Source organism: Sciurus vulgaris (assembly GCF_902686455.1).
Source record: "Sciurus vulgaris genome assembly, chromosome: 15".
Classification (NCBI taxonomy): domain Eukaryota; kingdom Metazoa; phylum Chordata; class Mammalia; order Rodentia; family Sciuridae; genus Sciurus; species Sciurus vulgaris.
Genome location: NC_136476.1, coordinates 10,461,362 through 11,038,077, shown reverse-complemented (window position 1 = coordinate 11,038,077; position 576,716 = coordinate 10,461,362). Strand labels below are relative to the sequence as shown.

At 36.4% G+C, this 576,716-nt stretch overlaps 3 protein-coding genes and 1 pseudogene across 10 annotated transcripts; 2 read left to right on the top strand and 2 right to left on the bottom strand.

Moving 5' to 3' along the window:
* Positions 1-429: 429 nt before the first annotated feature.
* Positions 430-1,725, top strand: FOXB2 (forkhead box B2; the record flags this gene model as incomplete). Its single annotated transcript, XM_079112344.1, has 1 exon — positions 430-1,725. One exon carries the CDS (start codon positions 430-432, stop codon positions 1,723-1,725), a length of 1,296 nt encoding a protein of 431 aa, XP_078968470.1.
* Positions 1,726-90,595: 88,870 nt separating this feature from the next.
* On the bottom strand, positions 90,596-119,193 carry LOC306644822 (small ribosomal subunit protein eS4-like; annotated as a pseudogene). The gene is made up of 2 exons (XR_013766891.1): positions 118,929-119,193; positions 90,596-91,383 (listed from the first exon to the last, which is right to left on the bottom strand). The product of XR_013766891.1 is annotated as a small ribosomal subunit protein eS4-like (transcript).
* A 168-nt stretch (positions 119,194-119,361) lies between these two features.
* On the top strand, positions 119,362-369,508 carry VPS13A (vacuolar protein sorting 13 homolog A). 7 transcript variants are annotated; one of them, XM_079112076.1, is made up of 72 exons: positions 119,362-119,606; positions 138,850-138,893; positions 141,231-141,273; positions 143,374-143,469; positions 143,732-143,833; positions 146,898-147,007; positions 147,897-147,956; positions 150,992-151,051; positions 151,252-151,332; positions 151,647-151,704; positions 154,719-154,846; positions 155,037-155,143; positions 155,902-156,073; positions 157,738-157,800; positions 158,319-158,448; positions 159,705-159,799; positions 160,121-160,263; positions 172,114-172,300; positions 172,387-172,501; positions 182,084-182,220; positions 183,963-184,095; positions 186,978-187,095; positions 190,903-191,041; positions 208,773-208,857; positions 211,851-212,005; positions 212,437-212,593; positions 216,140-216,219; positions 222,191-222,250; positions 222,463-222,616; positions 223,697-223,813; positions 223,893-223,996; positions 226,292-226,459; positions 227,886-228,190; positions 231,594-231,741; positions 234,582-234,729; positions 241,235-241,362; positions 241,763-241,929; positions 242,413-242,627; positions 243,445-243,677; positions 254,673-254,765; positions 255,210-255,566; positions 258,774-258,875; positions 260,289-260,447; positions 260,603-260,858; positions 262,058-262,218; positions 266,500-266,603; positions 272,712-272,994; positions 275,157-275,552; positions 275,818-275,922; positions 276,040-276,186; positions 281,562-281,690; positions 282,110-282,243; positions 283,854-283,983; positions 294,887-295,119; positions 298,206-298,359; positions 299,001-299,147; positions 299,423-299,504; positions 300,536-300,605; positions 301,585-301,690; positions 308,184-308,297; positions 309,148-309,296; positions 310,394-310,475; positions 311,873-311,986; positions 312,847-312,922; positions 313,005-313,168; positions 313,481-313,526; positions 313,636-313,759; positions 319,550-319,661; positions 335,942-336,027; positions 337,772-337,895; positions 339,029-339,103; positions 365,222-369,508. In XM_079112076.1, the coding sequence occupies exons 1-72, from the start codon at positions 119,507-119,509 to the stop codon at positions 365,270-365,272; spliced, it is 9,510 nt and encodes a 3,169-aa protein (XP_078968202.1). In that variant the 5' UTR covers positions 119,362-119,506; the 3' UTR covers positions 365,273-369,508. The 7 variants fall into 7 exon arrangements, with proteins under 7 accessions (XP_078968202.1, XP_078968203.1, XP_078968206.1 ...); XM_079112077.1 differs by lacking the exon at positions 281,562-281,690; XM_079112080.1 differs by lacking the exons at positions 335,942-336,027; positions 337,772-337,895; positions 339,029-339,103; positions 365,222-369,508 and adding an exon at positions 319,860-322,703.
* A 1,921-nt stretch (positions 369,509-371,429) lies between these two features.
* Positions 371,430-572,269, bottom strand: GNA14 (G protein subunit alpha 14). The gene is made up of 7 exons (XM_079112107.1): positions 570,923-572,269; positions 456,357-456,541; positions 382,589-382,743; positions 379,333-379,461; positions 376,950-377,079; positions 373,951-374,104; positions 371,430-372,361 (listed from the first exon to the last, which is right to left on the bottom strand). The coding sequence occupies exons 1-7, from the start codon at positions 571,044-571,046 to the stop codon at positions 372,171-372,173; spliced, it is 1,068 nt and encodes a 355-aa protein (XP_078968233.1). The 5' UTR covers positions 571,047-572,269; the 3' UTR covers positions 371,430-372,170.
* Between the last annotated feature and the right edge of the window lie 4,447 nt (positions 572,270-576,716).

The following is a 576,716-nucleotide window of genomic DNA, read 5'->3' as shown; positions in this document are numbered from 1 at the left end:
TGGCGTGGGCTTCTTTGGACCGAGAAAAGGCAAAGAAGAGGCCACAAAGAAAAACGGCCCCTCGACGCTCGCTCCTCGGCTTCCTGCTCCAGCGTTCATTCTCTGGTCACCCAGGGGAATACGCAGAGAAGGCGACTGTAAAGCTGGCGCGCCCCGCCCAGGACTGTGTGCGCCTGTCGGCGACCGTCGGGACCAGAAGTTGCGAGTGTCCTAAAACTAAATTGGCCCGAAAGGTCAAGCGCGGGGACCTGAGGCTATTCCGAGAAGGCGGGGAAGAGAAGCTGAGCCGGCCTGAAGGGCAAGAGGGAGGGGTGGCTGGGCTGGACACGGGGAGTGGGAGTTAGTGAGGGCATCCAGGCCCCAGGAGCGGGGTGCGGAGCCGCTCTGCGGCCCACTTCGGGCCGGAGGGTGGTGAAGAAGCCGGGGGCGATGCCGCGGCCGGGAAAGAGTTCGTACAGCGACCAAAAGCCACCCTATTCGTACATCTCGCTGACCGCCATGGCCATTCAGCACTCCGCGGAGAAGATGCTACCGCTGAGCGACATTTACAAGTTCATCATGGAGCGCTTTCCTTACTACCGCGAGCACACTCAGCGCTGGCAGAACAGCTTGCGCCACAACCTCTCCTTCAACGACTGCTTCATCAAGATCCCGAGGCGGCCGGACCAGCCCGGTAAGGGTAGCTTCTGGGCACTGCACCCCGACTGCGGCGACATGTTTGAGAACGGCAGCTTCCTGCGGCGCCGCAAGCGCTTCAAGGTGCTGCGCGCGGACCACGCTCACCTGCATGCTGGAAGCACCAAGGGCGCGCCAGGCACGGGGCCCGCAGGTCACCTGCATCCCCACCATCCCCACCACCCGCACCACCACCATCACCATCATCACGCTGCCACACACCACCACCATCACCACCACCCGCCCCAGCCGCCTCCACCCCCGCCCCCGCCGCACATGGTGCACTATTTCCACCAGCAGCCGCCTCCTGTTCCACAGCCTCCACCGCACCTCCCGTCGCAGGCCCCGCAGCAGCCTCCCCAGCAGTCCCAGCCTCAACAGCCGTCTCATCCTGGTAAGATGCAGGAGGCTGCTGCCGTGGCGGCGGCAGCGGCGGCGGCGGCGGCCGCGGCAGTGGGCAGCGTGGGGCGACTGTCTCAGTTCCCACCCTACGGGCTGGGCTCGGCAGCGGCCGCAGCCGCCGCCGCTGCCGCATCCACAACCGGCTTCAAGCACCCGTTCGCCATCGAGAACATCATCGGCCGGGACTACAAGGGTGTGCTACAAGCTGGCGGGCTACCCTTAGCGTCAGTCATGCACCATCTGGGCTACCCCGTGCCAGGTCAGCTCGGCAACGTAGTGAGCTCGGTGTGGCCTCACGTTGGCGTCATGGATTCGGTAGCCGCGGCCGCCGCCGCGGCTGCCGCTGCCGGAGTCCCGGTAGGCCCAGAGTACGGGGCATTCGGGGTGCCAGTCAAGGCCCTGTGCCACTCGGCAAGTCAGAGCCTGCCGGCTGTGCCGGTGCCCATCAAGCCTACGCCTGCGCTACCACCCGTGACCGCTCTGCCACCGGCGCTCACTGTCCCGGCGGCTTCACAGCAGCCGCAAACGCCAACCGCTGTGTGCTCTGCCACCGCAGCCTCGCCCGCGGCCTCTTTACTGGAGCCCACCGCACCGAGCGCGGCGGAGAGCAAGGGCGGTTCCCTGCACTCTGTTTTGGTGCACTCCTAAGGGACCCGTCGGGCTAGGGGAAACAAACGCGAGAAGAGACGCCCGGCGAGGAGCTGCACCAACCGCCCGGGCTCCTAAGGGCGCCCTTAGAGTCCGGGCAGAGCTGGCAAGTTGGAGCCTTTGCGCTAAAGGAAGTATTTAAACCGACGAACAAATCCGAAAAGTGGATTGTCCAGTGGTCTGAATAAACATAACCTCCTGGTGTCTGTGTTTATACTATGTTGTACAATCAGATTAATGAAAGTCAATTTTCAGGTAAGAGTTTCTATTGTAATTATTATAATCAATAAGTTATGGGGGGAGGGGGCAAAGGAGGTCGGGGGAGCCTCATTCACTGGCAAATTGGAAATGGACATCGACCCTTATTTCCGGGAGCAGAAACTGACTGTACTAAATCTCGAGAAGAAACCCGACAGAGTGACACTGAAACGGATTTCAGCGACCAAGTTTCTTTCATCCCTTGGCAGCCGCCTCTCGTGAATATTCAGGACACAACTGCCATCCACGAAGGCAATCTCGGTTCAGTTGAGAAGGAAAAAAGGGTACGTTAGATACTGGGATTTTGTTTGTTTGTTTGTTGCAGATCTGCTAAATGAGCGAGAACACGGCGTCAAGAATAAAGTAGCTTTGAGTGGGGCGGGGGGCACTGGGAGCCTTCACGAAAGGTCTTTGGGAAGAAGCTGAGTTTCTTGGCTCTGACCCGGGGTCGAGAAGGAGAGCAGGAATCACTAAAGCAATTAGTTTGCACAAAAAAAGATTGGCAGCGGCTTAAAGAGCAAAACCCCAGATTCCAAAAGTAAAGTTCGGGAAACACAACCAAAGAGAGACAATACAAGCGACTTTCCACCTACAACTCGTTTGTATATCAATCAGATGAGAGATCATTATGGAACCCAAGAATACAGTGAATTCCCACGACCTGTTATATCTGGAATCTTAAAGAAAAAAATCACTTCTCTCACGAGATTTTGTTCCCTTGACTCATTAATGCAAGAAAAACTTGTCGCATCACCCAGCAGTGTTGCTTTTAAGGCTTGCAAGAGTGGTGGGGGCTGTTCCCTTCAGGCCTTCTTGGACAGAGGGTGAGTCTGACCCCATCACTTTTGCACGCTGCAGCAATTTGGAGTTATTCCCTATGCTATTTGGGCGCTTACGTCTTTCAGGCAAATTCTTCAGTTTCAGTTTGTTAGTGGAAAAGAAACTTGCCTTGTCGCTGTGGCCCTATCCCCTATTTTGAGTCCCAGGAATAGCACTTTACTTGCAATAAACTCTTAGGAACCAAGTGGAGAGGAGTGGGGAGACTTTGCTCTTTGGCTCTAATCACCTCTGGCTTGTGTCCGCGCCGCACTGGAGTTGTGACTTTACTTGGTTCCTGTCTGCTGGTGTTGTACGCGGTGTTCTCCATTAAAATTTCTCTCTGGACATTCGGTGCGGGTGTGAAGGTGTTTGTCTTCTCAAGAGACGAAGCCTTAGTTTGAGTGCCCATTCCCCTTTTATTAAAAATTCTTTCCTTCCCCTTTGTTTCTTAACTTCAGAACTTCAAAGGAGTTCACAGGCGAGTCACCAGTGGGGACAGATTTCCTCCCTTGCTCCTAGTGCTCCCTTCATCCGTTGGCTCAGTTATCTTTATCTGTTTTCATAACGCTAGTTTCCTAATTGAGTTCCATTAAGTACACCTCAATACTAGAAGCTGAACTAGGAAAAACCCGTAACTAGTTATTTTTTCCTATCACTACCACCCGCCTCGTTTTCGTAAGATCCTCAAGGGCAGGCCAAGTCTAGTGAGTCAATGCCAGTGGGGCAGGTGCCCAATGGCACCTCTTTAAGTCTGCGGGGCTGTTCCGGGGCAGTGAGACTGACGTCGGGACGCTGCCGACATTAATGAGGTGCGCAGGATTCTCCACAATGTCCTGAAAGACCTGTTGAGCGCGGGTGCCGGAACCCGTGCTTGGCTAGCCGGGCATCCGGGGGGTGACCGCAACCTGAAACCCAGGCCACTGAGTGACAGCCGGCGGCCCCGCAGGGAGCGCTAGCGACTCGGAACCCTGGTGCGGCAGCCGCAGCTTCGCTACGCTGGGAGTGGGCGAGCAGGCGGCCGCGTGCGAGTGACCCCCTTGGGGCCCCAATGCTGCAGCTAGGTCTCCGTCTCTACCCTTCGCCAAACGTGCCCTTTGAACCAGCTTCCCCTCAGTCAGCCACGCCCAAGGAAAGTCTTCTCCGACCTTTCTTCAGAATAAAATAAAAAGCCCAAAAGGTGACCTTTGCCACAGTAACATGACTGGGGAGATTTGGGTTACATCTCAAAAACAGGTGTTTGCATGCATCCCTCCTTTACAAATCTCATTACAGCGTGCCTACTAAGTTTTGGCCTCTCTTGGGAGTCATGTCACAGGTCACTGATTCCTTGGGAGCTCAAACACTTCAGGAGTACATTTTATTTTTTCCTGCTTGGGATTCTGCAAGGTCTCCTGCAGGGTTTTTCTCTCCACTAGTCTGAGGCTGATGAAAGACGAAAGAAAGTCAGGGGAAGACACTGACATTGGGGCCATAGATTTGGGGAGACATGAGAGTTTGGCTTCTGTCATCTTCCAATGAGTTGGTGCCTTAAGTCCTAAATCAGAACCCTAGTTTAGGGGCAGCGAGACGCTCGATGGGAAGGAGTCGCTGGATCCCAGGAGTTTCTTCACCGCGGATCCCCTTTCTTTCCCACCTCCGATCCAGTGTGCTTTTGAGCGGCGCCCAGGCTCTCACTTCCAAGGGAGAGGCTTTGCCCAAAGTGTGGGTGGGCGCCCCAGAAAATGGCCCAAGCTCCAGGAGAGAAGAGCCTGTGAGACTCCACCCGGGAAAAGGTTGAGTAATGGGTGCTAGTGCTTTTCTAGGACCCTTCTGACATCCATTCCCTGCTGTGGAGCTCTCCCGACCTCAGAGGGGCAGACACGTTTTGTTTTGTTTTGTTTTGTTTTTATAATAAGGAGAAAAAGAAAGGAGACCGGAAGATAAAGGGAGCTTAGAGATGGTTCAAGTTTTCATTCAGGAGGGAACTCTGGTACCCAGAGGATGATATGCAGAAAGTGGAGACAAGAGAACCTCCAGGTAATTCATGTAAATAAACGAAGAGGGAGGGGCCTTTCTCTAAAGCTCTGATCTCAAGGGAGGCCCAAATTAAAGCGTCTACCTCCCTGAAGACCTCTCTTAACTAAGATGGGGTTTATTAAGTCATAAGTCTATTGTGAGGAGATTCCTTCCACAAGCACCTCCTGCCCGCGTTACCAAACTCAAACCCAGGCAAGAACAGTCTGAACAGACCTCTGGAACACTAGGACTGGGAGAATTTCATTTCCTGGCTCACTGCTTCTCACCATGATTATTATTTTTTTTAAAAAACCCAAGTGCCAAAAAAACCCAATCGCTCAAAAACGTTGGAACCAGACTCCTGTGCTTATTTTAAACGTGTTATTAGGAGGTTAAGTCATTAATAAAGTATTGCCCTGGCGACAAAGTTTATGGAAAACCTCTAAAGCTGGCATAAGAAGAATAAGTTAATAGCAATACTTTGCTAATACTCTCAAATGGGTATATGTTCCCATCTAATCTCACAAGTACTTACCCTCTAGTTGCAGGTTAGAATGGTAATTCTGGACATAAGTAAGATGGAAGTAAAACAGGTATAAATTTATGACCATCTCAGTTCACAAGTACAATAAAAATCACTTTTGACAGGCAAGGTGCTGATGGAGCTAACTGGCAGTAATGCTCTTGATTGCCAGGATAATAGAGAAGTTCATAGTTGCCTAGTGTGGTAGTGTAATCCCAGTTACTGGAAAGCTGAGGCAGGAGGATAGAAAGTTCCAGGCCAGTCTGAGCAACTTAGTGAGACCATGTCTCAACAACAACAACAAAAATATGTAAAGGGCTAGGAGTGTAGCTCAGTGATAGAGCACTTGCCTAGCATGTACAAGGCCCCAGGGTTCAATTCCCAGTATTGATTGGTTGATAAATAAATAAATTTTTTGGAAGGTTATAGTTATTTAATCCATATCCCACTCAACTGAGTGAACAGAACAAGTGAGAAATATAGGATATGCCATAAAGAGGGAGGGAGGCTTTAATGTAGATGTCCTTAAAATAAAAGTAGAAGGAAAACAACTTGGAATGATCTACTTGATTTCATGTCCCTGGGAAATTAGGAAGAGTTAAGGGCTGAGGGAGGACAAAACTACATTAGCTGTGGTGGCAAGAACAGGCCCTCCTCCACGGGCCAGAATTGGCACAGTTGGCATCTGGCACTTAGGAAGCCTGTCAGCCAGGCTGGCTTGTGGTCAATTATCTCCTTAAGTAGACTGGCATCAGTCCAGCCAGGGAGGAGGACTAGTTACATTCATAGGAATCAGAGCCAGTTAGCTGGAAGTGGCACTGCTGAATTCCAAGCACCTTTGTGTTGGGGGTTGGAAGGTTTGATCAACATGTATCCTCCTGGGACTCAAAGGTGACATTTGCCTGCTTGGCACTAGTACAGGAATTCAGAGAGTATGAAAATAGGATGACTTAGGAGACGAAACATGGATCATCAAAGGGACCAATTTCACTTAAGTTCCATTCACCTGAAAAAATTGTCATTTCTGATACACACAAAATAGAGATACTCGTAAGTTGCAGCAAGGTCAGAATCCTTCACTGGATTAGAATTTTGGTTTCTCACTGTATCTATGAAATGGCAAAACAGGATAGTTTCAGGGCAGGCATGTTCTTATTTAGGTGATATGGCATTAGTGATAACAAGAACATGTGTCTACAATTCTGCATGGGAGTCCAGGGGCAGATCAAGGTTGGCACTGAGCATGGGAAAACAAGGAATTAGTTATAAAAATCAGGGATAACCGTTTGTGGGTTCAAAGGCAGAATGGGGATCCAAGTGCAGATAAGAAATCCTTGAATTTAGTTTCTTCAAATCCAACATTCCCATGCTGCTCATTTTCATTAACAGTGTCTTTCCAAGTTCAAATGCTACCTCACACCCTTTGGGGGAGATTGAAGGGATCTGCTTGGGTTTTGAATTCAGTCTTAAACTATTGCTGAAGCTATAAGAATTTGGCAAAACTCCAGTTATACTCTGTCCCAAGCACTTTTCCCCTTTATTATCCCCTGTGTATTTTAAGAAAAATTCAAGCCACATGTTTCTCTTTCCTCTTTACATGCAAGTGTAATATTACTGAATTTTAGCATGGTCCATGAAATCCAAATTCTGAGTTTTTAATCCATAATATACTCATATGATCTACACACAGTCATATGATATGTACATATGTCCTTTGGCAGAAAATAAAGTATCTGAGAACTATAGTTTTATTATTGTAACACTTCTTTAGACTAAAGAGTTATGCTAAGCCATACCACATTAAAAATGGTTTATAAAATTATCAAAAACTTTCAACCTAACACATGAAAGAGTGAAAAAATATTGCTAAGAAGACATTTTGGTTGTATTTAATTTGATCCAAACAGTGCTTGTCTGCCTCAAGTAGCAGAGTCTTCTGTGCACATGGGACATCCCATCTTCATTCATAAGTCACAGACCTCATTTCTGCAGCCTCATTTTTAACATGCGTTAGAATGTTTTCCCTTCTGAGCCACTGACAATCTTGCCAGCAAGTTCACAGATGGCATGTTTTTACTATTGCTGCAGATGGATGCTTAGAAAGAAGGAAGCAAGAGAGCTATGATCCAGGTCCAGCTGAACTGCAGTCATTCCAGAAAGGATTCACAATCAATGAAACATACAGATGAAAAAAGCAAGGGGGGTAAGGAAGAGGTAGGAGAGTGCACTTAATACTGACTAAACAAAGCAAAAATGTTCTTTATCATTTTCTCACAGATTGCAATTGTTTTGGTTTCTTCTGAGAAACTATAGATGAATTCTTTCAATGTGTGTTAGTTATTCTATAAGCCTACTACCTTAGTAGTAAGTCATCATACCTTAGAAACAACATTCCTCTTTTTAAAATGATTCTTAGCTAGACTGGACAGTGCCTTGTATAACTTTCAGCCTCATTTATTGACTAAAATGATGAGGCTTAGTCTTCCTACATGTTCATCCCAGATAAGGATTTTGTGACATTAACCTTGTTGCAATTTATTTTATAGGGATTAACTAAATCCCTGTAGGGAAATATTTAAATAAATTATGCTCTTTGCACATTTCAGAATATCATGAACATTACAAGTAATGTTTTGCAAAATTTTACTCATAGTAGCAAAGGTATATGAATCCTATGGAGGGGAAGCTAGATTCAGTATAATCTCAACCCCATAACATATATTAAAAAGGTACATCACTAGAGGGGATTACACCAAATATTAATTTTTGATAGTTTTATATTGGTGAATTTATATCATTTTATTGTTTTCTATATGTTCTAGATTGGTTTAGACAATCTACTGTCTTACTTTTTAATGATCATGTCTTACTTTTTAATTTTTGTTTTTTCTTCTTCTTTCAATGCTGGGATCTAAACTCGGCCTCATACAGGTCAGGCATGTCTTATCTATATAAGCCAGGAAAGGAAAAGTCAAAAATCTATCTAGCCAATATAACTGGAATTTCAACAAAATGTGAAAAGTTATTCTTATTTTTAAATGTAGTATTTTAAGTGTGGGCTACATGTGAAGAGAGCTTTAAAACCAAAGAACAGCCAAGACACCTGGAATTGTGCATACCTTGCTATGCCTTTGACCAGAGCCCCCTTGCTTTAGACTATTCTAATAGGAACAAAAGGAAAACTATCACTTTAAGGTTGGTATCTGGGGAAAATTTTCCAGGAATCATCATTCCAGAAAGCTTAAATAGGAAAATGTTACATAGGATGCTTGCTAAAGGACAAATCTCATATTTTTGTTACTTTTACTAACTTCTTTTTTTATGAATTTTGCATTTTATGAATTTTTACAGTAGCCTTGAACTCTTTTGAAAACTAAGGAGATAACTAATCTGAAGTAAATATATTCTACAAGCTCAGGCATTTCCTTTCAAATGAAAAATAATATATAAACTGGGTGCTGTGCTGCACACTCTAATCTCAGCAACTCAGGAGGCTAAGGCGAGAGGATCACAAATTCAAGGCCAGCCTGGGCAACTTAGTGAGACCCTGCCTCAAAATAAAATTTAAAAAGGGCTATAGATATAGTTCAATGCTGACTTACAATTTTAAGGCCTTAGGTTCAATTCCCGGTACTAATAAGAAACAATAAACAATAGAAAAATAATATACAGCTTTCCAAGACAGTGGTGCAATTTTTCTTTCCCTTAGTTGGCAAATACTTTTTGCATGGTAGTAAAGTTTTTTATGGTCTGAAAATGTATTTTGAAGAATTGATGGCTGAAAATTCCCCAAATTTGGCAAAAGACACAATGTATAGATTAAAGCAGATCAACACACTCCAGAGGGCCACTCAAAGAAATCCATACCAAAACACAACACAGTAAAGCTTCCAAAAATTAAAAACACTGCTCTCAAAATAATGCTTCCCATAATAACCTTCAAAATTTCAATTAATTATGTTATACAAAATAGATGTCATTTGACTCTAATCAAGAGAAAAACAGTGAAAGATAAGTTCTTCAAAGTCTTTTCAAGCTTTTCACAATCTAATATGCAATGTCAGTGCAAGTTCACAATTAAATTTTACTGTGGTATAAAAAATCTAATGTACAAACTACCAACAACCGAGGTAAATCTTTATAAATAAACATTCTCAGGTAACTCAGATACACAACACAGTCTCTTCTGTACTCTCCCTTTCAGAATATAGGCTGTGACCCTTGGAATGAACATGATTCTTGGTAGAGGACATCTCAATAAGGGACAGAACAACAGAAGGAGCTACAGGTCCCCCAACGCCTGGGAGCATTCCTTAGTTTCAGGGTAAAAGTGCCCTCACAGAAACTCTGTGACCCACCAATGAGCAAGGCCAATGCTGGCCCTGGCTGTGACCTTTTAGCCTTGTCTTGATCAACACTCTTTGGGCTCTTTCCACAGTTCTTTCTCTGTCCTTTTTCCCATCTCCCTCCTTGTGTCCTTGAACTTAAGGCTGAAAGACAACTTCTGTTCTTCCACCATCCTGACCCTGGACAAATTCACTGTGAATCCCCCATCTCTAATTTCTACAACTTATCACTGATCTCTTTAGGACTCTATTCCCTTAGCATTATGGGATGACCCAGGCCAGCCAAGATATCCGCTTTCCACCCTAGCATACCCAAGTAACAAAGTTTTTAAGGGGAATTTTTTAGATACTGTTTATATTAGTTTGAGTAAATTTGCATTGTATCTTTTCTATCTATACCAACTTTTTAATCTCCAGAACAAAAACTGCACAAGTTTGCAACTACCAGAATATTGAATGTCTTCAGAAGATTGAACATGTCTCAACTTTTATACCAGAAGCCTGATAGCCTATAAAATAACTACAGATCATTGAGCTTTGAGTTTTCAAATGAGTTTTACTAGAAAACTAAAATGTTGAAATTATAAGGCAAATTTTTCATCTAAGAGAACCAGAGATTCAAAGTATAATCGAATATATCCAGTTTTATCAAACTTAAAATACAAAATGAGGTCGTTATTTCTTTAGCAAACAAAAACAAAAGTTGTATCCTCATCAGTAATTTCATTTCTTTCCTGTTAGAGAACCCTAGGGGTTGACTTAGGCAAGGTTACACCCACTTTTTTTCTCATAATTTTGTTGTTGCATGATAGTTGTACATAATGGTAGGATTCACTGTTATATATTCATACATGCACACTCACTTTACAAGGAATAAATGAGAAGTCTATTCAGCCTGCTAACAGAGTTTCTCACGTTTTAAGTGCACATGAATCATCTATAGAGGTTTTTAAAATAGTATGCTGGGTTCCACCCCCAGAGATTCTGATTCAGTAGGGGTGAAGTGGGGCCTGAGATTGTGCATTTCTTGCAAACTCCCAGGTGCTCGCTGATGTTAAAAGATTATTTTCTTCAGCTGACTTCATCTAGCCATCTCAGTTCATAGAAGTCATCAAAATAATTTTGAGCATCATAGAAAAGGTGTTGCAATCTCTAGCCCTTTTCTCTCAAAAACTACTGTCAGATTTGCTCATCCTTTTCCTCAGTAATCTCTGAACACTCTATATTAGTGTACAGGGGAAACAGAAAACTTCCTTATGCCTCCAGAATGGGAACACTCCCCTTTGTCAGTCACATAAAGACACAGAAGAGTTGGGCTGGAAAGCAGCAGCCTTATTCATCAAGGAGGCAGCTGAGGCAGAGTTAGTTCCTTGAAAAGCAAATTAGTGAAAACTAAACCTAGAAGTCAAGTCAGGCTTCCTTCTTCCCCACCTTACATCATAATCCAACCCAATCACAAAAGCATTTGAACCAGGGTGCTTAAGGAGCTATTTCTTCATTTCCTTAATGTGGTGTAATTATGTCTGAATTTTATGCATTCATGTGATAGTTTACCCATTGTATTGAGAAACTTTTGTATTTCTTATCTCATATAGAGGAGATGAATTTTATATCTGCCCAGGTTCAGATTCACATCTTTGAGGGTGAGACTAATAGTTTTTCAAATGATGCATCATCTCAGTACATTCTTACCTTACTTAAAAATGGAGCCATTCAAGAAAAGGGAACTCTTATTCAGAATGTTGATAAATTAGTACAGTCATTATGAAAAACAGTATGGATGTTCCTCAAAAAACTAAAATAGAAGTACCATATGATCCAGCAATCCCACCACTGGGTATATACTAAAGGAAATGAAATCATCATATCAAGGAGATACTTGCACTACTATGTTTATCATAACATTATTCACTATAGTCTGGATATGGAATCAATCAGGTAATCCATCAACAGATGAATGAAATGTGAAAAATATAGAAAGAAGAAAATATGAGATAGATATACATATATGTGTACATATAAATATACATACATAAATATGCATGTGTATATGTATATACATGTTTATATACATATATATGCACACATATCTCACATTTTCTTATATGTGTGCATACATACATATATATACAAACACACACAATGAAATATTATTTAGCCATAAAAAGAATGAAATCCTATCATTTGCAGCAACGTGGATGGAACATTGGAGGACATTATGTTAGGTAACATAAGCCAGGCACAGAAAGAGAAATATCATATATTCTCACTCATTTGTAGAGAGTAAAACAATGATCACTAGAGAGTAAAAGAGAGGGAAGATAAAGAGAGGTTAGATGGTAAGTACTAACAGAGAGGAAGAATTAGTTCTAATGCTCTTCCCACCATAGGTATGTTAGTTTCTTTGGTCACTGTGTCCAAAATGCCTGACAATTCTTACTTAGAGGAGGGAAATTTATTTTAGGTTCACAGTTTCAGAGATTCAATTCATGGTCTGCTGACTCTTGATCTGGGCCCAAGGAAAGGCAGAACATCATGGTGGAAGGGCATGGAGGAGGAAAGCTGCTCAGTTCATGGCAACTGGGAAGCAGAGGAGAGAGAGACATAGAGAGAGAGAGAGAGAATTGGGAGAGGAGGGGAAAACCAGAGACAAGATTTATTCCAAGCCATACCCCCAGGACCTACTTCCTCCAGCCACACCCTACTTGCCTATAACTACCACTCGGTAGTCTGAATTATTAATCTTTTCCAAATGGATTAATCCACAAATGTGGTTACAACTCTCAAAATCTAATCATTTCACCTCTGAACATTCCTGCATTGGCTAATGTATGGGCTATTAGGGGACATTAAATATTCAAACCATAACATTTTATCCCTTACAATTTGTTACATGTTTCAGATAACTAGAAGAGAAGAATTTAAAGTTTACTAACCTATAGAAACAATAAATGTTTAAGTGGACAGAAATGCTACTTACCCTGGTTTTATCATTATAGATTTATCAAATTATAATACAGTGCTCTGTAAATAATAACAAAATTACATATGAGTTTAAAAAAATAAATTTTTAAAACATGGAGCTGGACTGGGGTTGTAGTTCAGTGGTAGACTGCTTGCCTAGAGTGCATGCGGCCCCAGGTTCAGTACTCAGCACTGCAAAAATTAATTAATTAATTATTTAAAATTTGAAAAATTAAAAAGCTGTCATTCAAATATTTACAAAATATTTTGTTATTTAGGACTAAGGCACGAAATAGTGTATATTCTAGCAAAACTAATATTACCAGGGGTTAGAATCCCACTTGAACTTTGAGAGTTCATGAAATTTTCTGCAGCCTTACCCATTTTCTATGACAGATTCACCCTCCAGTTCCTCTGAAGATTTCTATTCAGTGGCAAACAAGGTGTAAAGTCATTGTTTTTCTTAGTTACCTAAGATTTATAGCTCTAACTTCCACACACTCGATTTAATTTATGGAATAAGAAAGGTGCCCCCGAGGGGTCCTTGGCAGCTACCTTGCCCCTAAGCCATTTGAAGACACAGAGAGATGACACCATATCTGTGAACCAAGCAAGAAATGAACCTTCACCAGACATCAGTCCCGTCAGTTCCTTTATCATGAACTTCCTAGCCTCCAGAACTGCGAGAAATAGTTTTCTGTTGTTTATCAGTCACCTAGTCTAAGATATTTTGTCATTGCAAGCCAAAAGAAGAAAGACATTGTTTCTTTATCCATAAATGCTCTAGGGATAAACTGGCATGAGTAGCAAATGTCAGTGCCTTCCTGATATGAATTTACTTATTTTAGAGTCATAGACATAAACAAATTCAAATACGTATCATTTCTATTTCCAAAAGTCCCTCTATTATCTTTCCACCAGGAATTTCCCAATGTCCCTCTGCCATCCACTCTAATCTTCTTGCAGGTGACTTGACTTTGGCTCTTTGACTGTCTGCTTTCTCCCCGCCTGTCCAGTCGCATACTTTGCCCATCACCCTACTCTAAACCATTTCCCTTTATGAAGAGCAGTTTTGTGTTCTGTCTGTCCCTCTTACTCTTACCAGACCTTAACATTTGGACCTCACCTCTGCAATGAACGTGCTCTCTCAAGTTATTTTTGTAAATGAAGATAGCTCTTTTAATATAAGGAACTAAGACTCTAGCTATGGAAATCACATTTTAAATTCTATCCATTGCAAAGACATTTATTCAATACTGTATTTTTGGAACACCACCAAGTGCTGACAATAAGACATGTTCCTTATTGTGCCAATTATTAAGTTATTGTCTCCCATCTGCAAATCCTCCCTTTTCTACTCTGCTCTAAGATGCTAGTGCTGGGACTCTGCAAACCACATTTCTGTTTTGCCAATTGGTTGTACGTTTGATCCAGCAGAGTCAGCAGGGGTGGAAGAGGAAGGAGGGGCTTGTTGCTTCTTATTTATAACCTCTCGGGCTTGCTTTCTACTTTTGCAATTCCTAGAAGCTTCACTCTGGAAAAGTTTCTTCCTTACCATAGCAGCAGCTGAACAGTCGAAAGTTTTCTGAACTTTCTGGTGAGGTTCTGAGGTTTAGTTCCCTTGGGACCTAAATTTCTGAGTGTTTATGATTCCAACTTCTTTCCTTTGTATTCTCTGTCCTAGAAATGGAAGCTGCATCCTGAAATTGCTAGTCTGTGATACCTTAGAGTTTCTTTTTATCCTTTCAATTGCTAACACTGTTAAATCTGTTAACAATTTATTATGCTAAATTCTGTATGTAAAAATAACTGCAATAGTCAATGAATGAGCTCAAGAGAAATTTAAACACTACAGAGTTCACACAAGATTAAATTTAGATGTCAGAAACCAAGCTGACACACTACATATTATTCTGTTGGTTTGATATTAATATTTATGGAAACTAAATATTTTTAAAAATCTATCTTTTCATCTTTGTCTCTCCATTGCCTAATATAATACCTGGTTCATGATCAGTTCTCAATAAATGTTTATTGAAGAGAAAGGATTTTTAAAAAATCCATGCCTCCATCCTGGTTTAATGAATATTAAACCACTCAGATAGTTAAAAAAAAAAAAAACTACCCCAAACCTCAGATAACTAAATTCTAGTGAAATAGCTTGAAAAGAGACTTACAGAGATTCAACTGCTTTGTCAAGATCACTTAGCTGATTTGTGATGAGACAGGATTGGATTATGTGGCAAGCCCAGGCCCAGTTGTTGTCTATGCTCTTCACTGCTAAGGAAAGCCTTTCTGCTTCTTTGTTTTCTCATTTTCACATCTGTAAAACAGGACAAATAATAAATGCTTAATTAGGTTTAATTTAACCAATAAATAAAATCAGGTATACTGAAAATCAGAATTAAAATTCATGTTTTCAAAGAACAGTTGAGAAAAATTTCTTAGTAATTAGAGACAGATTGAAAAAGCTCTCTTAAAAGTTAATATTATTCAGTAAAGAGGACTGCTGAAAAGAGGAAATTGTTTGGGGCAATGTTCTAAAAACAAGATCTAACCAAGCAATATTTCTTAGCTTTTCAAAACAATGTGATGACTTTAAAACCATATTTATAGAAACAATTTCTGGGCTTCAACATTAATTTTGGCATTATGTGACATTTACTTAAAAGTAAATTTTCCTAGTCTCAAAAATCTTAAAGGCATAGTGAAAGAAAAATTTTAGGGCTGCAAGTGTAGCTCAGTGGTAGAGCACTTGCCTAGTGTGCCCAAGAACTGAAAACAAAACAAAACAAAAAACCTTTAAAAAGACAAATTGTAAAATGATTTGAACATTACTTACTTAAAATGAAATTTTAGAATATGGCAAGAAGGGAAAGTTTTAAACTATAACCGAAAGCCTGTGTGGATTCACCCAAGATGATGAGTATGTCTAGCATAAGACATAGCTGCTCTCAGCAGCCCAAGCATATCTTCCCCACCCCCTCTTGTTTCTTTCTGTCTCCAACTATTGAATTTTGCCTTTTCGTCAAAGACATACTTAAAAACTAACCCCCACAACACTGATATTTTACAGGAGAGATCAATATGTCCTTTCTTTTTTCCAAGAATTCTTCCAGAGTTCCTCCACTCTCTTACATCTCCATTTGCCTCATTCTTGGAGCATATAGTGACAACCATGGTTCAGTGTGCCTTGATTTGAACTGATCATGTCACTAACAGTTCTGCCCAAATAAACTGGGGATCCTATGGCCTTCACCTTTTTGGAAATCTTCATATTCCTTTCTGCATGGTGTTTTCCACATGCTGTGTTCAGACTCAATGTCTGTGTGTTTGTGTGTGTAATAGAATTACTCTTAGAAACTCTCCTTCAAAACTGATTTCTATAGAGACAAATCCAATTCCTTTTCTATTTCCTGGAACCTATTCCCTGTTCTGCAACATAAAATTATGCGGGACTGATGACTTCCATCCCAAATTCTTGTAGCCATTGATAAACTCAAACTAAGACATAATTGGTGCCCCATGGGCAACTTGCTCCACAGCAGATTAAAATTCACCAGAAAGTTCATTTTTAAGTTCTAACTCTAGGCATTGTACCATGAAAAATGCTGGCTTTTGTGAACATCATTTAAAGAGTGACATGGGGGCAGTGAAAAGGGCTCTGAAATTTACTACCTCAATCACTTTGATAATAATTTATTAAGTACTACTTATAGCCTGACATGAATCCCCAAAACAATTGGATATAGTAACTCCTAGCTGCCTTCCCCATCCCATTCCCATTGTATAGATAAAGAAACTGAGGCTTAGAGTCCATTTTCCTCCCAGAGGTCAGATGACTGATAAATGATTGTCAGAATTGGAACTCAAGGGAATGAAACTCGAACGCCGGCTCCTGGCGTCAATGCTGTACTACTTCATTGAGTTCCTTAGACTATTTCTCAGTTTTCTCATCTTATAAATGGAACCAATAGCTGGGCATGGTGGCACACACCTGTAATGCCAGCAACTCAGGAGGCTAAAGCAAGAGGATCACAAGTTTGAGGCCAGCTTTAGTAACTTAGCAAGACCCTGTCTCAAAATTTCAAAAAAAAAAAAAAAAAAAACATCTGGAGATGTAGCTCAGTGGTAGAAAGCCCTTGGGTTCAATCCCCTATACTGCAAAAAAAGAAAAATAGAACAAATAATTTCTGCTTATTGGGATACTGAGGTAGCAGCCTAATAAACATTAGCTTCCTTTCCCTTGAAACTGTGCAACCTCATCAAATTAAGCCAATTTGGATTGAAACCTTTGATATAAACAAAGATAATGTTGGCCTACATTTCATCCCCTCTGTTTCCAGCTGACCATAGGCTTCCCAATGACCCATGTGCTCAGTGGATGCAGAAACAGGCCTCTAATAGGAAGCAAGCTTCGGAAATGCTTTCCTTGGTCCTTAGTAATTTAAACACCTGTGCTGTAAGTGATTGAGAACTTTTAAAAGAGCACTTTCTGCATTTTATTAATAGCTTTTCTCTTTACAAATGGAAACAATTGTGTGAACTTACATGTTTCAACCTGAGATGGATTAGCTGTGTATTAACTAGTGGAAAGGAAAACTGAAGTCCAGAAAAGTAAACTGCCTTTAGTTCCACAAAGGAGAAGAAATCTTGCTCCTACTACCCACATAGAAGAAGAATGGACAAAGAAAGCACAGACACATAATGGGGGGGAGGGAAGGGTTAATGTTAGGGTTAGAGTTAGGGTTAGGGAGGGGGGCAAGTATGAAGGAAGGAAGGACTGTATAGAGGGTAAAGAGGGGTGGGAGGGGTGGGGGAAGGGAAAAAAATAACAGAATGAATCAAACAACATTACTCTATGTAAATTTATGATTACACAAATGGAATGCCTCTACGCCATGTACAAACAGAGAAACAACATGTATCCCATTTGTTTACAATAAAAAAAAATAAAATAAAATTACCTACAGCCACATTTTAGATCCCTTCTTATTTCCCCAACAAATGACAATGTCCAGGGACAATATCATGATGCTGGTTTTTTTAAGATAGTGCATCATCAGTTTTCATTTCCTTTTTTCTCTGTTCTCCATCTCAGGTGAGATAAGACCAATGAATATGCACTTCTGATGAACGACTGCTTTTTGATCCTCTCCCTAATTGTTATTTAACTAAGATGGCACAGAGACACATTTATGGGTTTACAAATGATATTTGTTTATTTATTCATCATCTCCTACATAATAAAGTGAGAGGTCCGAGTTCTAGTGTCTGCAAATCTCCTTCTGCCTGTCTGATAATGGGAAAACCACAGAACCTCTCTGAGCTTATCTCCTTGTTTACAAACATTATTTCCACACTTATCAAGCTCTCCTTAGGTAACACATATTGAATGTTATTGGAGTTGTTCAAGAAGGACAGAGATGCTTCCATGTATGTCCCACAAAATCAATGTAAGATGAAGTACCCAAATGCTGCACCCAGCTTCAAGGTTCAATAATTATCTTTTCAAAGAAGTCATGCACATGAAATATCTTTGTGACCTCTTAAGCGTGTTACAAATACTAGTGAGTGATGTTGTAAAGGGGAAGGATTACCATTCTGTGTTCAAGAAAGGGTTGATGTTGCTCTTCTACAATTACTGAGGACTTGAAAGTGACAAAAAGAAAACTTTTATGGGCATGGAAATGGAATAGGAAATGGAGAAGGTTTGGCCTTGATCTAGTAGAAGTTTCCCCTTGGAGTCTCCAGTACATACATTAACATTGTATTCAAGTTCTTAAGATCAGATCCTTCAAGGTCTCTATTACATGCAACAATAACCTTCTTCTTAACACATTTTACAGACAAGTTTCCAGGTAGTTAACCAGAAATTCAAATATCTAAGAACCTCCTGAATTATTCGTAATTGCCTAACCTGTTCAATAAAATTTAGAGGTTGACATGTTATCAGATCATCTCATTAGAAAAAGCAATTCCAGAACTGACTACCTGCTCTTCCACACCATGGGCATTATTTTTACCACACTGAGCATTCTCATAAAAGATTTTTTAAAAATCAAACACTTGACATTCACTATTAGTTTGTTCCTTGAACTAAATAAGATCAAAACTTAGAATTTCAAAAATATTCTCTCCCTCCCTCTTGCTTGCACATGGTGTCAGTATAATTCCTACAAAGAATCCCAAAGTCATTACACACTATTACTATTATTCTTCAAGTAAGCATACTGGAATTTCTAAATTTCTAAAATTAATAGCAGTATGCATAACATATCATAATTCACACCAAAACCAAGATTTAGAACTCCATATGCAGATACTCATTTCACTTCTTATAATGTTGTATCCTTTGTAGTTACATTCTGGATAAGAATCTAAAGTAAGAGTTCAAAATTATTTGGATAGTCATAAATCCAGGTGTGTGCTAGATAGATATGTTTCCTGTTACTGCTGTGACAGATTGTCACAGACCGAGTGGCTTAAACACACACAAACTTATCCTTATAGTCCCAATGGTCAAATGTTCACAATCAGTTTCCCAGGCTAACGTCAAAGTTGGCAGGGCCAGTTCATGCTGGAGGTTCTGTGGGGAGGCCCATTTCCTTTTCTCTTTCAGCCTCTGGAGGCCACTTATGTTTCTTGGCTTCTAGCCCCTTCTTCCAGTTTTAAAATCTGCTTCCATCATCACATCACCTTCTCCTCTTCTGTAATCACATTTCTAGTGGGGGTCAGGAAAGCTACCCCAAAATATGGCACCTTAGCAGAAAACAGCAAAAGCAGGAAGGCCACTTTCACCTTCCCACCAACCCTTCTCCACTGACATAGGACATAAAACCAAGGAATAATTTCATGACTTTCCCCTGAAACAAGTCTTTATTCAAGAGATGTCTTTCCTATACCTGGAGGGAAGGAATGAAGACACAGAGAATCCAAGAAGAAGCTGAACACACACAGTCTTGCTAAGTTCCTCCCAGCTCATGACCGTGGAACAATACCCACTTCATTCAATTATACTGTGCACAACTGTCTCCTTCTTGAAACCTAAGCATAGAAGTACTCAGGTTTCCCTATTTATTTGGGTCTTCACTTCCTTACAAAGTTTCCCATGTCATTTAAAACTTGTTAAATGAATTTTCATGCTTTTCTCCCATCAATCTGTCTTTTATTATAGAGGTCTCAGCCATGAACCTAGCAACAGGTATGGAAAAGATTTCTTTTCCTCTATATCTTCCCCTGTCTCCCTCTTATTAGGACACTTATGGATAATCATAAGGACCTCCAGGATAATCATACTTGTGTACACTTATAAAGTCTCATTTACAGGTTCCAGGGATAGGATCTAGATATCTTGGGAGGCCACTATTCCTTTTCCTACACAGGGTGAATCATTCATTTATGTATGGTTTATATTGAACTCATCCAGATTCCCTACTACATGGAAATAAAAAAACAACTTTTGAGTTTGTAGGGAGTGGAAAAAAGTCCTACTCTCTGAAACCTTCAAAATTTTGTCTATGAAATGAACTGACACTGGATAGATTAGCAGAAGAAAACAATTCAAATTATGTGTATCCACCTGGAATCTCACTAAATATGAAACTCGAAGAAGAACCAGATGATTAATGTTTTTATAGCACCCTGAGCTGCAGAAAGAAATAAGGGCTTGTTGTTCCTGGGCAAAGGTGGCCACATGTCATGAGAAGGTGAGACAGAAACAGCAAGTGAAGGTGGTCTTGTTATAAGATAAAAAAAAAAAAAAAAAAAATCTCTCAGGCAGAAAAAGTTGTGTTGGGATAATCCTCAAAGTAGGTGCTAGCCTATGACAAAGTCAGTGGGTTCTCATGTGATAGAGTTCTTCTTCCAGGGTTGATGAGATTCTCAGGGAGGGGATTCATGACAATGGAGTTCCTTTTAGGAGGATCTTTCTTTAGGCAGTTCAGAGAACTTTGGAGAAGCCTTTTCCTGTACTTTATGAGAAAAGGAGGGTTAGAGAACTTGGTTCTTCAGTTCAAAGCCCTCCACATGCCTCAGTGCCACACTTTGGGGTATCATTTCCTGAGTTCCAAGTATTTCATGTCTTGATTCATTAACCAGAGTAAGTTTTATGGGGCTCACCAATGAGAGTACCTGGCATTCAAGATCATGAAGCAGGAAAGAACAAAGGGGGAAAAAATACCTGAGAAAGTTCCACTAAACTTCTCCCAGATTAACTGAAGACGAAAAGATCTTATATCCAAAAGAATCTGTCCCTTGCCCTCTGTCTTCCTTTAATTAAAGATACACTCAAAGTCAGTGAGTGTCAGCCTGTGTTGAAAACTTTAGAAGTGAATAAAAGCTATGCAATAGAGACCTGTGAGTTCCTTGTTCAAGTGGTTGCCTCTGGGGCACTTTCTTTTTTTTTTTTTTTTAGTTTTTAATACCAATGTAATAAGAACAATCAGAGATCTGATTAGGAACAATCACCTAAAAAGAAAGCTCAATTTTCCAGGCATAACTAATTCCTAGACCAACTATGTACAATCTGCCTCGTTTGCAGAACACCCACCTGTAAAGTATATTTGCATAGTCCTTAACAACTTACTTTAGGATGAAATGCAGACATGTTTAACCTTGTTAGGAGAAGGCAAATCTACCACAAGAGAAACCTTCATTTGACCTTTGAAGTGAGAATTACATGGCAGGGAGAGTTGGATCCTTTTAATATGTAGGATCTCATCCCCTAAGAAACAGGGGTTGGGTGTGGGAGGAGAAAGAGTGGCAAGTGTCAGGTAGCGGTGGGAATCCCACCTTAACAATTGGTGGCTTTGAGAATTTTGGATCCACCCCGGAAGTACTGAGGTACAAAGAAATAGCACAGAAAGGGAGAAACCACTGAGGATTGCCTACCTCACTTTGATAAAAACGCAGCAGTTGATGCAATTTGTAATACATGGGGGAACTTTACATTTCCACCTTTAAAGAAAAGGAAGGCATTAAAGCTCTGTGTGAGTGTGCGTGTGTGTCTGTGAGTGTGTGTGTGTGTGTGTGTTTTAAAGAGTGGATTATCAGTCCTTGATACTAAATGCAAATTTCAGGAATCAGCTCATTCCTTTACAAACCATATGACATAAAGCAGGCATCTGTCAAAAATAAATCAGGCTTTAACTTTCATAAAATTGTACAGGAAGCTATTTTATTTTCAAGGGATTTATGACATGTGCTCAAGCGATTGAGTTCTGCTCATCTAAAAGTTAACATAAAGCTCCATTTTCTACTGTTTTCATATGGAGAAAGTTGTTTTGAGTTCCAAATAATGTTTTTCCCCCCAAACAATTTTAAATATCCTTCCTAATAATAGCCTGATCTGGGTGTATTTTATTTGCCTCAAGTTATGTTCCTGAAATACAAATAACATTTTTGTAACTCAAATTGAATATTAATATTCCCAGAGTCCCCATTATATAAAGAAATTGGTATGTGTGTGTTGAAAGCAGACCATATATTGAATATACATTGTTTTCAAAAATAGAGAATCAGAAATAAGAGAATGAGTGCTTGGCTGAAAATATCAGCAATTATAGCACTGGGAGGAGACAACAGACTTTTGACTTACAGCCAGACCATGAAAAATATACCAACTCTTCTCCCTAAAGCAGAATAATTTTTATTAAAATTATTGCCCAGAGATTTAAAACCTAAAAATAAATGTTAAAGTCTTTTTACCCTCTAAGGCATTCATTCTTTCAAATACAAGTTACCTGGAAATTTACTTCATTTGTGCACTTCATTGTGTCCTGTTTACCCAGCCTTATTTATCAATGGATTTTTGTCTTATTTTATTATTTAAGTCTCATCCGATCCTTCTCCCTGGCAGTCAGGGGATTCATCCATCTTAGATGGAGCATTTAGATTTGCTACTTTTTAACTCAAGGATTAACTCTGCACTTGGGGAATCTTAGGGTTGCATCAAACCCACCTACAGAATTCTGTGATTTAATTTCACTTATGAATTTAAAAGGCTTACAGCTGGCTTCTCAGTTAAATGAGGATTTACTGAGATGTTGCTCTCCCTGGTGGCAGAGACAATTCCCCAACCAGCAGGACTTCTGAGCTCCCAGGAGTAGGTGGTTTGACCAAGAAGGATGAAATTAGCTAGTGTGTACCTGTGTGAGCGTGTGTGTGTGTGCGTGTGTGCGCGCGCGCGCGCGCACACACACACACACACACAAACTGAGATCCTCAGAAAATGCAGATCCAGAGGGAAATCTTAGAGCATAAATTACTTTGAGGGTTTTTGTTTGGTTTGGTTTGGGTTATTTTTACTAGATCTTGGTTGGAGAGGTTTGTGTTCTTTTACATGCACAGCTGTGGAGTCTCTAGAGGAATTTCTTGCTCTTTTAAATTTTTGCATATCAGCCAAAAACCAAGATCTAATGCAGTATCATAAGCCCCATGGATGATGTGAGTGGATTTTCCAAAGGATACTAGACAAGGAACTGATTAAAATCCAAGGTGGGGATTCTGACAGCTAGGCTGCTCCGGGTAGCATGTGGAGGGGAAAGACAGCTTAACAGGTGCAATCAAGGGCTTCGTTTGTGGTTGTTTTCATTATTATTACTCCCGTTTGTTTGTTTAGTTCACTCTGTGGCTCTAACCATTTGTATAAACTTGGCCAAATTAATGGATGTTTTGTTATCTCAGTTACACAGGTGAAATAAATATTTAATACATGAAAAAATCAATAAACAAACCTGAGATTAATCTTTGCTCTTCCAAAAATTAGCTATATGACCTTGGTTAAATGATTTGGTCTCTATTTCCTTGAAGTTAGTCTAAATAAGCTCTGTGATTTATTCCATTTTCAAATATTAATAGTTAATGTTTAAGAGTGCATACTATGGTCTGGGCACTATTCTAGGCACTTCCATATAAAAATTGCTTTAATTTTCACAGACCCTTAGAAAGTGGGTAATAGTGTGACCCACATTTAATATACAAAAAGATGGAGTCAGAAAGGTCAGATAACTTGTCCAGTGTCTTAGAGCTTGCTAATGACTGAGTCAGGATATGACCAGCATTAACTTCATGCTTTAACCATATTCTATACTGCCTCTCTAAAATTTCATGGGGAAAAAAAGTGAGGAAGAGGATATTTATTTACATCAAATTAGATTCCACCAAAGTGCATACATTTTGTTTTTATTAGCAAGGAAAGCATAGTTAATATCTTTGAAATTCCTCCCCAGCCTTTATGCTCCTCTTTCCAAAGACTTGTCCTATCCCTTGGTCCTTTTTATGTGATCTCTCAAGTTACGCCATCTGTTGCCCTTTTCCTGGGCCTCTGCATGTGACTTGGAGAGGACAGGAGAGAAGTCATTGTCCATCATTTGAAAATGAACTCTCTTTTCCAACCCAACCACCACCTGCAGGAACTCTGTCCTCTCTCTTTCACCACTGGTGTCTCCCTTTGTACTGGCTCCTTCTTGTCATCACTTAAACATGCCAGAATCTCTCCCGCAAAAATAGTCACTTGCATTCACACACACACACACAAAAATCCCTTGAAGTCATATGTCTTCCCTGTCCTACTCTGTCGCCATTTTATTTAATCTCTTTTTTATTGGTGCATCATAATTATACATAATCATGGGATTCATTATGCCATCTTCATACATGCACGTAACTTAATTTGATCAATCTCATTCCCCAGTATTTCCCTTTTCCTTCCCTTCCTCCCTCCCCATGATTCCCTTGCTCTATTCTACCAGTTTCCCTTCTGTTATTTTTTTAATTAGCACCACACACACACATACACACACACATGCACACAAAAGAGGGATTCATTGTGGTTTATTTGTACATAAACATAGCATAATTTGGTAGATTTTGTTCCCCAGTACTTCCCTTTGCCCTACCCTCCTCCCTCCCTCTCAATTCCATTCTTCTATCTATTGGTCTCCCTTCTGTTTTCTTGAGATATTCTCATTCTCTCTCTCTCTCTCTCTCTCTCTCTCTCTCTCTCTCTCTCTCTCAGAGAAAAACATGCAATCCTTGACTTTCTAAGTCTGGCTTATTTTACTTCAGTCTCCTTAAATATGGTGGTGTGTTTGGCCTGAGACCCTCTTCTTCCTGTCTACACTGGGCAACATTATCTTCTCCACATGGCTACAGACTACCCTCTTGAGAGTCAGACACACACAGTCAACCACTGTTTGGCTAGCATGAGTGGGTTTATTATGTTTACTGTGTATTTATCATGTTCCCCCAAGCCTGCTTCTTCTGCATACCTATTTCAATAGATAGCAGTGCAATTTGCCTCAATAGAAACCTAGACATGAGGCTGGTGGTGTGGCTTAGTGGTAGAGCACTAGATGCTCAAGACTCTGGGTTTGAGCTGCAGTACTGACAGTAGAAACCTAAACCTAATATCCTAGTCTCTAATTCCTTAAGGCAAGAAAGTGTCTGTTTATTCACCATTGCATCTTTCTTTCTTTTTCTTTCTTTCTTTCTTTCTTTCTTTCTTTCTTTCTTTCTTTCTTTCTTTCTTTTCTTTTCTTTTCTTTTTCTTCTCTTTTCTTTTCTTCTTGTTTCTTTATTTCAGTGGTAGGGATTGAACCCAGTGTCCCATGCATGATAGGTCAGCCCTTCATTAGTGAGCTACACCCCAGCCCTAAATCTTTCTTTTGAAGCCACTGTTATTTGACTTCTGTTAAAACAACCAAACCAAAACCTACTAATTCCTTCTATCTCTCAACCAAAATGCTTTTTTTTCCCCCCTCCTCCCACCTGGCTAAAATGATCTTATTACACTTCAAATCTGACCAGGTCATTCCTCCTTGTCTTATTTTTGTAAGCATAGTTCATGACGTTGTTTATATCAAGCATTCAAAAATATTGATTGTTCATAAATTAGGAAGTTCATTTGTTAGTGGTTAAAATGTAAAATATTAACTTTTAACTGCATGTGACAACATGCATAAGGGTGGATGATGTAGTGGCTTGAGGCTTCCTTGGCTTCTGAAAGCATCCCACATGGTTCTCACCCCCATCCCCAACTCCAAGACTTATCCACAAAGGATGGAATTTCTGTAGATGCCACTGACCACCCTAAAGGAAAGGAAGGAATATGAAAAGAAAGAAAGATGAGAACAACAGGTGAAAGGAGGAGGAGAGAAAACAACACAGACCTCTGGTTAGTGAGAAATGGGAGAAAGTTGTTAGGAATTTATACACAGGTACTTAGAGATGTGAGTACAGATTAAGCCCTACTAACTTCCCTAGGTGATATAGTTCTGCTAGGAAGATTACCAGTTTAGATTCCTATTCAGCCAACATTGGTTGAGCTTCTATTGTATGCTAAGAACTGTGCTTGGGGAAATCTCCTGAATTGAGTTTTAGTGTTTAAAGTTGTACTTGCCCCACTGGGAGGGTTTCTCCACCCTCTGACTCTTAGGATTTTGCAGAACAAGACAGTAGTGTAAGTCCTCTACACAATTTTCCTGAGTTCCTTTTAGCTCAATTCAGAGTTGCAGAAACTTCAAGTTCACAACTGTCTCCTTCCCTCAAATGTGTCTTTAAAAGCTTTGCTAATTTTTCTCCTAGCATAAAGTGTGTTAAATTTGATTACCATGAGCTGTCAGTGAGACATCAGACAGTGCCATCAATAAAGCAGTTGTTTTCCACAAAGCACTCTATTACACTTGTCACTTGGAAATGAAAGCCACATTTTTGTGTGACATACAGAACAAATCGCACCAGACAAATAAAGGCACCTGGGTGCCTGACTGGGTGACTGACACCTTCAGCCGGATTCCTCATTACTTTGAATTCACTTTCTCTTTCTGTTCTTTTTTTTTTTTTTTTTTTTTTTTTTCAGTTCAAATTTTACACTTTAAAAAAAAGCAGAAAAGAAAAAGAAAGAAAACATAATCTAATGTCAAAAGACCAGGAGGATCATTTGGAATCAAAGTGTCCTTGTTCACTGTGACACTTTTAAGTGGTACAAACTTTTGTTGTCTTTCTTCACATGCAGAGACCAAAGCAACAAGTTTTAAGGCAATGTAAATAATCTATCTTCAATCACTGACTGAAAGCTATATGCTTTTAAAAAATCAATCTCAGTTTTAAATTCACTGAAGTTTGGAAATAGCTGTTGACCTGAACAGAAGAAACACCTGAGGCCTTGAGGCATAGTAAAGGAAAAAAAAAAGCCCACATTAATATTTCATGTGGAAGGAATTTTAAGGTACATATCAGTTCTCTAAACCAGTGAGAGAGCTCACATTTACCTCTAGCATAGGCTTTTCAAGTTCATTTGGGTGTCTGGTAAATTCTAAACACTACACACCTGCTTGCCTGGTAAGCAAAAGCATTGTACTCTCAAAGATAACAAGATTTCCAAGTCTAAAAGATGAAATATAATAATAATAATAATAATAATAATAGTGGCTGCCAATTTTCCTTTAATGCTTACTATGTATTAGGCACTGTTCTAAGCACTTTATCTGGGTTATCATAATTTTTTATGATATCAACACTTTGGTATGCATTACTCTTATCCTATTTTACAGAAGTGGAAATGGAAGTCTCAGGAAGCTATCTGCCAGTGTCACCCAGCTAGTAAATGGTGAAGTAAGGATATGAACACAATATTCTTTTCAATAATAAACTATTTTTTAGAGCAGTTTTAGGTTCATAGCAAAATTGAGCAGAAAGGACATATAGCATCTGCCAGTCACACACAAAATCCTTTACAAGAGAGAAACATTCGTTATAAGCAATGAACTTACATCGATACACTATTATCCCCCAAAGTCCATAGTTTACCTAGAATTCACTCTTTGTGTTGTACATTCTCTTGGTTAAAACAAAGGAATGGTGATATATATTCATCATTATAATATCATACAGAACAGTTTCACTAACCTAAAAAATCCTCTGTGCTCTACCTACTACTCATCTCTTTCCTCCCCCCAGCCATTGGTAATTACTGATCTTTTTACTATCACCATAGTAAAATCATAGTCACATTTTCTAGAATGTCATATAGTTAGAATCATACATAGGTAGTCTTTTTCAGATTGGTTTCTTTTTTTTAGTAATATGTATTTATATTTCCTCCAAGTTTTTTCATGACTTGATATCTCATTTGCTTGTAGTGCTGAAAATATTCCCTTTTCTGGATGCATCATAGCTTATTTATCCACTCACCTATTCAAAGACATCTTGGTTGCTTCCAAGTTTTTGGCAATTAAGAGTAAAATGGCTACAAACATCTCTGTGGAGAGTTTTTGGGTGAATATAACCTTTCAATTAATTTGAATAAATTCCAAGATTTATAACTGCTGGATCACATAGTAAGAGTATCTATAGTATTTTGTATTCCCACCAGAAATAATGAATGAGTTCCCATTGTTCCACATCCTTTCCAGCATTTGGTGGTGTCAGTGTTCTGGATCTGGACCATTTCAATAAACGTATATCTCACTGTTGTTTTAATTTGCAATTTTCTAATGATGTGTGATGTTCAGCGTCTTTTCATATGTTTATTTGCCATTTGTATGTCTTCTTTGGTAAAGTATCTATTCAGATCTTCTGCCAATTTTTGTAATTGGGTTGTTCATTTTCTAATTAAACTTTGAGTTCTTTGTATATTTTGGAAAACAGTTCTTTATCAGATATGTCTTTTACAAATATTTTCACATAGTCTATGACTTGCCTTCTTGTTCTTTTGTGAGTCTTTTACAGAGCAAAAGTTTTTTATTTTAATTAAGTTCACCTTATCAATTATTTCTCTCATGGATTATACCTTTGGTATTGTAGCTAAAAAGTAATTGCCAAAAAAGTTCATATAAATTTTCTCCTTTGTTATTTTCTTGAAGTTTTGTAGTTTTGCATTTTTCATTTAAGTCTATGATCCATGCTGACTTATTTTTTTGTAAAGTGAATAAAAAGGGGTGAAGTTTTTCTCTTTTTGCACATGGATGCCCACTTGTCTCAGAACCATTTGTTGAAAAGACTTTCTTTTCTCTATTATATTGCCTTTACTCCTCTTTTAAAGACCAGCTGACTGTGTTTGCTTAGCTATATGTCTGGGCTATTTTGTTCCATTAATCTATTTGTCAATTCTTTCATCATTTCCACAATATCTTGATTATTATATCGGCTATTCTGGATCTTTTTCTTTTCTAGTGTTTAGAATCAGTTTGTCAATATCTACAAACTATCTCACTGAGATTTTGATTGGGATTCTTTTAAATCTATAAATCATATTGGAAAGAACCAACCTCTTAAGAACAATGAATCTTGCTTGCCGTGAACATAGAGTACTGCATTGCTCCGTTTAATTCCTTTTTTAAAAAGTTTTTTTTAATTTTTTTAGTTGTCAATGGACCTTTATTTTATTTATTCATATGTGGTCCTGAGAATCAAACTCAGTGCCTCACACATGCTAGTCAAGTGCTCTCCACATCCCAAATAATTCTATTATTTCTCTCATCAGGATTTTGTAGGATTTCTCATATAGATCTTGCATGTATTTTGTTGAATTTATAAGTAAGTATATCACTTTTGGGGTGCTAATAAGAATGGTATTGTGTTTCTAATATCAAATTCCACTTTTTCTTTGCTGGTAATACATAAAATTGACTTTTTATATTAGTTCTGTATCCTGTAACTTTACTATTGTCTATTTCTTTCTAATCTGTATACCCTTTATTTCCTTTTCCTGTCTTATTGTATTAACTGCAGGGACTTTTTTGGTAGTTTTTTTTAAAAATCAATTTGGGAGAGTTCTCCTTTTTATAATTGAGAGTTTTGTCATAAGTATGTGTTGGATTTTGTCAAATGCTTTTTCTGCATCCATTGATACGATTATGAGATATAAAGATTATCCTAGGCTATCTAATTGTATGAATTCTTAAAAGCAGAGAATATTTCCCAGCTGTTGTCAGAGGAAATATGACTACAGAAGAATGGTCAGAGAGATACAATATTGCTGGTATTGAAGATGACCAAAGGGGTCATAAGAAAAGGAATGGGAGAAATTAGAAAAAGCAAACAGATTCTCCCCTAGATCCTCAGATCTTGATTTTAGCCCAGTGAGACCCTTATCAGAGTTCAACATACAGAACTGCAAGATAATATATTTGTGTTGTTTTACCACAAAGTTGTGTTTCTATGCTATAGCAGCAATAGGAAACTAATACAGCCATTATTTCTGCTATAAAATATTTGACTCAGATGGTATTCCATCACCTACTTAATGATACCCATATTGTTGGCTATATTTCTAATCATTTTATTCCATGAGAGAAATGTCCTCAAAAGTAAGCCTGAAATGTATTGATATGTGAAGACTTAGAAAAATGGATAATCAGCACTGTCTAAAGGTGTTTCAGCTACTGTTATTATTTTCATGAGACAGAATCCCCAAAGTGGGGTAAAATATACAAACATTTTGTTTCTTGATGCATATTATAATTTGCTTTTCAAAGAACTTCAACCAATAGATTCTGCTCTTCATTATCCAAATGATGAAAATCATAAAAAATAATAATTGTATAATTCTATAATATGTGTTTAAGAAAGTCTTAAAGCTCGTGTAATTGCTTAAGGTGTTCAGAATGCCTGAATTAGAGTGAGAAATTCTTGAAGAATACTACATTTTGCTTTACCTGCAACTATCTTTCTTAAAAGTCTTGCAGAGAACCAATATTGGGAGGGGAAGAGGAGAGACTATGTGCATGTGTTTGTGACACCTCTGAGGTCCGATTTCACCAATGTCCTGAAATAGATGTTAAATCAACACCTCACTGCAGTCTATAGAAATACTTTGGGGTTGAAAACTCTGTGGTATCCTTGTTAGTATATAGATTGACTTTCCATCTTCAGTCCAAACACATTTATTGTCCAAAATAACATACTTTAAATAGATTTTCTGTTAACACCACTGAGAAAATTCAGCAGAGTTCTTGCATTGCTGCTTTTAAATCACTGGTGACTCCATTGTCACAGAGGCTTAGACTTCTAACAATAATTTGTTGGCCCCAGTAGTAGTTTGAGAACAAAGGACACAGTTAAGTAATGAAAACACAGTCACCCCAAAATACTGGGAAATGATTCCAGGCTTCAGTTGTCAGAATTTTAAAAAGTACTTCATTTGTGATGGGTATAGTAGAAATACAGAAAGCAAGGTTTTTTATTCAAGCATCTTATTATGCTGCCTATTTGTATTTTATAGTTTAAGAAAGTTTTGATTAGTCCTGAGGTTTTTACCCTTCAGTTGCTTAGAGGAAGGGAAATTGTCCTAACCCATCTTAGTTTGGAACACAAGTCTTTAAAATTTAATATGGTCAAAGTGTCTTATGACTCAAGATTTAGCAAGAACATATTCAAAAAATGTTTAAAAATAGTCTTGGGCACTGTCTATATCAACTTTTAAACAGGTACAAATAGTTGTGGCCACAACTACTATATAATAGACTCATTTGTAATTTTTATTTCTTTCCTTGAAACAGAAGGGTTACCAGCAGTTTTCTAATTATAATATGAAAGGTAGACAAAAGATAGTTGTATGTAAGAAAAACATGCAAATAGTCTTCAATTAATACCAGTCAATACCAATACAAAATCACTTTTTTAATACTGAATACTTGAGACAAGTTTGACTCTCAACCTGTAATTGTTGAAACTAAGGAGTGTTTTGTACGAACTTAGCAACTTATTTTACAAAAATTATATTGGTGTATTAACATCTTCAGAATTTAAATTCTTCAGAATTTAAAGAAGAAAGCAGCTTTTCTGTGGTTTCTGTCATATATGGCCCTTCTTTCTTTGGGAAGGCAGTTATGAAGAAGTTATCTAAAAAAAAAAAAAAAAAAAAAAAAGAGGTTATCTTACTCAACTAATATTTATATTCTACACTCTCAATATAAGGATCACAGAATTTCCATTCTTGGTAGAAAGAAACTTCCCTTAAAAGTTTTTTTTTTTTTTTTTTAATAAAACGTGTTAAATTCTTATCCTTTCAACACTGAGAAGTCCTCTGTCATCATCTATGATGTCCTCAGACTACATCATCTATCAAAGACACCTTCAGAAGTTTGAAGGCTAATGGCCAAGTGGGGAAGCAGTCCCCCAGATTTTTGACTAATTGGTTCCTCTTTCAAAAAAAAAAAAAAAGTCACCAGTTTCAAAAATGCATGGACGTCAATGACCACTTACAACAAAATATCTATATTTACATATATTTAAGATGATTGATTGAAACTTTTAAAAGAAAGAGTGGTGTCTTTGAGTGGTGCATAATCAGTAAAACCATGACACAAAATTCTGCATCAACTGCCAGGAACACCAAAGTATTGAAATAAGCTCTCAGGCAAGAATTTTTTTAAAGTCTTGAAGGAACCTCACCCTCCGTCCCATAACCATTCAGTTAATTTAGCAGTGACTTTACATCTCTGAACCTGCCAGGAAAAAGCACTAAAACAGTTCCCAGTGAGTGGCGTTAATCGCGTGGTATGTGGACACCAAGCTAATGAAAAGGAGCATCACTGTTCTCTAGTGACAAAGAATGTCGTGGTCCTGAGCACTCTCCACCGTGTCATAACTCCAGCTTCCCTCAGGATGCTGAAGATGGACAGGTGATGCCAGGTCTGTACTGAAAAATTCTCAGGAAGCTCCTGGAAATAGTTAAACTCGCAGCAAACTTGATCTAAGCTACTGAGTGGCCACAATTGACTTCCTGTCTATTGATGCTCTGAAGACCCCATAGTCTATTTATTCATATATATTCACTTCCCTTCAGTGGGTAAGAAATAAGATAATCATAATCAACATTTCGGACTTACTCTTTGCTACTTTTGAATACATTATTTACCACTCCTCATTCTCCTACAACTCTAAGATAGGTCTTAACATTATTTGCACTTCCATGTACAGAATTGGGCTTAGAAAATTTCCATTTTTCACAATAACTGGGTAGTAGTCCAATACTGAAGCTAGGCAGTCAAGCTCCCGAGCCTCATCTCTTAACTACTATTTCACACAACCATCCTACTCAATAACTGAAAAAGTATTAATCATCCTTGAAATTTTTACAGCTCATAATTATGCCAATGCTTTATTCATCGCTACCAACTAAGTAACCATATCATATTTTTAAGAGCTTCTTTGAGTTTTATAAAATGTTTCATTCTTGCCCCAGGCATAAACACTGAGAAGTAGTGAGTAGGTGCAGAAAAAAATGGAGCCTTCTCACCACTGGAGAGCTGATTAATTTACAATTAGCAAAGGCTACAAGGTCTTTCTGAAACTTGCTTGGGGCCCTAGACTCAAAGCTTAGTCACTGAATTCTGTCTCTTTTTGGGGAGAAGAAGATCCATCATTAGGCAAATGCTAACTTTCTAGGACTCAAATCCCCTCTCCTTGGCTAAACAGAGACATTTTTTGAGAAGGAATTGCAGCATGAAAATTCTGCCAGGTCTTACATCCTTTTTTTTTTTTTTTTTTACTTACTTCTTCAACTATACATTATGAAAAAATTTAAACATACAGAGAAGAAGAAAGTATTAAGGAATGATATAATGAACAGCTACATAGATCCACTATGCAGATTCAATGTCCATGTAAAACTACCTAGATATCAACATATTTTGCCATGTGTGGATGTATCTATTTACCTGTCATGATTTCATGATCCTCCTCTCCTAAATACTACAGGGTATGTCTCCTAAGAATAAGAGCATCCATTTACATAATCATACATCCATTAACATATCTAAGAAAATTAGCAGTATTTCCTTTAATATAGTACAAAACCCGGTACAAATTCAAATTTCCCCATTTGTTCCAAAATTGGCTTTTATGCTACTTTTTGTACTAGCACTAAAACCATATGCATGCTTGCATTTGGTTGTTTTATCACTTTAGTCATTTTTATGCTGGAAGAGTTCCTCCATTCCTGTTTTTTTTCTCTTTTTTAAATGATATTCATATTTTGAAGATACCAAGAATTTGTTGTAGAATGTCTTACATTCTGTATGTATTTGGTCGATTACTCTTGGAGTCATTTAACTTGTTCCTCTAGCTCTTATGTTTCCTGTAAACTGGGAGCCTAAGGGCTGAAATAGATATCAGTTAGACCCTTTTGGCAGGAATATTTCATAGGTGATGAATTCAAGCTTGGGGACACAATGAAAGGAGCACTTCTGATCTATGTGTGATCATTGCTTGTGGTGACAACAATGAGATGTCTCCTTTCTAAAGATATTTGTCTTTGAAGTTGTTAATAAGCCTATTGGGTTATAGTTAGGCATCATTAATACGTATGATTTTACCACATCATCTCACTGACTGATTTCATAATCCATTGATGACTTACCATTCCGTCTTGTTTTGGTTGCCTTTTGTAAAGAACCTGAAATAATTATTTCTCTCTGTTTTGATGATACCAACTTGATAGGTTTATGTGTTTTCAATTCAGGAGTTTGACTTCAGTTCTAGGGTTTGCTCTCTATTTTTAAAATAAAATCACTTCAGTGGTGCAAAGTGGAAAGCCTATGAAAAAGAATATACTCAAAAGAATCAAAAGCAAGAATTTGAACAGATGTTGGTATACTCATGTCCATAGCAGGATTATCATGATAGCCAAGACATAGAAGCAACACAAGGGTCCATTGATGGATTAATGAAGGGGGGAAAGTGGTATTTACATACAATGGAATATTCAACCTTAAAAAGGAAATAAATTCTGACTCACGCTACACCATGGACATTACATTAAGTGAAATAAGCCAGTAACCAAAAGACAAGTACTGATTCCACTAAATGTGAGGTCCATAAAACAGTCAGTACTACTGAGAGAAAGTAGAAAGATGGTTGCCTAGAGCTGATGGGGAGGGAGAATGGGAAGCTGTTGTTTAAGGAACGTATTTTCACTTCACAAAATGCAAAGGGTTTTAGAGATTAAATATACAACAATGGGAAGGTACTTCAAACTGAACTGTACACTTAAACATATAAACTAGTTAAGTTTTATGTTATATGTATTAAACAACAACTAACTTTTTTTTTAAACAACTAACTTTTGAAATAAAAGCATATGAAAAAAATATACTTAGCAAAATCTCATTACTATCACTATTTCCTTATTCCCTATTGGTATTTTTATTAATTTCTCATTTATCTTTCTTGAGTTTCATTTTACAAAGTTAAACAAATGCATGCATGCATTTCCCCTCCTTTCTCACCCATAAAAACAGTACATAGTGTGACATTTAGATAGAAATGTATTTCCAAAAAGATCATGATAAAGTACAATCTGTATTCTTTGCTTTATGTTTGGAATTTTTATAAAAGTCTTCCCCCTTGTTGATAGAAATGGTGGAAGTTAACCAAACTTTCTACTATAGAATCTCTCTTGACTTTTATTTGCACTGTTATCCAAATGGAGAATATCGTTCCTGGTACATAAGTGCGTGTGCACACCCCCCCACCACACACACACACACACACACACACACACACGCGCGCTATGCTTTTTGATCTGAATAAAATTTGGTTTTCAGATACTACATCTTCAAGAAAACAATGTTTGCTTACTCAAAACAAATGCAGTGAACTCTAAAACACACCGAGCAAAAAACAAGAATCAAAAGGAGAAATAGACAAAGCCACAATTATGTTTAGAAATTTCATGACCGAACCCTCAATAATTGTTGATGAGGTTGACAGAAAAATCATATAGAATCAGTTGAGTTGGAGCTAGCTAGACAATCTGACTTAATGATGACTGCTGCTTCTCTACTCAGGTTCCAGCTGATTCCACTGTTACTCCTACATTGGCCTGGAGTATGCTGGAAGCTGCCTTTCAGCTTCTAATAGGTTGAGATCTTGGGAAAATGAGAGTGTGAAGACAGCAATCTATGGTATGGAGAAAAATGTTAAAAGAAATCATGTAGTCACAGGTAGAGTTTGGTTGGGAAATGTCCCGCAAAGGTCTATGTGTTGAAGATTTGGTGCCCAGTCTGTGGCACTATTGGGAGGTGGTGGAACAATTAAGAGGTGGGACCTAGTGGAAGAAAATCAGGTCGTTGGAGATGAACCCTAGAAAAAGGATATTGGAACTCTATGTCCTCCTCTCTCTCTCTCTTTCTCTCTCTCTTTCTCTCTCTCTCTCTCTCTCTCTCTGCTTCCCAGCCACCACAAGGCAAACAGTTTTCCTCTATGGAGTGTTTATAGGCCAGTTATGCTAAGGTAGTAGGATAGGTTACCAAGAGCTCCAGGAAGGCACCCAGAGATGGGAGTGAAACAAGGTTTATTGGGAATGCTTACAAGGAAGGTCCAGCAGCAACAGGCTAGACAAGAGACTTCACCGGAATCCTGTGACAATGGCTAGACAGAAGCACCTGTCCCTCATGGTGTTTTTTGTTTGTCTTTGTTCTTGTTTTTTGTATTGTTTTGTTTTGGGTTTTGGTACTGGGGATTGAACCCAGGGATGCTCAACCACTGAACCACATTCCCAACCTTTTTTTTTTTTTTATATTTTATTTGGAGACAGAGTCTGGCTAAGTTGCTTAGGGCCTAAGTTGCTGAGACTGGTTTTGAACTCACAATCCTCCTGCCCCCCAGCCTCCCAAGCAGTTGGGATTATAGGTGTGTACCACCACACCTGGCCTTATAGTGCTATGTCAAGTTGTTCTTTCTCTCTCTCAAACACTACCCCAAAAAAGAACACCTCTCCCTCATGGCGTCTAGTCCACTGGCAGCCAGCTGGATATGGGGCATATGTCCTTCCCATGTACCTTCAGTTCTGCATCAGCTACCACAGGAACAGGGGTTGTATAATTTAGGCTATAGAAGCAGTAACATCAGCATTAGCTTGCTTTGTTTCTTGTATGACCAGCATCCCAAGAAGCAGCTGTACGTGAACCAAAGCAGCTTTCTATATATAACACTAACTAGCCCCAGTGTGCAGTACACATAAGAGAAAGTCAGTGTCCTGGTCATCTAGGCATTCTTAGGCCAGGGTTACTCTCTGTTTTCTTGACATGATCAGGCTCCTGGGAACTACAGGGGTGTAACCGGGGACATGGTGTCTTACTGTCCTCCTTTTCTTTAAGGATAATATATTCTATCACATGCTCACTGTCATAATGTACTGTGCTGCCACAGGCTCAAAACAACAAGATCAAGCAACCATGGACTGAAACCCCTGAAACCATGAGCCAAAATAAATCTTTCCTCCTTTTAAGTTGGTTATTTCAGGTACTTTGTCACAGCAATAAAAAGTTGACTAACATAGTCACTCTTTCTGAGACTGGCAGAATTTCCAAGATTTGTACTGATTGAAGAACATTTCAAATGATTCCTTCATCCCATTTGTATCATAAAAATTCAGGAAAGCCACTCAGAGCTATTGTACTATTACCTTTAAGGGCCTCTTGCAGAATTATCATTGCTCCTTCCCTGTATGTGTGTGTGTGCTACGTTCCCATCAAGATTTTTTTTATAAATGCTGAGCACTTACCTGAGGCTTTCAAATAGTCAACACTCAAGACAAAGTGACTCATCCGTTATACCAGCCGTAGAAGACTTCTGAGGAATAGCGATACAAATTAAATATATATCAATTATACCATATTGGTGGAACAATAATTTGAATGGACTACTGGGTGGTAACTATAGGCATAAAGGATATTACTGGAGAAAGTAGGTCACCAGGATGTGCTCTTGGAGACTATGGGACTGTATCTTGTCCATGGCTCACTTCCTGGCTGCTATGACTTAGCCATGCCCTTCTGCCATGATGTTTTTCCTCACATCAGGCCCAGAATAATGGAGACAGACAATTATGAATTGAGATCTCGGAAACTCTGAGCCAATATAACTTTTCCTCCTCTAAGTTGTTCTTGTCAGACATTTTGGTCACAACAATGAAAATCTTTTACAGTTGGAAATCTGTAAATAGTAATAAGCAACAAAAAGGCAAGGATCTTGACTATTTCTTAGAGATGAGAGTATTTTATCAGTTTCTAATATGTGATGTATCCTCTGAGAACACAAAGCAGACCATTTTGTAACTTCCTTGCATGAGTTTTCAAGCACTAGAGTGCTAACTTTCTTAAATGTCTTTGAAGGTAGACATCAGGCAGTTTGGACACATTTTCTTCAACTGAATAGATAAATGATGACCTGTATTGCATTTAACCAAATAACATTTAAGGTGAACACCAAACACAGAAAAATAGGGTTTGTGTATAATAGTTAAAACTGAGGTTTGTTGTAAGTTATATTGGCTGTGTAGACTTCTAAACCATTGGATGACTTAGGTCTTCTTAGAATATGACTTTTTCTTGAGAAAGGTGAGACCCATACTGACTACCACAAAGAAAAGACTCACCCTTTGGGAAGCGTAGGAGGTTTGGTTATTCCATAAACTTGGATAAATACAAGGAGACTGAAGATTTCTTCAACTGTTAGGGAGAGTCATTGTTCAAAATGGAACATATTGCTTTGTGTGAAAGATTGTCATTGGGCTATTGCCCTCACCCTTTGACATGCATGCCAATAATATAGAGGAATGATAATAAAGAGAGCATTAGTAAAGATGCCAATCAGATCTCCAGCCCCAAATCCTGAGAATTCAGAGAGTGACAAAAAGCATTTTATGGTTGTTAAATTAAATGACTGAGTTTGTCACACAAAATTGCAATACATAATATCATCTCCACATCATAAAATGTTTTTATTTTATTTCTCAATTCAAGTCTACAAAAATCTACAAAGTCTGAGAAAAAGATAGAATGAGGAGGAACTCCATCTGACATAGCAATTTTTATCTAAAGGCTCCGTTTGTACTCCCTGCTTACTAAGTTTGATGCTACAGAAGGAGTTTTCTAACAGTCAGTCTATTATAATCTAGGCCGAAGCACTTCATTTTGGCCCTTGGGAGATTAACCAGCCACTTGAATGCTGATTCAGTGCTTAAAGGACTAAAGACTTTAAAAGTCATGGGCCTGTAGCTTGTAGAGTTTTGAAAATAAATCTTTCTGGCTGTAATGCCAGGCAGTGTAGCTGCATATATTTACTAAAGGGCCGAGGTTTGTATTCATCCCAATTTCTATGAATTCCAAAGTAAAATAATACCTGCAAATTGTGGCATACGTTCCTTCTGCAAACTTTTGCCCCTGCCCCCATTCAAAAACACTATTAGGAATTTTTTAGCTTATCATTTTAATGTGAATACATTTGCTTCATATCCCATTGATGCAAAATGGACACAAATACTACAGTTTGTAACTGAGCAGAAAATTTATTGACAAATAGCATTAAAGGAAATATTTGTTAATAGTTGTTGAAGTTAAAGATCACTCTCCTTTTACATAACATAAAAAAGAAATCTGGTTCGGTCTTCGCTGATAGTGAGGGAAACCTACTTAAAATATCATTAAAGAACCATCCCATCATCCAAGGGCTTAAAAGGAAGACTTAACATATTAATTTGCAGAACAAAGCCAGCCCAAGCCTACAAACAATCTATTAGCACATTTGGTGAGGCAGGGCTTTAACCCTCAGTTATTCCTAGGAGCTCAGGAAGCCAGGGCCTTCTTGCAGCCTCCCAGTCCTCAGCCCGCCCCAACCCCTTTGCACCTGGACCCTGTTTTTTGTGTGTGTGTTATGAAGAGGGTTATTTTGCCATGGAGAGAGGAGGACTTTCATGACTTCAAACATGGACATTAGATCAAGTTTTTATCTTCTCCCATAATCCTGTCTTTGATGTCACCAGACTGAAACCTCTCAGAATAGAAAAGGGGAACTGTGAAAAGAGGCCTGGTTAATTTATATGTTTAAGTGCTGCTGCCCTAATTCGCAGGCAGCATTTTCATTGTCTTCTGCTTTGCATCCTAAAGGCAGGCTTACACCAGGCAATTATGAATGGCCCCCCTGAACAAATAATTGAAATTCACAAGTTGTGGGGTATGGTTAGACAATGTCTGGGTTGGAGGTGTGAGGTCATGCATATTCCCTCGGGCATTATTAAAGTTACAGGCACTCTCCTCACAGGATGAGTATTTGTCTTACATTAGCTCTAATGGCAACTAATCAGGTAAGTTACATGTGCTAAAGACCAAGTAATCTTGGGGACCTGATCTCTACAAAGCAATTGAGGAAGCAGAGCTCCTTTGCCTCGTGAAAACAGCAAACTGCTCCAGTAAACATGGGTTCCAACGTGACTGTCCAACTTAAAAAATAGAATGAATATAAAGTGGATTTAATTTCTGAAAATAAAAATCTTTCGAGGTTAAGAAAAATTAGTGATATGGAAATTCTAAAAGTTCCACAGTTCTCAGAATTTGTTATTTCTCTGCCACACAGCCAGGGTAATATCTTCTGCATTGGAGGCACAGAGTGAATGTTTTAAGGCACACGTGCATTCATACAAACACACCCTTAGCTGACTCTTATAAATTAATTAATTAATTAATCCAAGCCAAATTCTGCCTTCTACTGTGTATGTCCAAATTGTTTGATACGGTGGCATGTTCTCCAAGGAAAAGATTCCCGATGACTTAGAGAGCACAACAGGATCTTGCATTAAGGCTAGCATTTGTTCTAAAGTAGAATTGGGCAGCATGTTGAATGGAACCTGATCGGTGACATTTTAAAAGAATGGTTTAGTAAAGCAAAGGGATTCTCATCTTTGAGGTTGTCCTCAGTTTCCAAATTAATGCTCCCTACCACATCCTAGTGAACAAAGTCAACATATCCCACCAAGTCTATTGTGATTAGGAATAAAAAAAAAAAAAAAAAAAAAAAAAAACGGTGGGGACAAATGGATGAATTTGGAGAATATCATGCTAAGTGAGATAAGCCAATCTCAAAAAACCAAAGGACGAATGATCTCACTGATAAGCGGATGATGACACATAATGGGGGGTGGGAGGAAGGCAAGAATGGAGGAAGGAGGGACTGTATAGAGGGAAAAGAGGGGTGGGGGGGGAGTAACAGAATGAATCAAACACCATTACCCTATGTAAATGTATGATTACACAAATGGTATGCCTTTACTTCATGTACAAACAGAAACAACATGTATCCCATTTGTTTACAATAAAAATAAATTTTAAAAAAACAATGGGGAATGCCTTCTTCCTTATTTTGTAGCATCTATGGACCCCTTTTGTGAAGTTCAAAGAGTAAGCACACAAATTGGAAAGTGTGCAATGATAGTATCTACTGATGAAAATGGCGAGTTCAATTTCCTGGAGGATCCAAAGTCTTCCAACACCTCTTTGATAGACTTCCAAATTAGTTCTACAAGCATAAAGAGATATACTGTGTTCGCCCAACAAGATTTCTCTGAGATAAATTTTAGAGCAATGGAAGAAGGAATTGATTCCTCTCTTCAGAACCTTATAAACATTGTGCTTCTTTCATCTGAAATTCTGTTTTCTCTTTTTTCTTCCAGAAACTGTTTCCTATTGTCAAGGAAATCTCAGAATTAAAAATTGGAGCTGGAGTGGTAGGAAATTACATCTACATGCAGATACAGATGTATGACTGTAAGTATATGAAGATAAACTGGCACAGAGTAGATGCTTATTACAGCATTATTTGTCATCATAAATTGGGAATAATGTAGTGCTTAAACAAATATAGTACCTTGGTGAAATGGATGTGACCATTAAAAAGAATGAGTTGGATTTTTTTTTTTTTTTTTTTTTTTTTTTTTGGGTACTGGGGATCAAACTCAGGGCCTTGTGCTTGCAAGGCAAGCACTCTACCAGCTGAGCTATCTCCCCAGCCCCATGAGTTGGATTTTTAACATCCTGAATACTGAAAACATAGTGGTGTTTGTGATAGTCAACTTTCTACCACTCTAACAAAATATTTGAGATAACTGAAAGCAAAGGTCTATGTTGGCTCATAGTTTGGGAGGTTCTAGTTCATGATCTGTTTTCCCTGTTGTTCTGGGCCTGTGGCAAGGCAGTACATCATAGCAGGAGCATGTGGCAGAGCAAAACCACTAGTATCAAGGTAGGGAAGTAAAGAGAGTAAGGAACGAGTCTGGGACTCACCATCTTCATTAAGGGAAAATCTCCAATAACCTAAAGATCTCCCTCTAGGCTTCACCTAGTAAAGGTTACACTATCTCCCAATAGTACCTCCCTTGGTGACCAACCCATAACATAAGAGCCTTGGAGAACATTCAAGATCCAAACTATAACAGTGCTCTCCAATATAAAATGCCAACTTAGAATATATTTAAGCCACAAAACTGGAAATCAAGTCAAAATTTCTTTTGAAATCAAAATATCTTCCCTCTAGATATTTTTAGATTCTCAAAATATTTTGCGACATATTTTGTCTAATTCATCAAAGTTGTTTTCCTCTTCTCTCTCTGGCCCATACTTTGCCATATGTATGCCCATCAATCAGTGCACCAATTGATATGAGATAGTTGTAGGAAATGATGGGTAAAATATATTAAGTTAAAAAATACATAGCAGGACATCATATATGCTGTGATAACATTTATCTAAAATATTAGTGCCTAGAAACATTTATAGAAGCAACTGGTGATGGTGGATAACTGTAAGAAGTGGGACAGAATTGGTGGAGGGCCAAGCATGTGGGATATGGCTATTCTTTATTTCCACTTTATTTCTCACATACACATGTATTTCTTTAATAATTTAAAGAGAAAATGAAAGGTCGGAGAATTTGATGAAAGAAGTTATCGGGAGTATAAAGCAAAGAAAATCCCAGTGGTGTGGATACAGGTGTCTTAAGTTAGGTGAAGCCCCCAAACTTTGAGATTCTTCCTCAACCCATATTAAACCCACCTGGATACAAATAAAAATATGAAGTGAATTGTTCCAACTCTAAGGGTCAGACTCATTAATTTTGAGACAAAAGATGGGGTTTGACATTTATTCTCAAATGTCATCTGACTTTGGTTCTAAAAGACAAAACTCATTTTTTTTTTCAAGTGCTGGGGATCAAACCTTGCACATGCTAAGCGAGTGCTCTATCACTGAACTACATCCCCAGCCCCCAGAACTTTTATGATCCTTAGTTTTTCTGGTTCAGTAGAAAGAATTAGTACTGAAAAATATAACAGCAAATCAGAGCAGAACAGTGTTAGAGCACTTAGGTCTGAATCTTGCTCTCAGTGCTTACTAAATTTGTGAGTTTAGGCAGGTTATTTACCATCTGTTCTGCAGTGTACTCTGTATAATGAAAATAATAGTTTCCATCCCAAATCATTAAGCAAGACTATGTTAAATGATTAATACTATGTTCTATACATAACAAAAAATTTAAATTCCTATTAAAGCTTTTTGATTTTTAATACATGCTAGGAGTGATGCTGTCATGTGTCAAATCTGATTCAATTCACAGAGCAATTTGACAAAAAGTTCAGAGACTTGGTTTACAGTTCATGTTCTTGTGCTAATTAATCATGGGATGGTTTTGGCACCTATTTTTTTCCCTACAGATTCTGAATATGCTCATTAAACAAGTTGACTTAGGATCCAATACTCTTTATGGTTGAGATCCTATCCATCTGCAGGAATTTCATATAGACTCCCCACAGGGGACTGCCCACAGAGCAGGGTGGACCAGTCATCTAACACAAGTCTTTATAACTGGCATTCTTTGGTAATGTTAACAAAACCAGACTCAGAAACATAGCCAAGGTTTTTGGGGGGGGCTTTGACTTCACTTCCACTTAAACCTGATATATGTAACCAAACCTCGAGAGATGCAACTGAGATGTAGCCAAGGTGACTTGTGCTGCATGATGGATGCATCTCCATGTGGACGATCTACACGGGAAGTCAGGATAGAGCTTGAAGCCTGTTTGTGGGTGTGGATTCAAACCTGGGGGAGTCAGATGTTGCATACTTTTAAGGATCTTCCAGAATTCCATCTTTGTTAGCAAATCTCATTGAGCTTGAGATTCCCTCTAGTTTGGAACTTAGACCCCCTTCTTTGGAGGATGTATCTATAAACCTCTCCTGACTGATACATTCTTTCCTTGGATGTGTTAATATTAAGCCTTCAGAAAGTCCTGGATATGTCAGTCTCTTTAGTGGAACTTTGTCTCACCTTGAGTATTATGCAAATAAACCACCCCGGCATGCTTACTTCTCAGATGATAGTCTCTCTTTTTCATTAACGTCTGTGTAACTGTTTCTCAAACAATCTGTAGGTATTCTATAGGCATACACCACCAGCCCCAACATATAATTCTTTATGGCAAAAATGGTCAAGTTCCTTTCCTGCTTTTTGAGATACACAGTACTAATTATTATCTATAGTCCTTTCCTGTACAATAGCACACCAGAACTTCCTGCTCCTAACTGTAACTTTGTACCTGTTGATTAATCTTTCCTCCTTTCTCCCTCCTCATCCCAGACTGATATTTTTGTTAAAGGCACTAAACTGATATTTTGGTTAAATGTCATGGTTATATCAATCTGCCATGAATGTTTTTAAGTTCAATATCAGTCCATGAACCAGACTTGGAGGACCAATGCCCCCAAACATACACTTGGTTGAAATTAAATTTTTAAAAAATAAACACTCAGAGATCTCCATATTTCCTTAACGTACTTTAGGCTGTTCCCCTTCCTCCTTAAGCATGAAGTTCCTTCACCACCTCAATCTTCGCTTCTGGAAGTTCTGGCAGGGGATCCGACTCAATTGACCACTCAGTTGAGAGTTAATTTCTTCTCTTCATTCCAAAGTCGCTGCTATTCAAAATAGGATCCTAGCTACAGTTCCCTAGAAGCATGCTTAGTTAGAGATTCAAATGCAAGGGGTTTAATGTGAGGGATGATCTCAGGAAACGCTGATAGAAGAGGAAAGGAGAGCAGCCAACAGTGCTTGTGCTGAGTAAGTCGTCCCTCTGGGCACTGGAGCTCCATCAGATTGGGAGAGTCAGGGAGCTCATGCAAACCTGGCATCCCGAGGGGTCTGTAGGATCTATACACAAACCCCCACCAGTCATTGGTTGTAGGCCACTTGGGGTGTGGGTGAGTACTTCCCCAGTAGTTTGGCTTGCCAAAGTATTCAAAGTATTCTCAAGCAAAGAAACGCAAGTGCTGGCAGTTGGAGATATGTCTGTAAGGGCGTCCATGGCAAATGCAATCCGTTCATCTCAGATTACAGATACCGGAGTGTGGAGTGCTCAAGGGTAGGGGTTATGAATGGCCCAATTTTACGTATTTGATAAGTAAGTACTTCTAAATGAATAGAAATCTAAGCAATGTTAATATATGTTCTTGCATGATATCACATAAGTGGGACACCAGCCTTCACATTACAGAATGTGTTAGTAAATAGATTAATTCTTACTATCTCACTAAAGAGCAGTTGTAGATTTAACAAAACACAAGCAGGTTAGTAACCTGGTTGTGTATCCACAGGTGGATAAGCTCTCTGAAGCATTGACTCTTTTCAGGTGTAGGTGGAATGCATCTCAAATGTGTGTACACAAATCATCAAAGCATCTTGTAGAGATGCAGGTTCTGATTCAGAAGATCTGGGGTAGGTCCGATGACTTTTTTTTTCTAATCCAGCTCCCTGGTGAAGCTAAAGCTGCTGGTCCTCAGATGATGCTTGCACCCAAGGCATGGATATAATATTAACTTTTTGATCCCTTGGGTTACTGGCCCACTTAATATCTTAGTTATACAACAACCCAAAGACTTCAATGCTATTTTTATTGCTTATGCACGAACCAGTTCATATCAGCTCCCAAAATCCAATTTAATTTTGCAGCCAATTGTTAACATCATTCATAGCTTGCAATCAGTCATGGTACAAATATTTACATCATATAAATCAGCAAATCCTCAGAGTAAGGGTTTCTGTTTTCCAGAGAGCTGTTTTATCAGCATGCTCCTTCTTCTTGCTCCCAATCCTGAATACTGCCCTGCCCTATCAGGCAGAAACGCAGATGACTATGCAGATCCTTGGATCCTTAGATCCTTGGATCCTCTGGGGTATGTGTAGATGTATGCACATGTGCAGGGGTGGTTAAGAGACAATAATCTCTGAGCAGAAATCAAGGAGGAATCCAAGGATAAATGATCACTGTATTTTGTACTAACATAAGTTATATCATTCTTGAGAATTTATACTATGAAAATATTTCAACAAAGTAAATCTCTCAATTACAATATTATCTGTAAAAGTGAAAAGAATATTATATATCTGCTACCATTTTTAATTAATTGTCCCCCAAAGGCCCTTGTGTTAAAAGCTTGACCCCCAGGGTAGGACTATTAGGAGGTAGTGGAGCCATTGAGAGGTGGGGCCTAGTGGAAGGTTCTTAGGTCATTCAGGGCATGCCTCAAAGGGACTGTGGAACCCTGATCTCTTCCTCTTCCCTCCTTTTGCTTCCTGGACATAAAGTGAGAAGTTTTGTTCCACCATATACTTCGACCATGATGCACACTCCCTTGCAACAAGTCCAGAGCAGCAAAGCCATTAGATCATGGCCTAGAACTTGAGCCAAAATAAACCTTTTTTCTTATAAGTCAATTGTCTCAGGCAGTTCATTGGAGGAATGGAAAACTGACTAATACAGTATCCATTATACAAGACTATTATTAAGTCTACAGAAACATGTGTATAAATAATAAGAAGGAGAAAAAGCAGAATAAAAATGTGAAATATGATACTCAACTATATGGATTTGTTATTTCGACTATGTAGAAACATGTATGCCTATTAAAAAAAAAACAAGAAGAAAATACAAACAAAAATAGTTTCTGTAGTGCTAGAATTAGTGGGAATTTATAATTTTTTCCAAATACTTTTGTCTGTAAAATAAAACAACAAACCACTTCAATTAGTCTCACATTTCTTTTGAAATAAAAAATAAAGCACATCAAACAAAAGAATAACAGTATGATGATGATAATTAGCATGCATTATATGTTATATATAAGGCACCACTCTATGTTTTGGGGGTTTTTGTTTTATGAGTGTCACTGGGGGTTGAACCCAGGGCCTCACACATGCTAGGCAAGCGTTTTACCACTGAGCTACCTCCCAGCCCCTCTAGGTTCTTTATAAAAAACTTAGCTCAGCAAATTCACACAACAACCTAAAGTCTAGGAACTATTCCTATTGCTGTTTTGCAGATGAGAAAACTGAAGCACGTGGAGGCTTTTCAATTTCCCAAGGATATACAGCTGGTAAAACACAGAGTTAGGTTTCACTCCTAAATCTCCTGAGGCTCAGTGAATTCCTGAATCTTCAAAAAATAGTTTTTCAAAGTTCTAGAATCAATGATCCTGCCAGGTGTGGTGGTTGCACACCTGTAAGCCCAGTGACTTGGAGGCTGATGCAGGAGGATCACTAGTCCAAGGCCAGCCTCAGTAACTTAGTGAGAGACCTTGTCTCCAAAAAAAAAAAAAAAAGAAAGAAAAGAAAGAAAAAGAAAAAAGGACTGAAGGGCTGGAGATTGGAGCTCTAAGCACCCCTGGGGTTGTTCCCCCATACAAAAACACAACAGAATGAACAAAACAGATCCTATCTGGGATGAGAAAGATTCAGTCACCATTTTGTTTGTTTTGACCTCTGAGTGAAAAGCCCCAAACTGAAGTATAAAGTGCATCTGGAGCAGGCACATCACATACTGTAGAATCAGTCTGTTCAGTGCAACAGAGGTGAGAGGAGTCTCCCTCTCCTCCAAGCAAAGAAGGGCCATTCTTGGTTCTAGATTGTCTCCCAGATGGCTCACTTCAAGTGTCTTCCCAGGAGCCGGGAGATACACTGCTTAGTTTAAATTTAGGATGTTGGCGATCATCCACCTTTTCTCTCGTTCTTTCTCTGCTGATTAAGGTGACAAGGACTGTATGGGAGAGTGAAGTAGAATGATAGCTATTCAACAAATATCTTGAAGTGTGGAAATCCTTAGTAAATATATGACATAATGTATATGTAAATGTAAAGTAAAATCCTTTTCATAAGTGACTTAACAAGGAATTTTATTCCATGAAATATAATTAATTTTGTGACCAGCATAGAGTATCAATTGTTGTGTTGAATATATTGAAATAATTCCTAGCTTTTCCTTTTTAACGAGTTATTTCATTGATTGATTAATCTTGTAGTGCTGGGGATTGAACATCTCCACCACTCAGCAATATTCCCAGTCCTTTTTATTTTTTGTTTTGAGTCGGGATCTCACTAATTTGCTCAGGCTGGCCTCAGACTCCCAAGTCGCTGGGACTACAGGCTTGTGCCACTGCCCCCACCTCCTTTTTCCTTTCTAAAAAATTAATTAAGCTTAGTTTTTGATTGACAAAGTATTTACATATATTTATGAGGCACAAGGTGATGTTTTAATTCATAAATGAATTGGGTAGTGATCAATTTAGGATAATTAGCATATCCATTACCTCATTTTTATCATTTCTTTACAGTGAACATTAAAACTGCTTCTGACTCTCTTGAGATACACGGTGTATTCTTGTTCATATTCTCCCTGCTGTGCCATAGAACACCAGATCTTACTGCTGCCTCTATCTGTAACTTTGTAGCTGTTGATCAAACTCTATGTCCCAGCCCCTTACTCTCCTTAGTTCAGGACTGGGACTATTCTATTCTCAGTTTCCATGAGATCAACATATTTAGATATCATATGAGTGTGATCATGTAATATTTGTTTTTCTGTGCCTGATTTATTTCACTTGTGTATCATCTCTAAATTAAAGAGGACAGCAAAACACCATGTCTTCCAATGCCCTCTTTCTGTTCTCTAGAACCTAGTCATGTTAAGGGGCCAATGAGAACAAGCCTGGACTATAAAGTCCAGATACATATTATCTTGAAAGACACTGGCTTTCTCTTATGCCCACTGGAAACTAGGGCAAGTTAGTGTTACCTGTAGAAAGCTAATGCTGACGACATCTCTGCTTCTTCAGCCTAACATATAAAACCCTTCTCTGAGTGGGGACTGGTGCAGAACTGAGAACACTAAGGAAAAGATAAATGCCACTTGTCCATCCAGCCACTACTAGATAAAACACTGTGAGGGAGAGGGGGTGCTGCTTGGTAAAGCACCTTGAGTTCCAAAGGTGCTATCTGAAATCCTGTTACCACTGAACTCTCGTTGGAGAGTCTCTGATCTCTTGTAAACTTCTCCCAATATGTCTCCTATGCTGTCTGCAGGTACTTTCTTTGACCTCTTCAAAACCTACCAACCTGGCACAACTGGGCTATGGATGAGTCAGCATAATGTCCTCTAGGTTCACCTATGTTGTTACAAATGACAATTTCATTCATTTTTAGGGCTGCATAATATTCCATTGTGTGTATATGTACCACATTTTTAAATCATTCATCCATTGATGGACCACAATAGCTGTATCTTGGTTATTGTGAATAATGCTGCAATAAACATTGGAATACAGGTATCTTTTGACATGCTGACTTTATCTCCTTGGTGTATATATTCAGTAGTGGTAATAGCCAGATCAGATGGTAGTTCTATTTTTAGTTTTTTGTAGAACCTCCATACTGTTTTCTATATGGCTGTACTAATTTACTTGTACTAATTTACTTATCCACCAACAACATATAAAAGTTCCCCTTTCTCTACACCCTTACCAGTATTCGTTATTATTCCTTTTTGATAACAGCCATTCTAAAGTGGACTGAAGTGGTATCTCATTGTGATTTTTCATTTACATTTCCCTGATGGTTAGTAATGTTGAACATTTTTTCATGAAACTGTTGGCCACTTGTATGTCTCTCTCTCTCTCTCTCTCTCTCTCTCTCTCTCTCTCTCTCTCTCTCTCTCTCTCTCTCTCCCCCTTTTTAAAATTTCCTTTCAGATCTTCAGCCCATTGTTTAAGTGGATCACTTGGGAGTTTTGTTTATTTTATTTTTGCTATTGAATCGAGTTCCTTATTTATTTTGCGTATTAACCCCTTGTCATATATACAGTTGGCGAATATTTTCTCCCATTCTGTAGGCTGTCTCTTTGCTGCATTCATAGTTCACTTTGTTGTGCAGAAGCTTTTTACTTTGTTATAATTCCATCTGTCAACTTTTGCTTTTGCTGCCTGTGTTTTTGCGGTCCTACTTAAAAAAAAAAAAAAATCTTTGCCCAGGTCACATCCTGGGGAATTTCCCTCATTTTTTCCTACTAGTTTCATAGTTTCAGGTCTTGCATATTAAGTCTACAATCCACTGAGTTGATTTTTGTAATTTATAAGAAATAGGGATGAGTTTCATTCTTCTCCATGTGGATATCCAGTTTCATCAACACCATTTATTAAAGAGACTGTCCATTATCCATTGGCTCCTTGTGAGAAAACTCAATTGTCTATAAATTCATGAGGTTATTTCTGGATCTCTATTCTGTTCCATTGGGCTGTGTGTTTTTATGCTGGAGTCATGCTGTTTTACTTACTGTAGCTATGTAGCTTATTTTTAAGTCAGGTCATGTAGTAACTCCGGACAGCTTTGTTCTTTTTGCTCAAGATTGCTTTGGCTATTGGAGGACTTTTGTGGTTACACATGAATTTCGGTATTGCTTTCTCTATTTCTGTAAGACTGATATTGATGTGATTATAGGGGTTGCATGGAACCTGGAGATTGTTTAGGGTAAGATGAGTATTTTAACAATATTATTTATTTCAATCCATGAATGCAAGCTATCTTCCCATTTATCTGCATCCTCTTTGATTTTCAACAGTGTTCTGTAGTTTCAATGCAAAGATCTTTTACCTCCTTAATCAAATTTATTTCTAGGTATTTTATTTTGTTTGGTAATTATAAATGGGATTATTTTCTTGATTTTTTTTTTTTTTTTTTTTTTTTTTTTAGAAAAACTGGATGTTAGCATAGAGAAACTCTAGGTTTTTGTATCTTGATTTTGCATCCTACAACTTTACTGAATTCATTTATTAGTTTCAGTAGTTTTTTGGTGGCATTTTTAGGATTCTCCATATACAAGATCATGTCTATAAATAACAGTTTTACTTCTTACATTCAAGTATAGCTGTCCTTTCTTTCTTTTTCTCTTCTAAATGTTCTGGCCAGGAATTTCAGTACTATGTTGAACAAAAGTGGTGAAAGTGCTACTATTTTCTTTAAAAATGTAACAGAGTGAAAATTACTTTGTACCAATGTACTATGAAATGGATTACAAAACATTGTGATTCTATTATTTTCATTTCAAGATCAAAGGAATTTTTTTTCTTAGAAAGAGTCGATATTTGGTTTTGTTGTTGTTTGTTTTGGTGGTACTGGGGATTGAACCCAGTGTTCTACCACAGAGCTACATCCCCACCCCTTTTTATTTTTCATCTTCAGACAGGGTCTCACTAATTTACTGAGGTTGGCCTTGAACTTGCCATTCTCTTCCCTCAGCCTCCAGAATTGTTGGAATTACAGGTATGCACCACCATGTCTGGCTCAATATTTGATTTTTTTTATCACTTAGATTTTTATTTAAAGAACTCTTAGACACACACACACACACACACACACTCATATGCAAACATACAAAGGGAAATACAAGAAATAAATTGGTTGACCTATTCCTAAAACATCTTCACATTTAGAGTTCAACTTTTTAAATCACTTTTTGTGAGAATTAACATTTGATTTCATAATTGCAAAATTGAAATGAAAAATAATAAACATTGCATGCAAACATTACAAAATAAAGAGAATTTATAATTTTCTGGTTGCATTTCACTGTCAGTTGATCAAGAAAGTCAGGCTAAAAATCTTCTGCTTCAAAACAAAGTTTAACTGAGTTCAAGTTGGTTTTTGCAAACAATCCTTTTTCATTTAAAGACTGCAAAATGGAATGGACCATCTTTGTAACTCTCCAAGTCCAAAATGCAAATAAATGACCCTCTAGGTGCTCTCTGTATATGGTTACAAAACCTACATCCTTTTCACCCCTTTTATAGTTCCTTTTATGGCTATTAATTTTTAATTCTGGAGACACAGTCACTGTGTTTCTAGTCCTCTGGTGGGGGATAAATGTGATTTAGATGCTGTTTTATGTATGCTTGGAGCTGATGGTTCTGATTGTATCTATTCCCCAAGAGAAAAATCTCTGGGTTTCCACAATTCCTTACTTGCTGGTCATAAAACAAATATTAAACAATAGCAATAAGCTATGAACCTCCTAGAGTGCTCCAATTTTTAATTAAATGATTACTGATGAAATATGACAGAATACAGATTATATAGAGAATTCATATGATGTACCTTTGTGTAGACCATACACATTGCTTGGGCCCTTGAGACCTACTAATGCACATACAGAATATCAACTATTATTTCTTGAGTCATATTGTTATAACTTATAGCCAGCCCTCTGGTGTGTTCATGGGAGCACAGGGGATACCCAAGCTGTTTTCTCCTGAAACTGAATTTCAGACTCCCAAGCTGAACTGGTTATTAACACCTAAAATAAACAAACCCCACAAACCTTTTACATTTAATATCTTGTACATTTCCCACAGTCATTTAATTTTAAAGCCTTCAGCTCTTCCATTATGTTTAGTAAAGAACCTATAGAAGAGAGCTGGGAGAGCTTAAAAATGCAAGTCTTCATGATAGCTTGCAGCTTTTTGAAGTACACTCTTTCTTAATCACTGATAATTTTATTTATGAAGTATAATCCACTCAGTGCTGTCATTGCCAGTCTTCCACAGATTCTGCCACAATATTAGGTAAAGTGCACACAATCTGTCCTAAAAAACTCTAAGGAAAGATGTGTAAGTCGGCATTAGGATCAAATCATGTATGTGCACGTGCATAACCTTCTATCCACCCCACCCCCACACATGCATACATTCATACTAAGTTAAGTAGAGTAACTGTCTATTTTCTTTTTTTCTTTTTTTTTTTTTTTTTTTGCAGTGCTGGGGATTGAACCCAGGGCCTTGTGCTTGCGAGGCAGGCACTCTACCAACTGAGCCATATCCCCAGCCCAATTGTCTATTTTTTTCACATACCTTTTTAAAACCTTTTTAGGAAACCACCAGATACATCCCTCTTTTAGTTAGCTTTTTCATAGTGGTGACCAAAAGACCTGACAAGACCAATATAGAGGAATAAAAATTTACTTTGGTTCATAGTTTCAGAGGTTCAGTCCATGGTTGATTGACTCCATTGCTCTGGACCCAAGATGAGGCAGAACATCGTGGCAGAAAGACATGGTAGAGGAAAATAGTTCAGGCCATGCAACCAGGAAGCAAAGTGCTCTGCTCACCAGGGACAAAATATAAACTCCAAAGCCATGACCCCAGTGATGTACTTCCTCCAGTCATAACCTACTTGCCTCCAGTTACCTCCCAGTTAATCCTTATCTGGGATTGATTCACTTCTTAAGTTATACCTCTCATAATCTAATCATTTCATATCTGAAAATTCTTACATTGTCTCAAACATGAGCTTTGGGGGAACAACTCATATCTAAACCCTAACCATCCTTCACTGTTTACTACTACTCCCAAAATTACATCTTTTGTTTTCTTTGTTCAAAATATTCAAAAACATTACAATATATTTTAAAAATAAAACAAAGCTAAGTGGCACCACTTAACCAGGGATCTCCACCCTGATTGTCACAATACTGAGGACTAATTTGGCTAATCTCAAATACAGATTTTATCTTGTATGACATTAACCAGATTTGGCAATGGACACTTACCAGAAGCAGAGGTACCTTAAATAGATTCAAATGAAGAATTTGCAAAATAGTTATCAAAAATTGAGCTGTTCAGAACTGTCCCACATTAAATGAATTTAGGATCCAGTTATGAGAAAAAGAAAATGTATGCTTTGACCAGCTATTTGTCATTCTTCACAACAAAGAGGGATGGAGGGAAGGAGGGAAGTAGGAGGGTGTAAAAGAGAAAGAAATTTTATAAATGGAAAGGAGGGAAGGGAGGTAGGGAGGGAGGAAGAGTGGAAGGGAGGAAAATGACCTTAAACATTTATGACGAGGTGAAAGAAAGCTGGATTGTGGGTTCCCATGATTGGTCCCAGCAATCTTATTTCATTTACTATCTGTGTCACCTTGGGAGAGTGAGGTCATTTTTCTTAAGATCAATCTGCTCTGCCGAAAATACAAATAACACCCATCTTGGAGGAAAAGGGAAGAATTGACAAATAAGTGCTTTGGAAACCATGTATCCACATAGGTTAAGGCAATGCATTAATTCAATTTTTGTTCCTATTACCTACCCTATATGAGAAGTGAAAAGCTTTGTTTTCTCACTTTAGTTGGATTCTATTTGTGATATAATGGTCTAAAACTATGTCATAATGAAATGGTGATTCTGAGCATTAGCTCTATAGACCAAAGCTTTTTAAACCAGTACCCACACAATTCACTGGGATCTTGTTAAAATGCAGACCTGGGGTGGGGCCTCAGTTTCTGCATGTCTAGCCAGTTCCCAGTTAAGGTCAACACTTGATAATCCTGCTTGGTTCTTGGTAGCACTAGGGGATACTTCAATACTTCCACACACTGAGCACACGTTATTTATTGGATCACAGCACAGAGTTGTAAGTGCTACTGCTGATGTCATTTGGGTTTTTTCTTATGGTGATAAATATATCCTCTGGGAATGATTGCAGCCAACAAAAAGGACTGTAAAGTGAATGACAGGGTGAAAGAGTAGCGGGGGAGAGTGATCCATGGAAGAATCTGCTGCTTCTCCTCTCTTGGCTGTCAGTCATGATAAATGGCTCTATGCAGAAAGGTTGGACTCAACTGCAGTGGTGACTTGCAATTAAACCCCCATGCATTTTTTGCTATGTACTTCATTAGCATATTGTCCATAATACATACCATAATTACAATTCATATTACATATCATATTGAGGTGGAGACACATCTTCATTTTGGTAGATTGTTAGAAACATAAGAATCTATCTCTCTAAATAGAGAATGTAACTTTATGTCTTAAAGCATAAATTTTGGCTTCAGGACACTTACATGAAGCAAATTTTGAAATATGGATGAAAAATTAGAATGAAAAGTACAGAGACAAGGCTATCTTCACAAAAGTCATCTATACATCCTGATCTCCATTTTTTTAATCAATCATTCATCCAACATTTACTGAGTGCCTACAACATGCCAGGAATTGTTGTCTATGGTAAAGCAGCAAACCACAATCCCCTGCCCCTGCTCTGCTAGAGCTTATACTTTGTAGCAACAAATAAATATAGGACATGACTGGTAGGAATAAATAAATAAGCAATAATAAACAAATAAATAAATAAATACATCTAAGGAAGAAGGGGAAAGCAGACTTGGGAGCTTTGTTTCATAGGGGAGGTATTGCTGACAGTAAGGGCACAAGAAAGACTTCAAGGAAATGAGAACAAGGTACATATATATACAATAATTAGAGAGAAAGAGAAAAATCAAGAACCCCAAGATTTTTGCACTAAGCACCTTCAAGAATCAGGTTGCCATTTTAATGAGGACTTTATATAAGCAAAAATGAATCAAGTATTAGAGTATTCTGGGCATTCTTTTGCAGAGGAAACACTATTCTAGTTCAACTTTAAACTGGTAGAGGAAAAAAAAGGAAAATAAAATGGGAATCATTCACATAAAAATCTGATAATAAACAATTCTCTTTTAAATATATGCCAAAAATTTTTTTGAAGAACTGGAAAATAACTTTTTAAAATATTTTTTTGGTTGTTGATGAATCTTTATTTAATATATTTATTTATAAGTGGTGCTGAGAATCAAACCCAGTGCTTTACACATGTTAGGCAAGTGCTCCACCACTAAGTCACAACCTCAGCCCTGGAAAATAACTTTTCATATAAGCTATTTTGTATATAACTTGATAATACTACTTAAATACACAAGGCTTTGAGATGATGGATAAACCAAAAATATAAATCTAAATAAAACAAATATCCATGGCTTCTTTTTTAAGAAGTTTACCTAATTTGTATACATTTTTATACTATATTATAGGCATCTTTGAAATAGGAATTAGTACTCCTTATTTATTTTAGAACATCTGTTAATGAGGAATAATAGATCAACAATTCAAATCAACACATTGAAAACTCAAAAAAGAAAGACCACCTCAATAAGACTTAGAAACAACTTCTGATAAAATTCGATACCAGCAAACTTCTACTTTCAGAAATAGGGAGCAAGCATACTTTACCCTATTACTTCCCCTGAGTGCAACTAAAAACTCCAGATATTGTACATTAAACAAACAAAAGAAGACTCTGAAAGGCAGAGAGAAGAAAGTAGACAAGTTAAAGATCTTGGGACTCAAGGAATGACATGGTGGTTAGTTTCCTTGTTTTTCTGTCTGTCCCATATATCCCCAGACTCAGAGCTAAAGAAGGCAGTAAGCCATAAACACCAACAAGCACAAGGAGAGACCCCCCCCATAACCCCACTCTCTCTAGCCAAGGAAGTAGATCAGGAGAGCCTAACAAGACAAAAACCTTTTAGTCAATAATCACTCTACTGCAAGCAAGTACCAAAGAAAGACTGACCTATTCCCAGCTCCACAAGCAAAACTGAGTGAGAAGCCTAGGTCTCCACCCTCAAGAGTCTGTACCAAGGCACCTCAACAGATTCCCATGATGGTAGCAGAGAAGTCTGAACATGGTGGGACTATCATCCACACTAGTTAGTAACAAGGGCTTCCTCACTCCTCTGCATGTCAGTGGACACCAAGCTAAGAGCTTTGACTTGTACCTCCACACCTCTTCTTTCCAGCGGGTGGCATCAGAGGATGCGTGGAAGAGTCAGGACTTTTATCAATGCCCAGCAGTAATAAGGCTATTGCCACAGTGGTGCCAGTGGAGAACACATGAGGAGCCAGAACTACAACTCATTGGTAATAGGAACACATCCACTTGAGGTGTCAACAAAGGGTAACTGGGCTTCTCCCTCCACCGGGCAGCAATGAGACAGTACATCCCTCCAATCTGCCAGACTAGTGTCAAAGAAAGCCAGTCAGCCAATCAGAAGGTTTAAATAAGATCCAGAGCCTCATAACATAAAACACACGTGAAACAAAACTTCAGCTGGGAATTACTCATTACACAGAATACCAGGAAGACCTTAAAATGTATGATGTCATCAGACATACAATTGTGTATGCTTAAAACAAATGAGAACCGGGCACAATGACACACGCCTGTAATCCCAGCAGCTCCAATGGCTAAGGCAGGAGGATCATGAGTTCAAAGCCAGTCTCAGCAAAAGTGAAGTGCTAAGAAACTCAGTGAGACCCTGTCTCTAAATAAAATACAAAATAGGGCTGGAGATGTGACTCAGTGGTTGAGTGCCCCTGAGTTCAATCCCTGGTAACAAAACAAATAAACAGACAAAAAATTGAGAAAATAGAAAGTTTCACCAAAGAAGTAAAAGATAAAAGAAGAGTCAAATGAAAATCTTATAAATTAAAGAAGAATTAAAAAAAAAAAACTCAGAAGATAAGCTCAATACCAGAATGGAGGGAACTGGGGGGCAGAATCAGCAAAGGATAAAATAACAATAGAAATTGCTCTGAAAACAGACAGAAAATAGACTGAAAAAAATCAATAGAGCCTTGAGACAAAGCAAAAGGTCTAACATCATTTCATCGGAATTTTGATAGAAAAGAAGAAAGAGAGGAGGGCTGGAAAAGTACCAGAAGAAATAATAGCTGAAATTTTCACAAATTTGGCAGGAAATATAAACTTACAGATTCAAGAATTTAAGTGAATTCCAAAAAAATAAACCAATGAAATCCAAATCAAGACATATCATAATTAAATGTTTGAAAATAAAGACAAAACGAAATTGAAAGCAACCAAAGAGAAACAACAGCATCCCTATAGAGGAGATACAATTAGAATTTTACCTATTTTTTATTAGAAACCATAGAGTGGTATTTTCAGGTTTGAAAGAAAAGAATTGTCAATCCAGAAGCCTATATCCAGGGATTATATCCTTCAAGAATTCTGGATAAATGAAGACATTCAGATGAAGCAAAAGTTACAACACCTGACGTCAACAGAGCTACTATAAAAGAATTACTAAAGGAAATTCTCTGAAAAACAACAACAAAAATTAAAAAAAGAAATTTGGAACATCGGTAAGGGAAAAAATGATAAGAAACATGAGAAATACAATAAATTTTTTCATTCTCCTGAATTTTTCTAAATTATGGTTGAAGCAAAATTTGCAATATGGTCTGCTGTACTTCCAGATGTATGTAGATGGAATATTCAAAGACAAGTATATTATGGAAGGAAGATAAAAAGATAGAAGTAGGTAACATTTTATATTTTACTCAAACTGGTAAAATGACAATACCAGTAGATTACAATAAGTTATATGTATATAAATAAAGTAACATCCAGAACAACCATTAAAAAGCACTATAAAAATATACTGAAAATTACAGAAAAATCAAAAGGTAATTCTAAAAAAGTTTATGTAACTCATTGAAATCATAAAAATAAAACAAACAAAAACCCAGAGAGCAAACAATATTTAATGGTTACATTAAATATAAATGGCATAAGTACAGAATTAAAAGACAGGGATTGAGGGTTAAGGCTATAGCTAGGGGCAGAGTGCTTGCCTGGCACATGTGAGACACTGGATTTGATCCTCAGTGCCACATAAAAATAAACAAATAAAGGCAAGCTGTCCATATACAACAACAATAAAAAGACATGAATTGAAAGAATCATTTAGAAGATATGACCCAACTACATAATGTATATAAATATAATCACATGGACAAGTTGGAAGTTAAATCATTGGAAAATATAAATCATGTAAATATTAATCAAAGGAAATCAGAAGTGATTATATTTATATCAGATACATTAGACTTCAGAGCAAAGAAAAGTACCAGGCACAGGGAGGGGCATTATATGATGATAAAAGAGTGTCTTTCAAGAAGATAAGACTAATCCTAAATGTATATGTGTAAGATCAAGCCCACTCATCAGTGCTTCAGTCTTTTTGTTGGTGCATAGTATTCCATGGTTTGGATGTCCACAGTTTGTATAAATGTTCAACTATTACAGGATGTTTTGAGTGCTTCCAGGTTTTGTTATTATAAATAAAGTGACCATGAATGTTGGTTAAAAAAAATGTATATGTGTCAACAACAGAGTTCTAAATATGTGAAGTGAAAACTGATGGAACAGAGAAATAGGCAAATTCATGATTATAGATTTATACTTGTTTATTATATATTGATATAATATAAAAATGTATACTATGTTTATTATATATAATTATTTATTTGAGACTTCAACATCACTCTCTCAACAATTGATAGAACAACTAGACAAAAAATCAGTAAGGATATAGAAGAACTCCATTCTATCATTAACCAGAGCTAAGAAACATTTTTAGACTATACCTAACAACAGTGGGATATAAAGTTTTTTCAATTGCCCATGGAAAAAATACTAAGATATATCATATCCTGGGCCATAGAACAAACCTCATCAAATGCAAAGGAATTGAGATAATACAGGATAGTCTTTTCGATCACAATAGACTCAAACTGGAAATCAACAAATAGCTAAGAGGACCAAACACTTGGAATCTAAATAATATACTGCTAAATAATCTATGGATCAAAGGGGTAGTCTCAGGAAAATATACAAATACATGAAAATGAGTAAGAATCAGAATACAGCATATCAAAATTTGTGGGATACAGGCAAATTAGCTCTGAAAGGGAAATTTCTAGCACTAAATACATAAGTTAGAAAAAAGGAAAACTCTCAAATCAATTAACTAAGCTCCCAGCTTAAGAACTAAGAGAGAGAGAGCACAAAAATATTAAAGAGCAGAAATCAATGAAATTTAAGATAGAAAAAGAGTAAAGAAAAATTGATGAAACAAAAGGCTAGTTAATATTATTAACAAGTCTCTAACAAGACTACAAAAAAGAAAACGCAATTTGCCAATATCAGAAATTAATAAGGTTTACAACTATAGATCCTACAGACCCCAAAGAGATACTATGAAAAACTCCACACATTTAAGTTTGACAGTTTAGACAATTGAACTAATTCCTGGATAAACACAAACTACCAAATAGCAAACAATTTGAAAAAAAATTACAACAGCCCTATAACTGTTAAAAAAATTGAATTTATAATTTAAACATTGCCCCAAAAGAAATCTCTAGACACAGATGGTTTCACTGAGAATTTTACCAAATATTTAAGAATAAGTAAAAACAATTCTGTACAATCTCTTCCTTTTTTGGGGATTATACCAAGGATTGAACTCAGGTGCACTTGATCACTGAGTCACATCTCCAGCCCTATTTTGTATTTTATTTAGAGACAGGGTCTCATTGAGTTGCTTAGTGCCTACCCATTGCTGAGGCTGACTTCGAACCCATGATCCTCCTATCTCAGCTTCCCAAGCTGCTGGGATTACAGGTGTGTGCCTCTGAGCCCAGCTGTACAATCTCTTCTTAAAAATGGGAGATTCATTTCATGAAGGCAGCTTTTGTGTGTTGTCTACCAAAGACAACACACAAAAAAAGAAAACTGTAGACCAACATTTCTCAAGATTATAGACATAAAATTAACAAAACTAGAAATCATCTGTAAATGAGAAAAGTGATGCTACATAACCAAGGAGGTTTTTCTTATCTAGCTCTTTACTGTTTATAAAACCAATATCCTTGTATTGAAATGTCACACTCTACCCCATAATATGTACAACTACTAAATATCGATTAAATAAAAAAATATAGTTCTGTGAACATAGCTAGGTGGTAGAGCATTTGCCCAGCATGTGTGAGGCCCATACTACAAACATATAAAAAAATATTTAAAATACATTTAACAAAAAAGAAGCCACCATATGATTACAAACACCATTACCAATTAACATATATTTTGTCTTTTTTTAGTACCAGGGATTGAACTCAGGGATATTTAACCACTGAGAAACATCCTCAGCCCATTTTTTGTTTTGTTTTGAGACAGGGTCTTCCTGAGTTGCTTAGGGCCTTGCTAAGTATGGAGGCTGACTTTGAACTTGGGATTCTCCTGCCTCAGCCTCCAGAGCTGCTGGGGTTACAGGTATGCACCACTATGCCCAGCACCACTTAAAAAAATTTTTAAATTAAAAACTAATCCAAAACAAAAAACAGCTCCTCTGATTGGTTCATTTGAAGACTCACCTATTTCATAAAATGAAGTGTTGTCCAATTCTGGAATCACAAAGTCAATTATGATCTTTAAACCAAATTGTCATAATTTTGTCATTTGCTATTTCTTATAACTACATATAAATCGGCAATTATCTCAAAGAACTTTCTTCTTTTTTTTTTAAAGTAACCTATAACATCTATTTTTCTAATCTAAAAAGAAAAGGAAGAAATCAACACCACAAATACTTGCTTTGAAGCAAATAAAGAATTTTAAATGGTGGTCCATGGATTCCTATAGGCTATAGATAGATTTCTGCAGTTCCATGGTTTTATTCCCCAAGTAATATCAATTTAAATTTCTCAAAATAATTAATTACTTGCTCCTTCTCCTACAATGATTCTTTATTACATACTAATTTCCATGTATATATTAGGGTAAATTACTTGGCAAAGTTTTCTTTACCAGTGATCTGTTGGATCTTGGATATCAGTTCACACAAAACTAAGTGGTTTTAAATTTGTATTTCATAATATCTTCTCATTTTTTATTTCAAAAATCCTGTCATGTTTCTATTTATTTTTCCTGATGAATGATAAAATGATATTACTAATTTTATTCTCTCTCTTTCCCACAAATCCCCTGATTATAAACATATACCAGTTTAGGGAAAAATTACGTTTATATTATTGAACTTTTCTGTCTATTACCTATTTCTCCATTTATTCAAATTTCCTATCACATCTCTTACTAAAATTTAGTAGTTTCACTTTTATAGTTGCTGCCATTTCTAGTGAAGTTTGTTTTTTAGGTATTATCCTGTATAGTTTTCCATTGCTATATAGCATTTTATTCTAAAAACAAGTGTAACTCAAAAAACACATTTTTATTTTTCATCTTGCAGCTCCTTTGGGTCAGGGATCTGAACACAGTGTAGGTGGGTTTTCTTCATAGCACCTCATAAGGCAGCAGTCAAGGTGTCTACCCAGAACCTGAGATGTCTTCTGAGGAAGGATTTGCACAGGATTCAATACCTCGAAGGTTGCTGGACTGAGGCCTTTGTTCAGTAGCAAAAGTGGAAGGCCACTGAGTTCCTTGTCAAGTGTGTCTCTCCAACAAGCCAGTTTATTCCATCATAGCATAAAGGCTGAGAAGTCATTAGAGAGTCCATTATATCCTTGACCACATCATAGTGGTTAGAGTCATTTTCTAGATTCTGTCATAATCAAGGGTAACACATTACGTGCGAGTGTGTTCACATGGAAATGGGAAACATTGGGAGCCAATCTTAAAAGACTGATTACCAACCTCTGCTCATTTGATCATGTCAAAGCAAATTCCTGACATCCTATCATTTCTATCCTATCCTATCCTATCCTATCAGTTATAAATGTATATCTCTAAGAGATAAAATATTCTTTTACAAATATGACTATTAAAATATGGCTATGTAACAACTTAAGAAAAAGCTAAGTTAAATAATTAAAGATTTATATTAGGTAGAGGGGAGTGAAGGGAGGGGAAGGGGTATGGGGAAAGGAACGATAGAGTGAAACAGACATTACTACCCCATGTACATGCACGACAGCATGACCAATGTGATCCTGCAATATGTATAATCAGAAAAATGAGAGATTGTACTCCATTTATGTATGATCTATCAAAATGTATAAATGTATTCTACTGACATGTACAACTAATTCGAACAAATAAAAGAATTTTAAAAAGATTCAACGAGTCTGAAGTTAACCAGTATTCAGATATTCCAAATTATATTACATGTTAGATAGTTGGTTGTTAAACTCAGAATTTAAACAAGGTCCCACAATGCACTTGCTAATGTTTCTTAAGTCTCTTGTACATGATCCTAAATGATTTAGTTGTGTGGTGCGGGCCTCCAATAACTTCCTTGCCTCTTTCCTTTATGTTCATGTTTACATTACAGGACTACATTTTGTTTTGTTTTAATGTTTGGTTTTGTTTTTCAAGGAAAAACACTTTCTTTTTTTTTATGGTAAACAAATGGGGTACAACTTGTTTCTCTGGTTGTACATGCAGTAGAGGCATACCATTTGTGTAATCATACATTTACATAGGGTAATGTTGTTTGATTCATTCTGTTATTTTTTCCTTCCCCCTCACCCCTCCCACCCCTCTTTTCCCTCTATACAGTTCCGCCTTCCTCCATTCTTGCCCCCCTCCCACCCCCCATTATGTATCATCATCTGCTTATCAGTGACATCATTCACCCTTTGGTTATTTGAGATTGGCTTATCTCACTTAGCATGATATTCTCCAATTTCATCCATTTGCCTGCAAATGCCATAATTTTATCATTCTTTATGGCTGAGTAATATTCCATTGTGTATATATATATATATACCACAGTTTCTTTATCCATTCATCAATTGAAGGGCATCTAGGTTGGTTCCACAATCTGGCTATTGTGAATTGAGCAGCTATGAACATTGATGTGGCTGCATCACTGTAGTATGCTGATTTTAAGTCCTTTGGGTATAGGCCAAGGAGTGGAATAGCTGGGTCAAATAGCACTTTTCACTTTCAATCTCCAGTACTGGGGAAAGAAAAAAAAAGAACAAATAAGAGATTTGTTAATTGATCATGAATAATTTCTAAGCTATAGTAAGTGAGAAAGCAAAGAGCATAAGAATACATATTTTGCTACATTTTGTGTGAAAATTAAGGAAGAATATATTTAGTTTTATTTTTAAAAAAGAATAAAATCGAAGCTAATTAAAATGGTTACCAAGAGGTCCTGAGTGAGAATAGAATAGAATAAATAAGGATAGGAATAAAAGGATTTTCCACATTTTTTATTGGTACTTTTAAATTGTACATAACTGTGGGATTTGTTGTTACATATTCATACATGCACACAATGTAACAAAATAATTTGGTCAATATCATTCCCTAGTATTCTCCTTTCCCTCTCTTCCTACCTCTCCCTGGTCCCTTTTCTCTAGACTACTGATCTCTCTTTGATTTTCATGAGATACCCCCACCTTTCTTTTCCTTTTTTCTCTCTAGCTTCTGCATATGACCCTTGACTTCTGAGTTTGACTTACTTCGCTTAACATAATGGTCTCTAGTTTCATCCATTTTCCTGCAAATGACATAATTTCATTTTTCTTTATGACTGAATAAAACTCCATTGTGTGTGTGTGTGTGTGTGTGTGTGTGTGTGATACTTTCTTTATCCATTCATCCATTGATGGATACCTAGGTGGTGACCATTCACTCTTGGATGCACTGTGCTGCTATAAACATGCATGCTTCACTGTAATACGATGACTTTAATTCTTTGGGATAAATACAAATGCGTGGTATAACTGGGTCATACAGTGACCCCATGCCTAGTCTTTTCAGGAGCTTTCATACTGATTTCCATAGTGGTTGTACTCACTTACAATCCCACCAACAGTGTACAAGTGTTCCTTTTCCTCCACAACCTTTCAAGCATTAATTATTGCTTGTATTCCTGATGACTGTCACTGACTGGTACAAGATGAAATCTCAGTGTCGTTTCCATTGGCATTTTCCTAATTGCTAATGGCATTGAACGCTTTTTCATGTGTTTGTTGACCATTCGTAAATACAAATGCACATGTAATTCATTTGCCTACATATTAATTGGGTTATTTGATTTTTTGGTGCTGTTTTTTGAGTTCTTTATATATTCTAGATATTAATCCTGTACAGAATAGTAGCTAGCAAAGATATGGAGAAAAAGTTTTTGAGTGTTACCTTTTGATTATAATTTTGATTAACATAAATTATTTGACCAATATAAGGAATTTACATATTATTTAAAGTCAAACTGAAAAAGCAGCAGAAACACAAGTATCGGAAATAAGTAGAATTTGTATGTAAAATTGATAAAATACCCAAACAGAAGAAAGAATTAAAGTAACATTTATATACAGAACTCTGGCTGAAAATTCTTAGTAAATATTTACATATACATTTACTCTATTTTACTTAATAAATAATGTATATTGGATTGTGAGAGTTGTTTAATCATTTTTATAGTTTTTAGTTATTATGAAATATTCTGCAATAATATATATTTATGTGTATACATATATTTATATCTAGTTGCAGATATTTTATAAATATATACTTATATACATAAGTATTCTGCATATATATATTTATATACCTACTGACATACATACATACACATACATCCTAGGGGTAGTTGGCTGGCCTCGAACTTAAATTCCTCTTTCCTCAGCCTCCAGAGTCACTGGAATTAACAGGTATGTGGCACTACACCCAGCAGTAGAATATATTTTAAGAATAAAAACAGCTTCAAAGAAATATGATTCTATTATTGCTAATTGTATTGGCAGAATAATTCTGAAACTTTTTGTGTATGTGTAAGATAGGAAAACTGAGTAAATTGATAGTTTTATGAATCAAGTTTCTTGCAGAAAATAAAAACTGTAAAGATATAGAATAGAGGAATGTGACGGACCCTGTGATGTATTTGAATTGCAATATTGGCATAAATTGAATTCTGGAAACAACAATTAACATACCTACAGCCCAGAACTTCTACCCTCTTCACAAAAAGGATCTAGGACTGCTTGAGGAAAGTTTCAGGTCTGAGGTAAGAAAATTACAGAGGGAGTCTGGAAAAATTTATGCCAAAAGAAGTGCACTAAGACTTCTGGGAAGAAGCAAAGGAAATACAGTCACTGACTGGAAAATTTGAACACCAAAAGCAATATAGTCATATGTAGCTTAACAATAGGAATGTTAAGAAATACATCATTAGGTAATTTCATCATGGTGCAAACATCAAAAAGTGTACCTACAAAAACTGGGACGACCACCACATCACTTAGATGACATAATTTTATGGTACTGCCATCCCATACACAGTTTAACGTTGACTAAAATATTGCTATGCAGCAGACCGTGACTATTTAAAAACAAATCTTTTAATCTCCTGTAATAAGCAAGAAGAGATACATGGTAAGCAATTTCTTTAGGGAAGAATGCCAGCTAACAAATGTAGAAAAAAATACATTTTTATAGTTTTTTGTTATTATAAAATATTCTGCAACTATTGCAGAGCCACCTATATAACAGTTGAATCAGACAAGGATCATCAGTGAATTCTAAAACTATTGTGGTGAAAGGTCATCTTGGAACAAATATTCACATAGTCTTAAAGACTACAGAGTTCTTATTAATTGTAAAGGGAAATATGTACATTTACAACTGAGAAATTTCATGTACACCACCTTAATCGAATAGTGAAACCTGGCAAGGATGGGAAACTGATATGAGCTTCCTCATATCATGCAATAGCAAGTTCCCATGTAGTCATCCATGTAGTACTCTTCAAAAATGTTTAACCCTAATATAATCATGAGGAAATCATCAGACAAATCCAGAGTGGAATGCTCTACCAGACAACTGCTTGGGACTCCTCAAAAATGTCAAAAGGCAAAATACAGGGACTTATTTTAATAGATTTTAATAAGACTAAAGAAATATGACAACTCAAAGGTAGTGTAATCCTTGACAAAAATTCTGGAACTTTTTTTACAAAAAAGCTATATGAAGGCATTATTGGACTAATTTGCTGAAATCCAAATATGAACCATATATTAAACAATAGTATTCTGTCAACCCTAAATATCTTGGGAGTCATAATGGTATAATAATTATGAAGGAGAATTCATGCTGAAGTATTTAGAGATCAAGCTGCATGATATCTGCAAGTTACTTTCAATGATTCAGCAAAAGAGAGAGAGCAGGAAGGGACAGGAATGTGACAACATGATGAACAAGGGAGAAGGGTATAGAGGCATTCCAATTATCCATGGTTTCATATGCAACTACTCCAAAACTAACTGACTTAGAAAATAACCACTCCATTGTATTTCACCAATTTATAAATCAGGAATTTGAGAGAATTTGGCTGCATGATTGTTCTGCTCTATGAGGCATTACCTAGAGTCACTTGGTAACTGGATATTAACACAACTAATGGATGGGCTGGTCCAGAATATCCAAACTCATCTGGAGTTTTGGTGGCTATCTCAATCCACTTTCTGTTGCTATAACAGAATATCAGAGACTGGAAAATTTATGAATAAATTCTGGTTTTGCTTATGGTTGTGGAGTTTGGGATATAAAGGGTATAGCGGTGGTCTCTGGCAAAGGTCATCATATTACATGGTGATATGATAGAAAGTAAAAGGGTAAATGATCACATGCAAAAGAGAAAGCAAAAGGGGCAGATTCACTTTTATAACAACACACTTTTTCAGTAACTAACCCTTTCCCAAGATATCAAAGTTCCATTCAAGAAGATTCCACTTTTATGACCCAATCCCCTCCCATTAGACCCTATCTCCAAACACCTTCACATGGGGATCAATTTTCCAGAACCTGAATCTGAAAGACACACCAAAACCATAGCAGTATGAATGACTGAATTTAGCTGGAACCCTTTTGCTCTCTGTGTAATCTCAGGGTTCTTACATATAGTTTCTTTACCAAGATGATTGAGCTTATGTGGTGGCTGAGGGCTTCAAGAAACCATACCAGAATCAGCCAGTCCTCTTGAAAGCTAGCTCAGAACTGGCACAGAGTAACTTCTGTCATTTTTTATTGCTCCGGAAGTCACATTATCTCAGATTCAAAAGAAAGAGACTATTTGTCTCATTGAGAGTCCATAATAAATTTCTGTAGTTTTAAATTTTCAAAATAAAAAATTTGAGGGATGGGGGAAGCTTTGATGAATATTTTGGCACATTTTTTTTCAAGTATACCTTAAAATCTTAAAATAGAATTACTTTTTGAGAGATATTTCCAAGTTGCTGTTTAAAAAGGGTGTATGAGTTTGCTTATCTTAAGTGTATTAAAGTGACTACATTCTCCATTATTTCTAGTAGTTTTAAAGCATACCTGAAATGACACCTCTATCATCAAAATGGAGTCTAATTCCTCTCCATTGCATGTGGACCAAACTTAGCTACTTGCTTCTAATGAATAGGATATGGTAGAAATGATGTTTGATTTCTGGGGTTGAGTCCTAAAAGGAGACTCAGCTTCTACCAGGATATCTCCTCCTGTCTCCCTCTCTCTCTCTGGAATTGTGTTTGGGAGGCCTGAACTCACATGTGAGAACCCTGGCTACTAGAGTAAACACATTTGTTTATTTATTTGTTTGTTTGTTTGTTTGTTTATCAGGACTGAGGATTTGACCCAGGGGTGCTTTACCACAGAGCTACATCCCCAGTCCTATTTATCTATCTATCTATCTATCTATCTATCTATCTATCTATCTATCTATAGAAAGGATCTCACTAAGTAGCTGAAGATGACCTCAACCTGGCAATCCTCCTGCCTCCGCCTCCTGAGTTGCTGGAATTCCAGTCATGTACTACCATACCTGGCAAGTGACTAACTTTTTGGAGATCCAAGCTGGGACATAACCACAACAGATTTACCAAGCTGGGACATAGCTGTAACAGATTTACCAAAAAGAAATGATAATATATGATAAATAAGTACATTCAGCTATGTTATTACTTTAATACAAAAATAGGAAAATAGCTGTTTATTGGACTTTTCAATACTTAAGTATACAATATACTTTTTATATATTCTTAAGACAAGATTTTTTCAAAAGGGAACATAAATACAATAAGAATAATAAGACAGGTATTACCTTTATTTAATTAAAAAATGACAAGCTTTATCTTTCTGTAAGTAGGATATTTTTACTCTGTTCCCTTTTCCAACAGTAAGTCTCTGAACTGCCTGCGGGCTGTAGGCTGTAGGATGTCCTTTTCTTTCTTTCTTTCTTTCTTTTTTTTTTTATGTTGTAGTAAAACTGAAGATAGGCAAAAATAAGGTTTACTTTATCTTACAGTTCTCTTATTAAACCCACATTACACTGATTCTTAGTCTCAGTCCAACATGATGTCAATCAAGTCTAACAACAAAGACATTTAAATACGCAGGATTTTACTTACAGCAACAATAGAATTTGGAGATGGCTCTAAAGGTGCCCATCTAGTTTTCATCCATTGACTTGTTCTGGTGGACCAGTTCATCAGAAATCCATATGCAACAGAATGAAACTAAACCCATATCCCTCACCATGCACGAAACTAAACTCAAAATGGATTAAGGACCTCGGAATCAGACCAGAGACCCTGCAGATTATAGAAGAAAAAGTAGGTCCAGATCTTCAACATGTCGGCTTAGGACCAGACTTCCTTAACAGGACTCCCTTAGCACAAGAAATAAAAGCAAGAATCAATAACTGGGATAGATTCAAACTAAAAAGCTTTCTCTCAGCAAAGGAAACTATCAGCAATGCGAAGAAAGAGCCTACAGAGTGGGAGAAAATCTTTGCCAATCATACTTCAGATAGAGCACTAATTTCCAGAATCTATAAAGAACTCAAAAAACTCTACACCAAGAATACAAATAATCCAGTCGACAAATGGGCTAAGGATATGAACAGACACTTCACAGAAGAAGATCTACAAGCAATCAACAAACATATGGAAAAATGTTCAACATCTCTAGTAATAAGAGAAATGCAAATCAAAACCACCCTAAGATTCTATCTCACCCCAATTAGAATGGCGATTATCAAGAATACAAGCAACAACAGGTGTTGGAGAGGATGTGGGGAGAAAGGTACACTCATACATTGCTGGTGGGGCTGCAAATTAATGCAGCTACTCTGGAAAGCAGTGTGGAGATTCCTTAGAAAACTTGGAATGGAACCCACCATTTGACCCAGCTATCCCACTCCTTGGCCTATACCCAAAGGACTTAAAATCAGCATACTACAGAGATACAGCCACATCAATGTTCATAGCTGCTCAATTCACAATAGCCAGACTGTGGAACCAACCTAGATGTCCTTCAATTGATGAATGGATAAAGAAACTGTGATATATATATATATATATATATATATATATATATATATATATATATACAATGGAATATTACTCAGCCATAAAGAATGATAAAATTATGGCATTTGCAGGCAAATGGATGAAATTAGAGAATATCATGCTAAGTGAGATAAGCCAATCTCAAAAAGCCAGATAAGCCAATCTCAAAAAGCCAAAGGATGAATGATATCGCTAATAAGTGGATGATGACACATAATGGGGGGAGGGAAGGGTTAGTGTTAGGGTTAGAGTTAGGGTTAGGGAGGGGGGCAAGAATGGAGGAAGGAAGGACTGTATAGAGGGAAAAGAGGGGTGGGAGGGGTGGGGAGAAGGGAAAAAATAACAGAATGAATCAAACAACACTACTCTATATAAATTTATGATTACACAAATGGTATGCCTGTATGCCATGTACAAACAGAGAAACAACATGTATCCCATTTGTTTACAATAAAAAATAAAAATAAAAAAAATTTCATTCTGATTCCATATTAAACTAAAAAGCTTCTGTACAGCTATCAATCAACAACATGTAAAGGCAACTTACTAAATGGGAGAAAATGTTTACAAACCATATATCTAATAAGGGGTTAATACACAAAATATGTAACAGACTTTATGCAACTTAAGAGTGAAAAAAAATACTAATGAACCCAATTAAAACATGGGCAAAGAACCTAAGTAGACATTTTTCTAAAACAACAACAACAACAACAAAACCAGGCACAGTGGCACACACCTGAAATCCCAGTGGCAGGAAGGCTGAAAGTATGGTGAGTTCAACGCCAGCCTCAACAACTGAGTAAGGCCCTAAGCAATTCAGTGAGACCCTGTCTCTAAATAAAATATTTTAAAAGGACTAGGAATGTGGCTTGGTGGTTAAGCACCCAGGGTTCAATCCCTGGTACCAGAAAATAAAAGAAGACATACATGGTCAATATGCATATAAAATGAAGTTCAAAATCACAAATATCACAGAAATGCAAATCAAAACCACAATGAACTATCACCTCATACATTAAGATGACCTTTATCAAAAAGACAAGAGATAATAGATGTTGCCTATCTGATAGAGAAAAGGGAACTCTTATATTCTGTTGGCAAGAATGCAAATTGAAACAGCTGCTATTAAAAGTAGTATGGAGATTCCAAAAACATTAAAATTAGAATCATAATATGACCTAGCAGTCCCAATATTGGGAAATCAGTATCTCAAAGAGATAACTGCACTTCCAAGTTCATTGTAGCATTACTCACAATAGCAAGGGAGACAATATTAAGTGTATATTGGCAGGCAAATTGACAAAGAAAATGTCACACACACACACACACACACTCATGATTGAATATTATTTAGTCATTAAAGAATGTGTTTTAGTCAGCTTTTCCACCACTGAGACTAAAAGACCTGAACAGCACAATTATAGAGGAGGAAAAGTTTATTTGGGGGCTCACAGTTTTAGAGGTCTCAGTCCATAGATGGCAGTCTCAATTCCTTGGGACTCAAGGTAAGGCAGGATATCATGGTGGAAGAATATGGTGGAGGGAAGCAGCTCACTTGGTGATCAAGAAGCAGAGAGAGAGCAACTCTACTCACCAGATATAAAAGCATACCCAAAGTCATGCCCCCAATACCAACCTCCTCCAGCCACACCCCAACTGCCTTCAGTTACCACTCAGTTAATCCCATCAGGGGATTAATTCTCTGATTTGGTTACTCTCTTAACCCAGTCATTTCTTCTCTGATCCTTCTTGCATTGTCTCACACTGTGAGCTTTCAGGGGATCCCTCATATTCAAACCATAACAGAAAGAAATCTTGCCTTTGTGACAAAATATATGAGCTTTTTGGAATTTAGGCTAAGTGAAGTAAACCAGACAAAACCCTGCAAATCTCACTTATATATTTAATCTTAAAAAGTTGAACTCATAGAAATAGTAGAAAACTCTCGGATCTGTCTTACATCATGGATATGTGAATGTGTTAAGTTGTGTACAATAACCATTACACAATGTCTACACATATCAACCCATCATGTTACATATTCCCGTGGATTGGATATAGTTAATCCCCAGAAAAACTCATTTTGAAATTTGGTTCCCAAAGTAATAGTATTGAAAGGTGATGAGACCTTCAAGAGGTAGAGCTTAGTGGGAGATGATGGAGTACTGGTTGCCCTCCTGATGGGGCTACTGCTGGTCTAGTAGAATGGATTAGATCACACTAAGTGGGATTAGTTTCAGCAAGAGCCATTGTTATAAAAGAGTGAGTGTGGCCACTCCCTGCTCACTTTCTTCTGCAAGCATCCAGTTCAATTTCTGTTTCTCCAAGATGTTGTGACACAACCAGGGGTCCTTATCAGACACTGGTACCATGCTGTTGGGCCTCTCCAGCCTCCAATGTCATGAGCCAAATAAACCTCCCTGCTTTATACATTATTCAGATATTCTGTTAATCAGCACAAAATGGACATACAACTTAAATATTTATTTGTCAATTAAAAATTTTGTTAATTGTCAAGTTAAATTGTCAATCTTTATTTGCCAATTAATTTTTTTTAAAGTTACATTTTCAGTAATGAAGTTGAAAAAGTCCTGTTTAAGTTGGGTGCCTTTTTCTGGTGGCATTTTTTGAGTTCTGAGGCAGATTTGTTCCAAAAAATTGAATCTTTTTTTTTTTTTTTTTTTTTTTTTACTGTATGAGGGCTTTGTTTTTTGCAACATTTACATAAGATCAAATGATTAGGTGATCAAATAATCAGTCAATCCTTTAAAGATCCTGAAGAGTATATTTATGATCTCTTCAAAGATCATTAAATCAGTTTTAGGGAAACAGTAAGTAAATTTTTGTTTTACTGTAATTCTTTCCTCACTATTCATCCTTGAGGTATTTCTAAAATAGAGGACATTCTTCCTGTCCTACACTTTGAAAATCTGACTGAAAATCTGATTTTATAGCAGGCCAACATCTTTTCTGTAGCTAGCATTCATGGTAGCTATCTTGTAGGCACTAGTTTCAGGAGACTAGCTTCTACTGTTCTTTAAACTAAAAATATCTTATTAAGGCTTCTGCAGGATTTGAAGAAAATAACAAGTAACCAAAAGCTTTCATCATAAAAGCTTTAATATTAGAAGTAAACAAATCACACCTATTTTTAGTAGTGTAATGTCATGGTGTACAGACCAGTTAGTAAGTAAGAACTTTTTAGTTTCTTCCATATGAAGTTAATAGACTTCTCTGATGAGCCAGGCATGGTGGTGTATGTCTGTAATCCCAGTAGCTCACGAGGCTGAGACAGGAGGTTCACAAGTTCAAAGCCAGCCTCAGCAACAGTGAGGCGCTAAGCAACTCAGTAAGACCCTGTCTCTAAATAAAATACAAAATATGGGCTGGGAATGTGCCTCAGTGGTTTAGTGCCCAGGAGTTCAATTCCCCAGTACCCCTACCCCCACCAAACAAAAAAAAAAAAAAAAAAGGAAGTTAATAGACAATCTGACATTGTAGAGCACACCTGTAATCTCAGTTACTCAGGAGGCTGAGGCAGGAGGATCACAAATTTGAGGTCAACCTCAGCAACTTAGGGAGACCATGTCTCAAAATCAAAAATAAAATGACTAGGGATGGAGCTCAATGGTAGAGCATTCCTGGGTTCAATCCCCAGTACCAATAAATAAATAAATAAATAAATAAATAAATAAATAAATAAATAAATAAATAAATAAATAGATAGATAGATAAATAAATAGATAAATAAATAAATAAATCTTGCCAAACTATGCTATGTCTATCAAACGCGTAAACAGATGATCAAGTTCATATCTGGATAAGATATAGGCAATCTTTAGCTCACTCTGAAGTTTTATTAAAATCATCATAAAATCTTTTTAAAAAGATCATTTGAAATCTCCATTTTCAAGTAAAAGTATCAAGGAGCTAGGGGAAACATATTTTTATTGTTTTGATTCAATATATTCATCTAGAATTTATGACTTATTAGGTGAGGATTTAGATTTTCTTTTTTAGACTTGTGTAACTAGTTGCCTCAACATTATTTATTGGCCATACATATATGAACTATGGTGTCTCAGTATTTTGCCAACTTAGCTAAGTTGAAACTGTGACTTGTGTTTTCCATTACCTTTTCGTCAACAAAAGAGTTGCCTTTTAAAGTTTTTACATTATTAAGTATTCAAAGATCTAGACTACATGGTATTACATGAGATTTCTTCCTGAAATGATAAAGAAAATTAAGGAAATACTAAGGCTCATTTTTAAAGGGAAAAAAGAAAAAAACAACTTAACTATGAAAATTCTGGCATTTCAGTAACAATTTAAAAAGATTAATTTCTATCTTTACCCAAGTAATCCTTAAATTCAAGTTGAAATAGGTCTGTCCCTAACTAGGTATTTTACTTGTTACAGATTCATATTTATTAATATTTTATATAATCTACTCCTAGTTACGTGTGTACATTTGTTTGGGAATTTGCTTTGGCACATTAGCCAATTCTTTCAGTATTCAAATGCTCTTCCTACAATGGATTTGCAAACGAGCCAAAAGGATTTGGAAAAAAGGGAGATCAATTGCAACAGCGTCTGCCATGTAGTTTAGGCTTTCTCTTTACTAGTTCTAATCCTTTATTTGAATTTAGAAGAAAGATATGGAATTTAGAGAAGTTGAAAATGATGGCTAATGAAAAATTTCAGTTTATCTTTAGCTTCTATGAACACACCTAAGTTATTTCTAGCTTATTCACAAACGACAATCAAAAGCCTGAGATTGAGACATTAAATTTATTTCCAAAGCTACTAGTCAATAAGGTGAGACAGCGGTGAATGTGTTGGCTTAAATGATGTAATTGTCACTCTCATCAAAGGAATTGCCTCTCATTAGATTTAGTCTCATTCTCGAATAAGACATCATCATAAATATGATATAGGATTCATTTCAAAAGATCAGACCTATTAAATCAGTACTGGAGACTGCTAGAAGATATAATTTCAAAAGTACATTAAACACTCTTAAACACATGACCCTTCTTCCCCCAGATACCTCTGAGAAAATGTAATTAAAACGTAGTCTGTTTTGCAGTATTTTTTAAAGGAAAAACTCATCAGATCTTTACAACATTAGAATATTGCATATCACGAGTGTTTGACTTTATTCCACTGGATTCAACAATAAGTGCATAGTACTTATCTCTGCTTATAATGGAGAACCTGAAATGTGTGAAGACATGCTTCAAATGATGAAGAAAATGTAAATGCATCTAGTTTAAGGGGAGATAGACTATCTGCTAATTGCTTCAAGAATTGAGTGATTTGGAAGATCTCAGGAGAGAGTTCATTTCCCTGATTTGCATACACTTCGCTCTTGCTACCTGGCTTACTACAAATGCCTTGATGTTACATGTGGAGTGTTCCTCATCAACACCAGAGATTGAGAAGGATCCAGCGGCTCTGGGGACCAGAGAGCTTCTTCCCACTAAAGAAGCTGCCCCTCTTTGATACCCAGCCCTTAGGAGAGCAGACTTCACATTTGATAAATGATCTGGTTTTCTGATAGTCCATTGTTGTTTTATTATTATTATTATTATTATTATTATTATTATTGCTACCAACAGTGAATTGGCTTAATTTTCATGAAGATGATAGTGAGCTTATTAATGTAGCACTTTGAATCTCGTAAAGATTCTCTCTTGACAGTCTAATAAAAAGGGGTAGAAAAAATATAATATTATTTTTATTTCCTTTCAGAGCTTTTAACACTCTGTGGTGTAAGTAAACAAGGACTCTTAAAAACACAAAATCAAATGCCAAGATGGCCTATAGCCTGCCTTTTATGCAGGCAAAAAATGTAAATTCCATTAAAGGAGAAGAATGGGGTAGAAAAAGAAGAGTGAAAGAAAAAAAGGATAGAGGACGATAGAAATAGCAAGAATATGTCCCTGGAGGTTAGAGACAAAGGAAGATACAAAGGATGAGAGTAAACTGAAGATGAAAAATAAATTAAAATAAGAGGAAATAAAGTGGGTACAGAAATAAAAAGGAAGCAGCAGAAAAAAGAGAAAGAGTAAGTATAAAAGTGGATGCATATATAGGAAGAAAAAAACTAAAAAGGAAGAGATATATAAATAACATTATATAATATGGATTGCACATTATGCTACTTAAAAATAAATTCAACAACAAAATCCTCCATACTTGCCACAATTTATATATAGACTGCACTGAAAATATGACCCTGCATTCTAATGTATGATTTTTGAACTTCATAAATCTGTGTCTTCCATATTGAGAACATTAGTAGGGCCTGAGAGAATTAAACCAACTCTGCCCATACCAGACAAAAATATTTTTAAACAATGCCTTAAAGTAGCCATTTCTGGGTATATAACAAAATAATCAAAATGTTAGGATTTTTCATTTGTCTTGAGTCCACAATCATGATCTTAAGCAGTATCAATGGTTGCAAAGCATGTCAGGGATAAAATGCACTTTAAAATTAAAAAAGCCATAAGGTTAACCTTCATTGCTGAGAAATCTGTTAAATATGAATGCAAAAATGAATAAAATATAAGGTCATAGGCAAATCATCCTGTTTTCATGAACCTTGATCATATAATGGAAGTTACATTTGTTACTGAAATGTGAATGAAGGTGGAATTCAAGATAAGGTATTAATCATAATTAGAATGACTATGACAGGTCTGTGGTGACAAACACTTAACAAGTAGTAAGAATGCTTCTTCATAACAAACCTCTTAATTCATTAAATTCTTCATTAAAAGGGCAACCTCTTAATAAGTTCAACATAAAGTTGGTATAACATGCTATTTGCATTTTCTTTCTTTTTATTTCCATTTTAAGGGTGTATTGTTAACAAATTGAGATAAATCATTTAAAACATATAATTACTTGGATATAGTCACATAGTAATTCCCTAAGCAATTGCATGGTTATAAGTTGTCAGTGTGCATATTAATTTATCATAGCCACCAGCCTCATCTTCATTGATTCGCTACTAGCTGTTAGAAAAACAGATTAGGACGCACATGCTGCCCTTCTTTGAAAGTTTCATTGAGGCACAAGTAGGGCAAACACTGCTTTCCAATTAGAATCCTGCTGTTTGCCAGGACTTGACAATGACTAATTATAGTCCTAAATGACTTATTATGTTTGAATACATGATTATTTATAAATACATTTTAAGAGCTGCATAAAATAATCATTCCTGGTTTAAATATGAAAGGCTATTTTTGTTCAAAGGGTAAAGACCTGTTGAACACGTTGAGGTCAAAGAAAAAAATATGTTTTAATGTTCATGTTGAAGTTGGCTTATGTGACCATAACCTTATAAAGTGGAGAAAAGAGTAAGCAGTTTACGATAATTAAGTTTTAAGAGGATAAATGTTAGGTTTAAACCTCAGTGCTATTGATTCTCAAACTTATCATAAGATTTTTTTGTGTTCACTGTTCTTAAAATATATAAATGCCTTCTTAGGGCCATTTTGAGAACTGACTAGTTAAAAGGTGTGCAGTACTTGGACTAGTGCCTGCAACAGAGTAAGTAGTCAATGAATTTCAGTTTTCATTGTGATTCTGTGCTACATTAACAGTAACGATTAAGAGCTATGGCAGATCCTGACAGCATAAAGCTTTAGTGTGAATTTCTGAATATATAACTAACCTTTGGATTTTTAAAATATTTCAGGGAGGGAATTCATTCAATCATCAGTTATTCATTGATCAGCTTTTAAGTCAGATACTGGGCTAAGCATGGAAAATAAGATGAACACCACACACAACCAATGAAGTTGGGTCCCATTGCACTGTAAGTTAAGCAGAGTGGAGCTATGAGTTGTTTTGTCAAAAAGTTATTTTTACACTTAAAATTTTTAAAAATTGAAAATGTGTATAAGAGTAATGATTAAGTTAAGTAATGCTTGTACACCAAAAGTTAGCAGATCTTATATTTCAAAATATTTTCAGCATACACCTGTAATCCCAGCAGCTTGGGAGGTTGAAGCAGGAGGATCACAAGTTCAAAGTCGGCCTCAGCAACTTATCGATGCTGTAAGCAACCTAGTGAGACCCTGTCTCAAAATAAAAAATAAAAAGGGCTGGGGATGTGGCTCATAGTTCAGCACCCCTGAGTTCAATCCCCAGTACTAAAATATATGTATATATAAATTTCATAGACTCATATGGCAGACAGATCTAAGAGGCCCCCACTGATTTCCTGCATTTGCATCCATGCTTTTGTGTGATCCTTTCTTTCCCATTTGACATGGCAAAGGTGATGGACTACCACTCTTGTAATGGTTGTGTTGTATAAGACTCCATCCTAGCAGAATGAAGTGAGGAAGTCTCCTTGCTGGCTTGAAGCAAACAGTCATTTTGAAGAAATATATATAACAAGGATCTTAACTCAGCTTCTAGGAACTGACAGTGACCACAAGCTACAAGCTAGCAAGTGCTGAGATCCTCATCATCCAACCACAAGCAAACAAATTCTGGCAACACCGAAAGATCTTGGAAGCACATTATTTCCCAGGTGTGCCTCCAGATGAGAGCACAATCCTTCTGGTACCTCGATTACAATCTTGTAATAACCTGAACACAGGATCCACTAAGGTATGCCCAGATTTCTGACCCATGAAAAATGTGAGTTAAACCACTAAGTGTGTGGAGATTTGTTAACATAACCATAGGACATTATACAACTTCTAATGGTATTATGACTGCCTCAAAAAATGATTACTTTTAGAATGGCTTCACAGTTTGAAAAAATTAGAACTGTTCGAAGAGTTATTTGGTGAATTCCTCTTGCCTTTAAAAGGGAAACATATATGTAACTCTCAGAGAAATTTATAAATATCATGAGAAAAGGCTCAAAAAGTTTCCAAGGGGCTGGTGTTGTGATTCAGTGGTACAGTACTCGCCTAGCGCATGTGAGGCCCTGGGTTTGATCCTCAGCACCATGTAAAAATAAATAAAATAAAGGCATTGTGTCCATCTGCAACTAAAAATATATTTTAAAAAACTTTCCAAGGAGTCATTCAAATGTTTAATATGTTGTACTGGCATATAGACTGTCATGCCATCTGACATATTTTTTAACTTACATAAATATTTTTTAACTTACATAAAATGATTTTTTCTAATCTATAAATTTCATATTCTGGAATTATTTTGTTCAATTATTTCAATCATTTTGTTCTCTAGGATTAAGAATTCTAAATATTTTTATGTTTCATTTTCCTTTTCTTTATGATCCATATCTTTATTCTCTTTCCTGTTCCTCTCTGTAACTTACCATATTGGATATCTTCTTTGTCCCTTTTCAGCCTTCTCTATTCTGCTACTTGTGTGTTGTGAAGTCAACTTGTGTGCATTGTAGCAATAAGTGGTCTTTCCCAGTGATAACCATTTCAGTTCCTTTAGCTTTTTCTCCTAATACTTCAGTCTTTAGGTATTACCCATTGACATCCTACAATAAAAAATACACTCTCAACCGCACTGTCTGTATCTCTCTGTCTCTGTCTCTGTCTTTCTCTCTCTCTCTCTCTCTCTCTCACACACACACACACACACACACACACACTCTCACACACACACAAACACACACACACACTTTTATCTTCTATCAAGCAAATTCTTTATCAATCAGTTTTTGTTAGATACTTATTCAGTGTTCTCACATTTATATGAGTAGATCAAAAATTATAATTACCTTTCATACCTTGTTAACTTTTCCCTCATAAAGTTAAGGATTGCCTCCTTTTTATGCTTATTTTGTTCATATCTGTGACTTGATCACCAGTTCATCCCCAAACTCTGTATGGGAAGAAAAAATCTTTCGATATGTGCAAATATATCACGTGTGTGTGTGTGTGTGTGTGTGTGTGTGTGTGTGTGTGTGTAGTTTATGTTTTTACTGCTACTTTCTTGGTCTGCTGTAAGGCTGACATATTGGGGACCTTTCTTTCACCATAATCCCAGGAATTTCTTTTACCCTGCTGTGTCTTTTATTCCCTATTTTGGATCCCATGCTTTTCCTTTCTTTGTTTTATTGGAATACATCCTCCAGAAACTTTGTGAGAAACAGTATAGGCAAATATAGTTTTGGAGATATTAAATATCTGTTAATACTCAATTCACTGGGTTGTTTTTCTGGGTACAGAAATCTAAATTGGAAAACACTCTTCTTCATAATTTTGATGACATACCTCCATTTTCTTTTAGTTTCCCAAGTTGTGATTGTAAAACCAATTTCTCTCTAACTCTTGATCCTTTGTGAGTTTTTTTAAACTTACATTTTAATGCTTTCAGAATATTTGCTTTCTCCAATGTACTAAAATTTTATAATCATGTGCCTTGAGGTGGGGATGTGACTTTTTTCATGTATTGTGCTGGACCTCAGTAGATTTTTCAATCTGGTTTTATGTCCTTTAGTTGTAGTAATTTTTAAAGTATATATGTTTGATGATATTACCCCATTTCTTCTTTCTGTTTTCAGGTAGTTCTTAAAAACTACCTAAATATTGGATAACATGACTGATGCTCTCTTTTTTCTTTTCTCTCATTCTGCCATCTAAAATATTTTCTTGACTTTATCTTCAAATTGTTCTTGAGCTTTTTATTTATTTTAAAAAAAAATTTTTAGTTGTCAATGGACCTTTTTTTTTATTTATATGTGGTTCTGAGAATTGAACCCAGTGCCTCACATACGCTAAGCAAGCACTCTGCCACTGAGCCACAACCCCAGCCCCTTCTTGAGCTTTTTAATTTCTCTTATCGTATTTTAATTTTCAATTTCTCTTATCCTAATTTAATTTTTAATTTCCTTATTGACAGAGCTCTTCTCTTTTATTGCTCTCATTCTTGTTTTATGGAAGCATTGTCTTTTCATATTTCTCTCAGGAAATGTCCTTTCTGCCAGCGCATTTTTCTTCACAAGCTCTGTATTCCTTTTTTAAAATTTTATTTAATTTTTTTCTATTTTGGTTTCTTTCTTTCATATTTGAAGCTTTCCTTAAATGATTGGTGATTCCTTACTGTCCAGAATAAGGTATTTAAAAGCTAATGTTAATCTCTGTGTACATGGGTAGGGCTTGCAAACTGATGAGCTTCACTATCCAGTGATCAGGATTTTGGAAGGTTTAGCACTCCTAAATAATGGCATATGTAAGCCCTCTCCTTGGGTCATGTCTGCTTGCTCAGAAAAATTAAAATTAACATTCTGCATTGGGGTATGTATCTGCATGCCAGTATTCATAGATCTATCATGCAAAGATGATTGAGGAGTTTCAAAAAAATAGGTGAAGGATGAATTTATGTTTATAAGCCTAAACATATTTCATATTTTCTGTTACATTTTAATATTTAGTTAATTATCAAGAATATACACACTATAATTAAAATACTTCTTTTTTTTTAATGGACAGAATGCCTTTATTGTTTACTTTTACGAGGTGCTAAGGATTACACCCAGTGCCTCACACATGCTAGGCAAATGCTCTGCCACTGAATTACAGCCCCAGCCCCATAAATACTTGAGACTTAATTATATGTATTTATGAAAGTTCCATTTATTGCTGCTGAAAGCCTATGATTCAATCTATGTGCATTTTCAGTTTATTGAGAATTGATTGGAATATTCTCACTGACACTAGTAAATGCAATCAGTTCATTAACATGATTCTTATAATTAGACATCAACTGGTCATGAACTCAGAATTCAACCATCACAGAGGTCAAAAAGAGAAAGGGCAAATGGACTTGTCATATAGATAGGGTCTTAGTTAATTTGTGATGCTGTTGGGCATTCAAAGCCATCTGCTTGCTCACTTGAGCCATGTAGGTACTATACTGCAGTATATTGAAACATATCTTATCTCAGCTTTACTAAATTTTATTCATCCAATATTTTATTAAGAATTCCACTTGCCTTCTTTCTAGTATCTTCTTTCTTCTATTACTTTCTTCTACTATTACTTTCTTCTTTCTAGTATCTTCTTTCAATTACTCCAAATTTATATTAAATCTCATTCAGTCTAATCCTTTTTAGAAACTAAAACCTTTCTATTTGATTTTCTCTCATATACAAATACAAAAAAAGATTTTTAATGATTTAAGTGTTATCACTTAATTAAATTGAAAATTTCTAAACTCTTTTTCCTCTTTCTTTCTTTCTTTCTTCTTTTTGTTTCTTGATATATATATATATATATATATATGTATATATATATATTTTTTTTTATTTTTTTTTTTAAGCAGTGTCCTGGGATGGAACCCAGGGGTGCTCTACCACTGAGCTACATCTCCACTCCTTTTTATCTTTCTTTTGAGATAGGATCTCACTAGGTTGCCCAGGCTGGGCTTGAACTTGCCCATCCTCTTGCCTCAGTCTGAGCATAACTCGTATTGTAGGTGTGCACCATTGTGCCTGGCATACTATTACAAGTTTTTTTCTTGCTAGGAATGGAACCTAGGGCCTCACCCATTCTAAGCAAGCACTCTACACTGAACTACCCAGCCCTCAATTTTCTCTTAATATGATTGAAGTGATGAATAGAATGTGAATAAACAGAGTAGTATTTTTTAGGCAAAAACGGTCAAGAGAATTCTGCTATCTTAAATTAATATACTGATATAATTAGCATATGGTTAAACTCTAAAACCTCAATAAGGTAAATTGACAAGTAAGTCAGAACAATTAATCTTTAAAGTTAGGTAGAATACTTTAAAACACAAAACAAACAACAATAACAAAAAACAGACCAGATATCTTAGGAGGGAGCAATATAGTTCAAAGATTTCCAAAATTTGTCCATTCATGGATTTGGAAGATTCTCTTCCTTTATGGAATAATTTCTTTAATCCTAGATTGAGGTTCTCACTAAATTTGTGAAATTGCATAAAATAATTTTTGATTATTTACATTTCAAAGAATAAGTCCTGCATCAAAAACTATCTCGTAAGAATGCTCATTTTAAGTCAAAAACAATGTATAATCCTATCATACAACATCTCCCACGCTTTTGCTTTTGTTACATCATTTTGTTACAAAATGATCCAAATTTGATTGGGAATAGATTGTGCTTCTAAAATGGTATATTAATAAATCTAATCACTTAACGTTTAAACTTCACTGGCAATTTTTAGTAAACAAGAAAGCCTCATATCTGGAATACTTTCTATAGTCTAGGGAGCCACTTCAGTTAACAGATTTGTACTTCAGTTAATAAATCTGTTCTTCAGTTAACATACTGACCACAAGGTTACTTTCTTGGTTCTTTTCTCTTTACCTGGCTAGATAATTGTTTCTTTTTTTAAAAGAGGAAGTTTGGGGTTTTGCAGCTTTGCTATGTGGCTTCAAGCAGCTAAGGTAGAAATGATGAGCACGTTTAGCTTACATTAAGATAGAAGAATCCTCAGTTTATAAATGTCTCAGGTATTTCCAATAAATTGGAGGTCACCACAAAAGATGTTGGGATAATAAATCTAGCCTCTAAGTACACACTCCCTTTGCCCAGCGGGTAGCCTCCTGGGATCATTTGTCTGCTGTTCATTATCTTGTCTGCATTATTCAACAGCTCTGTTCTTGCTCAATGGGCTTCAGAGAGCTTTTAACAGCTGCAGCATCCTCCAATTTTTACTTAAGTTCCCTTTGTAATAAGGGAAAAAAGGCCAGGAAAAAGAAAAGAAAAAAGAAAACTGTCTTTGATGGCCAAGAGCTACCTGGGTAATTGAATCCACATCAAAACTGAGTTTGTTTGTTTATTTTTGCATTAACTGTATCAGTGTCATATTGTAGTATTTAGCGGTCCAATAGAGAAAGCTTACATTTAAATACTAAAAATAGGAGGCTTTTTTAAAAAGGTAGCACAAACCATCTAAAGGATATAATTAAAAGGAAAAAAAATCATTTGATTACTTGGAAATACTAAGTATAAGCATCTCTTTTCATACCTGAAATACTGAGAAATTCTTTAAAAATCACCAAAAAGTCTACAATGAGATTGAAAGAAAGTTTTGAAGAAAGGAAAGTGAGATGCTAGTTTATTAGCTTCCTGGGATAGAAACCTTTGCATTTGCTTTGTTTCAATTAGGACATATTTAGCTGATTCCTCAAATAAGTTATTTTTCAGAAAGGTTGACATTCATGATCTGACTTAATAAGACTCTCTTGACTCTAACCTAAAGCTATTGTGTTAAACTATGGTACTGTATTTATCAACTAGATGATGAAAAATGTAAAATAGTTTTCCAATGACTGAAGCAGGGAACCTACTTTTAAAAAAATTTTTTATCTGCTCTTTTTAGTTATACAAGACACTAGAATGTATTTTGACAAGATATATACAGGGAGTATAACTTCCCATTTTTGTGGTTGTACATGCTGTGGAGTTATACTGTTCATGTATTCACATATGAACATAGGAAAGTTATGTCTGATTCATTCTACTGTCTTTCCCATTCCCAACCTCCTTCTTTTCCCCCCACTCAAAAGTACCTAATGACAAGAACTGCCACAAAGGGTTTACAGCAAGCAGTGAGCCCATGAAGAAGCTAACGGAAGCACTTCATGAACTTATCACTATTTTGACAAAGTTACGTGAGATTTAGAGGACTAATGAAAAATTTCTATTCAGAATGGTGGAGACCCACTACAATTGGTTCTATTCCCAACATTTTATGGCCTATCATATAAAAAAGTTGAGATGAGTGGAACACCTATAAATAAATCAGCATTTATAACTGCATCTAGCTAATGTTGATCACAAGGAATGAAGTTATCCAATGATCGTGTGATTTGTAATTAACACGAATTATCTATCCATTTTTCTATGAAAGTGATGCTTTAGACTAAAAGTATTTTAGGATGGGAGTGGAGAGAAAGGAGTAGTGTGGACAAAATAATTTAAATTTACCCCTGTCGCCCAGAGATCCTCTGATCTTTAGCAAGAGAATAAGGTCTACAGAGGTTACAGTCCACATCCAGAATGGAATGTCTTGATCTATGTATAATAACAAGAGACTGCAATTTCCTAGCATTACATCATCATATTAAAAACCAAGGGAGCTTTTCAGCACCACCATTTGATCAGATTAAGATCCTTAGTTTTGTACAAAACACAGCTTGTTAGCCACCCAAAGTCTGAAAGCATCTCTAAAGTGTCATAGAAATGCTAAATAGTCTCAGGCACCTGGACAATGCCTGACCTCCAAGTAAAAACCAAAGACTTTCTCAATTATCAGGATATTTGTCACTGGGAAAAATCTAGATAATTAACTGAATTTGTAGTGAGAAATATGTAAATAAATGCATGCAACTTTTATCCAAATCCTTGATATGGTTTTATATGGACCTCTTAAAGCACATTAAATGCTCTGAAAACAAAGATGACCTCTGGCACTTGCTCATGCAATGGAAGAATACCAGTACAACAAAACTGTAAAAGCCATACCACGTTCCTCAAAATTATTTTCTGAATTGTTACACACCAAATCTGAAGCTGCTTCCTTAAACTATTAAAATTCAGTTTATAAAAGTAGCATTTGCTCTTAGGTATCAGATTCAATTTTGCACTAGATTTATATATTAATTCCCTCTCTTAGACAGTCAATCTTGCAATTCAGTGATTTAAGTCTCATCATTACTGTCTTTTAGTATGCAGTCAGCACAAAATTAAAAGTTTAAGAATAACATGTGTTTTAGTATGCAGTCAGCACAAAATTAAAAGTTTACAATAGGATACATTTAAAGTAGCGCTAGTCTCACAAAGTGGATGTCCAGATTCCTCTTATGAAAACAACTTATATATTTTGTTTTGTTTTTTTTAATTTTGTTTTGCTTTTGTTTTTAATTCCACCACTACTAATCTCAGGTTTCCACTGTCAGGGGCAATAGAAATAATCATTCATTGTATTTTTTGGCTTATTTCCATATTATCTGCTAAGCATGACAATTCATATAACAATAAAAAAGACAGATTGTCCCAAATGTGTCATTTATGCACAAAATCTCAGAAAAAAAAGGAAAAAAAAAAAAAGAAACCTCAACAGCATTCAATGTAATGAAGATATGTTACTCAATCATATAAAATTAGCGAGAAAAAAGAGGGCAGTAGGTAGACACAGCTTTTAAATACAAATAAGCCATGTGATGTTTAACTAACTTTTTAGCATTGCAGGTATGTATATATTACTATTCAATCTTCATTATTCTCTCATTTTTTAAGAAGGAATTCTGGCTTCAGAGTAACTGGAAACATCATTGAAGAATTTTAGTGTCCCTTGTATCAGTGGTTTCTGTGTCACTCTGACTTCCAGATCAGTACAAGCAGCGGGCAAGAAGAGGTCTGGGAGTATCTTTGAGACTGGTCATGCTTCTTTTTATCTATTAATGTTGGTTAGATAGGTATGTGTGTGTGGAGCAAATTGTTGATAAAAGCAGACATCACAAATGTGGAACAAAGCTCACAGGGTCAGGCATGAAGTGCTGGCTAATGACCCTGATAAGCATAACTCAATTCCTGTCCTCTATGAACATCCATACGCTCACCCACAAAGTGTAACTGTTTTTAAGAAGGGACAGATGTGGAGCATCTATTACACATTGCGCCTAAAATTTGCAAACTATGACTCACAGATCAAATCTAGCATGCTACCTGTTAATCATATGACACATAAGAGAAGAATTTTTTTACATTTTTAAAATAGTTCAAAAAATAATCAAACAAAAAAGAGTATTTATGACATAAAATGATATAAAATTCAAATTTTGGTGTCTACAAATAAAGTTTTATTGGGACACAATCACACTTATTCATTTACAGATTGTCAACAGCTGCTTTTGCACAATGCTAGAGTAGAGCAGTTGCAACAGACACCATCTGGCTTGCATAGCCTGAAATACTTACTATCTGGCCCTTTACAAAAAAAAAAGTTACTGATTCTTGAGTTAGAGGCTATCCGGTTCGCTCACTCACTCTATCTATCTATCTATCTATCTATCTATCTATCTATCTATCTATCTATCTATCTATCTTTTACATTTAAGAAACTATAGTTCCAACTGTTCCAGGATTTGAATTCTTTCCCCACTATTGTAAATAACTTGTACATTTTCATTTCATTGAAAAAGGTTTCTCTCCCAAAGAAACATATTGTCAGCATTTTTTTAATTTGTGATTATTAGAACAGTAGTACAAAGATTAATGCTTTTCTGTTCTTTATTTCTTTAAAAAATTTCTCCCCCTTTTCTTTCTACTTCTTCATAAATTTTATAAAATTGACCTCTATCATAGTTGGAAAATTCCACAACCCTTAGAAATGAATCAAAAACACTAACTTCTTCCGAGGTAGTGCCAAGAGTCCTGTAATATATATACTTTCCCAAACAAGACTGGCAAACTTGGCCACTGAAGCAGCTGTAAAAATGGAAATGCAATCACAGAAGGAGTTATCAGCCTTATGAATTGAGGCATCTTGACACTACTTGACATTCATTCTCAATTACCAAGTTCAGGCTTCTTGCCTTCATTGAGCAGCACTACAGAGCACCTCACATAAATGAGTGGCTTCTGGGCAGCCATGATGGTGTAAGTAGCATGCTTCCCTTCTTCAAAGGACTTGGGTCAGCCAACAAAGCACTAAGCATTAAATTATTTCTGACAGCAGCCACAGGCTTTTAGAATGCAACCCGCCTCTCTCTTTCAGATGTTTATCTTTGAAGAAAGCACTCACATCTTTATTGCAGTCATAAAGTGTGTTGTAATGATAAAAATAAAAAAAAAAGACATTTAACCTGTATCTACACCCTGGAGCAGAGACCTGGATATATTAATTGCCTTCTTTCATACTTTCTTCACTTCTGTTATAAGGTATGATCTGTGAAAAGATCAAAATGGAGAAGAGCTGCTGTGGAGTCATGACAAAGTCAGGGATGTGCCCAAGAACTCTTGAATCCCCAAGAATATGGGTGGAAATAAGGAAAGCTGAGTTTTATCCAGACATGTAAGCTTTTGTTGCCGTGTTTATAGTAGCTTCATGAATTATAAGATATAGAACTATCTATGGCTTCTTTGACATTTTAAAAATTATGTAATGTTAGAACCAAAGAAATTTATGTTCTATACGTTCTTGTCTTCATTGAGTGTCTCATATGTTTCAGACTTTGTGCTTTACAAATACTTATATGATTACTAATGCCATTAAGGAAAAGTACAGAGAATCTAGCAAGAATGATTTACATTAAGCTGAGGACAGGTCAGTGTTGGGCAAGGTTCCTCTCAGAAAAGGGGATTTAAGCTGCAAAGGACAAGAAGATGCTAGACAAGGAAAATGTTCCATGACCAATGATCAGCAGTGGAAGGACTGTGGTCCTTTCAGGTAAGTGACTATGTCACTGAGGTTTAGAGATACACCCTATCAATTTTAATCCATCAATAAGAATAACAAGATAATTCCACATGCCACTGATTGAAATTGAGGTTTTCTTTTGTAGGAAAGAAATATATCATGAACTAAATTATGTAATATGTAATTATGTATTAAGTTCCCTCAGTTATATGTTTAGTAGGAAAACTAAAGTGAAAATTGCCTGCTTGGAATCAATTAAATATATTCAAAATCAGAATTTTCTCAGGGTTTTTTTTTGTATTATCTTAACCATAGCAAGAGATTATGAGGCATGGGGATAGAAATGTGCTTCTTATTTGTGCCTGCATTACCATGGCTAAGATACTTTGGTTCCAGAAACCATTTACTCAGGAAGAGGCTGAGGAAGACCCAAGAAATCCAAACCTATGCCACAACCATAGCACAGATAAAACCAATGACAAGAGACTCATTCCTCTCTCTGTCTCTCGGTGTCTCTCTCTCTCTCTCCCTCTCTTTTTTTTTTTTTTTTTTTATGTAAAACTCTGACAAATAAATCACTAAGAAAAATACCAGAAATCCAATGAGAGAAAAAGAAAAAAAGATTTAAATAGGTAACTGACAAGAAATACAAATAACCTTAAACATGCAAAGATGTAGCTGCGGGTGTAGCTCAGTGGTAGAGTACATGCTTTGCATGCATGAGGCCCTGGGTTTAATACCAGCATAAGAAGGAGAAGGAGCAAGTGCAAGAAAAGAATATTCAATCCCTAGTCTTCTTTTTAGGCTTTTTTTTTTTTTTTTTTTTTTTTTGTAGTTATAGATGGACACAATACCTTTAATTAATTTATTTATTTTTATGTGGTGCTGAGGATCAAACCTGGTACTTCACAAGTGCTAAACAAGCACTCTACCACTGAGCTATAACCCCAGTCCTCAACCTCTACTCTTAATTAAAGAAATTCAAGTTAAAATTGTATTGAATGTTGTTTTCAAATACTTAATTTAAAAAGGTGAAAACACTGGATAATATAGAATTGAGAACAGGGCATGGGGTTATTTCACATGTGTTATTGGTCAAAGCATAAACTGGTACCCTCTATTTGTGAAATAATTAGTAAATGAAATTATGAAAATATATAAAAAGGCTAAACAGCTTAATTGTTCAACAATTGGGTTCTTGATAAATAAAATACAGAATAATCAGACAACAAAATACCCTATAGCCATTAAAAGAATGAGGTGGATGTGTCACTGCTTTCTGATATGAAAAGATCATCAAGATAGAGTAAATGAAAAGGGCAAAGGGAAATGTGATTATTAAAAACACATTAATATTTTCTAAAGGGAATATACATATATACATGTATTATGGGCTGAATTGTGTTCCCCAAAATTTGGATGTCGAAGCCCCAACATTCAGTAACTCAGAAGATGACTCTACTTTAAGATAAGGTCTTTAAAGAGGTGATTAAGGTAAAATGAGATTTAGGGTAGGACCTGTCCAATCTAACTGACACCTTTATAAGAAGGAGATTAGGACCTACAAAGTCACACTAGGGATGAGTGCACTGAGGAAAGGCCATGAGAGGACACAACCAGAAAGTGACCATCTGCAAGCCAAGGGAAGAGGACTCAGGAGAAATCAAAGCAGCCAAATCTTGTTCTTGGACATCTAAACTTCAAAACTGTGAAAAAATAAATTTCTGTAATTCTTTAAACTACCCCTTCTATGCTCTTTTGTTATGGCAGCCATAGCAAACTAATACAACATGCATATGCATACATGTACTTGGAATATTTCTGTTATATTTATCTTCAGAGAGTATGGCTAGGGTCTAAGATAGGAAGGACACTAACTTTTGTACTGCTTTAGATTTTCCATGTGCATCTATGGTGAATTTGAGGATTTCAGAGTTGATTAAAAAAACATCATAGTATTGCACAACAAGATTTCATGGGCATCTCTGGGACAGGGTTGCATGAGAGAAGTCCCTCATGCCAGTAGACCTTCAAGAGACAGTGCTATGAGGCCACTACCTAAAAGAGGTAAGAGGGTAAGGGAATGCTGGAGGGAGAGGAGAGTTGGAGAGGTCTAGGCAATGCTTAGCAGCAAGGTGGGGAGTCTCTGGGTCAGAGAGCTGCAAAGGGCAGTCACAGTTGGGGGTCATTTGTAACTAGGGGGTTTATCTTCTCTATGGCTAGCAAATGTTGGGTACAGTTTCATGGATAATGCAAAAGAAGTAGATAGGCTTTGAATCGCCAAAACTAAGTTTTCGGATGTATATATCACATTTCCAGTTTATATATACTTATATAATTAATTAATTATGCATTAATTAATATATGATATATGAATATATTTTAATCATGATGCATTATCTTTAATCAAGTCTTTAACCAGAGACATTTCCTCCCTAAGCACATCACCTAACCATTCATTTCACCTGCTGCTCTTTTTGGCCATCACTCTCTTTTCTCTCTTTGTCCTAGGGTAAGAGAAATCTGATTTGTTGCCTTTGTCAATAACAAAAATATTGGATAGCCAGGTTGCAAAGCTGTTGCCTTGGACATCTTTTACATGAATCACATCAAAAGAGCCAGGATGCCACTCCCTATTGGAACTTACACCAATTCTTCCCAAGTTAGCACCACTGGTCACCATACATCTTACCCCTTGATGAAATCAGCAATTCTGACAGTCTTCAAATCAATCTGAAAGATGTCATTCATCTTGATGAGATGATCAGGGTAGCAAAGTGTACAAGTATTGTGAGTCACCAGATGAGGGGTTCTTTTTGTATCCACAAAGATCTATCTCACTCTGCACACTTGGCCTTCTCAGGTGTAATATGATGAACAGCAAAGCAACACTTGGTGTCACAGATTAGGTGGAAATTTTCTCTGGTCTTGTCAACTTGAATATCTATAAAACCAGCAGGGTAGATTATATCAGTTCAGACTTTGCTATCAGTCTTAATGAAGTGCTGCATGTAAATCTTCTTTACTTCGTCTCCTGTTAAGGCATACTTAAGTCTGTTCCTTATGAAAATGATAAGAGGGGAAGATAGATATTCTCTGCTTGTTGGGACCAGTGGATGGATGAATAACAAATACACTGGTCAATTTATCCAGTATCCGATGCTCTGAAGCTGCTACTTGCTTCAGATGCTTCTTGGGACCATGAGTCTTAGCTGGGCCAGGCATGGAAAGAGCCTTGGGTCTATAATTTAAAGAAGGTGGAAATTAGCTTGATTTAACCACTCCACAATGTGTATATTTCAAAACATTCTGGTGTACACAAGCACATATGATTTTAACAATTAAAAATACATAAGTATTGTTAAAACTTCATATTTTCAATGTTGTAAGTATGTACAATTTTTATTTGCTGATTTAAAAATGAACAAGTAGGAAAATTAAAAACAAAGAAATTGAATGTATGAAGATGTGAGTTTGGCATCAGCAGGCTTTGAGCTAACAGTTGTAGCTTTCCGTGAAGAAGTAAACAGTATAGAGGTTAATAGAGATGGGCCATCTTTAATCCATTTACATAATAACATCATTATGATCATTGTCATCATTGTTGTCATTGTCCATCATCAACATCAAGTATTAAGTATGAAGAAAGGAATGCAGCTATATAGAAGTTTCCTCTGAAGAGTAAGATGTCAAGCATTTCCTCCTCTACTATCTTTCACTGGGAGGCCTCAGACTGAGGATTCCCACCATCTCTTTATTAAACATAGTGCCTCTCTCCTTTACTCTGAATCTCTGTGACATTTCCTTTACCTAAAGCTGGCAAGCTGGTGTGTCTTAACATCAGGACTTTTATCTCAAAATGTATTCATATACATTTATTGGCAATATCTTTGAACTAGTATGTCCATAGAAGAAAATGATATCTGTTTATTCCACAAACAATGGTTATTTTCCTAAATAGCATAATTTATTCAACAAAGGCATGGTGAGGAATACAAGAGAGTGGAAGCTTACATGAATGTAATTTGACTAAATTTTGTTGCTCAAAATCATTTTCTGCAATCTAGTGCCAGCTGTGATATAAGTGGGTACTATAAGAGTCCAAAATGAGTGTGCTCCATGACAGCTGAATAGTAAGGATAGGGAATTTTCATAGACTGGAGATAGCCTGGAAAGAAGGACAGAATTTAGATAAGAAGAAGAAAAAAAAACTGTGCAAGAAGAACATAGGATGATGATGCCAAGGTCCCATTCATGGTGGGAGGAACAGGGCAAGTGCATCCGACTCAAGAAATTCTACCAGTGGAGGAAGGTTAAGACCAGTTGGGTGGCCAGGACAAAACTCCTACCCACAGACACCACAGCAAAGGAACAGAGAGGTGACTGACCACTTGCATGGAAATGAGAATGGGAACAGATGAATCTTTCTGATCTGAGATATGTGGTTAAGCCATGCCAATGGTTATCCAGCAGAGGAATTAGCAATAAGAGATTGGTAAATGGAGTGCATGAAAATTTCAAAAGGAGTCCTTTAAAACCTGAGGATATAGTAACCCTATTTTTATGTAGTGCTCCAGGACTAGATCCCAAGGTTAAGGGGCTTTAGGGGTAAAAACATTTCCCCATCAGATGAAGTCTTTTCCTTTTTTTTTTTTTTTTTTTTTTTTTTTTTTGCAGTGCTGGGGATCAAACCCAGGGCCCTGTGCTTGCAAGGTAAGCACTCTACCAACTGAGCTATCTCCCCAGCCCAGATGAAGTCTTTTAGTAACAGAAGAGAAACTAATAGAAACTGATATATTGAGAGTCTGGCCCAACATCATGTAACTTGTAGCTTATAAGCACGTGCAGCAAAAAACAGAGAGAGTGATTGACTTTTTGCTTTGGGGGGAATGTGTTTGTTTATTTGTTTGAACATTAAGAAAATCAGTTTAACTACAACCAAGGGTATGTATAGGAAAACAGAAGTTAAGTGGTTCCTGATTTGGGGATTATGCAAGATAGTGGAGAATACATATGATGTTTTAAGAAAATAGCAATTACTTCAAGCCTAGAAGATGAAAATTTTCATAACAGGGAGGAAAATGTTGCATTGTGTATGAAGGTTTATGTGTTTTCTAAACTTAGACATGATTATGTCCAATATACCAGTGCTGATATATTCTCTGCCACAAATGATATCTTGAAGAGAGAAGGGGAGGGTAAAGAATCATCCCCATTTTGTTCAAGCAGACATTTCAGTCATTTCCTTGAAAAGAAAAATCATTTAAGACTGTGTTATATGATTTGTATGCTTGCGTGTGTGTGTGAAATGAGTTGATCCATAAATATGTTAAAACAACTATGGTTTTTAAAATCAGAGGAATAACACATGAAATATATGAGTCTACTCATAATAAGATAGGTGGTATAACAGAAGTCTATCTGTAATGTCATAATGCTTCAATGTTTGCTAGAAAAATTAAATAAATTTGGATAAGAACAGCCTCTTGAGGATATAAAATATATATTTACCCTAAGTAATAAATGATATTTGTAATTGACGTAAATAATTTTTAAGTTATGGATTTTTTAAGTCAATACACACACACACACACACACACACATGTATTTGGTGATAAGATGCTTAGGGCAAAATTTGATTTAACCATTTGGGACAAATAAACAGTGGGTTTGTCTTCAATTTCTAGAGGGTATTCAAAGTTGTCCTTACTACTACCACTACTAGTTCTGTCCCCATTAACTACTAGTAGAAATATATACCTTGTCATTCCAACCACAGATGACTATCAAGTTGTGCTTTTAAAATGCTGACACTGACAAGTGGCATATATAGTAAATTAAGAATTGTCTGAGTTTCTGATCCTTATTTGTGTAAGCTTTCCAAAATTAAGCTCAGAATTTTTATAACATAGGTATTTAATAGAGTGCAAAAAAGTCTGTATAAAGATTTTGCCTGAACTTCAGGTCATTTAGTTCATAACTTCTTTGAAGCATTTGCAAGGTGTATCACATGTTTAAAAGCTTTAGAAGTATAAATCTTTTGCATATACAAATGTACAAAAAAATACCAGACTCTGTATTCAGTCGACATGACACTGAAATGCATAGATGAGGTCAGTGGACTGGGATATCAGAGTAGATATGGGATGTAGAGTAGAAAGCACTGAAGAAAGAAACTGAATTGGAAATGAGAAGGGAGAAGCAAAATTTCATAGAATTAATAAATTATGAACACTATATTATAAACGCTTAGCAAATTAGAATCATTCTGGAAGGGTTTAATATAGGAAATAAATGTCTTAACTCTAAGCCCTGTGCCCATAACCAATACATACTTGCCTTTTTGTTAAATGCAAAAATGGTTTTTAAAATCAGAAGAAGATAACTTCCTATATACTTGGCATTGTTGGTCATCATTCATAATTCATAAGGATAGATTTTGTGGGGTTCAATCAGTATACGTAACCTGAAATCTGCAATATTTTGTCAAAGTTAGTCACAGGGCTCACCTGCCATAATTGAGAGTTAGATTGCCTATTTTGTCTGTAATATACAAATTAATGAATAAAATATAGCAATATTTTTATTAATGGCTGTTAAGATCTCATGGCTTCTTTTGTGCATGCAAAATTAGTGTTTTCTCAAATGTATTATCTCATTCTTGCAATAAATTATTTTATAGATATAGAAAATAAGACTCAAAAGGAAACTGACAGAGTTAAAACTAGGACCTATCTATATCTTCCCTTTGTAAACTAAATGTGTTATTTATCAGACTACTCTGTGTATGAAAGTCAGGGCTCCATCAGCCTGTGCTAGAAGGACCCTATCACTTCTGTCCAGAGTGGATGCACAGACCCCATTTGGAGTATGATTCTGTCTCCTATGTTTAAAAATGTCTGTTCTGACTGAATGAATGACTTTTTAATAATGTTAATATCATCCTTGATTCAATTCAGACCTACTTAGGACCAAGTTTTCAAGGCCGTTAAAAGATTACAGGGAATACATCTACCTGTTCATCTACAGGTTAATTGCATAATATAAACATCAAGTAACTTACTGATATATATTTAATGAAAGCTATTGCTGTCAAAGAACTGAATAAACTTTGAACATTAGCCATTGTTGGAACATAATACAAAGGAATTTTTTTTATTGAAAAGACAATCTAGTACTGAGATGAAGAAAACAATTCTAAAAATAAACAGTAGTTATTTTCACTGGATTCTATCTGTAGGTCTGTCATCATATTTTAATATGATGCTTTATTCACTTTACGTGGTTATAAACATTTTTTCTTGTCCCTACAGTTTTTTTCTAATCATACAACAACTGCTGCATACTATGTTAACATATATAGTTTTTCTTTAAATATTTTTTTAGTTGTCATTGAACATTTATTTTTATTTGTATGCAGTGCTGAGAATCAAACCTAGTGCCTCACAAATGCTAGGCTTGAATTCTACTGAGCTATAACCCTACCCACGTATACAGTTTTAATCTTAACTATGATGTTATCACTTCATGATAATGTAAAGTTAATACAGTAATGCTTTGGTAAACCTCAGGTATTTGAATCTACATGATTCACAACACTAAAAATATTTTAAAGTTAGTTATTATTTTAATTATCTACACTCTTATAAGCATTGTTATCCTAAGGTATGAACTAACAATTCAAATTGGAAAATGTGAAAACATACCTTGAAGGTACAAATTACATTTACAATAAATACCAAATGATTTTTGATTTGTTTAACAGGAAATGTAAACCAAACAGGTAATTAAATACAATTTTTAAGAAAAATAATTTAAACCAATGTTCTACGTTTGTTGAATGGATATTTCTATCACTATTTCTGTAAGAGGTAAGTAAAAGAGCTCAACCTTGGTGAAACTAGAATATAGTGCATTTAGAATAAGAAGAAAGAAGCCCTGTACATGGCCATTTTGTTTTTATACATGTTTTAATAGTAACATGTCTAAACATACTGTTTGGGCTTTGGGCTGTCTTGGCGGTTGAACACCTGGATGGCCATCACTGCTTCAGCCCAGACAGCAGTGTGATTTAACTTGAGGTCAAATCTCATGCAAGCACAATTTATGAATGCAAAACTTTATCTCACCAAAGCATAATGGGTTCTGCCAAGCCTGTTCATGCCAATACAGATCACTTAGTGTATAATTGGCTGCAACTGCACTCACACAAGCTGTGACAGTTTCTATCAGCAATAGGGTAGTATTTGGAAAGTCAAAGAAACAATTACATCCTGCAGGAGATGGCCTGATTTGGGAAGAAAACAACTCAGCTTTTCTCCACTTCAAACAGGTAGTGAGGAAAATGCAATACCTGACATCATCTCTTTTACAAAATTTGAGAAGTCAAAATAACGGAAAATGCCAACTTGGGAAATAAAGGATGAAATCATTTGGAGTCTTCTGTGTAGGTAAGGCAAATAAAATGAAGAGAATGTTAATTAAAAGGACCCAGAGACCACATAATATTAAGGTGGAAAATGACATTAATGTATGAAATATCATTCCACTGATAAATTCTTCAATAAGAAAGTAGGCATCCAGGTATGGTGGCATGTGCCTGTAGTTCCAACTGTTAGAAAGGAGGATGCAGGAGGACTGCTTGAGCTCACAGGTTCAAGACCAGCCTAGAATTTGTCCCCCACCCCCAAAAAAGGAGGAAATAGACTAGGCACATATGGGAAAATGCAAAGCTAAATTAGTATCAATAATAAGTTAGCTAAGTTGACATAAATTTATTTTCTTACTTTCCCTCATAATTTAATGTAAAATAATATAACAGTGATATGTAATCTTTGCCTGTCCCATTAGCAAACATAAAAAAGAAATTTAATATCCATTTTAGACTTGTGTGTGGATAAACAATCTCCTACAATATTGATGAAAATAAAAATAAACTTTGAGTGTAAAACTTAATTGAACTATTTATATCATTCACTCAATAGTATTCCATAAAGTAGTCTCCCATAGAGAGAGACACTTACAAAATTATGAAACAACAAAGTCAGGTATGGTAGTACACACCTGTAATTCCAACTATTTGGGAGGCTGAGGCAGGAGGACCCAAATTCAAGGCTAGCCTGGACTACTTAGTGAGACCCTGTCTCAAAATAAAACAAAAAAGGGGCTGTGTATCTAGCTCAGATATAGAGCTCTTGCCTAGCATGTGAAAAACCCTGAGTTCAATCCCCAGTATTGAAAAAAAAAACCACAAAAAATATATGTATAGATTGCCTGCGTATATAAGATACAAGTTGATGATTAAGAAAAGTTGAGAACAACCTAAATATGAATGAGTTATTGATTTAATAAACTATCATACATCTACACACCATGGAAAACTACACATAAATGCGAAAGAATGTAAGAAAATCTTACAATAGAATATTTGATATATATTAAGTGAAAATACCTATAGTATTAATAATAATAATAATAATAGCAACAATAATGACCATAATAAAAGCTAAAATCATATGATTTTGACTATACAACATTTGTGAAAAGGCAAACTATGGAGATAGTAAGAAGATCAGTGGTTGTTAAAGGTGAGAGAAGAGAGAGGGATAAATAGGTAGAGCACAGAGAATTTTTTGGGGGGAGGGGTTGGTACTGGGGATTGAACTCAGGGGTACTCAAGCCACATCTCCAGTTCTATTTTGTATTTTATTTGGAAACAGGGTCTCACTGAGTTGCTTAGCGCCTTGCTCTTGCTGAGGCTGGCTTTGAACTCTCAATCCCGAGCCCCTGTGATTACAGGCATAAACCACCATGACCAGGGCACAGAGGACTTTTAGGACAGTGAAACTCCCCAGCATGGTAAGTACAGTGGTAGATAACTTGTCATCACACGTTTGCCAAACCCAGTGAGTAACAGCAAGAGAGTGAATCCTAACATAGACTATGGACTTTGAGTGATAATGATGTGTCAGTGTAGATTTGTGAACTGCAGCAAATGTACAACTCTGATGGGGAGTATTGATAGTAGAGGGTACAGGAGGCATTTGGGAACTGTATACTTTCTACTCAATTTTGTTCTGAACCTAAAACTACTCTAAAAATAGAGTTTATTAATAACAATAGTTATTGAGAATTCATTGTTTCATATCATGCCAAGTCCCTTACAAGTATTATTTCACAAGAATTTAATTTTTACAAGAATTTTATTATATAAGTAGTATTTTTATTTGTAGCTGAGGAAATCTGAGCTGTAAGGAGGTTAAATATGTTGTCCAAGATGCTAGGAAGGGACAGAGCTGGTTCCCAAGCCCAGGTTTAAAGTCTCAGAGTGCCTAGGACCTACCAAACTCCCAAGGTCAAGTCTTACTGTAAACTTCCAAAGTCTGGATGACCAAAGTATAGAATGATCCAATTTCTAGAAGAAATACATAGTAAATGCATAGAAAAAAAACAGAGTATTGACCAAACTGTTAACATCTTCTATCTGCAGAAGTGGAAACTATAATGTTGTATTATATTCTCTTTATTTCTACATTTGTAAGTTTTGCAGTCACATTTATTGGTTTACAATGAGGAAAGTCAATAACACAATGCCTGCTTTCTCTTTTTTTTTTTTTTTAAAGATTAGTTTCAGCTCTTTTTTTTTTCTTAAATTTGTTTCTTTTATTCATTGTACACAAATGGGGTACAATTTTTCATTTCCCTGGTCGTACACAGTGTAGAGTCACACCATTTGTGTAATCATACATGTACATATGATAATGATGTTTGTCTCATTTCATCATCTTTCCTTCCCCCTGCCTCCTCCCTATCCCTCATTTCCCTCTACACAATCCAGCATTCCTCCATTTTTCCCATACCCTCTCCCTGCTCCCTGCCCCCGTTATGTATCAGCATCCACTTATCAGAGAAAACATTCAGCCTTTGGTTTTTTGGGTTTGGCTTATTTCACTTACTATGCTTGCTTTCTGAAAGTCTATTGTAAAATAGCATTCCAAAATGACTGATATGTCTTTACTTAATGTTCTGAGAACTTCTGAGTGCAGGGATTCCCAAATGCCAGTCTAAGAACCTGACATGTCACGATCAGCTAAGTAATTATTTTATTGCACACACCTATTCTTTGGCCTCAAGTGTCCCATCCTACCCAGTTTGGTGTATTTGGGATGGAGCTTAAAAATTTACATTTTTTAAAAGCTCGCAGGTGATTCTGATACCCAGCCAGGTTTGGGAATTGCTGTCTAAGAGAATGTGCTTTATTTAGATCAAAAGAAGAGGAGAAAGAGTGCACCATATGATATGTTAACTCTTTCTTTAATTTTATTTTGAAGTGGTGTCAGGGAGAAAAGCTGGTTTATCAACAGCACAGGCCTTTATCATTGAAAAGATACTCACTGAAATTTATCTGAAATTGGCAATAATTCATATATACCTTGGAATGGGAGGGAGAGAAGGTATTTGTAAGGTTTTATCACTGAATAGTTAAAATGCAGTGGCACTGGTGCAGGGATAGACATGGAGACCAATGGAACATACTAAAGAACACAGAAACATAATCAAGCACAGCTGGGCTGTCAGCCTATTGCAGGGTGGCCACAGATCAATGGAAAGGATGGCATTGGGCAGTGAGGTATCTATAGGGGGGAAACTAAGATTAACTCTTAGAGTTTCTGGTACTAATTGGACATTCAGATTTTTGTTTTAACAGAGAAATACCTAAAAACAACAACAACAATAAAACACCTGAATTCCCTTTCCTTAGCTGGTCTCCTTGGGGTGAGGAATCTCCTTAACAAACCAATACTCTTCCTCCTCCCCCATGTTCCAGTTAGTGCTCCTGTTCCCCTGGGTTCTTCTCATGGTTGTCTTCCATTTTCTTTACTCTCTACCAGGAAGCTGGATGGTCTCATCTGTTCTCATGACAAAGACAAAAAGAAATCCCAAACGTATTCTTTCCAATGGAGGCTTTTGTTCCAAATTCCAAACCCATATTCCAAAGCTTAAGGGATCAGAAAGACAGCTAACACATCAACTTATTGTCATCTCTTAACATTTTCCCTACTGAAATTATAATTTAATTAAATCCCCACCCAACAAGTGTCCCAAGGTAGAAATTTGTTAGTCACACAACTTTATCTTCTCCCTGTCATCTGACCAAGTCCTATGATTCATACCTAAAATACATCTCTTGACTATACTCCATCCCTATTGCTTTTGCCTTAGTTCAAGTCCTCAACACTCTCACCCTATAACTGCAAATCTCCTACCTCATCTCCCTATTTTGCGCCTTCCCCTGGTCCAATTTATTAATCATATTCCAATGTAGAGTGATTTAAATAAAATTGGTTAAAAAAATCAAATCATGCCTACCACTTGCCTTCTTAAAGAACTAGTGATTTCATCAATGTTTACAGCAGCTCAATTCACAATAGCTAAACTATGGAACCAATCTAGATGCCCTTCAATAGATGAATGGATAAAGAAAATGTTGCACATATACACAAGGGACTATTACTCAGCCTTAAAGAAGAATGAAATTATGGCATTTGCAGGTAAATGATAGAACTGGAGAATATCATGCTAAGTGAAATAAGCCAATCCCCAAAAACCAAAGGTCAAATGTTTTCTCTGATAAATGGATGCTGATCCATAGTTGGGGGTGGGTAGGGAAGAATGAAGGCACTTTGGATTGTGCAGACGGGAGTGAGTGCAGGGGTGGGGCAGTGGGGATGGGAGGGACTGTAGAATGAGGCAGACATTATTACCCTATATACATGTATGGAAAAAAAAAAACTAGTGGCTTCTGAAAGCCTACATAACTAAGTCCAGTTTCCTTATTTGGTAAATGACAATACTAACAGAACTAGCATATGAGTACTGACTTTATAGATGAGCTAAATGATGTTCCAAGATGTGTTACATATTTTCCAAAGTGACTTACAAGTAGTAAAGCTGGGATTTGAACCCAAACTGAATGTTTCTCTCTCGAGAGGAAATTTATAACAAGAAGAGCTGTCTGAAAATAAAACCTTTACAACATAATGTCAAAAGCTCTGGATTAGTGGAAGCAATCAAGCAGATTGCTTGTTTGTATGTCCAAAGATACAAAGAAACCAATTTCTGTAGGATTGTGGAGTGGTTTAATTTAAGGACATATAGGAGTTTTTCCTAGTAAATTTTCCCCATATATATTTCATTATTTGCATCTCCAAGTGATTAAAACAATGCAATGCATTTTAAGAGGGAAGGTTTTAAGCCTACCATGGTGGTGTATGCCTGTAATCCCAGTGACTTGGGAGCTGAGGCAGGAGGATCACAAGTTTAAAGACCGCTTAGTGAGATGCTGTCTTAAAAAAAAAAAAAAAAGGACTTGGGATGTAACTCAGTGGTAGAGAACCTCTGGGTTCAATCCCCAGTACCACAAAAATAAATAAATAAATAAATAAATAAATAAATAAATAAATAAATAAATAAACAAACAAATAAATAAGGAAAGAACTTGGCAAGTGTGGGAGTTATTCAGAAAATGATAATATTAATGTTTATCATGTTGCTTATTTTCTGAAGTCTTTGTATCTTTACTTAGATAACAAATATTTGTAGTCTTTGACTAAGAGCAACCCTTAGAATCAAAATTTAATATATTTAGTAAGTATTGTTTGATAATTGCATGTTATCAAGGAATAAGATCTTTGCTCCTCTATTTCATGTAATCAGACTTTCATAAGAACCGTTTGTAAAGGATAAACCAGATCTAAAATGGACTAGTCTCCTTGTTTCTATGTGAGAAGCAATGAGTGAAGCACATGTAATTCATTTTCATTGTTTCTCAAGAGTCTTTTTTTCTCCAGGAATATTTTATTGACATAATAAATATACATATGTGGTATAGTGTGATGATTTGACACATATATACACACAATGTGCAATGAACAAATCAGGGTTTTTAGCATTTCCACCTCCTTAAACTGTTATCGTTTGTATTGGGATGCCTCAAATACCTCTCTTCAAGTTCTTCATAAAATTTATAATAAATTGTGGAAAATTAGCCCATATAGGACATAGGACATTAGAAAATTTATTCTTCCTATGTAACTGTATTTTGGTTTCTGTTATCCAACCTGCCTTTATTCATCCTCCCTCCCTTTTTTTGTTCACACAAGTCAAAGAAAATGCATCAGAGAACATTGGCTATGAAGGTATATATTTGTTGCCTCCTCCGATCAATACTTGCTGCCATCTGCTGGTCATAAGAGAAAACTTCAAGTAACTAACACGAATACAGACAGATTTGTGGTAGGGCTTTTATAAAGAACAGGGAAGGGTTAATTATCTAGAACTGTGCTTTTTAATTTGTGCATTATAATTATACATAATAGTGGGATTCATCGTGTCATATTTGAACATGCACATAACAATTTGATCAATTTCCCTCCCCTATATCTCCCCTTTCCCTCCCCCGATCTACTTGCTGTACTTACTGATCTCCCTTCTATTATTATTACTGAAGTATAATTATACATAATCAGTATTCATTGTGGCATATTCATAAATGGACAAATCATAATTTGGTAGATTTAATTCCCCAGTATTTCCTCATGCCCTCACCTCCTCCCTCCCTCTGGATTCCCTTTCTCTACCCTATTGGTCTCCCCTTTGTTTTCATGAGATCACATTTTTTATTCCTGTTCTTTTTTTCCTTATATAGTTTCCACATTGAGAAATAATAGTCAATCTTTAATTTTCTGGTTCTGGTTTATTTCACTAAGCATGATGTTCTTCAGTTTTATCCATTTACTGGCAAATGACATAATTCCATTCTTCTTTATGGCGGAATAAAACTCCATCATGTATTCATACCACATTTTCTTTATCCATTCATCTATTAACAGCCACCTAGCCCGCTTCCATAGCTTGGGTATTGTGAATCAAGCCATTAGTGGCGTTGGTAAGCATGTGTCACTTGGTATTATCCCTTCCTCCCTTGCAGATAGCAGTGACCAATGTGGAAGTTTATGGGCAAGATTGCTGGGAATAGTCTTTAAAGATGGCTGACTCAACTAGGAATCACTTTTTTTCTCTCTTTCTACCTTTTCTTTTTTTCCATGCTCAATAGCAGGTGCTTTAGCACATATCTTGGATCCCAAGCCAATGTGAGAATGGAGGTCCAGGGCTCAACATGGTGAGGAAAAATCAAACAAACCTATAAATCTCTCACAATCACGGAGCTAATATACCAGCTCTGGACTGCCTCTAGTATACTCTCCTACTTTAGACAAAAATCAAACTTTATCATATTTTAGCCACTTATTTGGGTTTTCACCTAAATTTAATCTTAATCAATATATCATATCTTTAACAAAACTGGAATGAGAGACAAACTGAAAAGATTGTGTGCTTCAAGAAAAATAGGGGAATGTTCAACTTTTTATAAAAGTGATATTTGTTTCTTCATATTTAACATGAAAAAGATATGTACTTTCATACCTGGCCAGTTTCCCTCATTTACTGTCATTTGGTCTTTGGATGCATTTGAGTCCATGACTCTTGACCCAGATTCCCTAAAGATTTCTTCTTAGAAAGTCATGATACAGGGCTAGGGTTGTGGCTCAGTGGTGGAGCATTTGCCTAGCACATGTGAGGTCCTGGGTTTGATCCTTAGCACCACATAAAAAAAATTAAAAATAAAGTTATAAAAAATTTTAAAAAGAAGTCATGATACATGTTAAAAAACAAACACTAAGGAAGCTCATTGGTATTTTTAACTCAGAGTCTCCCAAACTTATCAAATATGGAACTAATTTCTAAAATTAATCCCTTATTAATATTCTGCAGAACTAATGTTCTGCAAGAAACATTTGGGTGGTTCTAATGTTCGTTTGTTGCCCTTTGCTATGAGTAACTTCACATTTCAACATTTGATCAAGAAATGATCTACACTTTTTAAAAATGCAGGAAGCATCCTATTTTTAAGGAATACTCCACTATTTAATTTTCCCTACCAAAGCAATCTAATTCTCTTTTTAAAGTTTAAGAATTCTATTTTCTGGTCTTATAGTACTATACTTGAAAAACCCTTTTAAAAAAATCTCTGAGAAAACTAAGTAAAACAAACAAAGAATTGGGCAGGAAATGTTAAGGGAATTTATTAATATTTACAAATGTTAACCAACAAGAAGATGTTATGGATGAGGCAACCCCACTTATAATAACAAAAAAAGATAAAATATTTAGGGATAAACTGCACAAAAAATCTTCAAGACTCATATGAAAAAAAAATAATAAAATTCTGCTGAGAGGCACAAAGTACATGTATTTGGTTAGGGAAAATAAATCATCACATTTTATTCTATCTCTTAAATTCCTTTTTTATTCTTGTACTTTTTCTCATTCCTACTGTCTCTTTCTTAGGGCACCAACAGCCCCTTCCTTTTTTTTCAATTAAGGTTATTGTATTTTTTAGACCTTTATTTTTTTATTTGTTTACATTTATGTTGTGCTGAGGAGCAACCCAGTGCCTCAAGCGTGCTAAGCAAGCACTCTAACATTGAGCTACAGCCCCAGCCCCCGATCCTTTTTTAAGAAAAAAAAACTCAATAATTTCTAAATCTGCTTTCCTTTTGGTCTTCCTATCTCCATCTGTGACCCCACACAACCTATTATCATTCCTGTCTTTGAGTTGATTGTTATGGTTTGGATCTAGAATGTCCCCCAGTGCAGCAATGTTCAGAGAACATTGGGCTTTGGGGGAGTAATTTTATCTTGAAAGCTTTGACCTCAGTGTCAAAGAATTAACAATTTGATGGCATAATGGTTGAAACTGTAGGAAGTGTGGTCTGTGTGGAGGAAATGGGTCACTGGAAGTATTTCCTGGAAGGGTGTATCTTGCCCCCAGTGCCTCCTCCCCATTACTGTCTCTACTAGTGACTATTATGAACTGAGCAGTTTTCCTCTGCCATGCCCTTCCACCATGCTGTTTCTGCCTTAGAGTCAACCAACATGAACTGAAATTGTGAAATTGTGAGCTAAAACAAATCTTTCCTCCTAAGTTTTTCTCAATTAAAAAGTTTTCCCCAGCAACAGAAAGCTGACTAATAAGAGTAAGAATTAATGAATATTGGTCTGGTTTATTGTCTCTAGGGAGAATTTATTAACCTTAACATACCTGTCAGCATTTTAAGGGAAGATTAGATATGAGCAACTTATCCCTAAGGGGATATATATTAACCAACACAGAAGTCAAGAACATTTTTTTCCATTGCTACACTTCAACTGTTCGGTTCCATATCATCTTTCCTCATTCTGCCGTAACAACCTACATTTCACTACTTTAGGTTGAACTGTGTGAAATTGCTGATAAAGAAAAAAAACTACTTTTAAGCTAGTTCACCCAGCAATATCATTTGACCCAATGTATAGCATCAAGGAAGAAAATATACCCTACAGAGACAGCAGACAAGACAAGGGGCAGGAGAACAGAGGTTCAATACCAAGGACTTTGATATTATTGGAGAAAGAGCTTGAGTCACCCAGGATTCAGCAGGAGTGGAAAGATGCTGAGATGCTGGAGATATGCAGATTTAGCAAGAGAGGTTGCCAAAGAGACTACAGACATTGTAACCTACATCCTGTGGGCTATATCTGTACTCCAAGGAGAAAATAAGGAAACATGGTTGTGTGCAAAGATGTGTTAGGGAAATCAGAAACCTCCCTTTTGACTGCTTTTATGGTTTTCGGGAATACTACAAACATTTCAAGACCAAATCATGACCACAAAGACTAAATTAAAGAATAGAGGTACGATTATCATCTTTGAATTGTAGTGCACTATTAAAAAGAGATTTAGGGGCTGGAGTTGTGGCTCAGTGGTACAGCGCTTGCCTAGCACATGCGAGGCACTGGATTCGATTCTCAGCTCCGCAAATAAATAAGAGAATAAAATAAAGGTCTGTCAACATCTGAAAATTTTTCTTTTAAAAGGAGAAAATTTAAGAAGATAGAAGTATAGCACACTCTCCTGGCTCATGTGTGTATCAAAACAATATGAATAAACCCACTCACTTGTTTCCTACTGTACAACTTGAAAGATTTCTCTCTTTTTTATTTTTGTAATATTTTTTAGATGTTGACAGACCTTTACTTCATTCATTTATTTATATGTGGTGCTGAGAATCAAACCCAGTACTTCACACATGCTAGGCAAGTGCTCTACCACTGAGTCACAACCCCATCCCTCTCTCTTTTTTCTCTCTCCCTCTCTTTCCCTCCTCCATCTATTTTAGTTGTAAAGGTTTATTTTCTGATAGCAAAAGAAATACACTTCCAATAAAATAAATTCAATGATCAAAAAATATAAGACTCAAAACTTATACCTAGTTCTACCATCTGAAGACAGCCACTTTCTGTTCTAGTGTAATTTCACTCACTTTTTTTTTTTTTCAGTACAGGGGATTATACCTGAGTTACATCCTCAGCCTTTTTTATTTTTTTATTTTGAGACAGGGTCTCACTAAGTTTCTGAGAGACTCACTAATTTGCTGAGGCTAGTCTCAAATTTAGGCTCTTGCCTCAACTTCCTCCAGAGTTGCTGGGATTACAGATGTATAACTCCACATTCGGCCCTCTCGGACTATTTTCTGTGCAAGTGTTCACTAAGTTGAACAAACATCTGATGTTATGTAGGAAATTATGTAGCGTAGAACAAGGACTCAAAAAAAAAAAAAAAAAGAGTCAGCTATTAACAGTTTTCCACAAATCTTTTTAACTTGATATTCTAAATACATTTTATTTTAAAATTGATATGATCATTTGAATGAGTACAGTATACATTACGATGTTCCTATTAATGGATTTAACGAACACAATTTCCCATTTTATTATAAACTTTGCAGTGAACATCTTTATTCTTACACATGTGCATATATGCCCATTTTTTCCTAAAAATCTGAGACTTGTGTACAAACTTCTATTTTAGCTGTTTGATCTTTATTACTTAAAAATTATGTAATTTCCTCAATTGTAAGAGTGTCTGCTTAAAAAGAAGTTGTAAGAATTAAATATTTAATGTATGTAAGTACCTATTAATGTGCCCAGCTCATTAGGAAGAATTTCATAAATGGTATATTTTTTTCAGAATAACTTGCTAAAAGTAGACTTTATTGGTGCAGGTTAAACATAATTTAAAGGTTTTTTGACATATGCTATTAAAGGAACATTGAGAAAGATTGTATCAATTTCCATAATCATCAGTGGCATCTGCAGTTACCCACTCACCATTTTCTTCAAAACTCTGAGTATGATTGATCTTTTTAATTCTATTGATTTTGTAGGTGAGAAGTGTTTTATTTTTTTTTTCTGTAAAGTGGGAACAATAATAGATTATCATCTATCAGAGCCCTCATTTTCTAATACTGTCATCTTGGTATTAGGATTCACCACATGAATATTTGAGGGGAACACACATTCAAACCATAGGAGTAAATTTTGATTAGATGATGGACATTGTTTGTGATATCATATTGTTTCACATTGGGTTTTATTGTATTCTTTTAAGGAGTATTGGACAGAAAATCTAGAAATAGACCCACACAAATATACTTAGGACAATTCTGATAAAAATGCAAAGGCAATTCAATGTTGGAAAGATAGACTTTACAACAAATAATACTGGAGCAATCTGACATCCATGGGCAGGAGAGAAGGGAGCAAAGACTTCTACTTAAGTCATGAGACAATACAAAATGTAGGTAAAATGAATGTAGACTTTAATGTAAAAGGTAAAACTATAAAACTTTTAGTTTAAAACATAAGAGTAAATCTTTAGGATCTAGATTTAAGATCTATCAAGATTTCTTATACTTGATACCAGAAGCAAAATCCATAAAAGGAAAATTTGATAAATGAATTACATCAAAACTAAAAGCATTTTTCCGGGCATGGTGGCACACACCTGTAATCCCAGTGACTCAGGAGGCTGAGGCAAGAGGATTGCAAGTCAAGGCCAGCCTCAGCAACTTGGGAAGACCCTCTTTCAAAAAAAAATAGTTTTTTTAAAAAAGGATTGGGGATATATGCTCAGTAGTGAAATACCCCTGAGTTCAATTTCCAGTACTCTCCCCCACAAAAAGAGAAAATAAAAAATATTTAAGTTTTTTTCAAATGTTTTGTTTAAAGATTGAAAAGACAAGCTACCAACTAGGAGAAGATATTTGTGAAACACATATCTGACAAAGGACTATATCTAGAATATATGAAGAACCCTTGATGTAGTTTAAAAGCCAACAATCCAAATATGGTCAAAAGTTAAAAATAAATATCTCACTGAAAAAATAATGCAGATGATCAATAAGCACATAAAAAGATATAAAATGATGTTCAATATCATCAGCCATTAGAGAAATGCACACCTATCAGAATGACTGAAATGATAAGTACTGTAAGAGAAAATAAAATTATGAAAATAATGACATAAAGTAGAGGTAGAGATAGAGCTGATGCTTTTTTGATTGGGTGGTTGAGGGAAGCCTCCTTGATTAGGAGATTATTTGAGGAGAGATTTTAACATGAGGAGGGATCATTTGGGGGAAATCTGATGAATGGAAGTTAAAAGGAACAAAATAGAAAAATAAGTAGGGGAAGAAGCAAACAACAGTGATGAGAACTCAGATGGAAATTATGAATTTGTATCCCCATTGACCATATGGTGCCTTGACCACTTTTATGTATTGATGAAGTACTCCAAAAGGACACAGCATCTACATTTTGTCATTCACATTGTTTATAGGATCTCTAGTCTGATGATGAAATCAGTATTTCAAGCTGAGTCAGTCACCATGTTTTTATTTTCATACAAGATGAATTAATGAATTTTTGCAATTAGAGAAAAAGCCAGTTTGTACTGGGCATGGCCACTAAAAGATTAAATGAAGTCCTATACATTAATCTTTTGAACCTCCTGAGATACTAGTGCAAATGCCTGACATACTCAGTGAATAGAATCAAACATTTGTTTAAAAACTGATCTACTAACAATATCATGTTGAAGAAAAGCCAAATTTGTATTCAATACCACAAAGTTGCATTCAATTTAGACTTTTTTTAAAAAAAGGTATAAATCCACATATAAAGCAAAAAATCCTTAGTATGCCATAATTAATACTGAAATGGGAGAGAAACCAATTTAGTAGTAAAAAATGTGGTTAAAGCTAGACTTTACTAGAAGGATCAACAAGGAAACATCTGGGTCCTCTAAGATCTCTGCTGTCATCTGAGAGAATTGGTTGTTTCCCCGCTTTGGATGGTTATTCCTGTGTGCGAAAGAATTGGGAAGTGTTTAGGGCTGGTCATCAGAAGGAAGAAAACATTACAAATCACCATGGAACAGTGCTCTAGAATGTTACCAGGTCATCGCTTGCTGCCTTATGTTTCTATGCAGTTTTCCTCTTCTGTAGAGAACATGGCATATCCTGAAAAATTAATGAAATAAAATTAGTGAAATTGTAAATATATATATAGATACAGATATAGATATATAGATATAGATATAATTAAAATGCCGTAAATTGACATTAATAATGTTGCAATTCTGATCTGACATTTAGTTAAAAAGATGTTTAGAATTTAGTTTAAGTATGTAAGATTTAGTTTATAATCAATACCACTTACAAAAAAAAGTTTGTCTTAAAAATTGGTGATTTCAATTCAGACTCTTTGAGAAGGATTTTATATAAAAAGTTCCACTAGATGGTGCTCTCCTGACTTCCTGGAGGGAAAGCTCCAGCAGTTGGATTCAGTAGCTGACTATCTGACTCAGCTCATTTAATGTTAATAAAACCATGTTAGTGTCTCTGATTCTGAATTTCCCTGGATATAAAAGCAGAATGTATAATAACAGAATAAATGTGATAATTAATTGATAGGGACTTTTGTTTTAACAGTGGAAAGACACCATCATTATTTTTAAGGAAGAGATACCAAGAACATTCTGCATTTGTTTTGAGGAAAATGTTTTATAAAATATGAATACTGGAAAATTTCTGATATGAATAGGTTTAACTGAATATGTGACTGTTGAACTAAATAATTCAATTGTATCCATATTCTTTTTCATAATAATAAATCTATCCTTTATATGTGATTCTGTAAGTTCATATTTTCTATGAATTTTCTATTTTACACAGAAAACATTACTTATTAAAGTATTTAATTATATTGTAACATCTACAATACATCTCTGTGTGTGCATGTGTATGCAGACTACGTAAAGAATTTCTTATAAATCCACATAAATCCACATACATGTACCTGATGTCATTAATGGCAGGTCTCATCAAGATTGATAGAAATACATAAACTTAGAAAGCAGTTTTATATACAGTTAATTAACCATCACTTTATACACTAGTATATTTCCAAGCAAATGATTGCTAAATAAATAATGCTGAGACATAAACTGTGATTAGGCAGTCAGAAAATAGAATATTTAGAAGAGATTGTTCGATTTAAGATCAGTTAAGATTCTTATCAGAAATGATGTTGTATTGTTCTGATAAGAGCATATACTAGAACAATAAGAATTAAAATACTTCAAATATACAAAAAAGTGTGTTACTGAACTTCATTGACCATGAATATTTATATTAATATCGAAGAAACTGTGTATGTTTAAGTATATATTAAGTGTGGACATGAACTTGATTTTTAAAATATAAAAGCACTACTACTAAAGATGAATCTCAAATTGGCTAATAACTGTTTTTGAAATTAAAGTCTGTTCTCTATTCATGACTTTAAAAATAACTTGGGGCTGGGATTGTTGCTCAGTCGTGGCACACTCTCCTAGCATGCATGAGGTCCTGAGTTCAATCCTCAGCACCACATAAGAATAAAATAAAGGTATTATGTCCACCTACAACAACAACAAAAAAATAACTTTTGTTAGACATCTTAGTTAATTTTTTGTTGCTGTAATTGAAGATCATAGATGGGGTAATTTATAAATAGAGGTTTATGTGGCTCATGATTCTGGAGGCTACCAGCATGGGCAAGCATCTGGTGAGGGCCTTCTTGTCACACAAAAATGTGTTGGAGGGCATCACATGGCAAGACATCACAAGTGTGCAAGCTCAGGTCTCTTCCTCAGAGCCACTAATGCCAACATAGGAACATAACATCATCTAATCTTACTTATCTCCCAAAGACCCCACTTTCAAATTCCATTAACATATTAATTTGGGATTAAGTTTCAACACAGGAACTTCCAAGGAATGCATTCAAGTCATAGCAACATCTTGGGTGGATCAAATAAACTTGCTAGCATTTCCTAATAGCTAAATTCATTTTAGTTTTCAGAATTTTTATCTTTTTTTGGAATCTCTCTGATTTTTATATTGCTGACCACCTCCTTTCTCCTATAAATCCTCGAATTTCTATGTCATTGCACCCCAGGTACATTGTCTTATGTTGCAGGATTCCTCATGTTTGTTTGACTACTCTCTAAAGGTGAGTTTCTTCACTATTCAGTCCTTTTGTTTTTGCTTTTCTTTCTCTACAATTCTCTCTCTTTCTTATTTTTACTTTTTGGTAGTGGGAATTGAACTCAGGGTTGTTGTACCACTGAGCTACATGGTTCAGTCCTTAGGGCTTCACTAAGTTACTGTGGCTGGTCTTAAACTTGCAATCCTCCTGCCTCAGCATCCCAAATTTTTGGAATTACAGGCATGTGCCACTGCACCCAGCTCTCAACAATTTTTCACTCCAGAGTGTCATCTATACTTTGTGTATCAGTGATTACTTCTGTGTAGGGAGCTTCCAAGTATTCATCTCTTGTCCTGGACTCTCACTGGAACCCATTCCTTAATTTCTAACTATCATTAAATATTTCCTTCTGAATTTTAAATTATACTCTATCCTATTTTGTTAGTTTTGAAATCCCATGTACCCTATCAAATACAGAACTTCTTATCATTTCCCATAAAACCAAAGCCTTATTTTCACATTCCAGTTATTATGAATAATACCATCTTTAGATGAGTTGATCTACCAATCCACCACAGTTAATCAGTCTCCAAGCTGGCAAATTCCACCTTTATGACCTCTATCACATCTATGCCTTTTCTATTTAATGCTCAGGGCCTTGTCAAGATTCATAATTACTTCTTGCCTAAATCTCAACAATGATCTCCTGGCTGCTCTTTAACTTTGGGAGTTTCCCCCACTACTCTGTCCTGTTTATTTTAGTTTTCTTACACTATCAGATTGTGTAAGGTGGGCAAGACAGAATCATGGAGGCTGAACTAACATATGCGCATTGAAGTCATGACCAGGCTCTGGGAGACAGCTTAACAGAAGTGGCACCATACAAAGGTTCACAAGGCCTATTCAGTCAATGGTTTACAAAGGAAGGAAAGAAAACAGAGGCAGGAAATTGAGATGGTAGTCAATATTTGAAAGTCCAAGTCAGCAGAGTTCATTTCTGGGAGATCTTTCACATTCTGTCTAAGTCAAGAATGTGACTTAGACAAATGGGGAGATTGTCTGGTCTGAACAAGCAAGAGTGATATTAGCGGATCTAGTTCATAATAAGCTACCTAACTTCACTGGTCTTGTGCCACAGAATAATTAGGAACAGATTGTCAGCACTTCTCTGCATCCTTCACCTTGACACACCTCACACTTCACTGCCTGACTTATTTTTGATCATCTGAGTGCCCGACCCTTGGACTCATTATCCATTTATAGACTGGCTGTTACTGACTGGCTTCTCTCTTCATCCATAATTTGCATTTACTCTTTTTGATGGATATTGCTCCCATTGCTCAAGCCAAGTATCTTTGGCACAGACTCTCCTCCTCTTAACAATAGGTATATACAGAATTATTAACTAGATAGAAAGTCACATAATGAAAGGGTGAAGATATGCTCCAAGATATCAAGGATATACTTCAAGGGTTGAGTGAGCAAAGGGATAGCTAGACAGTCAGAGGAAACTTCCGGCTGATACTCAGACTTCCAAGGTGGGGCTGTTTGATTGGCCTGTGTTTCTGAGTTTTGAGGATGGAAAATGATGATTGGTTCTGATGTCTTTGGAGATAATGGTATGATGCTGATTCTACAAGTGTTGGAGAAAATGCGAGCTATATAGAGGTGCTACTAAAGTGATTTGACCAAGTGTGACTGCCAAGACTGAGAGGTAAGAGAAAACTCCGATTAGATGACATTTGGGCACAAACCTGATTAACGAACAACCAGTCCTGTAAAATCAACCATGTAAAAATCTGAGATCAGCAAATATTAATGGATGTGAGCATTTGGGGCCCTCTATCTGAAAAGAGGTCTATTGTTTTAGATAATTAAAGGCAGAGGGAGGTGCTTAAAATCCCTTACTTTACATTCTCTTTTCAAGTATTTTAATGGAGACCACATAGTAATTGATATTTTAATAATTCTGATAAGGGACCACATTCAGATACCTTTCCTTCTTGAATAATTTACCAAGTACCCTATGCAGAGATACAAAGCATCACATGGCCTCTCTTAAACTCATCTCATTTTTTTTTTTTTTAGGCAACTCCTAGTTGACCTCAAATTAGCATATCCTTTAAAGAATTATTTTAAAATAATTATAGATTCATAGGAAGTTGTAAAAATCATTACAAGGAAGATGGAAGTGTGGTGCACACTTGTAATCCCAGTGGCTCTGGAGGCTGAGGCAGGAGGATTGGGAGTTCAAAGCCAGTCTCAGCCAAAGTTCAAATCCAGTCTCAATCAAAGCAACTCAGTGAGACCCTGTCTCTAAATAAAATACAAAATAGGGCTGGGGATGTGGCTGAGTGTCCCTGAGTTGAATCCCTGGTACCTGCCCCCCATAATAATAATAATTTCAAGAAAATTCCATGTACCATTGCCCAGTTTCCCCCAATAGTAATTATCTTAAATAACTATAACACAACATCGAAATGTAGAAATAAAGACATCCATACCATCTGTGGTGTTTATTCAGATTTTATCAGTCTTATATGCACTTCTCTGTGTGTATAGTTAAATGTAACTATTATTGCAATCAAGATTCAGGAGTATACCATAAAGATAAGACAGTTTCCTGCTACTTAATTGTAGCACACCTACTCCTTCGTTTCATACTTAACCTTCTATCCATTTGTAGGCATACCTACCCCCTACTCATACCTAAACTTTAGCAACCACTAATCTGTTTTCCATTTCTGTAGTTTTGTTTCAAGTTCTTTTTCTTTTTTTCAATGCTGGGGTTTGAAACCTGGACCTTGTGCATGCTAGACAACAGTCTACCACTTAACTACACCCCAGTCCCATTTTAAAAATGTTTTATAAATGGGATAATAATTTCATGCAACATAATTTTACTGAGATCCATGCAATTTTTGAATGTATTGGTAGTTCATTTCTTTTTATTACTGTTATTTCATATTATGGAGGAACCACAATATATCCATTCAGCAGTTGAAAACAAATGTGTTGTTTCTAGCTTTGACTATAAAAAAAGCTGCTATATAAACTTTCATGTATGGGTTTTTGTGTGAACATGTGTTTTCACTTCTTTGGGATAAATGTCTAGGAGTGGTTTATATGGTAGGTACCTGTTTAGTTTTTGTATAAACTGCCTATTTTCCAGAATGGGTATATCATTTCACATTTCTGTCTCCAATACATGAATAATTCAAATTCTTGTCCTCACCAGCATTTGTAGTTATCACTATTTAAACCATTCTGACAGGTTGAATAGGATGAGATATTCTGATATCTCATTGAAATTTTAATTTTCATTTCTCCAAAGGCTAATAACATTGAACATATTTTCATGTACTTATTTGCCATCTGTATACTCTCTTTGGGAAATGTCTGCTTCTGTCTTTTGATAGAATTTTAAAAGTTCTTATCTCTCTTTATATCAGTACTCCAACAAGGTTGGGACCATGCTCACGGATTTCAGTTGGCTCTAATTCTAGGGAGAATAATTAGTCCATGTGCATGTACACTTTTCCCAGTTATAAAATAACATACAATATAGTAAAATTTCTAACACATTCCTCTTCACCAGGTTAGAACAAATTAATACATACTCAGTTAAAAAAAAAACTTCAAAGAACACAGAAAATGCTCATTAACAAAAACTTATGATCTAGATATAACTACCAACAGTAGTTATATTTGGTGAGCATACTTCTAGATTTCTGTATTTATGTAAATATATTCTTTGCATACTTAAAAACACATCCAGAATTTATACAGTTTATACAGTTGGTGTGATACTATTTTGCATCTTGTTTCTTATAAGCATATGTTACTGGCATCCTTCCCTATCATTTTAATGCCTGCATAGTAATGTGGTGTATGTGTGTTAACTTAAGTAGCCTCCTTATTAGTAGATATTTAAGTTGTTTATGTTTTTTTTTTCTGCTATAAACAAAGCTTTAGTGAATATAGGGCTATTTTTAGGATTTTTATAATTTTTTAGATCAAATCTCTAGAAGTGGGATTGCTGAGTCAAAAGTCACGTGTGTGTGTGTTTGCTGATGTTTACAAATTACCTTTAAATTGTGTCAATTTACATTTCTACCTGCATTGTCTAAGTAAGTTTCTTCTAAGTTTCTCAACTATGCTTCTGAAACATTTCTTTTTCTTTTCTTTTAAAGATTGAAATGCCTGTGGGCTGGGGATATAGCTCAGTTGGTAGAGTGTTTGCTTTGCAAGCACAAGACCCTGGGTTCAATCCCCAGTGCCACACACACAAAAAAAGACATGAAATACATATATCCAAGTAACTTTTTATTGTTTACAATTTTTAATCCATTAGCTGAGACAGAGTGCAAGGCTCTGTGTGGCTAGGTTGTAAATGGCCCTCTTCCTCCAGGACACTTTTTAGGAACATGGTCTGCTTCAATGGTTTTGTAATCCATCTAGCCTGCTACTATAAACCTGACCTTAAATGGGAGATGATAAGGCCAAGCAGCATCCCAAAGACGTTTAATTGTGGACAGAGGATTAAGATTCGCTGAAAAAAGTTCAAGATCACTACCAGCACATAACTTCATACATAGAAACTAAACATAAAACAAGTTCTACCTGCAAAAGTTAGAGATTTATTGCAAGTTAGATGATACTGTAGTTTGGGGTTCTTTGAGTGCTTTTCCCCGCTTTTCCCATCTGATCAAACAATGAAGTATAACATTTTAATTATCATCTGGAAGAAGAACAATTTACAAAGACATATTCCCAAATTTGAAACTTGAGCTTTTTTCTTAGTAGTCCTTGGGCTTATTTTTCAAGGTCCAACAGAAATTTGGTTTAATGAATGTACTTATGTTTTTCATGATAACATAAATGTATTTTTAACTGCAAACTTCCTTGGATGGATTAGGACTGAATGCACATAATATGTTTGAGTAACAGTAAAATGTGTTCATGATTTACCACCTAATACTAGAACAGGATTCAGTTACAATATAAATTTTATTTATTCCTAAACTTTCTTCGGCAGATTTTTTCAATGTTGTTTAGCAAATAAATAAATGCTCATACTTCTAGTTTTTCAGCAGCACCCTTTCCTTTTTCCAATTCCATAGGATTTTCCTGGATTGTAGAAAACCAATATTAAGTGTTTTCAAGATACTTAATGATGCATTTTTCGAGTGAATTCTGGAAGTTCTTGCAACTTTACATTTATGATGGTAGATATAACAATGGAATTTTGTGGCTACTGTACATCTGGCTCCTTATTAATAGTAGCAAAATACCTCATTAGGGCATCTTCACCTCTATTAGTTTCTCCATACAGATATTCTGAGATAGATTTCTTTCTTTTTTTAACCCAAACACCTTAACTTTTAAATCTTCGAAGAACAAACTCATTTATTCTTTTTCCAAGATAATCATGATTAACTTAGAAAAATGGACATACATCTTGAAAACATTTCCCTTTAATGGGAAAATTATCCTTAGAGAATCTAAACTTTAAAAGACTTAAAAATCTATTTTAAAAACATTTAAAAGATTTTTAAAAATCTACTATAAAACAAAATGGAATCTAGAAGTCAAGGAAATTCGTTCATACTTTCTGTCCGCTGGGAACCAACATTGTTATATTATTTCCATTTAGCAAAATCTTATCTAATTTAGTAATCTTTCTTCCTTCTGATATCAAACTCAGTGACATCTTCCAGCACCATAATGACAAAGTCAACCCTAGAAGCATCCCAACAATTTCCTTATTATTCATCACAATGTGAATTCTTGATCATATACACTTGTCCATGAACTCTAAAGGCAGTAGCTGCATTACACTTGTCCTATACACTTATCTTTAGTGGCAGCAGGTAGTGACTAAGCCAGAAGTGGCTGGCCAGCATCCTGAAGTAGATTTCTAATGTAAGCCAAATGCAAGAGAGCAGGCACAGTGCTTTAGACCTCCGCCACTGAGTAAGGTCAGTTAGAAAGGCCAACTTCTAATACTGTGTGACTTTGGAGAAGTCCCTAAGATCTCTGCTTCCTTATCTTTAAGACCTAGAGGTTGAACTGGAAGCCTTATAAAGGCCCTTCAAATATAAAAGTGTATGAAAACAATTCATAAATTCTTGTAAAATAAAATTTTACACTGTTCTTGCTACCATTCTACTTGCAAAGATAAATCTTTAATTTTGAAATCCTGGTGATTATGCCCAAAATTTAGTAATATGATACAGAAAGCAACAGAAGTCATTGTGCAGAGAAGTTCAAAGTATACTTATACATCTGAAATTGGTAAGAAGATAATGACTCATCTTCTCCAGATCTCACATCTAGTGTCCCTGTGATTGCAGGTCTTTGGGGTATTATAAACCCCAAGAGACGGGGTTGAAAGAGTTCTAATTTTAACTTATTTTAGATCAGTGTTGGGGCAGGCCCCAAAATGGCTCTAGTTAGTTTCCCTCACCGAGATTTTCAGCAGGCTGTGTTATGTTTTCAGTGTGTAGGCAGGGCTGGTAACCTACTATGTTAGGTTAGTCAAGGCCAGAAACACACTGATTGAGCTTATATACTCAAGGTCATAAACATTAACTTGTGAACATGCGCCCACCCACCCCGTAACCCCCTACATAACCTGTTGGTAGTGTTCCTTCTTTGAACTGCATATATAAAAAGGGCCTATGGAAAACACTCAGGATGAAGTGAGCTAATGGGGACAAAAATGGGGCCTGAAACTGAAGCTGAAGGCTGGAGGCTGTGGCTACCACTGAATAAAGCAGGTCTATTATCCTAACTGCATCTTGAATGTTCTTCTACTACCTGCCCAACACCGAATCTGTTCCCGGGTCAGAGTTCTCCAAAACAGTCACTCACTTTGTAAAGCTCGCAGGGTGTGTGTGTGTGTGTCGGGCGGGGGTGGGTGGGCAGTGAATATCGGAGGAAGCACTTAGTATTCCTTTGAGGAACTCTGCAGTTTTTGAACTGGCTGACTTTTTGTATCTGTGAGAAACCTGCCACTCTTTGGAATGAAAGGCGGCTCCCAAAAACGACAGGAAAAAAAAAAAAGTGCCAATTATGCCAATGACAGTTGTAGGGAAAGGGGCGTGCAATGCCATTCCTGAGTTTACTTTCGATCACTACGCCCAGTCCCAATTTGCAGCTGGGGAAATTAAGGCATCTCGAGGCGGGTGGCGCGTTCTTACGGGGGCTCGGACGACAAGGAGGGGACAGTAAAACCGTCCAAATACCCGGGTTGGCAGAACCTTCCCAATCTGTAATGATGACTGGGGGCATTGCTCCCTGACATACCTCCTCGGGAAAACTTCGGCCAAACAGAGAAGGAGTTGGAATCAGCCACGCCTTACTTAGGGGCAGCTCCTCCAGCTCGCATGGGGTGGCGGGAGGCGGGCTATCACTTCACCAGGTTGGGAAGGGGCGTTCCTGCCTGGCGGGTAGCGCCACAGTGCCGGGCCCAGCGGGAGTGGCAGGTCCGCACCTTGGACTACAGGTCGGGGAAGGCAGAAGTCTTGCAGACCAAGCATTTGTCCCGTTGCTAGGCAATGCGCAGGAGGCGGGGCCGACGGACGTCCAGCCGGGTTTGGCGCTAAAGGGGCACGCGCCGGACTGGCTGTCGCGCAGCCGCCCTTCCGCTTGGAGCAGCGCGCCCAGCTCTACACCACGCCCCGCCCCGACCCGCATGCCTGAGCTGCGCACGCGCGGTGAGAGCGGCCGCCTTCGCCCTTGCTGCGCTCGCGCTGGGTCTCAGTCTCCGGCCCGCGGCCGAAGCGCCACGTTCGGAGCCGTCCCAGAGCCGGTGAACTGGGCGGTCTCGAGGGCGGAGCCCCGGGATAAGAGGGCTGCCGCCGTGTCCTCCGCGGCTGAGGAAAATGGTATTCGAGTCGGTGGTTGTGGACGTGTTGAACCGGTTCTTGGGGGACTATGTGGTGAACCTGGACACGTCCCAGCTCTCTTTGGGCATCTGGAAAGGTAACGAGGCCGCGCATCCGTCTCGCCTGCCTCCCGGTCCTCGCTGCCTGCGCCGGGCCGTGCCTTCTTGGGGCCTCAGGCTTCTGGCTAGCCCAGCGCTGCCACCTGCCGCTGTCCGCCTCGCCGTTCAAGTTATGTAAAGCGGGGCGGCGGTTCCCGGGCCGCAGCTCGCGAGTTGTTTGCTTTTACGGTAGAAGGGGAATGGTCGTGAGTGCAGGGTGAAAGGGTCCCCGTTTTTGGAGCAGTGGGCTCCATGCGTTAAGGAGTTCAAGTTCGGCGGAGGCGCCCATTTTTCATGCCCTTATCCGGCGCATTTGGCCAGGGAAAACGACGACGTGCTTCTGGGTTTGGTCTGATCCCAGTCATTTTCCCCTTGGGTTGTGACGAAGGCTCTCGAGTGCCCACGGAGTTTTGCACGCTTTCTCGCACGTGAAGGCAAGGCGCTGTGACCGAATACGCCCTCCTACTTCCTTTCCCTGCCTCGGTTGTTTGGCTAAACGCCTGGGATTTCCTCCTACCATCCTGGGCTTCGGGCTGGTAGCTAACAGTAAAGTCCTGAAACAGAGTAATTTTTGGGGGGCGGGGGTGTTAACGAAAAAAACCCAGGGGCGCTTAACCTCTGAGCCACATCCTCAGCTTTTTTTTTTTTTTTTTTTTTAATTTTTATTTTGAGACAGGGTTTCCATACGTTACTTAGGGCCTCGCCAAGTTGTTGAGCCTGAACTTGGGATCCTCCTGCTTCAGCTTCTCGAGCTGCTGGGGTTACAGGCGGTTGTGGCTCAGCGGTAGCGTGTTTGCCTGGCCATGTGTGAAGCACTGGGTTCAATTCCCAGCACTGCAAAAAGAGAGAAAAATGCCAAGTCAGAATAACTTTTAGATGGTTGCTTGTGTGTTCAGTGACAGCCTGACCCAGAAGAATGTGACATTGGCAGTGTATTACTAAATTAAAAAACAAAAACAACAACAAAACCTAGATGGTCTGGGCATTATGTCAGACCTACAGAAGATAGGGAAGAACATGCATGCATCTGCATTACTTAGATGGTGAAGGACTAAAGCTTTATTTTGTGTTCCTATACTGTGGTGCTTGACCTTATTTAGAGCCTCATTTTTAGTGCTTCCATCTGTTTTGTGTTATACCCTTATTTATTTTAAAAATCTATTGGAAATTAGACTCCTTTTTGAAGTGAATTTCTCAGGCCTAAGTTAGGTTTGTGTGAATAGTATGTCTTAAAGTACTTTGTTTTCAGATATATGCATTTCCAGCCCTTTTCTAAAATACTTGTTTACCTGGAGTCTTCTCATTTATATAATAATATAAACAAGTAATTTAGTTTGACTTTTTAAAAACTTTTATAACTACTGTTGTCATCTAATAGTGTGATGGAGTGGACTACAAAAATTAGGGACCTAAACTATTACAAACCTCTGTTAGGAGTACCAGAAACTTATAGATTGTTTCATTTGTGCTACTTCTCAGTTGCAAAGTGAAAATAATAAAACTTGACTCTTTATTATGCCTCAGAAAGAAGCCTTAAAAAACACTTAAGTTGTATTGTTTTTCCTCCAGTAGAGAGTAACCAGGGATTGAACTCAGGGGCACTTGGCCACTGTGCCATATCCCCAGCCCTATTTCTTTGTATTTTATTTAGAGACAGGGTCTCAATGAGTTGATTAGCACCTTGCTTTTGCTGAGACTGGCTTTGAACTCATAATCCTCCTGCCTCAGTGCCTCAGCCTCTTGAGCCTCAGAGCCTCAGGGATTACAAGTGTGCACCACTGCCCCCAGCGTTAAGGTGTACTTTTATTTGTAGGGAAACAGTACTTCTGCATTAAGGAGAGGGTTTGCGTAGTGTGATTTATCAAGGAATTTATTTATTTAAAACACTTACTTGGTAAGAGGCATGTATCAACTTCACAATAATCTAGAGGAGTTCCATTAAGTCCCCCAAATTCCTTCTGCTTCTTTGTAGTTGATCCCACCCAACCTCCAGGCAACTGCTGATCTGTTTCTATCCCTGTCATTTTGCCTTTTTTCAGAGTGTCATATAAATACAATTACATGATTTGTAGTCTTTTGAGTCTGACTTCTTAATTTCACTTCTAACACAAAATACATTTGAGAGTCATCCATGTGTTGCATACATAAGTATTTTATTCCTGTACCTGTGAATGTTTTTTTTTCCTTTGGATGAACTATATATGTTTTACTTTTTGACAATTGAAGTATATTTCATATTTTGGCAGTTATGAGTGTAACACTGCAGTGATATTCATGTACAGGTTTTTGTGTAAACTTAAATTGTTGCTCTTGAGTAAATACCTTAGGGTGGAATTGTGGGGTCATATAAGTGAGTATTTAACTTTATGAGAAATTACATACTTCAGGCAAAAAGAAGAATGAAATTATGGCATTGCTGGGAAATGGTCGGAACTGGAGACTATCATGCTAAGTAAAATAAGCCAGTCCCAAAAAAACCAAAGGCTGAGTGTTCTCTCTGACATGTGAATGTTAACACATAATAAAGGAGGGAGAGGGAAGGATAGGAGTTCATTGGATTAGACAAAGGGGAATGAAGGAAAGGAAAGGGAAGGGATGGGAATAGGAAAGACAGTAGAACAAATTGAGCATAACTTTCCTACGTTCATATGTGAATACATAACCAGTGAAACTCCACAACATATATATAACCTCAAGAATCAAATCCTAATTAGAAGTTAGACTCTATGTATGTATAATATGTTAAAATACCCTCTACTGTTATGTACATCTAAAAAGAACAAAGAAGTTTAAAAAACAAAGAAACTACATACTATGATTTGAATATGGATGACTGTATCCTCCAAAGGTGTTGGAAGCTTGGTCCCCAGTGTGGTGATGTTTAAGATGTGCTGGGATCTTTTAGAGCTAGGGCCTAGTGGAAAGTTGTTACTTTCTTGTTCCTCATTCTGGCTTTCTGTCCCCCCTGTGTGATCTTTTTCTTGCACGTGTTCCTACAATTGTGGGGTCCTCCACCATGAGGTGATGTAGCCAGGGGACCCTCACCACAGCACTATGCTCTTTTGAGTTTTAGCCTCTAAGATTGTGGGCTAATTATATCTCATTTTTTTAAGTAAGTGCCCAGCCTGAGCTGTTTCATCATAATAACAACAATAACGAAGGATTAATACTCTGTGAACCTGCTTTTTTTTTTTTTTTTTTTTTACCATTTGCAAGCTTATCAATATTTCAGGATTTATTTACACTGCATCCTCAAAAGCACTGGAAATTTTTTAAATGCATTTTTTGCCTGTATATAACTCCTTTATATCAGCAGTTATAACATTTAAACAGTGCCCTCTTCTTTTTAAAAATATTTTTTGGGGACTTACACATAAATGGCTTTATTGTGATATATTCAACCTGCACATAGCATAATTTGGTCTATTTCATTTTTCTGTATTTTGCCTTCTCCCTACTCCCCATCCTTTATCCTACTGATCTCCCTTCTATTTTCATGAGATCCCTCTTCCTTTTTCTCTCTAGCTTCTACATGTGAAGGAATACATATGATCCTTGACTTTCTGAGTCTGGTGGCTTATTTCACTTTGCATGATATTGTTCAGTTTCATTCATTTCCTGCAAATGACAATTTCATTCCTTATGCCTGAATAAAACTCCATCATGTATATGTGACACTATCCATTTATCTTTTCACAAACACCTAGGTTCCATAAATGGCTATTTGTGCATGAGTATGCATGTATCATTATGGTATGATGACTTTAATTCTTTTGGATACATACCAAGAAATGCAATAGCTGGATCATTGCACTAATGGTTCCATTCCTGATCTTTAAAGAACCTCCATATTGATTTCCAGTTGTTTTACTAATTTGCAGCCCCACTAACAGTGTTTAAGTGTTCCTTTTTCACTATCAGCATTTTTTATTGTATTCTTGATGCTTGCCATTCTGACTGGAGTGAGATGAAATCTCAGTGTGCTTTTGATTTGTGTTTCCCTGATTACTAGAGTTGTTGAACATTTTTTCATGTATTTGTTGGCCATTTGTATTTCTTCTTTTGGGAAATATGTTTAGTTTATTTGCCCATTTATCGATTGGGTTATTTGTTTCTAGGCGTTAAGTTTTTGAGTCCTTTATTCTGGATATTCTGTCAGAAGAATAGCTGGCAAGAATATTTCTCCTATTCTATAGGCTCTCCATGTTCTTAATTGTTTACTTTGCTGTCCAGAAGTTGTTTTTTTTTTTTTTTTAATTTGATGCTATTCAATTATTAATTCTTGGTTTTATTTACTAAGCTTTAGGAATCTTATTGAGAAAGGAAGTGCCAGCATCCGTATGTTAGAATGTGGACCCTATGTTTTCTTCTAGCATTTATAGTTTCTGGTCTAAATCTGAGGTCTTTGATCCATTTTAAGTTGCCTTGTGCAGGGTGAGAGAGAGGGACCTAGTTTCTTCTTCTATGTATGGGTAAACAGTTTTGCCAGTACCATTTGTTGAAAAGCTATCTTTTCCCAGTGTATGTTTTTGGCACCTTCGTCAAAGATCAGATGACTGTCTTTGGATTTTTCTCTTTCTTCTATTCTGTTGGTCTTCATGTCTGTTTTTATGCCAGTACCTTGCTGTTTTTGTTACTGTCGGTCTGTAGTATAATTCGAGGTCAGGTATAGTGATACCTCCAGCTTTGATTTTATTGCTTAGAATTGCATTGACTATTCTGGGTCTTTTATTCTTCCACATGAATTTTAGGACTTTTTCTTAGTTCCATGAAGGATGTCACTGGTATTTTGATTGAGATTGCATTGAATCTGTATATCACTTTTCATAGTATGACCATTTAACAATATTAAATTATCCAAGAACAGGGAAGTCTTTCCCTCTTCTAAGGTCTTCTTTAGTGTTCTATAATTTTCATTGTAAAGATCTTTCCCTTCCAAGGTTAGGTTTATTCCTGGGTATCTTATTTTAGTTTTGAGACTATTGTGAATGAAAATATTTTCTTGATTTCTTTTTCACTGGATTCATCATTGGTATATAGAAAAGCTGTTGGTTTTTATGTGTTGGTTTTGTATCCTCCTACTTTACTGAATGTGTTTATCTGTTCTAGAAGTCTCCTGGTCAAGTCGTGTTTTTTTTTTTTTTTTTTTTTTTTTTCTGATGGATCTTCTAAGTATAGGAACATGTTATCTATAAACAGTGATAATTTGATTTCTTCCTTTCCCATTTGTATCCCTTTTATTTCCTTCTCTTGCCTAATTGCTCTAGCTAGAATTTTGAGCACTATATTGAATAGAATTGATGAGAGTGAATGTCCTTGTGTTGTTACTGAATTTAGAAGAAATGCTTTCAGTTTTTCCTCCATTCAGTGTAATGATGGTTTTGGGTTTGTCGCATAGCCTTTATGTTGAGGTAGGTTCCTTCTATTCCTAATTTCTTTGGTATTTTTTTAATTAAAAAATTTCTTTATTAGTTGTTGATACACCTTTAATTATTTGTATGTTGTGCTGAGAATCTAGCCCAGCGCTTCACACATGCTAGGCAAGTGCTCTACCACTGAGCCACAGTCCCAGCCCTCTTTGGTATTTTTAATACGAATGGGTGCTGGATTTTGATAAAGGCTTTTCCTGCATCTATTGAGATGACTATGTGATTTTTGTCCTTAATTCTACTTATGTGGTGAGTTATATTTATTGACTTGTTTATGTTAAATCATCCTGGCAATCCTGGAATTAAACCACCTTGGGTATGAAGTATATAGTCTTCTTAATATGTTGAATATAATTTGCTGACATTTAATTAAGAATTTTTGTGTGTGTGTTCATCAGGGATATTGGTTTCTAGTTTTCTTTGTTGTGTCCTTACCTAGTTTTGGCATCAGGTGACACTGACTTCATAGAATGAATTTGAGAATGATCCCTCCCTTTGTCTTTCATGGAATACTTTGGGGAACATTGACATTAGTTCTTCTTTAAAGGTCTGTTAGAATTCAGCTGAGAATCCATCTGGTTCTAATTTGGGAGACTTCATTTCTTTGTTGGGAGACTTTATTACTGCTTTAATTTCATTGCTTTTTATTGGTTGTTTAGTTTTTATTTTCTTGATTCAATTTTGCTAAGTTGTATCTAGAAATTTGTCTATTTCTTCTTGGTTTTTAAATTTATTGGAATATTTAGTTTTCACAGTAGTGCCTGCTGGTGCTCTGGATTTAGAAATATGTGAAGATGTCCTTTTTGATTTCTAATTTTATTAATTTGGGTCTTTCTTTTGGTTTCTTTTTAAGGGGACATTTATGGCAAAAGTGTTAGAAATTCAGAGGCAGTCAAGGTGACCTGTGTGATAATTATTTCTTGCAACACAGAAGTGTCTGTCTTTCATAGCCCTTTGTTTATTTAATCTTTTCCTTTATCTTCTCCAAAAATTACACTACGTGGACAACTATAATTTTTTTTTGTCATTATGCCTGGCATCTTTATGTAACATTAAAAGCTGATAGTTCTTGCTCTTTAGTGTGCATATTCTGTTTTTGAAATGTTAATCCCCCAGTTGCTTTGTGCACAGTATACAGTGGCCATTTACTGCCTACCTCCATTCTACTAGGGAGTGTACAGGGAAACAATGAAGATTCAATCAGGTCATGTTTCCTGATTTTAAGTAGTCATTATTCTGAAATAGGAATATACTGGAGAACCAGACAAATGGTTCTTACAGTCTAGGGATAATTATATTACTATCATTATTATTTTATTTCTCCGGTATTGGGGATTGAACTCAGGGCCTTGTGCATGCGAGGCAGGCACTGTACCACTGAGCCACATGCCCAGCCCTTAAATAGGAGTTTTTTTTTTTTTTAATTTTTTTTTTAACTATGTTCTAAGTTCTTTCATAGAACTTTTATGAAAAGTATTCCAGTATGAATCAGTGTTTTCAGATTTTATAGCCTATGTTCATTTACATACCCACTATCTAGATTCTACTACGTATATGTTAACAGGTATTTTAGGTATAATTGACATAGTAAAACACATATAGTAGTTTTTTCAAATGCAATTAAAAAATTTTTTTTGTTGTAGATGGACAGAATGCCTTTATTTTATTTGTTTATTTTTATGTGGTGCTAAGGATTGAACCCAGTGCCTTACACATGCTAGGCAAGCTCTCTGCCACTGAGCTACAGCCCCACCCCCTCAAGTGCAATTTTTAAAGTCTACTGTTCGGTAAGTGTTGGCCTGTATATGCAATTGGAAAATGTCATCACACTTAAAATAATGAACATACCAATCATGCCCCAAATTTCCTTTACTACTTTGTCATCCTTTTCTTTTAGCCCCCTTTTCCTTTCTCATCCTTCTTGTCTGCTGATCAACCACTGATCTTCTTTCTGTTGCTATTAGTTTGAGCTTTCTAGAAGTTTGTATAAATGGTATGTACAGTGTATACTCTTTCATTCTGACTTTTTAAAGAATAATTATTTTGAGATTCTTTCATGTGGTAGTACAATCAGTAGTTCGTTCCTTTTTTGACCATATCAAGTGTACATGTTTTGCCACATGTCAATCTATATTATTATTTATATTTTTAAAATGCATTTCAGAGTAAATTATAGAGATTAGTTCATTTTCCTCCAAATATTTGAACATACATATTACTAATTAGAATTCAATATTTGCTTTTTCTTTTTAAAGTAAAAATTATAAAGAAAATTAACAAATATTATGGGTACATTGACTTATTTTTGACAACTGTATACACTCGTGTAATCCAAATCCTATCAAGGTAGAGAATGTGACTCTCACCCCCTATGATGTGCTTTGTTGAGATTTTTTGCCCTTTCGAGAACATGTTTTGGGTTTTCTCAAATGCTTTTTCTACATTTTTTGGTTGTGTGATTGTGTGATTTTTCTTCTTGAGCCTGTTAATGTGGTGGATTGTGTTGTTATTCAAATGATAAACCAGCTTGCCTATCTGGGATAAATTCCATTTGGTCATTGTGTATAATTTTCAAAATATATTTTTAGATTCAATTTACTAATATTTTGTTGAGGATCTTTGCATCACTCTTCATGACTGGTATTGGTCTGAAGTTTCTCCAGAATATCTTCATCTGGTTTTGGTATCGGGATAATGCTGGCCTCAGAATGAATTAGGAAGTGTTCCCTTTGCTGTGTTTTCTGGAAGAGATTGTAAGGAATTAGTGTTTTTTCCTTAAATGTTTGGTAGAACATCAGTGAAACCATCTTTGTCTGGTGCTTTAAGTTTTGTAAGGCTTTGAATTATTGAATTATTCAGTTATTAATTTTTTTTAACAGACATATCTATTTAGGTTAGTTTTCTTTGTATGAGTTTCTGTACAGTGTATCTCTGAAGGAATTGTTACATTTTATCTGAGTTATATAAAATTTGTGAGCATGTTGATAATACTCCTTTATTATGCTTTTAAAATCCATGGGATCAGGAGTGATGGCCCTCCTTCATTTCTGATATTAGTAATTTGTCCCTTTTTTCTTTCTTACTTAGTTAACTTGGCCAGAAAGTTAGCAATTTTATTGATCTTTTCAAGGAACCTACTTTTGATTTTGTTGACTTTTTTTCCTTATTGATTTTCTGTGTGTAATTTCATTGATTTCTACTTTTTGTTTTACTTACATTGGATTTTATTCTATTTTAGATTCTGAAGGTGAAAGCTTAGATTATTTTTAGTTTTTTTAATAGGTGTATTAAGTGCAATAAATTTCCTTCTGAGCTCTTCTTTTGTTGAACCCCACAAGTTTTGATAAGTTGGATTTTCATTTGATACAAAATATTTTAAAATTTCTTTTATGACTCCTTTCAATTAGGTGTTATTCAGAACTAGGGTTCTGAAATATTTTGAGATTTTTCAGTTTTCCTTCCATTTGTTGTCTTCTAGTTTAATTTCATTATGATCTGAGTATAGCTTCTGTTCTTTTTTATTTGTTATAACATGCTTTAAAGATATGAATATAGTGTGTCTTGGTGAGTGTTTCATTTGAGCTTGAGAAGAATGTGTATTCTGATTTTGGATGAAATGTTCTGGCAATGTCAGATCTAGTTGATAGGACCGTCCAGTTCAACTGTATCCTTACTGATACTCTGTGTGCTGATTTTCTGTGTGCTGAATCTGTCCTTGAAGTCTTTAACTCTCATAGCGGATTTTTCTATCTCTGCTTGCAATTCTTGTCAGTTTTTGTGTTATATATTTTGACTCTGTTGTTAGGTTCATGCACTTGAAAGAATGTTGTGTCTTCTTGGAGAATCATCATGTAATGTTCCTAATATTAGTATAGCCTTTCTTTTTTTCATTTGTTTACATTCTTTTAATATGAGGATTATCATGCATCACACAATAGTCAATATTACGGAAATTCTTTTTAATGGGTTGATTTGAAAAATACATTGGAATTTTATTATTATCATTGAATCTTTTTGATTCAAAGTTTATTTTTTATTGTAAACAAATGGGATACATTTTGATTCTGTGTACATGGAGTAAAGGCATACCATTCGTGTAATCATAAATTTACACAGGGCAATGTTGTTCAATTCATTCTGCCATTTTTTCCCCCCTTCCCCCCCACCCCACCCACCCCTCTTTTCCCTCTATACAGTCCTTTCTTCCTCCATTCTTACCCCCCTCCCTAACCCTAACGCTAACCCCTCCCACCCCTCATTATATGTCATCATCCGCTTATCAGCGAGATCATTCGTCCATTGGTTTTTTGAGATTGGCTTATCTCACTTAGCATGATATTCTCCAGTTTCATCCCTTTGCCTGCAAATGCCATAATTTTATCATTCTAATATAGCCTTTTTCGATTTGTGTTAGAATGGTGTATCTTTTGCTATCCTTTTTTTAAAAAATCTGATTGTATTATATTTAAAGTAAATTTTTTGTACATATTTGGTTTTGTTTATTTATTCTGTCATTTGTGTTTAATTTGTTCAGACCATTCACATTTAAAGTGACTTTTGGTATAGTTGGATTAATGGGTTTATATCTGTGGTATAACCTATAATATATTTGATCTTTGTCCCCAGTTCCTATCACAGACCTTCTAAAATCCTTGAAAATCCTTATGGTAGGGATGCCTTTTGTTTATAATGAGCAACGTTGATAACATCTGAGTTATTCTAATAAAGCAACAGGAGGATCCTCAGGATGAGGTCAGGTAACCAGAAAGACCAAATGGTTAAAAGAGTAAAGAATTGGAACTTTCAGCCCCACACACCAACTTCCAGGAACAGGGTGGGTCTGGAGATTAAACTATAAAAACCCTTAGTGAGATTTGATGAGCTTCTGCATCTCTGAGCACAAGAAGTTGATTGGAACATGGCATACCTATAGAGGGCATGAATGCCCCATGTCCCTATACCTTGCCCTGGTCATCTCTTTGTCTGTATCTTTTTTAATATCCTTTATAACAAGCCAGTCAGTTTTGTAAGCCATTCTAGCAGATTGTTGACCCAAAGGAGAGAGTTTTTGGGAATGCTGTCAGGGCATCAGAAGCACAGGTCACAATTTGGAATTTGTGATCAGTGTCAGAAATGAGGGACATTCTCATGAGACTGTGCCCCTCACCTGTGGACTCTGATACCATCTCTAGGTAATGTTAGAATTGAAATAAATACATTGAAGGATAACTAGTTGATGTTTATTGTGAGAATTGCTCAATGTGTTGAACGGGGAGGGGAAGCACCATACATCTAGTCATAGGTTTTTGTGTTGAGTTTGAGTAGAGAGAAAAAAACTTTTTTTTTTAACATATTTTTAGTTGTTTTTGCCTGTTGTACCTTTCTTTATCTCTCTTTTTTTAAAAATCTTTTCCTCTTTTTCTGCATTCTCTGGTTTTAATCCAACATTTATATGATTTCAGTTTTCCCCTCTCTTAGCATATCAATTATACTTCTTTAAAAATCTGTCTTGGAGTTTGTAGTATTCATCTGAAACTGATCTAAGTGTACTTTCAGATAACATTGTTTTGCTTCATGGATAATGGAAGTGTTTAGAGCAGAGTACTCTAATTACTTCCTTCTGATTCAGATAATATTGTTGTCATTACTTTTACTTTTTCTGTAAGGTCTAACCTTCCTGTGAATTGTTGCTATTAATATTTTGGACAATTTTCCATTAGAATATTTAAAAATTAGGAAAATAAAAGACTTAATTTTACCCTCATTCCTTGTTTCTTTAATGCTTTTGGAGATACAAGTTTCTGACCCATTCCCCTTTTCTCTGAAAAACTTCTTTTTAAGTTCTTGTAAGAGAGAGATCTATTGGCAACCAAATTCCATTAGTTTTTGTTCATCTGGAAAAGTCTCTTTCCTTGCTTCTGCTCCCCTGCCACTACTAAAAAAAAAGTTATGGTAATATACACATAATATTTATGTTCTTAACCATTTTAAGAGTATACTTCAGTGTCATTAATCACATTCACATTGTTTTGCAACCATCACCACCATCCATCCTTAGAACTCTTCATTTTACAAAAGCAAAACACCGTATCCATTAAAGCAGTAACTACTCATTTTTTACTTTCCCCAGACCTGGTAGCTATCATTCCACTTTCAGTTTCTGAATTTAAATATTCTAGATACATATTGGTAAGAAGAATCATACAGTATTTGCCCCTGCCCTTTGTGACTGTCTATTAAAAAATGTTCTGAAGTTCATCCATGTTGTTGCAAATGTCAGAATTTCAGTCATTTTTTTAAAAAATATTTTTAGTTGAAGATGGACACTATACCTTTATTCTATTCACTTATTTTTATGTGGTGCTGAGGTTTGAACCCAGTGCCTCACACATACTAGGCAAAATGTATCATATTCATATTAATTGTATATGATACATCCTGTTTATTTATTGGTGGACATTTGAGTTGTTTCCATTGCTTGGCTGTTGTGAATAATGCTGTTATGAACATGAGTATTTTTCTTTGAGTTTGAGTCTGTGTTTTCAGAGCTTTTGGGTAAATACCCAGAAATTGGTTGGCTGGATCATATGGTAGTTCTATTAAGTTTTTAAGGAACCAGCATACCACTTTTCATAGCAGTTGCACTGTTTTGCATTCCCACTGACATCATACAAAGATTGCAGTTTTTCCTCATCCTTACTGACATGTCTAGATTTTTAAAAAATAGTACTATTCTAATGGATATGAGGCGCTATGTCATTGTAGTTTTCATTTACATTTCTCTAATGATTAGTGATGTTGAATATCTTTTTTTATTTTTAATTTTTTAAAATTAATTCTTTATACATGATAGTAGAGTATTTGACATATATAAACATGGAGTATATCTTATTCTAATTAGGATTTCAGTTTTGTGGTTTGTTGAAATCATTTATTGGGCTTTTGACTATTTGTATATTTTCATTAGAGAAATGTCTGTATAAATCCTATGCTTATCTTTTAATCAGGTTTTTGTTGTTGTTGAGTTATAGGGAGACTTAAGAAATCTATCTATTGTGATATTAGACCCCTATCAAATATATGATTTGTAGATATTTCCCTCCATTTCATGTGTTGCCTTTTTACTATTGATAATGTCCTATTAGAGACAAAAGTTTTAAATTTTTAAGTTCAATCAATTCACTTTTGTTGCCTGTGCTTTTGGTGTCATATCTAAAAAAATCATTGCAAAATACAATGCCTTGAAACTTCCCCCTATGTTTTATTCTAAGAATTTTATAGTTAGGTGTTAACATTTAGGTCTGGGGTACATTTCAAGTTAATTTTGTTTATGGTTTAATATAAAGGTCCAACTTCATTCTTTTGTTTATAGATATACAATTTCTCCAACAACTGTTTTGAAAAGACCATCACTAGTGTTAAAAATCATTTGATAGTAGGGCTGAAGGTGTGTGTAGCTCAGTGGTAGAACACTTGACTAGCATGTTCAAGACCCTGGGTTCAACCCCCAGTACAAGAAAAAAAAAATTTGACAATATGCTGGAGGGTTTATATGTGGCCTTGTATTCTCTTCCATTGGCCTATATGTTTCTACCATACTATTTTATTAATGTGGGTTTTAGTAAATTCTAAATTAAAAGTGTGAGACACCCCCTTCCCACCCCTGACCCAAGATTATTTAGGCTACTCAGGATTCCTTGAAATTCCATGTAAATTTGAGGGTGAATTTTTCAGTTTCTTCAAAAAATGTTTGGATTTTGATACAGATTGTGTTGAATGTAGATTGTTTTGGATGATAGAAATATTTTAACAACTTTAAGTCTTCCCATTCTGTGAACATGGGGTGTCTTTCCACTATTTGTGTCATGTTAGTTTTCAGTGTACAAGTTAACCTTCTTGGATAAGTTTTTTCCTAAGTATTTTTTTTGATGCTATTTAAATGCTATTGTGAACGGAGTATTTATTCAGCAACATTGCTGAATATGTTTAGTCTAACAATATAGTTTTTTCAGACATTTCAAGTTTTCTACATATAAGATCACGCCATCTGTGAGCAGAGGTAATATGCATTCCTTTTCAGTTTGAATGCTCTTCATTTTTTTTCCTTGCCAAATTGCTCTACCAGGTCTTCTAGTGCTGTGTTGATAAAGTGGTAAAGGCAGACCTTCTTACCTTAATCTTTGAGGAAAAAATTTCAGTCTTTTCAATATTGAGCATGGTGATAGCTGTGACCTTCTCATATATGACCTTTATTATTTTGAACTAGTTTCCTTTTATTCCTGTTTTTTTTTTCATCATGAAAATATGCTGAATTATTTCAAATTATTTTCTGCATTGAGATCATGCATTGTTTCTTTAGTCCATTAAAAGTGCTGTATTACTGATTTGTATATGTTGGATCATTCTTGCATTCTGGGAATAAATCCTACTGGATCATATTATATCCTTTTATATGCTACTGAATTTTATTTACTAGTATTTTGTTAAAGATTTCGCATCAATGTTCATTAAGGCTATTGTTCTGTAGTTTCTTGTAGTCTATTTGACTTCAATATCAGAGTAATGCTGGCTTCATGAGCAATTTTGAAGGTCTTCCTTTCTCTTAAAGTTTTTGGAAAAGTTTGAGAAGGAATGGTGTTAATTCTACTTTAATTAGACCATCTGGTCCTTGGCCTGTGTTGTTTTGAGGAAGGTTTTGATACTTATTTAATCTCCTTAATACTTGTAGGTCTGTTCTGATGAACTGTTTTATCATGATTCATTCTTGGTTTATTTTGTGTTTCTGGGAATTTTATTTGTTTCATCTAGGTCATCAATTTGATGGTGTATCATTGGAGTTCTTTGTTATAATCCTTATTTGTGTAAAATTGGTGATATCTCTTCTTTCGTTTCTAATTTTAGTTCTTTGACTTCAAAAATATTTTGAGTCAATTTTGTTGATTTTCTCTATTCTTTTTTTAGTCTCTTGTGCTTATTTCTGCCTTAATATTTATTATTTATTTTATTCTGCTAGGTTTGGGTTCTTTTTCTGTCTTTTTTAAGGTATACATTTATGTTATTGATTTGGAATACTTTTTATGTCTTACTTTTTCTTGGTACTGGGAATTGAACCCAGGGCCTTGCCATGCCAGGTTAGTGCTCTGCTACTGAGCCCCACCCCAACCCCTCCTATTTTATTTTACTTTGAGACAGGGTCTCACCAACTTGCCCAGGTTGACCTCAAATTTACAATCCTCCTTCCTTGACTTCACCACCATGCTCAGCTTTTCTTTTTTAATATAAGCATTTATAGCTATAAATTTCCCTCCTAACACTTCTTTCACTTCATCCCATTAATAATGGTATGTTGTTTTCATTTTAAAGTATATTTTAATTTCTCTGGTGATTTTTTCTTTGACCCATTGCTTGTTTAATTTTCATTAATCTGTGGATTGTTCTGTTTTCCCTGTTTATTTCTAGATTAATTCCATTGTTCTCAGAAAAGATATGTTATTTCAGTCTCATGAAATTTTTTGACACTTGTGACTTTACATATATTCTATCCTAGAGAATATTCCATGTACATTTTAACTTGAATTGTACACAAAAACTTGAGAAAAAAAATGTATATTCTGTTATTTTTTGGTGGAGTGTTCTGTGTAAAGTTTGTTCCAATTGCCCAATAGTGTTGTTTGGGTTTTCTGTTTATTAATTTGTCTGGTTGTCTTATCCATGGTGGTCTCCTATTATTATTGCAGTGATGTTTTTCCCCTCAGTTCTGTTGATGTTTGTTTCATATAAGTGGTTAGCTTTCTGTTCCTGTGATGAAATACATGAGAAAACCAGTTTAAGGAAGAAAATGTATCTTGACTCACAGTTTTCTGCCCATAGTTTACTGGCTCCATTGGTTGGGCCTAAGGTAAGACAGAACATCAGGAGGAAACGGCATGGCAAAGGAAAGCTGCTCACCTCAGCTAGGAAGCACAAAGAGGGGGTGGGGAGGGAGAGGAGAGAAAGAAAGGAAAGAAGGGAGGGAGGGAGGGAGGAAGGAAAGAAGGAAGGGAAAAGAAAAGAGAGACAGAGAGAGAGAACATGAGGAAGCACCCTCTGCTGGAGACCTAGCCTTAATACATGAGCCTTTGGTGGACATTCCAGATCCAAACTATAACGGTATTTTGGCAGTCTCATGTTTTTTTGTTGCATATATGTTTGTAATTATATGTCTTCTTTGTTAAGTACCCGGGCACTTTTATCATTATATCTTTTCCTTTGTTTCTTAGTTAACAGATTTCGAATTAAAGCTTATATGTCTGATAAATGTCTAGCATAGATATCCCCTGCTCTTTTGTTTTTTTGCATGGGATTTCTTTCTTTTCCTTTTTTTTTTTTTTTTTTTTTTTTTTGAGTACTGGGAGTTGAACCCCCAGGGGTGCTCAACCACTGAGCCACATCCCCAGCTTTTTTTGTATATTTTATTAGGAACAGGGTCTCACTGAGTTGCTAAGCGCCTTCCTTGAGCTGCTGACATTACAGACTTGTGCCCCTCTATCTTTTTGCTTTTAACCTACGTGTGTTCCTAGCATATTGTTGAATGCTGTTTTATTTTAATCCATTCTGCCAATTTCTGTCTTTTGGTTGGGGAGTTAAACCATTTATATTTAAAGTAATTACAGATAAGGAAAGACTTAGTATTGTCTTTTTGGCAGACATTTTCTATATGTTTGATTGTTTGTTTGTTTTCTGTCTCTCACCTGCCCCTTATTGTTTTCTTTTGTGTTTAGTTATTATTTTTGTAGGGATATGTTTTGATTCCCTTTTCTCTTTTGAGTTTATTCTACAGATATTTTCTTTGTGGTAACCATGGTGATTGCATATGACATTCTGTTATAACTTTGTATTTTATACAAGTACCAATTTAACTTGAATTGTTTACAAAAACATCTTGACGGATGCATCCCCCCTTGATCTATGTTTTGATTGATGAGACAAATTACATCTTCTGTTGTATACCCATTAACATACACTTATAATTATTTTTTGTTCTTTCGTCTTGTAAACCCTGTAAAGGAATATAAGGTAGAGATACAAAACCAACATTATAAAACTGCTGAATTTTATATTTGCCCTCGTTTGACTTTCCTGGAAAAATTGGTACTTTTCATGTGATTTTTAAATTTTTGTGTGGGGTCCTTTCTTTTCAACTTGAAGGTTTCCTTTTAGAATTTCTTATAAGTGGTAGACTTTATGGAAATGAACTTGCTCAGCTTTTGTTTATCTTGGAATATCTTAATTTCTCTTTTATTTTTGGAAGAGAGTTTAACTGGATATAATCTTGGTTCATTTTTTTTAAAGTATTTTAAATATATTATCTTGTTGATTTTGATTGCAAAGTTTCTGCTGAGAAATCTGATAATCTTTAGGTTTACCCTATCTGGATTTCTTGAGATTCTTGGATTTGTATATTCATGTCTTAAGTTTGGTAAATTTTTGTCCATTATTTCTTCAAAGAGCTCTCTGCTCTTTATCTTTCCTAAGACTTCCATGATACATTTGTTAGTGTCCTGTAAGTCCTTTGGGCTTTATTTACTTTTCTTCTTTTTTGCTCCTCACTCTGCAATTTGAGAGGACTTATCTTTAAGACAGTTTCTTCTGCCTGTTTAAACCTGCTATTAATTTTTCTGTAGCAAATTTTTCAATTTGATAATCGTACTTTTCAGCTCTAGAATTTGTATTTGGTCTTTTAAAAAAAAATAATGTCTAACTCTGTAGATAGTCTTTATTGTTTTCCTGATTTCCTTAAATTCTCTAGCCTTGCATTTCTTCAGTTTGTTGATCATAATTAAAAGTTGTTTTAAAGTCATTTTTCTTGTAAATCCTGAGCCTGATTCTTCAGTGTTGGTTTCCTGAAGTTTTTTTTTCCCTTGGAATGGATCATGTTTTTCTCTTTCTTTGTATGCATAATTTTGTTAAAAACGGGGCATTTCAAAAGAGCCATCTCTCAGTCTATAGACTGACTGTGCTTAAGAGAGCCTTCACTAGAGAGCCCTGAATGAAGGCCTAAGGTCTTCTCAGCCCTCTTTTGGGCATGCATGATCTTTTGGCTTACGTTTGTGGGTTTTTTCCTTAGTTCCCCCAGATGTACAGCGGCTTGCTTGCCTGCCTGCCTGCTTTCTTGCTTGTTTACTTACTTCCTGTCTGTCTGTCTAGTGGAGATTGAACCCAGGAGTGCTTTACCCCTAAGCTACATCCCTAGTTTTTGTTTTACTATTTTGAGACAGGGTCTTGCTAAATTGCTAATTAAGGGTCTTGCCAAGTTGCTGAGGCTGGGTTCAAACTTGTGTTTCTTCTGCTGCAGCTTCCTGAGTTGCTGGGACTACAGGTGTGGGCCACTCACTGTACCCAGGTTACAACTTCTTTTAAAATGTCTTAATATGCCTTAGCGTCTCACCTACTTCTTTGTGCCATAGATGTTCTTTTTGTATTTCTTTACCCATAATCTCTTGGATCAAACTTCCACAGGCTATAATTCTGTGCAGCTCTTATGTGTTATGGTGTCTGCCACTGGTTTCCGTGGCTTTCAATCTGATATCCAAATATACTACCTTTGCCTGAGATCTGAGTCATGTAAGACAGAAAACCATTTCTTTCAGTAGTCCCCAGATAGGTCAGTACATGGCAAACAAGTTACACTATTTTCTTTACATCCCAAGAGAAGATTCAAGGTTTGGGTGGATTTTCCCTAACTTTACCATATGTTTGGAGAGGGGAATAGGGCAAGGATGAGCAAAAATGTCATGAAATTTCCTCCTCTTTTAAGTGTATATTTTCTGCTTTCATCTTGGTTGGGTATTTGCTTGTTTGTGGCAGATTCTTAACCAGTTTACACAAAGTTTGTTGTAGCTTATGTGATGTTTCCTTGAGGGAATAAGGACCTAGAGCTTCCTGGAATGCCCTCTTGCTTTCATCACTCCCTTAATTTTTTTGAAGGAATATTTCAGTGGATATGGTATATTAGGTTGGTTATTAATTTTTAACACTTCAGTATTTTCCTCAATTTTTGCTTTCATCATTTGTGATGAAATTCTTATACTTGCACTTCTGTAGGTGTTTATTTTTATCTTTCTGCTTTCTTTCAAGATCATCTTTGATTTTCTGCAGTTTGACTGTGATATGTCTAGGTATGGATTCTTGGGGCATTTATCCTTCTTGGTGTTCTCTGAGTTTTCTGGATCTATGGTATTTGTATCATTAATTTTAGAAATTTCTCAGCTATTATTACTCCAAATATATCACATTACATATAATATGTATGTAATGTTATCTCCCCCCCCCCCCCCGGAAAAATAATATATCATCCTGCAGTTCTTGGGCATTCTATTCTGTTATTTAAAAAAATATTTTTGTATTTGAATTTGAGTTTTATATTTGGATATCTGTGTGCTCACTGATTTTACACTTTTATAATTTCTTTCCAGACTCTTCATTGCCCATATAAATACAATTTGCCTTTTGTTTATTGATCTTGTATTATGCTACTTTGGTAGATTCATGTTGTTTGTATTATTCTGATTAAATTATTTGTATACATTAATGTTGAGCTACAACTGCAGAGGTAAAAAAATTTCAATAAGTTTTGATCAAACATACCATCTTAGACTATGCAAAAGAATGAAAGTAAGGTAGTAAAAAAAAAAAGGTAGATTTTATTTTGTTTATGTACATTATTTGTGATTATTCTTTCCTAGTATGATATTCAGGAATGAAGCATACTTAATTTTTTAAAATGAAAATTATTTGAATGTTTTAATTTATTTTTTATAATGATCTTTTTTAGGAGATGTGGCCCTCAAGAACCTGGAAGTTAAAGAAAATGCCCTGGTAGGTGTTAATTATAAAAAATTATGTTAGTGCATTTGATATATTCTTCCTAATTCACTTTGCCATTCTAAATTATGTAAGTTTGAGAAAACTTTTTGGAAGTTGTTTTTATAAAGTGTGTATTTTGTTAGATGAATATTAAATTTCCCTAAAAGCACAAACTGACAATGTTTTTTTTTCCCACTACTTGAATGTGGCTTAATGGTAGAATACTTGCCTAGTGTGGGCAAGGCCCTGGGTTCAGACCCCGACACTGCCATGAATAAGTAAATTCTTGCATACATATATAAAAAGTTATATTTTTATTTATTCTGTGTGGTTTTATTTTAGTGTTTAATTTGTCTTCCAATTTTTACCTTTTTAAAATATCATTTTAATATGTTCAATTCAGTGGCATGACTTACATTCATAATTTTGTGCAACCTTCATAGTACCTGTTTCCATACCTTTTCCATCTCCAGGAGAAACTATAACCATTAGACAATAACTTCCATTCCCTCTCCCCATAGACCCTGAAACTTTTTTCTTCATTGCAAACCGAAGCTCTATATTCATTAAAAATATTTTTAATCCCCTCTTCCCACCCCAGTACATTTGCCTATTCTAAATACTTCATATAAATGGAATCATGTCATATTTGTCCAGTTATGTCTAGCTTATTTCATTTAGCATAGTGTCTTTAAGATTCATCCATGTTGTAGCATGTTGACGGTCACGGTCATTCCTTTATATTCCTGAATAATAATATGAATAATAATAATAATATGTGTATATATATATATACACACACATACATACAGTAATATTATTCAGTCATATAATAACACACACATATACATACAGATGGACCACATTTTGTTTATCTATTCAGCTATTGATGAACACATGGGTTGTTTCTGCCTTTTGGCTCTTGTGAATAATTCTACAGTGATATTTGTGTACATGTGTTCATTCCAGATGCTGCTTTCAACTTCTTTGAGTATATATTTAGGAGTAAAATTGCTGGGTCATGATAATTTTATATTTAGATTTTTTTTAGAAACCACCAAAGATTTTTTTTCCATAGCTGTTGCACCATTTTCTGTTCCCTCCAGTAGTGCAATACGAGTTCCAGTTTCTCCATATTCTTGCTGGGTGCCATGGTGCATGCCTGTAATCCCAGCAAGTCAGGAAGCTAAGGCAGGAGGTTTGCAAGTTCTAGGCCAGCCTCAGCAATTTAGCAAGGCCCTCAGCAACTTATTGGGACCTGGTCTCAAAAGTAAAAAGGACAGGGGTATAGCTCAGTGGTAAAGAACTACTAGGTTCAATCACCAGAACCAAAAAAAAAAAAGAAAAAGAAAATGAGGAAGAAGAAAAAAAGAATTTCTCCATATCCTTTACATCTTCTATCATTTGTTATTTCTGCTTTTATTTGATAACAGCCATTCCAATGGGAGTGTGAAGTGATATGTCATTATTTTAGTAATCAATTTAAATTAGTAATGACTAATGATATTGAACCTCTTTTCATGTGCTTTTTACCATTTGTGTGTTTGGAGAAATGTCTGTCGAAGCCCTTTATAATTTTTTAGATAATCAGGTTTTGTTGTTGTGGTTGTCGTTAAATTTTTGGCAATCTATATATTCTGCATATTGACCCCTTATCAGATATTTTCTCCCTTTTTAATGGTTACTTAACATTTTATTGACAGTGTCCTTTGATGCACAGTTTTTAATTTAATAAAGGCCAATTCATCTATTTTTTAAATTACCTGTACTTTTGTTGTCTTATCCAGGAAATCATTACTAAATTTAATGTCATGAAGATTTTTCCTGATATTTTCCTCTAAGCCATTTATAGTTTTAGCTTTTACATTTAGTTCTTTACTCCATTTTGAGTTAATTTTTTGGTATAAGACATATTTTTGCAACTAGGTGTACAATTTTTCTAGCACCATTTATTGTAAAGACTGTTCCTTCTGATATTAAATGGGGGGAAATGTTTTGAAAAAAAATTTTTTTTGCAAAATATTTCTTGAAGCACATAGTGAAAGTAGAATTTCTCACCTTTAAAAGAATAATATAAAAGTGTTAATTAGTCTGGTATGGGTAGCTTCTTTGGGAAGCAGGAATGCGGATCCTTATACTTTTTTTTATGGAAAGAGAAGCCTCCATTAATTTTATTGACTTGAGAATAATATTTTACTTATATATTTGTAAATTTAAATAAATGTTGAAGATAATGAGCAGGTAATTCAAATACCCTTGAGTAATTTTTGGAAGAAAAAACTAGTTTTCTGTGTTGCTGAACTTTATATTTATTAATGTATTACGTATTTATTTGTTTGTTCTTGGTAGAGTCAACTGGATGTGCCCTTTAAAGTTAAAGTTGGTCATATAGGTAAGCTGTATTAGTGGAGTGCCCTTCTTGCCCTATACTGTGATATTTTAAATATTTCTGAGCATTTCCTTAAAATAAAGTTATCATATGTTCTTGTTTGTATAGGATTTAGTTGTATGCCTTAAAAATACTGTGAGATTTATGTACTCATTGCCTAGTCCTTGATACCTTCATAATTAAGAAATGACACAGTCTAGTAGGTTTTTTTTAATAATTCTTATTTTTGTTTAAAAAAAGTTTCTTTTTTAGTTGTAGATGGACCTTTATTTTATTTTTTTATTTTTATGTGGTGCTGAGGATGGAACTCAGTGCCTCACACATGCTCTGTTACTGAGCCACAATCCCAGGCCTGTAGTAGGTTTTAAAATTGAGTTGAGAGCCAACAGACAGTGTCTTTGTTTTGTAGGTTTCTGAGTAGTTACTGTTGCTGTATTCTGATTTGTAACTGGTGTAAGGAGGAGGGTCTGGATCATCCAGGCACTTGTAGCCAGGAGTCAGTCTGAAAACTTGTTTCTGCTCTGGATGTTTTTTTCTCGGTTTCCAGAAAATATTTGTACAGTTTCTTGTTTTAATTTTTAAAATTATTTTAAAAATTTTATTTCTAATTATTTATTTTCTGTTCTGTTATTTTTTTGTGGTGGTTGGGGGTCTGGCATATGCTAGGCAAGTGCTCAACCTTTGAGTTAATCCCTATCTCCTTGTTTTTGTATTAATTTACCTGTATTTATAGTGTATACTTTAAGTATATTGATTGAGCAGAAACTGATTAAATGTGAGGTTTCAACATGTTTGATAAAAACTTGTCATAATTCTTAGATTATATTGTGTTTTTATTTTAAATATTGTGGAAGATGATAGTGTCTTTAGTTGGGACTTTGAAATTTTTGATATATTATTTTTGAAGTGGGATTTCTATAATGCTATTGAATATGTATTGGTCTCACTGAGGCATAGGTATTTTGAAAGCTTACATAAATTATATGATGAAGGTTTTCACAGTTTTATGTGTTGTACTTATAGTTCATATTAGACCATGTACCACAGAAAGTTTTGGTCACCTTATATTGCCAAGACATCGTCCCATTCCCCCACCCATTCAAAGGCAATTTAGCATAAGAAGGGGAAAATGTTACCCATTATTTTTCCCCCTTACATTTTTCTTTTTGAATGATTTTGATTGTATCCATGTATATATTTTAAATACTTATAACCATGTTGTATTTATGTGTAATAAGGATTTCTTATAATCTGAGTTGATTTGACCTCATTTATTTCTTATGGTATCATAATAATTCAATGAATGCATATTTGGATATGGTGGAATAATCTCATTTATTCCATTGTATAACAGTATTACTGGCAATATATCTTATATAGCTTTTAAAAATTTGCCACATTATTTGAGTTCTTAACAATAATGAGTGTCATATTTTATTATATATAAATTTAACCTCAGTTCAAGAAAAATTAAAGAATAAATCAGGAGGGAGTTGGGGGTATGGCTCAGTGGTAAAAAAAAAAATCAGGAGGGAGTTGCTGGTATAACTCAGTGGTAGAATATGTGCTTTACATGCATAAAGCCTACACACACACACACACACACACACATATCAAACCTAGTTCCTTTAGATAGATCAATTTCCTTTAGATGCTACATTCCTCTTTTTTTCTTACCTGCTAATTTTTAAAAATGATAGGTAATTTTTGCTGGTAATATATGGTAGTGGAAAGTACTCTGTACTAAACAAGATAATTTTGAGAATCATTTAAGGTGTTTGCATACTTTTCTCATAGTACCTATCATTCTTTAATATTATTATTTTTTCCTTTTACTAGACACTAAGTTTCTTGAGAAGTGGGTTTTATTTTAATTGTATCCTCACCACTTAGCATATTTCCTGGTATTTCTAATAGGGATACAATTTGTTGAATGAGAAAACATTTCCAAACATGTGGTACAATGAATATATTCTCTCCTTGCCATTATTGGGTATAGTTAATCTTATTGATCTTTCAAAGATCTCTTCTAAGGCAGGAAAAATATAGATGGATGGTATATGTAGGTTGGATGAATATTTTTATACTTTTTTTTAACTGTAGGTAATCTTAAACTTTCAATTCCATGGAAAAACCTTTATACTCAACCATTTGAAGCTGTATTAGAAGATATTTATTTACTTATAGTGCCTTCTTCCAGTAAGTCAAATTTTAAAGATTATGATTTACTCTTCTTTATAGATGGTAAAACCTTTTTATTTAATAATTGTGTTTGTACAAAATGTTTGGGTGGTATTTTGGAGATATTTTAATATTTAAATATGTATGTTACTTCAAATTAAATGGGCTCTTATTCTAAATTTTTTAGATGTTGAATTAGTGATTGTTTTCAAGGATAAATTTTGGAATGAATATATTTAAGTTTAAAGTATTAAGATTCTTCCTTTTAATGCTTCTATAGGAATAAAATATGATCCTTTAAAAGAAGAAAAACAACTCCTAGAAGCAAAGCAACAGGAATTAAAAAGAATTGAAGAAACAAAGCAAAAAGTAGTTGATCAAGGTAAAAAATAAAAATAATAGTCCTAATAAGAAAGTGTAAAAAGACAAATATTTCTCGTAGTAGAATATCTCACTGGAGGCACTGAGATTATTTAACAAATATGAGAGAATCTTATTACATGGGGAATTTTAATGTGGTTTGTGTGTTTTTTCATGTATACCGAAATTTTACCTTGCAGAATTTCTCTTAAGGGGCAAATAATTTATCTAGTTTATAAGGATAAAGTTCAGGTTTTAATGATAGCAATTAATTTTATCAAGTATATTTTCTTACCTTTCTAGCCCTTGCTTTTGTGTTCTCCTTGTACCAGTTATTTACACTTTTGAAGATACTTATAGTCTCTTGATATGTTTATATTTGCCACAGTCTGTTGATTTGCTTTCTGACTTCACATCTTTTCCTATTTAAACTAGACCCCATGGTCCATTATTACTGTAATCCCTTTTCAGTGGTGTAAGAGGTATCCTGTACCTCTTTGTTTTCACTTACTTCCTGGACACCATCACCTCCTACTTTTTACATGCTAATCCTTTGCTTCTTTCCTTGGTGGATTTTTCTTCTTAGCTTAAACATCCTATAGCCGCTCCTTATTTTAAAATGTAAAGTCATCTTCCTAATCTAGTCATTTATCTTTTACTCCTGTTATTGATCGAATAGCTAAGCATCTTAAAAATAAAGCATATGTATAGTTCACTATTCCTGCCATGCATTGATTGTTTTTAAATGAAAAAATAAACTCCCAAAATAAATGTTTTCCCTGTTGACAAATATTAGTGGAGATTTAGCATAGTCTCTGGTAGTACCACATGTAATTCTATGTTCTTTGTCACACTTCTTTCATATCCTCTCTGTAGTCATTCATCCCGGACCCAGTCCTCTCTTTCCTAAGTCTTTTAGGCATTTTCCTTTTAAAATATTTATTTTATGAACTCAATACACAATACATAACTTTAAAGGCTAAATAGTACTGCAGGACCCAAATTTAAATAAACAAAAATCCCTCACTTAGCCGTATACCCTACTCCCTAAATAACTATCATATTGCTGAATGATATATCTCCATTACTTGGTTTATTAAATTTAGACCATATTTATATATGTGTATATATATATATATATATATATATATATATATAGTGTGTGTGTGTGTGTGTGTGTGTGTTTGTGTGTGTGTGTTTATGTGTATATGCATGATATAGCGATGGGACTGTGAAGATTGACCAAGTAGTATAAATGTTTACTATTGAGCCAAATAGTATACTCTAATTATATATAGTTTCTAACAGAGCTTTGTTATTTGGTAATATTATGAGTGAATGTGGGTATAATTGTACATTATGTAGAATTTTACTTAATCTCTCTATTTTAGTGTGAGGCTCAATTCTGCCTCTCCATGTATAACATATCAGAGTCTGGAGCCTGTTAGGTAAATTTTCTTCAGAATAAACCATTGCATTCTCACTTGTTTGGGAAAGTGAAAATTGCTTAGCTAATAGACTGGGAGAGGGAGAGGACCTAGAAGTTTAACTACTTTTTATGCAGACTTTAAACCAATTCTTATGTTTTCTCCCTCTCCCTTCATCGTACTCCTGATGGCCATTTTTCTTTTGTGTGGTTTCAAACCTGAATGTTTCCAGGATTCTCTTTTTAAATTTATCTTGTGTTTCAATGGTATTTCCATCTGTGGTCATTTAGAATTGAATTTCTTCTTAAGTTGGCTAAGGCCATTTACTTTCTAGTGTCACCTACTTTGTCACCTGCTCTTTTTCCTATCTTTTTTCCTTTGACCTTGGGGATTTATCCATTTTTCCCCTTATTTTTGCTTATTTTGCTTTAATGAGGTTTTATTGAGGACTACAGAAATTTATGCAGTCTACCATGTTTAATCAGAAGTCCCTCCTGTTATACTAGATCTAAATTATAAGTGTGTGGTCATGCTTAAAATTCATTGTTGACATCTTGTTCTTATCAGGATAAGGTTTAAACTCTTCAGCAAGATATATAAAAGCTCTCATGATTTGAATCTCATCTAACTCTCCAGCCTCATAACTGGCCCCAAATCTCATCTCTTTTATTCTTTAGCCATATTGAACTAGTTGTAGTTTACTAAATGTATGTGTATTGTCTCTAAAGAAGACCAAAAGTACTAGGAGAGGAATAGACTAGAAATACAAAAGGGCATAGCTTTCACTGTCACTTTTTAAAAGAGAAAAGGAATGGTAACTAGTAGTTATCAAAGGTATATTTCAGAGAGAATTATAATCCTCAATTATTTATTCTTTATGTTCCTCTGGAAAAGTATTGAAACTGAAGATAGTCAATATTTTCTTTTTTTTGGTAGAGGTGGGTACTGGGGATTGAACTCAGGGGCACTCAACCACTGAGCCACATCTGCAGCCCTATTTTATATTTTATTTAGAGACAGGGTCTCATAATTGCTTACCTTCTCATTGTTACTGAGGCTGGCTTTGAACACTCAGTCCTCCTGCTTCCTGAGCTGCTGGGATTACAGGTGTGGGCCACCATGCCTGGATACAGTATTTTCTTAAAAGGATACTAAAATGAACTTCTTTCATCCTTGTTTGAAAGGAGAAAATAGGATCATATAATTTTCTGTTATATATCTTCAAAAAAAGGAACATACTGTATTCAACTATTTTATACATCTAAGCACAGGCAAATTATAGGAGATTCTTGCTTTGCTGCTGTTACTGACTTTTCTAATTTAAGCCTATTATAATTCTTACCTAATAATCTTCATTGTTTTCCTCTTTATATACTTAGGCATAGTTAACAGATAAATTACGATAATTAATGCCAGTAAATTTTACCTAGTTGACTTTAGTTTTATTAAATAAGAGCTTTTGAAAAATGTTATGTATTTGGTTGCCTTTGAAAGTTTTTGGTTTGAAAGACTTTTGGAAAGCATGCTATTAGTGTTAAATTTCTAAATCTCTATATTTTTCTTAAACAATACAGTATAAAAATGTTACCTCAATATATGGATAGTTATAGGATGTATGTTTCATTCAAATTTTAAAAAAAGGAATATTTGCAATTGTAGTAAAACAGAAAGAAGAGAAACAGGACACTTTTGCAGAAAAATTAGTTACTCAGATCATAAAAAATCTTCAAGTGAAAATTTCCAACATCCATGTTCGTTATGAAGATGATGTAAGTATTTTAAAAATGATAGATGATTTTTTAAAGATACATTCATGTGTAAGTTGTATCATTTATTGGCACTTACTTTATAATAGCCTATTAAATAATGCTGAGAGGTTAAAAGATAAAAAAACCAAAGATAACATGATCTTTTTATTTTTGTGTGCTGGGGATCGAACATGGGGCTTCATGCATGCTAAGCACATGTTCTACCACTGAGCTGCACCCCAGCTCCATGATCTTTCTTTTTTATATTTGTGTTGTAATTTTCAATTCTTAGTAGTGGGTGTTTGGTTATATTTTCCTAAACTGTTCAAACTATAGATCATGAATGAAAATGCCTTGGAAATTACTGATTTCACAATTAAGTATTTTTAAATATGCTATTTTAATCTCCTAGAAAGAGCTCTGCTCTAGGGATCAGTAGATCTAGGCTTAACTAATTGTTTGATCTTAGTTTGTTGTTCTCTTAAACACTTAATTATTTGCTTTATAGCATTATTGTGTCAATCTTTTTATTAAATTTTTTTTAGTTGTAGATGGACATAATACCTTTATTTTATTTATTTATTTTTATGTGGTGCTGAGAATTGAACCCAGTCTCACACATTCTAGACAAGTGCTTTTCCACTGAGCTACATCCCTGTGTCAATCTTTTTTAAACTTTTTTAGAAACTAGAAAACACTGTGGATATAGCATTATGGTACAACACAGATGTTAATATTTAGTATTTTAATTTGTTTTAGGAGCAATGTAGGAACCAAAGATATTTTTAAAGGAAGCAATACAATGGATATTTGAGATAGGATACTTCCTAGAAAGTTAATTTTTTCTAGAAAGTGAATTTTGTCCAATTGTTAACGAATTTGACTAAGATTTACTTTTTTCCTTCTTTAGATCACAAATCGAGAGAAACCGCTGTCATTTGGTATTTCTTTACAAAATCTCAGTATGCAGGTATTTCATTTAAAAAAGTAATGACCATATTTATTGTGGAGTACAGTTATTCAAACTTTGATTTGTGTATGCTGTAATAGAAATAGGTTTCATTTGGTTGTCTGTTTGTAGAAAGGTCACACACGGAATTAGAATTGAGGGGTAAGTAAATTCACATTTCCGAAATTGGTTGGAAGTAAAATTTAGTTTAAAATGTGAAGATCTATTATTATTGGTAACTACAATGTTAGATTTTTTTTTACTTTTGTTTACTTAAAAAATTTATTTCCTCCCCAGCACTGCAAAAAAATTATTTTCAAAATTGCAATAAATAAGTGCTAAGTAAAAATAATAAATATTTGTTTCTCAAACTTCGACGAATCTTGAAAAACAAAGAATTCATTTTCTCACTACCTTCGTTAGTGTTATCACATACTTTCTCGTTTAATTGTGAAATAGAGCAATTTTTTAAATAAAGGAACACAATTATGAAAAATTTGCTTGCATTGAATATTAATAGTTGTTGAAGTTGTTACTTGCTCTAAATCTAAAATGATTTTATAGGACTAAACAGTTAGGGATAAAGTTTAAATTCCTTTTGTGTTCAAGTCACCCTCCTCACCTTCCCTAGAGATAACCATTCTGAGTTTTAAAACTTTTATACACTATATTCATTAAAAATGTAGTTTTATTTGAAAAGTTTACATAAATACTTTGTATATTTCTTTTATAAAAGTTAACTTTTTACTTCACAGTATTTAAAAAAATTGTTTTATCACGTGTAATAGAATTTAATCTAACTTCTATATAGTATTTCACTTTATAGTTGTATACCTTGTATCTGTTGGATTTTGTGTATGATTTCATTTGAAAGCATGACTCTACCCTAAGCAAAACAGAAAAATGAGAAGTTAATCTAAGTGAGTGGGATGTTGTCAAATGCTGTTATGTTGAAAGTAAGGACAGAATACCTGAGTGGTTTTGATTGCTTTTAGAAGAAGGTATAGTTTTGTCTTTATACAGTTTATAAGTCTTGTAATCCCACCCCAAGTAACATACCACATTTCACATCTTTTCTTTGTTTTGTGTTATATTCTTTGGCCATACTGAGCTGTTTCACTTCTCTGAACATGTCATATTTGCATACTTTTGGACCTTTTTACCAACTGTTCCTGTTCTGAATAATATTCTCTACTGATCTTAGAATCAATAATTACTACTCATATCATAAATTAGGTTAGTCATAAGACTACTTCTGTACTTCATTATATTAGTTTAGTCATCATTTTATTTGGCAAGCTCCTTAGTTTGATGCTACTGCCGTGTTCTCTTAGCTAACTATTTAACCTCTGTGGTGACTCTTACCTATTTGTAATTACTTGTTTTTGTTTGTTTTGTTCTGTTTTGTTTTTTGACCGTTAGTGACTTCCATGAAAGCGGAGACTTTCCTGTGGTCATTAATAGTCTTTGATTGAATGACTTTTCTTTTTGGGTACCAGGGATTGAACTCAGGGGCACTCAGCCACTGAGTCACACACATCCCCAGCCTTATTTTAATTTTATTTAGAGATAAGGTCTCACTGAGTTACTTTGTGCCTATCCATTGCTGAGGCTGACTTTGAACTCGAAATTCTCCTACCTCAGCTTTCCAAGCCACTGGGGTTACAGATGTGCACCACTGTGTCCAGCTTGAATGATATATTTTTTAAAAATTATTGGAGCTTTATGGTTATACATAGTAGTTGGATTCATCCCAGCAAACACATACGTGCAAGGAGTTTGATTTTGATTCACAATCCACCCTCTTTCTTCCTCCCCCCACTTTTCCCTCCTTTCCTCCCTCCTCCACTAGACTTCCTTTTGCTCCCTTGTCTATTAATTTGTATTTAATTGGTTCTTTGTGTATTCTTTTCTTTCCTTTCCCTTTTCCTTTATTTTACTCTAGCTTCCCCATATGAAAGAAAAAACATTTGATTTTTGAGTTTCTGAGTTTGGCTAATTTCACTTCCATTTCTATCCATTTACTGTCAAAGTCCATACTTTTATTCTTTTTAATGACTGAGTAGAACTTCATTATGTGTGCATGTGTGTATATATGTGTGTGTGTGTGTGTGTGTGTGTGTGTGTGTGTGTAACTATATATCCATAAATATATATACACATATATTTCTTGCACTGTTGGGGGTCTTGTTAAGGAAGTTGGTGCCAGCACCTATATGATGGAGGTTTAAACCTATGTCTTCTTCTAGCAGCTGTAAAGTTTTTGGTCAAATTCCTAAAAGTTTGTTTTTTTTTTTAAATTTTTTTTTTAGATGTTGATAGACCTTTATTTTATTCATTTATTTTTATGTGGTGCTTTGCCTCACATATGCCAGCAAGTGCTCAACCACTGAACCACAACCCTAGCCCCTAATTCCTAAGTCTTTGATCCATTTCAATTTGAGTTTTGTTCAGGGTGAGAGATAGGGGTCTAGTTTCATTTTTCTACATATAACTATCCTGTTTTCCCAGCACCACTTGTTAAAAAGGCTGTCTTTTCTCCAAAATATATTTTTTGTGCCTTTGTCAAATATCAGATGACGGTAGGAATGTGCGTTTGTCTCTTTGTCTTCTGTTCCTTTCATCTTCTTTTTTATCTTGATTCCAGTGCATGCTGTTTTTATTAATATAGCTCAGTAAGCATAATTTCCACTCAGGTATTATGATACCTCCTACTTTGCTTTTCTTGCTTAGGGTAGCTTTGGTTATTCTGAGTCTCTTATTCTTCCAAATGAATTTAAGAATTGTTTATTCTAATTCTGTGAAGAATGTCATTGATATTTTGTTGGGGATTGCATTGAATCCGTTTATTGCTTTTGGTAGTGTGGCCATTTTGACAATATTAATTCTGCCAATTAAGAACATGGGATATCTTTCCATCTTCTAAGGTCTTTTTCTGAATGATATGTTTTTAATGGCACTTTCAGGGGGAAATTGGTCTTAGGTCATAATGACTTAGCACTCTGCCATTTCAAATGTAATGATCATTTTACTGCTCTTCTTTTTTTCCTTTTCAGACCACTGATCAATACTGGGTTCCATGTTTACATGATGAAACTGAGAAACTAGTTCGTAAGGTAAAATAAATAAATATTAACCCAATGACTTGATGAAAGACTTTTAGAAAGATAAATGATAGTATACACATAGATAAGAATTTATGTGAACCATTGTTGTTCTCTTAACTCTGTCATATGGCTCAATTATTTGAGACTTCTGAATGGCTTATATTAATACTTCAAAGAAAATAAAACATGTAATAAACTTGATTTTTCAGTTAATTCGATTGGACAACCTTTTCGCCTATTGGAATGTGCAGTCTCAGATGTTTTATCTTAATGATTATGATGAATCATTGGTGAGTAAATTCTTTGGATACGTTTACATATATATTTGTTGTTATCATATTTTGTATTTTTTTTTTCTAGGTAAAATCTAGTAAATATTTATACTTATAGGTGAATTACACAGGCATGAATGCATATGCACACATATATGCATATCTTAATCGCTCCTAAAACATTGTTTTATAGTAGTTTAATAATACATTGTTTAATTACTTTAATATTTTACCATAGCTAAATGCTTTTAAACATTTTTTGCAGATAATAGAATTTTGTAGGAAAAAGGTATATTGGTATGAATAAATAAAAGCAATTTGTCTTTTAATAGGACAACTTGAAGAATGGAATTGTCAATGAAAATATTATTCCACAAGGTTATGACTTTGGTGAGTGTATTCTATGAAATGAAGAGTGTGATTAATCAGTATAAGTTTTACACTAACATTTTTGATATCACTGTTCTTTTATATTAAATTTTCTCTTGTATAGTTAAATATCTTTATAATATATCTAATATATGTGAGGGAAAGGGAGGAGGGATGAGATTGGGAATGACAGTAGAATGAAACAGACATAATTTTCCTATGTTTATATATGAATACATGACCAGTATAACTCCATATCTTGTACAACCACAAGAATGGTTGTATGCATGATATGTCAAAGTACATGTATATATGATATGTCAAAATATATTCTACTGTCATGTATAACTAAAAAGAACAAATAAAAAATATGTATTTGAAAAGCAAAAGAAATTTACCTTTTTATGTGCTTTGTTTAGGAGTTTTAACTATATTTCAGAACTACAGGAGAAAATGTCTAAAAACAAAATGGTAATAAATTTGTGATAAATCTCTAAGGATTATATTAAGTAAGGATTAAACTCAATTATATTTAGTATTAAGATAATGTTTATAAAGGTATTTTGAAATAGCAAATACAATTTAATAAAACTAGCTGCTATAGTCTGAGTTGCACTATGATCTTACTATTTTAAAAATGTGCACTTAAAATTTTTCTTCTTTATAGTTCTGTTTTAGTTTTTGTTATCCAAATTTTCTAAAATGAATATATATTGCTTTTATAATGTGAAAGTTACTAAAATACAGAGAAAAGGAGTGACATTTCTTCAATCCTGAGAGTACTCAGTAAATGTTGTTTGTGATGTTTAACTTTATTCTTGAATTGTCTGCCTGCTGTCACTAACCACACAATATCCTTCCTGAAAATATTTCTTTTCTTGACTTAAGCAGTATTTTTCCTTTTGTGTTATTCTGTCTTAATGATAACCTTTGTTAATTTCCTTAAATGACTCTTCTTTTTCTTCCCACTCTTAAAATATTATTTTTATTGTTTTTGATTTTGGTTTCGTTTTTAAAATTTGTTCCTCATAGGAAATACTCAGAATAGAAGAGCTATCTGTCATGTATGTTGATGATTCTCAAATCTGTTACTTAAGGTTTGACTTATTTCTCCTTTGCCCTGTGGTCATTTTATACTGTATCAGTTAGGATCCAATGAAGAGAGAACTGAATGTAATTTGAACAGGTAAAGTTTAATGTAAATAAATATTAACTACAAGAGGGGATTGGAGTAACAAGGTGTTTGCTAGTAAAAAAAAAAAAGGAGAGAATTCTAAAAAATATAGGAGTAGATGATAAAATAAATAGCCTCTACCCTAAGGCTAATATGAAGTACCTAAAGAAGGACCCCTTCCTGAGAACTAAGGTCAAGACCTTATTGGAGACGTGATGGTTGTAGTTCATTGAATGGCAGAAAAGTCCCTACAGTGCTGTGCCCCCAAAACTTATTGGAAATTCTCCCTCTATATGTTTTAGAAATCTGTTCCCAGTTTATCCTCATGGATGTACTCTACTATAGATCTGCCTTAGCAGGGTGCTGGGGGAAGTTGCTGCTCTGTGCTGTACCCCACAGAAGGCCTCTTCTGAATGCCTTCATATTGTAGGAGCCAATCAGTAGATAAGTCTGTTCTACAGAAGATGGGTGTTAGAGAATCATTCCTTTGTAGAAGTCATTGAATGGGTTGGGTACACTCGAACCAGGCAGGATAACTCCTTCTTCTGTGTTCTCTGTCTAGTGTTTTAAAGCTTAACAGTTTTCCAACGGGTAAAGGAAGAATATTTGAAGAACCTTAAACCATTTTTCAGAGCAGATGTAAAGAGTGAATTTGGAGCTTACAGGCAATAAATTAATAACTAGCATACATGTTAGGAAGTTTTTTGTTTTTCGGTTCATTTTTGGTACTGAAATTGATCCCAGGGGTGCTTGAGTACTGAGCCACATTCCCAGCCCTTTTTAATTTTAGTTTGGGATAGGGTCTTTTTAAGTTGCTTCAATAAGTTGCTGAGGCTGACTTTGAAGTTGGGATCCTCCTGCCTCAGTTTTCCAAGCCGTTGGGGTTATAGGCGTGTGCCACCGCGCCTAGCCAGAAAGGAAGTTTATACTATGAAATTTTCACCATAAACGATGAATATTTGAGGAGGTAGATAGTTCTAACCTGATTTAAACATTTTACAATGTATGCATGTATTGAAACAGTACATGACACCCCATCAATAGGTACAATTTTTATCCTTTATGTATCAGTTAGGAAATTTTAAAAAGTAAAGAAAACAGGCCTTAAATATAGTAACAACAAAAATAACTGGTGATGGAATTTTGGTAGGGTATGCATGAAACTGAGGAAGGACATGCAGCAAAGGTAAAGTTGGCAGATCAGTCAGTTAGTAAGTGCTAGTCCTTAGGGATGATTAAGAGGAATATATTGTTTTGTATACAAATTAGCTTATAATTTGATGGTTGATGACTGTCTAGATTCTGCTATTATTGGTCTCCCTCTGCATGGTTCTTATTCTTTTTGGTATGATGGAGTGAGCCAAGCAGGTAATCTGGGCAAATGCTCATCTTGTCTGCCTTCTTTTCACAAATTGAAAGGTGGAAGAGGAAGATGCAGAGAAATTTAGAAATCAAAATCATGAAATGGAAGTCACTGTTAAATATAATTGTTTTCCTCATAATATTTCTTATATTCATTTTCTATAACTGTGTACTTTCATTAAACCATTTTTATTATACTGTTTTTTTCTTATAGTGAGTGTTCCTGCTTTTAAGCATTTATTGATGTTCTGAGGATATGTTTAGTTAGCCTTTATAGTACTTATGGAAGACAACATAAATTATTAAGTATAAAAAAAAAATCTCTCCACTAAGTAAGAAACAGTTCCTTGGACCAAGTTATGGCAGTGTGGATATTTGGGAACTGTAAAAAGGATATAAAAAAAATGAAAATCAGTGTTTTCAACATGATACCTTTAGTGCCTGGAGATTTTTAAAGTATAATTGTATTTAATTTTTTTCATTTTGTGTTATTTTCCAGTATTTCGCCCCATATCTGCTAAAGGAAAACTTCAAATGAATCGCCGATCAGATTTTGACTTTTCTGACCCCAAAATAAACCTGGAAGTTGAGTTACATAATATAGCAATTGAATTTAATAAACCACAGGTGATTTTCTTTGATGAAATTTTAAGTTTTGAGTTATTGTTTGATCAAAGCAAAAGTAAAATTTTTAATGTTTTTCTAAAATCCATAATTTATATGGTAACATTTCCTTAAAAAGTTCATAATGTAACTTTTATCTTCAACTAAACAAAAACTTCAAACATTTAAGGCTTTTAATTTGTTCATTCTTCAGTATTTTAGTGTTATGGAGCTTCTTGAATCAGTTGATATGATGACACAGAACCTGCCATACAGGAAATTCAAACCTGATGTTCCTCTTCACTACCATGCCAAGGAATGGTAAAATGCCTTTTTTTTTTTTTTTTTTTTTTAATGATTTAAAACATATGGCATGAGAGTAAGTTTTCTTTGGCATTAATTATTTTAAGGTAGTCTTTTTAAGGTTTGATATGTAGTTTGATTAAATTGATGTGTGGCTGTTTTTGTTAATAAAATTGACTCAAGGGTGTTTTTGTAAAAAAAATTATAGCTAGAGATAATAAAGTACTGTGGTTTTCATTTACTGTAGAGGGATCAGTGTTTTGGGAATGATTAAAAAACTATCTTGATTTGTTTTCTAGCAGCAATGTCTTCTTTTTTCCCTTCAAACTTCCTTATCAGACCCATTAAATCTGTTTACTAGACTTGAGTTTTAAAACCTGAAAAGGTTATGGAGTCTATGCAGTAAATTCTATTTTAAAATGCACAAGTCTTGTTATTCCAGTTTTTAAGCAATTCTCTAGTTTCTCCAAGTTTCTATTACTCTTTTAGGTGACTATAATATCATTTGACTTAAATGCCTTAATAGTTCTTGTATAGAACCATATGATTTTTAGCCAAAATTGAACGATTTTGTTTATTTTTGCTTTGGAAAGAGGTAAGATTAATAATTAATGGATTGTTAGTACAAACAACATTGGGAAAAAGCAAATGCTCAGATAATACATCTTTTTCATAATCTCCATATTATAAATATTCTTGTTGCTAGAGTGAGTTTTGTTTCATACTGTTGATTTGAGGGTATTATGTGTTGGTTGTTTCTTTTGTTTTGTAACTAGGTGGGCTTACGCTATACATGGTGTTCTTGAAGTAAATGTTTGCCCTAGTTTACGGATGTGGTCATGGAAGAATATTCGTGAACACAGAAAAAAACTGAAGCAATATAAAGAACTATACAAAAAAAAGTTAATAAATAAGAAACTACCTGGTGAAATTCTCATGTCTTTACAGGTTAGCATTTAAATAAAAAAAGAAAATCACAAAATAGTTTGTACTGCATAATGCCTACCTCCATCTTTGGTGACTATTTATTCTAAGTTTTAGTTACTGAACTCTTTTTTTGGGGGGAGGGGGCAGATTCTAGGAATTTAACTCAGGGGCGCTTGGTCACTGAGCCACATCCCCAGCTTTAATCTTTAGATTATTTAGAGACAGGGTCTCACTAAGTTGCTTAGTGCCTTGCTTTTGCTAAGGCTGCTTTGAACTCATGATCCTCCTGTATCAGCCTCCTGAGTCTCTAGGATATATAGGCATGTGCCACCACCACACCCCAGTGCCTGCACTCTTTTTTTTTTAGACATCTTTGTCCTCCCATTCTAACTTCACTTGAGTAATAAAAGATCTCGTGAAATTGTCCTGTGAGCTTTTGAAATACAGGAGATTATTTTTAATTGGAAGGGACTTGAGTTCATTCACATGGTAACTTGAAATCTCATTTTATGTTGTTTTTAACCTCAAAGCCAAAATAAAGTGTGTGCTGTTTTTTTTAAACTTCTCTGTTGATTTTTAAAGTTGTATGTTATTGGCATCAATACATTTTTGCTGTTATCATCTGATTGTACATTAAGTAAGTATTCTGTTTTCTATATGTTCAATGCTTATTTTTTAAAAAATATTTTTAGTTGTGGGATGGACACAATACTTTTATTTATTTATATTTGTTTGATCCTGAGCATCGAACTCAGTGCCTCAAATGTGCTAGGCAGAGGCCTCTCCCGCTGAGCTACAACCCCAGCCCCAATGCTCATTCTTGTAGAAACAGTTGTGCTACTGTATGCCATCTGTCTTTCCTTATTCCAATTCTTTTTGTCCCTGAACTTCTACTTAAGTGTCATCTCTTCCATGAACTTCCCTGAATTTTCTGCCCATACAGAACTTTTTTTCTTCATCAGCAACTTTATACTTAATGCTCTGTCTTGAGATACTGTGTATTAATCTTAATCTTTTAGCATTTACATATTCTAAAACATGGGGGAAAAACATGGCTTGAGCATACAAGCTTGAAAGTTAAGGGAACGATTAGATATGATAAAAGATTTAGCTTACCTCAGTTTATTTTAATAGCTATTACAACTTTGGAAAGTGTAAGGGTTAAAAAAAGTTTTAGCTAGTTTTAAGTATATCTAGATCTACTTGGAATATCTTGATGACATGCAAACTGTACCTATATTATGAAGGGTTTATATTTATATTTTTAGTTGAAAACGACACTGATATGTTTACATTTAACTGTAGTTAAAAATCCAAATAAAAGTTATTTTAAACAATGCATGTATATATCTTTTAATATGTATCTATACCTCTTATGGAGTTTGTACTCTAATGTGCATGATACATGTAATTTTTTTTGTTTAAAAAACTATTCTGCATACTAATTTTCAAGTTGATGTATATAATATATAATACACATGTGTATAAAATATATACACATAAAAAATATATACACATACACACAAACATTATCTTTCAGAATTTTTAAGTATCTTGGTGGATGTTCTCTTTTCAGCTTCCTCTAATATTTTTTTCTATAGTACAGCAATTTCATAGATTTATATTCCAAAATTCTTTATGTAAAACTATTTATATAACATTACCACATTTTTTTGTATTTTCAGGAACTGGAAAAAGCCTTGGATGTCTTTAATATAACTATAGCTAGACAACAGGCAGAAGTTGAGGTAATTTCAGATTTTTCATTCAATTAGTAAGAATAATCCTGAAGTTTTTAACTTAAGTAGGAGAAAAAAAGAATAATCCTGAATTCCATATTGTTATGAGAGATAGGTTGTTATCAATATTGTGTTGTAAAATAGTTTCCTTAAAAGGGTTCAAATTTGCATTTTTGCATTATAAGAAAGTTTGATTTTATCTTTTGCCATGTCTCTTTAAATCAGACATGTTTCTATGGAAAGAAACTTTTTGTAAATAATTGGACTTTTCAGATATTCAGAGTTCATATGAAAGTGAAAGGTAAGTAAGGGTTAGACCCACCCCAGTCACCAAATCTTATAATAGGAAAAACTATGTGATATTCTTAAATTCTTATGTTTGGCTAATTGAAATTACTGTATTCTTTTGTCAGTGTGTTTATTGTCTACATTCATTCAGGTAGAGACATTTTGGAAATATTATGCATCCATGTCTTTTGATTGCTAAAAAGAGAATAATTTGTCATTCAAAAATTTATTGATTTTAGGTAAAGAAAGCTGGGTACAAGATTTATAGAGAAGGAATGAAAGATCCAGAGGATAAAAAAGGATGGTTTAACTGGCTGTGGACTTGGTCAGAATCACATACTAAACAACAACCAGATGTTAAACCTGGAAGTATGTCCATTTCCTTTTATAGTAGAGTAGTTAATCATCACTTGTGAAAATAAAGTTTTGGAGAAAATTTTCTAATTATATAGGCATTTTATAAGTGCATATACATAATATATAGTTTAAATTTATTATTAATAAAGTTTCTGTTTAAGCATTTTAATAGGTACATACAAGTAAATAAAAATTAATTTTTAAAAATATCACTGATGCTTACAAAAGAGCTTTAGTGTGTGCATATGGCATAGTAATAGATAAATATTATAATGTATTTTAAACCATGGTAAATTTTTATTGAAATCGTTACTAGGAAAGATTTTCGGGACTGGGGTTGTGGCTTAGTGGTAGAGCGCTCGCCTAGCATGTGTGAGGCCGAGTTTGATCCTCAGCACCACGTAAAAAATAAAGGTATTGTGCCCACCTACATCTAAAACAAATTATTAAAAAAAAGATTTTTGTTTCTTAACCAAATGCTTAAGATTATAGGTTATTAATTATAGATTAAGTTTGGAGACTTAGGGACTAGGTGTATGACTTGAATCTCTCATTTGTTGGCAGTATGACCCTGGCAAGTTAGTTAAGTGCTGTCTCTCTCTGTTTCTTTTTTTTTTTTTTTTTTTTTTTTTGGGTACTGGAGATTGAACCCAGGGCCACTTAACTACTGAACCACATCCCCAGCCCTTTTTAAATATTTTATTTAGAACAGGATTTCACTAAATTGCTCAGGGACTTTCTAATTTGCTGAGGCTGGTTTTTTTTTTTTTTTCTCTCGGTGGTGCTGCGGCAAGCACTCTACCAAAACCCAGCTATATCCTCAGCCTGCTGAGGCTGGTTTTGGACTTGCAATCCTCCTGCCTCAGCCTTCTTAGTGGCTGGGATTATAGGCATGTGCCACCGCACCCAACAGTTAAACTCTCTAAACCTCTCTTTTATCATCTGTAAACTGGGGAAAATTACCTTTGCTTTCTTTGTATGCTAATTGTGTTCCTTACCCTGGTGTCATTAAGTGTTCAGTATAATTAGTCATGTTTTTAGCTCTTACTTACAACAAACATTTAGGAATTTATATTGCTAAATTTATGTGTTTAGTTATTTATATATTAGAAGAGTAACTTCTAAAAGTGCCAGTGCCATCCTAATATTAGTTGATGCTTAAAAATATTAGAAAGTATTTGCATTTTATTTCTAAAGACAAGTAAATTATATCTCAGTTTTATATTGTTACCACTTAAAAACACAAAGTACTTGTTTATGATTTGTAGTTCTTGAAGAAATGTTGACACCTGAAGAAAAAGTTTTACTCTATGAAGCAATTGGCTATAGTGAAACAGCAGTTGATCCAACCTTGCCCAAAACAGTAAGATGTTTTCTTACCTGACAACTTTGAGTTTAATGTTGGATATGTTTATTTTAATTTTCTCAGAAATATGTGCTACTGACTTTTTTGTGGTCTTTTTCGGAGTCTGTAAATATTGCATTTATTTTAATTGCCAAGGTAAGAACAAAAATTTTTTTTTTATGTTAATGTGGTATTTCTTTGGGGGAATAGATGAAGGATTGTTTTTAAAGTATTTTGTGTTTTTTAAATGAATGAACTATATTAAGTTTTTTTGTGTTTATACATGTACATTTATGTATATATATAATTTTCCATTTTATTCTTCTGGATATACTCTAGTTTGAAGCCATGAAGTTTTTTGTTCACTTGAAAAGTATGTCTATTGTTCTAAGAGAAAATAACCAAAAACCTGAGCTGATAGACATTGTAGTAGAAGAATTTAGCACTTTAATTGTGCAAAGACCAGGAGCACAAGCAATAAAGTAAGTAATTATTTTCTTTCATAGGTTAAGCATCCCTAATCTGAAAATCTGAAATCAGAATCCAAAAGTTTTAGAGTGCCAAAAGAATGGCACTAATAGAAAATTCCACACTTGATATTATTTGATGGGCTACAGTCAGAATGCAGGTGCACTAAAAATATTGTATAAAATTACCTGCAGGCTCTGTATATGAGGTATATAAAAAACATTAATAAATTTCACGTTTAGACTTGAGTCCTATCCCCAGGATATCTTGTATATATGCAGGCATTCAAAAAATCTAAGGAAATCCCAAATCAGAAATATTTCTAGTCCCAAGCATTTCAGATAAGGGGTACTCAACCTTATTAAAATATATATATGTATATATATATATATATATGTTTTTCACTGTGAGACTGAACTTTAATGTATACTTTGTGTTTTTAGGAACTAATTTTTTTTCCCAGTATCATGATGTGTATTTTTTGAATTATTAATGTATTATTTATTAATTATAATACATGTTCAGTAGAAAACTGCATGCCAATGAAACATACAACACTAAAGAAAAATATAAAAATGGTCAGAAGTTATGCCACAGTAAAAGAAACAACATTAAAAATGTAGTTTTTAATCTGGCAATGTCTTTATTTTACTATCAGCCAAGCTCTTTCCTAAGAGACTACCTATGGGATCAACACAGTATTGTCCATATCTTAAAAGGGGTAGTAAGAGATACAAACAAAAATATGAACAACTAGAGGCAACTAGAGGGAATTCCCAAACCCAAGGCCAACAAACAGATAAGAACCTAAGCAGACCAGAAAGGAGCAAATATCCTTAGATTCTTTTTTTTTTTTTTTTCCGTGGTGGGAGGGACAGGTTACCAGGGCTTGAACTAAGGGACACTTGACCACTGAGCCACATCCCCAGCCCTATTTTTGTTTTTTATTTAGAGACAGGGTCTACACTGAATTGCTTAGTGCCTCGCTTTTGCTGAGGCTGGCTTTGAACTAGTGATCCTCCTGTCAGCCTCCTGAGCTGCCAGGATTAAGGGTGTGAACCACTCTTCCCAGTTTATCCCTAGATTCTTGAATCCCACTTAACTGTGACTCCTATACCAGTGATGCTAAAGATGTTCCCACAAAGAGGAACCAGACAGTGTGGAATCTAGAGTCTCTTTGTGTACACTGGGGGACTTACTAGATGGCCAAGGGTGTCACAACTTTATAGAGTTCAGTTTCCTTTTTCTCAAAGTGGACCAAGATGGAGCAGCCTTCATCTTGCCTACCATTCAGGGAGAGAAGGTGGAAGTCCCCCTCCCCCAAACAAAAGGAGCTTAAGTAGCTGCTGGGACAGTCCCTCAGTCCCTCCCTTTACTCAAAGGAACTGTTTGACCTGAGGCAAATTTACTGGTCTCCTAACTCTCTTGCAGTTGTCTCTCTGAGCCACTTACTTACATCCTCAGCATGAAAGTGGAGTTACCTGGAGAGCCAGGCCTGCCCAAGAAAGCTGGAATGGGGATGGGGGGTGGGGGGGTTTACTGCTTTTGGGTCCCACCTAGGATGCCAAATTCGTTACTGAAAACTTGGTCTTTATTCCTGATGCCAATCTAATAATGAGGACACAGCTTGAGAAAAAAGGAAAAAAAGTAGTTTCTATTGCTTTGATAGCAAAGGAGAAACAGGAGGGACTGTGGTCCCAGAGACTATGATTCTCTTCTTTATTCTTTTGATATATAGTATGTTACCACAGTTGACTTTCAGATGCTAAAAGATCCTTATGTTCCTGGAATACATCCCATTTTGTCATACATATAACTCTTTTTTTTATATTGCTGAGTTGAGTTTTCTTTTATTTAGTTGAATTTTTTTTAGATATGTAGTCATATACTGACCTATAGTTTTCTTTTGCTTATGATATCTTCATCTTTTTTTTTGATTAAGGAAATACTGTTCTCATAGTTTATGAGTTGTAAAGTGTTCCTTCATCTTTGATAAACTTGGTGAAGAATTTTTTGAAATTCTAATTGAAATGTTTGTTGGTAGAATTTACCAATGAAGTTATTGAATCTTGAGCTTTTCTTTGTTATGAGTTTATAATTACTAATATGGTTTCTTTTGTTTAGATATCTTCTCTTTTTTAGCCAATTTTAGTAGTTTGTACCATTCTAGTAATTTGTCCATTTCATCTGTGACCTATTTCTTTGCATATAGTTCATAGTATTACCTTATGATTCTTTTTCTTTCTGTTAGATGGGTAGGAATGTCCTCTTTCATTTTCAATTTTAGTAATTTGAGTCTTCTTTCATTTTTCTTAGTCTAGATAAATTTTGATAATATTTCTAAAAAACCTAAATTTGACTTTGTGGATTTTCTTTATTTATTTATTTTTTTGTTTGTTCTTTCTTTCATTACTTACCCTCAAATCCTACTGTTTTCTTCATTCAGCTTATTTTAGGTTTAGTTTGCTCTTTTTATTAGTGTACTTAAATAGGAAGTTAATGATTTGAGATCATTTCTTTTGCAAGTAGGTGTTTACTCATCCATTAACTTTTAAAAATGCATATAATTTTTATTTAGGTAAAATTTACATAATATAAAATTATCCTTTTAAAGAGTACAATTTAGTGGGATTTAGTGTGTTCATAATGTTGTACAATCACAACCCCTATGTAGTCAATGTAATTATTTCCTACACAATGCAGTATGTATGTAGAAGTTACATTGCATCAGATATGATAAGCTATCTAAACATAAAATACAAAGGAGGATGTGTGTATGTTATGCAAATACTATGCCTTTTTATCTAAGAGATTGAGCATTCAAAAGTTTGTGGGGAGGGGGGAGGTTGGAACCAATTCCTATGGAGACCACGGGACCAGCTGTATTTCTTTTTTTAATAGAGATACTCCTCAGTTTGCAGTGGAATTAAGTCTCTCTATACTCATATGTTCAAAATATCAAAAGTCAAAATGCACTTAACATACCTAACCTACCAAACCTCATAGCTTAGCCTAGACTACTTTATACATGCTCAATACACTTGTCAGCCTACCATTCGGCAGAGGCATCCAACACAAAGCCTGTTTTATATCTCATGTAGTTTATGAATATTGTACTGAAAGTAAAACACAGAAAGGTAAAATGGGTACTGGAGACACAGATGGAAATTTTGTAACAAGATGGGATACAAACCATGATATCCAAAAACACTTGCAACACAGTACGCTGTAGAGTTATCAGTTGTTTACCATTTTGATGTCTTGGCTGACTGGGAGTTGTATATATGTTTAGCCCAGAAAAAGATTCTTTTGAAGTCACTTTTGTGCTCTTGTTGCACTATGATAAATCAGGGGCTATCTGAATAGGCGTTTACAGAGAGAGATTTCCCTATGAGCACAGCTTTGTATACATCTTACATGTTTTGGCATGTTATGTTTCATTTGCATTCATTTCAAGTTATTTTCTTATCTTAGAATTTCTTCTTTGACCCATTGATTAAGAATATTTTGTTCACTTTCCACATATTTGTGAATTTTTCAGTTTTCCTTTTGTTGAATTCTAGATTGATTCCCTGTGATCAAAGAAAATTCGTTGTATAATTTCTTTCTTATTAAATTTGTCAAGTTTTATGTTATAAATATGTGGTCTGTCCTGGAGAATGTTCCACGTACTTGTATTTGGAAAAGAATGTGTTTTGTTGTTGGGGGCGGGGGGGTGTTTTATGTGTGTCTGTTATGTCCCGTTGGTTTATAGTGTTATTCAGGTTCTTTATATGTTATTGTTCCTCTGTTTGGATAACCTTCCTTTATTGAAAATGGGGTGTAAAAGACTGTTGGTCTAGTGCTGTTTATTCCTGTCAATTCTGTTAATGTGTGATTCATATATTTTTGAGGTTCAGTTGTTTGGTGTGTATATGTTTATAATTGTTATATTTTGGATTAATTGAGCCTTTTAAATCAATATATAATGATCTTTTTCTCTTTGTAACAGCTTTCAAATTAAAGATTTACTTTGTAATTTGTATAACTACCCAGCTCTCCTTTAGTTACAAGTTGCTTATAATATATATTTCTGTCTGTTCACTTTCAAACTATATGTGTCTTTAGATATAGGTTGAGTCTGTTGTAGACAGTATGCAGTTCTATCATATTTTTTCATCCATTTTCCCAGTTTCATTCAGTTGAAAAGTTCTTTCATCTTGTTCTTTATTATATGTTTTATGCCTTCTCTGTCCTCACTTTCATCAATACTCTCTTCTTTTGTGTTTATTTTTTTATAGAGTATCTTTATGATTCCTTTCTTATTTATTATTATTTTTTTATAGTGCTAGGGCCTTGTGCATGCTAGCCAAGCACTGAGCTATATCCTTAGCCTTCTCATTTCTTTTGTTAGTGACTACCATAGAGATTACAGTTAACATTCTTAATTTAAGACCTGTTGAAACTGTTTGAATTGGTACTAACTTCAGTAATGTACAGTTTTACCTCCTGTACAACTTCATTCTTCCGTTTATGTATTTTCACAAAAAATTGCCTCATCTGTTGTGTGCTCATTAACTTAGATTTATAGTTGTTTTTATATATTTGTCTTTACATCCTAGAGGAAATGAAAAGAGGTGTTAGAAACAACAACAAAAATCAGATACTGACTTTTATACTTACCTGTGTTGTTATCTCCTAAGAGTTTATTTTTTCATGTGACTTCGGATTACTATTTAGTTCCTTTTCATCGAAGTCTGAATGGCTCATTTTAGCCTGTTTTATAGGGCAGGTCTATATTGACAAACTCAGTTTTTGTTAATCCAAAAATGTCGTAATTTCTCCTTCATTTGAGGAGGATATTTTTGCCAGATATAGAATTCTTCGGTGACATTTTTTATTTTTTCATTCAGCATTTTAAGTATACCATCTGACTGCCTTTTGGCTTCCATGGTTTCTGATGAGAAATTAGTTGTTAATTTGTCAATTACCTCTTTGTATGTGATGAGTTGCTTTTGCTGCTTTCAAGATTTTCTCTTTGTTTTGGCTTTTGACAGTTTTGATTATAATGTATTTTTGTGTGAATCTCTTTGAGTGTGTCTTAGGAGTTCTTTGAGCTTTTTGGATGTGTAGCTTTGTGTCTTATGATATTTGAGAATATTTTGACCATTGTTTCTTTAAATATACACACACACATACACACATGGGATTGAACCCAGGGATGCTTTACCACTGAACTATATTCTTAGTCCTTTTTCTTTTGTATTTTGAGACAAACTCTTCCTAAGTTGCTGAAGGCTGACCTCAAACTTGTGATCCTCCTGCTTCAGTTTCTAGAGTAGCTGAAATTACTGGCAGGTACCACTGTGCCTGACTTGTTTCTTCAAATATTTTTAAGTCCCTTTCTTTTTCTCTTCTCTTTCTGGTCCTCCCATAATGTATATGTTGGTCCAGTTGATGGTCTCTCAGTTTAGGTACTGGTCATTTTTCTCCTCAGATTCAGTGTGTTCAGCTGTCCTGTATTCAAGTTCACTGGTTCTTTCCTTTGGTTGTCCAGATTTGCTGTTGAAACTGGAAGAATTTTCATTTTGTCCAGTGTACTTTTAACTTCCAGACTTTCACCCTGCCCCCCCCCCCACATTCTTGTATATTTTCCTTAGTTCTTTGTTTTTGGTTTCCTTTAGCTCTTTGAGCATGTTGAATATAGTATATTTAATGTCTTTGCTTAGTAACCTCAATGTCTAGGCCTCCACTTTCTGTGTATACTTTATAAATTTATTGTATAAAACTTAGTGCTTTGAATAATACCTTGGGTAACTTTTGACATTTTATTTTATTTCCCCCCATCACTAGGATTTACTATTGTTGATTTTTTTTTTTCTTTTTTGGTACCAGGGATTGAACCCAGGGGTGCTTAACCACTGAGTCACACCCCCAGCCCAATTTTGTATTATATTTAGAGACAGGGTCTCACTGAGTTGCATAGAGCCTCACTAAGTTGCTGAGGCTGGCTTTAGATTCTTGATCCTCCTGCCTCAGCCTCCCAAGCTGCTGGGATTACAGGTGTGCACCACCATGCCTGGCTTATTGGTGATTCTTGAGGGCTGTTATTTTCCATGTGTTTACTGCCTATAATGGGTAGAATTGTGTTCCCCCAAAAGCTATGTCAAATCTTAACTCTCAGTACCTGTGAATATAACCTTATTTGGAAATAGGGTCTTTGCAGATGTAATCAAATTAAGTTCAGTTCATGGTAGATTGGTATGTTGACCCTAATCTTATGATTTGTGTCTTTATGAGAAGAGGAGAATTTGGACATAGGTTGGAAAAATAAGATGAAAGAAGACAATATGAAGACAGATATGAAAGTAGAATACCATATTGCAACAGTGGCAGAGATTCAGAATGTCCAAGCCAGTAATTATCAGCAGCCACCAGTCCTGGTGACATCTTTTTCTTTTCTTTTTTTTTTTTTTTTTTTTTTTTTTGGGATGTTTTTAGAATTTTATTTTATTTACAAAGAACTAGCATGTTCTTTCATTGGGAGGCTGTCTTGGGCAATCCATTCGAAGAAGATCACTTAGTACAACTTAATGAAGCCTATATCCTTCATGTATTGACGGAAACACTGCTGGCACATGTTAAGGCCGTATTTCTGGATCAGACCTTGCCAGTTTGTGCATAAAATGCGGCAAGAGCCAGAAACCTGGCTGAATTTTTGTGGGTGGCTCCAGTAGAGCTGTTGGTGACCCACGTCACTTTCAAGGGTGCAACAAGGCAAAAGGACTACTGGCATCTTAATTTTAGATTTTTAATCTTCAGATCTGTGAAAGAACAGATTTTTAAGACTTTCAGTATGTGATAATTTTCTTATGACAGCCCTGAGAAACTAATGCCATAACTTTAACCAGCTCTTTTTGAAAGGACTGTGTTCTATGTCCTGTGTGGATACTGAAGTTTGCTTCATTATCTTAGGTGGTGAGATAGTGACTTGATAGAGATTTCTTTAAATGCCTGGGATCAAAAGGAAACAAAGTTAAATACTCATCCAGCTTCACTTTGAGCTCTGACATTTCTTAATGTTGTGCCAGGCTACCTATAACTCTTTCTTTGTATGTACCTCCTCCTTATATGTAGCTTACAGTTTCACTAGACCTGCTAATCTAGGTTTTGTCAGGTCTTCCTTAGAATGTCTCTGATTCTGGGCTGAAGTGTTGCTCTTTGGTTTCCACGAAACATTCAGTGAGAATTTCGAGACTTTATTCCCTCTAAAAACTTTCTTTTCAGCCTTCTTGTTCCCACGTTCTTGGGTCTGTTTGGTGCTTTCCGTATCCATTGTTCCATGTCCTGGCATCTATGATTTGTGCATTTCTTTAAATTTTGGGGCAGATACTGCCTCTGCCTGGATGGTGGGAGAGTGAATTCATCCTTTGTGCTGGTATCTTAGGGAACCTCCAGATAGATTAGAACATTATAGAAGTATTCGAAGAGCAAAGTTCCTATAGTCCTTTGACATCAGTAAGCCACACTAGGAATATGAGCCATTGTCCCCATGGCCACCTCCCTGTTGGAAAATGGGGAATGGTAGATAGTTGAGCAAAAATGCCACAATGCTTTGTTTCTGAAACCCAATTTTCTTTTTTATTAAGCACTTTCCTGTTTGTTAAAAGTTTCTTATTTTTTAAAAGTAGTTCTATAGTTCCAAAAATGTTGATTTTTGTCCGTCTTTGCTAGCTTCTAGTTGCTTTAGTGGAAGGATTCTTTGAATGCTTTTTTCTGCCATTTTATATGATATTACTCAGTAACTTTTTTTTAGGGGAGATGCTATGGGTCTCGCCTATGGGTCTTACCCAGTCTGGCCTCCCAACTCTTGGGCTCAAGTGGATCCTCTTACCTGTTTCCTGAGTAGTTGGGACTACAAGCATGCTGGGCCTGGCTAACTTTTAATGTTATCATTAGAATGGTTGAATTTATGTATGCAATTTTGCTTTTAGTTTTCTTTATTTCTATTTATTTATTTATTTATTTCTCTTTATTTCTCTTTAGTTTTCTTTATTTTCTTTATTTCTCATGATTATTTTGTTCCTGTGTTCCTCCTTTGCCTACCACATTCCATTGCCTTTTTTAGTGTACCATTTTAATTCTTAAAATTTTAGAAATATTTTTATGAATTAATTTCTTAGATGGTGTTGGGCTTACAATATATATCTTAACTTTTTTTTGTGCATTTTTTTATTGTAAACAAATGGGATACATGTTGTTTCTCTGTTTGTACATGGAGTCAAGGCATACCATTTGTGTAATCATAAATTTACATAAGGTAATGTTGTTTGATTCATTCTGTTATTTTTCCCTTCCCCCCACCCTCCCACCCCTCTTTTCCCTCTGTACAGTCCTTCCTTCCTCCATTCTTGCCCCTGTCCCTAACCCTAACTCTAACCCTAACACTAACCACTATATCTTAACTTTTAAAAATTTATTTCAAGTTTATACTAACTTTACTCTAGTCAGATAGAGAAACTTTATTCCTATGTAAAGCCATTCTTTCCCCTATTTTCACAGTATTATTTCTAAAGATGATACTGCATTTTATATACATATATCTCTCTATATATACACACATTATATAATTTTTACCTTATATAATCATATCATTTTTAAATGCTTTGTGAAGAATGAATAGTAATGAGTAAATGTATTAATTTTTTTTTTGTTATTGTTGTTTAATATTGACCTTATCTACCGATATAATTCTCTTCGTTTTCCCCCGTATGTTCCAGTTACCATCTGGTATAAATTTTTTGTCCAATGTAACTTTATTCCTATCCTCTGCTTTGTATAATTATTGATTCATTACATTTCTCTCTGTAATGGGTCCCAAAATATAATTTTACGGATAATGCTTTATGCAGTTATTTTTAAATAATATAAAAGAAACATAGAAAACAATAATATAATTATGCTTCGTTTATCATTACCTATGTAACTACCTTTACACAAGCTCCTTTTTTCCTTGTCAGTTCTCATTACTGTCTGATACTGACTTTTTTCATCCTAAACAACTTCCATCTAGTTCTTATAAGCTAGGTTTGCTAGAAATGAATCTGAGTTTTTTTTTTTTTTTTCTTGAAATGTTTTAAACCTTACTTTCATTTTTGAAAAACAATTTTGCTGTTTTAGTACTCTTGGTTGATAAGTGTTTTCCTTCCGTCCCCTCCTCAGTGCTGGTGATTGAATGCATGGCCTCTCATATACTATCAAGCACTCCACCACTGAGCTACATGCCCAGCTTGACGAGCCTTTCAGCACTTTCAGTGTGCTGTGTCACTGCCTGCTCACCTCCATTGTTTATGATGAGAATGTCTGCTTTTATTTCTTATTGTGGTTTCTGTATATATTATGAATCATTTTTGGTTTGGTGCTTTTGGGATTTTTCTTTGTCATTTAGTGTTTTAATTGTGATGTGTCTGGGTGTGAATCTCATTGTATTTATACTATTTAGAGTTTATTGAAGTTTTTAGATATGGAGATTAGTGTTCTTCAACAAGTTTGAGAAATTTGCAATCTTATTCTTTAAATTTTTTTTGTTCCATTTCCGTCTTTTTCCAGTTCTCTCATTGTCTTTAGTTGATGTGCTTGATGCTTTCCACATTTCTCTGAAGCTCTGTTCATTATTGTTCATATTCTTTTCTTTCTATATCCTTAGATTGTGCTATCTCTCTTAATTTATCTTCAGTTCAGTTGATTCTTTTTCTCCAAGCTCAAATGTATTGTTGAACCTTTATTAAACTTTTACATTTCATTTATTGTACTCAACTCCAGATTTTCCATTTAAAAAGTATTTTTTCTCTTTATTGATATTTTTATTTGATTGGTTATTGTTGCATCTTTATTTAATTTATTACATATGTTTTCCTTTAGTTTTTTGAATATATTGGTAATGGGTGCTTTGAAGTCTCTATCCAATTAAGCATTTAGGCCCCTTCAAAGATAGTCTTTTGCCTGGTATTTTTTTATTATGTTTGAGTAACACTTCTCTTATGTTACTTGCTTATCTTACAATTTTGTGGTCAAAACAGTGTTTTAGATAATAGTGTCGAAATCTGATATCTACCAACTCACATGTTGACCTCTTATTGTTTTAGTCACTTGTTTATGTTGTTGATTTGACTGGACTAGTCTGCAAAGCTCGAGTGTCACTGCTGATTTTATTTTCCTGATTTATATCTTTTAGCCTGCCTTTCTAGAGGTTGTCCCCATGTAAGCACAAGCTACTTACTGATCGAAGGTTGTGCTTAAGATCCCCGAGCCAGTAAAATATTCATATTTACTATGAATCTGTATGTGGCATAGAGGCTACTTTCACAGTTCAAGTTTACTCTTCTGTGTTCAGCTAGGGAGTAGTAGCTCATGAATTTCTTCTTTGGAACAGCAAAGATCTAGGCCTGGATCTGTGGACCACCAGGGGTGAATGTGAATTTGTTAATTCTCCTTTCTTAATAATAGGAGTCTTTCCTGAGTTAGGCTATTATTATTGAATGATTGATAGAATTTGTCCTTAAGCACCTTGAGCCTGTATGAGTTTTGCCTTTATTGATACAAGTCTTACTATAATCTTGCTGTAATTTTCCTTAGTGAATGCAGCCTAGCATGTGCACACAGACTTCCATATTGTAATGAGTATGATCCCAGAAAGAACTTACTTAGCTCTCTTTTCCCTGTTCTCTTCATTAAACTAACTGGTTGGTCTGCCATTTTACTTGTTGCTACTATTGGATGAAGATTTGCTGCTGTTGTTTTCACCTACATGTTTAAGCATGAATTCTCTTTGCTGTGTTATAAATAATGTCAGCCCCAGCAGGTGGAGCTACCAGTCCTTTCAGTCTGCCTCTACTGCATATGTGAAGTTTGCAGGCAAGCCCATCAAACCTACTTCTTCCAGAGTGACACCTTTGCTGTATCAGCTTCACTGGAGGGTTCTGCTTACCTCTTTCAGAATGGAACTTATCCTTTAGGAGCAAAATGGTGGAGGGGCAGTTTGAATTCATGGAGTGTGGCTTCTGGGTCAAAATCTTTGCTCATGAATGGGAAGAAAGGAAACCCTAGTTCTTGTGACAGTGCCTGTTTGGAATAGAGCTTTTGTAATGTGTAGCTCGGGGAAGGATGAGAAAGGCTGCCTGTTCTTCCTGAGGTAAAGTTGTACCTTAAACTTGGGGCTGAGGGAAGAAGAACCCCCAATTTAGCAGCATCCATCTGTATATTACCTTCTGTAATGCAGTGTGGGACTGGAAGTGGGAGGTGATTGTTGCCCTCATGCCACAGACTCTTCCTGTTATTATTCAGTTTTGGCAGATTTTCCTGAATAAATGTTTTGTTTGTTTGCAGTGTGCCCTTAGGTTGATTTCCAGAGACCCCAATTTTCACCAGTTGTTTCATGGTTAATCCCTTGTGAGATGGGTTGCTGAGTTCCCCACATAGTCATTTTAGAAATTCTGCATTCTGCTTGGTTTTAATTGTTTATTTTAATAATAGAACAGAAAATGCTCATAAAATTGTGTTAGCTATGACTTTTTAATTTTACATTGATTATACATTATAGGAAATTATTGCTATTTTGGTTTTAGATTTTATCAGTAAATACACCAAGTATTAGCTTATCATTAGCTTTTTTACATAGGAATCAATATGTGAATATGAATCTTTGTGAAATAGGGTATATGAATTCAGAGGAATCATTGTATATTTTCTTTTATGTGAATGGACTAGAGTTGTAGGAAATACAAAGTGAAGTTGTTGTTACTAATTTTTATTTTATCATTTCTAATTACAAAAATTGTTTGGAATTGTGTTGATTCCTAATTTTTGTCCTATCCTTTGTCATACAGATTTGAAACCAAAATAGATTCATTTCATATTACTGGCTTACCAGATAATTCAAAAAAACCCCGCCTCCTGTCTTCATTAGATGGTACATCACTCTTCCAGATTATATTTGAGATAAATCCATTAGATGAAACCGTTTCTCAGAGGTGTATCATAGAAGCTGAACCTTTAGAAATGATATATGATGCAGTAAGCATTTTCTCTGTTATCGATTTTTAATATAATTCAGTTTGCCTTGAGATTGTGCTTCATGTTAATGATGCTTATTTTAACAGAGGACAGTGAATAGTATAATGGAATTCTTCAGACCTCCAAAAGAGGTACATCTAGCACAACTCACTTCAGCAACTTTAACAAAACTTGAAGAATTTCGTGATAAGACAGCAACAGGTAAATAAATTAAAATCAATAAATTAAATATGATTCCATATTTATATTTTTATTTATGTTAACGCGATTTTTGTAAAGTTTTAATTTTTAGAATGAATACAGTTTAATAGAAATTATTTGTTTTTTTCTATTGAAAGACGTGTATCAATATCATTTTTTACACTCAAGAATTTCAAAATTAGTAACCACATTTAAGTTAAATGGAATTTTTTTTTTAGGATATTTGGCTCTCCGTTTATGACATTTCGTTTCAGCCTGTCATTTCTTTACCAGAGTTTGATATATTGGCCTCAGAAAAATAAAAGTTCCATCCTTTTTTATACTTTATAGGAAGGCTTAAAGTTATAGATTTGGTTTTTAAAATGATAGTTCATTATGGTGATGACTTCTGTGATTTTCTATGATTTACTCAGTCTCTCTTCAACCATGTGTAATTAACATTAAACCTTTCTGTTAGGTTTACTTTCAGTAATTATATTTTTCATTTTAGGAATTCTGTTCTAATATATTTAAAATCTCATCTTTTTTTTTTAGTTTTGTGTTTTCCATGGGTATCTTTAAACTTGTCTTCTATTATTTTAAACATCATAGGTATTTTATATTCTTTCTCACCAACTAATTCTATTTTCTAATAGTTTGTTTATGTGAAGTTTTATTGATTCTTTTTCTCCCATCTTCTCCTGTTTTATGTTTCTTAATGACTTTTATTGGTAAATGGTGACTTGTTTATTTATTTAATTAGTTAGTTAGTTTTGGTATTGGAACACTTGATCACTGAGCCACATCCCCAGCCCTGTTTTTTAATTTATTTTATTTAGAGGCAGGGTCTTCACTGAGTTACTTAGTGCCTTGCTTTTGTTGAGGCTGGCTTTGAACTCGTGATCCTCCTACCTCAGCCTCCTGAACCACTGGATTAAAGGCATATGCCACTGTACCTGGCAAGTGGTGTCTTTTTATGCTTGGTAATTTTAAATTGTAAACTGCTCATTTTTTTCTGACAAATTATTTTTTTCTGTCTGGTATTTGGATATGTTGGTAACACCACTTTAACTAAATTCAGTGCTTGGGATGTTCTGGACTGTGGAGGAATTGTTGGGCTACATAATTACTTGAATGCTGATTTATGGTTACTATGACACCTTTCTCCTAATTTTTCTCAGAGCCATTCTATACATTTCTCTGTGGATCTATTTTAGGGAGAGGAAGGCTTAACTTCTAGATTCCTCTCACTCTGAGTAGTAGTGTAAGGCCCCCAAAAAGGAAACCCCAACTTTGTCCCATGGATCGACGGCAACCCCAATCAACTGCAGGAGGCGTCACTTGATGCAAACCGCAAGAGGTGTTTATTCCAGCGCGCTGGGACCCAACTCGAGGAGTTGAGTCCCTAGCAGAAAATCTTGTAGGTTTATAAAGGCAGAGACCACACATCCGGAGGGGTCGCACATGAAAGGGAAAAGGGGAACAAAGCTGCTGGGAAATTTCAAAGGGGTCTGGGTTTGCTGATAACACAACATGTTTCACAATGTTTTACAACAGGGTGTAGATTCTGGTGTCTTAACTGCCTGAATACTATCTTGCTCCAATTACTCTTTTACTCTCTGTTTGGGGCTGTTTCCTGGAACAGCTTTAAGGGCTTTGTTCCCATTACTGGGAGGGAAACCTTAGGGAGTTGAGATAAAACAGCTTAAAAAAATGTCCATTCTTTCAGTAGGTGTCCTTTGGTTCCAGATTTGTGAGAAGAATTCCTGTTATACTTCTTATCTTCATTATCTGTCCTCTGTTCTGAAAGACTAAGAAAATGAATTATTATGTAAACCAGGTATAGAAAATAGTCTCAGGGTACAACAAATCAAAATGCAGTCTGTAAGAAATTTAAAAAAATTAAAAAAATTTAAAAAACAAAAAAATTTAAAGTTTAAAAGACCAAAAAAAAAAAAAAAAAAACTTTAAAAATATATTCCATCACCTAAGATACTCCTTACAAAGTAAAGCACCTCATTTAAATGTGTTTCTCCACTGTGTAGTATGCCTTTAATAAATCTGTCACCTTTTCTGTGGAAAAGAAAGAAAGTAAAGAAAAGAAAATAGTCTCAGGATAAAATTTTTCTGTGTTCAACTTAAATTTCTTAAACTTCCTTTTCAATTTGATTTTTGGCTTGCCAATTCTCAGTATTTTAATTTTTTTTTGTTGTTGTCATTTGTTTTGTTTCATATCCAACATTTTTTGTTGCTTCTACTCGGAAGAGTAAGTCTGTGTAACCTGTTCATTTGTATTACTAGAATTTGGAAACTGATTAAGACTAAACTTTGTTAAGATTCATCTTGCTAAATTTGTGTATTTTCCTTCTTTGGTTGTGTGTTTGAATCTTCACTTTGAGGCTTTGGGTGAATGGATTTCATTTTTTGGGTAATATTCAGTGTCAATTGACTGGATTCACTTACCTGCTAAGGTGTTTTAAATCTTTTCTGTGTCATGTGCACCTTTGACAGTTTGAATCTGCAGATCCTTTGTTAAAGTAATAGTGATTTTGAGAAAATAAATTGTATTAAAATCATTTCAAAATATTTTTTAAAATAACATTTGTGATAATAGTGATGTGTCTGCCTTTATTTATGGGTTAAAATAACAAAAATTAACTGCTTCAAAAAATACTATAAATTTGAAATAGTGGCAAGTTTAAATTTTATTTTAAGATTTTTTCGACAACTGTGTTATGGCATAAAAATAAATGATGTGATTTCTGTAGGTAATGAAGTCACAGATACAGGAGATTCTAAATCAACATTAGTTTAACAAAAACGTGCATTTTTTTCCTGACATTTATGAAATCTCTGAATTCCATTCATCTGATTAATGGTTCCTGATCTAGTTCATATTTCAAAGTTTTGCTTCAAGAATATAAAGGGAGACTTTACCTACATTGCTGAATATCTATATTTTGGTTGTTACAAAATCTGACATGAAACTCTTACTTTTCTCCTACTGTTTTCATTATATTCACTTAATTCTTGTTGGCATAAATGAAATGTATGTTGCCATTCTCCTTAGTTTTGTTTCTTAAGAGAAAATATTTGAGCCAAGTAAATAAAGAAACCATTCTGTTTTTTCTAATACATTTTAGATGTTGATAGGCCTTTATTTTATTCATTTATTTTTATGTAGTGCTGAGAATCAAACCCAGTGCCTCACACATGCTAGACAAGCACTCTGCCATTGAGCCACAACCCCAGTCCCCATCCCATGTTTTGATAAGGCCTTCAGGAAATTTCTAACTGTGGAAATATATTTTTGTTTGTGTAAGAACCCAAAAACCACTCCGAACTTGGGAACTCACATAAGGGAGTTTATTAAGCAAACGGAGTGTCTCCCTGCAGGGTAAGAGAGAAAATGAGAGGAAAAGAGAAAGGGTGCGCATGCAAGAGAGAGAGAGAAATGGAGGACAGAGCATGAAAGTTAGGAGGAGAGAGAGAGAGAGAAAAGCATGAAAAAGATGGCGGGGAGCTATCCTTAAGCAGTCAAATTCCGCGGGTTAACAGGACCAATCATGGAGAAGGATACTTGCAAGTTGACTGATGAACCAATAGCTAGCTAGGATGTTCACAGACTGACAGGAAGTTGGGAGGCAGGGAAATGACTGCAGCATAAAGGGCGGGGGAGCAGCTTTATATTATAGTTAGTCTGTATGTAATATCTTTATTCTCTGACTTTTATGCTTTTTTTGCCCATTATTTTCTCTATCTGAATAAATTTAAAATTACATTGTGGACAAATATCCTAACTCTAGAAACTATAGGGTTTGTATTTATCCCTGTGTTTTTTGTTAGAGTCTCAAATTCCATTTGTATTTCAAATTCTAAATATTGATATGTTTCATACGTAGTAGAAGCCAAAAATGTAAAATTAAAACTCTTTAGTCAGTTCCTGTTTATATATAGTTACTCATAGTTAAAAATGTTGTTTGAAACCCATGCATCAGATTTAGATTTTTTCTAAATTTTTATTATATTCTTTTTAAAATTGCTAAAACAATAAATATGTAGCATATAAAGTTCACGTTATAGAATATCTTATGAAGTGAAACTGTAGTATTTTGCTTTCTAGACATATCATTATAATTTGAAGTCTGTTCTTCCAGTAGGTTTTTCTCTATGCTGCTAGTAACATTTATTGTTTTTTTAGAATAGTTAATTTTATGAAAAAATAGAAGGCGATTATAAAATGTTTTTAAACTTAATTTTTAAAATTTAATGTGTTTTGGATTTTTTCTAGAAAGTTAAATTTACCTATATTGGAAGATACTTATTTGTTACATAGCTGTTTATGTTCTTTGCTTTCTTTCTTCATTTCCTCCTTTCTTCTTTTGTTACATTAGCTTCTATTCATTTTCTTCCTCAGTATCATGGTTTCTTTTTTGTGTTATTTTATTCAGTTTTTCTATGTCTTTTTATTTTCCTTTTTGTTAAGTGGGGATCACACACACATAGCTACCCTTTTTCTGTCAGGAAAACAGATGTTAATTACCTTTTGTTAAGGGTTTCCTTTGCACTATAGGATTCTCTGGTAGGATCACAGTGATCCATTTTCTTTAGTCTTTTCAATTATATATTTATCCAAAACCTGTTTATCAGATACTATGCTAGGTTTTGAGGTACATAGCAATGATCAAAACAGATATAATTCTTACCTCCTGATAGATTTTATATCTGATAGTTAAGGGTGATATAAAACTCAGAGTAATTTACCTTAAAATTATGATAAATGCTATGTGGGTCTCATCTAAAGAGGTCACACAGTAATTTGAACAGGTGAAATTTAATATAATCATTAACTGTAATGATGAATTGTTTGTATCCTCCAAAGAGTAATTTGTTTGTTTGGTTTTTGTTTTTTGAGGAAAAGTAAAAAGAAGGCTTATTGCTTTGGTAGCAAAGGAGAAACACAGGGGATTCCTGTCTCAGAGGCTGTGATTCTGTGATCCTGTCCATCTGCAGGAAAAGGGGGCTTTTAATGAGGTGATTCAAAGGCTACATTCCATGGTTGTTTTCTGTTGGAGTTGTACTTCATTTGTTAATTTGGGAGATGGTCATTTCTGAGATCTTCTGGTGCCATCCCCAATGTTTGAATTACTTCCTTCCTGTGGTGGGTGTGCACATTTTAGATAAATCTGCCTAAAATGGGGAAGAAAGGTAATCTCCCTGAGATTAGGGAGGGGGAGAGATTAGGAAGGAGTAGGAAGAGAAGAAGAGAAAGAAACATCCATTTTAAAAATAAATTGCAGGAGTTGGGGTTGTGGTTCAGTGGTAGAGCGCTTGCCTAGCATGTGTGAGGCACTGGGTTTGAGTCTCAGCACTGCATATAAATAAGTGAATAAAAATAAAGGTCTATCAACACTTAAAAAGAAATTTAAAAAAACATAAAAATAAGTTGCAGTGGCAGAGCAGCAAAGACTGTATTCAAAGCATAAAGTGGACCACTCCTTCATTTCCCCACTGTCAATTTCTATATTACATTTTCATGGAAATATGGGCAATGATATCTGCCCAGAGTCCTTGTTTTCTATCAGGTGGGGCATGGACAGTTAAGGGTATTCAGCATCAGAGCAGTCCAGAGGTCCACAGGTGCAGATGACCAGGTGTCTAGACAAGGCATACATAGGACAGGGATCATTCTAAGACAGTAAATAAGACAAAGCATTAGTTTTTTGTGAACAATTAGCACAAAAGCAATTATTATTTGAGCCAATCTCTGAAAACCATGAAGATAGTAACTCATAATAATATCAGTGAAAAAACGCATTGAGTTTATCAATGTAGGAGGTAAGGAAGATTTGTAGGTCCAAGAGATCAGGCTCAAATTAACTCAGGACAAACTCGCAATTCTAGAGTACTTTGTGATCATTATTATTAGGCACTCCCATACAGGAACCCTTCCTTTATAACCTCCAGCTTTATTTACTTTTGGTAGGGCTGACACAAGTGTACATTTTAAATTACATAAAAAAAAAAAAAAATTGTTTTTCCTTTTAAATGTCCCTGTAGGACTGTGCTTAGGCTGTACTTTCTTGCCAGGTGTCTAAGACCATGTTAGTCAACTGACTTTGTTCCTATCTACTGTTAAAGTGTCAGCTGAGATTCTTTCGGGACGTGTGTGAAGTCTCTTGGCTCTTTAGTTTTCTTCTGCCAATGTGCCATATGCCAAGATAGGTCAGAGTCTTGCTGACCTTATGTGACTTCTCTTGGAAACATCAGGGACATTTCCATCTCCAGTGACCCTCTCCAAAGAGTAACTTTGAAGAATATAGGAAAGGTAGTTATAGGGTTTATAGTGTTGAAGTTATGTTCCCCAGGAAGTTATCCCTGTTTTCCCTGGGGATTGACATCTAGACCTTATTGGAGGAGGGCACAACAATGACTCATGGGATGTCAGAGAAGACACTGTGGTGCCATGCTGGTGAAACTTGCTGGAAACCTACTCTCTGAAATGTTCTAGAAATCAGTCCTTAGGTGATAGGGAAAGGTGTTCAGGCATCCCCTTACGTGAATTCTGCCCTGAAACCATCTGAGGAGAATGGTTCTATAGGAAGATACTGGCTGTTGGATTCTGTTGTGCTGCCTTTGCCTGGTGTTGGTGAAAGCTGCATTATTGCAGAATATTGCTGAGGTAGTGCACTGGAATCAAGAAGTAATACCCTTTCCTCTTATAATCTCTCCTTTATTCTGTCTCATCTTCAGTGCTAGTTGGCAAAAGAAAAGCATTGAAGAGGCTAAGGTCCACTTTCATAGAGCAGGCAAAAGGGTGAATTGGAGTTGAGTGAGTAAATAAGTTGATAATAGGAGCAAATGCTATGAAGGAAATGAGAATGATGGATGTCCTGATTTAGTTTTGGTGATTGTGCCAGAGAAGAACTCTTTGAAAAACTGACTAAGATTCAATTTTCTCAGAGGATAAGAACTATTGAGGCAGTGATCAACTCAAGAGTCTAACTTGGGAAAGAATTTGAAGGTGTAGAAAACTGGTTCTAATGTAGTGAGTTTGAGGTGGAGAGTGATGTTGAAGAGGCACAATCTCAATTATGCAAAACAATGATGGCATATTGAACAGAGGATTTTGTTATAAATATGAGAAAAAAGGGAAAGACATAAGTAGGTTTAACATTTGAACTTTTCCTTTCTATTGAAAGCAACCTAGGGAGGTAGATCATTGTGTCCTCACATTAGGAAAGGATTCATTGGCACTGAATTGGTGAAGGTAGAGTGGAGAGAAGAAAGGAGGATGGGAATAGGAAATTTAGTAGGATGAATTGGATCTAACTTTTCTATATTCCTATATGAATACAGGACCCAGTAAAACTCCACATCACAAAAGTGGGAAGTTATACTCTATTTGTATATGATATGTCAAAATATATTCTACTGTCAGGTATAACTAAAAAGAACAAATAAAAAGAATGTTTAGAAAAAAAAAAAGATTCATTGAAAGTGAAGCATAGGATTTCCAGGGAGTATAGGGCATAGATTGTGGAGGCAGGAGGAACACAGGGATAGATCATTTGGGTTGAGGAACCATTAGATTGGAGATGGAGATAGAGAAATTTGCTTAACAGGTAGAATCTGGAGGGTTTTGAGGGTCAGATTGTCCCTTCTGGGTGCTTCTTATGACTTAGCCCAGCAAATAAACTTGAGTAAAATTATACCATCTGTGTTTGAATCCAAATCATCGCGGGGACGGGGGGAATGTGGTTTGAGTCATCTGTGGTTTGAGTCAGTTTTGTGTTGTAAGTTCCAAGCTCATGGGATGATTGTCAGAATTTGATGATCTTTCCATCTGTATTCATCCCTATGGTTCATCTTACTTTTCATCCTGATTTTAAGAGATTTTACAATGCAGATTGAATCTGCATTGTTCAGGTTATCAGAGATGCCACAGTACCCCCTTACTCCCAGAGTATTGCTTGGGTCAGCAAGGCCTTTGGAATTCCTTGAATATGATAGTTTAGATATTAATTTATCATATTTCTAATAAGAGCTGGTCCAGACTATTATCGTAGGCTATTTTCTATGATTACATAAATGTGTATATTTAAAATAGACTATTTAAATTATTTTTTTATTTAATTCATTTTCCTCTCTAGCTTTTTTATCAAATTAATCATGTGCTAGCACTTGCTTTTAAACTACTTTTTACTCTATATGTATATTACATCTTAGATATCTACTTGTAATTTTGTCTTATTGTAAGTGTATTTAAAGTTGTTGACTTACTGAATTTGAACATGTATTCTTTAATGAATACTTAATTTTAAGGGTTATTTTAAAATATACTGATCTTCCTACATTTATGTCACTTTGTGCTTCATAATAGTGTATTAACATTGAGTTACAAAATATGGAATGATTTCTTTTGGGAATTTGTTCTTTGAAGAAAAAAGGAGTATTATAGGAGTCAGAGTAGGCCCAAATAGGAATATCATGAACTGTTCAAATACTGAATTTTCTGGATCACTTCTTTTATAAAATCCTAGAGCTTTTCTCCCAAGGTTTTTAAGTTAATCTCTGCCCTTCTCATTTAATTCTCTTGTGACCTTTTCTAACCACAGTCCTATTCTGAAAAAAATTTTTTCAGTTAAACTATAGATATTCTTGATGACAATATGAGGGTTTATGCATTAAAAAATCACTTAAATTTTTTCAATCTGCCTTTTCAGAATTTTATATGTTGGGTTTTTATAGTCATTTTTAGTTTCTTATTATAATTCACATTGAAAATATCTAGTCCTCATGATCATGTACGTGATAGTTTTCTTTTTTCTTTCCTGCTTTACTTCTTGTCATTGTGAAGGAAGGATCCTTTTTATTTGAGTAACTGCTGTCTTAATCAAAACATCCTTTACTCACTAAAACTGATTTGAGGGCTATTTAAAGAATTTATTTCTGTAAAGGAGGGGTTCCCATCTCATGGAATCATTAATAATTACTTAAATTTAAAAGCTGATGCTGGACTCTGGAGCATAAAGTAGATTAATTTGGCCTACTGATCACATGCAAGTGAGTTAAATTTGTTTGAAGAAAAAACTAAGTGTAGATAAGATCTAAGGAATGGGGAACCCTGGTTTGTTGACTTTTTTGGTTTATGTATGATTTTATTGAAGATGATTCAATGATCCAGCAGTTTCCATACTCTAAGAGTAAAATCATCAAGGTCAAGTATCATTGTTTAACTGCATTAAATTTATGAATTAAAAAGACTGTATACAGATTCTAATAGTAACTGTGCATAAATGTTTCATACCACTTAATTTATGTAGGTCAGTATCTTTCTCCTCAGTTTTAGCCAAATTGAGTGTGTGGGTTAAAAAAATGTTGTTTTTTTTTTTAAAGCTCCAATTTTATACTCAGGTTTAATTATTAACCAAGAAATATTTTACATTTATATTGGAAATATTTTGCTCAAGTTTATTTAAAAATAAATACTACTTTCATATAATTTTTAAGATTGTGCTATCACTTTGTGTGCTTAGCAATTCCCTATTTCTTAAGTAATTTTTGAAAAGTATTCATTGCAAAGATTTAAATTTTCTACAGGTCTTCTGTATATTATTGAAACACAGAAAGTACTTGATCTCAGAATTAATTTGAAGGCTTCATACATTATTGTCCCACAAGATGGAATTTTTACCCCTACATCCAATCTACTTCTTTTGGATCTTGGTCATCTAAAGGTACATACTAATAATATTTGATTTATGATATGGCATTTAGGGTATTATGAATTTTGTTTTTTAGGCAATTTGATTGTCCTATTGATTTTTAGATTTATGGTAGATACTAGAATTTGAGAAATCTTCCCTTCTGGTGAAGAAAGTGCAGTGTCATTTAATTAGGGGTGTGTGTCCCCACTTCTAAAAGGAAAATAACTAGTTGAGGTCAGAGGTAAACTGAGGAATTATGTTTACAGAATTTGAGTCATACTTTAAAAGTTTATTTCCTTTTCTGGTAAGTCTTTACTTGATTAATTAAAGTGGAATGAAGGGAATTCTGGAAATATTCAAATATATCTTCATCTGATATTTTTGTGTATAACACTGATATTTTAGTTATATATATATAAATATTATTGACATTTAAATTTTATTAAATAATTTAAAATTGATAGATGGTCTTCTATTTACTTAAGGTTTTTTCTTTTTCTTCCAATTATGAACTTTTTTCTTCCCAAATTTTAAGTAGAGAATAATTATTTTTGGCTTTTGAGATCTGTACTATATTAAGCATTAGACACATTTGATTAAGGTTAAAATTAAATAAAGATTTAGTTACTTAGTTACTTATTAGCCATATTTAAGAGTTTTATAGTCTGAAGTGACCAGTGGCTGTTGTGTTGAGCAACACACATTGAGAACATTTTCATCCTCATAAAAGTTCTATTAAATAGCACTGCTCTAAATCATTAAGGGTAGAGGAATACCAATAACAATTTAAAGATCCAAGAGAAATGGACAATGTTAGAATGATTTCTTTTGGCTGCCTAACAAGTATATATCTTTCCTTGATATTGACATTCTTTTTTATTAATCGATTATACTCTGCACTTGGAACTTATGTACTCATACACTCACTGGGTTTATATTTATAGTAAAATTTATACAGCTGATTATTCACACTTGAATTTGGTTACTGAATTGTTTCAAAGGCAGTATGGTACAGTGGGAAGAGCCTCAGATCAGGAGTAAGTATACAATTTTGTGACATTTGGTAATTTACTTAGTTAACCTGTTATCTAAAATTCATTACCTTTCAGACAAAGATAGTAATATTTGTGTACTTCCCATGAGCTATATAAAACAGAAGAAAATCTGTTTATATATGTGTGTGTTTATGTTTATATATATACAAACACAGATATCTCTCTATTTATGTATTAGTGAATAAATGAATAAGATTTTTGAGTAATCCCTGGAATGTTTAAGTGAAAAAGAAATCCTGTGTTAAGAAAAGAGATACAATATAACATTGTTGGGAACTACATAAATGGCAAAGTTGGGGCTTAAATTCTACCATCCTAATAATAAATCCTAGACTTTTATTGAAAAAACTATCAAAATATCTTTCTTTCTACCATAGAAACATTTTGTAAGCTAAATTTATCTCTCAATTGATTTTGCTCTCAGTGAGAAATCTTAATCAGATTTTAAGTATTTGTAGATGTATTATTTCCAGTACTGTCTTGGGACCCCTCTTATTAATGTAAGTAATGGGAAATACAGCTTAATATGTAAAAATTTACTTTATATCCTGCCCTCATTATACATCTTATGAATAATGATTTTCTAATAGCAGTACAATATGTGTCTGCATGTGAGTTTCTTTTCCTGTTAAACTTTTACATTATAGGTCTGAAAGATAAAAATTTTATATTTATATTTTGAAATATCTGGCTTAAATTTTTAAAATTAACTTCAAGGTGGCAAGTAAAATTCGTTCGGAATTACCAGATGTGAAACATGGTGGGGCCAACCTTGAAGAAATTATGCAAAGAGCTTATGATTCTTTTGATATTCACCTTACAAGCATACAGCTGCTTTATAGTAGAGCGGGTAAGTATAAAATTTATATTGATTGATTTTGCTAGAGTGTTTTAATTAGTTCTTTAGATACTTTGAGGACCTTCCTCATAAATGTGTTTGAACTTATACATTTTTGAATTAGAAATGATAATAGGGGCTGTGATTGTGGCTCAGTAGTAGAGCACTTGCCTGGCATGGATGAGGCCCTGGGTTCGATCCTTAGCACTATATATATATGTATATGTATATATGTATATATATAAATAAATAAATCCTTTTTTTTTTTTTTTTTTAAAAGAAGTAACAGTAAATATTCTCAACAGGAGTTGATTCCCCCCCCCCCCCCCCCCCCCCCCCCCCCCCCCCCCCCCCCCCCCCCCCGCAAGAGACATGGGGGGAAGACATGTTTGATTGTTATATTGTTATGGGTAGGGTTCAGGGGCACTGCTAAGCATCTAGTGGTGGAGGTCACAGAAACTACTAATTATCTTACAATGTACCGACCATCCTCCAGCAACAAAAGTCAGTAGTGCTAAGGTTGAGAAATCCTGAAATCCTGATCCACACCAGAATTTCTAACCTTGGGCCAAAAATTGACACATATTGATAATGATGTTTATGTGTATGTGTGTTTTTAATTTATTTATTTTGTGCTGGGGACTGAGCCCAGGGCTTTGCAAATGGCAGTCAAGAATTCTACCACTGAGCCCCACCCTAAACCCTGGTGGTGATAATTGTTTTACACAGTTGGATAACCAGAAGAGGCAAAGAGACTTCTCAAAGCCAGAGGCAATCAGTCTTGAGTCTCTGATATCCCATACCATAGACAGCCAAAGACCAAGGAGGGTCACTCTCTTAGGCATCTTTAACCTAGTCATTGTTATGCATACCAGTCATACATCAGAGATCCAGTTCATGTTTTAGGTAAGACAACCAGAAGTTTACTTGTTAAGAACCAATAAAGTGTTAGTGGCAACTTCAGATTTGTTCAGCCTTCTTTCCATTCTTCCATACTACTTCTGAATCTCCAGAACATTCAGATCATTCAGCAGAGTTTGGGAATTGTTACAGAGTTGTATATGTATATATATGGTCAAATTTTATTTATCTAATATACCTGATAAAAGGAAAAGCAATGAGAAGCCAAAGTAATTGTTACTAAAATTTAGTTTATATAGGACTGGAACATTTTTATTACTTTAATTATATTTATTTTAAGATAATATACGTGGCTTCTGTTCTAATGTTCTTGGTATCTGTTCTTGTCATATACCTGTTGTTGTGGAAGGAGCCCAAAAGTATGGTGGGTGGCAAAAGTAAATTAGTGTGAAAAGTCTATGAATGCTTTTCCAGGGAATAAATTATGGCATTTGGTATGTTTGAATGGACATTTTAGTCACAAGTTTTCGAAGTCTGTGAGCCATACTTAAGTATACTTAAGATATTGAAAGGTTTGTTAAGATTAAAACATATTCCATTGTTACTGTAAGATTATTGGAATTCCTTGGAATTCTTTTTGATTAATTGTTCTTAAATAATCAAATCCCTTTTTTTGAAGAGTTTTTTTTGACATGGGGATTACTTTATATAATTGTCATAGAATCTCTTGAAAAATACTGAAAGATATGCTTCTAAGTATCATGTTTTCATCTGTAAAATGGGAAGTGAAGGAAATATCTCAATATTGGTGGTAGAATTTTAAAAACTGTAGTAAAACCCATTTAACTACCTATCTCTGGGACTCTTAACATTTCCTTGGCTGGTTTTCCAAGACATGGAGTTTATCTGACTTATAGAGTAATTAGGTTCAAATGAGATAGTTTGTGTGAAAATACATTGAGTTATAGAGATCACATTTATCTTATTTTCGTGTGTGTGTGTGTAGGGCTGGGAATTGAATGTTGGACCTTAGGAATGCTAGGTAAATACTCTACCTCCAAGCTACACCCCCAGTTCTAAATAAAATTTTTAAAGTTATTTCTTTCTGATTATAAATATGTCCACTTTAGGAAATCTGGATGACTCAGAAAACAAAAAGAGACATTCTTTATCTTATTGCTCAGACATGAGCTCTGTTGATACTTAATGTATATCCTTTTAGTGTTTGTTACAACATATATGCCTATGAATATATTGGATGTGCTTGTTTAATGTTAATGTGTGGAGGTATTTATGATATTTTAGGCATGATTTATGTAGTTTTTAAAATTCAGATAATTCCTTCCTTTACCAATAATTTTTTGGCCACTTGAATTTATGATTTTTATTGGCTGTATTGTGTTCTAAGGCTACTCTGTAAATTATTTAATTGTCCCCTTACTGAAAATTAAGGCTTGTAACACTGTAGTAAGTGTAGCTAGAGGGTCATGTTTGTAGACCTGGATATGAATTTCATATTTATTATTAGCTCATTGATTTTAGGAAAGTTATAAGCTTTGAGCCTCAGTTTTATAAAATGGGATAATTGTAAACCATGGGGAGAATTAACAGTGCTTGTTATAAATTTTGAGTAAATGGTAACATTAGTTACTGTTACAGAAATTCACTGTTTCTTGCCTTTTCCATTATTGCCTTATACCCATTAATTCCGGGGGTAGACTATCTGGTTGGTATAGTGATTGTCAATGCTTAAAACTACTGTTTTTTTAAAAAAAAAAAAAAGAAAGAAAAAGTTTTTTTTTTTTTTTTTTCTAAAAGAACATTAAAGAGAGTCTTGTGAAGAAAAAAAGAACCAAAAAAGTAATGAAAGGGAAAAGAATGTGCCTGTTGATTGTGGGTACCTGGGAATGATATGGGAGAATTTCTCCATACCATCATGCAGTATGTGAATATCAAGTATTAATAGTAATTTTAGTTTTATTGTGTTATTCAAATTATGCCAAGATTAAATATGAACTGTATTCTGTAATTAGGTGATAATTGGAAAGAAGCACGAAAACTCAATGTATCTACACAGCATATTTTGGTGCCCATGCACTTCAATGTGGAACTCTCTAAGGCTATGGTTTTCATGGATTTAAGGATGCCCAAGTATGTATTATCTGTTTATGTGTTGTAGAATTTCTTAGTGATTCTTTAGCTAAGGAAATACCATTTTCATTTATTGTTTGTGTATGATAAAATATATGGATTATAAAATTTACCAGTTAAACTATTTTTCAGTGGATAGCTTAGCAGCCTTAAGTACATTCACATGGTTGTGCCGCCCTCACATACCCTCCATCTCTAGAACTTTATCATCTTCCAAACTGAAACTAAATACCTATTAAATAATAATGTGCCATTCTGCTCTTCCCCTTCCTGCAGCCCCTGGCAGCTACCATTCTGTTTTGTCTCATGAATTTGGCTATTTTAGGTATCTCATATAAGTGAAATCATAAAATATTTGACCTTTTTGTCTAGATCACTTAGTATAAAGGGGTCAAGCTTCATCCATGAAGTGTATGACCAGTAGTGTTCTAGTCCTCTACTTTTTTATTGATTGGGCTTATTGTCTGGTTGTTCTGTTCGTTATTGAAAATGAATACTGAAGTCTCCTAATATTGTTAGTGTTTATTTCTTCCTCTGAACTCTATCAATGTTTGATTATATATTTTTGAGCTCAGATGTCTGGCACATATATTTTTTAATTGTTGTCTTTGTTAACATGACCCTCTTATTTCATTATATAATGTCTCTCTTTATCCTGTAAATGTTTTTTTAATCTGTTTTGATTTATTAGAACTAACTCTGTTTTCTTTGGATGATTATTTGTATAGAATGTCTTTTTGCATTCTTTCACCTTTGACCTACGTTGTTTCTTTGACCTAAAGTGAGTCTCTTACACATAGCATATAGATGGATCTTGTTGTTTTATTCATTCTGTCAACTTACACCTTTTGGGAAGTTGAAAACATATTTAAAGTAAACACTGATGGGGAAAACTTACTTTTGTTGGTAAGCTTTTTGTTACATCTTAGAGCTTGTTTTCTTCCTCCTTTCCTCTATTATTGCCTTTATGTTTTGTTGATATTTGTTGTGAAGTGTTTTTAATTCCATCTCATTTCCATTTTTATGTTTTATAGATATTTTCTTAGAGGTTATCTTAGAGATGACATATAATATTCTAAAGTTATTACACTCTGGTTAAAATTCATACCAACTTAATTTCAATTGTATGAAAAAAACTGTTTCCAATTCTATTCCCTTCAGTTTGTTATTGATGGCACAGTTTAAATTTTTATGTGTTCTGTACCCATTAACATAGATTTATAGTTATTTTTATGCCTTTGTCTATAGACAAATAGAATATTATACAATTGAAATTATAAACTAAAATTATAATATATAATATTATATATAATATATAATATTTATTTTGTTTCTTTATATATTCATCTTTACTATGACCTTTATATTGTATTGTTAGCTGAAGCTTTGAGCCCAAAACTCCAAATAGAAAAGTCTATTGAACTAGAGCAGACCATTTAGCTACTTTATTCCTAAATAGTTTTATGTCACATTTGACTTTTTCATCTCTTCTTCATATCAGCATCCTTTTTCTTTTTTGCAAGCATTCCACCTTGGCCAGAAACTATTTTAAAATATTATAAAGACTCATCCAATAACCTACCAGACAGTTCCAAAAGAATTGTTACTATAGCAAGTTAGCAAGAGAATGCTCAAATGGTTGTGCTTAAGCCTTCCTGCCTTGTTAAGTGTTTAAGAACAGAGGGAATTAAGGTTATCCTGATCTTTTCTCATATGGTATGTGGTGTAGGCCTTGGTTGTACTTAAAAGGGGAGACCTAAGAGAGTATTATCCTCTCATTTTTTTTTAAATCTTTCTCTCTCTTTCCTTTTTTTGTTTTGTTTTCTTTGTTTTGTTTTGTTTATTTTTGGTTTTGAGACACCGTGTACTTGGAGAAGCATTCCCTGGCTGTTCTCAAACTTTTTTGTTGACTTTTAAGTTACAGTGACTCTATTAGCAGACCAGAGTCCTAAGTCTTACTCTTCTACACTTTGTTTTCTTAGATAAATTAAAGAGTGTTTAGTCTTGAGGTACAGGAATGCCTGGAATTTTGTTTAAGCAAGAGAAGGAAAGACAGCCATTCTGTATGTTCTGTTGCTTTTCATATTTCAGCTTTAGGTATGATTTGATTTTAAATGTAAGGCTTAAGTTCTTTCATTGCTTCCCAGATGTCTCCCTGCCTATTTATTTGTAAAATGTTTCAGTCTGTGATAAAGAGCAAATATGTATTTTTTTTGTCAATGTAAGAATTTAAATTAACATAATTTACTTTTCTTTTTTCTTGGTAAGTATGCTATAATATAGGATATTATAGGGTTCCAGAATAAAAGGAGATTGTCCTCTGAGGGAAGAAAAGGGAAACTTACCTTGCTTTGGACTTGCTCTGTTAGTATATGATTAGAGAGAATATATGTCCTTAATATGGGGAAAAGCGTAGCAGGAATAAAAGTAGCTGATTAAAGTATCTAACATAATCACAGGCCTAAAATGCCAATGATTTAGAAAGATGAAATCTGAGAAGTTATTTGGGTTTTATTTTATAAGCTCTTGAGTAACATTCAATGAGTATGATATTATGTAAAATTCTGAAACTCTGCAAGTGTCAGGAACCTTCCTTTGAAGTTTGAACTAAATAAGTTTTAAGGTAAGTAAAAGGAATCCTGTTAGGACTGGGTATATAGCTCAGTTGGTAGAGTGCCTTGCAAGCACAAGGCCCTGGGTTCAATCCCCAGCACCACACACACGCGCACACACACACACACACAAAAAAAAAAAAGAAGCCTATTATTTGGTAGGTAGTACTTTGGCACCTAGCGTCTTGTGTGTGTGTGTGTGTGTGTGTGTGTGTGTGTGTGTGTGTATTTTAATTTATTTATATATATATATATATATACACATATATATTTATTTTAGTTGTAGATGAACACATTTTCTTTCTTTTATTTATTTTTATGTGGTGCTGAGGCTCAAACCCAGTGCCTCACAGGTTCTAGGCAAGTGCTCCACCACTGAGCCACAACCCTAGCCCAGCACCTAGCATCTTGAGATTGTACAGATTGAATATTTTAAGAAAGTAAAAAGTTTAGATGCATTAATTGGACTGATCCATTATGTATAACTAAGTTTAACTAGGATGTATGGAATTGATTATAAATATCTAGGTTATTAAAAGTAAAAGAAATATTACAATTTTCTGAAGGAACTCAGATATACATTTTAGAAAGAAACCTTAGCTTCACTAGGCATAATTCAGAAAAGTTTTAGGGAAAAATACATGGATTAAAATGGTGAATGAAAACTTTCTCTTTGAGGTCTCTTTTTAAATTCTTTATCTTTTATCTGTAAGCAAAGGACACTGCCTAGGCAATTAAAAGCATAATAAGATACTCAGCTCTGCTTTTGAGTCGTGGTTTTAGATATCCAATCTTATGGACAAATTATTGGAACTTGCTAAGCCTTAGTTTCTTCATGGGAACCATATGGAAATTTACAAGCAATAAGGAACAAATAGTTTGTGTACCTTATAAATTGAGGACTATTTATGGAATGTACACAAAATACTTCCTTAAATGCCTGTCACATAATAAACACTTGATAAATAGAAATTGTCATATACAGAGACACAATAAATGAAATAATGTAAGGGAAATAAGTTATCCCATCTAATGAAACCAGTTAATAAGCTAAGGTCAAAATTAGGGATTTTTAGTGTTTAAAAATCACATTTCATTGTATTTGTCTAATTGAGGAATATAGTCTTCTTTTTAGTTAGTTTACTTACATCAGAATGAAAGGTCCTCTATAATCATTGTTATCTTTTTAAAACAGATTCAAGATTTTTGGAGAGTTACCTCTTGTTTCTTTACGAATCTCCGATAAGAAACTGCAAGGGATTATGGAATTGGTTGAAAGCATACCAAAACCTGTACTTATAACTGATGTATCTGCCCCTGTGAAATCAATTCAGGTAATGTTGTTTTCAGAATTAAAAAAAAATTGAGTTAAAAAAGAAGGTTCACTAATGGTATTTGAAACTACCATAGGAATTTCAGATAAAACAATTTCCATTTCATTTGGAACAGACATTTTAAAAGAGAGAAGTTGATGAAATGATAAAAAGTACAAATAGTAAAGTTATAAATAAAATATTTATCTGCCCTCACTTTGGTAGCCTCCAGTCCTTCTCCCTAATGGTAATACTGTTAATCCCTGTTTGTTTAGTTTTTCCAGAAAGTGTTTATGACATATACTAGTATGCATGCACACACAGATACACATGCTTGTACAATCTTATGTTCATACAATTTAAATAAGTGTGATCATTATTCTTATTGTTACCATTATTATATATTTTACATATTTTAAGAGATGTTTTCATGTTAACACATACAGATCTATTTCTTTTTCATGGTCACATAATATTGAATTATATGGATATACCTTTTACATAATATATTTAATTTTGATGGATATTCATTCATGTTGATATGAGTATTTACAATTTTGGAAAGTACTGCCTTGAACTTCCTTGTGTATATATTTGGTTATACTTTTTCCATAGGACGAATTGCTACAGGTGGAATTTTTGAGTAAAATAGTGTGTAAATTTTAAATTTTGATGAATTTGCCAAATTTCCCTTCTATTGATTAATTTATGATACTGTTAACAATGAATAATGAATGCCTTTTCTTTGCTTGCATTAATCTTGAATGTTAACAATTTTTTCTAAGTGAAAAAAATATTCTCTTGTTTTGATTTGCATTTTATTACGAGTAAGATGAAACATATTTTCCTAAGTTTAATTTGAATTTCTTTCTGGAAACACCTACTCATATTTATTGTACTTTTTTTTAATTGGACTATGACTTATTTGTCATTTAAAATTACTTTTCCATTTTGCCTTTTGTTTTTTGTAACATATACTTTTTTTTAACCATGTAAAACATATCTATATTTTTCTATTTTTGTGTCCTTCTGTCAATGGTAGTGTTAGGGATTGAACCCAGGGCTTCTTGCATGCTGCACAGTTGTACTTATCAATGAGCCACATCCCTAGCCCTCCTTTTTTTTTTTTTTAAATATAGTCAAAATTAGTAGTTTTTTTTTTTCCTTTATGATTCTTGGATTTTGTAGTATATAAGTTTTCTTGTTCCAAGTTTTAGAAAGAAAATATGCAATCATATTTTTCTTTAATAATTTCTCCTGAGGACATATGTTTGGACAAATGGGGCTATCTCCCGAGTATCAGTGAACCGGGCTGCAACCAGGACCCATGGGACAAGGCTGTGTTTAGCCTTTCCTTATTAAATATGATAAAATTGGGTTTGGTTTTTTTTTAGTCATTCTTTACTAAGTTGAGAAATTACTCTTCCTAGTTGGCTGAGCATTTATTTGGATAGACATTGCAATGACTTTTCTTTATCTGTTGAGAAGATCATATAGTTTGCTTCCTTGGGCTGTTAATACAATAAATTATATTGATTATTTTTAAAATATTAAACTAGATTTGCATTTCCAATATAAATCTTATCTTTTCATAATGTAGTATCCATTCTATGTATTTGGCAGTTTATTTGTGAGTATAGGTTGAGTGACCTTAATCTGAGATATTTCAGATTTTGGAGTTTTCAGATTTTGGAATATTCTCATATAGACTTTCCAGTTGAGCATACCTAATCTAAATGTTCCAAATCCAAAACGCTCCAAAATCTGAAACTTTGAGCATCTTGTCAGCCTGCAGCAAGTTTTGGATTTCAGACATTTTCAGATTTAGGATTTTCAGAATAGGGATGTTCAACTGTATGTATTTATCTCTTATCCCATACACATGTGGGACCATGAGAATTTTGAATTTCAGAATTTTTTGGATTTTGGAATATCTGCATGGACATAATAAGATATCTTGGGGACAGCACCCAAGTCTAAACAGGAAATTCATTTATGTTTTATATTCTCCTTTTACACACACAGGCTGAAGGTAATTTTATACAATATTTTTAGTGTGTCTTTGACTTGACTGTGTTACGTTTTCCAGTAGTGGTATCATGTCTGCATTCAAAAAGTTTTAGATTTTGAAGCATTTTAGATTTCAGATTTTCAGGATAAGAAATGTTCAACTTGTTTGTTGTGGAGGATTTTTATAATTATGTTCAAAAGGAAAATTGGCTTATACTTTTTTTTTGTAACACCTGATATGATAGATATCAGAGTAATGCTGGTTTCATATAAAGGGATAGGAAACATTTCTTTTTTTTTGGGAGAGTTTGTATAGAATTGAATGGCTCATAGAATCTGCCAGTAAAGCCATCTGTGCTTGAATTTTATTTCTTGTAATATTTTAAAAACTGTCTCTTTAATTTATACAGGACTGTTTATGGCCTGTTTTCTTCTTGTATGAACTTTAGATTTAGTCCATGAAGATGTCCATTTCATCCAAATTGTTGAATATATGAATATAATGTTGTTCCTAATATTTTCTTATTCTCTTTTTAATGACTTTGATATCTATAATATTGGCTTCTTTTTCATTTTTTATTTGGTTAATTTATAAGCTTCTTTTTGTTTTCTATCAGTTCAATAAGTGGTTTGTCAGTTTTGTTTTTAAAAGCCCAGTTTTGGTTCTTTGATTTTGTTTTGTTTAAGTTTTATTGATTTCTGATCTCTTATGTTGAAAATCCATTCTTAGGTTCAGCTTCTTAAAAAAAAAGACAGATACAATACAGTCTTTTGGCTGTAGATTCCTGACTTCTCCACTATAATGTCGTATATCTTGGAGAATATTTTATTTGTACTTGAGAAGAAAGTGTGTATTACTGTTGTTGCTGGTTGAAGATTTTTGTAAATATCAATTAGTATAATTTAAATGGATAGTGTTTAGGCCTGTGTACTGATTTACTGCTTAGGAATTTGTCATTTACTGAGAATAATATTGAAGTCTCTATATGTAATTATGGATTTGTCTACTTTTTATTAATTTCTGTAGTTTTTACTAAGTGTATTTTGAAGTGATTTTGTGGGGTGCATAGAAGTTTGGATTGTTTTCTTAACTTGATGTAATGCCTGTCATTTTCCCTATGCTATTCCTAGATTTAATATCTGCTTTTCAGATACTATTCAAGTTTTCTTTCCTTTTTTTAAAAGCAGAATTCTTTTTATTACTTGATTTTTTTTTTTTTTTTTTTTTTTCAGTTGAAGAGAAATTAACATCCAGGTCATCTGTGCAATATTTGAAATTAACATTATTCAACCCTGTAGAGGAATGAATTATTGATAAACACTTTAAGATAAACTTCAGAAGTTTATCTTTGCTGAAAAGTGATGTTATATTTCAACATAACATGAAATTTACAATTTTAAAGTGTTCAGTTTAGTGACACATATTTACATATTGTGCAATATAGTTCCAAACAGTCTCATCATTCCAAAAGAAGATCTGGTCATTCTCTATTCAGCCCCCACAAGTCAGTGAACTCATACAATATGTGGACTTTATGTTTGACTTCTTTCACTTAGCATAATCTCTCTGAAATTTATCTCTCTTACAGTGTTTATCAATACTTCATTTCTTTGTATGGTTGAATAAAGTTATATTTCATCATTTTGTTTACCTACTCATCCATTAATGGATATTTGGGTTAATTTCTACATTCTGATGATTGTGAATAGTGCTGGTATGATCATTTGACTCCCTATTTTGAAGGGTTTTGTATATATGTTTATATGTGTATGTATGTATATATATGGATAGATAGATATCTATCTATACGACTGAAATTGCTGGGTCATATTTTTCCTTGTATTCTTTTTTTTTGTGTGGTGCTGGGGATTGAACCCAGGGCCTCGTGCCTGCGAGGCAAGCAGTCTACCAACTGAGCTATATCCCCAGCCCACCCTTGTATTCTTTTACAATGAGGTAGGCAACCTGCTTGGTGTTCCACAAATATTCCAAGTCAAATTTATAGGAAAATGTGTTTTATTCAAAGCTCAGCTACGTTTGCAGGAATGTAGAAGAAATTTTTAGTTTCAAAAATTTTATCTTCGAGAGGCTCTAGGGTGAGGAAAGCTTTTAAAAGAGAAGAGAAAGCAAAATGGGACAAAAGGCAGGAAATATGCAGATTTAATTAGCCTTTGTGAGACAGGCTGGGGCAGGAGCAATCTTCATTCTCAGCTTCATTGACAACTGCCAGGCTAGGGTGGGCAGCCCTTCAGCCTTTGCTCTCAGCATGAAGAAGTCTAAATAAACTATAAAAAGGGCTGAGGGGCTGGAATTGTAGCTCAGTTGGTAGTATGTGTGAGGCCCTCGTTTGATCCTTAGCACCACATAACAAGATAAATAAATAAAGGTATTATATACACCTACAACTCAACAACTAAAAGTTTTTTGAAAAGGGGTATGCTGGGAATGTGGCTCAGTGATTAAGCACCCCTGGGTTCAGTCGCTGGTACCAAAAAGAAAAAGAAAAGATAATATATGTCTGGAATAGTAATGAGAGCAAGACTAGTTCAGCGGTGCTTATTTATGGTTAAAGTGCTCCTTGAAGAACCACGGTCCATCTAAATATTGCAAGGCAAAGGCTAATTTGTTTGCTTTATATAGTTCAATTCACAATTATCACAATTTTTCATAACATTTATATAGTGGTATATTAACTATAGCAGTTCCAAAATGATACTGTGGAAAGAAACCATTTGTAAAATATGTTATTTTTAAAGTTCATTGTTTGTAGGCAAAGATGGTTAAGAACATTGTTTCCATTAAAATCAATGACAATGAAAATAGAAAAGAAAAATTAGTAGCTCTCCTATATACCAATAATGAGTCTGCTGAGAAAGAAATTAGAAAAACAGTCCAATTCACAAAAGTCTCAAAAAAAAAAAAATGTATGTAAGAGTAAATCTAACCAAGGAGATGAAAGAGCTCTACAAGGAAAACTGTAGAACATTGAAGAAAGAAATTGAAGTCTTCAGAAGATGGAAAGACCTCTTATGATCATGGATAGGCAGAAATAATATTGCTAAAATTTAGGCTGAACTACCAAAAGTAATATATAGATTCAGTGTAATCCCCATCAAAATAAACTGTGACATTCTTCATAGAACTAGAAAAAACAAGAATAAAAAACTCAGAATAGCCAACACAGTTCTAAGCCAAAGAAACAGTGCTGGAAGCATCATGATACTTTACTTCAATTTATGCTACAGAGGTAACGAAAACTGCATGGTTCTTGTATAAAAACAGATACATAGGCCAAAGACAGAGAATAAAAGACAGACACACCCACTCGGGGTCATCTGATCCTTGATAAAGGTACTAAAAACATACATTGGAGAAAAGATAGCTGATTTTCTATATGTAGAAGAATGAGACTAGAGCCTCATCACCTTCACAAAAGTCAACTCAAAATGATTCAAATACCTAGGAATGAGACCAGAATCATGCTATTCCTAGAAGAAAACATAGGGTCAAGACTTTAACATATAATAGGCACAGGTAATGACTTTCTCAGTAGGACCCCTAAAGCTGAGAAAATAATGCCAAGAGTTACTAAATGGAATAGCATCACATTAAAACCTTTTGTGCACCAGTGGAAACAAGAATGTTGAGAGAGACTGCACAATGTGAGGAAATATTTGCTAGCTCCTCTTCTGACAGAGGATTAATATCCAGAATGCAGAAAGAACTGACAAACTTACATCAAAAACCAAATAATCCAATTAATAGATGGGCAAATGAACTAAACATATACTTCTCAAAAGAAGAAATACAAATGACGAACAAATGTATGAAAAAAAATGTTCAGCATTGTTAGCAGTTAGGAAAATGCAAAATTCAAAATTTCCCTGAGATTTCATCTCCCTTCAATCAGAATGGTAGCCATCAAGAATACAAACAATAAATGCTGAAGAGGATATGGAGAAAAAGGAACACTTTCACACTGTTGGTAAGTTTGTAAATGAGTGTTTTCTACTATGGAAATCAACATGGAGATTCCTCAAAAGACTAGGAATGGAACCACAGTAAGATCCAGCTATACCACTCCTTGGTATTTATCGTAAAGAATTAAAGTCATCATACTATAAGAGATACATGCATACTTATGTTTATAGCAGCACAATTTACAATAGCCAAAATGTGAAACCAGCCCAGGTGTTCATCATCAGATTAATTAATAAAGAACATGAGGTATGTATACACAGTGGAGTTTTATTCATCCATAAAGAAGAATAAAAAAACACATCATTTGCAGGAAAATGGATAGAACTTGAGAACGTTATGTCAAGTGAAATAAACCAAACTTAAAAATTGAAGAGTCACATGTTTTCTCTCATATGTGAAAGGTAGAGAGGGAAATGGAAAATGAAAGGTCATGGTGGGGTCTCATAAAAATTGAAAGACCCATAGAGTAGAGGAAGTGAAACCAGGGGGAGGGAGGAGGTGGACTAAAAGGGGAAATGGGAATGATATTGGCCGAATTATATTGTGATATTTTGTACATGTACAAATATGTAACAACAAATGTCATCATTATGTACAACTATAATATACCATTAAAAATGAGACATAACTTATAAGTTAAGATATTTTTTAATTCAACTGTCACTCTGTGCTTTTTGTTTTTTGTTTTTTTCAGCCATGCTGAGGATTGAACTCAGGGCCTTATGCTTTCAAGGCAAGCACTCTACCAACTGAGCTATCTGCCCGGCCCTACTCTGTGCTTTTGATTTAATAGTTTTGTCCATTGACATTTAAAGTCATTACTGACAGGACTTCTAAACTTTTTTTTTTTTTTTTTTTTTTTTTTAGTACCTGGGATTGACCCTAAGGGCTCTAAACCACTGAGCCACATCCTCAGCCCTGTTTTTGTATTTTATTTAGGGACAGGGTTTTGCAAAGTTGCTTAGGGCCTCACTGAGTTGCTGAGTCTGACTTTGAACTCAGTTCCGTCCCATCCTTCAGAACTGCTGGGATTACAGGTGTGTACCACCGTGCCCGGCTTGCTATTTGTTTGCTGTTTAATACTTTTCATTTCTCACTTTTTAAATTTCTGCCTCTTTTGTGTTTATCTGCTTTTTGTTACTAATCATTTTGATTCCTTTCTCATTTCCTTTGTATATACTTTTAAATACTTCCTTTATGGTTTCTAGGTAAATTATATTTCACTTCCTAAGTTTATAATATTGTATTTTAAATTGTTATCAGCAACCTCAATAGCATACAAAAACACTACAGCTTGATACTCCTTCCCTAATTATTAATGTGTTGTCACAAATTGTGGGGGTTTCAGCCATGGCCTGCATGGATGAGGGAAGGGTTATCTGCTGGAGGTTGATGCTGGCTGTAAATCAATTAATTACCCATAAACTTATCTAATCAATAAACACACAAGAGCCAATACTCTTTTCAAATGGGAGGGGGCTTGATGGATTGGGCCCATACCAGATCTGGCCTCTAACAAGATGGAGTAGCCCAACTCTCCTTTATTTTATAGTCACACAGGTAAAGTGGGCCAAGACCGGGAGGGGCTTCTTCTATAATGAACAGGATGGGGCAGAGTTAGGGGAATCATTTGTTTAGGGAACTAGCATATCAGTCAGACAGTGAGCCACTCCCGCACAGCACCACTTACTTCCCAGACTATCTGTAACAGTCGGTCATGACTGCCAGTTCCTAGAAGTCAGTCATCTGTATCCCATGGCTTAACCAAATCTGATTCTGCTAGATATGGACGACCCTCCACAACAAATTGTATCTTTATGCTTTGGATGTGCAAGAGCATAGGGTTACAATTATTTTTATTCTTATTTCCCATAAATCTGGGAAATTAAAAGTACAATTGCTAACTAAAAGTGTAACAATACTTCTTTATGTGTTTGCCCATGCATTTACCTCTACTGGAGATCTTTATTACATTTTAAGCCTTGAGTTATATCTAGTAGTCTGATGATATAGAATAAGATGAACTCAGACTCAGTTTCTTTTATAGTTTCATGCAATAACATATTTCTGGTATCAGATATAGGAAGTTTCTCTTTGTCCTCCCACACCAGGAAAGCAGTATTGCATCAGTGGACACTAGACATCCATCCTTGAATTAATTTCTGTTATATAGTCTGCCTGTGGATAATGTCAGATCTGACAGGTAAAGGGATCACTGCCCAAGAGTCTCTCCTTCCACTTCAGATGTAAATTGAAAGCCCAGGTGTTTTTTTTTTTTTTTTTTAAGTGCATATTAGTTATTCATATATGGGGTTCATTTTGACATATTCATAAATGTTACATGCAAAACAAACCCTTCTATATGAACCCCTCCCCTAATCCCTTTCCTCTACTCTATTGGGTTTCCATTTTTTTAAAAAAATTCATGTATGTATGTTTTTATGGATGCATTATAGTAAGTGTAAAATTGAAATGCACTGTGATATATTCATAAGTGCACATAGATATTTTGTTGACTTCATTCTCCAGTTCTTCGTATCTTCTTCCACCCTCCTTTTCCCAGGTCCCCTGCTTCTCTTCTGATTGTTTTTTTTTTCTCTCTTGCTTGTGCATGCAACAGAGAATATTTGACCCTCAACTTTCTGGGTCTGGCTTATATCAGTTAGCATGATGTTTGCCAGTTCTATCCATTTACCAGCAAATGAAGTAATTTCATTCTTCATTATGCCTGAATACAACTCCATTATGTGTCTATACCACATTTTCTGTATTTGTTTGTTTATAGATGGACATTTAGGCTGCTTCCATAACTTTGCTGTTGTGAATTGTGCTGCTATAAACATTGGTATGTGTGTGTGTGTGTGTGTATCACTATATATTGTTCATTTGGATAAATATGAAGGAATGGATAGTATATCAGTGGGTTATATGGTGGTTCTATTCCTCATCTTTTGAGGAATCTCCATACTGCTTTCCAAAGTGGTTGGTTGTACTAATTTGCAGTTCAACCAACAGGGTATTTGAGTAGCTGGCTTTTTGTCAGGATTCTCACAATTCTCCCTTTAAGTTCCATTTATTTGATAAAGTGCCTTATAGAACTCATTAGAAACACTTAACACTTACCAGTTTACTTACACAATAGAAACACAACTTACCAGTTTAGTACAAAGGATATTAGAAAGGTTACAGATGAAGAGATACATATGCTGAGGTATTGGGGGAGGGACATGGAACTTCTACACCTTCTCTGATTGTGCTATTTTCTGGGAACTTCCATGTTTAACCATCTGTAAGTACTGTGAACCCTATCCTTTTGACTTTTTATGGAGGCTTCATTACATTGGTTATCAGCTTAACCTTCATTCCCTCGCCCCTCCCTGAAGATTAGGGGTTAGGGTTGAAAGTCCCAGCTGTCCAATGCTACCTTTGTCTTTCTGGTGACTAACTCTCATTTCTGGTACCTACAGTCCACCAGCTACCAGTCACTCATTAACATACAAAAAGACGTATCGCTTTGAAGATTCCATTAAATCTTTAGAAGTTGCATACCAAGAAGCCAGGAAAAAAGCCAAATTTGTATTTTATTCTATCACAAATGCCCATTTACTTCAATCTGAAGGGCTTTCTTTAACCTTCTTATGTTGGGTAGGCCTAGTGGTAATAAACTCTCTCAGCTTTTGATTTTTGGCAACATCTTAATTTTGCCCTTATTTTTGCAGGGCAGTTTTGCTAGATACTGGATTCTTGGTTGGTAATTTTAGATGTTGACTTCTTGGTTGATAGCTTTTCTTTTAGTACTTTAAATATACCATTCTCTTGCCTTCTGTTCACCATGGTTTCTGCTAAAAAATTAATATTACTGAGTTATGTTATTAATGTTATATGGTAAGTTGCTTCTCTCTTGTTGCTTTCCAAGTTTCTCTCTTTGCTTTTTAGGACTTTGATTATGTTTCAGTGTAGATCTCTTTGAATATATCCCACTTTGACTTTACTGACCTTACTGGATTTGCAGATTCTTGCCTATTAAAATTAAGGAACTTTTTGTCAATGATTTCTTGAGATACCCTTTTCAGATCTTCCTCAGATCTCCTCCTTAGAATCTCATGATATGTATATTGGCCCAATTGATTACAGCTCTCAGGTTCCTCTGGGTTTGTTCACTTTTCTTAATTTGTATTCTTTCTATTCCTTATACTTGATAGTTTTAGTTAACCTATCTTGATGTTTATTGATTTTAAAATTTTGCTTGCCCAAATTTGCTGTTGAACTTCCTTAATAATTCTTTCCTTTCCAGTATTATACTTTTTGTATCTAGAATTTTTGATTCCTTTTTACAATTTCTCTATTTATTGATATTTATTTGTTTTGACATTACTTTTCTGGGTTCCTTGAGCTCTTCATTCATGGTTCCTTTTAGGTTTCTATACATATTTAAGATAGTTTATTTAAAGTCTTTTTGGAGTAAGTATGATGCCTGTACTTCTGAAGGAACTGTTTCTGCTAATTTCTTCTGTGAATGGGCCGTACTTTCTTGTTTTTTCGGCATGCTTTATCCTGATATTGTAACCAGACAAAAGAACTCTAAGAAAACTAAAGAAACTACAAACCGGTATGTTAATTAACATCAGTACAGAAATCCTTAACAAATGTTACAACCAAATACTATGATATTTAAAAAGTATAATACACTTTGAGTAAAGGATTTTTTATGCTAGGAATGCAAGTATGAGTCATCAATCAAGCCTATTAACCCCACTAATAAAGTTAAGAAAAGAAAGTATAATCTCAGAAGAGGTGGAAAAAGCATTGACAGAATCCGACATCTGTTCATGATAAAAAAAATCTCGTAACAAACTGGGAATAGGAGAGAACTTCTCTACCTTGTGAAGGACATCTTAGAAAAACCAACTGTTATCATAGTTATTTGGAAGAAGACTGCTTTCCTCATAAAATTAAGAATAGTACAAGAATCGTGTTTTCTCCTATTTCTAGTCAAATTCATGTCAAAGGTTCTAGCCTCCACAATAAGTCAAGAAAAATAAAGACTGGTTAGAAAAGAAAAAGTAAGACTATCTTGGTTTGCAGGTAATATGATGAAAAATGAAGAGAGTACTAAAGAATGTGTGAAAATATCACAAATAATAGGAAGTTTTATAAGGTTGCAGGATACAATATCAATGTAAAAAAATTAGTTGTATCTAAAAATGAAATTAAGAAAAAATTCCTTTCACAGGTTAAATATTTAGGAAAAATTTAAAAGAAGTACCAGACCCATAAGCTAAGAATATTAAAAAGTTTTCAAAGATTAAAAAAGACTTAAATAAATGGAATCATATATGCACTCAAGGTTGATAGACCTAATTTCTTTTTTTTCCCACATTTTTTATTGGCATATAGTTGTACATATTGAGGAGATGTATTGTTAGATATTCATACATGCACATATTATAACTATAATTTGGCCAGTATCACTCCCTAGCATTTCCCCTTTCCCTCCCTTCTTCTCACCCTTTGGTCCCTTTTCTCTACTGATCTCCTATTGAATTTTAGGAGATCACTCCCACCTTGGTTTTCCTTTTTCCTTGCTATCTTCCATGTATGAGAGGAAACATATGACCCTTAATCTTCTGAGTCTGACTTTTTTCACTTAACATGTTGGTCTCTAGTTCCATCTATTTTCCTGCAAATGCCATAATTTCATTTTATTTATGACTGAATAAAACTCCATTTTGTGTGTGTGTGTGTGTGTGTGTGTGTGTGTGAGTGAGTGTGTGACATTTTCTTTATCCATTCATCTGTTGATGAATACCTAGGCTGGTTTCATAGTTGGGCTGTTGTGAATTGTGGGGCTCTAAACATGGGTATGCATGTAAGTACTATAAAGTGGTATAGCTGGATCATATGGTGGTTCCATGCCTAGTCTTTTGAGGAGCCCTCCATACTGATTTCCATAGCTGTTGTACTAATTTACAGTCAGTGGACCTAATTTATTAAGGTAGAAATCTCTCCAAAGTATAGATTTCTTACAATCTCAATCAAAATATTAGCATAGCTTTCTTCTAGACAATAATAAGCTTATTATAAAGTTTATATGGAAATGAAAGGATATATAATAGACTAAACAACCTTTTTTTTTTTCTTTTGTTTTGGATATCCAGGATTGAACTCAGGGTACTCGACTGCTGAGCCATATCCCCAGCCCTATTTTGTATTTTATTTAGAGACAGGGTTTCACTGAGTTGCTTATGTACTTCATTTTTGCTGAGTCTGGCTTTGAACTTGAGATTTTCCTTCCTCAGCCTCCTGAGATTGCAGCCTCCTGCTGGGATTATAGGTGTGCCCTACTGTGCCTGGTCCAGACTAAACAACTTTTGATAAGAATAGTGTTCAAAGATTTTCAGTAGTTGATTTAGTACAGGAGAAAAGACTTCTTATCCATCAGAGGGATCATGGCTGAGACCCCTGTAATAAAAGATTAATAAGAAAAAAATCAAATTTATTTAACATAAGTTTTATGTGACACAGAGCCTTCATAGGTGAAGACTTAAAAACGATGAAGTATTTTTATGGACAGTTATGCAGAAATACAATTGGAGAACAATATCTAATGGTAAAAAGCTGGAAAAAATTTAGCAGGGCCTATTCAGATTTTTCTTGGTGTCTCTTTGTAATGCAGGCATAAATCATTTTGTTCCACTTTGCTTTATTATGTTTCACAGATAATTTTTTTAAATGAACTGAAGGATTGCGGCAAACCCGTGTTAAGCAATTTGTTAGCACCATTTTTTTTTTTTTTAAACAAGACTATGTGCTGAATTTCTTTTGCTTTGCCGTATTTTGATAATTCTCAGTATTTTAAATGTTTTCATTACTGTATCAGTCATAGTCATCTGTGATCCACAGTCTCCTCAGGCCTCCCTGGCCTCCCTGTTCCCTGAGACACAGCAGTATTATCATTAGGCCTCACTGAGTGCCATGGTTCATGCCCGTAATCCCAGCAGCTCTGGAAACTTAGGCAGGAGAATAGCAAGTTCAAAGCCAACCTCAGCAATTTAGTGAGGCCCTAAGCAACTCAGGGAGACCCTGTCTCCAAATAAAACACAAAAAAGAACTGGGGAATGCAGCTTAGTGAAAAACAAAAAAATAATAAAATTAAGCCTCTTAGAATCTAAGTGAAAGAGTTACACATCCCTTACTTAAATCAAAAGCAGGAAGTGATTAAGCTTAGTGAGGAAGATGTGTCCAATGATGAGATGGGCTAAAAGCTAGGCTTCTTGTGCAAATCTATCAGCTAATTTACAAATACCAGAGTATACATTTTTGAAGCAAATTCCAAGTGCTATTTCAGTGAAAATAACAAATGTTAAGACAAGTGAAACTGCCTATTGCTGATATGGAAGAAGTTTTAGTTGTCAGGATAGAATCTCAAACTATACACAGTGTTCCTTTAAATCAAAGATTAATTCAGAGCAAGACCATAACTCTCTTCAGTTCTGTGAAGCCTGAGAGAGGTGAGAAAGCTATAGTAGAAAAGTTGAAGCTAGCAGAGGTTGATTCTTGACGTGTAAGGAGAGAAATCATCTCCATAACAAAAGTACAAGGTGAATCAGCAAGTACCAATGTAGACGCTATAGCAAGTTATCCAGATCATGCTAAGTTAATTGATCATGCTACACAAAGCATGTTTGATATAGACAAAACAGCTTTATATTAGAAGAAAACATTATCTAGAACTTCCGTAACTACTTAGAAAGGAATCAGGGCCTTCATTCTAGGTTTCAAAGGATGAGCTGATGTAGCTTGTGACTTTTAAGTGGAAGCCAGAGCTTATATACCCTTGTCATAATCCTAGGCCTTTAAGAAAATGCTGAATCTACTTTTCCTGAGCTCTATAAATAGAAAATAACGCCTATGACAGTACCTCTGTTTACAGCTTGGTGGTAGGGATTCAGCCTAATCTGACTGCAGCAAGTCATAACTGCTTTGATTGCCCCTACGTCTTTGCCTGACAGCTTTGATGTTAGCTTGAGATAAATTGTTTACATTCTGACTTAGAGGAAAGCCACTCTTGTTCTGACCATTACATAAGCTTCCTCCCTTTGAAGTTGTAGGGATGTGCCAACCTTAGTGCCCTCTTGACTTTAGTCAGTAAGTCTCTGTAGATTGCATTTTGTCTGATCTTGTTTCTGCCTCTTTGGTCTTATAGAACTTATAGTCAGTTATATTACATTGGATTTTCCCCAAATAGTGGTTTATTGAATATTTGATCACACTCTTGACAACTACTGCTTAAAAAAAAAAAAAGTGTTTTAAAAATATTACTGCTCATTGACAGTGTGCATGGTCACGAACAATCTCTGACAGAAAGGTACAACAAAACTTAGGCTTTTATGCCTGCTAATAACAATGCCCACTTGAAAGCTCATGGATCAAGGAGTAATTTGAATTTTCAAGTCTTATTATTGAAGAAATACATTTTATAGGTCTATTACTGCTATAGATAACTATTTCCCTGATGGGCAAAGTGAAGTGAAACCACCTTGAAAGGATTCACTGTTGTAGATGCCAGTAAGTACCCTTGTGACTCATAGAAAGAGGTCAAAAATATCAACATTAAAAAGGGGTGTGGAAGGAATCAGTTTTAATTCTCATGGATGACTTGAAGGGATTCAAGACTTCAGTGAATGTAATAATTGCAGATGTCATAGAAATGGCAAGATAACTAGAATTAAAAGTAGAGCCTGAACTGAATGAATTACTGCAGTCTCATGATAAAACTTTTAACAAATGAGCAAAGAAAGCGGTGACTTGAATCTATTTCTGGTGAAAAGGCAGTTAACACGGTTGGAATGATAGCAAAGACTCAGAGTATTATATAAACTTAGTTGACAAGACATTGATGAGGTTTAAAAGGATTAACTCCCAATTTTGGAAAAAGTTCCTTTGTGGGTAAAATGCTGTCAAACAGGTTGTGTTTCATGAAAGGAAGAAGCAATTTATGTGGCAAACCTTTGTGGCACTCTTCATTGTTGTTTTATTTTATGAAATTTTTAGTCTCCTTAATGATTTGGATATGAATTGTCCCTCAAAAGCTCATGTGTGAGACAATGCAAGGAAGTTTAGAGGTAAAGTGATTGAGTTATGAGAGTTGGAGCCCAATTAGTGGATTCATCTATGTCTCTGACATAGTTTAGAGGAAGGTCAAAGAATTATTTTATGACCTACTTTAAGAGAAAAGGATGTCAGTGAGACCTTGTTGCTGTTCTCTCAAATACATAGTACCATATTTGGCTGGGGTGTAGCATGTCCTGAATTCAGTGGGTTGTAAAGCAGTTTTAAGGCTTACCATATAGCTACTTTATGCAACAAAGTATGATATTGGCTGAAGGATTAACAAGCTGATGAGTAAAGCAGAATAACATTTTAAATAAATCTATACTATCTGATTAATTTATTAAATTGAGGGGTTAGGGATTTGCTTTTCACAATAAATGCTGCTAAACAACTAGGTTTTCATATGGGAAACAAATGAAATTCTACCCTTACCTCATACTATATATAGAATCTAACTTGAGATTGGAACATAGACCTAAAGTTAAATGACAAAGGAATAGTTTCTGGAACACAAAACATGAAAGAAAATCTTTGGAGTCTTTGCGGTAGGCAAAGATCTCTTTAGATATAAAAAGCACAAATATAGCAAATATAGCATAAAAGAAAGATAACTTGGATTTCATGAAAACTAAATTTGCCTTCTTTGAAAGACACTGTTATAAAAGAGAAACCAAAGAACATCCATCTATCCATCCACTGTATAAAAATGTCTTCAACACATACATCTTACCAAGGATTTGTTTCCAAAATATATAAGGAGACCAGCAACTCAATAATTAATGGGTAAACATATAATCTGAAAAGATGTTCAGCTTGATTACCCATTAGAGAATTGAACCCAGACTTAAAATATCACTAAACATTGATTAGAATAACTAAGAATGACAGCACCATGTCAGGGTATTGACATGATACAGATTTAAGACTCTCATACTTTGCTATTGTGACTAGAACATGGTATAACCCTTTTGGAGAATAGTTTGGTGAGTTTGTTAAATAAATACATACTTACTGCACAACTTGGAAATTCTATTAGTAGATTTTTTATCTAAGAAGTGAAAACATGCCCACTAAAAAACTTGAACTTGAATGCTCATAGTAAGGTTATTTACCATATTAAAAAGCAGGGAAGGGGCTGGGGTTGTGGCTTAGTGGTGGAGTGTTCTAGCACAACTGAGGCCTTGGGTTTGATCCTCAGTACCACATAAAAATAAAATAAAGGTATTGTGTCTACCTATAATTATAAATATATATGTATATTTTTTAAAAGCAGGGAAAAATTACAGTTATCTATCAAGAAGTGAGTGGATAAAAAATAATGGCATATACAATGCAATACTATGGGGGTTACATTGATACATGCAACAGTGAGGTTCAGTGACTAGGGAGGAGCTTCCTTCAAAAACATTTCAGGGTGTTTTAGAAAATGAGTGTAAATTCCAAAATCTAACACATATAGGGTAAAAGAGGAAAATAATAGTAATAATATGTAGTAGGTTATACTGTTTTAATAATTGTACTGTTTCTTCTCTGCAAAATTAAAACACTTTCAGCAAAGGGCAAACACATAGAGCCTATGAAACTATGATATGATGCATATCTATTGCACATTTATGAATTTCTGATTAAAACTAAGGTGAATTTTCCAGTTCAGTTGGTTAAGTTTGAAAACCATAAGTATTTGTGTGGATAAGGAGATATGCAAACTTCACATCTACTGCTGGTATTAGTGTAATATGTTTAAACACTTGTGAAAATAGTTTGATAATTCTTTATAAGGTAACCACAAAATTCTACTCTTTGCAAAAATCTTTAAAATCTTCAAGTATGCTTATAGTGGTTCTGTAAATAAAAGCAAAAATCTGTAAATAGTTTTCAACAAGAGTGGTGGACAAATAAGTAAATATTGGTTTATTCCTCATTGAACTACAAGTTAGTGAAAATTGTGAACTGTTGGTACAATTAAAATCTAGATTATTTTGTAAAAGAAGGAAGTCTCAAGAAAATATATGTGATACTTTTTCTACAGTTTAGAAAGGGACATACTAAACATTGTATTGTTAGATAATTAATTTTAGGAATTTAAATATAAACAACTAAATTAAAAGAAGATCATGATCAGTGTAGGAAATGTGAACAACAAGGAACACATGAGATGCTTCTAAGATCAGGGTATGGTAACGTTTTATTTCTTGGTCTGGGTCAAAGATTCAGGCATGTTATTTTTAGTATTATATGTCTTTATATGTTATGTTGCCCAATGCAGTAAAAAAGTAAATTTACTGAAATATCCCTAAAAAATAAAAGTAAAATTGCACACTCTCTAGAGGCCTTCAATGTTGAGATTTGTGGTTCGTTGTCATGGATGTCCTGGAGATGGTTTCCTTATTTAGTAAAATATTGGGTTAAAATTTATCTGATTTGTTTCTTACAGCTTATTATCAAGGAAATTATAACAGTTCTATAATTCATGTTTAGAACTTTAAAATTTATAAATCTTTAAATCTACATTTTATAATGTACCTTTCTAATTTAGACTTGATTTTTTTCTCAGATCATTTAAATTGAGTGTCTTGTCCAAATTGACAGTTTTGAATAAAAAAATTTTGTGCTATTTGACAGTAAATTGCTTTTTTTCTCCCCCAGATTCAAGCATCTACTGCATCTGGACCAACACATATTTCACAGAAAATAATTCCTATCTTGGAACTTCCATATATTACTGAGGATGGTAAAATGAAATTGCTTAAGGAAATTTTTGTTATCATACCTATATTATTAAAACAGTTTCCATTTTGAAGCATATTTTCCTGATATGAATATTTAGAGAAAGGGAAATATTTTTTTTCTTTTAACCTAGGTTTTTTGAAAATAAAGACTGCAAGAGTAAACTACCAAATTTATGAACAGTTAAATTTTAATTTTACATGGGAAGCACTGGAGATTAGTAACTCAAAGGACGATTAAAACTTGAGCTTATATACCAATTTGGACTAAATAGAGAAAAGGAGTTTTGTGCTGCTGTACTAGGGGGAGGGAGGTTTCAGAAATGTAACCAGGAGAGGTATGGTATAAAAGGATAAGATTTATTATGCTGAATGAAGGCAGCATCTTCCCCTTTGATAAGAATTTCTCATGTAAGAGTTATCTTTCTTATACAGGAGACATCCTTACAAAGGTATATATCCTTTATAAATTTTAACATCCCTTATAAAGGGAAACTTATGCTTTATCTTCAGAGTTGTGTCTGTGTATGTTGTTTCTCAAAGTAATGAACTCAATATAACCCTTTTGTCAAAAAGACATGGAATGGTATAGTCTCATCTGCTATAGTCATATTAAAAAAAATAGGCAGTAGCAGATATTTTTATATTATGAAGATATTTTCATTGAAATTTCTTTAATATAACACAATTTGGATATTGCTTAAAGTTGCTTTTGTGATAGGATTTTTTTTCCTTTTCTCTCTTTTTTTGTTTTTGGTATAAGTTGAATTTTTAATGCCAAGAATCACTAGTAAGTAAATAATGTTTATTGAATTTGGGATTAAAAAATTCCACAAAACTCTGTAGATGTCTAATTTGTAATGTGGTATTTAGTTATTTGGAGAATTTGGTATAGGAAAAACTTTTATATTTTTTATTTATTGAAGAAAAATCAAGTTTTAATACCAAAATTCACATATAAAATATTGTAAATATTCTAATACCTAATATCTGTTTTTTCATGACCAAACTGGAAAAAAAAAGTGTTTCTGTATTTTTAAGACTTAAAAAGGCCAAATGTTAAATAACAAAAAGTGACATCCTAATCCCATTTTCTAAGCTATACATTTTTGTATATGCTAATCAGAGAGGAAATTTAGTGAGGTCATGTACTCTTAACTTCAGTTTTAGGTTATTAGGGATATATTTCAGATTATTGTAGATTCCTTTAAGTCTCTTTTTAGTTTTATTTAGTGGTTGAATGTTTTTCACGTTTTTGATCCTTTTAAAGGTCGGGGGATATCTGAATATATGGAAAGAGAAAAAAAATAGTTGCATATTGTATAGTAGTTGTATAGTATATGGTAATCTCCCTTTATTCATGGAAGATACATTTTTATACTCCCAGTGGATGTCTGAAATCACAGATAGTACCAAATTCTATTAATACTATTTTTTCCTATATGTGTATAACTGTGATTAAGTTCAATGTGCTTTTCACCTTACTTAAACACTAAATATTGCACTGTGGCTTTGTGAGGTATAGCCATATATGAGGTATGACAGTGAAACGAACATGGATTTTTTTTTTGTCAGTTTCACAGAGTCCTCATTTCTAGAGTGGATCCTGGCAACATCAGCATATGGTTTTTGCTTTCCTTAAAAATTCAGAACTTTTGCCTTTTAACTTAAAGGAAACATTTTATGGCTTCTCTCTGGCATGTTTGAATTGCTAGCATCACTACTCTTGGGCTGGAGCCAAGTGAATAAAATAAGGGTTACATGTACACACACACTACAGTTCCACAGGAGTCCATCTGATAATCAAGATGGTTGCTAAGTGACTGATGGATGTGTATTGTTTGTGGTATGAATACTGAAGTAGTCCAGGGAATACACCTCCAAAGATGACACTTTAGCATGCTGATTATTTTAAATTAAAGGTATTTGAAGAGTAGCAGATGCTGGAAAAGCTTTTTCCATGATACCACACAAAGCCTAAAACTGCCAAATATGGAAACAATGATCTTTAGCTGAACTCATGTCTGCAGGAAGGAAAATTGAAGAATATAACTGCACCTGGACCAAATTTGTATAAGCTATTGTTTATCTCCTAGGACCATTCAATTCCCAAAGAGAATCTGACTTTATCTGAGCATTGAGCCTATTCATTTACCTAAAATCATTTACTACCTCTCCAATTGTCACATTTCCCTTCTAAAGAAGAGTATATAAATACCTGAACCTCATTGGGTTGTTTGGATAATCACAATCCTGTGATTCTCCTCTTTGCGTGTTAATAAATATATGTATTTTTTTCCTGTTATCATCAGTTCATGCCAGCAAACTTTCAGACTTTCAGAAAGAGAAGGGAGACTTCTTTCTTTGCTCCTACAATATACTGACAAAAGAATAATTCGTATTCTTGGAATAGTGCAAGCCTTCCTAATGCTACTCAGGATAGCATGCAGTTTAAACCTTTTAATAATTTTAAATAGTTTCTTGGAATTTTTCATTTAATATTTTTGAGCTGTGGGTGACTGAAATTACATTAAAAAAACTGCAAATGGAGGGGCATGTTGCTTCATTCAAACTTCAGGGCCTGCTTTCTGCCACTAATGTTGCAGAGCTTATATCTAAGTCCTGTTAGACTATTCAGGTAAATGATCATTTTATCATGTTACTCTGAGTATTTGTGATGTGTGTAATCTTGCTATTGTCATTTACTGTAAAATATTCTTGTGAAACTTTGAAATAGACTAATAATTTTATAAGGTGATCTTCTGTAAGCTAAGGATTACTTTTTATAGTTTTCCTATACTTTTTTTTGTTGTTGTCAAGAATGCTATTTGTTCAAAAGTAATTCCTGTATTCTTTTCCATTTACCTTAATTCTCATGTTTCTATTAAATTTTTAAAATATATCTTACTGTTTTAATGTTTATATTTCAGAAAAGTTATTATAGTTATTAAATTGATGATTTTTTATTATTGACTGAAATGATATTCTTGAAATTTAGACTCAGAGGAAGAATTTTTTGATGCACCATGTAGTCCCTTGGGAGAGTTTCCTCAAGTTCCAACTAGAATTAAACATATTCAACACAAAAAGTTACAAAAGCAAGATTGTTCAGTAAATTTGTCTGAGTTTAAAATGCGATTTGAAGTAGCAGAGGTATGTGACATGGTAAAATTAATACCAGTTATTTAAATTGTCATGTCTACCATTTGCAGCCTCATTGCTAATAGGTACTACATCTCAGTTAAAGTAAAAGCAGATTTTCTGTATGGTGCTATGTGATTCCCTTTCATCCTCCCCTTTCTTTTTTCTGAAGAATAACTTATTTAATCAAGAATTAGGTGTTTAGATGTGATATGTTGTGGGTTTTCAATACATATTTCTTAAAAATGATTGTATAGTAAATGGAGTGATGATTATATGTGGAGTAGTGATCATAAAATTGCTTCTAAGTTTTAAATACATAGTACATCATGTATAGCATGTGCGTATGTGCATATACATTTCATATATCCATATATAACCACTGTGCAAGTAAACATGATTTTGTGTTAATAGTGGTAGTTTCATTTTCCATTCTTCTTCAGGTTTTGATTCAATTTTATCACCTTGTGGGAGATTGTGAACTACCTGTGGTAGAAATTGATGTTTTAGGATTAGGCACAGAAGTTGAACTTAGAACATTTGATTTGAAAGCAAGTGCCTTTTTGAAAGAGTTCTGCTTAAAATGCCCAGAATACGTAGGTAAGAATCTCTATTTCTTAAAAATAAATAAATAAATTTCATCATTTACCTGCTGGAGAACTTTCAATTCTTTTAGGCTTTGAATTAGTACATTTGCTAAAATATTCTCAGAGAACTATTGTATTATGTTCGTACTTTTATAGTTCATACTAGTCTGTTTTCCATTGCTATAACAAAATACTTGAGATTGAATAGTAAGTATAGAAAAGAGGCTCAATTAGCTCATAAATTTGGAGGTTGAAAGGCCAAGCTCTAGTGGCTCCATTTATTTGACTTCTGATGAGGACCTCTTTGTGGGTGGCATTATGGCAGGAGTATGTGTAGTAGAGATCACATGGTGAGACAGAAAGCCAGAGGCTGATCCAGGGATCAGGCTCACTCTGTTATAATTATTCACTCCAAGAGAAACTAACTGGGGTCCCACAAGAACTATATTCATGCCTCCTCAGGACAGTGTCCCCAGTGACCTAATCATTTCCCACTAAACTCTATCTCTTGAAGGTTTGACCACCTTACCACCACAACACTGAGGACCGGGCCTCTAGCACATTAATCCTGGGGGGACAAACCACATCCAAACCATAGCAGAGTTAGTTTTTGACTTTTCTTATAGTTGGTAGTCTGAGGAAGGGGTAGACCAGAAATAAAATGAAGATTTTGTTTTTTTCATTAAGGGAAATCAAATATGATTAAATTTTAAATCTACATTTAATACAGGAACACCAAATTAGTTTCCTGTTACTACTGTAACAATTTACTACAAACTTCGTGTCTCAAAACAACATAAATTTGTTATTTTAAAGTTCTATAGGGGGGCTAGGGATAAAGCTCAGCTGGTTGAGTGCTTGCCTCGCAAGCACAAAGCCCTGGGTTCAAATCCCCAGCACAGCAAAAAAAAAGTTCTCTAGGTAGGGAAGAAATCTGATATAAGTTCCACTGTACAGAGAAAACTATGTTATATGATTTATAAATATGTCAAAATGAATCTCAGTATTATGAATAACTATAAAACACTAAGGGAAAAAAAGAGAGACCTGAAAAAATAAATCAAGAGGTCAGTAACAGTTCCCTTTTGGAGGCTCTAGAGGAGGATCCATTTCCCTGTTCATTATGTTGTTGACTAAGTTCATTTGCACATGATTTAACTTTGTTTTCTTGCTGTTAGCTCACGACTGTCCTTGATTCCTAGAGGTTTCTATTGGTTCTTGAATCATATCTTTCTACATCTCAGACCCAGGACAGGGTGTCAGATCCTCATAGGACTATCTCTGACGTCCTCTTCTACCTTTTCCTTTCACTCTTAACTCAGGCAAATAATCCAGGATAATCTCCATTTAACCATAATCACATCTTCAAAGTCCAATTTGCCATATAATCCCTGAAGATAACAGTGTAGCAGTCTTGTCTTGATTTTCTTGTTTTTGAAGGGGATGATATTGTTTGTATCAGAAAACTTTTTTTTTTTTTCCCTAGAATCATAATGGATCTATTATATCTAAGAAAATGCACTGTTTTCTTTGATAGGCACTAGGTAGATACTATTTTTATTTCTTCTTTTATGATTTTTGAATCCATAGTTTAGTGTTCATAGTTTACATTAGAGTTCACTCATTGTATTATGCAGATAAGCATTTAGACAAAAGTATAATGGAAAGTATCCACCATTATATTTATCAAAAGGTAGTACTACGGTGCTAAAAATCCTCCTTGCTTCATCTTAATCATCATTCCCTACCCTATAACCAGTGGCAGTCACTGATCTTTTTATTATTTCCAAATTTTTGCCTTTTCAAGCACATCATAAAATTGGAATCATACAGTATGTATCCTTTTTCTGATTGAATTTCTGATTGAATTCTTTCATTTAGTAATATGTATTTAAATTTTCTTTATATCCTTTCACAGCTTGATAGCATTTTTTTTAAGCAAGGAATAATGTTCCATCATCTAAGTATATCATGGTTTATTTAATCTATTCACCTACTGAAGGACGTCTTAGTTGTTTCCAAGTTTTGCCAGTTATGAATAAAACTGCTAGGAATATCCATATGCAGGTGTTTGTATAGACTTAAGTTTTCGGTTTCTTCCAGTAAATACCAGAGTCTATGATGATCAAATCATATGGTGAGAGTATGTGCAGTTCAATAAGGAACTACCATACTGTTTTCCAAAGTGGTTGTACCATTTCGTCTTTTTACTGGTGATAAATAAGTGTGCCAACATTTGGTGGTATCAGAATTCTGGATTTGGGTCATTCTACTAGGTACATAGCAACAGTTTGCATTTCTCTGGTGACATGGCATGAAGCCTTTTTTCATCTGCTTATTTGCTATATGTACACCTTCTTTGGTGAGCTGTCAAGATCTATGACCCATTTTTTAATTAAATTAAGTGGTACAGCCTGAAATGGGTCAAGAGATAATTTATGTATTATTTTTTCATCTGCATTTGTGCAGTAACCCTGTGATAGATTGTGTTATGGTTATCTCTTGCTAAGAAGATCACATATGCAGCAGATACAGAATTTTATTATGCTTTTTATACCAAGAAGCAGTTTGCTTTGATAATTGGGAAGAAAAGTAAACCAACTAAACAGTGTTCTGTAGTGCCCTGGAAATATTATAGCAGTTGTTTAATTTTACACTTGCTTATCTTTGTTTTCTCAAGAGCAAAGGATAAGAAAACAATTACAAATAAAAACACAGGGCATACAGTTACCACTGTAGCCATTTGCCCTTGTTTTCTTGAGAGAGAGGGAATAGCACAGTTTCTCATGCAAAGTAGATTATCAATAAATTTGTTCAGTCAATCAATAAATGTGTAAACAAAGTATGGACCTTTTTGGAGATAAAAGTGTGGTTAGCACCTGCATTAGAAAGCTGGATTTACTTGGTAATAAGCTTTTAAGATTGGAGGACTTTGTGGAATTTTTGGTGTTTTTTTCCTCAAGAATAGTGTAGTTAGTTTGTTGTCCTTTCTCCCAGTCTCTAGATATTGACTTCTGATAGCCATAAGTAATTTGGTGATGTTGGGTTTAAAAGGCATTTTACAAAAATCTCTTCCATAGTAGTTTCTTTACAATGGCAGGTTTTGAATAGAAGCAGTAATATAATCAAAATTGATTATGTGATAATAGAATTAATTTAATCTAAATTATATATAAAAAGTTTCTCATCATATTCCTTATCAGTCTTCTCAACAACTGGATTTTCCAGGACTGATGACTTTTCTAGTGATTTTTGTGATCGGGGGCCTTAAGTCTCTTCTTGTCCTTTCATTTAACAGATTGCTGATTTTTCTTACCTTACCTACTGTCTAGAATTAGAAAGGTTTGAGGCTTTAGTATTGAGGTGCAAAGGAAGGGAATGAAATTGTAAGGAGAAATTACACTTGTAGAACTGAGTAAGTACATACCAAGGACTGGAATTGGTACTGGAAAGCCCTTTTCAATTGTATAACTATAATATTATAATTGATTACAATTAATATTGCCTGTGTTTATTTTCAGTTTTCCTACCAAAAGATAATCAAAACTTTTATTTTTAGATGAAAATAAGAAACCAGTTTATTTGGTCACAACATTGGATAACACAATGGAAGATCTGTTAACGTTGGAATATGTGAAGGTAAGTGGTTCCATTTATATCTGCTTGATAGGTAAGTGTGCTACTGAAATTTTATAATCAAGTTTTGTAAGTTTAGTAATATTTTGTTTAACATTTAGTCTAGTGTAATCTCAGTAACAACAAATAAAGGTTCTGTTTCTCTCAACATTGTTATGTAGTTGTGATTTGTAAATATCATATAGCAAAATAACTATGTTCTAAGGAGAAAGGACTTGCAATATTCTAGGGTATTGCAGAAGAAACAAACCTTTTAGTCTTGGTGAAATTTAGTGTTGTAAATGATGGAAAGTGATGATTTCACTTCAGTTTTTACCATTGTCTGAGTTACCTGATTTTCCTAGTGTCTATGACTGCATTCCATTCCTATTGATATTTAATGTCTGTTTTATCTCCTGTGAAATTTTTTTGTTTACTGTTGGTCTATTTATGATTTATTCAGTGTTTTATTGACATTATTTTATGTAAGAGCCACATTAACACCCACTTTTTAATAGGAATTATGCTGTAAGAGTAGTTTATTGCTTTTAAGATCATTTTTTGCTATCCATTCTTTATATATATATGTATGTATTTTATTGTTCTATTTGGTTATACATGACAGCAGAATGCATTTTGATTCATTGTACACAAATGGAGTATAACTTTTCATTCTCTGATTGTACACAATGTCACACCATTTGTGTAAACATACATGTGCATAGAGTAATGTTTGTCTCATTCCACCATCTTTCCTTCTCCCTACCCCTTCCCCAACCCTCATTTCTCTCTACACATTCCAACCTTCCTCCATTCTTCCCTTACCCCCCTCACCCCATTATGTATCAGTATCCACTTATCAGAGAAAACATTTGGCCTTTAGTTTTTTAGGCTTGACTTATTTCACTTAGCATGAAATTCTCCAACTCCATCCATTTACCTGCAAATGCCATAATTTCATTCTTCTTTATGGCTGAGAAATATTCCTTGTATATATATACACCAAAGTTTCTTTATCCACTCATCTACTGAAGGGGATCTAGGTTGCACAATCTAGCTATTGTGAATTGAGCTGCTATAAACATTGATGTGGTTTTGTCACTGTATAATGCTAATATTAAGTCCTTTGGGCATAAAACGGGGAGTGCGATAACTGGGTCAAATGGTGGTTCCATTCCAAATTTTCTGAGGAATCTCTATATTGCTTTCCAGAGTGGCTGCACCAATTTGCAATCCCACCAGCAGTATATGAATGTACCTTTTCCCCCATATCCTGGCCATCACCTATTTTTGCTTGCATTCTTTTTTGTTGTTACTGTTTTGGGGTTTTTGTGGTGCTGGAGATCAAAACCAGGGCCTTGTTATATGAGGCAAGCACTCTACAACTGAGCTATATCCCCAGCCCATGTTGCTTATATTCTTGATAATAGCCATTCTAATTGGAGTGAGATAAAATCATAAGTAGTTTTGATTTGCATTTCTCTAATTATTAGAGATATTGAACATTTTTTCATATATTTGCTGATCGTTTGTATGTCTTCTATGAAGTATCTGTTCAGTTCCTTAGCCCATTTATTGATTAGGTTATTTGCATTTTTGGTGATAAGTTTTTTTAGTTCTTTATAAATTTTTGAGATTAGTGCTCTTTTTGAAGTGCATATGGTAAAGATTTTCTCCCACTCTGTAGTCTCTCTTTTCACATTATTGTTTCCTTTGCTGAGAAAAAAACTCTTAATTTTACTTCTTGTGCTTTAGGAGTCTTGTTAAGGAAGTCAGGTCCTAAGCTAACATGATGAAGATTTGGGCCTATTTTTTCTACTATTTGGTGCAGGGTCTCTGGTCTAATTTCTAGGTACTTGATCCATTTTGAGTTGAGTTTTATGTGGGGTGAGAGATAGGGGTTTAATTTCATTTTGCTGCATATGAATTGTGGGGGTTTTCCCATCCCACATGGATGAGGGGAAGAGTTTCTGTCAGAGGACAGTGGTGCTGGTGATCAACTAATTACTAATAAACTAATCTAATCAATAAACACAAGAGCCAACAATCTTTTCAAATGGAAGGGGGTGTGGTGGATCAGGCCATACCAGATCTAGCCTCCAATAAGATGGAGAAGTCCACCTTCCTTTTATTTATAGTTGCATAGGTAAATCGACCCAAATAGAGAGGGGCTGCTTCTGTGAGGAACAGAATGGGGTAGAGTTAGGGAAGCCATTTGCTTAGAGAATTAGCATATCCTCAGAGGTGAGACACTGTACAGGGCCATTTATTCCTTGGCTATCTGAAAACAATCTTCCATGACTGCCAGTTCTGGGAGTCAGACCCCTGTATCCTATGGCTCAGCCAAGCCTGATTCTGGTAAACACCGGTGGCTCCCCAAATGAATTTCCAGTTTTCCCAGCACCATTTGTTGAAGAGGCTATCTTTTCTCCATTGTATGTTTTTGGCCCTTTGTCTAGTGTGAGATAACTGTATTTATGTGGGTTTGTCTCTGTGTCTTCTATTCTGTATCATTGGTCTACATGTCTGTGTAGACATGTATATTGGTGCCAATACCATGCTGTTTTTCTTTTTTGTTTTTTTTTTTTTAATTGCCCTGTAGTAGAGTTGAAAGTCTAGTGTTATGATCCTCCTGCTTCACTCTTTCTGCTAAGGATTGCTTTGGCTCTTCTGGGTCTCTTATTCTTCTAAATGAATTTCATGATTTCTCTATTTCTGTGAGGTATGTATTGGGATTTTAATTGAATTGCATTGAATCTGTATAACAGTTTTGGTAGTATGGCCATTTTGACAATATTAATTCTGCCTGTCCAAGAACATGGGAGATCTTTCCATCTTCTAAGGTTTTCTTTAATTTCTTTCTTTAGTGTTCTGTAGTTTTCATTGTAGAGTCTTTCACCTCTTTTGTTAGATTGATTCCCAAGTTTTTTTTTTTTTTTTTTTTTTTTGAGGCTATTTTGAATGGGGCAGTTTTCCTAATTTCTCTTTCAGTTGGTCATCACTTTATGAATAGAAATGCATTAGATTTATGAGTATTGATTTTATATTCTGCTACTTTGCTGAATTCATTTATAAGTTGTAGAAGTTTTCTGGTGGAATTTTTAAGATCCTAAATAGAGAATCATGTCATCAGCAAATAGTGATAGTTTGAGTTCTTCTTTTCCTATTCACATTCTTTGGTTTCTTTCAAGTCTGTCTGATTGCTCTGGCTAGAATTTCCAGGATGATGTTGAATAGAAGTGGTGAAAAAGGACATCCCTGACTTGTTTCAGTATTTAGAGGGAATGCTTTCAGTTTTTCTCCATTTAGAATGATGTTGGCCTTGGGCTAAGTACAGATAACATTTACAGTGTTGAAGTTTGTTCCTTCCTTCCTTATTTTTTCTAGTGTTTTGAGCATGAAGGGGTGCTGTATTTTACAAAATGTTTTTTCTCCATCTATTGAAATGATCATACGATTCTTAACTTTTAAGTCTGTTGATGTGATGAATTATATTTATTGATTTCCAGAGGTTGAACCAACCTTGCATTCCTGGGATGAACCCCACTTGATCATGGTGCACTCTCTTTTTAATATGATTTTGTATGGGATTTGTAAGAATTTTGTTAAGAATTTTTGCATGTGTGTTCATCAGGGATATTGGTCTGAAGTTTTCTTTCCTTGATGTGTCTTTGTCTGATTTTGGTGTCAGGGTGATACTAGCTTTGTAGAATGAGTTTGGAAGGGTTCCCTCCTTTTCTGTTTCATGGAATACTTTGAGGAGTATTGGTATTAGTTCTTCTTTGAAGAACTTGACTGAGAATTCCTCTGGTCCCAGGCTTTTCTTCGTTGGTAGACTTTCGATGGCATCTTGTATTTCATTGCTTGACATTTATCTGTTTAAATTGTCTGTGTCCTCCTAATTCAGTTTGGGTGTATCATATGTCTCTAGAAATTTGTCAGTGTCTTCGAGGTTTTCTATTTTGTTGGAGTATACATTTTCAAAATAACTGCTAATTATGTTTTATATTTCAATAGTTTCTGTTGTGATCTCTCCTTTTTCATCACGAATTTTAGTAATTTGAGTTTTCTCTTTGCTAGTGTGGCTAAGGGTTTATCAACTTTGTTTATTTTTTCAAAGAACCATCTTCTCATTTTGTCAATTTTTTTCAGTTGTTTCTTTTGTTTCAATTTCATTGATTTCAGCTCTGATTTTAATTATTTCCTGTCTTCTACTACCTTTGATGTTCATCTGTTCTTTTTCTAGAGCTTTGAGGTGTAATGTTAGCTCATTTATTTGTTGATTTTTTAAAAATTCTTTTATTGAATGAACTCAGTGGAATGAATTAGCCTCTTAGTATTGTTTTCATAGTATCCCAGAGATTTTGATACGTTGTATCAGTGTTCTTGTTTACCTCTAAGAACTTTTTTATCCCATTCCTGATGTCTTCTGCTATCCAAGCATCATTCAGTAGCATATTATTTAGTCTCCAGGTATTGGAGTAGTTTCTATTTTTTATTTTATCATTTTGTCATTGATTTCCAATTTCATTCTATTATTGTCTAATGGAATACAAGGTAGTATCTCTGTTTTTTGTATTTGTTAAGAGTTGCTTTGTGGCATAACATGTGGTCTCTTTTGCAGCAGGATCCATGTACTATTGAGAAAAAAGTATATTCACTCATTGATGAATGGAATATTCTCTATGTCTGTTTAGTCTAAATTATTGAAGTATTATTGAGTTCTATGGTTTCTTTTTTCAGTTTTTGTTTGGAAGAGCTATCTAGTGGTAAGAGAGGTGTGTTAAAGTTAGCCAGTATTATTGTGTTGTAGTCTGTTTGATTCCTGAAATTGAGAAGGGTTTGTTTGGTGTACATAGATGCTCAAAGTTTGGAGCATAAATATTTATGATTGTTGTGCTTGTTATGGTTCCCTTAAGCAATGCGAAATGTCCTTCCTTATCCTTCTGAGTGATCCATTCTTGATATAGATGTTTTAGGATTTTTGTCATTATGTTTCCATTAGCTTTTAAATTGTGAACATGTTCCAAAGAAAATGAATAAAGTAAATAATGGTATATATACACATATAATGGAATATTTTTGAAAAAGAGGAAATTCTGTCATTTGCATTAACATGGACAAATCTGGAGGATATTATGGCAAATGAAATAATGCAGATGCTGAAAGACTAAGACTGTAAGATCTCACTTCTGTGTAGAATCTGATAAAGTTGAATTCATAGAAGTTTAAAAATGATGGCTACCAGAAGCTAGGTGGTAGAAAAGGAAGAAATTTAGCAAGCTGTTGATAAAAGTTAACAAAATTTCAGATGGATAGGAGAACAAGGTTTTATAATCTGTTGCACAACAGTGTGACTATAATCAATTATAATATACATTTCAAAATAACTAAATCTAAATATTAAATGTCTTAACACAAAAAGTAGTAGGTAAGCTAGGTGATGGATATGTAAGTTAGCTTGATTTACCATTCCACATTGTATACATACATCAAAACATCACATCATACCCCTTAAATATATACCAATACAATTTTTTAGTTGAAAGTAATATAAATGATAAATTTTGGAAAAAGAAAAATAGTGTTTGAAAATTCATTGGACAATTCTGTCACAAATTTGTTTTCAGAAACAGAAAGAATTGGGAAGACCTACAAAAAGTTTATGATAGAATGATTGTTCTATATGCTTGTTATTATTTACTATTTCCTTTCATGATAATAAGAACCATAATATATAACATGTATTGAATACTTGCTATGTGCTGGAGAAACCCATAGTTACCAATTTATTTTGTTGTAGTAAAGAAATCACTTTGTTCTAGTGAAGCAGTTGCCTTTTTAGGTAAATGCTTAATTTAAAATAGGTAATGTATGTGTAGTTACCTTATGCATACATACTCCTGGGAAATTATATATATGTGTGTTAGCACTATTATTAATTGTATGTACACATTTTCCTAAGGTGTGCTAATGGACTTTTCTCTTTTGATAGGCTGAAAAAAATGTACCTGATTTGAAAAGTACCTATAACAATGTTTTACAACTGCTTAAGGTATGATTGAATAACAATTTTTTTTTAATTGGATATTGTATTTTGTGTCCAAGTATATTATTAAAATTATCTAATAACTGTCATTATGAAATCCTTAAGGATAAAACAATATTATAAAATTGTATCCTTGATACCATAAAGAATAGTACCTTATAGAGACTATACAAGCAAATTTTTATTGACCCATTACTAAAATCAACATTGTTTTTCAGGTGAATTTTTCATCTTTGGATATTCATTTACATACTGAAGCACTTCTAAATACAATGAATTATCTCAATAACATCCTTCCACAATCAGTGGAAAAACCAACCTCAGTGTCTGTTGGAGAGACTGAAGACAAAGGAGATGTCATTAAAAAATTAGGTATATCTTTAAAAATTCAACTAAAATTTTTTTTTTTTTTTACTACGTAGATCAATAAATTTAGGCCTGAGACTTACTGTTAATTTATATAATTGACTTCATTATTCTGTTGCCTAGACTATCATCCAGAGGATTCATGATGTGTCAAGTTAATTTTAGAAAATAATACTAAAGGCAAAGGAAACTTATTACTCCTGAAGAGAGGATTTTTGGCATGTAATTGGCTTTTGTTGAAAATTGTACAGTAGTAGTATTTGGTTTAGATGAAAGTCCATGCGTTTAATAATTTAATAGCATTATTTTAGAGATTAAGAGGAATGCAAGTTCGAGGCCAGCCTGGGTAACTTAACATGACCCTGTTTCAAAATAAAAAATAGGACTGAGAATGAAGCTCAGTGGAGAGGTGGCCCTGGGTTCAGTCCCCAGTACCACAGAACAAAACAAAAAACTAACAAAATTTGAGTAATATCAGAGTTGTGAATTATGTGTGTGTTCATTTTTTTTTTTCTTCTTCTTCTGTCAGTGCTAAGGATCAAACTCAGGGCCTCATACATGCTAGGCAAGCAAGCACTCTGCCAACTGAGCTACATCCCCAGTTCTGCTCAGAGTATATATAAATCAGAGTAATGTTGTAACCCACTTCAAAAGTTTGAAATTCTCCAAACTCTGAAACTTTTTGAGTGTCAGGTTGGTGCTAAAAATGTTTTTGGTTTTGGGCCTTTTGGATTTTTGGATTAGGTATGTTTAACCTATTACTTTTTAAAGGCAACAAAAATTTGTAATTTTGATAATGTCAGGTATTTCTTAAAAATTTAGAATTTTACAGTTACAGGTTCTTAGTTTCAAATTATTAGTCTCCTCTAGGAGAACAGTGTTTCATTTTGCCTTTTTTTTTTTAATTAGGTATGATTGTTTTTTAGAAGTCTCATGTCAGTAGGAATTATATTATTTTGCTTTCAGTTGAAGCAAATCAGACTTTTAATATCATTATTTATGTTGATAGTTCCATTACTTTCTAAGTGTAGTATGGTAACTACTAAACTTTTCCCTTATATTTTACAATATGATTTTTTTTTATAGCTTTAAAACTATCCCTGAATGAAGATATTATAACCTTGCAGATTTTAGCAGAATTATCATGTTTACGGATTTTTATTCAAGATCAGAAACATAACATTTCTGAAATTAAGATTGAAGGTAATAAATCTCATTAAAATAAATTCAGTAAAAGATTAAATGAAAGAAAAAACTATTAGTCATCTTTTTATTTCCTTAGGACTTGATTCTGAAATGATTATGAGGACTTCAGTTGTTGAAATAAATGCAAAGCTAAGGAATATAATTGTTTTGGATTCTGATATAATGGCTGTATACAAAAAGGTAAGAATTTGTTTTCATTAATACTACATCACTAAGTATAATCATACTTTAAGAGTGGTCATATTTACCAATTATATAGACAGTTATGTTTTAGCAACATGACTTGTTATGGGCATGAATTTTAGGGTCAGGCATAATTGGGTTATCTTAGCTCTACTCCTTAGTAGTTGTGTTATTTTTAGCAAATTGCCTAATCTCAAATTTCATTTCTTTCTTTCTCAAATTACGATAATTGTATCTCATAAATATGATTAGTAATGCTCCTGAACAAAGTGTTTTCAGGGCTAAGTTAGTTACTTTTCTCCCCTTTTTTTTTTCTTTTCCTCTTCACATACCCTGAGTCTCATAATGCATCTCAGATGCCAACATCAGAAGGTCTGAGATTTTTTTAAAAAACTTATTTTCAGGGATCCTAACTAATAGAGCTTTTGTAATGTTTAGAGAGCCCTTTGAACTGGATGCTTAGTGACTAAAGAGTAGGTGTTTTGTTACTGGATGTAAAACTTTAGGGATTCTGGATTTGATACTCTTGTGGAGTTAGGACAGGTAATTCTTGAATAATGAGGTCTGAAGAGTGAAAGAATATATCAAATAGTAAGATCAGAACACCTGAACTTCTTGTTGAGTCAGTAAGTCAGCATTTGAAATTTGACACGAAGAAAGGGGAAATGCATGAATGGACTTAGAGTGTTCTAGTCAACTTTTTCACTGCTGTGACTAAAAGACCTGACAAGAACAGTTTTAAGGAGGAAATGTTTATTTTGAGACTTATGGTTTCAGAGGTCCATAGAACACTTGCCTGTTTCTCTAGGTCTCAGAAATGGAACATTCTTGGTGATCCTGTCCCTCTTCCCCATGGCATTTTACTGATATGTTTGGGGCTCCTACATGGGACCAAATATCCCACTTTGTCCCAGCAGAAGGGGACCTCTAAAGGACTTGTCCCAGGAGGATTTCTTATTCTTCTCCCAGGTATAGTTTTCTCATATCTTTGTCCCTAGAATTTTGAATCTTCATTTGAGCCTTGATGGCCGGGTTTATTGCCCTTTAGTGTCTTAAAACTTCTGTTCTGAGAAGTGGATAATCCTGGTAGTGCTTTGGACTATTTTCTGCATTGGAGGCTTCTTTCCTTTTCCAGGAATATACCAAGGAATACGCTGTCTGATTTTCTACTTTGTTCCTGTCTTTCTCATGAACTTCCAGAAGAGGTCCATGAAGTACCTGCAACTGAGTGTGAACTAGTCTTGTTTTTGTGGCTCCCAGAGTTTCAATATCTCACATTAGTCCACAGTCCATTTATTTAGCTAAATTTTATTTCTACCTAACTTGTATGGAACTTTGTGTCCTGCTTTTTGCCACAAGTGAGCTGGTGCTTATCTTTTGACTTTCCTTGAAAATAAAAAGGTTTTTTTCCCTTTTGTTTTAGAGTGTTTTTTTTGTCATGAGACCTCATATTTCTATAGGTTCCAAGAAAAGTTGTGATAGTTTATCTGGTTGTTTCTTGTTTTAGGGTTTGGAATGGCTTTCTCTCCATTTTCATGCATACTAGGCAGAAGCATAGACTTCTTTTCAGACCTCATACCTTTGTTTCCTGAGGATTATTGATGCTAAGGTTGGAATTGATTTGGTTTTTGATGGTTCTTTGGCTCTCTGTTCTTGCTTCTAGAATTTAGGAGACTTGGGAAGACAGTATATTAGTGTCCTTTCCATGTTCCAAAGTATTAAAATACATTTTACATCTCCTGCTATCTCCACCATTTTTAACTGGTATTACAGTTTGAAATTTTAAGCCACTGTAATTCCAAGTTGACCATTAAGATTGGTCTTCACAAACCAATAAGGAATGAGGAGTATAGAAGTAGGAGATCCGTTTAAAGAATGTGGAAAATCTGTTCAGATGCCTCAAATCAAAAGAAATAGTTTTCAGTAAGTTGTAAATGTAGTGTTTTTTCAAACTTGAAAGTGAGCAAGGAAAGAACCTTTAAATGATTACTTTTGATACAAGAGTATAAACTCTAAATGAGAATGCATATACTGATATTTTCTCCATTAAAAATAAAATGCTGAACCACACCTAACATGATTTCATGACCTACCAAAGGGAGCTACCACTGTTAGTTTGAAAAACTGTACAGCTTAGGTTCTAATAAAGCAGTTAGAATTGTGACTTTGAATATGTGAAAGATTTTTCAAATATGTACATCTTTTATTGTATTTTGCTTTGTTTTGTTTTTGCCCTTGAGGGCATTTTACTTCAAAAATAGATTATAATAACTGGAATTTTCTCTCATTAAGGCTGTGTATATCACTGGAAAAGAAGTTTTCAGCTTCAAACTGGTGTTTTACATGGATGTAACTGCTGGTTCTGCAGACACAGATATGAATGTGGTTGATGTTCAGGTTAATTTAACTGTTGGTTGCATTGAAGTCGTTTTTGTCACAAAATTTCTGTATTCTATAATGGTAAGTATTTTAATTACTTTTGTTCTTTTATACTAGTTGGAAATTGCTGTATATCAAACAGATGAAAAATAACAAGAATTTCTTGCTTTTTAAAAAAATTAATATTTTGGGTACATTTTATAATAGTGACTGAAATGTTTATATAGCATCATTTTCACATTCTAGTTAATTGAAATGTATATTATATATATTACCATTTTAACAAATGTAGTGCATGTCATAATTATATGTTATATATTAATTGAAATCTTTTGTATATCATTGACTTAAGTCTTTGCTTTGCCTGATTTCCAGCTCTGATTTTAAGAATCTCAAATGTCATTGAAGTTTGTTTGGTCTCAAGTTATCATTAAGAAAATTACATTTTTTATTTCATTAATTCTATGGATATTGGAAATATCAGGGCTGATATAATTCCTGTATGACACTGTGCTAAAACTTCTAAGTTCTTCGTTGTGCTTTTCATATTTTTTTTTCTGTTTTACCCTTGTCATCAGCTATTATTTTTTCCTGTATCATACCTGTCTGTATGATGGCACTATTTTTTTTTTTAAACTTGGCTCTAAGTTTTAGTGTATAAACTAGATAATCAAATCTAATGATGTAACTAGAGTAAATAGGCCAAGTATAGCAAGTATATATATGTATTGTACATATAACATGGCATACATATTGTTGCGTATGGCAGTTTTTATAAGGAAGAATTCATACACTTACTTGAATTTATTTGGGGATGTGGAACCCTCTTTTGTTATTTCATAATTTTGAATCAATTCAAACTTTTTGTGACCTTTCAAATTGAGGTTACCCTGCAGTTTTGTGGACTTAATGTAAGGCTAAGCAAATCTTCTTTGTCCGATTAACCTTTATTGCTCAAAACATTATGTCACTGAGCTCTCTTATGATAGCCTTAGATTTAAAAATTACCAAAAATAAAATGTTTTCTTCTGAAAGTGAAAATTAAATTTAATGTAGACATATTTTATTATTTGGGCAATTTTTCTAGAATTTAGAAATTTGAAAACTTACTTGAAAGAGCTTGAAGAAAGATATTTTATCATTTCTTTTAAAATCTTACAAACATAGATGAGCTCTGTCCATTGAGGTTGTGTGTGGAAATATGATCATTTAACTTTCAGGGAAAGTATGAGAAGAGGAGGAGTAGGTGTTAGTGAAACATTCCCCTATTCTTATTTTGCTTTGTTCGAGGGATTAGATTTTTGTTTTATCAGTATCTTTATGTTTATTTCTCAATTTGGACATCAGAAAGTTAAGATTTAATATAGACAGTCAGACTTTAAATAAATAATGCTTGGTTATATCAAGTCAGATTTTTCCTTATATAGGTAAAATCATAAACATTAATACATATTTAATAAATCTTACTAATGGCAATGTTAAGAATATCATTCTGTCTTCTTTATAGGCTTTTATAGATAATTTTCAAGCAGCTAAACAAGCCTTGGCTGAAGCAACTGTTCAGGCAGCAGGAATGGCTGCTACTGGTGTAAAAGAACTGGCACAAAGGAGTTCTAGATTGGCACTGGATATTCACATCAAAGCCCCAGTTGTGGTCATCCCACAGTCTTCCGTTTCTGAAAATGTTTTTGTTGCTGATTTTGGACTAATTACTATGAAAAATAAATTCATTCTAGTATCAGAGAGCCAGAGCTATCCCCCACCTGTTATTGACTTGATAACAATAAAGCTGAGTGAAATGAGACTATATAGGTAAGTTGTTTGCAAGTATTGTTGTGTACAATGTAATCTTTTTCTAAATTTTTACATTAAAGTCTTTGGTGGCTTAGTTTGTTTGCAGTGGGATTTTATTTTATTTATAACTGTACTTCATTTTGTGATTCTTTCTCCCTCAAATATTTTTGGGCAAGAATAATTATAGACTTACTTATAAAAATTGTTTTGTAATTGGAAATGCTAAGCTAGTTGGATCCAAGCAACACTGAATTCTTGACAAGCAGGTGTGACTTAAGGTTATAGGGACAGGATTCTACTGAATGAGGCTTATGCTGGTGAATAATGGTGATGGAAGATATTAAAGACAATAGGGTACTGATAATGTAAAAGGGTACTGATATATAGATTGGAGATTCAATAATATCAGTCTTAAAAAATAAGCACTACTTGTTGATGGATTATTGTGAGTTAAAGGTGGTAAACCTGGATGTTATTATTCTTAAAGGAATAGTGAGAGGTGGGAGGCATCATCACAAATTAAGAAAAATTATTTCTGTTACCTTGAGATAGGTAAGGTATTGGAGAAAAGCTGACATCTGTTTTCAGAACTTCTTGGAAAGCTAGGTTTCAGTTAAGATAAGAAATGAATGGTTTGTTTTGTGAGGACATTTGGAAAAAGTTGAATGATTTGTTAGCTAAGTCCAGGGATTTTGGAAATTATGGGAAAATATTGAGATAAGAGATTCTATTTTAATAGTCGGATATAATATGTGATAATAACTTGAAGTTTCAAGTGGTTCATTAACCTGGAGAGTTTGAACTATAAAATAAGTTTCCTTTACTAAAACTAGAACATTTATACTTTCATTTTATTATGTTTGTTTTAAAGAAGTGGTAGATGTAAAGTAGGCATGAATCGGTATTAAAAATTGATTGTGTTTAACCAAGTCCACAAGTATTTGTAGAGTATTAAATCATAATACTTATATTTCCAAAATGATTAATTTTATTGATAATGAGCATAAAAGATTGCTGACAATCTTTCTGATACCCCAAAATAGCTGCTAACAATTTGGTATATTTCTTACAGTTCATTTTATTTGCATATATATTTTACTTAAGTAAAATAGGACTATATTGTATGGTTTATGTTATAAATTGCTTTTTTCTAACAATATGCTCTATTTTTCCATGTTTTCATTTTGAATGCATAATTTAAATAAATTTAAATTTCTTAATTTATTGCTTAGTTTAAAAAATCTTTTTTGTTAGGAATTTAAGTTGATTGAATTTCTTTTTGCTATTATAACACTATGATGATGATAGATATTTTTGTTCGTCAGTACTTATATGATCATCTTCATACTTTTTTAGGATAATTCATTTCTGTAGGTTGAATTCCTAGAAATAGAATTATTCATTTAAAGAGTATAACCAGTTTTCCCTGAAATTACTTGGTTTGTGAAAATATAGTTTAGTTACTACTTCTTTCCATATAAGCAATAAGTATTTGTGTTTCTAACTGCCTATATTGTTGTGTATACTTAATCCAGTTTTTGAATACAGTTTAGCAAATATTTACTGATTATGTGATTTATGCCAATCATCTGAACTAAATACTAGTAATACAACAAACAATAAGGTAAACATAGTTTAGTGCCTTCCCTTGTGAAATTTTCACTCTAATTGAAACTAATAAGAAGACTATATACATTAAAATGCATTGTATGAATTACTTTGATAGAAAAAGTTCAAGGTACTTGTGGGCACACATAGCAAAAGTATCTAACCCCAAGATACAGAGTAATAGTGATACAAAACATTTTTCCAGAGGAAGTAATGTTTTGATTCAGCATTTATGCTTCTTGCAGTTTATCTAGAGAAAAGAAATTTACTCAAATATTTTGAAGGTAATGATCTAAGTATTTACTACAATGAAGAGCTGGAAATAACAAATTGTTCATGATAGAAGGTTAATTGAATGGCTTAGGATTTAGCCATATGTTATAATGTATAGCCATTAAACTTGAATACACAGTATTTCCATAAAGGATTTTTGAATCTTTAATTTATTACATTTAAGTGGAGATTGTAAGCATGCATGCATGGATCAGTATAATGACACTCTGTATTCTATCCATGAAATGGTTAGATAACTAAACATTCTAAGAGATCCCTGATGACTTCCATAATTCTCTTCCATTGCATAAATGAAAGCTAAAATTACAGTAATATCCTAATACTCTAACTTAAGGATTTGTTGCCCATTAAACTATAAATACCTTACTAAGGAGTAATTGCTTGAGATTTCACTTGAAGATACAGTAGGAGGCTTCTTTGGTCACATTGTCCTTGAAGGGTGTTTTAGTCAACATTTTTGTCACTGTTACCAAAAGACCTGACAAGAAACATAGAGGAGGAAAAGTTTATTTGGGGCTCACCATTTCATAGATGGCCTACTCCATTGCTTAGGCCCGAGGTGAGGCAAATATTATGGCACTGGAGGAGGAAAGCAGCTCAAATCATGAAAATCAGAATGCAGAGAGAGTGCTCCCTCAACAGGGACAAAATATAAATCCCAAAGACATGCCCCCAGTTACCTGCCTTCTCCAGCCACACCTTACCTGTCTTCAGTTACAACCCCGTTAATTTCTTCCAGTGAACCCCGTTAATCCTTATCAGTGCATTAATCCACCAATTGGATTAATAACTCTCATTGTCTGATCATTTCACCTCTGAACTGTCTTGCTATTTTCTTACACATGAGCTTTTGAAGGACACTTCATATCTAATCAAATAATTCAGTGACCTTTTCTTAATTCCTGATCATCAGTCCTGGTTTTATAAGTACTTGGAAAAACAAATAGGGTTCAGCTTTATTTAAAATTGTATATACTCAGCTATTTTGATCCATAGAAATAGAAATTTCATATTTCTTTTCATATTTCTTTTAAAGTAAGGAAAGGACTAGAGTTGTGGCTGAGTGGTAGAGAGCTTGCCTAGCATTCGTGAGGCACTGGGTTTGAATCCCAGCACCACATAAGAAAACTAAATAAACAAATTAAAGATATTATGTCCATCTGCAACTGAAAATATTCTTTTAAAAAGTTTTTAAAGTAAGGGAATATGCAGTATTCTGCTACATATCTAAATCAGTGTAGTGAAATATTTTTATAATGAGGTTTTATATAGTGCTTGTTTCCTGATTATATAGAAATAATTCTTACTTTTAGGATTGGGTACACAACCAATATTTTTTGTCACTTTTTTACCACATTGTAAGATGCTATTTTAAAAATTAATTTCTCAGAGAAAGTCACTTTGGTTTCTATAGGAATGGAACATCTCTCATGTTGATATATAAAATGTAGCCCAATAGAGTTTCTTTTTTTAATACTCAAAGTTTATTGATTCAAAGAAATTTTCTTTCTACTTAAAGGTCTCAATATATTAACGGTGCATACCAGGAAGTACTGGACCTATTACTGCCATTAAATCTTGAAGTGGTTGTTGAGCGAAATATGTCGTGGAGTTGGTACCAGGAAGTTCCCTGTTTTAATGTAAATGCTCAGCTAAAACCTATGGAGGTAACATTCTGGTTGCTTTTTGATTTCTGGTTTTGTTGTTGTTGTTGTTTGTGGAAAATGTTGCTTTGGGATATAAGAAGATTTTTGGGTAGAATTTTATATAATCAGTTTGGTCAGAAGTGAAATTGTGACTTATTACTCTAGAATTTTTTTAATGTTCTCTTTTCTCTGTTCACTCTTTTAACAAATACTCTAAGGATTTGCTGCCAGTTAAACTATAAATATAAATGAGTACTTACTGTGTGTGAAGACATGTGTTACATGCTGGACATGCTGACATATAGTGACAATGACAATAGGTCATTTTACTTCATGTAACGTATAAGTCTAAGCCAGGAGTTGGTGGTGATGGTGATCTGAAATATGCAATAGTTAGATAGTAAAAAAATAAAAAGTAAATGGACACATAATTAAAACAGTTATAAGTTGTGGTAAATTCCACGAAGGAAACAGTGTTAGTCAATTAGTTGTATTAATGGAGATTTTAGTGGAAAGGTCTAGGCTGGAAAAACTAATTGATATGTTATCAGCATATGCTATTTAAAGCTATGGGAATATATGAAATAACCTATTTATATTTCTCTAAAATTTTATTCAAAAAGAGAAAACCATCATTTTAGAGAGTTCAGACTTTTAAGTCAAAATTATATTCAGTATTTAAAACATGGTGGTGTCAACTGAAAGTCTTTAAACTCTTAGTATGTAAAGTAACATGAATTCTAAAACTTACAGGGTGTGGGATGGATGGTATCATCAGATAAATACTTGACATATTTAAAGTCTCTTTATATTGGTAAGAGAACAGAAAGTTTGAAAGCCTAAATAGTGTATTCTATCCAACATGCAGAGAAATCCCCTCACCATTGTGTTATTAGGCATGTTTTTTAATGGCAACAGAGATTTTGCTTTCGCTCACTTTTCTAAGGGAGAATTCATGCAGAATATTCATGTGATGCTGCAGTTCACTTTTGTACCCCTGGGTGCCTTCTGGGGCAGACTTACTAGGAGGAAGTTGAATCTTCGCTTACCCTGATTCACCTGAACAATTAGCAAGTGTTGCCCTAGTCCACTCCTCAGCCCACATATTTTGGCCCTCTTGGACCTTAACCTCTCTGTCAGGGAGAAGCTGGAATAAAGTCAGTTGGTTTCATGAATCCAGAACAAGTGCATCAACTTTTGATTTCTGGCTTGTAGAATATTCAGGGGTTATACAAAGAGCCTGCAGTGACATGTAGGAGCCATATATCAGCAGTCTTTGAATCCTACAGTTCTTCTAGCTTCCTCCACTGAGCTGCTGACTAGATCGAAGAGTTATGACTTAAATCAGTATTTGAAGGGAGTTCAGTGTACATATACTAATTGAAAGAAATTATATAAAAGTTCTAACATTTAATTTCAGTTTACTAATTTATATGAGCATATTATTTTTGCAATGCCTACACCATAATGAGCCCAAAAGAGTGTCATGAGTAAAAAAAAAGAATGAACGAAAGTTTTTTTTTAAAAACATAGGTAGCACGAATGAAGTATATATGGACTTTATCTTAAAAACTAGATGAAGTTCAGAGGAAACCTGATACCAATAAAAGTATGAAAATTTGTGTGATTAAAATCCGTTTGAGCTTATAATAACCAGAAATAAAAGCAGTTTTGACAAGTTTAGAATTAAGTCAAAATTTTAGAATTAAAAAAACTGTCTTGATCACATACATCAATTTAAAATTCATAGAGTTTTTTTAATGTAATTGCTGTTACTTCAGTCACAGTTCTCCAAAGAAACAAATAATAGGAATGACGTGTAGGGTTAAAAGGGAGAGACTTAGCTTAAGAAATCGGTGCACATGATGTGGAGGCTAGCAAGGTCAAAAGCTGCAGGGTAGGCCAATAGGAGGCATGGAAAAGTTGGGGTTGCAGCAGTCTGAAGGCAACGTGCAGCAAAATTCTTGCTTGAAAGGGTTCAGACTTTTTTCTAGTGAATGCCTTCAACTGATTGGATGAGGTCCACCCTAATTATGGAAGGGAGTCTCATTTGCTCAAAATCTGCTGATTTTAATGTTAATCTCATCTAACAAAAAACTTTAGAAAAAATGTCTAGAATAATATTTGACAAAATATGTAGCTATTGTGACCAAAGTAATGTAACATAAAGCATATCTTTATATGCACATACAATTAACTACTGTATCTCTCATGATGGGTCTTATGGTGTTGGTATAGGCTGATTTCAAAACGGGGGGTTTGAAGTTAACTGTGAGTGAGTTATCTGTGAACTTAAGCGTTTTACATTAACTGTTTAGCTTTATTTTCTTATAAAATCAGGATTATATTCTGTATATTAAGACCTTTATGAGATTCAAAAATAATAATTCATGCAAAACACATTATGTATTTAATCACAAATATACTGTTATTTTGGTTATTCTGTTTTATAAAATATAAAATAGGTGTGTACTAACCAAAAATAGCCAAAGTAGCTAGACATCTACTTAAAGATGAAATTTCATTTTAAAGGTTTAAAATTACTGGATTATTTGGTACATTCATAACATAGTTCATTTATAGCTTCACTGACATTGGTATCTAATTTAGTTGTGTATTTCTCATATTCCTAAAGATCACATGGCATTTAGAAAACTGAATATTCAGTTAATAGACATCTTTAATGCATTAAAATTTTGATTTTTGTAGTGGACAGAAATGAAATACTTCTTCATTTTTCTTTTATGAGAATTTTAAGGGACACATGTAAGGGTATTAAAAAGAACAAATCTTTTTTTCCTTTTTCACTTGTATTTTCTTTTTTTATTTTCCTAAAGTCTTTATTATTACTTTTTTAACAGTTCATTCTTAGTCAAGAAGATTTAACAACTATTTTTAAAACTTTGTATGGCAACATATGGTATCAAGGTTTTCAGGCCTCACCTGCTGAAGTTAAAGACCACTCTAGCAATGCTGGTGGAGTAATCAATGCTTCATACCATTCAGGAGGTATGTTAAACTTAAATTAGTTCCCCCTTTTCATACTCTCTCTCATCTCTCTCTTATTTATTCTCTTCCTCCTCTCCTTTCTCTCTTACCCCATCTCCCTCTTTTCTCCTTCTGCTCCTTCTTTTGCTCTTCCATTTCTTTCCTCTCCCTTTCCTTCCTTCCTCTCATTTTATGTAAAATTGGATTAATAAATCTCTTTCTGATGAACTAATTCCATTTAGGCATTTCTAAATTATCTCTTTTATTAGTCATTCTGTTGATATTTACTCTTTGAATTAAAGTTCCTAGTCCTGTTGTAACAAAAATCCTTAGTATTTTTTTTTCTCAGCTTCCTTATAGGTCCTTATTGTCTGCTCCCAACTTCTTTGTTATCCCTAGAATAATGTATATCCTGTTGGAATATTTTATAATGGTATTAGGAATATCAAAATATTAGAGGTGTGTATAGAAAGGTGATCATTGTAGATGATGGGTTTTAACAAATGTTTACAAGATAAATGGATACAAAATAGTGTAGAAGGAATCATAGCTTAGGAAGGTGTTTTCCAATGTTATATTCAAAGTGCTATGTGGAATGAGGCTGGGTTCTAAGTTCAGCACTAGCACATGGAGAATTGGATTAGTCAGGAATGCATTTTGCTGCACAATAATAAAGTTATCCTCATTCTAGTATATGGAGATGCCCAAATCTACCTACCATAAAGTGAAGCCTACTAATCCACAATGTGTACCTTTTCAGAGTCCTGAGGTATTAAAGAGCTTTATCATTTGGAGAATCCTAACACAAAAACAACCTTACATTTACAGCAGTACTGGAAACCTATCTTTACTATGTAGAGTAATTAACAGTCCTTTATTTTTAAATATAAATGGACATATAGGAACATAATTACAGGAGCACAAGCATGAAAGAAACAATAAATATATTAATGTTTTCTAAATCAAACAAATAATTGAACAGAAAAGAAAGTAAAGAAAACCAAACTCTGATATTCTGATTTTACTAAGAGGAGACAATAAAAAGTAGATCCTCCCAGTACTGTAAGCTCCCCAAAGATGGGAGAGCGTTCTTAAAATCTTAAAATATGATTGCTGAGATATGGCCTTATAATATGTACATAAATATAGTATAGTACAGAAGTGTAGTATACTAAATTGTGCATGATTTTTGAGCCATTGTTAAATGTGAGAGAAGAGAATCTTCATTTTTGAGAGGTACATTAGTGAAACTGTAGCAGCAGAGGTAGTATCATAATAAACTGTAAATCTCCCAAAACACAGGCATAAAAAAGTGATGCTTCAGTTCAGAAGACCCAATTCCTGGATAATAGATAATACAGAAGAACTTTCTGAGAGAAGGAAAGCTCCCAAATATGTATTAAAGTTAAACTCTGTAGATTTAAGTAAATATGAAGTCAACTCTTATAAAGAATCTACCAAGTTTCAAACAGCTTGAGTAAAAGTCTCCCCATGCAAACAAATTTTCTTTTTTTAACTATCAGAACCAAAAATGGTAAGATTTTAAAAGTTATAGGAAAAAAGAAACAGGCTGCCTACTATGGGCTTGGGGAAAAAATGACTAGATTATTGATTTGTGTGTGTGTGTGTGTGTGTGTGTGTGTGTGTGTATTGCTTTATCAGTAGAACTGGATAAGATGGGATGTCTAGAGAATAATAATAGAACAATACTTCAGAATTCTGAGAAAAGTGATTTTGAAGCTAGGATTCTGTATATGGCCAAATCATCATCTAAAATGTGAAAACAAAATAATTCTTAGATTTTTCATTGATTAAAATTTACTCAAACTCCCAAATACCCACACCTCAATAAATGAGTTTAAAAATATGTTACATCGCTGGGTGTGGTGGTGCATGCCTGTAATCCCAGCAGCTCAGGAGGCTGAGACAGGAAGATTGAGAGTTCAAGGCCAACCTCAGCAAAAGTAAGGCTTTAAGCAACTTAGTGAGACAACTGTCTCAAAATAAAATACAAAATAGGGCTGGGGATGTGGCTCAGTGGTGGTGTACCCCTGAGTTCAATCCCCAGTACCTTAAAAAAAGAAAGAAAAGTTCCAGCAAGATAAACTAGGAATCAGAAAGAGGAAAATATGGGGTCAAGCAACAGTGGTCCTACCCAGGAGTGCATTTTAAATCACTCCCCAAATTATCTATGTGACAAGGCTAGAAAGTCATTGGTTTTCATTAAAAAGGTACTGAGACTACTTAATGGAAAAAAAGAAGAAAAGTTAGTTGTAATGATACCTTATATCTTAAGAATAGTAGCATAAATCCTACATAATTGGTGTGACGAGGACTTAACTACATTTTATAAGTGATATAAAGAGAATGAAAAGTTTTCTGTTTTTAAGAAGGAAATCTCTACTATAATGCAGAAGTGTAGTGTACTAAATTTTGTGTGATTTTTGAGCTGTTGTTAGAATGGGAGAGAAGAGAATCTCTTCATTTTTGAGAGATGCACCAGTGCAACTACAGTAGCAGAGGCATTATAAACCATGAATCTCTTTCCTGAAAAACATTACATAGTTCAGCAACACATGAAAAACTACGTAGGTGCCAAACCATTCGGATATGACCTTCTTCTGGGTCAGGATTTCTTACCTAGCAGAGCAGCTCCCTTGCTGTGACCTATTGAAAATCAGCCCTTAATACAGGTTTTGGGGACAGAGGGAAGGCAGAGAAAGACTATATAAATACACAAAAGTTATTAACCATAATAATATGGATATAAAGACAGAACTAATCTAGAGAGGAATATGTGACAGATGAATAAAATAGCATATAAATAATTGGCATTATAAAGATAATATCTAAAATTGATGCACAAGAAATAGAGGTTAGAATATATATATATATATATATTTTTTTTTTTTTTTCTGGTGCTGGGTGCGAGGCAAGCACTCTACCAACTGAGCTACATCCCCAGCCCTGTTGTTATTTTAATACTGTTCTTCCAGAGATTTTTATACCTACATCATTTGAGCTGAATAATAATAAACATAAAATAGGAAAATTTGTGGACTGCAACTTAAGCAATGGTGAAAGAAATTTGTAACTATAAAGGATTATATTAAAAGACAAGAGTTCACAATCAAATTTCAAATTTTCCGCCACAAGAAACTAGAACAACAAACCCAAAGTAAATAAAAGGAAGATAGCAATAGACATAAGAATAGAAATAACAAAGAGAACAGATGAACAGTAGAGCAATTTATGTCAATTTAATAGGTTTTAGTGGAAGGACTAATAAAATTGATAAACCCCCTAGAAAAACTAATGACAGAGAACAGAAATTCTCAATTTAAGTAGATTACTACAGACCACTAGCAGGATAATGAGTGGATATTATGAATAACTATAACAGCAAATGCTCCAACATAACATTGAAATCCAATATAAAGACATAAAGAAAGTTCATCTCAACTAAGTGATAATTATCCTGAATGACAGTTGGCTTAACATTTGAAAAAAAAAATGTAATTAAACAAATTAAGAGAATAAAGGTGGGGGTGGCAATCATATGATCACCCCAACTGATACACAAAAGTGCACTTGACTAAATTCAGCACCTATTTAAGATAAAAAACTAGAAACCTAAGAGGCATATTTTTTGACAGAATATTGGAAGTCCCCACCCCTGACCTCCCAAAAAGGAGCAAGGCAAGAATGCCCACAGTCACCATTCATGTCATTTACAGACATTTACAGAGCAAATAAGACCAAGAAAAGGATTAATATGTCTGTAGGATAAAGGAAAGTATTACTGACTTTTTTCTCAGCTTGACCCATCACATAGAAAACACTAAGAAGTGTTCAAACATTTCCTAGAATTAATAAATGAATTTAGCATTTTAACAGGATGCAAGATGCAGTATATAAATGTCTTCAGTAACGGTTGGAAAATAAAAATTTTAGAAACAATTATTTACAATAACATCAAAAGTCACACTTGGGAAGAAGTTTAACAGAAATTATGCAACACCTTTATACTGACTGATGAGAGTAACAAAACTTAAATGTATGGAGAAGTATTTTGTGTTGGTGCATTGGAAACAAATCTCAATATTGTTATCAGAGCTCACTACATTGATCTGTACCTTCAACATAATCCTAGTCAGACTTCATTTTAATAGAAATTGAAAATTTGTTTTAAATTTTATGTAGAAATGCTAAGAACCAAGAACAGATGAAAACAGTATTGTGAAAGACCAAAGACTTACACTAATTTTAAAACTTGCTATAAATTTTAATAATTGAGACATATAGTGCTGGCAAAGCACAGACAAATAGATTGGAAGAGAATAGAGTCTAGTAGATACACAAAAATGTTAGTTGCTTTTTGAGAGTGTATTCAATATGGAAAGGACAGACTTTTTAGCAATGGTGTTATCACAAGTGGTTAAATGTGAGAAAAATTGAACCGTGTCCCTTTATACCACATACAAGATCCAATTTGAAATGAATGAAAGATGTAAATTTAAAACTAAAACTTCTAAACTTCCAAAAGAAAACATGCAAGTTTATCTCATTGGTGATAGGATATCCAAAGATTTCCTGGGTAGATGCAAAAGCACTTATCATAAAAGAGAAACTTTGCATATAGACTATCAAAATTTTACATTTTTGATCATCAAAGATAGTATCAAGGTGATGAAAGTCAAATCTCAGACTTAGAAATATATTCATGGTACATTTTTCTAATTTTGTTCTTATATCCAGAATACATTAGCTATATGTCAGTGGGAACTTTTTAAAAACAAAATAATGATCAAAAGATCTGGATATTTGAAAGAGGATTGTGGGAGTTTCAGCCATGTCCAGTGTGGATGAGGGAAAAGTCAGAGGATGGTACAGGTGATAAATCAATTAATTACCAATACACTTATCTAATCAGGGAACACACAAGAACTAATATTCTTTTGAAAAGAAAGGGGTGTGACTGATCAGGCCATACCAGATCTGACCTCTAACAAGATGGAGAACCCCACCTTCACCTTTTTTTATAGTTACACAGGTAAAGGGGCCTAGACCAGGTGGGTCATCTTCTGTGAGGAAAAGGATGGGGTGGAGTTAGGGAAGCCATTTGCTTACAGAGCTAGCATATCCCCAGGTGGTAAACCACTCCTGTGCTAGCCACTTACTCCTAGGCCATCTGAAACAGTCTCCCCTAACTGTTCCTGGGAATCAGACCTCTGTATTCCATGACTCAGCCAAGTCTGATTTTGCTAGGCATGCATGACTCCCCACAGAAGATGATATGTAAATGGACAGTAAACACATGAACAATTGCTAATATAATTTTTATGAGATAAATTCAGTTTACCAGACTATTATTTTAATACTTGCCAACTGTTAAGGGAGAAAATGGAATTGCTAAACCTTTGACATATTACCTGTAGGAATGAATATGAAATAGTATAACTGGTTTGACAAAGAGTTTGTCAGTTAATATATACCTCCCTATAATAGAGTAATTCCAGGCTTAGGTATTTAACCCCACCCTATCCCAAAATAAGTGTATATACACAAAATAACTTACTCATAGAAGCCCAAGTTTAAAAATAATCAAATGTTTTTCAATAGGTGAATGAATAAACTTTTATCAGAGTGAACTTCTGAGCATGTAATAACATACATAAATCTCAGAAACATCATGTTCACTGAAAGAAGCCAAACATGAAGTTGAAAAATCTATATAAATGGAATTTAAGAACAGACAAAATTAATCCACAAAGATTGAAATTAGAACGGTAGGGATGGTGGGGTTTGACTGGAAAGATCAATCAAGGGGACTTTCTGGAGGAATTTATATGTTCCATATCTTAATTGGAGGGTTGGTTACATGGATATATACATTTATCAAATCTCATTAAGTTTTCCAAATAGGATTTATTTATTTCTTTGTATGTAAATTTTATCTTAGTTAGAAATAAGTTATCCAGCATATTGGTACTTATCTCTTGAGTTGGGTAGAATGAGAATTAGGAATTGCTGTTTTCCTTATAAGCCCATTTAATATATACCATGTACATGTTATACTTTCATTAAAATGCAGATGTAGAAAACAATATATTTGAGTCCTAATTAGCTGAACAATTTTAAAAATAATATCTAAAATATCTTGTTTGGTCTTAGTTTTTAAAAGTTAAAATTTGAATATTAAACTCTATGACAGGTGCTTTATTTAAGTACTTCAGTATACATTTTACACATGCTGCTTTACTTAATCTTCAAAACCAACTCTGGTTAGTCCTATCATTCCCATATTATAAAAGTAGAAATGGAAGGACCAAAAGAAAACAAAAGTGCTGAGTGTTTAATATTCCCAAGTTATTATGGAAAGAATCCCAAGCCAGAAATTCCACATGTGAATTTTCTAATATTTAAAATTTTCTTGAATAATGTTTTATTTGTTAAATCTATTTCATGGTTGTTCTAATGAGCTACTTATATTTTTTTTCTCTTACTCAATAACTAATTTCTCAAGGAGCAACTGTGGTAACAGCTGCTGTTGTAGAAGTACATTCACATGCTTCTCAAGTTAAGACAACACTAAATATGACTTTCAAAACTGATTATCTCACCATGATATTGTATAGCCCAGGTCCTGAACAGGTAAGTTGAGGAAGAAAATACATTTTATTTGTGAAAAATTGTAAATGTGAATGTTTATTAATCACATTTGGTAATATTTTGTGTGCATTTTGTAGTCTTTGTTCTTCTGAAGAAATGGTTGATCTTTTCACTTTAAATTAATAATAATTTTAACGTTTCCATTTTTAAATTAGATATATCTTTTTTATAGCTAATAATGTGGAAAAGAAATTGTAAAATTATTTTGACCTTTTATTGAAGAGTCCTTTGAAAATAGAGAATTTGGGATTTGAGGGTACATATAGCTCTGTACCATCCCCCAAGCAGATGTAATAATTTATAGTAGTTTATATCATAAAGTATACTTTAAGCTTATTTTTGTGTAATTTTCTAACTTCGTTTGGATTTTTTTATTCCACAGGCTTTTACAGATGTTCGTGATCCTTCTCTGAAACTTGCTGAATTTAAGTTGGAAAATATTATAAGTACTTTAAAAATGTATACAGATGAGTCAACGTTTTCTTCTTTCTCATTAAAAAACTGTATTTTAGATGATAAAAGGCCTCACATCAAGAAAGCAACTCCTAGGTATATATTACAATAGCATTCTTAATTTTTACCTGAGAAACGGTTGACATATTGTATGGAACATACCTTTAAGATTGCATTTTAATTTTCTGGTTACATCTTAGGATCTTCAAAACTTCAGTCAAATCAAGTCATGGTATTCATTTTACATTTGAAATGTTCTGGTTTAGTTATATGCTATTACTGGATAGTTGACGGATTTGTTGAATAAATAAAAATAAATGGGAAAATGCATGAAAAAATTGAGAAGAAAAAGCATGCTGATAATTTCTTAAACATAAGAGTTTCTAATTTATGAAACATTTATGCTCCAGAAGTTTATAGGTCTGTTGTTTGTAGCACTTTGTGGATCTTCCTAAGAGACATGACTTCAGAATGCTTATTTGTTGTCAGTGAAAGGAAAAAGAAAGCTCAAAGTTTTAACTGGTGTATTTGGTTATTTGTAAGTTAGTCACACTTAGGCATTGTTATTGTGTTTCTCAGAATGATAGGACTGACTGTTGGGTTTGACAAAAAGGACATGATGGATGTTAAGTATAGGAAAATCAGAGATGGTGCTGTGACTGATGCAGTTTTTCAAGAAATGTATATTTGTGCAAGTGTGGAATTCCTACTGACAGTTGCAAATGTCTTTTTGGAGGCCTACACAACAGGCAGTGTTATAGAAACCAATGTTCAAACATGGACTTCTAAGGAAGGTTAGTTACCAGTTAAAATATTTAATATTTTTACTATTGAAATACTATAATAGCACTTATCTTGATTAGCCATGTAGATGATCAGAGTAAATGCAGAAATAAATTAAAATCTTTATTATTCAGAGGAGGAGGAAAACAATGTGTTTTCTGGAAGTATATGCAACTTTTTTTTTTTTTTATTTGAAGGTGCAAATATATATTGGGTTAAAAAATTATGAGACCTACATTAGAATAAGTAATTTGCTTATCTTCAGGCAGCAAAATGAACAAATTTGTTGCTGAAAGAAAGCAAGCAGGGAGAATAAAGACCAACCATGTCTTTTTAGAAGTAAAGATAGTATTTTAATTTAATATATTTTTTTGTTCTGTTGATAAATAGCTTTCACACATAATTTTTGCATTACTTTTTACATATTTCATTAATTGTGATGTAGTATAAAGAGTGTCAGGTTGAGAGATGGAATCTAGATTAGGTTCCATTTGTGCCATTAAGTAATAGAGATTTCGTCCCACAGTTTTTAATGTTCTTGTGCCTATAGTCACTATGGAGAGAGTTGGAGCTTGATAGAGCATGTTCTTAGTATGCATGAGTACCTGAGTTCTATATTCAGTGCCACCAAAACAAACAAACAAACAAACAAAAACAACCACCAAGAAAAAAGTCTAGATTATTTTGAGTTCTGTGATTCTTTTATTTTCCTTCTTTACTTAGAATGAAGTAACATTTTTCCATCAGTAATAAAATATTTATAAGTAATATTTATATAATAAATATTTATATATTTAAGATATTGAATTATTATTTTTTTAATTTTAGCCCCTGTACTAGAACCGGAGAAATGGGAAATTAATATTCTTATTAAAAACCCTGAAATTGTGTTTGTGGCTGACATGACAAGAAATGATGCTCCTGCCTTGGTCATTACAACACAATGTGAAATTTGCTGTAAAGGTGACCTTAAAAATACTACAATGACTGCTGCTATTAAAGATCTTCAAATCAGAGCATGCCCATTTCTCCCAGTCAAGAGAAAAGGCAGAATTACTACTGTGAGTTTACTAATTAATTATCTGCTTAATTGTAAACTGATGTAATATATTTCACTTTTAGGAAATGAATATTACCTACATTCTTCCCAGCCTTGCTCTGTATAATACATTTGTTTCTGTTCAAAGAACCTAATTTAGAATATTATTATACCACTTTTCAAACTTTTTAAATCATTTTTCCAGATGTTCTTCATTGTTGTGTGTATTTGTGGAAATACTCTTATGAAGAAGTTGGTTTCATCTTGATACTTTTCAACTAAGTTCTTACTCTGAATTTCTAACCATGTCAGTTTCAAACTGCTCTTTGACTATTAGGACTTTCTATCAGCTGTTTGCTGTGTTGTTTCAGTTTTATTATTTTCACTTTTTTCTCCTATTTGAATGTTTTGTTTTTCTGCATATAACATATTTCAACCTTCAGCCATCTGCTTTGATATACTTGATATTTGAATTTTACTCTTAGTAAGCCACTTGGCTTTCTTCCTCCTTAAAACTCTTAATTCTCAAAGTTTATCTGCAAAGATTCCTAATAATTTTAAAAATACTCTTGAAAATGTTTAGGATTCTAAAGGAGTAATAGAAGCATAAATATTCTAATTATTAAATATAAATGGAAGCTATAATTTTGTTAATACATTTTGGTTAAGATATTAAATAGACCAATGCCCTAGTTTGCAAAGTGGCTCATTATTAAGAAAAGAGAGGCTATAGGGACTGGAGCTATAGCTCAGAATTAGAAAAGAGAAAAGAAATAGAAAATGGAGGACATAATAATTTTGTTTTACATTATCACATAGAATTTGTACATGTATTTCTTCTCTTTATATTCTTTTGACTTGACCACACTTATGTGCAATATTGGAAAATATAGTCTGTTTTTTGAGTTACCTTGTTCTAGGACAAGACTATGGAAGAGAACTGATATTAAGTCACAACTAAACATTCTTCATACAGTCCACTCAACGGTTTCTTCCTTCACCCACACAAGTAATCTATATGTATCTTTCTTTTCACCCATGGAACATACTCACCTCCTCTTTAAGGAATCCAGTCTCTGCTTAAAGTTCATGAGTTTTTAGCTCTCCTTATTGGGTCTTCATGTGGCCTCTGTTGGTCTGATAATTGGTTAATATATAGACAATAACAGAATTTTCTTAAATATACACAAAGACATAGATCCCTACCATCAGACACACAATTACCTTTTAATGTTGTATAAGGACAGGATAATTGCAATTTTTTAAAAAATATTTTTGTGGTTCTGGAGGTTGAACCCAGGGCCCGTGCATGTAAGAAAAGCACTCTACCAACTGAGCTGTATCCCCAACCTGGATAATTGTAATTTAAAAACCTATACAGAAAAAGAAAGAATGGGGTCATGTTGTAGTCACACATCCATCACAACTGTCATATTCTTCTTAGAGGAATTGTGAAAACTTTAAAACTCTGGTGATAGAATAAGTGTCTTGGATAGCTTATGTTGCGGGTAAAATTTTCTGGTATTTATACTTTTGGAGGAACTTTGTTGTCATTTTATCATGTGGCTATACCTTTCCCCTCTGAGAAATTTTTATTTTTTTAACTATTATCCTCTGTAGACATGAATATAGTGACTACTGCATGATTTAATTTCCTACTGAGTTGGTTACTCAGAGATTGCTTTAATAATTGAGTAGTAGCAAGCTTTCATAAACCAAATTCTGGGTTTTTTTTTTTTTTTTTTTTTTGACTAGAAAAGTGTTGTTTATTTACACATCTCTGTGTTCTGCCGTTCCTCTGTTGGTCCCAGTTTAGTAAGGCTACTTTAACAATGGGTTGGTGGGGGACAACATCTATAATCTGTTGTTATTTCAGGTTTCCATGTCTATCTGTAACAAAAATTACCAGAGAAAGAGTAGGAGCCACAGACTTTGTCTTGCTGAGTCTCCTGTTTAGAGTTTCTATCTCTTCAGTGCTTGCATGTTTTCCTGTCTCTTATCGGACTTGGCAAACAACAAAAAGAAGGAGCTAATTCACAGCAACATGCTAAATATTTCAAATCTGTCTGGCAGGATAATTTAAGCATTTTTAAAACTCATGGACTGCCTTCCCTAGATCTCATTGTAGTGGTTTTATCAAATATTTTACTGTAAAACTTAGGGTTACAGGCTTTATCTTTTATAATATTCTTTGTCCATCCAATTGCTAAATCAGTCAGACTGGTTTATTTTTTTACTTTGCAGGAGTGTCAGTCATATTGATATTTTTGACTTTGCCAACTTCTAAGTGTAAAATTTTGTAACAGGATATAAAGTAGGCTACTGTACCAAGAGTCTCTTCCCTGCTTGCTCACAATGTCTAAAGCATGGTAGAAGTGCATTTCTGTTTCTAGGAAAATGGTATAATGGTTATGATACAATGTAGAGAAGAAACTGGGGTCTTCTCATCTTGTTTAGCTATTCCTGGGATCTAACTTGCTTCTTTGAAGAATTTATAGCATATTCACTTTATAGCTTTTTCAGCATGAGTAAGGAGTAAGGAGAGAACAAAGGTCAAAGGGGGGTACCTTTTTTCACTAAGAGCAGCATTACCCAGGGATATTGGTCTGTATTTTTCTTTCCTTGATGCACCTTTGTGTGGTTTTGATATTAGGGTTATACTGGCTTCATAAAATGTATTTGGGAATGTTCCCTCCCTTTCAATATTATGGAATAATTTGAGAAAGACTGGTGTTAGTCCTTCTGTAAAGGTCTGGTGACCTCAGCTGAGGTCCTGGCTTTTCTCTTTAGGAAGGCTTTGAACTGCTGTTTCAATTTCATTTCTTGATACTGTCTGTTTGGGTTTTCTCTGTCTTCCTGATTCATATTGAGCAGGTCACATGTGTCTAGAAATTTGTCTTCGAGCTTTTCCAGTTTACTGGAGTATAAATTTTCAAAATAGGTTATGATAATCCTCAGGATTTCAGAAGAGTCTGTGGTGATGTCTCCTGTTTCATCTGTGAACTTGTTGATTTGGGTCTTCTTACTCTTTCCTTTGGTTACTTTGGCTAAGGGTTTGTCAATCTTATCTTTTTGAAGAACCCACTCTTCGTTGTATTGCTAATGGGTATTATATTCTTATTCTCAATTTCATTGATTTTTAGCTTCGATATTATTTCCTATCCTGTACTGGTTTGGGGGTTAGTTTGTTATTCTTTTCCTAAGACCTTGAGGTAGAGCATAACCTTATTTAGTAGGGATCTAATTTTTTAAAGTAGTCGCTCCTGGCTGTAAATTTTCATCTTAGAACTGCTCTTACACAGTCCCAGAGATTTTGATATATCTCTTGATTTTTAGTCACATTTCATCTTTCATCCATTCTTCATTTGCAAGAGTATTGTTCAATCTCCATGTATTTATATGGTTTCTTTTATTTTTCTTGGTGGTGATTTCTGGTTTCATAAAATTTTGATCTAGTAGGATAGAAGGGAACATATCAATTTTTTTCTACTAGCTAATAGAAAAAATAGCCAAGCACTGGCCTCATATATGATCTGTTTTGGAAAAAGTACAATGCACAGCTGAGAAGAAGGTAAATTCATCTTTTGGAGTGAAATATTCTATATATATCCATTTGATTTATAGTGTTATATGGGTCGCAGATATTTTTACTGATTTTATGTTTTGATTATTGTCCATTGATGATAAGGGTGTATTCAAATCACCATGCATTATTGTGTTAGGGTCTATGGGGATTTAGTGTCATGGAGTACTTTTTTCATGTAATTGAGTGCATTGACATTTGGGGCATAAATGTTTATCATTGTTAAATCTTCTTATTGGATTCTTCCCTTCAGTAGGATGTAGTGGCCTTTTTTGTCTCTTTTCAATAATGTTTTTCTTGAAATCTGCTTTGTGAGATATGAGAATAGCTACTCCTGCTTATTTTCGTAGTCCGTATGCATGGAATATTTTTTTCCGTTCTTTTACTTTCAGCCTATGGATGTCTTTGCCTATAAGAGGAGTCCCTTATAAATAGCTTATGGTCGGATGTTGTCTTTTGATCCACTCTTCTAATCTATGTCTTTTAATTGGGGAGTTGAAAACATTAACATTCAGCATCAGTATGGATATATGTTTGTGGTTTCCTGCCATTTGTTTTTTGCTCTATTTTATTCTGTCTTTATTTCATTTAGAGGTTTATTCTTTGGATGAACTTCCTCTGTTGGGAGCTTTGGGAATTGATTTTTATTTCTTGTGAAGTTTATCTTTGAGTGTTCTTTGTATTGCTGGCTTAGTGCTCATGAATTCTTTTAGAGCTTTCTTCTTGTGAAAAGTTTTTATTTCTCCCTCAATTTGAAACTGAGCTTTGCTGGGTGCAGTAACTTTGGGTGGCAGTTGTTTTCTTTTTGGGCTTAGAACATCTCATTCCAGGTCCTCCTTGATCTTAGAGCCTGAACTGAGAAGTCAGAAGTGTGTCATTGGTTTGCCTCTAAATGTGACCTGATGTTCTCTCTTGTAATTTTTAACATTCTTTGCATATTTTCTGTGTTAGGCATTTTGATTATGACATGTCTTGGTCAGCTTCTCATTTGAATAGGTGTATTTCAGGTCCTGTAATTCTCCTGTAAGTGGATGTTTATCTAATTTCTGATAGGGAAAACATTCTTTGTAACTATCCCATTGAAAATATTCTTCATACCTTTAGTTTATATCTCCATGTTCTCTTCTATCCCAGTGATCTTCAGGGAATCTAGGGGCTCTGCCTGGTTTCTCTTCACTTTTTCTATTTCTCTGTTGAAATGGCCTTTCATCTCCTGTACCTGCTCTCTTAATTCCTTCCTTAGCTCTTCTTTCTAGTTCATGGAACCTTTTCATAACCAGTTTTGTATGACCTCTCTCTGGACTTTCAGCCAACCTCACTCTCAGTGGGATCCTTGTTGGGGGATTGGGTGGGTGGGTTTCCTCATGTTGTCAGAGGTCTTGGACATGCACATCAACTGAGGTGGATTCCCCTCTTTTTTGCATGTATATGTCCTTTCATGTGTAATTAATTATCTTATTTATTCTAATACTTCTCTCTGTTTCTGATGTATGAGTAGATGCCAAGATGTGGAACCTGAGGTCCCTCTCTGCTTGTTCCTCTTGGAGTCCTTGTTGCTGTCTTAGGGCTTTTGTCTCCTTGCTTCTTTTAGTTGGGGCGATTCAGGGCTGAGGTGGAGTAGATTGTGTGTGAATAGAGATTTACTGGTGCTTGGTTGAGATGTGAGTATTTCTCAGGTGCAGGATCTCTTCTGTGTGATGTTGAAGTGTCCCCATATCTGTTAGAGGGAGGGAGGAGTGAGGAGTGGCACTAATGTCAGCAACAGTCTTAAGCTTTATGTTCAATGCCCAGTGTCTGCTTTGATGTCTGTAATAGTATTTGCCACCTATATAGGAGTGATGGGGTTGGCCTTTAGCATCAGTACCAATAAAAGAAAAAATAAAAAACCTGTGAAACTAGATCAGGAATTCAACAGCAGGTGTCTACTGTGTCGTCTGGTATACTAGGGATCATCCCAACTTGAATGAGGTGGGAATTACATAGTTTTATCAGTAGTTTGGGTGTTGGTCTCTTGTATTCTTTGTATTAAAGTATAGCATATCATTAGTATATGAGTGGAGCCAGGTGCACTCTTTTGGTTGGGTTTAGTTCAGCAGCAGAGTCTCTAACCTGTGTACTCTGAGTGTTCTCTGGGTTCCCTGCACCTCATAGATTAGGCCAAAATAAACAATAGTAACAAATACAGTATACAGCATTAAAGTAAATACCCAGTTCCTAGTACATTAAGTAGCATCATGAAAACAGTGGTGGTTTTAGCAATTATCAACAGTATAAACAGTAACCATGAGCTAGATCTGTCTTTAAAACAAACAGCATGTGTCAAGTATATCATCCACAGCAGTAATGAATGTATCAGCATTAATGGTGGGGGCAGGAGTTATATAACCCAGTCATCAGGGGGAATGAAGATTTATTAGTAAGTTAGAAAAGAGTTTACAATTTCAAAATGTGAATGGAGACAATGCAGAAGAGATGTAGCAGGTGTGTTTATACAGAAAGAAGGGAAAAAGAGAAGAAGCAAATAAAGTGGTATTATTATATGTTTTGTTTGTGATTCTATGTATAAAACCTTTAATGTACTGAGATATAAAGTTTTATATATCTAATTTAATAACTGAAAATACTTTAATATGGAATTTCATTGTGTGACAATTGCAAGACTCTTCAAGGAAAGAGAAGTTTTTCCTATTACCATGTTAAATGACATTGGTAGTTTGTCTTGTAGTATACCAGCATTGCATTTATTTTTTGTGGTGGTCTTTTGAGGGGAAGTCTTTTCACTGAAAGTGACATTCATGGTGCTCCCTAAAGGATGAGTAGATATTAAACTTGGTAGGAGGAATCATAGAAATGTATTTCTAGAAGAAGGAACTGTATGTACAGAAAAGCAGTGTTTTAGAGATCACATGTTTCCATCACCTTATTTACCTAAACAACATCATGTTACCTCATATATTTTATCTTTTCTCTTGTTATTCTGTGATCTTCAACTTGGGTCAGTTCTCCCTACCACCATATCAGTCTTTGTAATGTAGGGAATTTATTGTGAATGTTTTTTACGTGCCTGTCCATGTTCTATTGAACCTTGTAAGATTGCTTCTTTGAAGGGAAAGCACTACTAGCAACTGCAGTAAGAATTGTATAAGAAAGGGAGAAATATGGTGGGGTGTTACAGTAGCAAGAACGAAAAACCAATAGAAGTAGTGTGTTTTGAACTTTTTCAGAACAAGGGGTAGATAACATGGCACCATCAGTATCAGTGTGCTTATTCCACATCTCTGTTGTAACACTCTTGCAGTTCTATACAGTAGGAATAGAATACCTAATCAGAATGTGTATTACTTTATATGGAGATAAAAAGCTGACAAGTAAAAGAGAAACTATCAAGAGTAGGATATAAGGCAGTTGCCCCTGCATTGGGTTCTCAGCTTTTGGATACGAATCGGCTGGGCCACTGCTGTCACTAATAAACTCTGCTTCCTGCTGAATGCCCCACTGCCCTGTCTCTCTGTGCAAGAATCCCACGTTGGCATTAAAATGACAGTGGATGTAGTTGGAGACAAAAATATCACTAGCAGCAAAATTATCCCTTTTAAGAAAGTATTCTACAACCTGAAGTTGAATTCTGTGAACTATATTATGTAGAATGTGACTGTTTTAGCTTTGGCATGAATATACTTATTAATGAGAACCAGCTACATTCTATAAAAGGAAGAGATAACACAAATTTTATGTGAGATTCTGGTTATGTATCATAATGTAGTTATAATTTCTTATCCTTAAAGTTTAAAGCACTAGTATATTGAATTTTAATTCATATACTATTTGTGTTACTTATTAATAATAGTATTTTTTGTGTGATTTCTTAGGTGAATGATTTTAGATTTTTTTTCTCCTGATTTATTTTTCTTTGTTAGTGTAGTAAACAGAATTCCAAGGTGGCCCACAAGATTTCTTCCGCCTGATTTATGTTCTCTCTACACAGTCTTTTCCCCTCCTGTGGATGTGGTTAGGTTACTAATCAGTTAATGAGAGTGTCATTATTCTCAGTGAAACATTAAAAGTATGATGAAGCATCACGGAGATGTCCTCCTGCTATTTTGAAGGAATAAATTGCCATGTCATGGAGAGGGCCACATGGTAAGATCCTAGGAAACAGAAAGTGGTCCCTGGCTGACAGAATGCACATGGGGATCTTTGTGTTAGGGCTACAAGGAAATGAAATTGTCCATCAACTTGAAGGAAGTTGAAAGCAGGTCTTTCCGTAGTCAGTTCTGCATATGAAGATGTAACCTGTCTATCCTTGATTTCATCAAAATTCCTGACCCATAATACTGGGAAATAATAAATTTGTTTTATTTTAAAACCACTCAATTTGTGGGAGTTTGTTTACACAGTAATAGAAAACTAATATGTGTAGTGTTTTGCCCCAGAAATATGATGCTGTTATAATAATTTATTTTAAATGTGGGAGCATCTTTGGAACTGGGCAGTGGACAGAGGTTATAGGAATTTTCATAATGATAGAGGAAGTCTAAATTATGTCAAGCATACTCTTGATAGAAATGTGGGGAAGGAGAACACTACCAGTGAGGACTCAGAAGGAGAATAATGTATATGTTATTGAAAACTTGGGGGAGGAGGAAATTGGTACACAGTGATACAAAAACTTTGCAGAGTTCTTATGGTTACGTAGAAAGTGGAACTTGGGACAGACTTTGGTATATGTAGCTAAAGAGTTTGCCACTTGCCTGGTTTGTTTTTGTTGTTAATAAAATACTGGTGGAGAGAAATAAGTTGTGGGAAAAATGTTTAAAAGAACCAGAATTTAATGATTTTTATAATTCTCAGCTTTCCAAATGACAAAAGCTTCTAGAAGCCAGAAATGGGTGCCCAGAGTATAACCTGGAAAAAAGATTTTTGATTGTATCTTTTGCTTGAACCTAAGAAAGATTAAAAGATTAAGTGTTCAGTCACTCAGAGGTCCCCTTCACAAGATTAGGATGTGTTTCACAATTTAATCCAGAGGACCTCTAGAAAGCACAAGTCTTCTCATGAGGAAGACTTGGTTTTCTTAAAGAGATATTTGGATGTAGCTTTTGTCTAATGGAATGAATTCTCATGAAATCCACAAAAGACTTGCAAAGTTCTTGAGAAAATTATTTTACCTGAATCACTGCTAGGTTAGACTGACAAGGATGGGGTACCAAATGAAGACTCTTGAACCCCCAAAATTCTACTGTTGGGAAGTAGGGGGATAAAACTAGACAGCTGTAGATTTGCCCTATCTTTTATAAAGAAGGAAGGAAGATTCAGAGTGGCACTGAGAGAGAATTATTCCCAGGTTTGGAAACTGAATCAAGAAACTCATTTGCCTGGGTATATTTCAGGATTGTTTTGGACTCTGTCGACTCCTTTTTCTGTACTTTTTCCTCATTTGAATTATATCTGTAAACTATTGTCCTTTGTGTGTTCTACCATCAAATCCTGGGAGTGGTGGGCACTGGTAACTCATCTCAAATTTCATAGTTTTCAGAAGGAAAGAAATTGTGCTCCCAAAACTATATTTAATGAATTATATCCAGGAACTTCATCTGCACCTGGACATGATTTACATTTTAAAATCTTGTGTTGATGAAAGATAGATGAGATTCAGGACTTTTGAATCAATGAGAGATACAAATCAGATATATGTTGAGACACTTGTAAATTTTACAGAGAGGGTAAATATATTTTGCATTTGGGAGAGAATGACTCATTGGGCAGGCTAGAGGGCAGAACTCTACTTACCACAGTTAGGGAAATTTCAGTTAGTTTATAATTATATTACAGAATTAATTAGGAAGTCTAATATATTTGTAAATTTTCAGTTTGCCTTGTCTTTTATAGCTTTTCCTTATATAGATTAACTTCATTTCAGTGGAAAAATACTATGGTAAGATTTTATTTTAGTAAAGTAAAATACATAGTATTTATTTTAGGTTTTTCATATGTTTAAGAATATTTAAGAAGTGTTGAGACAGGCATGTGTGCTCCTTGTCTTTTGCCATGTGATGCCATGTGCCATCTCTGGACCCTGCCAGCAAAAACGGTCATTACCTGAACTGAGCTAATGTCAATGCCATGCCTTTGAACCTTGGAATGAAGTGATCTTTCTCAGGAATATGTTTCTTCCTAATAATATCAGCCACATTGCTCCACAATGATTTGCATGCTCTTATATGAACACTTTCATCTGACACATCAGATAAAACACTTAAGGTGACTATTGAACCCTCAGAAGGACATAAGATGGGAAGAATTGGGATAAAATCTACTTTGCAAAATAGTGAAATAGATGGGGGTTGCTACACTGGTGAGCTGGTGGAACTGAATTGAATTCCCTTGGCAAGTAAAATAGGAAAAATTTAATATCTTCGCCTGGGGAGTATGAGATGAAAATGCCAAGGGCCAGGAATCCAGGAACCTCTTAGTTGGATGATCCAGGCTTAGGATTTCTCATAAGATTGCAATGAAACTGCAGCTGGGAAATCAGTGTTCTTAAGCTTTACTTGGCAAGAGGCCAAAGGACTGCTTGTGATATAGTTTCTGCCAAAGTGAGTGACCAGAGAGGAGAAAGATATCATTAGTGATGGGAGCTGCAATGACTTTGAGAGCATAACCTCTCTATTTTATTGGTCACACATTGAAAGCCGCCTTACAGATGACTGTCATGAGATTTATGTTGACTTATGATCTCATTAACATATGCCAGCAATCTAAAGACATAAAAATGACTGCTATTCAGTTCATACTCAGTAGTATATGTATTAACTGACTTATTTTGATCAAATGGGTATAATGTTCTTATTTTTTTATATACCTTTATTTATTTTTATGCAGTGCTGAGAATCGAACCCAGTACCTCACACATGCTAGGCAAGCACTTTACCACTGAGCTATAGCCCCAGCCCCTGTTCTGATTTTTTGGTGCTCATGCCCAACCAGTTGTTAAATATTTTGATTTTTGTTCTTGAGATAGATATTATTATCCTCATGTTATACATATTGAGTATGAGGTTTCTAGAACTCTGTTCCTCATTAAATAAATGCCAAAACTGGGGAAACAACATTTCTATTTAATGTGTTGCATTAATATTATTGCAAATACAATTGTTATTACTTTGTTTATTATAAAGAATGGTTAGAGATTAAGAAGTGTGGAGTCACTTGTTTTTTTAGTTACTTTTTTATTTAACAGCTATTACTATGAAGATCCTTTTTTTTTTTTTTTTTTTTTTTAACGGTGCTGGGGAATGAATCCAGGGCCTTGTACTTGCAAGGCAAGCACTCTACCAACTGAGCTATCTCCCCAGCCGCTACTATGAAGATCTTTAAATAGAAATATTTTAATATCTGAATGTTAATTTAGTGATAATAATTTTTCTCTTACAGGTTTTGCAGCCCTGTGACTTGTTTTATCAGTCTTTTCAGGCAGGTACAGATCCACAAGTGATTGATATATCAGTAAAATCCCTTACACTAAAGGTGGGTTAAAATATAATCACTCAAATCTTTAGTATACTTGTAAAAATTAGTAAAACCTAGAAACAAGCAATTATTATATTTTAAATCGTTTTTAAATCATTAAGTAAGCATAAAAATTAGATTTTGAAAATACTTTTATAAGACATTGTTTACAAAATATTTAGCACATATTTTTATAATGAATGTTATCCTATGTTTTATTACTGACATTTCCCTGTTTTTATTAATGTGTCTACTCTTCTTATAGTACATATAGTTGAAATTACATTTGATAGTTAAGTATTTGCAAGATTCATGTAAATACTTAACAGATTGTAGTTAATTTTGGTAATTTAAAAATTAATGTAGGCAATAAATTTTATCTCCTATTTTGTGTTAGTAAAATATTATTTCTTACGATTATTTAGCAAATATCTATTTTGAAATAATTTTTTTTCCATTTAGGTTTCACCAGTTATCATAAATACCATGATTACTATAACTTCAGCACTTTATACAACTAAAGAAACCACTCCAAAAGAGATGGCTTCTTCTTCAGCACATTTATGGGAAAAGAAGGATACAAAGAATTTAAAAATGTGGTTTCTTGAAGGATCAAATGAAACTGAAAAAATAACTCCCTCAGTTGAATTGGTACCCAAAGGAGAGATGATGAAATTGAACATTGATTCTATTTTTCTGGTTCTTGAGGCTGGAATTGGTCATAGAACAGTGCCTATGCTTTTGGCAAAGTCCTGTTTTTCAGGAGAATGCAAAAACTGGAGTAGCCTTATAAATCTCCACTGTCAGCTTGAGCTAGAAGTAAGTATATGTAGTAGTTTTCTAGTTTTTATAACAAATAATACTATGTATAAAATATTTTGGGAATCTTATGTAGCTATTTAAATTATGTTTTTAAAGAGGATTTTATCTCAAGTAAATAGTGAAGGGCAAATCTGAACCATAAAGATAGCCAGCCAACTGAGGAAGGTGCTGAGGGAGGGATTATAATTGTGGGAAGCTACTGAATGACATGCAGCATGGTTTTCGGTTTTTTTTTATCTTATTTTTTTTTTATTCTTCTTTTATTTATTTATTTATTTATTTAGTTAGTTAGTTATTTATTGTAAACAAATGGGATACATGTTGTTTCTCTGTTTGTACATGGCGTAAAGGCATACCATTTGTGTAATCATAAATTTACATAGAGTAATGTTGTTTGATTCATTCTGTTATTTTTTTCCCTTCCCCCACCCCTCCCACCCCTCTTTACCCTCTACACAGTAGTTCCTTCCTCCATACTTGCCCCCCTCCCTAACCCTAACTCTAACCCTAACACTAACCCTTCCCTCCCCCCCATTATGTGTCATCCTCCACTTATTAGCGATATCATTCGTCCTTTGGCTTTTTGAGATTGGCTTATCTCACTTAGCATGATATTCTCCAATTTCATCCATTTGCCTGCAAATGCCATAATTTTATCATTCTTTATGGCTGAGTAATCTTCCATTGTATATGTATACCACAATTTCTTTATCCACTCATCAATTGAAGGGCATCTAGGTTGGTTCCACAGTCTGGCTATTGTGAATTGAGCAGCTATGAACATTGATGTGGCTGTATCTCTGTAGTATGCTGATTTTAAGTCCTTTGGGTATAGGCCAAGGAGTGGGATAGCTGGGTCAAATGGAGGGTCCATTCCAAGTTTTCTAAGGAATCTCCACACTGCTTTCCAGAGTGGCTGCACTAATTTGCAGCCCCACCAGCAATGTATGAGTGTACCTTTCTCCCCACATCCTCGCCAACACCTATTGTTGCTTGTGTTCTTGATAATCGCCATTCTAATTGGGGTGAGATGGAATCTTAGTGTAGTTTTGATTTGCATTTCTCTTATTACTAAAGATGTTGAACAGTTTTTTCATATATCTGTTGATTACTTGTAGATCTTCTTCTGTGAAGTGTCTATTCATTTCCTTAGCCCATTTGTCGACTGGATTATTTGAATTCTTGGAGTAAAGTGTTTTGAGTTCTTTATAGATTCTGGAGATTAGTGCTCTATCTGAAGTATGATTGGCAAAGATATTCTCCCACTCTGTAGGCTCTTTCTTCGCATTGCTGATAGTTTCTTTTGCTGAGAGAAAGCTTTTTAGTTTGAATCTATCCCAGTGGTTGATTCTAGCTTTTATTTCTTGTGCTATGGGAGTCCTGTTAAGGAAGTCTGATCCTAGACCAACAAGGTGAAGATTTGGACCTACTTTTTCTTCTATAATCTGCAGGGTCTCTGGTCTGATTCCGAGGTCCTTAATCCATTTTGAGTTTAGTTTCGTGCATGGTGAGAGATATGGGTTTAGTTTCATTCTGTTGCATATGGATTTCCAATTCTCCCAGCACCATTTGTTGAAGAGGCTATCTTTTCTCCATTGCATATTTTTGGCCCCTTTGTCTAGTATGAGAAAATTGTATTTATTTGGGTTTGTGTCCGTGTCCTCTATTCTGTACCATTGATCTACCTGTCTATTTTGGTACCAATACCATGCCGTTTTTGTTACTATTGCTTTGTAGTAGAGTTGAAGATCTGGTATTGCAATACCCCCTGTTTCACTCTTCCTGCTAAGGATTGCTTTGGCTATTCTGGGTTTCTTATTCTTCCAGATGAATTTCATAATTGCTTGCTCTATTTCTGTAAGGTACGTCATTGGGATTTTAATTGGAATTGCATTGAATTTGTATAGCACTTTAGGTAGTACGGCCATTTTGACAATATTAATTCTTCCTATCCAAGAACATGGAAGATCTTTCCATCTTCTAAGGTGTTCTTTAATTTCTTTCTTTAGTGTTGTATAGTTCTCATTGGAGAGGTCTTTCACCTCTTTCGTGAGATTGATTCCCAAGTATTTTATTTTTTTCGAGGCTATTGTGAATGGGGTAGTTTTCCTAATTTCTCTTTCTGAAGATTCATCACTTATGTATAAAAATGCGTTGGATTTATGGGCATTGATCTTGTAACCTGCTACTTTACTGAATTCACTTATGAGTTCTAAGAGTTTTCTGGTGGAATTTCCAGGTTCCTCTAAATATATAATCATGTCATCAGCGAACAGGGATAGTTTGAGTTCTTCTTTTCCAATTTGTGTCCCTTTAATTTCTTTGGTTTGTCTAATTGCTCTGGCCAGAGTCTCAAGAACGATGTTGAATAGAAGTGGTGAAAGAGGGCATCCCTGCCTTGTTCCAGTATTTAGAGGGAATGCTTTCAGTTTTTCACCATTTAGAATGATATTAGCCATGGGCTTAGCATAAATGGCCTTTACAATGTTAAGGAATGTTCCCACTATCCCTATTTTTTCTAGTGTTTTGAGCATGAAGGGGTGCTGTATTTTATCACATGCTTTTTCTGCATCTATTGAAATAATCATGTGATTCTTGACTTTAAGTCTATTAATATGGTGAATTACGTTTATTGATTTCCTGATGTTGAACCAACCTTGCATCCCTGGGATGAAACCCACTTGATCATGGTGCACTATCTTTTTAATATGGTTTTGTATGCGATTTGCTAAAATTTTGTTGAGAATTTTTGCGTCGATGTTCATTAAGGATATTGGTCTGAAATTTTCTTTCCTTGATGAGTCTCTGTCTGGTTTAGGTATCAGTGTGATATTGGCTTCATAGAATGAGTTTGGGAGGGTTCCCTCCTCTTCTATTTTATGGAATACTTTGAGAAGTATTGGAATGAGCTCTTCTTTAAAGGTTTTGTAGTACTCGGCTGAGAACCCATCTGGTCCTGGACTTTTCTTTGTTGGTAGGCTTTTGATGACTTCTTCTATTTCAGTACTTGAAATTGGTCTATTTAAATTGTTTATGTCCTCCTCGTTCAGTTTAGGCAATTCATATGTCTCTAGCAGCATGGTTTTCATGCAGAGGAATAGCATGGCCAGAAGGCATATGGTTATGGGAACCATCATGGAAGATCATTTTCTAAAAATATCAAAATGCTTCATTTAAAAAAAAAATAAAAAATTCTCCCTTTAGGTTCATTATTATAATGAAATGTTTGGCGTATGGGAGCCTTTGCTTGAACCATTAGAAATTGATCAGACCGAAGACTTCAGACCGTGGAATCTTGGAATCAAGGTATATATATATATATATATGTTTTTTTTTAATGTATACATTTCTGTATAACAAACATATACGTATATATATAACACACACACTTACATATAGAAAGTGTGTGTTTAATGACTTTTTCTTTTTTAATTTGTTTTTAATTGTCGATGGACCTTTATTTTATATATTTATATGTGGTGCTGAAAATCAAACCCAGTGCCTCACACATGCTAGGCAAGCACTCTACCACTGAGTCACAACCCCAGTCCTGATGATTTTATTTTCTTTGAGCAGTTTATATTCATGAGAAGAAACAGAGATTTTTCTATATTCTCTTTGCCCCTCCACATGCATGCCTGATTTCGTATCACCATCCCCCATAAAAGTATATTTGAAGTCTGAAAAGTTTTCAAAAATTGATGTCCATACCACATTAGACACTTTAATTTAATCATAGCAAAGTTGAAGTTTTCTCATGTGGTTTTGTCCACATGCTTCCCTGTTTGACCTCTGAATGTGATTTTTCGATTCCAAAGCCAGTGCCTCCTGTCCTAATACAAATAACTTAACATTGCTTATGTACAAAGCACTGTTCTGAATAACATATATTTGCTTTAATCCTCACAACCCCACCACCACCACTGAAAATGATGCAGTTTTTATCAACATTTGTGACATTTGTGACTGAACTATTGGTTAGTGGACTTCCTTAAATAATAAAAGCTACAAAGTAGAATAGATGGGATGCAAATTCAGCTGCAGTTCCCATTCTTCACTACTCTATTATAATGCCTTTGTGTTCTTTTAGATTTTAGCCTGTCCCAAGTTCCCTTTGCTTTCTGGAAGGAATATTTATCTAACAGTTTTATAGTCTGTCTTTCTATCCATAGAAACTGTACAGAGAAAAACATGTATTATTTTTTTATTGAAAGATGTGAATTTATGTTATCATGATATTCAGGGCTTTTAGATGGACAAAATGGTGCTTCTGAAGCAAAGATTTTAGTATTATCAGCATGTTTTCTGCCTAATAGTGACTAGCCAACCTACAAAGAAATTTTTAGGGGCTTATAACTGGTTGAAGTAACAACAGAAGTGGCTAGCTTGGCATGACCAGGTATTATGTATTATATCACTTGATTTCATTTTCTAGATATTTTAGATGAAGGATTTAGATACAGGAATTCCTTTGGTAATTTTTAAGTCAAAATATGCATGACCAGTAGGTCTTTGAATCTTAAAAAAGGGTAGAAGTTATTGATTCTTTCAATGGCATGTCCAAGTAGTTTCAGTAAGGCATTAGAATGCATAGAATTTATTGCCTTTTCTAACTGTATTATTGGATTTGTCTCAAGTTTGTTTTTAATTTGTAGAATGAATTATGTTGTGTTCTCAGAAGGGAATTCTTTTCTTATATGTCATAATTTATCATTTTAGATGAAAAAGAAAGCAAAAAAAGCTATTGTTGAGTCAGATACTGAGGAAGAAAACTACAAAGTACCAGAATATAAAACTGTCATCAGTTTCTATTCAAAAGATCAGTTAAACATTACATTGTCGAAATGTGGCCTTGTAATGTTAAGTAATTTAGTTAAGGTAAGAAAATTTATAACTTTAAATGTTGATATACTGGTCTGAGTTGACCCTTTTATTGAGTATATTTATCGTTAATTTTATTGTCATGTGTCCCTTAGTATTCTGTTAATCATTTAGTTTTCCACATTTTATTTAAGAAAACTGTCCCTCATTAGGCATTTACAGAAGCTGCTACTGGATCTTCAGCTGCCTTCATAAGGGATCTAGCACCATTTATGATTTTAAATTGTCTTGGACTTACTATCTCTGTTTCACCGAGTGATTCTTTTAATGTACTCAATGTTCCTATGGCAAAATCATACATATTGAAAAATATGGAGAGTTTAAGTATGGATTATGTACGAAGTAAGGACAATGACCATTTTAATGCAATGACCAGCCTAAGCAGCAAACTCTTCTTCATTCTTCTTAGTAAGTGATAAATTTCCTTCTTGACATTTTATTCAAAATTACATTTTACCCATTTGTAGTGTCTTATAGGGTGTATGTGTATGTATGGGTGTGTGCGTGTGTTGTTGTGATGGTGTGGTGGTTTTTTAATAGGTTGAGACCTTTTTTATCCTTTGTAGTGCTTTGGTTCCTTTTGTCATTAAATCTTTGTTGTCCAAACTTGACATTATTTAGAGCAGGGTAATTAACTGCTGGGGAGGAAAAACTGTTACATCTCTTTCAGTTTTTATAGACCATAGGTATTGGTGAATGTTTTAGTCATATATGGTATAAAGAATTAGATGTTCCACCAGTTTTGTAGCATTTTGAATTAAAAACAGTTTGAATTCATACAAAATTCTTAAATTATCACAATATCTAGTCATTATGAAGAACAGTCCGAAATCCTTACCCATACCACTTTCTGATACTCTGATATTTATGTAGTTATTAGGAGGGCATCATTTGAAAAGGGTAATTAGATTTGGGGAAGAGGGGTCAGGCTATGAAAATATTGCTCATTCTTCTAGTTAAGAAATAATGCATAATGGGTGTTTCAGAGCATTTCAGTGAATTGATCAATTTTACCTCTGTTTGCTTTTGCATTAACATTTCCATGAATGGAAATAGAGTGAGTGAAATTTATATAAATGAGTAACTTCACACCTCAGTACAACATGTATATATTAGATAAGTATATATAAAAGTTTGTTTAACCAAATCCAAGATATATCTAAATATTTAACAGAAATAACTGGAAAAAATGAAAACTAAAAAATTGCAGTTCCCTTGGTATTTTCCAGTGTCTGTCTCAAGGTATTAGTCAGTGACAGCAAACTAGAGATCATTGTTCTTGAATTTTATAATAATTCTCATTTCTCAGATATTTTTTAAAGGTTTAAACTAGGCACAGTGATGCATGCCTGAAATTCCAGCTACTCAGGAGTCTGAAACAGGAAGATCACGGCCTGAGGCCAACTTAGACCCTGTCTCAAATTTAAAAATTCATAAATAAAAAGAAGGAGGGATACACTCAGGAGTAGAGAGTACCCCTGGTTTCAATCACCAGTATCACAAAAAAAAAATAAAAAAATAAAAGTTTTAAGATATTTTTGGTATTTAACATACTTAATATACAGTGAATTACAATAAAAATTTTTAAACATCTTTATTTAATTTAGCCCCTGTTAACCACTCGACTGCTGATAAGATTCCTTTAACAAAAGTAGGACGACGTCTGTACACTGTAAGACACAGAGAATCTGGAGTTGAAAGATCTATTGTTTGTCAAATTGATGCAGTAGAAGGAAGTAAGAAGGTAACAATTCGCTCCCCAGTGCAGGTATGAAATGATTGATTTTTTTTTTTTTTTTTTTTTTGGTGGTGGGGGAGGTTCTATTATGCTTACCTATGTGTTGGTTTAAAAAAAAAAAAAAAAACAAACTATTATTAAAAGGTTATGGCAAGTAGTTAATATCAAAGAAGAATATCTCATCATCAGTAGCTATACTATTAGTAGAATTTGTTCAGTATATGTCTTACAATTTTTTATAGAATGGCTTTATTAGATATTTTGTAAGAAAAACCACCAATATTTTCTTAAGGTTTTTAGAGTATATATATCCTTTCATTTTAATTAGAGATAAATTATATAGCTTTATTTAGGTATATGCAATAAATTGCATATATTTTAAGTTGAGTTTTGGTACAAAAATACACTTATGAAACCTTGATCACAGTCAAGATAATAAGCATGGTTTTTATCCAAAAAACTTCCCCTCCTCCCTACTTCCCCCTTCCTACATATCTACCGATCTGTTCTCAGTGTGAATTATTTTATAGTCTTGAATTTTATATAAATGGAATGGAATACAGAATGGAATTTAGCTTCTTTCACTCCATTTTATATGTATCAGCTTCTGTGAATAGTGTTGTTACCCTTAGTTGCTGAGAAGTAATCCATTGTATGGAGATATCACATATCCATTTTGAGTTACTCATTGTATACATTGCAAGGTAAAGATTGAGGTTGTTTTCCAGATGGCTTTCCAATTGCTACAACTCAGATTATATTTTTCCCTACAAATTTTCTTGATACTTGCCAAAAATTATTTGACCATGTATGTAGATGGTTTATTTCTGAACTTAATATTCTGTTTCATTATTCTGTTTGTCTTTATGTTGGTACCACATTGTCTTGATTACTAAGTCTTTTGAAATCAGGTAATAAAAGTTGTCCCTCTTTGTTCTTTTCTGAAGTTCTTTGGATATTGTAGGTTCTTTCTATTTCTGTTTAAATTTTAGTCAGGTTATCTATTTTTATCAAAACCTGCTAAAATTGACTTTTTTATTTTTTAATTTTCACTTATCCATTACTAGCATTTAGAAATAGATTATTTTTCTGTTAACCCAGATCGTACAACCTTACTAGACTCATATATTCTAGTAGATTTAAACAGTTGTGCAGCTATAGACAATAAAGACATTTTTATTTCATCATTTCCAATCTGGGTGTGTTTTATTTTATTTTTTCTTGCCCTTTTTTTTCTGAGTTTATTGAGAAGATCTTAAAATTTTTGTTGGGATGATAGATTACATTGATTTTAAAATGTTCAATCAACTCTGCATTCCTAGGATAAATCTCATTTCATCATGAAGTACTGTTAAACTTTTGGTATATTATTAGACTGCTAAAATTGTGATTAAAATTTCTGGATCTAGATTCAAAAAGAATTTTGGTCTAGAATCTTAATGTATCGTGTGTCTTGTGGAAAAGTTTTAAACTATGGTTTTAATTGATTTGATTAATAGGTATTGGGCTATTCAGATAATCTACTACTGGTTTTTTTTTTGTTTGTTTGTTTGTTTTGTTTTTTGTTGTTTTTTTTTTGGTGATGTTAGGTACCAAATTCAGGACCTTGCACATGCTAGGCAAATGTTCTACCATCTACATCTGAGCTATACCGTCTTTTCTATTTAAGTGAACTCTTTCATTCATGAAATTTGTTTCTCACCAAAATTGATGAATTTGGTAACATTAAATTGTTCTTAATATCCCATATTTTAACATGTGTGAGTTTGCAATGACAATTTTTAGAGCAATGACCTTAAATAGACTTTATTTAAAATACATCAATAGATACTCAAAACATTTTGTTTATTGTAATTTACCTACTTCCCTCAATGCAGACAAACCAATTGACATATCCAGGTTACTATTCATATTTTTAATACCAATAAAAGAGACAAGCTGCATATCTATGAGGGATTAGGTAAGTACTCCATAGAACCATTTCAAATGAAAAAGAATTTAGAAGGAGGAAAGGGAAGACAGGAAAGAAGGAAGGATAAAAGTGAAAAAGGAGTAAAAAGAAAAGAAAGAAAAACAATAGAATCAAAGATTGCTACAATATATTATTGGAAGTACCCATACATTAAAACAGTCTTTTTCAAAAGCAGAAATAGAGATTTAAAACAGCATCTATAAAACTGAACATTTGTTGTGTCTTACAGGTGTGTGTGTGTGTGTGTGTGTGTGTGTGTGTGTGTGGTTTTGTTATTGTACAGATAAACAAAATATTTCAGGTGTTATACTAATAAGTTCTTTATAGGTAGAATGATTTAGAATTTCTTTGATTTTTGTATTTTTTAAATGTTGTGGTATATAAATTCATTACTTTTGGTATTCAGAAGAAATAGAATCTGTCAAGGTCACAGAAGCAGTTAATAGTAGAGCCAGGATTTGATCTCTGATTTTTTGTTTGTTTTTATTTTGTTTTGTTTTGTTTTATTTGTTTTAACCTTAGTTATCCATGTTCCTTCTCCTATTACTGTGCTGCTATATAGTGATAAAATTTAGGATGAACTTGGGCTTCAGCATACATTTTTTTAAAATGTATTTTGGAGGAATTTATTTCTCACTGTATCCTCACAGCAGTAAGGTGCCAACTTGGAATCAGATGCTGGAAGGCAGAAAGGCAAGAAGGACTGGATATGTCCCCAAGAGCAGAAGAAAAAAATGGATAGAGTTATAGTAGGCTTTTATGATTCCTTTTTCCAGACATTTGGTCTTTCCTAGTTTTAAATCATTAGTTTATTCTCTGCTTCCAAACAACTTTTGCACACTAAATTTGATTGAGTAAACAAATCAAAAACGCAACTTCGGTAACTAACTTCACATTCCAAACATGCATTTTTGGAAGCATGTAGATCTTAGTAGGCTCCAAATGCATTGGTGGCAAGTTGAATGTAAAATTTATTTGGAATTTTATTTGTAATTAAAAAAGTGATTGTAAAACTTACACCTAATGTCTATTGTATGAACTCTGAACTTTGCTGGTTTGATATCGAATCTTGTTTTTAGAAAGATTTTTCAGTTGTATTTTTAATTTTGAGAAGATTATTATATACAGTCCTCTTTGTGCACAGCATGGAATATACAAATGTTGATATTTAAAGTTTTGTCTTCAAATTATAAAAAAAAACAGGTAAACTTCAAGTCATCTATTTTGTTTTCTTCTTAGTCCATATTTACTTCTTTATTCTTAGAGGAAATATCAATTTGGTTGTGTGGTTTATGTATTTCTATGTTGTGTTTTTAACTATGATAATATATTCTGTTACATAAATATACCAATTCTAAGATTTTTTTTTTTTTTTTACCATGCCAGCATCAGACCCAGGGCCTTTCACATGCTAGGCAAGCATTCTACCACTGAGCTACATCCCCAGCAAGAAAGTTTTCTTAATCATTGCACTATTTTTTAGGTGGTTTCTTGTTTCCTAATAACATCAGTTTTGTAGAGAACATGACTATTTTTTGATCCATACGTGTAAATATTTCTCTGGTATATAACCAAGAGAAAAATTGCCAAGTCTTTAAGTAGGGGGATATTCATTTCTTTGCCCAATTATCTTCTGAATAATTTTTATCAACTTGTTTTATACCAGCAATATGCAGGAGTTCTTGTTCACCTTTTTTTAGCTATTGATATTATAAGGCTTATGAATTTTTTTCCTGGCCTGTTGGTATGAAAACATATCTAATGTTTATGATTTCCATTGTCTTAATTTCCAGGAAGCTGAGTATTTTTTCCTGTTTATTTGTCATTCAGGTTTTCTTCTATACGAATCACATGCTTATATTGTTTGTATTTTTTTCTCTTGATTGCAGTGTTCTTAATGATTTTACAGATTTTTGTGTGCATACTGGTTATGAATTCTTTGTTAACTATATTGCAGACATTTCCCACCCGGTCACATTTTTCATTTCTGTCACATAAATAAAAATTTGATATATTTTTCCTATGAATTGTTCTCTACTATTTCTGCCTAAATAAAAACATGTGTCTAAATAAATTAATCCCTATCTCAAGGTCAGGAAGGTATTATCTTTCATCCCTGGAGATGTTTAAAGTTTTATTTTTATATTCTTTTTTTTTAAGCTGTAGAAGCTTTTCATGTATTTTTTAGGATAAATGATACTGTTTCTTCTAATTTATATGAACAAGATGAATGTCACCTGATAGTACTTTTACTTTAGGGTATTTTAGATAGACATTTTAAAAATATATTTAGTTTCTTATATTAATAATATTAAATATGTTGTATTTTTCTTTCCCAGATTAGAAATCATTTTTCAATTCCAATCTCTGTTTATGAAGGAAGTACTTTGTTGGGAATTGCTTCACCTGAAAATGAATTCAACATACCATTAGCATCTTACCGGTAATTTTTTTTTCTTTATCTTTTTGATTGTTCTTTCATAGAGTTTTTAGTTTTAGATATGGATATTTATCTTTAACTTATCAAATTTTCATCAAATCCTGTTAAACATCTAATTTATTTAGGTTTCAAGAATCCTAGGTGGTTCTTTTCAAAAAGAAATATTATTTAATTAATTTATACCATCTAAATTATTTATGCTTTTACTAATATAGATTATATGCTTGAAGTATAATCATCTTAACCATAGTCATATGTATTCATGAGTTTTAAAAATGTCTAACAGCATTGTTGGTGGTTTCTAGATTTATATATTGTGAGCTGATTTTTACTTTTCAAAAGTATAATAGAATTTTAGTGAAATTCTTTTTGAAAAAATATCTTTTAATTAACAAAATAATGCTAGTTTTATAGTTGTAAATTTAACATTGTAACAAATAAATATTGTTCAGGCTATTTAATTTACAATTTAAAATAATCTCTTCTGTGGAGAATGGATTATCTTAGAGAATAAACTTTATGTGGAGTTAAGCATTGTAGTTTGTTCAAATGCTATTTCAGAACACACTCTAGTAAAGGATACTTACACTAATGCTAGGGAAGGAAAAAGGCAAATCTACAGTTTTGAAGTGTCCCCTAGCACTATTCATTCTAATCCATGCCTGAAAGTTTAGGAAGGTATTCTGAATGCTTAGAAAACAGTATTGCAGTTTGGAGCACATATTTTCTCATAGATAAACCTCCAAACCCAAACATAGCCTCTTATTGCTTAATTCAGAAGTTCAGAGGGAAAGAATTGTATCGTGGAGAACAATAACAAAAAATAATCTTTTACAATATCAGACATTGTTCTAGAAAGTATTTTAAGGTTTGTTAAAAGACAAATTTTAGATAACTTGTAAGATATTTAAAAATTCCTGTGAAGAACTTTTAATTCATTTTGTACTTGGATAATAATAGTTAATGGCATTCATAGTGACAAAAATGGCATGGTATTGGCACCAAAACACACATATAGACCAGTGGTGCAGAATAGAAGACACAGAAACAAACCATAAATACAGTTATCTCATACCAGACGAAGGTGCCAAAAACATACATTGGGGAAAAGATAGCCTCTTCAACAAATGGTGCTGGCAAAACTGGAAATCCATATGTAGCAAAATGAAATTAAACTCCTATCTCACCTGCACAAAAATCAACTCAAAGCAGAGCAAGGACCTACACACTAGAACAGAGACCTTGCAACTAATAGAAAAAAAAGAAAGAGGCCCAAATCTTCACCATGTTGGCTTAGGTAATGACTTCCTGAATAAGACTCCTAACCAGGCGCATGGCACACACCTGTAATAACAGTGGCTTGGGAGGCTGAGGCAGGAGGATCAAAGCTAGACTTTGAAAAAGCGAGGCATTAATCAACTCATTGAGACCCTATCTCTAAATAAAATACAAGTAGGGCTGGGGGTGTGACTCAGTGGTTGAGTGCCCCTGAGTTCAATCCCCCAGTATTCAAAAAAACGAACAAACAAACAAAAACTAGGCCCCTAAAGCACGAGAAGTAAAATCAATTATCAATAAATGGGATGGAATCAAACTGAAAAGCTTCTTCACAGCAAAGGAAACAATCAAGAATGTGAATAGAGAGCCTACAGAATGGGAGAAAATCTTTACCACATACACTTCAGATAGAGCATTAATCTCCAGGATATTAGTAAAGAATTTAAAAAATGTAATACCAAAAAAACGAATAACCAAATAAATAAATGGGCTAAGGATCTGAAACAGGCACTTCCCAGAAGAAGAAATAATAATTGATCAACAAATATATGAAAAAATGTTCCAAGATCCTTAGCAATTAGAGAAATGCCAATCAAAACTACACAGAGATTTGATCTCATTCCAGTCAGAATACAAGCAGCAATAAATGTTGGTGAGGATGTGGGGTAACAGATACACTCATACATTGCTGGTGGGACTGCAAATTGGTGCAACCACTATGGAAAGCAGTATAGAAATCCTGCGAAAACCTGGAATGGAACCACTATGTGACCCAATTATCCCACTCCTGGGTTTATATCCAAAGGACTTAAAATCAATATGGTACAGTGACTTAGCCACATCAATGTTTATAGCAGCTCAATTCTTAATAGCTAAACTATGGAACCAATGTAGGTACCCTTCAACAGATGAATGGATAAAGAAAATGTGGTCTGTATACACAATGGAATATTACTCAGCCTTAAAAAAGAATGAAATTATGGCAATTGCTGGTAAATGAATGGAGCTGGAGAATATCACGCTAAGCAAAATAAATCAGTCCCACAGAATCAAAGGCCATATGTTCTCTCTGATATGTGGATACTAATTCACAATGGGCAAGAATGGAGGTACTTAGAATTAGATGGAGAGGAGTGAAGGAAGGGGAGGGAATATGGGGTGAGATGAACAGTGGAATGAATCGAACATTATTACCCTCTGTGCATATATGATTACATGACCTGTGTAATTCTGCATCATGTACAACCAGAAGAATGAGAAGTTATACTCCATTTATGCATGATATATCAAAGTGCATTCTGCTGTCATATTTAACATGATAAGTATAACAAATTTTTAGAAAGTTAATGCCATTCTGGTTTTTAAGAATTTCTGCCAAATATTTTGTGACTCTGTAGTAGAGAAAAAAAATATGTTCAGACTTTTGTTCAAGTCTAAATAATACTTCATTGTGTGATATTTAATCTGCTTTAATTAGAGTTTTTAATGACTAACCATCTACAATTTTACATTATTCCAATGATTAGATGTTATGTGCACTTAAATATTTATAAGGGCTTAAATTAACAAATGGTATTTTTCTCTATAGATTTTGACTATGCGGATCCTTAAATTTAGTTAATAAATATTTATCAAGTGTTTTTTTGTGGGCAAGGCATTGTAAGATACCAAAATGAATTGGACATGATTGTTACCATTGAGAGTTTGTTACGTTTTCTAAATATATGAGATAGGAAAAAGTGGGTTTTAGAGAGTTACAGAAAGTGTTATTGGGAACTATGGAAAACAAAGGATCAGTGATTGACTTCTGGGGGAGATATATAAAGTACAGATAAAATACAATAATGTTGAGATTAGATGGGGACAGAAATAGAAGGAATTGCATGAACAAAGATGAAGAAGAATGAAATTATAGGGATTTCATATAGAGTAGTAAAGAATAGTCTGAATTTCATTGGAATATAGAGTATGTATTGAAAAATGGAATTTGAAAGACAGTTAAGTTCACATATAAGCAATTACTCTCATTTTTCTTGCTGCCAGTTTTATAAATCTTACCTCCACCTAGTAATATCATCTTTTTTTTTTTTTTTTTTTTTCATTCTTGTCTCATAACATTTGTTCTTCTGGTTTGTTTGTTTTTTTGTGGTGCTGGTAATTGAACCCAGGGCCTTGTGCATGCGAGGCAAGCACTCTGCCAACTGAGCTATATCCCCAGCCCAACTGAGCTATATCCCCAGCCCTGTTCTTCTGTTTTAAGACCACTCATCCTACCACCTTTTCTCATTTAGAATATCCTACTATTTGATCATTTTCTGTTCTGTTTTCTCTTCTTGAACTTCCCCATACATATTTCTCTAACTCAAGCCTGCCTCAAAACTCTTTGGGAAATGTTTCACTTCTTCATTTTATTTTATTTTATTTTATTAAGGTACATAGAATTGAATCTAGGGACACATAACCACTGAGCCACATCCCCATCCTTTTTATTTTTTATTTTAAGACAGGGTCTCGCTAAAGCTGCCTTTGAACTCGTGATCCTCCTGCCTCAGTTTCCCAAGCCACTGGGATTACAGGTGTGCACCACCATGCCAGACAAAATTTTTCACTTCTGTAGAACACCTTCCAGTTTGTCTCAAAAGACTTGACCACTGTGTTATGCCCTCAGTCTTCTGTATACATTTGCTCTTTTGGTACCTATTACAGTATAGTAGTTACCTTTTAATATTACATTTACTACTTGATTATGATCTCTTTAAGAGTAAAAAATGTTTTACTGGTTTGTATATTTTAAACTTTGCCTTCTCATTGCTCCATAACAGGCCCAAGGAATATTTTGATAAAATGTTTTGATGAGTGTGTTGACTTTAGTAGAAAATTAATTTTTTTCCTTAAGTGTTGGAATAATGGTAAGTAGAATGAAAATTATGGAGAGGATGTACAAATAGAATAGGTTGTCTGAAACTCATTGAATAAATAATTCCTTGTAATTCAGGTGGTAAGAAGAGTCTAATATTTCAAAGACCAGTAGCTTAAAGTCACTGAAAAGGGACATATAGAGAATCAGGTGTAGAGGGTTCATTGTTAAATGTGGGAAACTTTTGTTAACATCAGACATCTTTATAGAAATACAAAATAGTTAATATTTTAGGACAAGAGCTTAGGAAAAATAGGAATAGAGATAGTTTTTACAGTTGTTCATCTATAAAGAATACTGATAGCTAATTAGTTTTACAAATAAATAATATTTCTAGCGGCTGAGAGTATAGCTCAGTGGTAGAGTACTTGTCTAGCATACTTAAAGCCCTAGGTTGAACCCCATCACCACACATACATGTAAATATCTCGTGGTTTTTCTAGCAGATAGCTTAGTGTAAAAATTATTACACCTAGCCAGCCATGTCAGCATGTTTCTGTAATCCCAGCTACAGGGGAGGCTAAGGCAGGAGATAATATGTTCAAGGTCAGCCTGGGCAACTTAGCCAGACCCTGTCTCAATGTTTTAAAAAATAAAAATGATTGAGGATATATATAACTCAGTGATATAGTGCCCTAGGTTCAATCTCCAGTACCACTAAATAAATGAACAAAAACTTCTTTAAAAATGTTTAAATAGAAAATCATCACACCTGAAGATATTGTTGAAATGTAAATACAGAATGTAATATTCAAATATAAAGATAAATCAATTGATAAGCCATGATTCTGTCATCATTTTCTTGTACCTACTCCTCTGCATCTGTGGTGCCCCACATTTCTGTAAATAGGTGTGGAAATTTTTTTGTAATTGATTCTTTTTAGTTCTACATGACAGTAGAATCCATTTATGCAACCATGGATTATATCTTATTCTAAGTAGGATCCCAGTCTTGTGGATGTGTACAGTGGTGAGATTCATATATGTACATAGGACAGTTATGTCAGATTCATTCCACTGTCATAACTGTTCCTATCCATCTCCCTTCCCTTCATTCCCCTTTGTCTACTCCACTGAACTTCTGTTCTTCTCCTCTCCTCTTTTAATAAAGTGGGTTAACATCCACATATCAGAGAAAATTTTCAACCTTTGGTTTTTTGGGAATTGGCTTATTTCAGTTAGTATGAGAGTCTCCAGATCCATCCATACACCAGCAAATGTCATAAAGTCATTCTTCTTTATGACTGAATAATAATCCATTGCATATATAGTACCACAATTTCTCTATCCATTCATCTGTAGATGGGTATCTAGGTTGGTTCCAAAGCTTAGCTATTGTGAATTGTGATGCTATAAACATTGATGTGACTGTCACTGTAGTATGCTGATTTTAACTCCTTTGGATATATATTGAGAAGTGGGATAACTGGATCAAATGGTGGTTGCATTCCTAGTTTTTGAGGAATCTCCATCTGCTCTGAAAACTTTCATTAACTCTGAAAAGCCTGTGATTATTTTTTAATAGAATTTTTTAAATTTTGTGATAACAGTTGTGACATTAAGATGAAATAAAGCCAATTTCTTTCAACAAAATGTACAAGTCACAAGTGGTTGTATGTGTTTAGCTTTGCCTATATGATTGGTATGATTCTGTATTTTCTGTAAGAAACCAGTTACTATAAGTGTACTTTTTAAATAGTAAGTTTGTAATAAGAATATTCTTCTCTTAAAAGCCAGATAACTTAATGGATTTCCAGGAAATTAGTATGATATCTAATAATCTAAAAAGTATATGAGAATCTAAATATTTATTATAGTATTATGGAACAAAATAATTTCATTTTTCTAAAATTGTGACCATGTAATTTGTTTTCTTTCAGAGCATTTTAAAGGGTTATGTTTAATCTTTTATGCAGGTCATTTCTTTTTCTGAAGCCAGAAGATGAGGACTATCAAAGGTGTGAAGGAATTGACTTTGAAGAAATTATTAAAAATGATGGAGCTCTTCTAAAGAAGAAATGTAGATCTATAAACCCTTCTAAGAAATCATTTATTATTAATATTGTCCCAGAAAAAGATAGCTTGGCATCTCTGTCAGTGTATTCTGAAGATGGTTGGGACTTACCATACATAATGCATTTGTGGCCACCCATACTACTTCGAAATCTTCTTCCTTACAAAATTGCTTATTATATAGAGGTATTTTGGATTTTTTTTTTTTTTTTTTTTTTGTGTGTGTGTGTGTGTGTGTGTTTGTCTTCCTGTCTTTGACTTTACAGTTTGAGTTACTTAAAATTATGAACAGTAAAAATTGTTTTGAAGTTCTAATAAAGGTTATATATAGTACTAGTAAAGAATAGCTAGTAGAGATATTCTTGAAGTAGAAATGTTTTAATCATGTATAAAATGATAATTTAAACTATTTTCCACTAATTTACCTTAGAAGTCTGAGTACTAAACTGAATACAAATTATATGCACAAATGTAGTAAGCCATTTGAGAAATAACGTATAAAAGTAGTATATAGTCCTCTTAAAAATTTAAATATGGAGATAATAAAATTGCATTTATTCACCGTTTGATGAGATCACCTTTTTAGACAATATATTTTATATATATTTCGTATATCATTTGTTTAAAAGTTGAATGATTTTTTAAATGAGTGTGAGAATTAATATTGAAATAACACTTAAGTACTAGACGTAAACAGAAATGCTTGCTACTTTATATCATATTTAGTGATAATTCCCTAGAATTTTTTACCCTATGAAGATGCTTTTTCCTTTAATAATCAAATTTATTTCAGCAGATTAAATATGGTTTTCTCCTGTTGTTATAAAAATCTGTTCAGCATAGATTTCATATAAATATTCCATTTTCCATGCTTATCAAATGAAAGAACCTTTTCACTATTGTCTATTAATCATAGATTTATTTTACTTTGTGTATTATTATATTCCTACACTTTTCTGATACATTTTTCGCTGAAGAGAGTTAACATATCTGTGGTTTAAGAATATCTGTTTTTCCATAGGGGTGACCAGATTGTTACAGTGACTAAAAGTTTGCATTTTGCTGTCAGATTTGCAATTATTTTTTAACTCTATTGTTTACTAGCTGTGTGTTCTTAGGCTATATTTTACTAATTTTTGTGATCCTCATTTATAAAATGGGAATAATAATAATACTTGCATGCTCGGGATATGGGGAAATTAAGTTTGTTGCTGTACATAAAGAATTTAGCACAGTGTATGAAAGGTACTTAGTTGTCATTTATTAATCACTCCAGCACCACTACCATCACCACCATCATTTTTTTGTGTGTGGGAATTATTATTTAGCATATAAGGAGTCAGTAGCTGATATTTTGCTTTAATTAATTAAAAATCTTTAGACGAAGAGATTCCTGTTATAACAATGTTTACATTAGGAAGGACCCAGGAAAGCAATATTGAGAATACTGGTGAGATATATAGATGCACTGTTTACATTTGTATTCTTATAGAGTTTTAAATTTGATGTTCTTGGGATCATATTCTGTCTTCCAGTTTCCAAAGAATATGATCAATTTTTTAAAGACAATTTATATGTGTATGGGACAATTTATATGTATATGTGGTTAGGAGACTCAAACTGAGAGGTCATAAAGAGGAATTAAGGTAATAGAAGTAAGGTTGGAGAGAAATTAAGTTTTGAGAGATACATAAGATGTAGTATAGTGATTGGATATGTGTGAATGGATTGGTAAAAATCAAGTGTGGAACCTGGCACTGTGGCATATGCCTATGTAATCCCAGTTGCTCAGGGAAGCTAGGCAAGAGGATTATAATAAGTTGAAGGCCCGCCCTGGCAATTTAAGGAGACCCTATCTCAAACTTTTAAAAAATTAAAAATACTCGGTGTGTAGCTCCGTCATGGAGCACCCCTGGTTCACTCCCCACAACTGCCAGAACAACTGCAAATCAGGATTGGAAGGCAGTAGGGATTGTTATTTTGCATTAGCATCAGCTTTTTATATTTTTTGTTTTGTAGTTTTGAAATCTATAATCACTAGTAGAGGTTTTTGTTTTACTAATTATAATTATGTTTCACATATAATTTCCCATGAAGTTTCATGTTGCTCATTCTGCGCAAGAGCCCTTTGATGTAGGTTTTTTAGACCATTTTACAAATCAGTTACTCAAGTCTAGATTGCATATTTTATAGAGGTTTCCACTGTTGGCAAAGTTCAGATTTGAATATAGGTCTTCTAACTGATTCTGATTAGTATTTCAAAAATATTTTGTATATCATTAGTTTAAATAGAACTTTTGGGTGTATTATTCAGACATTTCAAAATCTATTGTATTTTTTCATTACAGGGAATTGAAAATACAGTTTTTACTCTCAATGAAGGACATTCAGCCCAAGTTTATACTGTACAAGTGGATAAAGCCAAGCTACATTTAAAATTGCTCGATTATCTAAATCATGATTGGAAAAGTGAATTTTATATAAAATCTAATCAACAAGACATTAGTTTTATCAGTTTTGCCTGTGTTACAGATATGGAAAAGACTGAGTTAGATATTGCTATCCATATGACTTATAACACTGGTCAGACAATTGTGGCATTTCATAGTCCATACTGGATGGTCAATAAAACTTCTCGAATGTTACAATACAAAGCAGATGGAATTCATCGAAAGCATCCACCTAATTACAAAAAACCAGTTCTCTTTTCTTTTCAGCCAAATCACTTTTTTAATACCAATAAGGTATGTAACTTTTGTCTAACTTTTGCTCTTATCTAGCTTTTTATTATTCCTCTTCAGAGTACATAAAGTACATGGAACTTAGGTGAAAATAACATTTGTTAATAACTACTTGAGGTTAAATAGATTTAGCATTTAATATTGAGAAAGGTTTTATGTATTAACAGTATAATATTTAGCTTATGCAAAAAACGTTTAAAAATTATCAATTTAAGTAAACATTTTTAAAGGCACAAAATTGTAACATATTTAAAATATTTTTCCCTAGGTTCAGCTTATGGTAACTGATAGTGGGTTGTCAGATCAGTTTTCAATTGATACTGTTGGTAGTCATGGAGCTGTTAAATGCAAAGGCCCGAAAATGGAATATCAAGTGAGTTCATTCTGTGTCCAACAACTTTTATTAAAAATGTCTGTAGGTTACTTAAGTAAATTTTATAAGTAGGTTATGATAATATAACAGTTTTTGAACTATTAATTTTTTTCTTAGGTCGGTGTCACTATAAACCTTAGCAGTTTTAACATTACCAGAATTGTGACATTTACTCCTTTTTATATGATTAAAAACAAGAGCAAATATCATATATCAGTGGCTGAAGAGGGAAGTGATAAATGGCTCTCTCTTCAGTTGGAGCAGGTGAGTAGATGAATTTCAAACATGTACCTCTTTGGATTCTCTTTTTTCTTTTTGAAGTTAGGTGCCTCAAATTTTAACTCTCCCTCACCCCAATTTTGAATCAGTTCCATGAACCTTTAGTGAGTATTTGTGCTAGGCTTTCAATATTTTATTATCAAAAACTGGACCTTTCTCTCTAGGAATGCATAGCTTGATCAGGAAGGTAGACACCAGATTGGTTAAATATACTAATGGAATTAGTTATGGCTTGGATGCATCAGAGAGGAGAAAATGATTTATTTTCTCTAGGAACCTTTTAGAAATGCCTTCATATAGAGTAGGTTAAACCAAACTTTGCTTCAAATTATTTCAAGTAACATGAAATTTTGAATCTCTCCCATCATTTGCTGTCAGATCTCTGCACAGAAGTTTTCAAAAAGATTGTTTCAGGTTGATAGAATATTTACTTTCTATAAAACTTCAAACTAGTGTCTCAAAACTTATTATTGCTTTTCCTTTATTCTTCTATTTTTTTCCTTCTCTGTCTTTATTCAGACATGTTTGATACTTGTATTCTCCTTCATATATCTTAACATATATCTTAATGTCTCTTTTCTTTTCTATCTCTAACTCTGCTGCATTCTGGATAAGTTCTACTTTGTATATCTCTCTCTCTTTTTTTTTTTTTTTTTAATTTTACTGTGTTTAAATTGCTCTTTATAACTTCAAGTACTGATTTTTTTATTTAAATATATTTCTTATTCCCAGAAGTTCCACCTTTTTCAAGTCTGTTCATTATTTCAAAGAATACTTACCATGTACTTTTTATGTGACTTGCATTGCATCTGTTAACAAAATCTCAAGTTTCTGACCTGTGATAGTTTACATTTCAGTGGATGCAAAGAGAACCAAAAAATCAATATCATAATCAGTTAATAAAGTGCATAAGAAAGTGACAAGTCTAGAAGAACAAGGAGTGACCTTTAGTTTTAGTAAAGACGCAGTGAAGTCACTGTTGAACAAAGATTTGCAGGAAACAAGAGAGTAGCTGTCAGGAGCTCAGTCAACTGAACTGACAGATACAGGAGTAACTGATTAAGACAACAAATCAAAATGAAAGTAACACAAACTTCTAATCATTTACTTTGAATAGTATAAGAAAGAGGCTAAATGAGCAAAAGCACCCACTCCCCTTGTTCCATTTCCCCTTCTAGGGACATTGATCAAGGGTCAAGTGGATCAACACAGACATTAAGGTTGTCTCCCTGTTGAAGGACCCCTGAACAAAAGACTCTGGCAGTTTTATGAATCTGAGGGATAAAAGAGGGCAAGAGTAGAAAAATACTGAGTACTGAGAGTAGAAAGAGTTTTCAGGTTTCTTCTCTTCTCAGATAAAGATCTAGCAGAGGCTTCTAAGGAAGGTCTCTGCTCATGGGCCCAAATAGAGAGGCTTCCAAATGAAGGTGCCTGGGCTAGAAATGCAGGCATATCTAAAAGTATTTGGTGAGGGAGAAGTGGGGGCATTGTCTTTGAGACCACAGTGCCATGGCTGTGTAACAAGTCTGGTACGGGTAGGGTGCTTAGTTAGCCTTATGAGGCCTGATGGAATATTTGGGGAGAATGCATTAGAGATAAACCAGAATAGGAACTCTAAAGGGGTAAAGTATTTGACATGTTTGAAGGTTATCAAAAGAGGGCAATGTTACCAGAAAGGGAAAGATAGCAGAGGACAAAGCATAGCGGAAATGAAGGATGATACAGAACTTTGTGAGCCCTTACAAGGACTTTACCTTAACTGAGTGAAATTGGGAGCTTTTGGAGGGTTTTTGTCAGAGATTAAACATAACATGTTTTCAGAACATACTTATTGAATTACTATGTGATTTATTTTTGTGAATGTTCCACATAATCTCATTAGGTTTATATATTTCATAGACATATTTTTCCTATGATTTTGTTATAACATTTCTACCTTGATGTATATATCTGTTAGATATTGTTAGGTCTTGTTTATCCTTTTAAAACCATATCTGTAGACTCTCTTTCAACAGTTGGTTCATATTTACATTAACTTCAATAACATGCGTAACGACTATTTAAAATTTTACTTTCTTCTTGTTTATCATTTCAGCTTCAGGTAAATTTTCTTTGACTTGTTAAGATTTTTACATTTTACTCTTGTTTGTTTTTTTTTTTTTTGTTCTTTATAGGGCATAGTGTCTCACTATGTTGCTCAGACTGACTTCAATTTTTTTTTTTTTTTTTTGTACTAGAGAGTGAAGTCAGTCATTGTTACCACTGCACTACATCCCTAGTCTTTTTATTTTTATTTTGAAGCAGGGTTTCACTGGGTTAATGAGGGTTTTGCTAAAGCTGACCTCAAACTTATGAGCCTCCTGCCTCAGGCTGTCAGGTAACTGTTACTTTAGGTGTGTACCTTGTTTCAAACTAATGGACTTAAGTGATCCTTCTGCTTCAGCTGCCTAAGTAGCTGGAACTATAGGCATGTGATGCCATTTCTGGCTTAATTTCTGATTTTGACTGATAGTGATCAACTTTATCATATTAAGTTGTATGCTCACCAGGAGCATTGATGCACACCTGTAGTCCCAGTGACTCAGGAGTTACAGACAGGAGGATTGCAAGCTCAAAGCCAGCTTCAACAACTCAGCAAGATACTAAGCAACTTGGTGAGACCCTGTCTCAAAATAAAAAATAAAAAGGGCTGGGAATGTGGCTCAGTAGTTAAGTGCCCTGGGTTCAATCCCCAGTACCAAAAAAAAAAAAAAAAACTTATGATTATTATCTCTCTTGATTTTTTAACCTTATCTATATATCTGTTGTCTTTTGTCTACAAAAATAAAAAATTTAATACTTTCTCAAACTTCAAGAGGCTCCACACAGTATTAAAAGATACATTATTAAACACAAAAGATAAAGTATTAAATAAGCTAGGACTGTCAAGGAAATATAGCCTTGGGAATGTCTAGAACACACATTTTTAATCTTCTCAGGTCTTCATGGGACATATGCTTGGATTAGGACTATTGTTTCTATTAGGATACAGGAAGTTTTGACAGGGAGGAGGACATTATAAGCCTCACATCCCCAACCTTGTGCCTAGTTCCATCTTTCATGGTTGAATAAAACAGACTTTAAGAAGCTAAGACACTTAGTTCTGCTACAGAATTGTCCCAAGGTAAAAACAATATGTAAAAGAATGAAACTAGGTCCTTATTTCTCACCCTGCATAAAAATCAACTCAAAATGGACATAGGAATTAGACCAGAAACTATGCAACTCCTAGAAGAAAATATAGGGTCAACATTTCAACTTGTAGGCATGGGCAATAATTTTCTCATTAGGACCCCTAAAACTCAGGAAATAATCTCAGAGTTAATAAATGGGTTGGCATCAAAGTAAAAAGCTTTTGCACAGCAAAGGAAACAACTAAAAATGTGAAGAGAAAGCTTATAGAATTGGGGGAAATCTCTGCTATCTCCTCTTTTGACAGAGGATTAATATCTAGAATGTATAAAGAACTCAAAAACCTTAACACCAAAACCCAAATAACCCAGTTAATTAACGGGCAAATGAACTAAACAAGTACTTTTCAAAAGAAAAAATACAAATGGCAAACAGATACATGAAAAACTATTCCAAATCATTAGCAGTTAGGAAAATGCATGTCAAAACTACACTGAAATTTTATTTCCCTCTAGTTAGAATGGCATCCATCAAGAATACAAACAATAATAAATGCTGGGGAGGATGTGAAGAAAAAGGAACACTTTTACACTGTCGGAGGGATTATAAATGAGTGCAGCCACTATGGAAATCAGTATGGAGGTTCTGCGAGAGTTGTAACACCATATGACTCATCTGTACCACTCCTCAATATTTATCCTAAAGAATCAAAGTCAGTTTACTGTAGTGATACATGCATACCTGTGTTATAGCAGCACAATTTGTTATAAACTATGAAATTAGGTGTACACCAGTAGACAAATGGATCCAAAAAATGTGGTATATGTACACAGTAGAGTTTTATTTAGCCATAAAAAAGAATGAAATTATGTCATTTGCAGAAAAATAGATGAAACTTGAGAACTTTATGTTAAATAAAATAAGCCATACTCAGAAAGTCAAGGACTATGTGTTTTTTGGCATCTGTGGAAACTAGAGAGGAAAGAGTAAAAGAAAAACAAAGATGTTCGTCAGGGACGGTATTTCATGAAATCGAAGGGAGGGCAAGGAGAGAGGGAGGAGGAGAGGAAAAGGAGAAGTACTAGGGAATGATATTGGTCAAATTCACTTGTTGTATTGTGTACATGTACAAATATGTAAAATCAAATCCCCCCATTATGTACAACTACAAAGGGGAAAAAAGAATTGTTCCCAGGTCATATATGATAAGGTTCAGGTATCACATATGAAGAAGCTCATTGAAAACACTGCATGACCAGTCCAAGTGACTAGTCTGATCAGGGCCTAAGATAGAATTGACTTAATAGTTTACAGAGAAGTCTAGCTCTCCATCTTGTTCTTTTAGTTCTTCTCTTTTTCTAGTTCCTGGTGTCCAGTCTTTTTTCTAAAAAGACTACCTCCCTAACTCCTAATTCCTTTAGCCTGGTTTCCAAATCACAAAAGTCCAAATTGTTGTAAGATTCTAAGCTTTCCTTCTCTAAATTTTGGATTTTTACTCTCAGTCAAAATAAGAACTCTATTCCATTTCCTGACTTATCAGTAGTGCATACTTTTACTTGTACTTAATTAACAAATAATATTCAAACATGATTTATATTTTTAGTAACTGAATGATCCCTTGTTTTGAACTTACCATCTGCTTCCTAGTTTCTGACTCAGCTTATTCGCTGATTTTTCAATCTTCTCTGAAAGATCTGAACTACATTAAAGTCTGTTTTTTCCCAAGCACCCTACTTATCTTTGGTCTTTAACTACTACTCATTGCTGCTTGTATTTTTCATGCTTAAAAGTGATAACTCATCTCTAATTTTACAGCCCTTCAGCTAAGCAACCCAATAACCAGAGCAGTGTGGAAGGAGTTTGATGGTTTTCTTGTTGTTGTTTGTTTGGGGTATATGGGATTCAACCCTGGTTGGACTTACTGCTGAGCTACATTGCCAGCCCTTTTTTATTTACTGGTTTGAATTTTGAGACTGTGTCTCACTAAGTTGCTGAGGCTGACCTTGAACTTGAGATCCTCCTGTCTCAGCTTCCTGAGTCCCTGGGATTATAGGCATTCACAAGCATGCCCAACTGAAAGAGATTTTTTTGAAGTTCATTTTACTACTGTGATGAGTTTATTAAAATGATCTAAGTATTTTTGATAGGATTTGTTTATTTTTATAAATATATGTTATATATGTTTTTAGTGTATCCCCTTTTGGCCTGAAGATGCGTGCAGTAAGCTTCTTATTCAAGTTGAAAGGAGTGAAGGTCCTCCCAAAAGGATATATTTTAACAAGCAAGAAAATTGTATTTTATTGCGTCTAAATAATGAGGTAAATTATTTTTTTACAAGGATCATTGGAAAACCTAATATGTATTTCTAGTGTTTCATTTCACTTTTTATAACAAATAGTTATCTGATAATTTTTCCCCTTCCACCAGGAACAAACCAACATTTCTTTTTTAAAAAGGAAAAAGGTACCACAAAGAAAGAGAAATATAAAATAATTTTAATTATTATGCAGAAAGTGAGTTGGAGTGCCTGGAATGCTAGAATATACAAGATCTAGAATTTCACAAATCTGCATACAGAAAAGATTCATTGTTTCCCAAAAAGGCAATATAAAATGCTTGTTTTCTAAATCATCTCCCAAAATTAAGTTATCAAGTTATGAATAGTTTTATTACTACATGTTATGATTAATAATCTTGGCAAAATTATCACATTAAAGAATGTTTTCCTTTCTTTTAGCTTGGAGGTATCATAGCAGAAGTTAATTTGGCTGAGCATTCAACCGTTATTACATTTTCGGATTATCATGATGGGGCAGCTACGTTCCTGTTAATAAATCACACCAAGAATGACCTTATTCAGTACAAACAAAGGTAAGAAGATTATCACAAATACAGTGACTCCTGATTTAACAGAAGCTAGGTAATGAGAGATTTATGATGATTTCTCATGAATATAAACACAGATAGTGATGTTGTGGTTATATAAAATAATGTTCTACTTTAAAAAAAGGTATACTGAAGTATGTAGGGATCAAACCAACTTTACAATTTACTTTCAAATGCTTCAGAGAAAGACTCATGAAGAGTTAAAGTACAACAAAAGCTTGATCATTGTTGAATGAGGTGAGGAAAATGTCAGGGTTTATTCTGAGTTTTCCAATTTTATCTTTTTGAAATTTTCATATTTTTAATAAGCATAATGTAATTATAAAATTTTAGATTTTTTTCAGATACCCTCTTCTTGGTAAGGTGTATGGAAAAAGAACTGCTTCCTTAAATACCATAATTCAAGATTGATGGTTAAAACTACTTTTAACATTATTTATTTCAATTTTCTGTGATATCTTACCCTCTTGGTGCCACTAGTTTTTGCAACTTTATGTTCCACTACGTGGTGGTCCCAGGCTATCTTGAATTTATTGTGTCTGAGTATTTGTTTTCATCTCTTACTTTTTAATGAGCCCATATCTGTTAGTGCACTTTTATTTTCCTTTCACTTCCAACTGTAAAACTTCCAATCATTGATTTAATTCAAACATGTAGGGACCATAGGACTAGCCTAGGAAGTACCTAGAATTCCTCCTTCTCTATCATTCTCTTATTTGTTTAAGATGTTGAGAAAGGAGACGGCCAGTTGCTGGTTTTTTTTTTTTTTTTTTTAATACTATAAAAATCATAAATTTTGTCTTAGTCTGTTTGGACTGCTTTGTCCAAACTCTCAGTCTAGAGGCTAAATTGTCCAAGATCAAGTCACTGACAGATTGTCTGGTGAAGGCTCACTCTCTGCTTCTGTCTCTGTGTATTTGAGCTTTCTAAAAAATTTTTTAAAGGTCATTTTTATTCCTTTGCAAGTAACTGGCTTTCCTAGATGTTTTCAGGGGTTTATCTTCCCTGAAAGATTTTAATTTAAATATTTCACCAAAATAGGTATAGGATCATAGTCTGTTTTCATTAATATTATCTGATAGCCAGTGAAGTCTTTTAATCTGCAGGGTAAGTTTAGTTGGCTCAGAAAAACTTTAATTTATTACTTCTTTGGTTAAATAATTTGTTTTAATTTTTGAAATCTTTTTGTAATTGAGTTGAATTTCTCATATTTATATTTCACATCTTACTATTTTAAAAATAACGAAGCTACATCTGTTTTTGCCACAGTAATACCAATACCTAGGGAACAGTTACCAATTAAATTCTCCTAGATTTAGTATGGATTATATAAAATAATTGAACTTTTTTCCATAATTTGAATTAAAACAAAAATTGACATTCATTTCAAACTTGAGGATCTTTATATCCTGAGACAAATATTTCCCTTGAAATAGTTTCTTAGAGATTGCCTTTTTGTTTTCATTATATAAGGAAAATTTGTCTAAATGAGAATTTCCACAAATTTCAATGGGCTAAGAATGTTGTATCATTTTGTATTTTTTATATTATAAAGTTGCATTTAACTTAGTGCATATTTTTGCTACTTATAATAGTTCTCTTAGTGAAATTGAAGATTCCCTTCCCCCTGGAAAAGCAGTGTTTTATACCTGGGCTGATCCAGTGGGCTCTAGAAAACTGAAGTGGAGTTGTGGGAAAAGCCATGGGGAAGTTACACAAAAGGATGTAAGTATTAGGTTGATTATTATGGTGTTCTCAGAATTCTTTTTGGTTTTCTGCATATGTGTTTTTAAAAGATACTAATTTCAGCCTTGATGATTTTAAAGATTGTTCTGTGGCTATACTTGTAAAATGACTGCCAGAGATTTAAAATGTTGTATTCAGGCTCTTTCTTTGAACTTTCACCTATTTCTCTTTCTCTCTTTTATTTATTTATTTTTAAATCTTAGAAGAAACTAAATACAATTGAAACCAGAAAGAACTAGTTTTATCCCAAAGGAGTAGGATCATTCAGATTTACTTCAATAAAAATATGCAAATCACATGCAAAACTTTTTTCTTCATTGAAAACAAAACTGGATAGAAGTCCTTCCTTATATTTATTGTACAAAATGAGTTCTGTCCAGCTTTATCTTATCCAAAAATTTGTAAGCCAGTAGTCTTAATTTTGTCCACATCTCTGTATGCTTCTATTAAGTTAAAAATGATAAAGCTCTGCTTAGAGAAATGCTTTCAGCATTCACCCCATGAACACTAACAGTCATCTTACATTTAACTTCTGTAAGGAACATTCAAGGATCCATTAAGTATTTATTTCTTAGTGACAGACTCTGATGATAAGGTTGTATTCAAATGTTTTCTAATAATGTAAATAACTTGCATGAAATATCTTTATTAAAGTTATATTTGTTCTTCAAAATTCATCAGAATTGGATTCTATTCTGATACTTTTTTCTTTAATTATTATTTGTTCCTGTTTAGCATTAGACCATTCCTCTTTTAGAGGGGAGACTGAAGAGTTTTATTATTAAATATGTTTTTTGTTCTAGGCTTTTTTGTTTTTCTGTTACTGTTTTTTGAATTAACACCCGTGTATTGAATTAAGATAGTTGCTTTCTACTCCTAGTAGTTAAAATCTGTCTGTGTATGTATAAGTAAATTAGTGTGTGGATTTTTTAAACTAAATGCTTTCAGTTTTTTATCTATTGAAAATGATTATTATTTTTTTTTACTTTATCTTATTTTGAGGATTGATTATATGATTGATTTTTTTAATATTAGGCCACTTTCACATTTTTGGAATTGACTTGCTAATGGCTTAAAACTTTTTGTTTGAATATTTATGAAGGAGGTTGGCCTATAACTTTTCTATCTTGTAATTTTCTCTCCAATATTTTGATATCAGGGCCATCTTGGCTTGTTAAAAATGTTAAAAAATACTTAATCTCATTTTCTAGAAGATTTGATGTAAATCAGTATGGTTTTTCTTTTGGATGTTTAATAGAATTCAGTAATGAAGCCAAGCAGACTTTGCCTGCATTTGTCTTTGAATTATAAATTCTATTTTATTTTTATATATAGGACAATTCAGTTTTCTATTTTTGTTTATTTTGTTGTTTTTCTAAGAAGATGTTCTTTTCACTGGAAATTTCTACTATGTTGACACAAATATTTTCATAATATCCTTTTTAAAATTTTGAACATATTTATGGTGATGCCCTTTTTTATTCCTGGTATTGTTTATTTGTGCCTTCTCTTTTTCTTAATGAATTTTGCTAAGGGTTTATCAGTTTTTGCTTTTTTCACAAGAAAATCATGGTTTTACTCTTTTTATGATATCTTTTATACATGTGTTTTCAATTTCTCCAGCTTCAGCTCTAGTTTATTTATTGTGTCATCTTTCTTCAGATTTACTTCAATTAATTTTTTTTAATCTCTTAAGATCAATACTATATTAGTCTGTTCAGGCTGCCCAAACAAAATATCACTGACTGGATAGTTTAAACAAAAGAAATTTATTATCTCCATAAACACTCCATCTCCAGATACACATTGAATACTAGGGCTTTGGTCTTAGGGGAAAACAGTTTAGATCATATTGAAATCACTGTTTTTCAGATCTTTTTGCTTCTTATTTGAAGTCATTTAAAGTCACTAATTTCCCTCACAAAATAGCATTACCTTTATCTCACAAATGTTAATGTTATATATTTATTATCATTTTGTTTAAAATGACTTTCTGATTTTCATTGTTAATTTTACATTTTTTTTAATGGTTAATACTTGAGGTTATCATTTACTTTTTAATAGTATAGGAATTTTCTCATCTTCATTGATTTCTGATTTAATTCCTCTGTGATTTGGGAACATATTTGGATTCACTATTTTGAAATTTATAGAGATTTGCTATATGGGCCAGCCTGTGATCAGTAACTGATTCATATATATTTGAGAAAAAGAAAATGTTCTGTAAATTTTCAAAGAATGTTCTGTAGTTTGTTAGTTTGTTCAGGTTTGTTAATTGTGTTATTTAAATCTTCAGTCTCATTTATTTGCTTGTTCTATTTGAGAAATACGTTAAAACAATAATCATAAATTTGGACATTTCTCCTTTTTGGTTCATTTATTTTAGCTTTTATATTTTGAAGCTATGTGATTAGGTAGTTACAAATTTTGAATTGTTATATCTTCCTGGTCCTTTCATCAAAATATAAGTTGCAGTGCCTGCCACAGTATCTTCTGAGGCCCAAACATCTAGTCTCACAAAATGCTCATAGGCAGTTTGCACCTGCTTATTTCAAGAAGACACTAGGCAGGAATCATGCTAGCAAGGAGCATCAGCCAGTCCTTTGGGGTGGAAGTCCTTACAGCAATCCTCATAGCAGTTTATGGAGTATTCTCTTTAGTCAGTGAGAATGACAGGTTTAGTGTGAGGGAACATTACATGGGTATGTTAGAAGCCACCCTGAATTAGTAACGCTACTCCACAATACCATATATCCCTTGTAACAACCCATAAGCATGGCTTACAGGTTTTCTTCAGAAAATATGCAAATATCATTCTCTCTCCTATCCATCATTTTTTTAATAAGACTTTTGAAATTTACTCTTGGCTATTTTAAAATGTACAGTACATCATTTTTGCCATGGTCATCTGCTCTACAGTGATCTCAAAACCTGTTCCTCCTAAAACTCCTTTTCCTTTAATCAACAATTCCCCCTTCCCTCACTCTTCACCTCCCCCAAACTCAGGTAACTATCATTCTACTTTCTATTTATGCGAATTCAACCTTATTACATAAGGTGAGATTATATATATGAGATCACGCATTTTTCTATGCCTTGCTTATTTCACTTAGCATAATGTCCTCCAAATTCATCCATATTGTCAGAAATAACAGGATTCTTCCCTCTTTTAAGCCTGAATAATTATACCATTGTTAAGTGCATGTACACCACATTTTTTTATCCATTGATGAACACCTAGATTGTTTATGTATCTTGGCTATTGTGAATAACGCTACAATGACCTTGCTTATCAATATATTGATTTCAGTTCCTTTGATATACAACATACCCAGAACTGAGATTACTGGATCTTTGGTTCTATATTTAGTTTTTTGAGCAAATTTCATAACATTTTCCATGATAGATGCACCAATTTACATTCCCACCAAAAATGTTATGAAAAGAGTCCCTTTTCTTCACACCCTCTCCAACACATGTCTTTCATCTTTTTTTTATAAAACCCATTGTAACAGGTATAAGGGGCTATTTCATTGTGGATTTGATTTGCATTTGTGTAATGCTTAGTGAAGCTGAACATAAAGAGTTGTTTTTTTTTAAACCAAAGGTGGAATGTTCTCTCTGATATGTGGATGCTAACACGCAACAGGGTTGGGGAAGGGTGGTGGAGAGAATAGAAGTTCAGTGGATTATACAAAGGGGAATGAAGGAAAGGGAGAAGGGATAGAATAGGAGAGACAGTGGAATGAATCTGACATAATTTTCCTATGTTCATATTTGAATCACCACAGTGAATCTCACCATCGTGTTCATCCATAAGACTGGGATCCTAATTAGAATAAGATATATTCCATTTTTATATAAATATGTCAAAACAGATTCTACTGTCATGTGTAACTACAAAGAACAAATAAAATTTTTTTAAAAAGAGTTGTTTTTCTGAAAAGATAAACTGACAAACCTTAAACCCTTTAGACTACAAAAAAAAAGGAAAAAGTCCCAAATAAAATCATAGTTGAAAAAGGAGACATACGATTCATACGACAGAAATTCAAAGGATCATAAGATATTGTTATGAACAATTACAAGCTAACAGATCAGACATAACAGAAGAAATGGATAAATTTCTGAACAAATTAAATATAACAAGATTATCCCAGGAATGCAAAAATAGTTCAGTATATACAAATCAAGAAACATGACACATCTTGATAATAGAATCAAGGACAAACACCTATGATAATTTTAATAGACACCAAAAAAGCATTTGACCAAATCAAACATCTCTTTATAATAAAAATATTTGAAGAAATAGATATAAAAGGAACATGTGTCTACACAATAAAGACCACAAATGACAAACCTAAAGCTGCCATACTGAACAGGGAAAAGGTAAAAATTTTTCCTTTAAGATCTGGAACAAGACAAGGATGCCCCCTTTTGTTACTTGTGTTCAAAATAGTACTGGAAGTCATAACAAGAGCAACTAAGCAAAAGAAAAAGAGAAGGAGGGAGGGAGAGAGGAAAGAAGGAAGAAAAGATAGGTCATCCAATTTGGAAAAGAAATTCAGTTGTCCCCTTCTTTGCAGACATGCAGACATGTTATATGTAAAAATTTCTGAAACCTCTAATCCAAAACACTGTTAATCTAATAAGGAGATTCAGCAAAATTGCAGGATGTAAAATCAATGCATAAAATTAATTGATATTTATATACTTTATTAGTTAATATTTGAAAAAGAAATTTTTAATAGCTTATTTATAGTAGCTACCAGAAATAAACAAACAAAACCCTTAGGAATAAATTTAACCAAGGAAGTGAAAAATCTCTATACTAAACATGTAAGACATTGATGAAAGAATTGAAGAAACACAAATAAATAGAAAGGTATTTTATATTTGTGTATTATAAGAATTAGTAATGTTAAATGTCCATACTACCTAAAGTGATGTGCAGATTCATCACAGTTCTTTTCAAAATACCAATGGCTTTCTTCACAGAACCTAGAAAAAAAAATCTTAAAATTTACATGGAACATAGAATACCTCAATAGCCAAAGAAGTCTTGAGCAAAAAGAACAAAGCTGGAGATGTTACACTACCTGACTTCAAGCCTGTATTGATGCAAACACGGTATTGACATAAAAACAGACACACAGCCAAGTGGGATAGAATAGAGAGAGCCCATAAATAAATTCACACCTTTACATCCTGTTGATTTTTTTAAAAAATGGAGACAAGAACACCCAGTAGGGACGGGAACGGTCTTTTCAATAAATGGTGTTGGGAAAAACAGGATATCCACGTGCAGAAGAATGAAATTGGATACTTATTATTTTTTTTTTTGCTATATTACGATCGACTCAAAATGGATTTAAGACTTAAACATAAGACCCTAGACTACAAAACTTCTAGAAGAAAACATAAGGTAAAGCTATGTAACAGTGGTCTGACCAGTGATTATTTTGGATAAAAACCCAGGAAGCAAAAGCAAAAGTAAACAACTGGGATTATATTAAACTCACAAACTTCTGCATAGCAAAGGAAAAAAATTAAATATAGAGACAGCCTATAGAATGGGAGAAAATATTTGCAAACTATACATTCACTGAGGGGTTGAGATCCAAAATTGATGAGGAACTGAAATAACTCAATAGCAAATGACCTCATCCAAAAATGGGCACAAAGCCCAAAAAGTTTCTCAAAAGAAGACAACATGCATTCCTCACTTACTAAAACCTGCTGTAGATTAGTACTCATGCCACTTTTTGTAGTAACATAGAGACGCTACAACTTTTTTACTTCATTTACCCTCTTGTACCTTACATATCATTGTGTTTTATTTCTAAATAGGTGTTAAATCCCATAAGAACCATTATTTGTCTATAGTTAATATTCCACTTAAATCACCCACACATTTCTCCTTTTACTGCTTTTCATCCCTTCCTTCATCTTCATGCCATTTGGGTTCATTTTTTTTTCTCTTTAATATTTTTAAGTGTGGGTCTGATTATCAGGTGACAAATAATTTTGTTTTTGCAAAAACTTTCTTATTTTGCCTTTTTCTTTGTGGAGCATTTGTATTGAATGTCAAATTTCAGAATTGGTGCTTCTTTTTTTGTTTTATTTTGTTTTGTTTTCCCTCTGACTACGTTCATGATTTCTTCTTTTCATTGGTTTCAGCAACTTTACTGTGGTGTTCTTAGGAATGGTTTTCTCTAGATTTATCTTCTTTATTTATTATGCTTCTGAAAATAGTGAGTTTTGGAGTCTTTTGTCTGGGTTAGACATTTTTAAACTATTCTCTCTTCAAATATGGTTTGTTCTTGTTTTTTTTTTCCTCTTTACTTTAGGACTTGCATGAGTGTTAGACCTTCTTATTTTGTGTCTTACAACTTTTGTGAGGTTTTAATTTTGTTTCATTCTTTTTCTTTTCTGTCATGATTTCTTCTGAACTATTTGCCATTATTACTTTAGCTAATCTGGTTCTAAACTCGCCCATTGAATTATTAAAATGACTAGTTCTAGAATTTCTATTCTAGAAATTTTTGTCCTTTAGTTTTCTGTCTTGATACAGTGTATTAATTGAATGTATTAATGTGTTAATCATAGCTACTTTAAAGCCTGACAATTCTGATATCTAGATCTTGTGGATGTTTTTATATTTTATCTGTAGTTTATATTTTATCTTTAGTTTTCCTTCAGATCTATTCTTTATACATGTTTATTTTTTGCTGTGCTGCATGTAGTACATGGAAGTTTGTAGAAATAATTTGAGACTCTATTTTTCTTTGAAAAAATAGAGCTTAGGCTTGGTAAACTCAAGGCAGATTGCCTTAATACACCAGAAAATTTAGGTGATTTATCTGCAGTCCTTGTGAGGACTGATCTTACTTCACTTTACCTTGGTGCACCTCAAGGGTGATCCCTTTTGTACTCACCTGAAAATCTGAAGTATGCCCCACATTCCATTTTTTGCTTTTCCCATTCCCATGAGACTACTTAATATTCAGCTCCCTTTCTTAGCCTCACATTCTCTGCTTCTGCATTTAGTATTGGCTGTTTACTTTCGAAGAAAGCCACTCCAAATACAAAGCTCTCAGAATTCCTTCTCTCTCAGATCTCAACCCCATTAATTCTTATTGACTTTGTAGCTTTTCTGGCTTTTCAAACATGTTATCCTTTATATTTTGTTTGATTATTATTCCTAGCAAGAGAATCAAGACCACATAGTCATCAATTACCACATTAGAACTCTGCATGTTTTTAAAATCAAAGTCACTGAACTTTTTAAATTAACATTAATTATTCATTTTTATTTTCCACATGGACAGGTATAAAAATTATGAAAGTTTTATTTTCATCTTTCATTCATTTGCCTTTTTTCCTTATTTAGCTAGGATCTTTATTGTTGAATAAAAATGGTGTTTATAGATATCTTTGCCTCATTTCTGATATTAAATGCTTTCAATATTTTATAATTATATATGATCTTTATTGAATTTTTTTTCCAGGGGAGGACTTTGATAAGAAGTTAAAGAATTTCTCTTATTAGATTGATTCCCTAGGTTTTTTTTTAAGGCTATTATGAATGGTTAGTTTTCCTAATTTCTCTTTCAGTGGATTGATCACTGATGTATAGGAACACATTTGATTTATGAGTGTTGATTTTATATCCTGCTACTTTTCTGAATTCATTTATTAGTTCTAGAACATTTCTGGTGGAACTTTTTGGATCTTTAAATATGGAATCATGTCATTGACAAATAGTGATAGTTTGAGTTCTTCTTTTCCTATTTGTATCCCTTTAATTTCTTTCTTCTAATTGCTCTGGCTAATGTTGAATAAAAGTGGTGAAAGAGGGCATCCTTGTATTGTCCAGTTCTTAGAAGGGAATGCTTTCAATTTTTCTCCGTTTAGAAGGACATTGGCCTTGGGTTTAGCATAGATAGCTTTTACAATGTTGAGGTATGTTCCTACTATCCTGTTTTTTCTAATGTTTTGAACATGACGGGGTGCTATAAGATGGAAAGATCTCCCATGCTCTTGGATAGGCAGAATTAACATTGTTAAAATGGCCATACTAACGAAAATGTTATACAAATTTAATGCAATTCCTATTAAAATCCCAGTGACATTCTTCATAGAAATTTAAAAAATCATGAAATTCATTTGAAAAAATAAAGAGACCCAGAATAACCAAAGCAGTCTTTAGAAAGAAAAATGAAGCAAGAGGAATCACAATACCAGACTTCAAACTATGCTATAGAGCCATTGTAACAAAATGGCAAGGTATTGGCACCGAAACTGATATGTAGACCAGTGGTACAGAACAGCAGACACAGAGACAAACCCACATAAATATAGTCAGCTTATACTAGACAAAGGTGCCAAAAACATACATTGGAGAAAAAAATAGCCTCTTCAACAAATGGTGCTGGGAAAACTGGAAATCCATATGTAGCAAGATGAAATTAAATCCCTATCTCTCACCCAGCACAAAACTCAACTCAAAGTAGATCAGAGACTTAGGCACTAGAACAGAGACTCTGTGCCTAATAGAAGAAAAAGTAGACCCAAAATCTTCATCATGTCAGCTTAGGAACTTACTTCCTTAACAAGACTCCTAAAGCACAAGAAGTAAAATCAGGAATCAATAAATGGGATGGAATCAATTTGAAAACCTTCTTCACAGCAAAGGAAACAATCAAGAATGTGAAGAGAGAGCCTACAGAATGGGGAAATGATCTTTACCACATGCACCTCAGATAGAGCATTAATCTCTAGGATAATAAAGAACTCAAAAAACTCAGCATCAAAAAACCTAATAACCCAATCAACAAATGGGCTAAGGAACTGAACAGACATTCACAGAAGTATAACTGATCAACAAATATATGAAAAAATGTTCAACATCTCTAGCAATTAGAGAAATACCAATCAAAACTACACTGAGATTCCATCTCACTCCAGTCAGAATGGCAGTTTTCAAGAATACAAGTAAGTATAATTGTTGGTGAGCATGTGGGTGAAAAGGTACATTTATATATTGCTGGTGGAATTGCAAGTTGGTGCAACCACTACAGAAAGCAGTATGGTGATTCCTAAGAAAACTTGGAATGAAACCACCATTTGACCCAATCATGCCGCTCCTTGGCTTATACCTAAAGGACTTAAAATCAGCATATACAGTGATGCAGCCACATCATTATTTATAGCATCTCAATTCACAATAACTAACCTATGTAATCAACCTAGGTACCCTTCAACAGATGAAAGGATAAAGAAAATGTGTTATGTATACACAATGGAATATTACTTAGCCTTAAAGAAGAATGAAATGATGACATTTGCTGGTAAAAGGATGGAGCTGGAGAATATGCTAAGCAAAATAGGCCAATCCCACAGAACCAAAGGCCAAATGTTCTCGCTGATACGTGGATGCTAATTCACAATAAGTGGTGGGGGGCAGAATAGTGGTATTTGGAACTAAACAGAGGGAAGCGAAAGGAGAGGAGGCCTGGGTGTTAGGAATGATAGTTATTACCCTATGTGCATGTATGAGTACATGACCTGTGTAATTCTACATCATATACAACCAGAAGAATGAGAAGTTATACTCTGTTTATGTGTCAAAATGCATTCTGCTGACCTGTATAACTAATTAGAACAAATAAAAAAAAGTTAAAGAACTTCTCATTAATCCTTGTTTGCCAAAGGTTTTTTTTATCATAGCTGAATATTAAATTTTATAGAATGTTTTTTCCCCACACAAGTGCTATTGTATTTGCATAACACCTCTTTTGTATCAAACCTCCATTTTAGATCACTTTGTTTTTGCCACTTGTTAATTCCTTCTGTAGAATTTCCTTGCATCACTCTTTTGATGGTGAACTTTAGTAATCTTTGTCTGCGTACATCTTTATTTTGTGTCCTTATCTTCCATGAAAGGTATTTTTGCCAAGGAAGGAATTCTGGGTTCAGAGTGACTTTCTTTTAGCATACTGATGCTATTTTCCCGTTGTCTTCCAATGCTGTTGAGCAACATGGTATGGATTAAAAAAAAAAAAAAATTGTATTTAAGGGGATTGCCTTTATTTCAACTAACTTTAATGTTTTCAAATTCTTCTTAGATTTATTCCAGGAAAATATTTTAATATAAAACAGGTCTTGTTTGTTTAACCTGTTGATTACTTTTGCATATTTAGATCATAGTGATAGTTTGAAGTTTATAAAATCAGAAATTCAAAGACATTAGACTTCAGAGTTGTAAGTTTTCTTATCTCTCAATGTGTTTTTAGGGCTGTTTATTTTACTTTAAAAAGTATTATAACGTGATGTTTCCTATGTAACAATTTCATTTTAACAATTTTAATTTCTCTGCATTGTAACATGAATATGTACTAATTATTAAAATTTCCTATAATCTGTATATTTATTTCCTGGAAATTTATAGCTCTTACTAGAATTTGCTACATTTGTCATGTTATTGAACCTCAGGATCCTGGTTCATCACAATTAAGGGCTTTCTATGTAATTATTCCTGTGGTGAATATAAGTTTTTATATAAAAGAACTTGCAATTGAGATATCAGACATTTTTTATTCTGTCTCTTTCAGCTATCAAATGATTTTGCTAAATTTCGACATATTATACAAGTATTAATTCAATTAGTTGTCACTAATGCTTTGAAGTAGCTAACGTGACTAATTTTCTAAGTATTGTAAAAATATTAATTCATTTAGTTTGCTGCCCCACTCCACTCTATGAAATAGGTGCTGTTAATGTTTTTATTTTGTAAATATGGAATTTATACTTCATGTTGGTTGGGACCAAGCTCTTAATTTTTTTTTTTTTTGGTGTTTTTTTTTTTTTTTTTTAGGATATGATGACACCTATAAATTTGGGAAAAAAGACAATTTATTTAGTTTCATTCTTTGAAGGCTTACAGCGCATTATTTTATTCACTGAAGATCCAAGGGTGTTTAAAGTAACATATGAAAGTGAGAAAGCAGAGTTAGCAGAGCAAGAAATTGTGTTGGCATTACAAGATGTTGGAATTTCACTTGTCAACAATTACACAAAGGAAGAAGTAGCCTATATAGGCATTACAAGGTTAGATACCTTAAGTTTTGTATAAATTTAATTAGGTATTAATCATTAAATTATCATAAAAATCTAAAATGACAAATTTTCGTGTTTTGACTAGTCATCATTACTAAAGTAATTGTTATTTCCAAGTACATTGGGGAGGTTGCCTATGGGATAAAAATATAAAGAATCGAATCTATAAATCCCCTATCATGTTTTTGATCATTCTAGTGCTCTAATAAAGTTAAATTTATTCGATTATTAAAAGTATATCTTATTGAACATGTTATAAAAATTTCTGAATTATCTCTTACCATCTACCACAGTACAAAGTTCACTCTATATACACTCCATAATAGTTGTTGGAAGACTAAAGACTACCACATTCTAATTTGACCTTGGCACTTTAAGATCTTGTAAAATAACACATTATTTTATTATTTCTTATATATCACCACTAAAACTCTTATTGTTATGCCCTTATTGTTCCTATTAACAAATCCTTAAGTTGACATTAATACACACACTTGTGTGTGCCTGTTGTGAGAGCATTTCTTCCAGTCTAAACAGGAAAATGTAGTTTTAATCCTTTACATGAGTTGAATTCCCAAATATTAAAGATATAGATGATACACATTTAAATTTAGTTTCTGTGTAATTATATTTCACTTATTTCTCATTGAATGGGATAAATGTCATTTTAAAGAAATCTTAAAGCTGTTTTCTTTGAAATAAAAGCTAAAGCAACAAAATTTATGGCTATTATACCTATCATGTGTTATCTCTTAGGCAAATGATATGATGGCAAAGACAAATACATAGTTTCTACCTTTGTATTTTATTAAGTGAATATAAATTTTAGAAAGAATAAATAAATTGATACTTAAAATTAAATAATTTAAGTATGTTAATAGAGTAATTTCAGAGACTGTTTTTATTGGTGCATATTTATTATAAGTTACAATGTGACATATATTGGAACATACATATAACATACTTTGATTAATTTTATTCCCCAAGACCTCCCCCCATAGGGAATTCGAATTCCCACTAATACACACACACACATATGTGCATTATAGTTATACATACTAGTGGATTCACTTTGACATATTCATAAATGCATATAATATAGTTTAGGGTATATTTTTTATTCTGTGGTTAGGTGTTTAAGCATTTTAATTTCTGTGCCATTAGATTTCTTCCATTTATACTCTCTCCTAGATTGTTTTATATTTTGTCTCTCCTTAAACCTTCATTTTCTCTCTCAGTTCATTTTCATTCCCTTGCATCTCACTTCACCAACTGAAGCCAATTAAAAACAAACTTTCATATGCCCACCTTACTCCCATTATCACAGCTTTTTATCTACATTTGTACCTACATGCTGTACCAAAATACTTCTTTGAGTTGCCTTAGGTATATTGTATGTGCTCCCATTACTTTTGCACTATATTTCATATATTGCATGTATATTTCACTCTTACCTACTTGACAACATTGATCCACCATCAGCTTTCCATCCTAAGTTTACAGTTTCTGTCTTTCTACTGAACTGTTTCTGTCAGCATTATTACTTCGCTCAACTTAAAAAAAAAAAAAAAAAAAAAAAATCTCCTAAGCCTACTTTCTTTCTTCCTACTATCCATTTCATTTCATTTTTTCTCTTTAGGGCCAAATTTCTTCAAATTGCCATCTGTTTCAAAAGAGTTTAATATATTCACTATCTCCAATCTTTTTCATTCCTTTTTTCCTTAACCACTCCATGCAGGATTTGCTGTTTAACACAGATCCCTCTTTGATATAGTTTCTTTCACTTGACTTCTGGATACCTCACCATCTTGGTTTTTCTTCCTGTCCCAACATTCTCAGATTCATTTGTTGTTTCCCTGTCATCTCTCAGTTTCTTATATTGGATGCTCTGAGGCTCTTAGACCTCAGTCCTTTTGTCTATTTCATTTTTTCATGATTTCTAATACCAATATATGCCCCACATTTCTATAGATACATAGATAATGTATTTCTTAAGCCAGACCTGTTTTCCAAATTCTTTACATGTATATCTGACTGCGTACATAAAATCTGCTCAGATATCACTAAGAGACTTATTTAACTTCATATGTGTAACACCAAACTCTTAATTTCCTCCTATCTAAACCTGCTTCCCATGTGAGTTATTCACAACTCCAAGTTGCTAAGACTGAAGACTTTCTTTGATCCCTCTATTTTATACCCCATATCTGTTTCATGGAGAAGTTCTGCACTGACTTTTCCTTCAACATATACATAGGATCTGACCACATTTTATTGCCTCACTGTTATTATACTTATTCAAGTCAGTACCATTTCTCAACTACTTGCTGCATTAACTTCTAATAAGTTTTTCTACTTAGATACTTGATCCTTTTTTCTTTCAATACATAATATATTCTCAAAACATAAGAGATCATGTTGCTAATCTTCTTTTAATCTTTCAGTGGTTCCTCATCTCAGTCAGAATAAGACTCAGACTTTTCAGTGTCTTGTATTAAGGTTCTATATTATTTGATCTCCCACTGACTGACTTCTTTTTTTTACTCGTAATGTGTTCCTACCATACCAACCCCCTTGTTCTTCATTTACTACAGATGTGCTACTGCTTTAGAATCTTTACTAATGCTTTGCACCTAATTGAAATATTCTTTCTCTTGTCTGCTAACTCCCTCACCTCCTTTAAAGTTGATGAAATTTCTGCTTCTCAGTGAGGTCTGTGTTGACCACTCCATTTTAATACCACATTTTAATATCCCATCTGCTTCACATATCTTGAGACTACAGAGTCTCTTTATTTTGCTTACCTTTTCTTCTTTGAAAAGTATTTTTTACCAGTATGTTAAAATTGAATCACTTGTTTACTATTTATTATCCATTACACCCCAGCTATAATGAATAAGAATGACACAAATGTTGATTAACTCTTGTTTTTAGATTTGTAATGTGCTTATATAGAAGTGAGGCTAAAATAGTGATTTCACAATTCCGTGAAGTTTTACTGTAATAAACCAGTTTATTACAGTTAAAATGAAAATGATTATAAATTAATACAATGATTTTTGCTTTTCATATCTAAGTTCTGATGTGGTTTGGGAAACAAAGCCCAAGAAGAAGGCAAGGTGGAAGACAATGAGTGTAAAGCATACTGAAAAGTTGGAGAAAGAATTTAAGGACTATACTGAATCTTCACCTTTAGAAGACAAGGTTATTGAGTTGGACACTAATATTCCGGTAAATTCTTTTAAGCATTAATGTGAATTTTTAATTTTTATCCATTGTAGTTTGAATTGATAATGAATTTTAGGGAAAATATGGCTTCCTTACAAAACAAATTGAATATAGTTAATCCTAACATATATAACTCATACAAAATATTTTAAAGGGGTGGGTTATTAAGAAATCAAACTTTCTACCTGGAATTGTAGCTCAGTTGTGGAGCACTTACCTAGCACATGAGAGGTACTGGGTTTAAATCCCCAGCACCACATAAAAATAAATAAACAAAATAAGGTATAGTGTCCATCCACAACTAAAAATATTTTTTTAAATCTCTCTTTAAGATACTTTCTTTCAGTTAATGAAGAAATCAAAAGTGGTTTTTTATTTTATTCTTTAATTTTTTAAAATTTCTTGATTTTTATTATGTAAATTTTAGTAATGTAAAATCTGATACAGGATTATAAAAATATGTAAAATTTAAAAATATGAGGTATAAAGATCTCAGTCTGAACCTAATCAAATATTTAGCCAACTCTTTAAATTTTTATTATCCTAAAAGTTTTATGATATTAATTTTCAGTCTTTTATCAGTTATGGAAAAAAGACATTCCATGCTTTTTGTTGGTTTTTTTGGGGGGGTTGTTATTTTTCAGGTTTGCTTCACACCTAGTGGGAATAACATGAAAATTTTGCAACCTCATGTACAAGCTATACGAAGAAATTATCTTCCAGCATTAAAAGTGGAATATAGCACATCTGCACATCAATCTTCATTTAGAATTCAGATTTACAGAATACAGGTAAGTCTTTCTGAAAATACAGGCAAAACCTAATTCAAAACCAGATTCATTCCCAGGCTCTATTTTGTCTAGTATAAAACCTAAACAAGAAGGCATGATGGTAGTCAGTGAGTGTAAAACACACTGAGAAGCTGGAGAAAATTGAATCTTCACTTCCTACTTCAATTTCAGTGTTTGACTAGACTTTTTGATTCCCTCTACTTCTAAAAGCCTAATGTTCTAGTCAGGTTGTATTATTTACATACTATATATTGACCTCTTTTTTATTTTCTTAGATCCAAAACCAGATTCATGGGGCTATTTTTCCATTCGTGTTTTATCCTATTAAACCTCCAAAGTCTGTCACAATGGACTCAGGTTTGTTTTAATTTTTAGATTACCAAAAATATAGTTGTTTTAGCTATTGGGTTTGTTTTATTATAAAATTTTGAAATAAAACCATTCTCAAGTTTAGTTTCTGTAGGATCACTGGAAAATTATACTGCTTAAAAAGGACCAGCAAAGTATTCAACTGACTTCAATGAACCTCAAGTTAATGCTAAAAATAAAAGATTAATTAGAAATATATATTTAAAATTTTTAAAAATATTAATTTACATACCAGATTACTAATCTATAAACCTCTGATTTAAAAAACTATTAGGATCTTAGAAAAAAACAATGAGGAAATTCAAATTCAGAGTGTTTTCTAATGGGAAACTTTCTTGTGATGAGAATAACTAACACCTGTTCTTCCACGTTTTTCTTCTCCTTCACCTTTCTTACCTATCCTCTTCCTCTCACTTTCTGTTTGCTCCTTTCCACCCTACTTCACTTGCCTCTGCTCTTGGTTTCCCTTTCTAAACCATAGGCTCTAAACTGTCCAAGGAGTACTCTTAATAATCTGCTTGAAAGCTTTTTTTTTTTTTTTTTTCCCTTTAGCTGTAGATGGACACATACTACCTTTATTTTATTTATTTTTATTTGTATGTGGTACTGAGGATTGAACCCAGTGCCTCACATGTGCCAGGCAAGTGCTGTATCACTGAGCCACAACCACAGCCCTCTTGAAAGCTTTTTAACCACTGTACATGCCCCTCCACTGAGAGACCTGAAGCAAGTCCCCAGAATCTATTTTCATAGTTTCTTTGATGATTCTAATGCATACTTCTAATTTAAAATCACTAATTTTGAGTTAATTATCCTTAGAATAACTTCAGATAATTAAAACCACAATCCTAGAGTCTGAAATTAAGACCATAATGAAATTAGCAAAAATCAGTAATTTTAATGGATCCTCATGATTTAGTAAATGATTTAATTTTCCATTATAATTGTATTAAATTGGAAGAAAATGCTTATCTTTGCCTTGAAGCATCATGAGAGTAATCGTGTTTATAACCTCACAGCACCAAAGCCTTTCACAGATGTCAGTATTGTCATGAGATCTGCAGGACATTCCCAGATATCACGTATTAAGTAAGTGTCATCATATATTTCTTACATGTTCATTTAATGATTTAAGAATATGAATTATCTGCACTCTAAAAAAAATAAGTTTCAGATAATTCAAAGATTTAAGTATGAAGTATTAGATTATAAAAGTCAAAGAAAAATATCTTTTTTTAAAAAGTTTGTTTAATTGTCAGTGGACTTTTTTAAAATTTATTTATATGTAGTGCTGAGAATCGAGCCTCATGCTTCACACATGCTGGACAAGTGCTCTGCCACTGAGCCACAATCCCAGCTTAATTATTTTATAATCCTAGAAATTCAGAAGTCTCTGGATGAAGTACATCTAAGTTTTAACAATAATTGTTTCTAGATCTAGGTATTTTGTTATTCTCTTTTTTTGGGTGCATTTGGTAAGTTGACCACAGATTGTTTGGAAACAAGGACAAAAATAATATTCATATTGTCACTCTTTACTCATTCAAAAAACAGGACAAGGGCAGAAACATAAATCCCTGTGATACTACTCTATCTGTTCCTCCCAGTGTATCTCTGAGACAGACTCTCTTTATTCCCTTGTTTTTTAAAATATAGTTTTTTGTATATGTGTACCTAAACTTTATGCTTTTTATTTTTAATTTTTTTAATAATTTTAAAAATTGGTTTCAAAGTGTAAATAGACTCCTGGTACTTTTGTTAATAAAATTTTTGCTAATATATTGTGATTTTGTTGTGTGTAGCTATGGTTTATTCATTATCTCTGATATATATACTATTCTGTTGTATTACTATATACCAGAGTTTACTTATCCATTTCCTCTATGACCATTTTCATATTTTGAGTTTGTTACTGTTATAAACAATAGCCTTGATTTCTTTTTATTCTCTCATTTAAGAAGTCCTAAATTTCAAAGTTTTAATATTTATCTGATACTTGTTTTTTCTCATCTGATTTTCTTCATGCAATTAGTTGATTCTTTAAAATGTTTTCTGCTTTGTAATTTAGGTATTTCAAAGTGTTGATTCAAGAAATGGATCTCAGGTTAGATCTTGGATTTGTCTATGCTCTAGCAGACCTCATGACTGAAGTTGAGGGGACTGAAATAACAGAGGTAAGACTTAAAATAATAGCATTGGATGGGACTAAGGAAAGAGGGGAACTAAAAAATATAAATTCTTACAGATATTAAAATAGTTTTATGCTCTTTAAAATATAAATTTTAAGCCAGGCATAGTGGCACATGCCTGTAATCCCAGCAGCTTGGTAGGCTGAGACAGGGGGATCACAAGTTCAAAGCCAACCTTAGCAACTTAGCAAGACCCTGTCTCTAAATAAAATATAAAAGGGGCTGGGGATGTGGCTAAGTGGTTCAGTGCCCCTGGGTTCAATCTCTGGTACCCAGAGGAAAAATGAATAAATAAAATATAATTTTAAATCTTTATTTAATTATGGTGGATATATTGGGAGAAAATCATATTTTTAGATGATAGCAATACAAAGTAGCCTTTTACAAGGAAAGTTTTTAGTCCAAATGGTAGAGGAAAGAGGGTGATCAGTCATGGCCACATCGCTTCTGTCCTTTTATTTTTCTGGGTTACTTTTGCTTTGTTTTTGCTTTAGTGGATAATTTAGAAATTTGGGATATGACCAGTGTATTTGATGACAAAGGGATAAGTTGAGTTAAAAGGTACCATTTTCTTGGTGACTATTTGAAAGACTTTAATGTCACATTGATAAGCTAGATCAAATATAGGCTCTTTATTACCTTCCCTCATAGAAAGACTTCTTAAGACAAACTTCATGGGTAAAGACAAGGGCAAATAACATTTTTTCCCCTTAAAACAATGTACTGAGATATATTTCACATAGTATACAATTCACCCTTCAAAAATACACAGCCTAGTGGTTTTTAATGTATTCACAAAGTTGTATGACATCCCCACTAATGCCAGAACATTTTCATCACACCCAAAAGAAATGCCTTAGTTCTTTGTAACGGCTGTTATACTTTCTACCTCTTTAGGTTTTCTATTCTGAACTTTTGGTATCTGTGGAATCATATAATATATTGTCTTTGAAGTGTTTCTTTCACTTACACAATGTTTCTAAGGTTCATCTATGTTGTGGCCTGCGTTATTACTTTATTCCCTTTATGGTCAAATAAAATTTCATTATATGGATATGCCACAATGCCTAACCATTCATCAGGTAATGGAAATTTGAACTGTTAGCACATTTTTGACTGTTAGGGATAGTGTTACGAATATTTGTTTACAAAGTTTTATGTAGACATATGTTTTCATTTCTCTGGGATAAATGTATACCTAGCAGTGAAATTGCTAGGTCCCATGATATCTATGTTGTCATTTTAGAACTACCAGTTTTCTAAAGTGACTCCACCATTTGTTTTTTTCACCAGAATATATGAGAGTTCTGTTTTCTCCATATTCTCTCCAACAGTTATTATTTATGTTTTTTATTCTGGCCTAGTGGTGTGGAATAGTTTCTCACAGTGGTTTTGATTTGAAATTATCTGATGACTAATGATGTTAAGCATCTTTATAGTTGCTAATAAATCATTAGTATATTTTTGTGGAGAAATGTCTGTTCAGATGCCTTTACCTATTATTTTGTGGGTTATTTGTCCTGTTTTGTTCCACTTTTTCCCTTTCTTGACATTGTCCTTTGCAGCACAAGTTTTTAATGTTATCGATATCCAAATTATTTTTTTTTTCATTGTTCATGCTTTTGGTGTCATTTGTAAGAACACTTTGCAAAGTCTGAGTTCGTAAATAGTCAGCATTATGTTTTAAAACTTAAAAGTTTTAGCTCTTTAATTTTGGTCTTTGATCCATTTGAGTTCAGTTTTGCATATGATATGAGACAAGGATCTAAGCTATTCTTTTGCATGACTATCCAATTGTCTCAGTACCATTTCTGGAAAAGATATTTATTCCCTTGTTGAATAGTCTTTTGTCAAAAATCAGTTTACCAGAGACACATATTTTTATTCCATTGTTTATGTTTGTCTTTATGCCAGTATCATACTGTCTTATTGTTTTGTAATTAGTTGTGAAACTGATAAATGTATATGCCTACTTTGTTCTTCTTCTTCAAGATTGTTTTGGCTATACTGAATCCTTGTAATTCCATATGAATTTTTAAATCAGTTCAAGTCCTTCAAGAAATTCAAATGGTTTTCTGATAGGTATTGCACTGAATCTACAGATTAAGGCAGTATTAACAGTTTTAAGATTACTGCTGCTTGAACAGGAGATGGTTTTTCCTTTTGTAGATCTTTCATTTCTTTTAGTAACACTTTACCGTTTTCAGAGTATAGGTTTTATACTTGTTAATTTTGGGCAGGTTAGCGGGGAACTAGGCATACTCTACCACTGAGCTACGTCCCCAACCCTTTTTATTTTTAATTTAATTAAACTTTTAATTTAATTTTTATTTTTGATTTTGAGATAGGGTCTTGCTGAATTGCTGAGGGTCTCGCTGAGTTGCTGAGTCTGGCCTGGAACTTGGAATCCTCCTGCTTTAGCTTTCCAAGTCATTAGGATCGAAGGCTTTTCCCACCACACCCAGCTACTTTTGTTAAATTTGTCAGCATTAGATTCTTTTTATAGTATTATGCATGAAATTGTTTTCTTAATTCTATTTTTGCTTTACTCATTGCTAGTGTACTTAAATAATAAAATTGATTTTTATATATTGTATTCTGCAGTGTAACTGAATTATTTTGTTAGCTCTGATTGTTATATCATTTCTTTTTAATATGAGGTCATATCATCTAAGAAGAGAGATAGATCACCTACTTCCTTTCTGATGTGAATATTGTTTTGGTTGCTTTTTCTTCCTAATTGCCCTGGTACTAACTAGTGAATTGTTGAAGTGAGAGCAACCATCCTTGTGTTATTTCTAATATTAGTGGGAAAGCTTTCAGTTTTTTACCCTTAGTATGCAGTTGACAGAGTTTTTCCTAGACATTTACTGTATATGTAATGCATACATTTACATGGTGTTATTCTTATAATACATGTGTAAATAGCTAGATTCAGTTTCTTAATATTTCATTGAGGATTTTTGTATTCATATTCATGAGAGATATTCATACGTGGTTTTCTTGTGATGTTTGCTTGGTTTTGGTGTCAGAGTAGTAATGACTTCATAAATTGAGAATTGTTCCTTCTCTGTTGTTTTAGAAAAGTTTGCGAAGAATTAATAGTTTTTATGGAAAGGGAGGGGGTGGAGGGGAGGAAAATAAAAGAATGAGACAAACATCATTACCCTGTGCACATGTATAATTAGGCAAATGGTTTGACTACTTTGTGTACAACCAGAGAAACCAGAGTTGTACCCCATTTGTGTACAATGAATCCAAAAAAAAAGAATTCGTAGTTTGTAAATGTTTCACACAATTCAGCAATGAAGCCATCTGGGCCCACATTTCTTCTGTGTACTCTTCTATGTACTTTTTTTATTACAAATTTAATCCTTTATTTATTGTAGATCTATTTAGATGGTCTTTTTCTTTTTGGGTCACTTTCACCAGTTTACATACTTCCAAGAATTTGTCTATTTCATCTGTTTTCTAATTTATTGGTATAAAATTATTCATAGCTTTTCTTTATTAAAAATCCATTTCTGTAAGGTCAGTCAGTAGTAAAGGCCCTCCTATGATCTTTTTTTAAAAAATCAACTTTTATTTCACTGTTCTCTATTGCTTTAATTTCTGCTTAACTCCACTAGTTATTTCCTTCCTTCAGGCTGCTTTATTTTTACTTTGCTCATCTTTTTAACTGTCAAAGGTAGGAGGTTAGGTAATTTGTTTGAAATCTTTTTTTTTTTTTTTTCCCCGCGGTACTGGGGATTGAACTCAGGGCCTTGTGCTTGCAAGGCAAGCACTCTACCAGCTGAGCTATCTCCCCAGCCCTCTTCTTTCTTAATGTAGGCATTTCCAGGTGTGAATTTCCCTTGCATCCCAAAAGATTTAGTATTTCCTTTTAAATTTTTTTTTCTTTTGCCTATTAGTTATTTAGGAGTGCATTGCTTAATTTCTGTTTCTCAGTTTTTTCTACTACTCTAATATTCCACTGTGATTGGAAAACAATACATTATTTCTATCCTTTTAAATGTATTGTAATTTGTTTTATGACCTAGAATGTGTTTTTCCCTTAGAAATTGTTTATGTTTTCTTAAGAAGAATGTATATTCTGCCATTGTTGGGTTGAGTGTTCTATAAATATCTATTAGGGCTAATTGTTTTATATTGTTCAAGTCTTTGATTTCCTTTTTATTCTTTTGCCTATTTATTCTATCCATTATTGAAAATAGCATATTAAAGTCTCCAAGTGTTATTGTTGAATTATACTTTGTTGCTACTTACATTTTATTGGTTTGTTATTAGGGATCTTTATGTTCACATCTTCTGGCTGCAGTAACCTTTTTATCACTTGGTCTCTAGTAACATAATTTGTTTTAAAGTATATTTTGTCTGGTATTATGTAGTCAATAGCTGTTTTGTGGTTGCTGCTTGTTTGATATGTAATTTTTAATCTTTTTACTTTCTTTTTGTATAGCTTATTTTAAAGTGTATTTTCTATAAGCATTACAGAGCTCAATCTTATTTTTTTACATCTGATAATTTCTCCCTCTCAATTGAATTGTTTAATTCATTCATATTTCATGTTACTGTTATAATTGGATTTAGCCTACCATTTTACTTTTCTGTTTTCTATGAGTCTCACTCACCATTTTTGTTCCTCCATGCCTTTTTTACTCCTTTCTTTGCATTAAGAGAACATTTTCTTATGAAACATTTAAATTTCTTTAGTGATATACTCACCATAACTTTTTAAGGTTTTTTTTTTTTTTTAAGCAATTGCTTCAGGACTTAAAATATACATCTTACCAAAGCCATTTCTGATTTATATAAGATTAATTCCAATTCCAATGCAAGTATACAGATGCAACTCCTATATTCCATTTTCCCTTTTTTAATCATATTATTCTATTACATGTTACACATTATGTTTTAAACCCAACAATACATTCTTACAACCATTCTTTTACCATCTTTACTAATTTCCCAGTGTAACTCTGTTCCCCATGTACCTTTTTTCGTGCTTTGACAAATGTATTAAATTTCTATATGTTATAGGCCCAAAAGTATTTTTGATGCCTGCATAATATATAAGTATCCTGAAAAGTCATCCACGTGCACTTGAGAATAATGTATATTCTGCTGTGTCAGGTTGAGTGTTCTGTAGATGTCATTAGATCTGTTTGGTTTATATTGTGGGTTCAAATCTTAAATAAGACATTATGTAATCAGTTAACTTTTTAAATCAGTTAAAAGAAGAAAGGATAAAATGAGCATTTATATTGTCTTTGTTTAACTGCATACCTTTACAAGTCCTTCCCCCGCCCACCATTTGGATTCAGATTGAAGTCTGGAGCCACTTGCTTTCAGCCTGAGAAATTTCCATTAATATTTCTTGTAAGACAGATCCTCTAGCAACAAATTCTCAGATTTTGTTTATCTGGTAATGTCTTTGTGTCACCTTCACTTTGGAAGTTAGCAATCTATATGTAGAATTCATGGTTGATGGGCTGGTGATGGTTTTTGTTTTTGGTTTTTGTTTTTTAGCACTTTTGAATACATTGTCTACCACCTTCCTATCTCCTTGTTTCTGCCAGGAAGTTAGCATTAATTTTATTGGACTTGTATAAAATGAGTCACTTTTCTCTTCCTGCCTTTAAGATTTTTCTCCTTATCTTTAACTTTCAGCATTTTTACTATGATGAGGGTGAATCTCTTTGCATTTATTGTTCTTGGAATTAGTTCATTGAGCCTCCTGGATGTGTAGGTTAGTGTTTTTCAATAAATTTGGGAAATATCAAATATTTGAAATATTCTTCAAGTATTTTTTTCTGTTCCTTTTCCTCCTGGTACTCCTATATTGTCTATTAATATGTTCAATCATGTTCCATATTTCCCTGAGACACTGTTCCTTTTTCTTCACCCTTTTTTTTAAATTGCATAATTTCTACAAATTTATCTTCAAGTTCTTAGGCTACTTCTCAGCACATAGAAGTAACTTAGGTCTTTGGGGGTTTGGAAGAGAAGTATTGGTGATTATTAAAAATGAAAATAGAATCACTTCATGCAAAATTATTTTCAGTTCCTTCTCCTTTTTTAAAATTATATTAACTGGTCTCTGTAGATTGTAGTGATGCAGGTACCAACATTCTAAAAGTGGTTATATGATTGTGTTTAAAGAAACAAATATGTCCCAGAATGGGTTGATGAAATGGATTAGTGACCTTTTGAAAAAAAGATCTGTAGTCACTTGAAGAAAATCTTGGCGTCTTTAATGATTTGAATGAAAACATAGAAGAAACACTTACCAGTTTGTAATCAGACAGAACTTTTCTAACAAAAACGTTAATTTCTCTTCTGAGGCGGTAACCTCTAATCATGAGTACTCTCAAGTAAGGTATTATAAAGGAACTTTCTTAGATGTGTGAGCTATTAGCTTAAATATTTCATGCAGACAAATTCTTTCAGTTTTAAATACTTTATGTTCTTTTCGTAGCTTGAACTTTTTCATAAAGATAAAGACGCTTTTGAAGAAGAATATGAGACGGTTTCATTAGTAGATCAATCACAAGTCAGTCTCTATGAATATTTTCATATATCTCCTATCAAGGTAGGGGAAAATAAGTTATTTTATTGTCCTTGATAATCTAAATAATAGCAAATTGATTTGATCTCTTTAGGAGTGTTATAGTGTTTAAATTATATTCTTTAATAGTGTAGAAATTCTGTATTATGATAGTTACAGATATAAATAAGTAAATAAGTAAGGAATGATCCTTTAAAATTTTTTTTCTTAAAAATAATTGTTTTTTATTATGTGGAAATAATAGTGGAATTACCCTACAGCATATGTTTATATCTTGACCTAACATTTTACTTTAATTTTCTGTTAAGCTATTTGCTGACAGTTTTAAATTTTCATATATCGTGTATTAAATTGTTACAAAGTATACTTGATTTAAAAATTGGACAATGAATTAAAGTAAATCTAAGTTAGATTTTAACAAAAAATTGCTGAGTTACTACAAATGCTTGAAAATCATTGCACATCCATCTATACTGCAAACATACACGCTGTAACACAGTTGTGCTTTTTAACTGGCTTCATCAGACTAACACAGTTCTTATAGTTGAAATGTACATATTTGAAGATATTTGAGTTATTCTCAATAGTTTTGCTTCTAAATTGTTAATGTTATTAACAGATGTATAAAAATAAATATTAATTTTGTCACAAGAGTAGTATTAAAGTAAATATATAATTTTAAATTGTTGAATTTAAATAGAGCTGTGTTGGATTTTAAGTTTCTTTAAAATTTCTACTTAATTTTGGCATAATCCAGGTAACTTTAAAATGTTATTCATGGTGTAGTAAATTTAAAATGAAGCTGATTTTTAAAAATTAAAATCATCAGTATGCAAAAAATATTTTTAAACATATATCTCTGTGTTTTCTTTAGCTGCATTTAAGTGTTTCACTGAGTTCGGGTAGAGACGAAACTAAAGATGATTCAGAGCATCATGGAGGACTGATCCCCGTTCATTCTTTAAATCTTTTGCTAAAGAGTATTGGTGCCACCCTTACAGATGTACAAGATGTAGTTTTTAAGTATGTTTAATATTCAGATTTGTAAACTGATGAACAGTTCCTTTGTATTTATCTAAAAATTTTTGTAAATGAGAAAGTTTGTAAATGCTGCAGATCATGGGAAAAAGGTGGTGAATGCAATCAAACATTTTATCTGCCCTTGACTTACTAAACTACTAAATCAAAGAATAATTATTAAATAATTTCCTTAAGAAAAAGTGACATAAGCCATGCAATTTTATATACTTTAAAAAGTCTGACCTGGGAAAGATTCCTAAGCAGACATGGTTGCCCAAAAATATTGTGCTTGAAGTCTCAACTGGGACAGAATGAATGCAATGATAGGGAAAATTAAGGGGTCAATTTAAACATGTGGTCAAGAATTTATATTTGAATGTGAGTTATAATGTAAGCTGTTTTTCAGTCATCTGACCAGAGACTCAGAGTGGAGACTTTAGAAAAAGGAATGATCTTTTCAGATAGCATATTTAACTAGTTATTAAGGAAAGTATTGAGAATAAGTGCACGAAGAGGTAACTCTGAACCTAGATAAAGTTAGGTAGCAGTTGAATAAAGAATATATCTTTAATGCAGAATAGGATGAAATTCCTAATCTTTTTGCTCTAATATTCAGCACCAAGAAGCATAGAACTTTGCAATTAGTGGATTAGTCATATTTTGTGAATGTATTAGGTATACTGATTTTGATTCCTCACCTGTCAGCTCATTAAGCAGGAACAGCAGCAATGGAACTCTGGCAATCCTTAAGCCTTTTACCCCAATGTGTTGACCATTTTCCAGGTTAGCTATGATAGGACAGAACTAGGAAACAGTTTTAGTGGTTCATGAATGGGATTCAGAAGGTCTGTGAATCCCCTAAATTATAGGAAAATATGTATAGTGGTGACTTTTCAGAGGATAAAAGCTCTAGAGATTTTTATTAGATTCTTAAAGCATTCTTTGTCTATGAAATGCAGAGATACATATTGGGGAAATTATTAGGAAAGATTTAGAGAAAAAATTTTAAAGAAAATAAAACCATATATCAGTATTTAAAATATCTTTCCATGTTTATGCACATATATATTTGTGTGTATGTATATTTATATTTTTTTCAGGCTTGCCTTTTTTGAACTCAACTATCAGTTCCACACAACATCCGAACTACAGTCTGAAGTAATAAGACACTATTCAAAACAGGTTTGTCTGACATTTTACAAAGCGACAGAATGATATTCATGAGTAAAACCTTATGTATCTGTTCATTGATATATCTTATAAATTTGTCAAGGAAGTAAATGGCCATTTTCAAACTTTTAAAACTTTTTTTTCCTCCCAGAATTATAGTAAGAAATAAGAGCTAACCACCATTTGTTTTATGGTTCTTGTATTTTTCAGCCACTGGCAGAAATTCTTTTCTGTATCTCTGTAGATTAGAAATAAAATTTTTTACAATGCAGTTTTTAAAAATGTTTTATTGATGCATAATTTTACAGTATGGTGGGTTTCATTGCAGGATGTACATAAATGCACATAACTGAATCAATTTCATTGACCAATGCTTCCCCTTTCCCTGCCCCCTTCCACCCTCTGATCCTCGTCCTCTGCCTTTTTCCTCTTTCTTCTGTTTCCATGAAATTTGCACCACCCCCCTTTTTTTCTCTCTCTAGCTACCACATATGAGAGAAAACATGACTGTTAACTTTCTGAATCTGGCTTATTTCACTTAACATGATGCTTTCCATTTTACCCATTTTCCTGCAAATGGCATAAATTTTTCTTCATTAAGTAAAATATTAACTAAGTGATTCATTATGGTAACTGGTAAACACAAGGTGTATGTAAGATTGTTATTTTAATAGCTATTTTTCCACCTCTGGAAAGATTCCTATATTTTCTTTTTTTTAATATTTTTTAGTTGTCAATGGACACAGTACCTTTATTTTATTTATTAATTTGTTTATTTATTTTTATGTGATGCTGAGGATCTAAAGCAGTGCCTCACATGTGCTAGAAGAGCACATTACCACTGAGCCACAACCCCACCCCATAGAAAAATTACCATAGAGTGAGAATGCCAGATTTCAACTATATTTCTTTCTTTTTTTTTTTCCTCTTTTTGATGGTGTTGGGAATTGAACCCAGAGCCTTGTGCATGCTAGGCAAGCACTCTACCAACTGAGCAATATCCCCAGCCCTATTTTCTGATATAATTTGAATTACATATAGTATAGTGAAAAGGTCACTGGGCATGACTCAAGAGATTTATTTGGGTTTGGATCCCACTTCTGCCATATATTTTGTGACCCTGGGCATCATTCGACTCAATCTATAAAATGGTGGTAGTAATAACAACTGATATGACACAGTGAAAGTATTTTAAATATTCTAGAACTTTATGTAAATATATTATCTTATTAGTATAATACTGAATCACTTTATAAAAACAGAATAATGAAGAATGGGTGATATAAAGTAGGTGTTGAAATTGGTAGTAAAGATGTTATCTTGAAAAAACTGGATATGTATACTAAGTAATTTGGAAGAGGAGTAGGTCTAATGATCTGAATTGATTAGTGTTCATATTTCATTTTTAGGCCATTAAGCAGATGTATGTACTAATTCTTGGACTTGATGTTTTGGGAAATCCTTTCGGCTTAATTAGAGAATTTTCAGAAGGTGTGGAAGCCTTTTTTTATGAACCTTACCAGGTAAAATAGTTGCACTTGTGTTGTAGGACATATCAAGTTATTACTTTGGAATGGATGATGCAATTCTTTTGTGAACTTGAGCTGTAGGAGTAAATAGATTTCGGGGTGACACACAAAATGATACTTTGCAGCAAACAATAGTAAGGTTTGGGGGAGGTTGGGAGGAAATTTTTACCTTTTTACTCCAAAGTTTTAACTTTAGATTTTATTAGATATACTGAATTTTAAATGGTCTTTTGGAATATAAAAGATGGATACAATTCAGAGTATAAAGAAGAATGATCACCATATATGAGAAATCTTGCTTTGCAGAGAAGTGTAGAACTGTACAAATAACTATACAAGCTGACATCCTACAAAGCAGTCTTAATAACCAGTAGAAAAAATTATGAGTAATTATATCCCTGAAAATTTTGTCAAAATGTTCAGGACTTTCCTGCTTTTACTTATAAGATGTATAGGGTAACAAAAAATGAAGTAAAACTAATATATATTTTATATAATATAAAACATTATCGACATTAAGAATTTTAAAGTGTTTTTATTTTATTTTTTTAAACTTAAGAGTAGTTTGAATTGTGCTTGCTTTTTTTTCATCATATAATTTGCAATACAGAGAGAGCATCTTCTCTATATTTTGGTGAATTGTCAAACCCCTTTCTAAATTTGAAATAGCTTTCGACGTTATATCCTTTCCATGTTGAATGTCATGAAATTTTCCCTGAGACTTCTTTTAATGTGACATTTACTGGCATCACTTCTTTATTATTTTCCTCACTACCACTTTCCTCATTTATATCAATAAGCTCACCTTTAAAAATAAATATAACTTTGTTTTTTTAATTCTTTTGTCACTTCAGGGGGCCATCCAGGGTCCTGAAGAATTTGTGGAAGGAATGGCACTAGGACTCAGAGCACTAGTTGGTGGAGCTGTGGGTAAGAAGTAGAATGCCATGTTTTATTGTACTGGAAAGTAATGATATATTGTTTTTACTGAAAGTATTACAATTTCTGTTAGGTGGATTGGCTGGGGCTGCCTCCAAAATCACCAGTGCTATGGCTAAAGGAGTAGCAGCTATGACTATGGATGAAGACTATCAGCAGAAGAGAAGAGAAGCTATGAATAAGCAACCAGCTGGGCTTAGAGAAGGCATTACTCGTGGAGGAAAGGGCTTAGTTTCTGTAAGAAATTTCACATGGTTGTGAACATTTTAAAAAACACCTTTAGATCCACATTCTGTGAATAAACAAATAATCTTATAACTCTCACTGCTTAAATTATTATTTAGATATTATAAGAACAGTGAGTGATAACATTTAGAATATAGTAGTAGCCACCAAAAACATTGTTTAAATAAAATACTTAAGAAATTTGGTAATTCTTAATGGTATATATCAAAGAAGAATTCTGTATTTTTTTTGTTTAAGTTAGACTTGGTTCTTCAAAGCATCATGTGAATGTATTGTGAACTTTCAATTGTGTTTTCCCTCCAGGGTTTTGTAAGTGGCATTACAGGAATTGTTACAAAACCAATCAAAGGTAAGGATATTGTTTTCCTTTTGTTGTATATGCATATAAGTCTTTAACAAACTGATTGTTTTCATTCTTGGTCCAATTGTTTAAACCTTGATAATTTTCTTCTTTCCAGGAGCTCAAAAAGAAGGAGCAGCTGGTTTCTTTAAAGGTGTTGGGAAAGGTTTAGTTGGAGCAGTGGCCAGACCCACTGGAGGCATCATAGACATGGCTAGCAGTACATTTCAGGGAATAAAAAGGTAAGTAATTCTCTTTGAGGTAAAATGCTTAAGCCATAAAAATGAAAAAAACCTGCTGTTTGGCTTTACTTTTGAACATTATAATATGGCAGATTACATATGATTTCCAAATACATTTTGATTTCTTTTTAAGAATTGCTATGATGTCATTTCAAATTTATATAGTTCTCCTTTACTTGTCATTCATTCCTAGCAGCTGTTCCTAGGAATGGTTTGACAAACAGAAACTTTCTGATTACCTTAATTGAAATACATTAATGCAATGCTATATGTCCGTTTTGAAATTAGCAAATATAATATTCTGTGTTCTATTTTGAGAATATGTCATTTTATATTTGATTCAAACTCAGTTTATCCTCATCCTTCCTTTATGATCTTATTTTGTTATAAAACTGTTAAATCCATTCCCTCTCTTTCTCTTCCTTGTGTGACTTTGTTTTTATAATAATTTAGAATTAAGGTGGGGAAAGAGATCAGTTTTCTTTACCTGTAACTTCAGTTTACTGTATCTTTAGTCACAGTCATTGGAAATGTCAGTGAAACAAAAAACAAAACGGAGAGCTATGCAACCTTCTGCCCAGAGCTGCTAGACTTACCATCCATTTAGCTAAAACCTGTAATTCTGTATTCAGCTACGTTACCTTTAAAGATCAAAGGCAAAAAGAGCATTTTTAGAAAAAACAAAGAAGACTGAAACTATCAAAGTATGTACTTATGAAAAAGAATATTGAAACCAAAAGGAAGAATGGATTATAAGAATCAAAGGTGAAGATATAAATTAGTGAATAAATCTAATTGAACTATATGAAAACAAAATTGAATCCAAGTTAATATAAAATAATAAAATGGAATTTGGTGAGGGAATGATTGGCATCAAGCATTCTGATGTTTTATTATTTGTGAAGCATGTATGTGTATGAATGTTACAGGAAACAGACTTTAAGACAAAAAAGAGCTGTTTTGAATAAATAAGGCAATTTGCTACCAATCAAAAGAATAATAAACCACAAAGTTAATAATAATCTTGAACTTGTATTCACAAAATTGCTCAATTTTTATAAAGCAGTTTTTATAATTTTGATAAAATTGTAAGTCCTTCCTATATGTACAATAATAATGAAAATTTAATATTTCTCTCAATTTTGACAGATGAGGAAGACAGGAGTAAGTAAATAGATGAAAATAAACATAGTTAATAAGCTATTTATTACACAAGTAAATTTTTATATATTTCAGTAATACATAGTGAACAGATACTGTTCCAGTTACTTGAGGAACCACCAGTGAATGTAATTGGCAATGTTTCTGTCTTGATACAGCTTACATTCTAGTGATAACAGAAAAAAAATTAGTAGCTGGTAAATATATGCTAAATGGTGAAAAATGCTGTGAAGAAAAGGCAGATTAAGGGTAAGAACAGGCCAAGGATGGTGATCCACACCTATAATCCCAGCAACATGGGAGGCTGGGGCAGGAGGATCACAAGTTCAAAGCCAGCCTCAGCAACTTAGCGAGGTCTTGTCTCAAAATAAAAAAAAATAAAAAGGACTTGTGGATGTGGCTATAATCCCCTGGATTCAATCCTCAGTCCAAAGGGAAAAAAAATGAAGAAGAAAAAAGGGAGAACCAAACTGATAGTGAGGAACAGTTGCTATTTTATAAATACAGTGTTCAGGGTCACTTCACTTTAGTGATCTGGTAAGATCATATTTGAGGAGAGACCTGAAAGAAGTAAGAGTCATGTGAGAATCTAGGCAGAAAGAAAAGCAAATAAAAAGTCCTAATGAGGGAGTTTGCTTGGCCTGTATAAGATACAGCAGGACTAGTGTGCCCAAAGGAAAAAGTTGGGAGAGGGTGAATGAGTAGGGGATCACTTCACACAGAGCTTGGCCATCCAATTTTAAGGACTTAGATTTTTTTCAATAAGATGCAAAGTCCTTGGAAGGTTTTGAATCCAGAGGAATGATGTGGCTGGCAAAGAAAAAACCACAGGTGGATCAGGGTTAACAGTGGAGCACTTAAAAGACTTGCACTGATCCAAAAGAGAAATGGTGGTGATTTGACCATTATAGTGTTAGAAATCATAAGAAGAGGTCATGTTATACATGTATTTTGAAGGTAGTGCTAATAGAATTAGTTCATGAATTGGATTTGAGATATGAAAGGAAAATCATCAAGGATAATTATGAAGTTTTTGTATGAACTCACTGGAACAATGAGTTGTTACTTTTAGGTAAAGGTTTATTTTAAATATATTAAGCTTAAAATATCTCTTGGACATCCAACTGGAGACCTCAAATTGTTGTTTCATGCAAGAGTCTGAGGTTGAAATGTCAAAGCTAGAGTTTAGTGTTTAAAACATAAGATTGGATGGAATCACTTAGGGAATGAGAATGGAAATGAAAGAGACCCAAGAACTTGGCCCTGAGGCAGTAAGAATGCTTGAAGTGAGGTCAGTGAGGAGGACCCAGTAAAAGAGAGAGAAGCAGCTAGTGAGGTAGGAGAGTAATTGAGAAAGTGATGTTTCAGAAGCTAAGAAACAGGCAGTTGATCTTTTACTGTGGTTTAGGAGAAAAGAGAAACTCCTGACCACCACCCTCACCCCATTCATTCTACATGAGGGTGTTATAAGTTTGAATTGAAAATCAGATGTGGTACACAACAGAAGATGATATTCCTCTTTCTTTGTTTTCAGTCCCCTCTGCTTAGAATATACTTTCCTCAATAATTAGCAGGGCTTACTTCCTTTATTCAGAAGTTATATTTGTACTGAGGCTTTCTGTGACCACTGTAGACCCCTCCCTGACTCCAAATACTTCATATTTCCCTTCCCTTCTTTAATTTTTTATGTCTTTAGCTTTTAACCACTATTTAACATAGTATATATTTTACCTTGTTTATTTGTGTCTATAGCTAGAATGTAAGTTCTGTGAATGTAGTTAACGAGTGTTGTAGTCTTTTTTTTTTTAATTGCAGTGATTATAGATTTGCATACTAGTTGTAGGAAATAATGTGAAGAGATCCCTTGAGTACTATTTTTTGTGTTCTGTAACAAATTACCACAAACTTGGTGGCTTCAACAACAGAAATTTATTCTCTTACAGGTCCAGAGACAAAAAATCTGAAATCAATAGGATTTGTCTCCCTGGACATCTCATATAAATGAAATCATAAAACATGTGGCCTTTTTGTAGCTGGTTTTTTTCACTTAGCATTGTGATGTTTTCAAGGTTTGTTTGTGTTGTAGCAAAAAAGGGAGAACTTCCTTCTTTTTTTATGCCTGATTAATATTTTATTTTATGTATGTAATGCCACTAAGAACATTCACTACAAGTATTTGTGTGGACCTGTTTTAGAAGTGTAATTCCACATTTAGAGGTGGAATTACTAGGTCAATATGACTGCTTTGTAAACTGTGGAATCAACCTAAGTGCCCTTCAACAGATGAATGAATAAAGAAATTGTGATGTATATATACATAATGGAATATTACTGAGCCTTTAAGAAGAATGAAATTATAGCATTTGCCAGTAAATGGATGAAACTGGAGAATATTATGCTAAGTGAAATAAGCCAATCCCATAGAACCAAAGGCCAAATGTTTTCTCCGATATGTGGATGCTAATTCACAATAAGGGATGGGGGAGAATAGAGAATCTGTGGACTAGACAGAGGGGAGTGAAGGGAGGGAAGCGGGTAAGGGGGTAGGAATGATAGTAGAATGAATCAGCATTATTACCCTGTGTAACTGGTTGTAACCTGTGTAACTCTACATCATATACAACCAGAAGAATGAGAAGTTATACTCCATTTATGCATGAGGTATCGAAATGCATTCTACTGTCATGTATAACTAATTAGAACAAATTTAAAAATGTTTTTAAAAATATGGCTGCTCTGTATTTAACTCTTTGAGGATCTGCCAGACCATCTTACATCCTGGAGGCAAAGTGTAAGTTTCTAATTTCACCACATTTTTTCTAACACTTGTTGTTATCTTCCATTTTGCCCATTTTTAAAAATACCTAACATATTAGGTATGATGGGCCATCTCATTGAAGCTTTGATTTGCATTTCTTCAATGACTAATGATGTTGAGCATCTTTTTATGTACTTATTTACCATTTGTTTATCTTTCCTGAAGAACTGTCTATTCCAACCCTTTTTTCTGTTTTTTTAATTGTATTGGGTACCTCCTGTTGAGTTTTAAGAGTTCTTTATATATTCTGGAAACACAACCCTATTTTCTCCTATTTGTGTGTTGTCTTTTAATACTATTAAATATTTGATAGAGTTGAAATATCTATTTCATTTTTGGTTGGCTGAATTTTGGATATCATATTAATTGTTTCATTTTCTTACCTAATTGCACTCAGTGGAACCTTTAGTACATTTTGACTAGACATGCTAGGAGCAGACGTGCCTATTTACTCCTGATCTTGTGGGGAGAGCTTTCAGACTTTCTCCAAAAATTATGGTGTTTACTGTGGGGTTTTCGTAGACACACTTTATTGTGATGGTTGAAAAAATTCCCTTATATTCTAGTTTGTCAGGTATCTTTATTATGGAACAATGTTAGCTATTGTTGGGTCAAAAGTTCTACAGATATGTCAGGTCTAGGTGGTTTATAGTGTTGTTTGGAATCTTCTATTTTCTTACTGATCTTGTCTAGTTGGTATTCATTTTTGAAATTAGGGTGTTGAAATCTTGAACTATGATTGTTGGATTATCTTTTCTCTCTCTCTCTCTTTTTTTTTTTTTTTTCCGCTTCATCTATTGGAGGACCCTTCTTTAAAGTGCTTATAATGAGCATTTTTTTTTTAAATGCTATGGGTTTTTTTTCTGATTTTAGTATAGCCACTTCAGTTCTCTCTTTTAATTACATTTCACATGACAGCCTTTTTTCCATCTTTCTACTTTCTACCTTTGTAACTTTGATTCTAAAGCGAATCTCTTTGGACATCATTTATTTAGTTGGATCATTTTTGTTCAGTTTTTGTTTTATCTATTCTGCTTTTAATTGGAGAATTCATCAGCGTCTATCAGTGTTTAAGATAACATTCATTAAGCCTATGCAGAAATATGCAAGTATTCAAACATTAGAAAATCATGTCACGTGATTGCTAACATCATAAGTTAAAGGAGATAGGCCATATGATCGTATGACTGGAAAAGAAATCCTTGTTTAAAAATCATTGTGTATTTAAGATTTTCAAAATCAACAAAAATTAGAAAAAAAAAACTATTATCACACTAAAAGTGGAAGTGAATTTCTTTGTCTTGATTAAGGCATGGTGGTGCATGCCTGTAATCCCAGGGACTCAGGCAACTGAGGCAGGAGGATTGCACGTTCAAAGCCAGCCTCCACAACTTAGCAAGGCTCTTTCTCAAAATAAAAAAAAGGGTTGGGGATGTGGCTCAGTGTTTAAGTACCCCTGGGTTCCATCCTGGTACCAAAAAAGGATGCCTGCAATCCCCTCGTAACTAGAATTGTACTGGAAAACTAGAAACATAATAGGAAAAGGAAATTAAAGGTATTAAATTGGAAACATGCTCTGATTATTATCTCAAATAAAGTTTCAAGAGAACCTATTAACAGACTTCTTTATAGTTTTATATTTTTCTAGAGAATTTACATCATATCATAAAAGCAGATTTAAAAATGTAGAAGTGATGTGGCAATTCTTACTTTATCCGATAGAAGATTCTTTTTAGTATTTACATTTTATAGTGTTTTACAAGTTTTTTTTTTAATAACTTTTTAAGTCAGCTTATATTTTTTTCCTTTAGAGCTACAGAATCTTATGAAGTGGAGAGTCTACGACCTCCTCGGTTCTTTAATGAAGATGGAGTTATCAGACCTTACAGGTTGAGGGATGGTACTGGAAATCAAATGTTACAGGTAAGTGATGAAATATCTTATAAATTAAAAATAAATTAGTAAAGCGAGTTCTTTTTTTAAGTAGTTATATGATGCTATAAATATATATTAGGTTATCTGGACTTTTATCAATTTTGATTAATTCCTTTTTTGTTTTTTATATTTACTTAGGTTTTAAAATGCATTTATTTACTATAAGATTTTTTTTCTTTTTTACAGGCTTCAAAAAGTTTGATATGAAAACAATTAATGCATGACTTTGCAAGTGAAAGCCAACAGTAGATTTTAGACTTAAAATTTACAAACTGCATACAGCTGTTTCAGTATTTTGAACATAAAAAAAGCTTTTGTATTGGTAACTTTTTAATAGAATTTTAGTGAATCGAATCTTTTTATAGATTATTCTTAGTTCCGCACTGGATTTGCTACATTTGTTCAAAGCGAATGTGCCTTATTTACCCTCATAGTATGTGGTACATATTTAACTAGTTAGACCATTTCTATTTAGGATACTTCCTTCAATTAATCAAACCATTACTTGCTTTTATACAAGATATAAAATCACTGATTTTAAATAACGAAAAACAAAACTAAGAAAAACACTGCCACTGCAGATTATTCATGGGTTCTTATGATTCGCTTTTGAGTACGTTCTAATGGCCATGATCTTCTTCCTGTTTTATTCTAGTGTAGTCTGTGTAAAACTTGGGGAGATTTAATATGTAGTTCACATGCAAGCCAGTATCTTTTAGTAAGAGAGGTTAGGCTCTGAAACCCTAGATATTTGGAAAGTAGAATATTTTATCTGTTCGGACAACTTTCTTACTTGATAAATCAGACATTAAAGTCTGGATTATGGTGTAAGTAACATAGTAATCATATACTAGGCTATACCAATATAAACTTGTTTCTGTGATTTAGATGTGGAATACTAAGTTAAGCCATTTGCTTGAAAACATACCAGGAGTCATTACATTATATAGATTCAAAAATACTTAACAGTAATAATGAAATGTCAGTATATCCAACTTCTTTATAGCTTTGATATTTTAAATACTGATATGTCTAAAATAATCAGGATAAAGATTTAAAACTTTAATATTTTACCTACTTCATGTAGAGTATATAATATTGCACAAACGTACATCTCAATCTTTCTCTGAGCCTTCTGAGCCTTAATATATTAAAGTGTAACCATAGAGTTAATGTACAGTATTTAGTAAAGTGATATTATACTGTGATTTTAAAATGTTCTTTGAAGTGTCAAAATATTTGCATATTGGGATGAAACTGGCAGTCTGTTGAAAGGTTATTCTCTAAAGGACATATTGTGCAACCTCTACATTGACATTGTTTCATTCTTTGAAGATAGATAAGTTGCAGAAATGACCTTGGCTAATACTGTTTAACCTCTCTACTCAATTCCTGCCTTATGTTGTCAGAGCACAAACAAAATGTTATTAACATTTTACTAGACTTAAAGTTAAGTAGTTTTCAAATCACCTTTAAAAAAACTATTTCTTACACAATTATTTTTAAAACTTTCCTAGAAAATAAGGATGAGTAGTGAGGAGAATTTAGAAATATATAATTCTCATGATTATAAGGAAACATTATCATATATAAGAAAGCTATGATTTACCAAAAATTTGGTTGATTATTAAAGTGGCAAATAAATTATTTCCATACTTTAATTCATTTGTTTTGTGAGGTTCTAAACTTTGGGATTTAAAAGCATGATTATCTGACTATTTTTAGAGATGCATATTATTTTAATAGGCCATTCTTAGTATTTATTACTACAAGAGCTATTTCAGTGACTAAAAACTCATAACTTACTTTTTAGCAAAAGAGTAAATTACAGCTGAAATACCTATAAGAATTCTCCAGCTGCCTTGATAGGTTTGCAGTGAGTATTGTTCTCTTACAGGCGTTAAGAAGTAGGTTGTTGTTCTAGTGGTAGTAATGATATTTTAAAAATGGAACTCTACTGTATTATTGCTGAGTTAAAATATATGAATACCAGCACTGTGGAAAAAAATTAGATGACATGTAAACTGAATTTAAAATCTCATCTGTGTAGATTTGATTTAAGTGATTTAATGACAGAGCCTTTGAAAAAGTTTGATACTTTAAAATGTTTCTTTTCTCATTTCTTAAAAAAGGTGCTCTTTGTTCACTAATTTATATTTGCCTGTATTTAATAATTAAATATAAAATACTTTTATTAAGTACTTTTCTATCTGAAAGTCACACATTATTATTGTGCTTCCTAGTAGACAATTCCAAGTTGCCTACTAGAGAAGTAGAATAATTTTAATATATTCATAGAATACCTTATTGATATCATAAAACCATTTTATACATGGAAAGTGTAAAAGTCAATGCAGTTTTGTCTTAGGCCTATTAAGTTAGGGAATGTTATATACATTATTGCAGTGTGAGTCATATCCACAAAAATCTGCTTTAAAATTGTTTTAACTCCTTGAACATTTTATATTTTTACATGTTTTCCAAGAAATTTGCCATACTTAACTAACCTCTGTGCTTCTTTTTTCCTTTACCATGCTTTCAGAAAATTCAGTTCTACAGGGGATGGAATATGACTCTCAGTAGCAGTAGTGATGAGGAGGAGAAGGATAATGATGATTAGTCAGATCAAAACTGTTAACATTCACATGTTCTTTATCTTTTAACTTGAAATGTTTCATTAGCATGTTTTGTATGACTGCTGTCATAACATCCATATGTCCACTTAGGAAGTTAAAACTCTTCTTCCCTTTACAATGTTTTTCTGAACATCATGATAAAGCAATATATAATTACATTACCTTAAGCACAGAACAAAATGTATTTTACATCCAAAGTAGGGCACACTCCATATTGTAGATTTGCTTTTATACATTTCATAGCTTTTGTATTAAAAATTTATCCTTAAAATCTAAAGTTAAACTTAAATATAGCTTTTAATGTTCACTAGTTTTAATTATCTGCTTATATTGTTGCCACGTGCCTTTTTTTTTTTTTTTTTTAATGTTCTCTGTAAACTTCTGGGCTATAATGTAATACCATTGTGTAAAAAAGAGAAAAAAATAGTAATAGTCATTCAATGTTTTAGATTTATTTATTTAGCATTTCAAAGGTATTTTTTGTCAAATTCTTTTAATACTAATAAACTTACTTAACTTTCGAAGCTGTGTGAATTTGTTGTTCTATTCCATAGTCATAGGTTGAAACATACCTAGTTTACCATGGAATGTTAGATAGTGAATATAATCTAATAATGAAAAATATTTTGTTTCTTTGGTTCACTTTCTATTGTTTCATTTTAAATTTTTGTGAAACAATGAACGAAGTTGGTTTTTACAGTCATTATATTTGCTTGTTAATTTACATATATATTTACTATATATTTTAAAATTTTATAAATTCAGAATTAGTAGGAATTTTATAATAATAAAATATATTACGTAATTTTTTCTGGTTTATATAGAGGAACATTGCCTGTGTTTCTGAAAGATTCAGAAACAAATTCATTTTATGTGTTGTGTTCTAAAAGTATTTTTGGAATTTCAACTTAGATAAATTTAATTCTCTTGTTCTAGTTCCCTAGTATATCAGATGTATTATTAATGGGGGGGGGCTTCTAAAAATTGAATGATTATTAGTATTATAAGGTTTAATTCCCATGACTGCTGTGCTTTTGGATCAACAGAGGAAGATTTATATTGAACTATATCAAGCACTTTGCTGTTATATTAGATTGTACAAGCTAATTACCTCAATTGTTTAACCTTTGGTTTGTTTCAACACATCGTTTCTGAGGTTTTTTTCAATTCTTAGGTTTAACAGACTCTTATTTCTATAAGTCTGTATTATTTATGTTCTTTGAAAATGACTACTCTAAATTTTAAAATACTGTGCTTTCCAAAAGTAAAAAGGGAGCAGCTAAAAAATAATTGGCTCTTTTGACATTTCTACCTACCTAGCATTCATTTAAATTAAAATGAAAGCAAGGGTATACATACAAAGACTAAGAAATACACATATATCTAAGAATTTATTGTTTCTATCATAGTAGTACTCTTACCTTTTTTGAATAAGTAAATGAAAACAGTGACCATTAAAATAGTCAGTACTGGTATCAAAAAACTGAATTTCTGTTTGTCACTACTCTCTCACCCTTGGCCAAAATCACACAAAAAATGCCCCTACTAGAAACCAGAAAGAACATAAGCTATTATTATATATATATATATATATATATACATATATATGGTATATATATACCATATATTGATATATGGTATATATATACCATATATTGTTTTATATATATATATATATATGGTATATACCCTGAGGAAAGAAAAGCCTAGAAATCCCTTCATTGGTTTCTTACATTCCAACTTTGTAAAACTATTGATTTATAAGACTTTTTCTGAGTTTCCTGTGTTGGGCTGTGGTACTTAAGTTTTTTGGTACTGGTTTCATAAAGATGACCTTAATAACCTTTTATTTATTATTCATACATCTGGAAAAAGTTCTGTTTATTTCAGTAGTGACTTGTCACTTTAATGAAAAGAAAGTTGGAAGTAGGTTTACATTTATTTAAAGTCCTTCAGCAGTAAGAAGTTTTAAAATAATGTTATATTAACTAGTACATTTCACTGATATGGTCTTAAGTGTTTCATCATTCTTTAGTTTTTAGCCCTTAGAAGTAAAATATGAGCCCAGCATAGAAGTACCCACCTGTAATCCCAGCACTCAGGAGACTGAGGCAGGAGGATCACAAGTTCAAGGCCAGCCTCAGCAATTTAGCAGGACCCTGCCTCAAAATAAAATGTAAAATTGGGCTGGGGATGTGGCTCAGTGGTTAAACGCCCCTGGGTTCAATCCCTGATAACCGAAAAAAAAAAGAGAAAAAAAAAGAAGAAGAAGTAGTAAAATATGTTCTGTAATATTGTAATTGCCCTTTTCTATTTTTTTTTTTTTATGGCACAGTGAAATAATCTTGTCATGCTTCTTAGACAACAGATTGTAACTAGTTTTCCAGTTTTATTGAAAAAAATAAATGCTTTTATTGGAGAAAAATTAAACACTGAAAATTGCTCTGTTGCTTTATACCAGTATTTTCTTAGTAGAGATAGAGGACTGGACCAAAATATCTTTTATTCCTCATCATATATGTAGAAATTGAGCCCCCCTTTGAGATTCTAGTCAGGTGAACTGTTCTTTTGTTTATTAATGGCTGTATAATTAATTCGAACTTTAAAATGACATCTATTATGAAAGTCGAGTGAGAAGGCTATTTTCAAACATTGATTATATAATACCACATCTTTTCATATCCATTATATATTTCTAAATTTCTGCATGATCATTGTTTATGTGTAGTAAACAGGAAGGAAATTCTTCCCTAAGAGACTGATTGCCGTGAGGGATTCATTTTCACTTGTGTCTCCCTGACTCTTGAATAACACTGAAAAATGGCAGGAAAAAAACTGTGACGGTCCTAAAATTACACACACCATGATCATGGATATATAACCCAGATTTTTTTAAGCGTATGTAAATAAAATTAATTAGCACTCATGTTGAACATAGCTAAAACAGATGTAAGCCTAGAATAATATTGTTCACTTCTAGTATTTCTCATAAACAAGTCAAAATAAATTTCAAATCAGTCAGGATTTTATAAATTTTAGTTTTTGAAATTGTTCAGAACACTTTCTGATGCAAATCTGTTATTAAAACGTACAGCTGGCGTTGTAGATCTGTGACTAAGATATTAATATTCAGTATGAAAAACATGCTAATGTATTTATATCTCAAGGTCATATACACTAAAGAAAATGACTGATATAGAAGCTGCTAATTTGTCTTATTTAAATCCTATTATGAAATTTTGTATTAAACCTTACTTTGGTGATGGGGAAAGGACCATCTTCAAGCTTTAACTTTTTTCTTTTATAGATTTTCTTGCAAATGAATTTATAATAACCTCAAAATATTACAGGTCCTATGAGGTTTAAATAAAATTATGTTGTTTATACAGACTATTAATTTAGATCAAATAATGATTATGATGGATATATAAAACAACCGTCAGTTTAATTCACTAGTCTATCTTTGCTCCTTTGGGGTAAATGAAGATCAATTAGGATATTTAAACTGTTAATCTTTAATTTCAACAGATGAATGAGTATAAAATGGTTTAGAAAGGCCTGAATCAAAGAATAAAACACATAATTTCAAATAGATCTGTATTTGAGAACTAATTAGAATAATTAATGATTTGCATAGAGAGGTGTTTATGGTTTTGCTTGTTTTAAAATGGTAGAACATTTTTGTACCTGTTGTCTTTCAGTATAAATCCATTTCAGCAGTTACTCCATATCAACCAGTGAATATAGCAAGAATGTGTCTCCAAATACGTTTAAAAACTGTTTAATAATTCTGTAAAACTAGCTTTTAACATAGTCTCGTTCATTGTATATATAATTCTAAGCAATGAAACAGTAAAAGATTTCTACTAAGTGGCATTATATCATTTCTTAGCATTTTAGAGATCCTCAAACCTGTGAGCATTCAAAATATTATAGGTATTTGTGTTTTTTGAAAACAATCAGAATAGTCAGCTTTAGCTCAGTATTTTATGTGTGTAATTTTTACATTATAAATTATCATTTCTCAATAACCTTTTAAGTACCTTAAATCCTACAAAGATTTTTTAATATATTCAGGAAAGTTTGGACTTGTATGAATTTTTTAAGGTATGCTCATTAACGAGAAGTATAAGAAACTGTAGAAAATAAAAAAATTATCCTTTGTCTACTATTTGTGATATTTTCCTAATTTATTCACTCAGTTCTAATACAAGTATATGAATCATCACTTCATGTTTTTATTTTTTAACATTTTTATTTTGATGCATTATAACTACACATAATAGTGGAATTCATTGTGATATATTCATACCTGCATAAAATCTAATTGGTCAGTTTTATTCCTGAGTACCTTCCTTTTCCTTCCCCTCCTGTCTTCCTCCAGCATTCCCTTCCTCTACTTTAATGGTTTCCTCTTTGTTTTTATGAGATCCCTTTTACCCCCTTTTTTCTCTCTACCTTCCACATATGAGAGAAAACATATGACCCTTGACTTAATGAGACTGGCTTATTTCAGTTAGTGTGATGTTAGAAATCGAGTTATTACTTTTAAAGACTGAAAAAAAATCCCACTCATAGAATTATCCTTAATGTGAGAAGCTTAGCTTTTATTGCTGAAGCACATAAATGACCAAAACCTTTTCTTTATTTGTGCAGCTGACGTAGAAGCATTTTTCTTTTTCATTGAACATATTTTTACATTGTCTTTTTAAAAGTATTTCTTCCCCTTAAAAAATAAATCTTCCCTTAAAATGTGTGTGTGAATGTTTGTGTATGTATATAATGCCATGTCTGTTGTATATGAATATTGAGAGCCAAGTTGAACCATGAGGGTAGTATATTCTTTACTATTTCAGGAACTCTAATTTTTATCTGTGTTGTGTTTGAACCCTTTACAAAACTATCATAGTGGCCGTTATGTAAGTTCTAGAAGGGAGGCTGTTTTTGTTTGTTGTATATTTCTTTTCTTTCAGAAATTACAGATGTTTATAATTAGCTTCAGACACTGCCTTAATAACATTTGGAAGATAACCACCTTCAGCCGTCGTAGTCTTTCCTTTTACTTCAGGAGGAGAATTACAACTAATCGGGAAGAAAGGGCTTAAAATAGCAGTCAGATCACCATAGTAGTGCTGAACACTCTTCTCCTGGCTTCATCTGAAATTTTGAGTAAGTGGACAAGAACTAGGAGACAAGACTTAATGGATCTCACTCTTCATTTTGTAACTCTTCCTCTCCAGAAGGATACTTCTGAATGGGACAAGAAAATTGAAGAGAGCCAAATTTTGTTATCCAGGGAAATTAGAGGTCTTACTACCTTAGATAAAGCAGATCCCATGGGAAAAGAGATTACCTATTCAGTTTGGATAGAATTCTCATACTTAACTTATTAGTTTAGCAAATTCTCTTGGAGAGTCCTTGTCACATTATTTTATAAGGGCCAGACTTTTGAACATCTGATAGTGGTATGTCTCACTAAGTTTATTTTGGACCAATGGAATCCCACTTCAGACCTTCCAGTGTTATGTAAAAATAGTTTTGAATAAGACTGAAATTATGTTTTCTCTGGAGGTGATGGTTCAACTTAGGGGAGGTTCAGGTTTACTGTCACAAATTTAAAATGAATGTTTCTTTAATCCAGTAACTTGAATGAGACCAATTTAATTTCTAAATCTTTTTAGAAGTTTGTCATCATTGCATTTGTTGAATTGCTAAATATGTTAAGGAAAGATAAGTACTATTATAATAGAAATTCAGTACATCAAACATTTTAAAAGATCCTTTTATGTTGAACTCAGGTAGCATTCACTTGGGTCTTACCCTCTTTTTACCAAGGATATGTAAATAGAGCTAAAACTCATAGTAAGTATTCGTTTAGAAGGTCTTCCAGTCTTAACTAAGCTAAAGGTACTGAATTCTCACCCCAGACTTCCTCAACTCATGACTTCTCTATTGGCTTGATGGTGGTCTGCCTTGTAATTTCTCCCTGGTTTCTCTGAACAAACTCAAGAGATTGTTGGCATAAACTGAGTTTAGTAAAACTCATCCAGAAATATATGTGTGTGTGTGTGTGTGTGTGTGTGTGTGTGTGTGTGTGTGCGCTAAAGTAGTTGTTAGAATTCTAGACTTTGTATAAGTTATGATTTTTGTTGTTGCTGGCTAAATGTCCTGTGAAAGGATACATTCATTTGCTGAATTAAGTAATTCATTTTCATGGGCTTCTCTCATTCATCTAAAGAAAATTTAATGTCATCTATGAAAGGAAGCACCATGTTTTTTTTGTCTTATAAATTTAAATAATATTGATAGCCTAGTGACTTTTGGTGATAACTAATAAATTGTCTTAATGACAGTTTTTCAGTGAAAATTTACCACTGTAAAGAACTCTGTGGGGAAATATTGTAGAGAAAAATGCTTTTTATTTACTTTGTGGTGCTTCAAGTCAGAAGTAGTTGTGTGTGTTAGAGATCTCATGAAGATGCAGTGTTGGAATACAAATATGGGAAACTGGCTATTTTATGGACGTTAACTTTGCTGGAATAAGTTGCCAGGCTACTTTGAATTTTAAAATTGGCAAAATAATAAAATTATACTTTCATGTATGTGAGTGGATGTTTGCTGGCTTGATTTGTGAGAATTGTTTATATGAATACATATAAAAATATAATGCCATGCATTCCTTCACTCTAGAAGTGAAGGAATTCACTGTTAATTGTCTATCATAACATTTCCCAAGATATTAGGCTTCCCGTCTGGAAGTGAGTAGTCAATATTTCTGCTCATCCCTCACAAGCTTAATTCTAGTGAACTTTATTTTTATTGTTCAAATAATTGGGGATAAAATACATTCCACATTAGAGACCAACTCTGTAATGTGAAGATCTTCACAATTTTATTCCTGTTTGTTATTTAGGTGATACATGCAAGGTTGTAAGGAATTGTAGGAATCAAAAACACATAAGATATGACTCATCTCCAAAGAAGATCCTGACATTACATGAAATTTGAAACATTGCAAAACCTGTGGAATATCTGAATACATAATCCACTGAACTGTTAAAATGAGATTCCATGGCATCTCCTAGAATATATACACACTTGTCCCTTGGAATCTGTAGCAGATTAATTGCAAGACCTCCAAGGACACCCAAATCTGATGCTTAAGTACCTTAAATAAAATAACATAGTGTTGCACATAACCTAAGTATATCCTCCTATACACTTTAAATTGTCTCTAGATTACCTAGAATATCTAACACAATGTGAGTACTATGTAAATAATTGTCATACTGTATTCTTAGGGAATAGTGACCAAATTAAAAGTCTGTATACATTGAATACAGATGCAATTTTTAAAAGAATTTTTGACCCATGATTGTTTGAATCTACTGATGTTGCAGCCCACAGATAAAGAAGGCTGACTATAGTTTTTCTGTGCTTTTTTTTACGAAAAAAAATTTTTAAGATACAGCAATATCCTATGACTTACAGTCTGGATTCTTAAGCTAAGTTAGCCTCAAATTCTAGCCTTTTTTTTTTTTTTAAACTAGATTTATAGTCTATTATGCCTGTCTGATTTCAGTTCCAAATTGTAAAATGGAGATATTGTAGTACCTCTCTTGGTATTGTTAGGATTTAAACAAATGAGATAATATATGTAATTATTAATATCATGCCTAATAAGAACTATATTGTATTTTTATTGTTCCAGATGAATACCAGTTTATGCTAGTTTTGACCTCCATTGTATAAATTCTATATTCCTCATTTGTCTCTTCTTTGTCAAGATAAAAGCATCATTAAATTTCATCCTTTTTGTTTCCTTTCAAGGTTAGTAGAATAGTTATAATACCATGATAATTTCTGCACCTTAATTGGTAAACAGTTAAGTTCTTAGTGATGTGGACTGCACCTAATTATACAAAAACATTATTTTCAGGTATATGTAATATGGATCAATAAATGTTGATCACTTGGAGGGTACTGTTGGAACTGAGTAAGACTATTGTAGCTATGAACTTTTATTCCTGATGCACCCACTCTTTTTCTTCTAGAATGTATTGGGTAGGTTAATTGAAAGTCTGCTGTTGTTGGTGCAGTTACTCCACAAGCATAATTGTCATTTTGACAGGCTGTTTTGATTATGCTAATTGATAACAACTTATAATATGTAATAATGTCTTTCCTTTGCGTTTATGTCAAAGGATTATATTCAACTTTCTGGTCTAAGCTGTCAATATAACCTAGAGCTGTGTTTTATCTGACAATCAAGATAGCTCATTAACATGAAAGGAGAGGCTGGTAGGAGGATTAATCCCTCTCCAGATTGGATGACACAGATTTGATTTTTTTTTTTAAACTAACTGCCTTACAGTGTAAGGTAAATATCACTTCTTCATTCTTATTTACATTTATTCTATTACATATGAAATCATTAAGTTTTGAGATAATTGATTTCAACTATGTTTAATTATGAAGCTTGAGTGATACCCTCTTTTTCTTGGCCATGACACTCAAGTCTCAAATTTGAACTGAAATATGAAGACATTTTTTATCCCTAAGCTTTGAGCAAATTATTCTTCAGATTTTCCTTAGAAATAGATTCCTTTGAACAACTTGTCCAGTTACTTCTTAAATAATTGAAAAATGATAGCACTTGCCATTTTACGAGTAACTCTGAATATTGTTTTTACAAGTTTTTTATATTTTTAGTAGAGTCTATTCATAAACCTTTCCTCTTTCCCCATCATCTCCTAAATATTAAAATTAACCAATCTGTAAAAGCATTTATTATCTAGTAGATTTTCTCACTTGATAGCATTCATTGTTAATTCATCTTTCATCTAGATGAATTTCGTCTTCCTTTTATCCCCTATGGTATTGTCTACTATCTAAACTACTATCTCTATGAGACCCTTCCAGAAAAGTCAGATAGTGATCATATTTTCATAGTTTTTGCTAAACTATGTATTCTTATGCTTTACTCAGTTTTTTAAAATAAATTTCTAATGAAGGGATTAACACTTCATATGGCTCGGGATTTAAAGTTTTCCATGTTCATATTTTGCTTTGCTTTTTCAGAATTTTGCAATTTTATAACATGATGATTTGAGAGTATTAGAAATGTCATTTGTGATACTATCGTTTTTAACTTATGTTCTTTTTCTAATGTATTGGGGCTTATTTGTCAGGAAATGTGGTTATAAGTAAAAAGTAATTCTGACACTACTATCATCAAGCTCCTATTCTTTTTGTGTTTCTAAATGTGTGATTAATTTGATTTGGATTTATTTGCATTTAAAGTATCACTTCATTTACACCAAGTACCATATGCATACTTTTCAAAATGCCAGAGGAATCCTATTACCAATAATCATTTATTTTAATTCTTACCTAAACATTTTGACAAATATATGTAATGAGTGCAGCTTCTGTTGTGTAATTTGTTTGTTTCTTTTTGAAAATTTCCCACTCTCTGATGGGTAATTCACACATTCTTTTAAGGAATAAGGTAAAAAATATTTTTTCTTTAATGCAAAAGCATATAAAGAAGATTGACATTTCTAAAGTACTGGCTGTTGTTAATCCCTTCATATTTCAGCCAAATCTTGATATTTATGCAAAGGCCTTACATTGTGATTTCTAACCCTGATTTTGCTAATTCTTCATTTTCTAAATGATGTCATGGATTATTTTAATAGAAACATTTCATACCTAGCATCTGTTTGGGATAGAGAAATATAGAATATTAACATTAAACTTACTGGATACTGTTGATCTAGAAATATTCAGCTAACTTGAGCTGCCTTAAGAATCTCTCAGCAACTACCACCTTCTAGGATTATCAAAGACATTTAGTAGGTACCATGGGGGAAGTGTACCTGATACCTTAAGAGGAAACATCATGGTATAGTGAAAAGGCACTGGAACTAGAAGTAAAGAAGCCAATGTTCTGAACTTAAATTTGCAACTGACCCAAAGCAAGTCACTTAACTATAATCTTACCTAATCAGATAAGATTTTACGTGGATTGATTAAACACTTGATTTTCAGAAAAGGAAAAAATTGGTTTGAATGAACAGTAACATTCCTTTAAGGTCTGAAATTCCAAGGGATTTTTCTAAAATATATAATGGCGTTTTGAAAGGTATAGATCTTTCATATATAATGTACTTATAAAGTCAAATAATTAGGCAGAAAAATTGTGACCAAAAGCATGACATTTGTAGACTCTTTACAGTGTGACAGAAGATGAATTTGGCTAACAAACTATCACATTCTCTCCTATGCGTCTGTGGGTTTAGTTTCAGATATTTGGATTCCATTTATAATGCTGTTATTGCTCTATTTTCACATATGTAATAGAGACATGAGCAACATTTTGCTGTGCAATGTTATCTTTGATGTTATTCAAATATAGCTACTCTAATAACAAAGGGTACAATTTTTTATATTTCAAAGCACACTGCTATGATCATAATGTCTGTTCATTTTTTTAAGTGTTGCATTTAAGATTTTGGATGAATTTCAGAAAGCTTTGCATGAATTTTTTTTAGCTTTTTTTTAAAAAATGCCAAATGCTATTGTGACTATCGAAATTGGTTTAATTGCTGATAGGTACCGCTTAGATTTGTTTTGAAAATGAAAAGTGATGAAAGGTAGGGTCAACTGCAGTGCCCAAACTTAACATAGTATTAAAATAGAAGCTAGGTGCTTAAAGTTAAACAATGTCTTTTAGCTTATTTGAAGAATATGATCTTTTAAGGGCATATATAAACTCAGCTTTTATCAGGAGAGGTGTTCTTGAGGAAAGCAACTTGTATAGTCTTGATTATAAAATGTCAACATGTAGAACAAAGGAGAACATACTGTATAGTCTAATTTCTAATTAAAAAAATCACAATAAAAGGCTGTAAAATTAAAAATAAAAACTTCACTTCTGTCTCCACCATTGCCCTTCACAAGCCCAGAGATAAATACTCTCAACAGATCGGTGTGTACTCTTTCAGAAATTTCTGATGTTAATGCATTTCCCCATCGATTTCCTTCATACAGTCAGCTCAGTAATATAGTTTCTTTTTCACTTAGTATATCTTCTAACTTTTTCTGTATCTATACACAGATCTGTCTTTTTCTTTATTATGACTTTATAGGGTCCCATTATATGGGTGCCCCACAATTTATTTATTCAGCTCATTATTAATGAACATTTAGGTTTTTTTGCTTTTAACAACATTGCTATGAAGGTTCTTACATGTATATCTTGGCACATGTTGGTTAAGATAAATCCTAACAGTGGAATTGCTGACTTGGAATTGATTTATATTTTCTTGATTTTGAGTTAAGTTGAACATTTTCCTCTACTTAGTCAGATTTTGGTTTTTTGCCAAACTACCTATTCATATCTTTTAGACATGTTACTATTGGTTTACCCATTTTTTCTCTCATAGTTTATTCAAATGAATAGACTTCTCTAATTATGAAATATCTCTCTGTATTAACAAATATTTTCCCTAATTTTCCTTTGATTTTTGTGTTCTTTGCATATTTGATTATTGTTTTTCCATTCAGTAGTGTTTAATTTATATGTTCTTACCAATCTTTTTTGTTAGATTTTATGGACTTAGTTTTATTGAGGCCTTTCCTGTTGTAAGATTCTTAAAATGTTACTTTTACAGTATTTTTATAGTTCTTTTATATACTTAACTCATTGAGCCATATAGGATTTAGTATAAAGAAAAAAGGATACAGCTTCAGCCAGCAAGTTGTCTAAAACCATTTATTTGATAATGTATACTCTTACCCACTAATCTGAAAGGCTGTTGATGTCACAAATTCCTATATTCAGATAAAAAGATTTTTATAAAATTTCATATGCATATTAGTCAGTTCCTATAATTTGTATTCTTTCCATTGATATATCATTGTAAACTTTCACCAGCACCAAGCTGTTTCATTACTGCAACTGTACAAATTTATATTAATGATTGTTAGGGTATTGTTCTTATTTTATAATTTAATTGATGTCATATTTTTCTTTCTACATAAATTTTATTATAATTTTGCCCAATCACTTCTCTTCCCTCTCCCACCCCGCCAATCCTCCCAAAATCACCATCTTGGGACCACTTTGAAAGAGTATATGTGTGTGTGTATAAAGGTGAAAGGGAATATAATAATATCTTTATTATAACAACTTTTTATATCCATGAATAAAGCATGGATTTTCATTTTTGAAAATTCATTTATCCCCCTTAGGAAAGTGTTATAGTTTCTATCACATAACTTCTGCATCTGTTTTGTAAAATATACATATAAGTATCTTTTTTATCATATAAAATTTTTTTTCCTTTCATTTCCAAATTGATTACTGGGTTTTATGTATTGGGCTTCCCAGATATATTGTCATCTACAAATAACTTCTTCCCTGCCTCTCTAATATTTGAGGCTTCTTTCTCTTATATTTTCTTAAAACATGGTCCATTTCACCTGGTTTTTCACATTTATTTGCATAATTTATAAATTAATTCTTACTAATGTCTTCTAAATCTGTGCCTGTGTCCCCTTTTCATTTCTGATATATTTGTGTTTAATTGCCTTACCTATTAAATAGTAAATGTTTCCTTAATATTTTGTAATCTTTTAAGTTAGAAACTTCTTCCATGCAAGTAATCTGCATGCCTTATCATGCTGTTTTAGTTTCTTATTTATTTCTGTCTCCAATAAAAATGAAACCATTCTATCTACCTTCTATATCAAGACAATAATGAAATCTCAACTTTCTTCTAAGCTAAATAATTGTCTTTTTTTTTTTTTTTTTAAGATACATCTTCAGGGAACACAATTTTCTAAACTCATATCCTCTTGAAATTTCTTGAAGACTTCTAACATTTTGCCTGAATTCTTAACATGCCTTTTTTGAGGGATCTTGGTCACAATTACATTGCTAACCTTTCAAAACAGTCTAGCCTGCTGTGTTTTAAATAGACAAAATAATTATTATCAGACCCAATTATATTGAAAACAAATAAAAAATTATTTTTATGGTGGTTTTTTCATTTTCTGGAGCAAATAATGCTTAACAGTTAATATTGTAGATAGACAATCTTTAAGCAGTCTTGAAAACAAATTTAAAAAGTGTTACATACGCTAAATAGGCCTCAGGGTTTCCTGTTTGTCTAGAAACTCTGCTCCTCATTTTTTAATGAGTTCTGAGATTGGCAAAGAAAAGTATGTTTATAAAGCAGATAGGGAATTTCCAGGAAAGAAACAAAGTGGGGGCTAGTAGTAATTTATGTGATGTACGTATTTACGGGTTTATACAAGTTTTATATAGATGTAATCTAATACTAATATATTTTCTGAGATAAAATTACTACACTAGTTTAATACCTCATTAGATTGGCTTATAACTATTTTTTAAAACCTACCTATTTAAAACCTATTTAAAGATTGGCATTGCTGTAGCCAGTCTTAAAGCAGTGCAGCAAATGCTTTTAAAGAGGAAACAAATGATTTGTTGAATGTTTGAATTTTCTGATATGTGTGATTTTCCCCCATTGAGAAATGGTTTTTGAAGGATTGTAACATATTATGGAATATTATCAGTTTTTTTCACTCACTTTTTTTTAGGTCATGGAAAATGGAAGATTTGCAAAATACAAATATTTTACTCATGTCATGATCAATAAAACAGATATGTTCATGATAACTAGAAGGTAACTTGCTTGCTTTCTCCATTGTAATTAGATAATGGGTTAACTGACAGTCACTTGTTATACATCTTTTGTTCCATGTAGTCATGCTGATTCCTGCTAACTCTAGTCCTCTTGCTCTATAAGACTGGTTTCCTAAGACATTTATATAAATTCCTGTTTATCTTTGTGCATATATAAATAGCTACACATAGCTGTAAACATAACTTTAAATTAGATACTTGAGGATTTGCTTCAATCAGTTTATTGTATGCAGAAATTCTATAAAACTATCTTCTCAGAGATAAACTTCCCTTCCCCTGAAATAGTACATAATTTCAGGTTACCATAAAAGTCAACAGTCCTGTGACTGTATCTATTCATTGCAATGTAGAGACCCAGTCACGTAAGTTAATGTACAAATGGAAATAGATAACATTTTTTTGTGGATACTCCTGCCTACAGTGACATCTTCAAATAGAACTATAGACAGTGGAAGGGTACTTACAAAAATACACAGTGGCATAGCCTCTGGACACAGTTGGACATGTACTTGAACACCAAGTTTGTGCCAGCAACCACTATAATCTAGGAATAGTGAAAGTGAAGAAGAGAGTAAGAAGATTGAGGTGAGAGACATAAAACCAGATTAGCTTTCTCCTGCATTTCCACCAGGAGCCAGCTATTCCTTTAACTCAGTCCCTTAACTGGAAAGTAAGTATATTTATTTAAAAGAAAACTCTGATTGACCAAAAATTGATGTGTCAACCAGAAAGAGAAATTGGGGAAGAAATATCTTTGAAGGAAGGATTAAATAGAATTATTTTAAACAATGCATTTTTATTTCTTGATTTCTCCTAAAATGGGAAAACAAAAAATGAAAAGCCACCCTGGGCATGGTGGTACATAAGTCCCAGGGGCTGGGGAGGCTGAGGCAGGAGGATCACCATTTTAAAGCCAGCTTCAGCAACTTAGCTACTTTGCGAAACCTGGTCTCAAAACAAAAACTAAAAAGAGCTGGGGATGTGACTCAATGGTTAAGTACCCCTGGGTTCAATTCCTGTTACAAAAAAATGAAAAGCCCAAGATGATGCTTTTTGAAATTTCCTTCTAAAATTGATAACAATAGGACTTGATTTGCTTGTGAAAAACCCAAGGTTTCTCAGCATGTCAGTGCTGTTTAATGTAGTTAGAAAAGTCTTTCTTATATCAGTTGGGAAATATATTACAAGAGTCTTAGTGATATAAAACATTTGTTCTCAAGTGCTATTTACATCAAAGTTGTCCCAAACTATTGACTGATAATTGGTTCTATAAATGTTTTCTATTTCTTGCATTTTCTATTTCTCATGTGCTTGTCTTTATAAGTGCTTTAGTTTTTCTCATTATGCTTTCAATTTCCTGCTAAGCATTCTTTAGTTGCATCCACCCAAATTTGTATATTTTCATTCTGTTCAAAATATTTTCTAATTTCCTTTGAGATTATTCGATTCCCTGGCTTTAGAAATGTCTTGAATTCTGAGCATTTGGAAATATTCTTGAAATGGTCTGATATTTTTCTAGTTCAGTTCTATTGTGATCTGAGAATATAATTTTGTGGTTTAAGTTCTTTTAAATTCATTAAAGATTTTTTATGACGCAGAATATGGTTTTATCTGGGGAAATGGTTCATGTGCACTTACAGACAATGTGTATTGCATTTAAGTGCCTCCATTTTTAAAGTAGATTCTTTGCTTTCTTCCCTTTGCTCCTCTTTCCCCTCCCTCAGTGGTGTATTGTTTGTAACAAAGGGAGCATTTGGACAACTTACATGTGAGTGGCAGTATAGTTTTGATGAATTTACCAAAGAGCCTTTCATTATTCATGGGAGAAGACTGCGCATTGAAGCAAAGGTATACTGACTGTATTTTTTAAAAATTTGTAGCTGAAAATATGCATTGTAACAGTCCTCTTTACTTTTTTAATGTTTCTGCCTCTTTTATAAATGTTCTTTTTCTTGGTGTGGTTTTCCTAAAACTGCTACTTGGGCTTAAAAAAAGGGGTGGGGGGAGGCCAAGGGAAAAAGTTCTACTTTCTGTGCTATTATATTGACAACAACATTCCTAGTCCCTTATTTCACACACAGGAACAGAATCCCAACTAAGTATGAAATAATGGATGGTGGCTATTAGCCTCTGCTCTAAACCATGGTTTTCCTGGTTTTGTTTCCTGTCTTTTTCCCTTTCCAAAGATAACAGTTTCCCTTATTTCCGTGATTTCTTCCCTTTTTCCCTTTTTTTGAGACCTGTGTCAGCAAATAACTGTTCTGTTTTAGATAGAAGAAACTGATTTCTTATGGAGTCTGTATTTGCGTGAATTTTTTAATTATTTAAAGAAATTGCTAGACTAGTAAAACCTCCCATCTTCTTCTATGACATTGTACATCCTGGTCCTTAGTAGTATCACTTTTCTTTCTTATTTGTCCCTCAGATGGTTAATATCTGCTACTAGACAGTTTTCCCCAACCAATACCAAACAATATTAAAGGAGCATGAACAGTAGAGGATTAGGATCTAGGTCCCACCCTTATTACTTTGATTCTAAACTGCATTCTTATTTCATGACTGGTTTAAAATGTCACACACATGCACATACCCATACAACTTGTTTGTATATGTGTGCATACACATGTGTATCTTTTTGAGGTGGGCTCCATCAGGATTTGCACAGCCACATATCAAGAACTGAGGAATTATTTGAGAAGAAAATATAGTAGATATCCTTCTCATTTTCTTTGTAACCTTTTGTGGCCTTAACAATTGAAATCTCACCATAAGCCTTTTAACTTGGGTTTATTGATAATGTGTGAGAATGTAGCCTTTTTTCTATTTGTTTTGATTCTTCTCTGTTATCCATTCTTGGCTTTTTAAAGGTGCATATTTGTGTAAAGTGGACACTTTAAGCATAGGCTAATAAATTTGTCTGGCATTTCTTTATTGTATTTCTGCAACTGGATTTTTAATGATGTTACATATTCTGTTTATAGGAACGGGTGAAGTCTGTATTCCATGCCAAAGAGTTTGGAAAAATAATTAACTTCAAGACCCCAGAGGATGCAAGGGTAAATATAATGAATCTTTTACTTAACCTAGGTAGGAGCTTTTCACATTAAAACCATTATGTTAAAAAAAAAAAAAAAAAAAAAAAAGCAGATAAATTTTGTTTGGGATTTTTGTTTTGTTTTTGTTTTGACAGTTTTTAGTATGTGACTCAATAGTATTTCCCCCAAACATTTTTCACTTCATTTAACACTCCTGTTTGCTTCTCAAATCAAAATGCTCTTTTAAATCCTAACTATACTATATTTTAAAATGTCAAAAACAAACGAAATTATTTCATTCTGGTGTTGAGGTCTCAGTTCCAGCAGAAAAAGTATAGCCCCATACATAGCAGTAGAAAAATCGACCATATGTGATTTAACCACAAAATGAAAACAAAGAAAACCACTACTATAACATGGCACATGGCAAACAGAGCCAAATCTATAGTCAGAAAATCTGTTTTTGAATACTGGTTCTGTTCCTTCTTAATGATAGTACCTTAAAGGAAGTCAGTCAGGCTTAGTTTCCTGGAGATAGGAATGATGTGAACTGACAAGTACTATACATACTTCAGGGATTATGGCACTTAAAATAATGTACGCTGTCAAGAAAATGAAGACTGTGAACCAATTATCTGAACCTCATTGATTGTAGCTAAGATGCTGTTCCTGACACATTACACCTAATACGTTGGGAAATTTACAATATGAGCACCTGGCTCCTTTATTAATCCCTGGGCCTCTGCCTGACTCAGTACAGGTACCTGGCCTCCTGGCTGGGTATGACTGTTTCCAGTTAAGTGGCACATCTGATCCCAAATGAGGGATTCCCAAACCACCACTCTCAGTAAGCACAAACCAGTTAGCATGTGCTGTGCAATTTTACTAGACATTGTATATTAGACAACATTGGCACACTAATAGTAGAAATTGGGAATAAGTTACATGGAAATAGGAATAAAGCAACTGGAGCCTTAATATGTATGTCACTTGGAACAAGGAGACAAAATGAAGCACCATAACAGCATGATTTCTGGGCCACCATTTTTCATGTTGCTGAAGAACATCACCACTTATTTCAGTTTTTCTGTATAAATTCTCCTTTTACCATGTGACTCTTATCTCATAGAATTTAATTCTGCTCTTCCAGAAAAATTCACAGAAAGCTACTGAGCTCAGTTCTCTTTTCTCCATTTATGTTAGGGCTATTCCCACTAGGTGGTTCTTAATGTAAAGAGGCACAGCCATCTCTGCCAAACTTTTTTTGTCTCCTTCTTCTCTGAGGAAATACTGTTTATTTTTTAAATTTACATTTTAACTGACACATTAAAAAACATGTACATATTATTGGGTTACCATGGAAACGTTCCATATACATTGTGCAGTGTTTAAATCCTCAAACATTTATAATTTTTTACAGCCAAAATCCTTTTTTTTTTTTTTTTTTTTTTTTGAGTCGGGGGTTTACTAGGGATTGAACTCAGGAGCACTTGACCACTGAGCCACATCCCCTACCCTATTTTGTATCTTATTTAGAGACAGGGTCTCACTGTGTTGCTTAGCACCTTGCTTTCTCTGAGACTGGTTTTGAATTCTCAATCCTCCTGTCTCAGCCTTCTGAGCCAGTGGAATTATAGGCATGCACCACTATGCCTGACCAAAATTCTTCCTTCCAGCCGTTTAAAATGTATAGTACATTATTGCCATTGGTGGTTACCTAACTGGGCAGTAACACAGGAGGCTTCACACACCTATCTGTAAATTAGTACTCATCAATCAGGGTTTCCCCATTCCTCCTCACCGCTATTATTCACCATTCCGTTCTCAATTTCTATTATATCTGTATTTTTTTAGGTTACCCATATGAGTGAGATCATATGCTACTTCTCTTTTTTTGTGCCTGTTTTTACACTTGATATAATACTCTACAGTTCTGTACATGTTGTTGCAAATGACAGGATTTCCTTTTTCTTTTAACAGCTGAAGAGTATTCCGTGTATAAATGTACATTTTCTTTGTTCTTTCAACAACTGATCATTTTCATTTTCTTGACTAGTATGAATAATACTCCAGTTAACACAGGAAGCAGGTATCTTCAAGATCCTGATTTCATTTCCTTTGCATATATATACCAAGGAGTGATATTACTGGGTCATAGGGTAGATCTATATTTAATTTATTGAGGAGCCTCTGTGCTTTCCATAATGACTGCACCAAGTTACGTTCCCACCAGTAGTTTACAATTTCCCTTTTCTCTGCATCTTCAGTAGCACTTGTTACGTTCAGTCTTTTTTATAATAACCATTAATATTGCAAGTGAAGTGATATTTCATTTTGTTTTTATTTGTGCTTCCCTGATGATTAGTGATATTGAACCTGTTTTCATGAGTTTTTTTTTTTTTTTTTTTTTTTTGGCTGTTTATGTCTTTTTTTTAATTAAAGCTTTATAGTTACACATAGTAGTAGGGCTTATCCCAACAAACTCATATAGCCATGAAAATCCATTTTAGTATTGATCCCCCTGCTTTTACCTCCCACATTTTATCTCCCCATCCTTCCTGTCCTCTCCCATTCCCCTTCCTATAATCTACTAGACTTCCTTTGATTATCCATTACTTTTTTTTAAATTTATTTTTATTGTAAACAAATGAGGTACATCTTGTTTCTGTTTGTACATGAAGTAAAGGCATACCATTTGTGTAATCATACATCTACATAGGGTAATGGTGTTTAATTCATTGTTATTTTTTTCCTTCCCCCCCTTCCCTCCCACCCCTCTTCTCCCTCTATACAGTCCCTCCTTCCTCCATTCTTGCCCTCCTCTAATCCCCCATTATGTGTCATCATCCGCTTATCAGCGAGATCATTCGTCCTTTGGTTTTTTTGACATTGGCTTATCTCACTTAGCATGATATTCTCCAATTTCATCCATTTGCCAGCAAATGCCATAATTTTATTATTCTTTATAACGAGTAATATATTTCATTGTATATATATACCACAGTTTCTTTGTCCATTCATCAATTGAAGGACATCTAGTTTGGTTCCACAATCTGGCTATGGTGAATTGAGCAGCTATGAACATTGATGTGGCTGTATCTCTGTAGTATGCAGATTTTAAGTCCTTTGGGTGTAGGCCAAGGAGTGGGATAGCTGGGTCAAATGGTGGTTCCATTCCAAGCTTTCTGAGGAATCTCCACACTGCTTTCCAGAGCAGCTACGCTAATTTGCAACCCCACCCCATTACTTATTTTTGATTGGTTCTTTATGTTATCCTACCTTACCAACCCCATTCCTTTATTTTACTATAGCTTCCGCTATGAGAAAAAACATTTGACCTTTGAATTTTTGAGTTTCTTATTTCAACTAGCCTGATATTCTCCATTTCCATCCATTTACTGGCAAATACCATAATGTCATTCTTTTTATGGCTCAGTAGAACTCCACTATATATATATATGTATATATACACCACAATTTCTTAATCCATTCATCTATTGACAGGAATCTGGATGATTGCATAATTTAGCTATTATGAATTGTACAGCTGTAAACATTGTTGTGGCAATACTGCTGTAGTATGCTGATTTTAGATCTTTTGGAGAAATAACAAGGAGTGGGATAGCTGGATCATACAGTGGTTCCATCCCTAGTTTTTTGAGGAGCCTCCATACTGCTTTCCAGAGTGTATGTACTACTCTGCAGTCCTGTCAATAATGTACAAGTGTACCTTTTCCCCCACAACCTTACCAGAATTTATTACTGTCTGTATTCTTCATTGTTGCCATTTTGACTGAAGTGAGATGGAACTGAGTGTAGATTTGATTTGCATTTCCCTGATTGCTAGATGTTGAACATTTTTTCATATACTTTTGGCCATTTGTGTTTCTTTTGAGATGCTTCTCTTTAGAACTTTTGCCCATTTATTGATAGGGTTATTTGATTTTTTGGTGTTAAGTTTTTAGAAATCATTTTGAGTATATTTTGGGCATTAATCCCCTATCAGAGGAGTAGCTGGCCAAGATTTTTGTCCATCCCGTAGGCCCTCTTTTCATGCTCTTAATCATTTTCTTTACTGTGCAGAAGCTTTTTAGTTTGATGGCATCCCACTTACTAATTCTCATTTTATTTTTTGTACTTTGGGGATTTATTAAGGAAGTCGGTGCCAGCACCTCTGTGATGGAGTGTTGACCCTATGTTTTCTTCTAGCAGTTGTAAAGTTTCTGGCTTAACTCCCAAGTCTTTGATCCATTTCCTTTGAGTTTTGTTCACGGTGAGAGATAGGGGTCTAGCTTCATTTTTCTACATAGAGCTAATCCTGTTTTCCCTGTACCAGTTGTTAAAAAGGCTGTCTTTTCTCCAAAATATATTTTTTGCACCTTTGTTAAATACCACATGACTGTAGGAATGTGGATTTGTCTCTGTGTCTTCTGTTCATGTGTATCTTGATGCCAGTCTATGCTCTTTTTGTTACTATATCTCTGTAGTATAATTTCCCATCAGGTATTGTTATGCCTCGTACTTTGCTTTTCTTGCTTAGTATGGCTTTGGTTATTCTGGGTCTCTTATTCTTCCAAATGAATTTAAGAATCATTTTTTCTAATTCTGTGAAGAATGCCATTGGTATTTTGATGGGGATTGCATTGAATCTGTATATTGCTTTTGGGAATATGGTCACTTTGACAATATTAATTCTGCCTATCCAAAAACATGGGATATCTTTTCATCTTCTAAGGTCTTCTTCAGTTTCTTTCTTCAGTGTTCTATAATTTTCATTGTAGAACCATTTTACCTCCTTGTTTAGAATAATTCCCAAGTATTTTATGTTTTTTGAGGTTATTGTGAATGGGATGTTTTTCCTTATATTCTTAGGAAACATTGATTCAGCTGAATCACTGTTGGAGTATGAGAAAGCTAATGATCTATAGGTGTTGATCATGTATCCCATTACTTTGCTAAATTCATTTGTAAGCTCCAGAAGTCTTCTGGTGGTGTTTTTGGGTCTTCTAGGTATAGGATCGCATTATCGGCAAACAGAGATAGTTTGACCTCTTCTTTGCTATTTGTATCCCTTTGATTTCCTTTTCTTGCCTTATCTCTCTGGCTGATGTTTCAAGAACTGTATTGAATAAGAGTGGTGAGAATGGACAGCCTTGTCTTATTCCTGATTTTAGAGGAAATGATTTTAGTTTCTCTGCATTCAGCCTGACTTTGGCTTTGGGTTTGTCACAAATGGCCTTTACGATATTGGTCCCTAGCTTCTTCAGCATTATTGACATGAATGAGTGCTGGAGTTTATCAAAGGCCTGCCCTGCATCTATTGAGATGATCATGTGATTCTTATCATTAATTCTCTTTAAGTGACAAATTACATTTATTGGTTTGCATATAGTGAACCAGCCTTGCATCCTAGGAATGAAATTCACTTGATCAGAGTGTATTGTCTTTTTGATGTGTTTTTGAATAGAGTTTGTGTTTCTTCTTTTGCAAAGTTTCTCTTTAGTTCTTTTGCCTATGTACAGATTGGGATATTTGGGTTTTGTGTTTGGGTTTTTTTGTTTTTGTTTTTGTTATTTTTATTGTTTTTTTGGTGTTAAGTTTTTTGAGATCTTTGTATAGTAAGGATATTGATCCCCTACCATAGTAATACCTGGCCAAGATTTTCTTCCCTTCTATTTTATTCTATTTTATTAAGGAGTTTTGCATCTGTATTCCTCAGGGATATTGGTCTGTATTTTTTTTTCCTTTATCATCTTTGTGTGGTTTTGGTATTGGGGTTACATAAAATATATTTGGGAATGTTCCCTCCCTTAAAATATTATGGGATAATTTGAGAAAGACTGGTGTTAGTCCTTCTGTAAAGGTCTGGTGACCTCAGCTGAGAATTCATCTGGTCCTGGCTTTTCTCTTTTGGAAGGCTTTGAACTGCTGTTTCAGTTTCATTTCTTGATACTGTCTGTTTGGGTTTTCTCTGTCTTCCTGATTCACATTGGACAGGTCATATGTGTCTAGAAATTTGTCTTCCAGCTTTTCCAGTTTACTGGAGTATTAATTTTCAAAATAGGTTATGATGATCCTCAGGATTTCAGAAGGGTCTGTGGTGATGTCTCCTGTTTCATCTCTGAACTTGTTGATTTGGGTCTTCTTACTCTTTCCTTTAGTTACTTTGGCTAAGGGTGTGTCAATTTTATCTTTTTGAAGAACCAGCTCTTTGTTGCATTGCTCATGGGTATTGTATTCTTTTTTTCAATTTCATTGATTTTTGGCTCCAATATTAATTATTTCCTATCCTGTACTGGTTTGGGGGTTAACTTGTTGTTCTTCTCCTGAGACCTTGAGGTAGAGCATAAACTTATTTACTAGGGATATGATTTTTTTTCAAATAGGTGCTCCTGGCTATAAATTTTCCTCTTAGAACTGCTTTTATATAGTCCCAGAGATTTTAATATATCTCTTCTTATTTATTTCTAAGAATTTCTTGATTTCTGTTCTCATTTCACCTTTCATCCACTTTTCATTTACAAGAGTGTTGTTCAATCTCTATGTGTTTATATGGTTTCTATTATTTTTCTTGCTGGTGATTTCTGGTTTCATTCAGTTTTGATCTAGTAGGACACATGGGAACATATCAATCTTTTTTTTTTCTGTTAGCTAATATTTGCTTGGCAGCCTGGTATATGATCTGTTTTGGAAAAAGTGCCATGCACAGCTGAGAAGAAGGTAAATTCATCTTTTGGAGTGGAATATTCTATAGATGTCCAATTGATTTATAGTGTTATATGGGTCGCAGATATCTTTACTGATTTTATGTTTTGATGACTGTCCTTTGATGATAAGGGTGTATTCAAATCACCATGCATTATTGTGTTAGGGTCTATGGATATTTAATGTCATGGAGTACTTTTTCCATGTAATTGAGTGCATTGACATTTGGGGCATAAATGTTTATCATTGTTAAATCTTCTTACTGAATTCTTCCCTTTAGTAGGATGTAGTGGCCTTTTTTGTCTCTTTTCAATAATGTTTTTCTTGAAATCTGCTTTGTGAGATATGAGAATAGCTACTCCTGCTTATTTTCGTGGTCCGTATGCATGGAATATTTTTTTCCATTCTTTTACTTTCAGCCTATGGATGTCTTTGCCTATAAGAGGAGTCCCTTATAAATAGCTTATGGTCGGATGTTGTCTTTTGATCCACTCTTCTAATCTATGTCTTTTAATTGGGGAGTTGAAACCATTAACATTCAGCATCAGTATGGATATATGTTTGTGGTTTCCTGCCATTTGTTTTTTGCTCTATTTTATTCTGTCTTTATTCTCATTTAGGGGTTATTCTTTGGACGAACTTCCTCTGTTGGGAACTTTGGGAATTGATTTTTATTTCTTGTGAAGTTTATCTTTGAGTGTTCTTTGTATTGCTGGCTTAGTGCTCATGAATTCTTTTAGAGCTTTCTTCTTGAGAAAAGTTTTTATTTCTCCCTCAATTTGAAACTGAGCTTTGCTGGGTGCAGTAACTTTGGGTGGCAGTTGTTTTCTTTTTGGGCTTAGAACATCTCATTGCAGGCCCTCCTTGATCTTAGAGCCTGAACTGAGAAGTCAGAAGTGAGTCATTGGTTTGCCTCTAAATGTGACCTGATGTTCTCTCTTGTAATTTTTAACATTCTTTGCATATTTTCTGTGTTAGGCATTTTGATTATGACATGTCTTGGTCAGCTTCTCATTTGAATAGGTGTATTTCAGGTCCTGTAATTCTCCTGTAAGTGGATGTTTATCTAATTTCTGATAGGGAAAACATTCTTTGTAACTATCCCATTGAAAATATTCTTCATACCTTTAGTTTATATCTCCATGTTCTCTTCTATCCCAGTGATCCTCAGGGAATCTAGGATCTCTTCTGTGTGATGTTGAAGTGTCCCCATATCTGTTAGAGGGAGGGAGGAGTGAGGAGTGGCACTAATGTCAGCAACAATCTTAAGCTTTATGTTCAATGCCCAGTGTCTGCTTTGATGTCTGTAATAGTATTTGCCACCTATATAGGAGTAATGGGGTTGGCCTTTAGCATCAGTACCAATAAAAGAAAAACAAAAAACCTGTGAACTAGATCAGGAATTCAACAGCAGGTGTCCACTGTGTCGTCTGGTATACTAGGGATCATCGCAACTTGAATGAGGTGGGAATTACATAGTTTTATCAGTAGTTTGGGTTTTGGTCTCTTGTATTCTTTGTATTAAAGTATAACATATCATTAGTATATGAGTGGAGCCAGGTGCACTCTTTTGGTTGGGTTTAGTTCAGCAGCAGAGTCTCTAACCTGTGAACTCTGAGTGTTCCTGTGGGTTCCCTGCACCTCATAGATTGGCCCAAAATAAACAATAGTAACAAATACAGTACACAGCATTAAAGTAAATACCCAGTTCCTAGTACATTAATTACCACCAAAAAACAGTAATGGTGGTTTTAGCAATTATCAATAATATAAACAGTAACCATGAGCTAGATCTGTCTTTAAAGCAAACAGTATGTGTTCAAGTATATCATCCACAGCAGTAATGAATGTATCAGCATTAATGGTGGGGGCAGGAGTTATATAACCCAGTTAGTTTTGAAAGATGGAAAAAGTACAGTTTATCAGGGGGAAAGATGTTTTGTTAGGAAGTCAGAAAAGCGTTTACAATTTCAAAAAGTGAATGGACACAATGTAGAAGAGATGCAGCAGGTGAGGTTTATACAGAAGGAGGGCAACAATAGAAGCAGAAAGTATTTGGAGAGAGGTTGAGAACGATATAATTTGGTCATTGGCAAGAGAAGAAAGAAAGAGAAGCAGAAATGAAACAAAAATAATGAAGACAGTATAAAACCAAAGCAAATCATCAAATCCCGAAAACAACTATATTTGAAAAATGCAAAAAATGAGAGAAAAAGAAATGTGTATGTGTATGTCCCTGAACCCATCAGCAGAGCAAGAATTCCATTCTCTCTCTCTCTCTCTCTCTCTCTCTCTCTCTCTCTCTCTCTCTCTCTCTCTCTCTCTCTCACACACACACACACACACACACACACACATTTACACACACTCAGGGAAAAAAATTAAAAATAAATCTTAATGAGTGCAACGAGCTCCACTGAGGTTGTCAGAATAGTTGACTAGATTTGATGTTCACTATGTCCAATAGCATTTCATTTCTTTTCACATCTTTTCTTCTTTGTTCTAATTAGTTATACATGATAGTGGAATACATTTTGACACATCATATACAAATGGACTATAACTTCTCATTCTTCTGGTTGTATATGATGTGGAATTACACCAATTGTGTAGACATTTGTGAATGTAGGGTGATAATGTCTGATTCATTCTGCTATCCTTCCTACCCCTAATCCCCCTCTCCTCTCTTCACTGCCCTCTGCCTAATCCAAAGTACCTATAGCTTCCCTAGCCCCTCCCCTTATTGTGAATTATTATCTGCATATCAGAAAAAACTTTCAACTTTTGGATTGACTTATTTCCCTTAGGATAATATTCTCCAACCCATCCGTTTACCAGCAATGCCATAATTTCATTCTTCTTTAAGGCTGAATAATATTCCATTGTATATATATACCATATTTTCTTTATTCATTAATCTGTTGAAGAGCAACTAGGTTGGTTCCATAGTTTGGCTGTTGTGAATTGAGCTGCTATAAATAGTGGCTGTGTCACTGTATATTGTTGATTTTAAGTCCTTTGGGTGTAAACTGAGGAGTGGCATGACTGGGTCAAACGGTGGTTCCATTCCAAGTTTTCTAAATATCCATACTGCTTTCCATAGTGGTTGCATCAATTTGCAGTCCCACCAGCAATGTTTGAGTGTACCTTTTTCTCCACATCCTTACCAACGTTTATTGTTACTTGTATTCTTCATAATTGCCATTCTGACTGGAGTGAGATGAAATCTCTGTGTAGTTTTCATTGGCATTTCTCTAATTTCTAGAAATTTTGAACTTTTTTTATATATTTGTTGATCGATTGTACTTCTGTGAAGTGTCTGTTCAGTTCCTTAGCCCAATTATTGATTGGGTTATTTGGGTTTTTTTGGTTTTTTGTTTTTTTGGGTTTGTTTTTTTGTTTGATGTTGAGTTTTTTTGAGTTCTTTATATGTCCTAGAGATTAATGCTCTCTCTGAGGTGCATGTGGTAAAGAAAGTTTTCCCATTCTGTATGCTCTCTCTTCACATTCTTGATTGTTTCCTTTGCTGTGAAGGTTTCAGATTGATTTCATCCCATTTATTGATTCCTGATTGTACTTCTTGTGCTTTAGGAGTCTTGTTAAGGAAGTCAGTTCCTAAGCTGACATGGTGAAGATTTGGGCCTACTTTTTCTTCTATTAGGTACAGAGTCTCTGTTCTAGTGCCTGAGTCCTTGATCTACTTTGAGTTGAGTTTTGTGCAGGGTGAGAGATAGGGATTTAATTTCATTTTGCTACATATGGATTTCCAGTTTTCCCAGCTCCATTTGTTGAAGAGGCTATTTTCTCTCCAATGTACGTTTTTTGGTGCCTTTATCTAGTATAAGCTGACTGTATTTATGTGGGTTTGTCTCTATGTCTTCTGTTCTGTACCATTGGTGTATATATTGATTTTGGTGCCGGTACCATGCCATTTTTGTTACTGTGGCTCTGTAGTATAGTAAGTTCCAGTATTGTGATGCCTTCTGCTTTACTTTCCTTGCTAAGGATTGCTTTGGCTATTTGGGTCTCTTATTTTTTCAAATGAATTTCATGATTGCCTTATCTATTTCTATGAAGAATGTCATTGGGATTTCAATAGGAATTGCATTAAATCTGTATAATACTCTTGGTAGTATGGCCATTTTGACAGTATTAATTCTGCCTATCCAAGAACATGGGTGATCTTTCCATCTTCTAAGGTCTTCTTCAATTTCTTTAGTGTTTTGAAGTTTACATTGTAGAGGTCTTGCACCTGTTTTGTTTGATTGATTTCCAAGTATTTTATATTTTTTGAGGCTGTTGTGAATGTGTAGTTTTCCTAATTTCTCTTTCAGTGGATTCATCACTGATATATAGAATGTGTTTGTTTTATGGGTGTTGGTCTTATATCCTGATACTTTGCTGAATTAATTTATTCTAGAAGTTTTCTGGAATTTTTTGGATCTTCAAATAAGAATTAAGTCATCAGCAAATAGTGATAGCTTGAGTTCTTTTCCTATTTATATCCCTTTAATTTCTTTCTTCTATCTAATTGCTCTGGCTGGAGTTTCTAGGACTGGTGTTGAATAGAAGTGGGTGATAGAGGCATTCCTTGTCTTGTTCCAGTTTTAAAGGGAGTGCTTTCAATTTTCCTCCATTTAGAATGATGTTGGCCTTGGATTTACCATACATAGCTTTTATAATGTTGAGAAATGTTCCTACTATCCCTAGTTTTTCTAGAGTTTTGAACATGAAGGGGTGCTATATTTTGTCAAATGCTTTTTCTGCATCTGTTGAGATGATCATCTGATTCTTGTCTTTAGTCTCTTGATGTGATGAATTACATTTATTGATTTCCGTATGTTGAATAAATACTGCATCCCTGGAATGAAGCCCAGTTGATCGTGGTGCACTGTCTTTTTATATGTTTTTGTATGTGATTTGCCAGAATTTTATTGAGAATTTTGCACCTATGTTCATCAGGGATATTGGTCTGAAGTTTTCTTTTCTTGATGTGTCTATGTCTGGTTTTGGTGTCAAAGTGATATTAGACTCATAGAACGAGTTTGGAAGGGTTCCCTCCTCTCCTATTTCATGAATATTTGAAGAGTTGGTGATAATTCTTCTTTGAAGGTCTTGTAGAACTCCGGCTGAGAATCTTTTGGTAGTGGACTTTGGTTGGTAGGCTTTTGGTGGCATCTTCCTATTTCATTGCTTGAAATTGAACTGTTTAAATTTTGTAGGTCCTCCTGATTCAGTTTGGGTAGGTCATAAGTCTCTAAAAATTTATCCATGTCTTCAAAGATTTTTCTATTTTATTGGAGTATAAATTTTCAAAATAATTTCTAATTATCTTCTGTATTTCAGTAGTGTCCATTGTGATATTTCCTTTTATGTTCCCTAGCTGTGGTGTCAGTTGGAATACAACTTTTGTCTACTCCACCATCTTCTGTTCACCTGTATATCTTTTGAGAAAAGTTTATTTAGGTCCATTGCCCATTTTTTAAATTTGTTTATTTCAGCTGTTGGATTTTGGAGTTCTTATGTATTCTGGGATCAACTCCTTGGCAAATGTATAGTTTGCAAATATGCTCTCCCATTCTATAGGTTGTGCCTGCACTCTATTGATTGATCTTTTTTTTTTTTTGCGGTACTGGGGATCGAACTCAGGGCCTTGTGCTTGCAAGGCAAGCACTCTACTAGCTGAGCTATCTCCCCAGCCCTATTGATTGATCTTTGCTGTGCAGAAGCTTTTTAGTTTGAGTAAACCTATTTGTCTATTTTTGCTTTTGTTTGCTATGCTTTGGGGGTCTTATCCAAAAAAATCTTTACCCATTCCAGTGTTCTGAGGTGTTGCTGCTATGTTTTCTTCTAGTAGTTTAATAATCTCAGGTCTTATGTTTAAGTCTTTAACCCATTTTGAGTTAAATTTTGCAGCTGGTAAGTAATGGAGGTCTAGTTTTATTCTATAGTGAACTAGATCTAGTTTCCCAGCACTGTTTATTGAAAAGACTGTCCTTTTTCTGATGTGTGTTCTTAGTGCCTTTGTCGAGAATCAGCTAGCAGAAGATAGAGTGAGAGTGACTTCTAGACTATTCTGTTGGTCTGTATGTTTTCATACCTATTCTGTACTGTTTTACTTACTACATATTTGTAGTATGTTTTGAAGTCAGGTAGTATAATGCTTCTGCTTTGTTATTTTGCTGAAGAGTATTAGGCTATTTGGGGTTTTTGATTTTGTTATTGGGATTCCATGTAAATTTTGGAATTGCTTTTTCTAGTTTCATGAAGAATATCATTGGTATTTTAGAAGGGATTACAATGGAATTTAAAAATCACTTTGGGTAATTTGGACATTTTAGCAATATTGATTCTATCAATTCAGGAATACCAAATATCTTTCCACTCTTCTGCGTCCTCTTCCGTCTCTCTCATTGGTGTTTTATAATTTTCACTGTAGAGGTCTTTCACCTGTTGTTCTTTTTTTTTTTTTTTTTTTTTGTCCTGGGAATTGAACCCAGGATGGCTTAGCCACTTAGCCATACTCCTACCCCCTTTTATTTATTTATTTATTATTTATTTATTTATTTATTTTGAGATAGGGTCTTGCTACATTGCTTAGGGTCTAAGTTGCTGAGACTGGCCTCAAACTTGCAATCCTCTTGCCTCGGCCTCCCGAATAGCTGGGATAATAGGCATAAACCACCACACCCAGCAGTAATTTTTTTTTTTCATAACTCTTATATAAGGGATTGCTTTCCTTTTTTTTTGGCAGAGGGTAGCACCAGAGATTGAACTCAGGGCCCACATCCCCAGCCCTATTTTGTATTTTATTTAGAAACAGGTTCTCACAGAGTTGCTCAAGTGTCTCACTTTTGCTGAAGCTGGCTTTGATCCTCCTGCTTCAGCCTCCCAAGCTGCTGGGATTACCGGCATGCACCACCAGCAGGATTGCTTTCTTGATTTCTCTTTCAGATAATTTTATGTAGCATATAGCAGTGCCACTGATTTTTTTATGTTGATTCTATATCCTTGTTGATTCTGTAACTTTGGTGAATTCCAAGTTTCAGTAGTTTTGGGTGGGGTTCTGGGGTTTTCAATATATAAGATCATGTCATCTGCAAAAAGTGACAGTTTTACTCTTTTAATTTGGATTCTCTTTATTTATTTCTCTCACCCTCTTGCTCCAACTGGGACTTCCAAACTATGATTCATAAAAGTTACTGAAAGTAGGCATCTTCGTCTTATTCCCTGTCTTAAAAAGCTGTCAGTTTTTCCCCATTCAGTATAATGTTAACTATTGGCTTATTATAAATGGCCCTTATTATGTTGAGATATGCAACTTCTATACCTAATTCATTTTGCATTTTTATCATGAAGGAATGTTACATTTTATCAAATTCCTTTACTGCATCTATTGATTTTTACCCTTCATTCTGTTGGTGTAGTATACTCTATTTATTGATTTGCATATATTGAACCATCATTACATTATTGTCTTTTAATGGACTGTTCATTTCATTTTGATAATATTTTCTTCATTTTTGCATCTATGCACACCAAGAATTTTCACCTTGATTTTTGTGTGTGTGTGTGTTATTGTGTCCTCATGTGGTTTTATTATTTGGGTAATGATGGCTTCATGGAGTGAGTTTGTGTGTTCCTTCCTCTTCTTAGAATAATTTAACCCATTTTGTCCCATCATCCCAGATGTGGAACACCTATAAAAAGTTATACTGAGCAATAGATATACCAGTAACTTTGAAATAATTGTACTTAGAAATCTATTCTTTGGAGGATAAGTAATAAGTATATAATTAGAGCATTTGAAAATATATATATATGATATGTAAACCCAGATTATTATTTCCAACCTATTTTAATGCACCTTTGTTAATTTTGTTGAAATATTCACAAATTTAGAAATGTGGGTTAAGTAGAATTATTAGTTTTTTGAATGTTTGGTAGAATTCATTGGTGAAGCCATTTGTTTCTGGGCCTTTGTTGGATAGGAGACTTTTTATTTCTGATTCAATCTGGTTACTTGTTATTAGTCACTTGGGTTTTCTATTTCTTCAAGATTCAGTCTTGGTAAGTTGTGTCTAGGAATTTGTTCATTTCTTCTAGTTATCAGTTTTCTTGTCCTGTAGTTGTTCATAATAATCTCTAAAGATTTTTTGTATTTCTGTGGTATCTGAATTTCTTATTGTCTCCCTTAACTTTGTCTTCTTTTCTTATAAAGTCTTTTGTATTTTGTTTATCTTTTTCAGAGAATGTGTCCTTTATTTCATTGATCTTTTGTATTTTTTATTAGTATCCATTTATTTCTACTCAGATCCTTACTTCCTTCCATTTATTTGGGGTTTGGTTTGCTCTTGTTTTACCTACTTCCTTGATAGTTTGTTTACCTCTTCTTTGTGATGTGGGCATTAATTGCTATAATTTCCTTCTTAGTACTGCTTTTGCTATATCCTGTAGGTTTTGATATGTTGTGTCTCCATTTTAATTTGTCTTAAGAAATATTTTAATATCCTCCTTGATTTTTTCCTTAATCCATTCGTTGGTCAAGAGTAAGTTGTTTAATTTCCATGTGTTTGTATCGTTTCCAGAGTGTTTCTTGTTGCTAATTTCTTTGCATTGTGGTCATAAAAGATATTCACTAGGATTTCAGGGTTTTCTTTTTTCATTTGTTTTAACTTTTTTTTTTTAATTAAAAATCATAAATTTACATAGGGCAATGTTGTTTGATTCATTGTTATTTTTTCCCTTCCCCCTCCCCTCCCACCCCTCTTTTCCCTCTATACATTCCTTTCTTCCTCCATTCTTACCACCCTCCTTATCCCTGACCCTAAACCTAACCCTAACCCTAACACTAATCCCTCCTACCCCCCCCATATGTCCTCATCCGCTTATCAGCAAGATCATTCGTCCTTTAGTTTTTTTGAGATTGGCTTATCTCACTTAGCATGATATCCTCCAATTTCATCCATTTGCCTGTGAATGCCATAATTTTGTCATTCCTCATAGCGGAGTAATATTCCATTGTATATATATGCCACAGTTTCTTTATCCATTCATCAACTGAAGGGCATCTAGGTTAGTTCCACAATCTGGCTATAGTGAATTGAGCAGCTATGAACATTGATGTGGCTGTATCTCTGTAGTATGCTGATTTTAAGTCCTTTGGGTATAGGCCAAGGAGTGGGATAGCTGGGTCAAATGGTGGTTCCATTCCAAGTTTTCTGAGGAATCTCCATACTGCTTTCCAGAGTGGCTGCACTAGTTCGCAACCCTACCAGCAATGTATGAGTGTACCTTTTTCCCCACATCCTCGCCAACACCTATTGCTGCTTATGTTCTTGATAATCGCCATTCTAATTGGGGTGAGATGAAATCTTAGGGTAGTTTTGATTTGCATTTCTCATATAACTAGAGATGTTGAACATTTTTTCATATATCTGTTGGTTGTTTGTACATCTTCTTCTGTGAAGTGTCTGTTCATTTCCTTAGCCCATTTGTTGATTAGATTATTTGTATTTTTGGTGTAGAGTTTGAGTTCTTTTTTTTTTTATTTTTTTTTTATTTGTGATCACATATGTTCTTTTTTTTTTATTGTAAACAAATGGGATACATGTTGTTTCTCTGTTTGTACATGGCGTAAAGGCATACCATTTGTGTAATCATAAATTTACATAGAGTAATGTTGTTTGATTCATTCTGTTATTTTTTCCCTTCCCCCCACCCCTCCCACCCCCTTTACCCTCTATACAGTACTTCCTTCCTCCATACTTGCCCCCCTCCCTAACCCTAACACTAACCCTTCCCTCCCCCCCATTATGTGTCATCCTCCACTTATTAGCGATATCATTCGTCCTTTGGCTTTTTGAGATTGGCTTATCTCACTTAGCATGATATTCTCCAATTTCATCCATTTGCCTGCAAATGCCATAATTTTATCATTCTTTATGGCTGAGTAATATTCCATTGTATATATATATACCACAGTTTCTTTATCCACTCATCAATTGAAGGGCATCTAGGTTGGTTCCAGTCTGGCTATTGTGAATTGAGAAGCTATGAACATTGATGTGGCTGTATCTCTGTAGTATGCTGATTTTAAGTCCTTTGGGTATAGGCCAAGGAGTGGGATAGCTGGGTCAAATGGTGGGTTCCATTCCAAGTTTTCTAAGGAATCTCCACACTGCTTTCCAGAGTGGCTGCACTAATTTGCAACCCCACCAGCAATGTATGAGTGTACCTTTCTCCCCACATCCTCGCCAACACCTGTTGTTGCTTGTATTCTTGATAATCGCCATTCTAATTGGGGTGAGATAGAATCTTAGGGTGGTTTTGATTTGCATTTCTCTTATTACTAGAGATGTTGAACATTTTTCCATATGTTTGTTGATTGCTTGTAGATCTTCTTCTGTGAAGTGTCTATTCATTTCCTTGCCCATTTTTCGACTGGATTATTTGAATTCTTGGAGTAAAGTGTTTTGAGTTCTTTATAGATTCTGGAGATTAGTGCTCTATCTGAAGTATGATTGGCAAAGATATTCTCCCACTCTGTAGGCTCTTTCTTCGCATTGCTGATAGTTTCCTTTGCTGAGAGAAAGCTTTTTAGTTTGAATCTATCCCAGTCGTTTATTCTAGCTTTTATTTCTTGTGCTATGGGAGTCCTGTTAAGGAAATCTGATCCTAGACCAACAAGGTGAAGATTTGGACCTACTTTTTCTTCTATAATCTGCAGGGTCTCTGGTCTGATTCCAAGGTCCTTAATCCATTTTGAGTTTAGTTTCATGCATGGTGAGAGATATGGGTTTAGTTTCATTCTGTTGCATATGGATTTCCAATTCTCCCAGCACCATTTGTTGAAGAGGCTATCTTTTCTCCATTGCATATTTTTGGCCCCTTTGTCTAGTATGAGAAAATTGTATTTATTTGGGTTTGTGTCCGTGTCCTCTATTCTGTACCATTGATCTACCTGTCTATTTTGGTACCAATACCATGCTGTTTTTGTTACTATTGCTTTGTAGTAGAGTTGAAGATCTGGTATTGCAATACCCCCTGTTTCACTCTGCCTGCTAAGGATTGCTTTACTATTCTGGGTTTCTTATTCTTCCAGATGAATTTCATAATTGCTTGCTCTATTTCTGTAAGGTACGTCATTGGGATTTTAATTGGAATTGCATTGAATTTGTATAGCACTTTAGGTAGTATGGCCATTTTGACAATATTAATTCTTCCTATCCAAGAACATGGAAGATCTTTCCATCTTCTAAGGTGTTCTTTAATTTCTTTCTTTAGTGTTGTATAGTTCTCATTGTAGAGGTCTTTCACCTCTTTTGTGAGATTGATTCCCAAGTATTTTATTTTTTTCGAGGCTATTGTGAATGGGGTAGTTTTCCTAATTTCTCTTTCTGAAGATTCATCACTTATGTATAAAAATGCGTTGGATTTATGGGCATTGATCTTGTAACCTGCTACTTTACTGAATTCACTTATGAGTTCTAAGAGTTTTCTGGTGGAATTTCCAGGTTCCTCTAAATATATAATCATGTCATCAGCGAACAGGAATAGTTTGAGTTCTTCTTTTCCAATTCGTATCCCTTTAATTTCTTTGGTTTGTCTAATTGCTCTGGCCAGAGTCTCAAGAACGATGTTGAATAGAAGTGGTGAAAGAGGGCATCCCTGCCTTGTTCCAGTATTTAGAGGGAATGCTTTCAGTTTTTCACCATTTAGAATGATATTAGCCATGGGCTTAGCATAAATGGCCTTTACAATGTTAAGGAATGTTCCCACTATCCCTATTTTTTCTAGTGTTTTGAGCATGAAGGGGTGCTGTATTTTATCACATGCTTTTTCTGCATCTATTGAAATAATCATGTGATTCTTGACTTTAAGTCTATTAATATGGTGAATTACGTTTATTGATTTCCTGATGTTGAACCAACCTTGCATCCCTGGGATGAAACCCACTTGATCATGGTGCACTATCTTTTTAATATGGTTTTGTATGCGATTTGCTAAAATTTTGTTGAGAATTTTTGCGTCGATGTTCATTAAGGATATTGGTCTGAAATTTTCTTTCCTTGATGAGTCTCTGTCTGGTTTAGGTATCAGTGTGATATTGGCTTCATAGAATGAGTTTGGGAGGGTTCCCTCCTCTTCTATTTTATGGAATACTTTGAGAAGTATTGGAATGAGCTCTTCTTTAAAGGTTTTGTAGTACTCAGCTGAGAACCCATCTGGTCCCGGACTTTTCTTTGTTGGTAGGCTTTTGATGACTTCTTCTATTTCAGTACTTGAAATTGGTCTATTTAAATTGTTTATGTCCTCCTCGTTCAGTTTAGGCAATTCATATGTCTCTAGAAACCTGTTGATGTCTTCGAAATTTTCTATTTTGTTGGAGTATAGATTTTCAAAATAGCTTCTAATTATATTTTGTATTTCAATCCTGTCTGTTGTGATATTTCCTTGTTCATTCTGAATTCTAGTGATTTGGGTTTTCTCTCGTCTTCTCTTTGTTAGTGTGGCTAAAGGTTTATCAATTTTGTTTATTTTTTCGAAGAACCAACTATTTATTTTGTCAATTTTTTGTATTGTTTCTTTTGTTTCAATTTCATTGATTTCAGCTCTGAGTTTAACTATTTCCTGTCTTCTACTACTTTTGGTGCTGTTCTGTTCTTCTTTTTCTAGGGCTTTGAGCTGTAGTGTTAGGTCGTTTATTTGTTGAGTTTTACTTCTTTTATTAAATGTGCTCCATGAAATAAATTTCCCTCTAAGTACTGCTTTCATAGTGTCCCAGAGATTTTGATATGATGTTTCTTTGTTCTCATTTACCTCTAAGAATTTTTTAATTTCCTTCCTAATATCTTCTGTTATCCATTCATCATATAATAGCATATTGTTTAATCTCCAGATGTTGGAATAATTTCTGTGTTTTACTCTTTCATTTATTTCTAACTTCAATCCATTATGATCTGATAGAATACATGGTAGCGTGTCTATCTTCTTGTATTTGCTAACATTAGCTTTGTGGCATAATATATGGTCTATTTTAGAGAAGGATCCATGTGCTGCTGAGAAGAAAGTGTATTCGCTCTTGGTTGGATGGTATATTCTATAAATGTCCGTTAAGTCTAAATTATTGATTGTGTTATTGAGATCTATGGTTTCTTTGTTCAATTTTTGTCTGGAAGATCTGTCCAGTGGTGAGAGAGGCGTGTTAAAATCACCTAGTATTATTGTGTTATGGTCTATTTGGTTTCTGCAATTGAGAAGGATTTGTTTGACATACATGGATGAGCCACTGTTTGGGGCATAGATGTTTATGATTGTTATATCTTGCTGATTTATGCTTCCCTTAAGCAGTATGAAATGACCTTCTTTATCCCTTGTGACTAACTTTGGCTTGAAGTCCACATTATCTGAAATGAGGATGGATACTCCAGCTTTTTTGCTGAGTCCATGTGCATGGTATGTTTTTCCCCATCCTTTCACCTTTAGTCTATAGGTATCTTTTTCTATGAGGTGAGTCTCTTGCAGGCAACATATTGTTGGATCTTTCTTTTTAATCCAGTCTGCCAGTCTATGTCTTTTGATTGATGAATTCAGGCCATTAACATTCAGGGTTATTATAGAGAAATGATTTGGTTTCCCGGTCATTTGGTTCATTTTTAAAATTTTGTTTATTTATTTGTTTGACACAACTTGTTTCCTCCTTTATTTGACAATTCCTTTAGGATAATTCCTCCCTTTGCTGATTTGCTTCTTTGTTTTTCATCTCTTCCTCATGGAATATTTTGCTGAGAATGTTCTGTAATGCTGGCTTTCTTTTTGTAAATTCTTTTAGCTTTTGTTTATCATGGAAGGATTTTATTTCATCGTCAAATTTGAAGGTAAGTTTTGCTGGGTATAAGATTCTTGGTTGGCATCCATTTTCTTTCAGGGCTTGAAAAATGTTGTTCCAGGCCCTTCTAGCTTTTAGGGTCTGGATTGAAAAATCTGCTGATATTCGTATTGGTTTCCCCCTGAATGTAATTTGGTTCTTTTCTCTCACAGCCTTTAAAATTCTGTCTTTATTTTGTATGTTAGGTATTTTCATTATAATGTGCCTTGGTGTGGGTCTGTTGTAATTTTGTGTATTTGGAGTCCTATAAGCCTCTTGAACTTGATTTTCCATTTCATTCTTCAGATTTGGGAAATTTTCTGATATTATTTCATTGAATAGATTGTTCATTCCCTTGGTTTGTTTCTCTAAGCCTTCCTCAATCCCAATAATTCTTAAATTTGGCCTTTTTATGATATCCCATAGTTCTTGGAGATTCTGTTCATGATTTCTTACCATCTTCTCTGTTTGTTCAACTTTGTTTTCAAGGTTAAATATTTTGTCTTCAATGTCTGAGGTTCTGTCTTCCAGGTGTTCTATCCTACTGGATATGCTTTCTATGGAGTTCTTAATTTGGTTTATTGTTTCCTTCATGTCAAGGATTTCTGTTTGTTTTTTTTTCAATATCTCTAACTCCTTATTCAAATGATCTTTTGCTTCCTGTATTTGCTCTTTTAACTGTCGATTGGTGCGATCATTCAATACCTGCATTTGCTCTTTCATCTCATCATTCAGTGCGTGCATTTGCTCTTTTGTCTCATCGTTTGCTTCCCTGATCATTTTAATTATGTACATTCTGAACTCCTTTTCTGTCATTTCTTCTGCCATGCTGTCATTGGGTTTTATTGATGTAACATCTAGATTTGTTTGCAGCATTTTCTTTCCTTGTTTTCTCATATTGTTCAGGTATCAGTGGACCGCTGAGATATTGCAGATTTCCTCTATTGACTTACAATGTCCCTGAAGATTTCTATATATCCCCTCTTAGCCTTCAGTAGGCTGAAGTCTTGAAGGAAATTGATAATGCGGTTCTCCACAAGGAAGCTGCCTCTCTAGGAGTGGTGGCCTTCAGGTGGGGTATATTCCCTGCTAGTGGGCAGAGGTGCCTCCACTTGTTGACCAATGGTCATCCAAAGGGGAACTAGGCTGTGGGCTGAGGCAAGGCCTGTTTGGACCTGTGTCTCTGGTTTTACCGTCCTTGTGGGGAAACCTCACCCAGCAGCGAAGACTCACGCGATGGGGAGGTCTTGCTGGTCAGTTCCCCTCCTATAGGTTCCCCTCAATTTACAGCTACCACCTGGGCTGGGCTGCCTTCCTCTGCAAAGTTCCCAGGGGCCCGGCCCTACCTCCTGGGCCTGGGAGCCTCAACCTTCGCAGATGAACCTCCTTAGGCTGCCCCTCCTCAAGAGAATCTGCCCGCAGTCCTGGAACCCTCGCTCCGCCCCCAAGCGTGTCTCTGTGTGGCTCTTCCACCCAGAAGCCTCCTAGGTCCTGGGACCCTGCTGTGCACCTAATCACCTGGCTATGCGGCCCCTCCTCTGAGCAGCCACCTGGAGCCCCTTACAGTCGCTCCGAGTCCCAGTGACCCGCCACATGCCTCTTCTTCCAGCAGCCGCCTGGTGTTCCGCGCGGTCGCTCTAAGTCCAAGTGACCCACCATGCACCTCCTTCTCCTCCAGGCAGTCACCCAGAGATCTGGTGCATTCGTCTCGAGTCCCAGGAACTCACTGTGCCCCTCCTCGTCCCGACTGCCACCCGTAGCCCTGGTACAGTCACTGCGAGCCCAAGCACCCCACCGCGCTCCTCCTCCTCCTCCAGGCAACCCCCCTGTGTTCAGTTTTTTTTTTTTTGTCTAGTATATTATCTCTCCTGGAGAATGTTCTTTGTGCCAATGAGAAAAATGTGTATTCAGCAATGTTGGATGGAACTTTCTGTAGATGTCTGTTAGGTTATTTTGTCTAGGGTGCAATTTAGTTGTGCTCTTTCTTTGTTGATTTTCTCATCAATGGTCTATTGCTGAAAATAGGGCATTAAGTCTCTAACTGTTATTGTATTGGAGTCTTTCCCTTTAGATCTGTTAATATTTGCTTTATATATTTGGGTGCTGAGTTTAGAATTGTTATTTCTTCTTCTTCCTTTATCATTATATAATAACTTTCTTTGTCTCTTTGACTTAAGGTATATTTTATCTGATATAAGTGCAGCTACTCCTGCTTTCTTTTGGATTCAATTTGTTTGGAATATCTTATTTCAGCCCTTCTTTTTCAGTCTGTGTCCTTAGAGATGAAGTGAATTTCTTATTTGCAACAGATTGTTGGGCCTTATTTTTTTTTAATCCACTCACTCACTCTGTGTCTTTTAATTGAAGAATTTAATCCATTTAGCATTCAAGGAAATTATTGATAAGATCTTATTATAGTCATTATGAAACTTATTTTCTAGTTTTGTTATAGTTCCCTTCTTTTTCTTTCTGTTGCAGTGTTCCTTTATAGTTAAGTGATTTATTCTAGTCATGTGTTTTGATTCCTTATTATTTTGATTTGTCCGTTATGGATTTTTGCATTGTAGTTACTGTGAGGCTTACAAAAGTATCTTTTGATTATAAAAAGCTATTTTGAAATGATAGCAACTTAATGATTGTATAGATAAGAATAGAAACAAAGACAAGAGAAAATATACTAATTAGAAAATTCTGCAGTCGCCCTCCATTTCTAATTTTGAATCTTTCTGTATTTCTATATTTGAAACTTTGAATGTCCATTTTATACCTGTTGCCTCTTAATATGTTCATATAGTTATTAATTGTTTTGTTTTTAGTTTTCATACTAAACATATGGTTGCAATATTAGAGCATTCTGAATTTATTTGTATATTTATGTCTTCCCATGTTCTTGTGAATATCTTAGTTTGAAGAACTTGCTTCAACATTTCCTGCAGAATAGACCTAGTAGAGATATATCCTCTCAGCTTTTATTTGTCTGGGGTTGTGTTTCTCTCTCCATTTGTAAAGGACAGCTTTCCTGCATACAGTATCCTTGATTTCAGTACTGTGATAATCTCCTGCCACTCTCCTGGCTGGTAAAGTTTCTACTGTGAAGTGTTGTTAGGCAAATTGGGACACCCTGTGTGTTGCTTCTTTTTTCTTGCAGACTTAAGAATCCTTTTTTTTTTTCTTTTTAACAGCCTGATTATAAGATATCTTGGTATAGATTTGGTTGAATTACATTGGGTGATTTTGACCTTCCTATACCTGTATATTTGTATCCTTCTCTAGGTTTAGGAAGTTTTCAGTTTTTTAAAAAATTATTTTTATGTATTTTTTCAGTTGTTGATGGACCTTTATTTTTTTCATTTATTTATATGCAGTGCTGAGGACTGAACCCAGTGCCTCACACATGCTAGGCAAGCACTCTACCACTGAGCCACAACCCCAGCCCTCTATTTTTTTCTTAACATGTTTCTACTTCTTTGGCACTGTCTGGTTTTCTTGACCCCAATAACCTAAATATTTTTAATGCAATTTCAAAATTCCCATAAGTTTTCTTTGTTCCTTTTCTTTTTTTCTTCTCCAATTGTATACTTTCAGATAGCCTCTCTTCAATCTCTTCAAGATTTTTTTTGTTTGAGCTGTCCTACTTACTGATGTCTTCTATCACAGTTTTCATTTTACTTAATGTACTTTTCAACCTAAGAATTTGATTTTTAATAGCTTTCATCTCCTTGTTGAGTTTCTCTGTTAGAGAACTGAAATGTTTCTCCATATTTTCTCATCTAATTAGGTGAGGTCATTTTTCCTGAAAGATGATCATGCTTGTTGGCATGTGATGTCATTAAAGCATTGAAGCGTTAGGTATTTATTCCAGTCTTTCTTAATCTGCCATTGTTATGTCTGTTTTTCCAGAATTCTAAGCAGACTGCTAATATTCTTAGTCTGTCTGCAGTTTACTTTCACTATTTCAGCAACTAATGGCACCAGGCCCAGAATTGCATGGAGTCCGCTGTTTCTGGGTGCCACTATTTCAGTACAAGAGGGCAATCCAAGCCAGGTTTGTCCCAGATACGCTATTGTTCAGAAAGAACTAGAAAGAATAGTCTGTCCCTACAAGCCACTGCCTGTGTGGGCCTGGATGCCTTGTCCACAGTTAGTAGTTTCTGGTCAGTGTACTGCCAGACTCTGCCTGCCTCTGGACAGAGTAATTGTGGCTTGGGCAGGCTGTGGTTTAACCAGTGCAGCCAAACTGTGTTATACCCTGAACCCATAGCCCAAGACCAGCACCAACACTGGGGTAGGGCCAGGGTCCACGCTGCTATGGGCTGCCTGTTGCTGAGGTGGACTTGTGGCCCAAGACCACTACAACCAGTAACAGGTGATGCTAGCTGGAAAAAATGTGATAGAGTTTGGCTATGTGTCTTTCCCAGGCACTGAACTGTTCCAGAGTGTCCCATCAACCGATGGGTTATTGGGGACCATTACAATCAGCCTGATGTTTTACCAAATTCCAAAGTAGAATCTTATGCTTACTACCCTGTTCTGCCCCAGCAAAGGGGATCTTGCACCACACTATGCTGCCTAAGATCGTGGTATTATTGGGGAATGTAGTCCTTTGGTCACTAAGGCTGATGCTGGTCATGCTTGAGTCATAGAGCTTCAGGGCCTTGCAGAGTTCCAGGAGGAGGTGGGGTATGCTTTTACATCTAAGACTTGGATTTAATTCTCTCTGCCTACCCCATGTGGGAGGTCTCCCTCCATTCTGGACTACTTGGAGTTGTGGGAGGTGTGTGGTAACATGTGCCTTCTACTTTCTTCAACATTTTTTTTTTTTTAATTCTGTTACACTAAAAATGAGCACTGTGGTTTCTTACCTGATTTCTGTAGTGCTTGTAATTAGTGTGTGGACTAGCTGTTCAACTTGGTGTGTCTTTGGGGAGAACACAGGTCAGAGGATCTTACTCAGATATCATCTCCTAAACCTTTTTATAATGAGGTGACCCCCTATCAACTGTTAAGACTTTCACCAGTCCTGCAGACCCAATTATAATGGACAATACTGGTAGAAAAATTTTGTATTACCTTTCATTTTTATGATTTCAAATCCTTATAGAATAGAAAATACATTAAGAGAACATCAAAACTGCTCAAGGCTATTAATATGCTACTACCCACAGTAGAATTGTATGTAATTATCAGTAGAGGTTCATGGTAAAGAGTGGAACAGGTTGGAAGGAATTTTACATAAATAATTTTCAGACTGTGTCAGTTATTCAGTTCAACTACCAAATTACTCTTATCTCTCAAGATGGTTCATTTTAATTCTCTTATTGTGAGGATGAACTTCTAAGCGCAAAGATCTTAGAAAAACATTATTCCTACTGTTAAACCCAGTAACATTGTCCCTGAATCATCTGAGCTCTTTGAGTGATCGCTTCTGCAATATGAATTTGTTTATCAGCTATCAATGTATGCCTAACTAAACTGGAAAGATGACTTCTAGGTTTCCATCTATTAACATTTTGTGTCACTGTAAGTTCATTGAAATAAATAAATGTTTCCTCCTGCCCCAACAGTGGATCCTCACAAAGCTAGAAGAAGCAAGAGAACCTTCTCAAAGCCTCTGAGGATAACCCTGCCTGAAGACACAGCAATCTGTTATTACAGCTTCCATTCTGTACCTCCTAACACCTGTTTGGGAAGCATATTATAGAAGTGATTTTGAATATCCTGTTCTAGGCGGTTTTTAAAAAATCAGGTAAAACATCTATGATTAAAATACTCGACTCTTCAGAGAACCATTCAGTTTTCTACCATGAAACATGCATCTGATTATAATTCTAATCATTTTTAAAAGAAATATTTGCTCCAGGTTATTCTCTGTTGTGGTGGAGAGGTTTCCTGTAGCTTGTCTTCACATGGAGTGAAGCCCTTAGTTTACATTTTAAATTTCTATCAAATTTACTTTAACCTCCTGGAGTGATGGGTACATTATCAAATCAGATCTTGCTTTAGTGGTATCAAGAGAAATGTGATTTCTTCAGGATCATAAAATTTTTACAAATTAATATTTTGGCATAATTTCCCTTATTTTTTAAAGAATAGGTTTGAATTATACTTAAACTGCATAGCATGATCATGAAAAAAGTCTCCTGAGATTGAACATAGATTGAATAATATCCCTTCAAGCCTCGCCTTTCAAAAGCCTTGAAGCAATTAATATCATACCCAAAAAGGGAAAGTCTCTCCCAGACTTTAGAGCCTTAGAAAACTTCCTAAAGTCAACTCCTTGATATCTACCTTGGTTTACCCCGTTCATGTTTTTAAGAGACAGATTTCAAAGGGAAAATTCCTAAAGCCTTAACAATACCTATTTTCTATTCACTGGTAACAATAAAATATCCAAATCTTGGATACAGTGAGTTATGCTTCAGAACAGCCATTCTCATAAGTGAATGTGTACCCTAAAATCTAACCTAGTTATCTGTTGGCCATCAATTAAGGATTTCTGGTTTGCTTTCTCTAATTATTCAAGTAAAAAATTGTTCTTTAGTTAAAAGGGGGGGGGCGCTAAGGGATTTTTTTTCTTGGTTTTTGTCCAAGATCTTTGCACCTTAATATTCATGAACTATTTCAAGTGAAAGGGATGAATATATGAACTATGAACGGAATAGTGTAGTATCTTGATTAAATTGCTATTGAATAATATAGAGTATTTGATGCATGTTGTATGTGCCATCTAATTATCATCAACTGTTTTTGGAATTGATGACTGTATAGATAATGGTTGTAAAATTCTTCTCAGGCTCTTCAAACCCTTGCTTTGTTGTAAAAGCTGAAATAAACAGCATGCAAGACAGTAATTGTATTTCTTGCTGACCAGATCCTACTAAATACTATTGATTTCTCTAATTGCAAAAACACATTATTTATTATTAGTAGTTTTTTTCTTTGCCAAACATAAATTGAATAGAAAGAAGATGACAAATTTTAAACCATATGGTGATGTGTATCTCCATGGTGACCTTCGTTCAAAGTAAGGTATTGGAGTTGCTGAGCTCCTCCAATTTTGCATGTGTTCATATTAAACCTAAAAATAGAGGTAGTCAGAAAGCTTAATTCAGATTGTCCACGTTTGGAATGTTGCTTTATTGGAGTTCTGTTCAATGCCATTAATCCAAAACCTCATTGCTCCAGTTTCAGCATTCAGAAAAGGTATAAAGTCCTTAATTCTGTAGGTGTCCTGTGGTGAAGAAAAAGGGTAAAATAGTAAGCATAGAAATTCTTCTGGTAACCTCTGGCAACCAGGAGGAATGGATCTTATAACTAGTACACATACAAAGCCAATGTAACTATCTTTCCTGTTTTCTTTCTAATGAGAACCTAGAAAAATCTTCACCAGTCATCTACCCATCACTTCCTCTGTCTATAGTTTATCAGTTGCTTTATAAGATTCTGTTCATGTGGACAAAAAGGAATAGTAAGAATATTAATAGATCACTAAATAAGGAGTATTTAGCATAACATTTTACTATTTATAGTATTATGTTTTTTCACGTAACAGAGTCCAGAATTTTGTTGTATTTGAAAACTGTCTTCTCCAAATTACAGTGTGCACTTCTCCAGTGGCTTCCCTTTTAAAGAGAGGTTTTATATATATTGCTTCTTCCCTACCATTAGCATCTTGGGAGATTGCTGTTTCCTGAAATACTGTTTCAGTTAAATACTCTACATACTATATGTACTAAGTGATGATATCAACTGTCAGTTTCTATTGTCAACTGTAGTTTTTTAAAGTTTGAAAGACTAGTGATCTTTGGAACAGTCTGGATTGTGTAGTGCCCCTTCAATAAGACATAGTACAGATTATAAGCACTATCCTTAAAGTAAGAAGATAGGATTGCTCTCACCCAGGCTTATAAAATGTTTTCCTTTGCTGGCATGTAACATCCTCACATGATTCAATGAGACCAGAAAACACATGGAAAAATTATATCTACAAATGGCACCCAAAGACCATGGCTAGGAGCATTTGGCTAGGTACATTTGAACCTCCTAGTCACTAAGCATCTTACTATAATTGGGGACAGAAGTTTTCCTTTTGATTAAGTTGAATTTGTTACAGCTGCCTTCTGACTGACTTACCATACAGGTGGCAAAGACCTATAAAAATGAGGAATGTATGTGTCACATTCTTATAAGCCCCAAATATTCATTTGCTGGGAGGTACTTTTAAATGTCGGTCATTTTCACTAAAGGAACAATAAGAATATTAAGAGATCCCTAGATAAGGAGTCTTTAACACAGCATTTTACAATTCACAATTTTTTTAAAAATAGTGGATTTTCCCCATTCCTTTGAGAAAATGTAGACAACTTTCATTCCTTATACCAGATTCAATGCACAACTTAGTCAACCTGATATCCTTTGGTGCTATGCAGTATCACAAATAGCTCCTTTACTCTAAAAAAGGAACCCATTTGCACTTTTGCCTAATCCTTTAAAATATATTTTTGAAGTTATAACTTATTGTTTATTGTTTATTGTTTACCCAATAAAGGTAGCACTAGTTGGCTAAAATTTCATAATTCTTATGATCTGTATTTTCAATTATAAGGGCCAATGCACCCATTAGTACAACTCTCCCCACCCCACTCCATACTTTTCTTTCTACCGTATTTGGTTAAAGTTTCATTTGTTTTAGGACTGTGCTGTAAACAAGGCCAGCTCCTTGCTGCATCTCATTTGCATCTAATTGAAAGTTTTCTATTTTATTTCCTCTTTTGTAAAATAAATTGGCTCATGGCACTTTAAAAATGTACTTTAAAATTATGGATTAGTTCTAGTTTTTTAAAAAAATATGACTTTTAAAATACACATAATTTTGGTTTACCCAAAGAGCTATACAAGAAATACAATTTCAAATTTTATAGGTATATCTGTTTTTTAAATTTCTATTACTTTATACAAATGTAAATTTATTTGTAATATAGTTTAACACCTACTGCAATAGATAAACTGCTTTGATTGAAAATCTCTGTCACTGAATACCATTCATTTCATATTGCTGATATATTAATGATGTGTTCTTTTTATAGCCTTCTTGTATCAAGAAATCCTGTAAGACTGGTATAATAAATTGTGTAATAATTAGAAGTTTACCCAAAGGAAAACATGTTGAAGACCTCAACATATCTTGTTATGCCATGATACCCCCAGTTATTGGTTACCAAACAGTTCCCAATTCTTGAGCTGAAAAACATTCAAATAACAATATGGTATAGGACACATTGAAGTATTCTCAATATTAATGACTATAACCCACAAACTATAAGAAATTATATCTGGGACTTGTTATAAGGTAAGATAGATTTATATAAACTTTTTAAAGTTATTATCATCTCTGTATGTAACTGTGTATTATGCTTAATAATGAAGTTTTCGGGGAATGTACACTTTAAAAATACTTTCTCTTTAAAAATACTTTTTATCTAGACCAAATAGGCTGGCATCTTTGGAATGCTTATTCTTTGGTGAAAGTACAGTCATTGGTTATGATAGTTCCTACATCACTGCAATGTTCCTTGTTCCTTTTATATGTGGGCTCAACCCAGTTGTGTTACACAGCCTCTGCCTTAGTTTATTTTGATAAGACAATTTATAAACACCATCATTTACAGTGAAATTCTTAGTCTTAAAACCAGCCTTTCTTTCCCCCTCCAGAAAAATGGGTTGGCCATCCTTACTAATGACTTCCCTCTAAACAGTATTTCTTGGTACTGGTAGATTTGGATTGCATGATAAAGATGAGTGCCCAGTTTAACCATGTGTTATCTTTTTCAAATAAATTGAGTACAATAACACTTTCTGAGTTTTAGTGTACTTTGTTTTTTAATTATTGGCTAGAACTGGAAACATCAATAACCTTCCCTTGCCTATCTGAATTCTACCTTCTGTGAGGCCTAAATAAAATCCCCCAAGAGACTACAACTGATTTTTCAGTCAGAGCAGAAAGCATTCCAGCCCAGCATGATCGCTGTTGACTAAAAAAGCTTGAAAATACCTGGTGAACGCTCAGCCACCAACACTGTGTCTCTCAACCTCAGAAAACTTCAAATAGATAATTTTCTCAGTAAGTGATATGTTTTGAAAGAAGGGCTAGGGGAGAATTTTCTACTAGCAGAGTCAATATTGGCAGAAGTGAGTAATTCATCTTGCAATCAGTTAGAGTTCAGCTTTTCCATGACTTAAGAAAATATTTTGTAACCATCGTTTGATATACTCCACAGCCCTACTGCAACTCATGATTGAAAGCCGTCATTTTCTTGTATGCTTTTAGGTGTCAGCCAGAGATAAATTAAAAATAACGGCTAGAAAATATTTGAAGTAAAAAAAGTCCACATTGTTTAATTTCCCTGATTACTGAGTCTTTTGAGCCCTTTTCATGTTAATTGTCCAGTGGGACCCAGTTCATAACCTTTAGTCCACTGCTTGTTGTGGGGAGCAAAGACATTGTCTTTTTATTTATGTTTCTAAATACTTGGAAGGGTTATTTGCACATCTCTTTGTTCTCTTCTACAGAATTGTCTTGACTGTTCCTGGACCTTTACTGTTTCAGATAAATTTTAATATCAGTTTATCAAGTTCTTTACCTCTTAAGGATTAGGGTTGAAGGCTTAATGTTGCCACGGTAGAAAATTTTCAGTCTTTTCAGCATTGCTGCCCTAATGGCTTCACACTTAGAATTGTTCTAACAGAAATGAGAACTTGACAGTACAATAAATGGCAAAAGGAAAGTTTAGGACAGCTGTGGGAATACTGACATATTGTTCCATAACATACAACCAATCTGGGTATATCTTGTACAGATGCTCAACTTCCAGTAAACCTATGCTAAGTTGAAAATATGAAATCTGACCTGGAGCAAGAGACTCAGCCCCTCCAGTACTAGTAATAATTGTCCCACCTCCTTAGCTGTGTAATCAGTAGGATCATGGTCTATGCAGTTCATATCTAGTACACCGAACCTATCTGTCATCATAGCCTAGCAACACAGAACACTATGGGATATTAATTGCTGTCATGGTCCTCCTCCATCCCCATCCTATGGCTGACTGGGAGCTGCTGGTCATTGCAAAAGAGTATCTTCGATGCATTGATGACCTAAGACAAGATTAAAATCAAAGATTTCTACTGAATGTATGCTTTCACATCATCTTAAAGTAAAGCCATCCTAAGTTGAAGATAGTCTGTACATTAATTTGAAATAGACATATCACACCTTAAATCCCAAAGTGTTGTGCTTTTGTACCCACCTTCAGATGAAAAGCACAAATAAAATCTTCACCACAGGGACCTTTAGTTTGAAGCACTTTACTTCCAGAGGATTCTGCATCTACTTTACTGAGCTAGCTACTAAGGGAACTCTAGCATAACATGATGAATGCAGATTTTTGAATTTCAAAAAGGAAGAAACTTAGCAGTTTCTGAGTTGCTATGAAATCTACAGCATTTTTCTCTTTAGGAGAACCCTCCACCAACTGTGTACTCTTAAGAAACACAACATAATCAGTACTAGTGGCAGAATATTGTATTCTCAGCCTCCTCACAAAGGCACGGCATATATAGTTCAAGCAGCAAAGTTCTGATGGCTATCAGAACTTTGGCAGGGGTTACATAACATTTGTTAAACAAGTTGCACTTTTAGCCATTTCATAAGTTCATAAGACCTGGCCATATGCATTAGAATATATATGTATATATATATATATATATATACATATATATATATATATATATATACACACACACACATATTTCACCAATACAACACACATACTGTCTGGAGTCCATTTATCAAATGTCAACTTTAGCGTCATGGTGACTACTTATGGCTGAACTAAATTAGATGTACTGATAATAGTCATTAATCTGGCTTAGAAGGTTTACACAAAAAGAATCCTCTTCTTTTAAAAACAGAAAATCTTTGGTGGTGTGTTGTTAAAAGAGTCATAATTCCAGCATAAGGAGTGAAAAACACTCAAAATTAGAACTGCCTCTAAATTACAAGATTTAATAAAAAGCATCGAACCCATTAACACTTTTTTAAAAAGTCACCCAAATTAATCTAGAGGTCTGAAGGCAAATCTATTAACAGTCCCCTCTGAAAGTGATTTTTAGTGTCTATCATTAAACATGTTAAAACTTAATTTTTTAAAGAAACAGTAAATCACAGTGGCCTTTTAAAATTCTATAAAATACCAAATTCAAAAATTACACAAAATCTTAGCGCCAAGAGGCAAGAAAAGAACTACAGAAACAATCTGGGAATAAAGACTCTTAAAAGGTTTGATAAACTCAAAACACCTTCCAAATTCCATTACCCATCTCTGTCCCTGTTGTCTGCAGAATGTCCTTGGTGCCTGGCACAGGTTTCTGGTTCAGGGGATGCCAGAAGCACTTTCAAATTAAACAGGAGCTTGCAAATCCTCTCTTTTGTTGTGAGGAAGAAGTGGGCAGCAGCTTTTAAACTAAATTGAATTCTCTTAGGTTTAGTTGCAGAATTGTGTCTTTGACAGCAGCAAACACAAATCGGATATTCTCCGTATCTGTAGCACATGTGAAGTGGGAATAGATGACTTTTTCTTTGTCAGGATTCTGGTCTTGATAAAGCTTCAGAATAAAGTCTCTTGCAGCTTTGACATCCTGCTTTGGTCCTAGTCACAAGTACAATTAGAAGAAGAAAAATATATATAAACTCACCACCAAGTCCTCCTAAGAACCACTTTTTAAAAAATTGTTATACATAACATTAGGATTCATTTCGACATAATTATAAAAGCATGGAATATAATTTGTTCTTATTTAGTCTCCAGTACTTCCCTCTTTTCCTTTCTCCCTTCCTCCCCTATTCCCTTCCCTCTGCTGATCTTTCTATTTAGTTAACAGTTTTATGGGCGTTTTTTGTTGCTGTTTTTTAATTTGTTTGTTTGGATTGAACCCAGGGGTGTTTAACCTCTGAGCCACATTCATGGCCCTTTTTGAGAGAGAATCTCATTAAGTCTTTTAGGGCCTCACTAAATTGCTGAGGCTGGCTTTGAACTTGCAATTCTCCTGCCTCAGCCTCCTGAGCCACTGAGACTACAGGTGTGCTCACTGTGTTGGGCTTGTTTATTTCTTTTGGATGTATATGATGGTGAGATTCACTGTGGTATATTCATGTATGTACATAAGAAAGTTAAGTCAGATTCATTCCACTATCTTTCCCTATCCCATCTCTCCCTCCCCTTGTCTACTCCACTAATCTTCCAAGAACCACTTTTAATGCACTCTTGTTCTTATTTGGGGTCCTTCTTTGGTTCATCTTACTTTATTCTTGGGAATAGTTTGCTGGAGCATTATTTTTATTATGTCACTATGAATGCATATTTTAATGTGTTCACTGTTATCTAAAAATTGTACTTCAAGGTCATTTGTTTAAAATAGTGACCCAATTTAGTTTTCTGATTTGGACTTTTGAACAGAAATAATTCTTACTTTCACAGACAGATGTAAACTAGGAAAAAGAGAGGGAAGAGTAAAGGAACTCAAATATTAGGGACTAGAAAGCTTGAGGACTCTATATTATACAAGCAGTGTGATTAATAAAAGGGAAAAAGAGACACGAACCCTCTGAGTATCAGTGTCAGACAGTAATATCTGAGACCTACCATACTAGGAATAACTCACAACAGGGCAGAAAACTCTTCTGCCTTGAAGAGGTTGAAGAAGTGTGCACATAAAGGGCTGATTCCCTGCGTCTGGGAAAGGGGTTACCCCCTCTCCTAACCTCTGAAGCACCAGCTGCTCTGACTGGTTTGGGGAGAGCAAAGATAAATCAAATAGCTGATTAGGGAGAAAGCTGAGCAAGTCAGGGGACAATGCTATACAGCCAAATGACAGCCAAAGGAGCAAGAGTAGCCAGTGCAGCACAGAGGAGGTAGCATACCTTGCAGGCCCTTGCTTGTGCAAGGAAAGGTCAGAAAGGCTTCCCAGTAGAGAAGCCTAAACTGGGTCCTAGAGAGCAAAGAGGAGCCAGCAAAATGAGTTATCAAGTGTATTCCAGGCACTAGGAGCAGCCTGTGTGGAGGTGCTAAGGGGAAAACACACAAGAGTGCAATGAGAGCTTTCTTTCAAAGGTGAGGAGGCCAGAGAGGCTGTCTGGGCAGATCTGGGTAACCCCTGCAAGCTATGCTGAGGATTCAGAACTGATGCATGGGAGGCTGGGAGGATCAACATTAGCATCATCCCCAAGATGAACACTTACCTGTGTATTCTGGGAAATAGCTAATTAGATGAGAGTACATGATTTTCTCCTCCAAAAGATCCTTCTTGTTTAAAAACAAAATCACAGATGAATTCAAAAACCAGGGGTAGGTGATGATGGTTTTAAACAAGGCTTTGCTCTCTTCCATGCGATTCTAAGTGAGAAACAAGTGACTTTGAATAAACTGGAAAGAAAAGCAATACTTTGGAAACAACATGCCTAGTGGCTAAGGCATCCTTCAGTCCTCCTCACCCAGCTGCAGGCTCTGGGTCTCTGCCCTTCCTGAAGCTGGTGAGCACATGGCCCACGGGGCACCAGATCCCCTGCCTCTCTTTAACCCCTCTCTCTGGAGCACCCCAGATCTTCTCTAGACCAAAACTAACATGTAAGGAAATTAAAAACTTTTGTGCAACTTAGAACAGGAAGGTATATGTTTGTATTTGACAAAAATTTCCCATGCTGTATCATTGTTGGAATTAACAAGTGAGGAAGTACCAGCTTCATACCTGAGACAGCCACTCAGCTGGGCCTGGGCTTCCAAATTGTGCCTCAGGAGTCAAGTGACATGGGAGGAAGGAAGGCTTTTTCAGCAAGGTCATGCCCTTAGGAATGCTAGATGCTGGTCAAGAAGGGAACCAATGCTGCTCAGCACCTATCCTCTGCCATGCTCTACAAGTGGAACAGTGTCCCCATTTGATGAATGAGAATACTGTTGTTCAGAAAATTTAAGTCACTTTCCCAAGCCCATGTAATAGTGGGATCTGGTGAAGATTACATACAAAAACAGTAATAATTCCTAAACATTAGACATTGGCAAGAAAATATTAAATGCTCTTGATTTATGGAGAGCAGACAGTGCACATACAAATCATATCTGATGACAACAATTGTTTTAGATAGCATTCTTACAAGTATTTCTAAGAGGAAAGAAACAAGAACTTAGAGTGGGAAGTGGTCAGAAGGAAAGACATCCAAGCTAAACATATGCACTCCAGAGGGACATGCTGTAACTTCCTTCCCTACAGTGAGACACCAGGGCTCATTCTCCCATACAGCACATTTGGAGGGATTAAGATCTGGAACACATTACTAGGCAAGTAACCCCTTGCTTGGTTTTAAAACTTCTTTAAAATTTGTTGTAAATTTATTAATAATAATATCCAAGAAAATAAAATACTTGAAAAAAATAAATACATTTCTACAATCAGGAAGGAAAGTCTGGAATGGCAGCCACTTAAGTTTTCTCCAAATACTTTGTGATTCTTAGGGGAAGAATGTCTAGTTTCTCAGCACATTAGGCTGAGTTACTAGCCCCTTGTGCCCCTGACTAATTTTTGTTTTACTGGGAAACATCACGAGTAGTTCCTGAGACAAATGTGGAGATGATTTTTTATATATATATTGATAACTGGATGCCTGCTTTAAAAAGAAAAAAAAAAAAAAAAAAAAAGTCCCACTTGGGAGAATTGGGCAGCAGCCAGGATTTCTATTTGCACAATGACACAAGTAAATGGGTTAAGCCCTCCACTAATTAGCTAATGTAGTAGTGCTCCTCAGAGACTCTGCTCTCAAGAAATACAAGATACGATTTGTTCATAGTTATTACCTAATCCTGGACACAGTTCTTTATTGATTTACTTTCATATCCTGGAAACAAAGAGACATTTTTCTAAGAGGTTAAGAAGTCTTATGCAAGTTCAGAAGAAAAGACAATGAGGAGGACATTAGCATCCCACAGAAAATACCCCCCACCTCACAAAAACATGACTGACAATCATCACTTTGAGCAGATCTGTCTGATGGAACTGAAATCAGCCAGCCCTATAGCAGCTCTGCAGGGGACAGAGTGCCTGACTAGAGTAGCCAGGCAGCTACAGCTCCCCTGAGCAAGGGCCTCCTGGGGGAAGTGAAGGACAGAAATAATCCTAGGCAACCCCAGAACAACTCCAAGCATCTGGTACTACTGTCCATGCCAGTTAAGGTAGGACCTAATTTGGGAATGTCATGGCCTATGGAGATTGGGAAGTCTGTGCTCAGATAAATTTTAATACAACTAGTATTGTTCACATTTGGCTGTGCATTAGGATCTCTGGAGAACTTGGAAAAGAAAGCCCCACCTGAACCTAAGTAAATGCAACTCTCTAGTGTGGGACCCAAAGACAGCAGTTTTAAAAAGCTCCCCCAGGGATTCCAATATGCTATCAAAGATAAGAACTTATGCTTTTGAGTGACTTCCAACCTTCACAGCACATTAGGTTTACCTGGTGAACTTGAAAAAATTAAAAAAAAAATCTCTTGCTCAGGCTACACCTATCACCAATTAAGTTAGACCCAGGCTCCAAGTTTTCCTTGAAGTTCCTCAGGAAACTCCAATGTGCAAGCAAATTTGAGAACCAGGGTCATGGCCAGTGATTCTCAACCTTCCATATATACAATCTTGTGTTGCAAAATGACCATTTGGCAAACAATGACCATAAATGATGATGGTCCCATTGCCTGGTATTTTTACTCTTAATTTTCTGTATTTAATGTTTAGATGCATAAGTACTTAATGTTGTACTGCAGTTTCTTACAGTATTCAGTATAGCAACATGCTGTACAGGTGTGTGGCTTAGGAGCAGGTGTGTAACCTGGGTATGTCACCAGCTGTATACAGTCTAGGTCTGTGTACATAAGTTCTCTGATGTTCACATGATGAATCAGCATAACATCTGATTTCTTAGAATGCATCCTTGTCATTAAGTGACACATGACTGTTTATACTACCTGGGACCTTGTTAAAATGCAGACTCTGACTTAGGTGCCTGGAATGATCTAATAGGTTGCATTTCTAACAAGCGTCTCAGTAGTGCCTGAGCTGTTAGTTCACAGATTGCACTTTGAGTGGCAAGACTGTTTAGCCCAAGGAAGAATCTCTTACCTGACCTACATGGCTTCTTGGAAAAAACAGAAATAGTTCTCTGTCTTGCACAGCTACCCAACCTTCCCGTGCAGCGTACCTCATTGTCACACTCAGCCAGGACCTGGTCATATTCACTCAGAGCAACCAAGAAAATGATGGAGGTGACACTCTCGAAGCAATGAATCCATTTCCGTCGTTCAGATCGCTGGCCACCAACATCTACCATCCTGCTCAATACAGACAGATGACACAAAGGTTGGAATATTTCGTTTTGGAGGAAAGGACACAAGTCACTATACCATGGAGTCAGTGCTCTCTGGGGTCCTTAATTTTTCTGAGTACAAAGACATCCTAAGTCTAACACGTTTGAGCACCACCGCTTTAGGCAATGAGGGACCACTGAATGTTTCCAAGCAAAAGAGGTGGAAAATGTAAATGAAGTTTCTGAAGACAGAGGTGACTCAGATGACAGATACAGAGGAGCCTGTGTGAGGACACTGGTTAGGATGCTGCTGCAGTGGTTCAGGTAGAAAACACACACTTTACTTGGGTGTGACTCTAACCACCCACTGTAGAGTCTAAGGATACCAGACAAAAGGAACAGACTCAAGCAGTCTTCCAGGTCCCTTCAGCTTTCTTTGGACCCATTCTTGATTTCAGAGTTTCTCTAATTTATCCACAAATCCTTGCATTATCCCAAGGCCACCCTTTCTTCCTTATAAAGACCTGCGAGTACTCTCTGCCCATATGGAAATCCAAAGCCTTTACCTGTGTCTTTGGGTGAGATTTCAGGGTCCCATAGCCCAAGGATCACAGACTTGAAAGCCCCATAGGTCAGGCAATTCATGAATCAAGTGGAAAAGCTTGTGTTGCTTGAGAGCTAGGGGCCCCATCTGAAGGGATGTTTGCCATATCACAGCAGTCAAGCACCGCTGGACAGAATTCAGGCTCACTGTTACCAAGTCCTTGGATGTTTAAGGAGAAATCAGACATCGAATGTTTTAAGTGAAACATCCCAATGTTTCAGTGTCAGCTCAAATGTTTTTTACAGCACTCAATAGGCTAAAGAGAATAATACATTTGTGGGTCAGATACAGCCCACATATTCCACACCATAACTGTTGTCTAGTCTAGAAAAGTGCTGGGGGGAAAGCCAGAAATCTAACCCTGCTCTGGAACATGTCCTGGAGGTGTAGACACTTGACAATACCGTGTTCATGGCTGGCTGTCCCACCTCATCCTACCTCACACCAAGGAATGGAGCTGGGAAGGAACACTGCAATTGTCAAAAGCTTGGGTTCAACAGGCCATTCTATAAAAACCTTAATTTCAAAGATCAGAGTTCTTTAGCCAGGAGTTATCAGGGGAAGAAGGTGCTACAAGCTACGAAATAATAGATGTCACTGGTGGATGACATTAAACCCATTCTTCTGACTCTAGGAAGCAAGGGAAACTCATTTATCAAAGCCTGAGGAGGATACTTAGAATAAATGTCTTTTAAACAAAACAAAACAAATGCAAGCCTTGGGAGGCCCTCACTCTAAAAAGACTTGGAAATTGCAAGCAACCCTTGGTTCTAAAAAAGTTTAAATATGGGCACGCAAGGGGTGGCCATTGAAATCAGGGATCTGCTAACAAATGCACAGAATATCTTGAGTGGCTCCCCCAACACTACAATTCTGAAGAAGCACTGAAATATAATTGTAGATAACAGAGGACCTGGATATGGGAGGACTGGCCCTGTGTTGTCTTTAACTAGAAGAAGTGCGTTTAATAATAATTATTAGGAGGAACAATGGCAATAAATGTAAAAGTACTTTGAAATTTGCAGTGCTATGTATATGCCCGACATTATTATTTCCATAATCAAAATGCAGTGAAGACCTATCCAATTTGTCATAAAAGTACATCCTACATTGGTAGTGGAGATTCTTACATTTACACAGCTGTAAGCAGTTTATCCATATCTGATGTAATGTTAGTATAATTTTTGTATTTTTTTAAGGATAAATCTTAGAGAAAGAATTAGAGGGGCAGGGATATAGGTGAGTTGGTAGAGTGCTTGCCCTGCAAGCACAAGGCCCTGTGTTAAATCCCCAGCACTGTGGGGGGCGTGTGGGAGGAAAAAGAAAGAAATACAGTAAAAGAGAAATATTATTCGACATTAGGGAAAAGACATCAGTAGTCAGCATATTCAGTGTGCAGGTGACAGAAGTACATATCTGTATGTGTGTTACACATACGGTAATTCCAGTTCCCAGAAAGAAACTTCTTTCCTAAGGACAAAAGGAAAGTGAGTTCCTCTCCACTCTAGAACTTGAGACCTACCACAATTCTAAATGCCTTGCGACCAAGAGGGTCATTCTGCCTACCAGGATGTAACCCCTGCACAGGAATAACACATTTAAGATGCCATCTGGCGACTGCCAGGCCTTGGGCAGACAGATTCTTAAAGGAGCACACCCCGGAGTCAAACTTACCGAAAGATGATATTTTCCAAGTCAAACGGGTACTCAATGATGCCAGTGGTGGGCACTCGGACACGAAGCACATCTTGCTGTGTTGGCACAAACGATGGCATGGCGATCCGGTCAATGTCAGTCAGGTAACTGTGATGTGAAAGAAAGAAGAGCTAAGACTCCTTTTAAGAGAAGGGAGAAAAATGTTCATCCTACTTAAGGGAAGTCCCCCCAGCTCACAGTGCTACCTACTGAAGTCCATCGCTGAGTTTCCTGAGAGCCAACTGATGGACAGGCCTCTATGCTTCCTAAAGCAGGACTCAAGCTCCACATAGATGGGGCTGTGAGGCATGTCTGGAGGACTAGGATATTGGAAATAGCTCCACCTGGGACAAGACTCTGACCTGCCACCCAAAAGACCCTCCCATCTGCTCTCAACCAAAAGCATTAGGGAATGTAGATGCTGTTCTTCAAAGCTTCTGCTCATCAGGTCAGATGAAATTTCTAAGAAAACAGATGAAAAATAGGCCAACAGGAAATTATTTCAAACTAACAAGAAGAAAAAGTTTTCCTGTTAAAAGACACTAGGAAACGAAAGATCTAAAATAATCCAAAATTTTTCTTAGATTATTTTTGACCATATATTAAAGATTTGAGCTTAAAATAGACCACTTTTCCTAAGGTGAAATTAGAGGAAACTTTTAAAAAAAACAAGGCCCTCATAAAAGTCATTTTTAGTAAGTTAACTAATTTAGGCCTTAGCCAACAATGGAGTTGGTGATTCTGAGCTCCCTCCAAGCCAAGGGTGGCCCTGCCTTCTCCAAGCACAAACTGGATGTCAGGGACTGAGCAGGTCAGCATGAAAGTGAAACAAGAGGTACCAGGCAAACCTGGTTCACTGGAAAGCCTGGAATTCAGTTCAAGAAGCCGGGTACTAGGTGGTCTTCTTGACCTACCCCATGCCCAGATACAAAAGCCCACAGTTTATCACTGCTGAGCCGTATAGTAGTCTCCCCTTACTGAAGGTTTCACTGTCCACAGTTTCAGTTATCCATGGTCATTTGTGGTTTAAGTGGAAAATTCCAGAAATAAACACCTCATAAGGGTCTTTTTGTTTGTTTGTGACAGGGTCTCACTATGTTGCCCAAGCTGGTCTCAAGTGATCCTCCTGCCGCAGCTTCCTGAGTAGCTTTGCAGGTGCCACCACACCCAGCAACAATTCATAAACTTTAAGTCATTCATATGCTGTTTGGAGCAGCATCAAATCTGGTGTTGTCCTGCTCTGTCTGGCTGTGGACGTGAATCATCCATCCACTTTTCTAGTGTAGTGTATACTACACACCTGTTAGATACTTGGTAGCTGCCTGTTATCAGATCAACTGTCACAGTATCATAGTGCTATGTCTAGGTAACTGATTCACTTAATAATGGCCCCAATAATTGTTCTATTTTATTGTTATTAATATCTCACATGCCTAATTTATAAAGAAAACTTTATCATAGTTTGGTGCAAATAGGAAAAAGCAGTGTATATATAGGGTTCAATATTTTCTGCAATTTCAGGCAGAAAATTCACCATGATAAGGGGGAATCCTGTACTTTGTTGTATGATTATTTTATTTATACCTGCCTCATTCCACCAGACAGTTCATTTCCTGAGGGTAGAGGGCATTGGTTGCCCTATAACCCTTACCACCACGCCTGGCTCATTACAAGATTTCATCAAATTTTGGTGAAGTGAACACAAGTCCATTTGAGTAGACAAAACTAGCATATGGTTGTGAAACGCTGACACAGACCAAAGAAGTGCAGAAGTGCCTGCATCCTGCAGATTCTCATGGTCAGTCAACCGTCAGGTTTGTGAGTGCCATTTTTTATCTGTGACAACTCTGTCCATCCCTCTCAGTTTTCTGGGTTACACTGAATTCTCCAGCAGTTCTGTTGGGTCTTCTCCAAATGAATCAAGAGCCCTTGCCAATCCACAAGGCCTTCACAGAGTAAATAACACCAGCAGTCTCAGGCCATGGCTACCTGACCTTGAGTTGTCTTTGGCTCCCCAGGCTGTGCAGGGCAGCCCATAACCTCCTTCTGGAACAACCTCTTCCTCCATCTCTTCTTTTCTGATCTAACACCTTACTGGAGTTCCTTTTATTTTCCTGCCTTGATGCTTTTTTGTTCCTGCACTTAGATCAGTTGTGCCCATCTGAATTAAGGACATTGAACACTCAACCTAGGACAAAGGGAAGCTGTTGAGATCACAGGAGATAACATTTCCTTTCCTGTATACTGCCTTGTTCAGACCATGGTGCGTTTGCACCCAAACCAGCTCAGAGGGTGATGGCACCTGAAAGGATCTTGGGGAAGGATCTCAAAGCCACCATGATGATGTGGGAAAACTGAGCTGCAAAAGCAAGATTCACCACCTATTCAAGAAAGACCAAACTATTTGCCCAGTGACCTGGCTGAAGGATGTGTTTCCTTTGAAAATTGTTAAATTCTGTGATTTCTATGGATAGTTTGCATGAAAGACAGTCTAAACAGAAATGTTTCTACCTTTGGGATTTAGTTATTTAAAATTAGAGGTAAGTCCTTGCAGAGGGTCAATGAACAAGGAGTCCGCTGAGATTTCTGGGTGCTGGACACACAGGTACTTGACTCTGCCACTAGAGGGCAGCACCAGATCAGCAACTGACTGCTGGTGGAACCTGATTTTAGGGTGGCGTTTTTTGTTGTTTTTTTTTTAAATTTTTTAATAGTTGTAGATGGACAGAATGCCTTTATTTGTTTATTTTTATGTGGTGCTAAGAATCTAACTCAGTGCCTCACACATGCTAGACAAGTGCTCTGTCACTAAGCCACAGTCCCAGCCCCGATTTTAGGTTTTAGGGCAGTTGGACCCCCTGTCTTCTGATCAGGCAACCAGAAAGACAGGGAGATATGGAGAGGAAGAAAGGGAGAGCCTTGCTTAAATCACTTCAGCACCCCAAATCAGATCCATCCACCTAACAGAATCTCAGATTTGAGCATTTCATTGAAAATTAAAGACATACAGAGTGAGAAAAAGTGGGTCTCTGCTAAGAAGGAATTTGGGGATCCTTAAAGATGGAAGGGTTTTAGAAGATGGTTAAGAACATCAATAAGTAGGAGTGAAACAAAGGCAGGGGGAGGTGGTGTTGCCCCTGAGCCCACTTAAGCAAACAGCAAGAAGCTCCTTTGAAGCATGACTGTGTGTGCCTAAAAGCTCCCCAGGCAGCTGTGGCCAGGGCTCTGTACTCACTATTTGGCAGAATCTGACAGCTGGTACTCCCGCCTCCTGTCATAACACTCCTGGATTCCTGGATCCTGCCAGAGCTGCTTGATGGCTTCCACCTGGTCCCTGGAAAGCGCTGAGACCTTGTCAACTTCCACTTCTTTGATTATCTGGGCATTTTCCTGCTCAAAGAAAAGAATCTTTCATTAGGCAAAAGAAGAGAAGTCAACCGCTAGGTGATTTGAGGATAAAGACTCTCCCTGGTCCATGGGATAGGGGATCTCACTAGGTGTAGGGTTGAAGAGACTCACAGCTGGCACCATTGGCAGCCATGCCACTCAGCTGCAGCCACAGTAAGTGGACATGATGAGGCTGTTCAGCTCAGCAGAGAGCAGCAGAGAGCCCAAGACCTGCAGCTTCACGTCTAGACGTGCTTAGGGGCAGTTCCACCAGCATTCAGCTCCACGTGGTGAACAGACACACAGAACTGTCATCCAGCTAGCAAACATGCTGCTCATCTGAGTATATGCATAACCAGCAATTTTAAAACAACATCATATCAATCAAGGGTTGGTTGGTGGAAGTGGGTCCCCACTTATACCTAGTGAACAATAAGGGGGTGCACTGTCTTTGAGAATCAAAACACAATACCATCAGTCTGCTTTTTCTTCTCTTTCCTTTATTTTAAAAAATTTGGTATAGACTATTTTCTAGAGTAGTTTTAAGGTCATAGCAAAATTGAGGGGAAAGTACAAAAAGTTCCCACATAGCCTGCTTTTTATTATGAGTCAGTGATTAAATTCTTTCCCACTGGGTGAACCACCCCCATTGCACCTCCCTCTGTACCCCACTGAAATTGGCTATATTTATTATTATCATGATTAAATAATGGTTGCTCCAATACTGTTGCTTTATTATTGCAGTAATTGTTATGGTCATTATTCCTATAATTATTACTACTAGAGCCGTTACCATTTATTTGCTTCTTACTGTGTGCCAAAGACACTATATAACATTATCTCATTTAATCGATGGAAGGCCCACGCCAGAAATCTTTCCAAACCTTCAAAAATGAAAATGATCCCATTGGCCTACATCCACAACATTTCCCAGAGACTCAACATCCCTTCCTTGGCTGAAAGTTGCAACAGACAAGCAATTTCTGCTGAGGGAGACAGGACCAGGGTCCCTGCTGCCCTTTCTCATCTTCCTGCATCTCACAGCAATTACATCATGGAGATCTGGCTATTCAGTGGCAGATGTGGGTTGGCAAAGCATCCATGTGGAGCTGCAAGCTCAAGTACATATGGTACCCTCTGTAAGTCGCTTTCATCTTGCATTGTTCATTCAGCAGGAAGCTGGAGGGGGGATCTTATAGATTCACTTGGCTCAGGGTGAACCTCTAAGAGCTGTAATTATATTAACATGCCTTTGTCCCACATCCATTGTAAAACTGAATAAACTCTTCTCCCAGGCTGTGGGATTCTTGACCAGGTAGGATCTCAAACCAGCAGAGGCAGGGTAGATTGGTGGGAAGTACCCTGGACCAGGAGTCAGGACCATCAGTTCCAAGTCATGCAGTTGGGAGTTGTAAGGACCCTGACAAGTTCCTTATCTTGGTGTCCTCATTTATTTAAAATGAAATAACTAGTGATTTTCAGGGGAACCTGAGTTATAAACTACAAAATATTATGAGTATTTCAAATTTGTCTTATTACTATAGCAGATATCTTGTAAACAAAAAATATAAACATATATCGTATCAATAGTCTTTAAACCTCAACATCTCACCCACCTGCTGGCACACCGTGTCACCTGCCCATTCCTGGTTAGAGAGATGAGGAAGACATGTCCCGGACAGTGTCTGCCTGAAGCAGAAGCACCATCTCCCACCTCCTCTCCTTCTCTAGCCACCTGCTCTCCCCACAAACAGGATCTGATGGTCTCCCCACTCCATGCTGAGCTCTACTCTAAATTTGAAGTCTGATTTTTCCTTGGGTCTTCAAGACAACTCAGGAAGTGCCCAAGGACAGAGTCAACATCTTGCTTGTTCTTATAGACCAGAACCTAGTGCAGCGCCTGGCAAATCATAGGTGCCTCTGTTGATGGCGCATTCAATAAATATCTGTGATGCATGTAAAATTTATCTAACAGAAAAATCCTAAGAAGCCAACAGTCAAAGAATACAAAGGCAGGGTGCCAGAAGCCTGTGCAGCTGGCTGTGGGAGCACAAAGGAGCCTGGGGACAAGTCAAAGGTGGACATGACCTGGTGGGTCTTGGCCATTTGTCTCTCTGACTCTGCCCCTGGTGGCAGTTGACATCCTTGTTTCTTGTGCCCTGTGTCTCTTAGGCTGTATGCCTAAATTTACCTGTTAAATTCAACTTAGCTACCAAGAATCAGTGCTGTGACAGTCAGGGATGTTACAAATATAGTTTGTACCTCATGGTATATGAAATGAGGGAAAATAACTTTTAATTTTTTGGAGAAGAAATTTTAAAACTCCGATAACTCACCACCTTCCCTTTTACCTCCTGTGGTGACTGTGGAGGAGGCAAGATGGACCCTCTATCAACCAGGGTTCCCAGGAGATTGCAATGAGCAGAGATACAGCACAGCAGACAGGGTGCATGAGTGAGAAGGCGACTTTTAAGTTGGAATTAAGTGAACTGAGTCAGCTGAACTTTGGGGACTGTTCCCTATTACAGCATAACCTGCTCTGTGTATCCCGACTAACATGCTGCAGTGGAGAAACCCAGCCTTCGGCTCCCCCAGTGGAGAGAGAGCAGATGTTAGAGAGGTACCAGAGAGGAATGCGGGCTTCCACAGAGGCTACCAGGGGATGGAGTAGATTGGAGCTCTTTGTAAGCCCAGCCAGGAGATAGATTGTTCGGCCAAGTGAAGGGATTTGGGGCGACTCTGGCTTGAAAGAGGAGGAGAGCTCCAGCTCTTGAGAAGCCCAACAGGACAGGGGTTTGGAATAGACTGCTCTCACAAGGACCAGAAGTAGGCCAAGTTCAGAGGACTTTTTTTTTTTTTTCTATCATTGGCTCCTTCTGGTTAGTTTTCCAACATTAGAACCCCCCCCTTTTTTTTTTAACTTCTCATTCTGAAACAGTTGAAGACTTAATAAAATGTGGAAGAGTGGTACAAAGGCTTCCTCTAAGCCTTTCTTTCAAGATTAGTCAAATGTTGGGCTGGGGAGATAGCTCAGTCGGTAGAGTGCTTGCCTTGCAAGCACAAGGCCCTTAGTTCAATCCCCAGCACCGCAAAAAAAAAAAAAAAAAAAAAAAAAAAAGGATTGGTCAAATGTTAACAGCGTGCTACCTTGCCTTATTGTTCACTCCCTCTCCTGTCATGCCCGTGCACATAAACACACATGTATATCTTTTTCCTGATTATTTGAGAGTAAGTTGGCGGCACGTTGCCTCTATTTCTAAACACTGTAGTGTGATTTTCTCCTGCATAACTACAGTATCATAATCAAAATCATGACATTAGCTTTGGCACAGCATTATTATGTAACCTTCAAATCTCACTCAGAGTTTGCCATTTGTTCCATTAATGTCCTTTATCTTGTCTGGAACCCAATCTTGGGTCACATGTTGCATTTAGTTGTCACATCTCTTTAGTTTCCAGATGAAAAATTATTTTTGTCACTCTGGGCAAGAAGAGCCAAACAAGTGTCAATCACAAGTCGTTGGTAGAGACATTGAGGCCCCAGAGAATGTTCCAGCAGCAAGTATTAGGGAGGCTGGGGGAATGAGAGTGACCTACTGTGGCGCACACCTATAATCCCAGCTACTCCTAAGTTACCTCAGCAATTTGGACCCCATCTCAAAATAAAATTTAAAAAGAAAAAAGGACTTGGGGTATAACTCGGTGGTAGATTGCCTAGCATGCCCAAGATCCTGCGTTCAATCCCCAGCACTTCAAAAAAAAAATTACCTTTTTTTAAACCAAAAATTTTATTGAAATAGGAGATGAATGACTTTTGTACATGACTAACAATGACTGAGCATTGTGAAGAATAGGGTATTGTACCTATTTCCCTCTGATGTGGACAAAGGCATCTCACATAGAGGGGTTTGGACATTTCCACAGGCGTATTCAAACTGTCTTAACAGTGCACCACAGAGCAAGGGGCCCTCACGCAATAGGGGAAAGCTTTGTGACATTTTAAGTCTGATTTTTTCATCTCATAGAAAAGGGGCAAATGTGGGCAGGGTGCTCAAGGTTGGGAGAATGTCACGAGGCAGGTGGGGGATGTGCTGAGTTGGAGATAACCAGCATCTACATGATGTTCAGGAAGCAGATGAGTTCAGTGTCTGTAGCTCAGGGTAGGTAGAGTCCCAGGCCAGAGCAGCACACTGAGCTGAAATTGCCTGTCATGCTTGCTTAACTGAAAAGAAAAAAAAAAAAAAAAAAAAAAAAATCAACCTCAAAGGAGTATTACAGGAGCAAACCCAGGGTGTTCAGAAATGCAACCGGGCTCTTGAAGCACGGAGCTCATTGCTGACTCTTTTTTTTTTTTTTTTTTATTCCCAAATCATTAGTTTCACTGCTTTGAAGGGGGAACACAGAAAACAGATGTCCTCCACGTGTGTTCTGCTCAGAAATTCCCAGGCCTGTAGTAAAAGGAGATGCTGATGGAGTAGCGCCTTGCTGGCTTCATGCAGGGACCCACAGCTGCTGGTGATAGTCCCTGTCAAGCACAGCGAGCCCTTCTGGCTGGGACCCAGAGCCCAGCAGGCTGCCTAAACTCCACCAGGCCCTCTCCATGCAGCTCCCACATCATTAACATGCCCGGGACAGTGGAGCCTGAGTCTTCTCTGCAGGGCTGACTTTCTCACTAACTAGAGGCAATTTCACCTCCCAAAATCAGAGGGCTAGAGTTCTTGGTTCTTTGGAGACAAATTAATTTTCTTAATTTTATTTATGTATTTTAATTGACAAAATCAAAATTGTACTTATGGCATACAACATAATTTTTTAATATACCTATACATTGCAGAATGGCTAAATCAAGTTATTTAACATAATATTACCTCACACACTTTTTTTGTGATAAAAACCCTTAAAATATATTCTCTGCAATATTCAAGTACATAATACATTGTTATTAACTTAGCCACCAGGGGGTACAGTAGATCTCTTGAACATCTTCTTGTCTGACTGACATTTTCATTGAAATTAATACTCATTAATATATTATAGATGATAAAACTTGACAGTATTTCAAGTTTCTCCTGTAATACTGAGTACCCATAAACTTAGCATGCTTTCTAAAAACAGGTGAGATTAAAACATGATTAAGACTTTTATGCAATCATCCCTCCTCCTTTCAAGGATGACATCAAGGTCCAGAATTACACTAATATGCCATTAAACAAAAGTTATGAAGTAAAATTTCAGCACCTGGAACCAACAGTTATTAAGGCCTCTCCAGCAGGATATGGTGATCCATGGCCTGTAATCCCAGCACCTTGGGAAGCTGAGGCGAAGGATTGTGAATTCAAAGCCAGCCTCAGAAACTTAGCATGGCCCTAAGCAACTTAGCAAAACCCTGCCTCAAATTTTTATTTATTTGTTTGTTTGATTGTTTGTTTGTTTAAAAGGGCTGGGGATGTGGCTCAGTGGTTGAGAGCCCCTGGGTTCAATCCCCAGTACTTAAATAAATAAATAAATAAACAAACAAACGCCTCTCAAACATTGTATTGTAAAGAAAATGCAAACTGGTTATGCTGGTGCATGCCTTGTAGTCCATTCTACTCAGGAGGCCAACACAGAGGATCACTTGAGCACAGAGTTTGGGGCCAGCCTGGGCAACACTGTAAGACCCGCCTCTTAAGAAAAAGAAAATGCCAGTCAACAATGCCCCCCAAAAGGAGTTTTTCCCACAGAAAATAACCAAGGAACTTCTGCTTCTGATAAAGGATAACTAGGGAACTTGGATTGATTATCCTACCAAGGGCAGCTATAAGTAGTACACATAGTATTTCTTTAAATATGCTTGAATGTATTAGAAAGCTAATAAATAGTAAATAAGAGGGATTGGAGGGGTGGGGTGGGGAGGAAAAAATAACAGAATGAATCAAAAACTATTACCCTAATGTGATGGGCTGACAGATCTGGCTCCATGAGAATGTTATAGACCAGACTCTAAGGGAAATGACTAAACAGACTCCATTTTGCTCTGAGATTCCATGTTATGTAGGAAATAAGCTTCTCCCATGGGAACACCCCACCATCAGTTACTTAGTGTGACATGTTTAACAATACAGAATGATATGTAAAGAAAAATTACTCGATGTAAAGAAAAATTACTCTCTTTTGACCCCTATTGCTCCTAAACAATGTACCATGTGACCAGTGATTGTGTGGATGTTATTAACCATTCTTTAGTTTGTACCTCAGTAAGGGTCATTTTGACCCACTTCCCCATCTGTTGATGATCTCATGATGCTAATGTGTACTTTTGAATCATAGCAACAGACACTTATGATTGATGTGCTTTTGGTATAAGAACCCCTACAACCCTGTGGTCAGGGCTGTTCTCCCAATAGACATTTCTTGGGCCTTTGTGTGAGACAGTCAGCCGGCCGGCTTAATAAAGACTTTCAAATTTGGACTTCTCAGTGGTGATCAATCTGTTCTTAAGTTGCACCCCATAGCACTAATTAAATGTATGATTACACAAATGGTATGCCTGAGGAATGAATGAGACTGGCTTCCAGTACTTAGTTTCCAGTACTTCATGTACAAACAGAGAAACAAGATATATCCCATTCGTTTACAATAAAAATAAATTTTAAAAAAATCAAAGGGAGATCAGTAAAGGAAAGGAACTAATGGGTAGGACCAAGTGGGGAGGGAGGGGGAAGTGGTGGGGAGTCATGTTGGTTAAATAATATTGTTTGTGTGCATGTACAAATATGTAACAAACCTGAGCATTATGTACAACTATAATGCACTAATAAAAATGTGGGGAAAAGAAATTAAATTTAAAAAAAAAATAGTAAATAACTGCTGAGCCAGAACACAAGGGAAGATAGTGCCCGAGAGGCTGAGCCTGGCACTTGGGATGCCTTTCCTGGAACTTCTGCTCATTCTGGAAGGGACAGGGACAGGTCAGTAGCTCCTGTTTCAGCACCACAGGGCCAGCATGATAGGGGCAGACAGTGAAGGAACTGCAGAGCACGAGACCCTCACATGTCCTCTGGCTCTGGGTTGAGGCCACAGGGCAGCCTTCAGGAGGCTCTGCTCAGGCTGGAATCAACCCATCCCCAGACACCTGGCAGAAGAAAAGGAAGCACCCTTTTGAAGTTTTGAAGATAACATTTTCCACAGCCTCTAATTATTTCTTCAAATAAGTGTTCAGCACACACCAAAAATAACGAAGCCTAAGATAACTCCAGAAAAAGAGCGAGTAAAAGATGGCAAAGGGCGTGCCCTGCCAACACTACCGCTCACCTGCATAGTCAAGAGACGGCCCCAGACACGTCCATCCTCATGAGGTCACTGACTGTCGAGGGGTCTGATCTGCCTCTGTCCTGCCCTGCCTCACATCCAGCTTTTCTCCCCAACTAACAGCCTGCTGACCCATAGTGACTTCAGAGGCAGCAGTCTTCCAGGACCTTCTTTACAGCTCCAACAGTTACAACAGTGCAGTCCTGTGACTAAGTCATCATTCCATAGCACTCTGAGCAACTCTGACTCCCTGATCACACCCAAATTCTTAATAGTAGCCTCCATTAAGATCCCTTTACCTTTAGGGGTAAAAATACCCTTTTGTGACTTAGGCCTCGGCTGGGTGAACTAGGTGTCTCCAATTCAACTAAGTACTGGAAGCCAGTCTCATTCATTCCTCAGGGCCCAGTGTCACACACCTGCTCCATGCCAGACCTGGGGTTGGCCTCTAGGAATACAAAGGCCCTCACCTCGAGGCCCTCCCTATTGTTCCTGTAATACAAAGCTGTTCCCCGGCCCCCTTTCCACTGCATCACAACCTAGCTTGTCAGGCTGAAAGCTGCTCTCCCCGCCCTTTCCGGTGCAGCCATTTTCCCCACCTCCCAACTACTTGTCAGTCTGTGAACATCCTAGCTAGCTATTGGTTCATCAGTAAGCTTGCAAGTATCCTTCTCTGTTATTGGTCCTCTGTTAGCCCTGCAGAATTCAACTGCTTAAGAATAGCTTCCCCGCCATCTTTTCACTTGCTTTCCCTCTCCTTGCTTTTCCACTCTCTCTAGCGTGCGACCTTTCTCTTTTCCTCTCATTTTCTCTCTTACCCTGCAGGGAGACACTTTGCTTGCTTAATAAACTCCCTTATGTGATTTCCTGAGTTCAGCATGGTTTTCGTGGGTTTCTTACAGTTCCCACAGCAGACTCCCACACAAATGCTGAGAGCAAAGATAAGGAGCAATTTCATTTGGGAAGTGAGTGAAGGGATGATGTTTTAGTCAGCTTTTTTGCTGCTGTGACTAAAAGACTGACCAGAATAATTTTAGAGAAGGAAACGTTTGTTTGAGGGCTCATAGTTTCAGAGGTCTCGGTCCATACAGAGCCAGTTCCGTTCTTCAGGGCTCCAGGTGAGGCAGAACATTAGGGCCGAAGAGAGTGGTGGAAGGAAACAGCTCACATGATGATTAGAAAGCAGAGAGAGACTCCACTTTCCAGATACAAAATATATATCCCAAAGTCTTGCCCTTGATAATCTACCCCCTCTAGCCATACCCTACCTGCCATCAGCTTCCACTCAGTTAATCCCATCAGATGATTAATTCACTGACTGGATTAAGGCTCTCATAACCCAGTCATTTCACCTCTGAATGTTCTTGCATTGTCTCACACATGAGCTTTTGGGGGACACCGCAGATCTAAAGCATAATGGATGGGCTAATATTTCCCTGATGGAAGGAGAAGGAGGCTGTACCCCCTTTTGCCAATATGAATATGGATTCCCGACTGTGCTGGCCATTCCTGATGGCACTTCCTAAGAGTGGGAACCAGATCAGCTTTTGGCAACATCACATTTCATATAACATTCCTTCTCCTAAGATGTTTTGGAAAGAACCTGAACCCCTCAACCTCTAAGGTAGCAGAACATATTTGAAGTATAATTTACCAAAAAAACATCTGGTAGCCCCCCTGCTCCAATCCTCAGAAAACCTACACATATATAGTAGTCCCTTGGTATCCTCAAGGAATTGTTTCCAGGACCCCTTGTGGATAACCCAAACCAAGTCTCTTATATAAAATGGCACAGTATTTGCATAGCATCTATGTACATCCGCCATGTAGTTTAAATCATCTCTAGATTGCTTGTAATACCCAATACAATGTAAGTACTATGCAAACAGTTGTCACTACTCCCTAAACAACACAATGTAAACAAAATAAAATCCTGTGCATGTTTAGTACATATATAGTTTCAGTATAGGTATAGGTTTCTGTGTTTCTTTTTTCCCCAAATATTTTCAGCTTGCAATTGGTTGAATCTGTGAATGTGGAACCCACAGATGGGGGACCAACTGTTCGACCAATAGAAGCCATCTCTTAGAAAATCATTTGTTTGGGCCAGTTAAATTGCATGCACACAGAGGCCATATGATATGGTTCTGCTATATACCAAGATAGGATTTTCTGTCCCTGTCACCATCTTGGTCCTCTTCCCCTAGCTTTGAAGAGTTTTAGCACATCCAGTTTGTGTCATAAGAGACAGTTCAATTTTACAAGAGAAAGATCTGTCATCCTTACTTTTCAGTTTCTTTTCTTTATCTAGATCTGAACCCAACATGGAATTATTGGAAAGGGATGACCAAAGACTCCCTAAGTCAGTGTCTTAGAAAAACAGGTTTATTTTATACTCCACAGTCCAGCCTAAGTCCCGGGTAGGTGTAGGGAGGACTCTACTCCACACAGTGACCCAGGAATCCAGGTTCACTATAGCAAGTGGCTCATCAACTTCCAGTGCCCTAGAGTCTTTCACTAGATATTTGCCCCCAATCTTCAGGGAAGAGGGGAGAGTATAGAGCAGTAAGTTCTATGTGCCAGTACTGGGCATGGTGGACTTCCATTCACTGGCTGGAACTAATTGAAAGCTTCCACTAGAATGCAAGGCAGGCTGGGAAATGTCTTCGGTGTGCTCAGGTGGAAAGTAAGATGGAATTTGGTGGATGGAGAACATTGTCTCTGACATAGATTCTTGAAGTTTCTCTGTCTTATCATAGTGATTTCTGACATTTGGAATGATGCCAGCATGTGCTTCTGTATAGACTGGTTAATTTGCAGCCAGTAGGCCAAATCCAGCTCACTGTCTATTTTTGTAAATAAACTTTTCTTGGAGCACAGTCATGCCCTGTCACTGTCTGCCTGCTTTCACATCTGCAACAGCAGTATCAGGCTATTTTGATGGAGTCCATAGGGCCCACAAAGCCTCAAAGGCTATCTGGACCTTTAGAGAAACTGTTCACCAACCCCTGGAAGAGATGGATAATTTACAATTAAGTGTGCTCAAGTAGTACCCTACTGGGCTGGGGCTGTAGTTCAGAGTGCTTGCCTCCCACGTGCAAGGCACTGGTTTTGATCCTCAGCACCACATAAAAATAAAAAGATATTGTGTCCATCTACAACTAAAAAAATATTTTAAAACAATAGGACACTACTATAACCTTAATTCTCTCATTTCATTCATTCAACAAGCATGTATTATAAAGTATCCACTCTGCTAGGTATTACACAGGAACAAGTATGTGACTATAATAAAATATTGTCCAACATCTTTACACTAGAGCTTATGGTCTTGCTAGAGATGATGGTAGCCTGTGCAGGGTGTGGGAAAGGAGCCATTTAAAATTAGACACATTCAAATAGTGTGAAAAGCAAGAGAATTCACCTAAGCAAATTTCCCCAACTCTTCAGAATTTTCAAAAAGCAGTGCCCAGAACTAATTTAGATTGTGAACCTGCCTCAAGATTGGAAGCGAGTACTGAAATTTTAAAAAATATATACACACACATATACATATTAAAATATATATAAATACATACATATTTAAAATTGTGTGTGTGTGTGCATCACCCAGTGGAACAAGTTGGAATTGTCCTGATTCAGAAAATTTAGAAAATTTCCCAGTTCTTTTTTCCCTTAATAACTTTCCTGAGCAAGTCACTTTGTCATGTACTAGTTTCCTGGAGGTTTAATATTGCAATTGCTTGTTCTTATAAAGTTAAGGCTGTGTCAATTAGTCCAGAGCCCATGACCAGATGTTTCCAGAGAACCTGAAATCCAAGACAACAGGCTGGTCTCACAGAGGTGGATGGCACCATGATTCTCCCTGGGTCACTGCTGATTCTCTAGGGAAGCTGGTGATTTCCTCTGTGCACCTCCCTCCCAAAGACCTCTTTAAGACAGCTCCAAAATCTTCTCCCAACTCCCTATTTACAAAGTTCACACTCAAATGAAAAGGGAAAGAAATGCTAGACGTGTTCATTCAGTCATCAGCTAGGCAGGTACAACCAAGGCTGAGTGGAAGAACAAACAGTAAGAAATGAAGTTCTTTGATTTCACTAAACCAGAACTCTAACTGGACTTCTCTCTCCCGCAAGCTCATCTTAGGCCTAGATATAGTTCTAGAAATTTCCTTGTGTGTGCCTCATAGTGATTCACCCCCCACTTCCTCCCTGCCCAGGCATGAACACATGGCCATTAGAAACCACAGAGAACACGGAGGGGTCCCAGACAGACTGGATGCCAGGGTGGGGCTGAAGGACATTTTGTACAAGGGCAAATGTCCTCTGCATCCTCAGGGCTCTGTCCCAGAGACTGCAGGATTCTGGGGCTTTGGTTGCTACTGGTCAGAACTGCCCTTTTCTGTCTTCATCCTGGGTTCCTCATCCCAATGGTCTTGAGTCTTAATTTACAAATTGGGATACAAGAAGGCAAGATGAGGGGCTCTTGTATGTCTAAACAATTCTGCTCCCTGGGGCTCATGTTCAGTCCCAGCAAAATACAGAGTACTCAGTTCTTTATAGACGTTTAGTAGAGGACAATGATTGTTGAAGGGTTATGGACAATAATATTCCTAAAAGACAGCTCCCCAAGAAGAATGAAGGGACAGTGTAGCTCAGGAGGAGGGAGGGGGATTTGGCCAAACATTAAACCTCTCCCAGTGCACCCTTTCCTAATAACAATGAGCCCTAAACCATGACCTTCCCCCATAGCTAATTAGACCTAAGAGGAAGCACAGTAAATACCAATGGGCAAAATTTGAGTACTCATCCCTGGACTCTGGACTCTGATCTCCCCAGACAACGAGTTTCAACCTTTTTACAACTACCTTCCTCAATTAGTTTAAACCTGTTCAACTAGCCCCTGATGGTCAAAACTGCACGTACACAGCTCCCAAGGATTACATCATTGTACCTTATAGAACCAAAATCCCCTCTGTAACTGACAGTCATTTTCCCCATTTGGAAAATGGGCCCCAATGGCTCCCGAGTCAATGAAGGAATAAAGGCTTCTCTGAATCCATTGAGGCTGCCTCCCATCCTTTTGCACTTACAGTTGTAACCCCGTCTCCATTCTTTTCCCTCCTACCTTCCAAAACACTTTCCTAATGCTCTGCCTGGAAGTAACCATAAAGTCCATGCAATCTTTGTGATTCAGGATTCCATATTTGTGAACTCATCTATTCACTAAAATGTATTCATAACACCCAAATCAAAAGATGGTACTTCCATGGTCATTCTCCAAGTACAGAACGGCAAAATATCCTAGTTGCCTGATACGTATGTTCTCAGCAGAGGTGGAACAAGGCCAGGCTCTGCCTCCTTGTCTTGGCTCTTGAACTGGTCCACCCAGCCTCATGTTTTTGTCACTTTCATTGCACTTTTCCTGACTAAAATGAACCCTGAGGATAGTACCGAAGAGCTGTCTGGAAATCCTAAGCATAAGAAGGTTGAGATGAGCCAGGCGCGGTGGTGAACGCCTGTAATCCTAGCAGCTCAGGAGGCTGAGGCAGGAGGATTGTAAATTCAAAGCCAGCCTCAGCAAAAGCAAGGCACTAAGTGACTCAGTGAGACGCTGTCTCTAAATAAAATACAAAACAGGGCTGGGGATGTGGCTCAGTGGTCAAGTGCCTCTGAGTTCAATCCCTGGTATCCCGTCCCCCCCCCAACCTAAAAAAAGGCAGCTGAGATGTATCTTTAGAAAACAAGTTAATGTGTCACATTATCTTCCTTCGGGCCTGGGAGCACTCAGGATGTAACCTCAGCTCATGGTCCAATAAGGAGTTTTGGGTAAATTCATCCAGATTCTAAGACCTCATTGGTAAAATAAGATGGGGAGGTGGAGGGAGGTGATCATTTCAATACTAACATTCTGTAATTGAGGAATGAAGTCTAGTTATAAAGCTTTGTAAACATTGTTTTATAGACACTCTTCTTTCAAAGTATAAAGGAAAACATATCCTCTACAGAAAGTCCACCATGTCGAAAGCCCAAAAGCAATCATCACAATTGAGAGAAGGATGAGCAAGCCAGACCTAGTTGAGGATGCAAAGCTTTACTACCAAGAGCAAGGACCAGCTATAGCACAGAATCACCAAGGATGAGATCCAGGGCAAAGGCTACTCTGGGTTGACCAATGTGTTGGCTCTTCCCTCAATTCTGTCTCACAGTCTTCAAAACAACTGGGGAGACAGCCACAGTTACACCCAAAAGATAATGTCAGCCCAACTATTTTCTCTTACATTTCACACAAACCTTCATCAGTGATCCTGAGGGCTCTGGACCACAAACTGTCCCAGATGGAATGTGTCGACAAATCACAAAGCTACTCAGCTGCTCTTCCCTAGAGGAATGGAGATCTCTGTAGTAATTGGGTAACTGAGGAAATCTATTGACCTTAGTGCTGGGTATTTCTTTCCTCAAGCATCTTACAGGTCTACAAACATTTTCTCCAAATTTCATGCTTTCTGCAAAAAAAATCCCAACCAAGCAACCAGCCCAGCACGGCTAGGTGGTTAGCAGATTATTTGTGTAAAAATTAGACACAGGCAGTCTCTTAAAGTACCCCAGTCCAATAGTATTCCATTCAATATAATAGACTGTGTGCTTACTATGAGCTAGGTTTCTCACTGGGTTCCAGGGAAAGCAGACATTAAACTGCAGAGCTGATTAAAGAGGGACACCATCCAGTAGGAGATGAGATTGTTGGATCCAGAATCCCTTAGAAATGTCCTCTTCCTGCTGTGGGTGTTGGATAGGCATCTACTCAAACCACAGTCCCAGAGGGGCATTAAGATTCACAAAAGTCACCCACTCAAGTGACACGTATGAAGCATGTAGATTTGCTGCTAAGTAGCAGCAAAGAATATCTGCACTCCAGACATGGTGGAGAATTGAGTCTCTGCTGTCTAACTCTTATCAGTGTGGAAGCTAATGGTATTTATGGATGGCTTTTCTAGAGCACACTCAGTCCAACTCAGCCTTTATTAGCATTTCCCAGAGTGACATATTATTGTGTAAGACACTATAAAATGTTGGAAGCATCCTTAAAAAAAAAAAATTCTTTGTCCAAATAAGTTTAGGACAAGGTCTGAAACAAAGTTACCCAAGTGTTTTGACTTTTTTTGTTTTGTTTTGTTTTAAACTGTAGAGCTTCTCAAGAGTATGTATGCATGTGGTCATGTACTCTTTAGGAGCAGGAATCTACTGTGGTCTCAATGTTTGTGTCCCTCCAAAATTCCTGTCCTTAAATTTAATCCCTAATGTATTGGTACTGAAGGTTGGGGTCTTTGGAAGGTGACAAGTCCAAGCAGAGCCCTCATGAGTAGGATGAGTGTCCTTATAAAAGAGGCCTAAGGGAGGTTGTTAGCCCTGCCCACCAAGTGAGGACACAGCAAGAAGGTGCCATCTGGGAGAAATGCATGCACCAAACCTTCTAGATCCTTCATCTTGAACTTCCCAGCCTCCAGAACTGTGAACAATAAATTCTGTTATTTATAAATTCCCCAGTCCAAATTATATATAGTTCCTACTATATTTTGTTATAGTAGCCTAAACAAACTAAGAGCTTAATTTTATTTCTTCACCGCTATACCCTCAAGTGTCTTGAGCCATGGCTGGCATATCAATATCCTTGAATGAGTAAGTGAAAGTTAAATAAAAGATCTTTACATTTAGTCAATACTCAGTGCTGGCAGTATAGCTCCTCACGTTGAGTGCCTGACTCTCATGCTGAGGACCCAGGTTCGAGTCCCCAGCCCTCTGTGATTGTGCAAATACCAAACAAACAAGTGCACTGCATCTCCATTTAGTCAATACTGATAAAATATATTAAAGTCAAGGAAATATGTTAATGAAAATATGTAACTATGTACACCAAGTTCTAAAACTTTGGGTTTTATTTCCACATATTTGTAACAGAAAAAAACACGACCATGAAAATACAATAGGCTGCCATTAACAAATGCAGCATTTAGTAATCACTGAACTGAGCCAACACGAGCTGTCATAACAACTGGGACAAACAGAAGGCTGTTGAGTAGGGAGGACCACACACTGCATAGAACTTTAATATGATGATTTTACTGTAAGTTTCTAGAGAGTGACTCTGGGATACACTACTTGCTGAACCAATGGAGCATCGGTGGCTGGGGCCCCATTTTCTCACGGGGTTCAACTGGCCCAGACCTCGGACAATTCCACGATTTGTGAAAGTCAACTGTCCACAATTTCTGTTAATTTGGGGGGAGGGCATTAAACCTTCATATAGTTCAGTGTCTATTCTCAATTACCCAATCACAAAGCTCAGCTCCCTTTATACAGAGCAACCAGTCTGCTCAGTCTTGGGTTTCACAAGAGAGGGTCACATTGCACGGCCCCCTACTACCTCAGGTTGGTTCTAATCTCTCACTTTCCATCTCTACTCCCCACTGCAGCTTGGAATTCAGAGGTTGCAAATTCTTCACCTTTTTTTTTTTTTCTAAATTTTTTTTAAGTTGTAAGTAGACACAATACCTCTATTTATTTATTTATATGTGGTGCTGAGAATTGAACCCAGTGCCTCACACATGCTAGGCAAGCACTCTACCACTGAGCCACAACCCCAGCAAAGCATCACCTTTTCCTATAAGAGTGACTTCCTCTTCCCTCTACTACTCAGACACAAGAGAGAAGGGCTCAGATCTTAAACCCTATGCTTTCAAGCCCAGACCTATTTTCTGAATCTCCTTTGCTCTTGGGTGGTCCACTGTCCATCCTTCCTGCTTCTGTTTATGACTGCCCCTAGGGAAAGGACCTTTCCCTCAACCTGTGCATCTTGGCAGGTCTGTTTATTCAGGTGTCCTGCTCTCCCGTGACTAAATGCCAGGCCACTCAGACTTTGGCAAGACAGCACCTCCAGCGGAGTTACATGATAATCTGGTGGGAAGGATCAGATTAAATTCTTTGGTTTAGGTGGCAATGGGGCCATCAAGGTTTTTCTTGGTAGTAAGACTTGAGGAATTTCCAGGTTCCTGTCCCCCAAGAGGCTGTGTCTTCAGCCTGCTTCTTCCTACGGCCATTCCATAAACTCTCTTCTGCATGTATTTGCCAGTTCATTTCTGTTACTAACAACCCCAAAAAACCTGACTCTCTGTTCCACCAGTGGAACAAAGTTCTCTCTAATATGAAGACAGGGTTTGAGAAAAAGAAAACTCTCTTTTTTTCATGGCATATCCATTAACACCTCCCTTTATTAATGTTATATTAACTCTAGTTTGGGAAATGCCCTAGATAATTTGGGTTTTATTTCCAAATCTACCCAGCAACCGTGGACTTCAGCACTATGCTCTGTATTGGCTTTCTGTTGCTGTGTAACAAATGACACACATTTATGCTCCTATTTCCTGTAGGTCAGAAGTCCAGGCACAGCATGAGCGGATTGGGTTCAGGGTCTCACAGGCTGAAATCAAGATGTTTGCTGGGCTGCATTGTCTCTGGAGCTCAGGGTCCTCTTTCAAGTTCATTGGGCTTATTGGTAGGTTTTAATTCCTCATGAATATAGGATTGAGGTTTCCATTTTCTGGCTGTCACCCAAAGGTCTGGTTCAGCTGCTAGAGGTCACTATCAATGCCCAGTCAAGCAGGCCTCTCACATCATGACAGCTCCCTTCTTCAAGATTGTCAAGAGATTTTCCCCAAACTCTAGATCTTTCATGGGAGATTAGCTCAGCCACCCAGGGTAGTTTCCCTTTTCATTAGCTTGAAGTCAACCGATAATGGAATTAACACCTGGAAAGCCCTTTCACTTTTGCTCCATCTTATAACCCAGTCATGGGAGACACAGCCATCATGGCCCTGCACCCACTCCAGGACGTATCATGCATGACATGTTTGCCAGGGGTTGTGAGTCTCGGGGGCTGTCTCAGAATCCTGCCAGCACATGGTCTCAGTTGAAGTTCTGGGAGCAGCACTGCTTTTTACTTTTCCCTTGACTTATCTTAAAGGCGTGCCCACAATGACTCACATGGGGCTGTGGGGTTGCAGTCTCTTACAGCAGTTCACATTGGCTGGATGATGCCCTCCCATGAAAAGATATGTTTTTGGAATTAAGAATCAAGAACATTATGTTTTGCGGAAGGAGTGGTAGGTTTTACTTTGTGGTCCATAGAAATCAGCAGCTATGGATGTTAGCATATGGTCTGTATTATGGGTTTAGTTATAGCTCTCTTTTCACTTTAGCTACTGGGAAGCTTGGAAATGAATATGTGGTTAAGTCTAAATGGCTCGTTAGAAGTTTAGGGGTTCTCATGTTCTATAATGCCTGTGTTCCATTTCATCAGCCTCACTCTTTCAAATATTATTTTTGGTATTGGGTATTTTTGTTCAGTAGATATTCTTATAAGTAACTTCCAGTGTATCATACAAGGACACAGGGTATAAATACAAGTGAACAAAACAATAATTGCTAATATAAAATGAGTCATTATGTGACCATTATTTTATGATCTAATATAAGCATTGTCTCATTTAATCCTCACATCCCTATGAAATTTAGTACTTTACTATCCCTGTTTAATAGGTGAGGCTTAGAGTGAGAAAGAGGTAGTAGTGGTGACCGATCATGCCAGTTCAGGGGTGCCTGACCACATGGCCTGGGCCGCTAACAGACCACACACAACTGATTTAAATACCTTTTAAAGAGTAGGAGGAGTGGGGACAATGACGGTCTACTAAACCCTCCAGACTAGAAAGAGACTGTCATATGTATTGTAAGGACCAGAGGAATTGTTTTCTGCACACCACTCCAAGCCACTATTCTTATGCAATCTAAAATAATGTTCTCTAGGCTACAAAATTCAGTAGGGGCTTTCAGAGATTTAAAAGGGCAAGAGGGGCTTGGAGATAAAATTTTTCCAAACAAGTGTAAGAGAGCATCTGACACCAATCGTTTCCATATAGAAGACTTCCGAGTATACACCATACAACTAAGGAGTAACATTCTTCTTAAAACAGAATAAGGAAAACAATTAATAATGCATGGTCAGAAGCCACACCATTGTTACCAGTCCACAATTTTTAAAAACTTTTAAAGGATATCACTTACACAATAATCAGATCTTAAAATCAATGACTCTTGCTAGTTGTTTATATAAATGTCAATCTCAATGTGAAGCTTACAGAAAAACAAGCATTGCTGGTTAGCTTGTAAACTTATAGCCTTGACAGGAAAGCACTAGACCACGTATTTCATGCCCCTACAACTCATGGCGCCATCTAGTGGCAGCTTTCCTAATAGCATGTCAATTGACAAGCAAGACCCATGGGGCTGACTGTAGACCCAACCTGTAAGATAACAGCGAGAATGATGAATTTGTTCTTGAATTCTATCTCAGAGTTAATTTGAAGGTAAGAACCAGAAATTCTCATTCTTGGAGATCTATAGAATAAAACAGAGACTGAGTTAGAGTTTAGCAGAAGGCACATTTTTGTTACTATTGTGTGTGTGTGTGGTACCAGGATTGAACGCGGGGTTTAACCACTAAGCAACATCTCCAGCCCTTTTTATTTTTTGACACAGGGTCTTGCTAAATTTCTCAGGGCATCACTAAGTTGCTGAGACTGACTTTGAACTTGGGATCCTCCTGCCTCAGCCTCCCAAGTTGCTGGGATTATAGGTGTGCAACATCACATTCAGCTTTTACTGCTACTTTTAAAGCTAGTAGAATATTAATCAACAACAAAGATTCACTTGTTCTATAAATTCTAAAAAGAGGACTGCTGCATTCTATAAATTCAAATTTTATCTGTGGCCCTCTGAAGTATATAAAAATTCACAAGAAAGGTTAAGTTGCTTCCACTAGTCATAAAGCAAACAAATGGTAAGGAACTGGAGTGTTGGGGGCTATGCCATGCGGACTACGCCAAGATGGCGCCTGACAGCCAGCCAGAAGTTGTTTTGATCACGTCGGTGGTGAGGAAGTCAGTTAACATAAACACACTCAGGTGCCTTATTATTGGCCATATTCAAGTGAATCCACGCACACAACGTGTTGCACATGTGTTCCCGAGTGCTCCTGTGCGTGCCTGCTCGTTTTGACCTTTGTCATGATTGGGCAGCTGACTCCTTGCCTGATCTTCGCTTAACTGCCGTGGCCCTACCCTCCGCCTCCTGGAGGGAATATAAGTGGGCAGTAGGCAGAAGGCAAAAAGCAGCAGCAGCAGAAGCAGTAAGCAGTAGGCAGAAGGCAGATGGCAGATCGCAGAGCGGAGGACTAAGAACACACCTCTAGGTCGCAGATCACAGATCGCAGTACGAGGGACTGCACCACTAAGAAGCACCACTGATAGCACCTTTAGCATGCACCTTTAGTTTGCAGGATGCAGGATGCACCTCTAAGAAGAAGCAACAGAACTCTTAAGAAGAAGTAGATCTCTGAAAGCATAGCAAGTCTCTTTTCCTCTAAGCAAAGTCTTTCTCCCTCTCAAAGCCTCTCTTCCTCTAAAATCAAGCAAGCCGCTCTTCCTCTATAAGCTAGAGAATAAGCAAGCAATCAAGGAAGCAGCTCAGGAATAGAAGCAGTTTATTTCCAGTCCACCTCCAATAAACACCCGTGAGATTGTTGCTGCAGGTGGCAACAACTGAGTCCAATTGTTCATGCTCCTAAGTGTTCCATGTTACTTCCTTAGTGATCTGATGACCAGGTCATACAACTGACAGGCAATGCCCAGCCAGAAGGTGAAGCCTCCCACTTCCAGAAGCTAGACAGTTTCTCTTGCCTTCCAGGACCTCTGTGAAGCTGTTTCCTTCAACTGTGTTTCCCTTTGTCTTATCTTTCATTCCAAAAGTAAATTCATTTGGGCTGTAAATGCTCTTGACCATGCTTTGAACTTTGAAAATCCTGCTCCATTGATAATTCTAGTCTGGTTCTGCAAATTGCCACGCAGTTCCCAAAGAACTGTACAAAAACATTCCTTGCTTTCTTTTCTTTCTTCTTCTTCTTTTTTTTTTTTTTTTTGGTGTTTCACTTTTTCCATCCTTTTTCAATAGTTTGAAGAACTCAAACACACAACAAATATTTGGGTCACAGCTTGCTTTAATGATGTGCTTTTGAAATGGTGGTTTTAATCCTGATGCGTTTTTGGTTCTTGTTTTCCTTTTGCAGTGAGAACCCACAGGCATCTCTTCCTGGGAGTGGCAGCAGAAGGGCAGAGCACCCCAGAATTACCAAGGGCCTCCTTATCCTTGGCTCTGTAGGAGGCTGCCCTAGCACCCCAGCCCTGCAATCTTCAGAGCCAAAGTCCTGACCTCGGTCTATTTGGAAAGAGGCAGTTGTCTCTAGGGGGCGCCAGGCCAGTGCTGAGCTTCCTCCCACCCCTTACCCATTACTTCACTGTAAGCAAAACCAGGTCAAAGTGCACAGCTTTGAAGGGGGAAAAGAGTCCTCCCAGGAATTCCATGTGGCTGAGGGGAACGTGGGAGCAGTGGGTGCTTTGCCTTGGTAGGGTTGTGGCAGAGCAGCGTAAGGGAGGAGGGATGGGCTGACCACATGTACACAAGTTTGTGGTGTTTCTAATCCATTACCAGCTGGTGGGAAGAGACCATGTTATGACTGGACAAGGTTAGCTTAGGCTCTGGATTTAATTACTCAAATAGCAAAGACTCATCAGAATATAATGCCAAATAAAAATACACAACACCCTGTTGAATTTGAATTTCAAATACACAACAGATACATTTTTAGAATAAGTATGTCATATGCATTTGAGAAAAACATGTACTGAAGTATGATTCCAATTTACTACAGTATTTCATTATACTAAAGACACTAAAGGAATCAGGATACTTCTGTATCAGGGATTATGAATCAACAACAATGCCTTCTCCCTGGCTTTCAAAGCAAATTTGGCATTAATAAGGCTACATCTCAAAGGGAAGAAGCAGAAATCGGTGCCTGTTTGTCCCTGAATATCTCTGCTTTGCTTTCAAAAGCCCATTTGTCCATAAAACTTAAGCTCCTTTTATCACAAGATGGAAAAGAGTCAATTTTTCCTCCTTCTTACCTAAGACCCTAGACCAACCTCCTCCTATGACTCTGTCATCAGCACCAAGTGTAACTGGCCCTCAGAGTCAACCAACCTTGGATTCAAAACATTTGAAAAACATTGTCTGTGAGGAGCATGTACTATTTCCATAGCATTTACATTATATTGGGTGTCATTAGTAACCCAGAGAGAGGATTTAAAATATATGGGAGGATGTGCATAGGTTATATACAAATACTATACCATTTTAAAGAAAGGATAGATTTAAAGTCAAGAATCACATGATTATTTCAATAGATTCAGAAAAAGCATTTGATAAAATACCGCACCCCTTCATGCTCAAAACACTAGAAAAAATAGAGATAGTGGGAACATTCCTTAACATTGTAAAGGCCATCTATGCTAAGCCCATGGCTAATATCATTCTAAATGGTGAAAAACTGAAAGCATTCCCCCTAAAAACTGGAACAAGGCAGGGATGCCCTCTTTCACCACTTCTATTCAACATTGTCCTTGAAACTCTAGCCAGAACAATTAGACAGACCAAATAAATTAAAGGAATACGAATAGGAAAAGAAGAACTCAAACTATCCCTATTTGCTGATGACATGATTATGTATTTAGAGGAACCGAGAAATTCCATCAGAAAACTTTTAAAACTCATAAGTGAATTCAGTAAAGTAGCAGGATATAAGATCAATGCTCATAAATCTAATGCATTTTTATACATAAGTGATGAATCTTCAGAAAGAGAAGTTAGGAAAACTACCCATTCACAATAGCCTCGAAAAAAATGAAATACTTTGGAATCATTCTAACAAAAGAGGTGAAAGACCTCTACAATGAGAACTACAGAACACTAAAGAAAGAAATTAAAGAAAACCTTAGAAGATGGAAAGATCTCCCATGTTCCTGGATAAGCAGAATTAATATTGTCAAAATGGCCATACTACCAAAAGTACTATACAGATTCAATGCAATTCCAATTAAAATTCCAATGACGTACCTCACAGAAATAGAGCAAGCAATCATGAAATTTATCTGGAAGAATAAGAAACCCAGAATAGCTAAAGCAATCCTTAGCAGGAAGAGCGAAGCAGGGTGTATTGTAATACCAGAACTTCAACTATACTACAAAGCAGTAGTAACAAAAATGGCATGATATTGGTACCAAAATAGACAGGTAGATCAATGGTTCAGAATAGAGGACACAGACACAAACCCAAATAAATACAATTTTATCATACTAGACAAAGGGGTCAAAAATATGCAATGGAGAAAAGATAACCTCTTCAACAAATGGTGCTGGGAAAACTGGAAATCCATATGCAGCAGAATGAAACTAAACCTCTATCTCTCATCCTGCACAAAACTCAACTCAAAATGGATCAAGGACCTTGGAATCAGACCAGAGACCCTGCATCTTACAGAAGAAAAAGTAGGTTCAAATCTTCAACATGTCGGCTTAGGAGCAGACTTCCTTAACATGACTCCCATAGCACAAGAAATAAAAGCAAGAATCAATAACTGGGATAGATTCAAACTAAAAAGCTTTCTATCAGTAAAGGAAACTATCAGCAATGCGAAGAGAGAGCCTACAGAGTGGGAGAAAATCTTTGCCACTCATACTTCAGACAGAGCACTAATCTCCAGAATCTATAAAGAACTCAAAAAACTCTACACCAAGAATACAAATAACCCAATCAACAAATGGGCTAAGGAAATGAACAGACACTTCACAGAAGAAGATCTGCAAGCAATCAACAAACATATGAAAAAATGTTCAACATGCAAATCAAAACTACCCTAAGATTCCATCTCACCCCAATTAGAATGGCGATTATCGAGAATGCAAGCAACAATAGGTGTTGGAGAGGATGTGGGGAAAAAGGTACACTCATACATTGCTGGTGGGGCTGCAAATTAGTGCAGCCACTCTGGAAAGCAGTGTGGAGATTCCTTAGAAGACTGGAATGGACTCACCATTTGACCCAGCTATCCCACTCCTTGGCCTATACCCAAAGGACTTAAAATCAGCATACTACAGTGATGCAGCCACATCAATGTTCATAGCTGCTCAATTCACAATAGCTAGATTGTGGAACCAACCTAGATGCCCTTCAATTGATGAATGGATAAAGAAACTGTGATATATAGATATAGATATACAGTGGAATATTACTCAGCAATAAAGAATAATAAAATTATGGTATTTGCAGGCAAATGGATGAAATTGGAGAATAATCATGCTAAGTGAGATAAGCCAATCTCAAAAAACCAAAGGACAAATGATCTCACTGAGAAGCAGATGATGATACATAATGGGGGGGGTGGGAGGGAGGCAAGAATGGAGGAAGGAGGGACTTTATAGAGGGAAAAGAGGGGTGGGGGGGGAGGAAAAAATAACAGAACGAATAAAACACCATTACCCTATGTAAATGTATGATTACACAAATGGTACAACTCTACTTCATGTATTAACAAAGAAACAAGATGTATCCCATTTGTTTACAATAAAATAAATAAATAAATAAATAATAAAAAATAAAGAAGGGATTTGAGCATCCATGGGAATGATTAAACTCCATTCCCAGACATGATAAAAGCAGAGGGGGGCAGGTAAGGAACACACAATGCAAAAGAACTTAATATCATTGAACTGTTCACTTAAAAATGGCTAAAATGGTAAATTTATGCTTTGCCTATTTCACCACATTTTTTGAAAGGTTAGAAGAAGAGGAATTATCTCACTGTTAGATGACTGACAGCTCAATGCAAAGCCTGCCGTGCTCTTGTTTCAGAATCTTCCCCAAGCTCCTCTTGCCTGCAGCATGCAGTCAGAATGACAAATGACCTTGCCTCCTTCGGTTTGTCTGCACATGCTCTTTACTCTAGCTGTGTGCAGACCCCTGGCCTTTCCTGCTCTGGATGTCTCTGCATGCACCGTCTCCCACCTCAGGAGACCCTGCCATCCTCAGCTTTTCACTTCCAAGATCCCACCTGGAAACTCTTTCCCCAGCTCTCCCTGACCATCCAACTTGCAGGGGAAGCTACAAGTTGGATGGTCATGATTTCTCCTACGTAAGAAATATTAGCAACACCTGATCCCTCGACATTTTCAATTTTTATTTTCTAAATGTCAAATCAGCTTCCTGATAGCCAAGTATAATAATGTGTCCTTGTCCAACCCCAAAGTCCCCTGACTTACAGGTACAAAGCTTTCTCACAATCCATGGGGCCTACAAAGTACCTTTTCTACTCAGTCTGCACCCTGCTCCTTCCCATTCCCCTGCCTCACAGTGACAGGGCTCAGGCAATGTGTTTGTGGTCCTGGTGAGACCATTAAAGAGGCAGGGGGACTGCCTGTAGCTGCCACATGTCTATGTCAGGAGCACCCCCTGCCTCCCATCTGGACAATTTCCTTTCCTTCTCTGCTTTGGGTTCTCTGCTGTCCTTCCCCTACCCTACCAACTCCTGTCAGAAAGCTCTTCTAAACTTTGGTGACAGTGTCCCCATCAAATTTATGTCCACCTGGAGCCTCAGAATGTGATCTTATTTGCAAACAAGGCCTTTGTAGATGTAGTTAAGGCAAGGATTCAGATGAAATCACATTGGATTAGGATGGACCCTAAAGCCAACGAGAATATCCTTGAAAGAAACAGAAAAGGACACAGAAACACAGGGAGCAAAGTGACATGAAGATGGAGGGGCAGATTGGGGTGAGGTGTTCACAAGGCAAGGAATGCCAATGTTTTTGACCACTGGAAGCTAGGAGAGGGGCCTGGAACAGGTTCTTCCCAGAGCCTCCAGAGGGAGCCACCCCGCCAATACCCAGATTTCTAACTGCTGGCCTCCTGAACCATGAGAGAATAAATTTCTAATGTTTCTAATTTCTAATGTCACCCAGTTTGTGGTCATTTGTTATGACAGCCCTAAAACACTAATACACAAACCCACTGGGAAAACTGGGTCTCAACATCCTGGGATGGATGAGTGATCTGTGGCCAGGAGGACGTCTGCAAGCAACTGTGACCAGAGTTTCTACAGTTCCTCGTGGGAGCTCCTGGGGAAGGCAGGGGCCTCAGGGACGAGGACAGCCAGAAGAAATGAGAAAGAACCAAAGGTGCCAAAGAGCATCTCCAGCCAGCTCTGCCAAGCCACCCTGGCTGGCAATGGGGAATGAAGCAGGAGCATGCCCAGGACAGAAGAATGGAGTGGTAGTCATCAGAGGTTGCAGAGCATGGATAGAACTGAGGCCAGATCCAGTGCTGCCGACTTGGATTTTTCATAAATAGGATTAATAGCATCTCTCTTATGAGTGTCACAGAAAAACCACACCAAACCAAACCAGAGGGATCAAAAGATCAAAAGAAAAAAACCTATAAAGTTAAGCCATTTGTGTAACTCAATTTACCTAACAGACACAGTTCCATTAACTGTGATAAGTGACAAATATTCAACCTTCACTTGGGTCAATCACTCAATGAACAGGTCCTTCTGGAGTCTTAAATGTACACCCAGCCCTGTTTTCACCAGGCCTTGGTGGAGTGGAAGACATAAACTATGTTGAGAGTAGTACAAACTTTGCTGTCCAAACCAGCCCCAGTGAAATGCAGAACCTCAGGTACCCCCTCCCAGACCTTCTGACTCCAAATCTGAAACTTAGCAGGATTTCCAGGTAGTTCATGTTCATATTAAATTTTGAGAAGCTGTGAATAAAACATGATCTTGCTCTCAAGGGTGATTCTTCCAATATCCTTCTGGAGCAAAATCATCATATTATAAAACAAAAAACCCAACTTGGGTAACTTGCCCAATGTCCCACAACAATTTGGTAGGTTTCAAACCTAATCCAAACACATCTTTTTAACACCCTACTCTATCGAAAGGAGAACAAGTCTACAAAAAGATTGTTTAACATTGTCAGAATCAGTCAGGAAGCAAACAACCACCTTTCCTTAAAATAAAAAATCTAGGGATCTTTCTAATAATTTTCTGAGCAAATATAGAAAACAAAGAAATTACATATTACTTACACTCTCTACAGTTTGTATACAGAGTGTGTCCCCCTAGGGTACCTGCATTGAAATCTTGGTGCCTCATTGAGAGGTGTAACCTTTACAAGGTAGGGTCTACTGGGAGGTCCTTGGGTCATTGGAATTCCTACCCTCAAAAGGGATTAAGGCATTTCTCTTGAGATCCTGATCATTTCTCATGTGAGTTTTGTTTTAAGGAGAGTAAACCTAGTTCCTCCCCTCTCTCTGGCTTCCTGCTTGGTGATGGGATCTTTTCCTCCCACATCCACTACAGCCATGATGTGATGCTGCCAACAGGGTCCTCACTAGAGCTAAGCCAATGCCAGCATCATATTCTTGAACTCCTAGAACTTTCAGCTAAAAAGAACCTCTTTTAAAAATAAAGTTAGCCTTAAGTATTTTGTTACAGTAATGCAAAACAAACTAATAATATGCTTTATAATTTTTGGCTTTTTCTTGAAAGTTGCTTGGGGATGTCAAGGAAGGAGGTGGGGAATATTAAATCATGTGACTGCTGCTGCAGGGATTTCAGGCTGAGACCACTTGCCCAGCCTGAGTGTGAATATGTACTTAGTCACATAAGTTTAAGTCTTCTCTTCAGTAACTATTAATCAGGTGCTTACTGGTCTCCCTCTGCAGCTCTCTCTCCCTGGGCTCTGTTCAGCCAGGCTAGCTTTATTTTTCCCTGTGAGCTCACCTGGACATGGGTGATTCTTACCATCTTGCTGCTGTATGGGTAATGGAAGAATCCTAACACAATGGCAGGAACTGTAGCTCTTGTCTGAGATGCCAACTGTCAGCTCCCTCTTAAAACAGCTGGATGAAATCCAGTGGCTCCCTCATCTTTCCTCCTTATCCTGACTTTGATTAGAAAATATCAGCTTACCCTTTCCTCAGACTTCTCCCACTGACCTCAGGGTTATAGAAGAACTAGTAGCTTTAAACCTACACTAGACTCCCCAGATCCCCAAATGCCAAGGTTCTCTGTCTTGCACTGGGCTCGCTGGTCTTTGCAGTAGATAGCCCCCTCATGTGGAGGAGCCCACCTTAAAGTGCCTCCGTTATTATTTCAGCCTTATCCATGCCCATGGTCCTCTGGTGAAAACCACTCAAGGGTATTAAACAGCATAGGGTGAAGGAACAGGGTAAGAGTAAGGATTTCGGACACCAAAAACCATCTCGATTCTCTGCCACTAATACGAAGCACACCATTTTAGAACATGCAGTTTTACTGGATCCCTACTAGATTCTACAGCAAGAAAATGACAGTAGAATGTGGAAATCTTCCCACCAACAAATAGACCTAATTTTCTCTAGGTAAGAGAAATGATACCATGGATCCCCATCATAATCAGATACAGCAACACTGCATCTCAAAGCAGCTGGCCCAATTTAGGCAAAGCCAAGAATAATTTCCTACTCAGGACACCAAAGATCCAGGACTGTTAATAAAAACAGTTTGGAATCAGTTGATGCCATTTTTTTTAAAGGTTGCATTATATGTGAACTGGTCAGTTCTGAGACAGATGCTGACCTTTGCTTTTAAAAATCTCTGTGAAGCACAGGGGAGGACCATGGCCAAAGGGATTAAATCTAAGAAAATGGACCTTTATCCTTAACCTTTAGTTTTTAACTTCAGCCAAACATTTCTGTCATTTAGAAAGTGTGATTTGCTTTTAGATAAAGTTTTTTTTTTTCTTCAGCAGAGAACATATGTAGTTTCCCGACCAATATCAAAAGCAATTAGAAATGCCTTAAAAACAATCATTTGGTTTCTGTTTCAGGGCTGGGTGGTGGGAGAAAAATGCCAGATTCAGTAAGCCTGGAGATCACAGGATCAGGGGGAAGCTTGGAAGCTGGAAAGGTTAAATGAAAGGTTAAAAGTCAAGAGAAATTCTGGGGCCATTCTAGCTTCATGTGGGTAAAAGTGCATGTAGAGAGTCCTCTAATATAATTTATTTTTACATCACTAAAGAAACCAAAGGAAATACATAATTATATTGTCTTGTATCATTTCCGACATAATTACCCTTACCAGAACTCTTCGTTTTTTCTTGTGGACTCAAATTACTGTTTGGTGTCACTACCTTTCAGCCTGGAGAACTTCCTTTACTATCTTTCTTTCATTTATCTATTTTTGGTGCTGGGGATCAAACTCAGGGCCTTCTGCATGCTAGGCAAGTGCTCCACCACTGAGCTACATCTCTAGCCCGTAGTATTTCTTTTAATGAAAGGCTGCTGCCTACAAATTCTCTGGGATTCCCACCCCATTTTTTAATCCCTCATTTAAAAATATCTTGTTTTCCTTTCGTATTTTAAAATGACTTCATTGATCTATAATTCACTTTCCATAAAATTCATTCACTTGAAATGTACCAGCCAATGGTTTTTAGAATATTCAAGGAGTTGTGCATCTATCATATTTAATTTTAGAACATTTTTATCACCCCTAGAAGACTCCATACCCATTTGTAGTCTATGAGTTAAGCCCTGTCCCCCCAAAAGACATGTTGAAATTTTAATCCCCAGTACCTTGAATGTAACCTTATTTGGAAACAGTCTTTTCAGATGTAATCCAGCTAAGATGAAGTCATTCGGGTGGGCTGTATTCCAATATGACTGGTATCCTTACAAGAAGAGGGAAACTTGGACATGGACACTATGCCGAGGAGAATGCTGGGTAAGCCAGACACAGACACAGAGGAAGATGGCAGCAGAGACTGTCTTTATGCTGCCACAAGCTGAGGAAATCCTGGAGCTACCAGAAGCTAAGAGAGGCAAGGAAGTATCCTTTCCTACAGGCATTGGAGTGGGCATGGCCCTTGTTTTTGGACTTCTGTCTTCCAGAACTGTAAGAAAATAAGCTTCTGCTGTTCCAAACCACCCAGTTTGTGGTAGTTGGTTACAGCAGCCCTGAAGCTAATGCACAATCACTTCCCATTCTCTCCACTCTCTCCACCCCTAAGCAGCCAACAACACACTCTGTCCGCATAGAGTTTTGCCTCTTCTGGATATTTTACACAAATGGAGCCATATAATATGTGATCCTTTGTGACTGTTTCCTTTCACTCAGCATGTTTTTGAGATTTACTTATATGGTAGCGTTATTAATACTTCAATTCCTTTTATTGCTGAATGATATTCCATTGAGTCATAATCATGTATCCACTTTATATTTGATGGTTATTTAGATTTTTTAAAATATTTTTTGGCTGTGAGCATTTGACTTAGTCCATTTTTTGTTGCTCATAACACAATGTCTCAGGGTAAATTATAAAGAATAAAAGCTTATATGGGTTCCCCGTTCTCACTCAAGGTCAAAGGCCTACCACTGATGGTGTCTGTCTTGCTGGCAGAGTACTCAGATGGTGCACAGAATCACATGATGAGAGAGTGAGACACCTAGCCAAATTGGCTTTCACAGCAGACTAACTCTTGAGATAACTTATTAACCCATCAATCCATTAACTGTACGAATGAGTTAATCCATTCATGAGGACAGAGCTCCAAAGTCCCAGTTGGCCTCATGTCTTAATATTTAATAACAGATTAAATTTCAACATGAGTGTTGAAGGGGACAAACTGTAGTCAACCTACAGCATCATGTACAGGTTTTTGTGCAGACAGATGTTTTCATTTTTCTTGGGACTGCTGGGTAACTATGCCTCCAAAGCAGGTGCTCTATTTTTTTATTCCTACCAGCAATGTGTGATGGTGGCTTTAATTTTTTAAAGATAGCCTTGCTGGATATGTGGTTTGGGGTTGACTCCCTTTTTTCTTTCACTGTTTTGAATCTGTTGCCCTATTGCCTCTGCCTTCCAGTGTTTCTGATGCGAAGTTCGCATAGTTGTATTGGGGAATGCCTGGGTGTTTATTGGAGATCCCTGGTGTGATGAGTTTATTTCTTGTTTCTTTCAAGAGTTTTCTTTCTCTTTGATTTACAACCTTTGGACTACAACACATCTGGGTGCAATGTGTTTGGATCTCTTTGCAACTATCCTATTTGGAGGTCACTGAGTTCCCTGGATGCACAGATTAGCATTTCACCTCAAACTTGAAAGGTTTTCAGCCATTATAACTTTCAATTTTTTTTCCTATTCCTTTCTCTCATCCTGGTATGCCCTTTATGCATAAACCGGCATGTTTAATGGTGCCCCACATTTCTCTGCGGCTCTGTTTGATTTTAATTATTTTTTCTTCTTGTTCTTCAGACTGCATAATCTTTTTATATTATTTTACTTATTGATGAACCTTTATTTTGTATTTGTATGTGACGCTGAGAATCGAACCCAGTGCCTCACACATGCTAGGCAAGTGCTCCACCACAGAGTCACAACCCCAGCCCTTCATAATCTTTAATAATCTATCTTTCAGTTTACACTGATTCTTTTTTCTGTTGGCTCAAATCTATTGAGCCTCTCTAGTGAACTTTTAATTTTAGCGATGTACTCTTCAATTTCAGAATTTCTATTTGGTTCATTTTTATAATTTCTATGTGTTAAGCCACATCTTCATTTAATTCTTTAAACAGGGTTCTCTTTAGTTCTTTAAACATACTTATAATCGCTTCTTTGAGATTTTTATCCATTAAGTTTGTCTTCTGGCTCCTAAAGCCTGTTTTGTTTCTCCCCAAATAGGGGTCAGACTTTCTCGTGGGGTTCCTTGTCAAACACTGGACACTTAAATAATATGTTACAGCAACTCTGGGTGGTGCTCTTGTCTTCCTCCAACCCTTTTCTAGGTTTCGCATTGGTGTTTGCTTATTTTTTTAGGAACTTGATTTGCCTAAACCCATGAAGTCTCTTTGCCTCTAGAGTGTGCAGTCTCTGAAGTCTCTGCTCAGATTTGCCTTGCTTTTATCCTTTACTCTGGCTTCCTAGAGGATGTCTCTGAGTCAGTATAAACCACTCACTGCTCAAAAATTGTACTTCAGCCCTTTTATAACTAGCTAACTTTTTACCCTTTACCAGTGGATTATGTGTGTGTGCCTGCCTTGGAGACTGTTTTCACATTTCAGAGAGGTTGCATTTTTCCTTCATGTTCAGCCAGGCTCCAGAAACCAACGAGGTCTCTTTCTGCCCTCTCCCCGCAGGATGCAGAGCTGGGCAGGCACACAGCTGTTCAATCACCAAAGATGAGAGGGACTCTACGTTGAACCTGGGAGTCGCCTCTGGGTCAGAGCAGCTTGTTTTTGAGCCAGTGTTTGGTCAGAGGCTTTGCTTAAGCTCCTTGTGTCTTCCAGTTAAGTCTTTCCGGAAACGTGCATTTTACTGATGGATCTGTGTGGCTTGGAGAATACGTTCAAGTCTAACCTATGACTCTGAGTGTTATAGCTTTGTGCATGCCCACAGTCCTTGGGTGAGTCTGAACATAAAAAGTTTATTCTTAGTTGTCTTTTTCAATCTGCCATTCTTCTTGTTGCTACTAGTGTCCTGGAGCTGCTAGTCCCTGCCTTCTAATTTCTCACCACTAAGATGTCCAGTGTTTTTGATAATGACCTTCTCCACGTTGTTCCAAACAAAATCGGTTCCATCTGGCAGAACTGTGGAGCTCTCCAGTCTTAGGATGACCTGCATCTCCCTTTGGAGGCAATCTCAGAGCCACTGCACTAGAGCTGTGGTGGGAACCATGGTCTCCTTTCCAAGTGATCACTGTGTATTGCAGAGGGAGAGAGTTGACGGTCCTTGATCGTACTGGTCTTACTCCTCCTGGCATGAAAACTTCACGCTAGAAGCACTCATTGGGGGCAATTAGGGCCCCGCTATTCTTAGCCTGTCATGCTTGGGGCAGAGCCCTTGACCCACAAGCTAGCTCTGAGAGGGCAAGAGGAATCCAGTCTTCTCAGACATGCTTCTCTGCACTGGCACTTCTACACCATGGAGCTGGAGTGTAGGATACATTGGCAGGCTTCCCCTCCCAGAGGGAAACCTCAGTCCTAGAGCAGGAGCTGGCGGGAGGTCATGGGGAAAAGCCCCTCTCTTCTTGGTCATGTCCTTCTGGATGGGCAAGTGAAACAAGGGGGAGGGCAGGAGAATAGTTCATGGCTCAAAAATTACCACCTCTTGATACTTCTATTGAGATGTAGTGGATTTTCTTGAATAAATGTTTTTCCACTTTCTATCTGCTCTTAGGGCAATTTTCAGAGACTTTAAATAGTTGTTTGTCTATAATTTTCACTCATTAAATGGCTGCTTTATTGGCAAGATGGTCTTCTAGACTCCTTAGACCATCATTCTGAAGGTCTGAAATTCTCTCTTTCGTCAGACTTATGAGGTCAATCTGTTTCTCTTTTCCACGACGACTTAAAGCTCCCACCAACATCTGAAGTGGTTATCCTGCCCATGTACTATGTTTGCTATGGTAGGTGGATGTTTCTAGAATTTATCAATATTTCAAGGGTTTCTTTCTCCAGGAATATGGAAGGATCACCTGACCCTGCCCTCCTTGAAGTTGAATTAGTTCTGTGATTTGCTTGAAATGTGAGAAGCCTGTTACTGCCAAGCAGAGCCATTTAATTGCTGCCCTATACTTCTCTATCTTCTCTCTGTCACAGCAAACCCTGGAGCCCTGCTGATGATTGTGAGATGCGGATGTCTCTGTTATCTGGGATCCTGATGGATAACTAGACCAACCAGAGCCTTCTTCCCTCTGGTTGGGCACACAGTGTGAGCCAGAGATAAATGGTGGTCGTTCTAAGCCACCAAGACCTGGTGCTCTGCTTTCATAGTTTATCCTAGCCTGTCCTAAATGATAAGAATGCTAATTACTTTATAATTCTTAGCACATGTAGTACATTTTTGTGATTTTCAGAGAATCCTAGTTAAGTCAATTTCATCTTGGCATAGGAGTAAAATCCATGCTCCATCTTGAGTCCACAAAGCATGAACTGTCCCTGCCAGACTATCAGTCTCCTAGGATGCTTTGCCTTATCATTCCTCTTGTTATGGGGGATTGCATGTGGCTCCCATCCCCTATACATATTGTCTGTTCCCTCACTCCCTTTAGGTGAGAACCATTCATCCTTCCAGATTCACCATATGTCTGCTCTTAGGGATAGGGAGGACTGGATGGCAAGGTAGAGAGATGAATGAAATGTGACATTTAAATAGTCTTTGGATGAACTGTGTTTAGAAGTAAAACAATCAACAGTATGGTTAAAGATAATCAGGCTAGTCAGTCCGTGGGGGACAATCCTAACTTCCCAGAAGTTCTCAATCATTTAGGAATATCAGAAACTGTCCAAGCATAATCAGGAATGTGAAGTACTTCCCAGAAGGAGAGAGCATGCATTACATCATGCAGAAAGCTCTGCTGCAGACCAGGTTTTGGACAGTTTTTCTTTCTCAGGAGGCTATCAAGAGCCAGTCTTGGCCTGATTGATTGTGGTTCACTCATCAGTTTCTAGCATTTCTGGATTTTATTTCCGTTCATTCAAACATTTATTGAATACCTATCAGATGACTGGATGCAGATGTTATGAAGATAAAAAGAAAGCCTCTGTTCTCCATGGAGCTCACAGCCTTTGGGAGAGACAACAACATGCATACATCATTTTGAAAACAACCAGAACTGTGTGTTAGTAATGTTGTGCAGGGACTAGGAGAGTGATACAGAGGAAGTAGCTTTCTTGGACTCACAGGGACTTCAGGTACAAGAGGGAGTGCAGAATAAGAAGAAATATTTCTACTTTGGAGGACCACAAAATGTTACTAGGGCATTCAGTCTCTCTGAGATAGAGGATGCTCAGGGGTACAGGATGTACATGGCCTGAATGTGGGGAGAGATGACAGAGGCTGATGGGGCTAAAAAATATTGATTTGATCCTGAAGACATGGCTGACATCAACTCATACTAGGAAGGGGAGTAGCTGATCAGGTGACTCTAAGTAGTATCTTCAATTAGAAAAATCTGGAAAGAAAAGTACAGGAGGCTAAGTGATAAATAAAAATGACTCTAATTACAGATAAGAACTGATCACTGTCTGATAAATCCAGTAGCAACATGAATCATACTCTGCCATGAATTTAGTCAATATCCAATGCATTGCAGAGACTTGTAGGGGTCAGGGTACTCACACTTTTTCAAGTATAACTAGTTTATTCACCAGAACATGAGAAATACCAAGAAAGCTATAGCTAAAGTGCTGCAGGGCTTCAGAAAGTGTAATGGAATTTGACTATTTGGAGAGTTCAGGAAAGGTATCAAGGAGAAGGTCACCTTTCAGATGAGTTCTAAGAAAGCAATGGGCCATTGATGTTGTCTGCATAGGGAAGTGATAGGATCAGAACAATGCTTGAAGACCGGTTTTACAACAAATTAACATTGAAGAAACAGATGAATAGGAGCTACTTTAATCACAGGATTATTCTAGCTGGGTGGAACCTTAAGCATTCAGGGACTGGGATGTGTAAATTCATTTCATTGAAGCAAAAGAAGTGAATTCAGCTGGCCCCATTAAAGATTAGATAAAGGGGAAAGGAAGAAGAAGGTGTTAATAGAGCATAAAGTTGGGAGATTGATAAAAAGGATAATGCATCATTATTCAACATCAGAAATCTTTGAGGAAGAGCAATCTGAGCAGAAACAGTTGGGCAGGGGAGTTGCTATGCAGGTAGGACAGGATCCAAGAGTGGCAAAGCAAAGTCACCAAAGTCATTGAGTTAGGATGAATTATCCTTGCAGTCTATGCATAGTATTCCAGGTATTTAAGGTGTTTAAGGACTTGTACAGGTAGTGAAAAGCTCTTGATCCTCAAGTATAATGGCAGTAGAAAGTACACACCCAGAAATTAATATGACCAACTATAAATAGATACCCAAAGTATGTGTCAACTGCATCAGAGGCTTCGTGGCAGAGTTGTTTGGAGGACTGTTTCCCTATGGATCACCCACTAATATTATTACTACTGGCTGATGCTCTTGGAGTTGGACTTACCCTCTGCAGGAATGTGGAACTCCTGAATCTGGCAGTGGTTGTCCAAATGAACTGAACTCCTGGGGTCTTTACATCAGCACTATTGTCCAGCACCCCCAATTACTTACTGATAAAATACTCTTAGAAATCTTTGCAGTGGGACTTCTACTGATAAAGGAAAATGGATTTCCACTTTGGAAAATGGACGACAACATATCAGTACTTTCTTTCCTAAAATGTTTTAAAATGTCATCAAGGGAAAGTGTGTTAAGGGGAACCACGGTGCTATCAGCTTCACCCAGCACCTCCCTGTTCACTTGAATCTTCCATGGCATGGCCTCAGCAACAGTGATAGCGGATTGCATTTCAGAGCCTTTATCTCCCACCAAGTAATACTGTACTAGAGGTTCATCCAAGACAGTTAGGCAATAAAATAGACTTAGAAGGCATCCAGGTTAAAAGGGAAGAACTTAAACTACATTTGCAGAGTGTATGCTCTTGCATGTAGAAAATTCTAAGGAATGTATTTTAAAATATTAAATAAGTTCAGCAAGGATGTAGGACACAAGCTCATTTAAAATATCAATTATACTTTATATATTTATTATTTATTATATTTTTAAATAATTTTATACACTATTGTTATAGACTAAATATTTGTATAACCCCACAATTAATATGTAGAAATACCAACCCCTGATGTGATGCTTTTAGAGGTGGGCCTTTGAGAAGTAATCAAATTTACATGAGGTCATGAGGGAAGTGCCCTCATGACGGGGTAAGTTCCTTAAGAGAGACATAATCTCTGTCTCTCTCTCTGTCTCTCTCTCTCTCTCACTCATTTTTCTCTCCATGCACACAAAGAAGAGTTCATATGGGTACACAAGGCGATGGCAGCCATCTGCAAACCAGGAAGAGGTCCCTTGTCAGGATCAGAATCTACTGGCACACCTAGGTCTTTAGACTTTCCAGCCTCCAGAACTTTGGAAAATAAAAATTCATTGTTTAAACCACCTAGTCAGTGGTATTTTGTTATAGTAACCTGAGCTGGGACAACTAGTAACCAACATTTCAAAAGTGAAATTCCATTTAGAATAGCATCAAAAAAGAATTAAATACTTAGGAATACAGCTAACAATAGAAGTACAAGACTTACATGCTAAAAACTACAAAAGATTATTGGAAGAACTTAAAAGATCCAAATGAATAGAAAAGTATCCTATGTCCATGAATCTGAAGATTTAATATTGTTTGAATATCAATGCTCCTTACACAGATTTGCATACTTAATGTAATTCCTATCAAAATTCTAACTGATAATGGGGGGTAGGAGGGGGGCAAGAATGGAGGAAGGAGGGACTGTATAGAGGGAAAAGAGGGGTGGGAGGGGTGGGGGGGAAGGAAAAAATAACAGAATGAATCAAACATCATTACCCTATGTAAATGTATGATTACACAAATGGTATGCTGTTACTCCATGTACAAACAGAAACAACATGTATCCCATTTGTTTACAATAAAAATGAATTTTAAAAAAATTCTAACTGGCTCTTTTTTGCACAAATTGGCAAGCTACTCTTAAAATTTATATGGAAATACAGGAAACCTGGAATAGCCAAAATAATGTTGGAAAAGAAGAACAACTTTTGGGGATACACACACCCTGATTTCAAAACTTACCATAAAGCTGTAGTAATGAAGACAATGTGGTACTGCATAATGATAGACATATAGGTTCATGGAACGGAGTTCGGAAATAAGCCCTTACATTTATGGCAAATGTTTTCATTAGTGCATTATACTTATACACAATAACGGAGTTCATTTTGACATAATCATACATGCATGGAATATAAATTGCTCCATTTCAGTCCCCTGTGCTCTCCCACCCCCATTCTGGAAACTTCCTTTACTCCACTGGTCTTCCTTCTATTTATTTCTTGTTTTTCACATAGTGCTTCATAGATTTACATGAAGGTGAAATTCACTGTGGTTTATTCGTATATGTCATAGCATAATTTGGTCATTTTCATTCAGCAGTCCCTCCCTTTTCCCATCCCTCTTCCCTTACCCTAATCCACTATCTCCCTATTTTCATGGGAATCCTCCCCTCACCCCACCCCACCCACCCTACTTTGTTTTTCTCCTTATTTTTCTTTAGTCAAAGGTTGAGAAAACATTCAACCCTTGACTTTCTGGCTTATTTCGCTTAGCTCGATGTTCTCAGTAGATTGACTTTTTATAAAGATTGCTAAGACAGTTCAATGGAAAAAGAGAATACCATTGAATACACTATCAATAAATTGTGTTGGGACAACTGGACATTCACACATCATGTAACAGGAATGGAATGAGACCCCTGCTTCACACAGCATACACAAATACAAATACAGTGGATCCTCTACCTAAATGTAAGAACTAAAGCTATAAAACTCTCAGAAGAAATGTAAGAGTACCACTTTGTGACCTTTGGTTGGCAATAGATTCTGAGATATGATATCAAAAGTGAAACAAAAGAGAAAATGGGTAAGTTGGACTACATGAACCTTAACCACTTTTGTGCTACACCGGTTGCTTACAAACAGACAATTCACAGAATAGGGTGATAATTGTAAGTCAAATATCTGATGCGGGACTTCTTTTCAGAACTTAGAATCCTTAGAACTCTATAACAAATGTGTAAGTGTAATTTAAAATTGAACAAAATATTTGAGTAGACATTTATGCAAAGAAGTTTTATAAGTGACTTGAAATATGTTCATCATCATGAACCCTCAGGGAAGTACAAAATCAAAACCATAAAGAGATACCACTTTGACCCACTGGGACTGCTACCATCAAAAAGAGAGGCAATAACAAACCCTGATACAGATGTGGAGGAACTGTAGCCTTTACACATGGGTGCATTCATAAAACTACGCAGCCACTTTGAAGAACAGTGTGGTGTTTCCTTACCTAGTTAAATATGGTTACTGTATGATCCAGCAATTCCACTCCTGGATATAACCCAAGAGAACTAAAGATAAATGTCTACATAAAAACCTGTTCACAAAATTTTTTTGGCAGCATTATTCATAATAGCCCCAAAGTGGGAAAAAAAAACCAAATAATTCATCCACTAATAAATGGGTATAGCCCTACTATGGAATATGACTTGGAAATAAAGATAAAATGTTGATACATGCTACAACATGGATAAACCTTAAAATCATGCTAAGTGAAAGAAACCCATCACAAATGGTCCCATATTATAAGATTCCATTTACATGAGACCTCCAGATTAGACACATCCATAGAGACAAAGTGGATCAGCCACTGCTTAGGACTGGGAGGTCATGGACAGAAATAGGGAGTTGCTGCTTAACAGGTACAAGATTTCTTTTATGGGGTACAAAGAATGATGTGGTGTACACCCAACTTTGAGAACCACAGCTCTAGTCTGAAAAGGTAGAAGTGACCTTTATCTGGCAGCTGTTAGTGGTGAATCAAGCCCAGATTTCAGGAAGAGACAAGTTACCTGCATGGCTTCCAGTCCTCAGTGATAGAAAGTCACATTATAATAAAGGAAAACTACATGAGAGCAGGGTCCGCCCTGGAAGACCCAATTCTGACATAAACCTTCTTCTCCAGGGTGGCTGAGCAAAGGGATTTTTCTCAACTGATAATCAATCTCCAATACCCAAAATCAGGCTCGGTTCTTATAAAGATAAGCAGAAACATGCAGCTCTAATTAAGAATACTTGATCACTCCAACCAGGCTTAAATGCAGACTAGTGCTTGCTATACTGAAGTAAAATGACAATACTTGTACTTGAGTATTTATTTTACATTCCCTTAAATATTCTGGAGATGTGTGGCTCAAGCTCCGGCCCTTTGGTAAAACAGTGAGGGAGTGGACACAATAATGGGTCTTAGGGGCAGAGAGTGGTCTATCTCCAGAGTAAGGGCTAAGAATTGTGCCTCGGTTCCCTCTCCTTTTCTAACTCCTTTGTATTCTTTCCAGAGTTTCCTCCCAGGACTAGAATGAGGCTGACAGGAACTTACAGAGAGCACATAATTTAAGAGGACATGCATTCTCAGGTCCCTGCACAAGCCTCGAAGGACCACAGGTACTTATGCTGCTATTGTTTATTTGGTGCACCTAGACAAGAGACCCAAAGGGACCCCTGAAATGGATTGGTACTGCTGAGAAGGGAATCTGGGGACTCTAGAGCCACAGAGATAAAGAAGTACAGGCTCCAGGTGGGCATGTCCTCTCAGTCCCTACAAATTCTCACCTCAGATGCATCATGGCAGGAGAGGTCTAACCAGGTCATCTTGAACCTTTGAGAACTAAACTGGCTTGACACAAGTACATGTGACTAGGACAAGCTCAAACTTACAATTAATGCATCTGGGAAATGGGAATTCAAAAACCAGTAACAGCTTAGAAGGTTTAAACAGGGGAGGATGCTTTCAAAATGAGAGAATGTATTCCTTAATGTAGCATCTAACTTCCTGGGGGAAATGACTCAGTTTTTAGATATTCTGTAATACTAAAATGACAAAATTACACCAACACAATTGCCTGTTTGGGTACTTTAAAATAGAACTGAGTATCAGAACACCGTAAACTGGCATTGGCATCTCTAGTCAGTGAGGAGGAGCCCTGAGCAGGAAACAATGCCTCATTCATCTCTGGGTAATCCACAGGACACGGTGGAGCAGCTGCCTCTGTGCTCTTTTGAATGAATAAAACCAGGCATGACTCCTCAGTGTCTAGTGTCCACAGGAATCGGTTCTAGGACCTCTCTCAGGTACCAGAATCTGTGGATGCTCAAGTGCCTTATACAAAACAATGTTTTATTTGCACATAACCTATGCACATCCTCCCTATACTTTAAATCATCTCTAGACTACTTATTGTAACTGATACAATGTAAATGCTATGCAAATTGTTGTTATCCTGCATTTTTTAGGGAATGATAAGAAGAAAAGTCTGTATGTGCAATATTTTTGATATTTGGTTGGGTGACCCTGCAAGGCAGAACTCGCAGATAGGGAGAACCAACTGTATTAATTCACACCCAGAATCATAAAGGTCACACTCAGATGTGTACTGGTGTCCTTATCTGGAGGAGAAACTTTGATTCATAAATAAAGAGCATTTGCCTCAAGGAGGCAGTATGGAAAGAACAAGGGCTACACTTCCAATTAAACTTGGTGGTCTCAACACACTTATCTTCTCCCAAAAATCTTATAAAAATGGAGTTGTTAAAGGAAAAAAAGGGCAAAAACAAATCCTGTAAACCCTAACGAGAAACAAATGCCTTGAAGATGTTGCAGAGAGGCAACGGGAGAATTTGAGGAACTGGGGAGAGATGCAGGTGAGCAAGTACTAAGCACTTCGTGGAAAAAAGTGGAAACTTCCTATCTACTGAGGGAAAAGTGGGTGGAGTCAGACCTCAGAGCACAAAGAGGTTCCTCCTGGGTGCAGACACCCTTCATTGAGAAAGGAGGTGTCCCTGAAAGCAGCTGACAGAAAGTCTGTAGGAGTCATGCCTGGGCTTCCTCCCTGCACAATCATTTCACCCTGTCAGAATTTTACAGTTTGCTCCCTCAACCAGAGGGGCACCAAATATGGTTTGAGAAGGAAGGCATGTTTTTGAAACAGGTGTGTTAGGTAAAAGTCTACGTACTGAATTGTGAACCCTTGACCTCATTCTCCTGTTGAAAATAGGGCAGACAGACTTGAGATCAGACCTGCCCTAGGGGAAAAAAGGCCTGTAATGACAGGCATCTGAAGTCCCATAACCAACCACCCACCCAGAGTGTCATCCTTTGTAGTGCCTCTTTCTTTACAGAAAAAGGGAAAGCAAAGGTTAAAAAGCAGTTGAAGATGACCTCCAACATAAAGCAAAGACACAAAGAAAATGAAGTCACTTGGGGGAAACAGAGATAATGCTGAGAACAGAAGAACGATTTTATGAAATCTCATAAAAGTGTCTTCAGGAAACAGAAAAAAATTGGAACAAGAACAGGCTGCTATAAAAGCACATTTGGAGAATAAACCATGTTAAAAAATTTAAATGGACAGGTGGGGAAAATTGAAGAAACTTCCCTGGATATAGGAAAAAAAGAAAGATGTAGAAATTAGGAATAAAAAGAAAATTAGAGAATTGTCCAGGCAGTCTCATATCTGGCTATTGGGAATTTATAAAGCAAGATAAAATGGAAAGAGATTTTTTCAAAGGAATCTAATATGAAAATCCCCAGAGCTAAAGAACACAGAGGAAATAATGAAATCAAAGTATGTGACCTTAAAGATGAAAATCGAAGAAAGGGTCTTCAAACATGCGAAGTATTTCTAAATGTTGGAAATTTTTATATTACTTGTTAAGAGAATATAAAGGAAATGTAGCTGAAATTTAGGGTAGAGCAAGAGAAGAATGTGTAAGATTCCAGGTGGCTGGCTTCGCAGGGAATGGGCTGCCTCAGAGTGGGGACACAAATCAACTGAGAAACCCCATAAAATATGGCAGTAGTGCCCAAGAAGCCCACAGTTAATTCTTTGCACTCACCACAGTATAGAGTTGTTGCTGGGAAATTTCTGGTTGGCTAATTTCCCCTCTGTGCCATAGTTATTTGGAGATAACATATTGAAGATGGGCAGAAGCACAATATGAATGTACCCTGGATCCTTGAGTCACTGGCAGAAAACTGTCTAACCTGACATATAAACTTTATATGAACAAGAAATAAACTTCTCATGTCTCAAGGAACTGAGATTTAGGGGGTTGTTACAGCAGCTAGTATTACTTATCCTGACTATATAGTAAATACGGATAAATGGTTTTGACAAAACAGAGGGGTGAGTATAAAGGTATTTATTATATCCTGTATAGTTCACTATATACGTAAACTACTTTATAATAAATAAGAAACCAGGATGTTCCATGCCTTTAGGCACTTTAAGATACCTACTATAAAGAAGGGCATAGTTTGAAAGGAAGGCAGGAAATGGGAAGAAGATAGTAATGCGAGGGACTTGCACTGTGTTTTAGTGCTCCATTTCTTTTAAAAGAAGTAGTCCTGAGATAACTTGGACAAACACAAAAGAAAGGCTACTTGCTCTATTAAACAAGTACAGATCACATTCTGTAATTAGTCGGCTTTCTTCCCAGAGAAGCTGTTGCATGAAACCATGGGAGAAGGCTCAGGACTTGCTCTGTGAGGAACAGAGTCCAAGACAAGCAGGAGTGATGCGCTCCTCGGTGTGCTCCACATTGGGAAATGCTCTGGGGGTGGTCACATGTCTGCATTGTCCTTGGAATCTTTTACTGTATCCTTTGAAGATGAGTAAATAGGGAAGGAATTTACTGTTTTTCCTTCCTTTGGCAAAAAATGACATTTCAAATTATGATAGTGGAAATTTACTGTTTTTGAAACTGCTGTCTTTTAGGACAGTTGCATGTAATCGGTCCACCTGGGAGAAGCCTGAACAGTGGGTTAACTCACTTTGATTCACCCAAGCTGTAGGTACACACTCTGAGTCTTTGCAGGACATAAAATACAGATCTTTTAACTCCTTGTTACCAAGTTCCTTCCAGAAGAGCTTTGCCCTACAATGCCCTGTTTATTCAGCGTCATGACCCACAAAATTTTAAGGACAGTGTAAACTCCTGGCATGTTCCTGAATGCCTTCCAAGGCCAGGAATGGCTCGAAAGCAGCTCTGAATGCCTTTCTCTGTAACAGTTCCTTTGAGGTCACTGCTGGTTCTGGGATGGTGTTCTTAGTACATTTTCCTTTTGTGAAACGTTTTTATTTTATACGGACACAACGCTCAGCCATAGTGATCTACCCCAGGAAGTAAACTGTGAAACTCTCAGAGCTTAAAGTCCTGACCAACTGACTCCCACCTCTGGCATCAGAGGCTTGGGCTTCCAGTCCACAGACACTGACAGAGCACCTGCCACTACAAAGATCAGGGCAGTGGGTGGCTGGAACACAGAGGCATACAGAGAATTAGGGGAGCTGTGACCTGGATCTGCCTTCCTGAGCACATTCTTTCAGCCAGCAGAGGGAATCAGAGATGTTTTCATGAAGGAAGTGACATTTGAACTAGGCCTTAGAGTAACAATGTACCTTTTCAGGAAAGGTCAAGGTTATTAAAAATCAGTGAAGTGCTTACAGTGGGTTGTGATTAATCAGATTTTATGCCCCACTCAAGGTATGCTTTGTATTTTCCATGGAATATCTCAAGCAAATAGAAATCTATGCAGAACAACAAATGTTTTTGTACGCACCATCCTGCTTTGTCAAATCATAACTTTATATGGTGTTTGCTTTTGGTCTTAACATCACACAGAAGCTTCGCGAGTTCCCCTTCATTTCACGTCCTTTCTTTCTCTCCAGAGGTAATGACTCTCCAGAGGTAATGACTCTCCTGAGGTAATGACTCTCCTGAGGAAATGACTCTCCTGAAAGTCACACTTGTGCTTCTGATTTGGAATCTGTATCTCCTGCTTCCATTTTTCCCATCTATGGCAGATGATGCTCATAGATAGACCTTTCTCCCTCTCCTATGGACCTTAGAAGAGCTCTCCACCCAGGACTCCACCTGGGTGGAAATGAAGGCAGCAGGAATAACAAAGCCTCCTGGCCTGATCTCTAGGTTTCCAGAGAGCTGGGAACCCGAGAGGTGGAGAGAGGGGAGAACTGGGAGCCACCCACACTCTGGCTTCACCATTTATGTAGAAACTGATCTGGATCTGAAATGGACACTCCAGAAACGGCTCCTCTTGGGAAGACAAAGACCATATTAGACCAACAGTGAAACCCTGGTTTCAAACCATTCAGCTCCTAGCAATGTGATCACGCAGAATGCTGAGCCTCTCACAGCCCTTCTTTTTACTGTGAAATGAAGACACTACTTCCTGAGCCACAGGTCACAGGGCAGAGGCTGTATGCTCTTCAAGGCTTGGCACCTTGAACTTAACCTCTACCAGAGTATTTCACAGCTTGGTCATAATGTATGACTTACTTGCCTTCTGCCTTCTCCACTGAACTGAGAACTTTTTTTTTTTTTTTTTTTTTTTTTTACAAATGTACATGTTTGAGGAGTACAGCATAATTTCCAGGTATTTAGTATATAATGACCAAATCAAGATAACTAGCATTTTCTTCTCCTTAAACATTTAACATTTCTTTGTAGTGGGAATCTTTGAGTTCCTCTTCTAGTTCTTTATAAAATACATACTAACTTGTTGTAAACCACCGTCACCCTATTGTGCTGCAGAACATTAGAACTTATCCAACTTATGAAACTGTATTTTGGTACCTTTCATTCAATCTCCCTCTATCCTTTCTTTCCCCTTACCCTTCTTAGTTTCTAGTGGCCACTACTCAACTCCTGTGAAATCGACTTTTTTAGCTTCCACATATGAATGAGAATATCTAGTTTAGTTTTCTTTCTGTAGCTGGCTTACTTCACTTAGCATAATGTCTTTCAAGAATTCTGAACTTTTGAGAGTTGGGGGCAATCTACCTGGTACCTAACAGGTGCTCTATAAATACTGGAGGAATTAAACTGATCAAACATAAATATATTAACACTCTAAATATGCATATACATGTATTTTATGATGTATAACACATAAACAACTATCAGATGTAATTCTTATTTGGCAACACAAATTAGCATCGATGGCATTGGTAGCAAGTATTACCTCATTTTAATGGTGAGTTTTTATTGCTGCCCCTGGAACTGTCCTAGGATGGTGAAAGAGTCCTCAGCCTCTGAAATTGGGCTCTCTGGGGTCAAATCCATGCACTGTCATTTGTCAGGGCAAATTATTTAACCTCTATTTCCCCCCTAATTTCTCATCTGTAAACTAATATATGATGAAAACAAGCTGCAGCAGAGCAACAGTTTGAGTCTCTTTTATTCACCAGTCCAGCAACATCCCTTGAACGTGGGCCAGCATCAGTACTCAATATAAAATGTAGTTACTGAGGAATGGATGGATCCTGGAAACCTTTCCCTGGGAGTTATGGTAGGGATTATGTGATTTAATGTTGTTCACACAAGTATTCAGTGTGGTGTTTGGCATCTTTAATGATTTTAATTCATATTTCATGACTGGAGGAAGGCCATTAAATTAGTCTTGATTTTGTTCTCAGTCCCCAGATTTCCCCCTACTGAGAGGTGCCATGAGCTTGGCTTTCCCATGGCGTGATGACCAATCTCAGGGTCACTGAGGGTCTCTGGCCCTCTTGGCTTTGGAGATACAGATCCTTGGGTAACATGAGGAAAAGACTTGGACCCCAAGTAGAAGGTGCTTCCCTCAAAATTCTTCACCTCCTTTTACAAAGTTTCCTGGGCACATATGTATGAAATCCACAAACTGGTTGAGAAATGCTAACAGCTGCAAGGACTTACATGAGTGGAATTTTCAATACTTTGGCATGATGTGGGAGGAGCAAATGCCAAGCATGTTCCAGATTAGGGAGAACAACAGGCAAAATGCTACTATGCAGGGAATTCCAAAAACATATTGGAAACACATGATGATATTAATGAAAGGGTAATTTGGCCATGTGGTTTATTCAAGGGCTTTAAACCTTGACACCTTAGGTAGCCCCTTCAAACCACTGCTCTTTTAAATAACATTTGTAATTTTTCCTGATTTCATTTTATTTTTCATGATTGTAAGAGTTCATTATAAAACTGGAAAATACCAGAGGAATGATTAAGACACCTGAAGACTTTACCCCCACCAGAGAGGAACACTATTAACATTTTGATAATTCCCCTTCAGTACTCTGTAATTTATGTATAATTTTAAAAGAATGTGATCCTATTGCAATGAATTGATTATCATGTCATTTCCACATACATTGTTTACTAAATAGATGTCAAATTTTTAATTTTGTTTTTAAATATGGCACGCAAACAAAAAAGGACGAAATAACCCATGTGCCTTTAAAATAAGAAGAAACAATAAAATGAACACCTGAGAATGATTATTACTGACCATCTGGTATTTAAACATATGGGTGTGCCATCATTTAACTTTTCTCCTGTTAAATATTGAGGGCCTAGGATTTTTGTGCTAATCTCTGATTATTTATTTATTAACTTTATTTTATTTACTTATAGTTTATGTAATGCTGAGGTTGGAACAAAGTGCCTCACACATGCTAGGCAAGTGCTCTACCACTGAGCCACAATCTCAATCCAGATTTCTTTAAAATGAAATCTCGGGAATAAGCCTACTGTGGCAAAGGATATAACCATTTTAAATTTCAACTTTTGTATTGATATAATTATAGATTCATGTGCAGTTGTAAAAAAAATAATAAACACAGAGGTCCTGAATCCCCTCTACCCACTTTCCTCTAATGGTGATGTGTTAGAATACTATATTATGACATCACAACCAGGATATCCCGCTAACACAGTTGAGATGCAGGTCATTTGCATCATCACAGGGATCCCTGGTATTGCCCTTCATAGCCACAAACACTCTCTTTCCCACCCTGTCCCCATTTCATCCTCACCGCCTGGCCATTAATCTGTTCTCTGCTGCTATACTTTTGTTATTTCAAGAATGTTATGTAAATGGAATCATATGTAACCTTTCGAAATTGGTATTGTCCACTCAGCACAAGTTTCAGAAGACTTATTCAGGTGTTGCATGTATCAGCAGTTCATTCCTATTCATTACAGTGTACAATGGCATGATGTACTACTTTTTAACCATCTGCCTATGAGACAGACATTTAGGTTGACTCTGACTTTGGGCATTACAAATAAACACACTATAAATTGGTATAGTGGCTTATTTATGAATCTAGCTTCCATTTCTCTGGAATAGATGTCGAGGAGTGCAAGGGCTGGGTTATACAGTAGTTGCATGCTTAATTTCAGAAAGTAATAAGCTATCTTCCAGAATGGCTATACCGTATTTTTTTCTTTCCCACTTCCAACATATGAGTGATCCAGTACTCCCACATTTTCCCCAGTATTTGGTATTGTCACTATATTTTATTTGAGCCATTCTGATAGAGTATTATTTCATTGTAATTTAAATTTGCATTTTCCTAATGACTAATGATGCTGACCCTGTTTTCATGGACTTATTTGCTATTTGTGTATCCACCAAACTGTCTCCATGCCCTTTGCCCATTTTCTAATTGGATCATTTGGGTTCTTTTAATGGTTGAGTTTTAGAAGTTTTTAAAAAAATATATTCTGGGTCTAGTTCTTTTGTTGGATATATGGTTTGAAAATATTTTTTCCTAGTTTGTAACTTGCCTTTGCATTCTTTTAACATGACATTAGAGCACTGTTTTATTCATTGTTCATATTGGGCGATTTTCTGTCTTCTATCTTGTTCCATCACTGCTTCCCCCTCTCTCCCTCCATCCTGAGATTATCTATTGGGTATTATGTTTTGGTTATTGTACTTCATATATCTGAAATTTCCATTTAGTCCTTCTTCATATCTTTCATTTCTTTGTTGAGACTTTAAATGTTTTTCCTGTTTTTAGCCTGCCTGTAATTGCTAATTGAAGCTTTTTAATCATGGCTGCTTTAAAATCTTTGTCACATAACACTAACATTTCTCTCACCTTGGGGTTGGCATGTCTTATCTCTTTTTCATTCAATTTGAGATTTTCCTATTTTTTGGCATAGAATCATCTTTGATTAACTTGGACATTTGGGATCCTGTGTTATGATACAACCTTACTCTACTCTAGCAGGCTGAATATGATGCTGCTCTGGCAGAGGAAGTGATGGGGAGCTGCCTTGCTACTGCCAGGGGCTCCTAAGTCCTGCTGGATTTCCAAGTTTGGCATCTTCAGCCACAAGTCTGGAATGTATGAGGCAATAAGGAAACCCGGGGCTTCTCTGCAGTGTTCTTGAATCCTGAGGTCCCTGCTGGTCTTTCTTGTTCTTTTCACCTTTTGGAGTTTTAAAGTTGCATTGGACATAATGTTTAAAATGCTCACTGTACTTAGCTGGAGGAATAGGGAAAAGTATGTCTACTCTTTCTGGAAGGAGTTCCATTTCTTTTTGTTTGCTTTTGTAGTACTAGGAACTGAATGCAGAGGTTCACACAAGCCAGGTTGAGTGTTCAACCACTGAACTATGCCCTCACTGCATATCTTTATTATTTATTTATTTATAAATTTATTTTAAGGGCTTCATGCATGCCAGGCAGACATACTGCCACTGAGCCATACCCCAGTTCCTCATTTCTTTTTAATGATGGAATATAACATGACCTGCTCTGAATGCCAGTGCTTTTGGGTTAACCAAACATGCCTCTTGGGTTGTGATGAATGCCAGGCTGCACCAGTTGATCCTCAAGGCATTTTTAGGGAGAAATAAAAAATGTAAAAGGAAAGAAGCCCAGGTAGGAGACACCTGATAAAATGCTTTCACACTGAATGAACCAGGGATACACAAATGTCAATCATATCAAAAACTTCAACAGCTTCCCATAGAAATTAAGAGGAAATTGCTAAATTAAAAAATGGCTTTAGAAAATATGTGATGTTAATGATCTTCCCCACCTCCCTATTCCTCTGGATGTATGTAAGCTATTTGCATTGATTTCTCAAAATGCTCAACAGAAATACAACTTGGATAGGCAGAATTAATATTATCAAAATGGCCATACTTCCAAAGGTGCTATACAGATTTAATGCAATTCCAATTAAAATCTCAATGACATTTCTCATAGAAATAGAGAAACAATCATGAAATCCATCTGGAAGAACAAAAGACCCAGAACAGCCAGAGCAATCCTGGGCAGGAAGAGTGATGCAGTAGGTATCACAATACCAGATCTTAAACTATACTGCAGAGCAATAGTAACAAAGACAGCATGGTATTGGCACCAAAATAGACAGGTAGACCAATGTACAGAATAGAAGACTCAGAGACATACCCACATAAGTACAGGTATCTCATACTAGACAAAGGTGCCAAAAACTTATAATGGAGAAAAGATAGCCTCTTCAACAAACGGTGCTGGGAAAACTGGAAATCCATATGCAGTAAAATGAAATTAAACCTGAATCTCTCACCCTATACAAAACTCAACTCAAAATAGATCCAGGATCTAGGAATTAGACCAGAGATGCTTCACCAAATAGAAGAAAAAGTAGGCCCGAATCTCCATCACTTTGGCTTAGGATGAGACTTCCTTAACAAGACCCCCATAGCGTAAGAAATAAAAGCAAGAATCAATAAATGGGATAGATTCAAACTAAAAAGCTTTTTCTCAGCAAAGGAAACATTCAATAATGTGAAAAGAGAACCTACAGAGTGGGAGAAAATCTTTTCCACACACACTTCAGACACAGCACTAATCACCAAAGTTTATAAAGAAGTTAGAACATTTTACAACAAAAATACAAAGAGCCCAATCAATAAATGGGCTAAGTGGGCTAAGGAACTAGGCAGACACTTCACAGAAGAAGATATATAAGTGATCAACAAATATATGAAAAAGTGCTCATCATCCCTAGTAATTAGAGAAATGTGAATTAAAACCACCCTAAGATTTCATCTAACTCCAATTAGAATGTCTATTATCAAGAACAAAAGCAATAATAAGTGTTGGCATGGATGTGGGAAAAGAGGCACACTCATACATTGCTGGGGGGATTTCAAATTGGTGCAGCCACTCTGGAAAGCAGTGTGGAGAGTCCTCAGAAAGCTTGGAATGGACCCACCATTTGATCCAGCTATCCCACTCCTCGGTTTATAACCAAAGGATTTAAAATCAGCAGTGATGCAGCCACATCAATGTTCATAGCAGTTCAATTCACAATAGCTAGATTGTGGAACCAACCTAGGAGTCCTTCAACAGATGAATGGATAAAGAAACTGTGGTATATATACACAATGGAATATCACTCAGCCATGAAAAAGAATAAAATTACGACATTTCCAGGTAAATGGATGAAGTTGGAAACTATCATACTAAATGAGATAAGCCAATCCCAAAAAAAACAAATCATTTTCTCCGATAAGTGGTTGATGATATATAACAGCAGGGTGGAGGGGGTAAGAGAAGAATAGAGGAACTTTGGATGGTGTAGAGGGAAATGAGGCAGGAGGGTGTGGGGGTGGAAAGATAGTAGAATGAAACAGACAGTATTACCCTATGTATGTGTATGATTACATGAATGGTGTGAATCTACATTGTGTTCAACCATAGAAATGAAAAGTTGTACCCCATTTGTGTACAATGAATCAAAATTTAGTCTGTAAAAATTTTTTTAAAAATTAGAAAACAAAAGAGATACAACTAATACCTGACTTGACTGCATAAGTACACAAAGATGTTTGTACCCCACACAGGCCAAAATGCCAGGATTCCAATCACACAGGCCAAAATGCCAGGATTCCAATGCAGAAGGTGGCAGATGGGATGTGCACAAAAAAAGGAACTTTCCAGGGAGATCTGATCATTGTTCTACTTATTCTGGCTCCCAAATTGCCCATTGCAAGAGGCTTTATCACCCACTTTTGTTAAGTTTCCATCTGAGACTGGGAGTTTACACAACTCCCATTGTAGCCGACTTAGGCTATGAGTAATGGAAACACCTTTCATCAGAAATTCTTTTCAAAGGCCCTATAAATACTATCTTTTTTTTTTTTTTTTTTTAGCCTTAAATATTTGGTCACTTGTTGGAGACTATACAAACCAGATTTTCATTTCAGGAGACTCACTCTCACAAGGAACCTGTTTTCTGTAGGGTTTCAACCTGCAGGGTAACCTCCTAAGACCACACAGAGCTCTCTTCCAAAGGCCAAACACCAGAAATGTTTACAAAGGAAAATGATCCTCAGAAGAGTTATTAGCATAACTGACTTTTCAGCTAGTTCCTAGCTAAAAGAAAGAACCTGCAAAAATATGATCTGAGAAACAAGCCCACATTCACCCTACCTGTATCCTCACTTGAGGGAGGCCATGTACTCTGTTGATCACTGAAGTTCTGCAAATCTATTCCGTGTAAAATTCCAATTCACCAGGTCTTCTAGAGCTAATACCCCCAATCATTTGTATTCATCCTTGCCTGAGAGGATGTAGAATTATAGATAAAGGGTTCAAAGTGGAGAATTTCAAGGGGGGAGCTCTCTTCCTGAAAAGGCAGGCTTCCAATAGGCCAGTTATTAATAAATAACCTACACCTGCCTTTACAGAAAGCAAGTCAAACCCAAGAACATTGTAGTGAACATACAAAATGTGAAAGCATAAGTCGAGAGAAGGAAGGATATATATTTATAATAATGTGCATTGAAAGCACAGGCTGAATAAGAAACTATTTCAGTGTTTGTGTTTGGTATCTCTCAATCTCTTTACATAAACTTGGCAAAGTCTCTTTGAATAATAGCATGAATAATCAAATTGTGAATTACCCCAAAGCCAAGCCAACTATTAGTTGTCTTCCCAAGTACATTTTGCACAGCAATCCAGACTTGGGCTCATGCTGCTGTACTATAAATCACTGGTCTATGCAGCCGGCTCTCCTTCTCCCCCATCGCCCCACAGATCAGTGATCTAAAAAGCAGAATGAGCCATAACTCATCTCTGTACTCTGAGGAAGCAGCAGTGTCTGAACAAAACTCATAAAATGAGTAAATGGATGGGTGAATGAAGGAACCAATGAAGAACAAATTAGGTTTTGATTCACATGCTGTGTGCTACTCAGAAATTTTCAGATAAAACAAAGAGGTACATAAACCAACATGTGGTTTCCCAGAGGAGAGAAAAGACCATGGCTGTAGCAAGGGGGCCACCATATTTGCACATTTTTATGTACAGTTTTGAAACACACCACTCTATATCAATGTACGACATGCTAATAAAGTAACACCCTTCCCTTAACCAGATAAAAGACCCACAGTAACAAATGCTTCCCTCCCTCCTTGGGTGAGGACAAGTTGGTCTAACATGACCCAACAGAAGTATAATGAGAGTCATTTATGAAATTTAAAATTTCTATCATTAAACATGTAAAAAGAATCAAGAGAAATTGTTTTAATAAAATATTTTAACTGAATACATCCATAATATCATTTTCAAAGGTAACCAATGTGAAAAATTGTGATGCTTTAATTTCTTTTATTTATACAACTGTATTTTTATATTCACAGCAAGTCTTGATTCAAACTATCTATTCTGCAAGGCCTTGACAGCCACATGGGGCTAGTGGCTACCACATCAGACAGCAAAGGATTAGAAAATGAATTTAGTGCTCCTCCTCTATAGCAACTACTTTTAGTTCAAGTTTCTGGTATCTTCCACCCATTCCATGACTCTGAATCATTTATCCTGACATTATCAGAATGCTTGGAATGCATAATTTCTTCTAAGTCAAATCAAATCTTGTTGTTTTTTTTTTAAGTTGTCCTTGGACCTTTATTTATTTATATGCAGTGCTGAGACTTGAACCCAGTGCCTCACGCATGCTAGGCAAGTGCTGTACCACTGAGCCACAACCCCAGTCCATCAAATCTTGCTTTGAAGGGTATAGGAAACACATTCTAAAAGAGGAGACACAAAATGGGTTTTATCCTCATCTCTCAGGTGAAGAAGTTGGACGGTCCCATGGCTAATAAGTCTTCAGGCCACAGATACAACCTAGGTCTGTAGGACACCTGCTCCCACGCAATGCCATGGCTGCCCTCTCTTAGAAATCAGAACACAGTGCTTCAGAGCAGGGAGAAGCAGCTTGCTTAGGTACTGAAGAGAAAGAATCTCGTTTTAATACGCTTACCCAATTCCTACCCAAAAGTCTAAATGGCTTGTTGGGGGTGAGAAAGAGGTTAAGTCTAAAGGAAGTTATTTCCCCAACTTGAAAGAAACACTTGGTTCGCTTCCAAAGGCAGGAGGACCTTTTACAAACAAATCAATTCCTCATTTTTAAAGACCAACCATTTACAATATATGCTGGCTCAAATGCCACCTCTGAGAAAATGTCATCATCAAAGCCAAATACAGCCACTGAGCCTCCAAACAAGATAGGATCTTATCAGAATTCATATAAAACAGCTGTCTTTCCCTCTATTTTTTATGGAGCTCAACCTTATGTGCTATTTCTTGTTTAAGTAAATATACAAAACACTACTCCAGTAATCAGAAAACCACATTTTTTTCCCCTAATGGCTCCTCTCTTCCTGATTCTTTGCTCATAACCTTCTGACTTAGTGAGTTTAGTCATGTGAAGGGTTCAATTGTTGAAAGGCCTCTTTCATTCTACCAACCTCCCCCATGCGTGAGAGTGCACCCCATCCCCACGTTTTCCCATGTTGCTCTCCACTGCCCTCACTACCACCCCCACTGCCTAATCCCACCCTCCTTACCCACTAAGGAAAATATATCCAGAAGACAGAGTTAGCAATGCTGAGAGTCAGAAGATGTGGATTTTACTTTCTCAATTTTAATATGACTTTAAAATTTATTACTTAAAATGATAAATCTGAAATTTTTGTGTTTCCTGGAGGAGAGAGCAAATGAGTGGCTCTGCTGGTATTCTTGTGAACCAGGTTTCACTATGGGAGAAGAGAGAAATATGGACGGGGCAGAGTGAGGTGAGGAAAACAGCTGTGCTGGATTTAAGCTTGAGACTCTTGGTTCAGATGTCTGCAAGTGTTGGTGTGTGAGCGAGTGTGCTTGTGCTTGTGTGTGTGTGTGTGTGTGCATGTTTGTTTCTTTGGCTCTGCCCAAAATAAAGGCAGGTACGTGTCAGCCAGTAGCAGCAAGCTCACCTGGCATACAAGTCCCCCGAGGAGGGAGCCACATCTCCTTGGAGAAATGGCCATGTCCAAGACTGGGACAGGGGATATTGACCTAAAGCCGCATGCACCAGAAAGCGCAAAAAGGACAACAAGGAACATAGAAATAACTTGAAGGGGCTCCCACTGGTCAATTTCCATTGTCAAAGAGTAATTATAATGATATATTGGGAGCACAAAGGAAGCAACAGGAACCAAGTGAGGTTTTAGTTCTGTGATAAAATGTAACTAACATAAAACTCACAGTTTTAATCATTTTCATGAAGGGCACCGTTCAGTGACACTAAGTGCATTCACACTGTCATGCAACTATCACCACCATCAGTCTCCAGAACTCTTTCATCTTCACAAACCAAAACTCTGTGCCCTTAATAAACAACAGCCATCCATTCCCCTCTTCCACTCCCAGGCAACCACCTGGGCATCTCAGTGAAGTTAGCTACTCTAGGTACCTCGCTCACATAAGGGGAACTAAAAACATTTGTCCTTTTGTGTCTGGCTTATGTCACTTAGCATATTATTTCCAAAGTTCATTTGTACTGTAGCATATGTTAGAATTTCACTTCCTTTTAAGGTGCAGTAATATTCCATTGTATGTGTACATCACAATTTTTTTGTTGTACATGAGAGTAGTGTGTATTTTGACATATTGTACATACATGGAGTGTAATCCATTACAATTTTTTAAAATATTTTGGTTGTAGATGGATTTAATACGTTTATTTACTTTTTATGTGGTACTGATGAATGAACCCAGTGCCTCACACATGTGAGTTAAGCACTCTACCACTGAGCCCCAGCCCCAGCCCACCCATTACAGTTTTGATCCCATTCTTGTGGTTGAAAATGATGTGGAGTTACATTGGTCATATATTCATACATAAGCATAGAAAAGTTATAGCCAATTCATTCTACTGTCTTTCCTATTCCTATCTGCCCTCCCTTACCTTCATCCCCCTTTGTCTAATCCAGTGAACTTCTATACTTCCTCTTCCTACCCACCCTTGTTATGGGTTAGCATACACATATCAGAGAGAACATTCTGCCTTTGGTTTTTTGGAACTGGCTTATTTCATTTAGCATAGTATTCTCCAGTTCTATCCATTTACTGGCAAATGCCATACTTTCATTTGTCTTTATGACTGAGTAATATTCTATTGTATTTATATACCACATTTTCTTTATCCATTCATCTGAATCCATAACTCGGCTATAGTGAATTGAGCTGCTATAAACACTGATGAGGCAGCATCACTATAGCATGTTAATTTTAAGTCCTTTGGGTATAGGCCAAGGAGTGGGATAGCTGGGTCAAATGGTGATTCCATTACAAGTTTTCTGAGGACTCTCCATACTGCTTTCCAGAGTGGTTGTAACAATTTGTAGTCCTGCCAGCAATGTATAAGTGAACTTTTTCCCGCACATCCTCACCAACATTTATTGTTACTTGTATTCTTGATAATTGCCATTCTGACTGGGAGTGAGATGGAATCACAGTGTAGTTTTAAATTGAATTTCTCTAATTGCTAGAGATGTTGAACATTTTTTCATATTCTTTTGACCATTTGTATTTCTTCTTCTGTGAAGTGCCTGTTCAGTTCCTTTCCCCATTTATTGATTCAGTTATTTGTTCTTTTGGTATAAAGTTTTTTGAGTTCTTTGTATATCCTGGAAATTAATACTCTGAGGTGCACATGGTAAAGATTTTCTCCCTTTCTGTAGGCTTTCTGTTCATGTTCTTGATTGTCTCCTTTGCTGTGAAGAAGTTTTGTAGTTTGATACCGTCCCATGTTGATTCTTTTTTTTTTTTTTTCTTCTTTTTTTTTATTGTAAACAAATGGGATACATGTTGTTTCTCTGTTTGTACATGGCGTAAAGGCATACCATTTGTGTAATCATAAATTTACATAGAGCAATGTTGTTTGATTCATTCTGTTATTTTTTCCCTTCCCCCCACCCCTCCCACCCCTCTTTACCCTCTATACAGTAGTTCCTTCCTCCATACTTGCCCCCCTCCCTAACCCTAACTCTAACCCTTCCCTCCCCCCCATTATGTGTCATCCTCCACTTATCAGCGATATCATTCGTCCTTTGGCTTTTTGAGATCGGCCTATCTCACTTAGCATGATATTCTCCAATTTCATCCATTTGCCTGCAAATGTCATAATTTTATCATTCTTTATGGCTGAGCCATGTTGATTCTTGATTTTACTTCTTATGTTTTAGGAGTTTTGTTGAGGAAGTTGGTTCCTAAGCTGACACGATGGAGAGTTGGGTCTACTTTTTCTTCTATTAGGCACAGGGTCTCCAGGTCCTTGATCCACTTTGAGTTGAATTTTGTGTAGGGTGAGATATAGGGGTTCAATTTCAATCTAGTACATATGGATTTCCAGTTTTGCCAGCACCATTTGTTGAAGAGGCCATCTTTCCTCCAATGTATGTTTATGGCACCTTTGTCTAGTATGAGATAACTAGATTTATGTGTACACATTTTGTTGACCCATTCATCCATCATCAATGGACATGTGGGCCGTACCCACTATTTGGCTATTGTGAATAATGCTGCTATGTTTATGGATATTAAAATGAGTCCCCGTTTCCAAATTCTTTTTGTATATATCTAGAAGAGATAGTTCTATGTTTAATTTTTTGAGACCTATTGAATTTCTAAAAAGAAAAAGAAAGAATATGTACTGTAAAGAAAATTGCCAGCTAATAAACATAAAATATCTAACCATTTTAAAAAATCTCCATTTTGCACCCATCTATGCAATGCATTTTCCTGGCAAGGATCGTCACTGAGCATGAGTGGATGGAGAACAGGATATCTACACAATGGCACAGGTCACCCTAAATACTACCTACTAACCACTAAGCACAGGTATGTACACACAACAGTATCTGTGTATAGGTATCTGGTGAAAATCCAATTGATCAACACTTTTTATCTGTAATAGTGAGACAAACTGGGATTAGGTACTTTTTAAGTTAAAAAAAATTTTTTTTTGAAGTATTGGGGATTGAACCCAGGATCTCACCCATGATAGGAAAGTGCTCTCCTACTGAGCTACATGCCCAGCTCTTTTAAATTTTATTTTGAGACAGGGTCCTGCTGAGTTGTTGAGTCTGGCCTCAAAATTATGATTCTCTTGCCTCAGCCTCCCGGGTAGCTGGTATTACAGGTGTGCACCACCAAGCAGGCTATTAAGTGCTTCTTAAAGCACCTGGTGGGAAGGACATGTTACCATGTAGTGGTCTTTATTTTCTAATAGCAGTTTTATTGAGATATAATTCACTTTCCACACAGCACTTATAATACATAGTACACAATACATTGATCTTTTTGTATATTCACAGAACTTGTGCAATGACCAAAATAATTCTTAGAACATTTTCATCATTCCCAAAAGAAACTGTACACCCATTGGCAGTCACTCCACCTGTTCCCCAACTCCTCCAGCCCTGGACCAATTTCCTTCAGGTCTCTGCGAATTTGCTTATTCTGGAAATTTCCATATAAATAAAATAAAGCAATGCTTGGCCTTTTACGATAGATTTCTTCCATTTCACGTAATGCTTTCAAAGTTCATGTATATTGTAGCATGTGTCAGCCCCTCTTGTGACCAAATAATGTTCCAGCATATGGGCATGCCAAACATCATATCATAGCTACAAAGCAAATTTTCTCACATGTGATAATGGTACTGTGGAGATTGTGGAGAATACACTGGTTCTGAGGAGGTACATGGTGAAAAAGGGTAATATAAGAGCCACAGGTTATTTTTACTCAGGTAAAGAAAAAGTGTGTGAGTAGTGCACATGTGCAGGGAGAATATCACAAGATGTGAATTATTGTCTTGAGGATATATGAGTGTTCATTGTGCTAGTCTGTCAAAATTTTTTCTCATTTTGACATTTTTCTTTTAAAAAGTTAGGGAGAAAAGTTAGTTGAAGAAAACAAATAAGAAATTCCCTATGTTCCAGAAAGCATGAATTTAAAAATATAAAGAGGGGCTGGAGTTGTGGCTCAGTGGTACAGCACTTGCCTGGCATGTGTGAGGCCCTGGGTTCAATACACAGCACCACATATAAATAAATTTAGAAAAAAGAATTCATTGACAGCTAAAAAAATTTTTAATTAAAAGATAAAAAACAAAAATAAAAATACAAAGAAAGATCGCCTCCTGGATTTCTCTAGTATGGTCTTCACTTCTGACATCAGAGTCTCGATTTAAGATGTAAAGATGTAAAACAGATCTTTACTGAGATTACATCCAGTTTTCCTCCTCATTGCCCAGGGCACATCCCTAAGTTCATTAGGCCTTGGCTAATGGAACCATGAAAAGCTCCTAATTGACCTAGAAGATACCTCAGTTCTTCAAGCTCTGAAATCCCATGACTATACAATTGTACTTTTTGAGGGGTATTCAGTATACATCTTCCTGTGAATGCACAGTCCACCTTACGTAGCCTCTGCTTTCACATTTGAAAATATTCAGGGGGGAAAAACATTCCGGCACTGAGCATTCAAAGACTATTTTTTGGGTCATGATTTCCTAAACAATATAACTATTTATAGAATACATTGTTCACGGTATTACAATTAATATAGAAATGATTTAAGGTATATAGGAGGATGTGCATAGACTCTATGCAAATCTTCTGGATGCCATTTTACATAGGAGACTCAGCCATCCATGAACTTTGGTGTCCATGAGGAGTCCTGATTTCTTCAGAGAACTTGAGACAGAATGAGTGCTCTATTTCAATATTAACCAAGAATCTTTGATTGCATTTAAGCAGATGAGCTAGAACATGTTGGGAACATCCCGTGGGGTTTTATCCAAAGCACACTGCCCTTGGATAGGTCCTGTTTCGTAATTAGGTTTCATTCCCAGTCAGTGGCCTCTGGGCATCTCACCAAGGAGCAAGCCTCCATCCCTGACCCAAGATGCCCCTGGGACAGGCCAGGAGACAGAGATGGAATGTTCCCCTTGGCCCTTTCTATATCAGGCTCCTAGGATATAATTAGGAGGCAGCTCCCAGAACAGATGTACGGGGAGTTAGGTTGGAAAGCAGCCACAGAGGAAGGGGGAGAGGAGTGAAGAGGCCTGGTGTCTGGAGATGTTTCATGATTCGAAAACGATTTGATAAGTGATGAAACAGCCTGGTCCTTGGGGAGCAGGGGGGATGCGCTCAGATGAGCCAAACTGAGGTGGGGGTCAAGTTCTCTTCCAATTAGAGATATAGCTCAGTAGAGTTAGATCCCAGGCCCTACAATTACAGGGCACCAGACATTTTCTCATTTCAATTAAAAAAAAAAGTTGACTCTAATTTATAAAATTCTAGAATGTCCTCACTGTTTACTCTCCAAATTCGAAGGATGGGATTTCCATTCTGTACACAGTTTGGAAATTAAAGATCATCTAGTCCAATTCCTTCATTTTATAAACAAGGAAGTAGGATCAGAGAGGGCCACTAACTTGTCAGGTTATCTGGCTAACTAGTCATGAAGGCACAATTCTCATTCCTTCTTTACTCTACTCTTAGACTCCATGAGTGTCGAAGAGAACAAGGGACAAACCACCTCCACATGGGCCCCTTTCTCTTTCCATTTGAAGGCTTTGGGGATGAGGAACCTCCTCCCCAGAATAATATGGATTTGAAGTTGTTGTTAAAGAGACTAAAGGAGTCTTTGTCATTTATTAGTGATCTTAAGATGCTCACATTTATTTTTAAATTAAACTGTATCATTTGAATTGCATTTTTTAAAAGTAAAAAAGAAATATAGTAAGATAACGTACATCCTGCAACCGTGAGAACCTTGATTCACATTTTAAAAAATAAACTGGGACAACAGAATAATCAACAGTGATTATCTCTTCTCCGAACTGACCATTTTATAGTTGTTAGTACGTGAAAATGTAATATGTAAGTAGGTATGTAACTACATTTTTTTTATTTCTAAATAAATATGGATATATGGGTATATCCATATACCCATACACACTTCCACATCTCACTTTTTGTTTGTGTGCTATACTCTGATGAAATTTCTCTATAAATTGATACAGCTATACCTCATTCTCTTAAAGAATTTAAGCATCTGGAAATGAGTCCCTTTTATACCACTATCAGAATATACTCCTCAGCTTTGATTTGATCTTTCCTGGCACCAATTTGAAAGTCATTGCCATGCTTTGATTGTTTCAAGTTGTGAAATGAATTTTAAATGGTGTCTAACTTGCTGGCTTCCCTTTTCTAGGAAAATAAGAGAAAAAATATTCTCTGTGCAACCATTTCTAATCCATTCAACAGAAAGTTCTCATCAAACTTTATCCTGTGGATACACTAATCCTGATATTGTTCTGGTTTCTTTAACTGCATGACCCCTGTTGTAAATACAAAAAAAGAGAATGCTGACAGTTGTGTAAGCAAGCTGGATCTCAGCCAGAGAGAAAGGAATTCAAAAAAGTGGCCAGGAACAGAGATTTTGAGACAGAGAATCCTGCATTCATATCGTTTACTGCCTTCATAATCAAACCTTTAAATGATGTGTTAGAATCACTCCTTGAGAGGCATGAAGCCCAGTGGTTAGCAGCTCTGCTTGGAACATCAGGCCACTGGGGCTCAGTCCTGCTCTGACACATGGTACCTGTATGATCTTGAGAAGTTATTTAACTTCCATAAACCTCAGTGTCCATATCTTTTTAAAGTGAGGACAACTAACAGAACCACATTGAATTGTTTAGGATAAAATGACATACACTCAATAAAGCATGCACACAGTGCCTGGCATGGATTTACACCTGTTTCAGTCCCCAGACAATACATGGTGCTGACTTGTAGGGAGCTCTCGAGGCGCTGGAAGTTAGCCTATGCTCCCAAGTGACACAGGTCACCCCTGCGACACTTTCCTTTTGGAGGCACGTCAATTGAGTAACACTCATGGCCTCTGCCCCTCCATGTCTTTTGCTCTTCTGTCTTAGAGGCCTGGGTTCTTCCAGAACTTGACTTATGGGTAAAGCTATCATGCTCTGGGATGGGAACTGGGAAGGTCACATGACTCGTGATGAGCTGCTCTCTCCGAGCTTTAGCACCAAGCGCCATGACATGCCATGGTCACTTTGTTTTCCTTCCTTATTTTGCAGTTATTTTAGAGCTTGGTGGGTGAAGAGGATATTGAGTCTCTTTCCTAGCTCATAATCAAGCTCTTCCTTCCCTTCAGCACTACATTTTGGTCCTATGGGATTCCAAAACAGCTGCCTGGTGTCTCAGCTTGAGAAAAATCATTGCAATGGACTTAACTTTCACAGCAAGAGCACATGTGTATTTCACCAAGCATCCCAAAGTGCTAACCATGGTCAATCCCAAGCTTCCCACACTGGATTTAGAGTCCATGACCACACAAGGCTGTTGGTTATCTCGCAACTCAGAAGCAATATTACTGACTGTAAATTATTTCTAAAAGAAAAATGAAAAAGTAAAAGAAAAACATGGCCATGTGGCCTCCCTGTTGCTTTTTTATCCAAAATATAGTCCCAAATCAAGAAGATAAAATTATATCATGTCTGAGAACAGCAAGGCCATCATCTATGATGGTGTGTGTATTGCTACCTTCTTCAGACAACTTTGTGTTTATGATATTATTGTCACACTGTATTATAATGTCATTTGCTTCAAAAACATTTGTTGAGCCCGAAGGGGCAAAGAGAGAACATGATTCCCCATCTCAAAGAAATCTTAGTCTTAAGTGGAAGAGGCACATAAATGAAAAGCTATAATGTAACAGACTAACTCTGGGGGCACTGAGAGGAGTACTGACCCACGGAAAGGTGAAAAGAGGGGGCTGTCAAAGTCTTTTACAATGAATAAGATATCATTACCTATGTGCATATATGAGTGCATGACTGGTGTAACTACATCATGTACAACCAGAAGAATGAGAAGTTATATTCCATTTATGTATCATGTGTCAAAATGCATTCTATTGTCATGTGCAACTAATTAGAACAAATTTTTTAAAAGTCTTATACAGTATTGAATGCCTTATTCAAGACCAATAAAGGAAGTTCGCTATTTATGAGTGTAAAGGAGGAGTGTAGTGAGGAGGATGCTCCAACAGATGGAGGACCCGAGGTCATAGGGAGGCATGAGCCAATAGGGGGAGGAGATGAGAATGAACAGTTTGTCGGAAATAAGTTCAGAAGAGGCCAGAATGTGACTCTAAGGTCACCTGTGTGAGCTCATTTAAAAAATCAGATTCCTCTGTCCCAGGAATTGGCTCATCAGTGCACAGGCTCCTGGCCAATTGTCCAACATCCAGGTCAGACCCTTGAGCTGCAATGGTAGGTAAAAGCAGATACAGTTGTGGGGTTTCCTGGATTTTGCATTCTACTGGAGGACAAGAATGACTAGACTAGGCAAAGAGAGATGGGAGCAGGCAGAAGAGAATGTGCAAAATCTGGAGCTTGAAGGAGCATTGAGAATGCTAAGGCCAAAGGAAGGAGGTCACTATGGTCAGAGCAGATGAACAAGCAGCAGATCTGTGATGATTCTACTGCCAACAACTACGATGCTTGCAGAAACAAAGATCCATCTGTGTTACTGGTGGTCCCCATCCCCTGGCCCCCAACTAAAAGACCAGAACTCAGGGTGATTAAACCATCTATTACCTCAAACAACAATCATCACTTTGTGGTAAAACATCCAAAATCCTTTCTTCTAGCTATTTTGAAATATGTTATTGTTAATTATAATCACGCCACTATGCTTTGCAGCAATAAGACTATTCTTCATAACCTTAGCTTTGTACTCATTATATACGTGTACCAAAACATCTCTTTGTACCTCATAACTTTGTATGACTATGTATCAATTTAAATATTTTTACTAAAAATTTTATATTCCAAAACTATGATATAACAGCATGATATTTCTGATGCTGTCCATCCGGAAATACATACATATATATGCATGCATGTATGCATCGCCTCTGTCTGATGCTGAAGGAAACAGAAGAATATAGCACTGCTCTTGAGGAGCTCAGAGTGAGCTGGAAGAGAAAGCCCTGGAATGTAGCCTCACTCCATAGGGAGAGATTAGCACCGACAGATGCATGAGACACAGGACCTGAGAGTACTGCAGAGAGTCACTGAAGACTTAAGGACTGTGAAGAAACCTTTACCTGGGGATCCCTCCTTCAAGGGAAAAAGAGCCTCTATTAAATCTTTGAAGCCCTGGGATACTAGATAAGTTGCCTATTTTCTTTTCTTGGGCTCAACCTTTAGAAATTTCTGAGCTTGTGCTATTCATTTAATTCATAAAACAAATATTTATCAAGTGACTACTATTGCTATTGAGTGGGAAGATCTCTAAGCTCTCTTGGTGGAAATCACTATTTGACATTAGCCATTTATATCAATATTGAGTAGCAGAAGTACCACCCACCTGGAAACTGGGAAGTGAAGTTGTCAGTTATGGGTTGTCGTAATTAAATTTAAAGAGATCTTGACCTTTCATGGTGGCAGGGTGGGGGACATCAAGTCACACCTTTGATGACAGTGACAAGAGTCATCTCTGGCTAAATATAGAAGAAAAAAACCCTCTAATGACAGTAATGACAACTTATCTCTTGTAGATGGGAAAGTGAGGGGCATAATTCAGAGGGACCAGCTCCTGGTTTCCCTTGACACAGAGCCTGCTGTCAGGGTAGACCCAGACATGTGGATGCCAGAGCCACCCAAGAGGCTGGTGCAGTCTGGACCTTTCTCTCGGAAGGAGGTGGTGGAGAAATCTCAGAAACAGCATTGTTGGTTAGGGACTGTAATCTTTTAACCTTGTCATTTCCAAATCTAAAATAAATCCAGCATTTGAAAGCCATTGCATGAATTCCACCAAATCTCCCTGCCATTCTGACCTAATTTCTTGGTGAGGACTTTCCTGTCCACTGATGTTTATTTTAGTGTGTGATGATGTGCAAGAGCAGAAGATGAGGATCCAGCATCCACAGGAAAGGGAATTAAGACAGGTGTGATGGTACACACCTGTACTCCCAGCAGCTGGGAGGCTGAGGCAGGATGATTGCAACTTAATGATAATCTATCTCAAAATAAAAAATAAAAAGGAATGGGAGGTAGCTCAGTGGTACTGCTCACTGAGATTCAATCTCCAGTACTTAAAAAAACAAAAAGGAAATAGCTATTAAAACCCTAAAGAGGTGTTATCCTTAGAAAAGAAGCAAGGACGCACACATTGTAGAGCATGGATATCTTCACTGTGAGTCTGAGGAATGTGTTTTTTCTGGTTCTTACCCTGGTAACTTTTAATGTACTTGAAAAGAATGCCGAGATTATAAGGCAAAACAACTTGATATTTTATACACAACATTGTTCTTGACATAGTGTTTTATTAACTAGAAGCTTTGGCTTTTTTAAAAAAGAGGAACCTGTTAGGACACAGAAAAATATGTTTTTGCTTCTAAAGGTAGTTATCGTATGTTCAAACTTTGCAGTATCCCCAGGAGCCAACCTAGCCCTTGATGGAAGAAGGAAATAAAAACACTGAGAGCTTTGGTGATCTGCCCAAGACTGTCGAGCACACAAATGACAGGACAGGAATTCAATTTCATGCCAGCTCTCGTCCCATCCTAGTACACCAAGAGCTAACTTGACCTTGGGATGAAAGACTTTCTTGTTTGCGGGTAATTATTAACATTGTGGAGGGATCCACACATTGAATAATCCAAATGATGATGATGAAGGAGGAGGAGGAAGAGAAGAAAGAAAAGGAAGAGGAGGAGGAGGAGGAAGAGGAAGAAGAGAAAGAAGAAGAAGCCACAGAGCAAGGGGACACCTCTACACAGCTGAACAGTAGAGACAGTCCATGCCAGCACAGAGCTGAGATGCAGAGAGAGGAGCAGGAGTTCAGGGCTGGGGAGCTGGTAGCCACTGGTCAACCATAAGGTCTCCCACACAGGCTGTCGACGTCCAGCAACTTTGACTGCCTCAACGTGACTTAGTGGCAGCTAAAACACAGCAGAGGTATTCCTATTATGTTTGACCTTTGGGCAACTGACCCCATCTTGACCATTTAAATGATTAGAAGACCAGAAGTGCTTTAAACTTGTTATAAGTAGAAAAACCAATCATCTTCCTATCTTTAACAGATTGTATGCTCGTGCACAGAGGCAAAGAACTTCCTAATCAGATAATCTACCTGGTCAGGTTAAACAAATGCATCTTGACTTCTAATTACAGAAAATAAGTGCCAAAATAGTTCGAATTTTTATTTTGGGAAAACCCAAAGCAACTGTTAAATACTAAAGCTATTTTACATTAGTATAGATTGTTCTCAACCTGACACAGTTTAGGTGCCAGAAATCAAAATAAAGTACGCAAGATACACAGAGCTGCTGAGAACATTTCAGCTCTGAAAAGAACCATCAGTGGAGAATGTAAACTGTCCTTGGCTTCTAAAGACTATGATTTTTGCTCTAAAGGTTTACTGGTCAAAAGAGAGAGAGAGAGAGAGACAAGAAAAAACTGCCTTTCAACAATTTGTTTTTGGTTGTATATCGTCACCTTATTTTATTTGAAACCACCCCCATTTGCCACACTATGGCCTTGAGGAAATATCGTAATGCAGAGAGGATACTTTCTATAGTATTTTTCTTGGGATACTACTGCAGAGCTTATTAACCAGTTAATAATAAATAAATTCTGGGCTGGGGTTGTGGCTCAGTGGTAGAGCGCTTGCCTACCACATGTGAGGCACTGGGTTCGATCTTCAGCACCACATTAAAATAAAATAAAGTTATTTAAAAAATGTTTGACTCACTTAAAACAAATCTACCTCTAAATTCAATAATACCAGGTGAACACCTGAATCCCTTGGCAGGACTCCAGAACAACCCCATGGGTACAATTTAACTTCCTGGCACATGTTTATGACTTCTGTTCCTAAGTGAAGTCACTGGGCGTCCAGAGAAGGCAGCACGTGAGAACAGAACTGACACATCTCTGCTGTCTGTACCAGCAGAAAACTAGGGGCAACTCCTCCATGAGGAGAAAGCAACAGTCAAGGATTTGGGCTCCAATAAGTATTTTCCCAGCATCATGGATATTTCTGATTTTTTAATCATTTTAAATTGTGAGAGAAGTTCACATTATTTCCCTTTGCATTTTAGGATAACAATAAAGTTGGATGCAATCTAAAAGATTCAGGAGAAACATCTGGCTTATGTTGGATGAATGGATAGATGTTCAAATACACTGATGCTCACACTAGTTTCTGGACTGTTAGAGAGATTCCCCTTTTGGGGTTTTAGAGGATTTCTTTGGATATGATAGGTACATACTCAGTTTTCAGAAAGAGGAAGAAAGTATTTTGATAGTCAGAAGGGTCTCATTACTCACTATTAGCCCCAAGACTTCTTTATTTTGCAATTCAGACTTAAAGGGGAATGGGCAGTCAAGTTTGGTTGAGATGGCAATTAAAGAGAAAACCAGTTCTTCTTCATCTCAATCTTTATTTTTCAAATTCATCATTTCAAACTCTGCTTTAGAGCAATTTTCATGCTGTTTAATTGATTAATGAATTTAACTAATTGGGATAAATGAAAAAGCTCCTGCCCAGGATTTGAATGCAGAATTTGTTGTTTTGATGTGACGCCAGGTAAAACTTCAAGTTCTCAGGAAGGAGAAAAATGTACCATGTGATTTTTAATATCCAAGAGGACATGAGAAGCAAGGCCCAAGTTTAACATTTGCCAAAGAACCAGAAACCCTGGGCTATAGCCAAAGTCACAATGTTGGCCTCACTGTTCCCAAAGGTTCATGCAGAATCTGACTTTTCAAATTAGATGAGGAAGTGGGACAGAAAAATACATTTCAACAGATGTTTTAAAAATTGGAAAATAAGAGGCTTAAAATATTCCAAGCCCTGAGAAATCCTTCTTGAAAATTGACACAAATTGACCATTTTCACTTAACAGTGCCTGAGCTCACATCAGCCTTTAACAGACACTGCTTGTCATTCATCCACCCACTTCCTGAAAAGTTGAGCTGGAGGAGTTACACACACATACACATGAGACAGCACCAAAGGTCTTTTTGTGTTAAAAACCATACATGCCTATGATCTTGCCCCATAAACACCAGACTTTATTGCTTAAATGTGAAGTTAGGTGTTGCATGCTTCCATTTCATTCCTGATGGATTACCATCTCAGTACATCAAATATCTACTAATGGTGAACAAAAGCGTATACTTAATTGATTTGCTAGTATAAAATCTCTAGGGACACTACAAAAATTGCATGACACTGTATCCTAGGTGAAGCTGACACTTTGGGTCTGTTATCAAGATAACTGGTTTCCTTGATACTGTTATTGATACAAAAGAAATTATAATTTCCACATAGCAACTGCAGGAACAGGAAGGCAAGAAGGTGGTAGTAGTGCCTCTTAGGGAGGATAAGATGCAGCTCTCTCCTCTGCTCCTACCATTACCCACTTGTTCAGCATGGTGCTATGCTGGTACTGTATTCCTTGGAGACAAAGGGACAAAAACAGAATCTGTCTCCAGTTCAAAGATGTCACCTAGAGATGCTGTCAAGGTTGCTGTTATCTAATCTAACCAGCCCAGTGCAGACGAACAAAACACACACCCTCAGTGCTGTTCACTCAACTGATCTTGGGTACATATTAATGTAGTTCTCTTCCGCAGAAGAGATTACCAGTAACGTCCCTCTCTGCTTTGGAAAAGCTTGATAGGAAAATTTAAAAAATCTACCTTTAATTTCAGTAATACCAGATGAACACCTGAATTCCTTGATGGGAAATCAGAATCCAAATTCAACATTTTCACATAATGGTAAGATATGTTCTTGTGGCTCTCAACCTTGGCTTCCTAATGAAAACCATCTTTGAACTGGGAAGTGTCTAGAAACCAGTCCAAATGTTGATGCTGCATTCCAGAGCATTAACTCCAGATCTCTGGGGTCAGTATTCTGATATCAACATAAAATCCAAAGGTGATTCCAAAGTGTAACCAAGACTAAGAACCACTGTTTTGGAAACTCTAGAGCTTGATAAACCCAGCAGTTGGCAGAGGAGAACTCTGAGGGACTAAATGACAAAAGAATCCATTTACCCACATATCAGACCTGCAAAACTTCAAACAGAACAGGCAGAGGTCCTGGGAGTCAATTTATTCAAAGGACTCGGCCTTCCAGTGGTGGTTGACTGGCCAGCCTAAGCTATCCCTCACAGTGGGACTCAGAATTGTTGAAATTCAGCAACAGGAGACTAAGATGCTTTCTAAAGGGAAATGCAGACGCCACACCTCTAGGAACACTGTGTTCTAAATTGTGTTCTCAGAGAGGAATGTCAGGTAAAAGAATCCTCTGGTTAATTATAAACTCTCCTTTAAAAGCATGTTTGATTGTACTTATTTCATTGTGATGAGCCCTTATAAATTTATGTAAGTTACATGCAAGAGACATTAACATAGTTAAGGGCTCCTATAAGCAAGAGGGTAGGGAAGAAGCTGAAACTGGCTTCCAGAAAAGCCTGTGGACCTTCTTTCATTCTAGAGATCACTAAATACAACTAAAAGGTTTTCAAGAAGTCAGGTAGAGCTGTCCTATGCCCTTGGAAAATTCTAAATCATACAAGCCAATTCTGCAGAACATTATATGGGGTCAGAATATTTGCTTCAACCCAGTATACACCTGTAATCCCAGCAACTCAGGGAGGTTAAGGCAGAAGGATCATAAGTGCAAGACCAGGCTCCCCACTAGAACAAAAATAAATTAAAAAATAAATAGATTTTTTTTTTTTTTTTTGCTTCACACAGGACAGCCTCTAAGGAATTTCCCAAGTTCAAGAGGCCAAATAGCACAAAATATGACACTCTTCTGACATCAGAGAAATCATCACAAATGGACATGAATCATAAGCTAACTCAAATGTAGGAGCCCTATCGCTGAGCAAATGCCTTTGCAATATTTATTCAAGAAGTCATAAATTTTAACGTGCTCATAAAACACAAGACATTCATAAAAATTAGGGCCTATCAATAGAGTGAGCGAATACATATGAATCATTTCTTTGATGTTTTGTTTTTAAAAAATTCAGCAAATATAAGAAAATAATCAAGGCTATATCTTAATTGAAAAAAAAAAAGTTGGTTAAAAGCCAACTATACTAAACTACATTTCCAAGAAATTTTCTCTAATAAGAAATCTTTCAAATAATAAGTAAAGATTTCAATAGTAATGATCTAATTAACATTTACAATAAAACCGTCTAAGATAACTTTTAATTCTCTCCCATATACTTTTAAGAAAGTGTTCCTAGCTATAAAAAAAAAAAAAAAAAAAAAAAAAAAAAAAATCCCACACACACCAAAAAGCAGATGATGCAAAGAAATACTCAGCAACAAGAAGCAAGGGAAGGATTTCAGTACTGCAAAATAAACCTAATTAAGGGTTGTTTTTCCCCCCTAATTAAGGTTTGGTTTATCCTTCTTTTCCTCTTTTTTTGGGGAGGGTGGGGTGGGTGGGGATCAAATCCAGGCCCTTGTGCAGGCTAGGCAAGCAATCTACCACTGAACCACATCTACAGTATCATCCCCACCTTAACTAATCGATTATTTCAAGTAATGAAGTGCATTATAAAGCAGCTTACATATAGCATGTTTCTTAAACTAATTAATGACTACACTGAAATGTTAATCACTTTATTATTTTATGACTTAAGCATGTTACTAGCTGTTTTAGTCAGCTTTTTCGCTGCTGCAACCAAAAGACCTGGCGAGAACAATTTTCAGGAAGAGTTTATTTTGGGGCTCAGTTTCAGAGGTCTCAATCCATAGATAGCAAGCTCCATTCCTTGGGGCTCCAGGTGGGGCTGACCATCATGGCGGAAGGGTGTGGTAGAGGAAAGCAGCTCAGAACATGGCCATCACGAGGCAGAGAAAGAGAGGTTCCCCTCACCACTGACAAAATATATACACCAAAGACACAAGGACCCCCTTTTCCAGCCACACCCTCCCTGCCTACAGTTACCATCCAGCTAATCCCTATCAGGGTGATTAATGCACTATTAGGTTGAGGCTCTCATAACTCAATTAATTCACCTCGAAACCTTGCATTGTTTCACACATGAGCTTTTGGGGGACACCACATATCTAAACCATAACACTAGTCCGCAGAGAAAATTTTAAGAATAATAACCCACAGAAAAACAACAGAGAGGAAATGGATGAAAACGACCTAGACAAGCACTAGAATAATGAGTCCATGTTTGGTTTTGAACTTGTCCAGTCATAACTAACATTTCCTGGGTGCCATTTAGTTTGTACAGAACTTTCTGTTGCTTGGATTTGCTTATGAAGTACACACAGGGTGTTCCATCTGCATTTAATAGTTGAGGAATGCAAAAATGGGTTCCAGCTTCCCTTATGGTCAGGGTCTACAATCTGTAGCCCACAGATAATCTGCTTGTGGCTTGAATGAATTTCTATATGGCCAGTAAGCTGGGAATAGTATTTTTGTTGTTTTTGTGTGTGAGTGTTTGTTTTGGGTTAGTTTTTATGCCTTGTAAATAGAGTTTACAAGTCAGCCATGCTCATGTGTTCACATTCTACAGACTGCCTGTGGTTTGCTTTCCCTGCTACAAAAGCAGAGCTAAATAGTTGTGATAGAGACAGGACAGCCCACAAGGCCAAAAATATTTCATCTCTGGCCTTTTACAGAAAAAGTTTGCTGACTTCTGCCCTGACCCACAGAGAGCCATGAGCTGAGCCCAGATTTTTGAAAGCCAATCCAGTGTTCTTTCCACTCAATTTTCTGCCTGTCTCTAAGTCATTCCAGTATGTGGTTCTTCCTAGGCATCTGTTTGAAGGATAAGAGAAAGTTTATGGAGCATTCATCTAGACATTTGAAGTAAAAAGAAGAAGGAGCCAGATATAGTAGATGGGGAGGAGGCAGAAAGTACAGCTGGCTGGTTTCCTGGTTTCTTGGAGGGTGAATGGAGAAGAGTCCTGCCCAGTATGGATCATATCCAGAGTCTCACCCATACCTGATATAGAGAATGGAATTTGAGACTTTTTGAATTGACGTTTAGATTAGATTTGGGACTCAGAGTTGAAGTTGGAGTGGGTTAAAACTTTCAGGGATGTTGGGATGGAGTGAATGTATTTTGCATTTAGGGTGGACATGAACCTTGGGGAGCCAGACAGCAGACCATACAGGGTGGAACAGTGTTGGCTCTAACATTTAGGCCCACTAAAGTTCAGAATGTAACCTTATTTAGAAACAGGGTTTTGTAAATGTAATCAAGTTAAGAGGAGGTCATGCTGGATTAATGTGGGCCCTACTCCAATGACTAATGTCCTTATAAGAAGAGGGAAATTTGGACACAGACACAGAGAGGACAACACCATGGGAACACAGAGACATGGGGGAAGATGCTGTGTGAAGACAGAGGCAAAGACTGGGGTGACAGCCCACAAGCCAACAGACTCCTAGCAACCTCCAGAATCTGGGAGAGGAGCAGGGACTCAGTTCCTCCTCAGAGCCTCTCGTTGGAACCAATCAACCTTGATTTTGAGTCTGCAGTGTCCTGAATTGTGTGAGTGTGTATGTTGGGGAGAATGTTTCTTTTTTAAGTCACCCAGTTCAAGGTCCTTTGTGACAGCGTCCCTAGGACACTAAAGCAGATGAGTGAACAATTGGAGATGGCCTTAGGAGAAAGAGTGTAGGATCAACAGAAAGGGAGAGAGTGGTGAAAAGTCAAACCCCATTACATCTTTTTGTTAAAAATATAAACTCAAGGTACCTTTAAAAGACTGTGAAGGAAAACAAAACAAACAGAAACCCAGAGGCCTTGATCACCAGTCCTGATTAGGTTTACAAAAAAATGCTGCCAAGGTAAGCAGAACTGGCTTCCATCGGCCCTTCTCCTCCCAATAGTTCTGGACAAATCCATCCCTGGATTCCACGCTTCACCCAGCCACCCCCTCTGACTGGCAAACAAAATACATTTGACAACAGGGGAAAGAGAGGAACTGAAGTCACCAGAAGGTCATTCCTGTCAGGATTCTCCTCTGAAATAATCTTAAATCTCCATGCAATGCTTAATTTTTAGAAGATATCCCACAGGATGAACAAGGATGAAGTATATGCCTTCAAAAAGGAAATGCATATACTTGGAAGCAATGGAGAAAGGGATCATCCCAGTCACTTCCAGAATCTCCCAATGGCTCAGCAAGCACCTCCAGCATTCCTTGGCACCAGATAAACCCTGCCCTCTTTCACCCCACACACTTTTCGGCATAGCTCTGTAGGCAAGATCCTTCCTTCAAAAGATTTTTCAGACTGTAAGAAAATGGTGGTAGACAAAGTTGCAGAGTTAATGTAAAGGTATGTCCAACATTTGTGTGCATTATGTTTTCCTATGTAAGTCAGTCACCAAGGAGTAAAAATGTAAATTGTTTGAATGCTTTGAAACCCTCTGTCTGGCTTGTATGTATTTATGTATTTATCTACACACACACACACACACACACACACACACACACACACACACAAGTACAGGGTCCACAAGTTCATGGCCAAGTTGTTCATACTCAAGCCTACGCAATTCTGGCATTATAGCTGCTAAATTCTTTTTAAATAGATTCGAGAAAGACCCACTTGAAAAAGAGAATTTTTCTCTTCATTACATCATCTCATAACTTGGTACTGATTATTAAAAAAAAACTTCTTATTTCTAATTTAGTTTTTTTATGAACTCAGACATGGAATTGTTTTCCCATGGATTTGCATTCCAATATACCATATGAAATTTTATTTGCCTTCTCCTCCCTCCCTCCTGCCTCATTACTTTCCTTAGGTCTTAAGCAGATTTGTATTTTCTATAACCTGTGGCCACAGGGAAGCAAATGCCAGATTGACACCATTGCTTCACGAGAGCACTTTGCTAGCTGGGATACTGGCAATCCTCTCTTTTTCCCAAGAAGAGCTAATTCCCAACATACAAAAACAAACCCCAGTGATTTCTCTGAGTAGTCGGCAGTGCGTTAGTGAAAATACTTCCAGAGAGTGGAAATTCTTGAAAAGTTGGCCACTGTAAATCCAATATCTCCATTGCTTCCCACTGCAGAAATTAACTAGGTCTCAAGGCTAAAAAAGAAAACATGTAATATCTTCCTTTCCTCCTACCTAAGATCAGCAACCTCCATAACTACCCAGACCTCTGGATCCCTGCACACTGCAAAGCATCAGAGTACCAATGGTATTTCCTATAGAAATCTTCCTGCAGAAATGAGACCACAGACTTAAGTCCATCTTACTTCTCTCAAGTGTCTCCATCTCAAAAATGTGAGTTCGAGAGTTTCTTTTGGCATCTGACTAAGGCACTTAGTGAATCCTTTTGTTCAAAGACATCCACTCACCAGAGCAGGATAGCATGCATTCACACAGGGCCAAAGCCCCCGAGCATTGTACCTTGTTCTGTTCACACACGTACTGTATCCTCAGGGTATCCATCGCTCTGATCATGGCTTGCATGGCAGTGAATATGTTTTGGTAAACCAGCTTCGTGAACCCCTTTCTGTCTTCATCACTGTATCCAGACCCGTGGATGATTCTCATTTGCTTGATAAAGGTACTTTTCCCGCTTTCACCAGTTCCTACAAGACAAAACAAAAAGCACTGTGAGCTGACTTCAAAAGGAACACCTGAGAGAAAAAGGACCTCCTGGGGGTATGAGTCCATAACACAGTGGACAGGTCAAGGAGATGAACTTGCCAAATGCTCATACAGTTCTAGGTTGCAGGGTAGTGCCATCCCGGGGAACAGGGAAATGCCTCCCTTTGCTCCTTGTCCTGAGTCCTTGAAACAACAGATAACTGTGTGAGAGAGCCTTGGACACTTGCGGGCTTTGCTGCTGCTAATACTGACAGTGACGCGGTAGGCTGCTGCAGCAGGCAGGGATGATTTCAACAGCAGAAACACTTGGAGAAGAGGAAAGGCTAATGAACTTGCCAGTTCCTGCCTTTCAGACTCATGAATACACTTGATCATTGCACAATGAAGCCTGGCTTCCCAGCTGCGCCAAGCGTCTATACAATCGCTCCTCTTCATGTTCCAATCTGTAGTTCAGAAGGTTCTCAAAACTCCATGGCAGCCAAGGAACATTTTACAATATTAAACCATTCCCAGTGCTCTGAAATGTGCATAGGAGTTCAGTCATGACATATAGGAAATATGATTCCAAGGCTCCACGTTTATATCAAATCAAGATACAGCCTGGCAAGAAAATAAAAGCTGTAATGTCACTGGGTATGGAAGTGCATGTCTGTAATCCCAGGGGCTCTGGAGGCTGAGGCAAGAGGATCACGAGTTCAAAGCCAGGTTCAGCATCTTAGCAAGGCCCTAAGCAACTCAAGGAGACCCTGTGTCTATATAAAATATTTTTTAAAAGGCTGGGAATGTGGTTCAGTGGTTAAGCACCCCTGGGTTCAATCCCTAGTACCAATAAATAAATAAATAATAAAAGCTGTAGTATAGAAAGATATATAGAAGATATACAGTATAGAAGTATAGAAAGATATACAATGGAATGAAAACATTTCCTAATATATTCTGTGATAGATACAATTCATTATATGAGATCCCATGACCGTGGTTTGAGCATATATTCTACTCATAGTTCATTTCCAAATCTAAGTGTTAAGAATTTTCTTAATGGTTGAGGCTGACATGTCCTTGTCAGGGCAGTTTCCTCAGTTTGAAATGAAAGAGAAACTATCTCAGAACTAAAATGACTTAAGTTGTACATTTTAAATAGATGAATTTTAGAGCAAACTGATTATATTCAGTAGTTCTTATCAAAAAAAGAGAAGTGGTCTAACTCAGGATTTCTGTCAAAAGAACACAGATTATGTCAAGATCTTAATTAGAGCATAATTATTGACCTTGCTATAATGAAGGCAAAAAATATGCTGTAGGAATTTATTAATTAGAACTATCTTTATACTCATCCACTTCTCATTGGCCCAAGAGAACCATCAGACTGCAATTATAGTCAACTTCGATCATCTTTGATACTTTGTTGACTCTCAGTCCTATAAAAAAAAAGAAAGTCTTTCTATGACAGTTTACTTATAGAAACGTGCTTTTCAGGGCAGTGGGATGGAACATTCTGGTAGTAGCTTGATTATAATCTGTAACTATTTCAACTGAAGGGATGTGAGTCTCCGTGGGTCCTCTTACGAGGGTTTTGCAAATACCAGGCTGGGGACTGTTGCAAGGGCCCAGCTGAGAAAAACTTTCACTGAGAATTTGGAACAATTCATCCATGTAAGAAAAAATACCCCTTCCAATTGACTTTGTCAAAGCCCAAACCTGCTCTTCTACCTGTCTCTCCACCTTCTGTTCAAACCCCTCAAGGGTTTCTCATTCTGCTCAAAGACAGACAACGCCCCCTCTGTGGCCTTCTCTGCACCCTCTGCTCTCTCTTCCTGGAGTGTTCCCTCCTACTTCTCACCTCTCCTCTGGGCCTTATCTGGCCTTCCTGACCAGGTCAAGTCCCTGTTCAATATGTGTCTCCCCTGCCAGTCTGTAAATTCCATAAAGGGAGACAGGCACTAGTGCCTGGTATGATGCCTGACACATAGTAAATGCTTAATAAGTATTTTTTAATTTTATTTTTTAAATTATGGTAAAATACATCTAAAATTTACCATCTTAACTATTATTAAATGCACACTTCACTTAAGTACATTCACATTATTGTGGAAACCATCTCCAGAACTGTTTCCATATTGTAAAACTGAAACTCCATACCACTAAATAATGTCTCTTTGTTCTTCCTCCAACCCAGGTAACCACATTTATACTTTGTTTCTATACATTTGACTACTCTTTTTTTTTATTGTAAACAAATGGGATACATGTTGTTTCTCTGTTTGTACATGGCGTAAAGGCATACCATTTGTGTAATCATAAATTTACATAGGGTAATGTTGTTTGATTCATTCTGTTATTTTTCCCTTCCCCCCACCCCTCCCACCCCTCTTTACCCTCTATACAGTCCTTCCTTCCTCCATTCTTGCCCCCCTCCCTAACCCTAACTCTAACCCTAACACTAACCCCTGCCACCCCCCATTACATTTGACTACTCTTAATATCTCATACAAGTGGAATTGTATGGTTTTTGTGCTTTCTGTGTCTGGTTTAGTTCACTAAGCATAACATCCTCAAGGGTCATCCATGTGTCAGCAAATATCAGAATTCCCTTCCTTTTTAAAGCTATATAATATTCCAGTATTTTAACATAGGACAGTGATATTCAGTGAAAACTACCTGCACTACACACCATAAGTGAAAATAGGATTTGCTGTTCTCTCTCAACCATCCTGTGTTCTATGTGGGTTGATATGACTTTAACCACAGCATAAACAACCATAGAAATGGGCTGGAAGGAGACTTACACTGATTCTCAGTGACCTTTTCAGGATTTCTTATCCAGTCCTAATAATGACAGATATTAAAGTAGTCCTATGTGCCAGGCACTCTATCCAAACTATCTCCTTTAATCCTTATAAATGTTCTACGAAATTTATACTATTATCTTCATTTATAGATGGTGAACCTGGGACTCAGACTGGTTGAGAAATCTCTGTAAGCTCCCACAGTTAGCAAGAGAAAGAACTGGAATTCACTCAACTGAATGCCAGTAACAGGCTTATTGTGAGAGAAGAAAGTCTGGGTCATGATTAAAAGCACTCAGTTCACTGGTCTAACAGGTAAATCTGAAGTTCACAGCTGCACACTGAATCCTGAGCCCTGGCTGACCCACTGTCTTGTAGCCACAAACTTCTGTGGACTTGCAGAACAACCTTCAGACAGGTGAGTTTCCCCACAAGTCTCACTTCAATCTCCAGAGAGGTGAATGCTATCTTCCTATCTCAGAGATGGGGACATTGGCTCTGAGTCAGGGAAGCCCAGCCTCTGAGGTTGACCACAAATATCACAACCCGCCAAAGTGCTCTGGATACCTCAGAGGCAGCACATTGCCTAACTGTTAGTAGATAGATCTCTCAGTACACCCTCAATCTAGTAGGGGCGGTGTCTGGGATTCACTCATTAGGGTACCACAAACAAGAGGCGTGTTACATAGTTGTTACTCAAAGAACTATTCAGTGAAGAAAGAGATAGAACAAACATAAGACATCAATTTTCCTCCCCAGGTCTTATATCACAGACACCTCAAGAAAATGAGCTATGAATTGCACAGGGATAATTGAGATGAGACCAGGTGTTCCTGCAAGCCCTTGCTTTCGGGTGACTTTTGACTGCCTAGACCTCATGTGACCACATGAGAATTGGTGGAACGATCCTACTGAGAGTTAAAGCAAAATATTGCTAAATTGGTACTTTGATGTTTTCCAGCTGAATTCACTTGAGAAACTGTAACTTCAAAAAGGGCCATTTGGTCTGACTTTCCCTACATACAGCAAGCTGTAAAGATCCCTTGGGGAGGGATGTTCTTCCCATACCAAGCCTGGAAACAGACTGGTAACAGGCTGCAGAGAACTGGAAGGAAGCTCTGAAGTAGCCCTTCTCTTCCACTGACTTCTACCCCTAACCATCTCTTAGTAATATCCCTAGAATTCACTGCTTGAGCCTCATATCTATTTGTTCTATCAGACACAGATGTATTGCTCTTTGTCTAAAAAGTACAAAAGCAACATGCTGTGGTAATTTCTTCAGACTTTGCTCTCTTGTGAAGATCCTCAAGTACATGTAGAATTAACTTTCATGCTTTTGTCTTGTCAATCGAGCTCTTGTGTTGATTGGGTTCCTAGAGCCAGCCAAGGAGCCCACATAAGAACTAGGGGTGGCAGGGGTAGAAGGGCTTGTTCGCTCTCCTACGCTACATTATAAGATGCTGCTGCAAAGTCTCAGATTGGATTAGATCTCAGCTTCCACGGAATCCTGGGGCCTGGCCTCTGCTCCTGACTTCAATACTGTTTGCTTGATTCTCTAGCAACCCAGCAGGTCTGAGATCTGGTCTCCAGGGCTAAATTACCCCAAGCAGACATTACTATTTCTACATTTTATACACAAAGAAGCTGATATGAATGCAGAGACTATGTGATCACCTCAAGGCAGGCTGTAACTTTGGCCCCAAAGCCAGAAAAACCACTCAAGACACAACCCAAATCCTACATCAAAATGGAGGATCTGTGGTATTTGGGGCCATTCACTTACAAGGTCTTCCCCTACCACCAGAACCAAACACACAAGAAGTTTTTACAAGTCACTGATCTTTTCTTTTGGACATGTACTGTTTCCCCAAAAATATATCTAGACTGATTTTTTTAAAGATGAATAAAAATGATAGAAATGTATTTGATAAATACCAATATTTGAAAATATCCTTGGATGTCCAATTTCAGTTGTTCGAAGAATAAAAAACTAATGGGGAGCAAAAAAGGGCAGGCTAACGGCAAAGACAAGAGACTAACAAGCAAATAGATCAGTCTGGGGGGCGCCTCTTGCTCTCATTCCAGCCTCCACTCAATTAGCATCTTCTTTTTTTCAAGATGGGAGCCTAAAAACTAGGAAGATGAAACAGGTTGTTCAAAGTCCCTCTGCTTGGAAGTGTTGGGTCTGCATCTCGATCCAGGTCTCTGTTTGTATGAACACCGCCTGTGGTAACACCGTGAGTTAGTTCTACCCTGAATATTTCCCCAAATAAATGGCCAGGACACACCTCTCCTATCCACATTGAGATTCCAGCACTTGAAAGTTTATCTCACAGGCTGCAGAACTGTGCTCCAAATGAAATGGTTCCGGCAGCAGGTGGGGTCAGGCTTGGGGAGGTGAGGGGAGGTGAAGACTTCAGTCTTTCTGTATTGACAGGTGTGACAAGGACCACAAGAAACTCAATCTAAGAATCTAGGTTTCTTCATCTGTCCTAATCAAATAGTGAGCATATAGACACTGAACATAAAACTATTCACTGATTCAGGGAGGTAAAAGAAAAATACAAAGGATATGACTTTTAGAATGAAAATCATTGGTGATTTTTTTATTGAGTATGGGATGACTTAGCTTTTCCACTCTAGCTGATTTTGCAAAAGAACCTAGGGTTTGGGTCCATGCAGCTTTGCTTGTCTCCTTATAAGGATCGTCTCATTTGCTCCCCTATGAAATACACCTGCTGCGGAGGCTTCTCTACCATCTGAACTACTGCAGAATGCAAGAATGGAGCCCTAAGCCCAGGAGCAGCTTTTTGGTTCACAAGGAGGGGAGAACACTTTGAATGGAAAGTGAATTTGGGTAGCAGGTTACCAAGGGTTTCTCTTAGATGTGATGGTGGTACAGTGAAGGCCACAGCCCCAGACTGTCCATTCTCAACCCAACATGTAAAAATACAGAGGAGCTGGGAGGAGAAAAATTACAATTCTCTTTCTAGATTCTTTTCCAAATATAATTAGGAGAAATGGTTCTTCTCCATTTTTGTTCACTGTTTTTATATTTGAAAATAATCCAGCAAAGGCTGTAGATACAGTCATGTGCCACATAACAATGTTCCAGTCAGTGATGGAGGATTACACAAATGATTTAAAAGGTTTATAATCTTACATCATAAGATTATAATGGCATTGACAAATTCCTACAAACTAGTATTTTTTATTGTACCTTTTCCATGTTTAGATATGTTTAGACCCACAAATACTACTGTGTTACAATTGCCTGCAATAGTTCAGTATAGTGACATGCTGTCCAGATTTGCACTGAAGAGTAATAGGCTATAATATCCCCTCAGTATGCAGCAGGCTACATCATTCAGGTTTGTATAAATATATTCTGTCATGTTCACACAAGGAGGAAATTGCCTGAACAATGCATTTCTCAAAACATATGCCCATCTTTATGTGATGTGTGTACTTTAACTCCTATCTTCAAGAGCCTGCTGTGGGCAAATGGATGAAATTGGAGAATATCATGCTAAGTGAGATAAGCCAATCTCAAAAAACCAAAGGACAAATGATATCACTAATAAGTGGATGATGACACATAATGGGGGGTGGGAGGGGTTAGTGTTAGGGTTAGAGTTAGGGTTAGGGAGGGGGGCAAGAATGGAGGAAGGAAGGACTGTATAGAGGGAAAAGAGGGGTGGGAGGGGTGGGGGGAAGGGAAAAAATAACAGAATGAATCAAACAACATTACCCTATGTAAATTTATGATTACACAAATGGTATGCCTTTACGCCATGTACAAACAGAGAAACAACATGTATCCCATTTGTTTACAATAAAAAAAAAAAAAAAAGCAAGTCAAAAATTTAAAAAAAAAAGAGCCTGCTGTGTTTGAGGTCCTGGCTTATCATCCTTCTGCAGCTGTCCTCTGTAATAGTCAGTGGAGAACTTCTGGGCAGGGCACTATGGCCAGTACCACATCCACCAGGGAACCTCACATCCCTGTCTCTGTCTTTATGTTCTCTGACCTCTCTGCAGTGGACAAAACTGCTTCTGCTCTAAGGTTCTCTCCCTGTTCTCTTGCTGTGAAGTTTGCTCTGAATCTTTTGCCTCCCCTCTCCCCAGAAATGTGAGTTATTTCCTCTTCCAGGGTAGACACTCCATCGCTGGTTAAACAGAATGCATACAGCCACTCTATACACTTCTCTGCCATGGTTAGCACCTGGGGATCATTAGTGTTCCAGGACGCCTCCGGGATTCCCTCCAGAAGCTTACTGTGGGCAAGGCATGTGCTTCTGACCTTGTAGGGTTGGGAGTTTCCTGAGAGACACATGCTCTTGGCTTTCCATCAATTAACATTTCTCAGACCACAGTCATGCACACACCAATAATGTAATATTTTTTGGTCATATTCATTTAATACCTGTGTGATTATTGAACATTTAACTTTCTTTTATTTAAATAAATTTGTTATGAAAGGAAACATGAAGATCCTAAGTGAAAAACCAGTATTTGCTATCATTAATCATATTAAATCTAATAAACGAGACTTCAGGAATATTCCAACTAAAAATATCTTGCCTATGTTCAGTGATCTGGGTACCACATTTTGGAAAGTACACACAAATGATTGTCCTCTATGAGAAACTGACCCTTTTACTCTCTGCATCCTTAAAGAAGATTCTCTCTCCACCCCCATCCTATTTTCTAGAGGCTTCTGAAATTCTACCCATGAATCTCATTTAGATACAAAATAACCCAGAGTTGAAATTCATGTAACTGAAAAGGGGCCAAGAAAATGTCTTCACACTAAAATTCTAAACTTTCTGGGATTTGAGAAGGCAATGAGGTTCAAGTTTCAACTTCATTTTAAATGCACAGAAGGGCTCATGGCGGGAACAAAAAGTTGCTTCTAGGAGCCAGGAAGAAACCGAAGACAAAATAAATCGTCTCCAAGTGATAGACCAAGGATGTCAAAACAGAGAGTCAATTGTTCTAGAATCTACCTAAACTTCAGAAAGACTACCTCCCTGACAGCCAAAGAGGGGCCGATAAAGCTTCTGGGACTGGCCATCAGCTCCCACAGTGCCTGCAATGTTTTGTGAAACCACTGTGAGAAACCACTCTTTTTAGCTCAGCATTACGGGGAAACAACGTAAACAGAGTAAAATTGTAACTCTTAACAAAAAAGAGGACACAATTCTGGATATTGAAAATACATTATGTGACAGAGAAGCAGAGAGGGGTATGGACATGTCTGATGTGACCAGCAGAATGGCTCTCGATAGACAGGGATCTTATTTCTCTTGTTCCCATTGTAGCTTTGGAACCTAAAACAGCATACAGCAGGCACCTAATAAATATTCATGAATGGGTATTTTTGACTACGACAATCAGAACGATATTGGTTTCAGAAAGCAATAAGGAAGCAGGTTTGCTTGGTCAGAGGAGAAGTGTCTGTTGAGCATGCAAAGGCGCCTTGCCCGTGACCAGGCGCTTGCTGTTTGCCCCTTCTGATAGCCACATTCAAGACATGGTGCCAACGGCAGATTCCATAGCAGAGCTTCCCTGTAGCAGGGACAGATGAATGAAGAAAATTCTTTCTATAATCTGAAGTGGGAGCAATTCTCAGCTGCAAAGAGGCCCATCTAGAGGAGAGTGTGGTGATGTTTGTGCATGTTTGGCCTCCAATGCAGGCTGACCTCAGCAGTGTCTACTGATCTTGGGTGCTCTGGCAGTACCCATCCACTCAGTGGGAGTTTCTGCATCTGTGTGTGCTGCCATCCTGGGGCTTGTCACTCTAATACGGGTCTGTAAGAATATCTGGCTAATGCTGGGGGAAATTCCAAATGATTCTCTACTCCAGTGTCCCCTGTGGTGGGGAGGTGGGGAGAGGACACCCATCACAAATGCAGATTCTTGGGCACCTCAGTTCTGTTCATCTTGACTGATCCTTATAGGAGCCTGGGAGTATGTATTTTTAACCAGTACTCCAGGGTTTTTGTTGCACTCAGTCCACGTGCTGGATGAGAAACATCGCTCCAAACATCTCAGAATCTCTTCTAATAGAATCTACCTGGTATAGGCTGCTCAAGCTTTAAATCATGTTTGGTTCAGTTGATGGGTTTTTCTACCAAGTTCCGTTTTCATTTCTGCATGAATAAAAGATGCCTGCAGGAGCTCTGTTTTAAAATATTTCCCCCTTGGAAATTGAAAAGGCACCAGTAAGATTCACTTCTTCAATTCCACACAGTCCCCAAGTCCCCATCACAACCGTGGCACCTTCCCCAGCTTCTGTTCTTACTGCATGGGAGAAGGGATATTTTTAGTCCCAAAAGGAGAAGTAGCAATGTCCCAGGCAACACTGGACACAATTGGAGACAGGGTTCAGAGCCATCTTCTTAGCAAAAGAGGTTAATAGAAGAATTTTGAAATACAAAGGGAACACTAAAAGAAATAAAGCGATGAAAGTCAATGGACAGTTTAAGATTTTTAAAAATTAATGCAGAATTCAAAAGAAGCCATATCATAGTTTTTTGATGCATTTGTTAATCTGTAAAGTCATCTTTATTGGCTAAGCAAGAAGAGCAGAGATTCCAAGCATGGCTGGCTCTTTGTATCTGTGGATTCCACGTCTATGGATTCAACCAACCATGGATGGAATTTTTTTTTTTTTAATTTCACTGTTCTGAACTTGTACAAACTTTTCCCTTGTCATTGTTCCCTAAACAATACAGTATGACAACTATTTACATAATATTTACCTTGTATCAGATATTAAAAGTCATCTAGAGCTGATTTAAAGTACATGGTAGGATGTGGGTAGGTTTATGCAAATACTACACCATTAACATAAGAGACTTGAACACTGCAGATTTGGGTATCTGAAAAGTGTCTTGGAACAAGTCCCTCACTGATATCAGGGGATAAGTCTATATCCTTCTATTTTTTATCATTCATGGGTCTCATTTGGATTCAGAAAGTCCAAATTTGATTTGTGTGTAGTTCTTATATCAGGCAAAGCCAAAACGTCGTGCTTATAATTCTTTTTTTTTTTTTTTAGTTGTAGATGGACATAATACCTTTATTTTATTTATTTATGTGGTGCTGAGGATGGAACCCAGTGCCCCACGCATGTGAGGCAAGCGTTCTAGCACTGAGCCACAACCCTAGCCCTATAACTCTTTTTAATCACAAATAATTTTTGAATAATTATTTTTCTAATTCAAGGTATAAAAAATAATATATTCCTTATATTTGCCATAAATGCATTTAAGAGTTGAAATGCAATGAAACTCCTGAACCAATTTTTATCCTAAATTAATTTGAGCTATTTACCTATACAATCAAATTTCTGTAATCTGTTTTAAATGTAGTACACTTATAAAAATTCAATACAAACATTTAACTCAGTGTTAACTACTTTATGTCAGGAAGTGGTTGGCACTGATTTACCTTCATCTTGTTGTCACGTGACCTGAGATGACTGGGAAACATGATAACTGATCCTCCCAAAAAGATTTACACAATTTAGCTCATTCTGTGTCAATAGCTCATCTGTATAAGACTTTGGAAAAAATAATAAAATACACAGAATCTTAAGAATCAAATGCTTACTAGTGTGACAAAATTCTTACTTTGGAAAATTCCCTGAACATCCATTACTCTTCTCTGAAAATGAATAAACACACCAAGGATAGGAATAAACCTATCCAAATAAGTTCTGTGGCTTACAGATGAAATATTAGTGATTCCATTAGTATAAGTCATGTCTCTTGTAAGGAGGGTCATGGGATCACTTTCTGCACTATGGGACTCTGACTCATAGCTGTTTTATTGTTTTAAAAAGGCATTTTCATTAATGGTTTTATAATCTTCCACAGTTTACTGCTGCTTCTGGAAATTAACATTTCCCCCTCCTTAGAGAGAAGCATTCACCAAGAGATGTGTGCCTCTCAACCTGTTACAGAACACGAGCAGTCTTCTAGAACGGGTTACATGAGAGTGAGCTCACGGTAAGAACCTGCCATTGCACAAGGGTTACTGCTGTCTGAAAGTTTGGTTTTGCTCATGCTGACAAATAAAGCAGAGGAAAGGTAAAACAAGGACATTAAGGAAAAGGAAGAAGCTCTAAAATACATAATGGACTTAGAATCTGCTAAACCTCCATAAGGGCAGGCAAGGGGACTGGGTGCCCATTTTGAAACACTGAAACATTTTTCTGAAACACCACTGATGACAGAGCTTCTGACCCACTCTCTTAACCATCCTCCTCCCACCTCTAAATAAGATTAAAAGAAAAGAAAAGAAATATTAGTTAAATAAAAGCTGTTGCACGTGCAATGAAATGTGAGAACAGGTTAAGAATGAAAACATTGAAATTCCAATATTCTAGGTCTTTAAGAGTATAATACACTATCATCCACCTGGGAAAGGAAGAAATTGTTCTTTAAAGCCCTTCTTGGGCCCAGCACAGTGGCACATGCGTGTAATCCCAGCAAATCGGGAGGATGAGGCAGGAGGATTGCAAGTTCAAAGCCAATCTCAGCAAAAAAGCAAGGTGCTAAGGAACTCAGTGAGACCCTGTCTCTAAGTAAAATATAATATACGGCTGGGGATGTGGCTTGGTGGTCGAGTGCCCCTGAGTTCAATCCCCCATACCCTCTCCCCAAACAAATAAATAAATAAAGCCCTTCTTGGAATTCTGGAAAAATATGAAACTAGTTTCATTCAGATTAAATGTATATTCAAACAGGTATACAGAGCTTTTCAACCTGCAGTTCTGATTTTAAAAAATGTGAATTTATCCTTGGAATGCCCAGTTTAAGAATGAAATAGGGGCTGGGGTTGTAGCTCAGTGGTGGAGCACTTGCCTGGCATCTGTGAGGCCCTGAGTTTCATCTGCATAGACATAAATAAACAAAATAAAGGTCCATTGACAACTAAAAACATATTTTTAAAAAAGAGAATAAAATAGGGAAAGTAATAACAAAATACTGGCAAGGTGACATCATCCACCCAAGACTTAAGCCTGTCACCTTCACCTTTTATCTGCCCTCATAAGGCTAGTTGAATCCCTGTCCCACCTGCCAACTCACCCTCACATGGCTCCAGCCAGTCTGTCCTCGAAGGCTCCTGAGTTCACAGGAGCATGGCCCAGCTGCCTCCTCCTGTCACTATCAGTCACTATCATGCCTTTATCTTCCGTCACTGTTAGGTTTGTTATAGTGTTCGCATGTCTTCTCACTACAGTCGCCCCCCTTAGCCAAGGTTTCATTTCCCATGGTTTCAGTTACTTGAAGTCAATTGCAGTCCAAGGATACTAAATGGACAATTCCAGAAATAAATTTATTTCCCACTTAATTTGATCAGTGTATTGTTCAACTCTTCTATTTTTCATTTAAAAGTCTTCTGATAGGACATATGTTTTCTAGTTCAACACAAACCACTACGTGTCCTATCCCCAGTCTTATACCAGGCCCATCCACACATTTATGGTACCTGCTGGAGGCTGGAAAAGCATTTAAATTTGTCAACCATGAAACCCAGATCTCTAACACCCCAGGCCCTGACATTGGCCTGCCTCTTACAGCTGGAACTACCACTTTACCTCAAAGCGCCCCAAACTCCTTTACTTGACGATTTAGATAGGCTAGCCATCTTCCCTTAATAATCGGTTGTTTTGAAAATCTTCTCAGTCCAGCTTTTGTCTCTCCCACAACTAGATTAAAAATAGCCTTGTATTTTGTACCCTCCCACAACACCTAGCCTAGCAATCTGTGCGGAGCAGACATGCAAGCGCTTGCTGGCTAAAAATCCAAAGGGTCAGTGAGACAACGCCGGGCAGGTCTTACAGTCCAGGGGCTGCCTCAGTGCCACCCTCAGACAGGCAAAGGAGCCCCGACCTCACAGGGTCTCCTATGTTCCTCTTTTATTTTCTCCCCTCCCAAGGGACTAAGGAGGACACAGGACCAAGGACTTACTTGCAGTCCATGACTTCTCCTCCTTGTCTTGCTCCAGGCACTTGGGACTCTGGAATTTCACTGCCCAAAGTACCCTAAGCCCACTTTGAGGACTTATGTGGATCCTACCCCAATCCATTCTCCTGGAGGTAAACACACCCCTGGTGTGCACATCCATAGGCCTGAAGGGAGGACGAGGGACAGATGTATGTGAGGGGGTGTAGACAAAGTGTGGATGTGCCAGGCAGAGTGCATATAAAGTCCTTTGCTCTGTGGGTGGAGGGGGTAGTGAGAAGAGGACACCAGCCAGGGGCTCCCATTTGTACTCTTGCCTGGGCCCTGAAAATATTTAAGGCCTCCCTGGCTCAATATGCACCCAGGTTTGAAGAAGTAAACAGCAATAGCAAGATTCACTTATTTCCATCTTATGGAGGACACACTCTCACAGCCGGAGTGTATTTTGGTGCAGATCTCCTCAATAAAGAAACATTTCACTTTAAATTATTTGCCAAAAGAATGGTAGATTAAAAACAGATAAAAACCTCATTTTTACCCAAGGCTTTTAAGAACTAAAAGTGACTTTGCAAGCATGTAAGAATGGTACCTATTGTACTGCTGTCTAAACATGCCAAGATTCTTTTAAGTTCATCCATGTTTCTGGACTAGTGATGGCATATGGTCACATACATGTCAATATCTACCTGAAAGAACCATCACCACAGTGCACACCTATCTTCCAGATACAAGCATTGTCATAAAATGCATTCAAGGGAGGCACTACAGTGTGAAATCAATTTGACAATATGAATAAAAAGTGCATTTAAACTCTTTTCAAAACAACCAGTAAATCCCACTTCATACATTTTCCTATAATTCAACTAGTGTCGACACATTGAACTCCAAACAGAATCAGATAGAGGAGAGAGAAAAGAGATAGATTTGGCTGGACTTTGCAGAGGTTGGGTTGTCTACATGAGAAACAAAATTAGTTATAGGTTATAGTGTGCATGTTAAAACGTCACTTCTATGATTAATCTCGCACACTGGAAATTTAGTCATACTAGGTCTCAAGACTGGACCTGAGATTTTCCCTTACTGGTCATGCTACTGTAAGCTTGGTTTCTGCTTTAAATCCTATATGAGAATAAAAATTTCCCGATGAAGAATATTTCCAAGCATTCTGCTAAGTTTTCTCATTTCCTCACTCCTCACACACATTGCTGATTTTTTTTCTTTGTAGATTATTTAAAGGAACAATTTCAACCTCTTTGTCAAATTAGCTGAGCAACTTTCATTATACTTTTTATATACATTTGCAAATCAATAAACAGCAAAAATCAAGAATCCTTGACTACTGTTCTTTGTAAGAATTTGATATATTCTCTAGCTATTCTTTTGTTCTCTCCCTCTTCCTTCTTTTTCAAAACCCAAATCATTCTGGGTTCCTAAGACATTTATTTTCCACTCTTTTTTTTTACATCTAAAATTCTGCCCTGTGGATAAGCAAGGTCTTTAGCTTTCTTCAACTGAATTGTGACATCTGGTCAACCACTGGCTGACATAAGCTCACCTTCTGTCCACCCAGCCTGCCCTCATCTCCCTTGAGGTACATCTGTAGCCATCACAAAAGCAGTCAAGAGATAAGAATGAATGGGATGTTGTCATGCGCACACACACACCCTCCCACTTGTTAAGTGACCCAAAATCCCTAGGCAGTCAGGTTGTGCAGCTGCCTCCAGACTGAGCAGAAGTCCTCTTTCCTAGGACCCACCCCGGCTCCTACAGTCTGGTCAACTCAAGCTCCATAAGAGGAAATAGGGTAAAAAACTTACAGAAAGGATTATTCTCCCACCAGATCTGGGCAGCATCTTTTGCAAACAAGAAACAATAAAAAGGGTTGGTGGCATGCTCTTTGTCTTTCTTAAAGGACAACAATTTTCATTGCTCTTAGTTTATTTGGTAGCAAACATCTACAGTCATTTTAGCATGGCAGTATTTGCAAGCCTTAATACAAAGAAATGCAATGTGAGCAATCCATTATTTCCAAAAGCTGCGTAACAGAAGGATTCTATAATGTCCAGATTCTGGACATTTGTTTCAGTATTTGTTTTGGTGAGGAGAGGGTGGTGAAGAATAAAGGAAATGTGAAGACTTTGAGAGACTGAGAGACAGGTAAATCTGAGAAACAGATTTAGAAATGAAAATTAAGTGAGAAAAGGTACTCTGAGCATGTTCAGGTTTTTTAAAGCATTTGCTTCTGGCACAAAACAAAGGGTTTGTTGATGAATGTTGCTTGTTAGAATTGAAAGCTGACAAACTTTTCTTGGTCCCAAGCTGTGTATGTTACACTGAACTGGTGAATTTGATTACTTGTTTTTTGTGTTGGCATTTGTTTACAAAATTATATTCTTCTCCCTTAAGAATTTCAAAATCACCTTTCGGAGAATTATTATTCTCTGATAAAAATAAAGGAAACAAAATTACAAAAGACCAATTCACTCAACAAGAAGGCAACGATAACATCTTCCAGAATGATCTAGTATTGTGACTCTTTATAGCCCTGATAAATCAAAGGAGAATTTTAGTAATTATTATTTAATCTTTCTAAAAATGCCAATTAATTTGGGGGTTCTTATAGCTGAATATAATTAGTACAGATAATTGCCACAATTAAAATTCCTATTGTAACCAGATCTAACTTATTTCCCATCCAGCATCAAACAATGGAAACTTTGCCAGCCAGTAAGAACACTGTCACACAACAGATAGGAGGAAACCAAGAGTAACTCAATGAGGTTTCCCAAAGCATGCCGTCTGCTGTATCTTTATGAGAATCCAGATGTACACTCCCATTTACCTAGTGATAACGTGACCTGCTGGAAAAACATGTTCCAGGAAAAATGGCATATCAGAATCCCAAACCAGCTACAGAGAAGCTAATGATCCTCACGCATCCTTCAGAAAAAGCTCTTATCATTAATGAAATGATGAACTCTCAATTCTCAGGCTTGCTCTTTGTTGGTATTTTTCCAGCCCAGATGTTGGATACGGTACAAGCTTATTACTTGATTGCCTAGGACTATGCAAGACACAGAAATGGGGGGAGGGTAAGGAAAGGAAACAGAAACCAAATGTCAGGTACTAAACCACCATTTTCAAAAATGGCATCTCAATAGCATTGGGACGAGATCTTACCCATATAAGAAAAAAATCAGATCTGTACAGCACATCAAAATAAATCTCATTTCTAGTCTTTTGAAGAATATCCATACTGCTTTCCAAAGTGGTTATGCTAATTTTCAGTCCCACCAACAATATATCTATTCCCCCACATTGTCAGCATTTATTGTTATTTGTATTCTTGATGTTTTTCACTCTAACATTTGTGTTTTGATTTGCTTTTCCCTGATTGCTAAAGATATTAAATACTTCTTCATATATTTGTTGGTCATTTGTATTTCTTCTTTTGAGAAAGGTCTGTTTAGTCCATTTATTGATTGGATTATTTGCTTTTTGTGTGTCAAGTTTTTTTAGTTTTTTAAATATATTTTGGATATTAATCCCCTGTTGAAAGAGTAGCTAGCATACCAATGTTTATAGCAGCACAATTCAAATTAACCAAATTGTGGAACCAACCCAGGTGCCTGTCAATGGACAACTGAATAAAGAAAATGTGGTAGATATTCACAATGGAGTTTTACTCAGCCGCAAAGAGTAAAATTATGTCATTGCTGGCTAAATGAATGGAACTAGAGAACATCATGCTAAGTAAAATAAGCCAGATTGAGAAATTCAAGGACTTAATTTTTTTTTATACGTGGAAGCTAGAGAGAAATAAGAAATTTAAAAAGAGGGTGGGCGTTGCATAAAAATAGAAGGGAGAATAGAGGAAGGGAACTGAGAGGAAAGGAGAAGGGATGGAAAAGAAGAGAAAATGTAGAATTAAATTGACGAAACAATCCTATGTACATGTAACGAATATATCGCAATGAACTTTACTTTTATTCACGTCTATAATGTACCAATTAAAAATGATAGAAGGAAGACCAATAGAGTAAGGAAGGCGATCGGGGGAGGACAGGGAAAGGGTAAATACTGGGGACTAAGACAGAAAAATTATATCATATGCATGTATGTCCAAATGAACCCCACTATTATATTTACCTATAATGCACTAATAAAAACATAAAAAATCCTAGGTGAGTCAGAGATATATGTGAAAAACGTAAGTGATCAATAATATCCTTCAAGAACTTAAGTTGAATATTTAATATTGCATTGAAAACATTCAGATTATTTTAATATAAACAAAATATAAATTATATCATGAAAAAAAACAAAGACCCTGCTGGAAAAAACTTTCCTAACATAACAATCGTTTAGATCTTTTACTTAAAAAGCTATTGCAAATCAAATTTTAAAAACATCAATAGAAGAGAAAACACATAAAGTACAAAAAGGCAATTCACCAAAAGAAAACACAAGTAGGCCTTATGCAAAACATTTGGCCTCATGATAATGAAAAAGCACAAATTAAAACCACGACATACTGTATTTTGTTTGTTAAAGGGTCAACATAGGCAGAAGTTCCAGTGTTAGTGGTCAGATGAGGAAAAAGACACATATTCCTATTTATTGTTGTGCACAGAAATATGAAGGGTAATAGTGCAGCTGGTATCAACCTCATTCAAATGAGATGTTATATCATCCAAACAACCCAATTCTAGGATACATAACTTAAATCAATGAACAAGTGGTCAATGACACCACGTATAAAATGAAACAGTGGTCACAATGTTATACACGACTGCAAAATTAGAAGAAAAAGGTAAGAAAAAAATGAAATGTGTAGCAGCAGACAAATCAACTAATTAGGATAACTCTATACTATGGAAATATTATATCACAAAGAAAACTGATCTGGATGAACACTCACTGACATAAGATGATATTTACAGTTTAGTAAATGAGAGAGCAATGAATGAAATCTACCTGGCCAAGAGTATAGTAAAGGGGCTATACTATACTTAGAGCTTAGAGGGGCTGCCTATGCTCAAATTCTAAGTGTCTCACTCACCTGTTGCCTCACCTGGAATGTCACTCAATGACCTCATCTGGAAAATGGGAATGGTACTAGTATAAATGCTTAGAATAGCACTTCACCCATAGTTAACACAAAGTGTGAAAGTAAAGGTGATCTGGATTGTTCCTATGCTCACACTCACACAAGCTATAATTATAGTTATCAAATGTTAACAGTGGTAATCAGTGTAGTACAGATACAGCATTTGTTTTTATTACTTATGTCTAAGAAACTTTTAAAAAAAATTCCTGTCCCTACTCAATTATGAGCATCTCATGTCTGTTGGCTGTCCAAGTTTAAACCTTAAAGTTTTTTGCTAAAAATGTTTTAAGTTTTATTATGAGTTTTACTGTTATGAAGGGCAGGGATACACTCTGTCTCCTTCCTTGTCTGCTTCATATCCTTTTGGCAATTTTAGTACTTTATATGAATTTTAAAATGATATTAATTATTAATACTTCACTGAAAAAATTTCAGACTCCCAAGATAATCATGTCAAAACATCCTCTGACAAGATTTTTGGCTGGAAGGTCTATGCTTATAAAATGAAGAACTGAGCTGTGTTATATTTTCTTCCTAAATCTTCAGAAAAATATGAGCATCCTGCTCAAAATTGCTCACAGACATGGAGTTTATTACCCTGAGCTGGAAGCCAAATTGGGATCTAATTTCTACTTTGACAATTAAAGATAAAATCTTGTGTTTGAATTGCATGTTTTTATGGCTTTTTTGTTTCTTAAAATTCAAATGTAAAAATTCATTTCATCCATATTAAATAGCAAAAGTTAAATTCAGATAACAAAATCTTAGTGGGTAGATGGCAAGAGAACTTTTCATACATTGCTTTTGGGAACAATAAATTTGTACAAATGCTTTGGAAGAAATTGGATAGTGTTTTTATGATAAAAATATGCATATTCTAGATTGGCTATTATGTGATACTATGAAATTATTAACTTAGACATAATATTACAGTTATGTGAGAGAATAATTATTAGGAGATCAATAATGAAACATTTAGGAGTTAGGTCTAAAATTTCAAAAGGTACAATAAAAAATAAAAGCACATCTATATGTCTACCAAGAAAATAATCATATATGGCACAATTAATTGGGTAATTTAGATAAAAGGAAAGCAGATGATCACTGTACACTCAACTTTTCTGAACATCTGAAAATTCACAAAAATAAATGGAGGAAAAAAAGCACCATATCCTCCAGTCCCCAAGGTGGCAGGCACAACCACGCCCACTCCAGGATTATTTGTAACTGAAGAGCTGGAACTGCCCTAGTGTCTGCACAAAATGTTTATTTGCTGCATGAAATACTTTATAGTCATAAAAAAGAGTGCCCTGAATTTATGGTATAGCAGTATAGATGGATCTTAGAAAATAGTGTCTGGTGAATAGTTAACTAAAAGCAGCTTGCCAAATGATTCTTACAATACCACTTACTTAAATATTCACTTTCATGCACACACAAAGTATGTTGTTTCCTAGTTGTGTGGCCAGGTAAGACCTGGAGAAGCAGTTCACTGTCATCATGGTAGGTACCAGTTGGATGGAGGTGGGGGATCATGAGGCAGAAAGGGGAGCCACGACAGGGCTTCCAGATAGTACTGATGAAAGCAATCCAATCCCAAGCACCTCACCTGGGCAATGTTTTATTTACTATACGTTATTAATTTTTAACTTAATGGGTCAATTTTTTTTATAAATAGGATGGATTTATCAAACAACTGAATTGTTCCAGGTCACCACCAAGGCATCATGACATATCTCCACATGTGCCAGCAAGTACCATACAACAGTTGTCCAGGCAAGTCACCACTGTGTCCTCTGAGCTCTCCCTCTTCTCTCCTTCCTAACTTTCCCAAATCAGAAATATGCTCAGTAACTGATATGCCACGCCGGCTGCAAGGGATCTCTTTTCTTTTTAATCATGGTAGTCAAACAGGCTTTCCATGGCAATGACCCTTTTGCAGCCCTTCATTTTGAAGTGAGCAATGGCCAATATAGACATAAACCAGTGGGACCCACAGCAGCCCCACAGTGGGCTGATGCCAAAGAGGCATGCAATACCCGTATATACTGAAAGAGCAAATGAGTAAGTCAATGGGAAAGAAAGGAGATGGGAGAGAGAAGGGATGAGGGAGAAAAATGGAAAAAGGTCAGGAGACAGAGAAGCAACCAACTCATTGGGACCTTGTGAGTTGGCAGAGCCAAACACATCTCTCTAGTCTACTATCCCCAAGAGCAACTGAGGCCCGCTGGGGAAATGACCAGAACACAGCAGGCGTCAACAACATCACAGCGAAGCTAGAGACCACCCGGCTCTCTCCAGCGTGTTATGTCCTAGGGCAAGTGCAGACATTTTGCAGACACTCTCAATCCACAATAACTCAATGTTTCATTAAGAATAAAATATTGTTTATCAGGGATGATGAATGACCCATAGGAGGGAATCTTTCTGGCAGAAGATGAAACTGTCTTTCCAGTAACAAAACATGATGGAAAAATAAGACAGAATCTGGATTAATGGTTTCAAAAGTAAGCCAAGAGTAAAACTCCTGCTCCGGCAGAACAAGGGACACAAGGGTTAGTAGAGGATTATTTCATGAGCTGAACCAGCACCATAAAAGGCAAGTCACCTGAGCTTTCTTCACTAACTGGACAACCCCCAGTCAAGAGTGAACAGGGGCAGGGGAGGAAAAAATAGCAGAATGAATCAAACACCATTACCCTATGTACACGTATGATTACACAAATAGTATGTCTCTACATCATGTACAACCAGAGAAACAAGATGTATCCCATTTGTTTACAATAAATTTTTTTTTTAAAAGAGTGAACAGGAAAAAAAACATTTTCAGAAAAAGTTTACAGCAGCAATTTATAATCATAGTTTTGATGAGGGAATCAGAAAAGCCCTCAGGGTTCCTATTACTCAATTCCCTCATCTGCCCAAGAGCTCTAAAAAGCTAAATCACTTTCCTAAGACTCCAGAATCATCTAAAACCACAAGCCAGGAGACCTCAGTCCCCTGTTATCCAAATGGTACCACTTCACATTTCCTTCATGATCCTCTGAAAGCTCTCAGCTTCCCAGTCTCCTGAGGCTTCTGTTAGAAAATGAATTCTAAAACAATAATGCTGAGTACACTGTAGGATATAGGAACACAGGTTGGATATTATATATTATGGAAGTGTTCTAACAGTCTTCCGTGTGCTAATGGTGTTTTGTGTATACAGAGGAACACTGACGAAGTCATATGGAGGGACCAAGCCAAGAGGTCTGCAATGAGCTTTCGTGTCATTCAGCAAAACAGAACAGATTGGTAGATAGATGAATAAGTAAGCAAATAGAGTGAAATGTTTACAGTTATTGAATTTGTGAGGAAGAGGAGAGTTGGAGAGTTCATATCGTATTGCTTCGAATTTTTAATTTTAGAATCTTTCATAATAAAAGAATATTAGATAAATTTTTAAAATTATTTTGAAAGCACTTTGAGGAGAGGTTTTTTGGTACTGGGGATTGAACCCAGGCATACTTTACCACTGAAGCCCCCCATTTTTTTTATTTTGAAAGACAGTCTAAGTTGCTGAGGCTGACCTGGAACTTAAATTCTCCTGCCTCATCTTCTAGTTTTGACTAACAGATCACACCAGCTGATCAGATATCTCATGTGACATAGCTAAGGTAACCCTTCCAGAGGAGAAGGATTCTGAATTTTCAGACAGTATGTCTAAACCTAATGACAACAAAATCACATCTCAAAAATATGTCCAGAGAGTAGAAGAAACCAGAAGAGATAGTCCAATGAGTGTGTAGATAAAGAGACCTAACTTGGGCATCATTGTCTGCCTCTTTCCATTAAAGAATAGGGTAGGGGTAAGAGATGGGGACTGACTTTCTATAAAAATTTCAGAAGAAGCCTATGAAAAATACTACAGTTAATAACGATTTTCTAAGAAACACTACCATTGCAACTATAAGGTGTCTAATGCAGCGCTGTATCTCCCCCAGGAGGGGCCACTAGTGAAGACAGAAAGAGTACCTGAACACGACCTGGCTGAATATCTGGATCTTCGTTAATTGGCTTTGTTCTTTCTCTTCTCTCAAGCCTGATTTAAAGCTGTTGTTCTCCCTGCTTTACTATAAACCACAGGATGCATCTTCTCTCTGGACTCAGGGCTCTTTACCCCAAACTCCTCCAAGACTAAATTCTTATTACAAATAAGAAATGCCTCTTGCTTCTTTTTTTTTCTGACATTTAACCATTTGAAGTCCAACTGCTCAGAATGGAGTCCAGCTTTCCAAAGGCGACCTCCACAGAGCTTGGTCCTAAGTCCCACTTGCTAAGCAGCCAGCACAGCTCCTGGGAGGGCTCTGGCTTGCACATCAATGACTGGGTGCAAGGAAGGAAGCACATGAATGAAAATGGCAGAAGCAATGGCCCCTGCTCTTAAGCAACTAGCTTACTGTGTATAGAAGAGAGGACAGGTCACCAGAAATACAGCGTGGGGTTCAATGTGATGACTACTATGAGACAGAGGGAGAGAAGGTGGAGAGCAAGTAAAAAGGAGACAGATGCGCCCCAAGAACTAGGGCAGCTAGAGACAAGGAACTGGCTTCCCTTCTGGGCCAGAAGGCACTAAGAGGAAGGGCCAGGTGATCTGTGTCCTGACACTTTGAAGGATGAGACAGAAGAGGAATGTGCTCTCAAAGAAAGGCATAGCTTATATAAAGGCATGTGGGAAAGACAGCATGCATCAGGGAGCTAGGGTAAGCACATGTGCATAGGCCTAAGTGCAAGACTGTGTTGAGGGAAGAAATTCTTTAGCTCTGAGCTTGTTAAAGTAAATGAAGTGGTTGATCCAATAGAAACAATTTCCTTGGCCATTTCTCTCCATCAGATTGATGCAAAAGAAAGCACCAATTAAGAAACTGCCTGGAGGCTGGGGTTGTGGCTCAATGATAGAACGCTTGCCTAGCATGTGTGAGGCACTGGGTTTGATCACATGAAAATAAATAAATAAACAAAATAAAGGCATTATGTCCATCTACAACTAAAAAAATTTACAAAAGAAAGAAACTGCCTCATATATCTACATTACCAACCAAATTACTTAATGTTAGTGTTGTATAAACCGTCCTTCCAGGTGCGTTCTTTGGAGGCACGGTCCATGACTTAATTGGTTTACATGTCTAGGGTCAGCTTTAAACTGTTGAACCAAACTTGCAAATAGAAAACATTTCAACCAAATGGTAGTAAATATACCCTTTGCTGTGTGGCATACACTATTGAAGATTATTTTCAAATCATATTAGATTAATAATCCTCACCTCTGGTCACCCATGAGAATTACCTAGAATGCTTTTAAAACTTATCTGATACCAGGTCTTGCCCCTGGAAATTCCTATAGTGATTCATTATTTTTCAAGATTGAGAATTACTGAACTAGCATTGTAAAATTTTTATTTTTTTGCTTTAAAATCCTCTGGGTAGGTTAAAAAAAAAACCTATACTGTATTTTAAGGAAAATGTACATGTCATAATGGAAATATTTAAAGAAAAATGAATTATTTAATGAATTTGAATTGTTATTTTGTTCTTCCCCAGTCTTAGAGAGAAGATGCTTTAACTTAGCCTTTGGTTCTGATGTCTACTCCAACAGTGGATTCTTCTAGGTGCCTCCCTACCTCGAATAGCCAAAGTACAGAATTAGGCAGAGAAAAACAACTGAATACCTCATTTTATGCCTTAAATGAAGAGTTACTACTTGACTGTTTTCCCCAAGGTAAAATGATAATAGGAAAAATAAAGAGTTCCTTCTGCCTTCATATAAGCAAAAGTTTCCTTCACTATTTTGGAAAGAATAGACTCATTCCTCTAGATGTCTCAGTCTAACTTTTCTGGCCATGGCCTAGGTAAGTGAAAATATAAGACACACTAAATTGTCCTTAGAGTGCTCTCTTAGCCGTGGTCAGCAAAGAGCAACTTAGATTAGTTATTACATATTTTGTTTGTTTATTAGTGCTGGGGATTAAACCCAGGACCTTGCTCATACCAGGCAAGGACTCTCCCATTGAGCTACACTCCAGCTCCAGATAAGGATTTCTTCAAAAGGGTTTTTATGGGACTTAGGCTTCACAAGTGTCACCAGGTACTTATTAAAATACATGTCACTGAAGCCTCTAGGCCTCTGAAGACCCCTACAAGACAGAGCCATGCAAGGAGGATGTGGTAAGGTTATGTTTATCTCCCCTGTTCTCATTTATCCTATAGGGTTCAAACGCCATCCTCCACAAGTCAAACTAATTTCTTTTCTGGGATAAACAAATCACTTCAGGGAGGCCAAACACAAAATAAGAAATCTTTAAAAGAAGATGGAGAATGAGAGAGGGAGTCAAGAGAGTCACTAAAATATCATGCAAGTAGTATCAATAATTATCACTCAAAAATTGCATTTATCTATATAATATCATTCAGCCTTAAAAAAGGAAGGAATTTCTGCTGGGTGCAGTGGCGCATACCTGTAACCTCAGTGACTTGGGAGGGGGAGACAGGAGGATTGGGAGTTCAAAGCCAGCCTCGGCAAAAGCGAGGCACTAAGCAACTCAGTGTAAATAAAATATAAAAAAATAGGGCTGGGGATGTGACTCAGTGGTTGAGTGCTCCTGAGTTCAATGCCCGGTACCCGTTCCCCAAAAAAAGTTAAAAAAGAAAGGAATTTCTGAACCTTGAAAATATTGTAAGTGAAATAATCCAGACAAAAGGGTAAATAGTGTATGAGCCCACTTATACCAGATGGCTAGCTAGAAGAAGCAAATTCATAAAAACAAGAAGTAAATTAGAGGCTACCAATGACTTGGGGATCTACAGTGGGTATGAGAGGAATGGAGAATTATTGTTTAGTGAATTGAATTAACTTCTCTTATAATGATGAAATAGTTCTAGAAATGGATGGTGGTTATGGTTATACAACATTGTAAATGTACCTAATGCAAATGAATTGTTCGCTCATAAATTGTTAAGGTGGTAAACTGTTCTTTTACCATAATAAAAAATTGTTTAATAAATATCTACTAATAGACCAAAGTTTAACACAAAACCCAAGTTTGAATTTGATGTTTTCCTTCTGCTGGCTAACTTACTACTACATTAAAAACATCGACCCCATCTCTTATTACCAAGGTCCTACCAAATCAAACGGCACCTCATAGAGAGAGGATCTTTCTTTCTTAGGAAATCTCATTGTGTCACTTTTTCCCTTTTGGGAGAAAAGATCAAACCCTGTACTACGTACTGACTTTCTTTAGGAGGTTTCAAAGCCTGATGGACTGGGAAGGCTTCCATTCCTCCAAGTTTCTAGCCAGATGAATTACCCATGTATATTTAGAACTGACTCCCTCTAATACTTTGTGAGTCTATGGATGTTTCTGGAATAGCTGCTTATGAATTTCATTTAAAAAAACCTCAACAGTTGTTAAAAAAAAAAAAAAAAAAGGTAAATCATAGGTTAACGACAGGATTCAGAAAAACCAGAAATCATTTTAATGCAGCTTGACAATGGGATATTGAGATGGACAACAGGAATGGCTTTGTGTGAAGCAGAAAGACACCCTGTCCCATCTTTTGTGTAAATGGCATGAGTAGGTAAGTAAGTAGGTAGTGTAACAATCTACTGTTTAAATCAAGTCAGGAAGTAGTGTTGATCAGGTTAAGTGCTATGCAAAGTCTAGGGAGGAAGAGAGCAGAGTCTGCAAAGTCACAACCAGGATGGGGCAGCTCCAGTAAAGAGGAATGAGGACCAGGAGTGAGGACAGTATTTTAAGAATGAAAACAGAAAGACCATCACATCTGGGGTGGGGCAAAAGCATAGAAGACAGCCACCAAGCTAGAGTAGGGGACTCATTCTAGGAAATAGAAAGCAGTATGAAAAACAGGTTGAAGTCTAATCAGGGTGGCAAAGGAGTAATGTGAAATGACTGAAAACAGTCTGATCATATGTAGCAAAGTCCCATCTACTGGAAAATACCTGTTAGCCAATAAGTTCTACCAGAAAATTGACAACAATGAATTCAAAACTTGCAGCTGCGGTTGTGGCTCAGTGGTAGAGTGCTTGCCTAGCATGCGTGAGGCACTGGGTTTGATCCTCAGCACCACATAAAACAAAGGTATTGTGTCCATTTACTAAATTTTTTTTAAAGTTTAATACTTGTTTCATGCTTGATATAATCTGCATAATCAATCCTTCTTAACATTATAACCCAAATTTTTGAAAAAATAACTTTTTGCCCCAAAACAAAACTTCAATTAAATTCTCTCATCCCAGTATTAGTTATGAAATATTGGACCCCATTCTAAGTGGACTTACTCTCATAGACTTTTACGTGAATTGATCATCTTTGGTTCACAGGGCCTCCCTTAGGGCTTAACTAGTTTATTTCAGCCCCAGACAATCAGGTCCCAGGTTCAGATTCCTCAGCTTCTGGGAGTAAACATGGTACCTGTTATCAAATGTCCACCAACTTCAGAGTCTGTATGAAACAGTTCTGGTGTTTGGGTTGTTCATACAAATGCAGTAATTAGGAGGCATGGAACTAAAATATCAAACCCCTCACCGTGGGCACTGCAAATGTAAATCCGAACATGAAAAACAAAGTGAGGGGATTGATTTTACTAGGGAACACTATCAGCTCAACAATGGAACCTAATGTAGACACACTTTTCTCTTCAAATCTCGTGTTATAAGTCATAATTAGGACAAAGATACTGAATCCGTTTCTTTAGGATGTGAGTCTGTTTCCATGGTGATAAAAGAGTGAGCCTTTAAACTCAAGGACAAACGAATGGAGCATTCACTAAATCAGGCAATTTCTGGGTATTTTCAAGAGATAATAGCTTTAGTTTTGCCAAATACTGATTTGTTTCATTTTTTTTTAAATACCAAAGAGGCCAATGATGGATAAATGTAAGAAAACTGCATGCTGAACCAATATTGACCCTGGATCAAATATAAAATATTCCTGATTCTCAGAGGGACTCATTTTGTAAATGAAATTATGTTCACTTCACCTCACATGGCACTAACATTCTAATTACTATGCATTCAAGCAGAACACAGCAATAGTAGAAACTTTTTAAAATAAGGATTTCCCCCTTTAGCAGTACAATTCAAGTAGTACTTTCTAAATTTCAAGGATGGATAATTTCATATTTTCAAATGGTAAAAATGAGCCCATGAATCTAAGTGAATAACTTTAATTCTATAATCCTTTCTTTTATAGATTACTTATTAGACAACTTTCTCTGTGAGCAACTTCAGGGTCTTGCAGCATTCCGTGTTCATTTGTTAGAGTTTATCTAGAATTACTTAAAGACCAGCACTACTTTTGCAGGCTCTGTGACCAACTTGTCATGAAGTTGGGTGGCTATGGATTAGCAAGAGCCTTGTCTAGGTAGCACCATTTTCTGTCTCCCTCTCCCTTTCTTTTTCAAACATGCACGTGCACACACACACACACACACACACACACACACACACACACACAAGCCAACCCCATTCCTCAGCTCATTTGATCCCTTACCTTTAAGATGTGGATATACCATTGTTCAACAACAGAAAACCCTCACCAGACAATATGTATCAAAGGACCTTACATCAGGTCCTTATCAAATTTGTTTCCTGAGAAATGTCCACAGATAATGGAAGGCCACACAGTCTATTCTTCATATTCATGACTGCAACTTATGATTATCTGAAGAGTTTAAATTCAAGTCCCCAGAGATTTGACTCAATCAGTCAAGGGTAGGGTCCAGGTAGGATCTTTTTTAATAAACTTCCCCTAGTGATACTGAGGTACATCCCAGGTGAGAGTCATTGGTCTCCAAAGGTTATCATGATGACTAGACCGATGAGCTCACTTTTTAAAAACATTTCTTATACAAGTTATACATGAACATATTTCTCCTTATTAAAATATTACAGTTAAGTCCTGTGTTGGCCATCACCTCCTCTTCCAGTCCTAAGGCAGGTGTCCTTCCAGAACTTTTTCTATACATTTACATACCAACTTGTGAATGCACTTGGTACGTGCATTCACAAATGTACCAGTGAATATATTTAAGAAAATCCACATAGTTTTGCAAAATAATTTTTAACTTGTCAAGACACACATATTGTTCTGCTGCTCTATTTTCTCTTAAAAATATGCCTTTGACCTCTTTCCATCCAGTATTTTTCCACCTCATTATTTTTAACCACTGAATAGTATGAACACACCACAATCTATTTTAACGCCTTTCTTTTAAACCTCTGCCATTCAATATGGTAGCCACTAGGGACAAGTAGCTATTGAGTACTTAACTGAGACTGACACAAAGCAAAGTGTACCATTGGTATACACAACAGATTTTGAATACTTATACTAGGGAAAGTGTAAAATATTTCATTAATTACCTCTGATATTGATGACATGTTGCAGTAATATCAGCTGTATTAAATCAAAGCAAATAGACTAAAATCAACTTCACCTGTTTCTTTTTATTCTTATTAATACGATGATTACAATATATAAAATTACTTATGTGGCTCACATAATATTTCTATTGAATGGCTCTGTTCTAAATGATGGGTATTTGTAGTTCATCTGACACTACCAAAAGTACCACAGTAGACATAATTCTACATCAGTAGTTCTCCATAGGGGGTTATTTTTACCACCAAGGGACATTTGGCAAAATATAGAAATGTGTTTGCCACAGGTTGGTGGTGCAATTGGCATCTATTGAGTAGAGGCCAGGTATGCTGCTAAACATTCTATAGTGGCCTCTCAAAACAAAGCATTACCTGGCCCTAAATATTAATAATGTGGAGGTTCTGAAAACCAGTTAGGCTTGAATTCTTGTCCTTATGTTAGAGTGCTTCCCAGAGGCAGATTTTAAGGCAGATTTTAAGCTTTTGGAATTTTCAGAGACACCACCAAACTTCCTTCCAGAATGGATATGCTCACCTCCTCTCCCTTCAACAAGACATGAGAATATTCAAATTAAAAAAGAACAAATACATAAGTCCAGGAAAAGTTTGGAAGTCTTCAAAAAATACCCACAAAATATTCTAACTTCTCGCTAACACCACAGAAATGACAGTAAAACTCTTAGTCCAAGGAGTTTAAGTAATATTTGGAAGTTTAATCTATCCCGCCTTTAAAAATTATCTTCTATGAATCTGAACATAATTTATTTTGGGTTCTAGCATGGTTAATTTATAACTAACATATTTCTTTGCTTTGTAATCTTGGTCAAAATTTGAATCTTGGGAGAATGATCTTCCACAACCTCAAATGCTATTCTCATTTTTAAAAAAATATTTGTATTTACCTTACACCTAGGGCCCTAAAGCTCTGCTTATTTTCCTAGCAAATACTTTGAAAATGTTCTTGAAATGACCTTCAAGTGTAGTAATTGATACCACAAGTCATATTGCAGGTCCAGATGTTTGTTCTCTAACATACTATACATTTCTTAGTTATGGATGATCTTGCCAAACAAATCAGCAAGTAGAAATACATTACAGAATCTGAATCTGTTCTACAAATCCAGAGGTAGAATTTATGAGTTGCACTGCTCCTGTGTATTTGAATTTTACCTAGTCTTTTTCAGGAAGTAAGATTATTTATTTTCTCCAATTTTCAATTTCCATATTTTCAAAAATTCAAATTTCAGCTAACATGATTCACGTTCTGAGTTTTTGCATGACATGTCAAATGTAAAGTGCCCTACAGCCATAAAACTCCAGGTAAATTGTGACCTTTATCAGCTTCCTGTGCTGTGAGTTCCTAATAAAGAACTAATTTTAACTTCCTCCCTGGAGTAAGTTTGAATTCTGAATTCATTCTCAGTGGAAATGAGAACATCTGAGATGAGATGAGCTCTAGAAACACTAACCATTATTCTAACTAGTCACCCTCCCTTCACCCATTTAAAAAAAAAAAGTTTTGTGAGGCAGTTACCAGAGTAAAAAAAAAAAAAAAAAAAAAAAATCTATTTTGGCCAGCAAAATTTGGATAAACTTTACCATGTCTTGGTATAAACTGATATCTATTTTTGTCCTAAAAAATTCTTGACAATAAAAAGGAAGGAAGGAGGAAGAAGAAAGGAGAGGCTGGTCTGCAAGCTCCCTAAGGAAAGAGCTGCCTTTCTTGCTTATCTATAGCTCCTAGAAGGTCCTGGTTCACCTAGCGGTACTCAATACTTGATTAAAGAACACAAGATGGAGAAAAATTCTGAGGAAATGCAGGCTGTGCCTTCCCAAGGTGCACCAGGTGGGAAGGGGATGGTGAGGTCTCTCAATCTTTCAGAGTCTCTCCCCTGCTCTGTTCCTGCTCATCCTCCACAAAGCAGAGGAGCAGGCTGTGGCAGCAATGTGGCAGCCTTCACAAATCCATATCAGCTGGCCTCCTAGATATCAGTTATGCTTCAGAAACCCCTAATGGGATTCCGTTTGCAAAGAGCATGCCCTGTCACTTCTGAGATCAGCTGGGGGCTCTGCTACTTGCTATTTTCAGGTGGAACTCCAAATCAGCAAATTTGTCAATGCCTAGGCAGAAAGGGCTTTCTATTGAACCCGGCTTTGATGAGAAACCCAAACCCCCTATGTTCCTTCTCTTATTCTGTTAAAGAAGACAAACAGTTTCATGAGGCTGGATATTCAGCTTCAAATACTTCAGAAACAGTAGAGCCATTAAAAAAAAAATAGACTAGGAAAAAAATTTCCCCCATAGAAAGTAGCTTAAAGTTACTTCTGCTATGAATACATGCTCCAGGCACTCGATCCTGGTTGTGAGATGGTGACTAACAAAAGGGGCAAGGGGCAGACAGTCCTGTTAGCACAGCCACATAGGCATGGAGATCAGAGGTCCTCGGACCTCTAAGATGGCAGGACTTGGGAAGAAATCACACCTTATTGTTGGGAGAAATCCTAGTTCTTGGTTCACAGCAATTAATGTCTCAAGTGTGTAAACTTGCAGAGAGGAGCATTCCACTCTGACCACTTAGAAAGTAAACAACTGCCCCCAAATTGACCTACTGTTACCAAGGGAACCTGTATAGGAGCCTGGTGGTCTGATCCCCTGTGGCACATTGTGATTGGGCAGGAAACTTATAAAATGTATGGGTTCTCCTGCAATAAACTAGTTTGCAGGTTGCTCACCACAAGCCTGTTTTTACCCAGCTCCCAGGGTCTGAGTTCTGACTCCGCGGCTCTTACCTGCACCTGAGCTAGCCTGGCACCCCCTACACCTTATCTGATGCGCAACAGCCACCCTGCGCCAGTGCTGGAGGAACCAGAAGTATCCCGCCAATAGTCTTTCTGAGCACCTATTATGTTTCAGGTACTGTTAAATGACTATGGATAAGATACACACGGTTCCTGCTCCCTAGGAGCTCACAGACTATGAGTGCTATGGTTTGGATGTGGTTTTAGTGTTCCCCAAAGGTCCATGTTGCTGGAAGCTTGGTCCCCAAGGGCTGGTATTGAGGTAAGAGAACCTCTAAATGGTAGAGCATAGTGGAGGGTGGTTAGGTCATGGGGGCACCACCCTCAGAAAGGATTAATGCTGGTCTCATGAAGTAGGTTAGTTCCCATGAGAATGGCTTGTTAGAAAGTGGATTTGGCTTCCTCAGCTACCTCTCTTGCTGTCTATCTCACCATGTAATCTCCCTCTCCTCTTGGACACATGACACCCCCATGTGATGTCATCATCATGGGGTCCTCACCATAGCTGACTGATGCTGGTGCCTTGATATCAAATGTCCAGAACCATGAGCAAAACAAACCTTTGCTTTATAAAGTACCCAACCTCAGGTATTTTGTTATAGCAGCAAAAAATGGACTAAGCCAGTGAGGAAGAGACACCTCATCAGAAGACTACTTAAGAGTGTAGTGAGAGCTGCAGATGGGATCACTCGCAGAAAGAATTAAGATTGAAGGAATAAAGAGCCAAAACTACACACTCCTCCCTGTGCCCATCCCCCCCGGAGGGGGGGTTTAGTGGATTTAAAAGTCTCTATCTCTCTAAACCAGAAGAGCCATCTCTTCTGGGAGGGAATAAATGTTTTTCTTTATACAAGTCACCCAGGAGCAGTTTTCACAATTTTGGGACACAAAGTTTTATTTTGATCAGTGTTGTTGCTATTGCTATTTGAGGGAAGTTATTTATGGTAGACAAATAAATATTTCCTTATCTGGGAAGGATGCCTTCCCAGATTTTAACAGCCTGAGATACAATCTATGTATCATAAAATGTACCATCTTAATATGTACAATTCAAGGGCTTTGGGTGTGATTACAGATTATGTAATCATCACAGTGTCATTTTAGAAGGTTTGTCATCTCAAGAAAAATTCCCCGCACCCCTTAGCAGTGACTCCCCATGGCCACTACTCCACGCAAACATCATCTACTTTGTCTCTACAGACTTACCTATTTTGGACATTTTGTACACATGGAATCCACCCAGGAGTTTCTTTTGACTGGTGTAACTTAGGAAAAGGTGTTTTGAGGTTCTTTCATGTTGTAGCATATCTCACTACTTCATTTCTTTCTATTGCCACATAATATTCTGTTGTACCATGTTTTATTTATTCATTAGTTTATAGATATGTTGTTTCCACTTGGAAGCCAATATGAATTATATTGCTGTGGATATTCTGTGGATATTCTTGTACATGTTGGTGTACATATGTTTCAATTCTCTTGGGTACATTATAGCTAAGAGTAGGTTTGATAGGTCATATGACAAGTCAATGATTAACCTTAACTGCCAAAGTATTCCTTAAAGTGACTCTGAAATAAGCATACAATTTACAAACCATGTGCATATTTAACATAGTGGATCATTTACTTCCCCCCACTCCTCCCGGCAGTGCTGGGGTTTGAACCCAGTTCCTCATGCACAGGCAAGTGTGCTATTACTAAGTTACATTCCCAACCCCTTTACATTTTTTAGTAGCCATTTGTTAAAAAATTAACGGTGCACTTTAAATTAGTGGCATCCTAATTTAAGGGAAACACAGGAAGTTATTGACACTCAGCTAGTAATAGGCACATCTATTTGAAGCTATTTACTCTGATAGAGGTACTTCCTTATTTTACAGATGAGGAAACTGAAGTTCAAAAAATGCACTCCAGTTGTATAGCTGCCAGTACTATATTGTAGTCATCCTTACACATCTATTCTAGGACCCCTTGTATTTCTAAAACCATGGATACTCAAATCCTTTACATAAAATGGAATAATATTTGCATATAACCTACATGCATCCTCCCATACACTTTAAATCATCTCTAGATTACTTGTATCTAATACAATGTAAATGCTATGTAAATAGTTGTCATAGTGTATTACCTAGGCAACAATAACAAGAAAAAAGTCTGCACATGTTCAATACAAATGGATTTTTTTTTCCCTAGTATTCCCATTAGCAGATGGTTGAATTCATGGATATGGATCCAACAGACAGGGAAGTGTTTCAGTCATCTGTTTTGTTGCTGCGACTAAAAGACCTGACAAGAACAATTTTAGAAGAATAGAAGTTTTTGGGGGGCTCACAGTTTCAAAGGTCTCAGTCTATAGACAGCAACTTCATTCCTTGGGGCTTGAAACTTCACTCCTTGGGCCAGAACATCATGGTGGAAGAAAATGGTAGACGAAAGCAGCAAGGAGCAGGGTACCAGGAAGCTGAGAGAGAGACTCCCCTCACCACGGACAAAATATATACCTCAAAGATGCACTCCCAATGAACCACCTCCTCCAGCCACAGTTATCACTCAGGTAACCCCTATCAGCAGATTAAAGCATTTGATTGAGTTAATGCTCCCATAACCCAATCCTTTCACATATAAGTTTTCTTTCATTGTTTCACACTGAGTTTCTGGGGGACACCTCACATCTAAACCATAACAGAAGCACCAACTGTACAAGCACTTGAACCTAGGTCAGTTTTTTTTTGCCAAACTCTGGTTTTTTCTATATTTTCATACTATTATTCAAAGATGAGCAAAGGGTAACATGCATCTATGAGACTACAGTCCTGGGATAGCAACACATAAATACTTGGATATGATAAGGCTCAAAAAAAAGAATTTTTAAAATACTCTGGAAAGTAGGCATTAATTCTGACAGAAGGAACCTTGGAGGATGGCTTGGATAAGTGGGACGTAAGGCAAGTCAAGTTTGGCAGATTTTAGAGAGAACGGCTTAAATCAATGCTCCAATATTGTGCATCCATTACTGTAGTCACTAACCACATGTGGCTAATGAGTCCCTGAAAGGCTAATTTGACATGGAAAGTGCTATAAATATAGACTAGATTCTCAGACTTACTATTAAAAAGATGTAAAATAGCTAAAAATTTTACATTGAGTACATGTTAAAATAGTAACATTTTGGATATATGGGACTCAATGTAGTACTATCAGCTATTTTTTACCTTTAAAATATGGTTAATGAACATTAAAATGATGTATACAGATGGCATTACATTTCTACTAGATAGCGCTGCTAAGAGATATATGCTGAAATAATTGTCATTGAAAAAGCTACAAAACAAAATGAGAAACAAACTTGGAGAGAAAAGTAGGGCCACCCTGGTAAGGACACAGATAACCTGCAATGATGGGTAGTTAGAACTTAGGTCTGGAAGTAACAGTCAAAGGTTTTGAGGAAAGGAGTGATAAAATCAGCTCTGTGCCTTAGGAAGCCTATGTTGGCACCACCTGGCTAATAAAGACTGAGATGGCAAGGAAAGACCAAGAACAGCTTCCCCCGTCATGATAAGCCCTTCCAAACTCACAGAAATGCTAGATTAAAGGTCACCACAAAATCGCACAGCCAGACTGAGAAGCAGGAAAGGGGACTCCTGCTGCCATAAACAGAAGGAGCTAGTTGTCAGAGCAATGGGTCAAGAGGCTCAAGGGTGTAGGAGGAGGACTTTGGCCATGAGGACTGGGGGCTGCTGCTCTTGTGTCTGTGTGGGAAGGAGGGTCCAGATAATCACCCTGCATGTAAATGGACAAGAAATCAAGTCACATTGGTAAATCGGGTACCCAAGGAACTTCTCCCAAGGGAGGCAAGGATTGACACTTGGAAAAATGAAGTAAGGAGACAAAGTGCCCACACAGGAAAACAGGGAGATGATGCTGCCTGAGAAATTAAGTGAAAATGATGTCAAGGGGGAGGGAGAGCCAGTGGTGCCAAAAAGTGAGCAGAAGTGGAAACGGACAAAGGTGACATGGATGCTTTTGATGTGGTGATTAGGAGGCTACCCAAGACCTCAACAGGAACAGCATCCATATAGTGGCTGAGATAGAAGACAGCAAGAAGTAGCCATCATAGGTTTTTCTGAAAGTTTTAGAAATTAGAAGAGTTTCTAAAGACCCAGGCAAGAAGCAGGACAGATGAAGGAGCAGAGTTTAGGCAACGACAGTGTGATGGGCTGGCAGATCTGGTTCCATGAGAGTATTATAGGTCAGACTATAAAGGAAATAACTAAACAGACTCCATTTTGCTCTGAGACTCCATGTTATGTAGGAAGTAAGCTTCTTCAATGGGAACACCCCACTTCTGTACCCATCCTCAGTTACTTAGTGTGACATGTTTAATAATACAAAATGACAATTCTTATGTAATGAAAAATTGCTCTCTTTTGATCTCTATTGCTTTTAACCAATGTACCATGTGAACGGTGATTGTGTGGATGTTAGTAACCATTCTTTAGTTTGTACCAAGGTAAGGGTCATTTTGACCCACTTCCCCGTCTGTTGATGATCTCATGATGTTAGTTTGTAATTTCAAATCATACCAACAGACACTTATGATTGATGTGATTTTTGGTATAAGAACCGCTACAACCCTATGGTCGGGGTTCTCCCAATAGCCATTTTTTGGGGCATTGTGTGAGACAGTCAGCCGCCGGCTTAATAAGGACTCTCAAACTGGACTTCTCAGTGGTGATCGGTCTGTTCTTAAGTTGCGCCCCATAACAGATAGCACAAAGGGAGTTGGAAAAGGTAATGGGTGCTGGACTCTCACAGAGCTTTACAACAAGCCACATGGAAGCTACAGATCCATCTTGGAGCAGGAGGACCAGGGGTGGAAGCACACACAGGAGGGTTTGGTACTGTTGCTGCTGGAATTGAGAAGAAGGGGTCCCCAAAAAAGTTGCTGAGTGGCAGGAAGCCTAGCTGCCATCAAACTCCCATAAGCAAAATTTTGTCACATTGCCTGGGAGACTCTGGGATCAGGATGTACTCCGGACTAAGCGTATAAAAGCGCCCACAGGAAGTTGAAGAAGTGAAGCCCCAGCTAAGAATCCAGACCAGTATGGTGGGTGGGGGTGGTGGGGCGGAATGAAACCAAAACCAGAGAAACAAACTGGGAGACTGGGTGGAGACCAAGGAACAGAGACCAGACCCAGAAAAATGCAGCACAGGGTAAAAGCGCGTGCCCGGCTTATGTATTTTAAGCAGTTAATGATCAAATGATAAGTACTAATTTTCCCATTTTTATTTATATCCAAGAGCATAGTAACTTAAGTAGTTAATAAGCATTTTCTCAATTTATCAGTGGAGAAAGACATGGAAATATTAAAAGTGATGTGGCCAGAGTTTTGCCTTCGACCCCTTTACTTTTAAATTCTTACCATGCATTCACTTAACCTTTCTGATGTTCCTTTGATGCCCATCTGGGAGGATGGGAATACGGGAAATATGAAAGAGAAAGAGAAATGCAGAAGACAAGTTTTATTTAACCCATATTCTAAGAGTTCAAATGAATTCTAGGTCTCTGTTCAGAGAGAAGCCAAGAAAATAATCATTAGCCTTTTTCTTCAGGGCATGGAAGAAGGTCACAGCTGGAACAAAGATAGTGAGGATCCCTTAACTTTGGTACTGGGTATGGCACTATGGAGAATCTGTTTTCATATGAGCATATTTGCATTGTGTGAATTTTGGAATTCTAGCAATTCTGAGGAGCAACTGAAAGAAAGGGTGGTTGAGACCAAGGGCTTGGAAGGAAACTCTGAATAGGACCCATGACAACTGTTATGGTTTAGATATGTGTCCCCCAAAAGTTCAGGTGTAAGACAATGCAAGGAGGCTTAGAGGTGAAATGATTGGGTTATGAGAGCCTTAACCCAATCAGTGCACCAATCCCCTGAGTGGTCACTAAAAGGCAAGTAGGGTGTGGATAGAGGAGGTGGGTCCCTAAGGGTTTGCCTTTGGGGTTTATATTTTGTCCTGCTAAGGAGAGCTCTTTCTGCTTCTTGCTGGTGTCTTAAGTGGCTTTCCCACACCACTCTCTTCTGCCATGATGTTCTGCCTCATCTCAGGCTAAATCAAAGGAGTCAGCCATCTATGGACTGTGACCTCTGAAATCAGGAGCCCCCAAATAAACTTTTCCTCCTCTAAAATTGTTCTTATTGGGGTTTTTTTTTTTTTTTTTTTTCACAGGAGCAAAAAAAGATGACTAAAACAACAACTTTCAAAGTTGAACAGAAAAACCAAGTCATCTTGAACATTACAGGATTGTCTTCAAAGGCAGTAGGTGAATTTTTTTTTTTTTGATTAGTTATAAGGAATAAAACAAAGGAAAAAGTCACAGAAACAATAAAACTGCTCCTAAGGGAAAAGATTCAGGAAAGGAAACAGAGACCCAACCCACAGGGAGTAAAAAATCATAAAATGCATCAGTGAAAGTATATAGTGAGAAATAATATCCCCAAATTATCAACAAATCTTACATCTGTCTCCTTCCTTCAGTCTGATCTTTTTATGTTTCTTTCTCCCTTTTTCATTAAATGAAAATAAAGTTATTCATCATACTTTTACAGATACATAAGATAATAAATTCAAGTTGGCTCCAAAAGGTATCTTAGAAGAGACTTTATTTCAATATGCTATAAACCAATCTGTGACCTGTGATCCAATTTTTAAAAAATACTTATGAGAATCACAATCTGCAATTACAAAGTGAATTAGCTACAAATTAAAAAATCAAGTTAGTTCAAATTAGCCAACATAATGGAGTTTATCAAAGAAATTAAATATTTTAAAGCAATAATTAGCCTAAAAGGCATCTCATACTTTGAAAATCTTTCAAAAATTTGCCTGTGTGTCTCCTGGGAGGCTCTGCACATTTTAAAACAAGGTTGAGCCGGATCCAATCAGGATGCTCCTGAATTCTTTGGGTTCATAATTTTAGCAATAAAATGAGTGTTAGCAATAATTGACTAAATGTTCCACTGTGGATTCATAGATATAATACTACAGGTAGAAAAACACAGGTCTATAGGACTAGTTGATTAATCATTGCAAGAATATACCATGAAATATAAGCCAACGCACTGTTGGTATTAAATAATAATATCATTCAGTGATTTAGTGATATCACCTCAGCTTAAACTAGATCAGAGGTTACTTTAATACTGAAATTTTCTTTAATCAATCCTTGAATGTTTCCAGGGAATAATCTAAGTTGAGTTTCTCTATATAAAGGATGTTGGATGATAGGAAATAGGAGCATTGCAAGAGCAGACCTAGGTTTCAGCTTCCATGGAAGACAATTCATCTATGCTCAGGGGATTGAATACAAATAAGCTGGCTCCATTTTTGCAGAGCAACTTCAGACTCCCTGGTGCCATGATGGTGAAAGGAGGGAAAGGGGATAGGTGATAGAATGAGGAAGAGCTTGCATCAAAACTTCTAAGCAGGGACTAGGATGCTAGACATCAGGCTAAGAGTCATTACAATTCAAAGAGTCAGTGGCTAAAAACAATTAGACTTTTACATCATCCGGGCATGGCCCTTTGTCTTCAACCTCTACCTGCTTCTTTGGGATTATTAGACCAGAATACGGGGGAAACTTTGGGGCTGGCATGCAATTAATTCCACCTTAAAGGAGGGATTCAGGAGAAAAGAGAGCACACAATGAGCTCAGCAAAAGAGGGGAACAGCCAGAAACACTGTGGAGCAAGTTACCATTGAAAATAAAGCAGCTGGTCTAGTTTCAGAAACAATCATGAAGCTGACCTGAAGGGTAAGCAAGGTGTGAAGGGCAAGATCAAGTCAGGTTTAGAGAAATCAATACTTTCGGTAGCTTACATCTTTATTATTAAAGAAGTTTTTTTGTGTGGTAATTTCAAGTGATGTGAAGTTTTTTTTGTTTTTGGGGTTTTCTTTCAGCTGCATGGGTGTGGAGAGGTGGCTAAATATACATGTATATTTACAACTAATAATGATTAATGGAAGAGAAAACATTTTAACACTTGGAATGTATATATTATCTATCCTGTTTGTCCCAGTGCTTTCAAGGTGTGGCAATATAAGGATCAGTGTACATATATTTTCTTTGCTCACTTTAAAATGCATGGGAAAGTAAGGGTTCTCATCAGCTGACACCATCAGGGGTATGTGTAATACTGAGAATCCCGTTGTGTAGAATTAACAGCAGCCTTTGCAATTGACAAGCTTTGAAAACTCAGTAGTTTAGTATGAGGAAATTTTCTTTCCTGCCTGTCCCAGAAGGAACTCTGCTCAGACTCCAAAATTGCTGTGAGGAAGGAGGGAAAATACAGGGGAGCATGCAGAATATTTGGTGAGCACTAACTATTCTATGCCACATACTCCCAGTGTTCTAAAGAAGAGGAATCAGCCACATATGTGCCTGATTGAGGTGAGGTCAGTGAGTTAATGAGGAAACCTTTCTAGGGGACAGTTTGCCATCTCCAAGGCTGCCTGGAGACACATGGTATTGACTGTGGACAAGCTGGGGGAAGGTGATGATTTCACACTTCTTGCTCTTACTCAGTGATCTGGGTTGTGACTTTGGCCCAGGCAAGGAGAAGTTCTGTTTGAATTCAAGTCTGGTTAGAATCCCAGTTTCTCACCTTCAAGTCCAATATTTTGAAAATTATTGCTTCCTTCTACAAAGTAGGCCCCTATTGATATATCAAATTTAACCAAACTTGCCACATGGAAAAATGTACTTTCAGGTTTAACTTCAGTGATTATTAACATTTGTAAGTTAAGATTACCTGGAGTTCACAACCCCCAAACGATTGCTTTCAATTGAGTTACAAGGACAGAATCAAACAATAGTTTTCTTCTTAAGCTCCATGGGTTATTCCCAGAGGCAGTTGAGGATTTCCATTTTAGAAGCATATCCACCTCATCTCTTAGAAATGAACATTTTCTATTGGTTTTAGGTCTGGGAATCTTTAAAAAGTACTAGGGCCTAGGACCCATCCCACGTATTCTGATGTGATTGATCAGGTTGGTAGGGGCTTGACAATGGGATAAAGTTCTTTAAATTATTTTAATGTGAAGCTGAGCATAAGGACTGCCATTTATGGCCACCCAGCCATTTCTAACCTGCTTTGTCAGACCAGAGTGGCCAACACTGGGGAGGGGAAAGACTAACACTGGGGAGGGGAAAGGATAGCACATGGGGGCTATCCATGGTGCTGAAATTTTGTATCCACCTGGAGTGTGTATTATTGTTTATATTTTTATAAACAATAATTATTTATAATTATTTTTATATTTTACCATTAAAAAATGGTAAAATATAAAAGTCTAGTGTTGCATATTTCTAAACTGAGAGATAAACATGGTAAACACAGAAATATTGTTGTGTGGGTTTTCAATTCAATATCATTGCTTACTAAGAGAGAGATTGAAGGGTATGATGAGGGATGGCTAGAGATAAGAGAAAGATGTTGAAGGAAACAGGGCAAGATCAAGATAATTATGTCTGGTGCTCTTGGAAAATTCACATTTACAATTTTAGTTGATGGTACTGTTCTAAATTTTTTTAAAAATCTTTTCTTTTTTCAGTGCAGGGGCTCAAACCCCAGGTCTCATGCTAATCATGCACTCTACCACTGAGTTATATTCCCAGCCCTGAATATTTTTTAAGTCTAAATTACCAGAATTTTAAAAATAGTCAATACTTTAATTTCCATCTAAAACTAGAAAGTATGCTGTTTATAATTTTGATGCTTAATATGATAGAAGTGACATTGTTTGAGAAAGAATTTATGCCCACAGGTAAACATCTTCAACTTATACTACTTAGTAATACCACCACTGAAGATTTCTAGTCTCTGGGCACGATGGCACACACCTGTAATCCCAGTGGCTTGCGAGGCTGACACAGGAGGATCAAGAGTTCAAAGCCAACCTCAGCAATGGCAAGGTGCTAAGCAACTCAGTGAGACCCTATCTCTAAATAAAATACAAAATTGGGCTGGAGATGTGGCTCAGTGGTCAAGTGCCCCTGAGTTCAATCCTCAGTACCAAAAAAAAAGTTATCTAGCCAATGTAGTTATGTAGCTTTATAAAAGAAGGGTTGACATGGTGTCATAACTCTAATAATCAATGTTTATCAACTTTTCCTCCACTTTCCTTACATCATTATCACAGTTAGGTTGTCTAGACAGTACTTTCTTACTTTCTCCATGATGGAGAAATCTACACTCATTCTCTCAGACTTTGACGGGGATACAATATTGTTATACTCCATCCAGCAACAACTTGGTAACTAAATAATTAAATGAATGTTATAAACCTCCTACAATTCATAACTATTCTCAAAAACAGAGCAAATGTTTCCCAGAGTAAATGGCATTATGAAAATACGAATCAGATCTGCTAACCTGAAAACAGCAAACATATAAACCCCACCTTATCAGCAAATAACCCATAAACACTTAACATCTCTTCCTTGTTCAGTTCTAGCATTTCCAATGAGGTATGTGTGTGCACAGAAATTTAATAAATCACATAGAAACATCCTTTGAAACAGTTGTGCTCTTGTCCTCTGCAACAATGGGAATTAAGTGCTTCTGGCTGTATACCAAGGCACTTTAGAAATGCAGATTCATAGGCTGTTGAAGAGTTGACGGGAGAGCAGTATCTCTTATCTTAAAATCACAAAAGAGCACAACTTATTTATAACCAAGTTACATGGACTTGGACACTTGAATTTACTGGTTGGGGGAAAAGCAAATTAAGTATCTGCCCATGATTTCTTAAACACTTCAGAGAAAGAATTTCAGATAAATCCTATTTCCCACTAAATCGAAGTTCAAAGTTTCACCAATTTTATTACTAAAATAATAAAACTGTTCCACTCTCAGACCTTGACCACAGTTTATCCTTTATTTATTTATACAGGTATTTAGTAAGTAGGCCTCATAAACTCAAGTCTTTCAGTAGATTAAGGTTAAGGTGTTTTCAAAACCACACTAAATTTGACCATCATCCCAATAGTGTGAGCCACCTCTTTCTCTAGGAGTGTCATTAGTGAGATGAGACTTTCAATTCCCTAAGAGCTTTTAGGAGAGAAGAGAGTTTAGCACTGATGCAACAGAATCTTTTTTTTTTTCTCTGATGTCATTTTTATTTTTTAATTTATCTTTTAATTTTTTTACAGACTGCATTTTGATTCATTGTACACAAATGGGGTACATCATTTCGTTTCTATGGTTGTACACGATGTGGATTCATACCATTCATGCAATCAAACACATACATAGGATAATGATGTCTGTCTTACTCCACCATTTTTCATACCCCCATCCCTCTCATTTCCCTCTTTTTGGCATAGCTTCCTTAAACTTCTGACACTCCATGTCTATAGGTTGAACACTCTGCGAACCTTCCTATTTACTGACCACTTGCAAAGGAGGCTCTGAAGAATCTAGAATCAGTAAGACTGGAAAAAATTTTAAAGGAAGTTCTTAGGAATGCTCATTGCACTTTCAGAGCCCCCAGGAGGCTGTGGTGATGGTCAGTTTACAACTTCCTCTGACTTTGGGAGATCCCAGCATCCCAGATGATTGGCTCTGCTACTTAAGTCCTACAGTAAACTTGTTTTCCCATAAAATGATCTCAAAACTCCAAGGAGTTGTGGATTTTTTTTTTTAATGTCAGTAAACAAAACATAACCACTGCCCCCATTGTGTCTGTACACTGTAGTGTTGAGGTTCATGATCAGAATCTGCAGACATCAGGCAGAGGGTAATGGAATGGAACAATGAATGATCACGGCCACTAGGTTGAGTCTGGCCTGGCTTTTATCCTTTGGGCCTACACTGCAACAGGAGCTCTGTGGTTTTGATCTCTCATAAAACTATAGAAAACTGCTAGGCATGGTAGTACATATCTATAATCCTAGCATGTCAGGGGGCTAAAGCAGGACGATCACAAGTTCAAAGCCAGCCTCAGCAACTTAGTGAGACTCTAAGCAACTCAGCAGGACCCTGTCTCAAAATTATAAATTAAAAAGGGGGAGGAGCTGGGGATGTGGTTCAGTGGTTAAGCACCCCTGGATTCAATCCTGGTGGAAAAAAAAAAAAAAAAAAAAAAACTCTAGAAAAGTAATGTCTAGGGCCAGTGACATTTTAGATTGCTTGAAAAACTTGTTCTCCATCATGCTTTCAATGTGACTCAACTGTTGAAATAGGTACAATGGAGAAAAATAATCCATAATTTAAAAAGAAGACATGTTGCTACCTTCTTAAGATATAGACTAGCACAGCCTGACTTAAAAACTTACAGAATTTAAAAAATTGAGTGCGAAGAAAATACTTTCATACAAATCTACCTGGACCCTTGTTTTAAACAGTGATGTGCCTCCTTCCAACGCTATCTGCCTTAAACCTGGCCCTCACATAATGCTTACCACCATGGAGTTCAGGTGAAACCCCCAAGTACCTCATTTCTGCACAAATTCTGTCCTTATTAAGGAAAGGACCTCAACAATAGAGAAGGGAATGGATCAGCTGGGTGAGAGGGGCATAGACTGTTGGTCCACCTAAAATACTCCCGTGAAAGCAGAGATCTGCAGTCTTCACTAATGACTTGGATCCAAAACAGACTTGTGGGCCTAGCGAGTGCTGTGGCTTTTATCTCAGACTTCACTGTGACATTGGCTATGACATCTGGGCCAGCTGCTGAGCCACAGCCCCTGCCCTAGCCTCTGGGCCATCTAATCCTGGGAGGCTGGGACTGGGGTGCATGAGAAGGGAGGAAGATGTGTCTACTCAGGCTCCTGGAGAAACTTGCAGCAGTCCCCACCCTACCCTGCTCCTGTAAGGATGGCAAATCAGACCATGTGGCCAGTCCTGAAGCACCCTGAACAAATGAGGGGCTTTTCGCTAAAGCTGGTTCATCTGAATGCAAAGGAGCAAAACACGTGGATTTTATGAAAATTGCCTTTAGCTGTGAATTCTAAAGGAAGAATTCACACTCTCTTGTACCTCAGTTTTTCTCCCAAACCAGGTACTACTGGCACTAGAAGCTCTAGAAATAGGGTGGTGTCCCAGTCCTGCCTTTCCCTGGCAACAGACAAGGACAAATATTTGTAACCAGAGATCAACTGCTTGTCTAAGCTGGTACTGGTTCTGGTTTCAGTGACCACTCAGTGGCCTTGGGGCACATTCTTTCAATTTCCCAAGAATCAAGTTTCTCAGGTTTTGTAAAGTGATGTTAGCTTTGCAAATTCAAAAGAACTCTTAATGCCTGGACCTGGGCCTCTCAAAGACCTATTGTTCCTCCTTTGACCATTTAAGGTTGCTGTTCATAGCAGCTCTGACTAGACCCCAACTTCTCCTTTCAGTAACAACCTCTCTAAGAGATGGTGGAAATGGGCTGCACTTGGTTTCCTTCAGGTCAGCGGACACACTTCTCAGTCAATGGCACGTCCTAACGTGTTCAGCGGTGAAGTGCTTGGACAGAAATCATTGCGTAGCTTACACTTTCCAGCTATGCCCCTTCCTTTCCACCAATTCCTTTGCTAGCTGATTCATTTCTATGTTTTTCCATTTACTTTTGGGGGCACATATCAATTCAGCAATTCATTCATTCAATCTCTATCAAGTACCTCTTTTGAACCAGGCCTTTGGGACCCCCTTGCCTTCCTTAGGGCATTTTAGGTATGTTGGAAATATTATGGGTCAACTGTGGCTTTCTGCTAGTCTCACTATATAACATAACTAGGTTGCCCCTACTTTCTGGTTGACCTGGGACAGGCCTAGTTTATGCCTATAGGATAGGTATAGTTATTAACAGTTATTAACACATTCACTCTTGGACTACCCCAGTTAGAATGTTAAGTTATATGGCCTCCCCAAGAATACCTAGCTCTACCTGCAGGTCTCAGGGCTTTCCATGGCTGTGTGTATGAGGGAGGTGGGTTATAGGAGTGAAAAGGACCACATTATAGGGGCCACATGAAAACTTAGTTATGTACTAGGTTGAGCCAGGCTATGTACAAGAGTAAACCATAAAACTTGCTGGCGCCTTTTAAGACATATTTCCTAGCTATGTACACATGGGCAATTTATTTAACATCTCAGTACCTCAGTTTCCTCACGTGGAAAATGAATATGGTAATAGCACCTGCTTCATGATGTTGTTAATAAGGTAACATGGGGCCAGGCCTGGAACATATGAAGTGTTCTGAGGAACTTTCCACAATGAATCTTTGCCTTGGATCCAGATCCTAGCCGTAGAAAACTTTCCTGGCTGAATGAGAGGGAGGTCCACTTTCAAGGGAAATATGATGCAAAACACTTCAGTCTGTGGTTTGGCAAAAATAAACCCAATCAAATCCTCTCTGTTAGGAAATAAATGCCTACTGAACAAAGCAGGTTGCTGAAGCTGAATCTCAAGTGACAGGGAGCTCCTATTCCCAGTTTGGCCCAGCCACAGAATCATGAGGAGCCAGAACACCCAGAATGAACATTCTTGTCCTGTTTGAAGCTGCCATCACCCAACTGCAACTTTTGGTGGCTCTCTGCTACCTTTAATAAATGCAGTGGGGACAGGTCAGGCCTAATTCAGAGACATGTGCATGGAAAATCTGGGACCTGAGATTGAAAGAATGAACATTTTTTTAAGCTGTTTTATCTCAACTCCCTAAGGTCACCCTCCCAGTTATCTTAACTCCCTAAGGTCACCCTCCCAGTAATGGGAAAAAAGCCCCTAAAGCTATTCCAAGAAATAGCCCCAAACAGAGAGTAAAAGAGTAAATTGAGCCAGATAGCTAGATAGTGCTCAAACAGTAGGATTACCAGAAACGATTGACCAGAATCTATGCCCTGTTGTTAAACATTGTAAAACATGTTGTATGTTATCAGACAACTCAGACCCCCTTTGGAATTTCCTGGCAGCTTTGCTCCCCCATTTTTCTTTTTTTCCCCTTTTTCTCCCTTTCATGTGCGACCCCTCCCGATGTGTGGTTTTCTTCCTTTATAAACTTGTAAGATTTTCTGCTAGGGACTCGACCCTTGGACTCCTGCGTGAGTCACCAGTCGGGTCCCAGCGCGCTGGAATAAACACCTCTTGCGGTTTGCATCAAGTGACGCCTCCTGCGGTTGATTGGGGTTGCCGTCGGTCCAAGGGATAGAGTTGGGGTCTCCTTTTTGGAGGTCCTTCAAGATCTTGATGTAGGCTGGAAACTTCCACTTCTGAAATCTTAAATCATAATATTCTGCTCTACTACCCCAAGTTCAAATCCACTCAGGCCCCTGAAGTTCAGGAACACCTTGGGTTCCTTGAAGCCCCCATTGTTCTTCAGACTCTTTTCCCTCCTGGCTTCATTTTCTTTTCTACAACATCTGGATCATGTGTTCTACCATTTTAACATTCTTTCAGCAAACTTTTCTTTTAACTCTCAGTGTTTGTCCACACAAGGTACTGGAAGCTTCCAACTGTGGGTTGAATTCTATTTGACACAAGAAAACCCCAAGGAAACTGCAGAGTGGATTCAAGCTGACGCTCAATTGTCATTTGAAATTTCAGCAACCTCTCGATGCTGTCCCTCAACTGCAGGCTCAAGTCCATGGTCTCCTGTCTTCACACTGCCCTCGACAACTTCATCAACTTTTACCCCTCCTCTGTCTTTCCTTCAGTCACATCTATCCCTATTTGTCCATCAGGATAAAGTCCACCATCCTTATCCACTGTCATCTGCCTCGCCTGAGACCTTGCTTGAACTTTCACTTTACCATCTCTCAATGCCAATTCATGCATCCATCTTGTGTAAGTGGTTATATCTAGATTATTTTTCTCTCCAGTATATCAGACAAATATTACTGAGATTTTTCAATTACAGTGCCTTTCACTCCCTCCTTCCAGCTGCCATGAGAGTTAATCATTAGCTCCACTCTTCATATCACATGACACCTCCTATATATTTCTATTATCGCATGATGTATCTGGGGTTGCCTAGTCTATCTTGGTATTTGCCACAAGATAGTGGGCTCTGTAAAGTCAGGGGCTTGGTCACATCAGTATTCTCAGGATACTAAGTCTTCATGAGAGACTGGAAAGTCATTGATTATATTCATGGAAACTCTGCTGACTGGAAGGGCTGGGTATTCACCCCTCTATCCAGTCCTGTTAGAGTCAAGCCCCAGCTGATTTCTACAGTGCTAGCATCTGAAATTTGTTCTGCTCAAATTGCATGTAAATGGTTGCTCAGAGATTTCTCTGCAGCACTCAAGGGGCAAAGCTCAGGAATCTTGAAATGTGTACAGGAATCTCACCCCATCTCTAATTGGCCTAATTCCCCTAAACAAATGAAGAGACAACATAACCTTTGTTTTGTGACTCTGCTCAGGAAATGGAGGTAAGGCCTTAAATATCCAGTTGTAAACAATCACAGAAGAAAAGAAAGCATTAAATTTACACCCAGGTCATTAGAGCCTCAGCCAAGGAGGCAAATGGCAGGCAACTGAGAAAGGGAAAAAGAACTGGCAACAGAGAACCCCGATTTGGCGTCTGACTCCAGATGCCAAAATAAATGACTCTCTGTAGGGTCATGAGATCCAGTAAGCTTTTGTTTGGAATTTGAGTAGTTTTGTCTGTCGGGGGCTGTGTTATGTTGGTAGCGCCAGGATGGCGCCTGACCACATCGGCAGCGAGGAGGTTAATTGACATAAGCACACTCAGGTGATTTTATCCTCCGCGCACACAATGTATGCGCATGTGTTCTCGAGCACTAATTGCCTGCTCGGAGCGTCTCGCCTAATCTTTGCGTAAGAGGCGTGGCCCTGCTCTCCGCCTCCTGGAGGTGATATAAGCGTAGGCGGAGCGAGACAGAGACACAGCAGCCATTAGCAGGAAAACAGCAGAAGACACACGCGGCAGCAGCGAGTAGGGGCAGCTGCGGAAAGCAGATCGCGGAACGGAGAACTGAGACGCATCACTAGGGCACCTTGGGTGGACGTACCCTTAGTTCACAGGATGCAGGACTTTAAGGTGTAGCAAGCCTCTTCCTCTAAGCTCTAAGCAAAGCTTGTCTTTCTCTCAAAGTTTCTCTCTTAAGCAAAGTCTCTTTCTCTCTGATAAGCGGGCTCTCTCTCTCTCCTCTCAAAGCAAGTAAACCTCGTTTCCTCTATCCTCTATAAACAAGCAAGAAAGCAGTGCACTAAAGAGAAAGATAGAAGTGCCTCAGTTTCCACTCCACCACCCATAAGACCCGTGCAAGTTGTTGCTGCAAGCGGTCACAAATATCCATGGATTTTGGAACCGCAAAGAGCCAGCGACATTTGTCTTAGCTTCTTGTTGATTGAGAGGTTGAGGATTTGTTTTTTTAACTAATCTTTTCAGATTAGTTCTACTGTTTGCAATTGTCTTCCTTCTGAGCCTAGGTATGCTGAATAGTCCAACTACTGTGTCTAGTGTCTACAAAGTTTTGAGGAGATTCCAATTATCTCCTCTCCATACCACCTGCCCTCCTACAAAATCCTTGGTCACTCCTCATACTAGTGTTTCTAAAATTTTTCTGTGCATTCCAATCACCTGCTGTTCTTTCTGGAAGTACAGACTCTGACTCAGAAGGTCTAGGGTGCAGTCTGAGAACCAGAATTTCTAGCCAGCTCCCAGGTGATACCAATGCTACTGGTCTGGGGATGACACTTGAGTAGAAGATTCTACCCTTTCACCAGCGTACTTGAAGTGTGTGTGTGTCAGACAATTTCCTGTTACTGTAACAAATACTTGAGATAAGTAAAAAGAAGAAAGGTTTATGGTAGCTCATAATTTAAAAAATTTTGGTCAGTGACTCATTGATCCTCTAGCTCTGGAACTGTGGTATGCAGTACATCAAATCAGCAGCTCATGGTGCAGCAAGCTGCTCATCTCATGATGGCCAGGAAGTAAAAGAACAGTGACTCACACTCCCCTTCAAAGCACGCTACACCCCCAATGACCTAAAACCTCCCATTAGGCTCCGCCTCCTAAAGGTTCACCACCTCCCAAGAGTGGCATGCTGTGGATCGGGGCTTCAACACATGACTTTTGCAAGTCATTTCAGATCCAAATTATAAAATTTGTCACCCAAGAGACAAACAAAATGCCCCACTGACCCTCAGAAAGAAACTATTAGAGTTCTGCTCATGGTGATTTTATCTAAAATTAGGAAATCTAAACAAACACAGCTAACTTCACTTTGCCCCTCTGCTGATGACCTTCATCAGGTTGTGAGAAAGGAATCCTGAGGGTGAAATAGCACCCTACAACTCACAGGGGCAGGCAGGGGTGAACTCCCATGTTCACACCCATTCAGCTTAGAAGGATTTATGAAATTTAATGTCTTGCCTCGACTAACCCAATTCTCACAAAATGTCCCAGAGACTGAAATTCTGCTAAGAAATAATTCATTAAAGATGATATTAAGAATTCACACCTGCCAACCAAACTTATAATGGAGATTTTTTGGAATATGGACTTAAGAGTCATCTTTAATGATGACCTTGATAGTTTATTGCACCTGGGAATAAGAGCATGCTCACATAAACTTAAAGGAATATATCTTATTTGGGGGAGCACATATCCAAACATTATTTTACTGATGGGGTGCACAATCGAAGTTTGGAGACTTCTCTATACTACCAGCATGGCTCCCCTTCACCAGAGAATAAACACCCGGCATCCTCTGACCAACCACCCAGCCCACCATCCTGTGGCCCCATCCCACCACCCGGGCAGTGTTTCAGCTGAAGTAATGCAGGAGAGCAGCCATTCCAGATTCAGATGGCTGCAAGGATTGGGGAGGCAGTACAAAATCTTAAAGAGGGAAGAGTGCATGAGACCAGAATATAGCACCCCAAATTGTGACTGTAGAAGACCAGAATATTGGATCCCAAAATATGCCTCTTTGGCATAAGGATTATTTTAAGCTGCTTATTTTGAGCAACTGCAGACAGAAAAGGTCTGAAAACAAAGCAGAAGTCCCCATTTTCCTCTGAAGGAAAAACCTCTCTGTGAGCATCTTGCTTTGCTTCAAGAAGAAAAAAATGACCCTTACCAACAGAGCAGGCACAGACTTCAATGCACATGACCAGCTTTAACCTCACATGTCCTGGGTATCCCCCATAACTGGACTCCCCCAACACCCTTCTGACCACTTCTCTGACAACTACCATTTACTCCAAAGGCATGATTCTAGCCTCCCAGTATCTTATATCTGAACATCATCCACTTTGCCTATCTGCCTCAAAATATCAAGTGCAAAGTGGAATTTCTCACACTGAACTATGGTGTGACCAGTGCAGAACAGAACAGGATTATCACCTCCTTTTTCTTAGAGATTATGCCTCGATTTATATGACCTGTGATAGGTAGCCACTGAACTCCCTACGTCTTTTTACTGGTGCTTGTTCTCAGCTACATTTTCCTTATTTATAATTCCAGACTTATCTCTTGGACTGAGGTAGATTTTTAGACAGTATGTTATTATATTTAATGTGTTATTCTTTATCATTACCTTCTTTTTATACCCGTAGTGTATCCTTACTGTCTTTGCCTTCCCAGCATCTAATTGTCTTCTTTTTGCAATAGCATCTCTATTTCTTTTACATGCTGTCTTGATCCTACTCATAATCAATGTGTCTGGCCTTGGATACACCCAAGGTATACCAACCACCCTCCCCGTCTTTTATTTTTTTATGATACTGAGAATTGAACCAAGGAACTTGCACTTTCTAGGCACATACTCTACCACTGAGCTATGTCCCCAGCCCTTTTTAGCTTTTATTTTGAGACAGAATCTTTTTAAGTTACCCAGACTGGCCTCAAATTTACAATCCTCCTGCCTCAGCCTCCAGAGTAGCTGATATTATAGGCATGCACCACTGTGGCCTGTCACTGTCCCTGTCTTAACTCAGGCACGTGAGAACTGAACACAGTTGGAATAGACACAGCACTAACTCATGCTCTCCAGAATTCCAGAACTTGTTTGTTCAACTTTTCTCTCAGTTCCTTGAGTTTTCTTGTTGCTACTATAACAAATTACCATGAACTTCATGGCTTATAACAACACAAATGAAGGGTCTAGCACTCAAACAATGTAAAAAACTCACAATTCAATAGCAGAAAAGCAAAAATCCCATAAAAATCATCTTAGATGCTTCTTTAAAGAAATTTAAATGCTCAAAATGTTTAACATAAGTCATTAAAGAAATGCAAATGAAATCCACTAAGGTCCCAGTTTACACCCACTGAGATAACTATAATTAGAAGAAGGGGAAAAAAAAGAAAGAAAGAAAATAACAAATATTGGTGAGGATGCCAAGAAATTGGAATCCTCATATATTGCTGGTGGCAAGGTAAACTGATTCCACTGTTATGGAAATCAGAATGGACGTTCCTCAGAAAGTTAATTACCATGTGACCCAGTAATTCCATTCCTAGGTGTATGCCACAAATAATTGAAAACAGGTACATCAAATTAGTGTGCCTATGTTCAAAGCAGCATCATTTACAATAGCCAAAATATAGTAAATAGCTCAAATATTTATCAATGGATGAATGAATAAAGAAGTAGTGCTACATACAATGAAATATTTTTCAGCCATAAAAAGGAATAAAAAGTGCTGATACATGCTGTAGTATGGATTAACCTTTAAGAATTATGCTAACGAAAGACTGACATGAAAGGTCACATGCAATATGAGTCCATTTATATGAAATATACAGAACACATAAATCCATAGAGACAGAAGAGACTCGTGGTTACCTGGGGGAGGTGGGAGGGAAGAATGGGAAGCAACAGCTTAATACATAGGGAGTTTCTTTGGGGACCATGAAAACGTGTTGGAGGTGGTTCGAGTAGTGTTTGTACAACATTGTGAACATACTAAATGCCACTGGATTGTCACACAAGCTTCACCTGGACTCACACACACACATACACACCCCAATTGTTCCCAAGTTCTGGAAGTCAGAAGTCCTGAATGCGAACTGTTGGCAGGGCTGCGTTCCTCCTGGCGGTTCCCCAGGAAACCCATTCTTTGCCTTTTCCAGCTTCAAGAACCCCCTACATTGCTTGCCCTGTGGCCTCTTTCCCATCTTCAAATCCCCTCCTCTCTGATGTCTGCTTCCATCTCATATCTCCTTCCCTCACTCTGGCCCTTTTTTGGACCTCTTCTAAGGACCCTTGTGATTACACAGGCTTTACTTATTTAATCAAGAGCAATGTCCCCAGGCTGGGGAGATAGCTCAGTTGGTAGAGAGCTTGCCTTGCAAGCACAAGGCCCTGGGTTCAATCCCTAGCACTTGGGGAAAAAAAAAAAGGAGCAATTTCCCCATTTCAAAACCATCCCCTCTACAAGTCCCCTCTTGCTGTGTAAGAGAACGCACGCAGAGGTGCTAGGATTTGAATGTGCCTCACCCCAATGCTCATGTGTTGGACTTAAACCCCCAAAATTCATGGGTTAATGGAATCTGGAAGTGAGACCTTTGGGAAGTACTTAGGATTAGATGAGGTCATTGGAGGGAGGGGCATGGGATTAGTAGTGACTTCACCATCTAACCTTGCTCAGACAAAGCCCTCACTGCTTCCCAAGCTGATGCTGGAACCTGCTCTTGAACCAGGCCTCCAGAACCTAGGAACCAATAAATGTCTATTCTTTATAAATGACCCAGTCTCAAGTATTTTGTCATAGGAACAGAACATAGACAAAGAATAAATTTCAAGAATTCAGATGTGGACCATTGGGAAGTTATCCCACCCTACATCTCTTCAATGAACTTCATTTCTTAAGTTAGCCAAAGTCTATTGTTTGCAACCACAGAACCTCAACTGATAAAATGCTTTATATTTTTAAACACTGTATTCTGAGTGAATGGGGAGCGTGAGAATAGCAAGCAGAATTTGGTGATTTCTTGACCATTACTGAGAATAGCTTCAGAAATTTTATGTTTAGCACAATGCTTTCCCCAGGAAAAAGGAAGTCGGGTGAGTAGACACTTCATAAGTATCCAAGGGCTGAATGAATACAACTCTTGAGATGGAATGTTTAACTAGAGCCTTTGCGTATAGAGAAGCTAGGATAATATTTCATAGAAGGAAAGAGAAAAATAGATTATACATAAAAATCCAAGCTAGAAGAATGTTCAGCACATACAACATAAAAGTTGCTAACTACCCTTCTTAGGTGACACCTCCTACTGCCACCCAAGTCTGAGTCAGAGTCACCTTAGTCCCAGGAAGTCCTTCTGATGTTTGCAGGCAAAATTAGCAGCTTTCTCTGTTCCACAAGTATGTACTGAGCCCTCACTGTGTTGCATTGAACTATTAAAGTCAGGGTGAAATCTTCAGAAGAGGGAGCATACTTTTGTCATCTCTTTGCCACTTCCCACGAGTGCCCTGTACACTGCATAGGGTCACATGCCAGCTGCATTAAGAAAAACCAAGTGTCAGAACAGTTAAAGAGGAGAGGAGTTTGTTTTAGATAGTAGCTTTCACATGCATCTTTTATTTACTGCATGGTTACAGATTCTCCAGTATATGTGAAAAATCCAGCTTAGGGTCACAGAACTTGCAGGTGCCCCAGGGATCCATTTAATTCCGTAATTCTAAGGAACAGTTTACCAAAACCTTTGGTTCTCACAAGTGCATTTCTTCCAAGCCCCACTGAGCTGATGAACCAATGCTCAATTACAGGGGGCAGTTTAACAACCTGATAGGCCAGGCTACTTCATTTCCTTGACTCTGTGAAGGGTGAAGTTATTTAACAGTGTCTGTCTTAAACTTAGTATTGACAATTGACTTTGACCTAGGATTTTCATCCATGCACAACTGTGAGTTAGGTTTTTTATTAGGAAATCAGTGTTCCTGGAAGAGCAAGAACATTCTTTGTCCTGTGCATGATCTCAGGATTCAGGCATCACTTATATTTCATTCTCAAAACCATAGCATGAGTCAGCCCTGATTTTATAGGTCTATGTTTATTGAAATGGGAGGGGGTTATTTGCTCATCCAGGGTGGGGAAGCACTGAGGGTAGCTGGATATTGCCTTTTTCCTCTCCTCTCTGATTATGATCTTTAGTCAGTACACACTGGGCAAACTGTAGGTTACCTAAAGCAACACTGATAGCCAGAGTTGGCTGCAAAAGCACACTGTCCCTTGGATGGCCCACACTGGATTTAATTATGACCATCCAGAATTATTGCCTTTGGTACCAAGAACTTACCTTCCTACAACGATGTTCTGCAAACTGTCTTTTATCAGCAGGAAAACATTACATGGGAGTAAAACCAATACTTCCACTCCTCCCAAAGGACCGGGAAACCAGTACAAAGTCAGTTGAGAACTGAACAAAACGCCTGCCACTTCCCTCACCCTTTCTAGTCAATTCCTAAGCAATTTCTTCCTGTAAAACCGTTTTGAGGGCTTAGACTTCCCACTGAAGGAAACTGGCGTGTCCACGTCACTGAGGGACCACAGGTAAGACGCACAGCAGAAGAAAGACACATGGCCAGCATAATCTCCCATATTCACGTTTCATAAAAAGTCCTCCTCTGGCTTCTCTGCTGTGGAAATGTCATGGCATGGCTACCAGATGCCCCACATTTTCCATGACATCCTTGATGACTGTCCCATACATTGGCTCACAATTGTCCCAGCCACACAAACCAGTTTCTGCTTCAGAATGAGGGGCCGATGTGGCATAGCACACGGTAAGGGAAGTAACCTTCCCAAGGACCCATTCATTCATGAGACAAGCAATGTAGGTCCTAGGTCACAGGCACATGCATTTAAACAAAATAAGATTACATGGAAAGTTATGAGGAAGTTACTACTACTTATCAATACAACCCCCTCCCCATAAGCTCATTTCCAGAGGACAAAGCAATTCTAGAACTCAAGTGCATCTTACTTTATCCTATTCATATTTTCAATCCTTCTCAGACAGGGGTGCTTGACATTTATGTTGGGGGTTGTAAACCAATAACTCTAGGACCATTGGTATGTGAATGGATTTACCCTCAAGGCATCTTAGTTTGCTTTTATTAACTGTCAAAACTGGACGATGTCCAATCAGGTGTGGTGGCACACACCGTAACCCCAGTGACTCGGGTGGCTGAGGCAGGAGGATTGCAAGTTCAAGACCAGCCTCAGAAACTTAGAGAAGCTCTAAGGCACTTAGCAAGATCCTACCTCAAAAAAGAAAAGAAAAGGGCTGCGGATGTAGCTCAATGAAAAAGCACGCCCAGGTTCAATCCCCCAATTAAAAAAAAAAAAAATGAACTTTCAGATTCTCATAAAACCCATCACTTTGGGTCTACCTGTCCAGGCCCAATGGCTGGTCCAAAGCTACTGGCTCTGCCCAAGTTGTGGCCACCCTTTTGTAAGGGGAAAAGCGTTCTCCAGTTTACCCCAATTACTGCCACTCCCTACGGTAACCAGCCTGATTTACTCATTAGGTTTACCTACTTGGAGCTCTGAAGGCATTTGAGATTACAATCTCTGATTATGAATCTTACTAGTCCTCAACCCTTTGTAAATTCTTTCTCGATTCTTCTGCATTTTAAACGATTTTGAAATTTGATTTCACTTTTGGGATGGGGGTCTGGTTATGTAGCCCAGGCAGGTCTCAAAACTCCTTGGCTCAAGCAATCCTCCTGCCTCAGTCTTCCAAGCAGCTGGGACCATAGGCATGCACCATGTCAGGCCAAAAGTAATTCTGTTCCTCTTTTTTAGCTGCACTCGTTGTATATGTCACTCCATGTGTCCTTGTTGTATCATACTTTATATCCCTGCTTCAAAGACCTCCCTGAACTGCCAGCCTCTTCACACAGAACCCATTACTGAACTGTGCCTAGCTTAGCACCAGATATAAGCAAGTATTTGATTTAAAATTTTAAATACTTTTTAAATGTTCACAATACCTTTATTTATTTATTTTTATGTGGTGCTGAGGATCTAACCCAGTGCCTCACACGTGCTAGGTAAGCACTCTGCCACTGAGCCACAATGTCAGCCCTTGATTAATAATTTTTATGAATAAAAAGCAGATATCTGATCATGAGAAAGTTTCATCTCCCAAGTCATCCAAACTTTTCTTCCTGAGCTGGGCTGAGTTTTGGTGACTGATTGAACCTAAGAAATTGAATTAGGGGAATGAGGAATGGTAGCCAGGGAAATAGCACCAATTTCAAATGCTGTTCTTGATTCATTTTCAGGAAAAAATTCCTGGCACTTTTTAATAAGAGGTGTGTTGTAATTCTATATTTGGTTTGCACTCTATTTTGTTCTGAGTATTGTCGCAGGTTTTATCCCTTTAGAATCACACACAAAAAAAAACATAAGTGGCAAGGCAGTGTCGTTATCTCCAATTACAGAGGTAGAAACTGAAGTTCCACTTTGCATAAAAAAAGATAGCCTTCCTAATCCTACTGACTTTTGAAGGCTGAAATGGATGCAAAGTCTTCCTGGGTCAGAACAGTGAGTGCTGGAGACAACAAATCTGTCTGCACCTGAGTTCAGACCAGGTCTGTCACATAGCCCGCAAATAATCCCAATCGTTCTTTTTTCCTACAAATTCTCCTGTTCGACTGTGCTGTCCAGCTACACATTGGCAATGCAAAGGAAGGCTCAAAGAAACACAAATCAGGGTCAAATGTGCACACAAATGTGCTTTAAAAAAAGTTAAAGGGTTCTTTTTACTCCTGTCACCTAGAGAGCACGTGAGAAGATATGCTGAAGTGACCTTCCATGGTACGGCTGTTCACCACTTAAGAAGTCCTTTGTAGAAGCACTTCCTTTTTGCCTAATGCATCAGAATTTAAAAAAACCCTTCATGAGCAAGAGTGTGTATGGGGGAGGGGAATGTGGTTAGATGGGGAGGAGTGAAATTACATCATTGCATGGACTAAATAAACTGGAAAAAGTTATAAGGATAAGAAATTCGTTTTTTTAAAAAAAGTAATTTGGCAGCAACATATTGAAGCAATAAGTCTTAAGTATAGGACTGGGAGTTGGAGCCTGCAGCAGGACCCCCTCCTTGAATCTAGACTCCTGCCTTTCCAGACATTCAACATTTCTAGCCCAAGATGTCTTCCCTGTTGCAAGAGGCAGGGGCAAAGTTTCAGAAGTACATGATCACTCCGACAACCATCCCCAGTCAGCTCAGACTGGTGGAAAGAAAAGGCAAGTTTCCACAGACCACCCTACTGCTCTGGTCTCCAGCCTTAAATAGGATAAAACCTAAAAACAAGTCAGTTTTTTACCTCAAGTTTCAGGTATTTCTAAGTAGCCGCTGGGTTCTGAAGAATTTAAGGTGATACCCAAAGCTAAGAGCTAGTCAGCCTTGGTAAAACGTCCTTCCCCTGGTCTCAGTTTTGAAATTGGTCCCCCACACAATTTGAAAACTTAATTTGACTGGTACTTATCATAGGTGAAGGGAAGTGAAGGGCTCATCGACGATAATAAGGAAGCCCCTGGTGCGGAAAGGAAGGTACTGGGGAATGAGGCCGATCAAATTACGTTGTGTGCATGCATGAACATGGCATGATTACGTATAATTACAATGCACCTAGAAGCATTTTTTTTATAAAGAAAGCCCCCAACAGAGTTATATCCGAGTTTATAATTCTCTTAGAATGGAAGCTAATGGATGTGCTGTTGGCTCTATCAGGTTTGCTTGTTTCTAGTCAATGACGTGCCTTCACTATGCTTTGGGAGAGTAGCCCACACTCAGTACGTCCATGCCCAGGGCGAAGAACTCTTTATGTAAAGTGAAGAAATACTGGTGTGTTATAAAAATTAGGACACTGTGCGCTCTTGAAAACAGACTTGACCAGCATTTTGTGTCTAGGCAGAGAAACTGAATTAAGCCTTCCACATGGTCTCGCTGTGCCTGAAGTGCCATTCCCCAGAATTCCCACCATTCTTTAATGTCCAGCTCAAATTTCATTTTTGCACAAAATCCTCTCTGACAACCTGTCAACTGTAGCACTTTATACCCCTCACTTGGCACCGGTTATAAAATGCTGTCTGATGTAGCTGTGCGCCATATTGCATGGCCCAGTTCCTGCTTGTCACTGTCATGACATCTTTTATATTTGCACTGTCCACACCACTTGGCCTGATGCTTGGTGAATATTTGCTACTCCTGGGTGTAGCTCATCAAGGATCTGAGGCAGCTAAGTGAATGAATTGCAGATGGGGATGTGCCTTCTCTACACAAAATGGCTTATGACAGTTCAATAAGCACAGAGGATAGTTCTTTGTGACAAATGCCTTCATTGCTTCTTCCCAGTTCTTTATTCAGAGTAATGATAACTACTGCTTGTGGGAGCCATTCCACGTCCTCTGCTAAGAGAGAGCAATATGCGCACACCCACCTCGCAAAAGATGAAACCAGAGTTTGTAACTTCCCCGAGCCCACGACCTGCAGTTAGGAAGGGCAGCAGTGAGGAGGGGTCCTGTTATCCAGCCCATCACACCACTCCCTTCTGAATCGTTCCCAAAGTGAAAGGCTGATTGTGGGATTATAAAAGCTGTGCTTCTCATTTCCTTTTCAGTTCCTGCTGCACTCAACCAACCTACGCTATCACTCCACCGGCATGTGAATGTGATAAAGGCTGGACAGCACCACAGACGGGAAATAAATTTTCCTGTGGCAAAATTCAAATTGCAACCATTTTGACAAGAGAGAGATAGGAAGAGGAGCACTCAAGGCTGTTAGGGATGTTTTCATAAGACAAGCGCCTCTTCATGGACTGGCCTGGTTTTTGCTTTGTTAAAAAAAAAAAAAAGAGAGAAAGAAAGAAAGAAAAGAAAGATATGAGTCCTTTGGAAGATCGCCCAAGCACAGAGCTATGTTTCTATCTCAGGATAGGGAAAATGGAATGGCACACTGGGGTTGTCAGACCTGCAGGGAGAGGGCTGTTATCTCCCTGGTAGGCCCAAAGTTCACAAATGCACTGTATATAAACAATGCCAGCATTACAAGTGCTTTTGAGCATAAAAATGCAAAGCCGCTTCATTTTCTTCAGCATTTTGAAATGTCCCTCTTTGAATGCCAGCCGTACTTTAGCTTGTCATGTATAGACAGTGTCACTAAACAAATGTCATCTACATGGAGTATAAACATAAATGCTGGGATCCATATAAAGATAATTTTCTGAAAGACTGTAATTATGCCATATTCATTGAGATTATAAAAACCTTCAAGAGGAGAACAGTGTTTTATAATGGTCTCATTTTTTTAGCATGCAACACAGTAATGAATATTGATATTTTTTAGCTGTTTTTACGGAAGGTTAGGATAGATATCTGACTGAGAAATCACAAAGGCTCCTTTGTCATTAAAAGTTGCTTGCTTTTCCCTAGACTCTCACACCACCCCCCCCCCAAGCATCCCATAATGAGATTAAAAGATTAAAAGTCTAATTCAGACAATAGCTTCAGGAATAGGAAAGGACAGAGCTGATCCCAAATTTTACAATCTTATTTCAGGTTTTTGAATTTCAAGGCTGATTGGATTTGTTGCAGAACAATTTCGTGGCTATTAGCAGTACTTCCCACCAGCTCCGTTCTTCCACATATGATTCACTCCGTCAGAGCTACCTTGACAAACCCATCAGCGTGCCCACGTTTCAGGTCTTCTGAAGTTTTGCATTTGTACCACGTAAACCCCCTTTGATCTCACAGCCCGAACCTCTCTGGGAAGCCATGAACAAATGTATCAGAAATGACTGTAACCAAGTGGCCTTGGATGGACACAGTATAACCAATGACAAAACCCAGTAATGAAAACAAAACCAACAGCATCATATCTAATCTTACTGAGGAACCTGCTGAACAGCTTCTACCTCTATTCAAAAGACTTTTTCTAAACCTCCTTCAGTAAATTTTTAAATGTGGGTCTTGCTAGTGTTCCATCCTTAATGATCTTCTTGGTAGAATCTTTCCAAGCAGATATAAAAGTATCTGATAAATTGATAAAGTCTTGATCTTCTAATAAATTTTTCTTTTAAAACAATTTTTTTCAGTACATAGAAACTTTTGTCTATACTGAAACCTGGTTGGCATATTAGCCCATTTAATCATTTTGGGTTCATTTGGAAATATTTCGGGGGATGAGGTAAACTATTGCTTTGAAGGACTCTACCACCTAAAAAGCTTGGAATACAAGCACACTCCTGACTGAGCAACTTTTTATCCCTATGCCTTCGAAAGAATGAGGTACATTTGTCAATGGAATAAACAAAATGGAATCCCACTCATCATTCCATATCTAGCTCAAAATCTGCTCCTGTGAAGATTTCTCTAGTCACCAGCCTGTGGTGATTTCTGAACTCTCAGGTAGTTGATCACATTATACATTCATCTCCCTGGTTGGGTTTCACTTCCTCAGCAGTGGTGTTGGATACCCCTTTGTGCCCCAGACAGAACCTCCTGCTCAGTAACACTCCTGAGTAAACATAAAATGTAAATTTGCCACAAATCCAGGAAAAGGAAGGCTTTTCTGGAATGTACCTGAAAATTCCCATTTGCTCCTGAATCTCAGTAAAATCAAGGAACTGGGATAAAACCACTCTTTATTGAGTTCATATAATTCCTGAGCTAACCACAAATGGAATGCAAATTACCAACGGGGCTCTGGGCAAAGAGCCACGAGTTCTCCATCCTTCCAGCTGTCTGTGCTTTGATCAGCTGCTTAATGAGTGGTCTCCGGGAGCCCCCATTTGCGTGAAAGCACTGTGGTAGGTACTAAGTGCAATCAACCAGTTCATCCAAATCCATGACTCATTCATTACTTGTTGAGCACCTATTTATGTCTAAATAATAAGCCATGAGCTGGGGATAGAAACATAAGTAACACTACTCATGATCCCCAGGAGTTATGATCATTAGGAGAGACTGACATGTAAATGTTTATTAAGCAATGTAAGAAATATGAAAACAGACAAGCACCAAGTACTACAAGCATTCAGAGAAGGAAATAACTAACTTAGTTCAGAGGTAGGGAATTTTTTTTAAGAGTAACTGATATAAGCAATAAGCTTTGCAAAACAAATAGGATTTTTATCAGATGTAAAGTAAGGAGACAGTAGACTGGACAGTGTTGGCCATGTAACAGTCTGCCTGGAACAACCTTTGCCGTTCACATCTTGGTTTGAATTTATTCATCAAGTTGTTAGATCCTTGAGCAAAACGAAGGCCTTGGAAGAAAACCCACAGAGCAGAAGAGATTTGAATAGGGAGAAGGAGAAAGGAGACCCCCCTTGTAAGGGGCTGTGGCTCTTTCTTGCTCCCTGTGGAGTTGCTCTGAGAAGTCACCCTTTTCTAAGTCCCACAAAGGCACTCTGAAGGCTAACTGTGGCTCTATTGGTAAACAAAACTCGATAGTCATGCAGAAACCAGAGCTGAGCTGGGACAAATTCCACCAGTTTTGTAATTGAGATAAGCATGTGGCAGCCCTAGGCATCCTACCATGATCTGTTTCCAATACTGGAGCCGTCAAGTTCAGAGGCACTGGACACAGGTCTGAGGGACCATTAGCTGACAGGTGCCGGGGGCTTCCTGCGATCTAAGGCATTTCTCCTGGTGAGAGAGCACTCACCTGTGCCATCCTATCAAGTTACATCAAGGTTAAAATTATAGATGTCTCTCTTCTAGGACATGGTAGCTAATGACAAGAATGCTGACAATTAAGTCTTCAAATTTTTAAAAACTTTTCAGTTGACTTATGGGTAATTGTACATATTTATGGTTTAAAGTATGATTTCAACATATGTATACAATGTTTAAAGACCAGATCAGTAACCAATCCATCACCTTAAACATTTATCATTTCTGTGTGTTAGGAACATTTAAAATTCTCCCTATAGCTTTTTGAAATTGTCTAGTTATCGACTGCTGTTACCCTTTTGTGTTATAGAACATTAAAAGTAATTCCTCCTATCTAGCTGCAACCCTGGGCTGTTAGCCATATTCTCCCCTTCACCCCACCCCCGCTTCCCAGTCTGATGACCACTATTCTACTCTCTACTTCTATGAGATCAACTTTTTTTTTTTAGCTTCCACATGTTATCTTTCTGTGCCCTACTTACTTCCATAGAACACCCTTCCCTTCCATCCATGTGTACAATTGCAATTTTAAAACTAGAGAAATAAAAAACTGAATTGTAGAGTATGCGTTTTGCTATGGTTTGGATCATCAGTGCCTCCCAAAGGCCCATTTAGGGCTTGGTCCCCCAGTGTGGGACTTTGGGGAGGTGATGGAGGCTTTAAGAGGTGGAGCCTAATGGGAGGTTTGGGGGTTATTGAGGAATATGTCCTTGATAGAGAAAAATGGGACTCCAGCCTCTTTCATCGCTTCTCTATCACATTCTAGACACAAGGTGAGCAGCTTCATCCCACCTCCACTTCCATCATGAGGTGCTGGCACACCAGGGGCCCCAAAGAAATGGGCAATCAATCATGAACTAAACCTCCAAAACTGAGTCAAAATAGATCTTTTCTCTTTAAAAACTAATTTATCTCAGGTGTTTGTCTTTCTGGCAGAAAACTGATTAATGAACATTGACATCATCAAGTATTTCAATTTTAAAAAAGCAAGGTTACAGCAGTCTTCCTGCTTCAACTAAAAGCCAGTCATGTGCACGTGTTTATTAGTTTGATTTTTCTATTCCACAATGTAGCTGTACTCCAAAACACTAGCTTTTATACCATAAATGATATAAATTTCATTTGTTAATTAAAAAATAATTATTAATAACATGAAAGGACTGGTATACACTATAATCAATGTCCTTGTTTGGGTGCTTTTCCACAACTCTTTAGTTAAAATGTATTGGGGGGGCCAAATTTGATTATGATGTCTCAATGCTATATTTGTCCAGTGGAGTGAAAGGAAGAAAAGTATATCACTTTTCTTCCTCAAAATTCAAACTAGTAATTATGGCCAAGTCCCTAGCCCAATAGAATTCCTACCACAAAGGAACTTTTTGTCAGTAAAACAGATTTTTTTTCAGTTTTTTCTTATGAAAATTTGAAAGCAATTGATTTCCCACTTAACCACTACCTGTAGTACCCAGGCAAACGTGAGGAGTCTCCTTGGCATGACTAGAAAACGCAGTTACCAATTTCTCCATACGGGCCCAAAATATACACATACTCTAATGTATGTCTCATGGCAGGGTTGCTAAAACACAAGGAAGCCCCTTAAAAGACAGGTATAGTGGCACATGCCTGACATCCCAGTGACTCAGGAGGCTGAGGCAGGGGATAGCAAGTTCAAGACCAGCCTAAGTGGACCTGTCTCAATAGAAAATAAAAAGGACTGGGAATGTAGTTCAGTAGTTAAGCGCTCCTAGGTTCAATCCCCAGTACCAATTGATAAATTAATAAAAATTTTAAAAAGTAAAATAGAGACAGACTCAAAGTAGTCTGGAGAGTAAGACAAGAAACCAGAGTATGAGAAACATTATAAGTGATATAAAGACATAGGTTTGTTTGGTAAGCGAAAGAGAAATCAAAGAAGAATCTTTTTTACTCAAGATGTACCAGCTACTGATATCAGGGTCCACAGACATAACCTTCATTTACTCTATGGTTAGTCCCTGCCAAAGCTCATGTTGAAAGTAAATTACCAATGTCACAATATTGAGGGGTGGCAGGGCCTTTAGGAGGTTTTGAGTGATGAAGGGATTTTGTCCTTTCCATGCTATCTCAAAAGGTATCTCAAAAGCAGATTGTTATACAGTGTCCATCTCCCAGAGTCCACTCCCTCCTCCAGACTCCCTCCTCTCTCTTGCTTTCCCAATTTTATACCATATATGGAGTAGCATGAGGCCCTTAGAAGCCAAGCAGATGCATCTGCCCCCTCTTGGACTTCCAGTTTCCAAAACTGTGAGCTAAATAAATCCCTTTTGTAAATGAATTTCCTTGTCTTAGGTCTTCTGTTACTGCAACAGAAAATGAGCTAATACCTACTCAAATACAATAGATATTATTTGAAAAAAGACGCTGTGGCATTACATGTTAGGAATGTAGGTTTTCAATACTTTTCAACTGGGAAAACAACATATATTTGTGTAACAACAGGAGTTCTACTCTTGGAAAGAGATCCAGGATGACTGAATAGAGGTCCCCTGTATGCGATTCTGCCACAGAGAAGATTCAGGGCAACAAAGAAAAAAAAAAAGCATTTCAAGGAGAGTGATTGAGGGAGAACTTTGGAGATAGCAAGGAAGTGACAGGAACCCTGAACAGCATCAAAAGTTAGGGTAGGCAGGGAAGACCGGCAACACTGATCCCAGCACAGATAAGCAGCCTAATTGCAGAATTCCACGGTCCTCATCAGTTTTAAAATCAGTTTGGGGGGTTGGCTGATCTCAGAGAAACTGCTCTACTCCAAAGAAGGAACTCATATGAGGTCTTTCCTAATCCCGCAAATCTAAGCTGCTATAACAGCCACCATTAGATGACGTTTTTCCTTAGGCACCAGCAGCTGGCCTTCTGACACCACCAGAAGCCCTGGGCTTGTGTATGCCTCAAGGGCAAAGGACAGCACCCTCATATCCCTCAGCTTCAGGACCAGCAGCTGCTAGACCTATAAGCCTGAATCCCACTTGTACTTGCCCCATGGGACCTAGGGAAGGTCTCCTCTCTAGCCCACAGCCCTGTTCGTGCAAAGTTCCAATTTTACCCACCCTGGTCCACTGGGAGCTAGGAAAGGTCCCAACCAGCCATGTTCTGCAGTTCCAGGATCGCTGCTACCAGTGGCCCCAGTCCCTGGCATCACTCGCACTCACCTCTTGGGAATCAAGGAAGGTCTCCGTCCTAGCCCATATCCTTGGGACTGCAGTTAGTGATGCAGACTCAGAATCTGTCCTGTAGGCCTTGGAGAAGGTACTGCCTATACTCGAAGTTCCAGGATCATGAGCACTCCAAACCTCATACCACCTGCACTCATCCCATGTGAACTAGGAAAGCTCTCTTCCTCAGACCAGCCTTTTGACTGCAGATGCTTGTGCCAAAAAAAGTCCTGGCATCACTCAAGCTTATCTCTCAGGAACAGGAAAAGGTCCCCTCCATGTCCCAAATCTCTAGCACCATGGATAACAAGGCCACAAGCCTCAACCCCACCAGCATTTCCCACATGTCCTGTAGCTCCAGAACCACAAATACCAAAGTCACAAGCCCCAGCACCATTCACATTCAACTCACAGGATGTGAGAAAAGTATCCGCCATGTCTTACATCTCCAGGAGCAGGGATACCAGTGCCACAAGTGCAGATGTTAAATGAATATTCCCCACAGGATCTAGGGAAGGTCTCCTCCACAGCTCACAGCTCTGGGGCCACTGCTGCTGATGCTAAAAGCTTTGGAATTATTTGTAATTGTCTCTTTGGCCCTGGAGAAGGTACATGTGAGTCCTGCAGCTCCAGGAAAGCTTCTACCTGTACTACAAGTACTAATCAACTGCATCAGGACTAGCAGGATTGTATCCCATTTGCAATCAGCTTCAAGACCAGCAGCTGCCATAGCTATAAGCCGAGATCCCACCTGTGCTTGCCCTATAGGACCTAGGGAAGGTCTCCCACAGAATCTAGGGAAGGCCCACTTTACATCCACATCCTTAGGTTCATGGTTGCTGGTGCGATAGACCCAAGGATCACCTGTGTTTATTCCATAGGACCTAGGGAAGGTGCTACCCCAACCTGTGGCTCTAGAACTTAGTCTACTGGTGCCACAGACCCAGCCTCCTAACCCACACTTATTCTCAGGGACCTAAGGAAGTTTCCTTCATATCCTGTGTTTCAGGTCCTAAGTGCTACAACCTTTGGTGCCATCTGTGTTTGCCCAAAGGGATCTGAGGACAGTCTTCCCACATCGCATACCATCAACACTGTGGCAGCTGCTGCCATAAGAAGCGCCATCAGTACTTGACTTTGAAACCCAAGGACATGCATCCACTGCAAAGTTGTAGAATTATGTTCATGAACTGCTGTAGCCTAGACTACTGAGGCACTCATAGACACTGTTATCAAACTAATGAGGTCACAAGCCATACTTTTGAGCTTTCCTACGATCAAAGCCAAAGTACCTACCTGACACCCTATATCCCATATCTAAACAAAAGTATTTTCTTAGGAAAGTTACTCCATAAAATTTGAAAAGGCAACTGTTACACCACATATGCAAGCATAAGTATAGGAACACAAGAAAAATGAAGCACACCTCCAAAGAAAAGCCAATTATTCAAATTAGAATGGATCCCAATTTGAACAAAACCTATGAAATGCCCGAAAAATAATGATCCTAAGTAAACTTAGTGAGAAGTAAGAGAAAATAGACAAAGAGATGAGGAAAGCAATTCAGGATATGAATGACAGAACCAACAAAAAGTTATGAATAAATAAATAGAACCTATCAGAAATTGTGGTATTAAAAACTTCAATCAGTGAAATGAAAAATACAATGGAGAGCTTCCGCAACAGACCAGAACAAGAAGAACAAATACTTTCTGAACTTAAGAACAGGTCTTTTGAATGTATCTAGTCAAACAAAATGAACAAAGAAAAAATTTAAAGAGTGGAAAAGGTCTATAAGACCTATGAGACAGTATTAAGCAAACAAATATTCACATCTTGTGAATTCCAGAAGGTAAAGAAAAGGAAAAAGACATTAAAACCTCTTTTATAAAGTAATAGAAAATTTCCCAAGTTTTCAGAAATATGGACATCCAGATAAAAGGCGCTTGAAGGACCTCAACCAAAGTCAACCAAAAGACGAAACCATATAATCAAAATGTCAAAAGTACAAGACAAAAAAACTCTAAAATCAGTAAGAGAAAAGCTACAAGTCACAGTTAAGGAAACATCTGTTATATTTTTATCACATTTCTGAGAAGAAATCCTAAGGACCAGAAGAACATGGGATAATATATTCAAAGTCCTGGGGGCCGTGGGACACAACTGCCAACCAAGAGCACTAGATCCAGTAAAACTGTTCCTCCAAAATGGATAATAAAGTCTGCCCTAAATAAGCAGAAACTGAGGGAAGTAATCACCTCCAGACCAGCCCTAGAAGAAATCCTCAGATAAGACTGATGCTAGAAACATAAGAATGAAAAGTGCCATCTTAAAAACACAATGTACAAAACTCACCAGAGGAACAGATATGTGAAAGAGAAAGACCAAACCTTAGCACAACAGAGAACTACTACCACCTACACAAATAATAAGAGGTAGAAAAGAACAAAATAAACACAAAACAGTGAGAAAACAACAAAATGACAGGAGGACATTTATATCTATTAGTAAATGTTAGGTTGAATTCAGGCGGATGGATGAGAGGGAGCAGGACAGCTGGCAACCTGCACACGCGCAGCGGAACATCAGGCAGCCCGCGCTCACTGAAGAACAACCAATCAGACACTGGTAGATGAACCCTAATGGCACCTCGCACCCACTTGTCACTCAGTGTAATCCCCAGACGATCCCAGGCTATAAAGACCCCCCGCCAGCTGGAGCCTCGCACTGATTCCCCTGGAGGACTGGTGAATCTTGCCCAAGAGCCACCTCCAATAAAGCCTTGTTCAGCTGCTTTTGGTCTGACTCCTATCTGGTCACCCGCATCTGACCTTACAAGTAATAACTTTGAATGTAAATGGATTAAACTTCCCAAATCAAAAGATACAGACTGGCTGAATGGATTTAAAAAAAAAAAAAAAAAAAAAAAAAAAAAAAACCAGCATTATGCTTCCTACAAGAAACTCACTTCACTGGTCAATATACACATAGGCTGAAAGTAGAAGGTTAGAAAATGATATACAATGCAAATGAAAATAAAAAATGAACTAAACTTGTAAGAAAAGCTGACTTTATGGGCTGGGGTTGTGGCTCAGTGGTAGAGTGCTTCCCTAGTACGTTTGAGGCACTGGGTTCAATTCTCAGCACCACATAAAAAATAAAGGTACTGTGTCCATCTACAACTAAAAGTGAAAAAGAAAAAGCTGATTTTAGACCAAAAACTGTAAAAAGAGACAAATAAGATCATTATAAATTTATGTGTATAAGTATGCATATAAATTTATATGTATATGTGTATGCATGCATGTGTGTATATGAATATATATATGTATTTATATACAATTATATGTATACAAATACATAAATATACATATATAAATGTTATGTATTCATATACATATATTTTGCAGTGCTACAAATTGAACCTAGGGCTTCATACATGCTAGGCAAGCCCACAAAGGCACTATGTATTAAGAAAAGGATCAACTAAGAAAGAAGATTTAAAAATTATAAATATATATACATTCAATATGGGACCACCCAGATATATAAAGCAAATATTAGATTGAAAGGGAGAGATAGACTTCAATACAATAATAGTTGGAGACTTCAATACCCCACTTTCTGTCAGAACATTCAGAGAGAAAAATCAACAAAGAAACATCTGAACTGAACCACACTACAGAGCAAATGGACCTAACAGGCATTTACAGAACATTTCATTCAACAGTAGCAAAATATAAATTCTCATTAGCATATGGATCGTTCTCCAGAATAAATCATATAATTAGCCACAAATCAAGTCTCAATACATTTTTTTAAAAAATTGAAATTATTTTTATGTATCTTCTCAAACCACAATGGAATACAACTACAAATCAACAATAAGAAGAATGGAAAATATACAAATATGTGGAAATTGAATAACATACTCTTAAATGACCAATGGGTAATGGAGGAAATTTTAAAGGAAATCAAAACTTGCCTAGCATGCATGAGGTTCTAGGTTCAATCCCAAGCTCTGCCAAAAAAAAAAAAAAAAAAAAAAAAAAACTCAAATAAACAACCTCACAGTGTTGGAAAAATGATAACAAACCAAACTCCAAATTAGAAGAAATGATAAATAAAGCAGAAATACATAAAAATAAAACTTAAAAAAACTACAATAGATCAATGAAACCAGTTGATTATTGGAAAGAAAGAGCAAAACTGACAAAACTTTAGTTAGACTAACCAAGAGAAGACCCCCTCACACACAAAAAAAGAAAAACAGATGAAAAAGGGGACATTCCAACTCATACCACAGAAATACAAGGAATCAGGAAAAACTGCTATTAAAAATTATATGATAAAAAATTGGAAAGCCTGGGCTAGAGATGTACTTGAGTGGCAGAGTGCTCGTGAAGCATGCACAGGCCCTGGGATCAATCCCCAGTACCATAAAACAAACAAAAAACTGGAAAGCCTAGGAAAAAAATGGATAAATACCTAAACACATACAACCTACTAACGTGAAATCAATAAGAGAAAGGAAATCTAAATAGACCAACAATAAGTAATGAGACTCAAGCAGTAATTAAGTCTCCTATCCAAAAACGTCCTCGACCTGATGGGCTTACTGTTGAATTCTTGAAAACATTTAAAGAATTCCAATTCTTCAAGTATCCAAAAAAGTTGAAATGGATTTCTGCCACTCTTTTTAGGAGACCAGCATTACCCTCCTATCCAAACCAGACACAGATACAACCAAAGAAGAGAACTACAGACCTATGAACCTGATGAAGACAGATTTTTTAAATGCTCAATACTAGCTAACCAAATTCAACAGCATATCAAAAAGATCATAAAAAGTGAGATGCATGCCAGAGGTGCATAGGTGGTTCAACACATGCAGATCAATAAAACATGGGCACAAACCACATGATCATCTCAGGAGGCACAGAAAAGGCTTCCAATAAGATTCAACATCCCTTCATGATAGAACTCTTAACAAATTGGGATAGAAGGAACAGACCTCAAAATACTGAAAGCTATATGTGAAAAACCCACAGTCAATATCATACTGCATAGGAAAAACTTGAAAACATTTTCCCTAAGATTGGGAACATGACAAGGATGTTCATTTTTAACACTCTCATTTAACACAGCCCTAGAAGACTTAGCAAGAGCAATTAGGCACCCAAACTGGAAAAGTGAAAATTATCCATGTCTGCAGATTACGAGATTTTTTTATACATAGGAAAACCTAAATATGCCATCAAAAAGCTGTTAGAACTGATAAATTCAGTGAAGTTGCAGGATACAAAATCAACACACAAAAAACAGTAACATTTTTAATACAGCAGTAAAGAACTTGCCAAAAAAGAAACTCAGCAATCTCATGCACAAAGCTACAAAAAATATTTAGGAAAAACTTAATCATGGAAATGAAAGATCTGTACAATGAAAATTATAAAATACTAATGAAAGAAGTTAGGGCACAAAAAATGGAAAGATGTCCCACATTAGTGAACTGGAAGAATTAAAGGTAAAAAAAATCCTATAATACCCAAATCCATCTTTAGATCCAATGCAGGTCTTCTCAAAATGCCAAGGATTTTCCAGAAAGAAGTGGACTTTTTTTCATGAAAGAAAAGACCCAGAATAGGCAAAGCAATCCCAAGGCAAAACAAACAAACAAACAAACAAAAGCAAAGCTGGAGGCGTCAATCACAATACACGACTTCAAAACAAAATGCAAAGGTCTGGGCTTTAATAACCAAAGATACTTAGTACTGGCATTAAAAACAGACACACAGACCAATGAAGCAGAATACAGAACTCAGAAATTAATCCACATTCATATAGCCAATTGATTTTTGACAAAGTTGCCAAGAACATAAAGTGGAGAAAAAAACAGTCTCTTCAATAAATGATGTTGGTTAAATTGGATATATAAATAAGTAGAAGAATGAAACTAGATCCCTTCCTCTCAGCATACACAAAAATAAACTTGAAATAGATCAGCGACCTAAATGTAAAGCCTGAAACACGAAATTACTACAAGAAAATAGAGAAAGCATTTCAAGGCATTGGTATAAACAGTGGTTTTTTGTTTTGTGTTGTTTTAGATAAGACACCAAGGCTACAGGCAACAAAGGTAAACTAGACAAATAGGAATGAAGGAAGAGAGGTTTTTCAAGATGGCGGCCTAGAGGGTGGCTGCATTACGTGTTGCTCCAGAACTCAGGATTCAAGAGAGGAGATATTGAGACGCTTGGGACCAACTCAAAGTAGCCGGGTGACTCTCACTCCCTGGGGGGGCATCCCGGATGGGACGGGGGTCCCGGAACGCAGGAAACTTTGTGAAGTAGAACTGCCGGCGAGACGCCCCTCCCCCCGCTGGAGCGCCGTAGAGGAGGCCGCTCGGCACAGCGCTGGGACTCGGAGCAGCCACTGGGGCTCCGGCCTGAGGAGCCTGCCCTGAGGAGGAGGAGAGGAGCGTGGCCACTTGGATTCGGAGAGACTGCACCAGAGCTGCAGGCGGTTGCCAGAGGAGAAGCCGCGCGGCGGAGCTGTTTGGAATCAGAACGACGCTTCTGAACACCGGGGCCTGCCCTGAGGACGAGGAGGAAGAGGAGCGGCCGCTTGGATTCGGGTGACTACACGGGAACTACAGGCGGTTGCCAGAGAAGGGGCTGCGTGGCGAGCTGTTTGGACTCTGACCACTTCTGAACCCCGGGGCCTGCCCGGAGGAGTAGGAGAAGGAGGAGAAGGAGCGCGGCGGGTCCTTTGGACTCGCAGTGACTGCATTAGCGCTCCAGGCGGCTGCTCAGAGGAGAAGGCGAGTGGTGAGTTGTTTGGTCTTAAAGTGACAGCTCCTGAACACAGGGGGGCTGCCTGGAGGAGAAGCGTGGTGGGACGCTTGGTCTTGAGGGGCCACACCAGAGCTCCGGGCGGTGCCCAGAGGACCCGTGCAGCGGGTCACGTGGATTCAGAGCCACTCAGAGGGACTGCTCCTGAACACCCGGGGGGTTGTCTGGAGAAGGAGGAGGAACGGGGAGGGTCACTTCGACTCGGAGTGATTGATTGCCCCGGGCTACGGGTGGTTGGTGGGAGGAGGAGGCACGAAGTGAGTTTCTTGGACTCCTAGTGACCGCACCGGCATACTGGGCGGCTGTCTGGAGGAAGAGGCCTGTGGCGGGTCTCTGGGACTCAGAGCGATTGTTCGGGGCCACAGGTGGCTGCTCAGAGGAGGGGCCACGCAGCCAGGCGATTAGGTGCAGAACAGGGTCCCAGGATCTAGGAGGCTTCTGGGTGGAAGAGCCGCACAGAGACAGGCTTAGGGCGGAGCGAAGGTTCCAGGCCTATGGGCAAATTCTCTGAGGAGGGGCAGCCTAAGGAGATTCATCTGCGAAGGGTGAGGCTCCCAGGCCCAGGAGGTAGGGCCGGGCCCCTGGAAACTTTGCAGAGGAAGGCAGCCCAGCCCAGGCAGTAGCTGTAAATTGAGGGGAACCTCTAGGAGGAAACTGACCAGCGAGACCTCCCCACTGGGTGAGTCTTCCCTGCCTGGTGAGGTTTCCCCACAAGGACGGTAAAACCAGAGACACAGGCCCAAACAGGCCTTGCCTCAGCCCACAGCCTAGGTCCCCTTTGGATGACCATTGGTCAACAAGTGGAGGCACCTCTGCCCACTAGCAGGGAATATACCCCACCTGAAGGCCACCACTCCTAGAGAGGCAGCTTCCTTGTGGAGCACCGCATTATCAACCTCCTCCAAGACTTCAGCCTACTGAAGGCTAAGAGGGGATATATATAGAAATCTTCAGGGTCATTGTAAATCAACAGAGGAAATCTGCAATATCTCAGCGGTCCACTGATATCTGAACAACATGAGAAAACAAGGAAAGAAAATGCTGCAAACAAATCTAGATGTTACATCAATAAAACCCAATGACAGCATGGCAGAAGAAATGACAGAAAAGGAGTTCAGAATGTACATAATTAAAATGATCAGAGAAGCAAACGAGGAGATGAAAGAGCAAATGCAAGCATTGAATGATGAGATGAAAGAGCAAATGCAAGCATTGATTGATCGCACCAATCGACAGTTAAAAGAGCAAATACAGGAAGCAAAAGATCATTTCAATAAAGAGTTAGAGATATTGAAAAAAAACCAAACAGAAATCCTTGACATGAAGGAAACAATAAACCAAATTAAGAACTCCATAGAAAGCATATCCAATAGGATAGAACACCTGGAAGACAGAACCTCAGACATTGAAGACAAAATATTTAACCTTGAAAACAAAGTTGAACAAACAGAGAAGATGGTAAGAAATCATGAACAGAATCTACAAGAACTATGGGATATCATGAAAAGGCCAAATTTAAGAATTATTGGGATTGAGGAAGGCCTAGAGAAACAAGCCAAAGGAATGAACAACCTATTCAATGAAATAATATCAGAAAATTTCCCAAATCTGAAGAATGAAATGGAAAATCAAGTTCAAGAGGCTTACAGGACTCCAAATACACAAAATTACAACAGACCCACACCAAGGCACATTATAATGAAAATACCTAACATACAAAATAAAGACAGAATTTTAAAGGCTGTGAGAGAAAAGAACCAAATTACATTCAGGGGGAAACCAATACGCATATCAGCAGATTTTTCAATCCAGACCCTAAAAGCTAGAAGGTCCTGGAACAACATTTTTCAAGCCCTGAAAGAAAATGGATGCCAACCAAGAATCTTATACCCAGCAAAACTTACCTTCAAATTTGACAATGAAATAAAATCCTTCCATGATAAACAAAAGCTAAAAGAATTTACAAAAAGAAAGCCAGCATTACAGAACATTCTCAACGAAATATTCCATGAGGAAGAGATGAAAAACAAAGAAGCAAATCAGCAAAGGGAGGAATTATCCTAAAGGAATTGTCAAATAAAGGAGGAAACAAGTTGTGTCAAACAAATAAATAAACAAAATTTTAAAAATGAACCAAATGACCGGGAAACCAAATCATTTCTCTATAATAACCCTGAATGTTAATGGCCTGAATTCATCAATCAAAAGACATAGACTGGCAGACTGGATTAAAAAGAAAGATCCAACAATATGTTGCCTGCAAGAGACTCACCTCATAGAAAAAGATACCCATAGATTAAAGGTGAAAGGATGGGGAAAAACATACCATGCACATGGACTCAGCAAAAAAGCTGGAGTATCCATCCTCATTTCCGATAATGTGGACTTCAAGCCAAAGTTAGTCAGAAGGGATAAAGAAGGTCATTTCATACTGCTTAAGGGAAGCATAAATCAGCAAGATATAACAATCATAAACATCTATGCCCCAAACAGTGGCTCATCTATGTATGTCAAACAAATCCTTCTCAATTTCAGAAACCAAATAGACCATAACACAATAATACTAGGTGATTTTAACACGCCGCTCTCACCACTGGACAGATCTTCCAGACAAAAATTGAGCAAAGAAACCATAGATCTCAACAACACAATCAATAATTTAGACTTAACGGACATTTATAGAATATTCCATCCAACCAAGAGTGAATACACTTTCTTCTCAGCAGCACATGGATCCTTCTCTAAAATAGACCATATATTATGCCACAAAGCTAATGTTAGCAAATACAAGAAGATAGAGACACTACCATGTATTCTATCAGATCATAATGGATTGAAGTTAGAAATAAATGAAAGAGTAAAACACAGAAACTATTCCAACATCTGGAGATTAAACAATATGCTATTATATGATGAATGGATAACAGAAGATATTAGGAAGGAAATTAAAAAATTCTTAGAGGTAAATGAGAACAAAGAAACATCATATCAAAATCTCTGGGACACTATGAAAGCAGTACTTAGAGGGAAATTTATTTCATGGAGCGCATTTAATAAAAGAAGTAAAACTCAACAAATAAACAACCTAACACTACAGCTCAAAGCCTTAGAAAAAGAAGAACAGAACAGCACCAAAAGTAGTAGAAGACAGGAAATAGTTAAACTCAGAGCTGAAATCAATGAAATTGAAACAAAAGAAACAATACAAAAAATTGACAAAATAAATAGTTGGTTCTTCGAAAAAATAAACAAAATTGATAAACCTTTAGCCACACTAACAAAGAGAAGACGAGAGAAAACCCAAATCACTAAAATTCGGAATGAACAAGGAAATATCACAACAGACAGGATGGAAATACAAAACATAATTAGAAGCTATTTTGAAAATCTATACTCCAACAAAATAGAAAATTTCGAAGATATCAACAGGTTTCTAGAGACATATGAATTGCCTAAACTGAATGAGGAGGACATAAACAATTTAAATAGACCAATTTCAAGTACTGAAATAGAAGAAGTCATCAAAAGCCTACCAACAAAGAAAAGTCCGGGACCAGATGGGTTCTCAGCCGAGTTCTACAAAACCTTTAAGGAAGAGCTCATTCCAATACTTCTCAAAGTATTCCATAAAATAGAAGAGGAGGGAACCCTCCCAAACTCATTCTATGAAGCCAATATCACACTGATACCTAAACCAGACAGAGACTCATCAAGGAAAGAAAATTTCAGACCAATATCCTTAATGAACATCGATGTAAAAATTCTCAACAAAATTTTAGCAAATCGCATACAAAAACATATTAAAAAGATAGTGCACCATGATCAAGTGGGTTTCATCCCAGGGATGCAAGGTTGGTTCAACATCAGGAAATCAATAAACGTAATTCACCATATTAATAGACTTAAAGTCAAGAATCACATGATTATTTCAATAGATGCAGAAAAAGCATTTGATAAAATACAGCACCCCTTCATGCTCAAAACACTAGAAAAAATAGGGATAGTGGGAACATTCCTTAATATTGTAAAGGCCATTTATGCTAAGCCCATGGCTAATATCATTCTAAATGGTGAAAAACTGAAAGCATTCCCCCTAAAAACTGGAACAAGGCAGGGATGCCCTCTTTCACCACTTCTATTCAACATCGTTCTTGAGACTCTGGCCAGAGCAATTAGACAAACCAAAGAAATTAAAGGGATACGAATTGGAAAAGAAGAACTCAAACTATCCCTGTTCGCTGATGACATGATTATATATTTAGAGGAACCTGGAAATTCCACCAGAAAACTCTTAGAACTCATAAGTGATTTCAGTAAAGTAGCAGGTTACAAGATCAATGCCCATAAATCCAAAGCATTTTTATACATAAGTGATGAATCTTCAGAAAGAGAAATTAGGAAAACTACCCCATTCACAATAGCCTCGAAAAAAATAAAATACTTGGGAATCAATCTCACAAAAGAGGTGAAAGACCTCTACAATGAGAACTATACAACACTAAAGAAAGAAATTAAAGAACACCTTAGAAGATGGAAAGATCTTCCATGTTCTTGGATAGGAAGAATTAATATTGTCAAAATGGCCATACTACCTAAAGTGCTATACAAATTCAATGCAATTCCAATTAAAATCCCAATGACGTACCTTACAGAAATAGAGCAAGCAATTATGAAATTCATCTGGAAGAATAAGAAACCCAGAATAGCTAAAGCAATCCTTAGCAGGAAGAGTGAAACAGGGGGTATTGCAATACCAGATCTTCAACTCTACTACAAAGCAATAGTAACAAAAACGGCATGGTATTGGTACCAAAATAGAAAGGTAGATCAATGGTACAGAATAGAGGACACGGACACAAACCCAAATAAATACAATTTTCTCATACTAGACAAAGGGGCCAAAAATATGCAATGGAGAAAAGATAGCCTCTTCAACAAATGGTGCTGGGAGAATTGGAAATCCATATGCAACAGAATGAAACTAAACCCATATCTCTCACCATGCACGAAACTAAACTCAAAATGGATTAAGGACCTCGGAATCAGACCAGAGACCCTGCAGATTATAGAAGAAAAAGTAGGTCCAAATCTTCACCGTGTTGGTCTAGGATCAGACTTCCTTAACAGGACTCCCATAGCACAAGAAATAAAAGCTAGAATCAACCACTGGGATAGATTCAAACTAAAAAGCTTTCTCTCAGCAAAGGAAACTATCAGCAATGCGAAGAAAGAGCCTACAGAGTGGGAGAATATCTTTGCCAATCATACTTCAGATAGAGCACTAATCTCCAGAATCTATAAAGAACTCAAAAAACTCTACTCCAAGAATTCAAACAGTCCAGTCAACAAATGGGCTAAGGAAATGAATAGACACTTCACAGAAGAAGATCTACAAGCAATCAACAAACATATGGAAAAATGTTCAACATCTCTAGTAATAAGAGAAATGCAAATCAAAACCACCCTAAGATTCCATCTCACCCCAATTAGAATGGCGATTATCAAGAATACAAGCAACAACAGGTGTTGGCGAGGATGTGGGGAGAAAGGTACACTCATACACTGCTGGTGGGGCTGCAAATTAGTGCAGCCACTATGGAAAGCAGTGTGGAGATTCCTTAGAAAACTTGGAATGGAACCACCATTTGACCCAGCTATCCCACTCCTTGGCCTATACCCAAAGGACTTAAAATCTGCATACTACAGAAATACAGCCACATCAATGTTCATAGCTGCTCAATTCACAATAGCCAGACTGTGGAACCAACCTAGATGCCCTTCAATTGATGAGTGGATAAAGAAACTGTGGTATATATATACTATGGAATATTACTCAGCCATAAAGAATGATAAAATTATGACATTTGCAGGCAAATGGATGAAATTGGAGAATATCATGCTAAGTGAGATAAGCCAATCTCAAAAAGCCAAAGGACGAATGATATCGCTAATAAGTGGAGGTTGACACATAATGGGGGGGAGGGAAGGGTTAGAGTTAGGGTTAGGGAGGGGGGCAAGTATGGAGGAAGGAACTACTGTATAGAGGGTAAAGAGGGGTGGGAGGGGTGGGGGGAAGGGAAAAAATAACAGAATGAATCAAACAACATTGCTCTATGTAAATTTATGATTACACAAATGGTATGCCTTTACGCCATGTACAAACAGAGAAACAACATGTATCCCATTTGTTTACAATAAAAAAAAAAAAAAAAAAAGGAATGAAGGAAGAGACTTCTGCACAACCCAGTTGCCCATTAGTGGATGAATAGATGGGTCAAGAAAATGTGATATATACATATAATGAAATATCATTCAGTCATAAAAAAGAATAAAATTCTGTCATTTGCAGCAACATGGACAGAACTAGAGGTCATTCATTATGTTAAGCAATATTTTATTAGCTAAATGTGGAAAGACAAATACCTCATGTTCTCGATTGTAGAAACTCAGAAGTGGATCTCATAGAAGAGTGGAATAAAATAGGGGTCACTAGAGTCTGGGAAGAGTAGGGAGAAGGGAGGAATTAGTTTGGGTTTTCTACATCACAGTAGGGTTCTTATTGGTTAAAGCAATGTAGATCTCAACCCGAAGAGTACAAAATTCCCAACATATAAAAATGATTTATATTTAAAGAAGTAGAAGTGCTTATTACCCTGATTTGATTATTAAACACTGTATACAAGTAATCACCACAATGTAAACCATGATGTACAAATATTATGTATATATAAACACAATATACAGAATATTAAAAAGAAACTACTCTTTCTATTCTACATAGAAAGAAACATCATTTATAAGAGAAAAAAGAAAAACAGGATGAAAATGGAGTTTAGGAAGAGCAATAAAATAACTTCCTAATTAGTAATTAAACCCCTACTGGGTCAAAGTTACCCAATAGGATCTCTATAGGAAGATCCTATGTGTCTAGGTCAAGGTAAGTTCTGAGCAGGTGCCTATCAGTCTGATGCAAGCCCACTGGTGCCCGCCTCCTGGTTGGAGGGGGTTCGTTCATTAGATGACACTTACTGCCCCTTATGTCCTCCACTCTTACTAATGAGTGTTACCTCAGCATCTTCCAGGGCCACCAACGGGTCTGCTTTTTCCCAGTGACTCCTCTATCAGGGGTTGCTAAAAGATGGCCAGGCAATTAAACTTAACCTGCAGATGCACTTGTCTCAGTCCTACACCATGTTTTAGAAATAGTTGACTCTAAAGTTCTTTCACAGGCCCCATCCTCTCTGACTTGCTTTGGTCACCTTTGGTCCTCATTGTCCTCACACATACAACTTGGTCCTATTCCTATTCGAGTTTAGCCTCTTGCCCCACTAACGGCACTCCGGAATGATCACAAGTCCACTGCAGTGGATTATTGCCACAAAGCTTCCTCATATTCACAGGCATTATTTCACTGAGGTTCAAATTCCCATCTTTCTTAGACACTGGCATCCATATCCATGCCAATTCTCTGGAACCCTTCCACAATATAAACTAAAAAATTTTCCAAGGTGAACAAGACAAATATAATGATTCATGCACCATTCTCTGACCCCATGCAACTACCACTGAATTTCATGAATGGTGTGGAAGAGAATCCTGGAATTATATAACCAACCAATCCTGTCCCTTGTGTAGGTGTTATTCCATCCACTAGGATGTTTCTCAGTAGCCTCCCAGTCCACCCCTGGGAGAGATCTGTTTTGTAGCATTGGATCTCTGATTTCAATCTCACCCATTTACAATACTCTCTTCCCTCCAGCAGAAGCAATAGCTTTTCTGCATACTACCTTCAAGAAAACTCTGTTCCTCATATGGTTTCCCCTTCTTTTTTTTTTCCCCAAATGCTGTTGCCATCTTGATATTCTTCATAGTTTTTGCACATGGGTCCTATACTTTCATTTTGCAGGGGTTCTGCAATTATGCAGCCCATCTGAATGTATTTAATTTGCCACCCAGCTCATGAAAGTGCTATGCACCCTAGATTACATTTCCTCAATGCAAACTATTAACTTCTATAAAGTTGGACAAATGTCTGGTCACATCCTGCTCCCAAGAAATCACTGGTTCTCATGGTACTGCCTGCAAAGCTCTACACAAAGTCAGCCACTGCCTACTGATGGCTATTATACATGTGTACTTATATTCTCTTTCAAGAAAAATTGTGCTTTTATTAAAACCAGATGGTACCCACGGATTCAAAGCACTGCCCTTCTTCGTGGTTATCACATCAGTTTTTGTACGTGAAAAAAATGGAGAGTGGTGTACGAAATGCCTTGGTGTGATGACTGTAAATGTCCAACAACCATGGATGCAGACGCCCCACCATACCTACTTGTATTATCAGGAATGAGTCCCTGGTTTGAACAGTCCTTGGAAAAAGGAACAGTTTGAGGAGGCTGGGTCTGTGCTTCTTAAACTGAGAGGAACCCAAGACAGCAGAAGGGTGCCAGGGTACCCAAAGTCACAGAAATGTTCAGAGTCACTGCCACTCATTGTAAGTCATCTGGAACATTGTTTTAAATATGGGAATACATATTTTACAGTGTAAAATAAAATACCCACTAAGTTTTGTAAACAGAAGTCTTCAGAATTATTTCCTGCTGAGACCACTGCTTAAAATTACACCCAAGCACCCAGGGTTCCCCATTCCTTCTCTTCTGCTGTTAGTGATACTTTGGTGAAAACATTTGTAATCCTCTATTCTGCTATGATGTCCCAAACCAGAGGCCAATATGACAAGACCTCAAAGGGTAGGCTCGTAGCCCTGTGCTTCGCATTTAGAGAAAAGCAAATAGCAATGGAGATGGAAGCTCCAGAACACTGTAAAAATGTCATAATGTCAAAGGATGAGATTGAGCACTTCTCTTGTTTCAGTAAAGCCTTAAGTGGAGGTCCAAAGTCAGCAGAGAAGGGTGGGATTCAAGGTGGAGGACATTCCTGACAAACTCTGTCACTCATCCTCTGAGGGAATGTGACCATGTGCACAAGATCGGCTGATCCCCAACCAGTCCGTTGTCCATGGATATTGTCTGAAAATATGGCGCAACAAGCCCCATCTGGTTAAGCATTTGGTAGCCCTGATGGTCCAGCTTCCGGTCCTTACCAAGGAAGCAGGATGAGATGGAAGCAAGAACACATGATCCAAAGATTCAGGATCAAGTCATGCTTCCTTCGCTGGTCAAATGTTCTAAGTTTCTGCAACTGTAAAGTGGAAACAATACCTGACCACCTATCAGATCATTATAATGACCAAACTAAATAGAAAAAAATGCACTGTGTAAACAGTCTCATCGTTTCTACACTTCTCACTGATTTTGACACGGCCCAACAGCCCAATCCTCTCATAGTCGAAGGGAAATAAATTGGGTTTCTACTTCTTCCTGCTCTAACATCATCTCCCAGGAGTTCAATCCACATGCCATAGCAAATGCTTCACCTTCCTAACAGTATGATAAAATTCACATCTGGATCGCACACTCTTGTCTTTAAGGTGTTCCTGCACATGTGGTTTACCTTGTACTTGACAATAAAAATTATCTACATACCTCAACATTAACTTTTTCATTGAAAGATTTAAGTATCAAAATGCAGCAGGGCTATGGTGACTAAGGGAATCAGTGCTCCTTTTTAGTCCACAAATTTTTCCAAATGTCCACTGGAAAGAGCTCAAACCAGGCCTCAGCTATGTTGAGGGAAGAGATGAGCAATACTCACATGGAGAGATGCACACAGGAAGTCGTTACCTCCCTCTGCAAGTGCCTGGAATAAGATGTCAATACAGAGAGGATACCCCAAGTGGCCAGTAACAGTCTTTGGGACTCACCCCAAAATATGGCACCTTGGTACTTAAGAAAATGACAGCAGCAAGCAGATCATTCTTATGTTCTTCCCACCCTTCTCCCCTGAAGCAGGTCATAAAACCTAGGAAAGATTTTCTGACCTTTCCCTGAACCAACTCATAAGACCCTCATGTGATTAGATAAAGAAAAGGTGTTATATACAGATGGTCCCCACCTTAATGATAGTTGGTCCTGGGATTTTCCCACTTTGCAACAGTGCAAAAGGGACGCAGATTTAGCAGAAATCCTACTTTCAAAATACTCCCTTGTGAGACTGGGCAGTAGAACTGAACCAAAGCTCCCAGTCAGCCAGATATTCAACACTCCACAGTGCACCATGTTACTAAGTGGTGACGTAGGCTAGTGTTCTGAATGAATTTTCATCTTGGGATATTTTCAGCTCATGATGGGCTTCTCAGGACAGAACCCCACTGTTAAGTCAAGAAGCATCTGCATTCACTATGGAAAACTCAGAAGGAAGTCCTGTCATCTTGTGGATAAGCCTGGTGAACACTGTGTTAAGTGAAATAAGTCAGACAGAAATATGCACAATCTCATTTATATGTGGAGTATAAAAAACAAATCAAACTCATAGAAGCAGAGAGTAGAATGGTGGTTAGGAGAGGCTAGGGGGCCAACAGTGTAGGAATTAGGGAGAAGTTAGCATAAATTTTCAGTTAGAGTAAGTTCAAGAGATCCATTGTGCTTCATAGAGACTACAGCTAATGACAATGCATTGTATACTTGAAAATTGCCCATAGATTGTAGATGTCCTCACCCCAAAAAATAAATATGTGAAGTATCATTACTCCATTCATATATAATAAATAGCTTGATTTAGCCTTTACAAAATATATACTTAAAACATCATGCAGTACATAATATATACAATTTTTACTAATTAAAAACAATTGATTAAAAGACCCTTGTGCAAAAAGTGTTCTCCCTGTACCCAGAGGTGTATCTCTAAAGATGAAGGGCCGTGGAGAGGAATCTGAGTCAACAGGACTTGTTTAGTTTCCCAGCTTATTACCATTAGATCCTATTTTTGTCCAACCACCTTTTTCCATGACTGACTACTCCTTAGCAAATCTAGCCTAAAAATACACACTTAACCATTTCATCTCATCTCCATTTTCTTACAAAGGCTCCCGTGTCATGTAAAACTTATATTAAATAAACTTTTATGATTTTCTCTTGTTACTCTGTCTTTTGTTCTAGGGACCATACCACGAGCCTAGGATGGATAGAGAAAAAGATTGTTTTCCTCTCCTATGCCAGATGTTAAAAGGCCTGGGTCTCTTCCCTTCCATTATGTTAAAAAATAATAATAATAACCTTTTCATTCCACAAATTCTGCAAATAGTGATAAGACTTTAAAAAATAGATAGCCCTGGTAAACAAGAATTACTGACTTCAGTTCACAGGAGGACAGGAGGCTGTAAATTGGAACCTTTCCTGCAGGTGTCAGCAGGCAGGCAGCCAAAACAGGGCTCCAAGGATGATGGGAAGGAACCTCAAAGGAACTCCACTGGCCAGCTCCAAGGAGAAGGCCAACCCAGCAAGCAGTCTGTTCACACTCACTAATCCTTCTCTCCTTTCATACGCAGACTTCTCTGCATTCTGAGGCACAAAACGCCCCATCACTTTCCCACCGACTGCCAGAGACCTTCACAGACCAGTCATTGCCAGAATTTTCTTTCCTTCTTTGTTTTCCTTCCTCCAGCTCCTTCCTCTCTTCCTTCAAGTCTAAGCAAGAGTATTCTCTTCACATGATTGTCACTGACTGCTATGTGAATTACAATTTGATCCTGAGATCCATAGTGTTTGGTACGAAAAAACAATCAATAGGTATTTGTGGGAGTTTTCAAGAGTCCAAGATCTGTTTCCTGGAGACGAGACTCATATCTTTGTATCACAGAGAAGGCTGAGCAGAGAATTGGTGCATAAATATGGGCATGAGATTTGTTCTTTGTTTCTCTGTAATTCACTGTGGATGAAACATGGCTGACAAAGATCTATCTAATTATGAATTGGTAACTACAGTAACTAAACTAAGTTGGAAACTTAAAAGCCTTGTTTCAGCCCTGATTCTTTTACTAATTAGCAAGTTTCTTCTCCCAGTTGCCTCTCAGCTTGAGATACTGAAGTTGAACTATACGATTTCTGAATTCCTTTCAAGTTCTAAGATCCTAGGGTAAGTAGCATTATTTTTCCACTCTTAAACAAAACTAGATAAAAGACTATCCCTGGCAAAGAACAATTCTTGATAAGCTTAATATATTCTGTTGAGGGACGTCTCCCTTTCCTGTTAATGGGGTGGGGAAGGGCTAGATTCGAACAATGGGGTGATTCAGAAAATGTTTACCAGAGCAAGATGAGCTAGATTCTTTGGTGGGCAGCCTTGAAATTAAACAGAAACATTGTAAGAGCTTTGTTATTCTCCCAAAAGAAAGACAACTATTCTGTCTTTTCAAGGCCTTGACCCAGGAGAAGACAATCTAATTGATCTACAAAAAATTACCGGCAATTAAAAGTTACTGTTTTCCAAAAAAATAAAAAACTATATCCTACCAAAAAATAAATTGAGAAGGTATTTTTCCAGTTACTAGGATAATAAAACTCATTCTTACTAAATCTCTCTCATCTTTTAAGTGCACATATCTACAAATCTCTTTGAAGTCAAGCAACATTTCTCCCTACAAATCCATTAACTAGGCTGTTATTTTTGGAACAACTAGTTAATGAATATTATCCTGTGATTATACAAAACCAGAATCTCAACCTCTTGGATTATGTCTTCATTAATATGCATAGCCTACTCTTTTCAGGAGGTAAATGGCAATTATCAAAACAAGTAAAAGGAATATCAAAACTGAGACCTATTTTCAGATGCTGTGTCTCACGCATATAGGCATACCCACTGTGTCTTATCAAAGACTCCAGAGAGAATTGTTCATGAATGCTGCTATCAGTGAGTTGTAACAGGTTTTAATTAGTTGGAGTCCATGAGGGAACAGTTTTCTGGGTAGATGTTGTAAAAGGAAAAAACACCGGATGGCCCAACGTCTTCAACCTCCCTAAGCCTTCTGTTATGTTGTCAGGATGTTTGTCTCTCCCAAATTTCTACATCAAAGGCCTAACCTACAATGTGGTGGTATCAGGAGGCAGGGCCTTTGGGAGATAATTCAGTTTAGAGGAGGTCATGAGGGTGGAGCCCCCATCATGGGTTTAGTGCCCTTTTAAGAGGAGCAAGAGACACCAGAGCTTCCTCTCTCGGCCACGTGACAACGCCAGGTGAAGGCAGACAAGGCAAGCCAAAAAGAGAGACCTCATGGAACCAAATTATGCTGGCATCCTGATCTCAGACTTCCGAGACTCTGAAATTGAGAAATAAATGTCTTTTTTTTTTTTTAATTATTGTAAACAAATGGGATACATGTTGTTTCTCTGTTTGTACATGGAGTCGAGGCATACCATTTGTGTAATCATAAATTTACATAGGGTAATGTTGTTTGATTCATTCTGTTATTTTTTTTTCCTTTCCCCCCACCCGTCTTTTCCCTCTATACAGTCCTTCCTTCCTCCATTCTTGCCACCCTCCTTATCCCTAACCCTAAACCTAACCCTAACCCTAACGCTAACCCCTCCCTCCCCCCATTATATGTCATCATTCCCTTATCAGCGAGATCATTCGTCCTTTAGTTTTTTGAGATTGGCTTATCTCACTTAGCATGATATTCTCCAATTTCATCCATTTGCCTGCAGATGCCATTCTTTATGGCGGAGTAATATTCCATTGTATATATATGCCACAGTTTCTTTATCCATTCATCAATTGAAGGACATCTAGGTTGGTTCCACAATCTGGCTATGGTGAATTGAGCAGCTATGAACATTGATGTGGCTGTATCTCTGTAGTATGCTGATTTTAAGTCCTTTGGGTATAGGCCAAGGAGTGGGATAGCTGGGTCAAATGGTGGTTCCATTCCAAGCTTTCTGAGGAATCTCCACACTGCTTTCCAGAGTGGCTGCACTAATTTGCAACCCCACCAGCAATGTATGAATGTACCTTTTTCCCCACATCCTCGCCAACACCTCTTGTTGCTTGTGTTCTTGATAATCGCCATTCTAATTGGGGTGAGATGGAATCTTAGGGTAGTTTTGATTTGCATTTCTCTTATTACTAGAGATGTTGAACATTTTTTCATATATCTGTTGATTGCTTGTACATCTTCTGTGAAGTGTCTGTTCATTTCCTTAGCCCATTTGTTGATTGGATTATTTGTATTCTTGGTGTAGAGTTTTTTGAGCTCTTTATATATTCTGGAAATTAGCACTCTATCTGAAGTATGAGTGGCAAAGATATTCTCCCACTCTATAAATGTCTTTTCATAAAGCCATCTAGTGTATGGTATTTTGTTTTATCAGCCTCTGCTGATTAAGACATCTATCTTTTCTTATCCAGGGGAAATACTGGTTTACACAGAGTAATTTGAGATTCTTTTTATTTCAACAGTCTATGATAAAAAAAAAAAAAAAGATTGCTATAGAATCAGAGTAACAGAATGTCAAGCTAATCACTAGGAAACGCCAAGTGGCATGCTGAGAAGACATGTGTGTGAACTCAGAATAAGTGATGGCTGATGAACTCTGAAAACATACCACCACAAGTCAGCGAGTGGAAGTTCATCAGCTGGAACCACTGTGGAGACAGATGATGAGGTTATCAAAGGCTCTTGGAGAGGGTGCACTGGGTCACTCCAGTTCAAATGTGTCTTAGGCAGATTAACATCATCTGCCCTCACACACCTGAAGGAGACACAAAGAAAAGTTTCGACAACCAGGTTTTCCAGGGGATCAACCCAAAAGAGCCTTGTAAACTTGTCTGTTTAATGACTCTTCAATCCCATGTGATGCTCCGTCTTCATTGCTTAGAGCCGTCATAACAAAATAGCATAGACTGGGTGCTTTAAACAACAGAAATGTATTTCTCATAGTTCTAGAGACTTGGAAGTCCAAGATCAAGGTGCTAGCTGGTTTAGTTGCTGGTAAGGGCTCTCTTCTTGACTGTAGACAACAGCCTTCTCACTGTTCTCACACATAGGAGAGAAAAAAACCTACAAGCAGGTCTTCCTATAAGGGCACTAATCCCATTGCACCGGGACCTTATTCTCATGATCTCAATTAATCCTCATTACTGTCTACCAACTCCATCTCCACATACTACCACAGCAAGAATTAGGGCTTCCACACAGGAATCTGAGGGGGGCACAGCCATGACATCTTCCAAATTCATGTTCTTCGCGAATATAAAAAGGCAGGGATCTCAAAGGAGTCCTCAGTGACCAGTTCACCCCCAGAGTAATGGAGGTGATGCTACCACCTTTTGGGGTTCATGAGACAGAGTACTGAATCAAAGAGGGTTGTTCTCAAGTCTTAAGATCTAATGGATCTTTGTCTTGCTAGATTTTGGACTTCTTAGAATATATCAACTCTTTGTTTTTTCCTAATTTCTCCCTTTTGGAATGGGAATAAATATCCACCCTATGCCTGTCCTGTCGTTGAATTTTGGAAGCACATGATTTGTCTGATTTCACAACTGAAGAGGAATTCTGTCTCACAATGAATTGTACCTTGACTCTTATCCACGCCCAATTTAGATAATATTTAGATGAGACTTTGGACTTTGGAGGTGATGGTAGAATGAGTTGTTCTCTGTGAGGATTCGGTTCCCTGACTTTCTGGAAGGTCCTGCTTGTGCAGCTCTCTGCAAAGCAGACCCATCCCTGAGGCACTGGACAGCAGCATCTGTCTGAAGAAACCAGAGAGGGGGCCCCACCTTTTGAAAAAGAGGAGGAACCAGCCTTGCACCCCAGGCCTGCAGAGAGTGGCAACCTGATACCTCTGAATTGCCTGTGGGCTCCTCCCCTTTTCTTGAAGGAAAAATCATGTTTACAGTCAAATAACTCTCGTCCTGCCCTGTAGTACAGAACTCCAACATCCTTCTTATAGTCTGTCCTGCCTTTTCCTGTTTCCTTTAGTTCAAACTGGCAACATTCCTTTTAATATACTCCCATCTGGTTTTGGCTTTTGACAAAATAACTAATTAAATTTGTGGTTCGCCCCCATACTGATCTTCTTATCAAACAGAGTTCAATGATCAACAACACCATTAATGTTCTCTTCAGAAAAATCTTTCTCACCTTCTCATTTGTTTTGCTTAGCAAATCCTTCAGTTAATTTCTGTACTCTCCATTTTATTGTAAACAGGAGGAACCAAGCTTCTCCTATAATACTTCACCTAGATATCTCAATTTCATGACTTAAAAGATCTACCTTCAAAAAAAAAAAAAAAAAAAAAAGATCTACCTTCCACAAAACACAAGAACATAAACATCATTCAGTCTATTCTCTGCCACTTTATAACAAGGATCACCGTTCCTCCAGTTTTCAACAACTTGCTCTTCATTTCCATCTGAGATCTCACTAGAATGGAGTTTAACATCCATATTTCTACCAATATTCTATTTATGATTATTTACATATTCTTTATGAAAATGGCAGTTTTCACTCCAGCTATCCTCTTTTCCTTCAGATCCCTCACCAAAATCACTTTTATCATCCACATTTTTAGCACACATCCCAAACCTCCCCCGCCCCCCCACATCATTCAGTTCCAAAGCCACTTCTACAAATTTGGAGGTTCTTTGTTTTTAACATCGACACCCGACTCTTGGTACTAACATCTGTATTATTTCCTTAGGGTTTCCATATTGAAATACCAAACTACATGGCTTAGATGCCAGAAATTTATTTCTCAGAGTTTCAGAGTCTGGGAGGTCCAAGACTAGAGTGCTAACCAAGTCCATCCATGAGAGGGCCCACTTCCTAGTATGCAGGCAGCTACGCTGCTTCCTTACTATGTCTTCACAGGGTGAAAAATCTCTGGTGTAGGCAGAGTGGCCATGACTTTGGGAACAATGTTTATAGATTGTAATAGACCTCAATAGAGAGACGTGCTGGTTATTACTGTGGGGTTTGTTTCTGCAAAACATAATAAAACTCTCTGAAGCTCTTCTAGGATGGGAGGAAACAAAAAAGAAGAATAAAAATCATGAGGGATAATAACTAGGAAAATGGCAATGTTCAGCAGAGGCACAGAGCTCTACTGTCAGAGGGTCTCTGACAGCAGAAGGCACTCTACAGGCGTGTTCGGGCGTGTTCCCCCAAGCCTCGAGGAGGATCTTCACACACACACCTCAGACCTGAACTCAGGGGGTTGAAAGCTATCTTAATCTTTTCCAACTCATGCTCCAATCTGGAGGGGCTATTCAGACTAATTACAGCCTCTAAAATAGGGGTACGGATGTGGGATGATGTTGATCTGGGGGATGAATGACTTTTCTGTCTAAATTTCTAGCTTTTCAGGAAGAAGTAGAGGCATTGCGATTAAAACTTACTCTGGATAGAAGAAAGAAGAGAGGGAGAGAGGAAAGGGTGAAGGAAGAGAGGGAGGGAGGGAGGGAGGGAGGGAGGGAAATATATTTTCTTTGCAATTATAAAAAAAAAAATCTTGGTGTCCCATCTTATGAGGGTGTTGATTACTTATAGGATGTGGCTCTGGTGTCCCATAGAAATGGGACATTTCAAAAAAAAAATGGGACATTTTATGGGACACCAGAGCCCCATCCTCATAACCTTATCTAACCCTGTTGACTTCCAAAAGTCCCCATTTCTATATAATATAATCCCATTGAGAGGTAGTACGTTACCATATGAATCTTGAGAGGAATACAGACTTTCAGTCCACATGAACTTAAAGCTAAAAAAATTCATGCCAGTATATGATCAAATGTAGACAACCAAATCAACTACTGTTCCACATTTCCACCACAGTGCTATTTATCAGAGCAACGTGAAGATTATCAATTGAAAATATTTGTAATCTGAACAAAGAGTGGACTCTTACCTTTAAAGGGACAGAGAGGATTAATATATGAATGCCACTTTATGTTCCCACATAGGGTAGGAATGTAAATTCCCATTTCCCCTCTCATTTGTGTGTAAAAGGATGGTGTTTTCACCCCTTAAGCTTTTTCTCTTCCCTTACACTTCAAGGACAGTTCAGCATTTGTTAAAATAGGGCTTTAATAATGCAGAATCAAATGGAAAGGAAGAGATTAGAAGGTAACTGGGTAAGAACATACTCAGAATGATGCACCGTTTCAGTCTGATCATATTTTTTTTTTAACACGATCTCATTCTCACATGGTTTTAAGGAAGCCAGAAGATTAGTAATCAAGATAGTGATTGTCAAGAACTAAAATGGGTCTGATATTTTACCTGACTATAGCTAACAAGTTAGCTTACCACGGTTTTCATAAATGTTGCTAGGGGACAGGAGATTCCAGGGTCAGAGACAGAAGACTTTATTACAGCATATTTGCATAGAAAACAGCATGAGCATCAGAATATTTGCATCAGTTCCTCTGCCCCAAATTCCCAAAAGGACAGACCCAGATAAATACCCGATGATCGATGGCTGTGTTATAGAAAAGGAACTCTGCGCTTAGAAACAGGAATCTTTCATAGTGGCCAGCAATCATGCCTGTTCTTTATTCTTGAGACACTATTCCTGTTTCCCAAGACTGTGTGCTATACCAACATCCTTAAAGAGAGAGAACCTGTGAGAAACAGTTAGTTCCTCACTTGCAAGACATGCAGAACCACGACAGGTCCAAGGCAAATTAACTGCCAACAATAGCCATAAAGATGACACACACTTGTGATCGCCAGAGAAAAAGAAGACAGTGAAGCTGAAGCAATGAAAGTGGTAACTCATTTTTCTGCTGTTAGTGATTTTTTTTAATTTTTTTACAGACTGCATTTTGATTCATTGTACACAAATGGGGTACATCATTTCGTTTCTATGGTCGCACACAATGTAGATTCATACCATCTGTGTAATCATACATGTACATAGGGTAACGATGTCTGTCTCATTCCACCTTTTTTCATAAACCCCTCCTCATTTCCCTCTATATAAAGTTCCTCCATTATTCTCTCTCCTCCCACTTCCCCACCCCCTTTACATATCATCATCCACTTATCAGGGAAAACATTCAGCCTTTGGTTTTTTGGGATTGGTTTATTTCACTTAACAGGATATTCTCCAATTCCATCCATTTATCTGCAAATGCCATGATATTATTCTTCTTTATGGTTGAATAATATTCCTTTGTGTATCCATTCATCTGTTGAAGGGCATCTAGGTTGGTTCCACAATCTAGCTCTTGTGAATTGAGCTGCTATAAACATTGATGTGACTGCATTACTGTAGTATGCTGATTTTAAGTCCTTTGGATATAAACTGAGGAGTGGGATAACTGAGTCAAAAGGTGGTTCCATTCCAGGTTTTCTGAGGATTCTCCACACTGCTTTCCAGAGTGGCTGCACCAATTTGCAACTCCACCAGCAATGTAAAAGTGTGCTTTTTTCCCCACATCCACACCAACATCTATTATTGTTTCTGTTTTTTATAATAGCCATTCTAATTGGAGTAAGATAAAATCTTAGAGTGGTTTTAATTGGCATTTCTCTAATTACTAGAGATGTTGAACAATTTTTCATATATTTATTAATCGCCTGTATGTCTTCTTCTGTAAAAAAAAAAGTTGGTTCTTTGAAAAAGTGATTTTGAATAATGTCCTTCTTAAACCTACCATAGTCTGATACTGAAGTTAAAAATCTGAGAGGATACTCTTTTAACCTTTGGATTTCTACAGTGAGCAACCATTATGGACACAAATATACTAAGAATGCTCTCATAATCTAGAATTTTCTAAACAATTAAAATCCAAAATGCAAAGTACTAAGACCTATGAGCAACACACAATTTAAAAAATATCAATATAAGAAACAACTAGGGAGGAAATACATATTTTCATGAATAATATTAATTATTATTGAATGGTTATAAGACACCACAAAAATATGCTAAAGACCTACATAAATTATCCGAGTTTATAAATAAGGAAATAAATGGAGTTTCAGAGAAATTAATTTACTCATTAAGGACCATATAAACAGAAAGAGATAGTTGAAAAGTAAACACCAAGAACTGAAGTCTTACCCAGTCTATCAGTTTGCCCACTAATGAGACAAAGGAAGATCATACCAAAAAGTCAAAATCACTGTTGATGGAAATGTAAATTGGTACATCTTGATGGAAAACAGTATGAAGGCTCCTCAAATAATTTAAAATAGAACTACTATATGATCCAGAAATCCTTCTTCTGAGTATTTTTCCAAAGAAAACCGAAATCAGAATCTCAGAGATACCTTCACTTCCATGTTCACTAGAGCATTATTCACAATAGCAAAGGTATGAAAACAATGTTAATGTCCAATGATGGATAATTAGACAAATAAAATGTTACATATCCTGGAATACTATTCAGCCTTAAAAAAGGAAATCTTGCCATTTGCTATAATATGGATGGACTTGGAAGACATTATACTAAGTGAAATAAGTCAGGCACAGAAGAACAAATACTGTATGATCTCATTTATATTTGGAACCTAAAATATTCAAACTCATAGAGGCAGAGAGGAAAATGGTGGTTTCCAGGGCCTTGGAGGACAGAGAAATGGGCAGGTGATGGTCAAAGGGAACAAAGTTTCACTTATACAAGATAAAAAAATTTCTGGAGATCTACTCTACAGTAGGGTGGTTATACCTAACACTATATTGGATACTTAAATTTGCAAAGAGGGTCGATCTTATGATAAGTGCTTTTACCCCAAATAATACAATAATAATAAAAGTGTCAGGAGGAAGTTTTAGGAGATGAAGAAATGTCCAGGGCTTTGATGGTGGTGATAATTTCATGGGTAATGACGTTCATGAACTTGAGTTGTATACATTCAATGTTGTTAGTCAGCCTTTCATCCCGGTGACCAAAAGACGTGACAAGAACAATTTAGAGGAGGCAAAATCTATTTTGGACTCAGGGTTTCAGAGGTTCAGTTCGTGATTTCCATTTCTCTGAGCCCGAGGGGAGGCAGAACATCGTGCAGAAAGGCACTGCAGAGGAATGCAGCTAGTTCATGACACCCAGGAAGCAGAAAGAGAGAGATGGGGGAGCCAGGGACAAGATATAATCCCCAACGGCATGCCAGTGACCTACTTCATCAGTCACACCCCACCCACCTACTGTTACCACCCAGCAGTCCATTCAAATTATCGATCAAATGAATCAATCCACTGATAAGGTCAAGGCTCTCATGGTCCAATCATGTCACCTCTGAACAATCCTGCATTATCACAGAAGCATTTGGGGGACACTTCAGAGCCAACCCATAACATATGTACAGCTTTCTACTTGTCATCATACCTCAACTAAGTTATTTTTTTTAAAACTCATTCATGAGCCAGGCGTGGTGGTGCTCCCTGTAATCCCAGTGGCTCAGGCGGCTGAGGCAGGAGGATCCCTAGTTCAAAGTCAGTCTCAGCAAAAGGGACGTGCTAAGCAACTCAGTGAGATGCTGTTTCTAAATACAACAAAATAGGTCTGGGGATGTGGTTCAGTGGTTGAGTGCCCCTGAGTTCAATGCCCCCTGCAAAAAAAAAAAAAAACAACAAACTCATTCATGAGCTAACCATGTAGAACATGAACGAACTTTGGGAAAATTCCACTGGAATTAGGTATATGCTGATGATTTCCCACCAAATTGTTCCCAGTACTTTCTCTCTCTCCTCTGCCTTGCCAACATTTTAATCCTGTTGGAAATGAAAGGAATACATTCATCAAGGACAAGCAGGTGTGTTTCCTATAGTGCAAGGGAAGAAAAGAGCAGCTTAGTGTGGTCAGCAAGTAGTAGAGGTCGCAGCTATTCCTCTTGATCGGAAGTAGAGTGTATTAGTCAGAGGATGTTAAGCTCTGTGGCAGAAATTAATAAATCCCAAGATCTCAGGGCCTTAATTCAATGAAAACTTGTCCTTCACTCATGCATATGAAGTTCAATGCACATGTTCATGGTTGGGTGGCTTTCCTTCCAGTGGTGACTCAAAGCACAAGGTGCTATTTCACTTGTAGCTCTGTTGTCTCTAATTAAAGGCCTCAAAGATGATTATGAAAGGAGACAAGGAGGATTGTGAGAGCAAGCTTATGATGAGCCAGGCCTGGAAACGGGCACATCCCTTCCACCCACATTCCAGTGACCAATGTTAGACCTCTGTCCCTTCAGTCTCCTCTTTGCCACCTCACAGGTTCAGTCAAACCACGCAGGGTCAGAATCCCATATCAATGTTTCCAGTGTTTTCTCAATAAATCCTGGGTCTGTGCAGCTCCATCTTGACACTGCATCACTTCAAATGAACACTGAGGTAACTAACATGGACTTCATCCTCCAGTTCTTTCTCTGTTTTCACAAAAGTCAAAGAGGAGACATAACCTTAGTTTTCTGAACATATCCTCAAATTGTTCTCCCCTATGGCTACGCCTCCTAACATCTTCCATACAGAGAGAAGACATTCCTTGAAATTCTTAGACTCAACATTCTGCCACCCCCCACATTCAGTCCTATGGTTTTTCTGTCTTTTATTTTCCCTACTTCCATTCCACATTACAGATCAACTTGGCTTCCCTCACTTCTTTAGCATTCTCTCTGCCTCATCCACTGCCTAGGCTCTCCCCACAGGAGAGCACACAGGCTGACCCAGCAAGAGAGAATCTTTTCTGGAAAGAAATAGTCAGGGGTGGTAGATTGCAAATACACCCACAATCATAATTTACTGTAAATGCCAAATGTATTTAAAGCAATATAAGCCAGCTTGCATCCTAAAGGGTTATGAACTTGGAAAGACCAGGGGGTTTAAAAGTCTAAATTAGCTGAAAAAAATCCACTTCTATTTGTCAATCTTACTTTTCTCTGTTCCCGCAGTTCTTGGCACAGAGAAAGTTCTCAATTGCCTGAGGAATAAAGGCAAATGATTTAGTTGCTGAGACAAATATAACAGCAGCACTATCAGAATCTCTACACAGGAAGCAATGTGACCAGCCACTTATTCCATCAGTCTCTAAACCAGCCATTACCTTTTAGAGGAAAACAAACTCTCCCAGTGCCTTTCAGAAATTATCTCGAATTAGTTGGGATGTCAGGAAAGAATGCTTTTTAAGGCCCTGAAGGGAAATCAATCTTCAGGGATTTTTACGTACAGGACAGAACACCTGAAGAGCTTTCCCTGTTCTGCTACCTAGGTAAGTGCCACCTGTTTGGCGAGGGCCTGGTCAGTTCTCATCTCCTCCAGGAAAAACTTTCCATGCTCCAGTCCTCAGGAAATGGTACTTTCTGCTTTCCCTCTGACACCTGGCTTGTGCTTTCTCCCACTGTGGATCACCACCCCATGTCTGTGTCCCTTCTTCAAGGAGGTGGAACCCTCCTCAAGAGCAGAATGCTCCTGCAGAAGCTGAACCGACACTCTTCCCAACCCAAGCCCAAAGCCATTTCTGTCTTTTCACCAACCCATGTGTCATCGCACACAGTTCTGTGCCTGGAATAGCCCCACTTCGTGTTGGATCTTTTTTTGTTGTGTTATCATAATTCAAATATTTTATAACTTGACCTTAGATCCACAGTTCATGGTATAAAAACGTAGAGTGTGTCTGAAATAGTAAGGTAAGAATTAAGTGCCAAATCTGTGGTGTGTATGTTGAGACCCAAGCAAAGCACGTAAGGGCCCATTAGCCCAGAGGCTGGCCACGGAATTACAAGTCCACAGAATGGTAAAGTGCCAGATATTATTTGCAACTGGAGATTAGTCTTCCTGAGTTGCTATTTAGTCTGTGAAGATTAGTCTTCATAATTTCACATGGCACGGACAGGGTCTGCCCATGGGTAGCACGCTGGGTGATACTTAAAGATTTAACAATGCATATGGTATGGCTGGATACTGACCCATCGCAGCAGATACTGTTCTACTGCAGTGGCTGGAATGGAGCCAGGGAAACCAGCTTCTGTGCAAGACATTCCTTGTTAGTCTAAAGAAAGACCTGGAGCATCCCAGAGGCAAGGTCCTTCCAGGTAGCTTGGCAGCAACAGGGGGTTGCTCTCAGGCCAATGGCTGCTCACCAATAGCCATTTCAGTATTTCCATACCTGCCTCAGGCACACCGATGCTCAGCAGCTGATTAATAGCCTTGGTAACAGCTCTTCCCTAAGCAAAGAACAAAGACCTTTTAACAGTAGAGTACTTCTTTACTTAAGTCATGATTTCTGGCTCTGTCACTTATATCATTATCCAAAGATAAAAGCATCATGAGGGTTTTATTCTAATCCTAAGTCAGTGCCCAGAAAAAATAGCTCAACTCCAGCTCTGTTAGAGCAAAATCCCCTCTGCAAATATCCAAGATGACTAAATCTCTCTATCCCCAATTTCAGTCTTCTTGTCCCCAATCATATAACTATATCAATCTGAAAATGTCTATTAAAATGTCTAATGAAATTTCTGATTCCTTGTCTACTCCTCACCCTGCCTCCTTGACTCTGTTTCATTTTTCTTCAGAGTACTTACATAAAATTATTCTACACATCAATTTGTTGTTACATAAGCGCCATGAGAGCACAGGTTTTTAATTGCTTCCGTGAGTCTTTTTTTTTTTTTGGTACTGGGGATTGAACTCAGGGGTACTCTACCACTAAGTCACATCTACCTTGAATGACCAAGGTAACTAATACATCCACTATGGTTGAAGGGTTACCATGGAAACAGGGCTACAAGAATGTAAAGACTGCTGAATCCATTCTCCTCAATTACTTGACGAGGATCTGTAATTTCTTGACTTGTAAAAACAGCCACACTGAAAATTAGGAGCTATTAGGACTTATACTAAAGATTTCCAGCAACTCTTCACAAAGTTTTAGACAATACCCAGTCTTTTCAGGTAGTAGAGAATTTCAAAGTGCTAAAAGAAAAAGCAATTCATTAAGCAGAGGATGCAGCAAGTGTAATAAGGAATCATAATTCTGGAAGAAAAGCAAATTATAAATAATCTGAAAAAATATTTCCAATTACAGTTCTAGCTCATAATATACTTAACATATCCTTTGAGTTTTCCTACTCATCATGGTAATTAAAACAAAACCCCTTCTGCTTTAGCCAGTATGATTCTCTTGAAAGAAAAAGATGCCTTTCAAAAAATTTCAGCTGCTCAAGATAAGTACTTTAAACATATGGAAACACTTTTCTTGGATGGGAAGTTCCTAGTCATTTTCTAGTTTATACCAAGATATAATTGCATCAGAGATAGAATTGATTTAATTATCCTAATGGCAAATTCAAATTGCATTACAATTGCTAATTTCAAATTATCTGGCAGTGTGTGTGTGTGTGTGCGTGTGTGCATGTGTGTGCACAAGTGTAAGCACATGGATGCGCACACAGAATGAACTGACTTCAATAGTTGTGCCCAATTGATACGCTACCTTCAGTGTCAAATCTTATCCTGATGTGCTCATGTCAAATAAGCCAGTCTTTTCCTTATGTCCTCCACCCACTCCATTCCCTAATACAGACACAAATTAAATTATTAGGCAAGGGAGAAAGACTTCCTCATTGAGTGGCAATTTGAAAATGGTCAGGAAAAGTTCAAGCAATTTTCTCACGCATGAGTTACCCTTAGACTGCCCCCAACTCCCCATCAAATACAAAGGCAGACAGAAGATACTATAAAGAGAAGTTCAGACAACTTTCAGAACTTGTACAATAAAGAAAAAGCACTTAAATCCAAAAACTTGCTTTGAAGGCTGCCAGCTTGTGGAATTTTTCAATAGGTTTATGGTTTGTGATTAAGGGCTTTATATTTCATTTGCTCTATTCCCTCTTGTTCTTAGTTCATTCTTAAATAGCTTTATAATTCTATGGAAAGGAGAAGAAAAACGTGTAAATATTAAACTGATAAGATTTACTTAAACATAGGATAGCAAAAGCAGAATACAGGATAAGCATCCCTCATTCAAAATTTCAAAATCCTATGTGCTCTAAAATCTGAAACCTGCAGAGTAGTACTGTAAGTGGTAAATTCCACTCCTGACCTCATGTAATGGGTCACAGTTAAGTGCAAGCAAGGAAAATTTTTGTATGAAATTACCTCTGGGCTATGTGTATAAGGTATATATAAAACAATTTTCTTTCATGTTTAGACTTGGGTCCCATCTCCAAAGACATCTTATTATATACATATATATTATTATATACATATTATTATATGTATTATATAATTATAATTATTATATACATATATATGTCAATATCCTCAAATCCAAAATCTGAAACACTTCAAGAATTTCAGATAAGTGATACTCAACTTACACAGGTAAGAAATCATCTCTCTCATCTTGTGAATTTCAGATTTCATTTTTCCTTCCTTTTAAAATAACAGCAAAAGTATTAGAAATGCTAATCGTGAAAGAACTATAAGTAACTTAGAAAATGCAGAACCTTGTCAACACAAACTAGGTGATAAAGAAACTAGCTGCCATTGCCACCAAGGAGTCAGGCAATTACAGTGACAAAATAGGGGTAAAAATTGGATAAAGGGATAAGCAATGCTTTAGAATGCAAGGAAATACATGGGCTCGAAGAATTGTCCTAACTCTTGTGCCAAGATTATAAATTTCTTCCTTGTTAGGATGAATTTTGTAAGCCCCCAAAAGGAAAAATAAATAAAACATATAGTAATAATACTCTAAAGCTTAAGAATGAGCAGCCAGGCACAGTGGTGCACAACTGTAATTCCAGTTACTTAGGAGACAGGAAAATCACTTGAGCCCAGGAGTTCAAGGCCAGCCTGGGCAACATAGGGAGACCTTGGCTCAAAAAGAAAAGAGAATAAACAGTAAATGTAAATTAGCACTGGATTTTTTCCCCATGCTGTATTTGAATCTGATATTAAATAAATCTATCAGTTTTGATTTACAAGAGTTAACAGTATAAATGTGATTATTTGATTACTTTTGAAAACAGTACTTGATGTTTAAAAGAGTAAGGTTTATCTAATCTATAATTTTATGTTTATGAAACCTACTGAAGTCACTTAAATATTTAACCATTGTTTGCTATTATTTTTTCAGAAATATATTCAAAAATCAATATTTTTTAAATATTTGAAGATACTCCTGTATAAACATCTGAAAAATGCTTAAAATTCACTGAGTAAATGGTGTTAATTTAGTACAAATTGAAAACTAATCAAAGTGAAATGCATTTCTTTTACAAAATATTCACTAGATTTACAAAAAACATCTATGAGATATTAAAAGGCTGAGAAAAACAAGTTTTTATACTTTTCAAGCATCAGTAACATCAATATCAATTAAAACAAGCAAAAAATAAATGTTTCTTTGCCTTCAGAAAAGTTCCTATCAAATACTTGAAAACTACATTGCATTGAAAAAAAAAAAACAGTAAGTGTGTCATAAATCACTATAATAGTGATAAAAGAATGAGAGACACTACAACACATAACCCACCAGCTGGCCAAGATCGTCTTACACCTTTCTCCCACATTAGATGTTGATTTTTTGCCTTAGAATTGCATGATCTGGAAAGAACTCTCAGATATATCATGTTGAGTATTAAAGTGCAAAACAGTCGGGCTCAGTAGTGCACCCCTGTAATCCCAGTGGCTAGGGAGGCTGAGGTAGGAGGATAAGGAGTTCAAAACCAGCCTCAGCAACTTAGTGAGACCCTGTTTCTAACTAAAGCATTTTTAAAAAGGGCTGAGGATGTGACTCAGTGGTTAAGTGTCCCTGGGTTCAATCCCTGATACCAAAACAAACAAACAAAAAAAGTGGATCATACTTTATTAACTAGGATGTCAGTTAGTTGCTGTTACTAAAGTGTCCAATTAGCCCTCTAGGCTAACACTGCTGCCTCATGGTTTCACAGACCTTCCCTAGAAGAGAAGAAGGTGTCCTTTCCTTTTAAGGCCATAACTCAAAAATTGTCTGTATCACTTGAGTTTATAGTTCAGGGGCTATCACTTAGTCACATGGACACATTTAGCAGCAAGGAAAGCTGAGAAATTTAGTCTTTTGAGTGTCCTTGTGCCTAGATAAAACTTCTATCATTAAAGGAGGAGGAAATCATGAATATCCAGGACTGCTAGCCTCCCCATCACAAATATGCCACTTTAAATGTTTAAAAAAGAAGTAAAAATCTTTGGTCTGTTTTCATTCATGCAGGAAAAAAAAAAAAAAAACCACTGAAAGTTTAGGAAACAAACAAGATGTGTACAATAAATTATTGCTTTCAGAACATCGACCCAGAGTTCAATGTCAGTATGTAATGAAGTTTATCTCAGTATAAAAGTTGAATTTTAAAAAGGACAAATGGTTAGTAATACATTTATGTTTATTCAGTTTAAAGTATCCTCTATTATTCCCTTTCTCCTTTGCGAAGTCAAAAATGTCCTTTATTTTATGCAATAGTGTTGATGCTAAATGGCAATATATTTTTCCATTTTGTAAATATTATTTAACATGTTTATGGAGCACCCAGACACTATACAAAATGTGGAGGACTCACTAGTTATAATAGTCCTTCTCTTACAAAATTTAGAATCTAAAGGAAAGATGGATGGTTTCAAACTAGGATCTTTCTTAAAAAGATGTAAAAGAACTAGAAGAGAATATTCTGAGGGACTTAATTTGGATTAGGAAGTCAGCAAAGGCATCCAGAAAGAAGGGCTATTTTAAGATGCATTCTGCAAATGAATACCAGTTAGCTAGAGGACTAGTAAGGAAGAGGGCGTAGACTGGTGGGTTGACATTGCAGAGGTGAAAGAGGAAGAGTTTGGTCAATGGATGGTCCTAAAAGAAGGTCCTGTGGCCAGAACTAAATAATCAGGAGGAATCACAGCAGAGGGGTCACCATGGAACAGGGAGAAGGTCTCAAAAGTTATGCACAGATTTCAGATTTGCACCCAAGGGCAATGAGAAGATATAGAAAGGGTTTCAGCAGAACACAACAATTTGATTTATATTTTTTAAAAGTTGCTCCAGTTGGGCATGGTGGCACCTACCTATAATCCCAGTGACTCAGGAGGTAGGCAGGAGAATTGTGAATTCAAGGCCAGCCTCAGCAACTTAGTAAGGCCCTAAGCAACTTAGCAAGACCCTTTCACAAAATAAAAAATAAAAAGGGCTAGGGATGTGGCTCAGCGGGTAAGCGTCCCTGGGATCAATCCCGAGTACCAAAAAAAAAAAAAAGTTAGTCTGGCTGCAGTGTGAAGAATGAACTAGGGAGTGACAGATGATGACGTAATCCAGACAAGAGATGCGGGATAGAACACCAGCAAAGAGGATGGCAAGAAGGGCACAGAGATTTGCTTCTTGGGGTCGATGACAGTGAGGCACATGACTCTGGGAGACGGAGGCAAGACTGATTTAAGATCAGGGCTCTGGAGTCAGACTGCCTGGATTCAAACCTGGCTCCACCCTGGCAGCAAGCTTCCTAGTTTCAGTTTCTTCATCGACAGAATAGAGAGGATAACACTAACTGTACTTCAAACATGGCGCGAAGTGAGATCATTCATTTAGACAGAATGATGACTGGACATATAAACGGCTTCATTATCATTGTTTCCGTTATTAGTATTATGCATAATAGAATAAAAGCCAAGACTCTTCAGATTCTGGTTTGGGTCAATTATTTCAGAATGAAGAAACAGAGAAAACAATTAGCAAATTTCTTAATTTGGCAATATGGTTTTTCACATATCAAAATCCTACCACATACAGTTATGAGGAAAAGTCCTTATAGAGATACAAGAAATACATTTTGCAAAATCTCACCTTATTCCTGGATCCAGGTTTAATTTTCATCTTTTAACACCACTAATCCAGGCATACATACAAATTCAAACTGAATAATTATCAAGATATTAAACATAAAAATTCTGGAGTTTTCTAATTTTCCTTTCTTCAAGGCTCAGCCCTACATCTACATTCCTTATATGAACCTTCCTACATCATCCCAAGCAACAGAAAGATCCATTTTCCTTAAGGAATTCTTCATACTACCCAGATATTTCATGTAAATCACTCTGGAGAGAGAAACATGCATATTCATTTAATCAGTAATTGAGCTAAGCTCTGTGCTTAGTGCTGAGGATTCAGGTTAAGGAAGCAGAGTCCTCCCTTGTGAAGTTCAAGGTCTCATCTGAAACTTCTCCTGGACTCATGTATTTCTTGGATGTGGCCCATCCATGGTTATTCAGACACTGGAGAAAATGATAGTGCGTGTTGGAACTCACACATGTGGTAGCTCCAGTTTTTAAATCTTCTTTATGTGACAAACCACAGACTTTAAGGTTTCTTATGATAAGACCATTTGAAATAGGTCCCAGTGGGCTCATGGCACCACACAGAGATCTCTTTTCTAACCTAATTTCAGCACTGAAACTGATTTCATGAAAATAAATGCTATGTATGTCAATGACACAAGCAGATTTATTTTACATTTGTACTATCTGGTTAGGGGAAAAAGAGAAAAGTCAGTCACCTTCTGTTCTCCATTCCAAAGCTTATTTCCACACAAAATAACATGTTTGAGGTTGAGGTGCCTTTGCACTGTTGTGCACACTTTTTCTGGTGACTTTTATTTTCCTGGAAAGCTGTTCTCAAATCAATGCAATGTTACATAGTCAATGCTGCCTTATAAATGGAGAAGTTCAACACAAATCTGATGAGGAAAAAAAAAACAAAAACAGGCCAGGGGTTGGGGGAGGTGTAGGCAACTAAGTGACTCAACTCCTCTCCTTGGCTCCTCTGCCTGCTCTCTCCTGGCCACCTCTTCCCAGTCTCTTCATCCTCTGGTCCTTCACCCCATCTGTGCAATGAAGGTTTGCATTTGTGTTTCTCAAACTCTGTGATAAGGAACCAAGTTTTCACATCTTTCTATCAGCTAAGGATGAACACATTCATAAAGAAGAAAAATCCTCGGATGCCACAGTAATGTTAAATTGCTGTAAGAAAGTGAACCTTCCTCTTAATGTCTGTACTGGTCTCGTGCACACAGACTGCATGGGGCCACGCCTGTACTTTGAGTGGCACTGACTTGACTACTGTGACTTAGATCACTATGAAGATTAGATAGTGATTCTATAAATGATTTGTCACCTTCATTTATTTCATTTGGGTAACATAATTAGCTTATATTTTCCAGTTAGGCAGTAACTAAGCAACAAAAATTAAAAATCCTAGGGAAGTGCTACTCAAAAAAGGTCTCACTCATCGGTATATTCCAGAGAATAATAACATGAATAACTCATCTGATAACTGACAAATGACCATCAAAGCTGAAAATGTCTTTCAGGCCAAACTAATCTCAACTTTTGCTTTTATTCAATAAAACAAAAAAGTTTACAAAATATGAGAGTTTATCACTTAATTAAAAAATGAATTTACTATCAGGAATATTACTCTTTGGGTAGAAATATCAGTCCATGTTCCAGGGAGGGAAAATTTTCAAAAGGAAAAGATTGATACATGGTGATTAGTTCTAGAATGTGCTTCCTCTGCAGCATCTAGTCCATTTGAGAAAGATAAGTACTTAATGGCAATTAGGCATAAAGCCATTGCAGTGAATGGGAACATAGCCTCATGAGCAGACATCAAAATGCAAGGGTCTTCACAAACGTGAACACCTATTGCATTCTTTAATGACTCATGCCAAGGTAAAAGTACATATGTGCTTGCTCTTCCTTTTTGTCTACCAGTCTGGCAACTGGGACAAATACTAAAAGAGCCCTAAAAATTGCCCAACTCAATCTCTAAAGATCCTTTCTCAAGTTGATGAAGAGGGGATTGCTTCAACTTCAAGAAAGTTTCTCCTAGGCAGGTCAGTCTCAGGTACCTTCTGGATGTCTACTAAAAGGTTAGTTTGGGAGCTTAGAGCAACAATCAGAGGTTGGTCAGTTCTTGAGCACCAGGCTGATGCTCTAAAACAGAGGTTCTCAAACTTGGGCATCTGGAGGGCTTATTAATATACAGACTGCTGGCCCTACTCCAGAACTTCTGATTCAAAGAACCACGATGGTACTGCAAGTCAGGTTCTAGACAGTGCTAATGCTATTGCTCCTGATTCTGGGAACACACTTTGAGAACCACATGTTGACAGAATACAAAAGACTTCAGAGTCACCTGGTCCAAACCTTTCATTCTACAGGTGAGAACCCTGAGTTCAGAGAGAATGTCTCTCTCATGCTCACCTACCAGTACTCAGTCTCTGCTTGCTCTCTCTCGCATAAAATTACCCATAAAATTAATATCACACACCCATAAAATTAATTTAGGTCTCTCACTGTTCATCTCAAAATTCTGTACAGTCACGGACCACATAACAGTGTTTCCTTCAAGGATAGACTACAAACATGGTGGTGGTTCCATTAGATTATAATGGAGCTGAAATCTTTCTATCACCTAGTATTTTTAATATCCCTTCTCTACATTGAGATAATGTTGAGATGCACAAATACCCTTGTGTTACAATTGCCTCCAGTATTCAGGACAGTACCATTCTGTCCAGGTTCATAGCTGAGGAACAATAGGTTACACAACACAGGCTTGCTGTATAGTCAACTGTGACACTGAGGTTTGTGTCAGTGTGCTCTATGATGTTCACACAAGGAAATCACAAAATACGAGAGTTTATCACAGCAACAAAACAACGTTTTTCTCAGAACACATCAGCAGCATAAAGTGAGGTACACTGTATTTTGGGTACACATTAGGTCCCTGCTCTCTGAGAAGGGCACCAACAGAGGCTTCATACTGCTGACCTTCATGCACTGCCTGATGGCATCATGGAAAGTGGAATAATGGAGCGAGGGGACAGGATGTGGAGTTGGGACATGTTTACAGTTGATGTTTAGGTGCTCCTGGAAAAAGTAACCTTCTTTAGAGAATGAAACAGTTCCCATTAAGTGGAACTGGATCATAAACGAATCAAATTTCTTCTCCTGCCTTTAGTTCTCCATTTTCTCATCACTTCTCACTGCTGTTATTAATTTTCTTTTTTTTTTTTGGGGGGGGGGGGTCCCACAATTGCTTTGTCTCATTCACCTTGAGCCTCTTCATGTTGGACTCCTTAAGCCCAAGAGACACATGCTGGAAGGCAAAAGGGTGACAAAGATCTAGCTCTTCTAGTCCCTTCAAATTGTTCACCAGTAATTGAGCAGATGTCAACTTAACCTCACTTATAAATTGCTAAGAAAGTATAAATTCTGTAAAATTTGAACCACATATGGAATACATTTCTATGCCAGCAGTTCCCACTAATTTTAATTTTCTTAAACTCAAGAGTACATTTGAACTTGTTCCTCCATTCTGTTGTTAAAATTGTTTTTGTTGTCACTAAGAGTACAGACCAATAATACTAAATATCTGGTGTAGTTATAAAACCAAGCAAAAACAGAACCTTGAAAATCATGATGATTTGTTTTTCTATCTGAAAAATGGGTGCATATATATATATTCATTGAAAAATATTTGATATTTTATAGTCAACTGGACTGTATCATTTGATTGGTCAGACATCATTCTGGCTTGTCAAGGCTTGTGCTGTGCCATACAGTGATTATTACAATAGTCTGCCAGGCACAATTTTGTTTCAGGGGCCAGGACATAGGAACTAGACAGGGATAGCTCCTGTCTCACAGAACCTGTCACCTAGTCAGGAGCAGAAGACAAACCAATGGATAAACAAGAATTCCAGTTTAGTTCCAAAATCAAAGCAGCAAAGAAACAAAACTGAGTAATAGAATCAAACAACAAAAAGCAAATGATGTGTTGTGACCAAGAAAGACCTGGAGATGAACTTCTGAGCCTACATGTGAAGATAAAGAAGAAACAGCCATCTACTTGGAGGGAGAATAGGGAACAGAAAAGAATGCTCTAGGTAGAAGGAGGAGCAACCCCAAAGACCCAGAGGCAAGAAAAAAGTTGGAAAAAGAAGGTGAATGTGACTTCAGTACAACGAACCAGAGGACTTGCATTCTGAGTGGTAGGCAGGCATTTGGAGTTGACTCCAAGTGCAAGTGTAAGACATTGAATTGAAGCAAGGTAGTGACATAAGTTTAAGATGGACAACAAAGGACAAATGTCAGGAGGACAGCACAGTAAAGGGCAGTGACAGACCCACCTGGGATCACAGCTTTGGGAAATGGAGGAAATTGTGAGATTTTGGAAATGCTTCAGCCGTAGAGATCATGCTAGCATATGGGCTGTGGAAGTTTCCAAGGATGCTAGGACACCTGTGTGAAATGCTCCACCCCAATAAAATAAACTCATGATAAAACGCAAGATGTTAACTGCAATACAATTAAATACGCCTTCAGTTTTAAAGGCATCAGCTCCCTTTTCCATGTCTGAAAGCTTGCGTTTAGATTTTTCTTTCAGTTTGCATCTCCCAACTCATTTAGAAAAGATTGTACTTCTCTTCCTTTATGAAAGTCTCAAATCTTTGTTGCAGACTTTTGTCCCTGGGGGTGCCTAAGCATCCATCTTTGGGGGTAGAATTCCAAGAAAGGTAGAAAGCAGCTGAGTGCCCTTCCTATGGTAGAAGCCTCAGCTAGCAGAATTTTATTCAACCAATATTGAAAATAAGTAGTACAGTGTCGCTGGCTCTTTGCGGTTCCAAAATCCATGGATATTTGTCACCGCCTGCAGCAACAACTTGCATGGGTCTTATGGGTGGTGGAGTGGAAACTGAGGCACTTCTATCTTTCTCTTTAGTGCACTGCTTTCTTGCTTGTTTGTTTATAGAGGATAGAGGAAATGAGGTTTACTTGCTTTGAGAGGAGAGAGAGAGAGACTTTGCTTATCAGAGAGAAAGAGACTTTGCTTAAGAGAGAAACTTTGAAAGACAGGCTTTGCTTAGAGCTTAGAGGAAGAGGCTTGCTGCACCTTAAAGTCCTGCCTCCTGTGAACTAAGGGTACGTCCACCCAAGGTGCCCTAGTGATGCGTCTCAGTTCTCCGTTCCGCGATCTGCCTTCCGCTGCTGCCCCTATTCGCTGCTGTATTCTTTCTTCTGGCTTTTTTGCTAATGGCTGCTGTGGTGTGTCTTCTGCTACTGCTTCTCTGCTAATGGCTGCTGTGGCGTGTTCTTCCCTCTGGCTGCTAATCGCTGCTGTTCATGTTTTGCTCCGCCTACGCTTATATCACCTCCAGGAGGCGGAGAGCAGGGCCACGCCTCTTACGCAAAGATTAAGCGAGTCGCTCCGAGCAGGCAATTAGTGCTCGAGAACACATGCACATACATTGTGTGCGTGGACGAGAAAATCACCTGAGTGTGCTTATGTCAATTAACCTCCTCGCTGCCGATGTGATCAGGCGCCATCCTGGCGCCGCCAACATGGCACAGCCCCCAACAGTACAGTCCATGTTTCAGGCACTACTCTTAGTGCTTTAAAAATAATAACTCATTTTATTAAATTCTCATAATAGCATAAACCTAATATGTTTGTTATTCCCATTTACTAGATGAGAAAACTAATGTACATTTGACATACATTCAAGAATGCATGCAGCTCATCAGTAGAAGAGCCTAGATTCTAAGCCCAGAAAGGCAGGCTCTAAAGAAAGTGCTTCTAACCACCAGGCAATACTGCCTCCCCACAGCACCCTGGTAGTCGGGTACAATCAGACAGCATGAGGTTTTGCAAAGTGATACGAGGATGTAGGACATGGTCACAGGTGACTTGCAGTGCTGCTATGGAAGTTAAGTGCCCAGCACCAGCAGCAACTATTGATGGGGCTTGTGGAGTCTCCCCCAGCTGTGTTTCAACAGCCTGTTCTGATACCGGTGTTTACTGGTCAAGACTCCTTTGGATCCTGCCTTTTTGCTGAGTCTGCTCTCCAATTTGCATTGATTCAGAGTTTCCTGTTTCCCTTCCAATAAATTCTTCTTCTGCTTAAAAGATCTGCAACCAAGAACCCTGGCCAACATGGCTCATTGATGGATGTATCAGCAGACAGCCAATTGCTCATAATGAAAGTCAGGGCTCCTGAAGGTCCTTCTACCTTCAGAGCCCTGGATTTCTACTAGTACACTTCCTTCCTGTTCCCACGGCTGCCTGGCTCACAGGGCTCCCTGCCTCAGATCATCTGCACTCAGGCGATAGCCAAGTTTGTGATACACGTCCCCTGGCCAGAACCCATGGCTCTGGAAGCGTACCCTGACAATGGTGCACACCAGGTCTTCAGCTTCCACAGGGGTACAGAACTCAGCCCAGAGGGTTTTGATGCTCAGAAGAGAGTGGACAGACTCAGGCACAATGATAGCTGTGCCCTGGAGAAGGTCCACCACCTCAGCAGCCTGGGCCCTTGCTCTTTCTTCATTCTCCATTATTCGACCCTTTAATTCTGTGAAAAGGCCTGATGAGAATCTTTCCCAAAAAAGACTCCTCTTTGTTGCAGTTTCAACCTCTGTCTTTAGTAACATCATAACTTTGCTACAATGATTTGCTAAAAGCCCTTTTTCTGCCTCCCCATCTCCCTGCCACCCACAGATGGGAGTTCTTACAATAATATTTTCCCCTCTTGGTTCAGGTATCATGGGAAAATATAAAACAAAAGATGACATAGACATGAAATCATCTTTCAAAAAAGATCACAAATTAATAAATAATAAACAAGATCCCTTTAGGGTTCAAACACTTTTTACCTTGCTTTTGCCAAACTCCATGATCAAATTTTCCATTTTACATCTGCTCACGGTTTAAGACTCATTAAAGCCTCAAAAATTTCATCCTTTAATGACAAGCTTTAGAAACTTAGCTCTTTGGGTACTTAGATATGAGTGATTGATTTGAATTAGTGGGGTTGGTATCTTTGTTTCAAATGGTTTAAATATCTTAAAAGAAAAGCTACCGTCCTCCACTGAAAACTGGATCCCTTGGAGAAATGGTTAATTGCTCCCAAGGGGAAGGGTGGGGATAAGATGAGCCTGGAGCGTCTTGTTACACCAGGCAGTAAGGAAGTACTCCAAAACGTTGAGAACATGTCACAGGACGCAGAAGCCGATTTGAAGGGGCTCTCAGGGCACATTTTTGGCTCATTCTGCATATCAAAGGATCCTGTACAGTGATAAGCAAATAGAGGAAAAGGGAAGACTCTTGCAGAATGTCAAATGCCAACTGGTAAGTGTGGAGAGAGTGCTGGAGTGGCCATCACGTCATAGATGGGATAAGGCAGGAATAATCAAAGGCTACTAAATCAGGAGGGAGATCTGAGGGGCTGGAAACCCTGGGTTCAATCCCAGCACTGCAAAAAAAAAAAAGTAACTAAGACCAACATTTTGATGAGGAACAGGTAGGGCATTTGCAAGTCTCATCACAAAATTATGATACAATGGATAAAATAAGCCACATCTTGACCAGATGATCAAATTTACCATCACCAATGAGGAGCAGTTGGACATGGTGCATCTCCAGATGTGACCTCCTGTCCGCTAAGTGACACATCACCTATGCAGTGTTCCAGCCAAGAACACATAGCTAGAGTCTCTAGTCATAAGATCAGACAAATTTGAATGAGGAATATTCTATTTTAAAAAGGGAGAGAGGACTGTATTCTTCAATAATTCAATGTTGCGAAAGCAATGGGGCCCTATAGAAACATTCCAAATTAAAGACACTAAAAAGACATGAGAAACCAGGGCAGCCTCTGAGCCTATACTCGACCACGGGCTGTGGATGAGGAAATGCTACTGAGGACATTCTTGGACCAACTGCCAAAATTGGGATATGGATAATAGTTGGTACACACATATTGTATGGAGGATGCATTTATTGCAGTTTTGTAAGTGGATTGTGCATATACAAGATATTTTAGGAAAAACACACTGAAGTAGTTAAAGGTACAGGCCATGATGCATATAACGTACCCTGAAACATTTCAGAAAAACAGAAGAGAACCCACAAATGAGAAAGAAAATAAAAATTCAACAGTAAATTGATTTGGAAGAGGATTCCTGGGTACTTTATATTTTTATTCTTACATTTTTGTAGACATTTGAAAATAGTTCCAAATCAGAAGTTAAAAATGAAAGATTTGAGGGAGGAGAATGACCACAAAGGGTCACAGGGGGATGATGGACATGTTCTAGATCATGACTGGGCCTATGCTTACACAACTGTTCAGTGGCCAAAACACATCAATTTGTACACTTAAGATCTGTGTCTTTTACAGTATGTAAACTATCAATAGAGTTTATTTGAAAAGGTTCAAAGGGTAAAAGATCATTATTTCAAAACGTTCTGAATGCATTTAAAGGCAGAAAGAAGAGGGGGTTCTTGCTTTGCCTCTTGAGAAGTCTCCTGAGACTGCTGTGCTATGGATGGAAGCAGGTCATCTGGTGGGGTCTGTTTTTTTCCATCCCGGACAGACATAAGCCACAGATAAAGATAAAGCACTTGCACAGATAGAGTTATACAATCTCTCTTTCTGAAACTCACTATAGGGAAAATTGAGCATTTTATATGAACATTGTATAATGAACGCAATACATGGTTAAGATAAAATGTACAAAAACTCAACAAAATTTTGCCCCTACAGAGTCCTCCATTTTATCCTAGAGGCTGAGAACAGCACTCACCATCCTCTGAGGTGGGAAGACTGCACATTTCTCCACACTATTTAGATGGTTGTTAGCACCCTACACTCCCAGTGTTTTGAGGCCCAACTCAGATGACCCTTCCTCCACAAGCTCCCTACTCCTACTCTGCTACACCACCTCTTAATCTCTGTTAAGCTTTCATGAACATCTACCTTGTAACGGGTCCTTGTGAACTATCCCCCTCCAACACAGATTCCCTGCACGGAGAACCATGCCTGGCACTTTGGAAAAATCTGTTGGATTGAACTAATTTGAGCTGAATGACCATGGGCACCCTTAACTATTTCACTGCTTTATTCCTTCACAAGGCTGGAAAATTCTGTTGCTCTCTACCAAGAAACCCAAGTTTTCTGTGCCATTTCCTTTAATGGACTTCTCACTAGAGAACATGATAGTTAGTTCTAAAGGATTTTGTTAGAGCTGATCCAGTAAAACTGTATGAGACTCCAGAAACTCATAGCAAAATATTTCTGCTAAATCACTACCAGGAAAATTTAGATAAGCTGTCATGCAATCTATGACTAGTCTACAACAATGAAAAAGGACACCTCACTTCAGCCTGAAAATACTAAAATATGAAGCAATGATAGCTGACACTTACTGAGTACTCACTGCCAGCAAAATCCCAGAGGTTAATCCGCAGCCAAGAAATGGGAGAGCCAGGGTTTTAACCCAGACACACTGGCCTAAAATCTACATTTTTAACCAATATATCAGTTTTTATAAGCTAAATTATGTCTTCCTGCCAAAACTCATATGTTGAAATCCTAAAACACCAGTATTTTAGAAGGTAGGTGTATTTAGATATAAGGTGATTATGATAAAGAGTGCCTTCAAGTAGGGTCCTAATCCACAAGGACTAGTGTGTCCTGAAGAGGAAGATAGGGCAGGGATGTTCCCATGCAGAGGAAAGGCCACATGAGGACACAGTGAGATGGCTGCTGTCTGCAAGCCAAGGAGAAAGGGCTCTGGAGAAACCCAACCTGCCAACACCTTTCAGTCTCCAGATTTTATAAAGATAAATTTTAGTTGCTTAAGTGTTCACGAATGTGATGTTCTGTTATGACAGCCATAGCAACCTAATACGACTAGCATAAATTAAATGCCAATTTTCCTTCCTTCCAGAGAGTTCCAAGATGAAGTCTGTGGTCAGAGTTACTGGAAGCACTCAACTCAATTAGCAAGCAATACTAAATCACTAAAAGATCACACATCCTTGCTACCAATCGGTTTCTTTCTACACTGACTACTACCCATCAATGTTCTTATCAGAACTCCTTTTCATTCTCCCTTTATCCAAGGAACTGATGAGGAATTTCTTACTACTAAACTCAACCATATTCTTTATTTTCCTTATCTCCTCCAAATGAGGTCTCACTCTGGCATCTTGCAATTACTAGACAATAGTTTTTTGTACTTTTATTAAGCACAAACAGGATACTGCTCCCCTGAATGTACTTGAAAAACATCCTCGTCCTTGTTGCAAAACCATGCATCATTGTGAAAGAGTTGGTGGCTTTTCAGTCCATTCCATGCTCTACACAATTGGGCATTTAGGAATGCCCAATTGCAAAGTAGGATTTTCATCTGAGACACTTAAACAGTGACGAATCTAACTGTAGAGAATTTTGTGAATTTTTCACCCAACTCTTATGACTTCAAATAAAACATCATGCACACTTCTCTGACCTTTGCATCTCCCAAGTCATTGTCTCTTTCTTTATCTTGAGAACAGACTGTGTCCCACTCCCTTAAAGACTGAAAGAAATCAGAGGTTATTGTTTTTCAGTTCATTTGGGGAGTTCTGGACTCCATGTGGTTTGGAAACCGTATTTTTAACAGAAAAATTGTCACTGAGATGATGTGCCAGTGATGAAAATGGGGGTCCTGGGAGGTTAAGCAATACTTTAAAAGATTTGGAGGGTCGGAGCATGGGCCAGACAAGAGCCCAAGGTGACCTCTAGTCACCTGGATTAAGTTTGATTCTCAGGGCAAAAAACTTACCTACAAACATTTCTTCCCTAGTTTGAGTGCAAATGCAAGCATTTTATATCACATGAATAGATTTTTTTTTACCAAGAGAGTATGTCTTAGCTTACTGCACACTTCATACAAAGAGCCAGCATCTGTCAAGTTCTTGGTATATTCTAGACATTGTACTTCATACACTGACACAAATCTAAGCATTTCAAATGAACTAGGGTTCAGCCTGCCTTGAAAAGAAAAGGTATGAAACTAAGGCCATGACCACCCCTGTGTATGTGGGACCTGGGGCTCCAGTACAAATGAGGGCCTGCCAATCACTGTAAAGTGTTAATCCACAATCCTTCTCCCTAACTAATCTGCCTTGATGGCATCCTTGAGGCCAGGTTTAATTCCCAATTCTCAGACTCTTCAGAGTTCTGAACCAGACATAAAAGGGCCACCCTGGCCAATGAACAGTCTGTTCTTTCCTCACCTGGGCTCCCTTTCCTCAAGGGGGTCTTCTTGGGCACACCTGTGAACTCTCAGTCTACCTTCTTAAGATTCCCCCACTACTTTAGCAAACAGCTGCCCCTTTGGGCAGTCACGGATCATCAGGCCTGCGGTCCCTTCCAGCCCAGCCCTAGCTGCAGGTTTGAGCCCTTTTGGGCAGGGAATTCCATGCAGGACTTGCATCAGGGAGAGAAGCCATGTAGACTGAGTGGCCACCCTGCTTGGACTAGCAGATTTTTAGCCCTTTGGGGAGGGCACAGCCTACAGGGTAAAACCAGGCCAGACTCTCTAAGCCCAGGAGAGATGGGGGGGGAGATTCTTTGCCCAGTCCAAAAGCAGTATGACTAAAAGCCCTCTATTTTGTGCCAACTAGATCAACCGGTCTTTCCTTGAAGCTTTCAGGGAGAGTGACTACTTATATTAAAGAAGAATAAACAAGAAGAGGATGAAAGGGAAGATTCCTGTTCGATGAAATACTTGTGGCTATTTAGAGGGGAAATCGATCACTTGCTATGAAAGAAGGAAAAAGTAAATATACCTCACACAGGGAATTTACTGAATGGCATTTTTAGAAGATCAGAAGGTGTGGGATACTTGCCTTAAGGCAAAAATTGGTTTCTTAAACTGTTTTCTTTCTGTTTCTGAAAGACCTTTGCAGAGACACCAAAGACGGATGAAGAATTAGCAGAGTAGCTGGGACTGCACAGCTGAACCTTAGGACAAAGCTAATTGCTAAATCAAGGGTGGCAGGGGAGGTTTAGGTTTGCTGCAAACACAAAGGCCTTGCCAAGGAGACCATGGGAAGCAGGTGAAGGAGGTCACAAGAATCAGAAGAAAGGCTAAGGACAAGTACTTCACCCCCATCACTAGCCTAATGTCTCCTTTGTTTCCTCAACCAGGGCAAACTCCTCAGGTTTCCAAGTCCCTTATTTAATTCTCTAAAATAGGAATAGCGCCTGTTTGCATCACCAGGTGATACCCATAAGAACTTAGCGCAAGGCTGTACTTGCTAAGTGCCCAGTCCACTGCACTTCCTTTAGAACTGAAAACGCGCGGACCAAAACTACAGCTGAACTTAAGATGGGGGTCAGTCACCATCCCTGACATCCAACTTGAGGGTCTGCAGAAGCTGTGCGCTGGGGATGGAGGGATAGACGAAGTTTTAGCCAAACTGGAACAGATATGACAAAGCGACAGAGGTAACGGTTACTTCCCAACCCTGCTTTGAAGTCGTGAGAGGGGGGTACCTTCAAAAGGGACCCGGGGTTTGGGGTTTAGCTCAGTAGCAGAGAGCTTGCCTAGTACGCTCAAGGCCCGGAGTTCGGTACTCGACCCTGGGGGTACAGGGGGAAAATGGCCCAGCCAGAAGTTCAAAGGACTGGCGCCTAAGGCCCCAAGTTGCCGGCATCCCCGGATTCCGAAGAGATAGGGAGGACACTGTGCCGCAGCCCGCCTTGCTCCAGGCGCGACGAGGGGATGGCTAGCAAAGGGACCTGGAGGAGAACACCCAGAGCCTGGGGCTCGGGAAAAACGCAGCCGCTCACCCAGTAACAGCAGCTTGAGCTCGCGGCGTGCGTCCTTCTTGTCCCGGCGAAGCTGCCTCTCGATCTCAGCGCTGATGCGCTGCGACTCCTTCTCCTCTGCAGACAGACAGCAGCAGCCAGCCATGCTGCGCTTAGCACCCGACGGGGCGACGTCCCTCGAAGCGCTCTTAGGCTCCGCCGGCAGCTCGCCGGGCGAATCAGCGCCAGGCACAAGAGTTTGGAGAAAAAACGCCTGGGCCTCGAGGGCTCAATCACTTCTCAAGGGTCAGCGCTGAGGCAAGGGCGAGTGCCGAGCGCGGGGAGCGCTTAAATGCACCCTGGATCCAGGCTCACCCAGCACCACACTCTATCCCGGGAGGAAAAGGGCCAGCCGCGAGCTCTTTGGCACAGGAGCCAGACACCCAGTGAGGCGAAGCAGACCGCGCACAAAAAGTTGGGGTGTCAATGCCGGGGGCAGAGGGGGATCTTCCAGGTATAGGGGTGTCGCAGGCGAGCAGCAGGCGCGGCGTGGGGTGGAGGCAAAGGACCTGGCTGGCTCTTGCTAGAAAAGTTCCGTAAACCTCAGCAGTGACCACAGACTAAGAACCGAATGAAAAGGTTCTTCCTGGCTCTGGTGGCTCAAGTGGCAGGAGGAGGCGGAGCGTCCCGAACCTGCAGCCCTGGCGTCTGGCGGAGTAAGCCCTCGGGACACCCCGAACCGATGGCACCCTAAGGGCAAAAGAGGGTGACCACGAGCCGGAGGGTGCGGGCTCGAGGCTGCGGAAGCAGCCCTCACACCTGCCTTCCTGGCTGTGGTGTCCCAGTGCGGGTAGGGACACCTGCCAAGGTTGCTGTAACCAGTACGCTCCGGCCGCCAGGCCCTTCTTCCTGCCAGATCCGGGTTCCGCCAGGTGAGTGAGTGGGTTTCTCCAACTCAGGCGCAGTGGCGGCTGTGGCGGCGTCAAGCTGGAAGTGGAGCGTAGACCAGCCAAGCGTCTGCCGCGGGACACGACGCGCCAGGAGCGAGGTGGAGGTCTCTCCTCCGATCTGAAGTTGAGGCTTGCACACTAGCTTTACACTGCACACACCGGGTTTCCTAGACGGGCTCCTTCCGCTTCCCAGACGCCCCAGCCCAGCTCAGACTTGGCTAAAGCCCTTGGTCAGCTGGGCAGCTTGCCTGCAAAGTGCGGCTGGGCCCGAGCCCGCTGGCTCTGCACTGGGAAAGGCAGCCGCCACTGGGTTCAGTTAAAGTGCAGAAGCGCAGAGTAAATACCCTCCCGGCTCCTCTTATAGAACCGGAGGAACGGGGCTTGAGGACAGGAGGGAATGGAAAACGACCGACTGCTTTGCATTTTATGACGGAAAAGACTCCTATTTTGTAGAAGGGCTGGCACGTTCCCCACACACCTGGCAAAATCCCTGTCCAGGTCGCCGTGGTAAAGTGTGCCTACAACACTATTGGCCCCACTCCTAGAATGTCCGGAAGATGTTTGAACAGCCTTAATAAAAAAAAAAAAAAAAAAAAAAAAAAAAAAAAAAAAAAGGTAGAAAATCAAAAAGCACGTCTGTGCAAATCAAATGACATGGTCAAGTGCAAATTACATCTGATTTCCATCTGGGTAGGTTTAGAAGCAGGAAAGGAAAGGTGGAGGAAGGGGATTCTGTTGACCAAGCAAGAAATATTCTTTTCCTTCTTCTCAAATCAGCATATGCCATGTACACACTTTATGGCATTAGGCAATTAGCTAATGCTTCCTCAATAAAGAGCAGGCCTAAGTGCCTTAAGTATGAGTGGCATATATTTTATCCATTCAAGCATATGAGTGCAGTGGTATGTGTCATAATCTAAAGAACTTGGCATGGTGCTGCTCTCTGGCTGCAAGGTCTTTTTTTACAGTGGAGAGACTGTGGATAAATCAGGCATTAAAATGAATATGCATATATTCTTAAAAGCTTGACTCTTAGTTTCATTGCAGGCATAAATTGACAGTAACAGTGACCCCTGCAGGTAAACTCCTGGACTTTTCTAATCTGATCCTTGGCCATTTAGTCACTGGTCACTTTAGCTTTTAAGATTCATTTATAACTTGAGAATAAGACTTCTTGTCTTCTCAAACTAAGGGTGGCAGAATACTTATTTGTATTTCAAAATGATTTAAACTAGAGCCAATTTGTACTTCAAATAAGCTGGAATAACTGACCTGTGGAGTATCAAGTTGCTAAGATTTCAAAAGTTATGTAGCATAGATTATGGCAAATCTGCACAACTTTCCTAGGCTGTTCAACTTGGTGGTGTATATCAGAAGTCTTGAACATGTCCATCTCCTTTGACCAAACCAATAATTCCTTCCATAAGATCTAACTGGGGAGAAGTCCCCATGATTTATAGGCAAAGATTTCATTTCTAATAACAATAAAAACTAAGAACAACTGAGATGGCAACTAGAGGCTAGATCAAATAAATTAGTTTATCTACACAATGAGCTATTAGGTAGCATTTATATATCGTGAATATGTGAGTAACAAATGTGATTACGCACCACATAATGACAGTTTGGTCAGTGACAGACTGCATATGTGACATAGTCCCACAAGATTATGCCGCCAAGTGACAGCTTAGCCATCTTAGATTGTGTGCATACACTCCAGGATATTCACACATCCACAAAATTTCCCAACTATGCATTTCCTGGAAAGTACTCTCATTGTTGAGAGATGAATGATTATGTATGAGAAACAAAGATTTGGGGAAAATCATCAAAATGCATTAAGTGAAAAGAGCAAGATATAAAAATAGAAGCAGTATGACACAAATTTTATTATGACAACACACTTCTGCTTTATTTTATTTTTTATTCTTTTTAGTTACACATGACAATGTATTTTGACTTACCATACATTCATGGAGTATAACTTCCCATTCTTGTGGTTGTACATGGTGTGGAGCTACACTGGTTCATATATGAACATAGGAAAGTTCTGTCTTTCTTTCTCATTCCTTTTCTCCCTCCCTTTCCCCATCCAATCCACTGAATCTCCACATCACCGCCCATTGTGATTCAGCATCCGCATATCAGAGAGGACATTCGACCTTTGGTTTTTAGGGATTGGCTTATTTTGGGGGGGGATTGGTTTAGCATAATAATCTCCAGTTTCATCCATTTACCAGCAAATGCCATACTTTCATTCTTCTTTATAGCTGAGTAATATTCCATTGTGTATATGTACCACATTTTTTTATCCATTCATCTATTGAAGGGCATCTAGGTTAGTTCCATAGTTTAGCTATTGTGAATTGAGCTGCTACGAACATTGAGCACATCTGCATTTTTAAGAGGCTAACAGGACATATACTCTAGTATATGCTCTGAGTCATAGCTGTCACAAATATGCTCTGATTGTATCTGTAGAGAATTATTTGGGCCAACTCAAGTGAAAGTATTTAGATCCCACTTTCCTCAGTTGTAAGATGAGAACCAGAATAAATTCTGAGGATTCACCCAACTCTAACATTCAAAGTATTTTTTGATGATTTGAAAATCATCTTATATGAAGGTATTAATCAACTTATATGAAGGTATTAAAAATAATTATAAACCTAAAGTTGTTATTTGTTATTGATGAGAACTATAAAACCCATACATCAAAAGTCAATTCATTTTCTACTTCTATATTTTATTTGCTCCATTCTCCTTATCTTTAGGATCTGGGGGTAGGATAATAACCATTTTAAGTTATGGATTTACTTGAAATGTCTTTCCAGGAAGAGTAGGTTTGAAGAGTTCTTAGTAAAAGATACTTGCTTTGCTAAATCACTTCAAAAATGCTATGATTTTGTTTTATTTCTCTTACTGATTAGAGCCCAAACACCTGCCAAGTGCTGCCTGGGTGAACTCATGATCTTCCTCTGCTGTTCATTGAGTCTGTGCCAGCCCTGTACCAGGCATGAGTGTTCAGACAGAAAGGTAGTTCCGACTCTAGGTAGTGCTGTAGTCTGCTGGTGAGAAGGAAGACACCTCACTCCAATCAGAATGGCTATTATCAAGAATACAAGCAACAATAGGTGTTGGCATGGATGTGGGAAAAAGGTCCATTCATACATCGCTGATGGGATTGCCAATTGGTGCAGCCACTTTGGAAAGCAATATGGAGACTCCTTTAAAAACTTGGAATGGAACCACCATTTGACCCAGCTATCCCATTCCTTGGCCTATACCCAAAGGACTTAAAAGCAGCATACTACAGTGACACAGCTATATCAATGTTTATACCAGCTCAATTCATAATAACTAGATTGTGGAACCAACCTAGATGCCCTTCATTGATGAATGGATAAAGAAACTGTGGTATATATACACAATGAAATACAACTTAACCATAAAGAAGAATAAAATTATGGCATTTGCAGGTAGATGGATGGAGTTGGAGAATATAATGCTAAGTGAGATAAGCCAGTCCCAAAAAACCAAAGGCCTAATGTTTTCCCTGATAAGCGGATGCTGATACATAAGTGGGGGCAGAGGGGTGGTAAGGGAAGAAGGGAGGAACGTTGGATTGTGTGGGGGGTGGGGAAGGGGAAGAAAAGATGGTGGAATGAGACAGACATCATTCCCCTATGTACACGTATGGTTACATGAATGGTGTGACTCTACATCGTGTCCAACCAGAGAAACAAAAAGTCGTACTCCATTTCTGTACAATGAATCAAAATGCATTCTGCTGTCATGTATAACTAAATGGAACAAACAAAAAAGGAGACTGAGACTCTGAAATCTGAACTTACCCTTCCTGATTCCACCTGAGTGGCTCTTGAAGCCTACAATTGTTCACAGCGAACCTTCTGCAGACTCCTTCCTTCTGCTTAGCCTCACCACTCGTTGCTTTCCTGAACTCTCCACAAATGCACCTGCACATTCTCCTCATGGTTGTGCGGTGGTGCTGTTCACTCTTTAAGGAATGCCATCTCTCACCCTGGGAAGTTTGATGGCTTCTTTTATAAACACATCTCTTCTCAGAGTCCATCCCCACCCCTCTCGGCCCATGTTTTTCTGCTGGCACTGCCTATGCTCCCCTCTTCAACATCCCACCCCTATACCAACTGAAGCAGCACAGTTCACAGTAACCAGCCTCGGAATCCGTCAAACGGTGAATGGCTAAGAAAATGCGGTGTGTGTACAGAGTGGAGTTTCATTCAGCCATAAAGAAGAATGAGATTTTGTTATTTGCAGGAAAATGGATGGAACTTGAGAACATTATGCTAAGCAAACTAAGTCAAACTCAAAGCCAAGGGGTTATATGTTTTCTCTCATATGTGGACGCTAGGGAGGAATGTGATCCTACAATAGGTAGAATCAGATAACTGAGAGATTACACTCCATTTATGTAGGATCTACCAAAATGCATGACTACATTCTACTGTCGTGGACAACAAATTAGAACAAATAAAAAAATGTTTTAAAAAAAGAAAAAAAAAAGGTGTGGGGGGGTGGCTCTTATGACAATCAAAGGGAAGTTGGTAGCGGAAAAGGACAGGAGGGAGGAGGGGGAGAAAAGGGAAAAACACGGAAATGATATTGGCCAAACTCTGTTCTATCTTATGTGCATATGTGAATATGTGACAATGAAGATCATCATTATAACAAGTATAATGCACCAGTAAAAATATGGGGAAAGAATTCCACCCTATTACACCTGTCTGCTTCTGTTACTGAGCGTTACTCAGAGGTAGGGTTTTTCTTATTTATCCACGATTCTTAGATTAGCAAATTTTAGTGGACTGCATAAAAATTGAAACCAAGAAGAATTAATCTGAGAG

What these genes read in the sequence shown, in the direction of transcription:
- VPS13A (XM_079112076.1), top strand. Translation starts at nt 119,507, where the DNA reads ATGGTATTCGAGTCGGTGGTTGTGGACGTGTTGAACCGGTTCTTGGGG. An exon ending in TAGAAATGATATATGATGCA is followed by an intron (nt 172,301 to 172,386) that starts GTAAGCATTTTC and finishes TTATTTTAACAG; the next exon opens with AGGACAGTGAATAGTATAAT. An exon ending in ATCAAGAAAGCAACTCCTAG is followed by an intron (nt 241,930 to 242,412) that starts GTATATATTACA and finishes TGTGTTTCTCAG; the next exon opens with AATGATAGGACTGACTGTTG.
- GNA14 (XM_079112107.1), bottom strand. Translation starts at nt 571,046, where the DNA reads ATGGCTGGCTGCTGCTGTCTGTCTGCAGAGGAGAAGGAGTCGCAGCGC. An exon ending in ACGTGTGTGAACAGAACAAG is followed by an intron (nt 382,744 to 456,356) that starts GTACAATGCTCG and finishes TTCTTTGAGCAG; the next exon opens with GAAAATGCCCAGATAATCAA. An exon ending in CTGTCAGATTCTGCCAAATA is followed by an intron (nt 379,462 to 382,588) that starts GTGAGTACAGAG and finishes TTCACATCACAG; the next exon opens with TTACCTGACTGACATTGACC.